The sequence below is a fragment of the Pararge aegeria genome, chromosome 3 (genome assembly GCF_905163445.1).
Source record: "Pararge aegeria chromosome 3, ilParAegt1.1, whole genome shotgun sequence".
NCBI lineage: Eukaryota > Metazoa > Arthropoda > Insecta > Lepidoptera > Nymphalidae > Pararge > Pararge aegeria.
Genome location: NC_053182.1, coordinates 15689317 through 16189250, shown reverse-complemented (window position 1 = coordinate 16189250; position 499934 = coordinate 15689317). Strand labels below are relative to the sequence as shown.

At 35.9% G+C, this 499934-nt stretch overlaps 12 protein-coding genes across 22 annotated transcripts; 7 read left to right on the top strand and 5 right to left on the bottom strand.

Moving 5' to 3' along the window:
- Positions 1-478: 478 nt before the first annotated feature.
- Positions 479-14353, bottom strand: LOC120636923 (integrin beta-PS-like). Its single transcript, XM_039908489.1, has 8 exons — positions 14166-14353; positions 13016-13407; positions 11504-12005; positions 5879-6210; positions 4625-4729; positions 3622-3826; positions 1891-2284; positions 479-803 (listed from the first exon to the last, which is right to left on the bottom strand). Exons 1-8 carry the CDS (start codon positions 14298-14300, stop codon positions 592-594), a joined length of 2277 nt encoding a protein of 758 aa, XP_039764423.1. The 5' UTR covers positions 14301-14353; the 3' UTR covers positions 479-591.
- Positions 6863-10304, bottom strand: LOC120636924. 2 transcript variants are annotated; one of them, XM_039908490.1, is made up of 3 exons: positions 9731-10304; positions 9574-9642; positions 6863-9335 (listed from the first exon to the last, which is right to left on the bottom strand). In XM_039908490.1, the coding sequence occupies exons 1-3, from the start codon at positions 9780-9782 to the stop codon at positions 7357-7359; spliced, it is 2100 nt and encodes a 699-aa protein (XP_039764424.1). In that variant the 5' UTR covers positions 9783-10304; the 3' UTR covers positions 6863-7356. The 2 variants fall into 2 exon arrangements, with proteins under 2 accessions (XP_039764424.1, XP_039764425.1); XM_039908491.1 differs by lacking the exon at positions 9574-9642.
- Positions 14354-23339: 8986 nt separating the features above from the next.
- On the top strand, positions 23340-36229 carry LOC120637471 (integrin beta pat-3-like). The gene is made up of 8 exons (XM_039909334.1): positions 23340-23551; positions 24362-24750; positions 26279-26774; positions 27417-27757; positions 29287-29439; positions 30826-30997; positions 33608-34067; positions 35950-36229. The coding sequence occupies exons 1-8, from the start codon at positions 23405-23407 to the stop codon at positions 36177-36179; spliced, it is 2388 nt and encodes a 795-aa protein (XP_039765268.1). The 5' UTR covers positions 23340-23404; the 3' UTR covers positions 36180-36229.
- A 2937-nt stretch (positions 36230-39166) lies between these two features.
- On the top strand, positions 39167-110937 carry LOC120637105 (integrin beta pat-3-like). Its single transcript, XM_039908754.1, has 7 exons — positions 39167-39476; positions 70111-70296; positions 71361-71665; positions 75489-75567; positions 76522-76906; positions 79026-79238; positions 108510-110937. The coding sequence occupies exons 1-6, from the start codon at positions 39330-39332 to the stop codon at positions 79232-79234; spliced, it is 1311 nt and encodes a 436-aa protein (XP_039764688.1). The 5' UTR covers positions 39167-39329; the 3' UTR covers positions 79235-79238; positions 108510-110937.
- A 6989-nt stretch (positions 110938-117926) lies between these two features.
- LOC120637297 (serine/threonine-protein kinase 26) lies at positions 117927-277019 on the bottom strand. 3 transcript variants are annotated; one of them, XM_039909072.1, is made up of 13 exons: positions 276843-277019; positions 276473-276705; positions 233987-234211; positions 150795-151011; positions 138204-138496; positions 136700-136845; positions 134794-134954; positions 131207-131334; positions 129486-129614; positions 127582-127677; positions 126530-126640; positions 125615-125706; positions 117927-123881 (listed from the first exon to the last, which is right to left on the bottom strand). In XM_039909072.1, the coding sequence occupies exons 2-13, from the start codon at positions 276485-276487 to the stop codon at positions 123872-123874; spliced, it is 1623 nt and encodes a 540-aa protein (XP_039765006.1). In that variant the 5' UTR covers positions 276488-276705; positions 276843-277019; the 3' UTR covers positions 117927-123871. The 3 variants fall into 3 exon arrangements, with proteins under 3 accessions (XP_039765006.1, XP_039765007.1, XP_039765005.1); XM_039909073.1 differs by having other exon boundaries at positions 276916-277019; XM_039909071.1 differs by having other exon boundaries at positions 276473-277019.
- A 687-nt stretch (positions 277020-277706) lies between these two features.
- LOC120637143 (tubulin glycylase 3A-like) lies at positions 277707-282562 on the top strand. Of its 4 annotated transcripts, XM_039908810.1 has the most exons (11): positions 277707-277865; positions 278151-278301; positions 278530-278726; positions 279113-279288; positions 279835-280275; positions 280531-280742; positions 280822-280912; positions 280999-281169; positions 281240-281493; positions 281564-281898; positions 281985-282094. In XM_039908810.1, the coding sequence occupies exons 2-11, from the start codon at positions 278178-278180 to the stop codon at positions 282021-282023; spliced, it is 2040 nt and encodes a 679-aa protein (XP_039764744.1). In that variant the 5' UTR covers positions 277707-277865; positions 278151-278177; the 3' UTR covers positions 282024-282094. The 4 variants fall into 4 exon arrangements, with proteins under 4 accessions (XP_039764744.1, XP_039764741.1, XP_039764743.1 ...); XM_039908807.1 differs by having other exon boundaries at positions 281564-282562; XM_039908809.1 differs by having other exon boundaries at positions 277746-277753; positions 281564-282562.
- A 761-nt stretch (positions 282563-283323) lies between these two features.
- LOC120637160 (tubulin glycylase 3A-like) lies at positions 283324-287588 on the top strand. Its single transcript, XM_039908832.1, has 4 exons — positions 283324-283335; positions 284166-285300; positions 285680-286195; positions 286806-287588. Exons 2-4 carry the CDS (start codon positions 284259-284261, stop codon positions 287564-287566), a joined length of 2319 nt encoding a protein of 772 aa, XP_039764766.1. The 5' UTR covers positions 283324-283335; positions 284166-284258; the 3' UTR covers positions 287567-287588.
- A 1465-nt stretch (positions 287589-289053) lies between these two features.
- Positions 289054-294313, top strand: LOC120636390 (UPF0430 protein CG31712). Its single transcript, XM_039907850.1, has 5 exons — positions 289054-289323; positions 289396-289555; positions 289881-290081; positions 291034-291117; positions 291407-294313. The coding sequence occupies exons 1-5, from the start codon at positions 289169-289171 to the stop codon at positions 291566-291568; spliced, it is 762 nt and encodes a 253-aa protein (XP_039763784.1). The 5' UTR covers positions 289054-289168; the 3' UTR covers positions 291569-294313.
- A 4250-nt stretch (positions 294314-298563) lies between these two features.
- On the top strand, positions 298564-301390 carry LOC120637428 (mannose-P-dolichol utilization defect 1 protein homolog). The gene is made up of 4 exons (XM_039909271.1): positions 298564-299018; positions 299353-299551; positions 300593-300797; positions 301061-301390. Exons 1-4 carry the CDS (start codon positions 298931-298933, stop codon positions 301310-301312), a joined length of 744 nt encoding a protein of 247 aa, XP_039765205.1. The 5' UTR covers positions 298564-298930; the 3' UTR covers positions 301313-301390.
- A 1549-nt stretch (positions 301391-302939) lies between these two features.
- On the bottom strand, positions 302940-318934 carry LOC120636183 (tetratricopeptide repeat protein 14 homolog). 4 transcript variants are annotated; one of them, XM_039907534.1, is made up of 19 exons: positions 318799-318934; positions 318324-318633; positions 316903-316979; positions 315834-315956; positions 315090-315310; positions 313606-313746; positions 312837-313513; positions 311766-311998; positions 311028-311197; positions 310322-310471; positions 310162-310233; positions 309380-309568; positions 308506-308599; positions 307083-307244; positions 306240-306466; positions 305511-305699; positions 304763-304999; positions 304262-304381; positions 302940-303779 (listed from the first exon to the last, which is right to left on the bottom strand). In XM_039907534.1, exons 2-19 carry the CDS (start codon positions 318622-318624, stop codon positions 303617-303619), a joined length of 3546 nt encoding a protein of 1181 aa, XP_039763468.1. In that variant the 5' UTR covers positions 318625-318633; positions 318799-318934; the 3' UTR covers positions 302940-303616. The 4 variants fall into 4 exon arrangements, with proteins under 4 accessions (XP_039763468.1, XP_039763493.1, XP_039763477.1 ...); XM_039907559.1 differs by having other exon boundaries at positions 302940-303752; XM_039907543.1 differs by having other exon boundaries at positions 308506-308596.
- Positions 318935-386669: 67735 nt separating this feature from the next.
- LOC120636709 lies at positions 386670-388824 on the bottom strand. 2 transcript variants are annotated; one of them, XM_039908291.1, is made up of 3 exons: positions 388651-388824; positions 388283-388500; positions 386670-387559 (listed from the first exon to the last, which is right to left on the bottom strand). In XM_039908291.1, exons 2-3 carry the CDS (start codon positions 388496-388498, stop codon positions 387275-387277), a joined length of 501 nt encoding a protein of 166 aa, XP_039764225.1. In that variant the 5' UTR covers positions 388499-388500; positions 388651-388824; the 3' UTR covers positions 386670-387274. The 2 variants fall into 2 exon arrangements, with proteins under 2 accessions (XP_039764225.1, XP_039764224.1); XM_039908290.1 differs by having other exon boundaries at positions 388716-388824.
- Positions 388825-481384: 92560 nt separating this feature from the next.
- Positions 481385-482296, top strand: LOC120637000. Its single transcript, XM_039908580.1, has one exon. The coding sequence runs from the start codon at positions 481385-481387 to the stop codon at positions 482294-482296; it is 912 nt and encodes a 303-aa protein (XP_039764514.1).
- Positions 482297-499934: the final 17638 nt, after the last annotated feature.

Genomic DNA, 499934 nt, shown 5'->3' with positions numbered 1-499934 from the left:
GAAATAAATAGAAGCTTTCTCTCATCATATTATATGTAACTCTTATTAACCTATTTTCTGGCACGGAGTTTGTAAACGGGATCAAGGAAACTAAGAAAAATGCGTTGTACTCTGTCAGCCTTACCGTTAAAAACGATATTGAATACAAGCGGTCATTCAACCCAGTCGACGATCACAGAATTCCTTGGGTCGCTCATTATTTCGTTTACAGATTTCGTTCCCTCAGCAAAGTTTTTTATTTGTATATTTTGGTTACAAAACATGAACAAAAGATTATCCACTTTTTCTACCATCGCTTTTCTTCTGCACTTGATAGAGAAGGAGATAGTTTTTATTTGATATTAAATGAATGACAAAATCGTACCACAACTTATGAGTTACCCGACCGTTTCTGTTTATGAGTAACCGTACTAAAATATTAACCGGATAAAGGGAATCTTTGGAAGAAATACACTTTTTTTTTGCTACAACGCACCTTTATTGATTTATTCTCAGAATGTAGCTCAACTTAACTTATTTAATCAGTTTTTATGCCCTGCTTGATGATCTTCGTAATAATTTTCTACCAACCCCGCTGACAGTTTTCAATAGTTAACCACAGTTATATGCTGGATTGGAAAAGCTCATGGCAGGCGACTGGTACAGAGGGTTCGATGATTCGTCATATTGACCATCTGTGTGTGTGGTACTCTTCTTGAACTTTTCGTATTCTCTTTTATCGTGCAGGTCAACAAGGATTTTCCAAGCGACTAATGTCAAAATTCCTATTAACAACACCGCCCCTATGACACTGCCAACCACAACTGCGAAATAAATAATACTCATCATTAGTTTGGCAATAATATTACGAAAATGCGTTTCAGATGATATTATAAGATTTTTCTTTCGACAGCGTGTCACTTAGTTGTGCCAAACGTACTTTTGTACAAGAAAAATAAAAAACATATATAAAGGCCGATCAAGAAGCATTACCCCGTGATCCATCCCGTGGGGACTCCGTTAAGACTCTCGCATTTTTAATATTAGTACTTAGTACTTATAAGTTTTATGAGTAGGTAATTCATAGAAAATAAAAACATTTGTAACGGACTAGGTAAATGAAAGTCTGTATTGTGACTTGATAACTTTAATTCGGCCGCATTGTATTTCACGCAGTGACCACGGGTAAAATAAATACCCATATTCTTTTCAGGGGACTACGGGAGGTGCAGTTTGCTAGGCTTAATAGAATTAGAAATACATTCAAGAGAAATTTTATATTATTTTAGGTATAACAAATTACCGAGTGAAATCATAGAAATGTATGTCAATTAGTTCAAAGCTTACATAAGACCTTGCTTATAGTAAAATCCTATGATAATTTTAAGTTTGGATTTTCATTGCTAATTATTAATTTAACTGTGAGATGGTAAATAACAAAAGAAAACAAAACCCCACCTAGGTTTGTTGTGGGCTCTTCTTGGACATGTGCGCGTTTGCCCCCCCTAGCTTTATTTAATAATTATCACCATCACAGAACATAGAGAACACTCATACAACCATTATTGCATGCAGTATATTGTGTTCAAAAACCGTGAAAACGCTCTGCACACGTCTCACTTTACACCCGAGAAATGATGCTAGCTCACAAATTATTCCCATTTTCCCCATTTTATGGTAAACGTTTAGAACATTAGATGTAAAAAAATTGCTAAAAACTGCGTAATGGAATGATGACTAAACGCCTGTTCGAGAAGAACTTTTAAAGTGCAGTGGTTTTTAGATGTTTCAATATTAGCGGTGTACACGATTTCTAACTAATTATGTGGTCTAGGATATGAATGAAACATATTTAAATTTGGACTACGGGGCATGGACGTAAGCGTAGAGAATGAATGCTAAGCTGCTTACCCCACACATCATCGGCGGGTGTAACATCCAGCTCATCTTGAATTATCAAACGCAAAGTGCTATTAGTCCCTGATTGTGGATAATGATATCTGAACACAAGTATCTGTCCGTCTTCTAGTATTTTCCTGCACCACATCTTTGCCATGTAATATATATCCGAATATATTGCTGTCTTGTTAACAAGAATGGCGTCAGTGTCTGTGAAGTTATATTTTTCATCGCAGACCGTCTTGTTATTTTTCAAGTTACAATACGCATAGTCCTCTAACTCCAGGCATCGCTCCGGGATGGATTCCACGCACTCGTCACAGTATAAACCGACGCAATATACGCCGGTGTTTGTTGAATTGCATACACACCGGCCGCAAACGCAGTCTCCTTGTCCGGAACATAGCTGTAATTATTATCACCATCAATATATACCAGTCCACTGCAGCATGTCTAGCATGGGCTGGAGACAGTGAAATCGTGTAAGGAGGCACTATAAATATGTTAATACTGGACGTGTATTTATGTATATATATAAAAATATATATTACTAGCTGTTGCCCGCGACTTCGTTTGCGTTTGATTTTGTTTTTCTATTTGGCATTCAATTTTGCTGTAGATCTAAAAAAAATAAAGTATTCAGTATCGCTAAGCCTTAAATGAGGCGTTTGCTGCTGTCCGTGGAGTTCTGTCCTCTATCGCCAACCGCATTCATCAGATCTACACAAAGTTTGAGCAAAATTAAACACATTATAACCTCTATAGTACAAAAATAATTATTTAAATCGGTTATAATTTATCGGAGTTATCATTCATCCCCTCTTCCAAAGAAACCGAGCTTAATGTCGGGATAAAAAGTATGCTACTTCTTACACTACGACTTCTATACACTTCCAAGAATATGTGTACAAAGTTTCATGAGGATCGGTTAAGTAGTTTCTGCGTGAAAGCGTAACAAACAAACTTACATTAACATTTATAATATTAGTAGGGATTAGTGGGGATTAGTAGGGATAGGGATTAGTAGGGATTACTTTTATTGTGTTAGAATGTTAGCTATTCTTTTACAACATTCGCCGTAGCACTTATATTATGTCATTAAGTGGAGAAGTCCAAGGTCCTAGGTTATATTGTACGGTAATCCAACTCTTAAGATTTGTTTGAGTTGTTGAACATCCTCCGCCCGTTGGAAATCAAGCAACATTCATCATCATCATCGACTTCATATCAACCCATTACCGGCCCACTACAGGGCACGGGTCTCTTGTCACAATGAGAAGGGTTTAAGGCCTTAGTCCACCACGCTGGTCCAGTGCGGATCGGTGGACTCCACACACCTTCGAGAACATTATGAAGAGCTCTCAGGCATGGTGGTTTCCTCACGATCTTTTCCTTCAACGTTGAAGCAAGTGATATTTTAATTGCTTAAAACGCACTAAGCAAAGTTAGAGGTACGTGCTGGGATTCGAACTCTACCCCCTCGATAGTGAACTCGAAGTCCTACCCACTGGGCTGCCACCGCTTCTTTATCAACAAATTTTGGACATAATACACTGCATACAATAATGGATGAAGGAGGATTCTGTCTTTTCTTAATTTAATGTATATAGGTAACTCTAGTTTTTGGCCTGGCATTATCATCATATCAACCCATTACCGGCCCACTAAATGGGACGGATCTCTCCACAAAAGGGGGGGGGGGGGAGAATATAGCCATAAGATAAAAATTAACAGAATAGTGACCTCTTTAGAGTGGGGTGCTATGCAGCTGATGTTACTGATAGGGCAGCGGCAGTCATCAGGGCTCCAGCCCTCATTGCATTGGCACATGCCAAATTCACACCTCCCATTCCCTGAACAGAGCATACCGCCAGGCCGTTTACACGAATTGTCGTCAAATTCACAGAAATTGCCAGAAAATCCCACGGGACATTCGCACTTGTCACACCTAAAATCACAGAATTCTCTATATTATTACACTATATTAACACTAATTATATAATGGCAACATTTTATTTATTTCTTATGTAATTGACAGTACACGTTTCTGATTTTTTATTATTTTATGTTTCACTTTATTTATTTATTTCATTATTTTTATTTATCTTTTTAGTTTGCCGTATCGTCACTCGCGTCTCAGCTGAAAATCAGCGGCATACATTTAACTAAAATGCATGGCAAATTCTGAGCTGTACACCCTTTCTGTCTGGTGTTACAAACAGACATTGTTACTATGTTGTTATTATAAGAAGTATAACTGTTTGTAACACTTAACATAAATAAATGTATTTTCTTTCTTTAAGGTGATGACTGCTTGTAAATGGGGGTAAAATATCTTTAATTTTCTATGAATAATACGGTAGAAAAAATATATGTTATTCTAGACCGTATTTCTGAATAAATGATTGCGCTTTTTATCAGCTTTGTACGATAAAGTAAAACATTTTATCCATCAAAAAACAATGTCAAAGTTACCTTTTACGAAAATTGATTTTACTTTCTTAGTTATAAAGTAAAATCTTTTGATAATTTTAAAAGAATTATAAATTATGTATAAATTAAATTTTTACCTGTATTTTATGTATATATTTTACTGAGTATGCCAAGGGTATCTCTTAGCCCCCTGAGCTTATTACCATTTTGGGAATCCAAGTGTCATATAAAACGGTTTTAAGCGATGCGAAGTAAGTGACTGGTATCAAACTGCACTAAAAACACAGCAGACATAAAAAATACAGATTGTTACCTGCAGATGCCGCGATTACTGCAAGGCTTTGGATCATTAGAATTTGCTTTACATTTTTCTGGATCATTTACACAAGTTCCGGTAAAATTACAAATATCTCCGTATCTGAAAAGTTATTAAATACTGAACCAACTCATTGCATTGCCATCAGCTTATGTTATTTATGCTAAATTTCAACTAGATATATACTTGGCTATGCCTATTTGAAGGGGGTGAAAATCATGTCCAAAGATTCCGTTACATACATACACAGATAACGTAAAAAAAAATCAGGTTTCGTTTATGAAATACGTGAGATTTTTTTAAGGGGGGGAGGGGTCGAGTCAAATTTCATCTAATTCTTACGTTGGTGAGAGGGGGGGTCTCGGCAATTTCTTTTTTCTCAAAATTTTACTATTTCGGTCCATTTAATCTAGATTGTACATGCTTATGATTTAATTTTAAATGCAATCGTAATACGTTTAAGATCATTCACTAATTCGTTCGGTAGGAAATAATTTCATTCATACTTCGACTAAAAAAATTAGCGTAGGCGATGCTTTTGCGCATATATGAAGTGCACGCCACTGGTCCTCCGTAGCTCTCTTGCTACCACTCACGCGGTATAAGATCCAATTGATTTTGCGCGGGGCGACGGCAAGAGACCTGACCGCTCGTTCCTTGTAGGTAGGGAAAGTAGCTCGTTTGGTTAGCTGCATCAAACATTTAGGTGATTTCATCAATGATGTCTACGTCTGCTGCTTAGCGGTTCCATTTTTTTACTTTTGGAGTAGAGACGTGGGGGCCGTGGGCTCGAGCTCTTTTTAAAGGACTGTCAAAAAGAGTGAATAAATGAGCTTACCGGTGATCCCAGGGCTGGCAGTTACCTTGGCTGAGCAATTAGTTCGGCCATTCGAAGAGGCAATGCTGCCAGCCAGTGGCGTGCATAGAGGGTATGCAGACGATATAAAATGAAGAAAATTCCCTGTACGAGTTATAAATACTTAAGGGTAGGCTTTTTATAACTCTTACAATGCCTATCCTTAAGTTTATTATAACTCTTACTCTGGATTTTCTTCATATTATATCATCTGCATAGCCTGTGCATACCCTCTATATACGCAACTGCTGCCAGTATCTTGGGCACTATGCCTCGCTGCGGTTCTTCCGAAGACGTTTTAGATATTATTTCGTTTTATTTTAGTACATAGGTTAGTATTGTTAAGTTATAAATGTTGTTGTTACATTACCATTATATTTTAGCAAACCAGTTACCTATTTTTGTTGCAGAGACAAATGCCACATTGGTATGTCCCAGCGTTACTGCATAAATCGGAATCCTTCTCACCCTGATCTGGCTTCTCACAATCACATTGGGCTATTGCTTCTACGTGTAACGTTAATTTTTCAGCTATCGAGACCGGTCCAATTTTAACCTTATATTCACTTTTGCCACTCTCAGGAAGTGATTTGAGAATTAGTGTGCCAATAACTTGCAATGGCTTGTGGTTATACAAACATTTGTCTTTAAGAGTACAGTCCGGTTCAAATGTTAAGCTAATAGAGGGTTCCGTCGTCGCATATATTTGTACACTGCTGACAAGTTTCTATATAAACAAAAAAAAATATTTAAAAAAATAAACCCGTGTAAATAGACTTCCACAGTGTCTTACGAGTAACATCCATATTATAAAATTATAAACGATCCCCAGTGACTTCGTTCGCGTATTAAATGATGGACATAATATTAAATAAATATAAAAAGAGGAACAATTCCGTCATTCACATTGCTCTTTAAAGGAATACTTTTTCTATAATTGCAACATTTTTATTGATGCTCCGCTCATATTGGTCATAAAGTGATTTTAGTGCCTACTAGCTGTTGCGCGACTTCGCCTGCGTTTGATTTTGTTTTTTGATGTGGCATTCAATTTAGTTTTAGTTCTAAAAAAATTTAAAGTACTTATTCAGTATCGCTAAGCCTTAAATAAGGGGTTCGCTGTTGTCCGCTGAGGAGTTCTGTCCTCTATCTCCAATCACACTCATCAGATCCACACAAAGTTTGGGCAAAATTAACACATTATAACCTCTATAGTACAAAAATAATTATTTAAATAGGTTATAATTTGTCGGAGTTATGGTGTAAAATCGTCAAACACTTTCATCCCCTCTCCCAAAGGAACTGAGTTGAATTTCGGTTTTAAAGTATCCTATGTCCAACCTCGTAGTATGACCTCAAATCGCGTATGAATTGAGGCCACCAGAACCAGAGTGACCCAAACACAAGCTACTATTATGTGGATATGTGCCAAAATAGTTAAGGTGAAATTTTAAGTAGATGTAATTAAAAAAAAAATCATAGACACTGTATTCAAAATTTGTAAAATATGATATTAGTTATTGATAAAATTTAGATGAACTGTAAAAATAATCAGTATTTTTGTTATTTGTAATTTTTTTTGCAGATAGGCCACTATGGCACTTAGCATTGACAATATATTTATAAACAGTGTATAAATAATAGGCCAATATGTATGAACCTTATCACCTTTTTTATTAATTTAAATGCAAATTGTCATTTTTCAACTTAAATACTACAAATTAAACTCAGAACTAGCTCCTTTATTACTGTGTAATTTTTATTAAACTTTAGATTTATCTTAAACTCATATATTATTAATTTATTATAGTTTTTATTTCAACTTAAGACTATCTTAGGCATAACATGACAAAGTATTAAATTAGCCAGTCAGTTAATCAGTCGAAGAATCACTAATTGCACCATCTAGTTCATTCCCCGCATTGGAGGAGACTTTGAGTTGTTCATAGAAAGGGTGATAGATAGGTGGAACATATTCCAAAAGGCATAGAAGGTCTTTTTTTTTCTCATGGCTGATTTTTCTTCCCTCTGGAAATAAAATCTCGAGTTCAAAGTTTGACGTATCTTTGGATGACCTCTTGCTGAAATTAACCTCTGCGAAAAGAACTTCTGGCTCGTTGGAATATTTGAAGAACATCGAGAATGGATGGCTTTTATTGTACAAAAGCCACTGTATTTTAAGCCATTCAACTTTACTTCGATCAACGCCGATCTTCCTGTTTGTGATATTAGTTTCCAAGGCTTTGGTGGATATAAAGTCATCTCCTTTCATTTCCACAATTTTGAAAGGTTTCTTTTTTCTTGCTGCTAATATCACATTGTTCCAATGTTCGGGAACGTATATGTCTGGGAAATACTTCTTTTGTTTTTCCACCAAGCCAAAAGCCCGGTCGCAAGATGAAAAAGAATGTCCGCTGACCGTAAATTTGTGGTCTATATTTTCCACTGTAAATTGAGGACTAGAAACAATATGCATACATAACGCTGCAACTTTTATGTTGCGGTTTTGCCCGCCACACTGGTCAGAGTACATGATTAGCCTCTTTGTGTGTACATGTTCTCTGATAAATTTTAGGAGGCATGAACCTATTTCTTGTGGTCCCCTGGATGCTGTCGATTCATCCCAGACATACATAAACATTTCGTCTGTACCAGCATTATGAATGCCTAAACAGTAGGTCCACAACTGACGCTTGTAGTAGCAAATACCAGTTGAAATTACTGGTGTTGGGAGAGTCTTCATTAAGTCAAAGATTATAACGGTAGTATCGTTATCCTGCTTCGCATTTTGCATGTCAAGTTTTAAATTTTTCATCGCAGATTCTGCTTTTCGCAAATGAAGTTCTTTGGCGATAGTAAGCTCATTTTTTTTAGAAAGCTCGTTGTTATCGCAAGCGTCAATTTTTACTTTGAAATTGTCACATCGCTTACATGAGTCAGTTACTGGAGCATGAAATGTGAGGTTGAAATTTTCATTAAATATTTTTTCGAATATGTATTTTGAAACTGGTCCTGCAACCTTACTTTTGTATTCAGAGTACATTATTGACAAATTTAAGTGAGGAGGCAAGTACTGTCTCGATTCACTTTTGTGTCTTGTGTAGTGAGAATCATATTTCGGAAAAGTATTGATGAAATCCTTTACTTCGTTTACTTTTGTTTCTGGAGTTTTATTCGACGGAATGTGCCGGCCTCTTTTATCAATGGGAGCGGGATCGCCAAGAGGCTTATTTTTCAGAACCCTTGTAAGGCGTCCGTCCGATACTTTAAAAACTTGCTTAAAAAATGACTTACACACACGAATATGTTTTCCATTCGCCTCTGGTAAGTGATACAATCGAGAAAATTCCTTGGGCTTCGATGTGACGTTTCCAGCTACCCGATCCGATGTGGTATCTCTAACTCTCACATAAGACCTTGCTTTTATCACGACATGTATGAGTGAATATAGGTATGCACTTTGCAAATCAAAATTTGCTAGGGCATAAAACTTTGAAAAAAGTTGTTTTTGTCTGTCATGTACAATTTTGTCATGGCATTTTTGATTACAGGTGCATTGAAGACCTGTATCTATTTGTTTAGCAGGAATGAGAACGCCTTTTGTATTTACGTATGCCTCACCTCTAGCTCGTTTATTTTTTCTCACATTCTTTTTCCATAAACTTTCTTTGCGCATACGCTTCCTTGTATCTTTGTTTGTTGAAAAAGATGGCTGACCCTCTTCATTGTTTTCAGTAGACGAGTCCCCAAGAATGTCTTGTAAACTCCTCGATGAGCTCCTGCTACGTTGTTCTGGGACATACTCAGAACCCGAATCCTCATAGGGCTCCACCGGACTCAATCCAAATATATCTGCAAAAATAAAATTATTAACTAATTATTATAGCGTAAATTAATAGCTAAAATATATAAAAATCAGAAAAGTAAGTAACAACCTACATACATGACGAAAACTTAACATTAAAACTTCTCATAAGCACCCTCAATTTTTTTCAAAAGATCTATCCAAGAACGCCTCCTTCAATAGTCTAATACGCGAAAAAAAAATCCCACATTGTTTTATTACGGAACTCTAAAAACGTAAGCTTACCACGTAAGTCACCTTCAATGTTGTCAGTAGCTTCATTCTCAGTTGCACTCATTGTAGCTTCTGCTGGGTCTGGCCCAAACAAAAATAGTCAATGAAAATACAGTAACAAATTAAATAATAACCTAACGAAAACTCAACATTTAAAACTAAGAATTACCTAGTATGTCATCCTCAATGTTTTCAGCAGCTTCATTCTCAGTTTCAATCATTGTAGCTCCTGCTAGATCTGTTCGAAACAAAAATAGTAAAAATTAAGTTAATTTGTAGGTTACAATTTATTGACATCGAAAAAACAAGAAAATATCTGACTAATAACAGGTATTCTTACCTCTTAAGCTTATTGCTGTACCGCCAACACCTTTCCGCACGTTCACGTAGATTAATAACTAATCTATACACACTTATTGCGTAAAAACACCAGTTTTGTACCCACAACACCAAAAATGTTTACACGTAAGTACCAAAGACCAGAGTGGCCCATGTCACATGAGCCGTAATGGCGGCAGATACTATAGTGACTCAAGTGATCTGGGCCACTATGCTCTATTAATATTCATTTAAGAATCAAAATGCCAGAACAATTTTTTTAACGCCATCTATGATTGTTTACTGAAATTACCTTTGAGCCACTCTGGCTATGAACTTAAGGGTTTGAAAAGGAGCATTGCCGTGGTCAACTAATATATCACAAATTGTGGTTTGGGCCGCTCTGGTTCTGGTGGCCTCAATTCATTCAGTAGTTTCAGCGTGACGCGCGGCCCAGATAGAGACAGTCAGAAAGATACGAATGAAAAAAATACAGTTTTGGGCTCAGTATGGGTTAAAGAGTGCCCTCCAATAATATTTTTTCTAATCTGTGGAGAATTCTACCCGTTACATAGTTATAAGTATAGATATATAGCTAGCTGTTGCCAACTACTTTGTCTGCGCTTCTTGCGTTATTTTTAATCCCCCAGCACGGCTAGCATGGGCTGGAGACAATTATATCCCCGGGGAAAGAATATAAATTTATCTTCTCCCAGTGCTTTATAAACTCTCAGAGCACTGGCGCACAAGTGGAAATAATATCCAAATAATATATGTGTATTAATAAACGGGGTTAAACTTCTCCTATTCCATGTTCCAGTGATTTAGCTAGGGATATAATTTTGTATCTCCCACCCGTGCTAGCCCTGCAGGAAAAACATAACCTATGCCCGTCTTCAGAATGCAAAATATCTGAGCAAAATTTCACCAAGATCGGTGCATCGGTAACATTAATAGATTGTTAAACGAGATAGAAAGTACGCCATTCGAAACCCTCAATTTAATTTCATAATTTAACTAAAGCACTGCACAAGGAGGCCTCCCAGGCTCCATATACATCTGGCAAGTGTCCTTTTATTTTAAATAATGTTCACTAGCATTTGCCGGCTTCTTCGTCTTCTTTTATTACGATCTTTTACAAATCCCGTGGGAACCGTTCGTTTTTCTCGAATAAAAAGTAGCCTATGTTACTCTTCATGCTTTCAACATATTCTATTCCAAAACTCAGGTCGATTGTCTGCCTAGTTGGGGCATAAAGTACGGACAAACAAACAAATAATAAAACACCCTTTCGCATTTATAAGTAGTATAGCGTACCTATGTATGAAACTATGATAACTATATTATAATAATCAGTTACTTATGAAGGCATACTTCTGAAGAAAATTACAACGTTAAAGGTATTATACCTATCATTTTGTATTTTTTGTCAACTGTGTTATTTTTTGTTTATTAACATGACGCTTTGCAAATGTTATGTGCACTTGTAATAGACGTGCATATTAGTGCTTGTAAGTATATTTAAACGTGTTATATGCACACTATTTGTTTGTTTTAGTGCTCTTAATAAATAAATAAATACTTATGTGCAAAGTAACAAATACATATTATTTTGTTTACTCACCTGATTTTCATTTATTACCATATTAACTACTTCGTTTTCCTCTGATAAATGAACATATTTAGCGTTATTAATTTTTTCTGTAAGAGCCACGTAATCTCCTTTCCACGGTAATGGTACGGTGAATATAATCATTATTTTTCCGTCCGATGCTATTTTATTGATCTGACTTACGGATGGATAGTCAAATTTAAGGGAGTCTTTGTCATAAATATTATTATCCAAATGGCACTTCATATCGTGGGGTATTATTGCACCAACAAATTTACCATCGTACGCGGAGTGGTAATTAGCATCAGTACCAACAAGTATAATGCGATGGGATCCATTTCTCCACCCAATGTGATTTTCACAGACCATAGCTTGCATCAAAGCATCTAAAGTTGCTTCGGGAATGTCATTGTTAGAACCGATCTCAACTTCAAGCAAAGCTTTTTTGAATAATTCCGTTTTGTTGGTTAACTTCAAGTAGTTCTTAAAAGCGTGCGATGTCTGTGTTGGGATGCTGGAAATGAAAGTTTATTTATACTCACAAATTGAAATACTTTAACCTTTTATAGATTGATCATCAACATCATCATCATCATATAACTACATTACCGGCCCACTACAGGGCTTGGGTCTCCTCCCAGAATGAGAAGGGGTAGAGGCCGGAGAGGGGGAGAGGCCGTAGTCAACCACGCTGGCCCAGTGGACAATTGGTTACTATTGGTGGATCGATAGATTGATCGTTTTACTGTAATTCTGAAGCGTTGATAGCCTAGTGGCTTCCAAGAACATCAAACACAACCAATCCCCATTCGAAGAGGAGTGAGACAGTGAGACAGTGAGACAGTGAGACGTTACTTCCCCGAAACTTTTTAAGTCTGCCCTCGAGGATATATTCAAGGTACTGGATTGCATAGGTCGAGGTGTTAACATAAATGGCGAATACATCTCACACTTGCGATTTGCAGACGACATTGGGTTATTGGCATAGTCGCTGCAGGATCTTGAACAAATGCTGTGTAGCCTTAGCTATTCTTCTAGATGAGTAGGCCTCAAGATGAACGTGGACAAAACAAAACTGATGTTTAATAATGAAAAATTCGATGCAGGCTACGGCAGTCCGGGTATGATATGCAGTCATGATACGTGATCCCGACACGGACGCTCTGACACGATACAGGTCCCTAATACGAGTATGAAGATAGGGTATTTCGATTGATTATACGGTGATCAGATTCGTCAAATTATACTGGACCCGGATTTTTTTTTTACTCTTTTTTTTATACTTTCGTTGCCGCTATATAGCGGCCGTAATGAAGCGTCGAATGATGATTCTGTCCACTATTCATTAGAAAGTTACAGTTTACCTTACTGTTTCTTTTCCTGTGTTTTATACGCGCAGTAAAGTGTTTCTTCTTCTTTAACCCGTTTATGAGTCGTTCCATATAACTTAGAGGGTGAATAAAAGCTGAATTATTTATAAATATAACAGTTCTCTTAAAACTATATAACAAATTATATACATACGAAACAAAAGGTAAACTGGGCTTCTCGATAAAACTGCCAACACCTAATTGGACGTTGTTGGTAATATTTGTCAGTCCCTCATAGATCTCTGTGCCTTGTTTTTGAAGAATATCTATATAAGCTTTCATTGTGACCGATGAATCAAATAAAAAGTAGACATCCAGAGGATAATCTTTCGCTGGCTTGTAATACATATCAAATTTGAAAGGAACATTAATCCGAGCTTTAATTTTCATTTCTTGTGGCATCAGCTGTACTACTCGTGCGTCTTCCTTTCCATCGTTAAAGGGCTCACTTAATACAGATATAACGTATCCCTTAGGATCATATACAGGCTCCTTACACCAGTCTACTACACTTTCTGAATGACATCTATGACCGATATGATCTTTCTGAAAATTTGAATAAGTTGGAAATCAATTTTATTATCGACCACCTTTTTTTTTCTAATCATGCAGCAGCTGATGCTTATCTTAGATTTAGTTTTTGATTAGGATCTAGTGGTAAAAACGTTCAATGCATAACTACTTTATAATAAATATATAATAAATTTTATTTAATTATCACTTTGTTCGGTGCCTGAATGGTTCCAAAGTTTCGAAGTCAAAGTCAAATATTTCTTTATTCAAGTACGCACGTAACTGGCACCTTTAATACGTTTGTTACATACAAATGTAAATAGTAGCAGTAAAGCTACGAGGGTTCCAAACACGCCCTGGTCTAAGAAGAAGCCCACAACAATCTTGGCCGGGTGGCCTTTTTGTTATCACCATTTAACATTGTCATTTGAAAATATTTAGGAATTCTTGATTAATACCGTGTGTGACTTTATCTCATTAACCGTAACGTAAGTACAAAGAATAAATTTTACGTCGTTTACTCGACTACTGTCGAGCCGGCTAAGTAATAGCGCAAGCAGGCGACGCGAACGCGGTTAAGGTTACTTCCGCTATTCTACAAAAACAGCCATTTTTGTAGAAGAGCGGAAGAAAGATTGTTTGTTAAAATTATCAGACGTATAAAACCGTCTTACCTAGCACTAAGTACTATTACTGTTTGCCTTGTATTTTTCCTATTGTGTTGTGTTGCAATAAAGTTTTTCTATTCTATTCTATTCTTAATACTATTTAAAATTAAATATTTTGCTTACCGCTGAACACCAAACACATATCTCATCCGTGCTGGTAATACATTCACTGCAGCTTTTAAATTTTATACACTGAGATTGGCATGATATCAAACAAACTTTTACGTATAGTATTAAAACCAATGATAAAGTATTCATTGCAAGTTAATTATATACATTTATGTGGAATTTCCTGCAGCCGGTCTGCTACTTTGACATGTCACGTCCGTTTAATTCCTATTACGCATAACCGAAACCACATATTTAAAGGTATAAGACACACCAAGCGCACATTTGCCTCGGCACAATACTTAATAACACGACGGACTGCCACGTTAATGATCACGAACTTAGGACGAGTTCGAATTTTGGGTCGGGCCAAAAATTATATAAGGTATTGTGTTTTTTAGCCAAAATTTTTTTTTAGTTAGAAAATTGGCGGTGTCTGCCCCCGTGCCACGGAGAGCACGTTAAGCTATTAGTCCCGGTTATTATCATTAACTTGTAGTAATAGTCGTTAAAACTTGTAGTGGATCAAAAGTATGCATCAACCGCTAGAAGCACCTACTCGCTTCAAAAGGCCTTTCTCTAGCAGTGGACGTCTATCGGTTGAGTTAATTATAACGATGATGAGGATGAGGTTCAGAATCTATATTTTCTACTTTAAGGACTTAATATTATTGAAATTTAATGTTTAGTAGCTATTTTCGGGATTTTCCAGGATAAAATGCGTAGCGATCTGAAGATTTTCCTCTCATGGAATATCAGAAATTTTGCAAAAATGGAAGACATCGCGGACATGCTGCTTGTATCTTAATCATCACCATAATCATATAAACCGATTGACGTCCATTAATGTCTTAACTTATGTCTTAAGTTAAGGTCTTGTGTCCACCTTGTTAGGGGTCGAATGCGCTTAACAGTGCGGGGCTCCCATTCTAGTACCTTAGGACCCAGACGTCCATCCGTTCTTAAAGCTATGTTATGCCCCGCCTATTGTTAATTAAGCTTTGTGTCTCGTTGCGCTTTGTATGTACTATTACATAGGTAGCAACAGTCAGGGTAGCGCTGCAAAAATCCACTGAGCAAAAAGTATGATACGCTCCAGTCGTGCGTTGCAATTGGGGCGAATGTCCAAAAATAACGATACAGGTACGCACGCTGACAAATGTTATTGCTGTATTGCTGCAAAAAGTCGCCATGGGTCACCTACCTCACTAGGCTTAACTTAAATCCGAACTAAGGTCCGAATTTTTAGGTAATTAAATCGTGCCTTCGCTTAGAGTGGCAGCGCCCGTGCGCTTGGTGTGTTCACACAATTTTTCCCAAATTATAAAGTCCCAGCTTATCTGAGAAGCGTTAATAAGAGGAAATACCTACTATATTTTAACAATATAATACTAAATAATCGTCATAATCATCATGTCAACAAGCTCTAGATCTCCAAATAACTAGGTTTCGTTCCGCTTGGGTACACCGACTAACTGCGATTCGCTTGATGTCATTCATCCACTTCGTCCAGTGCGAGGTCGCTATTCCAGCATCTTGAAACCACAACGTCTAAATTTTTCATATTAGCCGTAGGTCCGTCTCGCCCTGCGATTATATATATATAATGAGGGGTGGTTTGATTGGACGCTCAACACTCCGAAGCCGGAGTTCTAGTATTGTAAAGGCATTCTGGACCCAAAAGTTTGGGAGATAAATTAAATACTCCTAGTAATTTGAACTTAAAACTTTAAAGAACTTTAAAGAAGTGGAATATGGAAATTACTATTAAAGAATAAATACTTTTCCTCTTTACGTAGTGTTGTGAACGGATGTTATTTAAAATAATGTAACGGAGCGATAGTATACCTTTATGATTATTCGGAGAGATACTCTAATAGTTAAGTTAGAGTGTTGCATCGCACTTTGATGCTATGATGTGGTAAACCTATTATTATTCTATAACATGGTAAATCTAATATGATTCGTTAACGTCGTAAACCTGATACGATTTCAATCTGCTGTTTTATGTTAGGCTGGGTTTTAGGCCTGTAGCATACTAGTCACTCTAGAGTCTAGACTAGTTAAATATTATATATATATATATATTATTATATATGCCAAACTGGGTCTGTCTATTTGTTTTGGCGAGGTACCTATGTTTGGCTCTAACACTACACCTATCTTGACAGATTGCTTGCGTCCTTCAGACGGACGTAGGATTAATTCAAAAATGTTTTATTCATGTAGATCTTATCACAGGTACTTATGAAGCTTTCATACATTTAACATGTTACACTTACGTTAGTGATGGTGATAACTGCATTCGTTAACTTAAAATTAAAGCTAGGAGGAATAAACTAAAGCTCGGAGGAATCCAAACGTGCCCTGGCCTAAGAAGAGCCCGCAACAAAGTTAACCAGGTTTTTTTGGTATCACCATCTCACAGTCGAGTTAAAAATTTCATACGCAAGCTTTTTTAACATACACTTAATCATTAATATTATAATAGGATTTTTCTATTAGCTTACGTTTTGTATAAGGTTTGAACTTAGTGAGAGACATCTCAAGGATTTCATCTGGTAATCTTAATATATATAAATCTCCTGTCACGATGTTTGTCCGCGATGGACTCCTAAACTACTTAACCGATTTTAAATTAAATTGGCACACCGTCAGCATTCTGGTCCAACTTAAGAGATAGGATAGCTTAGATCTTTAATTATAGTCGCAATTTTATTTTATTGCAAATTATTTGTCTATAATTAATTGACAGTCACATGTTATATATATATATATATATATACTACTATACTCATTTAAGGCTTAGTGATACTGAATACTTTAAAAACAAAATCAAACGCAGACGAAGTTGCGGGCAATAGCTAGTTCATTATAAAATTATATAGGTACAACTACCCTTAAATTAATTACTAATTTCTTGCAGCCTAGTAAACTGCACTACAAATTTATTTGTACTTCTAACATTAATATTGTTACAGTCCACTTTCTTTTTGAATTTTGTTATATTTTTATGTACATAAATTAAATTTTCAAATATTTATTGATGATACATTTTATTCCAAGGAAACTAACGGTTCTAGTTATCCGAAGTCGCTGGGAATAGTTTTAATATAGAAAACTGAATGTTATTACACTACACAGCGTACTCCTATTTTCCTGTTATATAATTGGATCAGATGTGTGTACAAGTGTTAAGGGGAAGGGTTTTTTAAGATTCAATGTATTAATGAAAATTTTAATAAATATAGTGTTTACACCATTATTACCTTCGTTAAGGTTGTAAGAAGGGCGTTATCATGTCGTAAGACCATTCTATGTGTTTCTTTTATAAATCATAATATTGCTGTGTTGACTTTTGAGGACGGTTTTTTAAGATTTAAAGCCTACGTTTTTTACATATAGAAACAGAAGTCATCCCCCTGCTCCCGATACTTGACTTTTTTTATGTACAATAAAAAGTTATTGAAGTACTAGATGTGCCCAGCGACTTCGTCCGCGTGAATTACGGGACACAGCATACAGCTACAAAGTCTACAACTACCTCAATAAATCAAATAGCAAATGTAAAGCTTCAATCGGACTGGAAGTGCCAAATATTCAAACAAATGATATTAAGTGCAGATATTATTTCAACATTTTCAATATTCAATCTATCCGTAATCTATAGATTTTTTACTAAGCAACATTGTTATTGTCAAAAAATATCTATACAATTTTTTACAATTAATTAAATAACCTTTAAATCAATGATTCAATCGGTCATCTGCAGATATATTACCTCGCAACTGTATTATTTAGGTTAGGTTTTAATATCTTAAAAAAATCTAGAAACTAATTGCAGCGCCATCTACCAGGTCTAGTTTTATTTCCAAACTATCCATCCATACATCCGTCCTCACAAACTTTCGCAATTATAATATTGGTAGGATGATACGCATGTGTTAGGAAATAGGGAATTACAGCACTTTATCTATGATAAACCCGATGATTATATTAAATATATCAACAAATCATAGTTTGTATACTCATTGATAATGTATTGAAAATAGAATAATGGACTTTATTAGACTGTCAAATAAAAGTATAGGATCTATGGCGGGAGACGCGAGTTTGACAAGTGAGATTGGCGGCAAAGAAAAGTGAGGACAGATTAAAATTAATGAAATGAGAATAGAAGATTAAGTAAAGTATTGTGGATAGAACGTTACAAATTGGGAATAGATGATTTATAATGGAAACGACATACTTAACGAAATATTGTTGTGACAAAACAAGAGTCGTATATACTGGTGATGGTGTTGAGATAAGTTGTTAAAAGTTGTCGGTACTATGGTTGTACCTGATGTAGCATCAGATAAGTATATCTCTTATATCCTTTGGGTTATTCAGGTATCATATATGGAGCCCTAGCATTATTTCATACAGATAGCTTATGTAGCATACGTTGCTCTATACAAACAATTTGTTTCAAAAGTCCTGATGTTATAAGTGATAATAGTAGTTATGTTTGACCTGTCTTATATGTCTTGTATCAAAGGGCCTAGCGTTATAACATATGATAATGTTGTAATTGTGTTTATAAGTCTTGTTTTAATTGATTGAATAAAAGAGCAACGGTAGAGTTTCTTGCCAGTGGTCTTCTCTGCCGAAGATAGCATTCCGAACTGGTAGTAGAGTCATTTGAAGGTAATAAGTAATATGAATTATAGAGAAGCCTAATATACAGTATTAGAGTCAGTCTAGTTGTTTTATTTCACTCCTTGGGAAGTCAGGTTTATAGAGTACAGACCCACAACACTGCTCTAAAGCAGGTTGGTGGGCTTTAATGATGTCTTTTATAAAATTAATACTTTAATATGAGAAACTAGGTATTTAGCTTCAATAATACTGTTAATTAATGAAAGATCTAAGTGCCATCCTGAACATTGTGGGTATTGAAGTGAATATCTGAATACCTGGGCCTTCCATTTTCTATATTTTTTTAGCATCAGAAGTTGGATCCTATTCATGTCCAATTTATGCCTTTCTCTAATGCAGATTTACTTTTTTTAGAACCATCCCGTCAAATGTGGACATAGTAAAGAGTTTTATGTTTTTGATGATGCCTCAAGTATTTGCTGCTATGTGCTAAAACAGAAACACTCTGGAGACAAAGCACCATGCTTGTTGAAATTCTATTGAAGGATATGTGGTCCGGGGAACCAATTAATAACCATCCCGGCAAATGTGGATACAGTACATGGTTTGATGTTTTTGATGATGTCTTAACTAATAGCTGGTATGTGCTAAAACAGAAACACTCTGGAGACAGAGCACCAGAATTGGTAAAATTCCATTGAAGGATATGTGGTCCGGGGAACCAATTGATGTGATATTTTTATTTATCTTTTCTTTTTGTGGTTTCTACTTTTGAAAGATAGTACTTATTACCTGAAACTGATATGGCCTAGTGGCTCTTTGTTTATTTTGCTGAAATGATTAAGTCCAAAATAGAATTGATTTAAGTTTGTTTGTGAAAACCAACTAGTCAAGTTGGCCAAACAGAATGTGTAATGAGTTTGATAAATTTGAATTATCAAGTTTTATTTAATTAGTCAGGTTAGCCAAATGGAATTTGTGCTAAGTTTTATTTTATAAGTCTGTCCAGGCTAAAATAAATTAACTGGTCAGGTTAGCCGAACGGAATGTGTAATAGATTTTTCTTTTAATTCTTATTTATTACATACAAGATTTCAAGTTTATATTGAGCAACTAGTCAGGTTAGCTGAGCTGTTAACATTTATTTAGGAACTTTTCTATGTACTTCGAGATCGAAGTACTTGTCAGGAAAGCCGAGATAGGAGAGATTGTGTAAATTATTCAGAACATATAAAAGAATACACAAAAAACAAAACAAAACAAAAAAAAAAAATCAAAATTTCTTGGTAGAATAGAATAGAATATGATTATGTGTCAGAACAATACATATAGGGAAAATTACTACTGAATAGCTAAATGAAATAGTTTAGTTTCTATGTTGGGTTGTGTGAAGAAAAGAATTAGGAGTCAGCTTAAATGTTGTGGGTTAGGTTAGGTCAGTGATCTTTCAGTATGATGTTGAGAGAAGTTTTTAAAAATGATATAAATAAAATACAATATTAAACTAAATTAATGTTGCTGCTGCAAAGGAAAATATATTAGTTGCATTATAAATAATTAGATTATACTTAGGTTTACAGTTGTTTAAATTATCAAATTTTATGTGAAATTTTAAGAGTCCTTACATGATAAATGATTCTGTTAAACAGGTGGTTTAATTGATGTTTAGATTGAAATAAAACATTGAATAATAGAAATAACAATTGAACAAACATTGAATATACCTTGGCTTTTATGATGAGATGATAAAAAAAAAGATGTAAACTAATAGAAATAATTCCATCTTAGCGTTTTCATATTAATTTATTTATATTTATCTTATATATTACTTGACTTGGACAGTGTGGAAAAAATATGAATATCACCAGTGGGTGATGATGTTATTGATATCACTTGAGAGTGATGATGTTGTTGATATCACCAGTGGGTGATGATGTTATTGATATCACTTGAGAGTGATGATGTTGTTGATATCACCAGTGGGTGTTGGTGTTTTGGTATATATTGGTTTGACTATTAGACTGTACCGATTGCATCTGTGACTAAATGAGACTAACAATGTTAATGACAGAATTGATGGGAAATACAATTACCTGTGTGGATATTTTGATAAAGTTGGACTAGAGGCAAAAGGATAAATTTTTTGAGATTTATATTGAGATGGAAATATTTGGATTGTGATTGTACATGTTAAAATGTACAAAATAAATGAAAATGAGTATTTATGATTTACATTGTTGAAAATTAATCATTTTACTTTATTAGAAGTATTATATTGTTGTAATATGTTAAATGGTGTGGAATTTTAATGAAAATTTTTTTGGTCTCTTTCACTTTAATTATAAAATGTTATGATTATGCCTATCTTTTGATAAAATATTGTTTACAGTTTATTGATAAAAGTGTATACAGAATGTAACTGATTTGATGATTTTTTATGCTTATATACCATTTGAACTAATGTTATAGAGGTGTACATAAGATGATGTACTTATAAGGATGTTCTTTGAACCTAAAGACTTATGATACAATACATATACCTAAAAAGAATAACCCTATGTACTTCGAGAACGAAGTACTTGTCAGAATGGCCGTGTTAGGAAATAGGGAATTACAGCACTTTATCTATGATAAACCCGATGATTATATTAAATATATCAACAAATCATAGTTTGTATACTCATTGATAATGTATTGAAAATAGAATAATGGACTTTATTAGACTGTCAAATAAAAGTATAGGATCTATGGCGGGAGACGCGAGTTTGACAAGTGAGATTGGCGGCAAAGAAAAGTGAGGACAGATTAAAATTAATGAAATGAGAATAGAAGATTAAGTAAAGTATTGTGGATAGAACGTTACAAATTGGGAATAGATGATTTATAATGGAAACGACATACTTAACGAAATATTGTTGTGACAAAACAAGAGTCGTATATACTGGTGATGGTGTTGAGATAAGTTGTTAAAAGTTGTCGGTACTATGGTTGTACCTGATGTAGCATCAGATAAGTATATCTCTTATATCCTTTGGGTTATTCAGGTATCATATATGGAGCCCTAGCATTATTTCATACAGATAGCTTATGTAGCATACGTTGCTCTATACAAACAATTTGTTTCAAAAGTCCTGATGTTATAAGTGATAATAGTAGTTATGTTTGACCTGTCTTATATGTCTTGTATCAAAGGGCCTAGCGTTATAACATATGATAATGTTGTAATTGTGTTTATAAGTCTTGTTTTAATTGATTGAATAAAAGAGCAACGGTAGAGTTTCTTGCCAGTGGTCTTCTCTGCCGAAGATAGCATTCCGAACTGGTAGTAGAGTCATTTGAAGGTAATAAGTAATATGAATTATAGAGAAGCCTAATATACAGTATTAGAGTCAGTCTAGTTGTTTTATTTCACTCCTTGGGAAGTCAGGTTTATAGAGTACAGACCCACAACACTGCTCTAAAGCAGGTTGGTGGGCTTTAATGATGTCTTTTATAAAATTAATACTTTAATATGAGAAACTAGGTATTTAGCTTCAATAATACTGTTAATTAATGAAAGATCTAAGTGCCATCCTGAACATTGTGGGTATTGAAGTGAATATCTGAATACCTGGGCCTTCCATTTTCTATATTTTTTTAGCACATGCATTCGATCGCCCCATATGCCTTGCTGTTATCTGTGAATAGTTATATCCTTTATCTCCGACGATATTAATCAGATCTTTATTAAAATTAGACAATACATGCTTGTTAGTATACACTTTCAAATAAAAAAATAATTATTTAAATCGTTTCAAATTTATCGGAGCTATGAAGTAAAATTGATAAAAACTTTTATCCCATTTTCCGGAGGAAACTTATAGTTTATCGGGATTAAAAGCATCCTATATGTTGACCCGGAATATCAGCTATCACTATACCAAATTTTATATAAATCCGTTCAGTAGTTTTCACGTGATGACCGGACAGACAGACAGACAGCCAGACAAAAATTAAATAAAAATCTGTTTTGGACTCAATATCGATTATAAAGCAACCCCCGGTCAAAATATTTAATTTATATTACAGATATTTTACAGATATAGATTGTATTACAGAAGTCTTCCAGTTACAGTTTTATTTTAAGTTTAGATTCTTATTATTCTATGTGTATAATCTGGCTAAGTATTACTGTGTAATTATTCGTAAGTACGAGTATGTATGTAATAGTAATATACCGCACCAATTGGTTTCTCTTGGTTTTCCTTATCCTAAGGTTGCCTGGAAGAGCTAGCTGCTAAGCGACAAGGCCGCGCTTTGTATCTTACTTTTTATGTTTCCTCTTGTTTGTCATTTTTTTTTCTTCTTGTGGTGTACAAATAATGTAAATATAATTAAAATTAAACGACCACTGTCACACTATTGAAATAGCAGTTTTGGGGTCCTGCTAGCTAAATGTGTCATTTTTCATTTTATTTGCCGCTCAAGAGAATGCCACGGGACGTTTATCCTTAACACATAATTAATTTATCCTTCCCTAACCACAATTAGTTTAGGAAATAACAAGTATGCACGCTTTGAATTTATAATGAGTTCAACTTTGTTAATGTGTGTGATTCCTAAAGCAAATTATAATGAAATATATAATATTATCGATCACGATTTATTCTACAATTTTTATATGTAAGAGTGTGTTTGCATCAAATTCATATGAGTGTAATTATTATAACTCATGTGAAGAGTGCATCAAAGGTTCTAGCAAATGCGTTTGGTGTGCTGAGGTATTGTATCGCATTAACATTATAATCTACTTCCAAAAATGTTTATGTGTAAAAGTTGAATCATTGCATATTTCTTACCCTATATATTCTATAGCCACTGCTTGTCTAAATGCCTCTCCCGACAGGAGGGTATCCCATAATCTCCAACCTAGGCAGACGGGTTGGCAGAAGAATGAGATCGAAGTAGTGGTTGCTGCCCGTGCTCCGTTATAATACCTTTAGTCGCGCCGTACTACCGTGAGCAGAAGATGGGTGGGATGGGTGAACCAAAACAATAGATTGGGGATCCTAAAATCAAGGTGTTAGGAAATTGGCTCAAGCCACGGAGAGTGGCTATGACGTATATCATGAATGTTTATCAAAATAAGTGTGATAATTATGTATCGTCAAAGCACGCCAACCTTTATTGGAGCAGCTCGGTTGGTTTGAGCCATTCCGTCATCCCTATAAAAGAGAAGAGCTCTGAGGAACAAAGATTGAGGATGATAGGTAGCGGGTATACTGCCTATTGCATCATTAATTAATATTGTGGTGGTGAAGAAATCATTATTGATAGAACAAGCAGATGGTTCACCGTTTTTTTTTGGCGTAGTGGAAAAGCTTTATGGCTACTTCCAACTCTTGGGCAGGACGGAGGTCATATGATCACCATCAAGGAAAACTATCACTCATAAACAGAGCAACACTTTAGCGTAGGGCATGCAAGACACACCGCCCATAAAGGTCAGACCTGTGTCAATCAACCTGAGGTGAACCTGATAATAATGGTACCTAAATTGATATTGATAACACAATTTTGAATTCCTTCAGATTCATTTCAACGGCACAAGATGTAGATCTGAAAAAGAAAATCTTAAAGAATGGTGTGTTGATAATAAAATAAATCCAAAAAGTAACAAGAGACCAAGCGAAAACCCGCTGCCCTTCAATTCTAAAACGGATGAAGTTGTACAAATTAAACCGCAAAAAATTACAATTGACTTGAGACCAGGAGATTCCATCGATTTCGACTTTTCTATTAAACTCGCAAAAGATTATCGAGTAGATTTGTATTTTCTTGTCCATGCTACGAATTTTATGAGAGAAGAGAAGCAAAGAATCATCGATGACTGCTTAACAATTATTGAAGAAGTTAAACAAAAAAAACAATACGTATACTTTGGAACTGGAGTATTTATAGATAAAGATCCTTTTAATAGGTAAGTTGTGTCCCTAGATAGTAACACCGTAGATCTTAGTTAAATTTACTGATGTTATGTGGTACACCATGGGTAATATGCAGCTTTCAGTTATGGCTTCAGTAGCACTTTTAACACCATTGAATATGAAATCTTACTTATTCTCCTGCGCTCTATTTTCATATTTCCATCAGTGATAGATTGATTTTGGATTTAAGTACCAAAATGGTCGTAGACAACGCATTCGGACTGGCGGATGGCTCAGGGTGGCTTCTTATCTCCCTAGCTCCTCTGCTATTTCAATGACCTTAATACCTCAAAATATACCTTTTCTCTATCACACGTAGGTATGCATATGATGTTAAATTATACTTTGTAGCTTGTCCTTCAGTGTGTCAATCCAGAAATATTAAAATGTGCGTAGTTTCTAACGATAAACAATAATATTGAGAGATATTTGGAGAGAAACTATTTATTCTTTCATTTTTATTTTACCTTTTTCTTTGTGGGTATAACGCTCTTGGATGAAATCATTCACGGTGCGGTCTAAGATAATAGTTGGCTTAACCGTTAGAGGTATGAGAGTTATATACACATACTCCTATGGTTTCGACACGGCATCGTGCGGTATCGCTTCGTCGCCTATCGGCACATCTGCGTCGTTAGGGTGGTAACTAGTCATGGCAGAAGTCTCCCACAATTTAAAAAAAAAAACAAAATTTATTTATATCATATAGTTTATATAAGCACTTTTAAAACGCCAAGTGTGTCTGTTTGTAGTGACTCTACCACTCTCTCTCAAATAGATACAAAAAACTTTTTATTTGTATATTTTTTCATATGTTAGGTACATAAGCAAATAAGTTGAAATTTGGAGTTCAGGAAGCTGAGTTACCTTTTGTAGTTATTTTGTACATTTTCTACTACCGACAAATACAATATAAATTTCGACAGTACAAATATGCCTATTATAACTCTTTTTTAACACCCGACTCAAAAACAACGTTAAAAGCGTGTTGTATTTATGTGCGCACGTTTGTGGCAAGGTATTTCCCGATGATTTTGTATTGGTTTTTTTTCTTTGTTTTTGAAAGATGATTTGTGAGTATTGGATAGAAGCTGACTTTGCGGAAATCCATGATATATCATGAAAAATAAGCCTTATTTGCTACACTCTTAAGTTAAGCACTTAACAATTATTCATTGTAAAGTCAACATCTCCTGAGGATGCTCCGGTTTTGGAGCGAAACGTGCGTGAGGGTACATTGCAGAAGATCTGTTTGAGTATAAGTATTGAAGAAATTATAAATTACACCATACAGATTCTCCTGCTTTTCGTGGAGTATAGCAAATTAGGCTTAATTTTTTTGATTTGGGAGTGTTTTTATGCTATGTTTGATGAAAAGTGCAATAGGGCCGCCACATAAAATGGCGGATTACATTTTTTTTTTTTTTCATTGAGAGGGTATAACTCTCCTTCTACGCTTCTTGTACTGTAAAATAATTTATTTGCAACTTTAATATTGTGATTACAATTTTTTTTTTTCAGTCCGGTAAACAGCACGTATTCCTTTCGCAATAGATTAAAATTAACTAGAAACTATCAGGAATTTCAGGACGCAGTAAATGATTCGTGGTTCGGATCTAGCGCAAACAGACCAGAAGGCACTTTAGACGCACTCTCGCAAGTAATAAGTTGTGACCCAGAAATTCTTTGGGGCAATTATTCTACAAAAATTATAATTGTCTTAACATACGGTCCATTTCGTAGTGCTGGTAAAGCAAACTGGGCTGGCATATATCGCCCATACGACGGGAATTGCTACACAGAACATGGCATCTACAAAAATGAATTAAAAATGGATTACCCATCAGTTAGTATTATCAACAAATTGGCATCAGAGAAAGAAGCAATAATTATTTTTATGGGGTCCAATAAAAAGCGGAGTTATAATGCATTACTGAAAAAAGGTGTAAAAGATTCAGAAGTTTCTGTTATTAAGAAAACGGGATTTTCATTGGATGTTTTGAGAGAACAGTTTCAGGTAATAACATTTATAACACCCGTATTCAAATATTATTAATTATTATTGTGAATTCTGTGTCGTTTCAACTTCAATTCTAACTTCTTATAAATAAGTACCAAATTCATAAACTCAAAATTTCACGCCACCAAACCATCTCTTAGGTATATTTTTTTAGATTTCAGGAACAAACTTAGTTACGAGTGTCGATTTTTTCGAATTAGTTATTTAATCACATAATAACCTATTTATACATACCATTCCAAAGTTCGGAACCCTCAATGTATTTGCTAGTCACAGAGATAAGATGACCAACTTCGTCTGCACCAAATCGGTTATATAGAGGTTTTGATATCTTTAAAAAATCTAGAAACGAAGTGCAGCGCTTTCAGTTACCCTAGATATCGCGTAAATAGAATGCCTAATGATTCAGGCGATGTCTATATAAAAAAAACATTTCACCAACTCTTTGATTATAACTATTGGTCGATGGTTGATGTATGCCTAGGAATCTCCTTAAATTTGGGGTTTATTTAGGCAATGCCTAGTTACTCGTTAGTGAAAAAAGCTATTATAGTTAGTACAAAATACTTATTTGTACGCACTGTTGATTTTCATGAATAAATAAACAAAAATTTAATAGCGCCTACATCTTTTTTACAGAAAATAAAACAGTATTTAAAATTAGAAGTTAATATGGACCCTACCTTGCGTGAATATATAAAACTTTCGTTTAGTCCCGCTTGCAATCTTGAAAAGACATTGAAGGAATGTCAGATACACATTGACGAAGAAACGAAATTTACAACAAAAGTAACACTTTTAAAAAACATAGAAGCTGATAATGTTGATGTAGGTATATTATTTGCTAAAGGAATTAAAGAAAAGTTAAATTTAAATATTAATATTATAAAAACATGTAACTGCTCAGTTACAAAAAAAGCGACGCAATGTAGTTCTAAAGGCACTCTGAGATGCGGCAAATGTGAATGTAACGAAGATAGGTGAGTACCTAAGTTCTTTTATATATTATAATGAATATTATGCAAAATAAGTTTGAATCGTCAAATCCTAATAAGCTAACAAAAACCAAAATATTTATATCGTTGATTTTTAACAGGGCTTTCTTTTTACATATTAAAAGCCGACATTTTCGACACTACCGTAAATTTTTAAGAATTTTTTTTCGTTTCTATTTTCAAATTATAAAAACGCTCGTAGCGTACACGTTTTTTTATGCGCATATTAATTTGAAATTGAAAGAATATGAATAATAAACGAAAAAAAAAATTGGTTGCCTGTAAAGTCGGTATACGGGCGAAAGTTTTACGTGACAACGACTTTGAGTGGTAAAATAATTTTAATGTGAATATTCATTCGTATAGTAGGAAGAAGGATGAAATAATAGTAACAATTTAAAACATTTATTTATACAAAGAATTATATTTAAAACATTAATTTATACAAAGAATCTCGCACTGAATTTCATATTAACAAAATTTTATTTTTACTTTTACACATACATACGTATTTATATACAAATATACATACAATAACTTGCAATACATTTGCGTACAATGAAACAGCGTTTACTACAAAGGGACGCGTGCCTTTCACTTTTTATGTCTGTCTCTCTCGCTCTTAGGCGGGCTAACCATGCCCGAGTGGAAGGGACGCGTGCCTCTCACTCGCTCTCATTGTGAGCGCATAACGTGAGCGGAGCGTAACGCAGTTTCTTGAAGTGTCACCCGGCAAACCAATTTATAAGACGTTGTCACGTCAATAAAAAACAATAAATTACTTTTTATTGATTTTGTGATTCCGGTTAGATGTTCATATAATCCTTATCCCATTTGCTGTTATAAATTGTTTGCTTTTTTAAAATATAAAGTGATTAATAAGCGCTACCATTGTTAGTGGGCCTAAAACACTGTCTCTTTTGTTTTTCTGAAGTTATTTAAGTTAAATTAAGTTGCCGTTCTTTATATTACCTACTGGCCATTAGAAATATTAAATATATCTTTTGCTAACTAGTGAAACAATTAAAAACGTATTAATAAAATTTCTAAAAATACGATCGACAACTTATTCTATTCGGAACGACGCAGCACTTCGAAAAGTATGTAACTATTAGCACATATAAAATTCAATGATTATTAACAAATTGGGATGAAAAAAGTGTTAATTCTTGATAAAACTCCTAAAAATACGAACGATGGCTCGGCTCATTCGATTCGGAATGGCGTCTCCACAAATGTTGCAATGAAAAAGTTCTTAATAGAATAATTTTAATTCATAGCCAAAAATCAGCTGTAACAACATATTTCCGCAGCGTACTACCTGCTTTATTTTCCACATTACCCTTATCAAAATTAAATTGATATTTAAATCTAAATTGACTGGTTTAAAAATAGTGCTATCTCTTTCCACTGGAAATTATATGAAAAGGACAACACGAATTTTACACCCACCCATTTAGTTTAGTTTATAGATTTGTGTACAACAGCATTGCCACGAATACTTTAATTTGCAGGACCGGTAAAAAGTGTGAGTGCGACAAAAAGTCGCCAGGCATGAATCCAAACGACAACTCGCCTTGTATTTCCCCTGCATCAAGTGACGGCGGAATAATTTGCAGCGGGCATGGGGCCTGTGTATGTGGAGAGTGCATTTGCATTAACAAAGAGTACGTTAAAATTTTCAATCTACTAACGTAAATGATCTCTTCATTTATATGAGCCGATCACCCTATCATGTTGAGAAGGATTTAGGCCTTAGTCCACCACGCTGGCCAAGTGCGGTTTGGTGGGCTTCACAAACTTTTGAGAATATTATGGATAACTCTCAGGAATGCAGGTTTTCTTACGATGTTTTCCTTCACAGTTATGTAATTTTTTACTAGCTTAAAAAGCACGTAACTTAGAAAAGCTAAGAGTTGCATGCTGGGATCGACATTAAACTCGGTCCCCCGTAAGTGAAGCCGAAGTCCTAACGTTTCACCACTTATTTATTTATTATTTTATATTATTTATTTATTTGGTATTTATGACCCATCACTACGCACTACACTATAACATAAATAGAATAATTAAAAACATAACTAAATAAAAAAAACCTTCATTAAATATTAATATGCAATATAAAAAAAAAAGTTACAAGTTAAAATTTCTGCGTCCAGACAGCACTACGTGGAGTTTAATACACAACTTGTAAATTGGAGAGTCGTATCGATTAATTAGGTAGTGCTTTCAGATTATGAGATTATCACAGAGTGTATTTAGTTTCTCGATCTGCGAGGCGTCTATTTACAATATAGGCAATATATTCGGATTCGAAATTCATTTCATTCAAGTAGGCCTACTTTATAAAAACTTTTGAAACGTCAAATCCGTCTGGCCGCATTAACTCCACCACCGGTTTAAGCAGATATTAAGCCGAGAAAAACTGTTAAGAAATTTAGAAGTTGTTGTTTTCTAACGCAATGTAGTGAGAATGAAATGTATTCACTCGTCTAAACCACTTACAAACCAACTCGAGTTAATGTTTGATGCTCAGACTACGTTTAGCTTCTAAGTTACCCGCTACTGGTCTAAACTGTTAACATAATGTAAATCAATATTTATATAACAATGTCGTGTTAGTTACACCATTTATAACTTGAGAACGGATTCACCGATTTTCATTATTTTCGATTTTTTTGATTCCTGTTTGTCCGGATAAATAAAATAAGTATTAAAATTCAATATTTTAAAAAAAATTTAAAATCAAAACAAATATCTAGCCGTTCATTAGTAACAAACACAACTGACAGTGCACGTCATGTTGTCTATACCTAATCGTAAAACTGTTGATTTACGAATTGACCTTTAGAAAGGTAGATTAATCCGGAGAAAGATGAGTTTTACGTATTGTACTTTATAAAGACATTGATATAGAATATATTAAGGCGAAATGAAATTCGCGGGGACAGCTAGTTAGGCATAAATACCACTATTAGTGTGATGAATTTATAATTAGGTAAGTAGGTATATGCAACCCATGGCCGTATCTTGAAAATTTGATTGCTATTCAGTTATACAGGAAGCTACTGCCAATGTCACAAGAATATGTGCCCGCAATATAATGACATGGCGTGTTCAGACCACGGTAAATGTATATGCGGTGAGTGCATTTGCGATCCGGACTTCACTGGCAAAGACTGCCGGTTCTCCATGGCCAAGAACAATTGCATGGATGGCGAAACCGTAAGTTTTTTTTTTCATACTTATAGTTAAAGGGTCAAGCAGATGGCCCACTTAATGTTAAGTGGAAAACCATAACCTATAAACAGCAATACTTCTCTTTGCATGTGTCCATGAACCTGAGACATAGGTATTGGATAGAATCAGGCGTTACTTTGCGGAAATCCATAATATATTATGAAAATTAAGCTTAATTTGCTATACTCCGCGAACAGCAGGACAATATGTATAGTGTAATTTATAATTTCTTCAATCCGTATAGTCCACACCAATGGGGCAAAGTACCCTCTACGCAAGTTTCGCTCCGAAACCCGAGCATGCTCAGGAGATGTTGACTTTACAATGAATAATTGTTAAGATCTTAACAATTATTAAATTTTAGTATGTACTTAAGTGTGTAAATTTATGTATTGTTTATTGTAATTGCGATTTCCCGTCTCTCATGTATTATTCGTACTATCGTTAAGGTTACCTGGCAGAGATCACTTTCAGTGATAAGGTCGCCTTTTGCTTTTAATTCTTTTTTAAGTATATTTGTAATTTCTCCTTTACTACGCAATAAAGATGTTAAAATAAATTAAATAAAAAAAATATTTTCGAAGCGGTTTCGGAGCGAAACGTGCGTGGAGGGTACATTGCCGAGGATCTGTTTGGTGTGGAGCAGTGGCGTGCATAGAGGGTATGCACAGGGTATGTAGATGATATAAAATAAATAAAATCTCTAGTACGAGTTATAAATACTTAAGGGTAGGCTTTTGATAACCCTTACAATGCTATTTCTTAAGTTTGCATACCCACTATAACACTTGTGTGGAGTATACGGATTGAAGTAATTATAAATTACACCATACAGATTCACCAGCTGTTCGTGGAGTATAGCAAATTAAGCTTGATTTTCATAATACGAGACATCTTAACACGTACCTGTAACACTTAGAACAACGTCCTTCAGACTCGAATACAGCATTGCAACAAATCTGCTTGGCGGCAGAACTGAACACAGTGATAGTACTTCCCCGGACGAGTTCTGTCACAAAAAGCTTTATCAATATATATAAAAATGAATCCCTATATCACTTGGTCAAGCCATCACGCGTGACCGGCTGGACCGATTTCACTATCAAGCATGCATTGTCTTATTTTAATGAAGATCTGATAAATATTGGCGGAGGTAAAGGACATAACTCTTCAAAAATAACAGCAAGTCGCAAGGCATTTGGGATAACGATCGAATTCATGCTAACCTTAAAAATGCGAAAGTTTGTGAGGATGGATGTATATATGTATATATCAACTATAATAATGACAACTTACTAACTCAGTATACATCGTAAAATAATAGTAGAAACATAGCTAGGATGCGATGATTATTATGTTAACATCAGATCTATTCTAGCTTCTCGATTGACTCATACGCGGACGAAGTCGCCAGGGTCCGTTAGTTACTACTATAATACAATACTTGATTGGCTACATTTGTACTAGTGATCGACATTAGAACTATAATTTTTTTTATTATTTATCCTATATACACAAAGTTGACAGATCTGTTAGTCTTTGGGAGTCGGGGATGGGTAGCTTCTGCCGTGAATAGTAGGTACCAGTTAGTTACGCGTTTGGAACCCTCGTAGCTTTAGTTTTATGTTTACGAATACGGTGATCGCCATCATCTCTCTATCGTGTAATTCTCATGTTATGTACGCACCAAAAGTGCCACCTATAAGCCTACTTAAATAATGATACTTTTGACTTTGACTACATGGTAAAATGATATAAGTCGGCTACAATTCATATGAAAACGAAACCTTGGATTTCGCAACATACTACAGTACTAAGTTTACTAGTGTTTGTTAGTTACTTTTAGTGTTTGTTTGTTTGTTTTAACTTCCTTTACGCCCTAAAGAATACAACGGTACTAAGTGTCCTAGTCAGCTTCGAATATGCTTACCTTAATATTCCCTTATAATATTACAAATGCGAAAGTGTGTTTGGTTATTTGTTTGTTTGCCTTCCCTTGACGCCTTAAATAAGAAACCAATAAACTAGATTTTTTGATATAAAGTTATTAAGGTTTATAGGTAGAAAGGACGGACAGTAACATAAGCTACTTTTTTTTTTAACCCAGGAAAACAAGCTGTTCCTCAAAAATTATGAAATCATTTTTAAAATTGGATAGAAGCAGGCGTTCCTTTGCGGAATTCCATGATATATTATGAAAATTAAGCTCACTTAACAATTATCCATTGCAAAGCCAACATCTTCTGAGGATGTTCCGGTTTCAGAGCGAAACGTTTGTAGAGTGTACATGCCGAAGATCTGTTTGGTGTGGAGTATAAGGATTGAAGAAATTATAAATTACACCATACAGTTTCTCCTGCTTTTCGCAGAGTATAGCAAGTTAAGCTTAATTTTCATAATAAATCATTTTGAATCCCATTCTGTGTACCTAACTATAGTTTTAACATATTTTATTAATATGTTATCATCATATCAACCCATTACCGGTTCACTACAGGGCACGGATCTCCTTCCATAATGAGAAGGGGTTAAGCCCGAAGTCCACCACGTTGTCCCAGTGGTGGTATAATATGTTATATTATACTCAATTTCTAGGAATGCAACGGTCGAGGCGAATGCATATATAACAATTGCGAATGCAAGGATCCTTCTGCGTGGGACGCGCGACGCAATGGAGATTTGTGCCAACTGAAATACTCCGAAAAATCCGGGCACAGCCACCAATGCCAATTACTCGAGCCAATCGTCCAATGTTATTTGAACCAAGGGGGCTGCGAGCCTAATACGGAGATCAATATTACTGGTGTCATAAATTTACCTGGCAATAATTCGGCCAATGACATGGCAAATAATACGGCCAATTATTCGGAAAATTCCACTGTTATTTATATATCAAATGCTACGGCAAATAATTCAGCCGATGCTTGGTTCGATTGCCCAAATATTAAAACTGGTCTCGGATGCTACACCGCGTTCCTTTACCGGTATAATGAAGACAGTTATGGTATGAAGATTATAGTACAAACAAATGCCAATTGTGCTGAAACTTATTACAGTAAGTATCGTTTATCAATGTTTTTTCATATTATTACCACACCAAACAACATTTGAACAGTAGCGAGTGAACATCCTTACAAGATACCTATGTCCAGCAGTGGACGTACCGTGGTTGAGATGATTATGATGATCAACATTTTATTTTTTATTTATCTATCATCCCCTCTCACTCAACAGAAGGAAAATCAGTTATATTCTCGCCGAAAAAATTTAGAGACATTTTAAAACCGACTAAAAAAACTGGACAAGTGCATTGTAGAGTTCTGTAATTATCTATATTCCCACTCCAACTTTATTGGCGCAGACGGCCAATTGACGGCCGATTTGCGCAGTTTGCAGCGAAACTGCTTTCTGAACCCAAGGCCGTGGGTTCGATTCCCACAACTGGAAAATGTTTGTGTGATGAGCATGACTGTTTTCAGTGTCTGGGTGTTTATATGTATATTCTAAGTATTTATGTATATTATTCGTAAAAATATTCATCAGTCATCTTAGTACCCATAACACAAGCTACGCTTACTTTGGGACTAGATGGCGATGTGTGTATTGTCGTAGTATATTTATTTATTTATATAATCCTATAGATTTTAAAATAGTATTAATTAACCATGAAGATGGTCCTATGGCCCATCGCCTATGAACACAGCGACACTTCGTAGGGCATGAAAGGAACACGTCCTGCAACTTGCCACCCTGTGTGATGTGTCCATCAACCTAAGCTAACCTTTTATGTAAATTTATAGTGTACGGACTTATGTATGAATTACTTGGAAATTGTTACCTATATATTATTTAATATCTTTAACCTTACAACATAAGGCGTAGGTGTAAAACTACATGTGCCTGTAATTACACTTTCGTGTAAACGCCCTTTAACCTGGAACACTGTATAACTACAATGCTGCTTAGCGGCAGAAATTGTACTTCCCCGAGCTCTGTACTCTTACAGATAGTTCTACTACTACTACTGTGCCTATAATGATTTAAGACTCGTACTGTGCTCTCCCCTGTATATTTTATGTTGCAAGAGCAGTCTTAAAAGCATTACTTTAACAGTTCCACGGAGTTTTACGGGCTAAAGATGATAACAGGTTGCTCGTTCCTGCCAGTCGTTCGATGGCTTATGGTAACTCATTTACTGTGAAAGTGGTAAATCTGTGGAATGAATTGCCTAAGGATATAAGACAGTTAAAAATCGACTAAAATAATTTGATTTATTTGAGATATAGAGTATATATGTTCTTTTGTATGTTTAAATTTATATTTTGACGGCCGATTGGCGCAGTGGGCAGCGACCCTGCTTTCTGAGTCCAAGGCCGTGGGTTCGATTCCCACAAATGGAAAATGTTTTTGTGATGAACATGATTGTTTTTCAGTGTCTGGGTATTTATCTGTATATTATAAGTATTTATATGTATTATATTCATAAAAATATCCAACAGCTATCAGCAACAGTACCCATAACACAAGCTACGCTTACTTTGGGGCTAGATGGTGATGTGTGTATTGTCGTAGTATATTTATTTATTTATTTTATTATATGTATGTATATTGTATATATTATACTTATATGTATTTAATTTAATTGTATCACCGGTTGCACTATCCCGTTTTCCCTAACCTAATTCTCTACCATAAAGGGTTGTCTGGAGGAGATCGCTCAAAGCGATAAAACCACCTTTGCGCATCTTATATATATATTTTTATTGTTGTGTTATTTCTTGTTTTCGCTTTTAAATTGTGCAATAAAGACTTTATCTATCTATCTACTTTTCATGATATTTAATATATAATTATACAAGAAATAAGGGATTTAAGCTTTACATGCAACATGCGAAAACTATTAAATAAATAAATAAGACAAGCCATTTCTTTTACAGAGTTCGGAGGAATATGTGCAGTCTTGCTGATAGCTTCCGGCGTTATAGGACTGGTCGCTTGGAAGTATATCACTACGATTCGTGACAAAAGAGAGTACGAACGCTTCGTGAATGAGGCGGGAATAATAGGTTCAACCTGCGAGAATCCGCTTTACGCACCGACTACCACGACCTACAGCAACCCAAATTTCAGAAAAAGATCGAACCGAAGAAAATTCAGTCTTAATTAGTTTATCATAACAATTAAACTTTAAAAAACTCCTGACTTTAGTGTACATTATTCTAAATACTAATCAAGCTCCTTCATTTGATATGCACAATGAGGGGTATTTTAAAAAATGTAATACGCCTGAGAAATCGCTATGTAGCGATAAGGCCACCAAATTGTACACTCTTGATATGTATTTATATCTCTGTAACTACTTTTTTCTTTGGTGTACATTAAAAGTGTATTCATTCATTCATACGCCATTTTGTGGTAGCGGCCATATTGGAAGTTTCGACGACCTTCCTGTTGTTTTAAGTGGGAGGTCCTGAGTTCGATCCCCAGCAGGGACAATTCGGAAATTGATAATTTCCGAATTTTCTCTCGTCAGGTGGGAGGCTTCGGCCGTGGCTAATTACCCTAAGGAAAAACACGTGTCACTAAATGATTTCGCGTTCCGGTACGATGTCGCGTGTATTTTGAGGGGTTTGGACTAAATGTAACTGCCATACCCCTAAAGGTTAGCCCTTTACCATCGCAGACGGCATCATCACTTACCAGCAAAGGCTAATATGAAGAATAAAAAAAATTACATAATATATAAATACTTATCTATGTACAAAAGTTCAAACAGTGAAAGGAAGCCTCGACGAAAAGGTGTACGTAGCACATGAAAAAACATTGCTATCGTAAAATTGTAGGCGTTTAGAAATATTTTACTAAGTACATTGTACAGCCAAATTGTACGTTCTACCTTATTGTGCTATTGTATTTGTATCTCTGTAAATTTTCTCTGTGGTGTTCAATAAAAGTGTATTCATTCATTCATTCATTCATACATATCTAAAACCAAAACGCTTCTACAACAGAGCAATAATGTACAAGATTCCTTTAAATATTAGTAATAATAAAAATAACTAATATAAACACAAGTTATTATTATTATTATTTTATCTATCATTTATTATTTTTCTTTTTTTTATTATTATTATTATTATTATTAGTAGTAGTAGAATTGTTTAAAAAAAATTGGTAGAGTTTTTTTATATATTTTAACATAGTGGAGAATTAAAAAAAAAAGTATAAGTATTAATAACCGATAGATTATACTAGCAGTCAGCCGCAACTTTGTCCGCGTACAACTATTATCAGTTTCCCGTACCATTTTTTTTCCGCGATATACCCCGACCCACCGTGTAAACTAACCTTCAGGAAAGGGTTGTTCAGTGCAAAAAAGATTTCTTGAATCGGACTTATAACTCCTGAGTTTAGCGCGTTCCGATAAATTGAAAATGTATACAGTCATTCAAATTGGAATATGAAACGAAAAAACAAGGTTACATAAGTGCGTTGAAACAAAGTAAACCTACTAACATTGAATTAATAGTACAATAGATATTTATATACAATAGGTATATATTGTTTGTATTCTCTTTTGCCAAAAAAAAAACAAGTTGCTGCAAGACCTACAATCGATGATTGCAAAAATCATACATTATCAGAAAATAACAATGAAATTTTCGTGTATGTTTTCGCACAGAGGGCGTCAAAAGCTTCCTATATCAGCGAACAGATGGCACCTCTTAACTGAAATCCTACGAACATTTATTACAATAACTATCAAAATTTTAATAATAATAACGGTTTAGTCCTAAACATTGATATTTAAACAAACAAATAACTTTCAAAACATTCTCAAAAAAGTAAAGTAAACCAAAATTTTCCAGTTTTAATTAAAAACATGCACTTACATCATTGTCAGTATTACATAAGAAACAATTTTTTTTTTTCAAATATGTGTTATGAAACAATAAAAGGATTAAAAGTTAAAAAATAAGAAACTTTACTTTGATTAGTCATGTTTCTTGCGATAGATGGCGCTGTATGGTTTTTACGCAAAAGATGTATTATCTCCTTAATTTGAAAGGCTTTACATGTTTATATATTCCATATAAACATAACATTTACGTAGTTATATTTTTAATAACTTGTTTTCAACCACAATTTATAAAAAAACGAGTGTTTTTTACTTATAATATGATTTAAACAAGAAAATCCTGAGTCACGCTATCAACATTTTTTAATATCGTTAGGTTATATAGGCAAAAATTTGCTATAGAATATGAGAGTCCGTTTCTACACAGGAAGGCAGGACGTTGTACTGCTCTAACACAACACCCCACCCATAACCCAATGTGCTTTGAAAGAGCCATAGTGGTTTAAAGGACGCTTAGCGTCAAATGAGTGTGTTGCCCGAAGTGGCCAACTCTCGGAAGATGTTCTGGTGCACGGCCTAGACTTCTGAAGAAAACTTGTACGTTAGAGTTTGAAGTTTCGCATAAACCTTTCGTATCACGAGTAGAGTAAGGGACTGTTGATATAGCCCCCCCTCTTTAAACAGGCACGAGGAGCCTTAACCTCAACTCCACTGCTGTAGAAAATTTGACTCTCTTTTGATTGGCTTCATAGAAGCCTACCCAGGATCGGAAAAGGATCTACCCAGTTCAACCTTTAAGGTTGGGTAGAACTTGAAAACTCAATGTTTAGAAGTCGTAATTTTGAATAGTGAACTCTTTAAATGTATGTAGAGATTATAGTAATAAATTCACTTAGATACCTATACAATTGTAATAAAAAACTTAAAATGTAATTTATCATTATTTGCTAACCAAAAATATTTTTTGAAATCCTTTCGAACACGCAATGTACTACTGTACTGTATAATACTATACATGTACACGTAGATTTTGCCCCTTTATACCTACTTGGGTCAGCAGGATCTGAGATACAGTCCTTTATCTAAATCTTAGATGTAGGATGTCCACTTCAAATCGTCTAATCGAACTCTGTATACTTTTGAAATACATTGATAATTTATTACTTTCTAATGAGTATATTGATAATTTAAAAAAATAATGTCAATTTCCACGAATTTCCTTGAAAGCGGTGATTCATCTCATCTGATCAAGTGAGCGAGAGAGGTCATTCCTTCGCCGTAGTCTGTGCCCGAACGCGACACCGTGTGAGCGCGTTCGACATTTGAATTTTTGAGCGCGTATTTCGATATTTTAATAAAGTGCGTTCGATTTTTGTACATTCGATTTCAGTGTTTTCTTGTGTGGTTTTTTAACAAATTTGGTGCCTGTTGAGCTATTAAAAAAAAGAATAAATTAAAATGGCGTCTGTGTGGTTTACGGTTGTTATTTTAGTTCTAATTCAGCAAGTTATCGCGACGTACCGCGAATGCGCGGAATTTCAAAATTTGAAAAACTGCAACGACTGCATTCGTTGCGGTGGACACTGGTGCAACGATCCGAATGAAGTAAGTGATTTTTTTTTTAAGTGATAAATCATAAAGATGTTTGGGAAATATACCAGGACCTCTTCTGGTTCTGACTTCACGCAGTTCAGATAGGTACCATTGCCCGTACAAACCATAGGAAGAAAACTATAATTTTTTATTAAGAATTTTAAAACCAAATTATTTATCTTTTTCCTTCCTTTATAGACTGATAAATGTCAAATCACTTGTTAAAGTTAAACTAAACTGAACAACTGAAAAAGTCGAATATATGATTTGCTTTGTTATGTTTATGTTATCAAAAAGACTTATCATATCTTTTACTTTATGGTTAATTTTTTGCCAAGTAATTATCTAACTTGGGGCAATAAGTTGTTTCTGCTACTACACTTTTTAAAAGAAGAGCGAAAAAGTCAAATAAAAAAGTAATTCATAGATGTTTAAGACTATGTCAGCGTACCTCACTGGTTACTGCAATTTAAATTAATTTTTCGAAGACTTGGTTGTAAAATAGCCTTTCTTTTCTATTTAAATGAACTTTATTAGGCTTTATTAGCCAGGGTGGTGGACTACGGCCTAAACCCTTCTCGTTGTGGTATTTTTTTTTTCTTTTTATTTGCGAACAATAATTTAATGGGTTAATACGATGATGAATATGATTTATAGTAAACCATCAGTGAAAAAATATCTAAGCGATGGAGAGAACGGCATCAAAATCCGTTTTGTGGTTAAGGAGTTATCGGATGAACAGATGGACCCGAAGAGTGACGTGAATACATGTAGAGAAAACTGTCTTTTCCCTACACGTATTAATCTATGATCTTTTCACAGGGAACGTTGTAAATTGGACGGCACTAGATTTTGACCTGTCAATTTAGTTCAGTTTTACGATTTTGTACTGCAGAATTTACACCTTAGAAAAGCCACAACTAAAATTACTTATAATATTCAAAAACAAACCTTCTACCAAGGCATAGAATGAGTCATATGGATGACGCTTATTTTTACGAATTTCTTATACTCTACACCTACCACAAGAACCATACATTCCTCCGTTTTCCTCATCTTATAAGTGACGTAAAAGTCGGAATGGTGTTGTGGTAATAACGCGAGTACTTATAACAATGGATCACACGTACGATTCTCAGAAAGATTGATTTTATTTGACAGATTTATAAGTAGCCATCCCATTATCTGACGGCCGACTGGCGCAGTGGGCAGCGACCCTGCTTTCCGAGTCCAAGGCCGTAGGTTTCACGATTCCCACTACTGGAAAATGTTTGTGTAATGAGCATGAATGTTTTTCAGTGTCTGGGTGTTTAAAACCCTTCTCTTTCGGAATGAGACTCGTGCCATGGTTTGGACGGGAATGGGTTGATAATGTAGTAATTATCATCACAATATAAATAAATAAATATACTACGACAATACACACATCGCCATCTTGTCCCAAAGTAAGCGTAGCTTGTGTTATTGGTACTAAGATAATTGATGAATTATTTTTATGAATAATATACATAAACTTATAATATATAATAGATAAGCACCCAGACATTAAAAAACATTAATGTTCATCACACAAATATTGTCCAGTTGTGGGAATCGAACCCACGGCCTTGGACTCAGAAAGCAGGGTCGCTGCCCACTGCGTCAAACGGCCGTCGAATATAATTGCAGCAACATTCTGGCATAAAATAATCTGATGATAATGATAAAACCTATATTATCTTATATTTGCCATTTGAATGGATAGCGTTGACGTTGATAGCACTTTGAATTTTGATAGCACTTTTTTGTATCTATCTTATCAGTATGGCTGCATTTCTCATGGCAGTTTACATTTGTGAAACCTGATTGGGTTTCCAGTTCATGACAATCTGTTTCTCAGTTGCTGCGTGAAAATAAATTGGAACCAACAAACGGACAATCGCTTTATAATAACGAGTATGGGGTTCGAAATTCAAATTCAAAAACCAGCTCACTTAAATAAATTACGTTACGGAGACTATCAGCAGTTTCTTACCTGACACAACTTAGACCTATGACACTGTTGTAACTTTTTTAGACGGTAAATTACTTTGAGCGGTTTGGTGACTGCAGATCAGAGTGCCAAGTGTGATATTTCTATATTCTAGTTCTCGCCATCTAGATGGTCCTCCGTCATACCATATAAATAGCAGTACACTTTCAAGCATCCGAATAAGTTAGTTAAGTATACAGCACTAACGCAATGTTGCCAGTTTATCGGTTTTTTACCGCATATACTTCGGTGAGTGTGCTAGGAACTTCACAATCTTGTTCCTCCTTCCCCGTTCTACCACAGAACAGCGAGATGCCGTGAGCGTTGGCATCCTTATGTGGTTGATATCCCATCAACACGCACGAAACATTTTTGATTTACGTTTCTGATGTTGAACGACACTTACTCATCATTGATTTCTAACAGGCATGATTGCCGTCAAGCGCTGGCCTATCGTTAATAAAAAAAAAAAGTAAACGTACTTAGAAGATCTCGCACTTTGCATCTCTCTGTATATAATTGTCCACACCCCTCCTCTTCCCACAGGTGTCGTACATTCGGGGTCCTCTGTGTTACTACCATGTACTTATTTATTATCAAGAATACCAACCCGTCTGCCCAACGTGGTGATTATGGGCAAAACCTCCCGGAGGTCTGTAGTCCAGCAGTGGTCTGCTATAGGCTATGGATGGAAATAACTTTACCGTCAAAGAGTTTGTAAAAAGAAAAAAGGAATAGACGCAGCCGGAAGGAAACAATTGAGTCAATAACGTGGACTGATGCCGAACGCAATCTATTTTGGATTCTGTCACACGAGCTCCATGAACTTTGTTATCCCTTAGACTAAAGGAAATTCTAGATTCAAAATTCTAATTCTAAAATTCTTTATTCATTAAGGCCTGTCGCAAGCACTTATGAAGCTTTCGTACATAGAATCTTATTACTGTTACCCGCCTTCTTCCTTACTTTTCCTGGGATAAAAGTAGCCGATAAGTAAAATAGTCACCGTCCTGTAAACTAACTCTATCCCAAGAATCAAGTAAACTGGTTGATTAGTTAGGGCGTAAAGAAAGGACAAACAAACTTTAGTATTTAAAACTTTAGCAAGGATTATTGCAACATACGCTAACTTAAAACTAAATCTAGGAAAATAGACAGATGGTATACCTTTATCACGGGGTGTCAGAATGTATTGCGAATCCGTCACATCAGGAACATGATTTGAAGTCGATCGCGTCAGTGAATATATAAACTAAAATATGTACTGTGCTCGCGAAACCATGGATGTGATTTCATCACATTAGTCAGCATTGATTCGCACTTTCTCTATTGAAAACAGTGGACCAAAACAATTCATAGCCTCATGAACAGCGCATATTGCCAGCGATGACATATGGGCTCTGAGGCGTGGTATCTGACTTTAAACTCGTAAGAGAGCTCAGAGTCACTCAACGGGTGATAGAGAGAGCTATGCTCGGAGTATCTCTATGTAGTCAAATCAGAAATGAGATCCGTAGAAGTTACGACCAGAGCTAAGCGACATAGCGCAATGAGTCCCGAAGCTGAAATGGATGTTGGAGTTTAATATTTTTTTTTTGTATATAATGTACCTACTGTACCTACATTTTATACAAAAAAAGGTAAAGTAGGTAAGCACGGATTAGATATCTTTATCTCGAGAAATTAAAATTGTAGTTTTTGTATATAAATTGTTTTATTGAGTCGTATTTATTGTAAGGATGCTTATATGCGAATCGTCTTAGCTAAGCTAATTGCAACTATCCAGCTGCTAGTTCAATAACGAGAGGTGAGGAGTTGAAGGCATGTGATATCCAACTACTGTAGCCCGTATAAGTGTGATCACGGCGCGTATAAGTGTGACATAAACCATTCACGTTTTGACGACCTTCGTGGCGAAGCGGTAAGCGTTATGGTTTTAAGTTGAAGGTTCCAGGTTCGATTCCTGCAGAGGAAGTTTCGGAATACGTAGTTTATAAATTTTCTCTGCTCAGGTCTGGCTTGCTTCGGCCGTTGCTAGTAACAATCGCAGGAAACCTATTTAGTGGCATGGGTTTATTATAAATGCAAACTATCTTAGACTGCATCATCACTTAACACCAGGTGCGATTGCTAACTTTGATGCCGATTTTTATGATTTTAGTTTAGTCTCAGATTATAATATGATTCGGTCAAATCCCAACCATTAAAAATAAAATAATGACCGTATATTTATCATTAACTGTCCAACGTGAGACATTTTATATTATACGTAAATACGACGGCCTGCAGCGGTGTTAGTCTAGTGGTTTGGACGTCGGCATTACTTTTAGGGGGCCGAGTTCGCATCCCATGACGCACCTCGAACTTTTCAGTTTTATATAGATACTAATAATGTTATATAGACGGCCGACTGGCGCAGAGGGCAGCGACCCTGCTTTCTGAGTCCAAGGCCGTGGGTTCGATTCCCACAACTGGAAAATGTTTGTGTGATGAGCATTAAGTGTTTTTCAGTGTCTGGGTGTTTATATGTATTTTCTAAGTATTTATGTATATATAATTCATAAAAATATTCATCAGTCATCTTAGTACCCATAACACAAGCTACGCTTACTTTGGGGCTAGGTGGCGATATGTGTATTGTCGTAGTATATTTATTTATTTATTTATTTATATATTAATAATGTTATATAAATATGTTTTTAAGCCATTTCATATACAACTTTCAGCTACGGTGAAGAAAAACATCCTGAGTGAGAGTGAGTAAACCTGCAAGCCCCAGAGTTCTCCGTAATGTTCTCAAAGGTGTGTGAGCCCGCCAAACCGAACTGAGCCAGCGTGTTGGACTACGGCTTTAAGCCTTTCTCATTGTGGAAGGAGACCGTTACTTACCTTTAGTTAGTCGTGAATGATGATGATGATGATTGTTTGATTGAACCCAAGGCCTCGTAATCCATTGTTGATAGTGCTAACCACTAGACCCTCAAGTCAGAACGCGCCCAGCCGTAAAACTCTTTGAAAAGTCATGTTTATATTAATTGACCTGAATTGGTAATTTTTCACGTGCATAAACAACTCTTTCAATCGGTTTGCTATCCATGCAGCCTCACCTCGTGGTGCAATTGGCAATGAATAATAGATCTTCACCCATAGGAAATAGATGATATTTTACTGTGTGCAGTTTCGCTGCGACCAAATGAACCTGACCGGCTAATTACCCTACGCTAATTACAACTCTAATTTTGACGCAACTGCGTAAAATTAGGATGTTCACTTTTGTATTGCAATGACTCTTATCGAGTCATACGGCATAAAGTCATAAGCCACGCAGGCATTAACATTGACAATATTGTTTACTAAAACTGTAAATTTAATTGGTTGTGTGTTCTATCGAATCTATGATTGAGAGTGTTATGAAGAGTTGTTTGCATTGATACCTACTTCCATGTTCTCTGACCGAACCTCACGCCGTAGAAATAAATTCCATCCTCATCATCTGGATGCCTGGTACTCTTCTACTATTCGCAATACCAGATCATCTACCGTGCACTTTCCATTGTGGATCACTCTCCCATCTGATGTGTTTCAATATAATCTAGGGTTAAATCCTCCAAAATACAATCTAGGGTTATTCAAGGGGCGGATAAACAAACTCCTTAAAATCCTGCAACGCATCGGTGGCTCCTCTGGTGCTGCAGATGTTAACATCAGCTGACACACTCGTTTGCCCACTATTAATATAAAAAAAAACTACGCACACATATTATTATCAACACGTAGCATATTGTCAATAATATGGAGCCTTTGGATTGAAAGGTTGGCTTATAGAAAATGCTTTAGCATTAAGTCCGCCCTGTTCAATCTGATTTATGGTTGTGCGTTAAAAAATAACTATTTATGCAACTCTTACAAACTTTATGAGTTAATGACACAGTTACCTGTATCGAAATGGCCCGAATTTCGCGCTACAAACTCTTTATTGGAACATTTTGATACCGAAGTAGTTAAGGAATATATTTTTTATTACTTCATTTATTTTTAACAACGCCATCCATTTCCTAGCTCAGGACTCATACAGAGATGTTTTAATAAAAAAACATAATATCTCAAAATTAGTTATATTGACCCAATTGGGTACCGAAACAAGAACATCGTTATCGATTGTAAACTCGCTAACCGCCAGTTATAATAATTTTAACGAATTAAAACTTATATTGGAACTCAACGATCAATTTATAGCATAAAAAAGCAGTTACTTTAATAGTGAACGTATGAATATTATTTGTGTAGGTAGTTCGTTAAGCTAGGCACCGGATATTGGAAATTGGGGTTGCACAGGAAATTTGTCGATCGATCGTCTTCCCCGCGAACACTTCACCTGATTGTGCGGAATCATCAAAAAACTAATAGCTGTTCATTTATAATACTTTAACATAATCTGATATAGCGAAGTATCGAAGGACAAATTAAATTTATGATAATAGTACTATAAATAATAAAGTCCCAAAATATACCTATTATAAATGTAAAAGTGTGTTTGTGTGTCTGTACTTGCTTTACGCCCCAACTTAGCAACTAACTGGCATGATTTTTGGCATAGAGTTAGTTGAAAATACGGAGAGTAATATACATAGGCTAATTATTATTCCAGGAAAGACAACGGTTCGATTTGTAAAAATCATAATAAAAGCGGACGTAGGGCACCAACTAGTAAATTTATAATTGTATAATGTTATAATTAAAATATATATATATAATAATAGCGGACGCCAGCGCCATCTGTCGGGCTAAATTGTGAATCTCAACCATCCAGGGTGCCACGCAAACGTATACCAAAAAATTCATTCAAATCGGTCCAGCCGTCCAGGGGGAGTTCACAGACATACACACAAGAAATATATATATAAAAATAGAAATAAGAAGAACGAAAATACATTTATTCATGTTAAGTTACAAACAGTACATCTTATATTAATATAGTAGTAATAGTAACAGAATGTATGTGTGTTACACCAAACAGAAAGGGCGTACAGCTCAGCATTTGCATGCATTTTAGGTATATGCATGCCGCTGATTTTCAGCTGAGACCCGAGTGACGTTACAGCAAATTAAATAGAGAAATAAAAAAAATTAATAAAGTGGAGCACAAAATACATCTGACATATAAATACTTATAATTGTACTTAACCAAATATTAATAATTGACTAAGTTTAACTGTTATTTAAATTTAAATTGTGTAATTTATAATTTATTTAATTTTGATAAGCGTAGAGAGTACCATGGAATTCCACAAAGTAACGCCTGCTTCTATCCAAGCTTTTAGTTCGCGAATCTTTGGTTGAGCATGTTAAGGTACCTCCAGAAGATCAACACGATGACAGAATGCTGTTTACAAAGCACTAAGACTATAGTTATAAATTGCCCGTCCATTTTAAATGGAGGCCTTTGCCCTGTGACGAGACATAAACAAGCTGCATTTTTTTTCTTTTTACAGTCCAACAAATAAGTACTACATTTAACAGCTCCGGTGTTTTACTTTTATTAGGGTTCCGTATTAAAAAAGGTTTTAAAAGGAAAAGGCTTCATGAATAGCTTCTGCATGAAATGGCTTTTAACAATTTTTGAGAGGAGACCAAGAGGATACTAACACTCAGAACGTAGAAGCGTAAATCTAAATCAATAAATTCCTACGGTAAAAACTATTTATAGACGATACTAATAGGTACTACTAGGTATATATACGTATAGGGTATAGGTCTCTACTAAAGTTTTGAAATAGCTACACTTTTCACGAACTCTTATGTGATGTCTAGCGAAGTTACGCGCCATCTAAAGCTACGACATCGGATTGTAATGTTGAGAGAACTCGTAAACTGACACTTGACGGATGAAAAAAAAATCATTTTTTTGATAACCTTAATTCCATACGAAAAATCAAAAAATGATGATACCAACCCAACGTAGGTACCACACCTTGTGGCAAGAACCATAGAAAGGTTAGTTTATGTGATTGCTTAATGGAAATAGATTAGTGAAAGGAATAGGTTCTTAGGCATATAGGTATGTATGCCTAGGAATCTTCTTTGTTTAGGCGTTATTTACTTAGGCATTGCCTGCTACGTCGTTAGTGAAAACGGGCATAAGAAATTTTCTTCCTAAAAACCATTCTAAACGGAGTGTATAAAAGCTTCTCTTTTATAGATCTACGGATTAGTAACTACGGAACCTCATCATGCCAAAAGCTTGCTTACTCTTGGCGGGTTTTATTTAAATGTCGCCAAGCTTCTAGTTGTGATTTAATCTCCGCAAAGATGCAGTGAATCATGTAGGATGAAGTTCTGGCCCAGCGCCATATCAATTCTATTATACTCGTTTGCTTATTGTTGGATGTTTGCATAAAATAATTGTTTATACACCGAGAGTCGTCGAAAACAGCTGGCCTTGGAAGAACTTTAAATATCGAAACATCTTGCCATAACGTTACGTTATTTATTTATTTACTAGCCGTTTCCAGCCCGCTTCGCTGGGCGAATTGAAAAGGGAAATAAATTACATTTTATGTTTCATTTTTATTTATTTTTTTCATATTTTTATTATTCTCCTTTTTTTTATTTTTGTATGAACATAAATAGGCCCCGCGGATAGAACTGTAAGCATCGATATTGTTTAGACTTACTCAAATTCCAAATTCCATCGATTTAGCCTGTATCTTTCATCCAGGTGATTTTTCTCACTAATATTTATTGTAACTTTCAATGTGCAATCATTATAACATTTCCGTGCCTTTCTTCCAAAAATTAATAATAATTGACATGAAGAAAAAAATTTGAAATGAGCATTGAAAGTTTAAGTTAAAGTCATTGCAAGTCTCATATGTGAAGTTGAAATCTGTCTAGGTTCAAGTGCGACGAATTTTCTGTTAACTAAAATTTTCTCCGTGACATCAATTTTTTATAGAAAATTAATTTTGCATGTTTTTTATGAATTCTATTGGAATAAGTAACTAAATTTCTTTTCCACATCTCATGTGCTTGGAAAATGCATTCATTTTAATCTGTTACATTTCCGCGATCCCGCAATAAAAGAATTCGTCGGTTATGTAGTCTGCAAAAGTAAAATGAATGTAAAATTCTTAGTCCGTTGATTGGATAGCTACATGTAAAGTTAAGTTTTTGAAACCTCTCAATGACTTTTTCTCCGCTGCCAAAAAGACGATTGTTGTAAGGAAATACACGAATATCCCTACATACACGAAGATCCCCACCAAATTTGGAGTCTGTAGAAGTTACAGGTTAGAAATAAAAATTTTAGATTTTAACACCCACCCCCGCAATTCCTGTCGGAAGTAGACTTTATTGAAATCCATTTTGAGATGTTCTTTATGTGAATAATAAAAGATTCCTACCATATTTAGAATTTTTAAAAGCTATATTTCGAAATTGAAATTTTTTATTGTTAACACCCACCCCCGCGAACACTCTCACTAAATTTGGAGTCTATAGGAGCTATCGCTTGGAAATTGAAAATTTTCATTGTTAACGCCCCCGCAATCTTCTTTGGGGTGGGATATCGTAAAATTTGTTCATAAATCATTTTTACATCACTTATAGAAAATTCCTACAAAATTTGGAGCTTGTAGGAGCTTTAGCTGGAAAATTAAAAATATTAATTGTTAACGCCCCCGCAATCCCCTTTGGGGAATGAATTTCTTAAAATCTATTCATAGCTGACCTCTACATAGCAAAAGTAATATTCCTACCAAGTTTCACGTTTCTAAGTCTTATGTTTCCCGAGATTTCGTGGTGAGTGACTATATAGATGGGAATTCTTCGATTATCATCGAAATTTTTAACTTTTTATCGGGCTTTTTTAAAATTTTCTTACATACAAAACTTTCTCCTGACAATTCTGAAGATAAAAAAAAGCCCAATTGGTCCAGCCGTTCTTCACTACCGTGAGTAGATTCTTAGCTGAATGTAAAAAACCATAATCCGTTTAATACACTCTGTTGAAATCCATGAAAACAAAAGAATCAAGAGAAAATGCTTATCTTTTGTTTTTATTAGCGGGATAAATGTTCATAAAAGTAAAACAGCAATAAAAAAATGAAGGAATGTTGGAATTCAAAAAATAGATAGCCATAAACCATCTAGGAAAAATTTCGCATCGAATGGTGGTAGTTTCATGTCGATACGATCAGTGGTTTAGGCGTGATTGAGCCTCAAACGAAGACCATTTTCATTATATATATATAGATAGATTAATAAGGTTATATAAAAACAAATGAAATTAATTAAATAAAAAAAAATAAAACAATTGACTTTAACCTTTTCTATTTAAACAATTAAAAAATAATCATTTGGAGTCTGTAGAAGTTACAGTTTGGAAACATAAATTTAATATTCTCACACCCACCCCCCCAATCCCTATTGGAAATAGAATTTCGTAAAATCCTATTTGAGATGATTTCTGCATGACAAATAAAAGATTACTACCAAATTTAAAGTCTATAGAGGTTACAGTTTGGAAATAGAAATTTCACATTTTAACACCCACCACCGCAATCTTTTTTGGCGGTGGGTTGTTGTAAAATCCGCTCTTAAATCATTTCTGCATCACATATAGACGACTCTAGCTAAATTTAGAGCCTGTAGGAGCTACGGCTTAAAAAATAAAAATTTTCATTGTTAAATCACCCCCGCAACCCCCTGTGGGGTGAGCTACCGTAAAATTCGTTCATAGACTATTTCTACATCTCTTACAGAAGATTCCTAACAAATTTGGAATTTATAGGAGCTACAGTTTAAAAACGGGAATTGTTCATTGTTAACGCCCCCGCAATCCCCTTTGGGGAATGAATTTCTTAAAATCCGTTTTTAGTTGACCTCTACATAACGAAAGTAATATTCCTACCAAGTTTCACATTTCTAAGTCCTATAGTTCCCAAGATTTCGTGATGAGTAACTATAGAAATTGGAATACTTCGATTATCATCGAAATTTTTAACGTTTTAGCAGACTTTTTTTAAAATTTTCTTACATATAAACATTCTCATGACAATTCTGAAGACAACAAAAAAAAAAAAATTAACCCAATCGGTCCAGCCGTTCTCAAGTGATACTCGATCATAAATACGGCATTTTATTTTTATCAAAAAATGAAAGTGGGTGTGCAGGGGTGCGTGGGAGTTAGTGGGTGGATGCGTGGAAGTTTGTAAGTAGATTCTTAGCTGAATGTAAAAGAACATTATCCGTTCAGTAAACTCCGTTGAAATCCATGAAAACAAAAGAATCAAGAGAAAACGTTTTTATTAGCGGGATAAATGTTCATAAAAGTAAAACAGCAATAAAAAAATGAAGGAACGTCAGAATTCGAAAAATAAATAGCCATAAACCATCTAGGAAAAATTTCGCATCGAATGGTGGTAGTTTCATGTCGATACGATCAGTGGTTTAAGCGTGATTGAGCCTCAAAGGAACACCATTTTCATTATATATATATAGATATAAACTCTTTATTTGTAGACTCCTACGAATAAGAATAGAAAAACAAAGATAGAAGTTACAAAACGTGGCCTTTTAACGTGGCCTCTTAGCTGTTTTGAACCTTAGAATTAAGACAACATGAGTGACAAGAAAGTGGGGTAAAATTAAAATATAAATAAATACTTATAAAATACAGATAAACATCCAGACACTGAAAAACATTCATGTTCATCATAGAAACATTTTCCAGTTGTGGGAATCGAAGCCACGGCCTTGGACTCAGAAAGCAGGGTCGCTGCACACTGCGCCAATCGGCCGTCAAATAAAAATAAAATGCATTGTTTTAGACGCTCTGAAATTTCAAAAGTGCTCTCGGTAGAAATACAAAATAATGCACAACTATTCCGACGCTATGCCACTTTCGTTTGTTAGGCCCTTAAGATATCTATCCCATTTCTTACGTTTTAAGAATCAAAGTGGTCGAAGTTGAACAATCAGCGGGTATCATGCCAGATCCCACAAATCTACTCAATATACTTTTTAACCATTGCAAGATTGGTGCAATGGTTAAAAATATAATTTAATCAGCTGAAAAATTGTTTCTATTATTGTCAAAAATTGATATCCGCGAAAAAATACTTCTCTTTTAATTCAAAAAAACACGGTTAATATAATTGTAGTATAATTGCAAAAAAAATTGTTTTAACTTTGTCTGGTGGTGCCTACCACCAGACAAAGTTAAAACAATTTTTTTATATCAAGCCGTGGCTAGTAGTAAACCTCACCGACAAAGACGTGCCGGTTTTGCACTGGTGCACGTTCCGGTAAAATGTCGCGTAGAAACCGATTAAAGGTATGGGTTACCTATATCTGCTATAAATCTAAAAGACTAACCCGCTACCATCTCAGATTGCTACATCGCAGTCAAGGACTGACTTGTAGTGGAAAAAAAAAATTGGTTGTCTGTAAAGTCGGCTTACTGACGATAGTTGAACGTGACAACGTCGTAAGAAAATACTGATGGAATGGTTGCATTTTTCAAAAGAAAATTTTAATTTTATTTGTTTGATAGATATTATCGTTGCTATAAACAACAACTTGCCGAGAACATGTAAATGTATTATTGTATAGAAGCTGTCCACGCGAGAGAGATAGATGTCGAACGCGGAGGCCGACTGTGCCTCTTTGTCGCTCGTTCCGCGCTCTCGCTTGCACTTCAAGCCTTGAATGGAACGCCTCAGAGCGAGGTAACGCCGCATACGTCATGTTTTTTCGTGCGTGCAGCCGGCTCCATCGAATTATAAGACGTTGTCACGTAAAAAATTCTTGGATAAATTAAACTAACCAGCTCTTAGACTAACATATTAGCGCTATATAGCTTGATATAACTGGCAGTTTATCTGCATTTTAAAATTGACGCCGTTCATTTGAATGAGTAGCTGAGCTGCATATTTATTTGCTATTAGTAAATTATACAGTATTCACGTGGTCGAAGCTTGCAAATGTAAACATTGTTTCTTTGTTGAACTTAGTAACATAATTTATGTTAATCCATTCCTTGTCAAGTTCAAGATTATATCTGTAAAACGTAATGACGAATTATTTATTAGTCACCCGTATCGATGATAGGTACCTACTTGTTGATGATATGTTACTTCACGTGAAAATGATGCTTGTGAAATTTAACAATTCAAAATTCAATATTAAAAATTCATTTATTTCAAGTAGGCCTAATATAAGCACTTTTGAAACGTCAAGTCTGTCTGTTTGTAGTGATTCTACCACCGGTTCGGAAGGCAGATTCTACCGAGAAGAAGCCGGCAAGAAACTCAGCAGTTGCTCTTTTCCAACATCAACAATTTACATTTTGCATTTTAACATTCATTTTTCTATCTTGTGAGAGCTGAAAGCAGAGCCGGATGCTTCCAAGCAACCTTGAATTAAGTAGGTATAGGAGAATAAGTAGCGGTGATAGCCCAGTGCAGAGCCCATAGGTAGGACTTCAACGCATTTTTTAAGCAATTAAAATATCACTTGCTTCAACGGTGAAGGAAAACATCGTGAGGAAACCTGCATGCCTGAGAGTTCTCCATTATGTTCTCAAAGGTGTGTAAAGTGCACCAATCCGCACTGGGCCAGCCTGGTGAACTACGGCCTTACCCCTTCTCAATGTCGGAGGGGATCCGTGGAGACGGCAGACTAGAAAACAATTGTCACCACTCGTCCTCGTCCCGCGGGTGTAGTACGCGGCGCCTAAGGGAATAAAACAGTGAATTGGCAACAGCGTGCTCTCTGTGCTACTACTACCATCTATTTCAATCACCAAAGTGTTGCTCAATTTAAAAAAAAAAGGAAATTAAAAAAAAAAGGAAACTGCTGACAAAAGCGTGCAAACTGCGTAGTAAGAACATCGTGCACTCGGTTCCGCACATAGCTATTACCCATCGCGCATCCCTACCTCACATATTATATACCAAGCTTTACTATAAAAGCTAAACTATAAAAATAAAATTGTAGCTATTTATTTTTTATTAAGAACACTTGCAACATAGATTTTAAATACCGTTTTAATATAGCACACATACAATAGCATGCACTGGCAACTTCAATAAAAAGTGCACATAGCATTTACAAACATCATTTATACTTAACTAGCTGTTGCCCGCGACTTTGTCGCGGGTGTCGTACGCGGCGACTAAGGGAATAAAACAGTGAATTGGCAACAGCGTGCTCTCTGTGCTACTACTACCATCTATTTCAATCACCAAAGTGTTGCTCATGGGCAATCCCTGCCGTTGGGAGAGCCCTTTAGTCCACCGATGGACTGTTAAGCGCTTTTGGTATGTCAGTTATATTGATCCTATCTCATATAATCGGTTTCTACGCGACATCGCTTTGCGACACGTCTTTGTCGGAAGGTAGGTAACTAGCCACGACCAAATACTAGACCAGAACAGAGAAAATAAAGATAGGATCAAACCAGGGACTTCCGAATTATAAAACCTTAAAACGCTCACCGCTGTGCCACGGAGGTCGTCGTAGACATGGGAAATATAGTAAAAAGGGCCGTGGGCATTATGCTACCATACGTCTTTCATCTTAATTTTCTGTATCAAAAGTAAACACTAGATGTATTGGGAACGTTTTCATTCACAATTAGCGTTAATTTACAAAACAGTTATGTACCTACGCGTATAGACTTCCAGTTAACGTGGAAATAGCATCGTGTGCGGCGAAGTACGACTCCCAAAACATCCGTACAATCACCGCCGTTACTGAGAAATTACATTTATAACCCGCTGGCCTATATAAAATCCTGTTTTGGACATTAAAATGTTGCATAATTTTTATGTCTTGCGGTGTAATCAGGGGGCCGACGATTAATAAAACACACTTGATGAGTAGGGTTTCCAAATGAATATCTTTTAAAGTAAATCGTCTTAAGCTCGACTATGGAGTAACTCAGATTTTTTCAAACGGAAGTAACGCTTACGTCAGACGTCTGTGTAGTTTCCGCTATTTAAAAATAATAATTGCAAAGTTGTTTGATAATCTCTAAATATACTTGTATATTTATTACTTTTGTAATAAATAATTTATTAATAAATTTTCTGACGATTGCGACATTCTATATTCAATGACAAGGTTATTTTGGGATGTGCTGATCTAACCTACAGTTTTCTACTCTCAATTATTCTATTTAACAAATTAAAATATTTATAAAATGTGAAAGAGACATTAACTAATTTTAAATAGAATATAAAATGAAATAGAGAATATTAAATGAAATGGCGGAGTCCCGGGAACATTTTACTCTTTCATCAATAAATAATAATAAAAGTTTTACTTCAATCGCGCGTAAAGGTTACACGCACACACTTTTTTTAATATCCTCTTTTAGTATGGCTCCTTAAAATGGGCATCAAAGTCATTAAACAGGGGATCCAATGAGGATCCATGGAGTTGTTCTTTTTTTAATTGATAGACGAAGGAGATCGTAAGCGGAAAAACAAAGTCTATACACAGAGCAACACTACGTAGGCAATAGGCAATGCACTCTTTCTACAAAATTCCACCCAATGTCCATCAAACTGAGACGTATGTAGAATATAGAATGCACATCTTTCAGATCGGAACACAGCAATTCTTCTTGGCGGTAAATAAGCATGGTGGTAAAACTTCCCTGGACGAGCACTGTCACAAAAACTGCGCTTCTATTAAATTCCATTGAACTTATCGTGTGATCCCAAACTGAACCGATTTACAGGATCAGTTTAACAGTTGGCTTATATCAAGCAATGGACATCAATTGTTGGGTAATTAATGTGGACTATTGGTTGGGTAATAAATATTTATTTACATACTACGACAACGCACACATCGCCATCTAGCCCCAAAGTAAGCGTAGCTTGTGTTGTGGGTACTGAGATGACTGATGAATATTTTTATGAATAATATACATAAATACTTATAATATACATATAAACACCCAGACACTGAAAAACATTCATGCTTATCACACAAACATTTTCCACGGCCTTGGAATCAGAAAGCAGGGTTGCTGCAAACTGCGCCAGTCGGCCGTCAAATATGAACGATACAAAAAATTTGCCTTCCAAAATCTGGGACTTTGAAAAGAAGGCTGTTTTCGGAGGCGTAGGGACTGGTGATTCCTAAAAAATACTCTTAATTCATCAGCAGCCTTAGGACACAATAACAAGAGATGCAGTAATTCGAAACCTTTTTTCTCGTTGTAGATGCCAACATCGTCTAGACAGCGTTGCAAAAGTATATAGATGTTATATCTCTTACTACTGAAACCAGTTAAGGTTCCTTCCTCTTGTTTATTGCTCGGTCTAGACGATTTCGTCAGACCACTGTTTGACTATCCTTCTTTAATATTTCCCAGTCCCATTTTTATGCCACCATTTATATTACGATGACCACGTGCAAACTGCGTAGTATGAACATCGTGCACTCGGTTCCGCACATAGCTATTACCATCGCGCATCCCTACCTCACAATATATACTAAACTTTCATGCTGAGCAAAAAAAAAAATGTTTTAATAAACGCGTTCCCACCACTGGTTAACTAAAGTAAACTATAAAAATAAAATTGTTTCTATTTATTTTTATTTAGAGCACTTTCAACGTAGATTTCAAATACCGTTTTAAAATAACACACAAACAATAGCATGCACTGACAATGTCAATAAAAAGTGCACATAGCATTTACAAACATCATATATACTTAATTTAATAAAAATAATCTTCTCAAATTAGTGTATTGTCATCGGTCCTCGATATGTCTGCAAAGTTTGAACGAAATCTGACCGTTTAAAGTGGGCCAAATTGCGTCCAAAGAAGTCGGTTACAAACATACAAGTGAATATAATGCAATAAAAATAAAAATAAATATAAATATAAATAATAATAAAGAATATAATATAAAGCGTGTAAAAAATATGTTATAGAAAAAAAATTAGAGTGATAAATAAATAACATAATTAAGTGCTTACATTATCAAACGAATACTTACGAAATAAGTTTGAATCTCTATTTTTTAGATATCATGCACAGCTTAACTACCTACTCGTATCTGTGCCATATAATAATAAGACAGTGAAAAAGTAGCTTTATTTCTTGCTTTTCAATTTTCATTTCCACCCATGAATGCTATCATATCCAATCACATCAATCACCCGTACAGTAATTTAAGTAATACTTACACGAGCGTGCAATTACTTTGGCGGCAACATTTTTAAATCAGTGTGTTTTTCAACGAGACATTTACATGAACTTTACAGTATTTCAACACTTAACAGACATAATGCCCACAATATATCTTTGCAAAATTGAGGATAATGGGAAACCGCTTGGTTTGATTGATTGCGTGGGTCTGTGGGTAGTAAGTAACCCACAAATTGACTTAATTGCTTAACGCGATTTCGATATAACGTATCACAGCATCCAACTGTTGGTATTTACCAGTGTAATGGTGTCGACCTTTGACCAACCTTGATTATAGGGTGCGAAGCGAGGTACTAGGGTAACAGCGATAAGCAGAGTTGATGCATTTTAAAAGCATGAAAAGTTCAAATTTGACATAATTAATTGACATATAAATTTTTTTTTTAACTATGGTCATCTATGCATGATCGGCAATTTATAAAAACCGATTATGGATTAAATATTACCTGCTATACCAGGTTTAGAAGTGAGTAGTTATAGTAGAGGTTTTCGTGAGCTCGTCCGGGGAAGTACAGTAATTCTTCCCCGGACGAATGGTAAGCATACCGTCATGCTTATTTCTGCCGGACTTGTTCCTCACATACCATACGAAGTGGTTCTCTGTTTATAGGCGATAGGTTGCCATCTGCTAAGTCCGTCAATTATCTCTTCTATCGACTTCTTTACATATTATAAAACCAAGTCCCCCGTAACGTCTGTCTGGGCAGAAAAACAGAAAAACTACCAAACGGATTTTCATTCGGTTTTCACTAATGAACAGAGTGAGTTTTAATGTATAAATTATTATGGTTTTCTGTAAATTAACTATATATCTAACTGTTATGGTTAAATAAACGCTTTTTTTATAATTTGTCAATCAAAACTCTGATATAATCGAGAAACTGTGACATTCTAGATCTTAATTGTTATACAAATAAATAGTTTTATAATTAAGATTGATTATGTACCTTCAAATAATTTTTTAAATTATTCAAATTGGGTAAACGATAGGTTCGTTTAGAAGTTACGACGGGTATAGAAATGCTAAAAGCAAGAAAAATGCCGCGAGCCGACCGGCCGCATATAATAAATATAGTTTGGAAATAATACTGAACCCGGTAGGGGGTGCTACAATTATGTTCTAGGTCTTTTAAGATGCAGACAAAGTTGCTCGGGTCATCTAGTTACTATATAAAATATTCCGTACTTCCGTGCTGATATACTCTCACGTGGCTATTTATAATATTAAACGATAGTTGAAGGATTTTCAGACTATCTATTTTTCCTTAGTAAAGGGTATAAGAAACCAGTTAAAGCTGCAACGCACTAACCGCCAACTAACCATGGCGGGTAACTAAGCCGTGGCGTAGACTTAATCCAATTTATAATCCACACTTGAATCGAATACGTAGCCTAGAAGCCATTAAAAGCCGGCCATTCAACCGATCGTCGGAGGCATTAGATAATGTACTAAGGTAGTTTGAAACTTGAAACTACCTTAAAATCGTAATATCTTTGATTGTAAGGTTTCAAGTGATCTTCTTTTATGTCAACGAAGTGAAGTTAATACTCTGTAACGATACTAATAACAAAGCTGGCAAGATTTTTTGTTTGCTTGGCCTAACTAGTCTGATTTGAAAAAAGATTTTAGGCAGAAGATATAAAAAAAGATATAGAATGGCCAATTCTTGAAGAAAGTTCTTTTATTTACGGTTACCAAAAGTCATCATCACCACATCAACCGATTGAAGTCCACTTCTGGACATAGGTCTTTTGTGAGTAGTTCACAAAAGACAAATATCACCATATGTACATCTTGTCGGGGGTCGCCTCCGCTGCGTTTAGATACAAACAGGAATTCCATATTATGAAATTAAAGCTTAATTTGCTGCACTCCGCAAAAAGCAGGAGAATCTGTATGGTGTAGTTTATTTATTCAATACTTAAACTTGGCAATGTACCCTCTACGCACGTTTCGCTTCGAAACCGGAGCATCCACAGAAGATGTTGACTTTACAATGAATAACTACTATATACTATACTAAGGGCGTACACTATTAAAACATACATACAAATAACTACTTACTTACTGATACATAAAACAATACTAGTAATAAATAGAAAAATAAATAAACTAAATTATACTTTAGCGTATTATAAATACTTAATTATAAGTGAGAGTACAAACATAATAATAGTCGTCTTTGTTTTGTAATAGCCTTAAGAGCATTTTGAAATATGCCTAGTGACTTAGCCTGTCTTATGTTAATCGGGTTCATCTGATACTTTTATATGCGCTAAAAAAGTAAGCAAAAAGATTATAACTAATAATATAAGTTTTTTTTTCGCTTTGCAGAACGACATTATTCGGCTTATAAGTGACACTGATTGCGAAGCAAACCTGAAAAATTAGTTTACCGTTAGATACAGGCACAAGATATAGAGATAATCTTCAATAAGCTATGTACCTACCTACGTATTTATAGTGACCGTCGATTTGAGTGCTTTGCATATTACGAGACGAGTCGCAAACGCCGAACGCCACACAATTTACCTGTTTTCCGCATGGTAATATTTTGCAAATGTTTAATTAATTAAATCCATAATAAGTCTTTCAAACATATTATACTGCACTCATTAATTGAAAATTTATCATATTTTTGTAATTCCAGCTCGCCCGTGTAAAATACATTTAACTACACGGGTAAACTGGAATTCCCCGTAAACTGGTGGGTGATGCCAGTAGTCGTACATTGATTCATTGATTAATTTATTTAATTTCTTTAAATCTTGTTGTGGCGTTAAAATAAGGAGTAAACTTAAATAAATTGGATAGCAACAGGCTTTAGTTTGAAGTACGTTCTTACTACTATTTTAAATGCGAAAGTGTTTGTTTGTCCTTCTTTCACACCCGGTTTTAGTAACCAATTAACTGGACTTTTATATTGTACTTTTCATCTCAGGAAAATAGTGATCAAATGGTTCTACAGGATTTGCAAATAAAAAAAACAAAATAAACAGCTGTAGCAGTGATATATAAATTAAACAATTAACACCAAACTCAAAAACTCGTTAAAAACATCATAATACCAGCTCACCTGTGTCAAATACACTTACATACACGAGTGGACTGGGATTCCCAGTACATCTACTTGTGGGTGAAGGCGCTACAAATATGTTTTGCGGTGAAACGGCGGCCCGTCTAGTAATGTGCAATCAGCTTTAGGTACTCAGAAACCTATGGGTATAAGAAATCGTAACGCCTAAAATAGCATTGACCGACACTTGAACTGCTCGGCCGTGACTCAAAATCTATTTTGCAATTACTTCGCTATGATTACTTCAACTAGATGTGAAGATTGTGACGGCTTAAAAACCTAAAATTGCCCCTGATTTTTTACCTATACGCTTTTGTGCTACTTGTTACTGTATATTTTTAGCTTAAATAACTGTAATTTTTCAAGAGCGCATATGAAATAACAATACAATATGAAAAGCAGTTATAGCTTAGTGGTTAGAACCACGGCTTAACGTTGGGGGGCCCAGTTCAAATCCCAGCACGCATCTCTAACTTTCCAAAGTTATGTACGTTTTAAGCAACGGTGAAGGAAAACATCTAGGCAACCTGCATGTCTTGAGAGTTCTCCATAATGTTTTCCAAGGCGTGGGAAGTTCAACAATCCGACCTGGGCCGGCGTGGAGGACTACGGCCTAAAAACCCTTCTCGTTGTGAGAGAAGACCCTGGCCAGTAATTGGTTGATATGATGATGACGATGATAGAGGTTTCATCTCATACACTTAACTTTTTTTCACTAAGTTAGCGCTTGTTTGCAATCTTACTTTTAATCACCGTTGAAGCTTGATATTTAAATAACTTAAAACGCTAATATCTTAAAAAATAGAGGTGTGTGCTAAGATTCGGCCCACGAAAGTAAAACCCCGCTGTAAAACCTACTTTGAAGTTCACAATATGTAGTCATTAATTAATTGATACGACTAAAGCTACAATACCATTACCGTTTGGGCTGATAATTACCACACCGTAATAAACGATTTGGTAAATGCGTTTACATTATAAATAAATAAAAATGTCACCAATATCAGTGGGTGCACAAAACCCATAATTACTGTGCTCCAGTAACCCATTAACTTTACGAATGCATGTGCATTCATAATACGTAAAGTGCAGGTGTTTACGTAATTAACCTTTAGGATTGTATTTCATAATGGCCACAATATTTCATCCACTGATTAATGATAACAGATTCTCAAGTGTAAATTGTGTAAAAAAACTCGCTCATTAGTGATCGCGTTAAAGTATTTATATTAATGGGTAACTCTTAGCAAACTATGATTTATTAGCAATAAGTATATATTGGATAGAAGCATGTGCTACTTTGCGGAATTCCATGATATACAACTAAGTAAACTTTATTTGCTATACTCCGCGAAAAGCAGGAGAATCTGTATGGTGTTATTTATAATTTGTTAAATCTAGCGTAGCAATGTATTCTTTACGCACGTTTTGCTCCGACAGCGGAGCATCCTCAAATGTGGACTTTACAATGATGATGATATTTTTTTTTATGAGCCGTTATAGCTCGGAGAGACCGAGTTCGATCCCCGGCAAGCACCTCAAACTTTTCGGAGTTATGTGCGTTTTTAATATAAGCATTTAAAATATCACTTGGCTTAACTGAGAAGGAAAACATCGTGAGAAAACCTGATTGCCTGAGAGCTCTTCACGTTCTCAAAGGCGTGTGAAGTCAGGCCCAGCTATTAGTATCACAAACAAGTCGATCATCATTAGACTTTGCCAATCTACAATTAGCCAGCGTGGCGGGCTATAGTCTTATCCCTTCCCATTCTGGGAGTGGACCAGTTCCTCTTGATAGCTGGCACCGGGTTGATAGTAATCTGTAATGTTGATGATATATTTTTAGGTATTCATCATTATCCTTGAGCCATAAAAAGTAAGACATAAAACATACAGGTGATACCTAAGTACGGAAAAACAAAACAAACCCCTCTTTTAATAAAAAAAACTTAATAACCTAAACAGGTAAAGGAAACTTCTCGCGTAGAAGTTCGGGATTAAAGCTATCACCCGCCAAGCTGCTCCAATGCGGGTTAGCAGGCTCTAATGATGATCGTCACATTTGTGATAATAGCTGGGACCGATAGGTCAAAGTGCAAGCACGGTAAGGAGATCGGCAATGCAAGAAAAACAAGCAATACAATGCAAAACTTATATACCTACTAAAATTAGCTTTTGCGTACAGTTTTCTCTGTTTAACCAGCCTAAAATCGTCTATTTACAAAAAGTCTCTACCCACGGTACATACGATCAAGTTTCCCATCCCAGAAAGCAAAGTATGGAGTAAATGGATTGGAGTTTAGCCAACGTTGAAACGATTTTTCTTGAAACATTTAAGACGTCTGCAACTGTCTTTTAGTGCGATGACCTTTTTGTGTGAATTATTTTTTGTAATGTCTTAGGCCAACGAACTTTATTATTACGGTTTGTTTTTTATTCACCAAGTTTCCGGTTGTTTACAATCTGTATGATCGTTTTGCTCAACGATGGATGTGCAGTAATGACACGATGACCTTGAAGTATAAATGTTAACCAAGTCGCAATGAACATTAAGTTTATATTGCTATAATCCGTGAAAACATGTTGTCGCGTTTATAGCAAAATAAGCTTAGTTTTATTATAAGTCATCCAATTCTGCTAAGTAACGCCTGCTTCTATCTTATATTTAACCAAGTCGCTTTCTAAATAGCGCCTAAAACGAAATTCAATGTTTTATTGGCTTGTGGGAATAAGTAGATATTAGGGCCAAGAACAGAACCTTAGCCAATTTTGAAAAAACTATTCCCTAAATTAACCCAGCCGTAAATTCAAGTCAGGACAGCTTATATGCAGTTTATTGTGGGTTTTTTCTTAGCCAAAACAACATCTCATCGCAATTAATAGAAATGTCACAAGTCAAAGAGCATTCTATAGGTATATTTGAATAAAGAAATTTCTGACTTTACTTTATTTACTGCCTAGCTGTTTTCCGCGTTCTTATTACGCGTTATTAACGGCTTGATAAAAATCCCTTGAGATCCGTTTGTTTTGTTTATTTTTATTTATTATTTTTCATAAAATAGACTATGTTACTCTTCGTCCTTTCCAAACTGGTGTTAGAGTCACTTCAAACACACAGAGTAAGCCTAATTGAAATTTTCAACTAATTTTATGCCAAATCAAGTCGATCCGTTGGTTAGTTAAGGCGTGACTGAAGGACAAACAAAAAAACGGACAAACATACACTTACGCTTTTATAATGTTAGTAAGGATTCACAACACTGCGTCATATATGTAGAGCTTAGACAAAATTACGAAGAGTTCTGAAAAACTAAACCAATGTACGTACTTAATAACACAAAAACTGCATTAAACACGGCTAAACCGAGTAGCTACTCAATAAATTTTACGAGAAAACGAAACCATCTCTCTCAAAAACGATTTAAAGTTTTTGTACGAAAACGGTGCACAGAAATTTTGTAGTGCACAAGTATCTAACCTAAACTTAGTTCTAAAAGAGAGGACATCCTTTTCACAATGCTCCTTGTAGAAGGGGATAATCCCAAATTTATTCAAAGATCGGGCCAAAAATTATTAGGAGTTAGGTGTTTGTTCTCCATATACAACCCCAGACCTCTACATATTAAGTACATCTTAAACATATTGTGTACAAGCAATATAATGTTAAAAATCAAGACCGTTATATTCTTATACTTCCGTGATTATACTTTTAAGATTTCAATAATAAAAATGGGTCAGGTAGAATCTACTCATTCTAAGAATAAACTTGTTCCATACTGTGAAATAGGTAATAATAGTATTAAATACTGGCATAAGTTTTTTTCACGCTCTGACATTTGAAAGGTTTGCTGTCCAAAAGAATAAAATTTCAGTTCCGACACTCCAATCTGGATCGTCAGTTTCTCAATTTAAACTGAGATGTTAGTAAAATACCTGATTAATATATAATTCGTTAAAATAATCGTATTGTCTAGCACCTTGTCGCTAGCTATTTTACACATGTTACATTCTCTGAGTCAACGGTGTTAAATTACCATTAAATGCAACAGATGCTATCATTATGCGGGTGATATCATTATTTTAGGAAAACAATAGTATTTTCTTGCTCTTTTGTTTCATAGTAATGTTAACTTTTGCTCTCGGCTTCGCATGCGTTATTGTAAATTTGAGGCAATAATTTCAGGTTGTCTTTTTCTTTATGTAATTTAGCACCCCACGTTGAAAGTAGGCCAAATTATTATTTGTATGAGACATATCGGTTATGGTTAGATTAATGAAAATAATAATGTATATAAATTATGACGTTAAATATAATAATTAGTAAAAACAACAGCACGAGGATGAAGTTCTGAATAGTAGAGAACTGATAGTATAACAGGTCTGAATTATAGTACCCTCCAAAAAAATTTAGTTTTAAACAATATATGTACTTTAATGTACAGAATTCGATCCGTTACAGTTGTATTATAGATGTAGATAGATTTGAAAATAAATGCATTTCAAAGAAACGTGATATTTATAAACAAAACAGAACTGTACGAACTGAACAATGGGATTTACTTACACTCGTTTACTCATTCCAACGATGATGTGGGCGACACAATGAAAATATTGTTTATGGAAATATAAAAAAAGAGTATCTGTCACACTTGACCTTTTCAGCCGAAAGCGTAAACGAATAATCAAAAATTGCGGTTCAAAAACAAAACGACGGGGTGTTATAAATTTTGACGTGTCTGTTAGTGTTTCTCTGTGGAATCGTATATCCGGAACTGATGAACCGATTTCTATTATTGTGTGTTAAAGTAGAATTAGTCGGGAGTGTTCCTAGTCACCACAAAATAGCGATTTACATTCCTTACACAACTCCCTGAATATGGGTTTCAAATAAAAGGGCTTGACTAGTAGAATAATGTACACTATATTAAAATTCGGGGATTTTTAAATATTTCTTTACATAATTTTAAATTATTATGTTATTAGAAATTATAGAGGTAGTTTTGTGCCCTTTCCAAATAAATTACCATGTGTATTAACATTTATATCATTTGGTCATTCATGTATCATTTCAATGTGATCTGCAGAATTACTGACTTTTTTAAATCAATTTTAATTTTTGTAGTAACACTCACAGATTTATCTTAAATGGTTTTTCTTACAAAGCTTATTAACTTCAATTAATTGTACAAGAGTACACGAGTGCTTAAATTAATTAAGTTTTATAAGTAAGGTCGATAATGAGGGAATGCCACTCACTATATATGACTGACTAGACGAGACTGTCGTAATTTAACAGGCCGTCGTTTTGAGCTTAATCCGAATTGTTGACCTCTATTTTGCTCTACATGAGCGTTATTTACATTTATACAATATGCACAGAATTCAATTTTCTAAATTCTGTGACGATATCATAGATCTTATATCTTATTTAACTTCCACGTTTGTGTGGACTTACCGCATAAACTATAAGAAAGCTTCGGTATGAGTAAAAATTTCCTCTAAATTGGTATATTTGCTTCCATCAAGGGTTGTCTGATGGAGATCGCGTAAAGCGATAAAGCCGCCTTTGCGCATTTTATAATATATATATTTTTTATTTTGTTTTCTCTGTATAATGTGCAACAAAGACTTCATCTGTCTATGGACTTACCGCATAAACTATAAGAAAGCTTCGGTATGAGTAAAAATTTCCTCTAAATTGGTATATTTGCTTCCATCAAGGGTTGTCTGATGGAGATCGCGTAAAGCAATAAAGCCGCCTTTGCGCATTTTATAATATATATATATTTTTTATTTTGTTTTCTCTGTATAATGTGCAACAAAGACTTCATCTATCTATGTTTTTATTACACAATCAATACAAGTTAGCACTGGACTGCAGTCTCACCTGGAGGTAAGAGATGTTCAGTCTAAGATGGTAGCGGGCTTAGCTGTTAGGGGTATAGCGTTTATATTAAACCCCCTAATCGGTTTCTATGCAGCATCTGACGCGGCACGTCAGTGTCGGTATTTTAGAGTAAAGTTAGTAAAGTTTTTATTTACATAAGATACCAGCGTACCAGGAGTACTGAACTGAATAGGAGGTGTTGCAATAGTGTACCCTACACAATAATGAGTGTAATGTGCACCACCCACGTCAAACAGGCTTACTCTGAAGGCTTAACTAAGCTTGGGTGTAATTTTACCGCCCACGTAACTATGGCCGGGTTTATGGACTCTGTTTATGAACCTGCTAGAAAATGTTTTACAAGAAGTTTTGATGTACCAACTATCACTAGTCTTTAAATTCCTGTCTCGGAATTAATGAAGTTTGATTTGAATACCGCATTTGGTTTCTGTTTTCGGTCAAGTGTTGAAAATAACTTTTCTAATATTTTAATATTATACGTCGTATAATTAGCGTTTTTTTAAAATGCTCTAACAAAATAGCAGAAGGATCTAGTATAAATTTAAATATAATTATATTGTTTCAAAGAATTATAGACTGTTAAGAGTCACAGGAGCGTCATAATCACACGCTAAAGGCATTGAATAATTATGCTCGCGTAGCTAACAAACTTTAACGTATTCTGAATCGTATAAAAACTTTCACTAAATACATTTTTTAACAACTTGTGTTTGTTTTATTAAATAGTAAACTTATATAACTTTTAGTAATTATTAACTAAGGACAGGGTTGTAAGTGAACAAGTTGTTTTTTTTATTAGCATTGAAGAACCAAAACAACAACTTATATCTTGATATAATTTATTTTTTATGTAATTCATTAAAAGTGCACAAATTTTTAGAGAAAGCGAAAGCTCTAAGCTTGTTTCATCCAAGCTGATTTGGAAGAAAGTAACGTAAATAGAAGTTGTGTTTACATCTTTTGATGATATACAAATCATTCAAACCACACCATAATGTGGTTTGTAAATTGTATGGAATGTATGCATCCCAACTTACATTGAATTCTAATTCATTCTAATATTAAACCTTCAAGTGCATATCAGAGGCGCCGTAAATTAGTTTCTTCCGTCCTTATCTAGTCCATACAGATTAAACGAGACCGCGTTATGAGTGTAACGATTAAATCAGAATAAGGCGTGTATAGTGGAGGCTGAGGGAATAATCATCGACATCTCGGCTATTATTGCTACTCCCACTCCCACCCCAGCGAGGGTTTATTGCCCTTTCAACTTGCTTTTTAATGAACGCGACGCTTTACAAGTTATCATATAACTTTCTTTTTTATTGTTTGTATAGTAGAAAGCATGTCTAAACAAAACTAAAAATTGAGTTAATCGGAGTTTCCTCATGAAATTTGATATCACTTTATTGACATAAATAAGTATTATCAAAATTCATTTTGGTTTAATCTCCCGATCTTAAGTGTCTGTATGTGTTTGTGTTGTCTTTGGTTACCAAAAACAAGTCACATTCAGGAGCCGTGTGATGATTCTTAAACGAGTTTTTTTTTTACTTTACGCGATATCAATGTTTTTCTACTTATTTGTTAGTTATGGGATCCCTCCGCAATGGTTCCTTATTGGCTGACATGATTCTACCTTTATCAAAAGCTCGCTATGAACTAGTCAATAACAACAATTGATATAAACGCAAATTTCACAATCAAGTTATCAACCCACTGATTTTATATGCTATTGAAAGCTTTACTGCGCACCAAGTAAACTTTTTGACGAAAATTTTGCCAACTCTTTATATGGAATGCCAATTTTCACGTCGCAAATTGTAATTATCTATGACCTTGGAATCTTGACTGCGACCAAACGCTATATTGTAACTTGTAACAAAAATATTGATACAGTACAGGAACCTATATTTACGTCACAAATTGTGATTAGTGACCCTTATTCTTTAGGCTGCGTTGAAATCAAAATTTTTAGTACCTTGTTTTACAAGAACTACCCGCATTTACGTTACATATTACCTTAGTAATTAGGGTCCCTGATTTTCTATATATACGTTAATATCTTAACTGTGAATAAAGAACATTTTACGCTGAGTTGTTTTATTAATTTTGACAACTACCATACGAGGATTGCTAATTCTTATGTACATCATAAACTGTGATTCAAAGATTATCCGCATCGCAAAGGCCTGGAATGTCTTCCCATCTTCCGTCTTCCTCTATACCTATAATCTGGGTACCTTCAAATCAAGAGTGAATAGGCATCTTCTAGGCAAGCGCGCTTCATCTTAGGCTGCATCATCACTTACCATCAGGTGTGATTCCAGTCAAGCACAATGAGAGACATTATGAGAGTATTATAGAGAAGCTAGAATGAATTAGGAATTTACCTCTACAAGTGGACATTTTACAGATCTAACCATTGAGCAATAATGAAGAGTTGTGCAACTAAATCCCATAACATCACGTTGCAGTTGTTCCTAACGATTCGCTTACTCAACTGAGCCGTCTGCAACAGTTCACTATACTTATTCAACTTATTGAAATCCTAACTATTAAATAAATAAATAAATATGTTGCAATATATTATTTTAAATAAAATAAGTTATTTTTTATTACAAATTATTTTTAGTTAATGGTTAAATGTAGTGCTTTTTATGTTTACTTTTGTTATTTCTTTTCCTTTTTTATTACTGTAACTTTTTTCTTGTTCTGTGATATGAAGAAAATGTAGAATAAATTATAAAATAAATTATAATTAATATATATTTTTTTTAATTTCTGCATGTCAATAATATGCATACATTTGTTTTATACCACTGTTAACTGTTAAACTGTCGCTAAGTGATGATAAGGTATTTAAGGGCTAACCAGTTATATTGAACCCTTATCGGTTTCTATGCAACATTGTTCCGGAACGCTAGCCCTAAAGTTAGCGTAGTCTGTGTTATGGGCACCAAGATGTCTGATGAATATTTTCATGAACAATAATACATAAATACCTATAATATGCATATAAACACCCAGACACCGAAAAACATTCGTGTTCCTCACACAAACATTCTCCAGGGAACTGGACCCAGAAAGCAGGGCCGCTGCCTTCTGCGCCAATCGGTTGTCAAGTAACAAAGGGAAAACTTGTACAACTTAATAACAATTGAGCTAGCATATTTCCTATTAAATGTTGAAAGTTCTATCTATATATCCATCCAATATAGGGCAGTCAAATTAAAATAAAATTCATCGCTGACACAATTCTAATAGAAGACACATTAATTTCAAACGCGTTTCTTATACATCTATTAAAGACCGGGTTCATTATTTTATCTCGCTTGAAATTCATTAGGGCGCTCATTAAGCCGCCGTAACGTATAAACAGTGACACGCTGACGGATTTATTATTTTATCTACTACGAGTAGGAAAGAAAACGGTTAGTTTTATATAGTTCGAAGGAGTATCAGAGCTTTTGGTGAGAGAGCTCGTCCGGGGAAGTACCTACCACCGCCATGCTTATTACCACCGCCAAACAGCATAGGTTCGAGTTGAAAACCGTGATTTCCTTTATAATACAAGCACATGAAGTTTACCGCGTGCGCAAATAGTATCTATACGTGCCAAGTTGTAGTAGGTAATTATACGCGGGCGAAGCCTCTAGTAGACCTGTGATATGATATTATTAAATTTACTTACCTAACATCAGTGTCAGCCATTGATCTACCAGTACCAATTAAGGTTTTTCTTGGTATAAATCTAGATTCCAGGCGCCATCCATATAAAGCTTACGAACAGTTCTGCCTTGCCTTATACGCTTAGCTTGAATGCCCTGCTAATTGGGTGGTTATAGTTTTATGACACTTAATTATAGAAATACAGAAGCTTCCATAGCTGACTTGATAAGCAGACTAATCATGAGAACCGACTTAGCCCTTAAACATTATTACGTCAGGGAAATGTTAAACATGATTATCGGCCCTGCATACAGAGTTACAGATTGTAAAACTGTAATTGCATTTCCTTTGTGGATACATTTAAGACTATCTCTCTCTCTCTGTTTTGGTGCGCAATTGTGAAATAGATAGAACCAATACATAATTTCGCACCAAAACCGGTGTATAACATTATTAGTGTTGAAGACGTCTGATTAGCAAAAAGAAATATTATGTGGATAAACCTAACTCTTCGATCAACTTAAAAATTCTCAGTTAAACTTCTCCATTCTTTATGGACGACTTGGTGTAGCCAAAAAGGGGTAGATTTTATTTACATTCAATCTAAATCGGATCCAACGAGGGGATCCTAAAAATTTAATAGCCATGTGTGTTTGTTCGACTCTCTGAAGTCATATGAAAACTCTTTTAATTCAAGTGTTATTATTTAATTTGTTTTTTTTTAATATTTTTTGTTCTTACAGGTACAACGATGTTCGAGAGATACACCCGACACTTGGTGTCAAGGCAACAGGGAAAAACTTCTTACGTCGACTAAGGTCGAAGAGCAAGGGATACTCTTGAGCCCCAAGTACATCCTTCAGACCCTTGAAGTAGGCAATCGTGCCAGTTTGAACTTCACCTTCCCGTCGAAAACTTCTGAGCAAAAGGTACGTATTTAAATAATTAAAACAACAAATAATAAATATGATATGGCTATATGATTTTATTTGAATTGAACAGACGTACACTTCAATTTATCATAGCGATTGACCCGACCAAGATTCAAGGTTTGCTTCCCAGAATTTCAACTTAAACTTGCGAAAATGTTTCCACCGCTGTAATTGGTATAGAAATAATGTAAAATCTAAATACACACAATACCGTAATTTAGTAATTTGTGACGCTCTGCTAAGTCACATATAATTACTAAATACATAATGTAGTCTTGATGACCCATTAAAAGTAATTCAACATAACAATAACATTATAATACACATTATTATAATTATGTTAAACTATTAAGATTTTAACTTACTATGCTTGCCCTGTCATTTTAACAATCCCATTAAAAAATGATAGACTTTCGGCAGTTCCACGCGACTGTCTGCGTACAATTTCTGATAAGTGAACGAAATATTTATCTGTCCGTTAGATGGCCTGATCTAATAGACAGATAAAAAATACTCGTATTTCGTCTGCTCGGCCGGTCAATTAATGCTAAAAAAAATGTTAATTATGTAACGTTTGGTAAGTACCTCATCTCTCTAAGGCTCAGAGTCACTCAGCATGCGATGTGGAGAGCGATGTCCAGAGTACCTATATCCGTGATCTAATCAGAAATGAGGAGATACATAGAACTACAGTTACCGACATAGCTCAAAGCTAAACTGAAATGACAATGGCCAATGCACATAGCCGAAGATCCGATAGACTTTGGGGTGTGAATGGAAATGGAATGGACGACCCTCAACTAGGTGTACAGAGGACTTCAAGCGAGTCGCTTGCTTAAGGTTTTGCTGCAAAAATGCGGCACAGGACCAAGGATTTTGGAACTCCCTACAAAAGACCAGCAGTGGACGACAATCGGTTCGTATCATGATGATAATCGTTAGAGCCCTCTAACCTGTTTAAACGTATGGGTCTATAAACTGCATACTATAATGTACTGTGTAACTGTATTAATACTTAAATGCTGATAATAATGTATCCTATATACGTGTTTTGGTCACAGGTGGAGTATGTCGTTAATTCGACCCAAAACTCCGACTTCCAAGTCACGAAGCAAACATATTGTCAAGGGGAGACCTGTACGACCACCATCGAAGCAGCGCCCGAGACGACCTTCTGCGGCGCTGATGGAAAAACTTACGAGTTCTTCAACGTAAAAGTGTCTGTGGGAGGAATTGAAGACAGTTCCGTGATAAAGTTCCATGTACCTTGCGCGTGTGGCTGCAGTGACGCTGTCGAAGCGCAGTCTCCAAGGTGCAATCGAAGAGGAAGCTTTTCGTGTGGCGTTTGCACGTGTCATGCTGGATGGTAAGAAAAACTTCTTGTGTTACAGAATCATTATCAATCAATCCATTTCATTTTGCCAAAATATGTTACATGCGACATGTTTCATAATAATTATATTTTATTAGCTGTTGCCCGCGACTTCGTCCGCGTTTGAGTAACAGTAACAGTAGGTAGTTCTAAAAAAAATTAAAGTATTCAGTATCGCTAAGCCTTAAATGATGGGTTTGCTGTTGTCCGCTGAGGAGTTCTGTGCTCTATCTCCAACCACACTCATCAGATCTACACAAAGTTTGGGCATAATTAAATATATATTATAACCTCTATAGCACAAAATAATTATTTAAATTGGTTATAATTTGTCGGAGTTATGGTGTAAAATCGTCAAACACTTTCATCCCCTCTCCCAAAGCAACCGAGCTTAATGTCGGGATAAAAAGTATCCTATATTTCTTCTAACACTTCCAAGAATATGTGTACAAAGTTTCATGAGGATCGGTTAAGTAGTTTTTGCGTGAAAGCGTAACAAACTTACATTGACATTTATAATATTAGTAGGGATAGGGATAGTGTCACTTATCCTGCCAAGATTGGCGTGCAAACATTTGTCATTAATATTTTTTACAATATTTAACATTATTTAACGAAATGAAAAAAAAGTTATATACAAAAATGATAAGAGGCCGCACATACCTACTTCCGAAACGAATCCAAACAAGTATCATACTATCGAGACATTCTTATGTAGATAAGCCTAGCTATTTACATCATGTTATTTAGATAATTGGTAAAGGAGATACTTAATGTGAATCAAACTTAGAGATAAAACTGGCAATAAATGTGTTTGTGCATTAAATAATATGCTGTAATAATGGGAAACTGGCTTTTTGCAATTCTTTACACTTAATATTTAATACGTATTTTATAAAATGCGTCAATTATACACATTTACAGTGGCAGGCACATTAAATTTTATTACTTCATGCACATAATTATAGTAATAATGATTAAACTTAATCCATATTTATCACTAATTCTCTGCTGTCAGTTTCTTGTAAATTAGCATTATACGTTTAATTTTCATATTTACATGTACAATATAGGTAATAATTATGCTAAAAAGGTAATATTTTCAAGATAAATCAATGGATTACGCACAACGTAATCTATTGATCCAATCCAATAGAAAGTGACAACTACTTCGTGATATTTATAAAGCGGTAGATCTAGGAACAACATCTCAGATAATAATAATAAATATACTACGACAATACACACATCACCATCTAGCCCCAAAGTATGCGTAGCTTGTGTTATGGGTTAGATAGCTGTTGAATATTTTTATGAATATAATACATATAAATACTTATAATATACAGATAAATACCCAGACACTGAAAAACAATCATGTTCATCACACAAACATTTTCCAGTAGTGGGAATCGAAACCCACGGCCTAGGACTCAAAAAGCAGGGTCGCTGCCCACTACGCCAGTCGGCCGTCTAGATGTCACATCTGTACTGTTATTTTTAAATATACTTTACTATTCGGCAAGCTGGATTTTTTTCAGAGGGCAATTTTTCGGGGTATAAGTCTGAAACTGAGTTTTTACAAAATGTCAATAAATCGCCTTTTCAATAGCACCCCAGATTTATATGCAAAATAAAATATGGATACATATAATGACATATAATGTTAACTAAAATATCAAAAACTGGCATTTACTTACTAAAAAATTCCATTACTGAGAAAGAAATGGTGGTAGTTGAATAATCTATATGATTGATAGAACCTACGCTGTGAGACATCATAGTTATGAGTTCTGTAACGTTACGGGTTTTTTTTACAAATCCCGTGGGGACCGTTTGTTTTCCTGGAATAAAAAAGCCAATTTTACTTCACATCCTTTCAATTATCAAGTAGATTGATTGATCCAAGGCCGTGGTTTCGATTACCACAACTGGAAAATGTTTGTGTGACGAACATTAATGGTTTTCAGTGTCTATATGTACGAGCATGTTATAAGTATTTCTGTGTATTTTATTAATAGATATATTCATCAGCTATCTTAGAATCCGTAACACAAGCTACCCTTACTTTGGGGCTAGATGGAGATGTGTTTATTGTCGAAGTATATTTATTTATTTTTTTAGTTAGGGCGTAAGGTAAAGACAATCAAACATAAAACGAACTGGCGCATTTATAATAATTTTAAGGACTTAAGGATGGTTAATGTCGTACCGCTAATTCTAGTGAACGTCGCGAATACCGTAGCATTAACTTATGCCAGTTTTAATCAGAGCTGCAAATGCTCTGAACAAAATGCATCTTTGTTAAAGTTCATCTGGTCGCTGCAAAGCTAATTATAGACTTGCGAGCCCCACTTTCTTTAGGCGTGGCGGCATTAAAAGTGCTTTACATTATACTTGACATCATTATTGCGCCGCTTCTAATTATAATTATGGGATGGGTACCAGGGGTAAATCTCTGCTGCGTCTTAAGACTGAGTATGAAAAACCTGCTAATTTTAACAGGGAATAATTCCCTACCACCGTGCTAAAGGTGGGACGGAGTCTTCTGATACAGAGTAGTTGAGAAGTCTGCAGCGATATATTGATACCAGTTTGATACTTACCGAAATCCTAACTAATATTAGAAATGCGAAAATCTTATCTGAATTCTATTAAAAATCATAATCATCATCAGCTCACTATGTACTAGCTATGTAGTGACATAGCGAGTAAAAGCTCGCGAATGTAAACCCGTAGTTTGCCACCTGGCCTAGTTCGAATTGGTTAAACTTCGCATGCCTTTGGGAAAAACTATCAGGCATGCTAGTTTCCTTTCGTTGTTTTCACCGTTAAAGTAAGCAGTATCTCAATTGCTTAAATTAAAAACGCACATAACTCCAAAAAGTTTAGGGTGCATGCTGGAATCGAACTCAATCCAACTCTTCGGGAAGCCGAAGCTCTTACCACTGAGCTTTCACCACTTACGGAGACCTATTAACTATGTTAAAATATAAGCTATTAAAATTACAAAGTAATCGAACCTATTCACATAACACTTAAAGAGTTTGGGTAAAGTGAAGCACCACCTTGCTTTAATTTTTATGACTCCATAGGTAATTAAGAAACATTTAAAGAGAGCACTTATAAAACCCATAAAGTTTCTCTCAATGCTCACAAATATTATGCAACGAAAACTAATGATGACAGCCCAACAAGTTAAAGTGGACGGTTTAATAAAATTATGCATTCCTAACCCGACATTTTATCAGATTTACGCGTCAATACCCCATTAATATTCGATTAACTGCTTACGTGAAACGAATATAAATCAGTGTTAAGTGTGCTAATCGTTTAACTGCTTTTTAGATACCTCTCTCTCTCCCTCTGTCTCAATATTGTACCTTAACAATCTAAATATAATAAAATTGAAGTGTGTGTTGCGATTTCGAAATAAATACCTTATTAAGCTCTTAACGACAAGAGTCAAACACGTGTTTTTAACTTTTTGTCTGTCTGTATATTTATCTAGGATAACTTTTGAACGAACCCATTTTATACTTATTTTGAAGTCATTAAAGTTTTTTCTAAAATATTATTATTAGTTTTAAATTACAAAAAAAACCATTCGACATTCAGATTTAACACATTAGTTACGAAAGCCTTACTTTGAATTTTACTGATTAATGTGTTACACTATTTCTGTCAAAGTTCTTATAACGTTCCTTTAGTTAACTATATCTTTTAACGTTATCTCTACCAATACATTTATTATTGTAAGTTTTTATTAATATAATACTTGTAGTATTTTCATATTAACAAGGATGTTATTTTTTAGGATAGGCACATTCTGCGAGCAACCGATCTGCGAGAAGAAAAGAGGTGACGTACCTTGCACAGACTCGGCCAGAAGTAATGTAAGTAGAACAAGTAGAAACATATATAGTCAGTCAATCAAGTCAAAAACGTGTAATACCTAGGTGGTAAAGTGATTAAGGAAGTTGTCTATAATATAAAATTATGCTGTATATTATTTATCTAAATGTAAGCTACAGTAACAAGATACGTGATTATGCGAAAAGTGCAAAGTTCCTTTGAAATAAATTGGCGCAGTTTGCAGCGATCCTGCTTTCTGAGTCCAAGGCTGTGGGTTCGATTCCCACAACTGGAAAATGTTTGTGTGATGAGCATGAATGTTTTTCAGTGTCTGGGTGTTTGTATTTATATTCTAAGTATTTATGTATATTATTCAAATAAATATTCATCAGTCATCTTAGTACTCATAACACAAGCTACGCTTACTTTGGGGCTAGATGCTGATGTGTGTATTGTAGTATATTTATAAAAAAAACATAATATTTTGTTTTATATATGCTCTGTAACATTAAAATCTCAACATGAGATATGGCTAAATTCTATGTCTATCACTGGATTGGTTGGATTTTAATGTTGTGAAAAATTTGATTTAGCTTTTATCATCATATTGATCATCATCAACCAACGATTGCCCACTACAATAATCATTAAGGGGCAAAGGTCGCCCTCATAATGAGAAGGGGGATTTAAATCTAATTTGAAATCCCCCTTCCCCCGTAAAGTTTTATATCATTACATAAGTAGGTATTATATGTAATGTAATGGCCCTAATTTTTTACCTGTCCTTTTTAAATTTGCTAAGATTCTGGTGACGATCTACATGGATAGAGAACAGAAAGTGAGGATTGAGAAGAATGATTGCAGAATTTATGGTGAAGTACTTGCGATAAAATATAAAACCACTAAAAGAGCAGAACATTTTGAACTCAGTTTATTTAACTTTAATAGGTATCTAATAACAAAACATCTTAATCATAAACATTCCCTTTATTCAGACGGAGTGCTCAGGGAATGGAGTATGCGGTCCTTGTGACCAGTGCGAATGCTTCACCGACAAAGAAGGCTCCAGATACTTCGACCAAGACAACTACTGTGCAGACATTTGTATGACAACCAACTACTGCGATCAGTGCCTTGCCAGCCCTCTGCCAGGCCAATGCCAGGATTGCCACTTCCCTCTATACAGGCTGCCATACAACCAAACCCTCATGACGTATAAAGATGATTTCAATAGAAAACTGTGGATCAAATGTAACAGCACGATTAACGATTGTAATATCGAATACGCAGCGATGAGGGATAATAATGGTGAAACCTACTACATGATTATGAGCTCCTGTGATCCGGTGGCTGGAGAACAAGTGGTTGGCGGTGTTAGTGGTGAGTATCTAAATATCTTTTCCTTTCTTTTTCGTTATAATTTACGCTTGGCTATGTGCTTCCAATCTATGTGCTTCTTGACTTCTTAGGCCTTATCTTAGCTATCTTTAACACCGATTTGAGCAATTATTAGAATAAAATCCTGTGCGTGCCTATTTATTTTGACCTAAATTATTTTGTCCCTCTACCTGATGGACAAAATTAAATTGGCCAAATATGTTACGGCACGCACCGGACTTTATTCTAATAATTGCTTAAATCGGCGTAAAAGATTCCTAAGATAAGGCCTAAGAAGTCGGGAAGCATACAGATTGGAAATCATATTGAATCTTTCGACATCCAATATCCATTATTACAATAAATAATAAAGGCTTTGGAATTGAACTTACTAGCAATCCATTTATAAGTGAAAGGCAGACTATAAAATATTAATCAAAAATGTTTACGGCTTTCATCGAAAAGTTCGCTATCGTAAAGTTGGTATTTCATTCAGTTCCTTCTCGGAAACTGCGCCAAAAATAGATGTCAACATTTGCGGAGACACTCGTGGTGAAATTTAAACTGTTAAAATAATACCTTTTTAAATAAATGAATACTGGATACTTTATGGTATCTTACTTACATCTTTTTATTATATATGGTTTTAGTCCTAAAAATTTTGCATGTTTATAGCCCCAAAAACAAATTTAAAAAGAACTTCATTTAATTGATTGAAGTATATTATCTGATGTGTTTAGGTGATTTTGCTTCTTTATCTAGTTCTTTTTTTGAATTTGGTTATAATCTGATGAAAATTCTTGAATGTGAAGGACGGAATTCCTTCACGGATGTCAGCAGATAATGCGCAGTCAATGTCAAACGGTCCTCAGTCAAAATGTCCACTCCTTGAATACATAATTCAACTTACCTATATTACTATTTAAATTCCTGGGTAAAAGGTAAATAACACCAAATAAAAATCATCATCACCATGTTCCATTTTTGTAAATATTTTCCCTACTTCCTTTATTACTTTTACTTAATTTAACTAGAGGTGTAGAAACTCTTGTACATATCTATCTACTGTATGAATAAATTATGCTTATGTCATAATCATTTGTAACATAACATAATATAAACATAACGAAAACAGTGAACATACAAAGAGCTACTTAGAAAAAAATTACTTTAACAGAACAAAAAATAGATAACATTTTGTCAATGATTATTTTTATAGGGGTGAAAGAGTAAAACTCATAACAATCGGTTAATTTGTTCAAGAGAAAGCGAGATAGATGCAACATAATGATGGAACACACATGGTGTATTTACGGAGTGCCAGGCAGTGAATAAAAGCAACTGTGTAAACTAGACTGTTTGATATTTTGGCATTACCACTGCATTGTGGTCGTTAAAACGCTTGCTTTGTGTGTCTTGATAATTTATGTTTGTAACATTAAGAACAATAAATATTAACTTCTTTTAACTTGGGTATCTATGTCTGGTAACTGCTTGTTTTTTATTTAAACTATTTATACATTTATCTTATTATTGTGATAATGTTAATGGGGTATTTGATTATGTCAAATAAGGTTTAACGAGTTTAATAATTATTTTTATTAAGGCATTGTGAGATGGTGACAACAAAAATAACACCCGGCTTAGTTTGTTGTGCGCTTCTTCTTAGACCGGGGCGCGTTTGGAACCCTTATTACGAATGTGGTTATCGCCATCATCTCACTACCGTGTAATTCTTATGTACGCATCAAAAGTGCCACCTATTGACTTTGACTTTGACATTTATATGTAGCGGTTTGGAACCCTAGCATAGTGGATTTGGCCATTAATAATTTTCGAATTTTCTTTGGTCTGGTCTGGTACAAGACTTCCACCTTGGCTATTTACCATCCTACCGACAATAAAGTGCTGTCAAACGATTTAACAGTCAGGAACGGAGTCGCATAAGAACCGATTAGGGGTTGGGTTTATTACAACTGCTGTTTCTCTAACAGCTTATCTAATTTACGTCTTAGACTACTTCATTGACTGCAATTGTAGTCAAGGGCCAACTCGTTGTGGAATAAACTAAAAAGAAAGATTAAAATGACAACCCTGTACATGTGGATATCTTTATCAACAGTGACGCTCCCAGTGGTTCTGGGCGTGATAGCAATGCTAGCAGTGGCAGCCGCAACCGCTGGTTACGTCATCTGGAAGAACCGGACGCCGCCAATGCCTCTAACAGACCCTATGTACCAGAACATCGACGCTGAAGACTGCACGGGAGAGAATCCGCTGTACAAACCACCTACGTCTTCCTTCAAGAACCCAACGTACGGGAAATGGTAGCTCGGTAAGTTGCTTTCCTTTAAGTTATCAGCCTGCCTACTACGGGGCTCGGATCTGCTCCAAGTATTCGAAGTGTAAATCTGCAGCTCACTACGCTGACCAAGTGCGTATTGGTAGACTTTAAACTTTGCAAGAGCTATGGAGAAATTACAGGTTTCATGACGATATTTTCCTTCACCGTTAAAGAATGTGATGTTTGTGGTTAAAGACGATTATTTTTCTCGAAAGAAATTACAATTTCACTCAATGAGAATATTTACAACTTATTTTATGTAGGTAATATTTAAAACTGCAAACAACGTACAAATCAATCAGAAATTATATAAAAAACTTGAGGGTAAAATTATAAATAAATACTTCATACTGTTATACATAGAAGACCGCACTCAGATTTTGTCTATTACAAAGGTTCTGATGTTTAATTTTATGTAACACACATAATTCCGAAAATTTAGACGTGCGAGGTGTGTAAAAATAAATGATGCATGCCGAACTTAGTCACCCTAAAAGTGAGGGTTAAGTCTTGCCCACACGGCTTTCACTTGTTCGTTCGTATCCTAATATTACTTTTAATAAATATCTTAGCACCGTTCCTTCATCTGTGAGGAAAAACTTTTTGACATGCTTAGCAAGCCAATCTTTCTTACCTGTTCACTTTGCACATGGTTCCGATAGTACAGAAATACATAAATTCATATGCAACGATGTGAACAAATGTTATATTTTTACAATTTGTCACAATTTATAGAGGATAATAAAAGTTAATAGAATCTAACTATAAAAACTTCCAGTTACTTGTTAAAATCATTTTTTCATACTAAAAGTACTACTCACCTGCAGCAGTTAAAACAAAGGGCTAGTAGATAGATAGATAGCTAGTATCGCTGAATGCTAAATAAAATTTGATAACAAATTTCATTAGGTCAATAAATAGTCGCTTCTAAATTTAGAATTCATGATGCAAATAGTTGATCTCATACTAATACTATTTTATACGTACGTACTTATAGAAGTAGGTCAAATACAAATAAGCAAATTGAAGACTAAAGAAGATGACTAACGAACAGAATATAGTAAGGAAAAGGTTATCTACCTTAAGGTTTTATTGGTTTTTCCCGTTTTGCCATTTCACACCTCAATAACTCTAACAAATCAAATGACTCAAGACAATACTTCGACTAAGAATTATTTGTCACATGTACCGCGTGTTATATATTTGATATTGAAAAGTAGCTTAGTTAAAGCAATGCATTTTATAATTATTTAACAGTAACTAATGTTCCATTTTTAAAACACGTAATCTGTGTGTTATAAAAGTAGTAAATTTCAAGAGATAATAAGTTTAACTTACATTTTATTGTATAATAGTAGACGTTTAGATGTGACTCTTAACACGTTTAGATAACAATACAAATTTAAGTTTTATTAGGAACAAGGACATTACTTTATTTTTAATGATGGCAAATGTTTGTCATACTTATAATATTTATATTTTTATAAATAAAGATAAAGTCATATTATCTAGTCCATAGGACTTCGATTTCTTGAATAAAACCATTTTAGAAACAGTTTGTGATAGCCATAGTGTTTGTTTCCTCATTGCTGTGATCCAGTCAGATCCAGAAAATACAAACACCAAAGTCTAGTCTAAGAATGCAATATCCTTCTCCGTCTGTCGAGATTAACAAAATTGTACATCACAGCACCACGAATGTTGTCAATTACGTACCCATTGCACAATTGTTAAGTATACAAATCCTATGAAATAAAAAATTATGCATTAAAACACTGATTAAAAGAAATAGGTGAAGGCAATCCACCTTGTCTTACACCCGCACTTTTTCAGATGACTGCATCATTATTTAATTGCTATCAGGTGATATGGTGAAACTGACAGATATAAAAGCCTCCAAATTAATAAATAATATAAGTATGATACAACCACATATATCAAAATAATGACAGCCGCTGTTTCGATTTATTAATGTTTATTCTCGATAATAGATTTAAAGGGAAGTAAAAAAGAATAAATTTATGTAAGAATTAAGAACGATTTATTAAAAAAATTGCGTAAAAAGTAGTATTTCGCGGAGGATATTTTATTTTCACGCAAATCGGTAAATTGTATTTCTAAAAGCCATACCTACTGGTACATTGCGTTACCAAAATAACTGTCATCTTTCAACTAATAAGCAATATTAAAACCTATAACTTCGATCATTATCGTCCGAATTTAATTTAATTTTCACTGTTCATCAAATTGTTTAGGATATTTATTTCCAGACGACAGCAAACAAAAATTTTCGCTGGCATGATCTTTTTAAATTATTTATTCTCTACTACAAAAGATTAGCTTATTTATCCTCTCTACTACAAAAGTGGTTTTATTGTTAAAAGAAAAGAAAACTAGAAACATTTAAAACTGTGCATGTTGCCTACGAAATCTTGATTCCGAAACATGGTGGTTAACAGACCTATGAGGATCATGCGGAATAATATGGTCAACCGAACTAAAGAAAAAAAGACATAATTTATTAAAAAAACTGAATTTTTACATCAAAATGCAATGGACGAACAAGGCAATGCCTAAGTAATTAACGCCTTATCAAAGAAGATTCCTAGGTTTTTTTTACCTTTCACCAAACGATTTTTCTAGACAACTCATATAAATCGTATTATTGTCGTACGGAATTCAGGTTATTAAAAAAACCGAAGTTTTTTTTTTTTTTTTCATCTGTCAAGTGTCAGTTTACGAGAACTATAGGATGCGCCCAATCGGTGTCTTTACTCTCTAACGTCGTTAGGCTTCACATAAGACTTGGTGAAACGTTTTATTCGCTAGGAATTGCCTTACTAGGCATCCGATTTATGCGTTCCATATGGTGGCGGCATTCATCGGTTGAAATGATAGTCCTGATGATAACATAAATTGAATCAATAACAGTAATCGCGATGGTTGCCATAACGACGCATTTTGTAATTCAGGGGCAGTTATCATAAAACTTCATCGAAGAGAAATCTTACGCTGGTATAAAATATCGTAAAGTAATAACATAAATATAAAATTATATAAAAAATGCGTTCCAAAGTGCAGTTGCAGTAAACAACCTTGCAAAATGTCGGTCATTTATAAGCGTGAAATCAAACTAAGGACTTTTTGCTCCAATACTTTTTGTCTTTATTCATACATTCGCATCATACTTCTAACCGTAATTTGTAACAACACGGTTTAAGATATTCAAATTATGACATATTCATTCAATCACTCAAACGGGATGATTTAAAGCTACGGGGACAAAAATTAAGTATAACCGTAAGATAAGAATACCTAACCATTACGTAAATAAAAATAAATAAAACTAAGAATTTTTAATATTTTTAAAATACATACTTCCTTTTTCATCGATCAAACTTCTATAACATAAAAAGAATTATATTTCATCGTGGTTAAAAATGGCACAGGTTTTTGTTTTAACATTTTGTCGTGTGACATGTCGTTGCATTATAATTTACGACGAAGTCGATAACTTTAACCACAGCCCCATTTAATGACGTAGTGTAACTTTTCATCGAGCAGTTCATCTCTACATTGTAACGTGATTATACCATGTTGCTGACAATTCTCTATTCTGACCATATCTGTTTCTTCGTGATTAAAAATGGCGTAGGTGATGATTTAACTTCTTGTCGAACATTGCCGCCTAAAGCCGCCTTTTGTATCCTGCTTCATTCTTCATGTGTTTGTTCTTTTTTTTGTCTCGTTTTTCTGAGTGGTGTACTATTAAAGAGTATAAATAAATAAATAAACATTGTAAATTGAAATTCGGTCTAACACAGAGATCGACAACTGTTATAACAACCCTTTGAAAGTAAATATACAGAATTTTCTCATCGTGGTTAATAAAGGCACCAGTATCGGATAAAAGCTTACTACTTACTTTGCGGTATTCCATGATATATTGTGGAAATTAAGCTGAACTTGCTATACTCGGCCAAAAGCAAGAGAATCTATATGCTGCAAGTTATAAACTTCTTCAATCCCTATATTCCACACCAAACAGATCCTCGGCAATGCACCCTCTACGCACGTTTCCCTCGAAACCGGAGCATCGTCAGGAGTATAATTGTTAACTTAACAACTGCTTTTCGCGGAGTATAGCAAATTAAGCTTAATTTTCATAATAATGGCACACATACTAATCTATATTTTTTCCGCTAAGAGTCCTTGACTTCAATTTCACCTGATTCAGTCTAAGACGGTAGCGGGCTAGCCTGTTAGGTGTATAAACTTATTGTCGGACGGCATGTCGCTGCATTGTAAAGCGATCTAACGAAGAGATCGATTACTTGAACCGTTCGTATTCGCAGTTACTCGTAGCGAGGAGTCAGACTGGATTACGTGACCCGGTGCAGGAGGCTCGTGTGCTTGTACCACATCTAGCAGATAAATAGTTACGCGTAAATGATACGGTTTGCGGTCACAATCACTACCTAGTGGTTTGAACACGTGGGCTGATATTGATAGGAAGATATTATCTATCATTTATTCTTTTTAAACTCTTACAATGCTTAAAAATAAAATAAAAAAACACTATTAAAAATTTATAAAAAAAAAACATCCACCCGCCGCTCGCGGGGCTTTTGAATGCCCAAGCAACCGGCGGTCAGGGCTCCAGAGTGAGAAACCTCCTCCACAATACGCGCCGTTTCAAGGACTACTGCCTACTGTGTCCGACCCTTGATCCAACAACCAAGCGAAAGCTTCTTAAGATGTTGGTCGAAGCTTTTCGGAAGATATTATTTTTATGAGCAGTATTTTGTGACATTGAATAAATTAAAGAACACACTTTTATTGCATACCGAAAAAAAATATAACATAAAACAAGAAAACATGAAGCAAGTTAGGGTATTTTGACATTATAAGATTATATAGAGAAAAGTTTTGCTTATTTGGTTTTTAAAAGATCAACTCTGAAACTACTAAACTAATATTTAGAAGTAATATAGTCATTATTTAATTACAGCAATTATAAGATATAGAATAGGCAATTTTGACAGTTTGAAAAGTTTTATTTCCGGCCGATTGGCGCAGTGGGCAGCGACCCTGCTTTCTGAGTCCAATGCCGTGGGTTCGATTCCCACAACTGAAAAATGTTTGTGTGATGAACATGAATGTTTTTCAGCGTCTGGGTGTTTATATGTATATTATAAGTATTATTTATATTATTTATAAAAAATATTCATCAGTTATCTTAGTACCCATAACACAAGCTACGCTTACTTTGGGACGAGATGGCGATGTATGTATTGTCATAGTATATTTATTTATTTTATTTTTATGTCACTACCAAATAGCACTTGACTTACCTGGTAACCTATTAGGCATATGGCAGGTACGTCCTCTACCTCTAATCAATTTCTACGCCTTCGCCTTCTAATCGATCGTACCGGAACGTTAAATTGCTTGGCTGCCCATCTTTGTCGGTGTGGTCGTAACTAGTTCCGGCCTAAGCCTAGCCAAAGCCAGAGCCAGATAGACCAAACCGGAAAATCGAACCGGGAACTCAACTTATGAGGTCGCAATTTTAGCAACAAAAAAGCTTGCTTTTGCTTTGGCAACCCTACTAATGCGGCCACACCCTATACCGACAATCATTCGCAGTCATCTGCATTACTCGCCGGGATTTTTTCACACGATGCGAGTCGCACTTGCGACGTCGACGACCCTTTATAGACATATATGGCTCATTATATATGTCATAGGACATACATGGAACGGAATTATTTTTATTATAATAATAAATATAAATAAATAAATATACTACGACTATACACACATCGCCATCTAGCCCAAAGGTACAGGTACATAGATAGACAGAAGAAAAACATACACAAGCATCAGAAAACCACTACACTTTAGTAGTGTTTTTCGAAGAGGCGGTTAGTCACTTGATCTATTTAGCAGTTGATAGTAATTATTTTACCTCTAATGTTCCAAACGTTTTAACAAAAAATGGGGAAAATGGGAAAAGTGCTAGTGCAACATTATGGGAGTGTGAAGTGAGACGTGCACGGGGTGTTTCACTGTTTTTGTCCTTAATTATATGTAATATACAGATAAACATCCAGGCACTGAAAAACATTCCTGTTCACACAAAATTTGCCAGTCGTGGGAAGTTATGTTAACTGGATAACACTCATGTGTTTCCCACAACTGGAAAATATTTGTGTGATGAATGTTTTTCAATGTCTGGATATTTTTCTGTGTTAATCTTCATATCATGTTTTATTGATCGGTAGGAGAAATTATTAACCCAACCGTGCTGCTCCAATCCGGGTTGCGAAGAAAAAGACGTAGGAAATTTAAATAAAATGAAATTAATTTAGAAATAAAAATGTTGATAAATAAGAATCGACTTCGTAATACAACTAAAAAGCAAAAAATAAACATTTTCGACAACATTTTTAAGTCGGTGCCAAGTAAAATGTAAAAGTTACTATTTATGGATCATATACTTCGTATTTCTTTTTATATAGTAGCAAGGAACGTACCAGAATTTTTTTACATTTTACTTGGCACCGACTTAAAGATGTTGTGAAAAATTATTTACCTAGGTCTTGCTTTTTAGTTGTATAAAAAAGCCGTTCTTTTTGTAAGCAATTTTATTAACGCTTTTCTCAAATTTAACAAAAGCTAACAAAAAAATTACGACAGAATTGGGAACCTCCTCCTTTTTTGAAATTTTTCAAAACTACTTGGCCTCCAGCATTAACTAATAACCGATAATTTGAGTAATTTAAATAAATTTTTTAAGGCGTCCAGCACTTCAATCTGTCCATTAAAATCTTATATTTATAAGAATCCATAAATGAATATTGTTACATTATATTATATATCAACATAAAGATAACTTAAATCACTTTTATTGTGCATTTGAGTGTGAAATGTAAACAAGGAATGAAATACAAAAAGCGGCATTTCCAATTATGACTAAGTTACCTACCTATTACTTATTTCCTACTTATAACCAAGTACATTAAGCCACGATATGAGCTACGTTAATTTATTACGCATTATAAATCAATTTAATGCAGAATGTGGAATGCACAGCATCATACTGCCAGATAAGGCATGTCTTACTTACTTATATTATATTTAATAAATTTATTTTGAGGGAACTTGCAACGTAATTCTTCATCTTTATTATTTCTAGCAGTTTTCCGTGATTATGGAATTCACAGAATTTCTGTTATACCACCTCCCGTGGTATAAAGTGGGTTGCCTAGAAAATTCATCTTTCTACCTATTGTTGCACTAGCAGCAATACAATGTTTCATCAAGTCGTCTTTCCAGCTGTAAAATGTAGGTATGTCTTTGTAGAGTCAGTATCAGCTTAGCCGTACCAAGTAGGCATTATAAGTATTAGCGCAGATAGAAACAACCAGTTTTAAAAACTTAGAAACTATTTGATTAAAATAATCGTCTAGTAAATCGAACTAGTTATGTAGTAACCTGTAACCGAAATCTGCATTTTTTGTCATAAACCTTATGTCAAAAAATGCAGATTATTTTTAAGTATTCTATGATTCAAAACACGATATTAATAATCACTCAAATAAACTCAAAACATACTTTAGACTAAAAAGTTATGAAAAGAATGTATCAGTCAGCTAAAGAGAAGAAATAGAAGAGAGAATTGAAGAGAGAGTCTCTTCAATTCTAGTTAAATCTACAATTTGTTAGTATAATCATAGGTATAAGGCAATTTACTTATCCAATTTATATATTGTATGTTAACTTAAAGTGTCTCACTTATACTCGTAAATACATAAATCAAGACCTAGAATGACAAATTTCGTTTATCACAAATCTTTCGAATAAATCATTAGGACACAACAGATAAACAACCTCCAATAAGTAGCGTTTTTATATTCCACTCTAATATACGAGTCGACCCGACGTGATGTAGTTTATGATAAAATACAAAAACCTCAATTCAAAACTCATATTTCATTGAATTCATTCTCCTATATATTATATTCGGGACATAAATCATTTAGGTATTTCCTTTACTAACGACCGGTAGGTACCTACATTATCTTTTAGATACATGTAAACCATTGAAATAGCTTGAATGCAATATCAATTTTATAAATTTAAAATGCATATAAAAAATTGAATTGAATGCAATATATTGCGTTCGTACGTTTGTCTACTTCAGTTGTTGACGGACACTAAATTTTATTATTTTCATAATAATAAAATTTGTTGGGGGCAATGTTAGCGTTACAACATTATTAATGCCTATTATTTATACTAATATTATTTAATTATTACATATTTTAACCATTGGACGTATGACGTATGCCATAGAAATCTGTGATTTTGAATTTTGACTGCCCCATTGGTCTGGTGGTTATCATATTTGACTACAGATCTGAGGACCTTGATTCGACTACCGGGTCGGGCTAATGATAAGTTATTGGGTTTTCTATCAAGAAATTCTTAGTACCTGCTCGGAGTTTGGAAATTGGCTGTTATTCATTCCCGTGCCTCGGAGAGCACGTTAAGCTCTCGATCCTGCGCCTGATGTCTTCACAGTCCTGTCGGATCTGCCGTCCCATCGGACTAAGAGAGTACCTCAGAGAGTGCACTGATGTTTAAGCGCACACTTGTGTACTATGTCATGCGCGTAGTTAGAAAATCTCTCTTGAGATTGACCACCGTGGCTGAAATCGACCAGGGAAACTGTTTTTTTTTTAATATTATGTACTAGTGAATGTCAGAGTGAGTGAGTGATAAGGGGCCAGATCTGCCCCTTATAACTCACTCACACTATTTCAGTCGTTTTCAGTTTCATTGATTTCCCGAGATGAAAGAGTTATTTTCAAAGTCAACAATTGGAGATCGTTTTTAACTGCTACATCTCTAATTTCGTTGAAAGGTCTTTAAATACCCTATGACTAAGGACTCCGGAGTCCCGGACGCTGTCGAAACTAGTCCGAGCTAACCCGATAATAATTCGCGACGTATTATGTTCAAGAATATCCGGTTATTACACATAATAACTGTCTAGCAATCGAAAAAATTCCTTCGTTGGTCTAGTGGATAACATGTTCTACTACGGATCTCTAGGTCTTTGATTTGAATCCCAGGTCCGGTGAAGAACTGTTAGCTCACCGTTGCGCCAGGGAGTTCGTCAAAATATGCGGCATTTAAAATCTTAGGAAGTATTTTGTACTGGTACCTAATAAATTTTATAAAATAAAACTCAACATTAACAAACCTATAATAAAGGATCAATAATTTCAAATTCCTTACGCCTGGGCTGCATTGTAGGTAAATGTCAAGAATTTGACCACCATCCGGAGTGCGATATTTATACTTTTTTATTTCCTTAAAGCCGCTATAATTTAGTTTTATACGTTGCTTAACCTTAACTGTTTACAATTAAGGACGATAATCTTAAAAAGCAAAAGTACATGTTCATAAAGTGTCTACTAGGTCGCGTCGGCGTCGCGTCGGACGTAAAAATATTTAACTTTTTTATTTTATTTTTATTCCACTATAAATTAGCCCTTGACTGCAATCTCAATTACCAAATGATGCTAAGATGGTAGCTGGCTAACCTGTTATGGGTGTAGCAGTTATATACCTTTACCCTACGCGACACTGATACCGTACCGGACGAACGGACCGGACGTTTGTACAGAAAAGACGAGAAAATTCCGAAATTGAGACCAAATTGCCTCGGCCGGGGTCGAACCCGGGACCTCCCATTAAAAACCACAGCGCCCACCGCTGTGTCAGGGAGGTCGTCAAAAAATAAATACCAAAAGGCAACTATTTCAATTAGTAATTCAATTATTTTTTGGTAAAGCGTTTTTAAAATGAATATCTTATATTGCCCCTATCAGGGTCGAACCAGTGACTTCCGATTTATTAAACCACAGCGCTAAACACTGCACCATGGAGGTCGTCACAATACCCGATGCCCAGCACCTATTAAGATAAGGGCGCATTTAAACACTATTAGCGTGTTATCACTTATCAGCTGCACTTTGACAGCTCAGCGTGGCTTAATAGCAATCATCATATCAACCCATTACCGGCCCACTACAGGGTACGGGTCTCCCCCCAAAACGAGGAGGGGTTAAGGCCGTAATCCACCACGCTGGCTCAGTGCGGGTTGCTGGACTCCACACACCTTTGAGAACAGTATGGAGAACTCTCAGGCATGCAGGTTTCCTTACGATTATTTCCTTCACCGTTGAAGCAAGTGATATTCTAATTGCTTAGAACGCACATTACTTAGAAAAGTTAGAGGTGCGTGCTGGGATTTGAACTCGACATCCCGAAAGTGAAATCGAAGTCCTACCCACTGGGCTATCACCGCTTTTTAATTGCATTGCTCGGTAACAATTTGACCAATGGTAGTTGACTGTTCAACAGGTGACGGCCCCAAATCGAGCTCCATAAACTTTTAGTAGGTATGCCACTCTCTACATTTACAAGTTAAAAGCTTAGCGGTGATTCGTCTGTGTCAATGGAATTTTCCCACTCATTTCGATTTAAATAGCTATAGGTAGCAGACAAATGGTACCTAGAACGACCTAGAACGTCGTAATGTAGACAATACTCCATATTAATATTATAAATGTTTGTTTGTTTGTAGCCTTTGTTAATCTTATCTAGAGCAGTTAACTTGTTGGGTTTTTTAAATAGTTTTTTTTCTTCAAAATAACGCTTAATTTAATGACCGGGGGCATTTTCTAACAGTCTAACCTTTGGTTAAGCGGACATGGCGTCCAATTATTGTGCGTAGATAAAGATGACGTAAGAAGAAAAATAACAAAGATCTGAGAAGATATGAGTTCAAAAGTTATAATATCTTCAAGATGTTTTGTACAAATATAGCTTGAATTCTCCAGATGGACATAGAATACTCTTTATCCGGAAAAACTAAAGGGTAATGTTCCCGAGGAATTAATAAATTGCATAGCATTTGTTATCTATACTTCTCAGTTCAGCCGTTCCTGACTATATTTATCATTGGGAGAGCTTGCATCCTGGACTACGAAATAAAATAGGATGATTTTTTTAAAACTAACGATTCTCGCGGAGTTATTAAAACACGAAAAAGGCGCACTAAATAAGAAACAGATTCTATATCCGTTATTATTCTGTTACAAAAATCGGTTTAACCTATATAGCCGAACTAGGTGTCAAACAAACAAACAGAGAAACTTGTGCATATGATTTAGCATAGATAGCTATGCTAAATCATTTACACTTAGTATACGCGTATTTTATCAAGCTATATACCGTAATGTATTACGTCATTAGCAATCTAATCGATCAGATCAGGAAAAATCATTAATGTTAGATATTCTTCGTAGATATTAAAGAGAAAGCGATGTTCGATAGAAGTAATTAAGTTCTCTTGTCGAAGTCATGACACAAGTAAACTGCGTGTATGCCAGTTCATATCGTAGAGTGAAAGTATTAGTACCAACTTGGCCTTACACGTCCAGATAACGAAATATCAAGGCTACAATCGCCGATGATACACAGTTCCATTACAAAAAGCACTCTTAAGAGAACGCTGGTCGTGTGTAAACGCGGTTAAAAAACGCCCTATTTATTTTATGTCATATATTTGCTGACGGAACATGTGATCGTTACTGAGACGCTGGATTTGTCTAGTGGAAGCCGTTGCCCGCCCACGGACAAAGATGTACCGCAAAGGATTTAGCGCGTTTATTCCGTTTGATAAGGGTTTAATACAACGTTGTACCTCTAACAGGTTAGCCCGCATATGAGACTGTAACATCGCTGAACATCAGGTGATATTGCAATCAAGGGATAACTTGTAATGGAAAAAAATGGCCTTCCTGTTTCCAGGGTCTTCCTGTTGCTCCTAGCAATTCAACTTATGTCGAATTTTCCCTGAGAATCGACTAATGCAACGCATGCATCTATTACTATATATAATATTACTATAAATTCTAGTTAAGGCTGTAAATAATGTAGAGTGATTTTGTCATCATCCTCAAACAATAAGTCTCACTCCTGGGAAAGATCTCAGTTCACAAAGGAGCGAGTTATTTAAGGCTTAGACCTAACTCCCAACACGCTACTCCAATGCTAGTTGGCAGAATGGAGACAAGCGAAACGTTATTTTTTTATATATTATTGACTTAAGAAAAAAATAATTTATTTTTTCTATTTGTCCCGCAGTTCCAGTAGCATTACAAAAGATGCACTTGATCTAGTCCAGGAACATTTTGTCTGTCTGTAACACCACTAGAGCTCAGCATATTTCGTGCATCATAGAATCAATCATACGCTGATTCGTCGCTGTTTTTCAGTTCGAATCCGAATGTTGGTCAGATAACAATAGCCAAAAGCTTTTTTTAATATAATTTAATGCGAAAGAAGTCTAAGGGCTTGTACTTTACTGTAGGTTTACCTATTAATAAGTATAATTATTTTTATATTAGCTTGGTCCATCTGTCAATACTTTAATCAATTAAAATGTGCTTAAGAGTTGTCAGAGTAAGTGGACTTACTATACAAATAGACAGAATTCGCGATTTAAATAAACCGGTACTGAGTTACAGGTTTGACTTGAAATAACATATATATTTGTATTTGTACCTGAGTTCTTATTGACTTTTATTTAATGTAGGTAAGTATAAAAACTGGAATTTTGCCTCGCAGCATTTCAGCGTTGAACAGCCAGGCTGATCCTTTTCGCAAAAAAATAAGCCAGCTCTTCCGTCACCAGATGGGGCAATTAAACCTGTATTGTACTCGTTTATTATGAAGGTTAGCAAACAGATAGCGCGACTCTCACAATGAACCTAGTGTTAGTTCACTGTTATTTTTGCTACACCCACGCACGGACCGATAGTTTACTTCCTCTTTAAAACACATTGGACTCCCGTCCTTCCTGTCCTTCAAACGTATATTTCACCTCTAGGCTCTAGGTTAGACAAACTCTACAAAACTGAAGTATTATTCCTACGCGAATAGGCGCCTTTAAGAAGTTGGTCATAGATCGTTTAAAATAGTCTTAAAATTAAATTTATATACTAGTATTCCGGGTGATAATCAATTACTGTTACAGACAAAGTTTTGCGATCACAAGATATTGATAAATAATTACAGATTCCCTTCTTATTTTTTTTTTGTTTGTATATTATCTTTTGAATAAGCCCCATTAACAAATATTTCTTGTAATATGTGGTTTACACAGTTGACGCCGCAGTGAGTAATTATTTGTACTATGTATACCATTGTGTAATGTGTTACTGTGTTGTTGTTTGTGAACCCAAATAAATAAATAAATCACCATCATAACACCATCTTCGGCGCATTCTTGTATGCGGGGAAGATGGTGGTGAATGCCCGTGGAAGCGGTGATAGTGTATAAGGTAGAAGCTCGACTTCACTTTCGGGTAGCTGAGTTCGTATCCCAGCACGCACGCATTTTCTAAGTTATGTGCGTTTTAAGTTATTAATATATCACTAGCTTTAACGTTAAAAGAAAACATCGTGAGGAAACCGAGAGTACGACATAATGTTCTCAAAGGTGTTTGGAGTCCACCAATACGCTCTGAGCCAGCATGGTGGACGGCCTTAAGCACTTCTCATTGTGGGAGGAAACCCGTGCCCTGTAGTGGGCCGGTAATGGATTGATATTATGAATGCCCGTTTCAGTAACGACCAACACAGCAATCCCTAAATAAGTAACGCCTTATCTTAGGAGATTCCTAGGCATACATCAACCGTTCATTAAAAGTTGTTACCTAAGAGTTGATGAAACGTTTCTTCTCTATAGACATTACGAAACGCAAACGCATAGAAGCATTTGAGATGTGGACATTCAGACGTATGTTAGCCATTAGTTGGACTCTCAAAGTATCCAATGAGGAAGTTCTGCGACGCGTCAACCGACGGCGTGAACTTTTGCACACCATCAAGATCAGAAAAGTTGCATATCTGGAGCACGTGCTAAGGCATGAGAGATATGAGCTCCTTCAACTTATTATGTTTGGAAAGGTTGCAGGAAGAAGAGGCGTTGGTCGCAGAAAAAAGTCCTGGCTTCGTAATATCAGAGAGTGGACTGGAATCGCGAGTGCAGCAGAATTATTTCGCCTGGCGAAAGATAGACAAGAATTTACGAAGCTGACTGCCAACCTTCGCTAGTCGGAGAGGCACCGCAAGATTACCCAAATCATTAGGCATTCGATTAAATCGGCGGTTAGATTAAGTAAAACGGGCATAAGTATACAAAAATATGTTCGAAATAACATATCCTATTTATTAAATTATGTTATTTATTTTTATAACTCAAAATAACATCAACATTACAAAATTATCCTTGGCCAGCTTTCTGACGAAATGTTTAAACGCTGTTCGTAGGTACGTACTCCACAGAAATAAATTTTTAGTTAGTAAAATTTATTTTAGGATTTCTTAGTTTCAGGAATAAAATAAAAAACAAACACTATTAAACATAATGTTAACAAAATAATGAAAAGTGCATGCAGCGACCACATGCGGAAACCTGCGTCATGTGAACATATTTATTAATTTAAGAGAAGTTAGGCTATAGATACTATTATGTTGTTAAATATTATACAGCCAAAAATTAATTAAATAATGACAAGGCCGCCACGATACAAATAGGTACAACGCGCAACTAGAGTTTGCCCTCAATAGTAAATTGAAACCGAACAGAGGCTATAATTTTAAAATCCTGTCTCTACCGGCGAAGTAAATCAAAACAAGATCAAAACCTGAGAGACAAATCGTTTTAACGAGTAGTCATTAACGAGTAGATAGGTATCTACATTGAGTACGCAAACCATACCATATAATTTGCTATCATTAAAATTACACTTAGATTATTACAATGAGAATATAAACGGATCGACGACACTATATACAGGGTATGATTAACATTAAGGCATATTATTTCCTACTGCAATTTAATACTAACTTGATTTTAAATGCACATACGTGTGCTGACCAAATAAAGAAATTACCGTGTAAGGTAATTAATGATATAAATATAGTTTATAAAGTCTAATCAAGGTCTGATTTTACTACCTGTACATTGAATAGTCTTTATCAATTTTGTTTTACCAACTTGCTATACCTAGAATTAAAAAAAAATCCTTCCTTTCTACACCTCTATATTATTGTTGGCTCACCGTTTAGGCTTTAGGTTTTCTGCCATTCAATCAGGACAAAGGTTTGATTTGATTACAAGGACTTGCCTCACCAAACCTTGGATTTCATAGACTCGTTTTCTGTTGTTTACAATCTCTATGCAGAAAATACGTCGAGCTCTTCCAAAGTCGTAACCTGTTCCAGCGTAAAAAAATATAATAAAAATGTTTAAAACCTTTGCTAAATAAGTTACAACGCAAACAGTGGCGTGCACAAGGTCTGTTCCCAGGGTATGCATACAGCAGGAAAATTGCATAAAACGACAAAAATCCTCCTTCTATACGAGTTGCATAATATGAATTTTAGGATAGGCAGTGCTTTTATGAAGTGCACGCAACTGAACGCAAGTAATAATAATGTATCTTCAAAAAAATTCTTGTTGCCCTACCATTTTTTTTAAATATTTATTTTATGATACGTATATACTCGTATATAAAATGGCAACACCCTGGTCTAATTAATACAAGTTACTCAATAAATTCAGATTATTTAGATTTTAAAAGGCAGCGTAGCCTAGACTGCGTAAGGAGGTTTCCAGTTTTCGTTTTCTTTTGTAAAAATTCCTTTGAAACGCACAGTGCGACAAAACACCGACCGCAGTATATGAAGTCATTTGCTAATAAAACATAGTGGCCTCTGTACGAAGTTCCTTTAACCGCAACCTATTTCCTATGTAGCCTATCACATAATAGTACCTACCACTTGGTTACGTTGATGCTTCTTAAAAGTCTAAACAATACCGAGAAACGTAATTGGATGACTGAGACTTCAACGCTAATTAATTCGCAATTATCAATTTGTGATTTGGTTCACAACAGGTTTTCATATCATACAAGCGAGTAAAATCGTGACGTTTATGGAAGTAACCTATAGTCGTTTTAATTGATTGACGATCAACTATTGTATTTTAAAATAATTATAAAACGAAATAGGCGCTTAGTCACCTTGTAGGTACCTAGCTTGGGAAGCTGACTGGTTATAACCTCTTTAACCTAAACACTCTACAAAAGACCAACAGTGACGTCAATCAGTGGATATTGAAATTCAACATTTTTTTATTCATGTAGGCTTGTCTATGACAGGCACTTACGAAGCGTTAATATACACCTCAACGAAAATAACATAACGTTCCGTCCACGCATGTTGTATTTTAATACAGAATAGCTCAACTTTCGAAAAACTATAATTTTGCAATTTTTATGACACTAAATGGCGCGGGTATCTTCTCAGAATGAGAAAGACATAGGTCCACCACGCTAATACAATGCGGATTTGTAGACTTACTTCACTTGCCTTCGAGAACCTTTAAGAGAATTCTCAGGCATGCAGGTTTCCTCAAGATTTTCCTCCATAATACCTGTAAAATCTTGTGTTGGGAAGTACCTAGTGATAATAGAGTTACAAGATGCCTCATGTAACTTCTGTGTAGGTAACAATTACACCGTATTGTGGTTTGGTTAACCGGCTATATATAGCCACTGCATTAGATAGCCCAGCAACAACAATCATAGCTTTGCATAGAATCCGCAGCTGTACTCAGAGATATAACACTTATGCAACGTGGCTGGAGTAAACTGGCTATGAAATAAACAATTGCATCTAGCTTACTATTTTTCGCAGATTTACTCTCAATCATTTACCCTATTTAATTGTTCTCGATGCCTGAATGCCTGAAACTGACTTACAATATTCACGTGGCTCGTATGTATTGATTTGATGTTGCCCTACTTAGGTTTACTAAATGCAATTTATGTCACAACTTGATGTCCGCAATCTTTATCCACGTGTTTTCGGTTTTATAAAAATCACGTGGGATTTGCTTATAATTGTAGTTGTTGTGTATGTATGACAACCAAAATACGAGCGACCACTGTATCTTGCAAAATAATAGCTAACAAAGCATTTTTAAGTCCCATAGGAACGGTCCCCAGATGCATATCCGAAATACAAAGTAGGTAAACCATACCCTTTTAGAGGGTGCAAGCTATCTCTCTACCAAATATCTTCTAGATCGGCGCAGAGCAATGAGCCCAAGAGACAAACAAACACAGTAACAATTGGTTTTATAATATAGATAGATTGACGGCAGTTTATTCCGCTACGAGTATTAAGATTTAAATGGGAAAAAAATTATGCCCATCTTCATGTCTATACAATTGCACAAATTCTAGCCAGTCACGAACATTTTATTGCAATGATACCTCATTCCTCTGTTATTATATTAGTCCGATACTAATGACGTGCTTAGTCGGATGCATCGCAGATAACCCGCGAAGGCCAATGTATGTAACCTTTGCTGACCTCCGCCATATCTCCGTCCTCCCCTTCGTCGCGTTTAGCTTTGACACTCGAGAAGCCGGCCTTGCGGTGTTTTTGCAAATAACAGAGGCTACAAATAATAACAGTCAACTTTCAAGGAGGTTTATGTACAGTTGGTTTCACTAGCGGACTCTGTAAGTCAAAGACCTCTTTAGCGGATTTTTTTCTTGAAATATCAATTAAATCTTCCAATGTGTTGTGAGGCTTTTTTACAATATTAATTGACGGACAAGAAAGCCAGATGAAAAGTGGAAATACATCGCCTATAAACTAAGCTGTATTTATTATAACTTTGTTATGTACGCATTGAACTTTTAATGCATGCAATTAAATATATTATGCTCAGGAAGTATCGTGAGGAAAACTGCACGCCTAAGAGTTCTCTATAATGTTCTCAAAGGAGTGTGAAGTCTACTTGGCCAGCGTGGTGGACTACAACCTAATTCTTTCTCATTCTGAGAGGAGCACGTGTAATGGACCGTAAATGGGTTGCTCATACTGAAAGGACCAACTGACAGTCTCTCAACAGACATTACTTTAGAACCAGTCATTAATAATAGTAGCTTTTGGAGCATTATAATTCGCAAGGTGCTATACGTAATACCTACATACCTCATACCTGCTTTTGTTTATACCTGCAAAAGTACAAATGATATTGGTACCTACTCAGGCAGCACATAATATATTAGTTTAGAAAACAACAATTTAACTGATTTATAGAAATGTGATTAATAAAGGTCAATTAACGTAGGACACGTCAGCGCTACGTGACATCATGGCTGACAAGTCGCTCATAATTAATATTGGAAGCCGAATCCGATGATTTTCTCGGAAATCGAACGGTACCTCGAAAATAACTGCAACGATTCATTCGGACTAATAAAAATAAAATTGAAAATGGAAAGAGGATCATGCCTTTTGATTCTTTGGATACGTATGCATATTTTTACTACTTACTTGAACATATGTCATGTATCTAGCTATTGCCCGCAACTTTGACCGCGTTAATTTCGGTTTTCTGAGCTTGAGCTTATAAGTAGATACAGGAATACTAAATATGTTGAATATTTTTGCGAATGTACTAACTTGAGATTCCTTATTTAAAAATAGAGCTGGGAGAAAAGTTTTTGATTTATCTATTCTGTGAATACGTTATGTAGGTAACCTCTTACTAGGTAAATCAGTGTTCTCCATTACAACTACGCCGGCCATACGTCCAGTTTTCATCCGGACTGTCCAGTATTATAAACGGTTGCGTACGAAAATTTGTTGCTTTTATTGCACACCACAAAAAGTACTTCTTGTTCAACATTCTTTAGGTTGGGTAGAGAGTAAGAACTGGCCAATTAAATAGTTAGGTTAGATAAACAGGACAAGAAATAGCCAATCGGTGGAACAATTAGGTACTATACAATAGCTGTGTTGGTATACCCATTCAATCAATCAGTCAAAAATACTTTATTGCACACAAGAAAAAGAAAAAAAAGATAACAAAGGTACAAGTCAATGAAATTTGTATAACAAAGGCGGCCTTATCACTTATAGTGATTTCTTCCAGGCAACCATTATGAGGAATTGGCTCACACATGAATCCTTATAGCGGTGCGCAAAACTCTAAGAATATACATTCATATTAATAATTACAAAAACAGTAGGTACATATATAAAATAAAAAAATACTATATGGTAAAATAAATAATAACAAAACTATATATAATAATGTTAACGGTACAGAAAGTAAATGTGGAATATAATAATCATACTTACAGTGTTAAATAATAATTCTTTAGACGAGTCTTAAAAATATTGTGTGAATCAGCGTAACGAATCACGCGGAAGATCATTCCACAATATAACTGCCTTGATAGTAAATGACACATTCCTTACACCATTTCCATAATCTTTAGCAGTTATTAAATGATAGTGGTATAAACCCGTGGCGTCCTATCTCGTGTCATAATATAAAAACCCGATGGTAGACCCAGTTATAACTGTTTCCCGCTGCAACTAGATAAAACGCGTAGGTGGACAATCCAGTCCCGAACGCCCAACCACTTTTACTGCGTTGATTTGCCTCCAAACCGCGTTGCTTCATGAATACCTATTACCTATTATGGAATAAATGAAGCTCAGGAATTGAGTGGGTGGTTAACGAGTAAACTGCAAATACTTCTTGCGAGCGAAATGATTTTCGCTACATTCATGTTTTTTATTTTGGTCTGAGTGCCACAGTACCAGTATAAAGACGAACAATTTATTATTAAGCACAGTTTATATTTAGGTACACTTTTATTTAACTTCGTGCTAGTTAGTGTTATTACCTATGCGTTTGAGTTAGTTTCCTTTTTAACCGACTTCAAAGTCCTCTTTGGAGGGTATAAATTCGGATGTTGTATTTATGTATGTTCGAGCATAATTCTGTTATACCTATATAGATTTTACCTTAATATAAATCAAAGGGTCAAAGTCCCACCATATGATTTATATACATTTAAACTAAAATTTTATTATTTAATAGCTGCGCGCGCGTTGTTCCCACGTGGAAAAATATTCGTAGTAGAATTATAGTAGCCTCTTTTACTCTCCGTCCTATCAACCAACTCCGTGCCAAAAATCAAGTCACACTTTCGCATTTATGATAGGTTTAGTATGGAGGTATTTACTTAAAGAGATGTTACTATGGTTGTTTTTTTGCTGTTCAGCTTTGTGTAGTAATTTATTACGTATTACTAAGATAATATATCGTAATAAGTCATGCATAGATATTCAAAATCAATCAAACAAAGACTCAATATAACACGTTATTAATAACAAGACATGTGGAAACAAAAGATAGTCATACTACACATGTACAGTAAAACGGCCTTTAGGCTTCTAGTTTTACGGTCGATTTTGAGATGCATCGATATAATACTGTGGCTCCTAAAGAAGATATTATTCGGTATGTTAACGCACGGACTGCAGACAAACATTTACATATTTGATCAACCGACTTGAGTCATCCGTCAATGTGTTTGTTCTTGTTCATCAAAACCGATGCTTTGAGATGTTGTTCACAGAGTGTTAATACAACTCGCTACTGGGAATTGGGCAGCGGTATCTTATTGAAGAGAATTCTTTTAACCCCCGACGCAAAAACGACGAGGTGTTATAAGTTCGACGTTTGTGTGTGTGTGTGTGTCTCTGTCTGTGGCATCGTAGCGACCGAACGAATGAACCGATATTGATTTCGTTTTTTTTTTTTTGATAGGTGTATTAGTCGGTAGTGTTCTTAGCTATATTTGATAAAAAACGGTCAAAATGGCGGATTACATACTTTTTTATAAAGCCCTCAATCATCATCATCATATCAACCCATTACTGGCCCACTTTTACCGGGCACGGGTCTCCACCTACAGTGAGAAGGGGTTAAGGCCGTAGTCCACCACCCTGGCTAAGTGGGGATTGGTGGACTTCACACACCTTACTGAATTCCTAAATATGGGTATCTATAGAAAACCACACACTATGACTAGTTCAAGTCCAAGATGGCCGCTACAACAATATGGCGATTATATTTTTTTTTAACAACTCCCTCAGTATGGATATGATTTAACTGTAACTGGGGATTTTTAATTTTATAATATAACTAGCTGTTACCCGCGACTTCGTCTGCGTCTGATTTTGTTTTTATCGTATTCAGTATCGCTAAGCCTTAAATGAGTACATGTGACTGTCAATTAATTATAGACAAATAATTTGCAATAAAATAAAATTGCGACTATAATTAAATATCTAAGCTATCCTATCTCTTAAGTTGGACCAGACTGCTCACGGTATGCAAATTTAATTTAAAATCGGTTAAGTAGTTTAGGAGTCCATCGCGGACAAACATCGTGACAGGAGATTTATATATATTAAGATTACTTGTAATTATAACTTCGATAGAGTTTGCTGTAACCCCGCCTACTCTACGACCTCCCGGGCGCAGTTCCGTGATCTTATAAGTGGAAAGTCGTGGTCACAGGGAAATTTGGAAATAACTTCTTAATTTTCTATAGTCTGGTCTGGCGGTACGCTTTGGCTAGTTAAGCACCCTACCGGCAAAAAGTGCCACCAAATGACTAAGTGTTCCGGTACGGTACTGCGTAGAAACTGATAAGTAATATGAATTATGAGTATAATTAAACTGCCCTACCCACTTACCAATACGGCTAGCATGGGTAGGAGATAATTTTCTGCCCGTGGAAAGGATAAAAATTCATCTTCTCCCACAGCTTTATCAACTATCCGAGCATTTGCGCACAAGTGAAAATAATACCCAAATAATATATGTTAACTTACTTTATTTATAAACTTAAATTAGTTTATTTACCTAAACAAATTAAGATTATTATAAATTATAAGCTTATTCTTTATCAAATAAACACTAATTCTTCGACACTCATATTATTTATCCTTTTACATATTTAAGTGTTCAATCAATCCCCTTACAAATTAAAAAACTTCTTCTTAGCCTTTTTGCTTCTTTGCGTTGCTTCTTTTTTCTTAGACTTTTGGACATTATGTCCGATATATAGGTGTAAAAAAATCGGATTTTTGATATTTACCTAGTAAAAATTTGTATTTTTTCAAACCCTGGTTTTTATGGGAATAATTATACAAATAGGAAACATTATATCATACAGCCATCAAATTTTAATTACCAAATACACTGGCTCGGTTAAATATGAAAGGGTCATTTGTGCGTGATACGAGTCCGGAGCCCGCGCCCCGCGATAAAAGGTCAAGACTCCGAGGATATCTCGCACAACGCTTATAAGGACGTGTTTGTCCTGTTCATACTACGCCCAGTACAGTAGTGTTGTCAGCTGTATGCAACAACTTTTACGGGACGTCCCGATTTTGCTACAGTTGTGACTTACACAAATAATATATATATCGAGCCTTTACAGCCGAAGAGTTTTGTTTGGTTGAATGTACTAATCTTAGAAACTTCTGGTTCGATTTAAAAAAATATTTTCTATTGGATAGCCCATATATCGAACAAGGCTATATATAGGCTATAAAATTTTAGGCTTCGATGAATAACAGCGGAGTATCAATAAAAAATGTTGCTAAATACGAAACGGGAATAAATATTCCTCTTGACAGCTTCCGGCGCGTGCGAATGGAATTACTCCTCTTCAAAAGTTCGAAAACATATCATATATGTCATAAATAGTCCGCGACAGCAAAGGTCTAGCTTTTATGGTTGACACATGCGGACTAAGTCGTGGGGGACCGCTGGTACAAAATATAATAAATTTTACTTCACCGGCACTGGACGGCAGATTTCAGGGGTGGCATTTCGGGAAAATCTTATAGAATTCTGTCCATCTCATGTAAAACGGGAGCTCATCATCATATCAACCCCATACCGGCCCACTACAGGGCATGGGTCTCCCACAATGAGAATGGCTCAAGGCCATAGTCCACCACGCTGGCCCAGTACGGATTGGTGGACTCCTCATACCTTTGAGAACATTATTTAGAACTTTTAGGCATGCAGGTTCCCTCACGATGTTTTCCTTCACCGTAGAAGCAAGTGATAGTATATAATTACTTCAAACGCTCATAACTTAGATAAGTTAGGATTCGAACTCGGCACCCTGTAAGTGAAGTCGAGTTCCTACCCACTGCGCTATCACCGTTTCGGTCTCCATACCTGTCTGTTAATAAGACACAGCCTATGAAAAAGGGTCTATTCCTCTCGGTTAGGCTGTGCTTTTTCAACCAACATACAAACTCTATGAGTGGTTTGTTTTTTAGTCAAGGTACTCTAATCAGATATGTGTTTAATGTTTTTTATATTTGAAAGCGTTTTCAAGTAGTTTATTATTTAGTATATTTTTTACGCGAGCCGGCGGAAATAGAGTACGTATCTTCTCAGCGAACTAAAGTTACAATCTACACAATGGATTATTAACAGTATACTATTAATCTGCACTTATAAGTACTTATCATATATAATTTATAGCATAGTTTTTAGCTGGAAGGTAAAACATGATTTTAGTTGCGCTCCAAACCGAGATAACCATACCTTTGTTTCACCGATTACTGATTTACCTAAGTGCCGATTTCAATTGCTGGATACAAGAGCTATAAATTATTATGTAATTAAAATTTTGATACGGTTGGTTGGTAGGTAATAATAAACATCACCAGATTCTAAAGTGAATGAAATAATAATCTATAAGCCATAAAACCATAGTCCTAAAAGCACGGTATTATTTGGAAATTGGGTCAGTATAATTAAAGATAGGAAGTTTTATGATGTTTATCAGAAATCAGCATCATCAATTATAAATAAATGCAATAAAAATAAAAAATAAATTATGTGTTAGAATTACAAATTCAGTGCAGTGCCATTACAATAATCAATTATAGGTGTATACAGCATTATCATTGTTATCTCCGGTCACAATTTAAAAACTTAAATAAGTGTTTAACTAAAGATTATTAAAAATAATAATATAAATGTGAATTAGGCTATTACAACAGATTGATTAGTAATATTAAATTAAAATTTAAATTTATAATTAAGATTATTCATATTAAATTTCTTCCTAAAACTTTGTAGGGTATCGTGAAGGATATCAATGTCAGGGTCGCCCAGGTTGTTGTAATTATCTTTCGTCAATTACGGTCACTTAGGTCAATCAAGATTGAAAAATAGTAGAGGTCTCTGTAAATTGATAGATCAGCATATTTAACTTTAATTATCCGATCGTGTTGGTATGCTCTTTGACCACTAAGAACATAATCTAAGACGTCCCGTTTTCTGTCCCTCAAAACACTGCCCACACTAAATTTTGAACGAGTACCGTTCTCTTCCGAACAGTATAATAAGGATGTCAAACTTACCTCCCGTCCAACCGAGTCTATCAATATTGCTTTTTATTACGCATAACTTTGTATTGCTATGCTCTACGTGTCCCTTTTATAGAACTGAATGGAACTACTCATATAAATAATGGGAGATTACGTGTTACGGTCACGATGTTCTGTGTGCTGATAACGCGTTATATGAGAACCAAATTGTAGCTATTAAACGATGGTGTATTTTATAATAAAATTTTTGGGCTTACTGTCATCGCATAAAGGAGTATTTTTTATATTTTGTAAACGCTCGTTTCTCAGCATGATAATTAATTCTTATTTTACGGGGGTAAAGGTATGCTTTATTAAACCGTCATTTTAAATTAATACTGATTAAAGATACGGAAGTAAAGCTTTTGAACTTCTTTTCGCTAGTCTTTAATTAAGACAAGCCAATCTGTCAGAAGCCAGGTCTTTGCTCAGTCTTTAACTCGGCAATCACACTTTTAAAATATATATAAGTTGTATACCGACTATTTTATAACCAGTAATATAAAAAGGGAAACTTTCTAAACTAATGTAGATTCTCTTACAAACTGCAACATAGGAAAAATTACATCTCGCCATTTTCGTAAACAAAAATAATTGAATTTAGGACCCACACTGGTTTATATCCAAAATCAGATGTTGTTTTTTGAAAGAAAATGTCTCAAGTAGGTATAAATTGGACAGGTATCTACACGCTAAATATATTTAATCAATTAGCATTGGCAATCTTACTATTAATATTCTTATTTATAAACGTTTATTATTAAGTTCAAAGTTTGTTTTTGCAATAAACTAGTTCCGTGATAAAAGTTTCAGTTTTGTCTAGACACGTAATCATACTTCAAGTCTAGCTAGTCTCGAGGGTTGCAAAGAGAGTTGCTAACTCGATCAATAAAATCTCTTAATTGATATAGTCTTATGGAAAGATTCTTTTAGTTTCTAAGCTCTAGTAGGAAAGCACATATATCATGCTGTAACAAAAACAAAATGTTTTGTGAATGACTTCAACAGGATCTGTTTAAATACCATTTTAAATGCTTTTTTTTGCTCATTTGCTTTTTGGTTTTTAACACCTCTGCATACAAGATGTAATTATTTACGATACAACTTGTAGTTAAAAACTTCTTAATTGAAAGATTGCGTTGAAACAGCCAACTCCGCTCTTATTTCCCGCAAGATTGAAATTTGTTTGTAAAATGTTAGTGATTGAAAAAACAACTCCTTAGTTTCTTGCTGGCTAGACCGATAATAGAGCCGTTGCAAACAGACATACTCACTTAAAATAATTTCGTAATTCGGCTACACGATGTATATAATTACAATTAGAATAAAAAAGATAATCTGTAAACTAACTAACTAGTTTCTATGTAACTAGCAGTTTTATTTTGATATTGTTTGATCAATATTGCCCTTGTTATGTTAACAGGTATTCAGTTTATGGACGTCCAGTCCAATTACAAATTAAACAGTGGTCTTAAAATCACTGCTGCTGGTAGAACCCTGATCCATTGTGACGTCAAAGACATTTACGCAATTCCCATTAGCATACGTCATTGCAGATACGATGCAAGTGTCTACAAGGCTGCACTTTGGCTATAAGTTGCAACTGACAGCTATTAGATTACAACGGTCTAATTCGATACTATATGAAAGTGTTATTTATTCATTGAGAGTTAATTTCGATATAAAACAGGAGGTAATAACCAATTAAGATTTACTGCCTTACAGTCGTAGAATTGTTTTTGTGAAAAGTAGTAATTGATACTTTTTGTTCATGCTCACGATTATTCCAATTTTCATAAGATTTATAATTTTTATTAGAACATACCTACTAAATATTAAAAACACAAAGAGTTATTATCAGTTTATGGTCTTTATTAACACTTTCCCTACGTAGTAATGTCTGTAATCCGTCAGGTAATTATGTGTCATTATTTCCGTAAAAATCATTAGGTATATAGACTCTAGCGGACCCCGCAAGCGTCAGCGTCGCGTCGTCCGTTCGTTAAAACGGCGCCATCTCACGGTTCCAAAGGTGTTTTCAAACCTTTCTGAAAACCTTTGTAATATACACACAAAATTTCATCCAAATCGGTATAGGTATACATAGATGACTGTAACATCCACTGAAGAATTATATGAGATATGTTATAGATATATAACGTAGATAGTAGATACATTATTACAAAATTATAATATTGGAAGGTAATTATTATAATCAATAAAACCTAACTATTATTAGCTTTTTCAAAAGTACCTCTGGAGGATTTACAACATTGCTTTGTGAAAACCGGATTAGCATAGCGTTTTGGTTTCGATTTCATGGTCGGAACTAGAATTGCTCTGCTTTGGGAAATTGGCTGTGTCCACCCCATGTTCACTTGGGACGCTAATAGGCTGAAGATGATGATGATGATGATTCGGTCACCATGATTATGCTTTGATTTTTTTGAAAGAAAGGACTCACAAAGTCTCACTCTCACTCACTCTTCTGAGGCTACGCCGTATTGCACATTACGTAGATAATCAATGGCAATTACATTTTAATTATAACATCCGTTATCGATTCAATTAGTTCCAATTAGACTCTTTTGTACTTGAACCTCACAACGGGATGTACAGTTACACTAAGCTATTTTCATATACTACCTAAAGATTGTCCAGTACTACCCAATTAAGTTCTTACCCTAATTAGGAAATAATTTAATTACGAACCGACAAATTTGTTAATTAGGTTGTTTTTTGTGATAACTTCGGTTGCTAATTAATTATTAAAATATATAAAATGTAATTTACGAACCATACTTAATTCAATTTAATTAAACTTTTCCTATTATTTGCTTTTGCTCTAAAGCTCAGGCCTCAGAGTAAGAACCAGAGTAACCGATATTGCTCGACAACTTGCGAAGCTAACATGGTCATGAGCAGGGCACACAACATTGAGGACCACTGGATTTTAGGGTCATCATTTGCACGAATTTATAGGCCCTTCGCCTATAGTTGCTGTACTCACCCGAGACCGCAAAGAAAGATAAATAAATAAATATACTACGACAATACTCACATCGCCATCTAGCCCCAACGTAAGCGTAGCTTGTGTTATGGGTACTAAGATAGCTGATGAATATTTAATTTTATGAATATAATACCCATAAATACTTATAATATACAGAGATACAGAACACCCAGACACTGAAAAACATTCATGTTCAGCACTCATACATTTTCCAGTTGTGGGAATCGAACCCACGTCCTTGGACTCAGAAAGCAGGGTCCAGGGCCCACTGCGCCGCTCGGCCGTCAAAATCGTCATTGGTTGAGGGAGAAAAATTGGGGGGCTAAAATCTCCCCGAAATAGCTTAACCGACAAACTTTTTTATCCGTAGCTACTTACTAAAATATTTTTGATTCTGTAAAAGTAGGATGAAGTGGTGGTATCTCAGTGGTTAGGGCTTCGGCCTCCCTTTCGGGGGACCAAGTTCGACCCTTAAACGCACCTATAACTTTTTGGAGTTTATTTGTGTGTTTAACTAAGCATTAAATGGTGACTGAAAACATCGTAAGGAAACCTGCATGTCTGAGTGTTCTTTATAATGTTTTTAAAGGTGTGTGAAGTCTACCATTAATTATCCAGCCTAGGGGTTTGGTGGACCACGGCCTAAAGGGAAGTCGAAATATGTGTTTTAACTTAATAAATTAATCATTAAATTAATTCGTTGTACTGCATTCCACTCGTTACTAATCTCCCCCTACTTAGCCATGGCGTGCGGTTTAAATTAAAGAAAAACAAAATACAACACTTTTCAAACGTCGGTCTGTTTGTAGTGACTCTACCACCGGTTAGGAAGGCGGATTCTACGGAGACGAAGCCGGCAAGAAACTCGTCAAAAGAGCGACTCTTTTCCAACATCAACAATTTACTTTTAACATTTTAACATTCATTTTTCTATCTCGTGAGTCGTGAAGGGTGAAAGCGGAGCTGGATGCTTCCAAGCAACCTTAATGACAATTAAGGAATTCATCAATTGTTTAGCAACCTCGCTGTTACAAATGTAGTATTCACCTATAAATCACAAAGCTAACTTGTAAAATTTCCTCACTATATTACACTAATATTTTCCTGTAGTTGCTCTGTTTCCGTTTAACGCGATAGTTAAATTAGACCAATACTCTTGTTCCATCGTCTTGGTAAATATTTACCTAAACACTACCTAAGCTAACACAAACAGCATTTAATCGGTATTCGGTCCCGGTGTAACCGCTAACGCATCTGACTCACATACCTACTGCGTCACAAAAATCCTATATGACTCATTATGGCACGCGTTTCATGTGATTTTTTTCGATGACAGGTTTGCGCTTGGCCGCGATCTTATGTTAAATGCCTGATGATTCAGACCCTGTAGATTCTCTAAAACAGCAACCAGTCTAACATAATTTACTAATAACTTGAAAACTTTGGTTCTCAGCTGTGGAGGATCATTTCTAAATTGGTTCTGGCCTGTTATTTAAGAGGCATCGGCCACGACTTTTCCATACCTCTACGTGATTCAAATCGTTTTTAAAATGGACAAAAATACTAAACTGTCAAAGTTTAACGCAATTCCAGCCTCCACTAAGATTATCGATTATTACAATCATATTACAAGAGATACAAAAATACAGTGCAAAAATAGTTAGGTATTAGTTTGACAGAACGTTCGAAAATAGCTTGGAGTCTGCGCATAGAAAATACGCCATGTGTATACGACCTCACTTGCTGATGACTAAGCATGTGTTTTGCATTTGTGTGTCAAGTTTAATAATTTTTTTTTTTGTCCGTAGGTACATAATACCTGAGTCATTATGGACCTTGGGGCCAAGGGGTCAACGGGATACGAGTTGGGGATATTGCAATATGGCCCCAGTATCCCGTATCGTAACCCATTCCAACACTGCCTGTGATCAACACGATATGATGAAGAAATTGCATTCGTCCGGTGTCGTCGTCGCAAATTGTAACTATGTATACCGTTAGTAATAGTAGTAGGTACATTCTGTTCGTTTAGAAATGCCCAACTCTTAATTACTTGTAACATTCCAGCATAGTCTGTCATAATTCCACATAATAATAAAATTTATTCTGTGTTGCACTCATACAAGATTATGAAAATATAAATTGCTGTTATTCTTTTCTTGAAAAAATAGCACTGGCGTACACAGTAATTACTGAGCAGTCTCACAGTGTAATTAAATTATTGTCGTATTTCAAAAATAATTTCCTAGTGTTCGCCATTTTTTATAGTCATGTCATGGCTGCGAGAAATATCTTTCTTTGTAAGTCAGACAGTAAAAGGTTTATTAAGTACCTAGATGGCGATTTAACATTTCAATAGTCTGATTTACTGAAGCTGCAACACTGCACTTTTGGATGCATCGTGAGATTTCAGTTTTGGAACACTGCCAACACTTCAACTTGTAACTTTATTACCTACGTATTTTATTGTTTATGTTCAGATAGTTGGCAATTTCTATACGAACAGTTTGTAGTAGTAATCGCGCGTTTTATGTAACATGCCTCTGTGATATTTAAGATGATTAAGTAATAAGTGTTTTATTTTATAAAGTGACTCACAAGAGTCATGGGTACGTTATCGTGTATTTATATTAGCAATCTCGAATATAAAAAATCGCGGTTGACGCACGGTAAAATTACCTTGTGTGGTGATTATGTGCGATTTACACCTGTCGATTAAGGTGAACGCAAGCACCGGACAGTGCCATGTACCTAAATAACTCGGTCAATGATCTATTAGTTAAAGTTTTGTACAAAGTTATCTTTACTACACTGGCAGCCAGCACAAAACTTTAGGGTCCACGGCCTGTGCTTGTTTCGTATGCTTTTAAGGACGAAAAACTAACTGCGTTGCAGGTGATTTCAGTAGCGTACGATTTCAACAGCGTATCATGTTACGTATTCCAGCGTTGTTTGGAATACGTAACATGATTTGCCTTTACGCCAGCATATTTTTTGTTCGGCACAAAATTATAATTACGAAAGACTGAAAAGTATTACTATTGATTTAGAATATTATAAATTATGTAGTTTTCTCGTTCCCGCGAATCGAACAAAACTGAACCGTATTTTTTTCAAATTGAAATTAAGTTATAAACTAAAACTCAAAATATCTATTTCTTAAATTTTTAAACAGTGCACCGTAATTTAGAATATTTTTCAGGATCATAAAAGTACAGTTCAAGTAAGGTGTAAATCGAACATTAGTAACTACCGTGTTTAGTAAGTAAATAAAATGTATAAATAGGTACTTACCTAACTTACTTTTAAGGTGATTTATGAATTCGTTGTAAAAGTTAAAATGGGGAGCCATTAACGAATGAGTCCATCCGTTTGTTAGTCATATAACTATGAATGTTTTACTCACATTTCTCAATTAACAGGGTGCCTACCTATAAACCTTGACTTTGTAATAGATTCCGCTCATCGAAACAGGCGGCTCCGTATGTACAATTGTAGCTTATTAACAGAATAATATCTCGTTGAATGAATGCCTCGATGGTCTAGACAGCATGTTTAACTACAAAAACACAAGACCCTGGTTGGAATCCGGGGCGGGCCAAAATAAGTTATTTATTGTGTTTTTTTTCTTCAAGAAATTTCAGTGGCTAACCGCATCAGCCTGGAGCTAGGAAGTTGACGGTGATCACCCTCGTACCTCTAATTGCGCGTTAAGCCGTCAGTCCCAGCTGTTATCACTTGTGATAATAGCCCACCAACCTGCTCTAAAACGATCTCTCTTATGAGAGACGAGACCTTTGCCCATCATTAAAATGTTTATAGGCTGCGGATGATGTTTATGATGATTCTCAAAGTTACTACAGTTTGAAAGCAATACCTTAAGGGAAGATACATTTTATAAATTCAATCGAAATCATAAGTGGGTAAATGGTGCCCGGAAAAAATGATCTCATTCAATTTCTAGATTCAAGTTGACAATAACTGACACAGAGATGTGTAGAACGTGTAGAAATTTATTGGGAGATGGTTAATTAAAAGGAAACATGCAAAAAACATTTTCATTTATTGCTTGCCCCTTTAAAGGCGTGCTATGGAGCGGGAGACTCAAACACTCGAGACATTCTCGTATGAGTTTGCACCTAAATGACGCAATTTTCACGATCCATAACCCCGTTTGTTTCAATGTAATGAGCGTATAATTACGAATCTTGTGTGAGACAAAATAATAACGTGCTTGTATGATATATGAGTATATATATATGAGTATATATATATATATATGAGTATATATATATGAGTATATATATATAGTATATATGAGTCTTAATTATTTTCACTGCATTTTAATAATTACTTGTTAGTGATTTAGTTTAGTTAACTGCCATTTCTGTAGCTCTTTGAAATATTAATATAAGTAGCAGTGGCGTGCACTGGTTTTACTTACCAGGGTATGCATACGGCAGGAAGATAGCATAAAATGGCTAAATCCTCCTAGGGTAGGCAGTGCTTTTGCGCATGTATGAAGTGCTACTGCTTAGTAGTAAAATTTCTTCGGAAGTAAAAATTAATCGACTTCCATAACTTTTAGTGTGAAAACGGTTTCTCTATTACGCGATCTGACGTCCGTATTATTAATCAAGTTTCATCATAACATATTGGTAATATTAATGAATTGTGATTGCTTTGATGTGACTAAATTACAATAGTTGGAAAATACAAAAGTGCACGCCTCATAATCTCATTCATTACAATAAAATTTAGATTATTTGTTAATATTAATTAAACTACATCTAATTATACCGTAAAAATTATAGGCTTCTATTCCTCAAAATATTGAAGCCTATAAAAAAAACCAACTCGACAAGTGAAGTATTTCGCTCGTTATCGTGACCACAAGATACAGGATCCGCACATACAGACACACGGACGTCCAAGACAGAACTTTTTTAAACAATTTTTTAATTGGAGATTTAAAAATAAATAATGTTTTTGAAGAGTGTTAAAAATAGTGTTTTTTCTCAACATTTGTATATTTATATTCACTTATAAAAGCAATAAAGAATAAAAAAAGTGACAATTTAAGTTGGAGAATCATCAGTGTGCGTAAACTGACAGTAATACCCACCTCAACGCTTCACTTATGAGGCGTGCAATAACAATAATCGTACAACTCTTGATGATTTTAATTGATGCCAAATTCGTCATTGAATATAAAAATAGATAAATAATTAAATGTTCATGAATGAAATAAAAAATGAATATAATATAATAAACATACTAGTTTTTCTGGTAGACTATAAAACCTGATTTAATCGATTCAAGCTGTGGCTATTCAGAGAAATCTTCCGGTTGGTATTTTAGCTAGCGGAAATAAAACTAAGCAAAATATTATTGCGTAAGAAAAATTTCAATTCGTCTAAACAAACTATGAATCATAATTTGTTCAGACATTACAATAAGTAGAGGAAGGGGTCTCAATGAAGGCACTTAAATTTTAAGTGAGGGAAAAAGTGTTTTAACCCGGAGATGCTATAACAATTTTGAATGCAAAATTTATGGAAGTCTGATAGTCTATAATTAATTTTTTAGTTTATGTCAAAAATATAAAAAGGGAATACAAGCCCGAAGCCTTTCGGAAGCTCGCTTAACCTCGGGTGATGGCCTACAGCGGGCATCATACAAATATGATTAAATCAGTGTAACATAGACACAACACACTAGGCAGTTAATAAAAACAGAGTGGAAAATAATTTTTACCCCGCACGAAATTCGCGGTCTATCAAAAGTAAAAATCACAAATTCCGAGGACTGGGGGGAATGGAGAGTAAAGCCCATCATGCTAAATCAAGTCAAACTTATAAGCGTTAGTTTTGAAAGCGATGCTCGCTTTAAACATGGTGCCCGTTTTAGGTCCGCTTCCCCTACTTTTCTACCTTACAAAGATTCTGTATAGTACTAACGAGTAGGTTTAATTCTTATGACCACGTTATGAATTTCTCTCTATATAAAATCTGTGTCTGTGTAATAGTTCATTCACAGGTAATAGAAAATATGTCAGGAGCGTGCTTACTGATTTAATTTCCTTTTATGAAAGTGAATAACGTTTTTACTCTTAAGTGTCATGATAGCAATATGTAGCCTGTCAATTTTTAAGACGCCGTGAGTGTGGTACTGTGGCTTTCTTTTCTCCATTTACAAAGATTTGCCCGATAATGACCACGCTGGGCAGGCGGGTTGGTCATCGCAGGGCTAGACTGATCGCACCGGCGTCGCTGCTGCCCGGCACCGGTCTGTGCCATTTATTCAGTCTAGCCAATTTGAAGTAGTTATACCGCCACTTGTCGGTCGCCAGAGCCTCGTCGGTTAGACGGCAGGGTGCACCACGTGCAGGTGAGGTTGGCTTATTGGGAGGCTGACTGGTACTAGCCTCCCCCTTACACCCCTAGCCTCCCCCTTACACCCCTAGCCTCCCCCTTACACCCCAGCCGAGCCGGGAGGGAGCCGTTGGAGGCAAGCGGCCCAGGACCGTGCATTGTGGAACTCCCTACAAAAGACCTATGTCCAGCAGTGGACGTCAATTGGTTGAGATGATGATGATGATGATGAGTGTGGTACTGCTAAATTTTCTCCTAGTTTTCCCTCAAATAGAGTGCTGTATAATTCACGTTTTACATAGTGTTTAAATGTACTAAGCCGCGGCGATACCGTTTACAGATTTATTTCCTGTTGTGAAAGTACCTGACATACCAGGAAAGTAGGATAGCGTAGCAGTTTTTAAGACGCAGTGGGCGTAATATCGCTCTGAGTTGTGGTCCCGTGTTCCGTGGGCAGAATCTCTGCTGCGGCCCGCGAGTATCAAACTGATCTGTTGACTAACGGGTTTTTGTTCAACCTCTGACACATATCTACCTACCAGCTGCAAACGAGTTAACACAATACATTTTTGATAAGTATACGAAATAGCACCTATAAATAGTTATTTGTACTGCTAAGATCTGCTACTGGTTTATTTTTTTGATCCGGATATTGCAGTATTCATACCTACATTCACGGAATACATAGTTCACTTGTACTAACTGAAACGTATTATACAAAAAGACTGGCAATATTTCCATAAGTATAGGTACCCACATATAATAATATACCTACCTATCTCACCTGATAAATATAAATATTTTATGTTTATTTTATATTTATATATTACATATATTTATTTAAATTATCTATGTATTTGTATCCATAAACTTTGGTATTTATGTATATATTACAGCACTCTTGGCACTATCCCGTTCTCTTTCTGTCCTTTTTACAAAGGTTGCCTGTAAGAGATTGCTTGCAGCAATAAGGCCGCCTTTGCATGTCTACATTGTTTACTGTATACTCCTTACTGCTTCTTTTCCTGTACACACTTTATTGAAGAAGAAACACTTTATTGCACGTGTTATACGTGCAATAAAGTGTTTCTTCTTCTTCTTCTGAAAGTAAATCTCTTTCGGATCGTTATTATGCAATTAAATTCTAATCAAACATAATAGGTTGATACATAACTAGGACCAGTATTTCAATTTTCGTAAACACGTTAAAAAGTCCCGTTTACATGTATGAATTTAAAAAGTAGGTATTATATGTATTCCTAAACGCATACTGCTAAACTTCTTTTAGGTTAGCCTTCTTTATTGTTAGGTACTATTATTGTTATCCTACATAAAATATCATTCCAGATATAAAATTATCCCGACACAAAAATGAAGCTGAGATAAAGTTGAGTAAATCACTTGTGTAATTAATATTATTAAACATGTTTATTGTTTATTGTTTATGTCTCATCACCTATCTAAATAGCCCAAATGTGTATGGGCTTTAATAGATAAGTATGCTATTAAATAAAGGTGGCGCCAGACAAGCGTATTTTCGCTTACCCACAAAATTACGCTCGTCTGACCTAACACTAAGTATGCTAAGAGATATGTGTATAAATTAGGCTATGACAACTGCATTGTACTTGATAAATGTTATTTGTAAATATACTATTAACCCGTTTCTTTTATACTTAATTTAATCTAATGTGTAGCTCTAGTTAAGTAAGTTATCATTAACTCATCCATTTTGTGATTTTCAACAGTAATTTACATCACATTATTGTTAAACTACTTATAATTTAGTAACTCTATGCATTTTTCATGTTTTCTTACACACGATTTATATTCAAACAATACTGCGAAACAGTTTGCAATGGGAGGTCCCGGGTTTGTTTCTTGGAATCAAAATATACCTATATTTCGATATGAATTGCCTCATCAAGAGCCTGTAACAGTCCACTGTTGAACCTTTTTTTTTTTTCAAAGGCCTTTGACGTTTGAATTGAACTGCTTGGTGATACAAAATTTCTTTCGAAAAGGGTCTATTTAATTTTGCCATTAAATAGACCTTTGTTTTGCTTGTTTAAGCAAAGATTTGACTTAATTCAATATCCATCGTGATATAAAACATGCTTAGTTGTTCGTAGAGTAGATAGTAACCAACGTTAAAAGCCGTCCCGTCATGCAATTATGCGTTACGATGCGTAAACACCTTATTAAAGAGTAGGCATGGGATTAAAAAACAGCCTTAAGGAGGGTATATTTATACCTTTAAGGTAATTAAAAAAAGATTGATGCAGTACCTACCTAGCTACTCTCCAGCATATTTAATTGTCTTTCCTATATAGGTACATCGAGCATCTTGTATAAAAAATGTGCATGAAACTCTTAACAAAAAATACGCCTGTGGGCCCGTACAAAAAAAAAATATTCGAATCTCCAATTATACCTAATGTATTTTGATATAATGTGTTATTGTATAATCTAGCTTTTTATACATTTGTAAATTTGTACCAATTGCCTAGGTGATCTGAATGAACCGTACGATCGTTACCTAATAAAATCAACTAATAAGTATATTGTATTCTTTTATTTCGAAATCCTTTATTCGCAGTCAAACTTTAATAGTAAAATATTCCAGAGGCATTGTAATTATTGATGTACACAGATTTTGATCTGGATAAGGCATTAAGCAGGAAGTTATCATAAGATGGAATATCGTTCTTCGTAACGTTTGAAGACCTTCATGGCGCAACGGTGAGCGCTGTTAATATGTGAGTAGTAGTGAGAGTGAGTAGGAGGTCCAGGGTTCGATTCCCGGCAGGAATCGGGAATTTATAATTTCTGAATTTTCTCTGGTTGGGGTCTGGTGGAAGGCGTTGGCCGTGGCTAGTGTTCCGGTACGATATCGCATAGAAACCGATTAGGGGTATGACTACCATACTCCCTAACAGGTTAGCCCAGTACCATCTTAGAATGCATCATCACACACCACCAGGTGAGATTGCAGTCAAGGGCTAACCTGCAGTGGAATATAAAAGAGTCGTTTATAGTTTTGAGGATAGGCAGTTCTTTTGCGCATTTATGAAGTGCACTCCACTGCCTAGTGCCTAGTGCCTAGTGCTTGGCCTAGGTTTTCTGTGTAGAAAAAAAAAGTATATCTAAAAAACTTAGGCCAATCCTGCTCCAATGCGTTAAGCGTGTTGGCGGTCTTATGTAGATTATCTTAAGTGTGATTGATTATAGCCAGAACCGATGGCATAACGTGCTCTTCGAACCTCCCTTCGACTTTAATAGTTGCATCAACGGTTGAGCTGCACATTGCGTACCATCGACGCAACTTTTGGCTTCTAACTTGTTTGTCTTGTCCGCCAGCAACTAATGCGTTTTAGGTAATTATTTGATTTATCGCAATTGCGTTGAAAATTGAATTACAAATTTCTTATGAACGCATCATATACTAAAAAAAGTTTTCTAATAATTTTAAATGGCAATGTGAGATGGTGATAACAAAAAAAAACGGGGTTAGTTTGTTGTGGACTTCTTCTTTGACCAGGACACGTTTGGAACCCTCGTAAATGAAAACTATAGTTTTAAATTTACGAATAAGTGTGGTTATCGCCATCATCGCACTACTGTGTACTTCTTATGTAATGTACGCATCAAAAGTGCCACCTATGGGCCTACTTAAATAAAGATATTTTTGACTTTGACTTTAAATAAATAAATGATTAGGTACCTAATCTTCGATATGCGCTTGATAAGGCCATCACAACAAAACCACATTCTGCTGTAATAAACATGCTCTTCTCATCTCCAAACTGATAGGAAAATCTGACGATGCATATCACCCGCAGCTTACTAATGTCACACTGATGTGGACGGGCCTCGTCTCTCATAGGAGGGACGGTATTAGAGCATAGACCCACGACGATACACTATAAAAGAAAATGTACCTTTTTGGCGTGGTGGAAAAGTTTTATTGCTAGCTCCGAACCTAGGGCAGGAACGGAGGCTATGTGGGAAGACAAAGTACCTGGTTTTATACGTATCGCTATTATTTTAGTTATTTTTCAATGTTTACTGTGGACTTCAAATAATAGCAGTATTACTTCAAAAAACCTTCTAACTATAGACATAGGTATTTTGCAGGAACTTCCATATTCTATTCAGTCTCTCAGTATGAAATAAAGTTGGTAACTCTGAAAAGTTGCTACTAAATTATAAATTTAACCCTTGCTATTGTACAATCCGTAATCTTTATCATCTTATCATGATCCCAATAGAGATGTTATCATCTGGGTTGGTAACTGAAGTTACAAAACTTCAAATGATGATTTGTTGGACACATTTTAAAGTTTCTAACGTTATTATCTGTCCACCGAAATTTTTAATTAAGTATCTATTCTTGAATACACGGATAGAGTTGAAACCGATTCACAATGTTCCGTTTAAACTTATGTTAAAGAATTCGAATTAAAATATATAAATATACTTACCTAAAATAGACACAGAATGAGGTACTCTGACTTCTGAACTGTATTATGACGAAAACTCAGAAACTAGGTACTTATTCTTAAACCGTAAAATTTGTAAATTAATGTATATTCTATGGGGTAGAAATGAAGGAATAATAGTATAATAAAATCAAACTTCAATATCTTTGCATGTTTGCACACGAGGTAGAGTTTGCATCATAAAGTTTGCCGCTCTTAAGTCAAGCTTTCCGGGCAGTTGCACAAATAGTTATATAAGTGCACTACTCGCTCCTTTAGTTGCAACTTTAACTACTGCGCAGTCATTTGAGCTACTTTACAGCGGAAAACTCACATGATACGAACTTAAACGAGAAATAAAACCAACAGATCCAAAATTAAATAACTTCTTTTATTTCAGAGTCAAATTTGTTTCCTACATAAACGTGTTAGAATGACGCCGCAACATTAATTGACCATTACACTAATGGTACGCGCCGTGAGCTGTTACTTCGACTTGGTGCATGAGTGGGTTATACCGAGTTACAGTTACGCGCACACCCGCGCCGCCCCGACACCGCGACAAACGCAACCGTGCGCGACAGTCGCGTGCCTACTCGCTAACATTCATGACAATTCACCGTATATTTATATCACAGTTACTCAGTAAAGCGTTGTATCATCACCGACATACTTTTAAATCGTCACGGGGTCGGGCCGACGCGCGATGTTTTACACTACGCAGTACTACGACCGGCGTCGATACCGATAGACTTATATATTATCATAATAATATATATTTTAATTTATTATCTATGCAATTATGATCACAAAACCCATGAACCAAACGACGCGATCTCGACCAATCTGCGAATTCTGTAGGTAACCACTACAAACCACTACCGAGCGGAGGTCGCGATACACAAGGCGCGGCGTACGCAGCGACAAATGTGTCGCGGCCGCCGCTGACGCGTCTCGACTACGATCCAATGCCACAAACACCTAATTTTAATCAATAATCAACAATTATCGCCCAACTCTAACACTACACGCATTATTACCATATAATACCATCAAGTGGAAAAATAATTTTTGTTCCTCCATCAAAATCAACATAACATCTCCCATGCTCGATTCACATAAAAACAAAAGTACAAGGCAGAGCTCGACGCACGGGCGCTCCCGCTGCTCGCGACGCGCGTCCCGACTCACAGGCGACTTAAGGTGGATCCACATTAGAGTTGTGGTGTGCCGTAATGCATGAAAAAACCGATCGAAGCCATAGACTTGAATTGAACTTCATTTGCAAATCCTAATATATGTTTTATGGGGCCAGATAAAAATGTTTAAATACAATTAATATAATCCGAATATCCGATGCTCTATCAATAATTAAAAATACCGTAATAACTTTTATGACTTTATTACCTGCCCATGAAATCATAGTTTTTAGCAAATACAAGAGACAGCTGTAAAATTTTACACAAAAATTGCACGATAAACTTGCCTATAATGTTAAAAATAAATATTTTTATTTGCAATATAGATGAGTTTATTGCATTTTTGAGTTTTGCATAAAATTTACAGAGATTTTTGTTGTCCCGAAAACAGATCATTACACTTGCGCAGATTTTTTAGTTAAGAAATGACGTGCAACACGTAGAGACTCCGATCGCTTACAGATTTATCATGACCCAACACAACACTAATGTGGATCCAGCTGAAAGCGACGCGACTTCAGACAGTCGCGACAGTCCCTTGTCAGTCCGCACGCGCCCTTACCAATGAGTTAGAGGCAATGCTTAGTGCTTCCTAATATTAGCATAAGAATGGAAAAGTTACTTACAAACTAGGGGTTCGAGCGAGCGCAAGCGCCGGCGGTCTGTCCGTACGCTTATAAGAACACTTCATTAAACAGCTTTCTGTATATTACACTACACAATTTACACATTTTTATAATAGGTTTACATTTTTACACAGCGATAATAATTGTTTTGTAGTCTTCATTATAATATACTCTATATAGTTTCCGATTGCTAAATATTGTCGCATATCAAGCATGTCGTTCACACGGACACCGCGTGGTCGTTGGTGTCGGGAATACTTTTAAATTCACAAAACACTAAAGCTAACTCCGTATCGCCCCCATTTTACATTATCTAAACGAAATAAAATTAAAATAAAAATTTGCAACAAATATTAGATTAATGTTTTAGAACATATTCTTATTAGTCACAGTTTTATTACAAAATCGGTAAATAACCGAAAACTAAAGCCGGGAGCACAAATGCGACACGCCACCTAACCTCACGCGACGAAACTCGTGGCGAGACAAAAAAAATAGTATTTTCTCCAGAAATACATTACGAACACCGTACACGTTGCCAACATAATGTAATTAGTTAGTATGATTTGCTACAAGCGGGTGCTCCATGGTTTGTAAGGTTGCATATCGCATTTATGCCTACGCTATAAAACTAATTTCAATAAAATTAAACTAATGAATTTTATTAACACTTCACGAACGGTCACAGTGTACGCGGGGCTTCAGCTCCGGTGGATAAAATAAGAACGAGAACGCAATCAAGTCCAACAAAAAAAAAAATAAACAAATAAATCTATAAATGCTGACAATGTTGTCTTTTGTCTGGAATGACACTAAAGAAACACTACCAAATTTCAATATATCTCTAAGTATATAAATACGTTAGAATTTCGACGGCTGTACTGAACGAGCCTCTATACAAAACGTGTTAGTATAAAAAAAAACTTTAGAACAAAATTATGGCAAAATATTGGCGAAGTGTAGCTAACTCGCTCTCCACGAATATTTATAAATTAACAAGTTCAGATATTAAAACAAACAACCCGCATACAAACAGGCGCTGCGCTGGGGAATTATATACACGAGGACTCGCTTCATTTATAATGGCGTCGCGAACGGACGTGTAACCTAAGCCTTATCGCAATGGTACATAAAATCACGACAATACGGGGTATAAAATGTATATAATTTACACATACAAATCACATAGTACGATATACCTATCATAAGATGCAGTACCTCAATGGAATTAACGTAATATTTTAAAATATGGCATTGCAACTTTGCGACTTGGTTGCGCCTAAAGCGTACCCCAAACAGAAACGTTGACGGTTGCGGTCGCATTCATTGTCATATTAGACAGGAGGAAGTGTGTGAATTTCAAACGCAAACTACAGATAATTACACGATATATTATATTAACTACGTCTTAGTACATTTATTAAAAAAAAATATATATGTCCATATTTTTTTTCTATTCTTATTAGGTGAACTATCTTTAATTACATTTTAGCGTTACTGTTTGAATACATAAAAAAATCGATACAATATTCTTATTGATTTATTTTAATGTAATTGTTAGTTTTTCTATCACCGCGCTAATGTGATAAATGTCGCATACGCGACAGCATCCGCGACCGCCTCTGTTTGGGAAACGCCTATCGCCCGAAATTGAGAAAGGATCCGTAATCCAAGATTGAAATAAATCTCAGATTTATGCATATCGACTCATTTATTTTGAAAAACATCATTTCTAATAATATAATAATATAAGGTCACTAAAAGACGGATTTTGGATAATTTGTTCAAGTAGCTATGACATGGAGTGTGTATGACTAATACTGTTTAGAATAATTCTGAGACGGTTACTGTATATATTGCGCGACAAAAATACTTTAATCTGTATAAATACAAACAAATAAATACAATTGAAGTGTATGTCTGCATGCCACTCCGAAATAGCCTGCCTTTGATCAAGCTCATAACTATAAGGCCGATAGGCTCCAGTTGCGGGGACTTCATACAAGCATTAATGCACTGCCTACACTAGTTTTTTATAAAACTTGTATAGGAAGAGGATTTTTTAAACTTTATGCCAGCTTTCCGACTTATGCCTACCCTGGTCAAAAATCTTGTGCACGCAACCGTGGATAGTAAAACCGAAACATGTTTAAATTGTTTAGTTTGTTTGCCTAATTGTCGTGCTAATCTTCGGAATTGTATATGTAAATGGGACTTTCACAAGCTTGTTTAAAGATAGTGCAAACAGTAATAATCTAAGCAACTAAATTCCAGGGGTGAATTAGAAAACGGACTGAAACATTTTCGACGGATTTTTTTTAGTAGTTTGGCAGGAAGAGGACTTTTTAAGGATTTTCTAAGAATTCTACGCTAAGAAGTCGCAGATATTTACGAGTAAATAATAAAGAGTTGGCTTATTTATATATCCCCGTCATACGTTTAAGACTCGGCCAAAGTATCGAAGCATTTAATACAATAAAACACCATAGATATGCATGCATCCAATCTTATCCCATCCAAAATTATCACAATCTGTATGTATGTATATATTGTAAAATGTATGTAATTTTATATAATATTCCGCAAGAAAAGCTCATACAAAATACGTGTCGGTAGTGTATATAATATTATTTAAACACATCCGATCGATGTATAGTGATAATGCACAAATGAATACAATTAGGAATACATCGCACCGAGTTTAGTTCACCTATCTTTGCCGTAACGCAACTGACGTGGTTTATATACCTACGATTTGTCAAATGTAACATGGTTAGTTTGACAGCTGGCGCCCTTCAAAAAAAAAACGTTTTTTCTCCTGGTAATATTTAGTACATCTTAGACTCGACTTGCAGATTGCAGTTTAGGGCTAACTTGTAATGAAAAAAAAAACATATGATGACTCTTACATCATTGATAGGTACCGCCCACTTAGTGATGTGCAACGCATAACGCACAGAGTATCGAAAATATTATTACACATTTACAGTATTCAAGTAAAATCAGTTAACGAAAGAATATATAAAAGCATATAACTACTGCTCAAACATAGCCAAACGAAAACATAGCGTCGGTGGGAGTGGCTTATGAAGCGTGCCCGTATGCGTTTAGTTCGCTAGTCACAGCCGGCCAATTACGGCTGGTCCCGTGCTGCATGACAAACAGTAGAACCAATCATGTGTTTTGCGATTCAATTCATGGTGCGTGCACATATAGACGGATTGGTACCGATTCTGAATGTGAGAAAAGAAGAAATCTCTCTTCGTTCGCTGAGTAAAATAGATCGAAAATATAAAATGGGCATTAAGGTATCTATATTATTGAGGGTTGCCCTCAGACAGGCTGTCGGTCGTAAAAAGTATGACAAAACCGAAGCAACAAGTCAAGATGGGAGCATACATATGCCAACCTCACGTAACGTGGGTTAATGGACAAAAGAAAGGAAAGAAACTACAGTTTTAACCCGTAAATAGTAAACTTGTTGTTTGCATCTATAACGCAATAATAATAATTTTATAACTTAATTTATCAGCACATTTTTCTATAAAATCATAAATGAGAACGATTTCATCAAATTAAATGATAAAAAAACAAAAAATTATAAAATAAATATTTCACCCGTTGAATATTTGTATGAGGCGAGAATTGTTTTTGAGTTGCGTTGCGTTGTACAGACCTACATGTAATTGCGTTGCGTTACGGCAATAATCGCTCAATACTTATACAAGATGTCCCTTTTATAAGTTACATACGCAATATTCATAAGGGCAAAACTGAGTAATCTTACGCAGATTACATGGATTCTAGACAATGCAATACAGACCTTGTGTCTTTCCATAAAGATTCAAAATACAACACAAACATCATCATGTTACCTCGTTTAAAACTTTTTCCCTGTATGGTGAAAGTCACAATGTCATTTAAAATGGCATCTACGCAGGATTTCGTTGTATGTTGTAAGTATAAGAGAGCCTTATAAGACATTTTAAAGACGATCACAAAGTAGATTTTTATTGATAGAAATACCTCAGAACCTGTAGAAGTGCAAGAAGTTGGGTTTAGTCAGACTAAAACTTTATGACTTTCGGAATTCCGTGCGTTAGTTTTAATCGGACCATACTCAACATTTTGGGCATTCTTGTTGGTATTTATACCAACAAAAATCTCCTTTACAGCACTCAGGTATACGTCATGGCGCTCAGCGAAGTTACACTCGTCGCTAACTTCTGTTGTCGATAGATTGTTTATAAGAGATTTCCGCTTTGTAACTTATATAAGAGGCAATAATGTAATGCGATAAAAATAGGATGAGTTGCGACGCCGCGTCCGGTGCGTTACGTTGCGGTGCCGTATGCGAGTTGCGGTGCTGTAGGGTGTCGTAACTGTTGCGTTGCGTCGCCGTGTGTTAAGGCAGGTGGCGGTGCGTTCAATCGCGCAGTGCGTCGGTCGCCGCACGGCTGCTTGCGGTGGGCGGACGGGCGCCACTGATATTATAGGTCCCTGTACAGATAATGTAATTCATTTATATACAAATTCTAGCGCATATCATTACATAATAAAAAAAACAGAATGAGCTTATAAAAAATTTAAACATGCTTATACTTATTATTGTTGTATCCTATTCTATTCATCATTAACCTATAAGAGTCCACTGCGGGACAAAAGCCCTCTCACGACGAGAGGGTCTCAGAAAAAAAGAAATTCATGTGCCGGCAAGAAACTCAGTAATCGCTCTTTTACAACATCAAAATTTACAATCATTTTTCTACCTTTCGGGAAATGAGTGCGAAGCTGGCTGCTTCCAATCTACCTTGTCTTTATAAAATTTCACTAATGTAAACTACGCTGGATCAGATGTGCTTTTACACATTGTTTGAAATGGGTAAAATAGGATCGGTAGGTCCAGTATTACCTCAGGAATCATGTTGTGAACAAAGGAGTTCTGCACCTTTCGCAGACGATATGCGGATATCACTAATTTAGTTTGCCGATAATCACCACGCTGGGCAGACGAGTTGGTGATTGCAATAAATGGTAGTAGTAGCACAGAGGACGCTGCTGCCCGTTCTCCCTTATATTCCCTTAGTCGCCTCGTACGACACCCGCGGGAAGAAAGTGGTGAAAACTGTATACCGCCGTCATCACATGGTGCTAATATCCTCTCCTTATACCTATTTCCTATTCCCGTGACCATTAACCAATAACGCTCATTATGAATCGTTAATCAATGTATTAGGATATTTAGGATTCCGTAACCGGAAGGCTAAGCCTGCGTTGTCCGTCCGTCTGTCTGTCTGTCGCACGTACGCACGTGTGGTTTATCATATGATAAACCACACGTTTCTTAGTGAGTACAATCTATAAGCGTTTCAATAATTAATTTGGCTATGTTTTTAACTCAATACTAAAATAAAGTCAAATCTAGATTGCAAATCTTAACTGTGACGATTAAAAAGTTTAATAGTTGCAAATGCGAAATAGACAGAGCAATCAGTTGGGAATTGTAATATTTACAGCAACGTATATGTAAAATTAAAAGCTTAAAGGTAAAAGTTACACACAAACTTTTAAAAAGTAGCACTACATGGCTTCAAAGCTCAACTCAGGATATATCAGTCCAATTAAAAAGCGTTATTGCATTTCATTACGCAATTCTTGAGGAGGAACTGAACAAAAATAATAATTGCTCAGACGGGTGAGTACACGCGGTGGGTCGGGTTGTATTGGATAGCGGAGTAAAGTATGTATGTAAACATAATTTGCTTAGTTTAAAATATGTGTGTGGAAAATGTATGTGTCATCCACACATACATTTTCCACTTACAAACACCCGGACACTGAAAAACGTGAATGTTTTTCAGTGTCCGGATGTTCATATGTATGTTATAAGTACTTATGTATATTAAAGATTTTAAACTAAGATTTTCATGGTTAATCAACATTTCTTAGTCCCGTCCCCGTAGTCCCGTCGTGACCACGATCCATGCAATTGGGTAGTATATTTTTTATTTTTTATTTTTATTTAAGTGAGATGGTGATAACAAAAGAACAGCCTTCTTAGTTTGTTGTGGGCTTCTAAGATCATGTCCCTCGTAGCTTTTTGTTTCAAGGAAAGGAATTAGCGCCATCATCTCACTGCCATGTACCTAACCATTTTTGAACGTAATACACGCAGACGAAGTAAGCTAGTAAAAATATAAGAGCTCCAAAGTATTGTACGATTCCTTACCTACCTCATCCACTGGTGCTTGGGCTGCAGGGGGTTGTGCGCGGGCGGGGAGGGCGGCGCACTCGTGTGCGATTGCGTCGCTACCCTCTGCACAACCTGCACAACGACACAAGTACGTCAATTTTTTTTTTTTAATTGCCTTTGGTTTTTTCTACCCACGTACGTCGTTACTTCTCTGCCAGTCATAAACCTCTTAACAAAAACGTCGAGTGTACAATCATCCGCTTTCAAATAGGTTACGTGCTGCGAATTTAGACGACCGGTTGTGAAAAAAAAAAACGCGTGTGTATTTTTGTACACGCGTTAGAAGTTGTACTTCTTTGGCGTAACAGGATAATCAAAATCTTTTCAAAAATTCTTAACAATAGAAAAATGGGATGTTTATTTAAATATCACAAAAAATATTTATTTGCAGTATGATTTATAAACACTTAAAAGTAGGCTTTTTATAACTCTTACAATGCCTATCCTAAGTTTTTTATAACTTGTACTGGAGATTTTCTTCATTTTATATCATCTGCATACCCTGTATGCACGCCACTGGTAACCAATAACACTCATTATGAATCGTGAATCATTGTGTTATAATGTTTCTCGGAAAAGCTAGAAACTAGGATTTAGGAAGCCTTTTTTTTTTCTTTTTTTGGGGTCTTAAGGTGCTGGAATAGCGACCCTGCACCGGTAAGCGCAGCGTAGGTCGGCCCCCAACGAGGTGGACAGGTGATATCAGGCGAGTCGCTGGGAGCCGCTAGAGGCAAGCGGCCCAGGACCGGGTATTGTGAAACTCCCTACAAAAGACCTATGGTCCAGCAGTGGACGTCGATTGGTTGACATGATGATGATGAAACCTGCGTTGTCCGTCCGTCTGTCTGTTGGCTTACCAGTGCGCTGCATATATGTACGCGCGAGTGTGTCTCACCTGCTGCACGAAGGCTCTAGTGAGGTGCGGCGCGGATCTCTCGGCCGCGTCGAAGGCACGTCGGAGTTCCTCTATCGCACTCGCACTGCCCGCGCCGTGCTTGCGCGATAGCTGCGACACCAAACACAAAATACAATTAACTGTCGTTCGTTTAACGCAAAACTACCAAAGAACGGGCCGTTGCGTTGAAAAAGTTCAAACTGAAAAATATATATATATATAACAATTAATATGATAACACTAAATATTGGAAAGAAGCAGGCGTTTAACAATTATTCATTGTAAAGTCAACATCTCCTGAGGATGCTCCGGTTTTGGAGCTAAATGTGTGTAGAATGTACATTGCCGAGGATCTGTTTGGTGTGGAGTATACGGATTGAAGTAATTATAAATTACACCTATATACAATAATAAAGGATATATTAAGGATATATTAATATTTTCCTTCTCCGTTAAAAAAAATCGACCGTCATTATCTACCCGTTACAGGTCGACTACAGAGCACGGGTCATAATCCAGTATGAGACCGTATTCCATCGCTCTAGACAAGTGTAGATCGGTAGACTTCAAACACCTATGTTAAAGATTTTATCCTTCACCATTAAAATATATACAATACGAACGATGTCGTGCCATCCCTTTCGCACACTCGTATATCGTGCATTAGAGAAATTACAACCTTTTCTTTCAAATCTATTCTTCTTCTTTTTGGTTTATTGGTTCTGCGCGGTGAGCGATTGAACCATTGTCAATTGCTTATTCTGTGGTCAAGTGTTATTCTTATTTATACTTTTTTTTTTAAACGAGGAAACTTTTTACATTGTAAAAAAAACGGAATTTCGAAAAGAATTATTACGATCAGGAAATGATTAAATAGTATAATAATATGGAATACTTAAACTAGCTACTTATTTACAACTTAATATCATACAATAGGATAAATGAGGAAAAAAGTTTATATATACAAGGTTCATTAATGGACAAGAGGATGTTATAAATCTATTCTTTATAATAATACGTCTTTAACTATTGTCATGTGACATAGTACATACCTCATTTAATAGTGGGTAAATAAGTTGCTGTAGATACGCATGCCGCCTTACTTTGTTCTCTTCATTGTTCACTCCTCTATGGTCCAACGGCGATGACTGAAAGCACATATTTATTCATTACCACCATTCCATTACCGGCCCACTTCAGGACACGGGTCTTTTCTCAGAATGAGAAGGGTCCGAAGACCGTAGTCCGTGAGTGACTACGGTCTTGTTGTCGGTACGGTATGTTTTCCTTCACCGTTAAAGCAAGTGTTATTTAAATTTTTAGAATCAAGGAACACGACAAATTAAATATCTGCAAGTAGGGCATTAGAAAATAAGTTAGTAACAATATCGGCTAAGAATAAATATGGTAAACGCACAAGCGCGTACATAGTTCCTCGCTTAATAAAAATGTTTTATGATGGCCTTAGAAATAATCTTGATGATGGGCTTATCGAAATGTGTTATTATAGGATAAAGGACAACGTAATCGATAAAAAGGCTTGAGTGTGAAACAAGAACTTATAATAATTAAAAATGACAATGTGAGATGGTGATAACAAAAAAAGAACACCCGGCTAAGTTTGTTGTGGGCTTCTTCTTAGACCAGGACGCGTTTATAACACTCGTAGCTTTAGTTTTAAGTTTACGAATATGATTATCGCCATCATATTACTACCGTGTACACATTTCTCGTGTAATGAATGCATCAGAAGTGCCATATAAGTATACTTGGATAAAGATATTTTTGACTTTGACTTTGACTTTGAGAGGAATCAACCATTGATAATATTATTAAGATTTAACTGAAACCATATTTCCATTCTATGTCTTAATATGAGTAGACGGTTTGGGCATCTGGTTAAACCAGGCATGTAGGTTTCATCACGATGTTTGCCTGCACCGTTCAAGGAATTGATATTCTAATTACTTAAAACGCATATTACTTAGAAAAGTTAGAGGTGCGAGCTAGGATTCAAACTCGGCCCCCCGAAAGTGAAGTCCAGCTCTACCCACTACGCTATCACTGCTTTTTTATATTTATGTAAGTAATGCCGGAGCACGGTTTCGTTTGGTGCCTTAATTAAATAGGTATCAAAATTTGAGTTTTAATTTTTTTTTAAAAACCTCTCAAACTCCAAGCCTTAACTTCGACGGTTAAAAAATCTTTTATTGACATAGATTAGTGGTTCTAATATATTGTAAACAGTACCATTAATACACGAACTTCATTTGCATGTAATTCTGAAATCCGGCGAACTAGAGTTTTAATGTTTTTGGTTAATGTATTGTAATTATTAAACCCTTCAAAATGAGATAAATTCCAAGCAGGCACGTTATAAGTACTATGTCAAACCAAATCCCACACTACATCCGGCATTGTCCTTTTAAAAAATGCACATAACTCTAAAAGGTTTTGATCGAGTGAGGTTGGGGATCAAACCATATATATAATATGTTTTATGTTGTATATAAATACCATTATGTATATCCTTTGTGGGGTTGAGTATACGCTTTTACAACATGATTCCTAAGGAAATTCTTGACCTACCAATGCATACATTTAAAAAATGTGTAAAAACGCATCTAGTACAGCGAGGTTACTATACATTTGATGAATTCCTCAATGACAAGGTAGAATGGAAGCAGCCAGCCTCGCTCTCATCTCCCGCAAGATAGCAAAATGATTGTAAATGTTGATGTTGGAAAAGAGCAACTACTGAATTTCTTGCCGGCTCTTCTCGGTAGAATCTGCTTTCCGAACCGGTGGTAGAGTCACACAAACATGCATACTTGACGTTTCAAAAGTGCTTATATTAGGCCTACTTGAAATAAATGAATTTTGAATTTTTTTTGAATTTTATAATATGTTTTTAGAAAAAATCCTAGCAAAAATGCCGATTAACAGGGATTCTTACAGCTTTATTATTATAGACTACGCTGTCCCGGTTGGAGCTTCTTTCTTCGCGCTCTTTGCGCTCTTCGCGGTCCCTCTCCTTTGTGTTGCGTTGCTCAACGGGCGTTGACGTGATCGGCGTTTTTCGAGACTGGAAATAGTTATTATTATTTAGTTTTTGACGACCTCCCTGGCGAAACGGTGAGCGCTGTGAATTTAAGTAGGAGGCCCCGGGTTCGACTCCCGGCAGGTGAAATATGGGAATTAATTTTTTCAGAATTTTCTCTGGTATGCTGGTGGGAAGTTTTGGCCGTGGCTAGATACCAACCCACCGAAAAAGACGTAAGCCGTTTATTGTAAGACGTAAGACGTTAACGCTAAGCGATTTAGTGTTCCGGTGCGATGTCGCGCGGACACCGATTAAATAAATAAATAAATAAATATACTACGACAATACACACATCGCCATCTAGCCCCAATTTAAGCGTAGCTTGTGTTATGGGTACTAAGATGACTGATGAATATTTTTTATTAATAATATACATAAATACTTATAATATACATATAAACACCCAGACACTGAAAAACATTCATGCTCATCACACAAACATTTTCCAGTTGTGGGAATCGAACCCACGGTCTTGGACTCAGAGAGCAGGGTCGCTGCAAACTGCGCCAATCGGCCGTCAATTAGGGTTATGACTACCGTACTCCCTAACAGGTTAGCCCGCTACCATCTTATCACTTGCTACCACGTGAGGTTGCAGTCAAGGACTAATTTGTAGTGGAATGAAAAAATAATAAATGTATTTTATGCTTGCGGATGCCCGCTACTTCGTCTGCGTAGATTTTCTTATTGTGAAGCGTTTTAACTACCCTCCTGGCGCGGCGGTGAGCACTGTGGTTTTGGGCTGGAGGTCCCGGATTCGAAGCCCGGCATGGGCGACTTGGGAATTTATAATTTCTGAATTTTCTCTGCTAGTAATGATGCAGTAGAAAATGATAGCGGGTTAACCTGTTTAATTAGGGAGTATACCAGTTATGTTTAAACCATATCCTTAATCAGTTTCTACGCGACATCGAACCGAAACGCTAAATCTCTCAGCGGCACTTCTTTGTCGGTAACGAGCCACGGCCGAAGCCTTTCAACAACACACAGCAGCCACGTTACTATGTGACGCTGTAGTTTTAAGTAGTGTGGTACAATTTGGCAGGAGCCTTTTGGGGATTCTGAATTGAAAGCTTTTTAGGCTTAAAACTCATGTTTTTTAACAATTCTCTTGTGTTCTCTATTTTTCTGTGGTTCCTAAGTAAACTTCATTCTTTCTTTCTGTTCCAATTAAACTTAAACTTTAGCTTTGCTTTTTTTATAGTTCTAATTGACGGACCAAGCAGATGGCCAACTTTATGTTGAGTGGAAAACCATCAAGTGTATCCAGAGCAACTCTTCGCAGGGTGCTTTTAGAAAGTTGTCTATTAAAAATTAAAACTAATGTCAATGGGTTAATGGCGTTCACAGTGTTACGTGATTACGTTTGTAATACTTAAAAATAAAACTTATTAAAACATCTAAGTCTTTCAATTCGAATCGCAACATATATTAATAGCGGGCAAACGAGCAAGTGGGTCACCTGATGTTAAGTGATCACCGCCGCCCATAAACATCTGCAGCACCAGAGCAGCCACAGATGCGTTGCGGGCTTTTAAGGAATTTTTTTTATCTATGGTGACAGTGCGACTTACGGGTTGCTTGTCCGGGGTGTTGTTGTTGAGAGGCGCAGGTTTGTGGTTGTCGGGCGGCGCGTCGTCGCCGCGCGCACTCAACGACCCATTCTGCTTTGGCGCCACGGGCGACGTGGGGGAAGGTATTACTGGAATCAGAAATAACACCGTCAGCCTATTATCGAATAATAACGCCACTTATCTAACGATTAAATTCATTTGTTTGTATAATTTTCATAATTTTCTATTAGTGCTTTTGCCTACACTTGGAATTCGATATTGGAGGAATACAATTTATTTGTTTGTACTTTTTATATGCACAATACAAGTTAAGAAGAAACAGAAGAAGAATTTTAAAAAAACACAGACAGAAGCAGTATGCAAAAGGCGGCCTTATCGCTCAGTAGCAACCTCTGCCAGGTAACCTTAGGATAAAGAGAACAGACTGCAGGTTGTGAATAATTAAAAAAAAAAAAAAAAACATTCGAATGTCTACATAATCATACTTCAATCAATGGTTCGCATATATAATTACCAAAGTTATCAGCACATAATAAAATAATAACGTTAGCTTACAATATCACGCGTAAAATCAAATAGGTAATAAACCCATCGATATTGCTATTTTTAACATCATAGACAGGTTTATCATGTGATTCAGGTATAAAATATTAACTAGCGGAACTGCGCGACTTCGTCCGCGAATGAGTCGACTTAAAAAAATAGTCTTATGTCCAATATAAATCCTAGCTACATCGATTTATCGCCCCCGAAACCCCCTGCATACTAAATTTCATGAAAATCGTTGGAGCCGATTCCGAGATTCCATTTATATATATATAGAAGAATTGCTCATTTAAAGATAAATAAATAAATAAATAAATATACTACGACAATACACACATTGCCATCTAGCCCCAAAGTAAGCGTAGCTTGTGTTATGGGTACTAAGATGATTAATATTTTTTTGTATAACATACATATAAACACACAGACACTGAAAAACATTCATGCTCATCACCGAACATTTTCCAGTAGTGGGAATCGAACCCACGGCCTTGGACTCAGAAAGCAGGGTCGCTGCCCGCTGCGCCAATCGGCCGTCAAATTTGATATATTATTATATTTATTAATTAATCTGTTTTTAATATTAACTAAAAGACATGCTATTTAAATTACGCGGTATTGTTAGAAAATAGCAAGTGTCGAGTTTCTTCCCGGCTTCTCGTTCGAGTCTGTCTAAACCAATGGTAGAGACACTATATACAACGTGTAAATAAAAACCGAAATATCTCAGGCTTCACAGAGGTAGGTACATTAATGATTGTCTCTGAGGCTTATCTGTGTAAAGCACTGCAATAGTTTTTACTCAAAGAAATCAGATACAGACCTAACATCAAATGCAAAATTAAAATCACGTAACTGTCAATTTATTAGGTAGGTCTTTCGCGTTGCGTAGGTACTATGCACGTGTCGGTCTTTTATCTTCAATAGGGTTGTTATAGTTTAACAGTTGTTAAAATTAAATGTTTTTAATAAGTTATTTATTTTGTTAGGTATTTTGCGACGACCTTCCTGGCGCAACGGTGAGCGCTATGACTTTATTTAGTCCCGGGTTCGATTCCCAGCAAGAGCAATTTAGGAACTTTTAAATTCTGAATTATCTCTGGTCTGGTCTGGTGGGAGGCTTTGGCCGTGGCTAGTTACCACCCACCCTACCGGAAAATATTTGTCGTTTAGTGTTGCGGTGCAACGTCGCATAGAAATCTATTAGGGGTGTCATACCATACCCCATAGTCAGTACAGATTTGAAAATTCAATTTATGTCCATAAAAATATAACAAAATTTAAAAAGAAAATGGACTATAACAATTTTTTTTTAATTTTTTTTTTATTAATATTAGAAGCATAAATAAACTCGTGCGGTATACTAGGCTATACAAAATTGCTAATTCATTAAAGGGCAATTGTATATTATTTTATAACAAATTACCAAATGAAATCTTTGAGATGTCTCTCAATAAGTTCAAAGTTTACATAAAACAAAAGCTTACAGAAAAATCCTATTATATTATTAAGGATTACTTGAACGATAAAAGAGCTTCGGTAGTGAATTGCTCTAGCTTTATAGCTTAATATAAATAAACTGTGAGATGTTGATAAAAAAAAAAAAAAAATTACCCGGCTAAGTTTGTTGTGGGCTCTTCTTAGACCAGGGCGCGTTTGGAACCCTCGTAGCTTTAGGTTTAAGTTGGCGTACGAAGTTATCACCATCGCGCTACCATCTTGGACTGAATCATCATCTGCTGTCTAACCACCAGGTGAGATTGCAGTCAAGGACTGTAGTAGTGGTTCTTTTTTTATTTTTTTTAAAGTACGAAAAAATAAATATGTTCTTCTGTTGTTTTAGTATTTTTACAGGGCGATTCAACAGTATTTCGTTATTCGGTAACACGTTGTATAGACATATTTAACTGGCAACGTCGTTGTCGTCGTGCAAGACGTCAAAAGTGCTTTAACCCTAAGATTACTAGAAACAACCTTAATCGGTTTCTGCTCGGCATCCCACTTTAACGTTTAATTGCTTGGCGGCACGTCTTCGCCGGTAGGGTAATAACTAGCTTGCCTGTAATTACACCGGCGCCCAAGTCCGGAACACAGCTTTGCCGCTTGGCGTCAGAAACAAGCATGGCGCATCACTACCGAATATGATTACTATGATCATCATCATCAACCTATGTCAAGCCCACTACAGGGCACAAGTCTCCCTCAAAAAAAAAAAAATATACCACCACAATACACACATCGCCATCTACCCCCAAAGTAAGCGTAGCTTGTGTTATGGGTACTAAGATGACTGATGAATATTCTTATGAATAATATACACAAATACTTATAATATATAAACACCCAGACACTGAAAAGCATTCATGTTCATCACACTAACATTTTCCAGTTGTGGGAATCGAACCTGCGTTGGACTCAGAAAGCAGGGTAGCTGCCCACTGCGCCACTCGGCCGTCCAAATTATTAGCGTTTCGGTATTACAGGTAAGTCTCAGAGATAATAAATAATGTACCTCTAAAGCCTCTAAAGTATAATTTCGGTTTTAATTTACACGTTTTAACTTGTATATATGGATATTATGATGATGATAAGATGATAATTATTATAGTATTTTCATTATGGCGCCTAAAATATACAACAAATAGCCAGCGTCACTAGCCAACAGAAACATAAATCTTGTAGATTTTAAAGATAATATAAAAAAATTACTTATTAGGAAATGTTATTATACCATCCAAGAATATTTAACAGACACAATATTATAGATTTGACATTTACAGTGATTACAATTTGACATGAATTGATTAGATATTTGTAATTTTGTATCAATATCAGTCTGTAGTTTATTCTTATTTTAATAATGTGGATTGACTTAGGATAGTTTTATTATGGTAAGTAGGAATTAGTGTACGATCATATATATTTTTTGCATGCCATCTAAGGCGGATTTTTTGTCCCTATATTTTGTGTACCTACCAACAATGTAATACCAATCTGCAAATAAACGATTTGATTTGATACTGATGACGATGCAAACATACCCGCGTCCTCGTGTAAGGAGCGCCTCTTGTCGTCGGTGAGGTGCGCGAGCGTTATGGGAGGTAGGGGGGCTAGAGGCTGCGCAGACCGCGCGGCTGAACCCCCCCTCACCGTCATGATCCACGGCTCGTCCGCCTCCCCGTCACCGCGGCTGCACTCCTCTCTGCAATAGGAATAATTCATCGTCATCGTCAACCCATTACCGACCGACAGGGCTCTGATCCTATCTGAGTGAGGAGATTTTAGGTCATTGTCCACCGCCTGTATTAACAGAATATGTTGGAACTTTAAAAAAAATCAAAATTCAAAATTCATTTATTTCAAGTAGGTAGGTAAGTCAGTCTGTTTGTAGTGACTCTACCACCGGTTCGGAAGGCAGATTCCACTGAGAAGAGCCGGCAAGAAACTCAGCAGATTGCTCTTTTCCAACATCATCCTAAACACCAATAATTAACACATACATATTTAGCTAAATAAATATTTCATTTCATTTCACCACGCTGGCCAAGTGCTGATTGGTGGACTAATATTATTCATGCTATTATTATACCTATTACCTATTTATACTAATGTGTATGTTTGTTTGTTTAATTGTTACGGTCTACCGTTGATTATAATGAAATTTTGGACCTTTATAAATTTAAAATGCATATAACAAAAATTCGGAACCGGCAGGATTTGAACCATCGACTCTCTGGCAATCGCGGCCTGAGCGTAGTATTTATAAAATTGGACGTATGTAACTTTGTTTATCCCCGGAAAGCGGCTGGTAATAGATAACCGCGGAATATTTTTTTTTTCAATTTAATGTAATTGTGTATAGTTATACACAATTACATTAATTAACATATTGAAGGCTTATGAAGTAGATACTCAAGTAACTAATATAATATAACACAAAATCAATTCGGATAGTATACACATACAGTTGTATCGACGTATGACCTACAAACGTTTTTGTGGTAGTGATTCATCCGTAACATTTGTACAAATAGATCGCTGCAGTAGTTCCGCGAAGGACTAACTTGATCCTTTTATAATTCGACCGCTCACGCGATTCTATAATCAGACGGGAACTGATTGCGCTCTTTGAATACTGTTTAAGAACCGTATTAATAAACCGACATCAAGTTAAGAACAGGCTCTTATGTATGGTATTAAGCATAGATTGAACTATACTAGAGGACCTGTTCTGAACTCTATTTCGTTGTATTAATACAAGCCTAAAATGATATTTGCTCCAGTTTTATTATTAATTTATGTATGGTAATAATTGATGGACTCATGGTAACTGGAAAACCATCGCCTATAAACACTTCGCAGGGCATGCAAGGAACAAACGTCCTACAAAGTGCCGCCCTGTGTTCATCGACCTGAGGCGTAGGTGTTTAGCCTGATGCGCCTGTAATTACACCGGCAACCACGCCCTTCAGACCGGAACACAGCATTGCAACAATGCTGCTTAGCGGCAGAAATAAGCATGGTGCTAAATGTGTAGTGGGTTCAGGACCTCTTCCAAGGTATCCATTCGATTTCCGAATGTTGCAAACTAAACTTTTCCTCTTTTTATTTCTAAAATAAAATCAAACATAACCAAAATATTCAGTAATGCCATAAAAATCATAAAATTAGTTAAAAGTTACTGAATCGTAATATAGTTAGAAAAATAAACAGTAGTATTTATTTTTTTTTCACTATAAAGAACTTGACTTTTTTTAAAAGTGCTCTTAAAAGGGACACCTACATGTAACATTTTATTTCTTCAAAATAATTATTGAAAAAACAAGCCGATGGCCAACAAAACCTAATAAATGGTAAACCATCGACTTAAGACAGAGCAACACTTCGCAGGGAATGCAACGAACACGCCCTACAAAGTAATTATATCAATTTGTTGAAAATACTTACGAATCTGAATTTTCCGACTCTGTTTCGCTCTCTTCACTCCTCTGCGCTTTCCACTTCTTATACCTATCGATAAGATCCATTAGGTACGAGTTTTTCTTCGCCTTCCGGATAAATTGGAACTTTAGTAACTCTTTCGCCGTTGGTCTCTGAAATTAATGTACAGTTAAATTAAATATTGTTTATCCAACATCAATCAGACATACCCTTCTTGAGGATTCTTATGAAACTTCTTAATTTAATAACAATGCAGCGATTTCTCGCGACTTGACCCAAGTAAAGTTTGTAATGAGTAAACTTTGCTAATTTCCTTTGCTAGGATTAAATTACTCTGGCTTGAAAAGACTTTCTAAACGAAACCTGTAAAAGTCCTACCAAAATCGGTCCCGCCACTCAGAAGATTAGCACGGACAAACATATTATGTATTACTATCATTAAAATAATCATTTGAGCTATACGATAGACAGTTACTTCAAATATAAAAATTGTAGCCATGGAATCTAAGACGTCTGATTTGTAACAACTCAACACACAACAATAATACAAATACGGACGCTAATCGCTTGACACGAAGACTAGAAAGGTTAACATGGAATACGCAACCATGGATTTTAAAAGTTTCATTCCTCGGCAAACAGAGATAAATTATTATTTTACTGGCAACCATAACTTATTTATGTGTAGGTACATAAATCCTTATCAAAGGCTTATATGTATTAACAGGGAAATACGTTTCATTCGCCATCAAACGGATCCCGTTGAAAAGGGTCCATTCGAAATACATTCGCGTCATTCAAACGCGCGAACATCAATCACGATCGATCACAAGATAACAAAAAGCACTCAAATTTCGGGCTCCTTATCCCGACGCGCCTCGACAAACTCTTTGGAGTATTCAAAATGGCAGTCGGTTGTAGGAAAATATTTTTGGATATATTACGTACAAGAAATACTGATACCGATTGGAAAACATAATGTAAATCTTTATAAATATATTGATCCTGCCATTTTTACTCCACCCGTGCGAAGCTACCGCTAGTTGTAAATAATTCAATGAATTAATCTCTTTAAATTAATAAAATAGAAGTGTATATCTGTAAATTCGAAATAACTCTTACTGAAGCTCATAATATGATTATTTGAGGAGCAGTCCAATCTGAAATTGCATCCCACAATATTCTCCTCCCAGAGGCATTGGATTTTTCATAAAATTTATGAGATCACCCGAGACCAGATAAATTCTCCGACCGACTCATTAAACAGTATTAATTATAAGCAGTTCACAATAATGCGAAACATTAAAGCATGAAAAAAAACACTCGATTAAATAACCTCTTCCTGTCGGTTAAAAATAGACCCCAATTTATGAGTAGCTGGGAAAACATACCTTATCTCAACTCATAACTTTTTGGTCATAGAAACCTTGTAAAATATTCTTTCATCCCTCATAATTTCAAACGAAAAAGAACTCATAATTGCAGCAAAAAAAAAGGTATAGACACTTACATTTTCAGGGTCCTTATTCAAGCATGCCTCGACGAACTCTTTGAAAGGTTTCGAATAGCTGCCGGTCAGTTGAGGGGGGTTGTTCTTGGGTATGAGGAACAGCACTCTCATGGGGTGGAGCTCCGAGTTGGGTGGCTCCCCCTTCGCCAGCTCGATGGCAGTGATACCTAACGACCAGATATCCGCTTTGCTGTCGTAGCACGACTGTTTGATGACCTCGGGCGCCATCCAAAACGGCGTACCGACGAATGTGTTTCTTTTACTAGTTGTATTTGTTAATTGGCCCGCGACACCTGAAATATACAAATAAATAAAGAGGTAAGTTTTGGAAAATCTTTCGTGATATAGATGCCTCTATGAAACATGTTTCCACTTCGTAAGCGATACGAACGTATATTTTTCTAACTGTCTTATTACATATTCATATGATAATTCATTTATTTCATACCTTTTGTTACACTAAATTATATAATTCATAGGTTCAAAATTTTATACATATTGGAATAAAACCAAAAATCATTTCAGTGTAGTCAGAGAATTGTTTATTCCATGTTACATCACCGAAACTTTAAAACTGTAGCGCTATGAAAAGTTCATCCGAAATGGAATTTAAAAAGTCATACGGACAAATTGCTATTCTATTTTAGACAATACTCGTCGTTCTGTTATAGGGACGACTAAACTCAAAAACGGCGAGCAAACAAAACAGTGGAGTCGGAACAAAAAAATCCCCGTTTCATAACAGACGATATAGCAGTTACAGTTTGAAATATTCTTAAAGGAACAAGACCACTTTGGCACTCGTCCTTCTCTGTCTGTTCAGACTCGACGGCACTCTAGATGTCGACTCGGCCTCCCTTCCTCTCGACATAATAAAATAAGTTCGTGGAAATACACAGGCGGAGTTTTACATCGGCATCGTAAGTAAACTCGAGTGCATTTAGTGTTGACTCCTCCAACTACACATAAAGGCGCGCGCCACTGTTTCAAATCTTTACTATTGGCTTTAAGCCAGCCTCTATAGAGATGTAAGGGTAAATTAGGACACCGTCTCCACGAAGTATAGTAAAGAGAATAAGAGCAGAATGATTGAAAGTAAAAAGTTTTACACCGCAATTAAAACAAACCCCGCCGTAACCTATATCCTTAAAACCTTTTTAAACTATATTTATGTAACTATGCAAAATAGTTATATTATAACCGTAATAGTTATGTCACTCCGTGCCTCGGAGAGCACGTTAAGCAATCGGCCCCAGTTATATACACAAACATGTGAAAATAGTCGTTGAAGCCCACCAACCCGCATTCTAGCAGCGTGGTGGGTCTTTGCTCTAATCTTGGGTCTATGCTCTAACCCATGCAGTGTTTAAAAGACTGCGGATGGTGTAGGTATCTCTTTTACAAACATGTGAAAATAGTCGTTGAAGCTAACCAAACCGCATTCTAGCAGCGTGGTGGGTCTATGCTCTAGCCTATGCAGTGTTTAAAATACTGCGGAAGGTTTAGGTATCTCTTTTACGCCTTTAGTTACCTATGTGCAGTCACAAGGCTGCCAAGTTGTTCTCATAAGCTTGTTTTAAGATATCGGAGAGCGGGAAGCAGCGTCCCCTGTGCTACTACTATAGATGGCAAGGTATAGACGGACAAACAGACAGAAAAAACTATCAAAATTATTTAAACCCGGGTGGCGCTGCAGACGGTAATAATAAGAATAGAAAGATACGATTTAAACAATAGAATCAAAGTGTTGTTAAGTACGGATTGACTTTACTCAGTAATAGATAAATACTTATAATAAAACAAATACTGAATTAATGTATCAAAAGCTTTGTTTTTAATCGAGGTCAAATCGGAGTGTAATTTATAACACAATCAATGACGCATGGCTATCTATTGACAAACACCTAGAATCGAAACTAAAATAAGTATTGTATACGAAATACATTTTATTTTTATTTTATAACCAGTTAGCCTTTTTCTGCACTCTCACCAGATGATAAGTGATGACGCAGTCTAAGATTGTAGCGTGCTAACAGTAAGGTAGTGGCGTGCACTTCATACATGCACAAAAGCACTGCCTACCCTAATATATATATAACTCGTATAGGAGGAGGATTTTTGCCGTTTTATGCAATTTTCCTGGTGTATGCATATCCTGGCAAGAAACCCAGTGCACGCCACTGGGGTAAGACAACCCACCCGGTTTCTACGTAGAATCGTTCCGGATCGTCAAATTACTTTGCGGCAAGTCTTTGGTCTGTAGGATGGTAACTAGCGATGCCTAAAGCTTCCCACCAGACCAGAGAGAAAATTTGGAAATTATAAATTCCCAAATAGCCCTGCTGGGGATCGAACCCGAGACCTCGACTTAAAAACCACAGCGCTCACACCACTGGGAGGATTGCGTCAAACAATATAAAACATTTTTGTTACATATAAAGGGCATGCACCTTCATTAGTTTTTAGTAGGTAGACTGATATTTATTTATCCAAAGAATCCATTAAGTACAGATAATCCCCATATCCTTATCGTAATGAAGATAAATGAACACAGATTATTAAAACAACATAAATCACTAACACGGTTTTACTTCCTCGACTAAAAATAACTATTATACTAATAAGATAACAGCGATGCTAGAACCATGACGTTATCGTTACTTATATCGTAAATGAGAAGGTGCGTTTGTCAGTTCGCTCCTGGCGGCGATGGCAATGGATTGACATGACTTTTTGCAACAGAGTCAGCGAGCGTAAAAACATATAACATACTAGCTTTTGCCCGCGGCTTCGCTAACGTTAAGTTCAATATTTGATTTGGTAAATTTTAACTACAAAGGTTTAAAAAAAAGTCTTGCTTCTTATAGAAAAATATGAACGTAAATTACTTAAAAAATCAGAAACTTTCATATATATTTTTATCCCCTATTTGATGCCTTTGGAGTTGGAATTTTTAAAATATGTGAAACACGTATTTCTTTATTTCTGATCGAAAACCTAATATCAAAGTTTCATGGAATTGAAAAATAAATTGATAAATGAAGGATTTTATACCGACTTTCATCCCCCATTTAACCCTCTTAGGGTTAGAATTTTTTAAAAATCCTGTCTTAGCGGATGCTTTCCTTGTAATAACTATCTGTGTGCAAAATTTCAGCCGAAGACAAATTTCAGACAAAGTCAAAACGGTGGTAGAGTTCGAATCCCAGCACGCACCTCTAACTTTTACGTTATGTGCGTTATAAGCAATTAAAATATCAATTGCTTCATGATGAAGGAAAATTTCCCCATTATTTTCTCAACGGCGTGTGGAGTCCACCAATCCGCACTGGGCCAGCGTGGTGGACAACAGCCTTCTGTTTGTGGGAGGAGATCCGTGCCTATGCTATTATAATGATGTATGGTCGTCTTTCCATTGTTATACGGTAAGTAAGTACTTAATTCTGTAGAAATGCGAACTACGATCGTAAAGCTAGCGGAACCGCGATTAAATGCTAGCAAAATAGGAGCTGTTGTAAAACAATCTCGGACAAAAAATGTCGCCAGAGCTATACGCTCCGCTGGTCTAACAAGCATCAAAAGGTGCGTCCATTAACCTAACAGCTAATGGCGTAGGTACGTGTAAACGCCCGTAATACCTGTGCAAATATTAGCACAGTGTCCAAGGTCAACGTTAGCTTTTAGATGTGCCAGAATTTCAGATAACAGCGTGTAATTTTTATTCATACATTACATCAGTTAGGTAAACAAACGATGGACGTTGGATTTTCGTTTTGTAAAAGGTGAAATGTTTCTAAGCAAATCCTTACAAACAAAAAAAATAAAGGCTGGCAGATGCTAAGCATGATAGTATGTGTTCAAGAAAAAAAATCTTTTTTTAAAAATCCTTTTCAATGTAAGCTCGATTAAACGCCTACTGTGCGCCGCTGCGCCTATAGCCGATCTGACCCACATCACAAAAAAAAATTCGGTGTCAGTTCAGAATTCACAGAGCCATGGAATAACATCGCCGTAAAAACTTTTACTTAAAAAAAAAAACATCATAGGCACACTTTTTTTACAACTACCACTTAACAATCTGCTTCCTTATTTATTTATTTTTATTTGTGTAGATACTAATGTATGTAAATCAAAATACTAATCGTTACGAATTTATATTGAGTTTAGGAACAGCAGGACTAACACAGGCAGACAAAAATTATATCCCCTCACAAGGGATAAAATTAACCTGCTATATATAATAACACGGGAATAGGGAATAGAAGTTTACCCCCATTTATTATTACACATATATTATTTGGGTTTTTTCCCACTTGTGCGCTAGTGCTCCGTGAGTTGATAAATCTGTTGAAGGAGATCCATTTTTTCCTTTCCCCGGGGAGAAAATTGTCTCCTGTCCATGCTAGCCGGGCTGGTTTTTTTTAGTAAATAAGATGGTAATACATTTACAAACTAAAATTTAACGATAAGTGAAAACGCATTGTACATTATGATCTAGCGTGGCACCTTACGTAATACAATAACACCGATCACGTCCAATATGGAATCCCAGAACAATCTCAAATATCGATATTACTTCCGCAATGTGAACTTTAAGAGAGAGCTGGAGTCAGCAGTAGTAATATATTGAATTCGGTATTGTATCACGCTGAATTCACATAAAGCGTTCTCCACACAGAGGGCGAGGCGGTCACGTTATTCCCACACGGGGACAATGGTTCACAAACGGTCCACTGGCTTTGAACCGACAGGCCAGATGCTGGAGACATTTTTCTTCTGACTATTATCATGTTTACACGTCCTTTTGAACAAGGTCTGCACGCTCGCAGCAGTATAGTCGTTTTCGAGTATCGAAACACTGTACCGTTAAAGCAAAATAAACCTAATATTACGTAAAGAGTCGCAAATTCTTTCAACATGCTTTATTTTATTTTGCAGCGCGTGCTGTAAGCAGAGTGAACTAGAGCTTGCTTGATTTTAAAGCAAACAACTTAAATTAAAATTGACTCTGACAATACGGAGTATCGAAAGTCAATACCGACCTTCCATTAAAAACGTACAAATGTTACATAACGTAAGGTTGTGGTGATAATACAGGTGGAAGTTCGATTTAGTTAATCGTACAGCTGAAAAATCAAATTAGACACATGTGGTACGGGAGAACCACTTCTAGGCTTGCGTTCGCGGATGCCTGCCTCCTTTAGATCGCGTTCTGTCCGCGCGTGTTTGAAGTTCTCTGTTTTCTCAACTGACCGCAACCGCCACCACTTCAGTGTGGGATATGCTTAAGGCTTTAGAGTGTGTGCTGTGATACATTACAAGGCAAGGACAACTGGAGCATATACGTTTCATAATATAAATGCACACTCACAATGTGATACAGACAGTGGTGACGAGTGTACACGCCTTCATATTATAAAATGTATGTCTAATGAATGCCGGCTTCAGACAATCGGCGTAAGACGCCGTTAGGGCAGGCGTCTGTTACTAGCTGGCCTCAAATGAGTAGCCACGATGCAACTACGTAAATTCTACAATTTATGCGACTGGATTGCACAGTCGAATATTAGAGTTCACACGTAGCGTTATTCTCGTCTTATGCAACACGACGTTTGCATATTTTCGTTGAAGAACGGTTAGACATTAATTACTATTTTTTTTTTTATAAAAAGTAAATACAATAGTATGTTTTAATACGACGGATGACTTTATGTAATATCTTGACGATTTAACAATTATAGGTTTAGTAGAGACCCACACCGCTCGTAATCAGTTTCTAAGCTGAATCGCTATAGTGTTGCCATATCTTCTAGACAGACAGTTAGATTTAAATCGTATCGGAAGGTTGTATTCCTAGAACATCCGGTCTTATATGATTTTTTCCTACAGTTGAAGGATTTAAGTCATAAGCAGTAGCAAAGTTTTATGGTGGTAATTATTAACATAGCTTGGCATTCTATCTGGTTAGACCTGACACAATAATATTCTCAGAAGGTAACTTTTACACGAGATTTTATGATTACGGTCGAATATTTACTTACACACAAGTAAACGACAGCGAAAAAACTAAAATTTGGAAATTTCATACTTTCCTTTTAGAAATTTCAGCTGCCTCCTTGGTCTAAAAATCAGCATTTTCGTTACTTAGCTGCCACTTATCACAATATCCTTTTTTTAATGTATAAAATATCCAATATCCAAATTCCTTCGATTTACAGCATAGGCAAAAATCTTTTCTATCCAAAAAAAAATCCGTTACCGTTGTCTACAATTAAACGTTATACGGTAGTTCGAGGCCTTTGATCTCGTGGCAAATGCCGAAATCGTCTAGACAGCGTCGCGACAGTCTGAGATACTATGAATATTCCTTAATACAAGGCCACTAAGGGTCAGTTCCTCGCCCCGCACCTAACTCATAACTTACCACACGATTAATTTGTCTAGACGGCTTCGTCGATCTGTATGGCAGCTACCCTTACTCTGCGCGACCACTTTACCTCAAAGAGCACGTGAAGTGCATTCCTTATCCCTGTCTATGACTATGACAGAGGAGGAATCTGCCAAACAGGGACATTATAAGGGTGACTGTGAGTAGAATAAATCCCGCTTCGTAAGCAAAACGACTGGAGCCACCAGAGTGCCCATAGACTATAGTGTAAGTTTTTTTTACGTCTACTGAAAGTTAATTACGATTTGTATGGAATCGAAATAGCGTCATCTTTTGTCATTACGGTTTTCCAAAATTTCCAAATTTCACGCGATTTACGAGATAAGTGCGCTAGCAATCGTTGACTCGTTTCTGAGTATAAAAACGCTGGATCGTCAGTGTGAAATTAAACTTTTAAACCTCGTTTTTAAGCTCAGATATTATGTCTACTTTTCTATCGGTGATGGTTTTCCACTTACCATCGAGTAGACACTACCTGCTGCGTCCGTCAATTATTTAAAAAAAAAAAAAATGCAAAACATATCGAGCCTTTACCGCCGAATTAGCCTAACCGACGAATCAAAAATTTTAGAAAAGAGTAGAGTAGAACGTGTATTTGTATATTTTGTAAAAAAAAAACTTCTTTTGGAGTATTTTTCAATCATTGAGCTATCATAATAGATCGCACAATTAATTCGTAGTTAATGGCCATATATATAATGCCTAAGCGATCCAGTGCACAGTGAGCTGTGGTTTCAATCCTCATTGCAACATATGTACCTACATGTTGCATGCAAAGCGAACTCACGTCGCGGTTAGGCCACATTATCAACAATCTGGTGACAGCCATAAACGGAAATGAACGTGGAAAGCGGTATTAAGCGGTGACCTATAGCTGTTTTGTCTCTTTTCTCGTCATTGTACTACCTTATTGTGCTAAGTTGTACGCGACCGCCTTAAGCAGGAGTGTTTTCTTTTCAGGTTTCATTTATTTAGTTATTAAATTTAAATCCACTTTCACTTTATGAACTATTACACTACTTAACAAGCTTCATTTATAAGAAATATACGTAGAATTTATATATAGGAAGAAAACAAAAGACATTTATTCTCAAAAGAAACAGTTTCACTTTATGAGAAATATAAATATTAAAAATTAAAATTAACACAAAGAAGTGTTTATATATTATCTAGTTTAGTGTGATACAAAAACAAAACAAACACAAAATTACAAAAGGTGGCACCGCTTAAATTATAAAAAAAATATAAAAAAAGGCTTTTTAGCTTGTATTTAAAAGATTTCTCGCAAAAAATCCCTTTGGGTAGACTATTGTATAGTAGTGCTCCCTCAACCTGTATAGTTTTACTGCCATACTTAGTTCTTGTCTTGGGTAATCTTAATTTATGCCTATTTCGTGTATTTAGATGTGATTTAGTTTTAAAAGTAATTTGTGTATGTTTTTATTTATTTATACTCTTTAAACGAGGCAAATAAAAAAGAACAAACACATGAAGAATGAAGCAGGATACAAAAGGCGGCCCTATAAGTAGCGATCTCTGCCAGGCAACCTTAGGATTACGAAAACTAAAAAGAAAACGAATAGGCGGGGTACACTATTTAGTACATACACACGAATATATATGTATGACTTCGGTAAGTAATTTTCTACCTAGTATGCATGTTTTGTATTTATATATATTTTTTAAATAGCAATAATTAATTGACGGACCAAAAAGATGGCCTGCCTGATGATAAATGGAGAACCATGGCCTACAAACAGACCAGCACTTCGCAGGGCAAGCAAGAAACACGTCCCATATAGGTACCGCCCTAAGTCCAACAACCTGAGACGTAGATGTTTAGACCCAGTAATTAATAACACCGTCAACCACGCCCTTCAGACCGGAAGACAGCGACGCTGCTTGGCGGCAGAAAAAGGCATGACTTACTCTGTGATCTGTCACAAAAAGCTCTACTTCCACTTCATGTCGTCATCATCAACCCATTACACGGATCTCATCCAACTATGAGAAGAGTTTAGGCCGTAGCCCGCCACGTTGGCCCAGTGCGAATTGTCGGACTCCGCTCGCCTTTGAGAGCATTATAGAGAATTCTCAGGCATGCAGGTTTCCTCACCATGTTTTCCTACACCGTTTAAAGCAAGTTACGAGTAAATTGCTTTAAACGCACATAAATTAGAAAAGTTAGAGGTGCGTGCCAAAGTACTAAATCACTAAACTATAACCGCTTGTCTTACTTCATATAAAACATAGAAATATCATTCCACAACAATTGAAAAATATTAATTGTCTACCTATTCAAATGTGCATATTAAAATTAAATACTACGTCACTTATTATTGCAGTATTATGAATGGTAATTGCGTCTTTTAGTCTGTTTCTCAATGTTTGGCTCAACAAATGCACCGATCTTGGCGTTTAACATAGAGATAGCATGCGTCCTAGAGGGGGTGCCATAGCATTTTAATCCTGGAAAAATACCAGGAAACCGTTTCCATGGATTTAAAAAACTAGCCTCTATTATGTGTGAGGAAACTTGCATAAAGGTAGATTTTATCCGCATCGACATAGATTAATTTTTATCCCGGATTATGATATGACGAATTCGTGGGCAACAGCTAGAAATTTATAAAGATATTCCGCACTCTTATTTTCTTCTTCTTGCTAATAAAATATTAAGTAAATAATTAGGTACGTACGTAGAGTACAATCGTGGAGAGCTGATAATTACAGTAGATACCATTACCACGAATCGCTTTGTGAGTGACTGTTTTATGTTAACCTTAGTGGCGATAGCAAACTAATAATAATATTTCTGTGAGATTAACATAACATGCCGGGTGGTAAAAGCGGATCAGAATGCAGATGTCACCAAGCCTTCTCTTCCCGCGGGTGTCGTACGAAGCGACTATGGGAATATAACGGAGAACGGGAAGTAGCGGCCTCTACGCTACTAATATTATCTACTGCGATCATGTAAAACGGAGAAAATCTGCTGCACGATTTATAAACTAAGGGGTAAGTATTGTACGAGATATAAGTAGCCTACCCTTAAGTTTCAATAACTCGTACTGTGGATTTTCTCTACTTTATATAATCTGCATACCGTGTGCATACCCTGTATGCACGCCACTGACTGCGATCACCAAACCGTCTGCATAGCGTGGTAATTTTGGGCAAACCCTATTTTGGAGAGGCATTTTAGTCCAGCAGTGGACTGTCACAGGCTATTCATCATCATCATCATCATTAGAATCCCCACCGGACCACTACAGGACACGGGTCTCGTTTAAAAATGAAAATAGTTTAGGCTTTCGTATACCAACTGGCCGGACAACTGCGTAGACTACACACGCCCCTGAGAACGTTATGGAGAACTATATTGGAAAGAAGCAGGCGTTACTTTGCGGAAATCCGTAATATATAATGAAAATTAAGCTTAATATTCATACTGTTCGCGGAGTATAGCAAATTAAGCTTAATTTTCATAATGGAGAACTATCTTAATTGCTCAAATTGAAAACGCACATAACTCCTCAAATGCTAGAGGTGCACCTAAACACTAAGCAATCAGCGCTTTCTACAGGCTATTGATATTAACGTAATACGGTAAGACACAATGCCTATCTGCTCTCATAGAATGAACTAACGGTGTCTTCAGTTGATGATAACAAAAAGAAATGTTTACTTAGCAGCTAAACAAATAAAGAACCGGGTTCTAAAAGCATTCTTTTAAAAAGGTGTATGACCTTATGGTAGATTCACACACAAAAAGGAAAAATATTGTTGTCAATTCATCTATAAAACTTCTAAGTATCTATAGAATTGTACGAAACAATTCCATGTTTAGTACAATTTCCACGGCTAATGATTCCATGTAAGCAGAAAATAAAAAGTAGATATATCATGATCTTGATTATGTTCACCATGGTAACTTTTAAACAGGTTCAATGTTATGTTTTTGTGTTACCTTTTATTTAAAAGAAATCATCATCATCAGCTTATTAACGTCCCACTACTGAGCACAGCTCCTGTCTAACAGAAAATAAGTTTTTAGAGCATAAATCCACCACACTGCTCCAATGTGGGTTGGTGGGCTTTAACGATTATATCACATTAGAGAAAATTCAACTCTTTGCTGATACTCAGAATTTTTAAAAAGAAATCCAGAATTAGTACCTCTCACTTTCAGATCCGGAAAGAGAACGTAGGACCTCGCGATACGCAGTTGAATATGCAAATCGCAACACCAACGAGGCAATATACTTAAATAATGTATTTCATTGTATCGTACTATTAAACAAACGGTTTATGTCAGTTTGTTTAATTTAACTAACCTATTAGTTTATATTATTCAAAGTTTTAACAATACTTTCCTTATTTTGTTGCCTATTCATTGGAACTGTATTGAAAATATTGTAATTAGGATAAATATACAGTACAAAAAGGGCGCGACCGCACGCGCAACGTTATCTGGGCAAGTCTCCCATATGTCGCAACATTATGACCGGAAGGCTTCTCAGGAGCCAGGAGACCGTAACTATCACAAAAGATCATTAAGTACGCCTGAAATATAATATAACTAGACTAAGATTTATTTATATTACGGACTAACCGAACAATTCTAAAAAACATAGGTGTATACACCACTGATCAACTTAGTCATGTCAAATGACCGAGTCCGAATTCAGTATGTAAATGTATTGCAGAAACTGCTCCTAGGCAATTAGGCTGCCTATTTTATCGCACTACTTTAAGTTTCTTCTTATTGTTTATTGTTTATAAATTGCTACATACACATACATATGAGACATGACGCCCCGCCGGGGCATTGCAATAAAATTTGTCGAAATTATTTTTATTTTTTACTTAATTTAAATTTTTTATCCAAATTAAAATTAATTATTAATTATTACAATTGATTTAAATATTAAAATATGTCAACTTAATATTAAAGGAAAAAATAAAATCTAAATATTAGATTTTGTCAACTTAAACATAAGAATAATTTCGATTAACTATAATTATAGAATTAGAATTTTTATTAATGATTGATAATTAATAATTAAGATATCATGTGATTGAGGTCTTAGCATCATATTTAAAAAGGTCGTTTACGCCATAACAGCAATTTTGAATAAGCCAATGTTTAAGATTTCGCTTAAATACCGTTTCATTCCTTTCTTCTGTAATATACTTTGGGATTTTGTTGTAAATCATGATGGACCTAAAATAAGGACTTCGGCCAGACATTTTCAATTTATATTGTGGTAGTATTAGCCTGTGTCGGTGACGAAATAGAACAGTGACTGCATTATTAGTTTGTTCTGGGGTTTTGTATTAATAGTAATGCTTCCTTACAAATAGGGCGGTTTCCATAATATAAATTGAGGGAAAAGTTAACATTTTATTCTTGAGAAAATGCGGTTTACAGCTGTCGCGCGGTTAGACGTTCCCTAATATACGAAGGCATTTTTTTTGCAGGATGAATATCTCCCCGGCGTTGGTACTTTCTCCCCAGAGGATTATTCTTTTTAATGTTCTTAACTTATTATGATAAATTAAAAATATATATCTTATGAAAATATGATAATTTTGAAATTACGAAAGAGAGGAATTTGCCCAACAATGGGACACGTCAGGATGCAATTTAAAAAAGAAAAAAATTAAGACAATAAACACATCGCTATCTAGCGTCGAGGAAAGCGTAGCCTTTGTTATGGGTATTGAGATAACTGATGAATATTTAATTATTATATACATAAATCCTTATAATATACAGGCAAGCACCCAGACACTGAAAAACATTTATGTTCAGCATTTATATCGAAGCAGACTTTAAGTTACTTTGCTTAACTCCGCTTGCTTTTCGCAGAGTATAGCAAATCAAAACCTTTATAACAACCCAAATATTTTCCAGTTATTAATTTATTATTTATTAACTGTTAAAGGCAAACAAACATTACTGACACATAGGAGTAATGCCGTATTAAACACATAAACCAATGAAGCTTCTACAAGTTATGGGAATCGAACCCACAGCCTCGATCTCAGAAAGCAGTGGCAATGGCAACTACGCCAATCGGACGTCGGTGGTGGTGTACATCTAAAGGGTCTAAATAAACAAATAAGATTTAACTCACCGAAATCTGCTAATTTAACGTCTCCCATTTCGCTCAGCAACACGTTGGCAGCCTTAATGTCCCTGTGCAGTTTCCTCTCCGAGTGTAGGTAGTCGAGACCTCGCAACACTTCACGTAGGATGACTGCTATGTGCATCTCCTCGAAACTGCCTGCCTTCATCAGGTCCAACGCCGACCCCCCGCCGAGGTATTCCATTATAATCCATAGTTTTGTTCCCTGGAAAGAAGGAAAATTTACTTTAATTATGATCTATTTACTTTAATTTTGAACTCGAATGTGTGATTTCGTTTCACATGCGAGAAAAACGATGACTAATGCTAGTGTTCAACTGCGAATCGCGAGGTCCTGGGTTCGCACCCCGGGTCAGGTTAAAAACTGTTAGCTATTGGGTTTTTCTGTTATAGAGTCCACAGCCCGGAGTTCGAAAAATAACGGTGACAGGTTTTAAATCCCGTGCCTCGTAGAGCACGGTTAAGCCGTGGTTCCCGGTTATTATCACTAGCTTATGAGAGTAGTTTCTTAAATCCACCAAACCGCAATGAAGCAGCGTTGTGGGTTTTTCCTCTAGAACATGATAATGTAGTCAAGAACACACAATGAAGTGAAACGATAATTATTGGAAGTAGCATTTAATGTCGTATATAGTGTAACAGCGTGAAAAAAAATTTTGATTAATAGCAAAAAAGTATAACTTCTTAAGAGTGTTTTATTTTTTACTTATACCGTGAAATAGGTGATAAAAAAGCGACAAGGCTGTGGTGTTGGAAGGTTTGTTATTACGAACAAAAACAGTACAAAAATATCGACGTATTTCCATTTATTAGAGATCCAAGACTCCGCACAGACTTTATATTTCGAAAAAATAAAACCACGCCGACAAAGTCGCTTGCAAAAGCTAGTTAGATATATCTATTATGGACAATCGCAAACCTGTTATCGATAAAAAAGTGTACTTGTTTAACACAGTTCTTATCAGCGGTCAAGTTTGTTGTTAATTAATGACAAACAAGCAATCACGCAATGCACTTTCCATCGTATGATCTTTTTAAGATTAAACCGTATCTGAAGCACGTCACCCAGTGCTGATAACCCAATAAGTTCATGTCACTTATAATATAACAAAAACAGCAACAGAAGTTATCATCCGTAGTACCACAGTACAAAGCGATACAGTAGTTCTACTCCTTTGATATCTTGAATAATACCTCTTTACCCATGGACTCGATGGTCTCCGTAGTAAGGGCCCCTTTCATTGCCCCGCGCCGCACTTACCGCACGATTGCTCTATTTCTATTTAGACGGCTTTGTCGGCTTGGAAACCGGTAAAAATTTTGAACCACTTTCGGTCATATATCCTGAATATTAATAGAAATTAACGGTTGAACAAGTGTCGTATCACGTTTTTTTTTAAATCTCGGCTTAAGCCGGTTTACTAAGATTGATCGAACGAACATTTCGGTTTCTTAATTATTGTTGCGGTAAAACATCGACAATATTTTAACAACAATTAACCGATAAATTAAACTGGTTCCGGACCCGGGATCTCCATGACTGTCCTTACTCTGTGTTATTACACATTAGCCTTGACATTTTGGTAAGAGTTATTTGCGTAAATGTCACACCAACGCAACACCCTATTCTATTCTGTTAGATTGAAATACCTAGATACAACTTTGTACAACCTTGTGCACGTCTTGTCCTTCTTCATGTTCATTTTAATCTTTGGTAATAAATAAATACAAATTCCAAAAAACAATTGAAGAGTCTCTCTGTGGTTTTGAAATAATTGCCTCTTATTTAATTGCAAAAAATAAAATTTTAATTTATTTTTATTAATTTCTTTTATTATTTGGAAACTAGTATGGATCTAACCAAACGCACATTTTTAAAATATTTAGGTATTTTATAATATTTGGAACAATAATGAACCGATGACTTTTAGGGGTCTATAAAAGCAAGCTACAGGATTATATAAAGGTCAGATTTGCTATTTTAATAGTTATAGACATTTTAATCCACAGACTGATTTAAAAAATAGAATCTAGTATAACGGTGTTTCCAAACAACCATACTTCTTCAATTAGGTAATGAATGTTTTTATAGAAAACTTGATAACAAATTTAAAAACAACCTTTAATAATATAACGGCTGCACTTATTTCACATATCATTTTATAATGAGAAAAATCTGTGTTGTTATTATTTACCCATCTAGAAAATAAATTTGTAGCCTCAATAGAAGGAAATTAAATCCTAGGTACTACCTACTACTTACGTATCATTTTTATTCACGACATACATTTTTATATGATAGTGTTATCAACTCAGTGATAAATTAAAAAATCGGAAAAACCTTCAGCGTATTTTATATACGTCTTTGATAGGCGTGGTTATTTATCAACTCGATTAAACAGCTTCTGCAGGATACGAGCCGTAAATCTTTCCGGATCGGAGCCAAAAGCCGCGGGAGACAATAAAAGAGCAACGGCCGGAATTGGTACGTGAGCGCCAGGGGGCGTGGGTTCTGCCATCGAAAATTATGAATATGAACCCATATTGCTCCATTCTACTCTTATATCATACTACCTTCTACGTCAGCGCTGTTCGGTTTTTGAACTATACCGGAGCTTTCGGTTTCTTGGTCTAAATGTACGTCCATATCAATTGTGCGTCTCTAGGATGCAAGCTACCTTAATTATATAAGCAAGCTGCCATCGCGCGAGCTCAATCTATCAAAAAAGAACCTGGCAGATCCAGATATCGCGGATGAAATTATTAATATACTACATTCGAATTGGGAACCTTTTGGTAAAAATGCAGACAAACTCATCTAAGAGCTAACCGCCTTAGACCTTAAGATATACGCCTAATCAATGGAATTATACTTACGCTATCAAACTAAATCATCTTCGATATAAATACGTTTGTTATAAATGTAAACGTATACGTTACGTATACGTAATACGTATGTGACACGGCGCGCGACGCGGAAGACTACAATGGGGGCAACGTGGCGAGGATCCGGCGCGGGCCGTTCACGCTCCATCAGATCTGATGGTGTGCACACTAGGCTCATATATCATGCCATGAATATGTACATAGGTTGCATAACTTATGAATACAATCCCGTTATCTATATCTTACTATAAAAATCTGTGTCCAGCCTGCCTAAAAGACAAACTATGCAGAAGTTACAGTTTTGCGGAAATATTCTTAGAGCATCCTAAAGGTTGTTAGACCACACTTGGGGTGCAGGCATGACACAAGCGAGTCGCAGAGAGCCGCTGGCTAAGACCGTGGTACTTGGAACTTCTTTCAGTAGACCTGTGTCCAGCAGTGGACGTCAATTAGATGGCATGATGATGATGGTGATGATTCTTAAGGTGTTCAAACCTTTTAAGCCTAAGGGCTAGGCAGAAGAAGCCATTTTTTTTTAATATAATCCATCATCCACATCCATATTTGAGCTTTTGGTTAAAAAACAGAAAAACGTGTTCGGTTTTAGAAATATTAATTTATGTCCATTTCCTGTTTCACACGTATTCATTTCACTAGTTATATACGGAACTACGAATATTTGTATATTGGCTTTCGGTTTAAATTTAAGAAGTGTTTTACAGTTTTTATAAATTGTACACCCAAGGGGGATTTAATAGAGGATAAAAGTTCGCAGAAAATTATTTATTTTACTTAGTTATAACTATATATTATAAGGTATTAAATGAAGTAAATTTCATTTGCTTTTAGCTCATTCAGTAGCTTGCTCCTCGAGACGGGTATACCGAGGAAAATAATTCAATAATTTAGAAATGATAAATTCTCGAATTGGCCATACCGGCGATCGTACCCGGCACCTCTGCTTAGACCACAGCGCTGACCACTGCGCCACGGAGTTTGTCATATTATACCCTACATTGTTTTTGTTAGCTAAAACAACTCATGTGCGCATAATTTGAAGCCAAGGCAAAAGATAAATAAACTTCATAAAGATATTATAATCATCAAACAAAGCTTTGATGTGTTAACATTGTGTGTTGTGAAGGTTCATTTAGTAGTGTCATAATTAGATAACAGAGGCGTAAGGCGAGATACGTCACGTCACTAGACAGTGCGGTTTAATTAACGCAACAACAGGCCTATAATTCCTGCCTACGCTTTAGGCCGTCAAATTTAAAGTACTTTCGCTTATTTTAAACCGAATTTATGAAGAAGTATGAACTCAACTCGACTCGCAGGTAGGAGGTGAATTTCGTCAATATTTACGTTTTATTTGCTGAACAGATTTGGACAATATATTTTCAAATATTTATAACACATAGTTATAGATCAGATAAAGATCTTTCGAAATAGTTCTGTATCTATCTAGATAAAAGAGGAGAATTCTCCGACGGACAACAGGTAATCAAACAATGTTTTGAACATAGGATTTGGCTTTGTCCTTCCTATGGCGGCAGTCTGCCTTTTTGTCCGATGAGTCATTTTCATCATGTCAAGAGTTAGTTACATTTTCAGCTATTTGAAAGCAATTTTAAAGCCACATCTGACGAATCTATAATGTGACTGGTTTATCGAGCTGAAATTTAAACAGGTACTTTAGCTCTGGCGCTTGTGAAAATAATAGTATGCCTATTGCAATAATTTATTCCGCCGACGACGCGACGCGCGACGTTCTAATTCCAAGTTTATAAAAGCGTAATACTGTTTTACGATTAATTAATATACCAAGCAGTCAGTTACAATATTTGTATAGGATAAAGCCGAGGGAAAGTTTATCTAACTTTTGAGAAAAAGGTTCCCATTTAAAGTTTGAGGTGGAAAAGTTTTGTTTCGGTGGCCCTAACATAATAAACCAGATCGGAAGCTGTGAGAACATGTACCCTGTATTACACCGGGTGCCGTCATTATAATGGAAGATGAGCATTGGGAATGGAAAACGAGATAAATAATTCCATTTCGAGTTATTTGTACCGTAAGATTGCCGCCCCTTTTCAATTTTGCTGGACATTTCCTGTTTTTTTCGATACAACGGGCTGTTGAAACATTTTTTAGAAGAGTTCCTGGAGACGACCTATAGGTACTAATAATTAGTTAGTAGAAGATTATTTCACTCTTTTTAAATCACGGTGGAACCGTTTCTCCTTTCCATGTCCGTCTCTGGGATGGAAGCTATATCTATACAAAATTGCATCAAGATTGGAACCGTTATAGTTTCGCCAGGTCCGTCCGTGTCTTAGCTAAGTAACTCATAGCAGCTACTTAGAAGCTTTAACTTGGCGAAGCTACACACCGATAAAGTGATTAAATAAAATCTTTGAATAACTATGGAGTATTGTTGGATAGGTCTTTGTAAAATATTCCGGGTGTGTGCAAACCATTCTTCGATACTTATAGGGATTATATATTAATCTTTTGTTGGAGTCAAATGCATGTGCAGTGCATAAACCGAAAATAATTATTATTTTAAAATAATAAAGATCATATCGCTAAGATAAGATCATATCGATAGGTAGGCATGACTTGCAATTAACAAAAGGCCAAGATTTCCAATGACGTGCTGCACATTGATAATACCTTCAAGCTGAGCCGTTTTAGCTGGCATATGGCATTATGGCCCGTGAAGCCAATCACAACTATTCGTGGTTAGCTCCTAGACGAGTATGGAGTAGAACAGTCATATCAGATTGATCGAATCACTCATAAACCAAACAGCCTGCACGCAGTCTATTAGTTTGCGATTTAACAACTTGTGAATTAAACTGAGCACAGCTAATGTTCAACAAGCATGTTATTTACTATGAGCAGTGGCGTGCACAGGGATTTCGACCAGGGTATGCATAAAGCAGGTTGATGGCATAAAATGGAAAGAATTCCCCCCAATACGAGTTATATAAAATATTTTGGATATGCAGTGCTTTTGTGCATGTATGAAGTGCACCCACTGACTATAAGAGTTAGTTTTCAGGCTTTGTTTAGTTTTAACTTGGGAGAGTTTAGTGACGATATTGTAATTAGTTTTTATTTTTTATTATTTAGACAAAATAATTGTAAATATAACTATCACGCATGGTGAAAGTTGAAACTTTTAGTATCTTTTATTAACTGACTTCGAAAAAACGAGGAGGAGTAGTAGAGTAGGGACGAGCTCACTCAACAAGCGTTCCTAGGAGATTTCGGAGCCTCTCAATTCATACTGAGGCTGGCTACAGAGGAGGTTTTAGTAGGTAAAAATCTCACATAACCCAATCTCACCCTCAGAGAATCGGGTATCATATAAAAAGATTTTCCCCCCGTCAAGAAGGGATTACCGAGTACCAGCCAAAATGTCTCGAAGATCTTAAAAACGTCCTTTTTATGGACAGCCATGTGATTGCCAACAAAATATCAAAAATTTGTTATTTTCCTAATCCGCTTCCCTAATGGATCGGATATACGAGGCGGTTGCTAAACCAAAATATTCTGATGATATTTTCCGACGCGAGAATCAAGATTCAAGATAATCTGAGTCTTATTTTCAACACTCATTTCATTTGTTTAGTAAATCCTTTTTAGAAACATACCAAGTTTTTTATCATAGGAATCTTTTATGACTCTTTGATGTCTGCTATAGGAAAGTTTAGTTTTCCTTTAATGTATGTATGTTATACGGTCTGTAACGATGATCACGAAATTTGCAGGTATATATATAGTAGTAGGTACATAAAGTATGGACATTGATTGATAAAGGTTCCATTATCGCATATAAGTATTATGAACCCCAAGTCCCTAGGGTGTATCTGCAATATTAAAAGGCTAGAGATTTATCCGAAGGACCATTAATAATCTTTCAAATAAATAAAATGGAAGAGTCTGTAATACCAGAGTAAATGTATTTTATCAAGTTAAACAATACAAATATATAATTTTATTTATTCTGTTTGTAATAGCATACCTTGGGAACTACTACGGTTTAGTAGTTCCGAAGACTCTTAATAGGATTTTCGCAGGATTTGCACAAAATTAGCAGTTATCTTTATAATTTAAACCACAATAAAACACTTTGTGTAAGTTTTAATGTTAACTTACGTCACGTGCACGTTAGCTTTAATACGTCACGTACAAAGCCAGACTCAAATATTTTAATTAAATTTTACTTTATTTTTTAATCGGCATTTAAAAATAACATGCATTTGTTGAAATTTTGCACAGAAATAATTTTCATCCCGGTGACGGGCATATGATAAATTTTACACGGAAAAATAAAAACCATTTTAAAAATTACAAAATAAACGCGTACGAAGTCACTGGCAAAATGTATAGTTATTTATATAATACTATAGGTTTTGATTTCGTACGCGTGTAATTATTATATAATTACCCACAACTTAAGTCTTCAAACGATGTCCTAAGGGTGAAATACATATATGCGGTAATTAGGTACCATGAAAATTTACTTTGTGCACTTTTCACAGTACAAGGCGTCTCACAGATATCCCTGTATCCATGACAACGGCAAGGCGTCGTCGGTCAAAGACCTCCCCGTCGCGACATCAAAGTAAAACAAGAATGTTGAACTATTAATCCGAGAGAGAAGTTTAAATAAGGGTGTATCAAGTCTGGGTCTTGTGAACTGGCAGACGTGCGCGGCAGACTGAACAGGGTCTGTGAAATTTTATTAATTAAATAACTTCGAGCCGTTAAGCGCACGTTATTGTCGGTACTTCGGTAACGCGCTGGCGAGTCACGTGCTTCATTGTAACCTGATGCCAATTACTGACCAATTAACACAGGTGTTTTATGCTACATATTCAATAGTATAAAAAAATCACACAGGTCAGAAGTGAAGCGTTAAACCCGGACGGGTTGAATGTTCAACCATATTTTAATATTATTTTAACAATACTTTTGAAAGCCTAGTTTATCTTTAACGGTAAAGGAAAACAATGTAAGTCAACCTGCCTGACTGCCTCTATAATATCCTCAAAGTCCACCGATCTGCACCGGGCCAGCAAGGTAAAAAAACCCTTCTCATTTAACCTCACCTACACCTCCCTCCTCATTTACACCTACAACTAAATGAATAAAAAAATTACAATATCGATCTCCATAATTAATACATTTGTTGACTATGTAATTAACTATGTTAATTTTTTTTCCAACCTGCACCGTTTTAAAATTATAATTAAAAAAAATGTGGAAATGAGTCTACACTAAGACAAGTAAGAAAATTTAATATAGGTGTATGTTTACTAACGATCGTATTATTGTGCGATTGCTCAAGTTTTTAAATAATGTTCACGTCAAGGAGAACATAATTTTCATTTTATAAATGGTATGTGACGACTAAGCGTTGATTTGTATATCAATAACAAGTGTACACAACCATATATAGTCATGTATACAAAAAAAAAGGGTATGTTCAAATCAAAAATACATTAAACTAAGCAAGGTGAATTATTATGTTAATCTTCAGAAGAATTATTCCCTGCACCTTTTGGAGATTGATATTAATATTTCAGACATTTTCATTTTGAGAAAGCTCAAAAATATCAACCTAATAAAATAAGCTTATAAAAACCGTGATAAAAAAGGTATGAGGTGATTTTTCAATAGCATAACACTCGTGTTCATAAAAGGTAACATCGAACTGTACCTACATCTGTACATCTGTATACAGAAACATAAAATAACGAGAGCCTCAAATTAAGAGACGCGAATTATCATAGTAGCAAAGGGTATATTCATTGGTTTAACTAATTCTGGACCCGGGTCGCTATAGCAACGCATGAAGGGCGGCCCGCCCTGCCTATTTCCGCCTTAATAATTTTCCTCTCTATTGGATTCCATAACTTTTTCCTCGATTTTTGGTTAATAAATTAAGCAGCACAATCATAGAAATGATTTAAGGAATGGAATAGTGTACCAGTATTTCGAAAATTTATTTTTAAAAAGCCACAACAAAGCAAAGAATAAAATGTTGTTATCACATGTATTTCCTCCGCGAGTCGGCTGATTGTAAGATAAAAAATTAATATGATAATATAAAGAGCTGTGATATGAAAAACATACGAAAATAATTGTTTTATCAAATCGAAGCATTCAAACCAAATTGCCTGTTAATATGTACAAGAGAAATGTAATCGGAAGCGATGTTTATCCGCCGTTGGGACTCGCTCAAGTATGAATAAGTTTAATTTCTGTAATAACGTCCCCACTACTAAATTTCCAATATTCGCCACCGCCACTGAAAGTTTGATAACTTTTCAATCTGGGACAAAATTAATTCAATTTCACTTCAATCGTGTTCTGAAATCAATTTCGTTGGACGAAGCGCAGGAATGAGTAAGAGCGCGGATCACTGTAAGTGCTAAGATAACAATGCCGTATCCTCTCTCTCATTCCGTGGAGTTATCTCCGGATTTGGTTTAAACAGCCTCCCCGAACAAATCCATGGGGGAGTGCGCAAACCACACTGGGGCAGAATTATACGAGCTTAAGATAAAGATATCGAACGCTTTGTATACAACGAACTTTATCCTTATATATTTAAGAAACTTCTAACACATAGATAAAAATATTATAAACAAGCTATTGTCCGCTACTTAATAACAATTGTTTCGGATTAAAAAAAATCCCAACGATACCATTTTAGTCTAGGGATAAAAGTCTCCTACATCTATCTCAAGGATGTAAGGCTAATGCTAAAGGTTATGTAAAAAAGGCTATTTCTGAATCCCGAGGCATAGGATGCATTTAGCCCGGGAAGTTTACTAATAAAGGCTATTTATGTCCCACTACTAGACTCTCTCTTATGGGCCTCATAAGAAGGCTTAGAGTCACTCAGCGGGCGATGGAGAGAGCTATGCTCGGAGTATCTCTACGCGATCGAATCAGAAATGTGGAGATTCGTAGAAGAACCAAAGTTACCGACATAGCTCAACGAGTCGCGAAGCTTAAGTGGCAATGGGCCGGGCACATAGTTCGGAGAAAGGATGGACGTTGGGGTCCCAAGGTGCTGGAATGGCAGCCCCGTACTGGTAAGCGCAGCGTTGGTCGACCCCCAACGAGGTGGACAGACGACATTAAGCGCGTCGCAGGTAGCCGTTGGATCCAAGCGGCTCAGAATCGTGGAACTTGGAACTCCCTACAAAAGACCTATGTCCAGCAGTGGACGTCTATCGGTTGATGTGATGATGATGATGATGACTAGACTCTGGCCTCTTCTCACGTAGAGAGAAAGATTAACGTTTTACAATACTGCATTGCGACGAACGATTATAACGTACGTGAGGTAAGTAAGAGTTCTTATTAGGAACCGACGACATTACATGCTCCCTGAGACACGGAAGTAACAACGCCAATTTCCTCATATCCGGGATTGTACCTACTGCAATTTTTGTAAGAGTAAAAAACAACTAATCATTGTTGTTGCCTTAATCCGGGAATCAAAAACAGAACATCATAATTTATAAAACATATCAATCACTAGACCAACAAGACACTCAAACAAAACACCAACTGGAATTTAAAAAAATATAGAAATCTTCTGCATACGGAACGATGCTCATGATAACCTAAAATGCACCAGAGCGCAAACCCATCTAAGTTATGAGAAAACTAACTATTCCTGACACATCCGTCAAGTTTACGACATAAGTTTGTTTCGACACACTCATTCATCATCAGGGACTCCGCATGACCACCAACCGAACTAATCTTAACATTACAGGGTATTATCCCTTAGAGTCGAGTGTTTTGGGCGGCAAAATATCCACAGACGCGTAAATATACTCGAAAGTTAACGTCCCCAAGGATATAAAGAACTTGTTCATGAGTTCAGTCTCGGGCAGAATATAAAATGATGAACGCTTTTCGAATAGCCAAAGTGAATGCGATAAATACTTATATGAATAAGGTATTCTTTTGTTGAATAAATAATGCTCAACACGAGGAAATATGGATAATTCGACAGTTGTATGTTAAATTTTCTTAGTAATTTGTAAAGAAAACTCTACCTTTATTTATTGCTTAGAGAACGATTTTAAAATTACCTTATGTAAATGTTCGTTTAGCGCATATCTATGAGCAAGTGAGCTTTATTTACCCGTAGACGTGTAACTAACCTGTTTACCATCCTTTGTTACTGAGAGATTTGTTACATTTAATGCATTATTATCATGATGAAATACGCAAGGTAGTGGAATCTAAAAGATTATGTTCAAACATTTGGAGAGCACTTCCTAAAGTGTAACCATAAAGCGATCGGTACCATCATCCCATAAAATCCCCGCAAGGACTCTTACCGCTGTCGTACTCGTAGGTATAGTGATGTGGAAAAATACAAATGTTTCTGGACAATTCCGGAACAACTTATGTTACCACTCTTGGATTTGTGAAGAGAATTTCGTTTCGCATTGCGTTTTGTGGATTTACATTTTGCGTATCCGTTTTCTATTTTTGGCAATAAGCCACCAGAACAGACAATACTAGAATTACTTACTAAGATATGAGACGGATCTTATTGGTTTCCTATTGGAGGGTATTTCTGTATCACCATTTACAATTCCGATTATTATGAGTCGTTTGCTTTTGTCGTTGGTTGGTTATCGTTTGGTTTTGCTTATCATACTACAGGTAATTCCTATTTCAAATACATCAAAAAGTATTTATTCACAGTGATCATAAAAACAACAATTTCTTTTTAAGATTTAATAAATACAGAGTTCAGATTGTCGCCACTCTATTGTTATACAAGATTAATGCGTCTGGCCACTTTTATGGAAGGTAAAATATAACCAATCCATGTTTACACATCGAATTGGTTTCAGATCGAACTTTTATACGAATCACTTTGATTATAAAAGTAATAAAGTAGCAAGTTCCAACTCTAAATTAACTTTCGTGGAATAGATGAGCAAGATACAGTTGAAAGAAACGAATATTTTTTGCTACATTACCTTCAAGTTTCTGAATAGAGAAATTTTCTTTAAAGATAAAATTTCATACCAGTGCATACTCACTTTACTTTGTTTAAGATGCAATCCTCGAGGGTTCTTTAATAAGAGATATTTTATGACAAAAAAAGCTATTTGAAAGCAGAAATAAAGCCAGCGAGGATTTTAATAAAGATATACAACTTTCATTTTACAAGCTTATTACTTACTTTACTGGTTTGATATTCAGTATGCTCAGTTACTTAGAATAATTTAGTGTAGACGCGATGTTTTCATTCAATTCAACGGAAATTTTTCATTTTATTGGAAAAAAGGCCTGTCACAATTACTGCATTATTTGGTATATTGGATGGAGGCAGGCGTTTGCCAAACTAGTCTCAGTTTAATTTGCCATTTTAATTTTTTAAATTAAAGGGACGCAGGTGAAATGCAGCCTCAGGTTAATGGTTTTCTCCAATGTTAATTATTTTTATTATGACTATTTTATTCATTTACAATGTTAATTTATGTATTTAAAACTAGCTGTTGCCCGCGACTTCGTCTGCGTTTGATTTTGTTTTTTGATGTGGCATAAAATTTAGTTGTAGTTCTAAAAAATATTAAAGTACTCAGTATCGCTTAGCCTTGAATGACGGGTTTGCTGCTGTCCGCTGAGGAGTTCTGTCCTCTATCTCCAATCACAGTTTGGACAAAATTGAACACATATTATAACCTCTATAGTACAAAAATAATTATTTTAAATTGGTTATAATTTGTCGGAGTTATGGTATAAATCGTCAAACACTTCAAAGGAACCGAGCTTATTGTCGGGATAAAAAGTATCCTATATTACTTCTAACACTTCCAAGAATATGTGTACAAAGTTTCATGAGGATCGGTTATGGTATATATTAGTTTTTGCGTGAAAGCGTAATATACAAACTTACATTCATTTCATTCATTACATTATTCATTTCATTACATTATTTTTCTTTTATAATATAAGTAGGGATAGGGAAGTAGGGATAGGGATGTTTATTCGTAGTGGTTGATGTTGTAAATTGTTTAAGGCAGTTCCAATGTATTTGCTTTGTTAAAAACATCGTCTGTGATGAACGAGAAGTGAATATTACGTACATAAGTACTTGTTATTTTATTTATGTTACATTTCTTTTTTTAGATTATCATCATCATCATATCAACCCATTACCGGTTCTCTACAGGGCACGGGTCTCCCCCCACAATGAGGAGGGTTTAGGCCCCAGTCCACCACGCTGGCCCAGTGTGGATTGGGACTTTTTTTAGATTATACAGCACGGATCATACCGTTTAATGTCACGCCAAATAACACATCAAGTCACAGCGAAAATAACGATGTGTGCGACGCGTTTTTATGGACGTCGCATCAGTTCACCCTAGAGTTTTATAACTGCATAAATAAACAACGAAAATATTTATGGGCCTATAATATTGAACCATTAAAACTGAGATCGATTTGCATTACCTATCCAAAGATTTTTAGCGAAGATCAGCTTAAAAAAAAGGTTGTAGATACGTGACTTTTTAACGACGTAAACTTTTTGTTCCCTGAATGGTAAGCATTCAAGAAACAAAACGTTGACTGCGCTAAAGCAAGCAAAGTTTCATTGGTGCAAACTCCTTTATACTTCTTCAAACTTGTACTATTTAGATATAAGTAGGTGTACCATTTTACAAGAATACCATACGATATTAAATAAAAAAGAAAAATTTTATGCACTTCCCACCAGATCTTCGGGAAATCGACCCAATTCAATATGTAACCGGACTTTTAAACAGATCTTCACCTAACAGATTTCGAGGCGGTCTCCGAACACTATCACGTATAGTACGTTCGTAGTCCGCTTTTATTACGGTTTTTTTTTTTTAATCTGGGTACCGTTTACTTTCCTGGCATAATAAATAAGTACCCTATGTTACTCTCCGTCTTTTCAACTAACTCTATCGTGAAGGAAGGACAAACAAACATAAGGGTGTTCAACCTAAGGGTGCACATGTTTTAAGTTACTGGCGCCAAGATCTAGAGCGCAGCGAGGTATCTTCGAGTAACTCACGAGGATAGACAGGGAATTTTTATCTAGAATCCTGAGTGAAGCGTGAGGTTAAGGGACACCCAATATTAAGAATTCCCCTGTGTACTAAAACTATACATTTCCCACCCCGAAATTAGTAACACCAAAAGATAACGTTTCGGAAATAAGTTTAAAGAGGACTCAATTCAATAATAAAATAATTATACTACAATATGGTTCGCGATTCACGGGCTCTGGTGTGTGTAAGACAGGGACGGACATAGAAGCGAGATAGCAAAATATAGGTACATTGCGGAAGATACCAGCATTAGAATGAAACGAAATTTTCTTCGAATTATATTACAAACCCATAGGTCTAACGTAGTTAATCTTTAAAAACAGATCTTGTAACAAAGCATTGTCAAGCTAGCTGTGTGAAAAATTATTATTTACGACATTTGAGCCTACAACTCTTAAAAACCACCTATGAACAACCTTATTCTTGGCCTATTTCGTAAAAAATATATATATATATATTTTTCACGCGATCCTATTATCTTCGAGATTGCATTGCCCTTTAATGTCACGCAAAACAACCCATCAAGTCACAGCGAAAATAATGATGCGAGCGGCATTTTTTATCGACGTAGGTAGGTTGCCCATCAACTCGCCCTAGAGCTACTTTCGTTTTATTGCCACATTAACAACACAGCATTTATGGACTAATCATACTGAATCAGTAAACGTGATATTAAACTACCGCCTCGTTGTATGTTGTGGATCACGAGAATTTTATTTATTTTATTTAAACTCTTTATTTGTAAACCACTACACAGTTAGGAAAATAAAGGACGAATAGAGAGAAACACAAAAACTGGAGTCGAATACAAAAGGCGGCCTTATCGTTTGAAAGCAATCTCTGCCAGGCAACCTTAGGATTAGGGCAAGAAGAGCGAGAAAAAACAGGTGGTGTAAAATGATTATAAACCTACATTCAAATCTATACTAATACATAAGCAAAATATACACAAATAAAAAAAAAAATATAAAAATGATAAACTAATATATATTATGAATGAATGAGAATCTGGGTTCTATTCCCGAATCAGTTCCAAAATGGTTCTGTTTTTTTCGGCCCAAAAATTTCAGTTTATTTTAGTAGTAGTAGTAGTTGGACGCTGATAGCAAGTTTTGTCTCCACTCCTCGGTCGAAACGCATCCTTAGGGCCTTATCGATAAACATGGCAAATATATATATACCTACCTATACATTGTTCACTACCGTCGTTACTCTCACCTACTAAGACCAAAACTAGTAGTGTGTAATATAGTATACATAGATATGGAGGGAAGTTTTACAACAAGTTTTATAACGTCTTCGATATGATATCCCCGATAGCTGTTTATGAGAGGTGCGCTACGATATACGGTTTAAATATGATATCGGTTGTAAATCCCGCTCATAAAATATTGCATATGAATATTTCGATACGCCTTATACACCGAGGTTTAACGATAAAACGCTTCTTCGATTTTATAGCATACTCATCTCGTGTTTAAAGAACGAGAATCTGTTTGAATAAAGTTTACCCTCCGACCTTTTTCATGATTGATAACTGATCATGGTTTCTTAAAAGAGAAGAAAAAAATAAGAACCCAGGCCTTAAATCATATCAATCAATCAATCAATAAATATTTTTATTTTGCTTTAATATGGTACTAGCAACATGTTTACATAGGTGTTAATCAATTTTTATAAATGTCACATATCCTACGAAGATTGGCGTGCAAAAATATGTCGTTAATCATTAATTTAAATATATTTAAATAAATTAAAAGTAAAAGCCCAAAAAAAAAGAAAAAAATGAAATGAAAATAACAACATAAAAAATTAAATCATATGAAAACGCCTTTAATTCTTGAAATAATTGTCAACTGCTAAACCCGCATTAGAGCAACATCTAGTCGACGCTCAACACCCTTTTCTCCTATGTGATAGTAATGGAAATATATCAAATTGAAAATGGAACTCTATCCTGATCCTTTCACTGCTTTCTCTACAGGCCTCAGTTATTATTTGCGTGCATGCCGCGAGCGTTTTTCGCTATAATTCAAAAATGACTTCTATTGTTTTTTTTGTTTTGTTGTATCAATACCGGGTGAATGGTGATTAACGAAAAAGAAAGTTACAAAAAAATCCAAAGGAACAGCAGGAAAATCCAGAAAAATATAATTATATGGATTAGTTTCAATATGAAACGTTCGGATTGATATCGGCTTATGAATTGAAACAATTAAATCAATTTCAGGTGATCTAGGAGGTTCACCTAGTCCGGTCCAGAGTTCCATCTATACTAAGCATACTTACATAAGCAATAAAAATTGAATGCTAAATAATTACTGTGAATTAATTAATTAAGAAAGATTAAGTACCCAATCTTTTATTATCTAAGAATCATATTTTACTCAGAAGATAAAGAGAAAGGAAAAATCTTAATAACAATGGACGAGTAAAGGTTCAACCTTAATATTGTTGCCGTTGTTGGGTACCAAGGACGAGGGATTTATCAGTCAGATTCTCACAAAGTCCCCTGCTATACAATTTACGAACGTAAGACGTAAGAACGGATGAAACAGCCCCTTCGCAGATTTCTATTTCTAAGTTGTCTTTAAGCCACGATGAAATCTGGGAAATTACAAACAAACGAAAAAAAATGTCACTCGCGGTGTAACCATCCATTCCGTAAGCAGTTTTCGAATCCCTATTATGATTATAAATACGAAATTTTTTTATCTGTTTGTTTGTTTATCCTTTTTTTATTACGTCCTAACTAAGCAACAAATGAACTTGATTTTTGGTATACAGTTAGTTGAAAGGGCGGAGAGTCAGATAGGCTTATTATTCCAAGAGAAAAAAAGGTTCCCAAGGAATTTCTAAAAAAAACCTTAATAACAGCTAGTATTGCTATAATAGAGCAAATACAATGGTTATCCATCACATTGGATAAATAGGTATCTGCTGTCTATCAGATTTTCAAGTTTATCAATAAAAATACAATATATGACATACAAAAATTAGAAGAAAGCATTTGTTCAAATTGTCCCATTGTAAATATGGATCTTTGAAAGTAGATCGAAACTGCAATGTTTCGTACTAGATGCTCCTCCATATAGGACTGATGGAAACATACATTAATTTAGGCATTGCTGGTATGGGAGCCGTAGCTTTGTTTGCAATGTACTCAGGCCACGATTGCCAGGATGACAGCGTCTTTCCGGCAATCAATTCAAATCCCAATGGTTCTGAAATTGGTAAATGTGTAGGTAACAAACACACTTTGAACAAAACAAAGTATTACAAGCTTTTATAGTAAGAAATAAAATAGTTAAATATTATATAGTAGGTATTAAATAGCGGTGATAGGCCAGTGGATAGGACTTCGACTTCACTTTCGTGGGGGGCGAGTTCGAATCCCAGCACGCACCTCTAACTTTTCCAAGTTATGTGCGTTTTAAGAAATTTAAAATATTACTTGCTTCAACGGTGAAGAAAACATCGTAAGGAAACCTGCATACCTGAGAGTTCTCTAAAATGATCTCTAAGGAGTGTGAAGTCCACCAATCCGCACTGGGTCAGCGTGGTGGACTACAGCCTTAACCCCGTCTCATTGTGGGAGGAGACCTGTGCCCTGTAGTTGGCCGTTAATGATGATGATGTAGTAATCAGTAAGTCAAAGGCTTTTATTTCGATTAAGTATTATAATCAATTTGTTTGAAAGCGTGTAATCATATGAATAAGACGAAGTTCTGATAAATATCTTCGACGATGGTTGCCTTAACTCCTTAACGGTAACGTCCGCATCACATGCATTCTGTGCCATAGTTTAGTAATCAGTTGAGGTTTCCATCGTTAGTAAGTATAATATTATCTAGAATCGAAAGAGATTTTGCAAGTCTAACGAATCCCTTAAGAGCCTTTGCAAGCAGCATATTTGCTGCTCGGAAACGACGTTTATTACGTTAAATTAACGTGTTTTAAACGAGATTATGTCTCATGTAGTAAACCTTTGCAGTCGTCCACAAATTTTTAATACGCAGTTGTAACGATGAAAACGCCGCAATGTGCTATTTGAACCTACACGCGCGGCGGCGCTGTGCACGCAAGTTCGAGTAACGCTCGTCTTCAGCGCTCGATTCATAGGTCTTTAGAAAGGTTATAACATCCTAAGTACCGTGCAGTACCATAAGTTAAGCAAGCTTATGATAGGTAAATTCAATTTTTCAGTACAAATTGATAACTGGAAATGCACTGTTAACATATTTAATTGTTACTTTCCACAGAAAACAATAACACAGCCCAAACAAATCCCATTTTACATTAAGCGTTGTCTTTATTTAAATTATGCAAAGTATTTGCTTCCTTCCATCGTTTATCACCAACAATGCTATAAACTTTCGTGAAACAGAGATCATTAATCACAAGGCGGATCGTCCTCGGGATGAATATTCTGATTTTATTACTATTCTTTGTTTTTTAACATGCCCCGCGACACTTGAATGGGGAAAAGAGATCTCCCGTCGAGAAAAAGGCTTATGTCAGCCGCTGTTCTCCGTGGGGCGACAGACGTAGCTTTATTTAAACGAGATGATTTTTAGTTAAACCGAACACTTACTTTGGGCAATTAAGCGGTCTTCTTTCTACCCTCTTTTGCCCACTTTGTGTATCAGCATAAGCACAGTATTAAAAGTATGTAATAAAAAAGTATTAAAGTTATGAAACATCCAAAACCATCGGGGTTAAAAGCTTTTTCAAATTAATTAAATTGTATCCTAATCGTTGGATCCGGTATACCTACCATAATAATATAACACACCTTTTCATATATGGGAATGAAAATAGCAAAAGCACTAACATTGATTGTTTTAATTTTTCGTCGGTAGAATGCAAATATGGACTGCTTTTGTTTAAAGTAGTAGTGATCCCATACGTAAGAAGCCCGAGCAGGTCGTCTTGACATTCACCGTCATCATCCTCTTATTTTTTTCCTAATGGAGATAATATATTTGTGAATTAGCATAATACAGATTCACTTACGATTTATACAGGATCGGGTTTTAACGTAATAATATTAAAGTAATTACATATTATTCCATGTTAAATGATTCCGTATAAATTAATTGAAACAGAACATTAACTTACTAACGTACTTAATAACATTTAAAACGCTGAACCGTGCCATTTATTTGTACTAAGCCATTATTAACCCAGTGGCGACCGATACCGCTGTCAATTGTGATCATGTTGTAGGCAGACAGGACAACAAAGCGCTTGGTCCTTGACCCATCGCCGACCAGTCTGTACACTTTTACTATTCCAAACATTGAATCACCAAAGGCTTGGTGCACACCGCTTATTTCGATAGTCTTCTTGTTCGCTATCACCTAGGCCACATGCACCCATATTCGGTTACGTATCCGACAGTTGCTAGCTCGCGGCGTCCTGTCATGACCGTACAAAATTTTCTGTAAATATACAAAGTTCGACAGCGAGGGGGACCGAGTTCGAGCCCCTCTAATTTTTCTATGTTATGTGCGCTTCAAGTATCACTTGCTTCAACGGTGAAGGAGAACATTATGAGGATACCTGCATGCCTGAGAGTTCTCCATAATGTTCTCAAAGGCGTGTGGAGTCTACCAATCCGCATTGGGCCAGCGTGGTGGACTTTAGCCTAAACCCTCCTCATTTGGTAAGAGACCCTGTAGTGGGCCGGTAATGGGTTAATATGATACTAAGTTCTAAAGTCCGTTCTCCTGTGTTCCTTCTATCTCCTATGAGAGGAGTTCAGTACCTAGCAATAGGTTATTAAATAGGCTGATGATGATGGTTCAACATGCTATAAAATATTTTATATCGGAATAAAGGAGTCCAAGGACATTCAACCCCGATGTTTCTCGAACAGTCGGTAGGTTTGTGAATCGCATAACTCGCATGCCGCATGATAAAATTCCTCATGCCCAGGTGGTAAAAATGATTATTTATATTTTTGGGTGTATTTTACCCCGTACAGCCTATGTTCATACAAAGTGTACAAATGCGTTGCGGTTGCGGTATTTTAACTTTAATTATTTAAGTATATTTACTTTTATTTTTAGTAGCTATACATACGCCTTGTTTTTCATTAGTTCTGTATACTTTTTAATACTTTTAATTTTGTACTGATTTCTACAACTTGAATCAATGAAAACTTTTGTCTCTACATTAGTAGTCTAACACTAAAGAGGTATACGATAATGTATCTTTATTCTTCATTTATATTGGTCACAAGTTGTTACCGGCGTTCTACGTCCGGGTTTATTACGGTTCACACAAATCCCGTGGGAGCCGTTTGGTTTCCTAGAATAAAAAGTAGCCTATGTTACTCTCCGTCTTGTGATCTACCAAAAATCAAGATTGATTAGTTGCTTAGCAAGTAAGCAAAGCACTGTCGAATTTATAATATTAGTAACTATATTCATAGTTTGTTTGCAAGTTATAAAGTCTGCGGTGTATTCTATGCTTTATAACATGTTGTACACCCACAAATGACGTGGCAAGCTTAGTCAAATACGACAACTAATCGTGAAGTACTAAACTTATCTCGACATTAAAACGTTTTAGTCCATTACATAAGGCTACTTGTTTTTACTTAAAGCTTTCATCCGTGATCTACCATGGCAGGTAATGAGGGTATGGAAACCAACATGAAACTTATTTCCGCAGCAACCCATTTGACATTTGACACACGTTCGTCCGGAAATAGCAGTTTAAATAACTATTCTGGCGGTCATAAATATGCAATTGTCTTATGACGTAGTTACACAGTATTGTATATAATCAAGAATCACTTATGCGTACTGAAGGTACCTTCGTTGGCAAAATGGGACAACTCCCACGCAAACAACGGAGCGTATTATGCGTATCCACCCGTTGTTATTGCCTCGTGAGTATATGTGATGTCGTTCTAGTGCCCATTATTACGTTTGAATAGGTCGTATGACGAAACGGTACTTTCTAATGTTGGTAAAATTGACGAGGCTTTTTTTTCGTGGCTAGTTTGCACACGTCCATAATTGCACCTGACAATTTGATGATAGATTATTGTTGTACTTTCATCGTCTATGATGGGGATTTTAAGACGACTGTTGCCAAAATTGTTTTATCTCTATCTGCAGCCTCTATCTTTATATATATATTCATGAATTCATCTTTATCGACGAACGTCAATCTGATGCTGATTATAAAGAATATTTTGGATTACATTTGGATGTTGCTATTCCAGCACCTTGGGATATCAGAATCCGTCGGGTCTGCGAGCAATGTGATAACTTTATTTCGGATAGACACACTTAGCTCTGTATATTACTTACTAAGCTACGTAAATCTCTATCACCTGGTCCATGGATAGCAACCAGGTTTCGAAGTCATAAGGGTATGCAGAACTGATAAGGTTTGCGGTGATAGCTTATTCTTAGTGTGTAAGACTTTGGGGGAAACGAGTTCGATCTTCTACATGCGCACCTTTAGAACTGTTCGGAGTTGCGAGCAATTAAATATCACTTTTTTTCAAAGGTGAAGAAAAACATCGTGAAATAACCCGACTTCCGAGTGCCGCATAATGCTCTCAAACGAAGTTTTATAAGCCGAACTTGGCCAGCGTGGTATACTACGTTCGAAACCCAGCTTATTCAGGAAGAAAGCTTTGTGACGAGATTTCTAGGCTACTGAACACCGCGACAAACGGGAAAAGCAAAAAAATTGCGCAGACTAAGTTGCGTGTAATCGTTAGTAGTATAACATCGTTGTGTTTTAGCTCTGTTTCCGGTAGTTATAGAAGACGTCATTATACAATACAAACGTACAATAAAAAAAACATACCCGCTGCATAATACAACCTTTGAATAACGGCACCTTCGCAGTGAAGCTAAATTATACAGTGCAGCGAAGGCTAAATAAAATAATATCTTACTTCACGTTATGCAAGGGCAATTAAGAAATGGTGGAAAGCGTTTATGCCATACCTGTTCTCAGTGCATTGCGAAGCTTCTTCGGTTAATTTTTACCTACTTTGTAAATTGTACTTAGAACTAATATTAAATATATAAACTATAGTACCTATGAGTAAACTGGTCTAGTTGTCAGTATGTTACCCGTCAGTTCCAGCTATTGTACCCTGTTTGTCCAGCAGTAGGACGTTAAAAATGATGATCCTAAAGTCAAGATCCATCAATGAAAAAAGTATTACAAACATGTTTGATGCCCTGATATTTAAACATCATAAGTGGGTACCTACAGAAGGTATAAGCATAGCAATTGACTTCACGTGCTTTAACGATGCACAAAACATCATAAGAAAACCTACAGGCTGCAAGGCATGTGTAGTACCTACAGAAGAATACGCACTTGGCCAGCGTGTTGGACTACAGCTTAAAACCTTGTCATTCTGAGAGGCGACCAATGCTCTGTAGTGGTTCGGTAATCGGCTGATAATGATAATGATGAAATACGATAGAGTTCGCGTTATATAAACTTATAGATTATCGCTTCGTTGCGCTTAAGCCGATTCCTTCATTCAACCGGCAGCTTCAATGTCAATCGACCGTTACATAACCTGAACTCACATGTAAAAACAGTTACTTTATCACGTTTAGATTATCCGTTACATCTACCTGCAGTTTCATACGTATCCTACGTATCCAGACAAAGGAAACAACTTTCTACTTTACTCTTTCCGACCTAAAACTTGTGAATCGAGCTAAAGTGCTTTGTTGCTAATGGCCGTATCCCGCAAGGGAGGCTAGCGTGAAGAGAAATCCGACACTAGTATTATGTTCCCGACGTTCGCGCAAGTATCGCGTGCGACCGCAACATAACGGAATGGGTATCGCTCAGTTAACTTAACACTGACATTAGACATGACATTTTATTCAATTGGCACTTAGGAATATAAAAAGCCATTGTATGTAGTTCAACGACTGTATTGTTTTGTAGCCCGCCAATACGCATTATTCATTTTCGCAGCATCATTGTCAACCCATTTCCGGCCCATTAGAGGGCAGGATATCCCTCCCAGAATGGGAATGGTTTAGGCCGCAGTCCACAACGCTGGTCACATGAGGATCGGACGACTTCACAAGCGGTTGTGAATTTTATGGAAACCTCTCAGGCATTGAGGTTTCCTCAATCGTCAAAGCAAGGGATATTTGATTGCTAAAAAAGCACATAGCTACAACAAGTTGGTGAACTTAGCAGAGCATTTGCCAGCAGATCACATAAAAGGGAGTTAGTTCTCTTTGCATGCAGCTGAGATCTACAGTTTCCTGATGCTTTTTACGCTATCGAAAGTTAGCGATCATTTTCTACTATCTCAAAAAGCATCAAGAACACAGCTGCATGCGAAGAGAACTCCCTTTTATTGGTGATCTGCTGGCAAATGCTCTGCTGACGTCACCAGCATAAGGAACTCAGTCCCCCCGAAAGTAGGGCCAAAATTTCGTTACCGCTCAGCTATCACCGCCTTTTAATGGCAGCAGGTGAGTCAATGCTTTACTTCCCTCTGAGCAACGATTGTGCTCTTGAAGTATGATAATAATAGGCTCAAGGATAAGGATAATTGTTTTATGCAAGAAGCAAGTTATATTTTAATTACTTAAAACGCACATAACTCAGAAAAAGTTAGAGGTGCGTGCTGGGATTCCAACTCGGACCCCCGAAATTGAAGCTTTCAATGCTTCATTATTTACTTCATTGTTAATTAAGTACTTAAATAAGAGTTCAAAACACATAAGGTTTTGATCGAAAGTTTACTGTTGTGGAAACGTTACAAGTCGTAATGCCGATAAAACACTAGGGGGGCGAAATGCGAGAAACCGATTTTGTCGACCAATTAGTATTAATAAATAATTGGAATGGAAAAATAGAAGCTTTTCAATGTGTTCGAGGCTTGCGCAAGTATCACGTCTGCCGTAACATAACGGGTCAAATTTTATTACAAACATTACGCAATAACTATGGTGTCGTAGCAGTCTTTATGCTGATATTCTCAATTAACACCTAAATAAATAATACATCAATCCCACAGATTCTTGTTATACATTTATATTATTGAAATATGAAACCACGCAATAAAGCAAGAATCTTAAAAATGTTAAACGGTTTTGATTGATAAATAAATAAATAAGAACACAGATTAAATATCAAATTGCGACATTTAAAAAACCATTTACGATCTTATAAATTGTTCAAACGCTTCCAATAGAAATATTATTATGGATGTTTCTAAAAAAAAACAATTATGATGTAATTTTTAATATGTAATGTGTACGAAATTGAGCAATACATCATAACTAATGGTTGGCATCAGATCCCACGTTAAATGGCATCGATACTAAAATTATAATAGCAAAAGTGTGTCTGCTTGTTTATTCGTTTCCCATTTAAGGATCAACCACTGCATCTGCATGAAATTTGATATAGACTTATAAAATATTCAGTAAAAGCACCAGGGTTCAGAAGGAATCAAATAAATAAAGCCTTTGTCCCTTATGCACGGCTTCAAATCAATTAAGCTTGCTTCCTGAACCCAGAACTTTTGTCATGGGAAGCTAATCTTCCCGGGGGATTTTTATAAGGTCAAAACCACGAAACCGAAGTCGTAGGTATCAGCCGATTATCAATATTGTATAAGAACTGAGAGCACTATCTTCTATAAACCCAACTTAGAATGCTATTATGGATCTAGAGCGAAGTCAAATATAAAGAACAACGACGACGGTTAAGAGACAAACAAGCTATCTTAAACATATTATACTACACTACATTTTACAGCCAAATTAAATACGAAATGCAAATTAAATTTAGTAGTGATATCCTTTTCCTATTCAATCTGATATCTGAAGATTTAGAATGAGATTGATTATTAACTTCGTCCGTTAATTTTGCCCCATGAGCATCTATTATTGGTCATAGGCATATTTTCGACAGGGATTTCCATTAGCCATGATCGGTCATGTCGTTTGAGTGTTGTATGATGCAGTCTAAGGTGGTAACGAACGGTGGCGAACCTGTTAGAGGTATGTATGCAGACCTAGGAAATTAGAATACACTTGGATACATGTTTTCAGTGTGAGGGAAATTCAATAGGAATCTAGCAAACAAACTGCTTCACCTCGGTACAAAGTTGACCATACAACGAAAATCGCAGAACATTTTTCTAAAGTAGAAATCTCCGTCGTGTTAGTATACGAATACTTGTGAGTATTTTTGTCTGGTCCATCTTTTACGAGACCATAGTCTCAAACATTTTAAACAACATAAAAATAAGAAATTAAAATGTTATAAAAATTCACGCATATTAAGTAAGGAGCGTGATTCCTTTAACGCTGCTGTTGAATCACGAGCAAGATTGAATGAAAAACTTTCAAAGCGAACTCTGTTTACGGAGCACAAGTTGTAACGTTTAAATAAGCCCAAGTTTACAAACCATTATATTTCAATTTTGCGACGCTTGTCTCGAACAAACAAGCTCCATGGCTACTCCAGTATTATGATAGGAAGTAGGAGTAAAATTGCCCGAAGCCGACAGTTTCGCTTAAAAGAATTTAAAAGAGCTTTAAAGTAGAACTTAGCTAATGGCCTTTGAGTTACTTCAGGGGATACCCCGCAAGGATCTTATCTTTTTAAACTACCGTTACTTTTTTTTGGATCTGAATATTAAAAAAAAGGCCTGAAGTTCCTACACTTGAAATCAGGAGACCATGCATTATTTTTATTAGCAACATCGGCAGATGTGCCCATAACTTCGGACTAGAAGCGATATATTTTAGAAAATCAAACATTTAATACAAACGTCCGCGTCGGACGCTTGAAAACTAATTAATTTCCGAAACGATGCACTTAAAGGAAAGCGCCTAGAGCGGAGCTGCAAAAGCGCGTCTATTAACTGAGCATTTATCGAATTAATTACACGAACTCTGATGGCCCAGGCTTTTAGTCATAGCTGGTATCCCTGGCATCAAGATTGCAGCATAAAGGATATTAATAATTACAAGTTTAACAATTTGATTCGTAAACATATTAAATGTATAATGAGTGTAGTGTATATAAATAATTTGATAGGAAAAACGCACTCCTGTTTCACTAGTGAAGCGTTAATAGCCCTTGTGTGCCTTTCTTTCGAGGAACCGAGTTGACCACGCACCTCTTTTTTTCGGAATTATGTGCGTTGTTTAGTTTCAGAAATTAAAGTATCAACTTGCTTTAACGGTGAAGGAAAACATCGTGAGGAAAGGTGTATTCCTGAGAGTTCTCCATAATTTTCTCAAAGGTGTGAAGTATGAAGTTTACCAATCTGTACTTAGCCAGCGTGGTGGACTACAGGCTTAACCCTCCTACTTAATACTGAAAAGAGATCCCTGCTTGTAATTGGCCGGTAACGGCTTGATAATCATAAGACAGTTGAGCAACAAAAGGCACTCAGAAGAGGTGCCGAACACGGTGCAGAGAGTCGCAAACCTGTTAAGAGTCGCAAAAGACCAATGAAAGCTGCGAAACGAATAAACACGTCTATTAAATGAGTTTAAGTTACAAAATTAATGATACAAAATTTAGGTACTTACGAAACTCGAGTTTCTCATTTCCTAAGTAGACTTAATGATTATGTCACCCAAAATGTCTGAAACTAGTGCAAACGATCGAAGTCAAACTATTTCAAAGTCTTGAACGTTTTCAACAATATAAATACACCAATTTACATACAGTTAGGCTAAAGGATGTCTCAACTAGAATTGGGACGTGCCAAACTACTAACATGACAAACTACTTAAGCAAATGTTTAATCACTTCAAGGCGGTAAAAGGTAGATCGTTTCACTTTCCTTCAAAAACTTCAAATGTGTAGGGTACATAAGTAAGTAGCATCGCTTCTCTGTTCATATCTCTTGTAATATAAACATAGAAGCGGTGATAGTGCATTGTGTAGGAGCTCGACTTCACTTTCGGGGGACCGAGTTCGAATCCTAGCACGCTACCACGCACCTCTAACTTTTTTTAAGTTATGTGCGATTTAAGTAATTAATATATCACTTGCTTCAATGGTGAAGGAAAACATCGTGAGGAAACCTGCATGCCTGAGAGTACCACTTAATGTTCTCAAAGGAGGGTGGAGTCCACCCATCGGCACTGGGCCAGCGTGGCGGGCTACGTCCTTAACCCCTTCTCATTGTGGAAGGAGACCAGTGCTCTGTAGTGAACTAACCAAACTAACATCAGCGATAGATTAGATATTAAAAAGATACGTTGTACCTAAGAGTCATCAGTAACCCAATGGATCTGGCTAACGGCTCGTGTAAAAGATGTTTTACCTGAAACAAATAAAAATAGATTTATTATAAAGTTATAATTCTCATTTGCGTAATCTAAACTTTGCTACGAATAACGTAGTTAGTAGTAACCAAGCCAGTTAGCGGAACCAAGCGTAAAACTGTTGCAAAAAGAAACATGCCATAAGTTCATGTAACATGAATCTAAACAACATTTATCCATTCCACAAAGAATCAAGCTGAGTCGGCAAAACGCTTACAGGACGAACAACTTTCCCCATTAGCAGGGTTGAAGTAAGTGAAACGGAGAACATCAACTACAAAGTTCTGCTCGTAACTATCGGATGGTTTACTTATCTCGAACTTACAATTGCACTTAAAAGATCTTAACAATTCTAAGCTAAGAACACTTCCTCACAATGGACGTGAGGATTGTCTTACTACGCCAATTTTAGTAATTGCTTCTGGAAGATGTTTCTGATAGAGCCGACAATAGATTTTTCAAAAACCATTTGAATCTCCAGGTATTTCATAGTAGATAGCCACTGCCCACTAAGTCATATATATGTAGAAAGCCAATTGCCATACATATTCCGCCATTATTATTTTTTTATTAGGCTGCTTGTTTAAACGAATAATTACTTTATTTAGTTTATATGAAATAGGTACCCTGCAAAATATATTTCCGAACATTAGGTGCTTCAGCAGAGAACTGGGCCGATTATTTTATATGCTGCAAAATCATTATTCAAAGCATCTATACTAAATATTCTTTGTTCGGAATAGTGATCCCAACTACATTAAAACAATAGAAGTTTATTTTAGGTAAGCTATAAACAGGAGCCTTTATATTGTAGGTGCTCCAATAACCGCCGAGCTTCACAGTCAAATAACTTACATATTATTTCAAAACACTTTTTTATGAACTTGCTGTTATTTAACTTGATGAAACTGTATAGTATAACTATGCATACGTAGTATACATCTTTTTTATCTCCAATATTACTTACGCAGATTAGATTTTCCAGCGAGATACGAAGTGCGAGAAACAGACGGCGACAACTTTTGTCATTACACAAGTAGCGCCAAAGTTATGTCATCCACAGATAAAATGTTGCCCCAACTCGCGACGACAATTAGTCATTAATGATATCATACCGCGATTTCAACTTATTAGGAAGAACATATTGTTTTTTTATGACAAGCTTTTAGAAATGGACGAGTAAAAACATGATTCTAAAACCCAGTCAGATAAGAATATTTACTCCAATAGAAGTTTATTTTGTTTTCAGATGTTTCACTTAGAGTGAAAAATGCGCAATGAACAAGCGAGTCTTATCCAACCTTAAAGAAGTTAAGGTTTAATGAGATAGTTCACTTTCAGTGATTTTTCTATTTCGAATGTAGAAAAATGTTACATGTAAGCATTTAGGCAACATGTAACTTTGCTTTTAAAGATTGGTGTGCTTGACTTTTCGTAATTATTGTAGATATCAATTTTACAGTTAACTTTTGCATCGTTTCAATGTCAATGACGCCAAGTGACTACGCACCGTCCTAGTATTCCTATTAATGCCACTTTAGCTAATACCCAATATTATAAAAGCTGGTCGAAACGACTACCTCAACGCGGAAATTATTTCATAGTCATAAATCACGTCTTCTTTATGGAGCAAACGCAAATTGCATTATTGCATGATAGTGCTATGTGTATTACCAAATTTTCAAATAAATTTCTTATACTTTGAAACAAGAAGAAAAAATTACGTGGTATTATTTTTTACTTTCCACAATACCTTCTCAATAAACTTATTTTCAAGACTCATTTATGGCTCTAGAGAACTATGTATAGAGGCCGGGCAAAACTTAAATGTATATAAAGTGATCGTTAGTTATATAATTTCAATATAAAACATATAACTAACTAAACCAATTACAGTGGGTACAAGTAATGGCCACGTGGAATGGTGCCAAGAATGCTGGCAGCAGGCTGATCTTTTTCGTCAAAATTGAACCAGCTCTTCAGTCACCTGAGTTCCGCCTAGTGTGAAATTTTCTACCTACGTTAACTTATTCGATTGCGTGAAAGTTAACTATGAATGGTATGGAATCGACAGAGCGACATCTATTTACAATACCAGGAAACAGTACCTATTGACAATTTAAGCCGTTGTTTCGATTCTGTGATGAGATGAGGCAATCAACCGCGGTGTAATGTATAATCCTTTATTTCCATACTCTATTGTTAATACAAGTTCTTGAACTAAGTATTTACCACTTTAATATTTAACAATATGGTAAATGACCGCAAACTCAGCCTTATTATGCTGTGCATCGGCAGCAATGCTCAGCGCTGATTTTCAATCAATTTTCAGTATTCTCTTCCCGCGAGTGTCGTACGAGGCGACTCAGGGACTACAACTGCAGAGAATGGGAAGCGACGTCCCCTGTGCCACTTGGTTGGTGATCTTAGTAGATGGTAGTATCTACCACCAACCAGTCCGCCCAGCTTGGTGATTATGAGTAAACACAACAATGGACAACAATGGACAGTGGACTGTCATAGTCTATTTATGATGAAGACTCCATAGCCCCAGAGTCTCGACGTTTAATGGACGGGCAAATATGTAACTCTCTATCAGAGCGGAATACTTGGGACTTAGGTTAAATTAGGTTTGTAAAAGCATTTTTCTGATTACAGGATGGCGTAACGCAGGAGTGGCCCCGATCGACAATAGCGGGATGCCCTTGAATTAGCACCGGAACTATTGTCATCGGAGCACAATGGCTAGGATTTGCCTGCATTGCAGCTCTGCGGCACGTGTCAATTGAATAAACTGAACAACTATAGCGCTAAATTGTTTCTTTGTATAAACTATATTTAGGAGCGCAGATAAGGCATTTATCTTATTCACCTCCCCAAATAACCATGATTTTTGATTTTCCGATTTTTCATCACCAAGCAGTCAGCCTTAAATTCGAAACATCTTGCCAAAGTCAATTTGAACGTAGCGCATTCTTTTGAGGAAATAATCAGTGTGGTGTAGTAAGTAGGAAAAGGATAGTGTATGGAAACTTAGTAAAGGAATATTTTAATTATTGTGTGAGTAAAAAAATTTTTTTAGTATTACATATTTTGGTTATCACTAATGCCACCACATGTCCGTATTACGTCACGCGGTAGTATATGTCGCGCGGGAAAATTATCTGTCCTTTTTTACTAAGATATTATATGTAACTTCACGTAAAGACTAAACGTTATGAAGTCATCATCATCATCCGCAGCATATTAACATCCAATGTTGAGCACAGACTTCCTCTCTCATAGGAGTCGGTTTTAGAGCATAGACCTACCAAGCTGCTCTCTTGCGGGTTGGCGGGTTCTACCCTTTAATTAATACCAAGGACCGACGACTTAAGATTCTCTCCGAGGGGTTGACACCACCAATTTCTTAACTCTGGCCTGGTACTGAAAATTCTTTAACAGAAAATACACAAAACCTTACCCTTTTTGACCCGACCCTTTTCGAACCTACTAGAACAAAGTGGCAGTCCAGACTAACAGTTAGGTACCAGTGTTATATTACAGTTCATTGAGTAAATTCGTCAAAACAGAAAAAAATATTTAAGCTTACAATGAAAATGGTTCTAACCCTTTCTCTTGCTATAATAATACGGATTCCATATCACGCACACCGTATTTGTAACTTAATATGAGCTCGTACATCAGTTCATGTTATTGTAGATTTCAATTAATCCCTGTATTTGGGCAATTCATCAACGTCCGCATGGTAGTCATTACACACAATAAAGACATTATGCAGATTAGTTACTGCTATCCAGTGGCATGCACTTCATACATGCACAAAGCACTGCCTACCCTTAAATTGATATATAACTCGTATAGTAGGAGAATTTTTGCCGTTTTATGCAATTTTCCTGGTGTATTCGTACCCTGGTAAGAAACCCAGTCCACGCCACTGCTGAGACAATTTTAGTGGTGTAAGTAACTGACGATATAATTAATTATGATAGTCCATTGTTGAAAAATGATCTCAATAATTTTCTTGACAAATGACGACTTAATCTATGGATATAATGGATTGACCTCAAAAATATTTGGTTTGTGAGACCGGTAGGTATAATTCTTGGAGGTTGTATAACATATTACAGTAATTTAATTTAAAATAAAAAATGTTGTCGTATTAAAATCACCAACTTAGTTAACCTACCATTTCTTTTTACAAATTATCTGACGTTTTGTAGGTCAATATCTTACTTACTTATTTTCTCTACATCTAAAGATCAAAATTGAGGAGTATAAGAATCAGAGTTACCGACATAGCTCAACATACTGCGAAGCGGTAGCTCAAAATAGGAGGATATAGATCGTGGAACCGATGGTCCCAAGAAACTGGGTACCCCGACACGGAAAACGCACCGTCGTTGATAGGTACCCCACTTGTTGGACATCAAACTAGTCGCAGGGAGTCGCTGGTCACGGGCGGAACAAAACTATGGAATTATATCCAGCAGTAGGTCTCCGTATACATCATTGTTAATTCATCAATAGAAAGCCTAGTGTTTTTAAACCTGACATATCGGATAGTAAGTATTCCTATAAAAATACGTACGCAAAGGAGTCTTTACGATATGTCAACATTGTAATTGAGATTCGCGAAATTTGAATTATGAACCGGGATGACTTTTTAGCGGAAATAATATTCCGTAAACTCTGAATTATTACCTCATTGCGGCTGGTTAAGTTTAAAATAAATAAAAGTTGTTGATTGTTTTGTTATTAACTACAAATATGTTTCGGCCTTATTTTACCTTAAGTTATAACTACATAAAATAAATAAAGAATTATACTACGACAATTCACACACATCGCCATCTAACGACCAAGTAAGCGAATTTTTTTATTACTTAAGTTAGTTCTAGAACCCTACAACTTCTTCTTCAGTGAGTTTTTTAAGATAAAACTTCTTCTACAGACAAAATTTCTTAAATCATATATCTAACTATATATATATATATAATATATAAAAGCACGTCTCGTCTGTCTTGAGCCATCAATGCCATTCAAGTCATAAAGTCAACGTGCTTTAGGGCTATCAAGGAGTTGTAAGTTTTTATCGATAAAACGAAGCTTCTTGAAAAATAATAAATAATTTAAAGTAATCAAGTGTATGATAAGCTTAACGACTTAAATTGAGTTCATCCTTCTCTTGAGGGTTATGCATCGAGCTGTCCAACTTATTTTAAGTTGGCTGAAGTGGGCGCTGCCAGTTCAGCCAACTTAAAATAAGTTAGACATAAGTAAAAGGGTGCCTGGTCTCCGGCCTTATTTCTAAACTAATGTCGACAATATGTCGTATATATCTTTGTTTTGGGCGAATAAATGTTTTTTTAATTATTTATTTATTTTCAAATAAACTCATTCTGATGATATGGCTATAAATAAACAAATCTAACGTAAAGCTATCAAAGTGTATCTGAACAGTTGGATTAATGGCATGTTATTTATGTCTATGCACGGTGTATTTTTCTCAAGCGGCGCATATAAATAATGTAGGTCGCGAGGCCGTGCCAGGAGACGCCATCGCATCCCTACGTAAATAAATTCGTCCGCACGCGCCTCTAATTATAGAGCAGGCGCGCCTTTGCGGAAAGTTCGTAAGACAAATTTAGCAACCTTGTTTACTGTTTAATTAGACGCTAGTAATTACATCATTTTATATTTACCTACTGACCAACTGGCATCAGAATTTTACTTGGTCGTGCCTTGAAAACACCATGAGTTAAAAAAATAACAATAAGGTTGTACCAACAAAAAAATAAACTGATTTATATAACAAATCTTTGGTCGCCACAATATAATTGAATTACTTTAATTGAGACAATTATTTTATAAAGTAATTTAATTTTTAAAACAATAATTAATATGATTATGCTACACGTACAATCTACTGCCAATTGTACAACTATTTGTTTTGTGTCGTTTTTTGCTTTGATTCAAAATGTTGCCACTGGTCCTTCTTTTTTTTTTAAATCTGTAGCAATAAACCACACAATCTAATCATCGAATTGAATGTAACGTCACACACACATTCTTAAACAGCAACGTTAGTATACCGCCGAGAGGTCAGAGTCATAATGCGTTCAACATACCTTGACCCGCAATGGTCTCCCATCGATAAGGAGCATGCATTGAAGCAAAAAATCTAATCGTGTTTACATCCTCATTCAAGATATATACTTTGGTAATAAAATTAATCGATCTGATCTGTTGAAAGAAGAGTCTCAATAACTAAGTTTATCGAATAACTAAATCCGCTTTTAAATAACTGCGCCTATATAGAAGAAAATTAAAGAGTAAATCAATAGCGTGCTCACTTTGGAGTATCTGGAGTGGTATCGATAAGCCCCGTGTATTTAGCTTCTGATACGATGATATGCGGGTATGCGTCATCTCCATCGATCTGCGGGGATTAGGTACGCGGAATAAACATTTTGTATGTCGCACACTAGTCAGCTATTGTTTGTGCGTACGTGAGATCTGGGCTTGCTCTCAAGGGTGGCATAAACAAAGGTCATCTTTTTATAAGGGAACGTTAACCCTTTGAATAATAAACGTAACTTGAGAATACTTTGTGGAGATTTGCGTTAAGCGGTGATAGCCTAGTGGGTAAGGCTCCAGCTTCCCTTCCGGGGGACCGCGTTCGATCCTCAGCGTGCACCTGTTAATTTTGGAGTTATGTGAGTTTTTAATTTAAGCACTAAAATATCACTTGCTGTAAGAAGGAAAACATCGTGCCTAAAAGTTCTCCATAACGATCTCAAGGGCGTGTGCAAATGGTCAGCGTGGTAGGCTACCATTATTCTAAAAGGAGACCCCCAGTAGGGTGAATGGGTTAATGATGGCGATGATTTCCCTAGCCAGCCGTAACCTATAATGGTGGTAGAGTCACTACAAACAGACAGTTTGATTGCTTATAAATTAGGGTTACTTGAAATAAATGAAGTTTGAATTTGTATTTAATAGAGCCTATAATACGAGTTATTATACTAATCGTTATAAAATCTGGTTGATTTTAGTTAGAATGCTGTAATGCTCATATCACGTGACATAAAGAAATGCCAAATCCCGTCTCCATAAAGCTAGCTATAGGCAAAACAACTACCTATAAGTCATAATACAAAATTTTCATATTTTAACTTGAAAATTAAATACTTTTACGATAAAGTTGTCGTCCTCTTGAACCCTTCATAATTTTTAACCGAAATCAAAATACCAAATTCTAGTGAATAAAAACATAGAAATAACTTAAAAAAATTACACTAAGTTTATAATCTGGGAGTGATAATATCAGTATTTAAAGCTTCGCCATTACGGTCAACAGTCATACGCAGTATCTCTCAAACGGTATTTTTACCTCCGACATCATAATTCAGTTAGATGTTGGTATTGACATTACAATAATGCATAACTGCTGCAATCGGCTACGCTCGCGTGCTCCATTATGACTGATGTACCCTATCTGAGAGATCGAGCGCAGTGAGGACAAGTTAATATACCATCAACATAATTATACATTATGTTGGAGTGGGGGACTACTGAGTGCGGCGGATTTGGCCAGTTAGCAAGGTGTATCAGTATTAATATGACTAACAGGGGAATATATCACTGAAGCAATTTTTTTAATACTCTCTGAAGCTGCTACACTTAAACAGCATATAACAGAAAGTTGTTAGCACTTTTGTATAAATATGTTTAAATTAGTTATTTAGAAGCTATGATAGCCCAGTGGGAAGAAGCTTGACTTCACTTTCGAGGGGGCCCGAGTTCGAATCCCAGAATGCACCTCCAACTTTTCTAAATTATGTGCGTTTTAAGTAATTCAAATATCACTTGCTTCAACGGTGAAAGAAAACATCCTTAAGAAACCGGCATGTCTGAGAGTTCTACATAGTGTTCTCAAAGCTGTGTGAAGGTCACCAATCCGCACTGGACAAGCGTGGTGGACTACGGCGTTAACCCCGGCTCATTGTGGGAGGACACCCGTGTAGTGGGCCGATAATGGGTTGATATGATGACGATAGTTATTTATGACTGATCGCAGACAAACTAAGAAAGAAAAATTAACACATTTGTGTTAAGTTACGTAATATCTAATGTTTGTGACCGTCTTTGAATTTATCTATTTGCGAATCAAAGTAGGTAGAGCACCACGTAGTTTATTTATGTCCCTTCTAACCACTTTATTGCAGTAGAAGCAAAGGTAATCAAATCACCGTTATTACCACTAGGTAGTTTGGATTTGTTGTAACATGGTCGACTAACGGTTATAAATGTGAGGTCAGTCTTTGCATGTAATTTACGTCTTTCTATCCTGATCAAAAGAATCATGGTGGAGTTCCATTTTCGAATCGAGTCGTCGCCACTCTGGAATCTATCTGCTATACTTTGTGTCTGTATCGATTGTCAAGTTGCACTGCAACACAATACTTAACCTGAATGCGACGGCGGGCGGCCGCCGTCTCGATGACTAACCGATAAAGGGTTGCCCCGTAATACGAACTGCGATGAGAGAACGAACCCACACCGTACGGTGCCGCGTGTTCTCAAAACATCCTTAATTCCACGACAAGTGAGCCAAGCGGTGACGGCAGATCTCTTATACTTATCTTATTCTTACGTCGTACGGGAGAATAACGGAGAGCGGGCAGCACCGTCCTCTGTGCCACTACCATCCACTGCGATCCCAAATCTGCCCAGCGTGGTGATTATGAGAAACGGGCGTTAAGAGAGGCGGAGAGGGAGATGGACTTAACATCAGTGGACTGGCTATTGATGATGAATGATGATGATGGAGATAGCCATTGACTGCAATCTCAATTGGTTGTAAGTAATAATGATGGTATGTATGGTCTAATCTGTTAGGATAGTCATATTAAACCCATTCAACTAATCCATCACCACGCGGCATCGTACCGGAACGTATAATCGCTTGGTGGTAACTAGTGACGGCTAAAGCCACCCGCAACAACAATTTAGATTTTTTAATAATAAAATAAAAATAGTTTATTTGGGTAAACAAGTAACTGTAAACGCTAATAGCTGGAGCCTTCTTTTAATAGTAGTATTACTACCCCTGTGTCAGAAGTCACCGCTCTTCCATAACAAGAAATAAATATAAAAACGAGGGGAGGTATACAAACAAAAAATAATTTGTGATGTTATTCGAAATAATAGACATGTTACGTAGAAGAAGATAAGTTAATAAAAAAATAAAGATTAAAAATTAATTGCTCCAATATTCCGAAATTTCACCGAGGATTTCTCATAATTAATTTCTTTATCTTAACCATTCTTGTCACAACTCACAGTACACATTTCCAAATTCTCGTATCAGTTGCATGTAGGAACTCTCCTTTCACAAAACGTAACGTCTAGCTAAGAAACAACAAAAACAACTAGCGTCATAGGAAACAATACAGCTTTTCAATAATGTACAATAGACAATGTTCATTAGTCTTGTGAATTCGTAATTTGCATTTAAATAGCGTTCCAACGTTATCTGCATTTCAAATTATATCGAAGACTTAACAGCGTATATCGCAATATTCAGTATGAAAATACCTTAAGTATGAGTAATTCATTCCTGATTAGCAGTATTAATAACAGCGTTATCATAAAGGAACTCATTATGTTATATTATTATGGTATAATGAACTTCATTTGAGTAAGTTCATTGTTATAAATAGTAGGTATTAATTATTGGGTAAATAATTAGGGCTTTATTAATAAACGTGGCATAACGTCGAAACTGTTATGAAGTGTTTTGTTACACTTCTACCTATCGATCAAGCAATGCCTACGACCGAACCTAAGAACCTTATCTTAGCTCGATATCGGTTTATTACTAAATACAGATATACCCATAACCATTTATTTATTTATTATTAAACTCTTTATTTGTATACCACAACATTAACATATTTAAAATATAACAAAAACAGAAACATATCGAAAGAAGTAGTAATACAAAAGGCGGCCTTATCGCTTAATAGCGATCTCTGCCAGGCAACCATAGAATTAGAAAAAAAAAAAGAAGAGGAGAATAGACTGCTGGTGGTACAAATATTAAAATACATACATGCGAATAACTACATGCTAATACATAAACTAGTGTACACAATAAGATAAAAATTAAATAATATAATTAATAAATAAAAATAAACTAATATATATAATAACAATACTTACATATTTAAATACTAAAACCATCTTTTATCACCGCGGGTAAAATATCGCGGCTTGACAAACGGCCCCTATTAACATGCCGTCGATAGCAATACATAACTGTATGACACATCACTAATTGAATTTCACATTTTCGCTCCCCGTTTCATTATATGCATCTCCAAATATGTCGCCTTGTATTGTGAATCTAAACAATAAGTACACTGACTCATAGTTTAAGCACATAACAACGCAATTGCTTTGTGTACAATACCACCATTTAGGGTCACTAATTTTTACATAGTGTAAGTAACAACGCATTTAATGTACTGTTAATATAGCGGTATTAAATCTTGCTGACTGCCTCTCTTCAAATAAAATACGGAATAAATATACAAAAAAAATATAAAAAAAAAGTCATCGACTCCTTAAACACATAAAAAAATATTATAAAAATATAAAATTGAGAGGATCCGTACAACCCCACAGAAACCAAGCAAATAAAAAGTACTTAAAACCATTTCGTAATCTCATCGACTCGACTAGAAGCATCTATTGACAAGAAATATATAAATGTATATATATATATCTATCGAGATCCAATCGAACCGAAGATCACTGGTGTGCAATCATAAACTGCTGACTGCCTGACCGAAAATTTTCAAAACCATTTTCCATTTGACATCTAAGTCGTATCATTTCAGTTTTCTAGTGGATCGAAAACCCTGTGCAGACCCCACAAAAATGTTGCCTCATAATAATACTGAATACTTAACTCGACGACTATTGTTTAATACCTACTTTATACAATAAAACCTTCATACAATCAATGCAAAGGTCATAATCAAGCAAGCAAAAAGTGGGGTAGAGAATGAAATAAGGGTCTCGAAGTGGGACGCGGCACAGATTCGATTAAATACAGCCTCCGCACGCCTAATGAGAAGGCCGATAACGGTCAAATTGGAAGTAATTGTGACTGTGGATGGTTTTTGTCGACATAATGAATTTTGGGACGAATCTACATTGATTATTAAGTGAAATAACTGCCTCACTCGTCTAGTAGTTAGCATTTTCGACTTCTTAGAGTCTAGTGTAACAAACTTAAATTTGGAGTGACGCAAATCTATCAAGTTTATATAAAGGTTTCAATGTTGATGTGTTGGTTTTTATTAAATGTTACACTAAGGCTACATACAGGTTATAAAGTTTATTTCCAGCGTCAGGGTGAAAAATAATAGCAATGGGTTTCTGGTGTCACCTCAGGTGGAGCTCAGTAACTGACCGCTCAGTACTTGACCTGCAATGGCATAAAACTATCTACCAAGGTGAGCGTCTACATGGCAGTGGTGCACCCAAATCTCTTGTATGGCTCTGAGACCTGGTGTCTTTACCGTAAACACATCCGCACTCTGGACAGATTTCACATCAGATATCTTCGAGATATAATGAACATTCACTGGGGCAAATGTCTGGGGTCAGTCGCTGTGACCGAATACGGTTAGGATTGATTGATTTCTGCCTGCTTCTGATGAGGTATATTAACAGACACATGAGCCTTAACAAGCCACAGGTTGATGGACACAGGTCGGTACCTAGCAGGACGTATTTCTTGCATGCCCTGCGAAGAAATGCTTTGTTTATAGGCGATGGTTTTCCACTTAGCATCAGGTTGGTGGGCCGCCGTTTATATATATATACACATAAAAAAAACAAGCTGAAAAACTTTTATGATGTATCAGCGTATAAAATTAACTACGAAGATAACATAAATTCATCCGTATTATTTCCATTCGGAACAAAACCAATATTCGAACCGAATATTAAATTAAACAGATCGCCGAACATAAATCATCTCTTAAATCCTGATCTCTTAAATGCATATGCCCGGCGCCTTCGTACGGTGTATTAAATTAGATAACATTTTATTACCCATTCTGGATCGAATATATCTCACTTATTTCAGAATGCCCATTACAATAAAGCAAGCCGCAATTACGGTCATCTTCGGGGATTAATAAACTTAATAATATTCATCCTTGACCGTAAATAATCTACTCGATAAAAATAAAATAAAATAAAATAGAATTCCTTCTTTAGTTTCTGCGTAAACTTCGGCACGGCTAAACAGATTTTGAAATGTCTTTCTAGTAAGAAAATTCGTGCGTACTATTTAACGTGTGATAGACTTCACCAATTTCATTTCGGTAGGATGATAGGATAGGATAGGACCTATTACTTTTTTTAATTGAACATGAGACGTTAACTCAGATGTAGAACTACGTTAGAGATGCAGCCTGGTTTTACTGGTTAAATGATGACGTTCCGTTATAATTTCATCACTTACACTTTTGATACAGCAAAAAACCAAGCAAACAAAAAGTGTATAAAAATCTCGCGTTATCAAACCCGTCCGATAACCTTTTCCACATACCGGGAACCGAGCTCATATTACATCACGTGTAGGCAGGGAGGATATATCTACTACGTGAGAATGAAATACTGATTTATTGGGGAAACGTATACCGGTTGGGTTTAACATATTTCAATTTAACGTGATGTCGTTAGTGTACGGCCGCTTGCCTCACTTTAGTGACAAAAACATCCTGATATTGATGCGTATCAGAAAAATAGTGTCACCTCTTATCCCGCGGGTGTCGTACGGGGTGACTAAGGGAATAAAACTCCGAACGGGCAGCAGAGTCCTCTGTGCTGCAACTGCCATGTGCTGTCCAGCACCCGGCACCAACCCGTCTGTCCAGCGTGGTGATTACGGGCAACTGCTCCCGTTCGGAAATGTATTTAGTCCAGCTAGTAGTAGACTAGTACAGGCTATTGATGATAATTGATGCATCGCTCAGCTGACAATGTCGCGCGAGTTAAATTTACAAAGTTTTCAAAAGACACAAATTCTCTGTCTCCCTTATCGCTATGCCACAAGGGGTCACATAATTTAAAATGGGCATTATTGATCTACCGATAGGGCCTGCAATAAGGACGTGGTGTCTATGGAGCATTAGCCATGTGAATTAACGGGTTGGCTGGAAAGCGAATGGATCTTTTGGGAGTGCTGACTAGAGGATTATTGTGCCTTCAATTTAGAAGGGGTATGAGTATGGAGGCAGGTATCTAAACGATCGAAGTGCAGAAATGGATCTTTTATCAGTATGATTGCATAAATATGTATCATTCCTACAAAATTGCATTAATGACTAAATTGAATGGTTTATTTTAGTGCTTCTTATTTTGTGATAAGAGACAGCTTTTGTATTTTTATAAATAAGTAACAAATAATAAATATACTATGACAATACACACATCGCCATCTAGTCCCAAAGTAAGCGTAGCACATATGGGTACTAAGATGACTGCTGTAATATTCGTGTTCAGCACACAAACATTTTCCAGTAGTGGAATCGCACCCAAGGCCTTGGACTCCAACAGCAGGGTCGCTGTCCAACGCGCCAATCGGCCGTCGACAAATACGCTAATTTGACAATGCGCTTCTGGTTACTAAGCGACGATGTGCGTAAATTGTAAATAGAGTTTTTAAGAATTAGGAAGGTATACTACCAATAAACTTAAAAGACAGAATATGAATTATAGAAAAAATTCAAATTTGCTTTCATACAACGAAGTATGAATATTGCCTAACTAACGACACTGAACTTAATATTATATGCCGGTTTTATCGGTGTTACAAATTCTTGACATAGTATATTACAACATTAAGCCTAATAACATTGATCTGTAGATACCTTCCTGTTATGTAACAACATTAATTACAAACTAAACCGGATTTATACTGAGACCTAATTGCCTACATAATATAGAAATAACACCAATATTGTCAAAGTGAATGTTTATCAATATGTTCGGATCTTTGAATATACTTAAAAAACAAACACCTGTGAGGCCAATCTATACTATTATTAAAAGTGCGTAAGTGTGCATGCTTGGTTGTTTGTTCTTTTGTTTGTTTATCTCAACGTGTCGTTAAAATTTGGCACCCTTGCATCTTGCATCCTAGAGATAATATAATTTTTTATCCCGTAAAAATTGCTGCAAAAGTTACCTGCCGGATTTACAAAAATAGCTTTTGGTATCTACGTGTGGTTTGACCGCTTAACTTAGGTATCGTGCTGGAAATTTTACAACAAAAAATAAAAGCGGACGAAGTCGTGGGCAACAGCTAGTCATCTTAAAACGATAGAAAATATTCAAATTCACCTTGGACCGAAGTATATTCCATCGGTATTTCTATCTATAATATGGGTTTCTTCAAATTATGAGTGTGTAGGCATCTTCCATATCCAAGCGCGGTCGCACTAAGCAACTCAAAATCAGTTTTGATGTCAGTATAGATTTTTTTTATAAATAAATAAATACACTACGACAATGCAAACGTCGCCATCTAACCCCAAAGTAAGCGTACTCGTAGCTTGTGTTATGAGATGACTGTTGAATATTTCTATACTATATGTTGAATATAATATACATTAATACTTATCTGTGTATTATAATATACTATTATGTATTATAATACACAGATAAACACCCAGACACTGAAAAACATTTATGTTTATGACACAAATATTTTCCAGTTGTGGGAATCGAACCCACGGCCATGGACTCGGAACGCTGCCCACTGCGCCACTCAGGCGTCAATCATTATCATTGATGGACAACACTTCGCAGGGGCATGCAAATAACAAGTCTTGCAGTGCCGCCTTATATCTCATTCCTGAGGGATAGGTGTTAAGTCTCATGTGCCTGTAACTACATGGGCATCCATGACTATTTGACGGGACAACAGCAATGCTGCAGAAATAAGCATAGCGGTAGGTACCCCGGACGAGCTCTGTCACAAAGAGCACAGAATGGAATGCTTTTAGCACCGAAACCGGAACCATAAATTCCACGTGAACGCAGTCGCTGGCAGATAAACAAATGAATTTTTAAATTTAAAAAAGCTATATTGTATAATACATACATCGGTGTACATATTGTGTTATGTTAGGTCCTTCCGGACACTACGAAACGTGAGTTCACTTTTCAAAAATTTTCAATGACTCGATATAGTATAGAATCGGACTATGTAATGTATAAATCCGGGGAGGGTATAGCTTTTTGTCTAGTTATTATTTACAATGCCAAGCGTGAGCACGTTGTACTGAGCGTCACGAGGTCCTAGGTCCGAGCTCCGTGTCGGGCCAATTGAAAAGTATTTGGATTTTCGATCAAAAAAATCTTAGGTTGGATAGATTGGATAGATTGATATCTGATAGAACGTAAAGCTAATGGTCAGGTGGCAGATCGTGAGACAGCCGGATGGCGCAGTGGGCAGCACCCTGCTTTCTGCATCCAAGGCCGTGGGTTCGATTCGCACATCTGGAAAAATGATTGTATGATGAACATGAATGTTTTTCAGTGTCTGGGTGTTATAAGTATTGATGTGTATTATATTGATAGAAATATTCATCAGCTATCTCAGTAGGTATCCATAACAACACAAGCTACGCTTACTTTGGGGCAAGATGGCGATATTCGTATTGACGTAGTATATATTTTATTATTTTTATGTTTACAACTATAATATCCCCCGCCTATTTAGAAAATCTCTCTTTTTGACCACTGTAGCCGAAATCAATCAGGGAATTTTTTTTTGAACAATGCTCTTAAATAGTATCGACAAACAAGGTTCCGGCAGAGTGATAAACACTAATTTCGAAACATGAATGCAGTTAATTCAGTTTAAAACGCTTCTGCGAAATTCAATTACAGTGTAATAACGAATGCATTGCCCGAACAACAAATAGTACCTAATTAGATAAAGCATGGGCGCATGGCGGCGGACGTGGTGGCAACACTCTGCTAAACAAATGGCAAGCGCCAACGCATGCAAATCGCTTATTGGCGCAACAATCAGATCGCGACCGCTTCGGTCAACCGTGCACCGATCGGGCGTTGACTTCTCGTGGCATGGCTAAAATGTCAATGGCTAACAAAAAAAAAAAAATAACAGCCAAGTCCGAACACGGCTCGCGCTTCGACTGAGTTTCGTATCGTAGCTAATGTTTTACATTTTCTTAGATAAAAGGTTCTGAAATGGTGATAGCGCTTGCGACTATTATGCCGTGTGGCAATACCACAGATCAGAATACAGTACCAACCCTGCTCGTCCTGCGGTCGTCGTACGAGGCGATCAAGGGAATTTAACGTAGAACAGGGAGCAACGTCCTTTGTGCTACTAATACCATCTACTTCGCTCAACAAACCCATCTGACTAGCGTGGTAGCGTGTTCATGGGCAAACCATCCCGTTGGAAGAGTCCTTTATTTCGACAGTGGACTATTATAGGCTATTTATTGAAAATACTCCATGCTGTTTAAAATTACATACTTTATTTATAGAGGATTTATAGAGGCCTGTGCCCAGCAGTGAGACTACAGACTGAGGATGACCATGATAACAGTACTTGATTAATCATTTTCGGATTTATATCACCGTAATAAATATAATTTTCCAACCCAACTTCCTTTCTAAAATTTTCTATTTATAAAAGGTTTTTTTTTATATTGGTATAAGATTATATTAGGTACGAAATAAGCAGTTATTATATGAACATTAGATAATTTCTGAAAGGAGACCCTATACGACGCACATTACACACATAGCAAAAAGTAAATTTGTTTCTTTTTCCATTTGGATATAGGAATGCGGAACCCTAAAGTATCTAATTATGTATATACCTATTGCCAGTTAATTGCTCCATTAAGAGTCTAAGCGAATCGACTTTTTTTAATTAAGAATAAAATTATGTTTTAACATTTTCATCGAAAAGGGGAAACTCAAATTTCCCTAAAGAAATTCGTTAACTTTTTCTAGCTATCATTGTAACTTGATTTGAAATTAAGAACTGCGTAACAAACTTGAAATTTTAATCTAAATATTTGCATCATGCAGAATTTAAAATTGATCGCAGACTGCGACCAGGGGGTACCTACAGAATTATCAACAGACTTTTAAAGGGATTGACAAGCCGCCTTATACGTATAATCATCATCATCATCATTTACTTCAATAATGTCCCACTGCCACTGCCACTACAAGCTGAGGGTACAATCATAAAATCTTTGCTCAACTATATTACTAACTATACTTTGAGTAGATGTTTTTCATTTTAACAGTTCACTCCAAAACCTAGTCAAATTAGGTTTTTAAACTTCGTATACCTTTTGCGCAATGCGTTTCAATCACTCGTGCCGCCGTTATTACCAGTAGGTAAAATGCGCCACTTGCAACGGTGTGCGATCAATTTTATTAGTTCAGCCTTCAGTTCAACATTTTCACCTGCAATTATGCTTCGAAATTGGCCAGTTTCAGTTAATACGCTCTAAGCAAAATATTAAACTGATAGGCATGGGTACTTACGCATATCATGCATGCTAAATGAAACTTGATAAATGTCGGTACTAGAAACGATATAATATGGGAATAATTTTTCTTATTATTTACTTTACTTAGTTTTGTTCAGTATTTTAGTGCATTTAGTTGCTTATGCCATAGGTGAAATGATTCCGGTTAAAAAGGTAGCAAATCTAAAAGCCTAAATAAAGGTGTACATTAGAAATGTATTCAATGTCTATTACTGCGTATGTATGGAAAGGCACTAGCCCCTAAAATACCAGCTTTCCTAGTTTATGAGTGAGAATTCCATTGAAAGTAAAACTTAATTTTACTATTTGCATTTACAAGAATCTCAAAGAATTATCCGGCAATGTAAGTAGATACTTACATAAAAGAAAGGTGGTAAAATATCACGAGCAACGAACTTCGAGTAGGGCCCTTCGTTATTATTGATTTGCTATTAGTTATGTTTATCAAATAATAATTTACCTTCTACTATTTTGTAAAATTGCGAATTTGGAAAAATAATTATTTAGCGAAATAATAATTTTTAAAATGTTATATTATTAAACATTTGCGAATAGAATTTTTATAAAATGATTAGTTTGTGGAATACGACGTCAGTGATTTGATTAGTTTTTAAAACGTTATTGGTGAAATGATCATTTGTATAACGTTTTTTTTGAAACATTAGTGAACCTTCTAATTAACTTCATTTATTGGGCATTTTACGCTAATATCAAGGCACTACGAATGGCAAAGAGGTAATTTCGACGAAAAAGCGTCATAAACGAGAAATAGATCGAATGAAACACAAAGAGACATTCTCGCAACATCATATTTACTACGAGTAATTGGATCGACTTATCTCGAGTAGACACAAATAGACGCAGACCCTATGTATATGACGTCGAGAGTGAGACCAAGGGTAAGACGACAATGGATTATTTCCGCAGCTTGACGTCTCATAAACGTCAATGAGGAAGGACCTTTTAGTCTAATACGACACTTAGGAAATTAGGGCATCGATCGCTCCTACGCTTTTCGTTTAATAAAGTGTTATTCCAAATAATTATGTAGTTATAGAGAGCTATGTATGTTGCTATAATTATATAAAAAAACTAGCTTTTGCCCGCGGCTTCACTCAGGTTAAGTTCAATTTTTGATTTGGTTAATTTTAACTACAAAGGTTTAAAAAAAGTCATGCTTCTAATAGAAAAATATGAACGTTAATTACTTAAAAATCAGAAATTTTCATCAACTCTTTGAAGCCTTTGGAGTTGGAATTTAAAAAAAATTGTGAAACACTTATTTCTTTATTTATAATTGAAAACCTAAAATCAAAGTTTCATGGATGTAACTAGAAAAATAAAATGTTACTGAAGGATTTTATACAAACTTTCATCCCCCATTTAACCCTTTTAGAATAGGAAATTTTAAAAATCCTTACTTAGCGGATGTCTGCGTCAAGTGGTTAGAGCTGTGCGTTGATAGATCAGTCAGTTAGTTATATATAAAGAGAAAAAGTAATATATATGAAATTCTCTGTTTTTATTATGCAATTTTGTGTGTAGGTATATTCAGTAGGCCTGAGATCAGGACATTAGTGACATAAAAGATCCACAAATACCATTTTTTTTTTATGGTATCTCAAAATGTTATAAGCGCGGACGAAGTCGCGGGTAACAGTTAGTATTTTAATATATCATTTGCATTTACGTAGAAAATCTGCGTTTTATTTTACGGATTTATTATTAACGATATCCTCGTAAAATTAAAAGGTTAATTAAAGATCAAAAGAATTCTATTTATGAAGTAATGTCCTACATCATGTTTCCAGTAGAAGATCGTCATCAGTTCACCATATTTAAATGGAGGTAAGCGGTTATTATGAAATCCTTTCTTATAAAAGAAATTACTTTAGTCCCATTGGTATCATCTAATTCTGATATGGACCGCCAAAGATATTAAAACGAGTGCAGAAACTTTAGGTACGTTATTTTTTCTAGCTATAGATAATTTGTGTAACAACCCTTTGAAACACATAGGTCCCAGGTATTTAATAGCTGCAACACATAAAGCCCCCTAACATTTCTTTGCACGACGAAGGAAAGCCGTTGGTCTCGTTTTTCACTGTAGCTTCCTTAAGTCAAACAAAGATGCGGAACAAAGCGGTGAGAGTGGCCTTTGTGTAGATACTGCGAGCACTAGCACTTAACTCTGACATCGGCCATGGCGACAACGGGCGTCCGGCCCACTCCGACCATGTCATCTTCAGTTTAACAAGCGACGATGACGATCTGCTTATTCATTGATGTCAATAACTCATGTTAGTCTGTGATGTTAGTCTCTGTACGAATCAAATTGTGGTGCCGAATCTATTGGATCAAGCGGCCAGCGAACAGTTACTTTGGGGTCAAGAGTTTTGGGAGACGTGAGCTTAAAGTATTTTACAATATTAGGAAAAAAAACTAAACGGACCTCCGTACGCGTTCGTATTATTGTACATATAATAATTGAAGTGTTACCGTACTATTAAACGGTTAAACGTGATTTTTATTTACACAAGACGACAGCGTCTTCATTCGAACGTCAAATAATTGATGGCAGAAAAAGAATGAACGGTACTTACTCCGTGAGGTTTACTGTTGCAACTATACCTACTAATGCGAGAGTTCATCTTCTGAAATTCTGTACCTTATCTCCGAATATCTTTAAGCGATGAAAAATAATCGCCCATTATTCGTTATGGAAATAAAAAAACTCGCCTTGCAAGTATAACCTCTTTTATAGTTTTGTATATAGAGTATTTAAGACAAATCTTCGGTCTATGAATAGATAATATTTAAAAAAAACACGGATGATTAAAAAATTATATAGATAACTAGCTGACCATATTTAGGGGGATGAAATATATGTTTGATTCTCAGACAGAAATATAGCAAAATATGCACCCAAAATTTCATGAGAATCGGTCAAGCTTTTTCGAAGGAGTCTAACTACAACCACCGCGACACGAGAATTTTATATATAAGATTATAAAGGACCACTTGTTCATTGATGTCAATACAATTTTGGGTTTTTGTGCGTAATAAATAATGCGCTATCGAACCTTTACCGAAGAGCAAGCGTTGCGACGGGGTCACGAAACTCTGCGGGCACGATCTTTAAGTACCTACAATACTCTATAGAAATACTGTTCATTTCTTTTCAATGAAGTTCTTGGTTGGAGGAAAACATTAGTTACAAACATGTGATTCTTTTAATATGCTTACGTCCTACTACCTCAAAAAACCGATTTAATACTGATGTACCATTCCGTATAGGTACCTACCTACTATATCTTTTTCCTTCTTTGTTCCCAATATACAAAGTATACCTACTAGCAAAGGATGCATTTACTATACATCTTTATGGGTGTCAGGTCTGACAATGATATTTTATTGGCTTGGCCTAATTGCCTCTTGTTCCATATTGACGACGTTTCGTGCTGACCTGGTTAAGTTCAATACCTTATCTCATTCCTGAACTTTTCCTTTGTTCACATAATTAGAATCGGTAAACGATGAATTGTGTAGGAAACAAATTTACAAATTGACATACCGTTATTATTCTCAATTTTCATCTCTACATTTGTTAAAATAATATCTTCTTGCTAAGTTAAATAATACGGCTATGTTAAATAATAATATATAAAATGACTCTAATCCCAAGAGTTTAGTACCACGAAATTGCTACACAGTGGGTCCTTGAAATTTAATCGAATAACCGAAACACTTAAGGGGCGAGGACACAAATTCCAATTTTCCCAGACTCAGCTGGTTCCGAAATGTATTTCACTTTCGGAACGAACCAACAAACGCTCGACGCCTTTCAATCACCTGGTGCAATGGTCAAAGGGGAGAAAAATGAAATAGAATTCTCTTTAAGTCCTTTAGCCTTTTTGTAAGCACGTTCTACGTTTAATTGAATAGTTTTCATGAGTCTTTTACGAACAAAAACCTATATTTGTATTTGTTTCTTTTAGGCGCATAGTCGAGTTCAAATCCCAGCACACACCTATAACTTTTTTTAGTTGTGTGCGTTTTAAGTTAGTATAATATTACTTGCTTCAACGTTGAAGGAAAACATATATAGCACATAATGTTCTCAAAGGTGTGTGGAGAGTCCACCACTCCACATTGGGCCACTACGGCCTTAACCCCTCCTCATTGTGGGCCGTTAATTTATGGTGATGATGATCTTCTTTTAAAAGGTTATATTTAAACAAAAAATGATAAACGACTAATAATACCAGGTTCACGCGGTTCGATTTTAGTTGTCCATCATTTGTTGCTGAGCAAAATATTGAAAACGCTTTTGACTGAGCACGTTCTGACGGTTCAATTGAATTTGATTCAACATTGGTATAAAAGATTGGCATTTTAGTAGCATCCAAAATAATAAATCACATGTGCTCAGCGCATACAATACCTACGCATATGAAGGCGAAGTAAACGTCGCTAGGTTCAGACGAGTCGAATTTCTTTTAACAAGATGCTTGAATCAACAAAAGTTGAAAGGTGTTGAACTTTAATTGAATCTATTATTGTTGCCTCAATCTCATTGAACATCTCTGTTCAGAACATTCGAACCTGATTGACAAACCTCCAGTTGATCAACTAATATCGAACCATGGAACCCGGTTTAATAAAACTTAACATTTGTAATGATGAGAAATTAAAAGCTATAAATAATAGACCTACCTTGAGACCGGTTGCGATGGTCGTGAGGTAATGCTTACATGTCTAAGTTACAGTTGTAGCTGTAAAAACAAGTACCCGTACAGGTGGGATAACATCGAGTTACAATAACGAGGACAGGCCAAGACGACCGGTTATGTCGCATTTACTAAGAAGAATGGCAGAAAACAATCATTCAAATAAGTTTGTCGCAAATTGATCACTAAGATGAATTTTCGACTAATTCGTAGATGTTATAGCATTGCAGATATTGCAAGATGAATTTGCGACTAATACGTTGTTATACGATATTATAACAATGCAGATATTTTAAACTAGCTGTTGCCATACACTTCGTTCGCGTTAGTTTAGATTTTAAAAGAATAACGTAGGACTTTATTTGCCTAGGCTAAAAATGTTTTACTAGTCCAGTTACAGTTTTATTATATATTTTTTTGATACTTTTACACAAACTTCGTCTTGGCAATAACAAAAAAATATTATCCAATGTGGTCCAGTCGGTAGGAAGGTATGCGTATAGTGTATACATATCGGAGATTCATTTTTATTTATATAGAACTTATATATTAAATATATAAAAATGTTATGTTGGTTTGTGTACGCTTTAAAAACTCAAAAAGATGTTACAAAACACCGATCGAGCTGAAATTTTAGCACGATATATAGTACGCATCAAGGATTGTTTTTATCTATTTTTTGCATCAGTCACATATCCGCGAGTCTTTTATATCTACGCAGACAGTGGAAAAACAAAAAAAAATTGTATATCCACAAATATTGCAAAATTAAACTTATATGTAATGTATTTATTATTCTTTGTTTTTTTTCTCATTTCTCAACCATTCCATAAAAATGTGACCCAGAGAAGTATTATATATCTATATCTCAATAAACAGAACCTAAACGTGCTTATGAATATCAAAGGAGAATTATAAAAGCGAAAGACATTAAGAAATAGTTTTTTTTGGCATTAAATGGCATGCTTAGTTTAATAGGTACCGTAGCTCTAAATCGCTTTGCGGCGTCTTTTTTTTATTCTACTAAAAGTTAGCCCTTGAGTGCACCCCACGTCACTTCGATCGTTAGGGTGGCCCAAGCTTTTCACTAGACCGGACTGAAGATAGTTCAGAAAGCATAAATAACGGAATCGCCCCTGACGAGGATCGATACCGGGACAATCCAGTTATAAGACCACATCGCACACCACTGCGTCAGGGAGGTCAGCAAAACGTAAAGACTGATTAGAATAAATTTAAAAATACTACAGAAACACACTACTAAGTAGAGATCATCGGCCTCCATGACGCATGCGCTTGCTCCTGCGCAGCGGCCAATTTACTGAATTTATAGCAGCTGCAAGGTCGCCTAAGGATAACGACCCGATTCACGTTACGAAACAAACCATAACTTTGATCAAACCGTTAATCGAAACCAGACCATGATGGTATCCAATAACTCTTAATTTAATTACACAATTTATTAACTTTTGATGCATTTGAAACCTCCGTAGTTCAATTAAGTAACAGAAATGAACGTTGAACAAGTTGACCTCTTAAGAGGAATCTAATTGTAAAAGCACATCAGAAGCATCTTTGTATAGACTGGATAGAAATGACAGACAATCTGAATCCAAGCGTCAGAATAATTGAATTACTCTGAGCAATTTCGAATTGTATATCAATCATATTTGCTTAGGAGGAAAGAAACGTAGAAATTCTATGATATTCCCTCTGTTCTTTGAAACGATATTATATTCAGAATATTTTGTTCAGATTACCAGTTAACAGGGGTAATCTGTTAATAGCTTTAATGAAAGGGTAAACTGTACAGAGACGGGCAATTATTTAGAAATATTCTAACAGTAGACTATTAATTGGATAATAAAGTTTTAGCTTTGTATAACTGGATTTTATTGAGAGGATACCTAAAATAACATTATATTTCATATTTTTACTGCTTAGAAGAAACAGTATCTGATCAAATATCATAAACGTTATCATATTTGGTAAAAAAATAAGGTCTATTTTTGTTATTTTATGGAAGACGTCGCTCGTAGACAAGATTTCAACATAAGAGTTGTTCTTAAAATGGGAAATATGTTCATATAACATTGTTAAAAAGATGCAAACGTAAAACGTAAATTAAAATTCGCTGCGCAACGTTATTGAAAAAAACCACAAAGCCATATATCAAAATACTTAGCAGAAATAATAAAACATTTTCCAACAAAATTGTACTACTGTTACAAACATAAAAGTGACGATATGCTAGATCTCGAACTTTAGAGGTTACCGTAATGATACGTTTACGTTTTAACATTCTATATGTTAATGTCATTCACCTTTCCATTATTTAATTCCTGTTAATATTTAACACAAAACAGATTTCTTTATTAATCTAATCATCAAGTCCAGTTTTGCCGGCACATAACCTCTCTTTACAGGTTAAACCGGACCGGTCGAAGGCTCGTTGTTATCGAGTTAACGTTAATTTTCGCTTATAGCATTACTTCCAATTTAGTATGCAGCTCCGTCGTGTAATTCAATTCGACAGAGTCAATAGTTATGTACTCATAATAAAACTTTGGAATTTTGATTATCAATGTGTAATTTACAGTTACTAATTATTTCTTGAAATAATTATGTATTTTATTTATTTATTAAGAGCACTAACAACATGCATATTACACGTTTTTAAACATAGCACACACACAAAAACATGGACTGATATGCACGTCAATAACGAGTGCACATAGCATTGACAAAGAGTTGTGTAAACTTAATTTAAAAAAAAAATTAATTCACCAATAAGTGTTCGGGAGTTTTTTTCTAAATGTTGTTCTATGTACAGCCAGTTGTTATCCGCGACTAAGTTTCTGAAGAAATTTTGGTGTTGTTCTTGTATTCCTATGTTATTTTCCACTATGTAATGAAACATCGATCTCGGTCATACTAATACTATAGGTACAGGTTAGTATTTAACAAGGCTGGACATAAATGATACGATAAATCATTTTAAGAAAACAAGCATTAAAATACTTTATTAAAACCTGTTTCGGTAAAAAAATATGTAAATCCTTTTAGTTCATTAATCATTCAATCATTGATTAACAAAGTCTTGGGGTTGTGGTTCAATGCAATTTAATTTGTTGGCCATTATGTTAAAATATTCAATTAAGTGGTACTCCGGCTCGTCAAAGTGCGGAATTAGAGGCCGCAAGCGTTTAAGTTATTAAGGAAGCCTCGCTACGCCCCCTAATGAGATTAAACCTCGACCCACGTAACAAGTTAAACCTACTCTGGACCTGTAGTATGGTTCTTTCACACTGTTCACTTTAGCGGCTTACCGTAATCCTAGTTCATTACCGCTGGTGGCACGAGGCGCAGTGTCCATGGATTCCCACTTCAAACAAAGAAAGTTTTGGTGTTCCCAACGAGCTGCGTAATCGAATATTGTCCTGTGGTTTTTTCACGTTGTTAACTTTTTCCGGATTACCGTAATACCGGTTCGTAAGCGCAGTTGGCTCTAGGTTTACAAAGGTTTTCGGGAACTTAACTTTTAATATGCTTTCAGTATTCGGAGGTAAGATTTTTATATTCGACTGGAATAATTATATATTTATATCTTATTTTATTTATCTCTTTTAATAATTTATTATATTAGTTATTAGTAGTATGTACTTAAGTGTGTAAATGTATGTATTGTTTATTTTAATTGCGATTTCCCGTCTCTCATGTATTATTGTGTACTATCGTTTAGGTTACCTGGCAGAGATCACTTTTAGTGATAAGGTCGCCTTGCTTTAAATTTTTTTTTAAGTATATTTGTAATTTCTCCTTTATTACGCAATAAAGATGTTAAAATAAATAATTTTACCTTTTTCTTACTACGCAACTATTTTATATTCGAAAGATAACAAAAGTAATTCCTTGGTAAATATGACCGTCATTTTGCTCAAATCCAACGTATATAGGCTCAAGGATTTGTACAATTGTTTGGAATAACTTTACTTTTCTTTATTACCTACTACAAAACAACTTTGCATTATAAAGTTCAAATAAATATTTTTTGCAAATTATCACCCTCCGTTTTCTCATAAACAACGTACTCGTATATGGCTCTAGGTTGATAAGGTTTTAGAGAACGAAACTTTTTATATTATTTCCAATATTGGGGTGTTAATTTTTTTTTGGCGACTGGGAAAACTTTCCTTATTTTCTCACTACAAAACAAAGTATGCTAAAGATATGCATTATATTTTCAAAATGTAAGCGTCATTTTACGCATAGCCAATGTAGATAGTAGGCTTAAAGTTTACAAAGATTTATAAGAGTTTATAATTTAATAGTCCTTTTAGTATTCGGAAATAAGCTTATTTCATAAGTAATACGAATAACTCCACTTTATTCTGACTACAAGACAACTTTGTATTATAAAGATAATAATAGCAAACTATTACCATCGTTTTGTTCATACCCAACGTATAATCAGTTTAGTATGCCCAGAGGTATGACAAGCGAAATATCAGCTCGTGCGATCGGCTTGCGGCACATGACCGTTCCTCAAACCTTTTTGATTACATCTCATTTTCCGACGGATCCGGACTACTAAACATAGTGCAGACGCATGCTGAAATGTGACACTTTGTGCATTCAATTTACGGCCTGGATGCGTAAATATGCGGATTATGATCTAGGCCACTGGTTACGATGTTATCATCGCCATGAATTGCATCTAATTTGTGGTTTTGTAGTAAAACTATCAACAGTTTCCTATTGTTCCGGGTGAAAGTTTAGCCTTTCTATAAATACAAGCCCGACAGCCAGCATTCGAACAGCATCGAGGGTCTAAGCTTTTTTTTTCTTAGAGGAGGCTTAAAACTCATGTGTACGTTTCCATGTCCCACTATTAAGAGGGAAAAAGTTAGTAGGCATGGAATACCCACCCGACAAATGAGTAACATTCAAGTTAAGATTAGAATTTTTAATCCTCACTAATATTATAAATGCGGCGGTGTGTTTGTTTGTCTGTCCTTTACGACCCATACAAGCAACCGATCAAATTTATTTGTGACATAGAATTAGTTGAAAGGACGGACAGCACCATAGGCTACTTTTTATATTAAGATAACAAACTGTTTTAGTGGAATTTGTTAAAAACCGTAATAAAGGCGGATGAAAAACGCTGGCAACAGCTAGTAAGTAACATAAACCATTAAAGAAAACACGCAGTAAAATATTTAATATACCGCGGTATACTCGCGAAGTCACACAAATCGAGAGCGGTGGCATGACGGCATAAGAAAGCGTACTAACGTTTGCCGTGACTGCAAAGGCGCACAAAAAGACTTTTCCCATCAAAAATATTTAGGGCTCTGTCAGCTGAATTGATAATATGTACGCGAAGTTTGCCTAAGCTGAAAGACAGCACCTACTGTGGTCGGCAAAGTCTACGTGCTTAGCATAATTTGGCAGCGATTCAACGCTACAAATTAGACTATAATTTGTATCGCCGTGCCACACTCGCTAGGAAATGTCATCGTTATGTTTCACGTATTTCGCTGCGCTGATATCGTTTTAAGCAGCCTTTTTAAGAATGTTACAGGCGCCGTTTTTACTTGTACCCTTAGCAAGAGATTTGTACGATCTACGAATGGTTAAGTGGTTCTTAAGAATCGAAACACTAACGTGACATTAAAATGGAACTAACCTGCCTTGCTTTTTAACGAAATGTGAATGGTCACATATCGTTACAAATCAAGGTTATGATAAAAGCCCGCTAACCAATAGATTACCATAATCGATTTCAACGCGACATCGTTATACGGAACCGCTAACTGCTTGGCGGTAAGGCATCTGCATTTGCTTTGCCAATTGCTTACGACTTCCACCGGACCAGATTTGAATCTATTTAAAAGTATTTCTCAAATTGTCTCAGTCTAGAGGTGGAAAAGAATTTTTTGGTAACGTCCGGCTATATCTTCATATAAACGAGACAGAAACGACGTTTAGTAGCCCATTACGCCTTCATACCGTGGAAACCCTTCGTGATAGTTTTGCCAGATGGCCACCGACTACGCCTATTTGTAAAATTCCTTTGTTATTAAATCATACACAGCTTTAAACTTTTACAGGTGCTTATTTTCAGTTTTTTGCATCCCCGATTAAGTGTGCAACTGAAATATATGTTACTTAAGTAATAAACTCAAGTGCCCTGCCAGTGAACCTTCTAGCAATTTCACGTCTCGTTTGTGTTCCTCAACGTAGCGTAAACGTTTAGTGGCGTGTCAAAGGTGGTACCGCGGCCGTCGTAAATTATCCGACGTCTGCGTTGATGTCGCTTGGCTTCGTAACGTTGTAATCTTGTTTATCGCCCAGATGTTCTACATTCAAGTCGCGCTATTACTCCGCGACTTTATCACCTAGTAATTGTGTATGTAATATAAAGCTAAACATAAACCTTGCAAGCCTTTATAGAAAATCGATACATCCTCGTGTTTGCCGACTTTAAATTTAAAAATAACTCAAACAGGCATGTTTAACTTTGCACTTTATTAACGAAATCATACTTTGGGCGGCCGAACCGGACGTAGACTCTGATTTAGATTGCATCCATCACAATAACCAACAACTGTTGAAATTTCGTATTCGGTTTTATTTGATTCTCAGTAGTTTATTTTCGGTTTGACCGCATAATATTTAATATTTTTTTCTTTAACAGTTACCGCGGTTTATTCCCTGTTTTCGGTCTTGATTATTATCACTAAAAAGATCATTCAAGCATACCGACTAGCATTAGAGCAGCAAAGGTTTATGTTCTGAAACCCCTCTTTCCTATGTTAGAGCACACATGTGCCCAGCAGTGGCAACATTTAGTTTTCTTACTGTAAACACTACACGATTCATAGCAATCAGAAGCAGGAGATATTTCGTTTATAATTAACTGTATCACCTCTTTAGAAAATTTTCAAACAATATATAAAAACTATTATTCAGATAATTATTAATTGGCTACTCTTAAAGTCACAGCTTCAAATATCAGTTGTTGTGTATTTAAAAATGCATAATTCAAATGATCTTAACATAAAATGTATTTGACTAAAGCCAAATGTTACTCGCGCAATTGAACTGTAAACTAATAGTCATTACAACATCACAAACTGAGTTTAATATCGGAGCGAAATGCTATTCGCTACTAATATTCAAGACGGCGGGCATCGTCACAACAACTAGCATTAATTAACCTTATTAATTTCAAGATAGATGAGGCTATTATTTATTTCATTGGGCGTGATGGCAATCACGCCCAATGAAACTCTCACTCATCTAATCTACAACCTACACTCATCTAAATACAAGAGTTTATTCATTAACTGGTTGCCGAGTCTCTCAGGAAGAGACTAAAGTTTGTATCTTGTCTTTTTCGGATGGACACTTTCCGATAGCGCGAGAGCTCGCCATGAAAAGAGCCCCAGGGCTCGACATCGGGGGGAAAAACCTTGTATAAAATCGCACCGATATTTATACGAAAATACCCACAGACACACGTGATTTAAACACTAGCTGTAAGTCAAATAATGTTATGATAATTTCTTTAAACTATTCTATAAAATAACTACGAATTATAATCAAATTCATAAAATGGCAATTCAATTTTATTAAGAAGCTGACAGTAGGCTAAAGATTATGATTTTGTTAAGTATTTTAACTAATTACCAAGTCAAATACCAAGGCCTCTAGACCTTATTCTTAACATGCTCGTTATTATTTATGACATCAAAATTATATACTTATTTGTTTCTTCTGAAAAAAAATCTTTTCACCACAAAAATCGTAAATTTATTTTTCCAACTATACTTATATTTACGGTCACGTTTTTCATTCACCGTGCAGATTTTTTTTTAATCGAACCAAGTTTCGAATGCGAACTTCGAAATAAATCCTGCCACGCTATAACTTATAAGAGTTAAAACAAAGCAAATACACAAAGCACGTAGTAACGATTATTTACCTTAGGCCCTATTCACACTCGCCAAACGGCGCCATACCTTTTTTATTGTTAATATACAAGTTTTCACATTATAGGTCCAACCGTGCCGTGACCGTGATGTAGCCGCGCAAACCGACAGACGTGACAGGATTGCAGTGCCGAATACGTGATTGACTGTCGCGTTTAAAAAAAACGTATAGTCCATACGGAACTAACGGGCGCCGATAGGTGAGTGAAGGTACCGGCACTGATTATTACTGAAAAAGACAGAAATTTCACTTCCTTAACACTATTTATGCTATAACTACCCTATACTTCAAATGTGTAAAAAGCATTTAACCGAGACAACCTCAGGTTAATGGACGCTAGGACGTGTTCTTTACATGCCCTGCACAGTCTTGCTCTGTTTATAGGCGATGGTTTACCACTTAAAACTATCATTCTGCTTAACAGCATGTATCTTGCTGTTGTTAACGCTAAACTAAGTTAGAACTTATTTCACACCTAAAATTTGGCACCTTCACCATCGGACGAATACTTACGGGTGAAACGTTTACATCCCACCGTTACAGCAAACGGTCGCCACATAAACGCAAACGTGTGTGGAAAGGGTCTAAGAGTTCTTGATTTCGACCTCTCAGCAAGCTGTGAGAGCTCAGTAATTTTAGGGCCTTGACCTTAAGTACTTGCTTAGAGCAAAACGAGCTCTTAACAGTTGACGTACATTGAGTATACTTGAACTTAATTTGCACACAAGTTTTAGTTTAAGGGTTCGAGGACCAAAATATAAAATACTAATTTTGTCCACATCTTCGCCTGCATAAATTTTATCCCAGCTTCCGTACTAATTAATGTATAGATATGATAAGGATGAACTACAAGCATACAAACAAAGTAATTTTCGCATTTATTATGTACGTACACAATTTTTTCCTACCAACCTAAAAATTCAAAATTTAAAAATAAAATAAAATGTATCACATTATGAAAATATCTTTTTATTTTAACGCACAGTACCTAACGAAAAGATTGTATAGTGTATACATTCTAACACAAGCACGAAAAAAGAGACTAGTTACTCTAGGGTTAAAAGTTAAAAGTAGCCTAATAATATTACGACCATTGTAAAAAATCGAGTCGATCTTTACGCTACTCTGCCGCTGCATGAAAAAAGGGGACGAACAGACAAACGCCTTGGCATTTATATTATTAGTAGGGACTTAACATTATTTTAGCTCAGCTGTTCGGATGTAGCTACCCTCTATAACGGAAAGTATAAGTGTTTCCCTTTCCGCCCTTGATTCCGGATGTCCTACAATGAAGTAAAAACCGCTTGCACCGGCTTCAAACAAAAAAAAGCTTCACTATCGATTCCCATTATCACAAACCATTTTACGTTTAACCCAATTGCAAAAAGCGACAAAGGTTCTCAATTCAGCGTTGTTTTTATTTTTTGAGTGGGTACCTTGGGATGCTCTGATGTAGGTTGTTAATAATCGGTATAATTATTGTTTTAGTTATTGCTTTAAACGATTTTCAAAAAATACAAAGATTCGATATTATTTTTTTATATTCTCATTGGGATACGCCCCATTAAAATTTCGTTATGATTAGTAATTTTTAATATTAATAGGTAATAAATTTTTAATATTTAATATAGATAGGCGTACTGTACATACAGAGGTTTTATGCCCCTCTCCATTAAAGATAAGAAAAGGCATTCCTAGTCCTATACGAATTCGATTGCTGGGGCATTAATAGCTTATCACTATGCTTTATTGCACTCACAAAAACAAAATGCAAAAATAAACACAATAGATAAAAAAAAAAAAAAAACAAAAAACTAATTTAGGTGTGCAAAGGCGGTCTTATCGCTAAAACGATCTGTTCCCAGACAACCTTTGGCGAATGCATTTACTATTTTGATGCATAAAATAGTAGCTCTTGTGTATCAAAATCTGCGATTGCAATAATTTTAAACAAATCGTCTTTAATTGAAACGGTTAAATTAGTTTTGATGAAATTAGTTTAATTTCGTCAAAACTATTTTAATAATAAAAAGAAGCTTAGATACGGAAACAAGTTTTCATAATAATTACCTATTTCGCTGATTTCCATTTAACTCTGTCAGCTGTAAGAAACTAATTATTTCTCCGTATTGTGTATGAAGGTTTAATATTAAAATCAGGTTTCGACGACCCTTCTTTTTTCTGAGAGTCCCTCGTAACAAGTACTTTTAAATTAAATTCTTGTACGCTTTTCTGAACAAAGGAGAAAGTTGGGGTATGTTCAGGATTGTACGATATGAATATATTTCTTATACAATTACCAAAGTTTCACCGTAAAATTTGCTTTGTCCAAAATTCAATACAGTTTTAAAAGTTTTACCGCTAAGGCGATGAACGAGAAAAGATTAATGAATATGCCAACAAAGATGTAAGTGAAAGAGAGAGTCTGCAAAACGGAAAAAATCAATAAATGTTATCGTTGCAAACTTTAACAAAGTTTTTTACTGTGCCACGTTATTAGTTAAAACAAATTAAGAGCATTTGCTACATATCCAGTTGAAATATTGTTTATGCTGTTTTAAACATATATTCACTATAAAAGATAATGCCAGCGACAGAACAAATTAATCAATTAGGTAGTAGTAAAGAATAATCCTAGGTGTTTTTCGGTTAAAAATTAGCGTTCACATTTCCTTTGTACCTTTGGTATGAACTAGATTTGGAGTACAAAGGCAGCAAAAGCACGCTTAAAGTACGATCTGAATTAAGTACGTTAATTACCTAACGCGTTGGCCAAGGGAAATTCGCAACGACAGTAGTTATTGAGAGAATAAATGCAAGTGGTAGCGGGCAGCAACTTCGCGCCAATCGCTTTTACCCGTGGCATGCTAAGCATATTTCCATAGATTCTGTTTCAGTAGCTAAATTCTTTGCCGATCGTACGTGCGGTGGTAATGACTTAGGCCCGCAAACCCACATTGAAGCACGAGCGTAACTTAGATTTAACTCTAATAATTTATTTCCTTTGAGATAACTTGTGCCCAGTTTTCTTTAGGCTATAATGCAGGACTAATTTTTTTTTTTCATTATGATAAAGGATAAAAAGATGAATACCTAATGCACAGGATTTTCTCGTACAAACTCACAACTAATATACCTTTTGATAGCGTTGAAAGTCATTCATACTTATTAGGTACAAAGCCTGTCTAAAATGGATATAGTAGGCATAGCCCGATCCGATTCATTATATCAAATAACCGCACTATTCTTTTGTTTGCTCTGCTTCTGAGAACTGTAGCGTTATTGAAATTATACTTCTTTTGGCGCGTTAGGGAAAAATGATGAAAGAAAATTTTTACTATGCGCGCACCATATGCGATACCATCACGAAAAACCGATCCCCTGAAGTCAGCTAAAGGTTTGAGTTAGCTAAAGTGTACACTTTCAATTGTCAAAGTCTGCGGGCTCATTAAGGTGACTTAATTGAAGTATAACTTCTAAGGCGTGTACTTGAGTAACCACACGTTTTTTTTAGTAGCCTATAAACTTCGTCAAGAATTTGGTAGTTTTACAAAAGAGGTTTCTTAAATCCCCAGTCGGATTTTACTCTCTGTTGTGCATTGATACAAAAAGACAAAGCTTAGCTTGATTATTTATTAACTTCCACAGAATAATAGATATTACTTTTGCATGTGATGGTAGTGAAGTATTATTTCGGTTTTCATTTACATTTTGTAGATTGGAGCAACTGGCACTTACGTAAATAGTTTCTGCAGATTTCAATCATCCTTTAAATGCCTACGTAAAATACTAACTATACTTTTTATTTATATTATTTTACGTCGTTTATATTCAAACAAGGACCTTAGGTCTCGGGATAATGCCAGGATTAGTGCGACTTGAAAGCTTATTGTAGGATGGGTATCTCAGGCTTAGTCTGCTATTAATATTTCATGGTCCAATTCGCCGTGATGGCTTTGTAAATTCTATGTTGAAAGGTACCCTGGAAACAACATGCACTACATATTAATGAGAAACACAGAAAGCACCTAGGCGAAATGTGATGGGCACATTTTAGATAATGTGCTTCACAAAATTAAGTATAATTAGAGTGGTAAGCTTTGTTGAGATCAAGTTTTTGGTTTGTACGGTATCTACAGCTTATCCTACCGTTTTTAAGTTTCTCTATTTGTTTCTGGGTTGGTCATTTAATGAGAAGGAAAAAAGAAAATTGGGCTAAAGTTATAACAGAGTGGTATCCTCGAGACGGTAAGAGAAGAAGGGGAAGACCATTCCGAAGGTGGGAAGAAGAGCGACAACAGGACCTCTGTGGACAAGGAATACCCATGATCGCGAAGCATGGAAGAACCTGGGGGAGGCCTATGCTAAAGCAAGACAATCAAGCGTAACCGGTGTCTCGATAAGTAAATAATCAGTAAGATAAGATTGTTGAAAAGGCTATAAATAAAATAAAATAAATTGTTTTCTCATTTTCTTTTTTGTAATTTGTTTTTGAGTGTGCAATAAAGAATTCAAACAATCAAGGGTTAACTTGCAGTGGACTAAAAAAAAATATATATAAATTTATTGTATAAACTTATATAGTAAAACTATAGTTGATAAATAATTTGGCTTTATTCGAGCGTGTCAAAGTCGTATACCACGCTGCCCGTTGTCAGTCACGCGAACGAGCTCATGACTAAAGACGCGTGAGTAGGCCGAATTGTTTCCTAATAATTACGAGTATCACTCACGATAGTTTAATTACTGAATTTGCCATAGGTATATCTTGTTAAAGCATTTAGTCTTTATTATTTAGGTAACTCTAACATACATCAGTCACAACAACACAAAATATTCTTATGTAGGAATCTCTGCGCGTATGTATATTGCTTAACGGTTAACAGTTACGAGGTGCGATTTATTATAGCAGCTCTTGCCTCTCACTGCTTTTTATAATTTAATAACAAAAGCTGAAAAAAAAATGTGAATAAGTTATTGATACGCTGTATTATTAAATTATCTCTCTTGCAATACTGCTTCTAGTTATTCACGAAATCGAATAAAGCTATAATCATCATATTTTGCTCGAAATTAGCCCCTAAATATAATTTAATTAATTTGTTTATTCGAGTACAAGTCACCCTTGACTGCAATCTCACCTCGTGGTAAGTGATGATGCAGTGTAAGATTGTACCGGACTAACCTGTTCGGGAGTATAGTAGACATACCCCTAATAAGTTTCTACGCGACATCGCACCGGAACACTAAATCGCTAAGCGGTACATCTTTGTCCGTAGGGTAGTAACTAGCCACGGCCAAAGCCTCCCACCAGACAAGAACAAAGAAAATTCAGATTCCAAATTACCCCTGCCGGGAATCGAACCCGGGACCTCCTACTTAAATTCACAGCGTTCACCGTTGCGCCCGGGAGGTCGTCAAAGTTTTAAATCATTTAATATTTTTAACTATTTTATTTTTTAATTTTTTATTATTATTTGCAAGAACTGTCGAAACAGGCAATGCTAGAAAGAATTTCATAGTTAACAACAATTCATTCCTTTCCAGTAAGTACGGGTTCTTCTAAAGTATCAAATCTGTCTGCTTGTAGTGACTGTACCTACCTAGGTACCATCGGTTCGCATAGTAGATTTTATTGAGCGATAAAAAGCTGGCAAGGAACTCAGATATTGACTGACTCTTTTACAACATCAACATTTTTCAATTTAACAATCGATCTTGTGCTTTAATAAAAGTGGAGCCGTAAGCTTTTAAATTGTATCACAAAGAAATACATCGATAGTACCGATTATAAAGTCGATGTGTTTTTAAAACATTGTTACAAGCTATTTAAAATACCTAAACCTACATGGCACTAGTTTTAATGAGTTCGTAATACCGCACATTTAGTCAATCATTCAAACACACTTGAGGATAAATGGAACACTTCAGGAATCTTATCGATGAGGTGAGTAGGTACCTACGTACCTATCAATATGTTTTAATATGTACACCTATTTATGAAGCGGAAGATAGATATAGTTTATTAATTATTAAAATAATATTAACTAAGGGGAAAATTAGTTATTAGGTTTTTAATCGACTTCAAAATTTGTTCGTTATTTGTTCGGCTTTAGGTAGGTAGGTATGTAATTTTTAAGAATGTTTTCCTTGTCTAATAATTATTTGAAAATGGCATATAGGCATCTATATAATATAATTGAAGTAGTTGTAAATAAAATCGAGGCAAATCCGCAAAAAGCCATGTGTAGTTTCTTTGTTGATCTTTTTAAATTAAATCAACTCTATTGTAGTGATTAATGTTTTTAATTCTAAGAGTCAATTATGTTGGTTTATTCTAGATTGTTTAGAGTAAATTGTGAAGTCTTTTTCAGGGAGGGCAATTGTACCTTCTTACATTGAATATTTAATATTAAGAAAATCCCATTTGTTACCAGCAGAAATACGTTTGCCGTAAACCGGAATCAGCCTTGACAGGCGTTGTATCATTTCAAATTAGGGACACGATCAATCATGGGGAACCAGAGAGTTCAAATTCAGGTGAAAAGCGATAGAATAACGAGTCACCATTATTCGTTGTTATAAAACGGAATTATAAGAGCTTAAACGTGACTATCAAATAGCCAACTGATACCGAACTTTTAATTATGAATCCTGTATTGTAAATTGGCACTCTACTATTCTAAACTGGGAACTATTTGCATATATTGCATCCCTATTTCAACACTTATGTTATAAATGCAAAAGCGTAATAAGTTGCTAAGCATGAAGACGTTTTGACCTAATTATGCTATAGCTCTATCCCTTAGGAACCAGTGGCGTGAATTTAATTCATGCATAAAAGCACTCATCATCATTACTGTCCCACTACAGGGCACAGATAACTTAACAGAATGAAAAGAGTTTAAGCCGTAGTCCTACACGCTGACCAAGTGTGGATTGGTAGATTTCATACGCCCTTGAGAACAGTATAGAGACCGTTTACCGTCAAAGCATGTGATATCTGAATTACTGAAATAAATTCAAAATCATCATATCAAACCATTACCGGTCGACTGCAGAGCACGGATCACCCACATTATATGTAAAGGGTGTAGACCGTAGGCCTCTGAGCTGGCCTAGTGAGTATTGGTGGACTCTACACGGCTTTAAGATCATTCAGGCATGCAGGTTTCCTCGCGATGTTTTCCTTCACCGTTAAAGAAAGTGATATTTTAATTGCATATAACGCACATAACTCAGAAAAGTTAGTGTTGCGCGCTGGAACGCGAACTCGGCCCACTGAAAGTGAGGCCGGAGTCCTAACCACTAGGTTATCACCGCTTCTATAACTCTTATAAGAGAAGGATTTGCCAATTTTGGCACCTTCTTGATTCATGCCAAGCCCGGTCAAAAACCCTGTGTACGCCACTACCTCAACTGTATCTAACTCTCCTGCCCATAAACCCATCCGTCAAATTGTTTAGGTGTTTAATAAAACACACACGTAAAGAAAAAAATATTATACGTATAAAAGTAATTACAGTGGGTACGATAAGTATAAATAAAACATGACAAAATATAACCACCTCATCTTGCACACAAAGACGCTAATCTCCCTTTCAAGTTATCTCTAACAATAGAGATCATAATCCTTTTACAAAACATTCGGAATCTTTAAAGCGCTTTCTACCTCACGTTTTAAATAAAACGTTTGTTTACATTTTCCAGAGAGCTGGAATTAAAGTGTTCGTTTTGTTCAGCTTTATAAAACATTAATAATATAGGTATCTTATATTTTATAATTACTAGAGGTTCCCCGCGACTACGTCCGCGTACGAATTCTGCTAAATATGTTTGTTTCATACAACCTTTCACTTTACGACCCACCGCCTTGCATCGCCCGTCCGTTATCTAACGGGCATAGCGTGATGTTATAGCTCAAAGTTCAAGAGATTAGCCCACTCAATCAAAAAATCAACAAAAAAAACCCTTAATTTCTTGTAAAAATATATAATGATATTTGTCGCAGCAAAATACGTAAAAATAAATGGAGAGTAGATATTACTAAAGCAAGTGTCAATTCCATAAAAATTGGTTTGGTAACTCTCAGTACCATCTTTGAGGTAGGAAATGGTTTATATATACGAAATCTCTCTGTCCCATGAAAGATGAGGCCGCGGCAGTAGGACATTAATAAGTTGATGATGAAATACGTTTTTAACACACTGTCACCTAATGGGCTGTGAACTATCAAAAAAAAGTGGTAAGACGGGTGGTAAGAAACGATGGGGTTTAGGTTGGAGTTCACTTGTCTGTAACTCTGTATATAATGTTTATTAAAATGACGCTGTGCCTTGAAGGTACTAAAGTTATGCTTGGCAGTAAACAGATGACGGAACTGTACTCCACACCTTGGTGGTTCATATCAGAAACGTAGATAAAAAACAAGTCATTATGATATATTCTTGCTTAAGGCGCAGCGTATTGCTTCTCTGTGGTAGAATGGTAACATAGGAATAAAAGACTGTGAAGTTCCGGAACACACTTTGGAGCCTCAATATATAGGGCATTTATGTAAAAAAACTGATAAACCAGCAACATAACGTATTCAATCTAGTGGAAATATGATGCAAAAACCTACTCTCGGTTCCATCTTCCGTTGTGCAAACGAGCAAAGGCTTACACAATTCAAACACACGATACAGTATTAAGGAAGTTGTATGTCATACAAAGCAAAACTGGCTTCCTTGAACAACAAGTTTTCGATTCAATTTATCAGTCTTGTTTTCAACTTGTGTAAGGGAATATTATATTGCACGAAGTTAAAATTAAGTATTGCTTTACTATTTACTGTGACCCAGATTCTGAAGTGTCCCGATTTTCCATGAACTTTTTTATCGTCTGGCCTCATCAACCTATTAAGGTAGGTAAAAGTTAATTCAAATTCAAATTCAAATTCAAAATTCATTTATTTCAAGTAGGCCTAATATAAGCACTTTTGAAACGTCAAGTCTGTCTGTTTGTAGTGATTCTACCACCGGTTCGGAAGGCAGATTCTACCGAGAAGAAGCCGGCAAGAAACTCAGCAGTTGCTCTTTTCCAACATCAACAATTTACATTTTGTATTTTAACATTCATTTTTCTATCTTGTGAGAGCTGAAAGCGGAGCCGGATGCTTCCAAGCAACCTTGTCATTAAAAAATTCATCAATTGTATAGTAACCTCGCTCTAATAAATGTGTTTTAACAAATTCTTTAAACTTGTGCATTGGCAGGTCCAAAATCACCTTAGGAATCATATTATAAAAGCGTATACTCAATCCCACAAATGATCCCTGTACCTTACGCAGACGATATGCAGATGACACTAATTTATGACCATTTCTTGTAAGTCGACTGTTTATGTCCACTTTTTGTGTATAAAGACTAATATGTTGTCTTACAAATACTATATTGTTATAAATATATTGTGAAGCTACAGTAAGTATGCCTATTTCTTTAAACTTCTCACGGAGGGATTCGCGTGATTTAAGTTTATATATTGACCGTACAGCTCTTTTCTGCAATATAAATATAGTTTCGATATCAGCTGCTTTACCCCATAACAAGATTCCATAGGACATAACACTATGAAAGTACGCAAAATAAACTAGCCTAGCTATTTCAACGTCAGTAATCTGTCTAATTTTTCTGACTGCGTAGGCAGCCGAGCTTAGTTTACCCGCTAGTGAATCTATATGGGCACCCCACTGTAGCTTATTATCCAAGGTCACGCCCAGAAAAACTGTGGAAGTCTCTATTTTTAGTGATTCACCATTTATCATTATATTTATGAGATCAATATATTTATGAGTAACAACATTAATGAACGATTAAGTATTGTTGGAAATAAGTAAAGAGCTAAACTGTTCTTGGAGTCATGAAGGGAAAGTGAGGGCTTAATTTAGTGACTTACTAGTAATCTCACCGATCCGTTTAACTTAACTAAGCCGCAAAACCTTCTTAAGATCTTAATCTGATCTACTCCATGTTTTTTTTATTTTATGTAGGAGTAACTTGGCAAATCTGGGAGCGTCATAGTTATTGTATTAATTAATAAATTAAAAACTCACCTGATTGTAAAAAATGACACCAAAACGGTCGGTAGGAACCAATAAACAAATACCTTTATAAGAATAGACAATGTTTTAAAATTATTACACACTAGACAGCCTTATTCCCGATTTACTAGCCCATTATTTATGTTTATTACATTGAGTGCTAAGATAAATTCTACGCTATCTCAAAAAATATCAGTTATCTTTCACTGAGACTGCATATTTGGAAGCGATGATGACCCCGTTTCCAGTTGGGAGATAAAAAGATATTTCAGATACAGGTTATCAAGTAATCAAGTGTTTGTTCAAAACAAAACTATACCTAAGGCGTAACAATAAAGTAAATACTTAGTTATCTATATTGCAAGATACATTGAAGGCTTTACTTTAGACCCTCGGGATACGAAGTACTAATTCAATCAGAATGGCTTACCAAATGGTTCATGTTACCAATTGTTTAAATGCCGTAAGAATTTTCTATGTTTTCGTGATAAGGAGTACCCTATACCTTTCTCCAATGTCTGTATAACGTCTAACTGTTAAGCCTTGTGTTAGTAACAAAACAACAAACAAACAGGAAACCCTTTCACATTGCAATATTAATGGTGAGGATGGTTAACAATTTTTATAGTATCAACACAAATCCTCAAATTTGAATTGCTCGAAAGTTTTAAACGACCTTAATTTAATAACTGTAAAGTAACAATTAAATGGATTGCCAAAATTAAAAGTTTGTCATAATTGTTCACGGTTCGTCGCCTCGAAGGTTGCCAATAAAGTGAATTGCAAACTTTCTTGACCTTCCAACATGCCAGCGGTGGGTCCCCCCTCCTTCCAACCTTCGCGCGAGTCCGCATTGCAGTCAAACTAAAAGGACGTTTAAAATAACACCAAACTAGGAGATTTACGTCATGATTAGAAATCCCATTTGATCTTACTCATAACCATGACTCCATCCATGTATTTATAGTAAAGTCGTCGACCTTTGGAGAAGCGATTTAAATATATTGGCCATATCGGCATTCAATCATGGAAAACTGCACAGGTCATGCGATAAATTCTACCATAGTTTTCGAAACTTAATATAATAAATGACTTATGTACCTCTCTACCAACTAGTACTCGTGTTGGGAACAGATTATATGATAACTTAAGTTTTTTAAATTGGTTTTCTACATCCCTTTCATATGAAATAAATGTTGAATTGGAAACTGAAGATATGATATCTTGTCGAAGAGCAGGCAAGAATATCCAGGCCGTGTAAATGGCCCATATAAATAGCTTGTTACCAGAGGCTATTGTCTATTTTATGTCAAGTGTGAAAAGTTCAGGGGTGAAATTACCATTGTTAGGGTCCGACAATCATCAATAACAGTGGAAGCCTTGGCACTAGGTGATATTGAAGCCAACAAGGGTCAAGGTAGCTTCGATACGGTTACTGCCTATAATAATCTGAACTTTATTGTATTTCTACGACTGAAACCACTACTCCCCCTTTATTGCTAATACAAAGGAGGTGTAAAACGCGTTTACTCCGCTTCGGCATAAAATGTTACATTACGTTTTAAGTATGGTTAGGATTTACGAGCAAAGCTTCTTCCTACTTCGAGTGTCTCCAGGCTAACATTTTTCTCTGATTGTCGATGGAGAATAACCAATTGGCACTAAAGTGGAAGTACTATATTGACCCGGCAGTGAAAGAAAACTTATGGGCCCAACGGTGGAAATAAATCCCCCAGGAAATTTACGGAAATGGAGCGTATAATTAATATGCTTGTTTACAGAAAAGTTATCGTGAACTTTGGCTTCGAAGGTATCTACTAAGAGACCTATTTCTCAAAATCTAATAACACAATTGTTATTGCTAAACTTGTTTAAAGAAGTTCGACGACTTCCCTGGCGCAACGGTGAGCTTTGTCCTAATAGAGAATAGGCACTGCAGGCTGATTCTCTATTAGGGGAGAAGAATAAAGCTTAACCGGCTCAGTTTGGGTTGGTGAGATTAATTACCGGACTTACCGACCGTTTGCGGTTACCGGATCAGCAGCCTATTAAAGTCCCACGGCTGAGCGCGGGCCTCCTTTCTCATAGAAATGTTTAGAGCATAGACCCACAACGCTGCTGAGATACGGTTTGGTGGGTTTTAACGATTATTATCATATGCGCGTGACAATGACCGACACCTGTACGATTTAAACTGTAATTCTGGAATAATTTAACTGAAAAAACCTAATAAGTACATAACAAATTTTTGACACCTGAAAATCGAACCGTAGGGCCTCGCTATCCATCGTTAAACATACTAAACAATTTACCAACTGGGCAGTAGGTACGTTAGACAGTTCTGTGAATATTGCCACTAGTTATCATCTACATATATAAGTAAATACATCATGTGTTACGTTAAAGCTGTACATACTCATACGAGATTTTTGGGTTCAATTCATTAAGCGTCATAAACTTATAACCGTCCTAGACTTAATTCACCTCCTGATACTTTAATTGCTTTTCTTTTAATGCATACGAAGAACGTTTGCTGAAAGAAGTTCCCGTAAATAATGTATTTGGTTTAGGTAAAGATAATTAAAAACCACAAATGCATTGGGAAAACGCATTCACATTAGTCACGCACGCCCACAAAATTCCTTTTAATATTATGAATGGATGAAACTGGACCTGTTTGTTTAGTATCTTTGGCTTTTTTACTTGAGGCTAAAAGCCCGATGACTCACGGCGTCCTTCACCTCAGCCGTTTCGGCATCCGGCTTCATAATTTTACTTTGCCACATATATATGTAAGTTTGTAGATGAATTTTTGTAGATTGAGAATGAACAAAATATTCTATAACTTTGCAATCTGGCATATGAAATTACCTTGTAAATATATTTAATATATGAACAAGTTTTCTTATATATATATATATATATATATATTTATGTAATCATATAATATTTTTGCGACTTTAACGACGACACAGTTAATTTGTTAATTTACCTATTCATTTCAATTAATATTATTAACAATTCAGTGTATTATTCACCCTACAGAGAGTGCGAGCGATGAGGAACGGTGGCGGTATCCATTATCGCTTTAGCCAGCTTGTAGCATTAAATGTTACATGTTGTGCACATAATGAAATAAGGTGCCTACCTAACTTCTTATCATAATGTGCTGTAAACTGTATTGTGTTGTTTTTGAGAAAGACATTTTGAACATTGCCTGGTGACAATTTAGATTGTAATGGTTAAAGTTGATAACATTGCAACACGATAAAAAAGGAGCTGTTTATAATATTGTCATATATATCACCCCATTACAGGTCCAGGGTCTCCTCTCACAATGAGGAAGGGTTAAGGCCGTTATCCACCACGCTGGCCCAGTGCGGATTGGTTGACTCCACACACCTTTGAGAACAGTATGGAGAACTCTCAGGCATGCAGGTTTCCTCACGATGTTTTCCTTCGCCGCTACGGCAAGTGATATTTTAATGGCTTAAAACGCACATTACTTAGAAAAGTTAGTGGTGCGTGCTGGGATTTGAACTCGGCCCCCCGAAAGCTATCTCATATATGTTATGTTCCACTTAATATGAACGTGATTTTACGTTGAAACATAAAACTGACCATGCCTAATGACAAGCGCGCCTTCAAACTCAAGGTTAATTATTATAGTGGTAGGTATCTGCATAGTCATGCCGGGGTTATAATAGGAACACTGTATTCATTCAAAAGTAAATGAAAGGTCAGCTCGGCGACCTGGAAAGCCTTTACCAACCGGTCGCTGGTTCACGTCATAGACAAACGTAGGTATATTCTTTCTATTCATAGGTAAATAAAGTATATAAAATTGCAGAAAAAAAGCTCTAAGTGAGAAAATATAAAGATCTTTAGAGCGAATGACGTTGCTAATACCAAAAGTAAAAAGTCGGGAGGATTACGCCACGTTTCAAACATTCTAAATGCAACAACAAAGTCGCCAATGAGAAGGTTTAACACGTGGTTCTGTATAAAAGAGTAATATGTCCTTTTTTAACACCTCTGCATGTCGGCGACTTGAGATACCTAATCCCGGTAGCTTATCAACGTCGAGTGGAATAAATTTTCGTCGATAGGTAAAACGTGAACAACGGAAAGCGATAGGTAATGTAATACAGACAAAACGGATATAAAATCCATTCGCTAGAATCCTTTTATGAATTCAGCGTGGAGATCTTATCCCAATTTATACGTGTACAGTGTATTTAAATGCATTCACTATGTCGACGTTAATACATAGCGTTTACCGTTGAAAACAAAAGACAATATTAAAGTAAGCGAGTAAAATATATACAAGAAATATAAATAGGTAGGTACGAGTATTTTATTATTCCTGGAATTTTACTCTACTTTTGAGAGTGTAACAGTGCGAATTCAAATTTAACTTAATCTGGATTTGAATAAATCTGGTGTATATCAGTAACGGAGTGTGAAATAAACACGAAAGGCCTGCCCTTGCTAAGCCACGTCATGGCGTGGCATTTAATTCATTGAAAGCGATGACGTAAACGCAGAGATTCTACGTTGTAGGTAGGTGCGTCTTTTAATCACAGCTTGCATCATTTTATCAATAAACAGGTATATTTTTCGTCAACTACCTCATTGGTTTTGTGGTTAGCATGTTCACGAGGTCTTTTCTATGATTCCCGAGTAGGGACACGAAAGTATTAGGTTTTTAAGTCAAAATTCGCTGTAACGCGGCGTTGAGCACCACCGTTATCTTGAAGAGCACGTTAAGACGTCAATCCCAAATGATATTATCGTTAAGCCAGCCAACCCACATTGGAGAAAGTCTTTGCCCAGCTGTGTCACACAGCTGGGCAAAGCAAAAAAAAAAAAAAAAACGCCTCTTTATAGGTTTATAAAAAGCCCTAATTTACCTACTTAATTTATGGGTAAAAAAAGTATGCTCACTGATATAAAAGTTGCAATCCCAGAAAAGGTTCTCACAGTATAACAAAATCCATCGGGATTTGAATTTCGGGGTCGGAAAAAATCACGTATCTGAGCGGAGTCGATCCGGGTGCTATATAAAATGAGCAACGTTTTTGGAAAATTCATTTTCCTTCTTTATTGTTTACTTAAGAAAGAAAATATAAGTGCCAATAAGAAACAGAAATATGAGTGTTTAATCTTAAAAAAACTTATAGAATTGAGATTCTCATTTAAGAGATTTTTGGGATTAAACTGCTATTTTAAGTAGCTCAATATGAAAGCAATTTTGGACATTTCGATTCGATGTGTTCAATTTCATTTTTTCTCTAAAAAAAAAAACAAATTCTGCTGCTACATCTAGTCACGACAAACTAATCATACGTAAATGAGAATATATAGACTGGAAGTTTTGGGAAATGAACTACTCTAATAAGATTCGATCTACATAAGAAATAATAGGTCCCACAAATACTATACCTATACTAATACCTAATAGCAATCTTATAACTAATTTGTGGCTGTGTGGAACAATACAGCTAAATCTTTCTAAAGACATAGCAATATTATCATAAATAGCAACTTATATGTGTTTAAAAACGAACCGCAGTATTTCCATAGAAGGACATAGGTATATAAAATGAGGAAAGACAAAATGCGTGGAAGAGAAAATAAACCGTACCAACATACACTTACTACATACAACAATATTTCGTTTATTTAGTCACAGTACAGAATCTCATCAAGCCACAACAATACACGGACAATTTCCACCGGCACGAAAGCAACATTACTTACCTACTGCACACCACTTTCACCGAGTAGAACAAATCGCGATTAGCAGGCAATTTAATATAGCGTAATGAACGTGCCAATAATAGCAAATATTAACTTAAAACGCAAGATAAACAGACGCTTTTAAGCCAATATTTGAATTACGCCAACACCTTTAAAGGATTATGTTAACATTTTAGGGTTCTATGGTGCTAATTTGTAAAAGATTTAAACGCAGCTCGCCTTGATATTTTATTTTTAAATTCAGAAATTTATTCCCGTTCCGCTTTCCTCATCATAATGCGTTCCACTGCTGGGCTCAGTATTCCCCTTCTATCTTGCAAGATAAAAGAATTTTAAAAAATTTACACAAAGCAACAGACTTCGTAAACAACTAAAAAGCAAGAAATAACGTTTTTGAGTCAGTGCCAAGTAAAACGTAGTAAGGAAAGTAGCTAGTAGTTTTCTATAAGAAATCCACTTTAAAATGTAGGATAATAATAAAAATAAAAATAAGTCTTCCTTTAAAAACAAGTATATAAGTATACGGAACCTTCCACACACAAACCTAACTCACTTGATCGGTTTCTTTTTAATTAAATATGTGGCAAACGTACGCAGTAAAAGATTTGCGTGGAAACGGAAACATTCTCAAGGACATTTCACGCTATAGAAGCGTAGAACATTGTCATGGCCATCGCGTTAGCATGACTGTCGTGTTGCTACGTATTAGGCCTAATTAACTAATTAACTTAGGCTGTAATTAATACGCTTTACCAACGTGAAAGTGAAGGAAATCTTGTCGTATTAATTATTATTGTTAAAACAACTTAATTGATAACATGTAGGCGGTTTAGAATTAATTTAAATCATACATAAAGCAGAAATTGTCAATCAGGGAAGTCAAGAATATAGTATGTACTTACAAGTTGTAGGAGGTCGTCGCCACACGATCTAAAAACTATTTACATAAAATCTACCACGTTCCTGCCTTACATTTACTTCACTGATAACTGATATGTCAGAATAAATTATTTAGAGTAGGTAAAGTATTTTAAACGTAAATGACAGGGTAGTGACTGGGACCATACAAAAAAGTGACTTTGGCGGGATATGAAAAGTTCATATGACTCAATGGGGGAGGATTTTAGACAAGAGCTACCCCATACACAGGCGAGGCCCTTAAGACTAATGGCGTGGCAGACAAAATAAAAAGGAAAGAAAATTTCTAATTAGCAACGATAAAGGCGTTTCCACTGAAGCGGATAAGAGCGGAGCACAGGCGTGCGAGAATATATACCAAAAATAGTATGAAGTGCCTCGTTTGAGGATTGCTTTTTGACAAAATTCTTAGTGCTCACCTTCGATAGATAAAAAAAAAACTTGTGCAAACTTGACTTGCTTGTTTTTTCAAATCTCACGAGAACAAGATAACCATTATCTAGGAAAGAATTTGTGTCATTTGGGTTGTAAATGTAATAAACTCCCTCACAGCCTGTGCCTTCATTATATTGTGTTGTGAATGTGAGTCGAAGCCATACGTCATCTTTAGATATCCTGATTGATCCATCTCTTCATGTATCCGCTCTGCTAAATAGAAAACCCTGATAGGAGGTTCGACAGGGGGTTTACGTATCCTACGACGTTAATTTTTTTATTTTCGCGTATGCAAGTGACGTTTCACAGCAAACATCGAGAGAGATTTAAGCCTGTCGCAAGCCTGTTGTAAGTCACCCTACCACTAGAATAAAATGTCAGAATAAAATGTGAAGACTAGAATAAAATGTCAGATGCTAGAAAATTCTAAGCGCATTGTAAAATGATAATGTTCTTTGTAACAATCTATATTTTTCAATTAGCATACAATACAATGGAGATTTATCATACAAATGTAATAACATAAGTTGCGTAAGGGCTTATCTTCATAGAGGTATAAATGAAGATGAATTGATAGTTATGATATGTCATCAGTTATAAATAACTATTACAGTGTTCCTTAATGGTGTCAAAAAGCATACATTTCTAGAACAATATTGAATTTACTTACTACTCTTTACTCTTACTTCGTTTTCTTTCCACAAAACTCGACAAACTTTATGCTGCAACATGCGGCATGTATCACCCCTAGACATCGGTTATTCACGAAAGAATAAACGAAAATAATCGTATTCACTCGACATTGAAAAAAGAGTACCTTTTTCATTTAGCTCTCTTATCGGTTCGCTAAAATACAAAATATACCTTCAAGAGTACTGTTCGTGTGCCTAATGTCTGTGGTCAGATCAAATAGGAAGTCATTTGAAAATAAAGAATCTGTGGTGAAATGTCAATCTTAGTGAATCTAGGGTTTGTGATCGGCTGTAAAACGTCAATGTCAGGTCAAAATATCAAAGAATTGCTTTGTAATAACGGACGTTGAACTTTGTAAAATTTATTAAAGTCTCAAGAACTAAATACGCTTCTGATTTAAAAGGTACTTTTGAAATATTATTAAGTTTAGAAATGGTTGACAGTCTTAATCCAGAGTGAAGAAGCTAGTGCCCCTCTTTAGTCTTAAATTGTAACATTAGTTCCTATTTGCTGAACAAAATGTATTATTATTGGGGTTTTTATGGACTAATTCGTTGAGAGACCATCCGCTCCACTCAAATGCAGTAGGTAAGTAGGTACAGGCAACGTATACGCAACGCCATCCAACACGCAATATAGAAGTGTTTAGAGCTACTTAACTCAATTGAAAAACCTACACGAAACAAAGATCCAAGCGTAAATTTTATATTTTAAAATACAAACGAACTCAAACAGCTAAGCACTTTAACATAAAATAACACTTATTGCAAATTCGAGTGGCGAACAGTTTGCATTGCATCGTATTTTGCAAGCACGCATAACAACAGCATTCGAAAGTGTGTCAAGATTGCAATAGCAAATGTATTCGAGGCGATTCGCCCGCTAAAATGCAATAAATCAAAATGTATTATGCTCTTCCTCATAATATAAATCGTTATATTACTTCGTTTAGACGGCACACCATTCCGCAATGGGCCAGCGTGGTGGACAACGCCTTAAGCCCTTGCCATTGTGGGAGGAGACCTGTGCCCTTTAGAGGGCCGATAATTGTTTGTGATGGTGATGGTGATGGTGATGGTGATGATGATGATGATGAGACGACACGCCGCGACACCTAATTTAATATCGAAAGTTTTTAGAAGACACAAAGAAATTCTCTCTCTATTTATTTATTATTTGGATAAACAGTCTTTATAAATATAAAGATGTCTTCTTGTAGTTGTAGTTGTGTGCAAATAAAGAGTATAAAATTAAACTAAAAGTAGAAGTCGTATTGTTTTTAATTGTTATGTAGTTGGTACAGGTGGCAAATCCTAAAGGGAAGCCGATAAGAATAGTTTTAAACACTTAGCATGGGCAGGAAACACTTTCCTTGCCGGAAAAGGACAAATTGACATAATTAAGAACAAACAGAAACCTTGTACACGACTAATATTGAAGCATAAAAAACCATTCCACTATAGAAGTGTACGCCTAACGTTTTCACTGTTTTTGGACACAATCCACTGCATGCAATAGTGGCTGAATGAAGGTTCTGTATGTTTTTAATTCTATTGACCAATTGTTATCTTCTCCCACAGCTCAATAATATCTAAAGAATAAAAGTAAAATAATAAACTGTAGTAAACTTGTCCTATTCCCTTTGGCCGTGCTTTTACAGACGGACATGCAAATTATATACCTTGTCAAGGAATATAATCTGGCCCCGCCTTTTATTCAAAACACTGATAATTAAAAACTACTAACTAGAGTTTTATAAAAAAAACACCGGTTATTTACTATTAGTCAGAAGAACGGATGCGACAACTCTTAATGATTGTAATAATTTTCGTACGTAAATAAAAAAAAATCCTATAACATAAACAGGCAATAACTCATATCACAAGTAAACATAGGATGTATTAAATACCCGAATTTCAAACATAACCCGCTCGATAAACAGTCGGGTATAATAAAAATGCAAATAGTCGATCATAACATTCATACCGGACTAGACTTTATTGTCTACGTTGGCGGAATGCCACCCTTTCTGTGCTTTCAAAGGGATAATGAAACAGATCCGGCCATATATCGCTTGTATTGTAACCTGGTTTCGACAATACATAAATCCAACAATAAACAAACTATAATGTAACTTTAGAGTTAACAACAAAAGAGGAAATTGTTGTTAAAATAATCGTTGTCTAATTTACATATTTGGTAACGGTAATACCTAACTTACCAATGCGTTGTAAAGATTTCGAGTTGAAATGTTATCTCAATGGACAACAGTGAAACTTTACGTTGTAAATAATGTACCAAAAATGTATTCAAATATATAAACATATTTTGAAATCTAAATTGATACAATTAAAGTTTTTACTATATTTTTTTTGTTTTTCTTATTAATTGTATTTAAATATTGAGTTGAATAAAATTTAAGATACTTAAACCAATGTAAAATGACTTTGATTTATTGATTACCAGATGTGACCTGCGGCTTCGCCCGCGTAAATTTCGGGCCGCAGCGTACTGCTACATAGTCTACACCTATAGTCATACATGAGATTTTTGACAAAAAAAAAATATTTTTCGTAAACAATACATAAATCCAACAATATATATTGTATATATATATATATATATATATATATTAATAAAAAGTATCCTATGTTACTTCTGATACCTCAAAGAATACGTGTACAAAGTTTCATGATGATCGGTTGAGTAGTTTTCGCGCGAAAGCGTAACAAACAAACTTACATTCACATTTATAATATTAGGGGGATTATTAAATAAAATGTATTTTTCTTAATACTTGTGAACAAAAATCGTTTAAAATTATTTTATTGTAGTAATAACATCATTATAAAATATACTTAAGATATGTTCAGAAGTGATCCGAAAAAAAAATATTGTCCTAAGAAAGTCTCCACTGTTTTTCCGTACTTCGAAGTTTAGGTCAAGACACTACCTGTTCCGATCATTGGTTATGGTTTAAAACTATATAATACGGCCGACTGGCGCAGTGGGCAGCGACCCTGCTTTCTGAGTCCAAGGCCGTGGGTTCGATTCCCACAACTGGAAATGTTTGTGTGATGAACATGAATGTTTTTTAGTGTCTGGATGTTTATCAGTATATTATAAGTATTTACGTGTATTATATTCATAAATATATCCATCAGCTTTCTTAATGCCCATAACACAAGATATGCTTACTTTGGGGCTAGATGGCGATGTGTGTATTGTCGTAGTATATTTTTTTAATATTTTATTTATTTATAATAAGAACGAGTAAGTACATACCATCATTCAATATTTTAACAATAAAAATGCTACCTGTTCCGATCATTGGTTATGGTTTAAAACTATATAATATGGCCGACTGGCGCAGTGGGCAGCGACCCTGCTTTCTGAGTCCAAGGCCGTGGGTTCGATTCCCACAACTGGAAATGTTTGTGTGATGAACATGAATGTTTTTTAGTGTCTGGATGTTTATCAGTATATTATAAGTATTTACGTGTATTATATTCATAAATATATCCATCAGCTTTCTTAATGCCCATAACACAAGATATGCTTACTTTGGGGCTAGATGGCGATGTGTGTATTGTCGTAGTATATTTTTTTAATATTTTATTTATTTATAATATGAACGAGTAAGTACATACCATCATTCAATATTTTAACAATAAAAATGCTCCTATACGATGGGGAATGGATGCACCATTATAATGGCTGTAAAACAAAAGCATCTTTATAGTGATGTATCAAAAACTTTCTCGTGAGGTAGAGGCATTTACGCAACAATCGGCGACCTATTGTTTCCGAAGCCATTCACGAAATCGCCTACATAGTCACATAGTCACGCCTTTCAGCACGCCAGGTAAGAATGGCAATGAGCGGGTGATTAATGCTTATACCTCATGTCAATCGCCTATAAGTTTGCAGGTATACTATTAATCGTGACCAATTTTAAAGTAGGACTGACGAGTGTATGCTATGGACAAATCCGCAGTGTGTGCAGAGCAAAAATGGTGTCCTAGTCGAGCTAAAAAAAAGTATATGTTTTTCCATCAAAAATCCTACCTGTCCTGGTTAATAGTTAAACCAAGTATTGCAGCAACGTTCTCCACGTTTCTTTACGGACAAATAAAAAAAGGTATTTTAATTGGCTTGGTATGATAACGATGGATCTTATCGAACAAACAAACAAATCCTGTTTTGTGAAATTTTAGTACAAGGATTAGCGAAATGAAGACCAATGAACCTAACTAAAGTACCAGGAGACCAGAAATTGGCGGGCATCGAATAGTTAAGGGCTAATCGATTCAAATACAAATATGCTTCATTTTAAAAGTAGGCCTGTAAGGCTCTTTGGGAAAGTCATGTCGGTTTTCGGTTTTAAATATAAAGTTTGAATGAATTAATATTAAAGTTTGAATAAATACCTGTAAATCTTTAGATCTATAAAGTTTAAATTAACTGAAGGTATACCTACTCAGAGCGCCCGATGTTGCTGTAGAATAAAATCGTGACAGGGCTATTACTTTGTAATAATGTTCTCGGCAGTAGGAGAAATATTCCGTAACGGAATTGGCCACAGATTGTCTTGAAACACAAAATTACGTCATCATCATCATCATTTATTGGTGTTAACGATTCGAGGAAACAAAGAAAGATAAAGGGCACCCAACATGCTACAGACTAGAATTAACTTTGCATAACCAACATAATCTAAAAAAAACGCTTAAAAGTAAACATCATGTTTTATTATGAAAATTAAGCTTAATTTGCTATACTCCGCGAAAAGCAGGAGAATCGGTATGGTGTAATTTATAATTTCTTCAATCTTTATACTCCACACCAAACAGATCAGTTACGCACGTCTACACACGTTTCGCTCAGCATCCTCAGGAGATAGATGTTGACTTTATACTGAATAATTGTTGTTGTGGTATGGAATTAACAATTATTTATTGTAAAGTCAACCTGTCCTGAGGATGCTCCGTACAGATTCTCCTGCTTTTCGCGGATTATAGCAAATTAAGCTTAAATTTCATAATATATCATGAAATTCCTCAAAGTAACGCCTGCTTCTATCCAATATTTAAACATCATGTTCTTATTTCAAAACGTAAATGTCATACTCATTGATCTCTACCTATATAGAGGCCGCTTGTGTATCACAATCAATCTTGTTTCACCGAGTCACGACTCAATGTCCCATTATTAGTTACCTATTACCTAGACCTGGAAATAGCGCTTGCAATTACAAAAGAGACAACAGTAATTCCGCTGAATTGACTGTAATAACTATCCCCGTATTTCAATTTCACTATGTTTACGTTTTCTTGTAGTCCCAGCTTAGTAAGTAACAAAGACGCAGAGAGCAACGCAATTTTATACGCTACATTGTAACATCAATATCTACTAATATTATAAATGTGAAACTGTTTTGTTTGTTACTTATGTTCCGCTCAACCACTGCATTGATCCTAATGAAATATTTCACATATATAGCTTCAATATTGGAGATGGGTCAGAGAAATGGATTAAGGGTCAGTTTCGGTCGGATTGTCATTGATGACCACCATTAGGGTTTGTCGTGTTTTAGACAAGGAGCTATTTATTTATTAGGTAACAGCGTCCTCAGGGGGATGCCTACGAGCGCGAAGTTCGCCAGGATTTGAGCCACAAGTTTCGAAGAGAACAGGAAGTCTAGGAAACAAATATGATTACTGCTAGCTGCAAAATTTGCCGTGTGGTGACAGCTGATCATAATACACCCTTTTCCCCCACGGGTATGTACGACGCGACTAAGTAAATATAACTGAGGACGGGCAGCAGCGTCCTTTATGCTACTACTAACATGTTCTGCGATCACCAACCCTTTGCCCAGCATTGTGATTGTGGGCAGACCCTCTTGTTGGGAGAGACCACGTTCACCAGGGGACTGTTAAAGGCTACTGAATGAAGGGCAAAATAATTTTTATTCTAATGTCAACGACCATGTCGTACCTACTTATCGAGCGTGACTATCCCAAATTTCTGTTTGGCTAGTGAACTCACTCGACCTAAGAAAGCGCGTTATTAACTTGGGTGAAATTGCACTTCGTCCCGTCTGTCTGTAAAACCTACCCTAAATGAATACCATTTCATTTTCCATTCAACTAAACTGAGCCTTGTTATGTAAAGAGTGCTAAACAAAGAATTGTATACTCACTTATAGAATGTTTGTGTCACTCGAGTTAGGGTACACTACCTATTGGATTTTTATGTATTGATCCGGGTAAAAAAATAGCCCGACTGGCAAGCAGTGTGGACAGTGATTGATGCACTTCTTATGTATTTCCATTTTACGTGACGCATACGGCGGTACATCCATCGTCGGATCTTATTTATCATACAAAATGTTAATACCATGCTTCGATAATGTAGCTGGCGTAGTTTTTACTGCTAGACTGAGGTCTCCCCTCTCTCATTGGGCTTCAGAGCTTAGACCACCATGTTGTTTCAAAGCGGTTTGACGAGCTGTATGATCTAATGTTAAGCTAAAGCCAAATAAGGCAAATAATTCTAGCAAGTCTTATGATAGGATGATAGCAAACCAAGGTCGAAGTCTCCAACTAGACCAGTTCAGAGAAAATTCTTAAACCAAGGCTGAAGTCTCCACCTAGACCAGACCAGAGAAAATCCTTAAATTATAAATTCCGAAATTGTCCCCTCCGAAGATCCAACCGGGGAACTTCCACTTATAATCCACAGCGCTCACCACTAAGCCAGGTCGTCAAACCACATGGTCTTGCACTCGCAAGTGGCTTAACTTAGGCATGATAGACTGTGCATGTAGATAACTGTGCATGTTATCTACATGCACAGTTTATAAACTGTAAATGTATGAGAAACTGCTTGATAAATCTTTGAATCATTCATAAGCATTTCATATTCTACAAGTTCATACCGCCAATAAGTCAAGTAATATTTCATATACCGAGTTATTTATGATAAACTTATGTATTTAGTTACGTAATGCGATACGCACATTTTCCGTAATCTCAGATGCTGCAATCTCGTGTAACCTTAATTACTTCTGCGATTGTATTATCTACGTTGGTGAAAGTATCATCTATAGAGTCAGCAGTTGTCACTTTGCAGTGCTAAAACGACAATACTATAACCAAATCCTGCTTTCTTAGCTTCTCTTAAACAATGGACGAAGAATTTCATGCATCGTTATATAGTATTTATATTTTACGAAGAAGGTTTGTCAGTTTCTTTTGTGCATGCACATCGATTATTTATATATATTGCAAATGATGAAATCGGTTTGGCTGTTTTTTAGCAAGAATATTGTTTGTTTTTTTAGTCCTGCTCATTGGCTAAGGTTCTTATAGCATTCTCGTTGCTCTAGTGGCATATGCTCGGAATCTATGTTGATACTGATAAAGTACCACTGACAAACACATACGCCTGAGTTTAGCCAGCAGCGACACTGCACTCCGACAACGTTATTCTTGAGATAGACCAACTATGCAGCTTAGTTACTTATTATAGTACAAATTCGTTAGTATTATTATCGGTAATCTTACCTTCAAGTATGATCCATAATACTTAGTGACGTACGGGCTATCGCACTGTGACAGCACCATGATCTCCTGCTGTATATCCTCGATTTCATCTTCGGCTTCTTCGAGGTCAATAATTTTAATGGCGACTACTTGTTGCGTTCTGTTATCTACGCCTTTGAACACCTCCCCGAAAGACCCCTTGCCGATCTTCTCCTGTTTTGTGAAGATCAGCTCAGGATCGACCTTCTGTGGAAGAAGAAAGATTTTCAGGTTTTTAATCGTGCTGCTTGAAGTTTATAATGTAATGGGAGAGCGTGGGGGATCCTAAAAAACTACTTTTCACTTTTTTTTTAATGAAAGTTTCTTGAAAGTTCAAAGGGTATAATCGTTTTTTATGTGAATAGAAATATATATTTGTGGCGACTATGACCAGAGAATTTTTTAACAAAAAGAAAAGTAAAGATACACCTGTCAAAATCAATTAGTGTAGGGTAGTGGTGTGTAAGCTCAAAATCCCTGTATCCTATGAAAAAGGAGGCTAGAGCGCAAACGTTAATTAAGATTATGATACAGATATGCATGGAAACATATCAACATATACGTCATCAAGAAAACATACGAATTTGTCAAAGTGCTAACTTTAAGTCTTTATGGCAAATATGACAAAAAATTAAAGGAACCGTAGAAGCGTGTCATTGTCCCGTTTGTAGAGAGCTAAGCACGATATTAAAACACGCCGACGTGGAAAATAAAATACCGCAATATTTGGGATGTTAAGCCGTATAGTGCCGAGACCTCTTGGCATTTGGCTGACATTGCGGTGGAGTCAAGGCTCGGCTGAGCTACGTGACACCTTTACAAAACGGCGGCCACTGCGTGAAAAATCGATTGTTATTCAAAATTTGCCTTTACAATGTCCTAAATTGTTTTCAACTTATTCATTTATGCGCTAGTTTACAGTTTACACGACGCATACTATTCTTTGTGTAAACATAAGGAAATTCTTTGTTACTATGCCGAAAAGTGTAGAGTAAAATGCTTTGTTGTGCGTAATCCTTCTTATACAGGTAGGTGGTATACTGTATGCATGGCACTGTATTGTTTAAGGGTTACATTTTCGGGATTGAAACATGTAGTGCATCGTTTCACATAATATAGGCACGAGATTAAAAATTCATATTTTTACGAAGAACCTTAATACTATGAACCGTCATCAGGTGCTATATTCCAAATAAACGAACCCTATATAACAATTCAATATTCGTAACAATGTACATAACAATTCAATATTCGTTTTGCAAAATTGTAAAATATTTCATAGTGGTTTACAACCAATATAAAATAAACAAATACAATATAAATAAATAATAAACAACAGTAAATATTATTGGATACTATATAATACTATATAATAGATTATATTATAAGACTAACTAATCTCTATCATTTATTCTTTTTTTTTTGTTTTATTCTTAATGCTTAAAAATAAAATAAAAAACACTCACACACTCACACACATAAAAAAAAACCTCCATCCTCCGCTTGCGGGGCTTTTGAATGCCCAAGCAACCGGTGTTCAGGGCTCCAGAGTAAGGAACCTCCTCACAATACGCGCCGTTTCAAGGACTACTGCCTTCTGTATCCGACCCTTGATCCAACAACCAAGCGAAAGCTTCATAAGATGTTCGTCGAAGCTTTTCGCGAGAAGACCATTGACTATATTACTATATAATTAATAAAACTGGCACTCTACTCGTGATGTATTAGCGATTTCACTCAGTGAATACATACTCTTGAGTGACCATTTTGGGGAACTGATGCTTTTACTGATTCAAGCAAATAAAATGAAACTGGTTTCGTCAAAGCATAAAACATTTTAATGTTTTGTATTAACGCCGTTAGTCTGTACGAGCGTTCGTACTTCGTACCCCCGAGGCGCAACCGAAACGGGTACGAACGTAATGTCATTATACCCTCTTTAAATTCCGCCGGTAAAAGGCCCTGAAGGGTGATAAAATGAGACTCATCGTGAACAAAAGCGTTTATTGAGTCTGATCCGATCTCGCGGAATTTATAAAAAGGCGAGTGTATTACCGACTATTGAAAAGTTAATAAAGCCAGTGGACGTAGGGTTACCAGAGTATCAGATATTTTAAGATTGGTTATCTTAATTAAGAATACTACTTCAAGGAGGTTTCCTTTAAAGTTGTATATTTATTTATAGCTATAGGGCTTTTTAGTACCAATTATAGTATAGTAAGCTAATATAACGTGTTCTTAATATTTTACTATTTTTCCGCAATGTATCTTACAAAAAAGAACACAATGTCAATAATTTTGTGCAATTATTCATATCAACCTACATGTTAGTTGACCTTGAAAAGGCTGTTCATTTAAATACTGACTTAGAGGAGGAAAGTTTATAAAATTTATATTAAATGTTATGTCTATGACGAATTCTCCAAAACCCTTTAGATAACTTGATATTGAACCATATTATAAACGGAGTAAGTAGAAAAATTATCCGCCAATCGTAGCCTGCACTCACCCTGCAACCCTATCTCTGTTATGGAGGTACGCTATTCCGATTTTAATTAAAAAATGGTTGAAGCGTATAGGGGAATCGTATAGTGGCAGAGCAAGATTAAATCTCCTCTGTACACGTTAACGAAATTGTTAAAGTGCAAAGAGAATGTCAAGCAATTTTTCTTACATTAGGTGCAGTCTGGAAATGCAATGTGAAGTTTTTCTACGAAATTACGAAAACTTGTACATAAACATAACGAGATACTAATAACAGATACTGTTTTAAAGAATACCCTCATTGTGGATAAACTCACTTAAAGCAGCCTATAGGTACATTAAACAAAAACCTTCCAAAAGAATAAATTTATGCTATAACTTGGGAGAAGATAATTAAAAGTTTGTCATGTAAATTTCTGGGAGATAAATCTCCCCTTATTGGTAACGTCGGGAGGAGAGAGTGATATTTCAGTCCCTAGATTACATAACTTTTGTACAATTGGTCTTTCTAAAATTGGTTAGGGCGAAATATACCTAAATGTAATACACCACGCGAACGCAATTTCAGACAATTAGTAGGTAATGCAGTAGAGATTATTTTGCATAAGAACAAAAAATATGGTTAATTGCACAGAAATTTGTATTGTTATTTGTTTAAAGCGATTGATACTATCAATATTAAAATAAATGTTATCAACGAATGACCCAGACCCAGCCAGTGTAACGGTTCTAGCCAGGTCTATTAAAAGATGGAACACGTCATCACAGATTTTATTTAGGGTAAAAAGGTCAGCGGTCGTGGGTGAAAGGGGCCCGTCAATTAATTCGCTTCCAAATTCTGCAGTGGGCGACGCAGCTGTCACATGATGACACGAGTTCATAGTTCACCATATGTGCATAAAGTACATAACAGTTGAATACTGCACAAAATACATGTACCTTATTAACGTATGTACATTGAGAACCATGGTCATGATCAGAGAACTATCAGCGGTCAGTATCAGTAAAGGCATAGGTCGATCGGCTCGAACTCTGAAATAGGATATATTATCCTCGTCCTCAGTTCACTGGTCTCTCCCATAGAAAAGAATGATTAAGAGATAATACCCTCATGTTGGGTTAGCTTTTAACTATTATTATCATACGAAAGATGTAATAAGCCGGTACAGATGGCTTAAGGTGCTCTCCGAGGTACAACGCCTGGCAGTGGATCAGAATTACCTTGGGAAACTAAACATCGGATACCTAAAAATTTTTTGATATGATTGCAGGCGAACATGTTAAATGTTACCTTTAATATCAAAACGTTACCAGCCTACAACTACAGGGCAAGCTTCTCTTCAGAATGAGAAGGGTTTAGCCTGTAGTCCAGCACGCAGACCAAGTGCAATTGGTAGATTTCACACGCCTTTGAGAACACTAGAGAACTCAGGCATGCAGGTTGCCTTACGATGTTTTCTTTCTTAAATATAGTGATATTTGATTGTTTAAATTAAAAACGCACATAGCTCCAAAAAGAGGTGCGTTCACTTTACCATATATGAATTTTAAATGTCCCACCTCTTTTAAAGACGAGTACTTGTATTTTCATAGATTGCAACGTGTCCACGCCTTCACCTAATACGTAATATGTCTAGAAACTTGGCTCTAGTCAACGCTTGTCCTCACAGACACGTTTGCCATTCATTAGATTCTACCCTATATAGCAACCGCTCGATAAACTGGCTTGAGGAATGCGAATATCTTTTTTTCGCAGTTATCGTAAGAGTTACGTAAATGGGTTATCATGTGCAACATTTCCATTTTTAAAATCTGTATGGATCTAAAAAAAATGTCTGTGGCCGGAAACATATTAAATATACCGTTGTGAGATTTATAAGGTACTATAATTCTAACTAATAAAATATTATAAGTGTAACATTTATGTTACACTTATAATATTATGCTTGAAGCAAGCCTCCTCTCTCATAAGAGAGAGGGTATTAGAGCATATACCCTTTACTTCATAACATTTTTTAGTGCGTATCTTTTACTCTGTAGCTAATCGGCCTGTCTATAACACCTGAGGAATAAAGTTCTTATACTTCATATGCAATAACTGTAAAAGAGTAAAATTTACTCCTAAGTTAGAGTTTAGTGATCGAAACAGTAGCCTTCAATCAGATAACGTCATACGTCAAGTTTAAACAACCAGACTTCATTTAGGCTGACTGTTGCATAAAAATATGAGACGTTATAGGCATTATATGGTTATAATCACTGTAAAAATAACCATGAAATCGTAACTTAATGAACTGGATTGGCCGGGATTTAATAAATTATCATTGCAGATGAAATCATAAGTTATTATACCAATTACAGTAGGTACCTGCTTAATTGTCACTGTCCGCCGCGCAATCTCTAAACAGCTTCGCGTTGTGAAACGTGTTTTCAATGAAAGTGACGTAGACAGTTTATAATCTATATTGTTATGGCGGAACCACGCTGCGTATTGCGCTATTCTTTATTCTACGCATTGACGAATACACGTATCCGTCCCGCCGTTGGTTTCTTGACAAACATTTTTTTTTTTCTTTATTATTTGAGACTTTTATCGAACACTGATATGCCAGCCCCATCATTCCTTAAGTAACTAGGTAAATAACAAAAACGTAATAATGACAATAATACCTACTATAAGAGAAATGTAACAGATGCAATCTGTTATTTCTGGGCATACATCATAGGAGATAAATACGTCGAAAATTGCATAATATACCCACACTTCAATTGAATAAATCTAGTTTAAACGTATCTGTACAAAAATGGAGCGGACTGCCAAGATTTTCATAAAATTTAATGTCATAAAATACACAGTTCCAAATTCAAAATTATTTTATTTCAAAAAGTCCGACTTAATAATTACTTTTGAAACGTCAAGTCTGTTCATTGAACATAGTACCAAAGACTAGTAACATAAATTACTTTCATGATTCGCGAACATTACCCTAAATCAGCATAAAGCACACAAACCATATTTTTGCGAATACGGCGCAGTCGAATACCGAAAAGCATTTGAAGCAGTGCGGTTTCGTCATTGGGCTCATGCAATTTCGTGATTTGTTAACCACCACGTTATAATAATTCGCGGATAACATAACAAGAGCTACCTAGTAGCCTAAATAACACCAAATAATACCTATTTCTAAATAACTATTGCAGCCTCAATGTTAAAATAGCATTCTCAATGACAATGTTTTGAAATGCAACCAATCAAATAATTTGATAAAAAAAAGCCAACGTTTTGTATACAGTACCTATCACATTTTGACGCCCGATTGACGCAGTGGACCGCAGCCCTGCTTTCTGAGTCCAAGGTCGTGGCTTCGATTCCCACATGGAAAATGTTTGTGTGAACATGAATGTTTTCCATTGTCTAGGTGTTTATATGTACTTTTAACTATTATGAAAATATTAATCAGTCATATTAGTACCCATAACTCAGCCACGCTTACTACGGCCTTCATGACGATGTGTGTATTGTCGCAGTATAGTTTAGTTTATATTTACATTAGTTATAAAACTTTGGCTAAACTAATCGAAATAGTTTTCCCAAGATTATAATAAACAACAAGGCCATGATCTCTATCTCGTTTATTGTCATTTCGATTCATAGCTAATAGTTGTTGCTACATTGCATAGATAGTATGACAAAGCCGCATACCTTGGGCGAATATTAGAAACGCATTCGTGTCGGGTGACGCGTGCGCAGTCGACATCCGACACGCATTGCGAGACAAGGAAATAAAACTGTTATTCCTATTGTACTGTTACGTATTCCTGTTACCCAAGGAGTTAAAAACCTGCCATCTTTAAACTACCTCTGTTTTAATGCGTAAGAAATTATTAGAAGTTATTGTGACGTAGATGCAATATCGGAATAAATCGTATGCATTGGTTAGGCAACGTTCATCCTGGTAACTGGATGGGTTATTTGTCCCGTTGATTATCACTAACACCTGACTATTACGTACCTTAAGGCCGCTGATCAGCACGGCAGCGGTTTTGAGCTACATTGGTCTCTTTCCTATGATTTTTTTTTCATTATAACGCTGATGATAATGAAGATGGAAAAAATAAAACGGTATTACGAATGATTTTAAAAGTTACGAAAAATATAAGTAACCCAATCGTTTAAGTATAAATTATTTAACGAATCCTAAAAACAATAACGGATAAATATGCTAATTGAGCGAAACTTGCATAATAGCAAGGAAGTTGCAATTTCATATCCTTAGCGCATGCTATGCCAATGTCACATTCTTTATACACGTTATTTCCGTCCTAAAATTGCAATTAAGTTAGGCCACAATAACGAAATTCAATACATTCATCAAATTACCAGTAATTAAACAAATGTCTTGCGAACAAAAGTATTTAATACTTCTCAGACTTACATAATTAGCATTTCGCTTTTCTGAAGGTCGAACTGGTGCTGGTCTGGCAGGCTGTGGTGGTACTTTTAACTGCCTTCGGTCAAATGAGGATGCGTTACTCCCAGACCATCCCCAGCGGCCTGGGCCGTTACTTCCATGGGGCAGCGAGTACGATGATTGGGGCCGCAAATGTCTCGGGCTTGGTCCAGACAATATGGGTCCGGCGGGTCCTCGCGGGGGCCCAGGACCACCTGGCCCCGGCCCCTGAATGTAATGATAGTGAGGTGGATTCGACACTGCAGCACCCCACATTTTTCCGTAAATCACTAGCACTTATTATTAACACAATACGTAAAACATCACCTTACAACTCCAACATAGATCGCGCACTGACGACGCATTACACGATTTTTAATGGCTTTATCGCCCTAAAAAGAGATAATTAGCCGATTACTACCGTTTATTTGTTTGATAAGGTACCATTACGCGATCAGACCACGGGCAAGTGGTCTAGGCAACGGTTCGTCAAGAAAGACTGTTCGAAATCATGAACACTTGGAAAGCATGAACCACCGGACGCGAGTGTTACGCGTCAAGAATTAATTCGTCTTTGATGGACGATTGTTTCGACGAAAAAGGTCGCTAATGAATTCAACGCCTTTATAAAATACAAAAAAAAAATCGGTCACTGTAGCCATAAAAAAAAAATGTACGGTCTGTTTCACCGAACCATGCATGAGCAATAACAGTCAAATGATACTGATCACGTAAAAGAAACGTGAGTATTTAGTAACATGAATAAATTAACCACAACTAGCGAAAAGTTCACATCACTGAATATCCAATCCAATGGTAACTTAGACGGTCACTAGTTTCCACACCGCCGCACACTTCAGGAGAAATCTGTCCCGAGCCCGACACAACTAATCCATAGTGATGGATGGCGTGTGAGTTACAACGCATTTGAGTGTAGACTGGTAGCGTGATGGTCGTGGTCGTTGAGCGTTCCACATCGGCCGTCCTGGCAATTGCATTATGATTTTTCGCAAGGGAGAGCGGGGGAGAGGCGGGCGCGCGGGCGACGGGCGGCGAACGGCGCCAGCGAACCGTGCAGCACCAGCTGCTTCGCTGCGCCCGCGCCGCAGCACCGCACCGTCGCGGAACTTGCCAACAGTACAACGACTATCATTGGCAGATAAGGTATGCTATTAGCACTCGCTACTTATTATGACTTTTGTACGGTAGTAGGCATGTTTTTTTTACTACAAGTTAGCTATTGACCTGGTGGTAAGATGATACAGTTCAAAATGGTATCTATCAGACAAGCTAAATGCATTAGGGGCAGTTATATTAAATCCATACCCCAATTCGGTTTTACCTTTTTACATACCCGAACGCTAAATCACTTGGTGGAACGTTTTTGTCGGTATAAGTAGGTACACAAGGTACCTACAAGGTAAGGTAGGTTTTTTTTAATACAATAATAAACAAAATAAATATTGAAACATTAAAATAAATAGTTTGGTATATACAAGCATCCTATTTATAGTGCCACCAGCGCGGTGCGGCGACGGTGTCGAATCAATGAACTGTGGTAGTTTCATGTTGCGGAAAAAAAGATCAGCAGCTTCCAAATTTCCAAATGTTTTAATTTTTTATCACTGGTGTAGTAAACTCTAATGATTTAGAATGTTTCTTAGAGTTACTGTTGCCGGATATATTTAAAGGTCTGTCGATATATGATGATACATTAATTTATTACTATATAAAGGCAAATAAAGGTATTATAAAGGCAGGTAAAAATGTATCATTATTTGAAAGGCGTTCTATCACTCGAACGCGTTAGTCAACTAGACAAAGAAATTGCAATCGCTGATTCCCGACAGTGCGCACGCCTCGGTTCAATATGCTCGAAATATTTTAAATGCAATGTGCAGTCCATGAATGCAATGGAAACTGGGTGCTGCCATTGCCAACCTTCCCAAGAAGTCAGCGCCCGCTAATCCGTGATCAGAATACGGACCCTTTTGTTCTGTAAACACTCACTTGGAAGGAAACAACACGTGGTTGTGTTGTCCATAATGGGCAACGCGGCCTAAATACCTTATGGATTATGACCCCTTAATACTTAGATTCTAAATTATCATTAATTAAAAAAAAAAAAAAAAAAGAAAATCTTTGCCTCATTTATTATATAAAGATATATAATACGATCGGTAAACGATCAGCAATGTACTCGTAATTATACTTTCTAAGTAACGAGAGTGTATCTAAATCGAAGTAGGCAACAGGTGTGCGTGTTGGTTTGGTCCAAGTATTTAGAGACACATTCTAGTATCTATTTCGCATTCTTTTTAATATACCTGCACCAACTAGAGCATTATTTGATTTGATTGAAACAGACGTATTTAAGTAACGAAATACCAGTCACTATCACCAAAAAACTTTTCGTGAACAATTGAAATACAAGGTCACTAAAAACCGATACAACCGACGATGAACGATACCTACGCGTGACTAAAATAAAAAATTACTGACAACAATGCCGTGTTGAAAGAAGTAGCAGGATAGGTATATAATTTTTTTACAGGTATGTTTAGTTAAAAAGAAACGTAAATGGCGTAGATGGCGCAAGCAGTTATAAAAATCATAGTAACATAAAGACTCTACTTTGGAAAAATCTTTGTTCAAAGAACGCGATAATGTTTTTATCAAGACATTCCATATCCTATCTGCTAGAATCCGCTGATTATTATAGATTAAAAATGGAATATTTTCGCATGATAAAGTGTGAACAGAAGGCGTTGACATCAAAATATTTTATATTTTACACAAGTCTGATACAAACGATCAACGTTTGCCGGTACAACCGGCAATATGTATGCATGATTCAGTTAGTTAAACTAAATCTCGCTGAGGTAGGTAACATAAATCGTCTGAGCGCATTGGACCCAAAATTTATCGCCACGATTTGGTTTTCGCTGTTCACGATGGAGCCACTGTTCATGCACCATTTTCATTGTTATTGAGAGGCGTTAAATGGCGCAAGGGTGCCAGCAACCTGAACAATTATATCTAAATTATTGGTTTCAATCCATATAAATAGGAAATGATAGTCAACTTACGATAACGGTCTTACGAATTCGATAAATACTCAAGAGTTTTTTAATGAGGTCTCTCGATTTTTGGTTCGACTCTGTACCGTTAGGATTCATAAATTCAACTCACGATGTTTTTTTTCGTCTATGTTTATTCTGCGTCCATATATCACTGCGGTCTTCGTTCCAATAAATACAATTGAATATTTAAAAGAGTTCGAAACGCAAATAAATGTGAGCGGGCTCGTATAATTTGCATACGTAAATAGTACCGATTGTAAATAAATATCCAATGTTCTAGTTGGCCGACAGTTCGCACCTGGTTCACATCACAGAGTTGGATTGTAGATGTTCAAAACATCCCATTTGCGTCACATCGGAAGTGAATTTAGCGAACCCGACGACGCCATAAAGAGAGCAATATCCGACCGACAACACACCGTACTGCAGTTAATGTAAATTTCAATCCCGTTTACTGGCTATATGGTATTTATCGTCCTTTGCTAAACACGTCCACTAACGTGTTTAGCAAAGGCTTAATTAAATACTAAATTTGTTGTGTCTGCAGATACTGAAAAATCGGAACGTTTTGAGAGTAATTCATCATTATATCAACCCATTACCGGCCCAGTACAGGACACTATCGGGCTTCCCGGTTTCCTTCCCCGTTTAATTTCTTAAAGCGCACATAACTTAGAATAGTTAGAGGTCGGGCGGGCTAGGTTTTGAACTCGGCCTCCCGAAAGTAAAGCCAAAGTCTTTACCAAAACTATAAAGTTTTAATTACAAAAACTGGACTAAGTTAATTTCTCAAGGTGAAATATTGAAAGCTATAGCAAACGAATTACAATTTGGAACTAAGTACTAACAATTGAGCATTTTAGGAGAGACCTAATGATTAATTCTCATATTGCCTTAGAGATTGGGTAGATCACTGATAATACAACATTTATGGGCGAGACCAAAACTATTTTACCCTTTCCACACTCGCAGTACATTCCCAGGTAATTTGAATCTGTTTTATCACAAACTGGCGTTGTAAAAAGACGAGAGAAAAATGTTTACAGTCCAGCGGCGTCTTATTTAAGAAAATTCGATTTATTTGATCTGAACAGACTCTGTAAACTCGACAGCGCTCGGTGCAGCGGCAATGGTCCGAAAAGAGCTATTTCCACCTGAAGCGCGAATGAGAAAATCGATGGCCCGTCCCGTCGCTTCTGCAACCGTATTTTAGATCTGTTCACCTAAAAGAAGAAAGGAAACTCGCGTGTGGGAACACACAATGCGGGAAAAGCTTTTAGAAGACATTTTGCAGCAAATGCACTTATTGGTTTATTTTATTTGCTAGAGGAAGCTACGTGCAGTATTTCAATTTCGAAATTCTCTTTTTACACAACGATGTTGTTTTTATTGTTTTTTTAACTTTATTGTGTATATATACAGTATTAATATTATAGAAAAAAAGGAAGATTTGTTTGTTCACTTGTAATCGATAACCTTTGAAACCACTGAAGCGACTTTTATAATTCTTTAACCATTAGAAAGCTTAGTTATCCAGAAGTAACATGTGCTTAATACATGGAATGTTACTGCATTTCAGTAATAAGATTTCAGGTTGAAGAAAAAATGCCCGTGAATCATATATACCTACTTAACTTATATTAATAAGAAAAATAACGCATTTGATGTCGTAAACAATATTAAACATTTAAGTGATTTTCAATCTTCATTTTGAGGCCACAAATATCAATGGTTACAAATAAAGTCAGTTTATTATCAAGATAATTTTAGGTAACCTTGCCCTTTACAGCATGTTATTTGATCGCATAGTTAAGGTGATAATGAATATTACGAGACGTACGGGTTCTATGAGTAGGTAAAGTATCCGTGTGGACAAAATACCTTTATATTAACTATTACGTTAAATTTGTATCATTATGTGCGGGTGAAACCGCCGGAAGCTGTTAGTTCTAAACGACAATGTAAGATGATGATAACAGAAAGAACACCCGGCTAAGTTGATTGTGGGCTTTTAGACCAGGGCGCGTTTTTAACTCTGGTAGCTTTACTTTTAAGTTTACGAATATGGTTATTGCCATCATCTCACTACGATGTGTGTACGTTTTGTCATCAAGAGTCCCATCTATGGCATAACAAAGATATTTTTGACTTTGACTTTCGACTATATATTTGGTATTTGTTGAGAGATAATAGTGTACCTACTTATCAGGTCGAAAACAAAATTCGAACTACAGGGTGCATTCTATTATTTAAAATGCATGACAAACTGTTAAACAGGAATGGTATAGAAAATTCGAGAGGGTTCTTTTTCCTCTATGTAAATACAAATCTATACAAAGCGAGAGCGCTATGCCGCGTGATGAGTGTGCTAGAGCAAAGTATTCATTGAAGCATAACATGAAAATCTAGCGAGTTCGCTTAACAAATCAGTCTGGTATGCAAGACAAAACATGAATTTATATAACACAGACGCATTAAATCCGATGATAACTTTGAACTTACTATTTAATGTGTGCTTTAGGAGTTAATGTAAGAATTTAGTTTTTTTTTTCATACAATTATTGTGACAGATTTAATTGTATCAAAATTCAAAATTAATTTATTGGAGTGGCTTACCTGGTTTATATGCAATCATTTGAAACGTCAAGTATTAATTTTTGTAGACTGTGTAGTGACTATAGCGAGGGTTTATAAGGCAGACTCTACCGACAAGAAGCTGATAAGTCAACTTTAACTCAGTAGTTCAAAAGATTAACTCAGTAGTTGCCCTTTTTTCAACATTAACAATTTGCAGTTCAACATTCATTTTCCTACATTGGTCTGTACATTCATTATGTACAGACCAATTCTCCTTTTTTATTAACTTTCATCAATAGTCTATAACAGTCCACTGTTGGAATAAATTCCTCTCCCGGCGGGAGGGTTTACCCACAATCACCACGCTGGGTAGACCACGCTCGGTATAATCTGATTGGTCTATTCCTTTCCTGCACATTTTTACTCCGCTCCGCACTTATCGGCTTTGCTCATCCGCTTCAATGGAAACATACCCTTACTGGCGCGCCTGTCTGTCTCCGCCGATTGACAAGCGTTTATCTTACTTTGTTAGTGAAAATATTTAGTCAATGTTGGATCGAATTCGATGTTTTCCATGAGGAGATAACGTCAAACTGACAATTTGACATATATACACTAATATGAAATGCGATAACGTAACTTTTATTGAATTCACTGCACCAGGTTAGTTAGTTTACTGAACTTTTGATATACTTTTAGTTTAGTTTACTCTTATTTTAAAAGCCCAGAGGTAAAAATAAAAGTTTACTCAATGCCCCTCGACAGAATGATTATTTTTTCCCCATTTTATACTCTCCCAGAGCCACCCATCGATATAGTATCCATATACCGGGTACCGGGGTACACTTCCTCTTTTCCCAGCTGCCTTGCATTGGATCTAATGGGAGAATACATTTTGGTCTCTTGCGTTTGTAAGCCGTGCTGGTGTACACTACCATCATTGTATATCAGTCCACGGCTGGGCTAAATGCCTCTGCTAACAGGTGGAATTCCCGATAATCCCCACGCTGGGCAGTCGGTTTGATGATCGGAGTAGATGGTAGTAGAAGCCTGTTCTCCTTAATATTGGTTCCTTAATATAAAAAAGGGGTGGTGGCAATTTTATTGTGATCTTCCGTCACCACACGGCACACTGGTGCCCTATAACGTGCACTTCATACAAGCACAAAAGCACTGCCTACCCTAAGATTTTTGTATGTCTCATAAAGGAGAAGAGTTTTTCCATTTAATTCCATCTTCCTTCTTTAATCATACCCTGGTAAAAAACCCTGTGCACGCCACTGACTAATATAGAATCCTATTGTATTGCAAAAAAAACTTCGTCCAAATTCACCTGGCAGTTCTCAGGAGAATGGTAACATAAAAACTACCTTTAATAATTAGAATCTCATGATCCGTCAGTTACGTAAGCTGGTATTAGGAAAAGTAGGTAACGCACATAGGAGTAGCTTCTAAAATAAACGAGAATGTGACCCGAATGCATATTTTACTTCTGGGTGGCATTCCGATGAAATAGACAACATTTTTGTAAACCGCTGTAACATCAGGTTGCGTCGAGACAGTTTAAGCGTTACGTTGGCTATTTCTCTGTGACTGGGTGAGGAATACGGAGGGGGTTTTTAGGTAGTAAAGCATTGGGCTAGGCTAAAAGTTGACTCTCGCGTACTTATAATAGCGTATCGACTAGCATTCATTGATATAATAATTATAATTACGTAGTATGTTCTTACTTAATGTAAACCATTTATTATTTTCACTACGAGAGCCATTGACTGCTATGTCATGATTTCACGTGGTGGTGAGCGATGCTGCAGTCTAAGATGCTAGCGGGCTAACCTGTTAGGGGTTAAAGAAGTTTATGTTAAACCCATACACCCCCAATCGGTTTTAACGCAACATCGTACCAGAACGCAAATCGCTAATTAGCCACGGCCGGACCCTCCCACCAGACAAAAACCTAGATAAATAAATTTAAGACAATTCGTACATTTTTATTATTATTGAATTATTTACATTACATAACATGATTTATATCTAAATGGTAAATTTTGATACGTTATTTAATTTGGTGAATAATTTTCATCATAACAATGGAAAATATTATCAACCAATGTTAATTAATGTTATCTTATGAGTTCAGCTGGTTAACAAAGGTAAGGTTTGCCTACAATGAAACTGGTAAATATTTGTTCGTAAAGTTTTTTTTGGCCTCGATATTTCCGCTGTACATATTGGAATTCGTGAAAAGCAGAAGTTGCAGAAGTTTTGGTACAGAATGTCTAATATTTCTCAGAATGTAGAATATTACACATCTGTAATATAAAATATTCCGTACAAGCTCACAAACTCACAGACTTTACTTCTTTATTATATTAGTATAAATTTATGAGCCTTATAATAAGCTTAATGTCCATTTAGGCTTTTATTCGGATGTCTAGTTTCTAGGTATTTGTTCCTACTATAAGTATATTTTCTGTTTAATAAACCCGCAATATTTTATTGACTGTGACACACGGCAAAAGTAATCGGTAACCAGAGAGCATTGCGAAGTACAAACACAGATACGAGACGACGTTATCCGTTACAATGATTCAATAGAAACACTCACACCCATTCAAACTAAAATATACAATTCCAATGGTATACATTTAAAAGAACACGTCAAGTCCGAATCGGACTCGCGCACGAAGGGTTCCGTAACATCCCCACTAATATTATAAATGTCAATGTTAGTTTGTTTGTTACGCTTTCACGCAAAAACTACTTAACCGATCCTCATGAAACTTTGTACACATATTCTTGGAAGTGTTAGAAGTAATATAGGATCTTTATCCCGAGTAAGAATTTTTATCCCGACATTAAGCTCGGTTCCTTTGGGAAAGGGGATAAAAGTGCTTTGATATTTTTCACCATAACTCCGACAAATTATAACCGATTTAAATAATTATTTTTGTATTATAGAGGTTAGAATATGTGTTTAATTTTGCCCGAACTTAAACACTATGGTTGGAGATAGAGAATATAACTCCTCAGCGGACAGCAGCAAAGCCCTCATTGAAGGTTTCGCGATACTGAATACTTTAATTTTTTTTAGAAACTAAATTTAATGCCACATGAAAAAACAAAATCAAACGCAGACGAAGTCGCGGGCAACAGCTAGTTATCTATAAAAAAAAGGCAAAAAAAGGTTGTCTTTTGTATAGGAATCACCCTTAAATGTATATTTTATTGCGATTTGGTATTTTTGTTATAGCAGCATCATAGATAGTTGCATCTGTGAAAATTTAAATTGCATAAATAGCGCCGTGAAGCGGTGATAGCGCATTGGGTAGGATGGATGAGAGCTCGACTTCACTTTCAAGGGACCGAGTTCAAATCCCAGCACGCACCTCTAATTTGTCTAAGTTATGAGCGTTTTAAGTAATTAAAATACCACATGCTTCAACGGTGAACTAAAACATCGTGAGGAAACCTGCATGCCTGAAAGTTCTACATAATGTTCTCAAAAGTGTGGAGTCTCCACCAATAAGCACTGGGCCAGCGTGAGGTAACCTATCTGCAAAGAAAAACGTGGTGAGGTTGTAGAGCCTTCTACAATGTTCTCAAGTGTGTGTGATAACTACCAATACGGCCTTACCCCTTCTCATTGTGAGAGGAAACCAGTGCTCTGTAGTTGGCCGGTAATGGGTTGATGTGATGAACTATCACGGTCCAAGAAATACAGCCTGCTGACAGACGGACGAACAGCGGAATCTTAGAAATCGGGTCCCGTTTTACCCTTTGGGTACGGAACCCTTAAAACCACTTCAATACCTACACGTTTTTAATAGTAGATTTTTAAGTAATAGTCTAGCTCGGGGAATTATTTCTGCCGCCATGTAGCATTGATGTATTCTGGTCTGAAAGGCGTGAAGGCCGGTGTAATTACAGGATTAACACCTACGCTTTAGGTTGATAAGACACTGGGCGTTACTTTGAAGGACTATGTTTACAGCCGATAGGTTTTACTTATCATCAGTGGGTCAACTGTTCGAAATGAAGGATCTGTTATTACTGAAAAAAAGAGTGCTGTTGGTATTCGGCATTAGGTACCATCAGATTTAATTTCATTGGTTCCTTTTTTGTAATCTTTTTTAATGTAGTAAAACTAACGAAAATACTAGTAAAACATGATCACAATTATATAATAGGTTACACATTATATGCAAATAGTAAAAATAAAAAATCAATTCTATACGCGCTATCATAATATATATATAGTTCATAGATTATTTACTATAGTAACAGCGATATGAACTAAAGTGTGTCAACACACTGGCACGTCCTGTATTAGGGTAACCACACACAGACCGCTAACCACGGACACTAACTGTGGGCGGCTACCTGAAACTAGCATAGCACTTGTGGTTTAGGTTTGCAGCGAAAAATGGCCGAAACAACGGGATGCTTGCTCTGTTCGATCGGACAGTGTGGTGAATTACATTAATATACAAGTACGTACATACATACATGTATAGAATAACTAAAAGTCCTTTTAAGTGAGTCCTGATAGTGACGCAATGGCGTATCTTTAATTATTATGTTTTTTTTATCGGTCAACTTAAGAGTAAAACAATTAACGACAACTAGGTAACTCACCTCAACTCAAACCACACAGAGTTTAAGTGACAAGGTATGTGTGGCGCCTTTACTCTTCTTAGACTTGACAAAAAACAGCCGAACACCAAACTCTTCCTACTGCTCACACGGCTTTAGTTACTTTAGCATAATTTCAATAAAGGTTTTGACGTGACAACGTCTTATAAATTGGTTTGCCGGGTGACACTTCAAGAAACTGCGTTACGCTCCGCTCACGTTATGCGCTCACAATGAGAGCGAGTGAGAGGCACGCGTCCCTTCCACTCGGGCATGGTTAGCCCGCCTAAGAGCGAGAGAGACAGACATAAAAAGTGAAAGGCACGCGTCCCTTTGTAGTAAACGCTGTTTCATTGTACGCAAATGTATTGCAAGTTATTGTATGTATATTTGTATATAAATACGTATGTATGTGTAAAGGTAAAAATAAAATTTTGTTAATATGAAATTCAGTGCGAGATTCTTTGTATAAATTAATGTTTTAAATATAATTCTTTGTATAAATAAATGTTTTAAATTGTTACTATTATTTCATCCTTCTTCCTACTATACGAATGAATATTCACATTAAAATTATTTTACCACTCAAAGTCGTTGTAACGTAAAACTTTCGCCCGTATACCGACTTTACAGGCAACCAATTTTTTTATTAGATTTTAATTAATTTGGTCATAATCATCATCACATCGACCCATTACCGATCAATTAAAGCGCACGGGTCACCTCACAGAATGAGAACGGGTTAACTACGCTTCGGCTATCTACCACTACCACTAGGCTATCTACGCTTCAAATTTAGTGTGTGTGTGTGTGTGTGTGTAATTATATGCGTGTGAATGCACATAGATATTTTAGGTTCTCCATATATTGTAGTCGAGCAAAATATTTGATACATGAAGACATTTTGGTTCATGGTAACATGGTACATACGATATAGTTTCTAAATTTTGCTTGTGCGTTTGATCTTAAGGAAATTGGAATCTGCCGATAGTTTATTTCTGGAGAAGGGCATAGGGAAATCTTCTCAAGCGCACAGGATATCAGGAATCATACACAGACGAAAACGAAATCACACTACTGATTTCCCTTTTATTAGATGCAGTTTTTTTGTTTAAACATCGCTTTTATAAAGATGTAATAGTAAGTATAGAGACTATGTATTTCTGTTTGACTGTAAATGTCTGATAACGAATAAATCATGGAATAGATTTCGAGGTGCTGGAAATAGGCGTGGCGGTCCCGAGGATTTCTTTTCATTTCGGAGCAAGACAAAATTTCATCGCAGACGAAGCTTTATCAACTCTCAGAGCACTGCCGCACAAGTGGAAATAATATCCAAAATATATGTGTTATAATAAAAGGGGGTAAACATATCCTATTTCATGTTCCCGTGATTTAGCAGGTGGACATGGAATGCCTCCTGCCTGTGCTAGCCCTACAGCAGGCAGGGCACGACAGGTTAGACCTACCACGCTCCTACACTGCAGGTTCGCTGGCATGCGTTCAACTGGTAATTAATTAGTTTAGAATTGCTTAGTGTTAAGTGTTAACAAAGACTTTTGTGGAGCTATAGGAATATTAGCTTTCGTAAAGAACTAATATAATAATTCTAGAAAATCAAGATTCCTGAATACGATAAACAGTAATTTCTAATGGCCTTAATACAAATAGAGTTGAAGAAAATCGAAGCAGCGATTGCTATTAGAAAATAAATGCAAATCTTATGTGGAAGACTGCAGTTAGCATGCATGCATACACGGCATGCAAATTACACGCTAGCTTTTTTCCACTTTATAACTCGCCTTGCTATATCGAAATCTCTGATTGAACAGGGTTTTATACCGCACTCCACGAGTCTGGCCAAGTACGGATTGGTGGACTTTACACGCTCGCAAAATATTATGCAGAACTCTCAGCCGTGCAAGTTTTTTCAAGTTGTGTACCTTCACCGTTTTAGCAAGTAATATTTAATTGGCAAAAACGCACGCGGTGCGTACCTGCGATTGAATTCGGTTCCCAGAAATGGAAGCCGAATGCTCAACGATTAGGCTTTCAAGAGAGATTAAGATGATACTTGGATTCGCCTCATTTTCCAACATGTCTTAAAAGTCAATTAAAAATTAATAGGAATCAAACGAAAACTTTTTTTTTACTAACTAAAATCAAAAGGATTCCTATAGGAAGAAATGGTAGAATTTGGACCTTTCATACGAGTATTTCGGTAACAACCTGCTAGTAAGCAGGCTTTCGTACTTTTGTTAAATTCAGTAATACCTACGCCGCATTTTACACATGTACATTACTTTTAAATCAGTGTGTACAGTCCTCCTGTCACAGGGCGTCCCACCAGACTAATGAAAAATGACGTGTGACGTCATATTTCAATGACCTGATTGGTTTAACCTACACAGTTCGAACGGAAGCACCACGAGAATGTAATGTTTGTAAACGCGGAGGTGAGGAGATGGAGGAGATGATTTATCATATAGGTAACTTCTATAACTTGCCATCTTATATTCAAATCTTATACTATATACTCACTTGGAGTGTTGATGTGGAGGTAAGCCGTGCATAAAATATACCTAAACCAAAACCAGTCTATCTTGTAGATTGATGAAGACTATAGGTACAGTTTATTAATTAATGAAAATAGGCTTAGTTGTCAACATCGTGGCCATCTAAAACAGTTATAGTGAGAAGACTTAAACAGACATAGTCTTTTGAGGTAATGTTGTGCAGTGCTGGTGCTGTCTTAAGATTACAAGCACTAATGCCCGTTGTAAAAAAACTTAGGCATCGCCTAAATCGAATGCCTATTGATTTATGAGATGTCTATAGAACAAAAAATATCACCAACTCTTCGATGATAACTTTTGGTGAACGGTTGATGTACGCCAAGGAATTTACTGAAATTAGGCGTTATTTATTTAGGCATTTACCTGTTCCTTGTAAGTGAAAACGGGCATAAGTACCTTCCATATTACGTACGGCGATGTCTATAGAAAAAAAAACATTTCACCAACTCTTCGGTGATAACTTTTGGTGAACGGTTGATGTACGCCAAGGAATCTACTGAGATTAGGCGTTATTTATTTAGGCACTGACCTGTTCCTTGTAAGTGAAAACGGGCATAAGTACCTTCCATATTACGTACACCTAAGATAAATCTAGCATCTAATTCTTAGAAATATTGTTACGTATTAAATCAATGGACATATGTTAAGGTTATATAGTATTAGGTCTCGATAGTAGTTTAAATAAACTGACACGGGGTACGTGATACTTAATGAAAAAAAAATGTATAACTATGCTCGTAAAACATTATTGGTTTTAATAACGTTATTATATAATACTAAACGGCTGTGGCTGAACGTAAAGTGGTCACTAAAACATTTATACGATTTAGGGATAGTTGGATAGGCATAACTACACATTTATCCTCATAACGTTGCCGTGTGGACAGCACTGTGGCAGAATGAGTGTAATTTTGGAAAGTGCCGCGACTACGTGGTACGGTCACGCAACATCAGGTACCCAATTAAAGGAACGCAATCTGAATTAATAATAACTTTAGTGTTAACACGATTAACCTAAGCGGTCATTATAGAAAGATACAAGCTTTGTAATGATTGGGCTTTAATGTGGGCAATACATCAAGCAATGTCTACTAAGTAATTGAATTTAGAGTTTGCGAAACTTAGTTTATATAAAAACGCGGCAACGCAATGCGAATTTCATGAAAGACTATTTATTCTAGACCGCTTTTTACGGTGTTCTCGCCTAAAACCGGCCATAATATTTTGTAACGCGTATACAGCAATTGTAGGAGTAATAAAATAGTTAAAATGCTAACAGAGTTGCAGAGCTGTATCTCACTTAACTTTATTCTTATAAACTACTAGATGCTAGTTGCTGCCCACGTATTTATGGGAATATTACAAAATCGAAATTTCACGTGTATGTACTTCAGAGATCCGACTCCTCGCAGAAGGCATTCTCGATTCGACAACGCATCTTTCCTACAATGTCGTCAAGGTTCTTCCCCCCACTGGCGCCCTTAAGGTGTATCAGCTACAATCCATCCAAAAAATATAAAATAAATGATACTCAGACAGTGCATCAATACACCCGTTGTCTTTATCAAATGAAAGTAAAAACCAGTTGGCGACCGAACAAACACCCACTTGCCGCTACGTCAGTTAAGCCATCAACACGTAAAGCTGACACAGATATTCATAAGGTCGCACAAAGAAGACTTAAACATGCGTGAACACTCTTGAGCATTAGTACCTTCCTAATAGAAATTGGACACGTTTTATATAATGCTTAGGTGTAGGTAAATACGTACTCGTGTAACCGAGCAGAAGCAACACGAGGAACCTAAAGAATGGCTGGCAAGGTCATTGCGACATCAATTAGCATGAATTACAGCAGCTGTTCAGTGTTTAAGTAGGTGATGTAGGTTACGACACCGGTATATCTTGTGTTTTCATAATTCTCAGCCTGTTATTTACCACTGTTAGGCACAGGGCTCCTCACTATCTCTGTCTCAAAAAAACATTTAGGGTTTTAGAGCATAGACCCACTTCGGTGCTCCAATGCGGAAATAACAGACGAAAGCTAAATCCGGGTAGTTACTGGTTTTTTTTACCAGATAACCTAATACAAATTTTCGCATCACAAAAATGTGATTTCAAGTAATTACAATGATTTTTCATAGATCCTACCGTTAATACGAAATATGCAATATACATTTTAAAAATGATTATTATTTATTTTAATGAAGTTTCAGTGATACTTTTATGTGTGGTGTCCTAGTGGGTACTAGGACGTTGCTAACTAGTTTTGCATATAGATAGATTTTATAGTAAAGTGATATATGTGTAATTATCGAGCGGGCCTCTTACACGCATAAGGCGATGCAATGTACACGCCCACAAATGATGAAATACTTAGCACCGATTCACCTCTCGTAACCTACTTACAAGATGGCCTTAACGACCTACAAACTATTTTTAATTAAAAAGTGTTTAAGTGGACTGAAAATTAAACGAAAATAATATCGGAGAACAAACAAATTTATTTCTTTAGTTAAATAAATATACTACGACATTCTACGGCTTGATTTATGGGTACTAAGATGAATGATAATTGTTTTGATGAATATTATAATATTAATGTTCATCACACAAACATTTTCCAGTTGTGGGAATCGAACCCACGGCCTTGGTCTCAGAAGGTAGGGACTGGCCAAACAGTCGTTAAAAGATTTACTTTACATTAAGATTTTAAAAATCCTTACCCTTTCAACATATCTTATGGAATTGAATTTTATTTATTTCTTCAAATAACGTTACATAAAAAAGGTGTTGATTTATAATAATAAAACATAATAATCACAAGATCTTACATGAACTCTAAGTAGTTAATAGTCTTATCTACTTGTAAAACAAAGAAGCGCATAATCTCCTAAAGCAAGACTAGAAAGTAAGGTCAAGGGCATGCAAATTCAATTATGTACTTAATACATTGACGCACTGATCGTCTTTAATTACTAAGTACAATTACAGTATGCTCTTAGCCTAATCCATTTTAACCTGTAGGTACCTGTAGTGGTTTTCGAGTATGGAAATACTTTTTGACAGAACGTTCGTAAACCCCGAGATCAGGAGCATAGGATTTGCGACTCTAAACCGAGTTTACTTCGATGATACTAGACTCTATAGTATACTCTTGAACTACGGCAACTGATTATATATTATTAGATCTATTTTATAATCAGACGTATGCATCCAATGACTTGTTATTGTTAACCAGTGTCATTTGCTTATCCGGAAAGGATAAGTTTTCTAATCTTCGGTCAGTTAAAGTTTATACTTTCCGAAATTTTTATCGGTAGGTACTTCTATCGACTAATGTACCACTTGTTATTTTTTTTCAGATATGACGGAACTAATGTTTGGTTTGGAAAGTGTAATGAAACCACGTTTTGCGATACTTTGGTTATAATGTTGAAACTGCAGGCATAAACCTAGTTTAACGCGTTCGCTGAGTTCAGCTTGCTTTATCGCGTTAGTTAGTTTCAACAGTGAAATCGGGCCTTAGGGAGAATTCACACGTACCGCAACCAAACTAAATCGCAGTGCCAAATAGTGGTTAAGCAGTCGTTACGATTGTATTGTGTTGCTGCAGTGTCTTGTAGTTGCTTTGTGTTAACAACAAAATGTGGGTTGCATTATCGGTTATACAGATGCGATGTGGTTACGTTGTGGCTAGTGGCAAACAGAGAGATTAACTGGTTATCGCAACGTTGGTTGCGATGTGGCTGGCTGCAAGTACGCTGTGTCGATGGTGGTTGTACTATGGTTGCGATGTGGTCGATATCACCCACATGGTTAAATCTGGTAACAAAATGTGGTCCGCGTGAATTCAACTCCTTACCTATTATAACTGTAAAAGTGTGTTTGTTTGTATGTTTTTCCTTCCGTTAAGCCTTAACTAAGCAACTAATCAATCGATTTTTTTACATAGAGTTAGTTGAATGGACGAAGAGAATCATATTTTATCCCAGGAAGCGGACGAAGAAAGCGGGCAACAGCTAGTTAAACATAACTTTTTACAAATAACAGCAGCCCGTCCAGGTATTGGGTCTGTGGTGAGGTTTTGGTACGTGTATATTCAGACTAAGATAATAGTCTTATAATACACACGGTCTACATAAGAACGGCACATCGGCTTTTTTTATATTTTTTCTAGGCACTTACACATTAACAAAAAGGGGAATAAATCATGTTACAGACATTTGAGTATGTAATAGGAGTTAAGAAGCAGTTCATAATGGCGGGCGGTATGGAAAAATGGCCTACGACTATTCCTTGTATTCTAGTGGTTATACAGCCGTTGCACTTTTTCTATTTCCTTAAATATTTAACATACGTTCGTGCAAGTACTAGGTTTGCTGCGTATATCACCTGCCTGATCCGATCAGCGTATACGTATCGCTGACGGTTATCATGACAGCGTATGTGAGGTTGTGTATGATACGCAATTCGGTTCATATCGTATCGCACGGCATTTTGACCATTCATGAAAAAGTTCTTGATATAATTCGGTTCGGATCCGATCACTGTATCCGTATCGTATACTTTCATTTGACTACTTAAATTGATTTAAATCAAATTGCCAAGTTCTGTGTCAGCTCGCCTTTGATGATCGGATCAAAACAGACTCGATATGGAACAGGACGTATCTCGTAATCATATAAAAGTAGGAGAATAGAAAGATTTCCTACTCGATTATTGTAGCATACGGAGTAAGCTTGAAAGGCGTCTATCGTAAGTTAAGACGAACGATATAGAGATAGTGTGCTCGTAATAGGCAAATGATACACATCTGGACCCAACTTTACACTATCTTGCATTACTTTTGTAAAGCAAAAACTAAGCACCTATTCCATAAGAACGAGTTCCGCACGCGATTGAAGTAAGCAGTTACCACAAACCGCTATAAAAACGGAATCGCAACATGATAGATGAATTAAAAGTGTGCGTCATATCATTAGGAACGGGTCGACTAACAGGTTACTTACTTGACATATTACTGGTAATACCAGTATCTTCATGCTATATCTTGATACTTAAAGTGTCACTTACATTAGCAGGTAGGTACATAGTTTCGCATAGTTTCAACCTGCTACATGGCGATATATTATTCACAGCTTAGTGTCTACACATTCGTGTGGAGACATAAATAAATGGCACGTCTTTCGGCAAAGATATACCGCCAAGCTTTTTAGCGTTCCGGTACGATGCCACTTAATTTAACTGCAATACCTGTCACAGTTTAGACTTCAACATCACTTGTCAAGTGCTAAGTGAAATAAGAAAAGGGAAATAAAATGTAGGAGTATGTATAATTAAACAGACTACATGGCATAATAACTATATATATATATATATATATATATATATTTATATTTTTCTTACGCCATATACCTCTCACCAAAAGGTCTGTGTGTATGTGGTGGGAGGCTTTGTCCGTGGCTAGTTACCACCCTTCTGGCAAAGACGTGCCGCTAAGCGATTTAGTGTTCCGGTGCGATGTTGGGTAGAAACCGATTAGGGGTATGACTGCCATACTCCCTAACAGGTTAGCCCGCTATTATCTTAGACTGCATCATCACTTACCACCAGATGAGATTGCAGTCAATGGCTAACTTGTAGTTTAATATATGTATTTCCAAAAAAAAAATTTAAAAAAAAACGACGTCCATTCCAACAGTTATGTTTCCTCAATGAGAATTCAGGTTGCATTTTCTTGTACTGGCTCAGGTGACTTGTAAGCTTTCATGCAATTCAATTCGTTTGTAATAAATAGTGTGGAATAAACTATTCACGGGGCAGGTATAATATTTATTATTCATATCGACCCGTTGACGGCCAACTACAGGGCACGGGTCTCCTCCCACAATTAGAAGGGGTTAAGGGCTTACGCAGGCCCAGTGCTGATTGGTGCACTAATATATAATGTTATATATTTATTAGTCCAATTAAACGTAGAAAGTAATATTAAAGAAGATGAACAACAAAGTCACTACGCTATTAGAGTAACATAAAATTTGAACCAATTATTCTATTATTATTGCGGTTAAATCTACGGTATTGTGGCGTCTCCTTCCATCGTAACTTTCAACTAATAACAGCTATCGGTTGGTATTGCGGAATTATTGTCTCTTGCCCAACCGCTTGCATCACGATTCATCAGCGTACCAGGTCGACGGCTTCAATTTCTATATCATTGTTCTGCGTATAACGTCAAGGTTAGTGATGTTGAATTATCATCATCATCCTATTCTCACTTACGAGATAATTTTACATTTACACACTACCCAACACGCTGCTCCAATGTGGTTTGGTGGGCTTTAAAGATTATTATCACAAGCTAGTGATGATTAATTCTAATAAATGTTATGGACCGCTTAACGTGCACTCCGACGGACGTCGATGGACCTTTTTTATCTTCAAAAATGTTGTGTCATTTATTGCTTAATTCAATTGCCTTCCTAACAGGCTTTCTCAAATATTGACCGATTAATTTATATTTTTGCGTACATGAGGCCTTAGTCCATAAATATAAAATATCAAAATGTAAGTACATGATTTTATATCAAATATTGGTAACTGTAAAGCTAAAGAGGCTATTGATTAAAACAAAACAGAAATTCCAACAGAGGGTAGCTAGCAGTGGACTGCATTTGTTTTATAAACCTCTTGTTATGATAACATAATATAGTCAAAGAAGGCTAGGCAGATATGATTTTTACAAGGGTGGAATCTCTCTTCGTAGGTACATATTAATAAACTCGGGCCAATGGGTAATGGTAATCTAAATATATTTACTCATTCGATAGCCTGATACTTAACTACGTTTATATATATATATATATATATATATATATATGGTAGTGAAAGAGCGCCATCTAGTGACAAGCCTTCTTCCCATTATTGTAAGGCGTACATATAAACTGTTCGACACATACAGAGGATACAGACTATGAACGGAAATTTAAAAAAAAACTTTCGTTTAATTTAATTCTGTTTTAGTCCAGATTGTTAACTTAACAACATATCTAATACTACTATACCCAATCTCATTTTTCGACTTTCCTTTTGTTCCACGCAACATCTATATGTATAAAAGATAGTTGTGTTAGTTACATCATTTATAACTCAAGAACGGCTGGACCAATTTTTATGATATTTGATTTTTTGGATTTCTCTCAGACCGGAATAGGTTAATAAGTATTAAAATATAACATTCATAAAAAAAAAAAAGATCCACGGTACGAAGTTCGCCGGGACAGCTATAGTATATAGGTAGTAGGTAAGAGTACCTATGATAGTCATACATGAAGAATAAATAGCAATCACCGGACCCTCTACGTCGTAACGATCCCCTACAATGCCGCAATTTATTATTTTTATCCTGCTTATGCCTGCAATACTTCATAATAAACTGGCGACTAGTTAAATGATCGGTAAGTAGGGCAACCGGTGGGAACGTTGGGGTAATAAACGATATTATGCAGTGCTGCCATTATTACAATGATTGTAATAACTTCTTTTAGATAAAATTTGCGATTAAATTAGAAATGTAATAAACATCATATGTCACATCATATATTTTCATTTTAAGGTCCCATTGGTGTGCAAATACATTCTCTCTCATGGGAGATACGGTTTCAGAGCGGCCACGATGCTCCCATTAGGGTTGGTTGGCTTATTAAGTTAAACCTACTATGGCAATGGAAAGCAAAAAGGCTATCTTTTTTTATTTTGAATAAATAAATAGCACGTATAACTTTACACAGCACATCAAAACCTAGGAAATACCAATTAAAAAAAAAATGTGTAAAAATCTAGATCATCTCCATCATATCAACCCATTACCAGCCCACGACAGGGCACAGGTCTCGTCCCACAATAAGAAGGGGTTTAGTCCTTAGTCCACCACGCTCCGTCCGTAGGCCCAGTGCGGATTGGTAGAACTCTCAGGAATGCAGGATTCCTCACGCTGGTTTCGTTCACCGTTGAAGCAAGTGATAATTTACGAAGTCCATTATTGGTATCGTCAATGTTAACGTGTCAACGTAATTTCTGTTATCGACAAGCTGGTATACATTATATTATATATGTTGTTATTTTTCCAAAGGAAGCCGTAGCCGCGCTGATACATAGACGAAATACCGACACTAGACTTTGTAATTTAAGTTGGTAACCTGGTTTTGGAAATGCCTCCATGCCTTTGATGTTTACATCATAATCGAAGCTTAATCACTATTCCACCATCAAACCAAAATCTATTTTTGTTGGTCCTATTGATACCACTCATTTGAGTGGATTTAGTTAATTCACTATTTGTATACTTTTATTTATTTTGACAAATGTTCTTGTAGGTACCAACGGACCTACAAGAACATTTGTCTACGGAGGAAAATTTGAATTAATTGACAACAATATTTTTTTCCTTCTCGCATAACATATTTCCGTTAAGGGCTTATTAAAAAACTTTTTCACGCGTTAATTGGACTAACTATTTAGCATTATACCGACTTAGTTATTGAAATAAAAATAACGTTATTATTTACATGATTTAACCGATTCATTTCCGCGTTCTGCAATACTTATTTTAACTTACCGTTGGACCTTATAGTGCTTATGTGTATTGTTTAACCATTTCATATACCTAATGTATTTAATTTTACATATATACTTATATTATTGATTGTTCTATATGTTCATTTACGTTTTGTTTTATTTAATTAATTAATGTAACATTGATTTTTATATTATTATTATATTAGTTAGTTTAGTGTTAATATTCATTTTCAATTATATCTATACATTATTATCACGCCGTTAACTTGATGAATTTAGAATGTTTGAATTTGAATTTAAACATGCGTTGTGTTACGTATTTGCTGACCTGGATGGCGAAGTGGTAAGCGCTGTCGAATAATAGGAGGATCCACAGTCAGTCCGCTGCAGAGGCAATTCGGTAATCTATGTTTTAAAATTTTCTCTAGTTTGGTACAAAAAACGACGTGCTTAAATCCCGGGAAGACTCAGATCTTGGGGAAATGAGTTTGGGGGACCTTTTTCCCCTAGCTGATCCTTGTTAGCATTGTATTACAAAGGCACCGGTGTGGTCTTATGAGATACTGGAACTTCGCAATATGTGCAAAGGTTGGCCACCAAGGAGGTTTTAGTGGTTAATAATCCACCCTAACTATCGGTTATCTCATAATGAGATTGGCCCCACAAACAAAAAAAAGGGAATTGGGGTTACCATAGCAACAGTACAAATAAGGCTTGCTGTCGTGTAACAGGCCCTTTACAAATACAATGGCAGCTAAACAGTACCATAGCTCCCCACCTTTCACCCACGGGCCCAATAGTTCACATGAATCACGAAGTGCTGAGGTCAAAGGTCAGTTTTATTAAACTCTTCCATAAATAGAGCCTCCAAGAGTTAAGAAATATGTTTGCATGTAGACCGTTAAGTAAACAAGTTTATTATTTATAGACAATTTCTTATCCTAACTAACATTATAAACGCTAAAGTGTTTTTGTTGGTTTATCCTACCTAATGCCCTTGCCTTTGCCCAATGCCCTAACAAACCAATGAACTTGATTTTTGGCAAAGGTTAGTTGAAAAGACGGAGAGTAAAATAGTGTATTTATCCTAGGAAAACCAACGGCTCCCACCGAATTTGTTAAAACCCGAAATAAACACTGACGAAGTGCGCGGGCAACAACTTATTTAAATTCATATTTTCACTTTGGATCGTCTAAATACTAAATTTTTTCAAACGAATGACGTTTTCTTTTTTTTTGTGTCTTGTATTAAAAAAAATAAGCTAGCAAACGACAAAGGAGTTAAACGCATTGGGATATTAACGAATAAAATACACGTGTCACATATTCCAAACGCATTTGGCGGGAAGCCGAATTATAAATTCCTACCCGAGATATTCTCCCCCTAGACTGTATAGAAGTTTCACTTACAAGCGCACGTAAATAATGTCATAGCTTATATCGTATTGTAATAGAAGCGATGATAGCGCAGTGGTTAAGAAATCGATAAATCAAATTTATAGGTTACTATTATGTATGGGTAGGAAAGAGAGAATAAACAAAAACTTTTTACTGAGACACATTCGCAATGAATTTAACACTGGATCGCTAAAACGTTCGTAGGTACCGAAAGGAACCAGAATGATACTCTGCGGGTAGTAATATTCATTACAAGTAATTAAGTGTAGCAGAGTTTTTCTTTTAAAAACTTGTATAATAAACGTAATATGATGAAAATCTCTTATTTATTTTTATTTTGATATGTATTAAAACGCGTGATTTTGAAAGACAAATTTACACTAAAAATTAATGACAAGATTGTTAGATTATATGACAAGTTAGAGACATATCGACATTGTTCTATCGTTAGTTCAAAACTAGGCAAAGGTCTTGATCACAGTGAATTCTACATTCCATGGCACAGGTTTATATGTCTTGTGTGTAAATTTATGTAAATTTTCTCCTATCATTAACGGCTCTATAACTGCCAAACTTGATCCATATATGACAATTTATTAAACCCCACTACGTTAAATCACTTTCTACGGTTCAATTCAATACAATACTTTCGATTCAATACAAATCGTAGGTAACTTTCACGCTATCGAATACGTAAACGTAGCTAGGTGGAAAATCTCACACAGGGCACTCAGAGTAGAACCGTCTATCTATTGCAGGAACTCGGTATTTCGAATTCCAGAATAATCAAACAAAAGTAGGTAACACTCTCTGGCTGGGCAGGTGTTTACACTGTTGGACAAACATTACAGAGTTATAGATACTTCAACTCAGTTGTGCGCGCGGCCCTATGTGTGCGTGCGCTTGTAAATATACAACTTTCATTCGTGTGGCAGTGACGCGGCAGTCGTCGTTCGAGCAAGACGTGTTCCTATCGCTTTTTCTTACGGGTACAGTCGTTTACGAAAATGTCTAGTTCTTCACGGAAAAAATGTTTAAGGAGTCAGGTAAATATTTTTTATTTTTAAATTTAGATGTAATGAATAGGTATTTATTATGATTCTATATACGAAAAAATATATCCTTGTTGACGTTTACGTATTATTGTTTTAGACTCGAGAAACCATTGCTAAGGTATACGAATTTCTGAAAATAGATGCGAGAGATATATTGGAACTAGTAAGTGATCCAGTTTGCAGTGCAAGTCCAATTTTAATATCGAAACTAAGTGAACATTTAAATAGCGTACGGAAAAGAACAGCAATGGCAGTGGGGGTATCAGAGAGAACAGTTACTAATATATTGGCTGAAGGAAAAGAATCTGACTCTAAGTTTAAATCTCCGCATAAAGACCGTAAAAAACGTTTAAAGAAGTTAGAATTAGACAACTTTAACGTTGATGTTATACGTTCCACTATTCAAAATTACCATTTAGAACATCGTGAGTTACCTACCTTGCTAAAGTTGAAAGGAATATTTCAAGATAAACTTAACTATGATGGAAGTATTTCGACTCTGCGTACAGCTTTGTTAAAGTTGGGATACAAATGGCGAAAAACTGTGGATAACAGACGTGTTATTATAGAGCGGCATGACATCCAAAAACTACGATTTTCCTACCTAAAAAATTTACTCAGATACCGTCAAGAAAATCGGTGTATCGTATATACAGATGAGAGCTATATCTTAACTAATCATGTTCAAAACAAAGGATGGGGTAATAAAGATGGACCACCTTTAAAGAGAAACCTGTCGAAAGGACAAAGAATTATCATTGTGCATGCTGGTTCAGAACAAGGTTTCGTACCTAACGCACTATTGACATACAAAGCAAATAGTGTTTCTGGTGATTACCATTCTAACATGAACGCGGAAAACTATGAAAAGTGGCTAAAAGAACGTCTAGTACCGAATCTTCCACCTAACTCTGTGGTTGTGCTTGATAATGCCTCATACCATAACGTTCAAAATGACAGAGCCCCAAATTCGAATTCCAAAAAAATAGAAATGCAGAGATGGCTGACAGAAAAAAATATAGCTTTTAATCAAGATATGAAAAAAATTGAACTGTATGATTTGATTAAAAAAAATAAAGAAAACTATATCTGTTACAAGATTGATGACATACTTCAGCGATATGGCATAAAAGTTCTTCGATTGCCACCATATCATCCTGAACTAAACCCCATAGAATATGTGTGGGGAATTTTAAAAAATTATATTGCTTCGCGTAATGTCGACCAAAATGTGACGGAAATAATGAAACTCATAAATGAATGTTTAAGTCAAATTGATGAAGGGATGTGGGGTAATACTTGTCGACATGTACAAAAGAAAGAAGAAGAATACTATAGACATTTTGACATGGAGTCAGAATTCATAATTAACCTTGATGAGAGCAGCGAATCCGAAAATTCATCATTTGATTTTTCAAGTAGCGATTCAGAATAATGTTCAATAAATAAACATTAAATTACCAAATAACTGTTTTTTTAAAAAAAAACCCGTATATAACCCGTAAATAACTGTATTTGTATTTGTACCCGACTGTACCTCTTGTCACGCACACAAAGTCACTGTATATGTACAAGGTTTACCCACACATAGGGCCGCGCGCACAACTGAGTTGATGTATCTATACCAAACTACTAACGAGTCGCTTTGGAAATTATCCAACACTTCAACTTATTAGACGTCACCTACATTGCCTAAGCCTCACGTACTGTTTAAACTTTAAAACCCAAAAATATTCACTATTTGCCTATACTGGTATTTTCACTCAGCTTGAAGTACTTGCTTCAGAACTGGCATCAATAGTTCCGAGGATTATAAGTTTTATGAGTAGTTAAGACGGCCGAATGAATTTTTTAACTGCGTTTTATGGAAGCTTTTTATTTCATATAAATTAACATTAAGAAACCACCAAGACAACAGTAAGAAACTTTAAAAAAAAAAGTAGATGTAATTATTATCAAAGTTACAAATATTCTTCCATTATATCAATTAATATTTTTTCCAGTTGAATTTTGTACAAAACCATTAATTAAAACAAACTTTTAATATATGGACTCGTCGTCTTTCTATCGTCAATCGTCATGTGCATTGAAATGAGCTTCTGAGTCATGAAATAAAGAGATCAAAACAAAGTAGTATAAACTCTAGTCTAGGTTGTCATACCATTTAATATTTAAATAAATATAATAATCGTAAGACTACGACAGTTTTATTTATTTGTCAATTTTTTTGATATGTGCGGCGGCGATCACCTAACATCAGGCCCACCAGTGAGGCATTCAATACGCTAAATCGTAAAAAGTTTAAGATTTCAATAAGTAATAACTCCTCGATTTCCACGATATATTACACGCTCAAAACGTTTAATCGAATGTAGAGCAACTTAAGCGCAGTAAACCCGCATCGATCGTTTAGTACGTGACTCAAATTCGGCGTCACCTTTAAGTAAAAGGAGTAGCTTGTACATTTAAAATTTAGCTATGAAATTGCGTTATTATCAAACTTGTTTTCTTTAAGGATTGCCAGTGTGTTTTACAGGAATCACATTACAAACATTTTTAACATCCTAATAAAATATATGAACGTGTAAAGTAATGTGTATAGGCACGAGACTAATCTATTTTAATAAATAACACGGCATTCAAGTAAATATTACAAATGAATGTAACTCAATTCTATTATAACATCATCGGTGATGAATATATAAAAACTACATGAATTCATCATGGAGGATGTTATAATAGAATTGAGTTAAGTGCGTGACTCAAATCAGTTGATATTGAATGGGCCTCAGATTATTAAAAAATAGAATGTCACGTAATTCTTCAAAAAATAATTATTAATCTTATAGGTGGATATATAAATCTAAATATACTCATCATGGAGGATGTTATAATAGAACTGAGTTAAGTTGCGTGACTCAAATGAGTTGATATTTAATGGGCCCCAGATTATTAAAAAATCACGTAATTCTTCAATAAATTAAAATTTATCTGGCGTTGCAGCGAGAATGTTAACAAGTTATGAGAATTTAGCTAAATTTGCTATACCTACTCCGCAAAAAGCAGGAGAATCTGTATGGTGTAATTTACAATTTCTTCAATCCTTTTACTCCATACCAAACAGATTATTGGCAATGTACCCTCTACGCTAACTTTGCGCAATTTAAAAATGATAAATTATGAAAATTTGAGCTTAATTTGCTATATTAAAACATATATGCCGAAACCGGAGCATCCTCAGGAGTTGCCATCTTACAGAGATTATAGTAATATTAGTAAAGCTGTTGATAATTATATAACAGGCGACAGTCTTCCAAAGTTTAAAGATAAATTGTCGAATTATTTTTTGAGCGCGTCGACAGTAAAACTTGTAGGTAGTATTTTCGTTTTTATTTTCTTTCTTCTACTTAATAATAATTTAAACCCGTAAGTGGGTTTACATTATTAATTATTGTTTAGCTTGTATGCTCTATGTAATAGTTTTGATTGTTTTTTTTTGTAACCTGTTGGTGCCCTTATTAAATAAATCTGTGCGTTCGGATGCTCTGAAAATCATATTATAGTAATGTTTGTGAGTACGGGTGTTAGTCGGTTGAATTCTAACCTAACCTAATTACTATGAGTTTGTTTTCACAAAACCGGAGGACTGTACAAATTTGATTGCTGATAAGTCCGGGTCGACGACCCGGCGCGCACGACCGTTGCGGTTTATTCATATCGACAAGATGACTGACGGGGATATTCAATTCTGTTAACAACCTTTTTACAACAATTTTCATGGTTAGACGTCGAAACTTATCAGTTTCTTTATGGACCTACCACTTAAGAAATAAAAACATACGTGTTAAAATATATCATGCAGCTTATGTCAATTTTAGCAGGTTACAGACACTGTGTAGTTGGATAGGTCATTATTTCATGGAAGATGTAACCGCCGATAAAACTCTGATTGGTAACGTTTAAGAAAACTTTGTCGCCACTTTCAAACAAAATTCCCTGTGGTGATGATCAGCTGGCTATCAAGCTAGCGATCTTCATCACAAATATGGGCCTCATGCAAAGCTTTGTAAATGCAGTTAAAAAACCAGAGATGCGGACATAGCCAATCGAGTAGGGATGCTTAATTGACATTGGATCGATAGACCTTATTGAGATTGTTGTGAGTGTCAATCCCGTGCTGGGAAACACAGCATCGATAGATAACTGATAGAAGACTTACACCGTGAGTAACTGACTAGTTCCTAGCCAACCGACGAACACGTACCGCCAACCTATTTAGTGATCCGGTAGAAATCTGCGTAGAAACCGATTTAAAGAGGTATAAGTTTTATATCACTGCTACACACCCCCAATGGTTAGCCTTCTTAACCTTAACCATATTAGACTGCATCATTACTTACCACCAGGTGAGATTGCAGTTAAATATCAACTTCGAGTGGGATAAATAATAACCCCCAGGTGGATGGGCGACATTATGTGAGACACAGTGTTACAAAGCGGCTCACCCGTGACTGTTAGGATAGATAATTTAAAGTTTTTATTTAGATAGTTCCTAATCTCACACCAAATAAATTGTGAAACGTAATAACGTATTATATGTTATAAAGCAAACGCTATAAAAAGAGTATAACTATTATTTTTACACTTGTTAATTCGTGCACAAACGCTCAGCAATAAAGCGGGAAATAAGGTTTCCACCTAGGTACCTAATAGGGTTCTCACCTTCGATCAATAGAATGTAATACGTACGTACTTGAGGTACTTTTGGGTTCCTGTTACATATTTAAAGATATTTATTACTTTGAATATGTTGGTTTAAAAAAAGATATTCCAGAGTTTAATATTGATTTGAAACGCACATTTTATACTATTTATCTAATTGCAGTGAGTCTACTAACGGTTCGCAAGACACATTTTACAGAGAAGAATGAATCCGGCAAGAAACTAGGCAGTTGCTTTTTTCCAACAACCAACACTAATAATTACAAGTTAATATTCGATTCCTTCACTTTTATTGCTTGATCGGAGGTAACGCACACACATTGGTTTTCTCACTAGCAAACAAACCGAAATACGTTACGAAATCTCATTTATCATGGCCACTTTTTGAGGACTGACAGCATATTCATCATCATCATCATCATCATCATATCAACCAATCGACGTCCACTGCTGGACATAGGTCTTTTGTAGGGAGATTTAGAAAAGACAGCATATTACTGCACAAATATTTTAAAATATCTTAGATAGTGTTGCCCAAATGCAAGAACAAGACGAGACTTAGCCAGTCTTGGTCTTGGTCTTGCGCCAATACACCTGGTCTTGGTCTTGGTCTTGGTCTTGCGCTCCTAGTCTTGGTCTTGGTCTTGGTCTTGCAGCAAGAGTCTTGCAAGTCTTGCAATTACCTATTAGTCTATTACTATTTATTAAAGTTTACTTTAAATCTTAGAAAAACGTATTAGAATTGGAACATTGTGAGCTTGAATTAACATAGCCATAGTAAAGATCAAGCAGATTAATAAATAACTGAAGATTTGATAAGAAATTCGAAAAATCAACTGACCTATATGTCGTTTTCCATGGAAGTAACTGTTTCTTAATAAACATTTATGATTTATAAGCTTACATTTGCTAAAACAACTTGTAAAAACTTAAGAAATATAATGACTAAATGTACAATAATAGTACCTAAGTAATTAGTTTAAAACCATATAAGTAATCAATATTATAATTACTTACTAGAATGAATTATTATGACATCTACTACCTATCCTCACCATTTTATCCTAATCATAATACTACTTGCGTGATCAGTATAATGTATTCATTTTCATTCTAAGCACTCTGAAACTTATTTATTCTTTCGAACACCTGTAGGTACTCTTAAAATTCGAAATTATTTTGCATGAATAGTGTCAAATGTTATGATTTCGGCGCGGCGGCAACGATTGTTTTAGATTTCAAAAGAAGCCGCCGGCGCGTGTATCATAACCATGTACTTCCGAAAAGCGGCAAATTTCTTTGAGAAGTAAGTACAAAACCTTTGATGCCGCATTATCAAAGTGCCGATGGTTAAAACATAACTATGCATGCACTCAGTTTGATTTTAATAGATATTTTTTTATTCGCTATGTTTATGGTATTAGTCGTAATGCGCATAGGTCCAGTTTTTCATATTCTTTGATATAGTTTTTTGCGTCTCATAGAATTCCTAAGCGTACCTACCTACCTATACACCGAACTGTTACACCTAACTACTCCGTGAAATAGCGCTAAGTCCTAGCTGCAAGACGCAAGAGTCTTGCAGGCTATGTCTTGTTCTTGCTCAAGTCTTGCACGGTCAGTCTTGGTCTTGGTCTTGCTAAAAATACGCGGTCTTGTTCTTGGTCTTGGTCTTGCAAAAACGCAAGAACAAGACCAAGACTGCAAGACCAAGACTGAATTTGGGCAACACTAATCTTAGACCCTCAACAGGGACGTTATCTAACACGTCTTCAATGTGATATTATTGTTACATTTTTTATTTATTTATTTTAATGCATCCATAAAGTTAAGTCCACCACTCCGCACTGGGCCTGCGTCATCGTGGGAGACCCGTTCCCTATAATGTGTTGATATACTGATAGTTAAGTACTGATGGTCCCTGCTGATTTTATGATGCTGACTGCCTTTCACAATCTTACCCTTTTGTAGTCAGATGGAATATTAAGAAAAAATATTCTAAAAGCAACTAGTTATACTGGTGTCAGAATTCTTGTTTGAAACAACAATTCCAGAATTAAACCAGTTTCATTATAATTTAAGCCATGTCTGCTGGATTTTAGAAAATAGTACGGGTATATAGATATTTTTTTAACAACTTAGTACCTAATATATTAAAACCAGTGGCCATTTCTAAAGTAACATTTTTATGAGTCGTCCTGTTGCAGGTTTGGTTTAAAGGAAATTAATCGTATTTATATGATATTTTGAAGCGTCTCTTCAAAATGTTCAAAATTTGTACTAAACGTAAGCTTATAGAAAAATCCTCTTTTATGGTTTATAGATTACGTAAATGATAAAAAACTTGGGTATGAATTCACACCTAGTTTTTTTTTAAATTTTAAATGACAATGTGCAATTGTGATAGCTAAAGGAACACCCGCCTAATTTTCTTGTCCAATGTCGTGCTATGTCTTGCTAACATAATATATTACGTATGAGATTGCACATATGCTGCCTTTTACAAATCTTTTATTTAATGGCACGGGTTATACATACATCGGTTCACGTGAGGCTGGTTATGCACGGCTGCATTTGTGACACACGGGTGCGATTGGGGGCCCTATGAGGAAACCACGGCCCGTATAGATAACGCGCTAGTCATAATGCAAACAAAACTTTGTTTACACTGACGCTATTAGTGGGCCATATTTTTGTAACACAATTTTAAGTAGGCTTCTTCGTGTAGTTAGAATTCATCATTTACATTGGTATGTAAGGGGTATGTACATAACACTTCAAAGAGTAGATCCGAGAATGGGAACTACGTTTATATATGGTATAATATATATATATGTATAAAATGTGACAGTTTTAACAAAATAATTAATATTTTTAATTATCAAATTAATAGATATCTTTATATATATTATTTTTTTAAGTGTTTATTTCCTGTTTCAACTTAAACTTTATTTTAAATTTTCTTTCATTTAATTCAATGTTGTGTACACATACTTTGGGTTGTAGCTTAGAACAAAACTTGTTATTACTTATATTTAGATCTACCTTTAGTTATAACCTGTTTTTTGTATTTAAAAACAATAAACTTTTTAAATGTTTATTGAAAATGTTAAAAATTATAGAATTTGTTTTCGTTGCTATTTCGTTTTATAATACATATAATAACATTTATTTCATTTTATTTTTATTTATAGGTAAGAGTTAGTCCACCAATCCGCACTGGGCCAGCGTGATGGACTACCGTCTTAACCCCTTTCTGATTGTGGGAGGAGACCCGTGCCCGGTAGTGGGCCGGTTATGGGTTGATTACATGAAGGGAGTTATAGTGCCGGGTGGTGACGGCAGATCAGAATACAGTTGTCACTTGTCACCAAGCGTCCTATTCCCGCGGGTGTCTTACGAGGCGACTAAGGATATATAACTAATACGGCCAGCGCGGTGATTATGGCCAAACCCTCCCGTTTGGGGAGGCCCGTGTGGACTATTTATAGGCTATAAGGGAGTTATTAGCTTCTAATACGGTATCAAAGTTTCAGCCTTGTCTAGTTGCTATCTTACCAGATACATTTCGGAGTGTGCTCAGGAGCTATTCGATTCGACTTGGTCAAACCATCTCCTTTCTACCATCGAACTGCGAGGTACCGAAAGAATCTGCACCGTTACGTTGTTGAAATACACGTACGAAGCGTTTTGCTTATTCCTTTCTTATCCGCAACGCAAAAGGCTGGAATGCCCTCCCATCTTCCGTCTTCCCCGATACCATAATCTGGGTACCTTCAAATCAAGAGTGAATAGGCATCTTCTAGGCAAGCGCGCTTCATCTTAGGCTGCATCATCATTTACCATCAGGTGTGATTGCAGTCAAGCACTTGGATATTTATAAAAAAAAAGATACAAAAAAATTATGTCAAACACGGGACTTCGGCCTATCAGACCACTGCGCCAAAATAATGTACAGAAATTTAGGTCCCACTCGTGTATTTTATCCTGGCGGTCCCCCGCGACTTCGTCTGCGTGTCAAACTTAAATGATAGTCATATTATGCTGTGCCGGAGTTTTTTTATAACTTTTAAAGAATTCTCTTTATTGCGTCATATGGTGTTTCGGCGTTATAACCGTAACTATAACCATTTACGCATCGCGCGCATCGGAAACTTTCAAAAATATTTTTTCCCATTTTTGCAAAAAAAATATGCTTTCGTCTAATCGTAGCTTAATAAACATTAAGCTACGATTACATATATATTATATAGCATATAGCTTTCTTCGATAAATGGACTATCCAACACAAATGGATTTTTCCAATTCGATTCAGTAGTTCCCGGGATTGGTGCGTTCAACCAAACAAACTATCCACCTTTATAATACATAATATTAGTTAGATTGTTTTTGCGTCAATCAATTTGGAAGCGCTACCTAACTTGAACTAGAATTCTATAGGAAGGAAGGTAGATAACATGGCCAACCAGCATTTAATAAACTCGTTACGGTATAGTTTGACCTCCGAAAACGTAACAGGGTCTCACGAGCGATATCGTTTCGGCCACGCACGCACTCTCTTCGAACGTGGAATAACAATCGCAGCGTGGGAATAAACTATGCATAACTATAGCTATCCATATAATGAGGCCAACCAGAGTTGTGTAAGAGAACAGGCCATTTTACTTGGAACATAAAATTCAGTTGTAATAATTGTTCTTCTTTGTCATTCATTCATTCAAGAATATTCTTACTTGCTCTAAACTTTTCCTTCCAATCATAAATTTTTAGTTGAATTTGTATCAAGTTTCTCTGGACCCAATTTATGCACCAAAGCTTCTTCGCCTGAAGTTCATTCACTACATAACTGAGCCACATTACAATTTTGGCATAATACTTCAAAATCATCATATTATAATTATTATTAAATAATACGATTTATTAATGAAATGTAGACTTTTAAGTAGTCAAACCGTAAAATATCTATCTCCAGGCATTTTAAATGAGATTGGAAATTGTTCAAACTGATAATGAATACTTATACACAGTTTCCTTACAACAGAGTTATTTAAATTTCATAACTTAGTTATATATACAAATATGTGAAATGTTCTTGCGTGAACCAACTATACAATTCACAGATTAAAATTATTTTCTATGAATGCAACATGATTGTTATTCTAAACCACAATTACATTATAATATTAGAAAGATGATAACTTCCTTGATTTTATAAGTTTCATGTTCCAAGAGTGCTAATCAAGTGGAAAAAAATATATACAGTGTTAGCTGCACAATAAGAAATTTAGGGAAAAAGATTTTACTTTTAGATACTAAAAGCGGCTGTACAGCATTTTGATTTATGAGTGTTCTGTGGAAAGATCTGTTTGTGAATTATAATTGCTACCATACAGATTTTATTTATGCAGATTGTAGCAAATTAGGGCTTATGTTTATGTAGTCAACAGCTACTGTTTACCTTCCTGGTGTAATGATAACTCTGAATATATAAGTGGGAAGTCCCAGGTTAGACCCCTGAAAGGGTTACTAGGTTAGTTATGCTGCTAATAGCAAATATGTGCGGGGTGGGGTGCCGAATGGGTTTCAAACGGCTGTACTGCCAACACGTTAGCCCAGCAACATCTCTTGCAACTAGATGAGATTGCATTCAAGGGCCAATTTGTATAGAAATTAAAATACTTAACTTGTCAGTGAATTATAAACAAATTAAATATTTTAACATGATAATATGTTCATATTTGCAAATACTGAGTGATTTAAAGACTCACCTGCAATTGTTACTTAACTAACTGCAAACTATCCATTAGAATTCAGTAAGTCATTTCTTATTACTTTGATAATAACATTTTCTTCTCAGATTGCAAAAGCCAATTATTTAATAAAATTATATAATAAGAATGTGTAAAAATTTTCAAATACATCGAATAAGTAGGCTATGCTTAATAATTATTATAACTATGTAGTTTATTATACAGATCTTGTAATAATTGAAATTAACAAGTCCATAAAATAGTGAACAATTAAACAATGTATTTTTGTCTCAACACAGCAATTGAAAAGGATCATGGGTGTTTTAGCACATAACAATTGTTAATAACTAGATAATGTGTTTAAGATATTTAGGTCCTTAATAACATGGAGTGAAGTGGGAAAATGTTTTTTACATTTAACATTCTTTGTTGCATTCAAAGTTATAATTTCACACATATAACTCAGTTATTTAAAACTTATAAAAAATACAATTTATAGGTTTTTGATAGATACCTACTATCTCAAACAATTACTGTGGCCACCGTTTTCGTCTTGAGTAGAAGAGAGTTTTTATAGTATGGAGCAGTCTTGTCTCCTCAGCATATTAATTAATTTAAATGAAAAGATAGTCATAACCCTCGTTTACAGTAAAAGAGAGTTATATATTGTTTAGAGCTACTGCTTTATTTCAATACAGGTTGCCTTATCATATCATTATCATTGTAATTGTGGTCACAACTTGCCTTATACAGTGGGAGGAGTATAGAACTTATACAAATAAATGTTGAAAGGATAAATGTGTAGATTATGTTATAGCTTAAGTAATTCTGGAGTTGCATAAACTTATGATACACAGCCTCACATTTCAAAACATCTTGTGTGTCATCATTCTTTAATAATGAATGTTGAAATGCTTGGCATGAACCTCCACATTAATTTAGAATTATATTAGCTTAGCACTGCCCCTTTGCAGATTGGCAAGATATTTAAATGATAACTTGAATTATTCAAAATTAAAACTTATATAGTAACGTCAATAGGAAGTATTTAGAGAATAGTAGACTTTATTTAGAAGGTAGGTACAAAATTTATATTGTTTTTACTTAAGTGTAAATTTAAGATTTTAAAAGTAAAAATGAAATGTTGTCACACTCACCTCACTGAAGGCCATCACTCAGGCCGGAGCAGTTTCCTTCCGACCTTCTCAATACTTTTTATCGGTCTATCAAAACAAATAGTTCACGCTTTTGTTTCCCAACATTGAAAACAGTCCCGACATCTAACATCCCCACGACACAAATACATCTGAACTAGGCAACTTTCAGCACTCACTGCGCAAGAACAAAATTTTGTTTCTAAAATGAAAACACCTGACCGAATCACAAATCACTGAAAAAAAAACCAACATTCCTCAGGTGGGATAGATGCACATCCGATTAAAAATAATTTTAACAATCTCTGAATGTTTCTATCACTAAATCACTACTCATAAGATTTTTTTGGGCAATATCTTTAAAAGTACTGACGTTTTACGAAATACAAAACAGGTAAAAAATGTCATTAGTTTGGTGTTGAAGTAACACGGAACGAACGATCAACCGGAGATGAACTCGCCATCTTGCTTTCATGTCACCAAACAGGATAGCCAATATTGAAAACCAAATTCGCTGTCAAATTTCCGCAGGTTGGCATCATAACAAACGCAACGGTCTGAAGTTAGCTATTTCCACAGACTATATCACTTATTTGGATTTATTTATCTGTGGGCAACTAAAAATAATAGGAAATTGAATCAAAAATGTAACGGAGTTAACGGAGTGGGCCGAGGCCCTTGCACCCACTTGAATGTTTGTGTCGCCTTTGAACCATTAGGCGAGAGTACTGGATTCACTTGCGTACTCTCCACAATCCCGCCAATGTATAGCAGGTCCCATCGTTGTCCGTAGCCTGGTCACTATCGAATTCAGCTTAGGCTAAGTGCAAATATAATATGATATACCGAAATGGCCCTGCCCTTATATGGCGTAATTTATGTGACATCGAATTCATAAGTCGCAGAATCGCTGAGCGGAACGACAATGATAGCAACCAGGCCACGCCAAAATATCATACAACCTATCAACCAGATCTGTGCTAAAGATAATGGTATTCATTTTAATAGCATTGTAAGTTGGAGTTGAAACTTTTATATGTAAGACGAATAATCTAACCGAACGGTGCGGCGTCGGCTTTCTTGCGACACTAAGTATTTTAAAAGCTTTTTTGTCAAAATATTCACAATCCATAAAAACACCCTATATTATATGAATAAAAGACATCAAGTTGTTGTTAATATTGGCACCTATGTCATCTTATTAGATGACATAGGTGCCAATATTAACAAACCAATCTGATTTTTGTGGAGATTATATAATAAATTTAAAGTTCTTATTCACTAGTAAGTACCTACACCCGCAATTTAGATAAAATACTTGATTAATGAAAATCTATAGTGCACATAACATTGACCTCATTTACAAACTACTGTTCTAGTTACGACCTCAGAACGGGTAAGACTAATTTCAGTTTATAATTTCCGCATCCATTCTGTAGGCTTTTTGAAGGACGGCTTACACCGTGTCGTCACTAATACAGTGCCAGGAGGAGATGCGCGCCGCCTCGACGATATTCAGGAACTCAAAGTAGGTTAAATTAAAGTAGGCTATTGCACTACCCCGATGTACTCTCATGTATTTAGTCACCAGTTCGTGGTTGAACCGTGACAGGAATACACGCTTCCGTATAATTACGTATGTTTAAAAAATGTTGGCTACATCTGACACGTTTGTTTACAGCCACTTGAAACACTGTCGAAATTGTCGATGGCTGTAACGATGGAACTAGAAGAGAGCGCTTCAGACTCCAAGCTCCATAAGGAAAGCTTGGCAAAGAAAGAGTTCAGGCCCTCTAGCGCTGTGTCCGTGTCCAAGTCGGAACATGGAACAGGTTCGTCATTAATAACGTTGGTTAGCTTTATTATTGGAGAATTCTGCCACAGGTTGGCCTATGCCGGTAAAGGACTATGCGATTTAACTTCGAAATACTTTCGTGCGAAGAATATAATGCAATTAAATTGACTATATAACTAAAATTTTGAATAGTCAATTTAATTAGACACAGTATAATCTTATAAAGTTAAGATTTGCCAATGAATATATTTTTCTATGATTTAAGCCGATACAACATCTTCAGTAGAACAGTTAAGACAGTACAGGAGTTGGGTGAGTAACGAAAGATGGAATGAACTCAAAAAGATCGCAGATACGGCAATGAGGGAACGGAAAGTGTTCATGATAAAAGGGGGAGGTTTTCCTGCGGTTCGCCGGGCGCTGTTGGAAAGAGGTTGGATCGAAAAATATGAGTCACACAAGGTATGAGTTTCCAGACATATTGGATTTAAAGGATTTGTAATTATCTTCATTCGTCATTTGGAGCGCAATTATCTTCAATAAAAAACTGAGATGATCCAATGTCATAATAAAGCTCTAAAGGTGTACCCACTTACTAGCTGAGCTAAATTCAAATTCAACACAAAATTATCTCCTGGTACTTTTATGAAACTGTAACTTTGTACTGAAGATTAAACAGAAAATTCCACGTGACTTCTATTCAGCATTTCAATATTTATGGGAGGTAGATTCCCTTATTTTTTATTACAGTACAGCTAGAAAAAAAACATAACCGGATATTAATTAACAATTCACTAAGCTGCTGTTACGCTACGCTACGATAAATTAAAAGAAAACATTCATTTAAGGTCAGACACCCCCCTGCAATTGTAGATCCAAAAAGAGTTTCAGGAAAAGAGCTTTCGAAAGTTGAAAGGATGATCCTTTACAAGTTCATGGAACATCACTCTGTCGATTTTCTTTGGACGACTAAAAGAGATAAATATGATTGGCTGCTTAGCAATAAAGAAGTTGTTATAAGCAGGTATGAACGCCTATATCGTAGTTAAAACAAACAGTTTTTTTAACTTGATAATCTAAATTTCTAAATGCATCTAAAAAGCGATTTAAAAATTAACCTTTAATAATATAAGAAGTGTTGTAAGCCCAATGACGGCCCAATTAATATGAGAATAGCTCTAGCTCTGCGCGCGTGTAGTGACCCTACTTTTGTACTAATGTTATAAAACCTTTTTCGTGTGAATGGATAATTTTTGAAGCTCACTTTTGGCAAAATACTTTACAATTCTCGTTTAGGCATTTTTGCGTGCAGAGATATTAACAGAATTGCCCTCTAGATGTATCCTATTTCCTATAATTTATTTTTTATCTGCATTTTTGGGATTAATATTAGCCTAGGTCACTTCCGGCCCATGAACTATCATTAGCAAAGAATTAAATTATGCGTTGCTTAGTTGCTATCGGATTTGAGGAAAAAATAACAAACACATTTTCGCATTTATAACATTAGTAGGAAAGTAGGAATCCGAGCGCTGATTTGTAAGAATAATAATATAATATTTTCTGATAGATTTTGCAGATCCGTTTTTACCACAAAAGAAGGCTTGACTACCTCCCTTATTCAAATGCATTGGCACACCGAACCAGGAGTAGCGATAACGAAATTTCCTAGATGCTATAATATTTATAATTCCGATAGCCTGGAAGAATTCATCGACGATTTCAGACTAACTGCATGTATAAGTGTTCTTAAATGGTTATCAAATTCGTTAAAAGGAACAGAGGAACAAGAACTCGTGAATATACATGGAAAAGTTCCGTTTACAGCTATTGAATTCGCCATAAGTAGATTAAACGAATATATTTCGTTCTATACGCATAAGGACATTGACGATAGCGAAGATCAAACAGTACATATATGGGAGCACGAATGGGACCAATTTTTAACTCACCATTATCTCTTGGTACATGAAAACGCAAAGTTTTTGGAAGACCAATGCACTAACATAAGGTGAATAATTAAATATGCTATTAACATATTAAATAATGAGTCTAATTTGTTACCGTTCAAAACGTGTCAATTAATTGTGTACGGTTGTGATTACCTAAGTGATTAGATCATGCTTTTTACGGTTGCATCATTTAGAAATCGCTAAATGAATTAACTTCGTTTTGCTTTATTAGATTGTCTGCTATGATGTCCCAAATTGTAAATGTCAACAAAACTCATTAGTACCAATAACTAAATTAGTTTGTTTATTCTCAGAAATTTAGAAAGAAAAGCGTCTAAAGCATTGGCTTCAATGACCAAGTTCTGGCCACAGATTGACATCGATGGTGTTTTCAATATTTGGATCGTTAAGCCCGGAAATAAGTGCCGCGGTAAAGGCATACAACTTATGAATAATATAAAAGACATTATAGGGCTTATAAATATTCCGGCACAAAAAACAAGATACGTTGTACAAAAGTATATTGGTAAAATATTTTTTTTGGTTTCGGATTAAAGTTAATACTGCTGCTTAGCTGCATTCCTTACCGTATTTTCTTTTTCCAGAAAATCCACTAGTAATTTACGACACCAAGTTCGATATACGTCAGTGGTTTCTAATTACGAATTCCCAACCGCTAACGATATGGGTGTACAAGTAAGTACAAATTAAAATTATTGAGAAACAGATATACCTAATATTATTCAATATGTTGGTAGTTCAATACGACTCTTTCTTTTTAGAGACAGCTATTTGCGGTTTAGCTCTCAAATATTCAGCTTGTCTAACTACCATGAATCTGTGCACCTTACAAACAATGCTGTTCAAACTAAATACAAGAATAACGGCGACCGCGACAAAGCACTGCCTGATGAAAATATGTGGGACTGCCATACTTTCAAAGCGTACCTTAGGTAAATATGAACTAAAAAATAATATTATCAAATAACTAAATTTAATTAATTATTCGCTTTTTGAATCAAGACAGATAGGAAAGTATGAATTATGGGACTCAAAAATATATCCTGGGATAAAGCAATGCTTGGTCGGAGCTATGCTAGCGTGTCAGGAGACAATGGATAAAAGACAAAACAGCTTCGAATTGTACGGAGCTGACTTCATGTTAACAGATGATTTTACACCATGGCTGATCGAGATCAATTCCAGTCCAGACTTGGCACCAACCACATCTGTTACAGCTAGATTATGTCCACAATGTTTAGAAGACGTAATAAAAGGTAATGATGAGCAAAGTAGTACCTACAAATAATAAATACATGGCACGAATTAACGTCTATTATTTTGCAGTTGTTTTGGACAGACGATTTAATCCTGAAGCCGACACGGGAACTTTTGAATTGGCATACAGACAGTTTATTCCAAAAGCCCCTGCATATCTTGGTTTATCATTATGCATTAATGGCAAACGGCTTGTAAAAAAGTCGAAGGAACGAAAACACGAGCCAAGAAGCGTTACTCCAATAGGACCTCCAGTTCAATCCGGGGATTCAGTTCCTGACCAGCCAGTCCCACCGGAATACACTGGACCTATTATCACAGATTTTCTTACTTGGTTAAATCCATACGATTCACTGCCGATGAACAAAGATAACCTAGTTGTTGGTCCTAAGGAATCACTTACGGTACGCCAAGCGGTTGCAGTGGTAAAATCGGGTCAGTCGCTAAAAAATAGTAACAAAAAGCGTAAAACATCTGCGCTCTCTTTTAGGACACTTCGAGGCAGGCGCGAAAGAAACGCAGAATTTAAGCGTCGAATCGTGCCACACTCCTGTTGTCGTCCAGAAGACACCCAGTCCCTCAATCATGTTGGCAAGTACCGAACAGAGTCGGCTAGTAAAGCGGAGAAATTTAGACCGAAGATCGATAGGTCGGTAGGCAATAAACGATGCTACATTGATCCAGTTGAGTGGGAGCGAGAAACTGCCAGTATCCTCCGGTCTACAATATCCGTTCAGAATAAAATGTCGGCTAGAAACGAGCCAGCAGTTACAAACGTACGGCAAACAAAATCTGGTATTGTCCACTCCAATAATTATAAGCCATTGTTAGAACCGCTAAGCTCTCGCAGTTATGTTGATAGTGGAAATACAATTAAAAAACTAAGCGCTATCGGCAAAAGTATATTATATTGTAAGTTAAACGACGAAAATAGAGCAAAAAAGTCAATTAGTTTTTCTAACAGTTGTACTTCAATAACGCCGTACCGTATTGCGATAACTCCTTTAAATGATGATTCGCAAAATTTGTATTCAAAGAACAAAACTAAAAACTAATTATTATTGGTCTAGTGAATCACTATGGTTCTAATTTAAAATGTTCAGAATATTTTTATTAAGAAAATTAAGACTTCTATTAAAATCTAATGAATTTATGAATTGTTAATAAATATATATAAATAATATATACTTACCTAATCTTAATGTTGGCGCCTTCAAATTCTAATAATAAATGTTTTATTTTATACTTAAAATTATTATTTTCCAGGTGCTTTAAAAATCCTCTTCCCTAACGTTCCTTAATTTCCAAAAAGTTTATTTGAAAATACCTACTTATTATTTCAAGTTCACGGACCTGAATAACAAATTACGTCAGTGTTCAAGTCTGTTATAATTTAACCAACTGACATAACGTCATTAAACTTCAACTCAATGAAACTGTCGTAAGATGGTCATTCAAAAATAATTTTGTAAATAAAAATTTAACGAGGTAGGTAGTACCTATTATTCCCTGTGTACCGACTTCATGTGCATGATAAAACGGTGTAGAATTCCTATCTAACTGAGATTTGCGGATCGATAAATTATCATTCTTAGTACTCATAATCAATTCAATATACATTCCATATTCATCAGGTATTCCAGCTAAAAAATATGTATTTTCAGGGCAACAACCAAAGCTATGTAGGATATAAAAATCGAAAACCTTTCTACTTTACAATTAAATTTTCTTTGATCGTAAACCTACATAAGTAACCTAATTTAACGATGATTTAAAATGAGCATACAATTTAACAAAAAAAAATGCCAAGTAAAAGGAAAAATCTTTTGAATCGAAAAAAGGTGAGCTGAATGTACAGTACCTACCTACAATACTTATCAATTTCCAAGCTGAAACCTAATAGGCAATAATAACAATAAATACTTAATAACATAGTGCTAGTCGATCGATCAGTGCGCCGTGCAATAATTGTTGAAATTACTATTCCACATGACGATAATCTGGTGAAGGAAGGAAAAGGAAAAAGTATCTAAATACTTTGACCTTGCTCACGAGATTACCGCCATGTGGAATGTTGAGTCGACCGTTGTTGTTCCGATCGTCGTTTCAGTCAATGGTCTTCTCGCGAAAAGCTTCGACCAACATCTTAAGAAGCTTTCGCTTGGTTGTTGGATCAAGGGTCGGATGCAGAAGGCAGTAGTCCTTGAAACGACGCGTATTGTGAGGAGGTTCCTCACTCTGGAGCCCTGACCACCGGTTTCTTGGGCATTCAAAAGCCCCGCAAGCGAAGGGTGGAAGTTGTTTTTTTTTATAAATTTTTAATAGTGTTTTTTAATTTATTTTTAATCATTGTTAATAATTTAAAAAAACAAAAAAGAAGAACAATAAATGTTAGAGGATTAGGTAATAAGTTAATATCAAATTTTTTTTTTTCCTTACGTATATCTAAAAAAAATTTTCTTTTTAGACAATCAATGTATCGAGTTCTTTTCGAAAAAGACACTCAAGCCTAGTTAATAAAAACAAAATACGGTCAAGTTTTGGTGAAGCAGTTTTTTATAAGTCATATCAAGTTATTGTTTGCTAATTAACAATTAACATAATTAACAATTAATATGTACTCTTACCAAATACTTAACTAATTATAATACTTAATCATGATAATTTACAGAGGCAAAAATATGATAAAGGTGGAGTGAAGAGTATCTTCTCTCCTTTTCACAGATTATATTATTCGGCAAGACAAGCAAGCAATAACACAAAAATGGCTCACAAAAGCGTCAGCTTATCCCATGGTTTGACTAGCAAGGAAAAATCTTATGTTATATGCAGCTGCCAAAACAAATCTAACAGATTCGTGAACTTAAAAATACTAGCTTCAAAAGCAGTACGAAACAAAAAGATATTTTCGGTATACGGCAGCTGTAGTGCAGTAAGAAAGGCATTAATAGAGCGTGGTTGGGTTGAAAAAATGCCGGCCAATCAAATGAACCTATTGAAAATACGCACTAACTCTTTCTCAAGTAAAACTAAAATGCAAAATGAACTTGAGAGACTCTGCTTGTCCAATCTTGTTGAAAAATATAATCCAAACTTTGTATGGCGCACAAAGGATCAGCGTCGTGACACTACCATTGATATGAATAAAGATTGTAACATAATCATTAACAAATTGGAAACTGATGCAACGTGGACTTCAAAACAAGGGCTTTGCTCCTCGATAAAAAGAAACTATTGGTTTCATATAGAAGATGTAGCTGAAGTTAACAGTCCTCGGTCATATAACACTTCTGACTCCGGTGACATAGATGGTTTTGTAAAAGATTATAAAATTACTGCCTGTACGAGCTTATTGAAATGGATATTATCAATGGTAGCTAACGATAGACCTGTGTTCGTCGATACGGGAAAAACTTCTATGAACGTCATGGTATTTGCAATAAACCGATGCAAGGAATATCTATTGAGTAAGCAGAATAAGGATATTGATCGACCTATACAGGCTATCAGCACCCGTCAATGGGATTCCTTTTTGAAAAAATATTATTGTATCATAGCAAAAGAAGATTTTTTTCAACCTGACAAAGCAACTAAGCTTTCCTTATATCTGAGCTATTCTAAATTCTTACTGAAGGAAATACACAAGTATCGACCGCAGTTAAGCTGTGAAGGATGTCACAACATTTGGATAATTAAGCCTTCTTGTTGTTCGAGAGGCCGTGGTATTCGTATGGCTTCAAAATTAGGAGTGATAATGCAATTATTGAATAAAGCTACTGCAAAATATGTAATACAAAAGTATATAGGTAAGTAACTATCCTTATCCAACTGCCCCAAAAAAGTTGTTGTTTTTCGGGTATATTATGTTGGTGACTGCACAAGAAAAGCAACTATTGCAGCTCAAGCACATCAATAGGTTGAAACACATGAGATATTATTTAATTTATCTTAGCCCTGCTAGTGACACTGGATAAGTAAAGTAATCTAAAACTAGAAGATTTATATAGTCACCGAAAATAAAAGTAAACAAAATGTTTTGGAGGCTAAGCAGCTTTTTTTAATTTTATAATATATCTTATTTTAATAATATATCTAATTTAATAATATACATTTAATTTAATAATAATCTAATTAATCAACAGAAAAGAATAGTCTGTTTAATTTAACAATTTTATTTTGATGCAGAGGAACCAGAACTAATCTATGAAACTAAATTTGACATAAGACAATACTACCTTGTAACAAGCACGTATCCCTTGACCATTTGGATGTACAAAGATTGCTATTTAAAGTTCAGCTCACAAAAATACAGCTTAAAAGATTATCACGAATCAATTCATCTTACAAATAATGCCGTTCAAATTAAATACGTTAACTGTCCAGGAAGACACGCTGAATTGCCAATCAATAATATGTGGGATTTGGACAAGTACAAATCTTACTTGAATAAAATTGGAAAAGATGATGCTTGGGATAGAATTATTTATCCGGGAATGAAAAAGTCAATTGTTAGTATTATGCTGAGTTGCCAGGACTCCTTATCTGTAAGCAAGAATCGTTTTGAATTGTACGGATGTGATTTTATACTCGATAAAGAATACAAACCATGGCTTATTGAAATCAATTCTTGCCCGGATTTGAATCATACCACACAAGTTACTGCTAAAGTTTGTCCAGCGGTAGTATCGGATATCATAAAAGGTAAATCATATAGTAATTTCATCATCATTTCAACAGATTGACGTTCTTTGCTGGACATGATTTTAGGGTTTTCTAGGTTTTTTAGCTTTCATCATCAAAGCTTTACAGATAAAAACACAACAATGTATTTTAAATGTTATTTAAAAAAAATACATAAGGTGTAATACCTGCGCGGTATTGAGATTATTAATTGAGACCTTCGGCGAATGCCGTCTGATCAAAACAAGACATGTTGTCCATAATAAACATCATCCTCAGCCTATTAATCTAGGGCACCGGCTTTGAATTAGTCCAAGCGCTCGAGTTATATCCTGTAACCTATAATAGAGGACCTGTTGGATCCACAACGCGGCCCCTATGCGAGTCGGCGGGCTTATCTAAACGATAGATACCAAATGTAGTCCTAATAAACGGGACCGAAGAAACGGCTCAACATTTCTGCGAGGAACGGAAGTGGAACAACACCAATTTCCTAACTCCGGCCTGCGATACCTTATTAATACAAGTAATTCATCGGCCAATCTTTATGTCCCTACACATCATAAGCCATCCATTATCTCCAAAATCCCAATCTCTGTAAACAAATTATATTTATTTATTTTTATTGCAGTTGTTATAGACTATGCCAAAAATCCAAAGGCTTCAACTGGGAGATTCGAACGTATCTACCGACAGCCATTAACATTGCCGCATTATAGCAACGTTGCCGATCTGTCTCTGCGAGGATATTCGTTGCCCATAGACTATTTTTATAAAGGAAATGTTGAGGTACAAGAAATGTATGAGGATTCTAAAATTGGCAAACAAAATTTACTGAAACAAGCATATAACACAGATGTGATCATGAAACCACCGGAAGAAGAGTTTAACTTTCCCGATAAAAATGAAAAAAACACGTGTACTCATAAAACCTTTTCCGAATACAAAATGGGTGTCGTAGCTAATGTTTTTAACGAAACACTGGAAGAGTTGATGGACAGAATTACATCAAATAGTAATTTCAGTGCCCGTGCGAAATTTGATCAGTGTCCATCCTCGCCTTCAAATCTGATACAGAATGTATGCAGTGTAACCAACCTTCAAAATCTTGTAAGGAAATCTGTTAATATTACTGCTGCATTGGATAATCACGTCCAGACTTTTAATTTTAGTAAACTGGATGACGCTCCTCGCGGTAAAGGTAGTGTTATTGATTGCAGCCCCATCAACAAAACACTTTTAAATCATTGCAATGCTGCTAAGATTAAACATGTAAAACAACTTTCCAACGAAGTAGAATTACGTAACTCAACACAAGACGTTATAAATGCAACTATAAAAATAGTCTCATTTATAAATAAAAAAGAAAAAGAGTATGAGGATATAATATGAGTAAACTATAAATAATAAATAATGCGCATTCACGAACGAAGCGGTAACGTTTTCCTATATCTAATTATGGTAAATTTAATAAATTGCAAAGTGTGACAAAATATTATTTTTACCTGCATATTGTATATCGTGAAAAACGAATTACAGAAGGGTCAGTTCTAAGTTGGTTCTTTGAAATCTTATAAAATGACAAATAAAGATTGACTAATATAATGTGCTGTGAATTAGAGTATCTAGCAGGTAGGTACAAACCTAGACCTTACAAAAATAAAATTACAAATTGAAATAAATGTTTTGTCTTTTTTTTTCAAAGTGAATAACCCGGTTCGTAGATACCTATGTTAATTTTTTAAATTAAATTTAAAATCTAGGCCGAGAATCTGAATTTTTTGTTGCCGCGGTTTAACTAATGTGTACCTACTTGTACTGTAGGGACTACTTTTCAGTTTGTGTTTTAAATTAATATTAGAGCTTAAATGGAACCAAAAAATATAATTTTTAATACTTTTGCAGCTTTTTACAGCTTTTAATGTAGTAAAATATTTTTCATTGGTCTCATCTATATCAAACCGCGTGATGTCATCTGTGTGTAAATAAAGCGATCGAGTGATCAGATTGCTTTTTAAAATCTCCTAAATAATGGAAATAGATCAAAAATCATATCAGTGGTGATTAGCACCGCTTTATATTAATACTTCTGTTATTACTCCAAATAAAATATTAATTATTGTTCCACAAAATAAGAAAACATGGTGGAACTTAGCTAGACGAATCGTTGGGAGTTAACCACAGATTATTAATAATATTATTTTTAAGTTTTATTTGTTGATTCAAAATTAGAAATAAATATTATTTCATTAAAATATTAATTAGACAATCGTTTTGTGTTACGAACATTCTATTTATATACATTTTTGATTTATTTGAAGTAATTGTCCGTTTGCCTATTGAGATAATATTATGTGATTTTTAATTGAGGTTTTAAAATGTTATCCTACAGTTTAATCTATAAACTCAAAAATCAAAACAACGACTTAGTAGGTATATAGTAGGTATATACAAATGGAGTGACGAATGCATATCGTCTGTATTGTCTGAGAGAGGTACAGATGCTACTAACCAATTACTAGATTTCTTGACAACAAGGTTGCTTTAAGCACTTCGCTCTGCTTACATCTCTCGTAAGACAATAAATATTGTAGACGATGAAAATATTGAAAAGGAGCAACTGCTGAGTTTCTTGTCGGCGTTTCTGTAGAATCTGCCTTCCGTACCGGTGGTAGAGTCACTAGAAATAGACAGACTTGATGTTTATGGTACATCAAGTACCTAGGCATAAAATAAACACCATGTATAAATTAATTTGATATTTTTTTCAATACCAATCCAACTTAATTAATCCAGTATTGCTGTGGCTGCAGTTTGATAATAGTTATTGTCACTTTTATATTATACTCTTTGATCTATAACGTAGTATCTAATCTGTGTTTTACATGTAAAAAAAAAAATGGAATGCGTTCATTTGTGAAGTTTTACAATCGTGTTTATTAATTTGCAATTAATAATCAATGCATAAATCTTAGCAATTAAGTAGTGTTCAATATGGGTCGATCGAGATCTCGAAGTAAAACGCCTAGGCGTCACCACAAAAGTAGCAAACATTCAAGGAAGAAGAGCCGTTCTAAAGATCGGTCGTCGTCTCGGAGCAGAACTTCTAAACATGCCGAGAAGATCAGAGAACGGAGTTCCAAATCACGGTATTTCTTGCTGCCAAAGTTTATTCTGTCCATCAAACTATTCTCTGTATAAACTAATAATGGATATTTCAGGAAAAGATCTCACTCGGCATCTTCATCTTCTAGTACAGATGGCTCGTATGAAGGCAGTAGGCATGGTACGAAAAAGACTAAAGGACGCAGCAAAATGGATGAAGTTGATCGCCTGGCAGAAATGGAAAGACAAAGGCGGGTTAGAGAAGCCGAACAAAAGGTATACACATATCTGTAATAATTTCTATGATTTTATACTTTTGATATTATGATATATTTTCAGCGTTTAGATAAAACTAACTAGCAAATTGTATTTGTGTTCTTATTAAAATTAAAGGCTAGCTTCCAAAGACTGTGAACAGACTTGTTTATACAGACAGATTTGAAGTGCAAGAATGGGCCCTCACCACTATAATAGATTGATTGCTCATAGTACAAGCTATACAATAGAAAAACATTATTGCCACAACCTAATTTTTACATAATTGAATTAGTTGGACTTTTGATAATTCTTTGCTATTAATTAATTTTAATTTTTTTTATAGGTTGTTGAAGAAGAAGCTGCGAAGAGAATTGAACTTCTTGTCAAGAAGAAAGTGGAGGAAGAACTTGAGAAACGCAAAGATGAAATAGAGCAAGAAGTAGCTAAAAGAGTTGAAGAAGCAAAACGGAAGATGGAAAAAGAGATGATGGAGGAACTTGAAAGGCAAAGGGAACAGCAGCGACAGGAGGAGCTAGCAAGACAGGTAACTATGTTTTTCATTTACCAGTCATGTGTAAAAGCAATGCGTGTTATGTTGCTCTTACATGTGACGCACACTCCTCTACCCCAGGGAACAATTTGATTTGTTCCCGCATACACATACTCCATATAATGTTCTATGATTATTATATCGACAATGTATGAACCCCAGCAAACTAATAAAAGAATTCTTTCGATCATATCTGTTAAAGGTCCAGTCAGGTGTAGTTCGAGTGCTTACAAGAAATTTTTCTTGAATTGTTAAACTGTTCACTCATTGAAAAAGCTTTTCAAATGTAATTTCATATTGCAATCAGTTACAACATGCATGTATTTATGCACCTACAAGGCAGACTTCATGTACAATTTGTTGTATCGTTAACGCCATAGAGGTGACTGGCTAGAATTTTAAAATTGTTCACTTGACTGTCCCTGGCAGTCACGTAGTCTATAAGTCAGGTCAGAAGACTGATCAAGAGCCCGAAGACCTCTAAGAGTTTTAAGGAGATGCCGCTTGAGGATCCAGCCGTGGCAGCTGAAGGTATTTTTGAACCTATTTTTTGTATAAAAAAACATCTGTTATATCAGAGAAATCATACAATTATATTATGTACACAGCTCACATGTTGTATGATTTGTAGAAAATAAAACTATTCTATTTGTTGTTTTCCTAGCAAAATGTAGGAAATAATACACACATTATTATTATTATTATTATTATTATAAAGAATTGTAAAATAAATGTGAATAAAATTTATATTCAATGACTAGGAAATTAAGATGAAACAAATCATTTATTATTTCAATTAAATAAATACATTTATTTTAATCTTAGCACTTGTCATTTACATGTATCATTGTTAATGTATTTATAAATTACTTTGTTTGAAATAATATTTGTTGTGTAAGCTTTTATTTATGTTACATTATGTTAATATACTGTTTCTATCAAACAGGAGGAAGAAGCTCGTAAAAGGAAAGAGTTGGAGGATATCATGGCTGAAAACAATAAAAAGATTGAAGAAGCGCAGCGTAAGCTGGTAAGATAACTCAACCAATATTATAGTGAAGTAAGTTTAATTTTGCTCCAGCCCAGCCCCGGAAAACTAACATAAAATGTAATGTCAGTAAACAACATTATTAAGTCACTTCACTGCCAAAATATGTCATCATATTGCTTAAATGGTTGTATTTTTAAGTAATTTACAGCTAGCTCAATATTAGTATTATATAATTAAATATCTTCACCTGCTATTCACCTAGGGCACCTTTAATAAATTTCTAGACTTGGATTGGAAACTTGTCTTTAATTAAATAAAATCTTTACAGGCTGAAGAGAGATTAGCAATGATCGAAGAACAGCGTAAAATGGATGAAGAGAGGCAAAAACTGAAAAGAGAACAAGAAAAGCGAATAAAAGAGGAACAAAAGAAAATCCTAGGGAAAAACAATTCGAGACCCAAATTGTCATTTTCACTGAAGCCACTCTGATGTGTTATAATTGTAGGGAATCATATAGCTAGTAATATATCTAAATTAGATATAATTTGGATAGTGGTATAACTGGAATTTTATGCGAAAGTTTTAAAGAAATCTTATAAAAAAATACAACACTATGTGTTATTTGAACGGATTATGAATATTTGAACGGATTATGAATATCTCAAATGTTTATTGTAATTGTTGTGCTGTAAGAGTTACTATAAAATCATCAGATTTCATTCATATTCAGCTTTTTCAATATTTCTGTATGTGTATTCATGATACAAAAATACATATGTTCATAAAATAAAAATTAAGCTACAAATATAGTATACTTTAATTAAATGGGCCAAGGTTTTGGTTGTGCCCCTAAAGAATAGATACTATAATTTGAATGGTTTGTGCACTGCACATTCATTTTAGGTTCCAGATGTACAAATACTTGTAATGTGTTTAATTACGCACATTCTGGTTATGACACTATCCATGCAATTATTTGTAAGAACATTATTGTAATGATTGTCTACAGTTGACATAGCTTAGAAGCAATGGCGTAGCTTGGCATGAGTGACATCCGTTACAAAAGTGTCACCAAGGCTGAAAAAAGGAATGACAAACAAAGATTTCAGGAAATCAAGAGCCAGTATTTTAGCATTGGCTTTGTGATTGTGAACATTATTTACAGCACATTCATAGATAAACAATATAATCTAAAAAGTAAACTGGCTATTAGCAAGTATTCAATAGCTCACCTACTTTTTATCTTTTTTTTGACACAGTTTTGTGTAGCCTGCACGCAAATAGCACCGAGCTCACTTCAGTTACGCCTCTGATAATAATATTTATATTGAACACAGATTAGTATAAATGCTATAGTTACATTTGTCCGCTAATTGTTTCAATTGTTTTTTTTTGTTGTTTTCAATATTTGAATTGTATAAAATGAATATAATATTTTAGTTCAAGTACTCATTTGGTCTATAAATTAAATTGTCACGATGATGAATCGTGTTGGTTTCATTCATCTAAAAAGACACCATGAATTGTTTCAGTGGTGTCATCATAAATGATCACGTTTACAACACTTCGAAAATATTAATTATTATCATTGAAATTGCCAATGTTCCAATGTTAATTAGGGAATATGTCTTCTCTTTAATATTGCCTTAATATTTTAATAGAACCGTAAATATTGTAATCATGTTATGATAAAAACAAATTGGTTGACCAATTATTTTTGCCAACCACACTCTGTGGTATCAATAGGTGGTGTTGTGAAAATAAATAGTCAACTTTAATTATTTAACACAATATATCAACAAGGTCAAAAATATCTTCATTCAAGTAGGCCATAGATGGCACTTATGATCCCACCACGTGTGTACGTCTGCTCAAGATTTATAAGTTAATTCAAGAAGATTTGAATGTGTAGAACAATAAGCACTTTGCTCTTAACAAACTATGATTCTCGTGTATTTTCATATACAAGGGGAACCAGATTAGCGTTTGACTGAATTTGAACTATCTAGAACTAATAATAATATAATACCACGAAAGCTTTTTATGAAACAAGAGCAATAGAATGAATAGTTGTAAAAGTTGCAAGGAAATAATGACGAAGTCAATAAAATATCAAGAATGTAAAATATTCTATTTTAAAATATTGCCTTTTCGTCGTGAACAAAACATTATGACGAAAACCGTCACACCGAAAATACAAGTATTCGAATCGAGTAACAGCAATATTAGACTTTGTAAATATACTCTATTTCCCTGCTAGTATTTCCGTTATTTTGTAAAACCTCGTACTTCAAGGTGGAAGTATATTTCATAAATCATATCTCACGCTATTCGATTACCCTCAACAAAGATAAACTTTAAGCCTTGAAATACTGTTTAGCAGAACAAAGTAATTGTATTAAATTGACGTCGAAGATGCATCAGTCTGATCTGGTTTCATTCATATCCATTTGTATAGTTTTAAATGTGACTAGATAATTGTTATGTAGGAATAGTTGATTAATTAGAATATTTTTTTTTTATATTAATCAATTATTATAAGTTCTCAATGATCATTGCATCTAAGCATAAGCATTTTGGCTAATTGTCTAAATAATATGTGCTGCAGTAAAAACTGTCAAAACATTAACAAAAAAATTACTTCATATTGTCACTGTTTGCATTATCTATAATTCGTATATAAATTGATTATTCTTGCTGTAGCATTAGAGATAGGAAGTTCTAATCTTAGAAATCCGTTTGAGACATTGAGAGTATTTCAAACTATTTGAAAGTTTTCAGATTTCAGAAGTGTTTCAATAACGTTTTTCGCGGTAATAGAACCTGCTACTTGTTAGACGTTTAATATTTTCTTTATCAATTTGTAGAAACTTTATAAAATTATCTTTAAAATACAATATGTTGTCCCTTTGCAGTATCTTAGCAGGTTCGATTTGCGCAATAATCTTTTATAGGTATCGACTTTTTTTTCGCATAATCTTGAACTGAGTTTTCATAAGTTTATAAAAGTCTAGATAGATTGCTCAAAGGCCGCCATCTCTTGGTCTGAAGATATGGTAGCGCTAAGACGTTCATTTCAAAATTGCTTCCTAAATAATAAATTATTTAAGCACACTTTATAATTCTGTAGTAATTATACGATCTTGTAAACTAATTTTTTTCTAACATGTCTCATACTGATACTTTTTAGAGTAAAGATCGTTTTGAAAATATATAAAAAAATATAAAATCATACATTCCCTCTCTTAATTTCCCCCAGTCTGTTTTCTTTTAAATGTTTTTATGCATTTCTTTAAACCCATTGGTTTTTCATCTATTTTTAAAACATACTTTACAATAAAAAGTAATGAAAAGTTTGTTTACAAAATAAGACATGTAAGAAAAAATGGATTATATCTCTACATAGTCAGAATAAGAATTTCAGTCTTGGAACAGTTTTTGGGCCGTTGGCATAACTGCGGCATGAGATTTTCTACTAAGTATTCTATTGCGTGGAATTTAACTGGTTTGTGGGGAATCAAAAAAGCGACATTTAGTGACAATACTGTTTCCCAGTATTTTTTACTAGATGGCGTTCTTTCAAGTCCATATAAAACTTAGTTAACATTAATGCGATCGAATAGGCAGGTATGGTACAAATCTCACACTGCGCTCTCAGTTCTAATGCAGTTACTTAGAGGTCACACATAAATTACGTCACGAATTTAATTTTTAATGACCTTATGACAGTGGGTTACACCTTTCTACTACCTTAACTCGTGGCGTAATTTATGAATAGGGCCCAACGTTGGCTGGACTGAAGTAAGTAGTAAAGAGGTGTGAAGCGGCTGCGCAGATAGTTATAAGAAAAACAATGATGACATTGTACAATGTGACTGGTCAAGCAAGATCGGTGCGGTCAGTAGCGCTAGTTCTAAGTTTTCATGTTAACTAACGTCTCATCCACGTTATTTGTGAAAACCCATAAGTAAAGTTTTTCATACAAATTTAACAGATTTACGTTACTCAAAAGTTAAGTTGATTTGATTCGATAAGCCACACTAGTGGCTGACCTCTTAGTACAATTTACGTCAGCGCATATTCGAAGTAAGTTTACATGTAAACTTGCTCTTATAACACTACTGTACTTTAACTTTTATATTACCACCGACCTACTATTACCAGTGGACTAGATGTCCTCAAACTAATGACAGCTGAAATTTGACACCATTACAAGCGTTGGCATGTCTCTGGAACTATCAAAGAGTTTTGAATAATTCAAATTTTAGTTCCGTCGATACTCGTATTACAGTTTCACAGCTTACAGAGCCAAAAGAATTCAATAAATTGGAGAAAATACAAAGTGACATAAGCCCAGTGGTAATAGAGATAAATGGTCAATATTTATCACCGATTTTCTACCCGACTAAGTGCAAACGTCCAAAACAACAGACCTATCATAGAAACCGACAATCTCCGAACGTTCCATTATTTATTTAATGGCAGATGATAGACGCAACATACATATATTTTTTTAAACAACAAGACTTATGCATAATATGGTGATGACCACAGAGTGGTGTAAAACAGCTGCGCCATACTAATGATGTTAACCGACAGCTTTGATTGTATACCTTTTGCCGAATTGTTCATAGACATTCTAAGTTTTTTTTATATATTTTATGCACATTTCATACTCTTGTCGGAAAGCCACCACTTTGTGTGTTTATGCATTCACACCAACATCTTAATTTTTAGACTGATTTGTTTTTTTATTCTATTAAAAATTCATTAACTTACCAGCAATTGTAAATAGAAATAACTTCTTAAGTCAAATTACAGTAATTTCAGCTATGTTAACTTAGAGTATGCATTTGTATGCAAAGGTCAGAGAAAAAATTCTTTTAAAATTATTTATAATTATTTGATGCATTCGAATGTTGTCAATTTGTAAACTGATTACGCATGACTAGACTTGATTTATTGTATCAAATAAGTGTGTTGTCAGTGCAGTTAGACAGGTATGCCGAATTTCAGCAGATTTATACTGATGCCAAAAATTGCTTAGCATAAGCATTAATTACAAAGGGGTTTGAATTACCTATTATAACGGGGTATTAAGACTAGCTTACCTAATTTCCGCTATTTTGTCCTGCCCAAAATAGCTGCCTGGCATAAAATTCTACGTTTGTACCATTAAAGCAACTATTTGCAGTTTAGGTTCTATTAACCACTGATTTCGCTATAATACGACATGGAGTTGACGATTTTGAGCATAAATTATACTTATTTGTATTGATGCCAGCTATCGATGAACATAGTTTCATGGGTGGCCGCTATTTTGGCAAAAGTAACCAAAATATTCAAACCTCTTTTAAATCGACAGGCAGAATAAATTTAAACAAAGCTTCAAATAAGAACGTTGATTGTTTACTTAAAACTACGAACCATCCTCAGCATATTATTATATTCCTCCTTTGCACTCAGATTTTAAAAGAATTTTGCATTAGATTGTGAAAGTAGAAGGTTTTGTATAGATAATATTATTCTATTATTATATGTCAATAAAATTAAATTATATATAAGTAAATAGGCTAGATTTTGTAAAAGTTCATCATTGCATGTTAATAGAGCAGCAGCACTAATATTTTATTCCTAGGCTACAGTTTCCTTGAGTCAAATGCTTTATCCCATTATTCATATACCATTTATTTTGCAACAAGTGTGTAATCCCGTTCAGATAATTATCGAATCCTATTATATCAAATACCTGATCCCTTAAAATAAAACGCTCAATAAACACGCACTTAATGTTCAAATGTTACATTGGCGGCTTTTCTAATTAAGCAACACGCCGTCCTATCTCAACGCAGTGCCTCGCATGTTAAGTCAACTCTTTATACGTTTGCCAAGAACTCATTACTTAAGATACTATGATATTTCTGGGCATACAAAATACAGAGAATTGATTTAACTAAACAAGCGTGGCGTCGCGTCGCTGGATTGCCAAAATGTGTAGCTTATATTATTTTGTCCTTCACAGCCGAAAACATTGGGATTTGCATTATTCTCCTTGCGCTTTATTAGTATTAGAATTCTGCAAATTACTACAAGCACAAGATCTTTGACAAACCGCATCTTATCAAATTTAATAAAGACGCAGTTTACCTTCGTTTTCTTTTTATTTCCCCTTTACCATAACGACTCCTGACGCAAGTGACGCTCTAACTAATTAACCGATTTTAATACCGAGTAGGCCTATTTTTTATCTTTGTGGACATTAAGCTACGTTAGAAAATATTGAAAGTTGGTGACAGAATATTTGCTGAGATACAGTGCCCTAAGACGTTTTGTCGGTTGGCAATTCTTTAAGTTAAATAAATATGCCGATCACCACTAAGGGTGCGTGTCCTCTGAGGTGGAGTGTAAAAGAGCTGACGCTGAATTGGCCAGTACTAGAAATCTTAGACTCCGTATCGTTCTTTCAAATAAAATATATAAACACGCGGACAGTCCAGCAAACAGTCTGATATGGGCCGCTGTAACGGAGCGGAACGGTGCGACTTGTCGACTCGTGCTGTTCATGTCAGTACTCGTGGTCCGTTTTTTAATCTCAAATAGTCATTTGGGATTTCAAATGTTGCATGTTGTTTTTGCAGTCTTAGTAGACAGTTTAATTATTGAAAAACTTTTCTTGATACTCTATAATAATTTTCGAATAGTTCAATATTATTATATTATGTTTGAAAGAAATTAAAAATCATCCGTTCTCAAAAGGATTTTTTTCAATAATATGGTCCCGAATCACGAAACTATGTTTTAATTTTGAGTCCAAATAATATGGGCTTTCCGGTCTACTTCTGCTTCTGAATCTTCATCATCTAGCATTGAAATAAGAATATAATATGAAAAAGTGCTTTACCGACAACATGACGTATTATGACCAGTGAGTTGGTGAAACTTAACTATTACTCTAGTTATCCTATTAACTAAGTTCTTTAATTAAAAATTTATTAAATTCTCTTAGATTGGATCAATAAGCTTCGTCTTATTCGGGATGATAATTTGACTGCTTATATAGGGATCGTATGTGTTTTTTGTATTAGCGTTATAATAGTGAACCTATTCGATTATCTTAGAGAATCTTCTATGTTAGAGTTGATAGTTAGCGGCAATGCTGTACGGTCATTTATTATAATTTATGATATAAAACATTAGATATTTTATTTCTATTTCATTAAATTATTACCATCTACACGACTGGCATTTTACATTCTACACGACTGGCAATATTCATGTGTAAGTTATGCGTGGCATGTGTAGTTGCGGTGTACCCATCAATGATATACCTACATTATCTGTATTAAATTGTACCCATAAAATACGAAACTTGACGGGCGTGCCAAAATTATTATGCTAAATTATTAGAGAAAGCATAATCAAATCGTACAGAACTTCATCGATAGCAACGTCAGATTACTGTCATTTGTCAAAATTGAGAATTGGAATTGATGCAACCGTCACGTCACCTTTTCTGATGTTTCCGATGTTGAAAGCTGAAACGCCAAATAGATCGAACGCCAAAGGCATAAATTGATTATTATCAGAACTATCAGTGTCGAGTGTGTACTGATAGTTCTCAGTTGTATGGATAAAATTATCATTGTTATCACATAATCGTAGATCTACATTTTATGTGGCACTTAACATTCAGTTGTTCAGCGAAGTTATTCGGTCGATATCACTTCGCTTTTTCTAATTTTTAGAAGACTGCAGTGTCTGCACGATTAACTGTTTTCGAATTATAGAATCATGTATTAAATAATAAGTTAAATTAAGTGAGTTAAGTCCAAATACTCTCAAAAAGCCAAAATGGCTGAATTTCTAAAAGGATTGATACTGTCCGTCCTATCGGAAAAATGCTACAATGAATATTTTATCAAGAACAATTTTCTGGATGGTATGTAACACATTTACTCTTGATGTATGCTGAATATTCTGGTTGTGATTGTATTCTTCTAACCCTAGGCCCAGATTTTATCCAAAGAACTCCTCTAATTAATTTTATAGATTCTAGACTGAGTTCAAGTGGATGTATCCCCCTTTTTCACATATGTAACATTAGTAGTAGCAAATATTTCACTTCTGTGATGCAGCAGGCAGTGCTAGTCTATACTAATATTTAAAAAAAACCTCTGTTGAATTCTAAACAATACTAAAACAAATATGGATGAAGTTTCAGGTTATATATTACATTGTAAATTAAAGTAAATTCAATGCTTGCTTGTTTTCAGAACCATGTTTCAAAGCAACATTAAGCAAAGGACTGGGTTTTGGTTTAATCGCTGGCTCAATGCTTGTGAAGGTTCCACAGATTTTGAAAATAGTTGGTAACAAGAGTGCAGAGGGTATAAATATTTATGGAGTTTATTTGGAGTTATTTGCGATAACTGCAAACTTTGCCTACAGTTACATTATGAAATTTCCATTCAGGTAAAAAACTAACACCTCATCTAAATAGTGGTTACTACTTAAATAAACATTGAACCTTAGTCTCAGGAAACTCAATGGAAGAGATATATTTGGAAGAATGGTCAACTGCATACAATGTAAATAACTATTTATAGTAATCCAGTGGCATTCCTATATAAAGTAAAGTACTTAATAAGAAATTAATTTTGATTAAATTTATTAGTAAACCCGTGCTTGACTGCATTCACACATGATGGTACCTAAGTTATGATGCAGCCTAAGGTGAGGGATTCATAAACAGAAGATCACTATCTTAATTTGAAGGAACCCATATTATAAAATAATAATAAGGGAATGTATAGGTTACAAACTACTATTGTTAGCTTCTCTATAAAATTGATTTGCATTTTTAGAAATTTGGTAATAATTTATAGGTATTTTACTGAAAAGCTTAAAGAAATATTCTAAATAATATTTGACTTACTGCAAGTGTTCATGGCACATGATGTATGTGAACATTTCATATACATATCTGTGTGATTCAATACAAACTTCAGTCTCTTCTTGTGAAACCTGATGAATGGTACAATAGCAATCACACCCCATGCAATAAATAACATTCACATCTGTTATGGTTAATTAATGGTAATTTTTTTGGCTGATTCCCACCATCTTGAATGTTGTTATCGAATAGCAATTTGACCACATATTAAGTATACAACTTTTAATTCCATAATTAATTTAAATTATTTTTGCATGTTACATTTAGTTTAGTTAAATTAAATGTTAATAATATATTTAGAATTATGCATTATTAAATACAATTCATATTTAAGATGACTAGGATTAGGTGATTAGTTGAAATTATAATTATCTGAAGACCTTCAGTTTTAAGATATTGTTTGACAATTATCAGAAAGAGGTGATACAGTTAATAATGAACCAAATACCTTCAGATTTATGTTGGCCATCTAGTATTTACTATACCCTAGCCTAGTTCTTAGCACAGTCATGCAATGCTTGCCTACAATCATGGAATTTTGTAATAGATTTTCTTTTCAGTGCATGGGGTGATGGTACATTTTTAGCAATACAAACTTCAATCATCGCTTCACTGGTGTTACATTATGGTGGATCATCAGGCAAGGCTGCTGCATTCCTTGCTACCTATGTAGGAATTGTTGCAGCTGTAGTCAGTGGCCATGTACCCAAAGATGTGCTGTGGAACATGCAAGCTCTTAATGTTCCAATAATAGTCATTGCTAAGGTAAATTAAATTCTTTCTAAGTATAAACATGGACTTGGTAACTAGACACAGACAACACCTCCAATCAGATAAAACAGATCCGACTAAACTTCAGAAAATTATAAAATCCTAATTGTACCTGGAACTTTCCACTAACAAGATCTTAGCACTCAGCTCTGTGGGAACAAAATATAAACTGTTGTTATTAAGACATTTGTTACCTGCACAAACATAATATTAATAGTTAAAGGATTGTTATTGATGTACCCTATTTTGTTTTACAGTCCATTCAAGTGATAACAAACTACAAGAATGGTAGTACAGGTCAACTATCTGCTGTCACTTGCCTTCTTTTGTTTGGAGGCAGCATTGCAAGAATATTCACATCCATCCAAGAAACCGGCGATTTCATAATAATACTTACATATTGTGTATCAACAATCGCCAATGGAGCCCTAGTCTTGCAACTATTCTGGTATTGGAATGTACCTAAGGCTAACAAGAATATAAATAAGAAAAAGAAGAAGCGCATATAGTTGCTCTATAAGAAGTAACAAATTCACTGAAATAACTGTTTCTTTAGTGTATTTAAATACATTTTTTCATAGACTTTTTGTTTTTGTTTCATTATCTCGTTTTAGTAGTTCAATGCGCCTAGTCATCTAGCGTAAGTTCTTATAAACAAACACACTAAAATCATCAATTTAAACCCATTACTTGACAACAGGGGCAATCCTGGAATATAATAGCAGCACTACCATCCGGGTCCATCATTTGGGGGGACACGTTCAAACTATTCTATCAAAATCGGTCTAGCCACTTCTGTTTTACGTCGTATGTAAACAACATAGTTCTCTTAGCTGAACTAAATTATTGACGAGACTTACACAGTACTGCAGGTGATACAATGTAAAAAAGTTATGACAGGTATAATATCCCTACTACCTATAATATTATAAATGTAAGTTTGTTTGTTACGCTTTCACGCAAAAACTATTTAACCGATCCTTATGAAACTTTGTACACATATTCTTGGAAGTGTTACAAGTATTACTTCTTATCCCGACATTAAGTTTGGTTCCTTTGGGAGAAGGGATGAAAGTGCTTAACGATTTTACACCATAACTCCGACAAATTATTTTATTTATTATTTATTTAAACATCTTTATTGCGTAATAAAGGAGAAATTACAAATATAGTTAAACAAAAAATTAAAAGCAAAAGGCGACCTTATCACTAAAAGTGATCTCTGCCATCTCTGATTATAACCGATTTCAATAATTATTTTTGTACTACAGAGGTTATAATATGTGTTTAATTTTGCCCAAACTGTGGTTGGAGATAGAGAACAGAACTCCTCAGCGGACAGCAGCAAACCCTTCATTTAAGGCTTTAGCGATACTGAATACTTTAAATTATTTTAGAACTGCAGCTAAATTTAATGCCACATGAAAAAACAAAATCAAACGCAGACAAAGTCGCGGGCAAAAGCTAGTAATAAATAGTATTAAATTTTTGGCGGGTATAATTGATACTGAAATCAAAACAAATATTATTCATTCTTGTATGTCTGTAATGTAACGGATTATATGGCACTGCACTGGAAAAAATTGTATACTACAAACTTAAAGTACCAACTTTAGTTTTGCTTAGATATTGTTAAGATCTGATAATTGATAATTATGATTGGAAAGATAGAAGAGCGGGCAGAACTCCTGAATGAATATTGTTGGTAATACCAATACAAACTCTGTAAAATGAATTAATGTTTTCAAATTGCGATTTAGGTTACGGAGCGCAAAATGAGCGTCAGACCTAATTTTAGACGTGTTTATGTTCATACACAGGCCCACCTGTCGATAAAAAGCTAAGGTAATTGAGCAAGGTATCCTGGAGTTTCTGCCATACCATTTACATTAAGAAGCTTCAAAGACGTCCTCCAACGCCACAGCGGTAAACAGCTTCGTGGACATAACATCTCGCTGCAATCTGATCGGCGTCGTAATCTGGTCCTGTATACGGACTGAAATGTGGCATTTTCGTACTTCGATACATCGGTAGTCAATTCAGCATCTCTGTAGTGACCTTAACACCTCCCCCCCATAATCACCACCAATTTTACTTTACTGGATTGGAAGGGCAAATGGACCAGAAAAAAACGAGTTTCCTTTTGGAAGATTTATTTGAATAGTCACACGAAAATCCACAAGTGTAAAACTTGAAATTAATAACTAAAACGCGGAATGGTTTTTGGATTAATCACTATCATCTAAATGAATTTAATTTAAGAACAATTAATAAGGTGACATTGCACAATAAGAAGGTACAAAAAGAAATGTGAACAAAAAATTGCATTATTATTTATTGGATAAAGAAATAAATGAAAATATGTTACATATTTTCGTATCTAATATTTACAAAACTAATCAATAATAGTGGTTAGAAAGCACCCTAATCATAAAACTGCAGCCCTAGTACCAAACCATGATGCAACCAGTGTAATAACAGCAAACCCTTTGGATTGGCTGAAATTCTTATTGGCATCTTAACTGATAGTCCTGAATTGAACCGTTTGAAAAAACAAAAGCATTAATGGAAGCCTTTTTCACAAAAAAGACCAAAGGTTCATTCGTTATGTCAGATGGCGTTGCTTTATAGATTGAATAGGAACTACCCGTACATAATCGCTTCTTCAAGATGGGACCTTCAACTACAAAGTAACAATTGTTAGAATCGGTATACAGTAATCACAGGTTTGGTACTAAGGAGGTCGATATTACTAAACTTAAGCTACGGGAACTAGTGATGGCGGTGGTGTGCGATGTCCTCGGGCGTGTAATCTATTCCTTTGGGGGTGGTTCCTCTGGTTTCTCTTCGGGGTGGTTTCTCTCTGGCTCGTTGCCGTCAGCCCACTTGCCGTCGTACTCCTTTCTGTCCACGTACCGCTCTTCCTCGTACTCCCCTTCACTGCGGTGGCTGTTGCGTTCGGAACAACGAGAGTAGCTGTAATAATCGCGAGTACAACAGTGCAAAAGGAAAGTTAAGTTAAAGCCCTGGACTTATCATGCAACTGGGATCCATTTCAATCCAAAGTGTTATTTCCATATCCTTATCCTTCAGCTACCGTTTGTTTGTGTTAGCAGAACTCGAAAAAAATGGCATTTGAATGACTTGAAATCACATTTTCAAGGGTGTGTCTGATATATAGTTTTTATATTATCTAGGACTATAACTTATAGGTTATAGTGCTCCCCAATAATAATTGATACAACACTTAATCACAACCAAAGCTTGGCCCAGGTTCAGCTATAAAAACCCATCTATATTTTTACTTCGAAAATATTTGTTTTTCTAATGCTCATTATGAACAAATTCAATTGATATCGATATTTAATATCGGGCAGTAAATTAAGACTGTCGAAAAGTCCTTGTTGAATGAAATTTATACTCAAACGAAAATCAAACTATCTGGATTGTGCACCAACCTGTCCCTTTCCTTCTCCCTTCTCTCCGGGCTGTACGATCTGGACCTGCGAGTTCTGTCAGGGCTTCGTGAACGCGAGTAGCGACCGAAGCGGCGATCGCGGAAGTCACGGAATCCACCTCTGTAACATCATTTACTCGTTAGCAAATAATTTTAATTAATCGGCGTATATCTAGCTTCTAGGCCTTTTAACAATATCTCGCCGATCGGCCTTTTTGGTTTCGTGTAGATTACTTAAAACTATTTTTTTTTTATCACAATAGTTAAAGCAATTTCCGTAGAATAGACATTCAAATCTATTTATTTCATGCGTTTGTGTGATAGCGCGCTTGTAGTTAAACGCGTCCAGTATGAGTTCCGTGCGGGGGTAGATATCTGCATGACTAGAGAGAAGAGTAAATGCCCTTACTCTATAATCCCGCGTAAGCGTCATGTCTGTATGTTTACAGTGTCTCTACCATCGGTTTGAAAGGCACAGACTTGGGTTCATGGACACACATACCTGAAGGGACGTCCTCTACCCCCCCCGCCCCGCCTGGGCCGGAAGGGTCGCCCGCCTCGGGAGCGATTGTCGCGCCACTCGTGCTGAAAGCGGCGGCCGTCGTCGCGCCGGAAGTCGCCACGGCCTCGTCCACGGTTGCCGCCGCCATTGTAGGTATGGAAGCGCGGCCTGTAGTAGGTGCCTCGTTCGAAGCCGCCACGACCGCGCCAGTTGCCACGGCGGTTACTGCGTCGCATTCTAGACGACAAGATTAGGTGTAAAAGAAGCATAAATGGGCAAATCCTTCCATCGGGATAGGCCTTTAGTCCAACAGTGGACTTTTGTAGGCTATGATAAAAGCAACTTTTTAATTAAAATTTTGTTAGGACTGACGCGGACCCATTTCTTGACCACTGCATGGCGCCTTGGTGCATTTTTCAGACGTTTCGTCACTGGTTCCTACAATTCCTTTTTCACATGACATATTCGGATTGATGTATCTTTGTTTGAGGGAAAGTCAAACAAAGAAGTGCAATCCGTATATTCTTACAAACTAGGTATCTTTAATAAAAAGAAATAGGCATTTTCTAGGCAAGCCTGTCCATTCTTAGACCATATCTACACTATGAGTTGGTAAAGCGCAAACCTAAAAAAAAAAAATTATAATTTACGATTATTTTATTAAAAAAATATAATTACTAATTAACCATTGTTTGAGACACAAAAGAGGCTGAAGATGACGATGGATATGTATATATATCGTACACACCTTTCTCTGGACATAGAACGGGAACGTGATCGACTGCGCGAGTAGTACGACCGGCTGGCGTCAGAACGTGACCGCGAGCGGGGCGATGCGGAGCGACGTCTGCGTGACGCCACGGAGCCGCTCGCGCTGGACACAGAACGTGAAGCCGAACGAGATCCCGAGCGGAAACGATATTTGCGTGGGCGAGACCTAATAAATTGAAATGATAGTATATTACTGCACATAATTATCCCGTGGTATGCTTGTTAGCCCCTACAGGCTAAATTGACAGTCATATAATATTAGAAGGACAAAGTGGAGAAGTGATTATTAAAATAAAAACAAAAATTAAATTCAAAATAACAAACAAAGATTTTACTTGAATTTAAATTATCAGAATTAGTGTTCACAAGAAAACAGCGCTACTATTATCATATTTTTCTACTATTCTCGTGTTGAGAATAAATGACGTTATTTCATTGCATAATCGAGCAAAGAGCAGATTTTTATTAAAAAACTAGCCGTTGCACGCGTCCTTCGACTGCGTTAATTACGGTTTTTTTACAAATCCCGTGGAAGCCCTTTATTTCCTGGGATAAAAACTAGACTATGTTACTCTCCGTCCTTTAAACTAACACTAAGAAAAGCTTAAATTAATGGAGAAGTATATACATATAAAGTACATACTTATAATTTACGTTTAGATACTGAGCCTTTTTTGCTATCAGTTACATATATTACAATTATTACCTGCTTCTTGATCGCTTCGGTGATCGTCGTGCATCATCCGAGGAGTTGGAGGAATGTCTGCGCGGTGAGGGCGGGGACCGCGGCCTGCGTCCGGAGGGCGTGGGCGGCTTGATTCGAGTCACGAACTGCTCCGGTCGACCATCTCCCACTGACACGGGCGTTTCACCCTCTTGCGCCAGGCGGAACGAGCCGAACTTGTCTAGCACTATGTTGCCTTTGCGGACCGGCTGTAGACAAATATAGATGAAACTATTAGATAAAGCTAGTAGTTTGGCATCTGCCTCTTAGTACTCCAAAGTAAATTGGACCTAAGTTGGTTAATCCCCGATTTAGAGGCGCAAATATTGATCGATTATTTTACAAGCGTCTGTGAAGGGCGCCGGTAGTGTATACGTGTGGACGAACTTGAACTCCAAAAGTAGGTTCATTAAATATATTTTACTCTGATGTTAGTTTTCTATATAAAAAAATGACTGCGCTCTTAACAAAAACAATTGTTTTGGCTCCTATCTTAAATTTTAATCGAATTTAAAGCGTATCTGACTCCTACACTACGTTACTGACTAACTACTAGCGTTTTTACGTCGTTCTAGGAAATCAGAACAGCAATTTTATCTAATTTTTTTACCCTTTACATGTTATATCAACTATTATATATTGTACCTTCGCAATTAGATGTTAACAAGGTAAGGACCTAGAACCATGAGTACTCACTATTGAGGCTCGATTTGACGTTTGATTTCAAGTTTGAATTAAGAATGTGTAACAAAACAATTAAACATGGTGGAACAAAACCAAAGGTAAAACCAAACCAAGGTAAAAAGAAAAACCACGAATAGTTACCGGTGCATGCGGGTGTTGCTGGTGCGAATGCGCAGCGTGCAGCTCAGTGCCGGGTGGGTCGGGTTCGCGGCTCGTCTTTGGCGGCGGCGCACTGGGCAAAGGCGGCGGCTCTTTCATAGCCATGGCACGACGAACTGACACGTTCTTATCACCAGGCGAAGGCTGTATACATACATACAGGTAATACTTTTATTATCTTTGCTTGTTAGACACATAAGTTGCTCGGTATATCTTCAATGAATGTCCCATTTGTAGGATCTAAGAGAGAGGGTGCTGAGGTAAAGCTACCGATTGAAGTACAGTCTCGATGGTTTATGTGCTGCATAGCTACCAACAACACGTTATTATTACCAGGCTAAGCCTGTATACAGGTAATGCTTTTACTATCTTTGCTTAATAGACACATGAGATATACTCAGGATCTTTATAAAGTACTTGAGGAATCTTAGAGAGGGGTGCTGAGGTAAACACAACACTAAGCTAGCGGTTGAGGTACAGCTACCAATAATACTTAGTTATGACCTGCGGAGTATGCATAGAGGACTAGTTTTACTATATTTGTTTATTAGACCCATAAATACAGACAATCCTTTTATTTTACTTATTTATTAGCTACCTGAACTATGGCCTGAAACTTCATTATTAATGTCCTATTCTTGGGATTTAAGGATTTGAGGGTGAAGTACCGAGACTATTTGGTAATGGTTGTGGGTGTGATTGGTAACACTCTTCATGTAGCTAAGAAGAGTGTTATAAAGTACTTGAGGAATCTTAGAGAGGGGTGCTGAGGTAAACACAACACTAAGCTAGCGGTTGAGGTACAGCTACCAATAATACTTAGTTATGACCTGCGGAGTATGCATAGAGGACTAGTTTTACTATATTTGTTTATTAGACCCATAAATACAGACAATCCTTTTATTTTACTTATTTATTAGCTACCTGAACTATGGCCTGAAACTTCATTATTAATGTCCTATTCTTGGGATTTAAGGATTTGAGGGTGAAGTACCGAGACTATTTGGTAATGGTTGTGGGTGTGATTGGTAACACTCTTCATGTAGCTAAGAAGAGTGTTACCAATCACACCCACAATCACTTGCACATTTTAGATGCACACACATATTGATACATGCATTTTTTAGTTTTGTGTCCTATTTTTAGTTTTAGATTACGATATAGTGTTAATAATAAATTATTAGCATGATGAATACTCCTACTGCTGCAAGGCTCTTCTTCTGTATTTCAGTTGACACCAAATTAACCACTGGGGAACGTTACCAAAAAAAAAGGCCCAAACCATTTTACCCAGCTAAGTTTGTTGTGGGCTCTTCTTAGATTAGGGCGCGTTTGGAACCCTCGTAGGTTTACTAATAACGTTTATAATAAAGGTAAAACTAAAAGTCTAGTTAATAGTAATTACCTTGGGGTGTTCCTGGGAATCATCAGAACTATCTTCAAATGCATAGCGCTCTTTGTATCCCTTCGGTACCGCTGATTCTTTCTTCTTTACCCTACTAACAAGTACGTAAGTGAGTTTATAACAAAATAATAAATTTCCAATTTCCCTTAAAAATTGATCCAAGCCATCACATTTTTAAAGAAAAAAATGTCATGTTGTTATCGTAAATCTGTCACTGATTGAATTATTTGACAGATAAACGTAACTCCGGCGTTACGTTTTTTAAATTGACAACTTAACACTAGGCAGATGCCCTTTGCACACCATATCAACACATATTTGAGTAGAGTTGCTGTGAAAGACTAAAGTATGTGAAGCTTCATTGTTTTAGAGCTCGGCGTAACTATAACCGGAACGATAGGATATCCGTAATGAAAATGTATCCATTATGGTAACCGAATCTGATATAGAAGAAGTCGGAAAGAGGCAGAGTTTAAGCGAGATATGTTTTGACTGGCATAACATGCATTAATTAAATTCGAGGCTAAGCTGCAATTATCACTCATCCATTCTTGTAGGATTTTGTTTTATTAAAATCTGTAACTAAATGTCTGAAATAATTTTGTATACATATCACACACATCACTTGTATTATTTAGAATATAGGCTAAGCAACAAAATAGGTCATTCTTTCTTTTAGGATTACATTTGTAATTCCTTTTATTTAAAAGCAATTACTAATTATTATCCATAACTAAATGCATCCATCAGATAGTCTGAAATAATTTCATATCCATTAGCCATAAACTGTAGTGTTATCCACATATTATCCATAACTTTCCTCTATTGAGATCCGCAAGATACCGGATCTGAAGGCCTTAAAGAAGTCACTCACGGTTCTTTGACAGCGCTCATTGACATTTTCCACTTCGGCTTCTCGAGTGGCAGCGGCGGCGCTTGGTCGATGGGACTAACGGAACCGCGTCCATCGCGTTTTCCTAACACTTCTTTCTCTACCATAACATGGTATGCGCTAAGCTTGGACTCCAGCTCTTCAAGTCCGTGCATTTCGTCTAGTATCCGGCTGTTTGGGAAATTTATTGTTTGTTTTATAAATGTAAGTATTTAATAAATTGTATGCAATGAATGTTGCAGTACATATAAAAAAAAAAAGGTTTCTATACAGTGTGTTTCACTGTTTTTTTCAATGAATACCATGCAATCTGAAATCTTTAGATGGCAGGATGAGTTGAGTAGTGCCAACAGGTAAGAATAGGAAAAGGATAGTACTACTAAATGAAATCTGCCATCTGAAGATTTTGGATAAAATGATAGTTATTAATTATTAATTTGGGGCGAAAAATTTCGAACCAAAAACGAGGTCCTATTTGATGCTGAACATAAATATAAAAGTCCACATCAAAGAATCAAAGTATGTACACTTTTTGAAATTGGTATGCATTAATGCTCAACATTATTTTATAAGTAAACATCAAGCATTCTAAAGTATGAATACTTTTTAAAATAGGTGTGCATCTTATCTTCTTGTAACTAAACACACTGTCTATTGCATACACTTTTTTCATAAAAATGATAACAGCATCTGTTTATAGGAGTATCTCAACTTTCACTTTTAAGTCGAAAAAATAAAAGGACAAAAGGGACATAATGATTTACCTCTTTTCGTGCTTCCGCTCATATTCGCCTTCAGAACTTAGATCCCTCTTGGATTTTCCTTTTAGTTCTTTCCTTTAACAAATATTAAAAAACATCACATAACATGTCTTGAAAATTGCAAATATTTATTTGTTTAACAAATAAAATTAAGGTTTGTTACCTAATAGCATCCCTTAATTTCTTATCGCCTATATTTTCTAAGTCACGGAGCGTGTACTCGGCATTGTTGCTCATGCGAGATAATTTTGACTTTCTCTTCTCTTCTCTTTCTGCCTCTTTGCGCTTACGTTTTGATTCCTTTTTCTTTTTCCTAAATAAAATGACAACAAATTTAGTTTTTTTTTAAGTAAACATCATAATATTGTGGTTTACGAAATATTCAATATATATAATATAATATCTAAAAAGGTAAAATAAATTAATGTTTGCAATATTGTGTTTTTCCGCCAAGAAATTGTAGCAATGCGACGTTTTCAATTTTAGCCTAGTAAAGTAGGACCCAGGTTATTTTCATTCACTTCACACTCACCCAGAACAGGTTCAACTTAAAGTTGAAGGACAGATCTAAGCAGACTCTGCATGGAGGCTGCGGACACGCCGCTGTAGTTAATCTGGTCCTGCCCCGCGTTGATTTATAAATATATATATATACATATAAATTTCTTCCAGCATAGAAACTGCTGCTGTCACTGTCGGCAACCAATACTTGCTGGAAGATCTAGACAGCGGCGTCACTATAGATTGTAACCAGACTACGTGACACCAGAGACCAGGCGAAAATCCTCAGCCACCTTAGAGATATTTTGTGCAATTCGATATCTAGAGCGACATAGTTGTATTATACCTAAATTTACGCTTGTACTAACTTATCCTTCTTTTTCTTTTTCTTCTTATCATGATCAGCACCGGGTTGCGTCTGTTGGCCGAGCTCTTGCATCTTACGGTTGCGCTTATATTGAGCTGTCTCTTCCAAAAAGTGACGAACTTTCTCTTCATAGTCCGAATCTTCTTTGGTCATTTCTAAGAACTTTCGTACCTGATCATAAAACACAATAAGGTTACTTACAAATTATTTCATGTAATTCACAACAAAGCAACAACCTAGAGAGTTCAGCCAGACCATATTAATATTTTTTGGACGAGTGACAGGCCTTTAGTTTCCTGCCCCTTTTCCAATTTGCTTTTTGACGAGTGACAGGAGCTTACAGGCCTGTCACTCGCTAATACCTTGCACGACAATCCGAGGTTGTCTTTAGAGTGTGGACTACCACCTTCCAGCAGGCGACAGTCGGTATTCTACTGTTTCTGAACGAAAATCAAAACGCGTATAATCAATAGAAAATTTTTAATAATTTGAAAGGACAAGCTCTTCTTCTTCTTCTCAGGGACATTTGAAGAGTCCAACTTGTGCAGCCTCTTAGTTGAAATGATCGAAATTAGTCGTAGAACGCTGTCTAGTGACAGGATGGTTTCCTAGTATTGTCACCAGATGGCGCTTCTTGGATATCATATAAATCCTAGTTAACTTTCACGCGATCGGATAAGTAAACGTAGGTCGAAAACACAAACACACACTTTGCACACTGTACTGTAGTTTGTGTTACCTTTAACTCGTAATCGATATCTGCCTGCGAGCGCATTGGCGCACTGTTCGGCTCTTCGATGGGTGGCGGCGGCTGGTAACCGTAAGGGTGGTTGAACTGCGAGTTGTGGGTTCGCGACGCCGAGTCAGCGTCTCCCAGCATAGCCATGCGTTTGCTGAGCGGTGATAGCGAACGTTGCCGCTTGTTGTTGGAATGTGAGCGACGTTTCTTCTTGCGATTAGGTCCTTCCGACTCTGAAAACGTGCATTCTCTGAATCGATGGCATAACAGGTGTTTCTAGATTATCCAACCCGTTTAATATGGGATACTGATCAGTCTTATTGGGCATACCCTAATAGCTCATTGCACAGAGTTTTCAGGGTAAACATGAAGCTAAAAATGTAATGGTATGGTATTGGTACTTTAAATTGTTTTATTTCTAACTTTCCTAAATTGACATAACTCTAAACTCACTACAAACAAAAAGCATCTGGAAATGGATTTAATAGAACTTTCATACCCCTTACATGCTAACTAGCCCACTAAGACTATTGTTCTGCACTTACTACCACCGGGTGAGATTGCAGCCAAGGGCTTACTTTTAGTGAAATAAAATAAAACAAAGAATTATTTGACGCTTCTTTTATATAGAGATAAGTAGTAAATCTCAAATAATTTCAATTTAGAAAAAATGTGTGAGGGAGATATTAAGATGCTCATGATAAATCTCACACTTCAATAAGCCCACATTTGAACTAATATAGCTGCATTAAACAAATTTAATACTGTCTAGACCGAAAAGTAGGCATTTGAATAGATCCTGGTATTAATAAAACGTAGACGAAAATGGATTTTTATACAACATCGTTGTCGCGTTTTATGTTCCAAATTTAAACTAAATGACAATGATGCATTTTCTTAATAATTTATAAGTTTCTTTTGTTAAAAATGTTTCAGCAAATCATATGTTGATGCGGTTTCCATAGATTATTGTAGGTTTTTTAGTATAGCATGCAAATCATTTACAGTATGTGACAGGATAGCTTTTTGCAAATAAACTGTAATTACAATAATATTTAAAACTATTCTCACCACTAGAATCTGATGATGTGGAAGATGATTCAGACGAAGAACTAGAACTAGAAGAATCACTTGATGATGAAGATGAGCTGCTAGATCTCTTCTTCTTTCCCTTCCCTCGCTTTTTCTTCTTCTTTTTGTCCTTCTTCTCTGTCAAATTCAGCAACTGTTTCAGTGTCTCTTTCATCTCAAATGATTTAGCTCCTGTCAATCCAGGCAAAAGTAGCTCATCAGGCTCTATCAAAGGTTTTACTGTAGATGTTTTGCTCTTAAGGAAATCTAACGAATTCTGAGCCTCCTCATGAAACGGTATTATTGCTAAGCAATCTTCATAGGCTTTCTGTGCTTCTGCTATTTTATTCTCATCTTCATAGCTACGTCCGAGTGCTACCAATGTTTCCCCTAAATACTTTCGAGCATTAGCATGGTTTGGGTTAAGTTTCAAGGAGGTTTCAAAGTCTTCAATTGCCTTCTTAAATGTTCCACTGTTGGCATAAAGAGCACCTCTTGCAACAAGACCTTCAACATTTCTAGGATCTATACTTAAAGCTTTATTTAGGCACTGGAATGCTTCTGAATGTCTTCCAGCTTTAAAATGTTCTATCCCTTCAGCTACCGACCGGAATGCCCATTTACTGGCTTGTGCTTGACGTAGTTCATCTGCATAATCAGTCAACGCAAATCCTCCTCTGTTTGAACAAAAAGAAAATAAAAATGAACCCATGTTTACTTGAAGTATTAAAAAAGTAAGAGATATTTGTTAATGGATAATATTATTTACCTCAATGATGCAATATTGGTGCAATGCATGTTAGAGATTCCAAGGAGTTCAGAGAGGTATTGGACGCAGTTTGGGTTATTGAAGCCTGGGCTCTTCTCCAAAATGGCTTCATAGCTTTCTCCCTTCATTTCCATAGTTTTCCTGGCAAAAAATGACTAATGAGAAACAAGGAAGTTTTGCAAAACTAACTTTTATTCCTTTTTATTAAGATGGAGTTATTCCACTATTATTTAACTGTAAATAACTTGAATATAAATTGAATGAATCATCTCAAGAATGGATTCCTAAGTCTGTCAGAAGTCACACATACTCATCCTCACCTGTTCCTTTAGAGCTGTTCAAAAAATGTTATTTTACTTGAATTTTATTGCTTTCACACACAAATATAACATCATAGATAAGTTGATGCTGCTTCGACTATGTGACGTTAATATTACCAATATGTCTCAGCTACAGTCACAGCGTAATGTAGGTATGAATAAGTCTTGTTGGGGTCTGATGCTACACCTAGAAAAAACACCCTAAAATAAGAGAGGAGCTGTTTCCTTTCATAGCCTGCATAACTGTGTCATGTACACAATGACGAACTGCGCCGCTTGTCAAACTATTGTATCATCTTTGGGAGCCTCGCATCAGCTAAATACTTAATGGCCGGGAAGTCCATTTATAATAAATAAATAACGCCAACATCCGACAAATGCTGATTTACATTAAAGTCCAATCAATGTTTTGATACAATGCTGCAATATTAAATATTAGTTTTAATACAGAAATACACATTCTGTTTATAGACATCAGAAAGAGACCCTAAGTTTATTTACTGACCTTTTCCATGTGCGCAAAGTGATATTGATTTTGACAGAAATCATATGAAGGTAAAGGATGCATCCAAAGTCAAACAATGCTTACAAACAACATCCATTGCTATATTCCAATATATATAGAGTTTTGTCAATTTCAAAACAATATTTTTGTGCATTGAGTCACTAAATTGATGTTTTGTTTAAATTTGTACTGAAAAAGTGACCAGAAAACAGTGAAAACATTTATCCACAAAAGCACTTCTCACATAATGTTTCTTATATTTGCATTTTAAAATTCAAACTAAAAGAAAACTGTGAAACAAACCACGGATACAACAGTATTTTTTAATAACAATTGTTTCTTGGCTGCATTATCCATTGTAAAAATTTGTAAATCCATTATTTAAATCTTCCCTTTTTCTATACATAGATTTTTTTCTTATAGCCTTGTAGGACGTCATTCAATTTCATACGGCTGTTACTTCATGTTGTGTACTTTCTCTCAAGTCATTATTTTATAGTCATCGACAGCTTCTCTTCACTATCAAGTTGTTATGTTAGGACATCTTCACAATAATAAATACATATAAAAACATAAAAAATGTGAGATAAAATGTGACCAACCCTGCAAAAGTGTATGAAAACTGTGGTTTAAAATGTGTTTTACGAGGCGTTACATACTTGTAGACGAGCGGAAAGTCGTCAGTGCTGAGGAGTCCGAGGGGCGGCTTAGGCGGAGGGTCGTCGGGCCCCCGAGTGATGCCCTTCATGCCGCAAACCATTTTGTCAGTGTCAGGAATGACTTCAATAACTTCGCAGCAAACTGTGTCATTCATAAGGTAGTTTCTTGACACATTTTTCTTGTCCACTGCTGGTATGATATTTCCCACGGGTAAAAATGCCTGCAAAAGGTAATGCTTTTCTTACTCTAATTCAGAATAAGTATGTACTGGGAAATCGTATACACGATATTTAACTGTCTCTGTATTGTAATAACAATTTCTTCATATTCAAGTAAAGATATGAATAATTTCAAATTAAATAACAGTAATTTATACTTTAAAGAATGGTAGAACCATTTACTTATTACAAGTGGTTTACTAAAGTCAAAATCACACAAGCTTAATACCATTCCAGTATTATAATTTATTTCAGTTATAAATATTTGAAACAAACTGCTAGACTTTCATTTATGTATTCAAGAAAACAATATAAAGGCAAGGCTAATGAATTAATTTGTATAATTTTTTTTTAACAACTCAACTGAACAATTATACAAAGGCCACTAATATTTTAATTTATTAAAAAGTTGTCCTGAACCTTCCATTGTATGTAAGCAGGTTAGTGTACAACAATTTTGTGTACTATTTCAAAAAGTACACATTATTTCTTAACCAAATAATTTAACATGGATGAAATATTTACCTTAACATTGATATCAGCAACATATCTGGATGTGGGCCCAGCTGTACATAGCACCTTCAACATCATTCCTGATGCAGTTCTGTTGATCACCGCTCCAATGATTAACTCTCCAGTCTTCACATTCTAAACCAAACATTTCACAAAAATGTTTTAATGACAATATAATATGTAGGACTACAGATCACAAGGTCCTGGGGCGGAAGGTTGAATTTGGCCAGTAATTAAAGGGTATTGAATATTTCTGTCAACATTTTTTGTATCAGCCCAGTTTAGGACTTTTGTGGTGTTCACCACATATGCGGGGAGCATGTAAAGCTACATGACCCACTTATTATCGGTAAAATGTGATAATATAATTGTTTAAGGCATCAGCAGTGATGAAATGTGAAAAAACTAGACCATAATTATACAATAACTCTAGAACTGTGGTGCTATTAGTATAGATAGTTTATTAAGTTTAAGTTTAATTTTATTTATTACTTTTAAGACATCAATATTAATTATTTTAATCCGATTTAATTCATTTTTGTTTTGTTTTGTCTCCTAATAATTGATTAAGTTAATTTTTTTATTGTAATTTAGCTTTAAATATTTATACTTTTATACTTTTAAAGGTTTATATTAACTGACTAATAATTAATTGTAAATAATTTATAAGAATGACTTTTTACATTTTAATGCATTCACAGCATGCATTAAAATGTAAAAAGTCATTAAATAGTTGAACATTTACTATGTGACTCATTCCAAAAAAAAAAAAAAAGCATGTTTTAATGTATCTACTGTTGGTTGTCCTTTATAAATAAATAAATAAATAAATAGAGGGAATTTTCTTCTGACTAGTGATGGGTTAACTTATAGAGTGAAATAAAAAAAATGACAGATTAGCGGATGCTAATTGACTTGTGACAGTAACGAGCCTTGTTTGTTAGCTTTTAATTGAATGAAACTGCTATATGTTTTGTATGAAAATTCTCACTTAAGATTAATTTCAATAGATTGTTTTCTCTAGGTAGTAGGAAGTTCACTGGGTCATCTAGTTAACAATAAATAGCAGAAAAGTACTTACATCAAAAAAATGTCTCAATCTTGCTGATTTGTCCACATTTAAAAAGGTTTCAAATGGCGGCATCAGTGCATATAAGTCTGTAACAAATAAATAGGTGAAAACAAAAACACAACTAGTAAATATTAATATTTGGTATGGATGATTGCTTAGTAACTTTTGCAACCCTCCCTTAGTTTTGGAGCACTGTAAGTATTAGGTTGGGAGGTTCGGTTTCTGGCAGGGGCAATATGGGAATTTATAATTTTTGAATTTTGTCTGATCTAGTCTGGTTCCTTTGACTTTGGCTGTGGTAAGTTACCACTCTACAGACGAAGACATGCTAAGCAATTTAGTGTTCTGATAAGGGGGTATTACTAGCATACTCCCTAACAGGTCAGTCCACTAGTCTTAGACTGCATCTTCACTTACCAACAGATGTGTTCACACTCAAGGGCTAGCTAGCTTGTAGTTGATTAAAATGAAAACCTCAGTACAGTAAAAATTATTAGATAAGAGAACAGCCAGTTTTATCAGTTTATCTACTTTGGTAGCAAACCAATAATATATATTGTACATAATATTTAATAAATAAATAGACATGTTTAAAACCACTTTACTTCTACAACTAAAAAGGACAGCAAAGCTTTTGAAAACTATAGTTTATAAAAAAAAATGTGTAAACAGACCAATAATTTGTGATATATATATAATAGACACTACAGTTACATCTTGGATTTCAAGTGTTTAAGACAATTTTGAAATCCAAGATATAACTGTAGTGTAGTGTTGAGACTGAGTCATTACTCAACTATTTTTTATAACTTTGTATGGTCAACATATTTGAAAGATAATGTAGGTGTTGTGTGGGTGAGATAGGTGGTCTCATACCACATAAGGAATCAGATAGTAACTTAATAATTCTGTCATAGATTGGTGAAAGTTAAAATTAGCAGCTGCTTAGCTTAATCTCTCTCTAGCATCTCTAATATCGACATAAGTGAAATGTGACTTAAGTAAGTTATCTGTTGAGAAAATTTGCATATTACACAATATTAACTCATATATTTTATAGGAGTCTATTGTACAATACATTGATTGCTAAGATTATCACTAATATAGAAGTTGGTTTAAAACAAAAATTACCCCCCTAATTTTGTTACTATTTGGAAAGGGTAAATATAAGGTACTGTAGAATGCAAAATAGCCAAAGCGAGTGGTTGTATTAAATTATTATATCATAGTAGTAATATATTGGTTCCACTGTGGCATTGTACAGGTTACCTTGTACGAATTTCTAAAATGTTCGAATCTTCGTCTAGTGCAGCGCAAAATTATTTTTGTTCAGTGAACTATATCTGGCAATCAGTAAAGTTACATTGTTCACATAACAAACATGAAACTTGTTGTTCACATGAAACTTGTTAGGAATAAGCAATACTCACTGTCTTCTGGAGTTATCGCTTCAGCTCCCAAGCTTGACGAAGATGGAGTATCTTCCATTACCGTAGCATCAAACAAGACATTAGCTTCCTTAGCAATGAATTGATGGAGCTTTAACCGTTTACTACGGTCTTGGAAGGTAAGATGTTTATGCCTGGATTGGTACACAGCAAAATCTAGCGGTCCAACGCCTATCTTCGCCAAATCCTCTTCACCTCGCTCGGCCTCCCACGTTTTTTGTAATTGCTGTCCATGGTAGTTTATGGATTGCGCCACTAATGCCGCATCCAGCGGCGGATCCATATTGATGTGCTGCAAGAAAATTGGTTATTCAGTACACGATACTTGTCTATAAGAATGTATGTTCATAGTTAATCGATGAATATATACGCCGCCTTCGGCGACTCCGCCATTTTGGAACAATGCGACGCGATGTTAGAATGTACCTAGTTAATAAGCTATTCTTAAAATAAATACCTTAAACACAATTAATCAGCGATCCTTTATTTGTTTATTACCCAAAGTTTAAAACGATTCGTAGTTCAAGTAATATTTAAGTATTGCACACAGGAACTACACATTTTACTTGATTTCACAAATCAAGATGGCGATTGACGACACAGACTAATCAGTATTCAGTGACAATGTTTTTTTTTTAAATATCTGTGTGGCTCCGAGTTCTAGTTTTTTTAAGAGTGGAAAAAATAGTATGGACTCCAGCCCAAAGCAATCTGTGATGACAACAACCGGGTAAGGTTCGGTCTTAAATAAAGATTCTTGATGTAGATCTCAATGTACTCTTTATCTATATCTTCTTCAAACTTGAAGATAGATTAGATGTTGTGGTTTTAGAATATGTTTCATGACCGACAACTTGCCTGACGTTGAACCCTCCTTGGGAATTTAAATCCACGTACCACGTAGTGGGCACAGGCACAGTAAATATATTTAAGTATATAATTACTGTGGCACAGGGCTCAATTCTCTTAGGACTTAAGATAGACTGATTAAGAGCATAAACCCACCAGGATGCTCCAATGCTGGTAAATTAATTATTTTTGAATACAGTATACGTTCCTTAATTTTACTGAAACTGTATTGAATTATGTATTTCTTTTTACGATTAAATAAATCAGCTAAACTTATCATGAATTAATGCATAACAAAGAACTTGAAATAGTATCCTGAATTTGTTGATCAGTAGGTATCTAATGAACTGTTTTGCCGTTTATTTCATTAATTGTTTATAGCCTTGTAGCTATAATATATCTCTCTACATTACTTACTCGATCGCATACAGTTACACATACGAGTATGATAAATAAGTATATTTTTTTTCCCCATCATTACCGGGTCTAATCTCGCTTAATGCAAGATCAAGAATTATGTTATGTGGGCACTCAACGAGAACCAAGTAAAAAAACTAAAATTAACACAAAGAAACATAGAGAGAAACTTATTAATAATAAGGCTAATTGATAAAATCTAATTTAATAAAAAATAACTGAGAATGAGAAGTAAACTAAAAGATGTGATAAAGATACCTAGCTAAAACGGGAAAGTGGAATTGCACAGGTTATGTTGCAAGGGCAGCGAATGAAAAATGTAACACTATTTCAACAAACTGGCTCTCTAAGCATATGAAAAGGACAAAAAGGAAGACCAATAAACCGATGGAAAGACGAAATTGAGTTGTACGGAGGAAAACTATGGCCACGAACAGTTCATAACAAAAAAACATGAAAAAATAAAGGCGAGTTTTTTGCCCATTAGTGGGAAGTGATATATAATGAGTACTAAATGTTTGTTAACGAAAAAAAAGAATAAATAACAATAATAGTCTTTAATAAATAAAAATAAAAAATCTCGCCTAATGATCACTGAATAGTTAGGCGACGTTCTGTTTTTCTATGGGGCAAAAGAAATATAACTGATGTCGCATAGCATTCAATAAAGTCATTTTAGAATTATCCAAAGATTACGATACAATACCGCTACTTCGTCCGCGATTTTTTTTGTTTTTAAAGCATCCCGTAGGAACTGTTTATTAGAGAGATGTATATCAGTAGCAGCATAAAAAACATAGTTACATTACTCAAATAAAGATACTAAAATTCAAATTCATATATTCGATAGTAAAATGCATTAAATTTAGGTGTACTTAGTTTACAAATCGGGTGTAGTTTTTAAACTTTTTCAATTAGGTAAGTGTAGCTCGAAAAATAACTATTTTGTGATGTTTTGTAGGTAATAATGAGTACTTTAATCCCGTAGTACATCATTTTTGTGTATCACCAATATTTTTTACAAGTGATGAATATTATTGACAAAATTTTGCTACTTAGTACATTACAAAGTAGCAAAATATTTCTCGAATTGTTTTTGAACATAAATAGTAATATGTTAATTCCTGGCAACATCGCTTTGTATTAGTGTAGGTAGATAAGATAAAAATCGGTCCAGTACTTTTGGAGCCTCTTCGGAACGAACAAACAAATAAAAATACCTTACCTCTTTATAATATTAGTATAATAGGTTCGGGAAAAAGTCTTTTCGCATTATAGTATGTGTGAAACTGTACTGTATCTGGCTGGTTTTGGTATCATTAAAAGTTTAAATTTTAAAGAAGATAATTCCAAATTCAAATTAGGAAAATGTGTGATTTTTATTTGTTTTTAATAATGTGAAGGTGAGTGAATCTAATGAAGAAGTTCGATACATTTTAAAATATTACTACAAAAAAGGTAAAAAAGCAACGCAAGCCGGGAAAAAAAATTGCGATGTTTATAGACCTAGTTCAGCGTCTGTGAGAGTAGCACAAATTTGGTTTAAGCGTCTTCAATTCGGAAATTTTGATGTCCAAGTTGCACCTCGCTCTGGCCGCCCTATTGCGGATAAAATATCAGTATTAACAACCTAGCTGAAGAACCGGGAATTGACCATAAAACAGTTTTGGCGCATTTGCAAAAAACTGAGTAAACAAAAAAGCTGAATATTTCGTACCTCACGAGCTCACCGAACGAAACCTAATGAACCGTGTACTCATTTGTTATTCTTTATTACGACGTAAAGAAACCGAACCATTTTTGAAAAAGGTGAAAACTGGGAGTTGATCATGTACGACAAGACAAAACGTGCGAAAAAGGTCGTGGTCAAAAGCCGGTCAGGCTTCACAGACTGACAGTGGCGAAACCCGGGTTAACTCGCAATAAGGTGATGCTGTGTGTGTGGTGGGATTAGAAGGGCATTATTCATTATGAGCTGTTACGACCAGGCAGGACCATCGATTCTGAACTCTACTGCGAACAACTAATGAGATTAAAGCAAGAAGTTGAGAGAAAGCGGCCGGAATTAATCAACAGAAGGTGTGATTTTCTATCATGATAACGTAAGACCTCACACATCTTTAGCCACTCAGCAAAAATTAAGAGAGTTTGGCTGGGAGGTGTTAATGCATCCGCCTGACCTTGCACCTTCAGATTTTCACCTGTTTCGGTCTGTTCAGAATTCTTTAGGCAGTGTCAGGTTAACATCACGAGAGGACTGCCAAAACTACTTGTCGCAGTTTTTTGATCAGAAGCCCCAAAATTTCTATAGCAATAGGTTTATGTCCTACAAGATGGCAAAAAGCGATTGAACAAAATGGTACTATACTCTAGTTAAATGTAAATAAACTATATAAAATTTGTTTTGAATTTTCTTAAAAAATGCGAAGAAACTTTTTCCCCAACCTAATAGTTATTTATATGTATATAAAGTGATATCTTTTTCTAAGAAAAATCCTATTATAATTACTTAAACGATAAAAAAGCTTGGGTGTAAATTGCTCTAGCTTCATAGCTTAATATAAATTTACTGGAAGATGGTGATAACAAAAAAAAATTACCCGGCTAAGTTTGCTGTGGGCTCTTCTTAGACCAAGGCGCGTTTGGAACCCTCGTAGCTTTAGATTTAAGTTGGCGAACGAAGTTAACACCATCCCCTTACAATTATGTAAACAAATATGTATGAACGGTTCATAAGTGCCCGTGATAGGCCTACATGAATAAAGAAATTTTGAATTTGAATTTGAATTACTGAAACAACACGCGCAACAAAACAGAATTAAAATTAAAAATAGAATATATTTTAAGAAGCATGTGTTTTCAATTTGTTTTTTAAGGCGAGATTATAAAGAAGAGATATTCAAAAGTTAAAACCATCCTGCATAAAGGTACGAATAAAATAATAATTAGGTAAATAACTATGAACCCTATAGGTAAATAATCTTAAAATGATAAGAACCTAATACCTTCATACATTTATATTGATGTAAGGACCTAAGTATATGTAATCGAGACCAGTCACGTAGGTTAAACTAGCGCTATACAACACTGCTAAATAATACTGTTTTAAGTTCTGTGAAATCGATGCCCGACGTCCGTTGTACAGATTAGATGGATTTGTAAAAATTATTTAAATATGGTTTTTGCATTGCTTACGTAGTACGTAGGTACCACGCAAATCTTGGCAGATAATTAAATATTTTTACGGCTACAATAGGGCGCTTTCCGCAAAGCGGAAAGTTAGAAATGTGGTTTATTTTTACTGGGTTTTACATCTTCAACTTCTAGTGCCATCTCCTATCCGTAGGAGGTTGGCAACCGTTAGGGCTAACTGAACTTTATTTACATTTGCTCTAAACAATGTCTTTGTATTCATATTAAACCACTGCCGTAGATTTTTCAGCTCGGATATTCGCCTCCGACAAGGCCTTCGCTTGCCCTTTATCTTGCCTTGTATAATGAGTTGAAGCAGGGCGTACTTTGGATTGCGCATTAGGTATACCTACTCGTATGTCTCAAGGTTTGTATATTTTTTTTTTAGTATGGACATACAAGATAACAACATATGGATAAAGTTTTATTTAGAATATATTTAAATGAGTTCGTAGCTAGACCTCGTCACAATCCTGCGTTTTTTACAATTGCATGCCAAAGAGTGCGTACCTACCTATATAATATTAGTTTGAATGTTTATGTCGGATAAATATTTAAGTTGCGTATTAGAAGACTTAAATCAATCGGTGAAAACTTTTACTCTTACGTTATTTGTATCTATAAATTGCACCTTGCCGACTACCAGAGTTTTTCATACGAGACACGCTGTGCACAGCTACTAAATTCAGTAACGTTTCTGACAGGTTGACAACCATCCTCTTCAGATATAATGCATAATTTGACAGCACTGGTTGAAAACTCATCGCTAATTTAGTTGCTCAGTGTTCACAAGCTCACATAAAATAGTGAAGTAGTGGTAGTAACTAAGAAAAGTAATATTTGAAGAATTATGTCGAAACACGTAAGTATATATTATCTTGCATACTTCAAAGCGGCCATAAAGCGTCATTGGGAAGGTCTCACTTCAATAGAAGAGGCGAATACAAAAGGCGAAAAGAGGGCTAGGTAATGGCAGACACAATGGAAATACTGTTTGGACTGGAAGGCGGTCCCTCACACAATGGTGGACCGCGAAACTTATTTTATTCCTCAACACTTATTTATTTTCACTGCCTAGGTAGCTATAGCGATTTCTTTTCAGCTTTTTCTCCTTGAATGTTTTAAGTGGAATATTCAGGATAGATAAAGTTTTATTTAAGATTCATTGAACAAGAGCCGTTCTTACATTATTTTTTATAAATGCATTGTGTTTTAACTAAAAATGAATAAAGAAAATAATTTCTCTTTTCTCTCTATAAGGGCAACTTACTGAGTTTCAGAAGCATTCTTAAACCTATTTAAAAGATGAAATGTAGAATGAAGGACAAATTATTGAAACTTTCATGAATTTTCAGGACGCATAATTCAGTTTTCAAGACAAGTAATCATTTTTTCAATTACAATATCAGTTTTCGCCTATCTAGGCACATCCAATTGTACTGAAATTTTTGACGATCTTGTACTAGGTACATAACGCGTGCGTGATTTGATGGTGCAAATAATAACAACTCGTGTATTTTTACATCGATAATCTTTCTCTGTTGTGGGAATTTGATAATTAAACATATTAGTCATAAGACTGATAGTTGTGTGACATTTTTTACTGTATACGAAAGTAAATTGGTTATGTTTGTGTATGCAAGGTGTATTGTATGGTTTGACAATACGCTGCGGCTTTGTGCCGCATTCGCACCATTGTCATCGGATATATTACCCAACGTTTTACATTATTATTATATCAGCTTGGTCTCTTCCTTTGACAAGACACTTACTATAAGTATGTGTAACATTTTTAATGACGCTTTTGGGTATTGTTATTGTTGCAGTTCCTATTCTTATAAGATTCCTTTTACATTTCCGCTGAAAGCGTGTTGTTATCTTATATGATTTGTCTGTGACGTAACTTATTTATAGTTAGAAGTATACCTAACTAGCCAGGTGCTATCTGTATCTTTCTTCCCGTTATACTTACCTATTTCCATTCTCAGGCCTGCAATACAAATTATATTAACATATAAAAAGTAGCTATTTCAAATTTAAAACCAGGATTAGTTTAATTGAATTTTGATGTTTTACACCGCTGTCCGCTATTCTGTAATATAAAATACCATCCAGAAATGATGGGTGGATTAGATGAACCCACTTTGACTGTTTACAAAGGCATTATAAAATTTGATTTCTATGTTAAGTACAAAATCAACGCAACCACTATTTTATGGTTTCGGCTTACTTGTGACCAGTAATTGGATAGTTGTTAATGTATATATCTACTAGGTTTTAGTAAAATATTTAACTTTATGCACCACTGCACAAAAATGCACACAGGGTGGATATGGAAGTGTAAGCGAGGGATGGCAATGGCAAAAGATCGCGTGGTGCGCAAGGATTCGGCGCGGGAAAGCTTGCACGTCACAGTCGCCGGCCGGCTCGCAGTCTCACGCTGTCTTCGACACTATCCGTTCGTTTGGCTATACAACGCACGGCCTTTGCCTGAACTTTTCCGCCGGCACTTTCCCGCCAAAGGTTTTTTTTTTAAATTATCGCGCCTGTGATTATTGTGCCTTTCTAAGGATATTTTCTGTGGTGTGCTGTATGTGATCTGTGATTGTGCCATTTATCTATTGGGAATTTATTTTGAACTCCGCGCGGAAAATCCTTTGGCTGTAAGTAATTTTAATTTAATAAGTATTAATAATTATAGAGTAGAAGTCCTGTATAATTCGTTAGAGATTTATCTAAGTTCGAATGTATTCGAATGTACGAGTACATGTATTTCGTATTTTATTACTTTGTATTTTTTTTACATAGGTTATAGACATATGTACCCATATACTTAAAGACTATTTATGAAGGTTTAGTTTAATTCACTTTTTAATGTCCCCTGTCGAAATTATAGGCTTTCGTAGATCAAACGGAATGACTACTTCAATTTATTTTTTAAATATTAATTGTAATTTTTTTATTTTTATTACTATGTTACCATTTAATAAGTAACTGAAATGTTATCCATAATTCCAGGTTTTGTTTTAATGACACTAGGGCGCGCTAGGATACCCGATAAACCGGACGCAAATGGTTTCACTGCAAATCATTAATTTCATAATGAGAAGATTGCTTTGAAGCCAATAGCTCTGTTTTTACCTTACACCATATATGTTAATAATTATTTTTAAATTGTAAAATGTTGATAAAGAGCAACTGTCAGTTTTTGCCGGCCTTCAAAGTAGAATCTGGGATCAAACCAATGGTAGAGTCGCTACGAATGAGCAGGCCTTAGTGTTTCCTAACTACAACCAATAATTAAGTCTTTAATACAATGAAGCGCTTATTACTAACTAACTAGTTTACTTATGTGTTTATTTTAAAAATAATAATGTTCCTTTTCCTCAACAAATACATAAATAAATCACGAAATTGAAGTGGAACAAGCATTATCTCTTAAGCTTTCCAAATACCAAGTCGCTAGGATGTGGTGTGTAGCTAATGTGTAGGTTTCAAGTACTGAAGTAAAATTACATCGTCCAGGTCAGCGTATAGCTCCATACTAAGATAGAATCCCAGTTAGGATCAGATAGCTATAATATAAATTCGCGACAGTGTGACTAACGCCCGAAATAAATTATCAACCTAATCCTAAACCAGAAGATTGAATTTAGTAGTGTTATCCGTTCTTATTCTCCCCTTTTTTTTTTTTTTTTTTTTTTTTTTTTTTCGGATTGTGTGTAGCTGATTAACCCTAATGATTTTAACAGCGTAACGCGGGCTTGTTGGCGAGCCTCGGAATGGGGCTCTGCCAGGAAGAGTTTGAACCCTAGGGCTCGAAGAAGCGAAGGGATCGTCGGCCTGAGGGCGCCTCATGTGAGGCCGAACCTCGGCTCAGGCGACGATTGGAGTGAAAGGGTTACGGACGGTGATTAATCCGCACGCTTCCGAGAACGTGGTGCGAGCCCACGTCCGGTTGACGTTAGAAGTCGGGGACCTCGTCTTCGCCGGCGAAGACGCTGTGCATAGGTTGATTGTGTGTTCTGATAGGGAGCATTGTCAGTAGTAATCTGATCGTCAGGGTCGTGAAGGATATGTTTAGGCCTCCTCTTGTTGAGAGTGGCGCTAAGGTTGGGTGAGTAAAAAGAAGCCGCAACTATGAGAGGGTTGGGATGTCGGATAGACTTCTCAAAGTAGATTTTCGAGAGTTTTTTAAAGTATTGAGCAATAGTGGGGAGTTTGAGATCTCTATGGAGATCGACGTTGCGTACGAACCAGGGGCACCCAGTAGCGTTGCGCATGAAGCGGTTTTGGAGAGTCTGGAATCTCTTATATGCGGAGGGAGGGCGAAACGCGAAGGCGACGCTCGCATATGACATGATGGGGCGGACACAGGTTTTATAGAGTGTCACTTTATGACGAAGTGACAACTTGCTACGTCTGTTTAACATGGGGTAGAGTCTACCGAGAACGAAGGCAGCTTTGTTACGGGCTGCGCTAATGTGATCTGCGAAGTTAAAGCGACTGTCAAAAGTTACACCCAAGTACTTGGCTGTCTTTTGCCACGGTATAGGACGGTTGAATAAGTTAAGGTCCCTTTTGTCCCTGAGGTCAGGGCGGGCTCGTCCAGTGAAAAGCACTGCTGTGCTTTTATCCGGATTCACCTCTATCCTCCATTGGCGAAACCAAGCGCCTAAGCGCTCGATGGCCTTTTGGAGGCGGGATATGATGCGAGGTATGGTTCGGTATGTTGTATAGAGGGCGGTGTCATCCGCAAATTGGGCTAGCTCTACGTAGGGGCTCTTTGGTATGTCGCTAGTGTAAAGCGCGTATAGGAGGGGTGATAGAACAGAGCCCTGAGGGACTCCGGCTCGTATGGGTCTGGTAGATGACAGAGTGCCATCTATCCGGTAACGGAAGGTGCGATCGCTCAGGTAGTCTCTTAGCAGTTGCAAGATTCTATCTGGGATGCCCTGGTCGTGAAGCTTATATATTAAGCCCGCATGCCAAACCTTGTCGAAAGCTTTGGCTACGTCGAAGAATACTGCTCCTGTGAGCAGCGGGTATCTTTTTTCAAAGAGACCTCTGGATATGTGCTCCGTCAGGCGGTGCACTTGGTGGATGCTAGAGTGTTTGGCTCGAAAGCCGAATTGCTCGTCGTTGAGAAGCTTTTTTGCTTCTACGATGGCTTTGAGTCGGGCCAGTATAATTCTCTCATAAACCTTTGCTAAGGAGTTGAGTAGACTAATCGGGCGGTAGCTGGTAGGGAGATTGGCGGGTTTGCCAGGTTTGCGTATACCTATAACTATTGCCTCTTTCCACTCCTTGGGGAAAGAGCATCCTGCCAGAAGGGCGTTGAATATTAGTACCAGTAGGTAAAATAGTTGTGGGGGGAGGCATTTTAATGCTTTATTGGTGATGTTGTCGGGACCGGGTGCTTTCTTTGAGTGCAGCTTGTTGACAATCGCTTGGACCTCGTCGACGGAGGTGGGAGCTATGGGGTCGCTGTCGGGAGACGGGATACCAAGGCTACCAAGTTTACTATTGACTAGCCTAACATGGTCGGGATCTATAGACACATTGCTCGGAGTGCATTGGGATTCTATTGTGTCTGCGAGGCATTCGGCCTTATCCGAATCTTCGAAGGCGGGTGGGAGATTTGGGCGTAAGAGCGGAGGGGTGGCTGAGATTTGGTCGGCTTTGAGAGCTCTCGCTAGGCCATAGTACGCAGTATGGGATGGCGTGAGCTCCCCTAGCTTTCTGTCCCATGAGTCGCTCCTCAGAATATCAAGGCGAGCCCTGAGTTTTCTTTGGAGTTTCCAGAGTTTCCTCCGGTTGTCGTCAGTCGGGTAACGGGCATGGGCTCTAGCTTGGGCATTTTTACGTGTCAGCAGCTGTCGGACATCCGCCGGCAATTCTCTACGACCGAAGTCGTTGGGAATTGTACGGGAACAGTCCTTCAGTGACTCACTAATGTGCTTCACAAAATGAGATACCGCACATTTGGCATCTTCTACTGAGTCTATAAATTCAGGGATTTCGGACAGGTGCACAGATTCGAGCGTCTTGAGTCTGTCTGTCAGACTTTTCCAGTCTACGATGGTTTTGGTCGAAACGGGAGTATCGGCTGGGGGTCCTAGCTGGAATATTCTCCCCTGTAGATAAGGATGGCACTACTAAGTTCAATCTGTCATTTGAAGATTTTGGTTTAAATGATTAGGTATTAACTTCGGGCCGTAAGGTTCGTTTCAGCATTATGGTAACGGAATGTAAAAAAAGATATGCTTGAAACAAATTAATTGAGAAAAAACTCAGTAAAAAACACACACAAAGCAACAAAATTAATGAAGCCGGCCCGTGCACCGATGAATGGCGCCAACAGTAGCAAAACAAAAGCCGATCGCGATCAATTCGATTGATGCGATAAACTTGCAAACAACAAAATAATGGTAGACTCGGGGAATTAACGCTCCTATTGTGTTAGTACAATAATCCGCTATCTAGGCCAGCCTCAGTGCTGCAGACGAACCTTTTGTCTTTCATGTTCGCCGTTAATAATGGCGGGCACCGAAACAGCCGCGCACAATACCGCGAAATGTGCGCGTTTTCATTTGCAAGACAAAACGTGCTTTGTTGTGTGTCCGCTCAATACGAAATTTATAGCGGGTGGACCCAGCCGCATTGACGGTTCGCTAACGAACGACCGAACGCGATAAATGCATTTTGATCGGACCCCGAGCCGCGTTCATAATCGATGACGTTGACCCATTCACTCATTCCTCGAGTGCCGTGCATAACTGCATTGCTCGACACCTGTGAAGTTCTCTTTGGCCTGACCACCATTATAACTATCAAAGCGTTATGCTTTTTGGATAAGTTACTTGTAATCTTTATATATATATAGTCATCATTATCAACACATTACTAGCCCATTTCAGGGTACGGTCTTCTACCAAAATGAGAGGAGTTAAGGAGTCCACTAAGCTGGCCAAGAGTGGTAGTAGACGTGACTCGCCTACTACCACTTGGAAACATTATGTGGAACGCTCCATGCAAGTTTTCTCACTATGTTTTTCATTACCGTTAAAGCAAGTAAAGTTTAATTGCTTAAACGCAAATAACTTTGAAAAGTTAGAGGTGTATCGAACACGGACTCCTTAAAAGGGATGCCGAAGCCACTAGGCTGTCAACACCTATAGCATATAACATATGCTTTTATATAAGCAGATTACTCCAAACTAGCGTCGCAAGGAAGAGTAAGTAACCGTATTCTAAACACCAGTAAATGCGAGCCCCGAGCATTGCTTACCGAGGCCCGAGGGTTTCATATCTTGGAAAGAAACCCTCAGCTTTCGAGCTTTTTTTGACAGAGCCCGTCAGGAGCAGTACTTTCTCCATGCTTTTATAGCCGCCAAACCCCATTGCTGCTGAAAAATAATATTATCGCTAATTAATAACTAAATATTTTTTTAAGTCATTAACTAGTGTAATGTTTGCTTCAATAAAGCTAACTTGATCACTGACGTTTACAAATAGAACTCATAGTAAAATAAATTAAGTTACTATTTGTGTAGATCAGTTGATGATGTGAATGATGAAACGTTATACCTACCACGTGTATTGTATCTCATGTTATTGATCAATTTAATTGTATGACGTGCTTTGCTTATGTCACTGCTTTATATATATCAACTGTTTTATTATGTAGACCAATTGGTGTAAATAATATTTTAATTTTAAAGGATGTAAATTTTTCAAAAATAGAAAAAAAAGTGTGGTCAAGTAATAAAAACCAAAATTGTATACCGTCTTTATATATTGTTAATTGTACATACTTTACGCTTAATTAACGAAAATACGTTTTACATCATAAGACAATAAAAAATAGACGTTAAGTCCATACTTACGTCATCAAAGGACGTCATACATGAGTGACTATTTTACGTCATGGAAATTAAATCTCAACGACAGTAAGACTGAAGCTTACTTTTTACCCGAAGGCAGAAGTTGCCTAACAGTAAAAAATTGTTTCTGGTCATTAGATTACCTTGGTTAAAATCGATTAAATGTCTAAGTGTTACTCTTGAAGTTAAATTCAATTGGAGCCAGTATCTCTCCATTTAAAACTTCAAGCACTAAGCGCTGTGTACCAACTTATAAACCGGAAATCATACCTAAGTACCATACTTAAAATAAACACTGTATTAATAAATAATTAGACCTTATATTATTACTTAAATATGTCTAGTTTGGAGATTACTCCTACTAATGAAATTTCAATTATGCACTACAAGCCGTGCAAAATTAAGCATTAAAATCTGCTTGAAATCATCATTCCTAGGAATGAATCAAAATTCAATATTTCATCTTTATCATATCATATCAGATTACCTACTATTCAAATCTTATTTGGGTAACCCAAAAAGTTGTATGTTAGTTACAATATTAAAGTCAAAGAACGTAGGCAACAGCTAAATCGTGAGAAAATCTGCACGCTCGTAGGCGCGGGTATCCTCGAGTTTATTTCTAATCGTGGTGGGAACCGATTGTTCCTGTTATAAAAAGCAGCACGAAGGACGGACAAAGAAACAAACAAACGAACTTTCGCATTTAGAATATTGGTAATTTTGAATTTTAAAAGTCCAGTGGTCAGAGGTCAATTGGAGAGAGGAGTGGAGGGAGGAGAAGACGAATGATATAATTTTCCAGATAAAATAATTCCGAAAGAAGTACGTAAGTAAATGTACATTTTTTTATTGAATAACATTAAGTTAAATTTCAGAAGTAGTCAAGTCTTCGAAACTACGATGCCATAGGAAAACATCCAATACTCCCATTCGAGCAAAAGTAAGTTTCTTTATAGTATTACCGTATATTCAACAGAAATCTTAAGAAATAACTACTAAATACTTGCCTATTTTTAATGCTGAATCTCTATATTTTCTGTCAAAAGATTTCGATTCAAAGAAGGCGAAGAAACGGAAAGGTAGCCGCAAAGATTTCGCTTCAGTCGGTTGGTCAGCCAATGGATTGCGAGCTACTTACTCTACGTCTTTTAAGACACTATTTACCTTAAATTTTAATGAAAACTTGCAATCATTTAAGTATTTTTTTTCAAACTGAGCTAAGTTAATATTCGCAAAACATCAACTTCATCCACTTTCAACAGTTCAACAGTGCGGATTAGTGGACAATTTCGTCCACCAATCTGCACTGGGCCAGCGTGGTCTTAACCCCTTATCAATGTGGGAGGAGACCCGTGCTCTGTTGTGGGCCGGTCATGGGCCGATGTGATGATGATGATGATCAATTTCATAATGAAACCGATTTTCTCATCCTATGTTTTAGGGTTGAAGAAAATAAAGTTTTAATATTGCTACTAAGTATAGCATTAATTGTGAGATTTGCTGTTGAAGTTTAAGAACGTTCTCCAAATTTATTTCCTTTTAGGTTAGGAAACAGGTTACAAACTAAGCATACAATGTAAATATACTTAAAAGTTTATAACAATACATTGAAAAATAGGCATCACACAATGCTGCAAATATTCATGAGGAACAAGTGTCGCACGCAAACCAAAATAAGTTAATCACAAATGTCGCAAGCTCGGTTGCGTCAAACATTCAAGATTTGAGTTGAGCAAATTTTCGGTACCTACTGAAAATGCTTTTTGTGCAAAAAAAAATATATAATAAATCTATGGTATAAAACAAGTATATTATACCGCACCAAAGAAAATATAGAAATCTGAAAACTGTACCGTCTACAGTACTCGTAAACTCGATATAAATCAAGCAAAGTCTATTTTTCTTACCTGTCTTATAATGTAAACGTTCTTTTCTTCCCTTTTTAGTGTAGTGTAACAGTAAATTTATAAAGTGGGTAAATAATTAAACTTTTGATATTCATGACATTGAGTTGGTTGTTTGGCTGCAATATCGATGCACCTCAGTCCTACATGGACTCGAACGATGCAAAGATACCTCCCGGTGTCTTAGTCGTTTATCAGGTAGTCTGTTTTGAATTGTCAAGAAAATAATTAAGTGTAAGTGACATTCACATCACATCAAAAAATATTTGGTTTATTTGGCTAATTTTATCACACCTGTTTTTTTTTTTTACCTAAAAAGTAATTAAAAGATTATTTACAAGACAAGTAAGAAAATAATTAGTTTAGTATATCTTATCGTGTACATTAAACGTGACTGATGCCGCAAGGCACAGCTGGGTTTCAAAACCCCGCGGCAAGTAAAATCAGTAGCGAAATAAAACCCCAGTGCGTTCGCATGTATTTATTTTCGACTACTGAAAAACTTACTACTCACTTGTCGTTTTTTAGGTTCAATTAATGTTATTCTAAAAATAAAAAAAAATGTTTTGCTTTGATATATGGCGTGTTCAAATTTCGAATAATATGAAAGGAGTCTTGGATCCCCACAAAATAAAGTTACACTCGAGTCTTCGAGAGGTCGCGTCGCCACAAAAGCGTCGTAATTGGCCCGTTCTTTTTCTACTTCCCTGAAGCATTCAGAGCCAATGAAACGTGTGCATTTAAATGACGTTCCAGAGCTTTGTGGGGTCACACTCAAAGTTGTTCGTGAAACCGCCAGTATACGACTTTTGTGTAGCCCCGCGTCGGAGGGACTACTAAAAAGAACCTGCTATTTACTTGTTAAGAACTCATTAGTCATGCTTATTTGAAAATGTAATAGTGTTGTGTTAAGTTACGGCTTGAGTTGTTAGGTGCAACCTATTCGTTAAATACAGATAATTGTTGAAAGACGAAGCGTATCTTGGATTTAGAAAGTAGATTACACTTCGGTACATTTTGGAAAAATGCTTAAAAACTAATTTCATTACTATTGGATTAAAGTCAAGACTTGAAATTCAAATACCTATCACAACAAATCGAGTCCCACTTTAATTTTGGAATATAATAAAAATTATGCTTAATTTTCTATATTATTTATTTATTAATCTGTATGGTGTAATTTATAATTTCTTCAATCCTTATACTCCGCACCAAACAGATCTTCGGCAATGTACCATATATGTACGTTTCGCTCAGAAACCGGAGCATCCTGAGGAGATGTTGACTTTACAATTAATAATTGTTAAGTAAAAAATTCGCGTGAAAAATATGTCTCCTTTTATACCTTTCTTACCCCCACCTTATCTTAGAAAGATTGTATATTCTTATTATTTACCCCCACCTTCGGGGTTATAAATTATATCAAACAAAAAGGGGAAAGTATTTTAGTATTAAGTTTTGGATTTAGCGAACAAACTTAATAGTGAAGCGAAAAGAACAAAGTCTAACATGGCTTTATATATTCGTCTGTCAACCTCGTTGGGGGCTGACCCAAGCTGCTTTTACCGATGCAGGGTCGCCATTCCAGCACCTAGAGACCCCAACGTCCATCGGTTCTCCATGCTATAATGCCCGCCCTTTGTCCATAGCTTCGCGTCTCCTGGAGTTATGTCGGTAACTTTATATCTTCTACGGATCTCCTTATTTGATCACGTAGTGATACACATTGGTAGACGAAATTGGCACATTGAGTAGACGAAAATCGTCAGAACGAATGATATTTCCACATTTCACAATCGGAATAAAGAAGCTTCAGCTCGTTTCCTAGCACGCACCACAAAACATACTTACGTAACTACACATCCCCCTTTTCTTCTATTGAATCGACATCCCCCTTCCACCCACTCCCATTCATTCTTTGCAGCTTTTGTAGGAACGCTCAGGCTTTTTGTAACGGGCCGCCGCCGTCGTGAATAGTAACTGACGAAATATTGTTAAGCACGATATCATCTCGACGAACGAGGCTTTGTTCAGAACTGTGCAAGTGTAAGGAGCTGGTATTCTGCTGCAGCGAAGATAAAATTTGTCTTAGTTCATTGGATCACTTTGTTGTCTGTCTGTCAGTCAATCTGTCAGTTCCTATGCACTTCAAGGGTTCGAGGGCCTTCAATAAATCCTTCGGCACTGAAAGTCTATGTACGGGGCCTCCTTCACAACCTTTGATGTGAAACATCTATAGGCGGAGGGAAAACCTGATTGTTGGCGTGGCGACACAGGCCGTGGCGACGCTTCGCCACGCTATATGATAGAATTTTTGATGTGAAACATCTACAGGCGGAGAGTAAACCTTATTTTTGGCGTGGCGACACAGGCCGTGGCGACGCGACGCTTCGCCACGCTATATGATTGAATTTTTGTATTTCGTATGTAACAATAAAAATGAATATTAATTTTGTAATAAAACAGTCATTATTAACCGACTTATTAAAAGGAGTCGTTATCCCTTTGGTTGTATTTTTTTTCTATTTGTGGAACAAATTTGTAATGCTTTATCTTTTCATTATGAAATATCTGCAATAACTTCCAGAAAACAATTTCTATGTTTCACATCTGCCAGGCGTCCCGTGACGGCTCACATATTTTTTTTAATTAATTGCGAATTTTGTTTACGGATGTCCTATACAGTTGAATTTGAACTACGTTTAGTCGTTAGTCCAACAGTGAATGCACCTTTTTCTTGACATGAGCCGGCTATTCTGTGGTCAAAACAACTAGATATTATATTATTGAACATATCCAGCACGCAGAGTTAAGGCTTTAAGTACTTAGTATATGTTTAAATGAATTAAGCTGCAACTTAAAGTAAATAAATTTTCTTTTAAGGCGGTTCAATAATTTAACCAAATAGATTATAATAAATTTTTGGTATTTTTAGATAAATTGATTTACCTACCTTAAAACTAGAATTGAAGCAGTAACTAATAAACCTACCAAAGTGTTTAAAAACCAAACTGCCCGTGTTCAGATAAGTAAGGACCTTTCGGATGAAATCATTTAAATAAATAAATATTTTGAAACATAAGGATCTTTAAAGACCCCCTTAACGATTTCGTTCTGTGACATCGCCTTAATGTTAGTAAAATGAAATGATAGAGCTTTTTATGCCAGAGCTCGTCCGGGGAAGTACTATTTTACTGCTTATTTCTGCCGCTAAGAAGAATTGTCGCAATGCTGTGTCTGAAGGGTTGTGGTTGCCGGTGTAACTACTGGGACATGAGGCTTCACGCTACTTCACATCTACGCCTTAGGTTAATGAACAAAGGGCAACACTTTGCAGGATGTGTACCTTGCATGCCCTCGGAAGTGTTGCTTCGTATATAGGCGATGGTTTTCCACTTACCATCAGATAAGCTATATGCTTGGTCCATCAATTATTAATTATAAAAAAAACGCGTTATCATTTAGATCCTAGAGGCTATCAAGGTATATTTCTAGTAAGTCCAATTATAGATTGCACTACCAATCTGTATAGCTGGGAATCATCCCGAAGGTAGGATCTCGTTTATAAAATAATACCAATCTATTTGAACAATTACAAGGATTCAGTTATTATCTGTTGCGGTTTCAAATTCTATTAACTATGGAAACATTGGAAGGAAAATATTGTTTTTGGATAAACTCAGACAAAGTCTAGTCGTTGGCAGCTGCTAATTAATAAAAATATATTCCTATTTCAATCCTTACTTTATATTATTTTCAGTTCGCTTATTCAATTTCGCGATTACATTGATGGTTCTATCGATGTTATACATAAAAGAAGAGTATTAAAGTAAACAATGGTTAGGCACCTACTCGGGAAGGGGGGTAGGGGGCTGGACGATCGGTATTTGGTGCTCGCATTGTCGTTGAATAACTTTTGTCCCTATTGTGTTCTGAAAGAGCCACAAAGACTCCACGGTGTTGAACATAAACCGAAATTCATCAGAGTGCCGATAGCTCTTAATAATGTTTGAAGCCTGATTTTGTTCTTTTATAAAGACCTTTTATTCAAAGTTTATCGAAGTTTTTCTTCAAGGACATGGAATATAATGGTTTGCTGATAAGCTTATTAAACAGCATAAAACTGATGAAATCACAGTATATATTTATTAGTTTCATGGCCTCAAGAACCAAACCCACTTAAGTACTACTAGATGTCACCCGTGACTTTGTCTGCATTTGTTACAGTTATTTAAAAATCCTGCGGGAATTTTCTGTTCTCCTAGAATAAAAAATGATCCCTGTTCATGATCATGTCACAAGCTATAAGTATTTATGCACAATGTCACAAAGGTAAGTTATATAAAGACCGCGAGAAAGACAACGCCTTTGCACACCTAAACTAATTTTTATTATTTTTTATCTATTGTGTTTCTTTCTGTATTTTGTTTTTGTGTGTATAATAAAAAATTTAATAATAATAATAATAATAATAAAGATTTCCAGGTGATTTTCCTGCGTTAAAAATCATTTATGGCTGCCTTCAGAATTCTTGCTTGGTTGAGCGGACCACAGGCAACAAATAAACAAAAATACTTTCGCAGTTTCTATATTCCAGTGATGGACTCGGTTCGATTACAAGATGGTTGTAGACGCACAGAGGCCCGGCTGCCCAGTGTCCATTATATTTCATCCATCCATAGACATCTTTGGGAAGGAGAGGGGTGGTGACAACTGTACTCTGCTTTTGATGATCCGTTGACGTCAAAAAAATAATAAATCTTTACAATCCTATAAGAGAGCAGCCGGTTCCTCACTGTGCAGTGCACCATTAATTAGTCTGATAATTACGATGAAAGTATTTATAATATGAATAGATATAATAGATAACTCCTATAATAGATAATGATCCCATTGGTTCTAAACTAGGTTAATAAAGAAGTGTTTAAAACCGCTTCTAAAGTGCTCGCTCGATCGCGGCTGTGATTTATCTCCGCTTTATTGAATGGATCTCTTTGTGGCCGATACTGTATTTCAGCATTATTGTCCGACGGGTATAATGTTGGAGTATTAGAGTTTACGTTGTTTCTTTGCAACTAATAGCCTCTGAATCGATATTTTTAGATGAGGGACCTATAATTTTATTTTACGTAAACAAACATTATCTCCATTTTTCGCATGAATCTAGTGACACGTATGTATTAAATATAAATAAATAAATAAATTTACTTTGTCAATACACACGTGGCCAGTGTTATGGGTACAAAGATGACTGATGAATATTTTTATGAATAATATACATAAATACTTATAATATACAGGTAACTAAAAAAATACCCAGACACTGAAAAACATTCATGTTCATCACACAAACATTTTCCAGTTGTGGGAATCGAATCCACGGCCTTGGACTCAGAAAGCAGGGTCGCTGCCCACCGCGCCAATCATTTTCTCGAGATAAAAAGACTAACTCCGGCTCTATACCTCTCTGTATGCTAAAGTCATTCTTGACCCGTTGCTAAGTTGTTGTGTGATAACGGACAACGTACCTACTTTGACATGTATACTATACCTGCCGTAAGTACGAACTGTTTCACTGGTTGTTTTTAACTTTAAAAATATAGGCGATTGAAATTTAAAATGCGGTTAAGAAGAGTATATCTCTTCTTTACCTTATTTCACCCTATAGAAGTGGATTACCGACTGCAAAAGAAATGTGTTTAGAAAACTAAGTATATTTTTTGTTTGAAAGTTAGTGAGCAAGAACTGAAAACTATGGTAATGTACCTATATACTATTGTAATGTATATTTCAATTTTTCGCCAACCTTTTACCAATGTAACCCATTTTCCATTCCTTTGTAAGTTGGCCCCATTCTTTAGCTTTTGTGTGGTCCGTGATGCGACTGGAGACCCGTTCAGTGTCGTGTATACAACTGTTTGTGATTTACCGCTTACAAATAATAAACTATGAGTGCGGAGTTAAAGTTAAAGAGAATGGGGTGGCGATTGGGGCATTGCAAATTAGTCGATAGTGCTGGGTAAGCCACGTTGACTTAAGCAATATTGGCACCTATGTCTAGTAGATCGACTTTGCAGGTCCAATGTCGGGTTCTATTGTGCTCTCTCTTTCGCCATGGGTAAGAAAAGGATAATAATGACCCACACTTGGGCAGAGAGATATTCTTTTTAGTGAACCAGATAATGAACCTTTTCAGCTTGACCCGAAAAGCAAACCTAAATAATTTATTATCTGTTATCGTACAAACAAACGAACGAACTGGACCAAAAAGGCAGTCGGGACAAGAAATACAATAAGGCGAGTATAATTAAGCAACATATTAACGCAAGAGCAATATTATATTGGACTATTCATGCAATAATTTCGGAGGGGTGTCCCGCTTCGGTTTGGGGTTGAGGCACGCGACTCACGCGACAACTCTGCATGTCAATACATTGGACCACAATGGTGTGATTTATAAAATAACTGCTTATGACTGCCTATACGTATTTCATATAGTACATATTTTCCATGCAAATTGTATTTATTTATTTTTATTTATTATTTATGTACCACAAATTGTAATTGTGATTGTGAACATAAGATACATGAAGTGTACAAAGGAAAGCTTATCTCTATAAGAGATCTCTTCCAGCTACCCCAGGATGTGAGTAAGATGATTAAATTGTGGTATAGGTCAAATAAAGTTGCAATATACTTCATAACTACTAAGTATATTTAATATATCTAAATAATAACAAAATTCTACATACTAATACAATAACATTTGAATATACTATATATACAAAATACATAAAAATAATATAATAAATATTTATATAATATAAATATAAATATATATGTATAATAAGTAAACAGTGATAAATATACTATGACAACGATAGATAATGCTCCTTTACATTGTGTTTAAAAGAGTGCACCGATCGGCAGTGTCTAATATGTTCTGGTAGTAAGTTCCAAAGGTGTGTAGCGTGGACGGAGAAAGATTTCTGGAAGAAAATAGTATTATATGAAGGGACATCAATTTTCATAGCCCTTTAAGCTTTTCAAGAAATTTTACAGATCTGTAGCTATACTACAGATGTGTAAACTTATTAATTTTACATTGTTCTTTAAATGTATACTTTTATCTTTCACTTTAAAAATTTAGGCCATTGAAATGCGGTTTAGAAGAGTATATCTCTTCTTTACCTTATTTCCCGCCAAAGAAGTGGATTACCGAAATAAAAAGTAGCCTATCGGGTGCTATGGGACACGTGGATCACGCGGATGCGAATGCCCCATGGCCGTGGAAATAGAAATATACATGGATATGGTATGTTATAGTATATGTTTAAAGTCGGCAACGCATCGGTGGCTCCTCTGGTGCTGTAGATGTTTATGGGCGGTGGTGATCACTTACCATCAGGTGACCCACTTGCTCGTTTGGCCGTTATTAATAAAAAAAAAATATATGTGTGACGGCTACCAACGTGGCAGTATTAACAGTAACCATACACTTTATATACGAATTTTCGCGCAGTGCGACTGTCACGTAATTCACCCTGTGGACCACGAACACGTCGTAAGCCAGTTGTTTTAAAATACCAAGTCTGTCTGTTTGTTATAGCTCTACCACCAGTTCGGAAGGCAAGTAGCGTAGCGACTATTCTAGACATAGGCCAAGTCAAACCAGCAAGCCCTTTTTCTTTCAGTAGGTACCTTCTCCCAAGATCAATGGTAGATCCTAGCATATTCTTACGTTTACAAAAGTAGCCCAAGGACAAAGTCATAATAGTGAAATATGAGTTCGTGGAGTTTAAGGAAATGCATATTTTAAAAACTAAGTTAAGTTCAAGGGGGCTTCATGGGATCTCCCTATAATTAAAGAATAATGATTACAGGAGTATTTTTTTTGGAGTCACAATTTGTATGTACGACTTTGATAAGCTAACTACTTTTTATGTTCCATTGTAAATTCGTTATCAATAAATCAGTCGGGATATCTTCTCATAGCAAAAATACAAAAGCTATTTACCGTGTCCGTTTCAATTTAAATATTTAAATTATCCTGTATACCTGAAAATGAAATGAAAATGAAAGAAATGAAATACCTAAGTGATAATAATACCCGTATATTTAAACACCTATAGAATTTGGTTCATTGAAATTTGGAGAGTCTATTTGGTTTGTATAAAGCCTGATACAATAACAATTTTTATTCAAGGAATCGATTTTTATATAATCGGTACATGGGTAATGAATTCTTAGGAATTCATGACTCGGAAAAAAATTTTTGACGTATATAATTTACCTCTGAAAAACTTTTAAGTTACTGTTAATTTTTTTCTAGGTACTTACATTCAACTACTTCATTAAAATAATAGGTAGGAATACAATGAACACTAAGCTTTTTTTGGCTTTCATCAGCAAAAATCTTGCTTGCTTCTTTATAGCAGGTCTATCATGGAATTCCGAAAAGTAACGCCTGTTTCCATCAAATATTTAAAATAGAAGAAGAAGATATTATTTATTTTTATTGCCCACAAAAATAAAGGAAAAGCAGTACACAGTTTACAGTTAAGGATATTGTAGGCATGCAAAGGCGGGCTTATTGCTGCTAGCTATCTCTTGCAGGCAACCTTTGTAGATATGTATAAAAATTGAATTAAAAGCGGTGATAGCCTAATGGTTTTGACTTCAGTTTCGCTTTTGGGGGGCCGAGTTCGAATCCCAGCACGCACGCCTTACTTTATGCGTTTTAAGCAATTAAAATATCACTTGCTTCATCGGTGAAGGAAAACATCGTGAGGAAACTTGCATGCATGAGAGTTCTCCATAATGTTCTGCAAAGTACTTATGGGGAGTCCACAAATCCGCACTGGGCCAGCGTGGTGGACTACGTCCTATACCCTTCCTGTGGGAGGAGACCCGTGCCCTGTATTGGGCCGCTAATGGTTTTATATGATGATGATATATATATATATATATATATATATATAGGGAGTAGTCCTTCTGATGACTCTTAAATATAGGAAGGAATAAAATAAGTCATTTTCTTTGTTAATTATTCTTTTAAAACGATTATATTATCACACTGTGATTACAGGCAACTTTACATTAGTGCCTCACTCGTTCATTGCTGGCTCACTGCCGTTTAACGTAGTGGACGTTAAACGGCAGTGAGGCAGCAATGAACGAAAGTAGCGACGCGCAGGTGTAGCGTAGCCGCCTGGCTACAAACGTAGCTTTTTTATGGTTTCGCAGTTAACATGCAACCTGTATACCGCCTATCCGTCCGTCGGTTTGCAGCTTAGCCCAGAGACTCTTAGTACCAGAAAGATAAGTCATTTAAATTATTTCTCTGCTGCAAAAAAACCCAGCGTAGTAAATTGGTTTATTTTAAATTGACAACGGTCATCACGAAATTTGTTAAATTGAAATTTTTAACGTCTAACTTATGGTGTGAGGTGTTTGTAGGTAGGTCTTTTTTTAGTCTTTTAATATTTTGAGCGTGTGAAGACCATTTTTCAATTCAGAGATCGTGCTTCATAGAATTAGTTACCAAATCTAATTTTCGTTAGATTCGAGTCAAACGATAAAAAATCTTGTGTGTGAACAATTCTATACAGTTTGCTTCTTAACTATTTTCAAATGACAACGTTAGATGGTGATAACAAAAAGAACACCCGGCAAAGTTTGTTGTGGGTCTCTTTTCAGACCAGGGCGCGTTTGGAACCCTCGTAGCTTTAGTTTTAAGTTTACGAATTTAGTTATCGCCATCACTACTCACTGCTATGTACACATTTTGTATATAATCAACGCATCAATAGTGCCATCTATGTGCCTATTTGAATAAAGAAATATTTGATTTTGACTTTGACTATATACTTACAAGATTAATCTTTTATATTATTTGTTTGGTGCAAAAAACTTATCACACCAATACCTTAACAAATTAGTTTTTTTAAATCGTCATTCACGTCACCAAGGCGTGAATAACGAAATGAACAACTTTTATCAACATCCATCAATTTCCCGCTTGGAAAAGGCCTGCTATCTCATACGATCAAGTCTTTTACAGCAGTTGCCATCTTGAAATCCTATTATTAAAAGAGTAATTTTATTGCATTGTCATACAATCACTCAGTGCGTTCTTCGATTTACCCTTGCCATTACCCTTACAAAGGGACACACTTCCCCACTTGGAAATCAGCCAAAGAGTATTTTTATCGAATGCCCTAAACAATGGCTTAGCGATGAGGCACAATAGTTTTGAATGACAAGCGATGGTAGATTAGGCATGGTGACATTGTGTATTATTTGTGTTAAGATGTGAGGATCTGTTGGGTAGCTATCAAACTATGGACGCTGCTTATATAGTATGGACATATTTGTAAATTTTATATCGGAATGTTTGCTTTTACTATGAGGAAGGTTACCTACTACTTGTGCTTGGAAATATAATCATGAGTCTGAGTTTATTGCCGGCTCTTCTCGGTAGAATCTGCTTTCCGAACCGGTGGTAGAGTCACAACAAACATACGTACTTGACGTTCCAAAAGTGCTTATAAAGGCCTACTTGAAATAAATGAATTTAGAATTTAGATTTTTTTTTTAATTTCATGTAAATGAAAAAAATTATAAAATGGTTTGAGTGTCGTAAATGAAAAACAAACACATTTTTTTGAACAGATACAAAGTGTTTTCCGAATTAGCTCGGACTTTGTCTCTGAAAACAGGGCTCACGCATTCGATGACATATCTTAATAATAAATTAAAGATCAATCTTATGCCCAAGAACTCGTTTTTGTAAGTTTTACGTGTGCACATTGTGTGTGTGTTGTGTGTGTGGGTGTGATAAATAGCATAACTACGCCGGTGCTGTATGCTTTCGATTCCATCATTCCACGCAAGTCTTTAGCCACCGCGCCGACTTCATGAAAAGCCGCTAGCCTACATTGAATTTACCAGTGACCCATTCGGTCTATTGTGTGTACTCAGTTTAATAATTTGTATACCAATGGAAACTTTTTATTCAAAGGAAATTTCGGCTCTGGCCTACGTTTTTGATTTCGGAAAAATCTTTTGTTGTCGGCCCAGATTCTTAAGACTATTTGTCGGGTCGACACTCACACCAGTTACAGTAGATTTAGTATAAGGTTTTCATGTTCTCAAATCGTTGTTACCTAACAGCTGAGGGTTGTGATCATCTATACCAGATTTTCTTAGAAGGACTCGCCTGGCAGTTGAGATGGTTCGGGTGTAATTGCAAATTCTATTAATAATGGTACGGAAATCCTCCTCTGCTTCTCTTACCCTACAGGCGAATCACAATAAAAAGCCGTTCGATGCTATATTAATATGAGATATGACATGAGATATGGTTTTTAGCATCTATAGAAGAGAGACAGGTCTTTAGCTCCTCTAGGATCGATACGTGAGTTACACCTAATTTTGCGTCTGCACATCAAAACATCATAGCGTCACGGTAGAATATACATATTGTTTCGTTATTAATTTTAATGTCGTACACGTAGTATGTAGCCACTATGCTGTAAAAAATGTGTAAAAAACATTCCAGTGATTAAATTAGTATTTGCCGATGCAGTTGGTGATTAAAAATCAAATAATATTAAAGAATTATATACCTACTAGAAACTACTGCTAGCAAATTATTCCCAAAAAATATATACTACACAAATGGTCACCCATAGGTGAAGCTGCCCAAGACGCTGGCGCTATTGCCTCTTTTTATATCAGAGCTTGTCCGTCAGGTCTCTTTGGTCAACAGATGGCATGAAACAATTTTGTTACAAATGGAATACTACACTCCCGGTATTCGGGTTTCCTGCTACGGATAACTTAGTTTAACTATCAAAGCAAGAATAAATAGGCATATTCTAGGCAAGCGCACTCTATCCTAGGCTAGACTACTGCTATTGCTTAACATCAAAAACGTGTCTAATAAAAAAAAAGTGTGTGCGTGTAATCTTTACGCGCGATTGAAGTAAAACTTTTATTATTATTTATTGATGAAAGAGTAAATGTTCCTGGGACTCCTCCATTTTATTTAATATTCACTATTTCATTTTATATTCTATTTAAAATTCATTAATATCACTTTAAATATTTTCATTTGTTAAATAGAAAAATTGAGAGTAGAACATTGAAGGTTAGATCAGCTCATGTCAATAGAATATTATATAATCACGCAATTGTCAGAAAATTTATTAATAATTTATTTATTACAAAAGTAATAAATAAACATAATAATATTTAGAGATTTTCAAAAAACTTTGCAATTTAATTTTCTTTTTAAACTGTTGAGTTTTTATTCACTTTGCTATTTAAAATCGATCCGTACGAAAATATTGGAAATAAATAATCCTAATTCATTATGATATTTGCGACAAGCTAGCCTATAAGTCATGAAGAGGGAAGTATATAACATATACTTACTACCAATCCAAATTATTATTTTTAAATAGCGAAAACTACACAGACATCTGACGTAACGTGAAACAACCGTCAGAAAACATTCTGAGTTACTCCTACTCGCACCTAAAGAAGTTTTACTGCAAAAAAAAATCTTAGACGTACCTACTTCACATAATGTAATATTGGGAAAAACAGAAAAAACAGAAGCCACATCGCAAAATTGTAAAATGATACAATAAAAACATCACTTTAGTCCATTCAAATATGAAAGCACGTCGCAAGCAAATAGGGTAAACAAAGCGGGAGAAACCTCAAATCGCGGTCGGTGTAAGTAAGTTCAAATAGGAAAAAAGGGAAAGCCGGGAGACTATTGTCATCCGGAATCACATCGGCACATGTTGGAAGGGGCGATTTTTACTTTTGTCTCTATGTTATCAATGCATGTATCGATTTCTGGTGCATCTCCTTTTGGTTACTTGTATGAGGAGGCGTTATGGTGTACAATTTTTTTTAGTAGGTACTCGCGATTTAAGTTGCTTGTATATAAATAAGCTACAAATGGCCGCGTGGATATAGTTTTTGAATGCAAGCGTATTTTGTTAGTAATTGAAATAATCAATTAAGCAAACGGAAAAAAGTGTTAAAAGTAAGGAAATAGAAATACAAAAACAAAAAGTATTTGAACTAGGACGGCTCTTTTCAAAAGTCAAATCCGACTGTTTTGGTGACTACTACCAGATCAGAAAATAGAGTTTACTGTAAAGAAGCCAGCAAGATGATCTTCAGATTCAATTTAAAATGTGGTTTCAATAGAACAACTTGGCCTTAACTGCCAACTGGTTTGACAGGCGACTGGCGCAGTGGGAAACGACTGCTTTCTCAGTCCTAGGCTGTGAGTTCGATTCCCACAATTGGAAAATGTTTGTGTGATGAATGTTTTTCAGTGGCTGGGTGTTGATATGTATATTTATATTATAAGAATATATAAAATATTCATCTGTCATCTTATTACCTATAACACAAGCTACGCTTACTTTGGGGCTACATGGCGATGTGTGTATTATCGTAGTATATTTATGTATTTAACTAACAAGCAAAAGAAGTTTTTGACATGCAATCTTAATCTCGCTGAGCATTAGATTGCAAATGACTGACTGCAATAGGCTGACGATCATGATGATTCGGGACTGATTAAAAATAGGCACCTATTTCACTAAGGAAACCATTGAAACCAATGTTATTTTTACCAGCAGAATTACTACGTCTATTTAAATAATATCCTAGGACAATATTAACGAAACTTTCCCGTACCAAGTTTCGTTCTAATTAGAGCATCCACATTGTATTACTATATCATATTTGTCGACAATGGCATCCTTTATGTAGCAAACAATCGTGTTGCTGATGAATTTCGGTCTATGTCTGAGCCGTGTCTTTGTATTCGGCCTCCCTCTAGTGGACAACACAATGGAACAAAAGTTGTTCAATGGCGGCACAGCACCTAATACCCGGCCCTCCCCTCCTTTGTTTCGGGTAATGTTCGACTTTTATGGATATTTTCAATGGTTCGGTATAATCAGAATGAAGTTGCGAACTCCATACCATTAATCGCTTATGACTGTCATGATGGAACTTTTAATGCATAATTTCAACTGTAATGGATGCTGCGATAGCCTATTGGGTATGTGTAATTGTTCGATCCGGCAAACATATCTTATTTTTTCAGAGCAATGTGCGTTTTCAACAATTGAAGATCACTTCTAACTAGAGAGAAACATCTTCACGAAACCTGCATGCTTTAGAGTTCTCCAGCATGTTTGCAAAGGCGTGGGATGTTCCATTATGAAAATTAGCTTAATTTGCTATACTCCACGATATGCAGGAGAATCTGTATGGTGTAAATTATAATTTCTTCAATCCGCTTTTCTATCCGCTTGGGGTGGCAGATCTTCGGCCAACACACACAGTACAGATCCTGTTGCTTTTCGCGGAGTATAGCAAATTAAGCTTAATTTTCATAGTATATCAAGTTATTCCGCAAAGTAACGCCTTCTTCTATCCAATATGTGGGATGTTCACATCAAGTTGGCAAGCGTGGTGGACTACGGCGCGATTCTGAAAGGTGACCTGTGTCGTGTAGTGGGCCGGTAGTGTTTTGATAATGCAGCGAATGATTTATTAACAGTTCGAAATGTGCTAAATATTGATGCTAATTCGTTTGTAAATGTTTAACACAGCTCTAAATGTAATTGACCTGTCTTAAAATAGTAGCATTAAATGATCATACTGAAAGATCATACAATTTTGCTTAAGTATATTAAAAGCTATAATATATCCTAAGTAGGCAAAGGATGAGCGGCAAACAATCTTCACAATATCAAGCGAAGTTCTCGAGAACAAGCTGAACACAAAAGCTGCGTATATAATATAGTTAAGCCCAGTGTCACTCATAATGCAGTTTGGTATTGAAAGCACTCGCCACATTGCCGATCGAATTTCCCATTACAATACAAAGATCAACTCAAAATTCAGTGGTTAGTAGAACTTTAAAACTTTAACTTCTACTTAAATTGAGTTCGTTTGAAACTCGGCTAATCTTAACATTAAGTCTATATGTTTCATTCATTTATTTCAAGTAGGTCTAAATATAATTCCAAGTAGAAAAAGTATAAGCCCTCTAACTGTTCACTTATGGGCATGGTACCTAAAATGCAGGCGCTATTGCCAGTTTGAATTGCTAGACTTAGCCGTTGGGCTAAATAAGCGCCAGATCTTTGGTCAGCAGACGTCAAGACGAATTTTTGGAACACTATGTTAATAAAATTTTCGTGTCCGAAGACCATGGGCCTAGAGTCAAAAACGCAAGCGCCGCAAAATCGTAGTCATTACAAATAACGGAGTATTTTTTAATTTATTTATTGTATGTATTTTTTTTTCTTATAGGTACTGTGGTACTTGAGGCTATCGGACGATAGAAATCCCTATAACTGGGTGTGAATTGCAATGGCAGCTCTATCGTTGACACATTAAGGAGGTTCATATACCATATAATGAAATTTCCATCTCGCGAGAAAGCACGGCGTCCCTAGCGCAGCGATGAGCTCTGTGGCGCTATAAATGGAGCTTCCCGGGTTGATCCCCGTAGGATTTTATATTAATTGATCTGTATATGTTCTGGTCCGGTTGGAGGTTTCGGTCGGCAAGCACCCTCGCGCGACTACCGAGTACAATGCCGAGAGGAAACTTAAAAACAGATTTAATATAAAAACCATATCTCTAAAGGGTTAGCCAGCTACCGACTTAAACTTCACGTATCATGATTTCATTTCACCACTCAGGTCGTATCAGCCTAAAACTTACTTGTAGAGAAATGAAAAAAAAGGGAAACTGAACTGTAAAACGTTAACGAAAGCTTTTTACTGACATCTTTAGCCTATATAATGTCCCATTGCTGACATTTATATAGAATATTAGCATTAGGTACTAAATCACAAAAGTCTCAGTTTAAAAAAAGAGGACATGGAAAATGCGTAATGCCGTAACTATTAAAATAAGCTGTCAATATACGACTACCGACTTGTCCAGCAGAAGTTGGATACAAAACCCCTCGTACCTATAATATTATAATATAGAGCCGGCTCAGATAAGTCATAATGCAGTTTGCCGTTGAAAGCGCCGCCACACTTCCCCGATCGGATTTTCCACGATAATCGCGACAAAAGAACTTTGTGCTGCTGCCGTAGTCGTACATTCTGCCGAGTTGGGACGCACACGGTTTCTATTCACATTGTCGCGAACGGATAAGCAGTTATTTCATTCACTAGATTTAAACAATGGCTTAGAAATAAGATATATTCGAACGCTGATGTATTAATACACCACCAGAAATAGTCTGGATGAAGCTGTGTTGATACTGGATCTATATCGTGTTTGTCACTTGTTCTCGTGTTTTTATGTGAGGGTGAATGATAATTTCTTTCTTAAGAACGTTTTTCATAAAATAAGGAAAATGGGAATAGTTTGTGAGCTAGCAACTTTGCATGGGAGTGAAATGTGACGTGCGCAGGGCGTTTTCACTGTTTTGGACAAAATGCACTGCATGCAATAATGTCTGAATGTTCTTATTTCAATGGTTCGCGAATTATAACGATTATCGTCCACGGATGTTGATCAACGTGAAGCCAAGAAATAACAACGTGTGGTGCGCAGCGTATATTGTCGAAGATCTGTTTGGTGTGGAGTATAAAGATTGAAGGAATTATAAATTACACGATATAGATTCTCCTGCTTTTCGACGAGTATAACAAATGAAACTTAATTTTCATATCATGGATTTCCGCAAAGTAGCGCCTGCTTCTATCCATATAACATAATACAAAACACAGTGTATACAATTTGGCGGCCTTGGCTTGATAATAACATCACAGAAAAACCCAATATCTTCAACAATAATTATTACCGACTCGGTAATCCGATCCGTGATCCGCAGTCAAACATGCCAATCCAACCCGAATACCTCATGGTGGACACCAACTGAATTAGTATCAATTTTACAAACAAAGATAGTTGACAACATAATAAAAGCACATGCGAAAGCCTATTAGGGGAACATTCATATTCACACAAAGGCGGCGTACAAAGTTGCTGTCTTGGAATATATAAAGGACCCGCACATTATGGTGGTTAAAGTGACCGCAAGTGAATGAGATCGCCGGAGCGGCAGAATTGCAGGCTACTATTGTCAGCTACGTAGGTATAAATTAGTTATTAAGGAAATTTTGAAGTTGGTGCAGATAATTTGATGCCTTTTATTAAATTAAAGATATATAACCAAAATGAAGCAAGTAAGATTGCTAAAATGGAAATGGGCGGTTCAGGTTCACAAAGAAAATACCAATTCATGGACAAGAATATTGACAGAGTGGCTGCCATAGAACAAGAAAAGGAAAAGAGGAAGATCGATGAAACCCTGGACGGATGTATTTACTCGAATAGGTGGACCTTTGTGGATTAGAAACGCTGAGGAAAGAAGAAAATGGAGAAAGCTGGGGGAGGCAAACACCAGAGAGGGGATTTCTACCGCAAGTAACATAGAAAAAGACATAACACAATAATGAAATTAACGTAATTTATTATTTTAATTATGCTTCATAAAGAAGCAGAAACGTGTGTATTGTTTAATCGAATAATGAACTTTGATATTAATGACTCTAGAAACAAACTATTTGCTAAGATAAATCTTACGTTTCCGAACTAGTAGGAAATATGTCTATATGTATGTATGTGTGCATGCAAGTAAAGTGTATGTATCAGGTCCAGACAAATCCAACACGCATTGCGTTGCAATTTTATGTAAGGTTCCCTATATCATCAGACCATGTAAAACACCTTGTTCTTCATACATCAACGAGGCAGCACAAGACTTTACAAGATGGGGACAGTTAAGTATGCCTTCGTTCTGCTTAATCAGATGCCAGTAAGAATTTAAAAAATTGACTTACATCTCAAAAAATTCTAACCGTTCTATTGACCTCCATGGCGCAATGGTGAGCATTGTGGTCTTATAAGATGGAGATTCCGCGAAGATTCGATCACCAGAAGGAGTAATTTGGGAATGTTGGTGAGAATTTATTAAAAGGGTAACTTGTAGAGGCATAAAAAAAACGAAAAGTCTTACCCACGGACCTGTGCAAAAATAATAGCATGTACAATTATTGTAATACGATCTACATGAATACAATTCAAACATTATACACAGTCAGTAACATGTGCATCACAAGAAAAGTCAGAAAAGCACTACGGTGGCCGGAAGTTTCCAAATGAAGTGCAGTGCAAATATTCAATTTGCGTTAGACACATTTTTGAAGGGGAGAATGTGTGAATATAGTGTTACGTTCCAAGAAATAACAACACGTGGTGTATGGCTTACATTTTATTTCTGCGACTCTATAAAAGTTTTACCTTTTATTTCGTACAAGATGTTGTCCACGACTTTGTCCACGTTGATTACAGTTTTTACAAATCCCGCGGGAACAGTTTTCCCGGGTATTTCTTTTAGGGAATAATATGAAGGTACTTACATCATCTAGTACATACTTTGATGTATCATCAAGTTTTCTTAGCGCACGCAAATTGATGAATGTTATAGCCAAAATTTTGCTTATTAACTTAGGAATTTTTACTTTATTGCAATATTCCAAGGATTTTTGTTTTTTTTAATTATAGCATATACGTCGTTACCTGGTGATAATTGAGCTTTCTATTGGTAAGAAATGGCTTAAATCGGCTCGATAAATTAGTTTAAAAAACCTATTGGCTACAAACGACAAACGAAAAATATTTCCTCTTTCATGAACTAGCGGTTACCTCAACTTCGTATAATTTTTAAAGCCTAGTTTTCCTATGCGAACTTTTATACTATTTTCCTTTACTTGGAGTTATTAAACAAAAACACGTTTAAAAATATTGTGAATTATTATTTAAACAATGCAGAGTTTAGTATGACATTACTTTTAAAAGTAGGACATCCAATCTTCCGAACCACCTTAAAATACATTACGGATACATTTTTATTAAAAAAAACCACATATATTTAGTAAAGAGATGTTATGTTGTCATTCGACTCCGACAATTTAATTTTATTAGTTCAGAAAATGTTTGTTACTTAACCGAACTAAATATACTTACATATAAATAGGTAGGTACTTTTGTGTACTTTAAACTAAAGCTTATGCGTTACAACCGACGTTGGTAAAACGATACTTCATATCATTAAAGGCTGTATCCTAAATCTACTCTATCTTCATCTTGTTCACAAAACGCGATCTTAACATGTAGATTGTAGATATGTGAAATAGTAACGTTATCTAATTAGATTCTGCGACGTCGACTCCGCGGGCTATTGTGCCAAGGACAATGACTGCTAATTCCTGATCTATGTAACTTCCTGCATTGTTCCCGGATAGGGTTGGCACTGCATTACTTTTTTATTCTATGGGGTTTTTCCGACCTCTCTGGTTCAGTAAAGCTCTGCGGTCTTTTAAGAGGGAGGTCCGGGGTTCGATCCCTAGGGGTTAGGGGTAATTTGTAAATTTCCAAATTCCGAATGATGTCTGGTCTGCTGTGGTAGGGTAGGAGGTTTGTTTAATGGAGACCGTGACTAGACACCACCCGACTCACAAACACTGCCTAGCTATTTTTTTTTTTTTTTTGTTGACGGGGGGAAATCTCCTGATTACGAGATACCCGAATTGTAAATAATTGGGTTATGTGGGATTTCTACCCACTAAAACCCCCTCGATTGCCGACCTCAGCACATGAAGGGAGGCTCCGGGATCTCCTAAGAACGCACCGGTGGTTGAGAGGACCGTCTCTACAAAGGAAGCTGGTTGGTGGCCGAGCTGGGCTAAGTCAGCCACAAATAATGTTGGCCATACCTACCCCTAACAGGTTAACCCGCTACCATCTTTGAATGCATTACATAGAGCAACAAAATAAAAAATACTTAAAATGCCTTGTACTCTCTTGATTTGTATTTATATCTTTGTAACTACTTTTTGTTTCTTTGGTGTACAATAAAAGTGTATTCATTCATTCATTCATTCATTCATGCCATATATTGAAAAATTAAAAGATCGTTGTATCTACTAATTAGAAAGTTCATTAGGTCTTTATTCCTGGTCAGTTTTTACGCAGCTTAATCGCTTGTTTATTCTTGGTAAACCGATGAAAGTCACAAATTCACAAAATTTAACACCGCGGGGTATCGAACCTGGAATCTCATGAAGGCTATAAAGCTTGCCTAGTAGCAGGCCTACGATACCAGTTAGATGCTGACGGAATTCAGTAACGTTAAACCACTAGTTTGTAGGTATGTAGTTTGATGTAATCTAAAGAAACTGGAGGATCATATTTCTCAAACGATACAGCATAACCCTCCCCCAAGTCCCTCACTGCCTGAAGACCAAAGTGAGATCAGTGCGTGTTGCCAGTGATCACTTACAGATCTGAAACGTGGCCTCAAAAGAAGTCTTGGAGTCCGAGAAGTTCAGAAGCTGAATGTGGCAGTGGGCGGGCGCGTAGCTCAGAGAACCGATGGACGTTGGGGTCCTAAGTTGCTGGAATGTCAACCATGGATTTCGGAACTCCCTACAAAAGAAATGTGTCCAATATAACCATTTAGATTTAAGAACTAGGTATTCACCGGTACTCACATTTATTATTGATGTTAAATAATGTTGTGTTATAAAATATTTTTTTATTACTGTACTGGATTATGTACGTACGCAATGTTCTAAGCTTTGCAATACGTATTTATTTTAATAAAACCGAAACTGCTGATTTGAACTTTTTTGTTTCTATGCCAATTATATTTATGAAATATATTCATTGAGGATGTATATTTTTTATCAATTATAATTGAAGTCGTTGTATATTGTGGATGATGTTGTTAGTTACAATTCGATTTTTGAAAGGTGTTTTTGACGTGACAACGTCTTATAAATTGGTTTGCCGGGTGACACTTCAAGAAACTGCGTTACGCTCCGCTCACGTTATGCGCTCACAATGAGAGCGAGTGAGAGGCACGCGCCCGCCTAAGAGCGAGAGAGACAGACATAAAAAGTGAAAGGCACGCGTCCCTTTGTAGTAAACGCTGTTTCATTGTAGGCAAATGTATTGCAAGTTATTGTATGTATATTTGTATATAAATACGTATGTATGTGTAAAGGTAAAAATAAAATTTTGTTAATATGAAATTCAGTGCGAGATTCTTTGTATAAATTAATGTTTTAAATATAACTCTTTGTATAAATAAATGTTTTAAATTGTTACTATTATTTCATCCTTCTTCCTACTATACGAATGAATATTCACATTAAAATTATTTTACCACTCAAAGTCGTTGTCACGTAAAACTTTCGCCCGTATACCGACTTTACAGGCAACCAATTTTTATCATAGTATTGATTTTTGAAACAACCGAATGAGGTTGGTAGGTACCCGGTTACCCGCTTTATTTTGATGTGGGCTCTTCTTAGACCAGGGCGCGCTTGGAACCCCTTGTAGCTTTAGGCTTAAGATGGCGAAAGTGGTTACATTATCCCCTAACAATTATATAAACATATATATGTATGAACGCTTCATAAGTGATAGGTCTTCATATTTTTTTTAGAAAATAACATATCCTTATTCGGTTTTGATCAGACAATCCTTTATTGCGACCCTTTCAACTAACATCTTGACTACCACAAGACATTCGGAAGCTGACGAGAACCTAGGCCCTCTAGGGCTTTCTATAGAATTTAATTGCAAGAGCCGGCAACCCTGCCTTTGTGTTGACAGATTTTCCTATTATCAACCCGAACAATGCTCCCACTTGTAATACATCAATAAAATTTAATATGTGCCGAAATAATTGAATTTTTAATAGCCAATACACAATGTCTGCCGTTGTCAAGGTTTATTCGTATAAGAGAGGTTTTTAATACCTACATTTGCGTTAATGGCTCAATGTATATTATCGGAGACCCGGAACCAGGTTCTCATGATCCGAACTCGAACAACAACGCCGGGTGGTGCCGGCAGATCAGAACAGTTATCACCACCCCTCTTTCCGCGGGTGTCGCAAGAACAGGGAACGCAAAGAAAGGAAACGACTAAGAGGATTAGGGGAAAGGCATCCTCATCGCTACTACTACCATCGGTCATCCATCGTCTGCCTAGCGTAGTGATTACGAGCAAACCCTCCCCCCTCCCCCCTATCTTAACCTTTACTCTCTCCTATTCCGAATATAGTTTTTAATAACATAAAAGCCACAGCGGTGAGCTAGGTCTAACAGGTTAGCCCGATGACATCTGCATCACCAGCAGATTAGATTGCAGAAAAGGGCTAAATTGTAGTAAAAATAATATAAAACAAAAATAGTTTGAACGACCGAAGCCGCGGGTACAGCTAGTTAATAATAATTTGACAGCCTATACGTAGATAATACCGAAATCGTGAGAGCAAATCGGCATTGAACCTCCATCATGTATAAATTGAAGATTCGATGACAGAATTGACAATTAATTACAGGAAACAAACACAAGCCACGCGGAACAGGGGTTGGTGACGAGATGACCTAGGGGATGACCGATAAGGGCAGAAACACACTTATTACACGCTTCCAACTCGTGGTTTCTTTGGGTTGGAGTGTGTGAGTTTTTCGGTGACTTAAAATATTTACCAACAAATTAAACTTTTAACATTCTATTGTCAATCCTGCCCCTTAGAATTGTTGTTGTTTTCGAAATTTAAATGAAAATAAAAGGAATTGGCAGCTTAGAATTTTCATTCAAAGTTAGCAACATTCTAAATGAATAAAGTATATAGGTTTCTCTTGATGCTCTCATAACAGCATAATAGTCAAATAGACAGTCAAAAATAAAATAAGTTTAATTTTTTGATCTGTATGAATAATAATTAAAGCTTCCTCTGATGAAATTTAGAAAATGAATTTATCTCATCAATAAATAAATAAATATACTATGACAATACACACATCGGCATCTAGCCCCAAAATAAGCGTAGCTTGTGTTGTGTTACTAAGATGACTAATGAATATTTTAATGATTAGTTTATATATATATATTTATACTTATAATAAACATATAATTAATATCCTACAATAGTCCACTGCTGGATTAGAGGCCTCTCCGAACGGTAGGTTTTGGTCATAAATAATCGCTTGGTGAACCAAGTAGCGTTTTCCAACGGAGACAATTGGTCTGCCGTCACCATACATCATCTAGTGGGTAACCAGTAGCAGTTTTATTATAAGCAGTTACCTATATATTGCAATATTTCGTACAGTACAAGACATGTTGCCTTTTATGCATAATTTAATAGGTCCTTATCAAATAAACTGTTCTCGTTTATTAATCACTAGGTTTTCTTATTAAACAACAACTCATATCTACTACGTAGCTGTATTTATTATATGCTAGGTACTAGTGAAGACAAACAAAGCCTGTCATATACCACTCTTGTATTCAGCCAGCGCTATTTGTTTCCACACAATGTTCTCCAAAATCCATCACCGGATTTGAATAACATAACACTGAATAGTTGGCTTATGGCGTACGACCAGCGATTAAAGACCTTTAGAAATGTAAAAGCATGCCATATAAGGATAACTTCGGTAGATCCAATTGAGGATCATGCTTATCTGGTGTAGCAACAAGCGAACAATTGAAGCTCCGATTTTAATTGTATAAAAGTAGATAAATGTAAAAGGATTATTGCTAGGAAAATAACTTGGTATTATAAATACAAATATGTATCTCTGTAAGTTTATTTATTAAAAATTTGACGCTCGCACTTTGTATGCGTAGAATTTCTGGTTTCTTAATTTAAAATTTCTGGGTTTATTTGCAACGAACCCGGCCCTGACACCTTGCGCGTCTCTGTACTCTATGTTACCGCCTCGTTTTAGCTAAAGATCATTGTCTATAACTTATAAACTGTTCGTCTTTATTATTTACTTTACTTTGGCAAATAGGTATATATATATATGTATGCTGATGCGATTTTTTTCTTACGATACGGTACATTATCTTAGTTGAACAAACTGGAACGGTTTATGCAGAGCGTGCCTCGATAGCTCACAGATGGCAGAATAGATTCGAGCTACTTGACACTAAAAATTAACTCAATTTATAGTCTATAATTTATGGCCTATGTGTTATTATAATGTGTAAGCTACACTATTATTCTAATGTAAATTTTAAAAAATCTGTGCATTTCTTTTTGCGTGACAGAGTAACAAAGATCCATACATCATCAGTGATGCAAAGAGGGTATGCACAAATCTGCAAAACAAACAAATTCGGTCACCAACTGAAGTCTAGTGATCAACAAAGGGTATGATGGTTCTTAAACGTAAATAAAATAATTAAGACGGTAGATAAATAATTAATGATTTTTATTAGACATATTTTGACGTCTAACGTGTCCGTATCTGTAAATCTTTTTTCTCTTAAATTAGCAGGTGTATAAACCTCATTCTCTCATTCTCTTCCATGCAACACATTTTTCTAACCTAGTCTGCATTCAAAACCCACCCAAGGCGAACCCTGCGTTTGTTCCTTCTAAGTGAAAGATGTTTTGCATCTTGAACGCGCGCATTCGACATTTCGAAGTGTAATCCGAACTAATCATTCGTAAATGAACTCTTAAATAGCAAAAGGACATTAAATAGATTTCGACCGAGTTCCAATTGAAGTTTAAAAGTGATATTTTGTGTCTCCGCGTTGGGACTGCGTCATAGAAGAACTTTTGTGAGCTGTTGCAGGTAGTTGCTTTCTCTATTTTCCCATTCATCATATCCTGCACAGAATGCTAATATCCTATTTGGGACGTTAAAAATCAACCTTCGAGAAGATACGGATTGTATTATACTAGTAATAATATCAAAGAAATATGGTGTATTTCTGAAGTCCCAACAGTTTTACCTACCATTCTAGTTTTTGGAATTCTATGTGAAATAACAAATAAAGTAGTTTATCGATTTTTCAAATGGTATATATTTACTAATAATAGTATATAGGAATTTAATTTAATAATAACTAATAATAAAAAAACAGTACTAAACATAAAAACTTTTTTATATAACAACATCTTGAAGTGAAAATTTAAAAACAAAACGTGATCATTATCTTAGATGGCATAAAATATATATTTAATTCATTGCTTATTTTGCACTGCAATATTCTCCGATTGTACAATCTCGCAATTATTTTCACCCGATTGTACAACAGCGTTATTACAGTCGCTATTGTGGCACCAACGTTAATCTCTATTCATAGGATACAAGTTACGTTATTCAATAAATCTGTCTAGTGTAGTGTCCATTTCTACCAACTGTAACAGTTTCCTTTAAAAAGGACAATATTAGTTACCAATGAAACAAAACTCGCAAATCCTAATGGAGTAGCGTGGTTGGTCTTAGCTCTTTTCTTCTAATTTTCTTCACAAATAGGTATTCGTTTGATCTGTTCATACAACCGGAAAGATAACCATCGTAGCAAATCTCGATTGAATCCATTGTTGTGACAAACTACAATCGCATATCGACCTCGAATTGTGAAAAGTGGTAATCAGATCGTTATCTCCCGTATTCTTTCAAGCGCTTTTTATCGTTGAATTTAAATTATTCACGTCAAAATAATTTTAATTTTGTCGCTACAACAGCAACTTACGTGATACTAACAGTCTGTTAGTATCACTAACAGTAGCCTTGGTACGAGGTTAGTACGCTCCCGATTAAAGAGTGGTTCTACTACTACATCAGGAGACTACTACTACATCAGAGTAAATAAAAATAATCAGTATTGTTTTAAAGATGAAATTTGTAATAGTTCAGGTAAAGTTTTGGCCGAACTTTTGTAATATATAAAAATCTGTAGTACAGGATTTGCAACTCTAAAATTATGGAATTAGGTCTATTTTTCTATGACTGTATAGTGTTTTGATACGCTTAAGCGGCATCACGTTTGCGAGCGTGCGAACCTTTTAATAAGGGAGATGTACTTTGGAAGAGTTAAAATAAATCGATCGCCATAATTATAATGACAGATTGGACCTACGGGTGAAAATATTTATTACTTATTTATTGGGGTATTATTTTTGTTCGATTGTCGCGTATGACCGAGCACAACAGTACAACAATACAACAGTAGCAGATATCGAACGAGTCCATTGTCGGAGGTGACATCTAAAAGCATTGTGCCGAAGTACAATCGCGCCATTACCGCCTCCATTGTGACAATGTTAACATGTCGTTATCTAGATCAAGCGCCATCTATTGTCCGGCGGAGACTTTTGTGTAGGATTTCGCTTTCTTTACTCTATCTAGCTTTGGATAGAATCTTTGAATTTATGTCATCAAAACATAGAATTATCTCCATGAAATGGAATGGTTTATTTTATTGGTGTACCACATTGTTCACATAATTTTCTCTATTATATTTATGCACTCGTATTTCCTGTATTTTTATCTGTGGTCTACATAATATGTGTATAAACTAATGTAATGGCTCAATTTGTTTCATGTAAAAAAAATTAACAATGCAATATTAAAAGTTTAACTTTTCACCTCATAATAAGTTATCATTGCTACACAAGCTGCAGCATTAGTTCTAGTTCCCCACTGCAGTGGTTAACATCTTGCATGATATGCATTACAGCGTGGTATAATCAATGATGCCATTACGTAGTAATACAGCGTTACTAGTAACGTTTTTTATTACTATAGTAGTCAGTGGCGTGCATAGAAGGTATGCACAGGGTATGCAGATGAGTTATATTAATATAAAATGAGTTATATTAATCCAGTACGAATTGTAAAAACTTTAGGGTTGGCTTTTATAACTCTTACAATGCCTACCCGTAAGTTTTATATAACTCGTACTGGAGATTTTTATCATTTTATGTAATCTGCACACCCTCTATGCACGCCACTGATAGTAATAGAGCTGTTTGTGACAGAGCTCGTCCGGGAAAGCTCTACCACCATGCCGCTAAACAATTGTTGCAATTCTGTGATCCGGTCTGAAGGGCGTGGGTGCCGGTGTACGTCCAGACATGAGGCTCAACAGCTACGCTTTAGGTTGATGGACAAAGGGCGGCACGTTGCAGGAAGTGCTCCTTCGTACCCTGCGAAGTGTTGATCCGTTTCCAGGCGATGATTTTCCATTTACTAGCAGGTCATCTGCTTGGTACGTCAATTAAAGCTTTAAAAAACAATCACTGCAGTAAGTATATAAAAAAATCAAAATTCATTTATTTGCGCCTAGGAATCTTTCGTAGGTATGTGTCGAAAAGATGTAAATAATCTTTATTTTGAAGGATTATAATGGGTTCGAGTTTAAATAATCCACTTAAATGTACAAAGACATTTTGCAAAGTTTAACAATTCGCGTAGCAGTAGTGGTACTACGAAATGCTACGAGATTTGTTGCATGTATTTATATTTTTAATCATTTTTTGTTTTACATTTTAATTCACTACATCATCCGCGAATAACTTCTGGTAGAATTTTTGCCATACAAACGTTTATCCAGTAATCTTACACAATATCTAACCATGGAAATCTCAATAGCATATTAAGATTTCTATTGTACTAGCCAACCATGTCGCGCTTTTTGTTTGCTCAGCTCTCAAGGAAAGGTCTTAGTGTAATTTTGTGGCGTGCAAAAAAAATCCAGTACAAGCTATAAAAAACTTAAGGATAGGCATTGTAAGAGTTATAAAAATCCTACCGTCATGTATTTATAACTCATACTGGAGATTCTATTTAATTTTATATCATCCGCATACCCTGTGCATAACCTCTATGCACGCTACTGGTGTTATGATAAATAGACTTTAACCTTCTTGAAGTTTGGGCCAAAAAATGCAAGCAAAATTTCGAAAGATTAGCGCGTATAAACCAAAAAAAACTCTTTAGCTTTATTGTAACTAATTGCATAGTGAATTTACTAATTAAGATAGAGAAGACCTGATATTCTAAAAAAAATATAATGTAGACTAGCTTCTAGACACAGCTATAGTATAGTTTTAAAGAAGTGTAAGATTTTATTTATTTGACCTAGAAGTTAGCCCTTAACTGAAATCTGCTGATGGTAAGGTCTAGAGTCGTAACGGGCTAACCTGTTAGGGAAACGGCAGTTAGATTAAAACCCATATCCCTAACGGTTACTACGCGACGTTATTATATTTTTCACATCGCAACCTTTTTTTCACTTTTGAACCCTTGTGTAATCACTTTTGAAGTGATAAAGAAGATGATGATAAAGGGTATCTTCTTCATCGGGCCATTACAGAAGGGTTCAAGCCGTAGTCCACCTCGCTGGCCAAGTGCGGATTGGTAGACTTTACATAACCCCAACAGTCTGAAGTGCGAGATCGTGATCGCTTTTCCCACCAGTGGGTGCAAGGGGAATTCACATTTTACCGTACGCCTTATATACATATGCCTTGCGACGTGTTGTCCTTTATCTCCGACAATATTTATCAGATCTTCATTAAAATTAGACAATACATGTTTGATGGTATACACTTTCAAATGAAAAAAGAATTATTACAATCGATTCAAATTAAACGGAGGTATGAAGTAATATGGATAAAAATTGCATCCCACTTTCCAGAGGAAACTTACTTACTTTATCGGGATAAAAAGTATCCCATATTTTGACCCGGAATATCAGCTACAACTATACCAAATTTTATTTATCCGTTCAGTAGTTTACACGTGATGCCCGGACAGACAGACAGACAGACAGACAAACAGACGGACAAAAATTAAATAAAAATCTGTTTTGGACTCAGTATCGATTATCAAGCATCCCCGGTCAAAATTTTCAAAATATATTAATGAGATACATATATCTTCCAGTTACAGATTTAATATAAGTATAGATTTACGTACCTAATATGTCATTTAAGTGGAATGTGCAGTACCCTGACAAGTCGACTAGGCTACGACTAACGATAAAATATGTTATTTTTGTTTGAATAAATAAATGAATAGTAAAATAATCTGTTACATTGTACATCGACTGAGTGAAATTTCTCATAGAAATCGAAACATAAATAGATTGAGAACCTTTACGTAATTCCACTTTCCCAATCTGTGAATTGTAACCAAAGGTAAAAGGGGTTATAGGAGAATGACGAGACACAGCCTCCGCTGACCACCACATTGTTCCTCTCACAATGACTGGTTAATGAGATCTGATCCATCCTGGCCGGACAAAAGCTTCCTACCCCCTTTATTTTATTAATTAATATATTACAATAGAGGCGAACCTGCGCTTTGGGAACTATTCCATTGTTTGCGGTGACTTGGCACAATTGATATAGGTTTATTGATGCAAAGCGATAATTATATGAAGCATCGAAACCGTCATGATAACGTTAATTGCGTGAATTCATCTCTGATTAAATTATCTATCCAAATGAAGTACTTAAATGTCAGGGTAGAGGTACATAATTAATGAATAAAAACAATTTTACTGGACACAAAACTTCAGAAAACGAACATTACGGCGCTAAATAAATAATATAACTTTTAATTGCGTACCTATTTAAAATGTATGAAAAAAATGAAATAAAACGACGTAAATGTAATACCAAGCACAGAGTTTTTTTTTCTTATTTTTTTAGTAGTTGTAACTTAGCAATCTGTCTTGAGACATTGGCACGTTCGTTTGTCGGTTAAGGTAATTTTTTATTATAAGGGTTTCATCCTTAATGAATTTACCCTTGTAGCTCTAATATAAACTTATTAAACTTGGAAAGCTGTTTCATAACCAACCAAAGAGTAAGAAATAGTAGTAGCTCCGCTTTCAGCTCTCACAAGATAGAAAAATGAATGTTAAAATGCAAAATGTAAATTGTTGATGTTGGAATAGAGCAACTGCTGAGTTTCTTGCCGGCTTCTTCTCGGTAGAATCTGCCTTCCGAACCGGTGGTAGAATCACTACAAACAGACAGACTTGACGTTTCAAAAGTGCTTATATTAGGCCTATTTGAAATAAATGAATTTTGAATTTTGAATTTTGAATTTTGAAAAATAAATATTTTATACAACATTTTGAACTAGTCGCTAAGTAAAACGTTAAAATGACTTTGGAGGTACCTCGTAAGAGCTATAACTATAACAGCTACGTTATACAAAGTATATAGTCGGTGTGCTTATAATATTTGATGAGTTTCCTTGATTTCTCTAGGATCCCACCAATAGATAGTTAAGCAAAGCAGCAAAACATCTGTCCATCCGTCACCACGTGACGCAGACTCGCAGATAAACAAATCGGTAAGGTTTTTTAACATACTCAAGTTGCGTCGGGGGTAAAAACGAAAACATCGATGTCTTTTGAACAAAATTGAAATGTAAACACTTTTCAATACATCAATTCTATATGTAATTTCATCCAAAATTTCTAGATCCCCAGTGCGGGCAGTACGCTCGGACGACGCTGAATGGCCGCGACTGGGGGGCGTATCAAAATTCAATCTTTCACTGTTACCACTGCAATATGAAAATTGAATTTTATAACCCTGCCTACCCTGTGGTCAGTAATATTCTTAAAATTGGAAGGATTGCTTCGGCCTCCTATAAATGGAGATTAGTGGTTTTGTTGAGTTCCTTTAATATTTTTAAGTACGATTCTAATTTTATAATGCTCTGTGCCGTTTCTTCATAAATGTTCTCTGTATTAGTACATTCCGTTACGTGGAAGTGAATAATATTAATGAATGTAAGGGAGAAGGGACACATAGATAACAATTGATTTTATACAACCTAACAAAGTGTAATAACAATTATTTTATCGTATTTCAGGAGCCCTTGGTTTCATAGAAACGCCATTTCCTTCACGCCAAGATTATTCGCAATAAAGATCTTGATATCCTCTTTTAATTAACTTAATACTATGGACAATATGTTAATTGTTATCCTAGAAAACAGTTCACACGTAGAACCTAAAAAAACCAGCTAAGTACGAGTCGGACGCGAGCACAAAGGGTTCTGTACGATTGTCTATAAAAACGGCAAAAAAAAACATGTCTATGATATGTGAGCCGTCTTAAATATCCATTTTATAGTATTTTTGTTGTATGGGCAGCAAAAATACATCATATTATGTGAAAATTTCAACCGTCTAACTATCACGGTTCATGAGATACACCCTGGTGACAGACGGATGAACAGCGGAGTCTTAGCAATAGGGTTTTACCTTTTGGGTACGGAACCCTAAACATAAATGTTCTTGCATAAACCAATCTAGACTTAAAACAGAGTCGCAGATGTAACTGTAACTAAAATAAGATAAAAGCTTGTTGAAATTCTCACCTTGAAGATGAAGACATTTTTTAATTTCCCCTCCGTACTTACTTCTTTATTTACAAAGCTATTTCTTGATTTTTCTGCCTTTCTTGTTGACTTATAGTGGTGTAGGTACAAATGAAAAGTATAAATTAATAAAAATAGTTTAAGTTTTTACATTAAGTAAAGTTATTAAATACCTCCCTAATCTCCAAGGACAATTTTGGAATTTATCATCATCGTGGCATCAGAAACGGGTCTCCTCTGAGAATGAGAAGAGTTTAGGCCGTAGTATACCACGCTGGCTAAGTGCAGATAGGTAGACTTCGTCGTTGAGAAGATTATGGAGATCTTAATGGCATGAAGTTTTCCCCACGATGTTTTCTTTCACCGTTTAAAGCAAGAATTGTTGAGATAGTGTATTTTCTGATTTTTTTGGTTTGGTCCGGTGGGAGGCTGTTTTGCCGTGGCTACCCTAGCGTTACCGCCCTAGCAACAAAGAACCGCCAAGCGATTTGACGTTTGCTACGATATATTATCAAAATTAAGCTTAATTTGCTATACTCCGCGAAAAGCAGGAGAATCTGTGTGGTGTAATTTATAATTTCTTCAATCCTTATACTCCACACCACACAGATCCTCGGCAATACATCCTCTACGCACGTTTCGCTCCGAAACCGGAGCATCATCAGGAGATGTTGACTTTACAATGAATAAATTGTTAACAATTATTCAATAAATTGTTAACAATTATTCATTGTAAAGTCAACATCCTGCTTATAGCAAATTAAGCTTAATTTTGATAATATATCATGGATTACCGCAAAGTAACGCCTGCTTCTATACAATGTTTGCTACGATGTCGCGAAGAAATCGATGAGGGGTATGGCTTAAAGATGCCATACCCCTAACGAGTTAGCCCACCTCAATCGTATATTTAATCATCAGTTACCATGAGTAAAGATTGCAGTCAAGGGCTGGTACATGAAAAGAACATCAATGGAAACATTTTTAATGACGTTTCTTCTATATCATTATTCTAGTTATGAAAAGTATTTTGGTAATAAACATGTTTATTCTTATTCGATTAAAATTGAATTCGCCACCAACACGACTCGTATACATTATCGTGCACTCTTTTGTCCATTTTATTCATGTGACCACTTATGTTTTAGCAGAATTACTTCATTGTAGTTAAAACAATGGCGAATTGCGATGCGAATATCAACTACGTAATAATATCATAGCGGTGTTTATACCTCGATATAGGTATTAGGGTGTGAGTTACTCTCAGTTACAATGTGGTTTTTTTCTCGCCTAACGCTCTTATATCTAAAACGTTTAATAAAATGTTTAATGAACGAAGCAGAGTGTAAGCATACAATTTTGTATTTAACCGCCGACGCAAATAGAAAGGAGTTTTAAAGTTTTGTTTGTTTGTTGTGTCTATGGTATCGTAGCTCCCGAACGAATAAACTTATTTTGATTTTGTTTTTTTTTAATTAGTCGCGAGTGTTCTTAGCTATATTTGATAAAAATCGGAGCAAGATGTCGGCCGCCACAATGGAGGGTTACATATTTTTCAATAACTCTCTCAATATATCAAATAAAATGGCTTGACTAGTAGAATGTTATACACTATTATTATGAATACTTTTTAACTTTGAATTTAATTTGAATTGATATTTCTCGGAAGTATTTAATTCTTAGAAAGTATTCTGTCCGTACAAAATTACTTTAAGATTAGTTAAGCAAATATTGGTACTCGTAACATTGGTAACAAATACACCATTAAACGCGGGCCTGACCTTTACAGTAATTAGTTTGGCAATCTTCGGCCACAGAATTAAGAACATACAGAATCCTTATTCAGCAATTATTACATGCAGTGAGTGCATTGTGTCCAAAGACAGAGAAGACGCCCCGAGCACGTCTCACTTTACGCCCGCGGATTTATTCGCGCTCACAATCTTTATAAATCCTTCCTTGTTACAATATTCGTGAAGAAGTTGAAGGCAATGCATAAATTGTTGATAACCCAATTGTTTAAGTTGCCAACCAGTCTTCAAACAAAACAAATTGTGGATTAACATACATCACGTCACCAAAATGGCGTCATCAATTGGAGACAAAAACAAAGTAATAGCAGCCTGAACTGTGGGTAATATAGGGGTCAGTGGTATATACTACAATATTGCATCTACCCTCATTTATAAAATAAAATTCTTTGTTTGTCAATAAAGTCTGCAATTGCCCTCCCTGCAACTCTACATTGTTCACAAAGCGGGAAATCAAACGCGGCTCTTTTTGACCGCGATAACGAAATGATACTTCAATCTCCAGAGGGCAACAATATAATAATGATCTACGGTGGAGTAGAGATCGTGTTTTTACAATGATTAAAAAAATGTCCCATTATGTTTATCGTAGGTTAATATTTGCCACAGTAGTTGATAGACAAAATAACTGGGCTACCGTTAAAATATCTATACATTTGTTATGTATGTCAGTACCTTAAACTTGTACCTACCATTTCATAAATAGTTATTCCTCACTCACATTAATAATAATAATAATTTATTTATTTCATATATAAAAGTGTATACAGCAGGAATCTCCTAATGGACACAGTGATACTCTATTTATTTATGCACAAAAGAGTGCTTAAACACTCGCACTAAGGTAACTTGTGTTACGAGTGTGACATTCTAAGAAAGATAGGGTATAGTTATTTGATTTAACTCAAATACTCTGGATATCTGATGCATATTGTTTATAAATGCTTCTCTTTTTTACCATAACCACCACACCACCACAAACTAAATGGGTCAGTTGATTTGATTGTAATTATTCCTAAGCGATTATTTATCAATACGAATGCCATCTTTTCAAAGTAATCCCAAGCGGAATGATATAAGATTTTTCTGTTTCTTTCAGTTTTTTCTTTCTTTTAAACTACCTTTTTATGGAGGCAAGAAAACCATTTTTTTTTTAAATCTGTCCAGCCCTTTAAAATGCTTTGTGCACTTCAATTAATTTATTTTACAAAAATAATACCTTTTCAATACCTCTCAACATTTTCTTTTTTTTCAGGATCATCTGTCATCTTACAGAGAAGGTAAGTTTTTTGCATGTATATATTACTATTTTTGTGTACTGAATATCAAATTGATTTAAAATGTTTATTCGCGTTAGTGTTAATACGGAAATTCATATTATGAACTTTTCTAGACGTCAAAATTAAATGTCATTGGGAACTCTATACCTACTTATTTGAAAGATTTACGTAACTACAAGCTTAAGTTTCTTAACTTGAAAAGTTACAAGGTAATAAAAACAAGGTGGGTTTTATATCGTGCGTCCTGAATTTAATTATTTCGATAGAGGACGGTCACTTTTCGTAGCAAACTGCTTTTATTTTTTTGTGAAAACATAGATTTGAGAAATAAGATAATGAAAATTGCAATGTTTGTTAGTAAAGCTCAATAATGTAGTAAAAACACTAAGTATGTACTTTTTGTAAAAATCGTAGATATTATTAAAAATCATCAATGCCAATCTAGTAATCTAAGAATAGAATCTCAAGTAATCTTTTAAATTTTAATTTTAAGTCAAATTTTCATTTTTGTGAAACTAATTAAATTACTAAAAGACGCGCCATCTTCAACTTGATATGTCATATGTTCCGTTTCTTTTGTGCTTGTGTAAAAGTCCTTGGATTCGAGAGAAAAAATACTAAGTATTTTGATAGTTCAGGATTTTTTTTTTTTTCTAAAAAACTACAAATTTCCTCACAAAAAATCATTATGCAAGGACAAGGGGGAGAATATCACTCAATCAAAAAATATTTTTCTTTATTTAAATATTATATGGAAGGGAAACACGGTCTTGCACCCACTTTGCATCGCCACGCCAACAGCCCGTTTAACTCTTCTATTATGAACACTTGACTGAATGTCCTTAAACAAATTGAAATTGAGTCCTCATTTGAAACGCCACCTCTAAGATACGCTTTTCTCTAGAACTAATAATAAAGTTTATTCTTTTGAATTCTTTACTGTACATATAGAATAATATATAGAAGAATAGACAAGATACGAAAAAGACAAGACACAATACAAAAACTTAAAAACTAGATATTTATCCCTGAAGCTACCCCAGACAACCTTTGGTGAGAGTATGTTGTTTTTAGTCATTTAAAATTTTAGTTCCTCGATCAATCGCATTACAGCTCCGCAACTTACAGCGCCAAAATGGCGTCAATCAAAAGACAATTTTTCGTAGACAAAAACCAAGTGACAGCAGCCTACTTTGTGATAAAAACAGAGGTAAGTTGACGCGCCGCATCAAATGTTTCACCTAAAATAAAATAATAGTGCCGTATTAAAGAATGCAAAAGCAATACTTCTCTTTACGCCTTTGTTATAATATTCGCGCGATTGACATGAGCTAGTGCGTCCGCGTCACAAAGTCAACTCACTGCAAGGCCGCCTCAGCATGTCAAGTTCGCCGGAGCCACCGCGTACATATTTCGCTAAAGCGCCGCTACAGTAACAATAATGGCTCAGCCCCCATTGTTTGGGCCCGTGGCACATTACGCTTTTGTCTCTGCCCTCTCCCGTTCCTCACAATGCGGCCAGGAAACAAGTGAGCCTTTATTTCGCCTCTTTTTGTCTCGGAGTATCGCTGCTTATTGTCTTCATTCGATTGTTCGGAGCTCTTCAGAGGGCACATTGTTGCGGACTCTGTTGTTAGTGCTGAGCTTGCGGATGTGCAATGTGAAAAGTGTCGTTTGAATATTAATACGAAGCTAGATATCGGTGCTTCTGACATATTTTTTCTCTTTTTATAATATCATCCACCTCTGCCTGGTAGCACAGTATGAACAGTAGATACAGTAGTTCAACGCCTCTTATCTCATGGTATATGTTGGCATCGACTAAAAAGCTTCGCGATATTGCATCAAAGTGAAGGAAATAATCCTAAATTCTGGCGCCCGTAGTATAGGTTATTTCTTTTCTTCGCAACACCTCTGTTCCATTACTCTGTGTTATCAGTGTCAGATTACAGAGCACTCGTCTTCCTTCCCATAGATGAGAGGAATTGAGAGCTAACAAGCTTCACGTTGACATATTATCACATGTCCCGTGCTGGCCATGGGATTGATTACATCGCGCGAATTTTCACGCGATTTTATTAAATATATTCCCATAACCTTGATTATGTCACTAGACGCTTTACCGGCCGCGCGATAGTTTCCGTGCAAACTATATAAATGTCCCGTGGCCAGCACGGTAGAGATAGTAATCAGAATCAATAGCTCAACGAGCCCTCTGAGATAAAAAGATAGAACAACGACAGTATTCTAAAGTCCGGACTGGAACTGAAACTGAGAAATCACGATTCTGTAGAATTACTATGTTATGGAAATCGATTTCTAGGGAAAACTAGGATTTTGTAAACCTAAGTTCTAATAACTACTAACCAGTCATCATCATTTTAACCCACTACTGGGCCACTATACTATAGGGTACAGGTCTCCTACCACAGTGAAAATAGGTTAAGGCCGAACCATTTATACGCTCAAATTATTAAAACTCAAAGAAAATGTGGCAAGAGCAATCTCAGCTAGTTTGCGTTCTCTATTCGAATACATACCTCATGTGAGATCAAAAAGTCATAAGCTTGAAATGTGTCACTGTTATAAACGTTCTTAGCGCCAAATGAAAATCAAGGAAATTAAAAATAATTTGATGATAATTCGAAACTCCTTCAATTATTTTCAAACTGCATTTTTAAATTCTATGATAACTCTGTCTCCACAGTTCCTTTGCGTGACGCTCAGTCCGACCTGTGATATCTATGCGAAGGCGTTGAACAAAGAAGTCAAACTTCTGATACGTTTGGTATATATTAATACTGTGGCAAAGAAGCGTCTCCGTATTTTAAAATGTTAATCTCAAAGATCTAATGTCAATACGTATAGTTTCGAACGCGTTCCAAGTAAAAGCAGCGTTTCTAAAAATAATCTTAATCGGGAATGGTATCACTATCCGCGGGAGAAGCATATTGTTGAAGTTCTTTTTTTGAAAAAAGAACGTCAGTAAAAGTGAGGATGTATTAATGATGTACCTTTCACGCAAAAACTACAAAACTGATCACCGCGAGATTTGTGTTTTTTTTTTATTCCACTCTAAGCTAGTCATTGACTGCAATATCACCTGGTGGTAAGCGATGCAGCAATCCAAGATGGCAGCGGGCAGTTATACCCATACACCTGTCGGTTTTCACGCGACATCACACCGGAACGCTCAATCGCTTAGCGGCACGTCTTTGTCGGTAACTAGCCACGGCCGAAGCCTCCCACCTCTTATACCGATGAACTATAACTATAGCTATACTTTACCATAGCAAACTTTCTCGAAATAAGATATATACTAGCTGTGCCCTAGTGTCGTTCCACGCGATGAACAAGTCTGTACACGTACCTAATTGCAAGAAAGTATAATAATATTGCTTTAAGCTATAGTAGTACTTTATTAGCTGGGGCTTGGCCACCAGTTCTGACTTAAAGGCATCCTGAGACAGCATCCGGGTGCCAAACAGCCACGACTGCCCTCCATATTCTCTATCTGCGAATGATACAAGCTACAACAGCATCTCTTCTAGTTAGCATTGTTCGCACGGCCCCATTGTATAGGTGGCTTTGTTCAGGCACGCCCCGTTTTTTCCTTTCGGTTTTCGAAGCGATGCGATGTAGCTGAAAAACAGGGGCTACAAGGGTTGCTGTAATTACGTACTTGTACAGCAAATTATACACAATACCAGCGAGTACCCTGTGACTTTGCTTACGGAACTCAAGTAAGAAGTTACGCTTAGACGAGGCCTCTACCTGTAGTACGAGATTGCAATTGCAAATTTCAAGCGTCAATAGTTATTGAGTAGCTTTCTAGAAACTATGCATTTGGAGTGAAATAGGCAGAAACCTCCGTGTTTTAACATTCAAGTACGTACACAAATTTCCAGCTCAAAAGCCTAAAGGAAATCTTTAGAACGGTATCGAAACCTATCGACTTAGCGACATAATGTTCGGTATTCAAATCCTTTAGTGTTCATTACAAAAAATGGAATTTTCGCTTTAAAAAATGTACTATGCACATATCGACACATATAGACTCAATAGGTACGTAACACAAACACGACTATTCTAAAAAAAAAACATATTTTGGAGGGAAAAAAAAAATTATAATGTAATTTTGAATGTACTGATTGATCGAAAGAGGAGGCAAATAATATTGTAAATATGCAACATTGTGGATATGGCCCTAATTATCATTTTTAAACGTTATGATATTCAGATTATTGAATTAAGTTGGTATATTGTATAGTTTTATTCTTATATATATTAGTCTTGTGTTATGCATTGAAACAGGGGTGCAAGATACAAGAAAATGAGAACACTTTTATAGCGTCGTGTTATAAATTGAATGTCACACGTTACGTATCCATTGTAAAGCATTTCCCCGCGAGCTATCTATTCAAAAACGCCCCATTGCGTGTTCCTTTCCTCGGAACCTCCCCATTCATGGTTCCCGCGTTTTCCATACACAATATTGCGACTTTGCGAGACTGTACGCTCCTCAAGGCTCCAAATAGTCCATTGACGTGCGCCGAGCAAATTCGCTATAGCGAATTAACACTATTCATGAGAAGTTTTGAAAGAGGACTACTCTCATACAATTTGGTGGCATTCATAAAGATTCACTTCTTAGCTAGCTCGATGAATAGCTTTGTGGAAAATGTTCTATATTTTAGTTGGAGCGCACTTGAAGATCCAATTTCAAAGTTCATTCAAATTAATTTCTTTTTCATTGCGCACAATTCGCTTTATATTTTAGCTTATTATGAGCATAAAAGTGGCCCCAAACTTTTTATTTTGCGGGCTTTGATTCATTATTTATTTATTTAAGGAAATAATCACCGGATTACGATTACGTTAAATTAAGTACTTAGGTACTGACTGCACTCAAACTGAAAACTTCCGTATTTAAATCCTACTATATAATATTTAATTATATTATTATCCCTACTAATATTATAAATGTGATTGTAAGTTTGTTTGTTACGCTTTCACGCAAAAACTACTGAATTAACAACTACATAACAAAGTAAACATTTCATTGAAAAAAAAAAAAATACGTAAGATAAAAAAAATATTGTGAAAAAATCTCTAAATCTCATATATGACTATAGGTTTAGACAATGTAGCAGTATGCTGCCTCCCAAAATTAGGCGGGCGAAGCCGCAGGGCACGTCTAGTATAATATATAATAATATTAAAAATGAGAAAGTGTTGATGTTTGTTACTCAACCACGCAAAACGGCGTAACGGATTTGGATTAAATTTGCATGTAGCCTTTGACATATAAAAGAACATAGGCTACCTTTTATCCCGATTTCTTAAATAGTTCCCGAGGGAAAATTGAAAGTTGTTTTCGAGCTAAGCTGGGGGCAGACAGCTTTGAAATTTCGTATGCTTGTCAGCTATGCTATGGAAAAGAACTTGTATTTCTATATCGATCTCTCAAATAGTTTCTGTGGTAGGATTAACAAATTATTAACGAGAGAAGCTTTTCAATTCTGAAGTCCACGCTGACCAAGTCGCCAGCAGAAGCTAGTAGACTTATAAAAAGCCGTCATGAATCGTTCATACATACCAATTAATTGCATTATAGTAAGGTAATGTTAATAACTACGTTTATCTCATTTATCTTTTACATGTCTTACTGCTGGGTAGATGCTTCAACTTTCATAGGAGAGAGGAAATTTTAGCATTGACCCGCCATGTCGCTTCAAAGCGGATTGTCAGGCTTTGACGATAGATATCCCGGGTTAAATAATTATACCGTTTCGGGAATCCAACCCAGAACCTTGTCATTTATAGTCTAGATGACTATAATTACTACCAAGGTCTACCAAGACACCAGATCAGTTAACTGATATAGGTATAGGTAGTCTTTTATAGTTTATTTTGAATATATAAACTAAATCTCTGAAAGTTCTAAACGCACTCTGGTATAAAAGACGAACAAAGTCACTATTTTCTCAATTACTTCACCGATTTTAATGTATAATAGTAGCTTGCATTCCTGTAATGGGCGTAACATCCTGGAAAAGTCACGGTAACAGAAAATTCTCACGGAATTCGGAAAAAAAACTTCGCTACTTTATATACTGCTCTTCAGATTAATTTACTGTCTGGAATGGTGCATAAAGATACTTTGGAACCTCGAGACAGACATAGGATAATTTTTAATCTCACACACAAACGATTACTGTGGAATTCCAAAAAAAAACCAAAACAAACGCGTGTTAAGTCGAGGGTAAAAAGGTAGTGGAGTTATTATAATTCATACCTTTAATATAGAACCTAAAACGGAATTATACTAAGAATTTGGAGGATTTTAAATACGTACCCAAATAAATAATAATGATATGGAAGCGTCGCTTTCACGCGTTCTACGAAACTAGCGAGAACGTGATATCAAAATAAATAATATCAAAAATAAGTCCTACTTTTTGCTGTCGAATGAAAAGAGATCCGAAGGGAAATCCTTCAGGTTTTTTCATTTGTAAATTTCTATTGTACCATTTCTCTATTTGGTGGACAAAAGGTGGCTGGTTGGTAACACAATTGGGCCATCTTTTGTTCCACGGCCGCTCCGGCGTATTCTTTCAGTGGCGCCTACGAAAACTGTTCCTACGTTGATAGCGATGCGAGTGGCTTTGTCGCTGCAAATTGTTGCATGCCTCATCTAGTCAAATGGCGGATAATAGCTTTGAATGCAAAAAATGTAAAACATTTTAAAGTCATACTAGTGGCTACAATTTTTCACTATGACTGACAAGGTACTGGATGTTTTTCCCACGTCGATAAATTAATTATCAGTGCTAGGAGTTATGAAGTTGATTACGACGTACGAAAGTATTTCTTTAAGCCCGGCAAGCATAATAATCATCATCATATCAATCCAATACCGGTCCACTACGGCACGGGTCTCCTCCCACAATGCAACATTCGCAGGGCATCTAAGCAAAACGGGTGAGTGCCGCTCTATTAGTAGTTCAACCAGATGCATAGGTGTTAAGCATCATAGACGGACCAAGCAGATGGCCCAACTGATGGTAAGTGTAAACCAACGCACATAAACGGATAATAAATAAATAAATAAATAATAAATAAATATACTACGAAAATACACACACCGCCATCTAGCCCCAAAGTAAGTGTAGCTTGTGTTATGGGTACTAAGACGACTGATGAATATTTTTATGAATAATATACATAAAACTTAGAATATATATGTATATATATATATATATAAACACCCAGACACTGAAAAAGATTCATGCTCATTACATAAACATTTGTCAGTAGTGGGAATCGAACCCACGGCCTTGGACTCAGAAAGCAGGGTCGCTGCCCACTGCGCCAGTCGGCCGTCACCAATACCAATATTGGTATCAAAATTAGAAAGAGCGAAAAAAAGATTTGATATTTAAAGAACCAGAATGCAAAATTTCAGGGATTCCAACTACAGACAGAAACTACCAATTTACAAATATAAAAGGTTTGCACCATCTTGCGAGTAAAGTAAATCAGAAGAGAAACTATTTAAAATTTCCATTGAATCATTTTCCTTTTTAGTGAACAAAAAGTGGCTGGTTGGTAACACAATTGGGCCAACTATTGTTCCGTGTCCGCTTGGGGCCTAGAATAACTGTTTCTAGAATAATAGCCCTGCAACGCGAGCGGTATTGTCATCGTGTTAATTGTTCCTTTCTTCTAGTCGCGGATTAATCTACAGGTTCGTAATATGGTGTTGAAACTGTAATGGCGCTATCATTCTGATTGCAGCTGCTACGGGATTCACTGGAATATATCGGAATGAAAGATGGCGCGATTACGGTATCAATAGGCACACAATTTGTTTCATCATCATCACCAGCCTATTACAGGTCACTGCTGGATTAGAGGCCTCTCCCAACTGGAGGATTTGCCCATAATCATCACGCTGGGCATGCGGGTCGGTGATCGCAGTAGATGGTAGTAGTAGCACAGAGGACGCCGCTGCCCGCTCTCCGTTATATTCCCTTAATCGCCTCGTACGAAGAGGGATGGTGACAACTGTATTCTCATCTGCCGTCACCACACGGCAAAACAACAAAATTTGTTTACATCTATTGATTTGTAATATCGATACTTCCATATTCATACTAATGTAATTTCAAAAGTAACTCTGTCGGTCTGTTACACAGCCAGTGAATTTTTTTTGGATGAAATTTTTGAAGGCTTTAAATTGCATCCTATAATTTACGTAGGAGACCTTTAAGCCCGGAATAAGAATCCCGAAGTTTTAAAAAAAATTAAAAAAACGCAATTGAATTCGCGGGAAACAGTTGATTTAGTTTAAAGTTATATATATATAATTACCCAGTAAATTATACTCTTAAAACAACGGTCTCAAAGTGATGTTAAAAGTCTATGAAAGACGGAATAAAGTAGTAACATTATGAAAAAGAAATACGAACTCTAGAAATAAACGTACGTTGAAAATATATTTCGTATTAGAGGATGACCATGAAAACAAATCATAGTCGAAAGCGGACCTTCCAAGCGCCTTTCGTCTTTGAATGGTGTTAATTTACTCCTGAATCGACGCAACTCCCGAGTGTGATTCTTCAATGGGACACTCCGCATAGCAGCTCGAAATTGTATATGGAAAATGTTGAAATAATAAATAGAGGCTGCCAACTCGAAACGAGGGTGATTTTCTAAAGGTTTCAGCTATTTTCAATGGCCCAGTGTTCAACGCTCCCCGGCAGACTGTTTTACTTTACAGGGCTCAGTATGTTGAGAAATTGGTAAGCACTTGTAAGGGCGGAGAAATTTCAAGCGTCTTAACTTGAAGCAATTGTTTTCCCTTTATGTTCGCTTAATAATAGAGTTGGCTATAGAAAAGTTTTAAATGCGAACAAAAAGGTACGGCGGAGAGCCGAAAATAAAAGCCGGTTGTGTGTGGAAATTTCTTTAAGGCTTACTGAGTGTACCTGTGGCCAACCAATCTAAATCTATACTTCTGCTAATGTTATAGATAGAAAAGATTTTAATCGATGAACTCAAAAGGTATTTGAACGATTTTAAAAATTCTTTCACTTATAGAAAACTGACGACTCATATGAGTTACTCTTTTAAAATTCCATAATTTTCTGCAAAGTTATCTTCTATTTCTAAGTATTGACTCTATCGCCTATCTGTTGGTTTCTAAGGTTTATGTCATAAATTTTAATCTGTGACTGTGCTGTTTTCTATGTTTATTTTGTTATTTTTGTTTACCGGATAAATGTTTCAAATAAATGACAATTAATATCGAGATTATGATTTATATAAATAATCAGTAGTAATAGATTAAATTATTGTAAATAACGATGAACTTCATTTCTGTTGAGTTATAGTTTGGTTGTTTAAAAGAAAGCATGCCGTTTCGTTTCACGAAGTCTGAGATTAAGGAGTTCGAAGAACCACCTATGTACGTGCAGTTACCTTTATACACGGCATTGGATTATAAATGCTTTGGCAAAGTAGCAGTCTTCGTCACAGTGATTCTTTTGCAACTATGGGTTCTTTCATCTTTATTTGGAAGCGCGACGCCACTTGTAAATATTTTAGGTCAACGACATAATTTGCAGTCGTTGTTTAAGGTACTCTAGTGTTCTGTAAGTGACATTGTTTGTTTGATAAACTTTTTTTTTAATCATATAAATTGCGTATGTTAAACTATTCGTACTCCAGCACGTATGTAACATTTAAAAAGACTCATTTGAAGATACGGTATGTAGGTATACGAGGAACAACTGGGTATGTACGCGTGAGTAAATTATTTATAAATGCATCATCAAAACAGCCACTTTTTGTCTCACTCCTTATTTGCAATTCTATGGGTTATTTACTATTTGCAAAATTGTTTTTTTAGCAAGTAAGCAATGATTACTGATGTAACTGACAATGAATTCGTAACACACTTTATAGCTTTTTTGAGAAAGTGTCCTTGGACGCCTTTGGCGAGTCACGAGTCAAGGTTACTCAGTGAAGACTTAAAATATCCCTAACTTTCATTAAAAAAGTTCCCACTCACGCCAATCTTTCTGACGACGAGACGAGCTTTTGCGTTAAAAACAGAAGGTAGGTAACGGATTCTATTTTCGGCGGCGGATTTTCATAACAAAAAAGGGCCTGGTGGCTAGGTGCTTTACAGCGGACACGAGGAAAAGGATATACGTATAACGGATACAGACAGAACCTTGAAATATTTATTAATATATAAGGGAGCCTCTCATATAACAAACGCGATTTTTTTGCCGTTTTTATAGATAACAAGGGCTCCCTCGCGACTTCGTCAACCGCGACTTTTACTCATAAGTCAACCTTATAAATTAGTTATAGGTATCTTGTCGCGGACTGCTTTTTAAAGACCGTCGAAAAATGCCGTCATATTTATTACATACTTCCGCCGTTTTGGCGTAACGTTTACCGTTCACGCGTCGCACGCTTCAGAATCTCGCGATTCGGATTTTCGCAACATTTCTTTTTGATGATCGCAGCGTGGTCGTGGTAGCTATTAGTCGTAACGTGATGTTATAAGCTGGTAGGTACTACTAACACAAAAAAATCCAATAAGCGCGTTTAACCAAACAAACTCAATACTTTCCAATACCTGTGCCCACTTCATTGGGCGTTAAACATTTTTACTCGAGATGAAACTGTCAATGTGATTCGTTTAATAATTTAAATTTTTATTTTTCAAAATGTTTCTGTAATATAGTACATATTATGTAAAATTATTTTTTAAAATTAAGTTTCATTTGTTGTAGTCGTCGAAAAGCTGGAGAATCTGTATGGTGTTATTTATCATTTCTTTAATCTTTATTCTCCACACCAAACAGATCTTCGGAAATGTTACGCACGTATCGCTCCGACACTGGAACACAGTCAGCAGATGTTGACTTTACAATAATTCATTATTTTTACCAATGTTTGGTATGGAGTTTTCTAAATTGAAGATCTGTAAATTACTCCATACTGACCTCCTGCTTTTCGGCGAGTATTAAGGATTACTAGCTGACCCGACGACACCAAATCGGTTATTACCGGAAAACACAAATAAAATGACATTTTCTAAAAATGAATCCTAGCTAGATCGATTAATGCCCCCGAATCCCCTGTATACTAAATTTCATGAAAATCGTTGGAGCCGATTCCGAGATTCCAATTATATATACCTATATATACATTATACAAGATTTGCTCGTTTAAAGATATAATAAAACCTTTTTCTTACTAGTTCTTTATGAAAAATAAATTATTCCACAATAAGGTACTTCTTGATTGCAATTTCACCTCTTAAATAATGGTGCAATCTAAGATGGTAGCGGGCTGTTAAAGTTAGTTATCATAAATTATTACCTTCCCTTAGCCGACTGCTTTGCAGCATCTTACCGGAACGCTTATTTGCGTGGAGGTACGTCTTTGTCAGTTTGTGGACCAAAGCCAAAACATGAAAAATATAAACACGTACAATAGAAAGCTTCGAGGTGATTATTTTCATCAAATAGTAAAGAAAAACGAACTGTTTAAATGAAGGTAGGTGCGCCATCTAGTGTCAAATTTACTTTACTTTAGAGTATATCTTTGCCGATAGATGGCTCTTAATTGTGTTCAACTCGCATGTACGGTAGTTTAGAAGACTTTCCAGAGATGGCGCTTTACAAAGCTGCAAGCTTCTTAATGTATAGGCCTGGCATCTAGAGGGCGCTCTGCGTTATATGCAAGTTGCTCACCAAAAGGTGCTGAAGCAGTACTAGTATCAAATTAAATCAATGTTCTGAAGGCGGAAATAAACTATCTGACGCGGCTGACGGGACTGACGGCAGCCGGCAGGGATGTCACGCGTTACATATATGTTATACAGAATTCTGAGTTCGTTACGTACTTACATACCTACGTTTATAAATTATAAGGTCCCATACATTGTACCGAGACTAACTACTCTTTCTTTCAATAATTCAATAAATTGTCATCGAGCCCTGGGGCTCTTCTCGAGCTCTCCCGCTCGCCCCACTCCCAGACAGCTCAGCTAGACAGCTCAGCCTCAGCTGGTTATCGGCAAGTGTCCATCCGATAAAGAAAAAGAAAATTAGCCGTTACCGAGTCCGGACTCCCGGTAAAAATTACTTTAACTTTGGATAGGTACATATCTAATTACGCACTTTCTTTCCGTTCTTTACTCAAATCATCGATCAATTGAAGTCTTTGGCTCAAGTGGACGAATGGTTGTGGATAAAATCCTCGTTATTTATAAATTATATTATTATACTTCCCACTACTTTTGTGCGTTCGATGACTGCCCCGCTTTATTATATCAGTAGAAACTTATTATCTTTCACTATACCGATTACCATCCCAGTCACTTTAGGGCCATCCTTGAAACACAAGTACGATACCTATTTTCGTGTAGATACGAACTGCATCGTTCATATAGTGACATGGACTGATCCGAAAATTGGCGGTGATTAACCCCGTGCCTCGGAGAGCACGTTTAGCTGTCGATCTTGGGCGGCCCCTGGTCTCCCGGTTGGGTCAGAGCTGACGTCCCATCAGACTCAGAGAGTGAGAGAACAGAGAGTAGGTACCTGTGTTTATATTATATATATTTATACATATGTGCACTATAATACTCTCGCATAATTGGGAAATCTCTATGGAGATTGACCACCGTGGCTGAAATCGGTTAGGGAAACTGTGTGTGTATGTGTACACACATATTTATGTAAGGTATGTATTATAACTACTTGAGCACTTACCTACACAGCCACTTAGGATAAAACGGACTAAACATGTAGGTAGCTTAGGTATTTATGTAGATTTGCTGTCATCAGTCTGTCTATTGACGTTGATCGTAGGTATTCGCGCATCGTTATTCAACATGTTTGTGTTTATTTGTTTCTTGTGTATACATACCTAGGTATTATATCATTGTTATTTACCAAGTGTATTGCCCTTTTTACGCAATCTTTACGCCAGGGAATTGCATGCCAAGTATTTAATAGCGTCATATTGCTAACAAATAACAATAGATATGTATAATTAAGGTGACCACGTTACACACGTTACACTTCGGATAGGATGGGAGTTTTTATTTTTTATTCCACTACAAATTAGCCCTTGATTGCTTTCTCACCTGATGGTAAGTGATGGTCGCTATGCTTGCTAGATTCGATCCCCTATCTCTCCGGTCTTGTCTGGAAGGACGTTTCGGCTGTGGCTGTTTACCACCCAAGCACAAAGACTTGCCGCGAAGCGATATTTTTACATACTGATTGCCGGTATGGGTTGAATATAACTGCCATAACAGCCTAATAAGTTAGCCCGCTACCATCTTAGACTGCAGCATCATTTTCAACCACGTGAGATTGTAGTCAAGGCATGACTTGTAATTTAATAAATAAAACTTATAAAACATAAGTTAACTGTCGCAGCATTGAAAGCCGTTTTGATCAGCAAAACTTTAGTACAGGATCCTGTACTTTGACACCGATGAATAATATCAGTTATAAGATCTATCATCTAGCCTACAAATACAATAAAACATTAGTAACAGTAAATATATGTTTACTGTCACTAACTAATATCACAGTAAGTATCATGTACTCATAAATATATATTATGTACTCAGCTGAGATGTAACTAATCTGCTATAACATGCATGGCAGATTTTTGGGCAAAAGAGTGACTTTTAGACATTTTGCTAAAACTGAGTTTTACACTTTTCCTGCATCACCGACAAAGATGTGCCGTTAAGCGATTTAGTGTTCCGGTGCGGTGTCGCGTAGAAACCGATTAGGGGTATGACTACCATACTCCCTAACAGGTAACCCCGTGAGATTGCAGTCACGGGCAAACTTGTAGTGCAATAAAAAAAAACGTTTGTTGACTTATATACACGCGTTAGAAGTTATACTTCTTTGGCGTAACAATATCTTAATCTTATCTTTCGCCTTATTCTATGTTTGTAGAATTCTCCTAGTCTTTCCGTTTTCGAGGAACGGATGTTTGTTTATATAATTCAAAAAATTATGTCCCAGGACGGAGAAATTTATTGCTCACGTTAGGCGTATAGGTAGTTACATAGAACCTACCTATGTCACGTTAAACGGAATCACGTTGTTCCTACTTAATCCATTTTAGCTTCTTCTACTAACTTTGCCTACGGCTTCAATCGCGTCATTTCAGCACTTCTATGCCCATTTAGCAGATGTGTAGTAAGGCAACTGACAAATCTACAAACGCGTATTTAAAATTTAAATAAGTTATAAGACTTCCTGATCAAGGGTCTGCAAAGAAAATAATGATGTAAGGGAATCTTTTTGGAGAAACACATAGATTTCAGAACATACGGCCGATAGGCGTAGTGGGCAGCAACCCTGTTTTCTGAGTCCAAAGCCGTGGATTCGATTCCCACAACTGGACAATGTTTGTGGGGTGAACATGAATGTTTTTCAGTTTCTGAGTGTTTATCTGTATATTATAAGTATTTATAATTTATAAAAATATTCAACGGCTAGTTTAGTACCCGTAGCACAAGCTACGCTTCTGGTCATAATATATTTAATATTCAATTTAAAAAAAAACATTTGGTAGAGTTAATATTATGTTAATATAAAGGGCATTAATATGCCCTATATATCACTATCGCTAGTCATATCGCTTGGCGGCACTTATTTGTGGTAGAGTGGTGACTGGCCACGGCCAAAACCTCCAGCCAGACCAGATCAGATAAAATCTGACACTATAAATTCTGCCATGGATAGAATCTTGGACTTACCATAATTAAGACAGAGCGCTTACCCTTGAGTCAGAAGACGTCGTCGAAAGCTACAATTACCAGGACTAGCATGCGAAAGTATGTCTACCCATTATCTCGCCTATCTCTATAGAAAATACCTATAAGAGTAACGGGTAGAGATAATTATCTCGTGGCGCGTATGCCTGCTCTACAGATGATAGCTTTAATCGGGATCAACGGCTTAGGTTCTCTGTGGACAACAACGCGAACTCTAGGCAACTCTGCGAATTTCTTGCCATAATACACCAGTTTGCGATCGGTTCATCAAACTCTCGACCTCGTTTTTTATTCTGCCGAACATGCAAACTATTAGGTACTAATGTTAGGCAGGCTGTTATAATAGTGGCGCGAAAACAACGTAGGATTATCTCATAAATCGTACTCTACTGTAGAGTAGGGATTGCATACATTTTTATAGAACGAAATCGGCTTTTTAATTCTAAAATACTCGTAACATGTTTCTTAAATGGTTAACTCATTTATAATCCGCGTCATTAAATAGCCGAGGCGTCCGATGTCGCGCTACCTATTACTACCACGCCCGTATATTGTGCGAGAAATATAGCACGACCACTTTTTTTTTTTTTTTTTTTTTTTATACAGAGAAAATGCCTGACGCATACCACTCCGTTGGGGAAACGGAGTAGTTATGTGGGACTTGCACCCACTAAAAACTCTGTGTGTCCCTCGATAGCCCTATAGTGAGAGCACGGGGTTCACTTGCGTATTCACCGCACTCTCGCCAAGGTTTTGACCCCCCAGTGTGTGGCGGGTCCTATCCTCCAGAGAGGCGTACACTACACGGCACGCCACCTTCTTAGGCCTGATAGCACGACCACCTCCTCCTTTTATAAATCTATTCTTTATTTGCGCGGGTTATATTTAGGTACTCAAATGAAATTTTTCTGTCTTGTAATGTTTAATAATTAATATTTTCATAACTTGTAGTGTAAATTAAGTTTAAAAATATATCAAATGCATAGGTACATATTAATTGAAAATAGATTCTGTTTGGATTAGAATTTTCTTATTTAGGAGAAAAAATTAATGAAAATATTCTTTATGTTACACTAAAGACTAGTTAGACAAAAGTGGAGTATATATTATTTTTAATGTATGCCGATCAATAAAACAATTCAAAATACATATAAAAATATTTTATTAAAAACATTTTGGTAACATTTAATAAGAACACTTAGGTAAAAATAAATCGACCTCAAAATCATTTAAAAAGAACAGCCTGGACTGGAAGTTCACAGAGGAACGGCGAAAAAACTAAAATAAATAATAAAAAACAATGATAACACTCTAGGCAGACGTGTCTAACTGACAACCAGAATCAAGGCAATAATTAATTTAAGTACGATAAAATACCTACGGCTATTATTATCTTAACAACAAATAAACGCCTCATGCGCAGCGTTCCCCGTGTCGCGACCCTGTACTCTCTTGGCAGAGGACTACTCGAGTATTATTGCCACAGCATATCCGTACCCTTAGCACAAAATTCGCTCGCACGCAATAGAAGAGTCGTTTTAGAGTATTGAATACTTGAACATCAGAGTGAAATGGATCTTATGTGTGTTGTATAAAAGCTCAAATTTGCCTTCAATCTTTCAGCTAAGGCTTTTTGGCAGAACATTTGTAAAATGAAATTCAGATGTATGGGATTTGCAACTCCAAATCAGGTGAAATAAGGCCTATTTTACTATCACGGTATAGAATTTGATATGTGAAAACGACTACTCGATTGCGAACGAGTGAATCTTGAATTAAAAGACTACCGAGACCTTCGCTTGCCACTACGCCGTTATACACTACATTTACACTAAAACATCCCAATTATACGAAAAGCTATTTTAAAATTTCACCTAACTAATAATAATATTATCTTCGGTTAATTTTGATACTAGAATGATATAACACCATTGAATATTGTACTCTTAACATTACGCTGGATTAAATTATAGAACAAGGAATTATTAAATGTTATATATAATATTGCAAGCATTACTGAGATTGTGCACTTTACGTGAATTCATTAAAATTAACAATTTCATCTTAGCGTTAGGAAAGACTCGCCTCAGCGTTACTGGAGGCTAGCAGTCGAACAGCCACTGAGGGTGGTTAAGCTATCAGCTAAATTAAAGGAACAGTTATAAAGATTAAATTACGAGCATTGGCACTTTCAATATTAAATCTTAATTACACTCTCGAAATAGCACTGCACATCAATAACCAACTTAAAAACTAAATTCAGATCAGTCATTTATGATATCACATCAAAATAAACAGGGAAGTACATAATATTATGTGATAATCGATTGGATATACTATATGTAATATATATATTAATTATATTATTTTCAAAAGATGTACTAATTTTCTTAAGGGTTACTAAAATATTGAGCTCGGCGCCGCGCGCGACGCACTTTATCACGATCATAGGAGAATAACATTAAACCAATAAGATTTGGTACTTGGAGGGAGTATGCCTCCGAGTTAATTCTATTTCGCTAAACCTACATAATGCTTATCAGATACACGTAATACACACTGGACGCGCGACCAAGGCCCGGGAGGCGTGCCGTGGACGCCTCGCCTAGGCAATAAACCCTTCATTCCTTATACATTTTTTCATTACAAAAATACTGTCATTTGACTACAGTTCAATGAGTGAAAATATTGATCATAAAGATGCATAAACAATAAATATAGTACAACAAATTATGTATAATATCATGTATAGATTATTATGATTTGACTAAACAAATTAAAAAATGCATTAAAATTGAAATGATTAAAACATTGTAAAATCACTTGCAAGACCCGGGTACTTAGCTAGGAAGGTACTAATAAAAAAAAATGTAATTTCAGAAACAAACAGAAAAAAAAACCATTAATTTAAATAAATAGCACAACAACCAAAATATTTGGCAATCTGGATTAAAATAAACATTAACAACTATGACCCCTCGGCTGCTAACTTAAAACACAAATTGGAATGCAAGTATTGCATCGCACCTCGGCCTTTGTATGGACGTGGCACTCGGCCGACGGGCTCCTAAACTAGTTTAAGGAGTTCACAACAAGAGCTAATAAATTAAACTGTGCGTATCGCTCCGAATACTTACTTTGAACTACATTCGATTGAAGCTTTGTCATACAACTAAATAATAATCTGAATGCAACATTTGATTTTTAGATAACCTTAACAAATGTTTAGTTTAGTGTAATAAAACTGCACCTCTTATTTTTTTTTTTAGATTTTGGTATTTTTTTAGAGATGCTTTGTTATAAGCGAAACTGATTATCATTAGGCAAAAGTATCACTGTAAAAGCTGCATTCTGAGATCCATGCTATATTATGTTCAGTCATGACCCACTGAATCATAAATCTAGATAAATAAAATTTTGTAAATTATTCACTTATTTGATAACAACATGTTCATAGCCCATTGTTATTGATTACAGAAAAATAAAAATTGGCAATGACTCAAAAGATAAAACAGGTGATAAAATGCAATGTGAATTTAAATATGATAAGAATTCAATGTTCTGCTACTGAATTTATCGTTATAAAATTTAAACAAATCAATGCATCAATTGTTGGTCCCTTCCAGAATATTTGCCAAACTTTGAAGCGAATTCCGTATATCAATATAAAGAAAATTTGGAAAACTACAAACTGTATTGTCACACATATCAACACTTTTTGTATAAAAATAACTTTATGGGAAATACGTCAACATTATCATGTAAAATACTCCAGTTCCAATTTAAAGCTGATCACAACATAGCAAAACTAAAGTTGCACAGAAGGACAGTATTATCGATTAGCCATATAGTTAGTACATTAAACGTTTACTTACAAATAGATCAAGAGACTCACTAATAAATATCTTGACTAATTTAAAGAGACCATGGATATTATAATTTAAATATGCATTCATAGAGATATTGCCAGTCTGTTAATGACTCACTATAATTTCACTAGAACCCAGCTTCTGGGCACATCAATGACTTGAACGTTTTAAAACGGTCTGTAACAACTACTAATACCTTAGAATATCTAATCACTGCTTAAATTGTGATGATATGCACTGATAACCCATTTTGACTATGTTTCCCAGGGGCAATGGGAGTGTCATAATTATATGAGCAGGTCGAGCTTTCTCACAGTCTGTATGGGCAATACTGTATCGTCTAGATTACATGTCATCACTATTAGTATTATGTAATGCTTGGACGGTAAATCCAATAATCATCATAATTAGACCTTAAAATTAACATATATTAGCTTGGCTATAAATTTATGCCATCTCTCTAAAATCCTTATGAGAATGATACGAGAAGCAATCTTTTGGTGTTAACAATGACAAACCTAATTTCAATGACTGTGGAATATATCTAATGAATTAGGTACCTCTACAGACTAACAATAATCGTAAAACAATATTTAAATAATAACTATAAGATGCTATGGTGGGAATAACTCTTTATAATATAGGTAAACATCCATAATTTAAATATTGCTTTAATGTAATAAGATATAAAATCTAAAGGAGAGCAACTTAGCCAGTTGATTTTATGACTATTAATATTAATAATTGATATAAATTGTTGAAGAACAACAATTTATATCAATTATTAAATAAATAATTGATATAAATTGTTATTATCAATAAATAATATAATATGCAATTAATAAACAAAAGATTCTTTGGATAAAAAATAATTAATAATACATCTAAGAGGAACTAAAACATTAATTAATAATTATTATTAATTTTGTCTTTAAATTATTTATGTTATTGAGTTGAAATATGAGTCATTAAGATCCTAGTTTTTGGGATTTCAAATGCCAATTTTGTATGTCTGTAAAACTAATGGCATTAATTCAATTAACCTAACATTTAATTTATCACAAAAAATTAAATAAGTTAAACAAAACAAAAACGAAATAAAATTGCATCATCACACACTTTACAGAATTTGTCAAAATTGCCTTTTTTAAATTAAGATCACAGTATTAAGTCACGATTAAAATGTTCCCATAAGTGTGCGACGATAGCCACATGCATATTCCACAGTCATCCGTAGGACTAGGCTACAGCAGGCAAATACTTCAATTAAAACATTGGGAAGTTGTCACAAGTCCAGCTACTACAGTTCAGCAGAAATAATTTGTTTATATTACTGAGTACCTTAAATAAATATTACTTTGTAGAAAAATAGGAATAGCCCTGTCGATTTTAGGCTTAAACGACAGGTTGTCATAAGATTATTTTGTGAAGATGAACTGAAGTTGTTGGCTAAGAATTCATTTTTGTACAACCATTGTGACAATAAAAAAACATTTGCAGCCTGTTGCACCCCAGTCAAACCCAGCTCCCATTTGTTCAGTGTTTAGGTTGACACACTGACAAGTCACTCTGTGGCAGCTACAACCCAATTGAAGCCACACATACGGCAAGAATCTTTTACATACTGTGTGCGTGTCCCGTAGGGCCCAAGCCGGTGGTACTGTGACCGGTTAGCAAAGAACAGCGCAGGGTTGTTTGGCGGCAGCATTGTGGCACGGTAGTTCCATCGGGAATCAGTGAGATTAGCGCTCAAGTTGAGAATATCATGTCCTCCATATATGATTTTAACATCTTCAACTTTTTTCTCTTTCTGACATGGCTGTGGTTGCACAAAGGGTTCAAATAATTTCTGAAAATAATATTTGTCATATTCAAAATCATGATAGTTGTTATTTTAAGATCATTTAAGATTAGAATTTATGAACACAAAATTATATTAATAAAAAGAAATTGTCATTTGTTGCAGAAAACAATATTAATTAATTAATAAGGTCCTACAAATATTTCAGTCCTGTGAATAAAAGTAACTGTAAAAATGCCATTCATGTTTTGTGGAAATTATTAATACTGAACGGTTAATTCTTGTTAGTTAAGTTTATTACTGTTTCATATGACTAACTGACTACAGGAACACATTCTTTCAGTGACTTGATCATTAGTTATATGGCACAACCTTGTTAAAACTACTATAGGAAGATACTAATCGACAAAGGAAGGATCATATTGTCAAGTTGTTAATATGAGGTTGCCTAAGTCTTGCATAGTGCTCTTCTAATATTTCCACACCAATGAGTTGGTGCTGTTTTGCTGCATGTCTATTAATTTATTTCCATGCTATTACTATTTTTACAGACTTGCTACTCACACATTGTGAATCTGAGGCCAGCAATCAAATGTTTATTTCAAAATACTCTCAATATGTCATAATCATCCAAATTTTTCCATTATCACACGTCAATTGTACACATTGATAGCGTAAGACGTTCGCCATTACGGAATATTATGAAAATAGAGAGGTCAAGGCCAGGACGGACGCAAACAAACAGTGCAAATATTTTTTTAATTAACTTACCTTCTCTGTTGTTTGAGGACTAGACGGCAGGGAATCGTTATTGATCGATTCGGATTTTAACGATCCCAGCGAGCCGATACCGCTAGATTCACTGGAGACAGATGGACTTGGGCTCGTCTGCGACTGGGATAGGCCCGCTATATCTATGATATGCCTGAACGAGTTAAAATTTTCTGTCTCCAACCCACCCAGAGGTAGTGCAACTGATAAAGCCATGTCTGCAAACGGATAAAAACAAATTGTAGTCCACTTTACACGTGCATATACGCCACTGCGCGTGAACTCTTAACGATAAAAGCTATGTTGACAGAAACGAACGCGGCACGCGCCAAACTTTTCATATCACTATTAATTTACGCGGAACTCACCTTCGACTAGATAAGAATCACAATGAATCAAAAAACACTATTATAATGACTAAAACAATAATTACCGAAAGCGCAATCCCAAACAGTACAAGCCTCGACGTAGTTGAAACAGATCGAACATTTGCCGAGTGAAGTTGGTTACATTACCTCGCGTTTGCCTTTGCGTGTGCGTGATGAGCGGCAAGCGGAAGTTATTTACAATGTCGGTAAAACAGTCTATTACGCAGCAAACAAAGAAGTCCTTACTAAAAGATAAACTTTTATTTACATTAAAAAATACAAATATCAAATATTTATGATGCAAAAAATATTTATTTTAAACTTGTGATTAAATTAACTACAACTTTTATAAATTAATTAACAGCGCCATCTAGCTTGTAACATATGTACAACCGAACAAAAAAACGTAACTCAATGCTAGATGGCAGCACAGTGTCGAAACTGACAGTGTCGATGCAGAAGTTTACTGGGTTTAGAATAGATGGCGCTGAATTTTCTTGGTACTATTCAAACCATTATTGCATTATGAACTAGTCGAAGATTGAACTCAAGGGCATCTATGTTGTAGAAGGACCCGGGCGCTGCGTTAGGTGGGCCTTTTTATTACCAATAAATTAAAGATAAAATAAATATAGTTATTACTATTGGTAGACGTAGATCATGTACCTGTTGTACCTATTATAAAAATAAATTATAACGGACAGGATAAGTACTTCCTATACATTTATTTTAATGTATACTTTACAAGTCGATATTTGAGAATAATTTGTAGGAGTTATCAGGAGATCCCGCTAACGTGGCTATAATATAAGCATGAGTCGCAATATAATCGAAATACATAATTTGGTGTCAGTTGGGTTTGGGATACCAGCCTATAAAATATTGTTTAGGAGCGTTAAAAAATAACAATGTTTTTAGGTGACTAGTTGTATAAGTGACGGCGTCTCATGTTACATGTTATTTTAATATTCGTTATTGGTTTTGATGTTACAAAATTCCCCCGTGATAGCATAGCCTCTCTACAATGTTATCGCATAGAAATTTCTCACAGGGATTCAGAAATTGTATCCGGATGAAGTTGATGGCACCTCTATATGTCTCCATGCAAGACTATTTGGACGGAGAAGGTACTAAGCAGTAAGGGTATTTTTTTGTCCCGCAACTTTTAACCTACACAGATTTGGGCGACCTCCCTGGCACCGCGGTTAGCGCTATGGTGTTAAGTGGGAGGTCCTGAGTTAGTAATTTATAGTTTCTGAATATGCTTTGGTCTGGTTTGGTGGGAGGTTTCATCCATGGCTAGTTACGATAAAGACCCTACGAATAAGATGTGCGACTAAGCGATAAAGCGTTCCGGTACGATGTCGCATAGCAACTGATTAGGGGTTTAATATAACTGCTATACCCCTAACAGGTAAGACTGATACTATCTTAGACTGCATCAGCTCTACCAAGTAGGTTACATTGCATCATATGAAATGAAATGAAATATTTATTTTGCTAAATATGGGTTAATTATTGGTGTTTAGGATAAAAAGTTCCAACATATTCTGTTAATACTTAAACATTAAGTCATATTAATAATAATCTTATTTGTTATCAATTACATAAAATAATGTTCTGAGATTTATAGTGTCATATTAGATCATTGTATTAGTTATTTAATCACAAATCTAAGTTTTAATGTCAAATAAATACTATATAATTGCCAGAGTGGCTGCCACGGAATAATAAAAGGAAAAGAGGAAGACCAAGGAAACGCTGGCCGGACGGTTTTACTCGAGTAAGTGGACCTTAGTAGATGAGAAACGCTAAGGAAAAAGGGAATGGAGAGAGCTGGGGGAGGCCTACGCCACAGAGGCGACTTCTACCACAAGTAACAACAAATAAGGGCGCGTTTGGAACCCTCGTAGCTTTAGATTTAAGTTGGCGAACGAAGTTATCACCATCCCATTACAATTATGTAAACAAATATGTATGAACGCTTCATAAGTGCCTGTGATAGGCCTACATGAATAAAGAAATTTTCAATTTGAATTTGAATTCAGGAATTTAAACGACTAGCTTTTAATAAATGTAATGAAATAAAATATGTTAATTGTTAAAATATTTATAAATTTAATTATGTGAATGAATGTAATATGTATTTCTTTATTTATTGGTAGTAGAATAAATGGCTTTTTTTTTTTAATAATTGCCAGACCAATCATATGGCCCATATTATGGTAAAAAGAGCAAGACTTCGCAGGTAATGCAAGGGACATGTCCTGCGACGTGCCACCCTGTGCCCATCAAGATGAGGCGTATGTATTAAACCTCATGTGCCGGTAACTAGTTGTATGTGGGAGGCTTCGGCCGTGGCTGGTAACCACCCAACTGACAAGCGATTCAGTGTTCTGGTACGGGTCATATTATGACTATAGTAGGTACTTCTAACAGGTTAGCCCGTTACCATCTTAGACGGCATCATAGTTTCGTAGGATTGCAGTCGAATGTTAAAATATATACTAGCTGTTGCCCGCGACTTCGTCTGCGTTTGATTTTGTTTTTTTATGTGGCATTAAATTTTGTTGTAGTTCTAAAACTAAATTAAAGTATTCAGTATCGCTAAGCCTTTAATGAGCGGTTTGCCGCTGTCCACTGAGGAGTTCTGTCCTCTTACCCCCAACCACAGTTTGGACAAAATTAAACACATATTATAACCTCTGTAGTACAAAAATAATATCATTTATAATTTGTCAGAGTTAAGGTGTAAAATCGTCAAACACTTTCATCCCCTCTCCCAAAGGAACCGAGCCTAATGTCGGGATAAAAAGTATCCTATATTACTTCTAACACTTCCAAGAATATGTGTACAAAGTTTCATGAGGATCGGTTAAGTAGTTTTTGCGTCAAAGCGTAACAAACAAACTTACTTTCACATTTATAATATTAAGTAAGTATAGGGATAGGGATAGGGATATATATTTAAATTTATTACTCATTGATTGCACATTACAAGTTGAAGAAACAAAAGAAGAATAGAAAAACAAAGACAGCAGCAGAATACAAAAGGCGGCCTTATCGCTAAGTAGCGATCTCTTCCGGCAATCTTAGGATTAGGAAAACATTAGGAAAAAGACTGCAGGCGGTGCATAATTAAGAAAAAAAATTCATACGTATAATTACATACTAAAGTGAAAACATCGTGAGGAAACCTGCGTGCCTGAGACTTCTACATAATGTTCTCAAAGGAGTGTGGAGTCCACCAATACGCACTGGGCCAGCGTGTGGACTACGGCCTTAACCTTCCTTCCTTCTCAGTGTCGGAAACCCGTGCTCTGTAGTGGGCCGGTAATGGGTTAGTGTGACGACTTGAACTAGAATACACAAATAAAATAATAGATGATAAAATAAACTAAAAAAAAAACCTGTGCTATTTATTCACACACGGCAGAAGTAACCTCTGAAAAGTAGCCTACGAAAGATTGAGATGGATGCAGAGTATCAGAACTATTAGGATAAATATACGGTTTATTATTTATTTTCCATGGCAACTAGAATAGGTAAAAAAATGTATGATGTCTTCTATCTCACTCTGTCCTATACATTTATGTGTCTCTATGGACTTATTTTTTCGTTTCATCGAGGTTGAAATCACAACGATTCTAAAGACGTTTCACTTCAAAAATTATAGACTAATATATAATATCACTTGTTCACTAAGGCTTTATTTCACCGTTGAAACTAAACGCGATTAAGTGAAGTTACACGTGAAACTGGGTTCTGCAGTTTCAAAATTCGAACATTTACACAAAACGTGCAAGTTTTATTAAATTTGGTTTCCAAATCGCACGTTGATATTAGCCCTTAGTATAGGCCGGGAAAATCCACTTATGTCAGCTCTTTGTTGCAGCTCATAGGCAATACTGCAGCGCTGATTTTCTGTAGGGTGACTCTACAGAAAGGCAGCGTGTATTATGTATGAAGGGTGACGGTATATTTATACGCAACTTCACGCAGATTATCCAAGACTCTACGCACGTTTTATTCCGATTTCCAAGCATACACTGGACATATTGATTATACTACGTTGGTACACTATATAGATAGTTAATTTCCTATTACTAACGATAAAAATGTGTGGATGTATGGATGTTTGTTACTCATTCACGCTATAATGGGTACACCGTTTTGGCTGAAGCTTGGAATCCCGGATCCCCGGAAAATTTAAATGATTAAGTAAAACCATTTTACCACCAACCAACCAAGTAGATAAACTATAGCGTTATTTATAGGTAAAATAGTTAAACTTTTTATAACTTTTTATACTCTCTCCTTTACTTATCTCTGCACCCTCACTGCGGTTCATGCAGACGAACTCGCGGGCAGAAGCTAGTAGCAAATAAAGGTTGATGTTTAATTTGGTATTCCATGGACTTTGGCAAAGTAAGGCCTGCATCTATCCAACGTTTACGGTAGGTATATGAGGTAATCCATGCATATATTTGAAAGTGGGTCTGTTTGTTTATTTGTTACTCTATTACTGCGCAACCACTGCACCGATTTTGATAAAATTTGGCTCATATATAGCTTGCACTATGGAGATGGACATATAATTACTTTAATACCAGAAAAGCACAAAGATAATGTTTTCAGTGGATTTAAAATAAAACATTTGTTGCCTTGGCTAAACTGATTTTGTTTAAATTTTTTATGAAGATGGCTTTTTAATGGGATGTCAACAAAACTAAATAAAAATGCGAATGAAAATGCGAACAACAGCTGGTAGGTGATAACCGCAAAGGTAGCGCAATCACGCAACGTAATCGAGGCGATCGACGTCGCCGCGTCGCTCGTCCGACATAAGGTGTAACAGGTTCGTCGCGCGATAATTGCTCGCCCCCGCGACCTGTAAATATTCTTATTTCGCCACTTATCGCGCCCGTTCAATAAAATAATAATAGTAAACATCCGTGCAAATGGCCGGCGGACGGAGAGCCGCGTGGCGAGGCAGTAGGGGGGAGGGGAAGGGGGCTCAGGCGGCCGAGGGGCAGAGGGGAGCCCGGCTTATCGATTCGCGCCCGCGCGACACACTGTATCTATCCTCTCATCGAAGCCCGTTCGCTGGCCCCACAAAGAAAGAGATAGGTTTCGCCGACTTTGATCCTTTTGTTTTTGGGCAGCGTCCGGCGTTGCGGGCGGGGGCTGAAAAATGTGAAGGGGCGCTGATTGGCTGCGCCGGCCCCGCCCCCCGCACAGCCTGCGCCCCCCGCACACAGCCTCCGCGAAAGCCTCCGCGACTCAGTTCAAGGGCGGTTGCGTCGCGCGTTGTTTGGGTTCACTATTTATAAACGCAGAACAATTACCGGCTATCGATGAGCGCATCACATGCACAGTTGCAGCTCATAGTGGCCAATTCATAACTACAATAAACACTCACATTACGAGGTCAGCTAAACGAGATTTTTGGTTGTCGATGAATAAAAAGCGTTTGCGGCTTAAATAGGTATCTTAAACTAAATGTTACATCTCATTCTATCTTGTTACAGCCTTGCTATTCAGCAATGCGTGCTGTTTATAATAAACTGGTCAAAAGGTTAACGCTAACAAGATACCTATCAATGGAAGCATTATAAGCAAAAAAAATGCCAATTGATTGTAACTAACAAAGATACGCGTTGATAGCTTAGTGGGTAATTTGGCTTCCGTTTCGGCGGGGCCGAGTTCAATTCCCCGCACGCAACTCTAACTTTTTGGAGCGTTTAAAGTAATTATAATCATTTGTTTCTACGGTAAAGGGAAATCTGAAAAATCTTGGCAAAACCTGCATGATTGAGAGTTTTTCATAATATTCTCAAGGGCGTGTCACCAATCCGCATTTGGCTAGCCTGATAGACAGTGGCGTGCACTTCATACATGCACAAAAGCACTGCCTTGTTTGTATAACTCAAAAATGCGAAGGATAGACCTCCTGCTGTAGATCTCCTGAAGGCTTCTCATTTTGAGAGGTGACTTGTGCCATGAATAAAAATATTAGCTAATGATTATTTATATACCTACTTACTTACTACAGTAGTATAAGTTAGTTGTAAACTAGTAAGAAGGCTTATGGTATCTGATAAGAAAACTTAAAAAAAAAAAATTGTGTCAGCCTTTTGTATAAGCACTTTTGAAGTATTTTTGTTTTTAGTGACTTAACCACCAGCCCGGAAGGAAAACTCTAGAAGCAGCCATGCCAGCAACTCAGTAGTTGCTTTTTTCATATAAAAAACGGGCGCGAAATAAATTTCGGATTACCTCTCTGGCGCAGTGGTTATCACTGTGGTCTTCTAAGTGGGAGGTTCTGGGTTTGGTTTTCGGCGTAGGCAATTTTTTAGATTATAATTTAGATTAGGTTTAGATTGTTTTCGTATTATTCAAAGATATTTAGCATTCCAATACTATTGACGGCGATAGGTGCTGTGGGCAGCGACCCCGCTTTCTGAGTCCAAGGCTGTGGGTTCGAATCCCACAACAAAATGTTTGTGTGATTAAAATGAATGCATATTTATAATCTTAGTAGGTACCCATAACACAAGCTACGCTTACTTTGGGGCTAGGTGGCGATGTTTGTATTTTATTTATTTATTCCGCTAACTTGAAATGTCGGTTGTAGGGATAAGGTCAGTTGTTAAATACATACCGGTTTTAACTACTGACAAAACTGACAATTCTAACTAAGATTAAATGCACACTTTCTATTACTGATATCGCAGTTAACTTTGTAATGATTTTTTTTTTTTTTACATATTAGATGTTGTAGGGTAAATAGGACATCCATTTGTTCATTGTCACTATCCTGAGCGTATTTATGTCCCACAGCTGGGAACCGGGTCGTTTTTCCTAAAATAGACAGGAATGTAGAGCTGGTTTGTTGGGCTTTTACCAGTTTTTATTTTTTATCCTTTAAAGGAGAAAAAAATTAAAGAAACCACGGTGGCAGGTAGTTGCTATATCCCTTGACTACCCATTAACCTGGGCATTTACTTAGATTCCTCAGCTACTAAGGGTCGCAGAACATTGTCACTTATAATCTTACCCAAGAATTAGGCTGTCTTATATTATATTTTAATTATTTGAATATGACTTGTAATTTTAGAGATTAGCGCATTCAAACAAACAAATTTGAGTTAAGTGGGAGGTATCGAGTTCGAATCCCAACGGGGATAATCTGTGTGTTAATGATGTCGGAAATCGTCCAGTATGGCGGAGCCGCTAAAAAATTGGTAGCGCATAAAATTTAGTAAAAAACAAACAGTCAGCCTTCATTACAGTGGCGGTCTGCACATTACCAAACTAGATGGCGCCACAAAGATCCTGCATTGCGCGAATATACAATATATACAACTAATAATACTCGGTCCCCAAGCACGATCACCCGCTCGGAGTAAGATCTTCCTATTGTTACGGTCGAATGTATCACCATAACTCCCGTATCACTAAGATCTTACTAATTAATATTAAACACTTTATTGGCTTGTCTAAGATCTAAAACTTATCCATTGCAACAATTTATTGATAGATGTTGGTTAACCAAATTAAAAAAAAAAAACATCTACTCCTCAATTTGTAGGACGTGTTCTTTGCATGCCCTGCGAAGGGTTTTAATTTGTTTATTGGCGATGACGATTATCCACATACCATCAGGTGGGTTACATGTTTTTTCATCAATTATATCGAAAAAAAAGCAGACTGTTGCATTAAACTTGTTGGTATCGCGACTGGTTGCGCCGCCATTAGTGACCCATTGTAATAGTGCTCTTCTTAAGGAATAAATAAATTAGTATTGAGTTTAGTACAATGTGGTGGGGCTATTATTTTTTGTGACATTATCCTTCCAGTAATACCCCCTACTTGACAAAGCACATTAAGAGGTTGACATGTCAGCAACTCTAGGTGACACTCGTTTAAATCGTTACCATATCGAATGTCAGGTTACAAATGACGAATCCCGTTCGTCGATCACTACGAAGTGAAATGGCGTCTTCTCTTCAAAATTTGTAAACATACAGATATTTATTGCTGTTTTAAACGCTTTGTTTCTTACTACGTAAACTATGTTGGTATATTTATATTTAAAGGCTGTTGCTGAGAGGCTGTGTTTTATTAAAGTTGTGGGAGAATATTTGTGAAAAACAATAAGATTAAATTAATTTTTCCCAACTTATCGCATTATAGGTTCGGTGGAAATAGATACCCATCTATTTACCCAAGCTGTAAAATTAAACAACCCTCATCAAAACAATGCGTGTGTAAACTTCACATGTCGTTGGTGGACCGTGGAATAGCAGTCTAACAATTTGCATATTTTCATGTATGAAGAAAATTAACGTGAAACGTGTTTTGTTGTATGAAGATCATCTTAGTCACAATTGGAGGAATTCTGTTTTAATTCTGTATAAGCTATTTCCATACCTCGGCCAAATCAACTGAGTCATTGTTGTGTGAAGGACTAACAAACATCCAATCACACAAGATTTAAGGTATCTATGTATTGATTTGTTGTTAAGGACGTTAAAGCTCAGTATATTAGCCTGTATGTCCCCAAACGTAGTCGTGACAGAGTGACAGGTAAATGAACGAGACCAATTGAGACTGCTACGACGACGTCACGTCCGGGACATGTTTGGAACGAAGCCGATATTGCGAGGAATTAAGGATAAGTTACTTAGGCATATTTGTCGTGAGATTTTAATAATATTTTGTCGCGCGCTATGAATCTTTGATCTTTCATAATTTTTCAGATCTTTTGTTAATTTTTTTTATTTGCGGGTCTATTTAAAAGGTCAAGTCTGACCGTTTTCAAAGTGATAACTTGTTTGGGGAGGGTGAACCGTTTTGTTAGGTAATGCGTTTTTTTTTCATTTGTTGATCATATGAATTTTCCTTCACCGTTGAAGCAAGTGATATTTTAATTGCTTATTTATCCTTTACGTAGTTCTTTATACTATAATATCACTTTTCTATAAGCTTTACCTTAATACCAACTTTGAACTTTTTTAGAGACATCCCCAAGTCATCAAATTTATTATAAATTGTATAATATTTACATTTCTATTGTCAAGCGAGCCACAAAACCCAGATGAAGACCACGACCAGTCTGTCAAGACTGAAACGACTAAGAAGAAGAATAATATTTACAATTTCCTTTAAATGAATGAATTTCTTATTTTGTGTAGTATTGCACTGCATGTTTATTTTTGCTTCTAACAAATATACAAAAACATAATGATAATATGAAAATACAATGTTCATTTGATAAAATGCTACAGTACCAAAATCAATATTAACATCGTTTAGTCAGTGAAAATAAACACAATAGTATCATTTTAGTGTCAAACACTTGCGACCTTTAATGTAAAGATTATGCGGTACCATTAGCTAATGGCTGTGTACCTTCGCCGGCCTCCGCTAAACGACGAAATATTTAAATAGGTATCCACGATCCATCCACGGCTATCTCCAGATAAAACGCCCCAATTCACATGCGTGAGCCGCGTGATGGATGAGTCCGACGATCAGCCCTTCCCCCCTCCCGAATTTGCCTTCCCACCCCCCGCCGACAACGGCCCGGCCTAAGTCCTGTAGGTGATCCATTACACTGGCATTTTTGTGTAATCCCCGTTTATAAATATGAAATTCAAGGAAGACCTAGTGATGGTTAATCGACTGGAGGTCGGGGTCACCGCGTCGGACCGCTCCAATAATTTATGACTGAAAAAAAGCTTGCGCAAAACATGCGGCATTCCGCCCGCCCCGTGTAAATCAAATAACGGGTAAGTTCAATAAAAACGGGCTTCGGAGCACAAGGGTGAAGTCAATGTGAAGTACGCAAATCATAGTACCTACTTGTAAACAATTGCAGTGTTCTCAAAAATTACCCGGTATATGAAGGTTATCATGTATACGTACCTGGTGACTTTGATTTGACTGGAAGGAATTTAATTGACGCGGCTTACGGTAAGAAGTAACTGGTATCCATATGAGGTCAGGTTCCGTCCGGCCTGGTTCTGGTATAATCGTGATTAAAATAATGTATTTTATACGTGCTATTATTTCTGCTTTGTCAAGCAATCTGGACTGCACTTTTGGATCATATTTCTTTTTATTTTTTATGTTTTCTCAATGTAATATTACTTTTGTTAAACCTCTTTTGGTTCTTTTATTATAGTTTGTAAAGTCAAAATCGGTCATTTAGTTGTAAATGCTAGTCACACTGATAAGAAACAAAATATTTGTAATTTTTCTTCATTATGTATTGCGAACAAGATGTTGGTGTTAATTTAAGAAAAAAAAAATTAAATTCGTCATGCGCTGTCGATATCATGTGTTAGTAAAATGAAACTTTTATCGATGGTCACAGTAGATTACAGAACTTTGTTTCTGACGGGAGTCCCCCGACCCGAACTATATTAATATAAAAAGAAAGGTATCACCTAATAGTACCAACAGTGGCAGTGCGGAAACTAGACCGTATAACGAGTGAAATCATAGACAATATAAAATACAATACGCCAAGATCTAAGAACTATTAAAACTTTATGTAAAACGTATCGATTTTATTTTTATATAAAACCGTTTTTACGCTGCTTCGCACCGGAACGCTGAATCAGTAGCGGAGAAAAATTCTGAAATTGCTCAAGCCTTGGATAGAAACCTGGACCGCACAATTAAAAGGTCACACCAAAAAAAATATTTTTTGTCATGCGTTGTTATTCAAATATTGTTTTTTAATACAGATTATAAATTACAAATTATTAAAAAAAAAAAACAATTTTTTTTTTTAAGTAGAGTCAGTATTATTATGTTTTTTAATAAGAAAACATTTAAAATACAAACCAAATGATCTATCAAACAATCTTTTAATCCACTAATAAAAGCAGTATTCGGACCGCAAGGGTGAAGTCAATATGTAGTACGCAAATCATAGTAATTGTAATCAATACATCGCAGTACTCGCAAAGATTACACACGGGGCGCGGTATGATTATAGATAATTATAGTTGGGGGGACTCGGGTTCTCTGATGAGCGATTTGGGTATTATTTGCGCTTTATTTAGGTATTTATTGCGCTTGAGTGACGACGCAGATATTATGCTCGGTTATAATATGGCGCGTCCCTCGAGGGTGCCCTCCCTTCCTTTGTACTTACGCGGACGTTGATTTGGTAATGTTTAGAATGAGAGAATTTAAATATTTGGGTTTGCTACTTATTACGGATAATTTGGGTCAAAGAGAGAGGTACTTAGACAAATATATTTGGTCGCATATAAAAGGTCTGAGATTGACTTGTACCTTGTTTTCCAGACCAAACGATTCTACCTGATAATAATCTTCAGCTATTTGTCAACTGAAGCTGAAGCCCAGTGGGTAGGACTTCGACTTCACTTTCGGGAGGCCGAGTTCGAATCCGAGCCAAACTTTTCTAAGTTATGTGCGTTTTAAGCAATTCAAATATCACTTGTTTCAATGGTGAAGGAAAACATCGTGAGAAAACCTGCATGCCTGAGAGTTCTATATAATGTTCTCAAATGTGTGTGGTGTCTGGGCCAGCGCGGTGGACTACGTTCTTAACTCACGTTACGTAGTTGGCCGGTAATGGGCTGATATGATGATTTGTCAACTTCCTTAAGAAAGCAATTAAAAATAACTTGCTTTTAGAAGAAAAATATCGTTAGGAAATCTGTATGTCAGAGTTTTTCAAAATTTTCCCAAAGGCTTGTGACGCTGTCAATTTGCGCTTGACAAGTAAGTCGACTACGGTAAAAAAATACAAAGAAAAAACCGAATTCGTAAATAAATGTTTTACCAAATGGTAAATATTTTTTTGTATAAATCAAACTTGAATACAACTAACGTGAAAAAAACAAATAATATACTACGACAATATCGCCATCTAGCCCCAAAGTAAGCGTAGCTTGTGTTATGGGTACTAAGATGACAGATGAATATTTTTTAACGAATAATATACATAAATACTTATAATATACATATACCCAGACACTGAAAAACAGTCATTTTCATCACACAAAATTTTTCCAGTTTTCCAGTTCCACTTGAAATTCCAGTGGGAATCGAACTCACGGCCTTGGACTCAGAAAGCAGGGTCGCTGCCCACTGAGCCAATCGACCGTCTAAATACGCCGTTATTAAGTTATGCCCGAACTTACATAAGAGATTTAAAAAAAACATCCCATAGGGCGAAAAACATTGCTAGCTACCGCATATACCTGGGGGCGAATTCATTAGGTGCAATCCTGGATGCGGGGCGATGTACCGACGTCGGTTTAGTCCACTGATGTGTTGATAAGCGTTTATTTGGGGGTACCTCAATTCTTTCCTCTAATGCCAATTAGAATTCACAATGTTGCCACAGTTGAAAGGATTGAGACCTTTATTAGTGTCGGATATTGTTACGTGCTCGCCCGCGCGGAAATGCGTTGGTCATAGAATACTCTCGTTGAGGGTAGTTCGGCGGTTCTACAGTAATGGTTACGTACTGTTAATTAATTAAATTATCGCTTGCGGCGAATATGTTTGTTATTGTTGTACATAATTAAGTGGGTAATTACCTAGTTTACTAATTAACTGAAAAATTAGTTTCGTGCGTGTTCAAAATATAATACTTCGCAAACGCTTTTGTACTTGTTTGAAACTTTTTTTGTATTGGAACAGTGAATACAAGCCGAGCGAATTTAATATGACAGCTAGTTTGGGACTCGATATTCCCCCCGTTACCCAGTACCGATACAAACAGTTGCCCGCGTTTTTCGTCGATGCCAATTACGTTTGTTTACAAATCAAAAGTAGCTAAAAATCAAGTTGATTAATTGCTTAGTTAGGGCGTACAAAAAAAAAAGAACAAACGCACTTTAGCATTGATAATATTAGTAAGTGTTGCCCGTTTTCGAATCCTTTGTTTTCCTGGGATAAAAATTAGCCTATGTTACTCTCCGTCCATTCAACTAAATCTATGCCAAAAATCAAATTGATTGCTTTCTTCTTTCTTTTGATTTTTGATTTTTTTGAAAATAAAATTAGCAATTCATTTAAGGGTAATTGTATATCATTTTATAACAAATTACCAGATGACATCCTTGCGATTTCTCTTAATAAGTTCAAAGTTTATTTAAAACGTAAGCTTATAGAAAAATTCTGTTATAACATTAAGGATTACGTGTATGATAAAAAGCTTGGGTAGGAATTGCTCTAACTTCATAGCGCAAAACTAAATCGACTATGAGATGGTGACAACAAAAAAAAACCTGGCTAAGTTTGTCTTCTCAGACCAGGGCGCTTTTGGAACCCTCCTAGCTTAAGTTTTAAGTTAACAAATGCAGTTATCACCATCACTAACATTAGTGTAACATGTTAAATGTATGAACGCTTCATAAGTGCATGTGATAAGGTCTACATGAATAAAACATTTTAGAATATGAATTTTAAAAATGTTGTCGAGTAGATTACTAAGTTGTTTTGTCGAGTAAATCCATTTTAATATTTTTTTTTCGGGCAAGTAGCACCCCCCACCACTCGCCCGTGCCTACTGGTTCACCGGCTAAACGCATCAAAACTTGACAATTTAGTCGAAATTATTATTTGCTGCAAGATGACTTTATTGCATTATATGCTGTTCATCTTGCCAAACACCACTCACGTGTAAACTAGACCCGACTACTGTGCGAAAGAGTTTTTGAGCGAGTATTTTAGTAACTAAATTTAAACTACTAGCATAATGCGAACTAGGCTTTAGTGTGTAAAGGAAGCACAAACAGCAAACGAACAAATACATTTTCGCATTTATTAGTATGGATTTGCACAAACATGGGTACGTATTGACACAGCGCCGGGGCTCAATCATTCTTCTCCACCGTAATGTAGCACATACATCATAACATTAATCTGACGGCCAAGATGGATCGCGTAGATGCTCACCAACGCCGAATCTCCTTGTTTTTTACACAACAAGTGCGTATTTCTCACGATACATTCTAAAACAGTTTGCGCTATTAATTGCATTATTTCGTGTTAGATAAGTATTAATGGTTGCGTAATATCAAGGGGAACCTACGCACCCCCTTCTAATTATAGAATCTCGTTTATCATAGCGTAATGGCGACGTGAATTATTGGACTAATTATTCTTATCAAGTGTGTGGTGACCATTAACCGATATCCAGTGTTGGAATGTGGGGGTTTTATGGAAAATTAGATAAATTTTACCTGTAAGTTTCTTATTGAAATAACTGTAAATAACCGATATTCTTATTAGAGAGAAGAAATAAGAGATTACTTTCGAGAGCATCGCAGTTTTATCAGCATCTATATTATACTTATTATCCAAAATAAAATAAATCAATAGTAAATATATTACGAAAACACACACATCGCCACCTAGCCCCAAAGTAAGCTTAGTTTGTGTTATAGGTACTAAGATAATTGATGAATATTTTTATGAATAATATACGTCATAATCATCATCATATCAATCCATTACCGGCTTACTACAGGGCCCAGGCCACCTCCTACAATGAGAAGGAATCAAGGCCGTAGTCCACCACGCTGGCCCAGTGCTGATTGGTGGAATCCACGCACCTTTCAGTACTTTATGTAGAGTAGAGTACAGTACTCTCAGGCGCGCAGGTTTCCTCAGGATGATTTCATAATAATATACAGAATACTTAAAATATACACATGTAACCTTACCGTACTTAAAAAAAATCCTGCCTGTAAAAGTCTTCTCAAAATCGATACAGCCAGTCCGCTGTTTAAACCAAACAGACAGATAGAGAAAAATCTTTTAAACATGCGTTAGGTTTATGTACTCGTATTCTATCATTCAAAAATTCATTAAATAATTTTTGGTCGACCGCCCTAGAGCGGTGGTGAGCGCTTGGGTTTATAAGTGGGAGGTCCTGGATTTGATCCCCGGGAAGAAAAACTTGAAAATATATAATTTCTGCGTTTTCACAAGACTCTTCTGGTGGCTAGTTAATATCCTACGTACTGCCAAGTCATTTAGGGATCGGGTACGATGCTTCGCAAAAACCGGTTAGGAAGTTAAATAAAAATTCACAATATATTGGCATTCACATAATATTATGTTGAGAACGTCTCTTTTGCAGTTTGATATAAAAAATAAATATACTACGACAATACACATATCGCCATCTAGCCCCAAAGTAAGCGTAGTTTGTGTTATGGGTACTAAGATGACTGATGAATGTTTTTATGAATAATATACATAAATACTTTGAATATACATATAAACACCCAGACATTGAAAAATATTTGGCTATTTTTTGCATGCATTTAAAAATGCATTTAGTATGAAAAAATAAGTGGAAAAAAAGACAGACTGGCTTTTTAAGAATCTCTTAGGCATGCAGGTTTTCTCACGCTGGTTACCTTCACCATTAAAGCATTTTATATTTAATGTTTGAAATTAAAAACACATAGAACTCCGAAAAGTTACAGGTGCGTGCCGGGTATCGAACTGAGTCCCCAGAAACGGAAACCGACGCATTACCCACTAGGCTATCTCGGGTTGTTTATAATATTAGTAAGTACTAATACTGTTTCCGCGTAGTCGTAGCTAGTGACAAGTGGAGTGAAGTGGTCTATCCCCAGCGGAACAGTCGCCGGTGTCCGGAGGGCGAGGCATTTCACGAGCGGCTGCCCGCCTGACCTTTCTGGCTCCGGGGACCGAAATGCCATCATGTTTTCATTTTTTCTGCCGCGCGCTCACTCGACGACACTCGATTAATTTTTCACGGTACGCTTGTCAAAATGCGATTTAATATCGCACGCAAGGGTTGACCGGGGTTGCGCTTTGACGTTGATGCGGTGCGTGCAGTTTGGCCGCTTGTCTGTTGCGAAACGAAATGTTTTGGCCATTGCCACCTCACATCAAACGATCTATGTGATGTATTTTAATATCTATGTTTATTAGGGCCTGTTTTACAAACTCTTTATAAATAAACTGATTAATAAATGTCACGTTTGAATAGATTTCAAACTGGAAATCTGTCAAGATGTTAAATTAATAAACACAAGTTAAAGTTTATTGGGTATGGACCATGTTTCAAATTAAAAATGGTTTGATTATACTTAGTGAAGTATAATCAAACAATTTTTAACCAACGGCAAAAACGACGGGGTTTTATAAGAAATACGCGCGCGCTTGTGTGTATGTGTGTGTGTATGTGTGTGTGTATGTGTGTGTATGTGTGTGTATGTGTTTGTGGTGTATTAGTGTGTGTTGTGTTAGCGTGTCGTTGTCTCTTTGTTGCATCGTGTTTGATTTTTTTTGTAGAAAGGTGACTTGGGAGTGTACTTAGATATGTTTAATTATAATCGGCCAAGATGGCCGCAACCACAAAATGGATTTTTTATACAACTCCCTCAAGTCTCTCTCCCTCAGTTGATAGTCGGTTTTCATTTGATAGGCATATTGCTTTTATAAGCCCTTGACTAATAGAATATTGACTTTAACTTTACTTAATCAGAACTTGATAGGTCAATTTTACTTAACAGAAATTGCAATTGTATGAAATCCGCACAACAGCTAGAACCGACAAAATAATTGCACGTAATCTGTGTCTGGTAAAAATTTCTATTTGAAATAATGAACGCCGATATCGAACATCGACGATCGACCAAAGTAATTTGGACCAGGGTAAGCATAAAACATTAAAGTATGTTAGGGTAGGCAGTGCCGTTGTGCATGTATGAAGAGCACGCCTGTAAGGTCAACTAGAGGTACTATCAGAAACTAACTGTTTTTTTCCAGGGATAAAAGACTATGTTACTTTACGTCCTTTCAACTTATTTTATACCAAAAATCAAGTTGATTACTTAGGGCGCCAAGCGAGAACAAATAAACTTTCGAATTTTTAATATTTGTACGGATGGTTAGGTTTATACGCGTACGAAATCCGGGCAACGGTAGGACATAATAATTTCACGATAATATGTGGCTGATAAAAAATTGTCTGTTTGAAATAATGAGCGGCGTTTCAACATTGAAATATCCGATTATTGCACGAAATTCACCATCCGCCAATGTTACAAGTGGTATTATCAATAACGCCAAAAATAGGCACCGCAATTTTCAATTTGCCGCGTCACTCCGGATTCCAATAGGAAGCGGGGATAAATGGAGTCACATTCCAATATGTCACAGAGCGGGGTCCGACCATTTCGCTTTTCGGCATTCGGGATTCGCGGTTTGGATATCCCGTACGTAGATAGGTACGCAGAGCTACATACCAGCGCGCATTCCTATATCCGCTAATTAGATTCTAACGCAGTGCGGATAGCGTAGAGATATCATTTTATTAATTATAATACTTTATATGACCTTATATTTACGCCTCTGGCCAAGAGGCGTAAATATGAAAACCTGGATAGCAGCTTCATTTTTGTGCCTTTTGGAGTAGAGACTTTGGGACCGTGGGGTCCGGAGGCAAGAGCCCTTTTCAAAGAATTATCGAAAAGGGTTATCGAGTCTACCGGTGATCCTAGAGCGGGCAGTTACCTTGGCCAACGAATTAGTTTGGCCATCCAGAGGGGCAATGCTGCCAGCATCTTAGGAACTGTGCCTCGCTGCGGTGGTTTCGAGGACGTTTTAGATTTTATTTAGTTTTTAAATAGTTTATTTTAGGTTATAGTTATGTATTAATAAAAATTATATTTTAGAGATAATCAAATAAATATTTAAATATTCGTTTAAAGGAAATTGTATAATATTTTACTTTATATGACTGCCCCTTTGGTCTAGTGGTTCGCCTGTTAAACTACGGATCTTGAGTAAAAATAATATTAGCTATTGGGTATTCTGTATAAAATCTCAGTACCAGAAATTGGCAATGATTTCTCACATGCCGTTATCGCGGCTGTTATCTCGAACTGGTGGCAATAATCTATAAAGCTCGCCAACCTGCATTTGAGCAGCGTGGTGGCTCTGTCCGTATCTATAATAGCGGAGATAGCCTAGTGAGTAAGGCATCAGTTTCCCTTTTTGGGGACCGAGTTCGATTTCCGGCCAGCATCTTTTACTTTTCGGAGTAATGTGCATTATTCATTTAAGCACTCTCAATTTCTCCGCTTCCATAGGAGAGAGGGTTTTATATGATAGAGTCACAAGAGTAAGAAGTGCGTGCCTCTAACTTTTCGGAGTTATGTGCGTTTTCAACTTAAGCACTCTCAATATCTCCTCTCTCATAGGAGAAAGGGCTTTAGATGATAAAACCATATCATCTAAAACCCTCTCTCCTATGAGAGAGGAGACATTGAGGCCCGGGTCTCCTCTCAGAGAGAGAAAGGTATAGGCCGTAGTACACCACGGTGACCAAGTGCGTATTGGTAGTTTTTACAATCTAGGGTTATTCAAGGGGCGGATAAACAAAACCCTTAAAGCCGGCAAGGCATTGGTGGCCCTTCTGGTGCTGCAGATGTTTATAGGCAGCATTGATCACTTAACATCAGGTGACCCACTTGCTCGTTTGCTCGCTATTAATAAAAAAAAAAGACTGCATACGTCTTTGAGAATATTAAGGAGAACTATATGGCATAAAGGTTTTCTCATGATGTTTTCCCTTCACGTTTAAAACAACAAAAATTTGAAGGTTTAAATTTAAAAAAAAATATTGTTCACCCTTGTATAACCGAAATGTTCACTTGAATGTAATTTTATTCCGAACATCTTACCTTTTAGTACGCAGTTCAGGTTTTTCATGCCTTTCGGAAACAAGACTTAATAAGGGTGAAAGGCTGAATAGGCCCCTTTCAGATGTACATTAGGCAGTCTACACATGGGCGGCATGCGTGTCACGTCACCCGTTATTGCCTGTGTGCCATTGCCCGTACTGATTTGAAATATTTCCACGGATCCACTTATACGCACCTCGTGGGTAAGTACGCTTGATAGGTTGACGATATGTTTTAACTTTGAAGTGAAATTAGATTTCAATTGACTGTTATAATCGAGATGATACAATGGACATCACTAGCTATATGGATGTCAAATTTAATCAATAGACTTCCAAAAAAAACTATTGCGATATCTCTGCCATAATTTAAGTTACTTATAACAGCCAAATTGCTCGTCACACAAAATGCAACGACGTCAAATGTTGAGGAGTTCACCAAAAAAAAAAAGAAGTTTGCCATACATTTTTGAGTTTCTGTACCCGAAATGTGTGGACTCCGTTACATTCCCCTAAGATCCCCCCGTCTGTCTGTCTGCCATCTGTCTGTCTGTGTCTCAAGAACCATTTTTAGAAAGCTAGAATTACTATTATTATTGTAACAAATAATAATAAATTTACAAATTAAAGGAATTCCGATACAAGAAACGTGTTTTTGGTCTATGTTTATATTTTAACAAGCTGTTGCCCGAGACGCATGTTAATCAGTTTTATTTAATAACGCGGGGGCCGTTTGCTTTCCTGCAATGGGTGTCCTATGTTAATCCCCTGGGGATTCCCTGCTCGCTATATAGGAGCCAAATTTCATCAAAATTGGTGCAGTAGTTGAATCGAATGTCGTTAACAAATAAACAAACAAACAGACACACTTTTACATTGATAATATTAATATGAATGTTAATATTGTTTCTTAATGCACGTTGAAACGGAATCCTTTGTGTGCAAGCAACTCGCACTTAGCAAGTTTTTTTTATAATATAAATTGAGTACCTACTACAAAATATTATAGACAGAGTCACATACCTACCTCAGACAAACAATGAGAATATTGACCTATCGCGTTCAAAAAGATTTAGCGAATAGTCCTTTACTGCCTACGTAATTTACACCCACGTAGGCTTATACAATTATGTAGCTTGTACTTTATTAAACGCTACGAACAATTATTGAAATATATAATAAAAACAAGCGAAGGGTCTGTTTCTCACCCTCAGCCTATTATTTTCCCATTAATAGGTACAGATGCTTTTCTCTTGTAGGAGAGTTACAAGCCTAGAATTATCATGCTCAGTCTATTACTATCCCATTAATACGTACAGACCTCCTCTGTTATGGGACAGTTAAGAACCTCGAATTATCACCATAAGGCAAATAGTATCCCATTCATAGATACAGGCCTGCTTTCTCATAGGTAAAGAGCTATAGAGCATAGACCCACTAGCCTGCTCCAATGGGGCAAAATGGGCATAATATTGAAGATTTATTGCTCTCCTAGAGGCTCTATTATTTACAAGGGGTTATTACACCGCTAATTTCCTGACTCCGGCACCATGACTTTTATTATAGAAAACATTTAGCCTTACGCGGAATGGAACCCGAATCTCCGACTTGAGATGCGTAATTGAATATGGAAAGCACTACAAAAATAATGTTTAAGATATAATGTTTAATATAGCGAGGTTAATATACAATTGATGTAGCAGTCAGCTCTGCTCTGCTCTCCCAGAATATAGAAGAAATATTATTAAATTGTTAAATGCTGATGTTGGAATAGAGCAACTGCTGAGTTTCTTGCCTCCAACACGGTGGTAGTCTCCACAAACAGACTTACTTGACATTTTAAAAGTGTTATTTTATTTCAGAAAGGCCTTCCTGATAACAATTAAAATAGAATGTTGGTGTTAGTTACTTTGGCTGGAGGGTTTCCAATACCAATTTCCACCTCATCAATATCCAACACCTAACAATTGAGCCTAGGATTTCGTAATCGATTATAAAAATGAATAATCCATACATCGTGAAATCGTGAAAGTAAGGTACTGACGGTACGACAATTGTTCATTTTTAAACTTGTTATGAGAAATCATATTCAAAATAAAAATAAAATTAATAACATAGGAAAAAGGCGACATTATCAAAAATTTGCGACTAATAAATTTAAAAAAATATTTACACATCATTTTCCATGCTTTCTGGGGAGCTATCTTTATAATCAGGTAAACAAAAGACTCAATATTGATAAGTTAAACATACATAATTGTAAAACTCGACTATATGACTGGTTAAGTGGGCTAAACTACGATGAGACTGAAAGCATTATTCAGATACTGAAATGATTCACATATGCCTAACACACACACACATACCCACACACAGCCACACACACACACACACACACACACACACACAAACTCCACACACACACGTACACGCATGAAAAACTATAAACTACAATTTATAAGACATTACAATTTAAAATAAATTATTACTTCATTCTAATAAATCTAAAATCTTTGCATAAGTTAAATCTTCTGTTAAAATAAAGAAATTCATTATTTAAGATATAGAACACAAAGTTACTCTTACTTAATTTAAATATTACCGAATAACTGTGATTATAACATTACTTAAACTATATTATATTCATCCTTGTATACTTTATCCTGGGGAAAGGGCCTGGTGGCTTGAGATACAGGTTCTACCTAGTTCAAGCATCAGTCCCCACATTATAAATGTGTAACAAAATAGCCCGTAAGCAACATTATATTGTACTCGTACTTATAAGTAATGTGGAGAAATAAATAAATCATTCATTCATTCATTCATTCATTCATTCAGCCATTGTCCACTTTTCCCTGTAGTTAAAGATAGCTTTACTTAATTCAAAATACGACCTAAAGATTTGTGATTACGTTGGTTATTAATTTCGTAATATAAAACAAAAAGGTATCCAGACTTAGTGGATGTTATACACATCCTTAGCGTACAGTTCGGCATATCTCTGTTCAGAAAGCAGCATGAGAGACATGCTATGAGACTGATATACGTGGACACTCATAGAACTCGTATCATAAGAAATTACAGGTGCTGCCCTTCACGGTACGTCTTACTGAACAATAGGGTCCTAACGCTTGATCAATACATGCAAAGAATAACAAAGGGATTCTTGGGCTTTTGTGATTGTCTTGCCACGGATTTTTCGGGTGTCCTCGGTACCTTTGCCACGTGGGACAGGTGGTCCGCACGCGCACATCTGCCCACAAAGCTTTCGGCTTGTGCAAGATTTTAATCTGTTTTTTTTTCATCTATAAAAATGATGACAGATTCGGTATTTCGCGCCAAGTTAACGGCTTCACGTGCTTGCGGCAGCTGTCTTCGATTCTAAATCATATTTCTTTTATAAATCAATTGCTGAGTTAACCGCAGGTTTTGGTTTTTTACTAAATAATAATGCAAAAATCGATTAAAAGTTATGATAATTAAATATATGAGCATAATAACAAAGACGGTTTCGAAAGCCTTGGCTCACTCATCAATGTCCAGCTCCAAGTTAAGTAACCTAGATTACTTGGAGCATATTACAACGATTAAAGACTGCAAATTGAAGATCATTATATCAACTAATTACAGGCCCACTACAGGGCACGGGTCTCTTCCCACAATGAGAAGGGGTTAAGGCCGTAGTTCACGACGCCGGCCCAGTGCGGATTGGTGGGCTCCACATACTTTTGAGAACATTATGTAAAACTCTAGGCATGCAGGTTTCCTCACGTTGTTTTCCTTCATCGTTGAAGCAAGTGATATTTGTTTACTTAAAACGTTAGAAAAGTCAGAGGTGCGTGCTGGGATTCGAACTCGGCCCCCCGACAGTGAAGTCGAGCTTCTACCCACTGGGCTATCACGGCTTACAAAGATAAGATATAAGATTGGAAGATTATAGTCACTACGAAGTATTTTTAGGATTTTTTCGTGACTATCCTAGGTAAGGATTGAAAACTGGACTATAGTTACCCGTGAAAAATGTATAGTAATAATTAATAACGTCTTTGCACTCGGACTTGTTCTTAATGTTCAAAATTGTAACCGACTCGAAAAAACACTGACTCATTTCCAGCAACTGAATTATAACGAACACTGTCAAATGTCATCTGTCAGATGTCATATGTCAAATGTCACTTATTATGATCCAATGATCACAAAACAATTCTTGTCACTATTGTCCGTATGACGCCATCTAGCGTCGAGTGTGATGAACGGCGTGAACTAGGATATAAAGTGCTGCATTCTGAAAATTGCCATATGTGTTCATATGTTACCTTGAGTACGTTTATGTAACAGGTAAACGATCATATCAATTTATTTTAAATTTACTGACCAAGCAAAAATAAAACCATTGCCTATAATTACCGCCCCGTATCCTGAAACGTGGGTGTTAAGTCAAGTGGGTGTGACGAATAAAGGTAACAAATAAAGAAGCACACTGGCGCAGCGTTGAGTACTGTGTTTTTAAGTGGGAGGTCCCAGGTTCAATCGGGCAGGGGCGATTTGGAAATTTATTTATCTAATGGACAATCAACAGGTTACAATAACAAATAATATAATAATAAATAATAAAATAAATAAATATACTACGACAACACACACATCGCCATCTAGCCCCAAAGTAAGCGTAGCTTGTGTTATGGGTACTAACATGACTAATGAATATTTTTATGAATAATATAAATAAATACTTAAAATATACATATAAACACCCAGACACTGGAAAACATTCATGTTCATCACATTAACATTTTCCAGTTGTGGGAATCGAACCCACGGCCTTGGACTCAGAAAGCAGGGTCGCTGCCCACTGCGCCAATCGGCCGGAAAAATTAATATACCCGTATAACTCTTATAAAACTAAACAAAAAATTAAAAAACATATTAATGTTATATTGTAGACCCACTTAGGGACTGCCACAACTTGCGAATTAAAACTAGAATATTAGTTAGAAAGAGTAAAAACCATTAAGACATGAGAGTATGAGCTGAAATTGGAATTTAAAGGACATTGCCATTTTCTTAGGAGCTTTGGGCCACTAATGACATTATGTTATGTCACGATTCTGCAAACTATTTTGATTTATTCACCCAGGTTTAGGAGAAATCTTTGTTTAAGTTGCTGAAATTGAGGTTATATCTTATTATTATCTGTGTGTGTGTAAACAAAAACAACTTGCCGCAACCGGCCGAATGTTTATATATGGTGTTGCTAGATATAACTATTTTGACACACGATTTTTGAAGCCTAATAGGCGTTTAAGTTTAAATATAACTGATATATCCCTAACATGTTAGCCTTTTACTATCTCGGACTGCATCATCACTTAACAGCAGGTGAGATTGCAGTCAAGGGCTGACTTGAAAGAAAGAAAACAATTTTAATATGGATTTTAAAGAAAATGTAATTTACCTCTTCGTACATTTACCAAAATAAATAGCACAATGAAAACCTTGAGATACCTATTTCAGTTGCGAGTTCTTTAATACTTTTTAAGGCAGGAAGTTATTCAAAACACGATATCAATATGTCCCCGCATAGCGCTCGCATTTGTAATAACGCGTATATTCCTTTAAGTAGGATAAAGGCGCGAGTCGTGTACCCCATTAGAATGTACGCGACAGGAATGCCGCGGTCGCGATAGCTTGGTGCGATCACAATGAGGCACAAACGCGACACTACACGACGATTACCCTCTCTCGTCCCGTGAGAGGCTCGTATATCTGAATGTCGCGTGATATTTGAATTAGATTGCTTCATAACCTTTTAGACACTTGCATAGACATAGGAAGCTCCACCGGTATTCTGAATACGCTATCAGAAAAACAAGAAAAACCATTTATGCATCAACAAGCACTGAGAAGATATAGCTTAAGTATTTTTTTTAACGAATTCAAGATAAATAAAGATTATTATTATTGTTATTATTATTTACTTATTATATGATTGCGTATGATTTGCGCTGTGGTGACGGTAGATCAAAACAGTTGTCATTGCTCGCCTAGTGCACCCTTTGGCTGCCCGCCTAGCGCACCCTTCGCTGCTCGCCTAGCGCACCCTTTGGCTGCTCGCCTAGCGCACCCCTTGGCTGCCCCCCTAGCAAACCCTTTGGCTGCTTGCCTAGCGAACCCCTTGGATGCTCGCGTAGCGCACCACAGGCTGCTAGGGACCCCTTGGCTGCTTGCCTAGTGAACCCCTTGGCTGCTTGCCTAGCGAACCCCTTGGCTGTTCGCGTAGCGCACCCCTTGGCTGCTCGACTTGTGGACCCCTTGGCTGCTTGCCTAGCGAACCCCTTGGCTGCTTGCCTAGCGCACCCCTAGGCTGCGCTAATCGGCTGTCACCATATTCCTCTTCCCGTGTGTGTATATAACGGACAACGGGCAGAAGCGTTCTTTGTGCTACTACTAACATCTACTGCGATCACTAGACCATTAGTCAGTAAAGGAGAGTACTTCATCTAGTTACCAAACCAACCTTTTTTATTTTTCTTTAAATAAAAAAAATGATTTCTGTTTTGTATAATAACTCTGAAATGGCTTAAGCGATTTGAATATGTATTTTTGCAATTGAATATGGTTTGAAAAAGAGAAAAGAAAATTAAGAAATTCGTGTCGATTTCGAAAGAGGTTCGATTTCGAAAGAGGTTCGATTTCCACAATTCAAAAATGTTTGTGAGATTTTCAAGTGACTGACTTTTTATCTGTATGCATTATTATAAGCATTTATGTATATTATACATACAAGTATTCATCATTTATCTTAGTACCTATAACTCAAGCTACGCTTACTTTGGTGCTAGATGGCAATGTGTGTATTCTCGTAGTATTCATTTTTATTTATTTATTCAATGGCCTTTATATATATAAGTATATGTCACATTTCAGATATTCCAGAATATTATTTGTGTATGTGTGCAGATCCGTTCAGGCGTTGTAGCGTGATTGAGTAAAAAACGTCTGTCCAAACTTTTGCATTTATATACCTATAATATTAGATGTTAAAAGTTAAAACATTGGTGCTTTTCGAGTAATTGACAAAGTGCAAATTGCTGGTTCGGCATAGCTAAAAGCCAAAAAGCAAAAAAAAGAAGACGACATAAAAGAAACTTTTTCCAACTAGTCAAAGAACTTTCGCTGATAAACAAAAAACATATTGTATTGTATTACAAAATGACGGTCGTTCAACAAAATTCATTGATGGTCACGAACAAAGATCTGCAAAATTCACATTTACCTGCCTATAAGTGTCCCAGTTTTAATGATTTATACATTTGGAATGCGAACAGTTGAAAATGCTATTTATTTTAAAGGCATATGGTGTATTTTTGAGGAGAGACGGGATTTAAAAAATGGGTAAATTTAATGTCCTGTAGAGCTATCGACAATTGCTTTACAATTGTCAACGATGCCTCGTATTTCATTGATTTTTACGACAGCCGTATTTTTAGATTTGAGCTTTTCAGAGTAGGTCGAATGTTAATTTTATAGGCGAAGCTGGAAATCGGAACATCGTTATTTTAAGACCTTATAGTTGATTTTAGTAACGCCAGCAGGTATATTACACGGCACGTACATACTTTATTGGTGTATCTGAGTGTAATATGTCCGAGTATTTTTGATTCGATAGTTGCTTTATTTATTTAATTCTAAGATTGATTTTTATGATGTAAGGCAAGACTTCGACCTGGCCTCCTATTCGAATTTTCGGAAAGCATCTCTGAATTTTAGGAGTACATTTAAATCTTGAAATTCGTCGACGATGTATTTAACACTTTCTCATATAAATAGGAGACCTGACTGAGTGAGTGAGAGAGTGTTGATGATGATACAGCAGACGGGGCACGCCACGGGCAGAGCTAGTTATTTTGAATGTTACGTCATACATTGGACGCATGGTGGAGCAATTCGGTCTCTACCTGCCACGTACTTGCAAGCGCGAACACTACGCAGAATCGCACAATGGTCGATTTTTTTTCTCCGCTCCAAGTTAAAGCGCTGTTTTTCGTACATTCCAAAAAGACACCTGGTCGGAAACGAGCCCCAGGGGTCCAGTACTGATTGATATAGGCCCATAGCGAACGTGATTTTGGCAACACAATACCGACAAAATCTATCGTTCATTCGAAACGGCCCGAGGTCGGCGTCGCGAAGTCTGTTTAAAACAATCAATGATTTTTGTGAATGGCCCGTGAAACAAAGATCCTTTTTCGTCTGTTAGTGGGTGGGCAGGACGTCTGGTGAATTATTGAAGGTATGCCTCGACAATTGGAGCAATGGAGGCAACTTTTGAGGCTCTGAGTTGATACTGACGCGTAAAGTATACGCTGTATTTATGTATGCTAAACAAATTGTTCGGTAGATCTGTGTTTACTCGTAGTTTGTGCAATAAAGATCAAAGTTAAGTTATTTAATTCCAGTTGCCTTAAATAATTTACAAGTGGCTCAGCAGCTGCTTGTATGTAAACTCGAACATTATCAAGGGGCAACTTCTGGTTTGCCAAACAAGTCTATGCAATCTGTAATTGCATACGGCCGATGCCTCATGAAGCCTACATTAGGTATCGCTAGGCATCTCCGTATAAAATAGCTATTGGCGAACGGTTGATGTATGTCTAACGAGCATAAGAGTTACATCTCTACTTTAAAACAGAGCTCGTCCGCGGAAGTGCTACCGCTATGCTTATTTCTGCCGCGAAGCAGCATTGTTCTGGTTTGAAGGACGTGCTTACCGCTGTAAATGCTGTGACATGAGGCTTAAAACCTACACACGGAATTGATAACGCATAGAGCCCATATAGTTTATAGGTGATGGGCGTGCGTTTTATGGTAATTTTGTAACATTAGAGGTAAAATAATTACTGTCAACTGCTAAGTGGAATGAACTGACTCACCGCCTGTTGTGACAAGGTAGATTGGAAGCAGCCAGCCTCGCTGTCATCTCCCGTAAGATAGAAAAATGATTGTAAATGTTGATGTTGGAAAAGAGCAACTACTGAGTTTCTTGCCGGAACCGGTGGTAGAGGCACTACAAACATACATACTTGACGTTTCAAAAGTGCTTATAAAGAAGGCTTACTTGAAAAAATGAATTTAGAATTTTTAGAATTTTGTTCGAGAAACACTACTAAAGTGGAGTGGTTTTTGATGCTTCGATATGAGTCGTGTAGACGGTTTCTGTGTGTTTTTAATTCTGTAAACTTACACTTCAGGTCGATGGACATAGGGCGTCATCATGTAGGATGTATTCTCTGCTTACAGGTGAAGGGTTTCCACTCAGGTGGGCCTTGGTCCATCAATCATCATCATTATCATATCAACCGATAGGCATGCTGCTGGACATAGGTCTTTTGTAGGGAGTTCCAAATTCCACGGTTTTGTGCCGCTTGAATCCAGCGGCTACCTGCGACGTGCCTAATGTCGTCCGGTCACCTCGTCGGGAATCGACCATCGCTGCGCTTACCAGTGCAGCGGGTCTGCCATTCGAGCACCTTGGGTCCCCAACGTCATTTCTTCTCCGAACTATGGGCCCCGCCCATTGCCACTTCAGCTTCGCGACCCGTCCATCAATCGTAACTATAAAAAAGAAAGGTTTATATATGACTTTTGCTTTAAATGAAATTCCGGGTGTATACGTAGATGAAGTAGAGATGGATGTATTTTATTAAAATTGGCCACGCTTGTAATTTGACACACATATACCAATATTCGCTATCGTTTAATCCTGATTAATGTACGCAAGGAAACGGAATACCGCGTACGTTGGAAGACAATAATTTGATCGATCACGTAATGAATATGCAGATGTGTAGAGCGGAGATAAGATCCCGCAAAATAAAGCAAACTCCCCGAGGAGTGATTGCCGGCGCCTACTGCCTACCTCTGTAACAGGCAGATTTTAATCTCAGATAAGGGAACGAGCTTCGAACAGTTTACATAAATTCTAGAGTTAGCACCTTGTTAACAAACTGCACTGTTTGATTATCAGATTTGTTGATAAGTGTGTTCTATGCACAGCATAGGTTAGGAGATTATCCAATCTGGTTATGGAGAAGGTCTAAGTCAGTAGTTGAATATTTAACTATCGATATTAACGATCTTATTTAATCCCTCACTTTGGAACTGTATATAATATTTCATAGCGTAATATTTCGAAGCTTAGTCGAGTTTACCAAGAAAAATTACACAGCAATGATTTTCTATCTCTGTCTAGCGATCTTTTACATGATAAACAATCTTACCGAATATTATTACATAAGTTTTCGTTTATTGTTCAATAGCCCTTGGCTACTTTACTTTCTCTACTTACTTTTCTTTCTGTAACTTAACTGTGTGTCTATTGTGCGTGTTGTTTGTGACGTTCCATTTGCGTATGTCGTAGGCAAATGCAAGTTTGTCCAAAGAATTATAGGTACAAATATACAGACATGGTTATACCTAGCTTAGGGACGGTTTATTTCTGTATATCCGCGTAAATTATAAGAATAATATAAGTTATACCTATTATGCAGAATATTGCATTTATTAATTATGCCTACTAATAATTTTTTTTTAACAATAATTATTATTTCAACTGTACTCTCACGTCCGTGTACAAGATAAATATATAGTGAGCGAAAACAACATTAATAAACTTAATTAGATACATAGAGATTAATACATTACATAAACATAAACACATGTTTGTACCGGACGGAGGATTACACCCCGGCAGGGGAGACCAGGGGAGGGGTCAGGGCGACTGGTTAAGAAAGCGGGGGAGTATACTAGCCAAGTCTAGCAACACCATTTTCTGCACCTGGGCTGCGAGCGAACTACCACGTAACCCCAGTTGCCTCAGATGGTGTGCTTGGCTAACTGGGATTAAACCATTCGCAGATACTACAATACGGATTGTTTCAGTAAACTCCGTTTATACTACTAATATATAATACTTACGTTTTTTCGGTTTCAGCTCTCACGAAGTTCTCGTCATATGGAATCGTGATGTCCACTAAAATACACTAGACTGTGCCCGGTCCATTATTATTATAAATTTAAACATGATTTTGAATATATCTAGTTATGTGTTCGTACAAATTCTGGGTCGCGAATTTTTTTGACGTAAGCTTTCTTGATATTTCTGTGAAAAGTGTGTGCGTCATTTTCACTTATTTTCTTTTCTTTTATTATTATTCTTCTCATATCTTAAACGTCTATAGATGCCGTAAAACAAAAAGGTAAAAAATACCTTGGTTTTATATCGAAGAAGACACAACACCTTACATACACACTCGCACACGAACACAAAAAAAAAAAACGCATACTGACACACCAACATAAAATACTTACACACGCACACGTCACTTATTTTTTTAGCGTGAGCTTTTCTTCATATTGCTGTCAAATGTGTTATCTTTGTTTTCACTTACTTTATATTCTTCTCAGCTTTCAATTTTGTGACCAACATATTAAAAATAATTAGACAATAATGTAAAAACTTGGCTTAAAATCACCATTTGTCGGTTCCGGATGTAGATTTAATCCTTTTTTAGTCTGACGTTGAAAAATAATTAAACCTCCTGGGTCTGATCGGAGTGTGTTTTAATTTAAAAAAAAGGTATTATTTTGTTAACAATGCAGACAAAGATGCACTGCGAAGACGCAAAAGAACCATCTAATTTGCGAACGCACCGAAAGCAAAAAAAGCAAGGTAGAGTGAGAAATAATGAAATATCTTCATTTACCCTTCTAATTAATAGCCATCAGTGTCTGCGCCACTCTCGAGGGCCGACAGCGCTTTCAAGTTTTTTAATATGCTTCCTCACCTCCGTAAAACAGGAAGTATAATTGCTTTTTTTCCTCTGCGAAGTTTTAACTCCCTTCGTAAATCTCGCTACAATTAGGAAAGTTGGCTGTGTTTTAGGGACGGGTTGACTTTAAATGTTAATGTTTTTATAAAGGGTTTTGTCTTATTTTTGATAAGTATGAAAAAAGAAGTAGGTTAGTAGAGTAAACCTTGTGAGCATAATACCTAGCTAGTTAGTTATATATCGGTTTATTAATAAAAATTTTTTTTTTATACGCGTCAAAAGTTAAGGGCATCAAAATAGCAGAAACTTTGTAAGCAAAAAGCTTTTTTATCGCTCAGTAGATGCAACCTGAGGATTAGAAATAAATTAGTTTGTTTGTTTTATGCCAACTTGATATTAACTATTCCTGCCGTATTATTATGTATATTGGTTGAAAATTGATGGCAGGGCGGAGGTTACTTTTTCTACTTGAGAAGCAAGTATTTTACCAAACTATTGACTGAAGCTGGTGTTCCCACCTATTGTGTGATGTGGTATGGGAATTCTAATGATTTTTCGTAGCTTCATATTTTGTTTTCTTATACTTACGATTATGTATACAAAAGTTTTATTTCAAATTGCCTAGAGACTCCAAGTAAAATTATTTTGATATGCATATACGGACAGACGGGGAAAATGTTTATCACAATTTTACTATATAAGTCTTTATTTTGTGTAACAGGTCGATATCTACGTCGATCGTATCGACAGAGCAAAGTATCTTGAGAGAACACTAGTTGGAAGCGACCTTAAACGGGCTAACTGTTAGCCCAGCGTGCTTACATTAGAGTCTGATTGATAGATGCGCCTTGCATTTACACTTAATTAAAGTTATTGATTCATACTTTTTCCGTGACGACTTTATTAAAGCAGTTTTGTTATTAAATATAATAGTTAGTACGCTGTTTCACGCATTCAAAATGGTCTCCGTCAAGCAATGACTAAGTACAAAAAAAATCTACATGATCGAAATTCAAGTTCTGAATTACTTAGGCTTTTATAGATGAAGTCCCATAGAAAAACTCCCTAAGTGATACAGAGGTCTAAAATTTTCTTATTCGATTTTCTCATATCAGTGTGTAGTGGATCGGGTGAGAGATTATTTGCAGGTATATTATATTTGTATGAAAAAAAATCCATAAGACATGGACAATCCTTTGGGCTGAAAATTGAATAGTTGGATTACGAGACCGGAGGGGAAGTTTATAGGGCTGTGCCAGTATTTAATATAAATATATCTTTTTAAATTGTTTCTTTTTACGACGTACGATATAAAATCTACTATACGAGTATTCTAAATCAATCTGTTACTCTTAAGTAAAATCGAAATGGCATCAGAAAATGTTATAAATATCACGAAAATATTGAAATGAAGAATGGTATAAAAGTCAGGTACTCATTCGTGCTGAGCAAGTTGAATGGGTTTTTATGAAATTTGATACGAAAAAATAGGACTTTTTGATATCAATGGATATGTTCGAAAAAACAACATCCAGATGACAAAAATATTTTAGTCATCTGGATAAATCTAAAGACGATGCAAGGTTTAAAATAGATGTACATATCTTAAATTTTTATATAAAGAACTCTCTCTATCCTTCTTTTTGTCCCTATCCCACGCTGTGTGGGGTCAGCACATGTCTCTTTCCACTCACTTCTATCAGCGTTCATCTCAATATCAACTCCTTTTAGTCGCATAACCTGTTTCACACAATCCATCCATCTCTTCTTTGATCTCACTCCAGTCCTTTGCCCTTCAACAACGAACTGAGACTATTATTTAAAAAAAAACTATTATAGGAATTTTTTTTTTTGGTCTCAACCCTACAGGTAGGTACTATGGGCAGGAGAAGCCTGATTACGTGAACTATTGTGTACAAGACGGGTGACGCAATTAAATATTGGAACGAGTTTATGGCTAAGACATTGGTTGCGTTTAATCCGGAAATAGTTTTAATTGATTATAATTGCATTGAATACGCTTTATAACTTAAAGGTTCAATTTTATTGTAGAGATGAGGGAGACAGAAAATGAGTGTGACAAGATGTTTTACTTATTTCATTGCTCTATCAATAGAATTTCAATTGTTTAGTTATCTTAGAACCAAATGAATGAGCAATGAATTTGTTTATAATCCGACTATGTTTCGATTGTTATGTGTTTTAACTAATTTTACTAACTTATTTATGAGGCACATAGCCTCATAAATAAGTTAGTAAAATTATTATATTCAAATGAGTTTTGACATTATTTAACAAACCTCTTTATGGATCTCTTAATATACGTGACGTTGGCGATACAATACAATGTGCTTATTGTTATTATAGTAACATATTGAAATCATAGTCGCGTAGGCACCTAAAATTCAAAACTAGAGTTTTGACATATCATGTTCATTATCCATGTACCAAGAAAAATTACATCAAGCATTCGTTATAGGAATATATTGTGTTTTATCAAAGGTATGGTAAGATAAGCATACTTGTGAAGTCCTCCGAAGTCATGATCATCACCATTATCAACCCGATACAAGGCACGGGTCTCGTCTCAGAATTATAACGATTTGTTAAGGTCGTAGTCCACCACACGGATCAAGTGGAGTTTGGTAGACTGCACACTCCTTTGAGAAAGTCATAGAGAACTTTCAGGCATGCAGTTGTCCTCGTGATGTTTTCCTCAACTTCCTTTACAAGTGCGTTTAAAAGCAAATGATTTATTTGCCTAAAACGGAGGGTTTCGAAAAGTTAGAGGTGCGTGCCGGGATTTGGACACGGTCCGCCTAAAAGAATGCCAAAGAAAGCAAAAGTCTAATGGCTCGTCCACTAGGCTATTACCGCCTCCGAAGTATTAAACATCAATGCAATATATCACAGTAAGACTACAAATTACACAGATACAATCCAACCCGCTGATAAGTAACAGTCTAGTTAACAAGTGCAGTACCATTGCACGCCACTTAAGTGGTAAATTTGAGGAAGCTGTCATCTGAACACAGCTCGTCGCGATTGCTGAAGTGGTCTGCTAACGAACACGCGTGTCAAAGCGAAACACTTCATTAGGTGAGCGACGCTCTTCGGCCGTGGAATCCCCCTTTCCCCTCCCCCCTTGTCGCCCTCCCTCCCCCCTCGCACCCCCTCGCTGCAGCTCCTAGCTCCAGCCTCTATTTAGTGGGCGTCTTACCAACTCCGCTTCCCTAATTAGACGACGCCGACTCTCTTCTCATTAGTGGCGAAATTATGCAGTTTGCTGGAATTCGGGTTAAATGTGAGGTCGAGATGTCGAGTGCTGAGAAAAATGTGGAGTATTTTCCAATGTCAATAAGATCTTTTTTTTCCGCTGAGTATTTTAGTCGACGATTTTAGTTTTAATTACTGTCAATATAAGTGTCGGTTAGTCTGGCCTTTTATTCTTCGATGGTACCAGATCATTAAGAGAGCATGTAAACTGTGGAATCAGATTCCAACAGCGTTTTCAACAAAATTTTAATAAATTCCATTTTGAAATTTTTTTGTTTAAAGAAATTTAAATACATTTATTCATGTTAAGTGCTACAAACAGTATACTAATATAGAAACAGACTGTCTTTTTACAACACCAGGCAGAAAGAATACTGAGCATTTGCCATCCAATGACATATATATTTATTAAAAAAAAGCGGCTCTATGAGTTACATTCGATTTTTAAACTGTGATATGTGTGGTTTTGTTATGCCTGAAATGGGTTTTAGTAGTGTCCACATCCCACTAGGTAACAGGAAACAGCTGGCGGGTTTCGTATGCCATTCATCGTACAGGTTGAGGAAGAAGAAGAATCTTTATCTCTTTATTGATAAAAGTGGCGTGACGTCAGAACCGTTACGCAGTAATTTGTCATACTTCAAATATCTTTTCTTAATAAAGTGGTCACAGTGGCGTGCATAGAACCCTCTATGCACAGGGTATGCAGATGATACAAAATGAAGAAAATCTCCAATAGGTACTAGTCAATGCCTATCCTTAAGTTCTTTATAACTCGTACTGGAGATTTTCTCAATTTTATATCATCTGCATACCCTGTGCATACCCTCTATGCACGCCACTGAGCCCGTGGTCAGTGTTAGTCAAATACCCCATCAGAATACTTTATGGGGGATATGGCCTTATTAGTAGAAGTGGCAAAACTTGCGTTTTGTGGCACTTCTACTAACACCACTTTTAAATTTAACAGAGCGTGACAAAACACTGAATATTCAGAGGTTCATCATCACCATCATCATCATCATCATCATCATCATCATCACCACCACCACCATCATCATCATCATCATCATCATCATCATAATAATATCAACCAATTAGCGGCCCACTACATACTACAGGGCACGGGTCTCCCACAATGAAAAGGGTTTAGGCCGTAGTCCACCACGCTAGCCCAGTGCGAATTGATGGACTCCACACTCACACTTTTGAAAACATTATAGAGAACACTCAGGTATGCAGGTTTCCTCACGATGTTTTCCTTCACTGTTGTAGCGAGTGATATTTTAAGTGCGGAACGCGCATAGCTTAGAAAAGTTAGTGGTGCGTGCTGGAATTTCAACTCAGGCCCCCGAAAGTAAAGCCAAAGTCCCAACCACTGTGCTATCACCGCCTCTTTTTCAGTTGAAGCTTGTGCCACGTTAAAAATACAATAAGGTACAATAATCTCTATAATATGATTCGCTGTTTACGATTTTAATAAATAACCATCTGTAGATGGTTATTTATTAAAATCTGTAGATGGTTATTTATTAAAATCGTCACAACACAATCTCATACATTACCGAATAAGGTGCAAATATTGACGAAGTACATTTCATTAAAAGCACACAAAAGAGCGTTGGCTAATTAGAATGCGGAGTCAAAAATGTGTCCGAAAAACGGTGGCTGAATGTTTCTCATTTACGTAAACGGGCCGCAACCGGAATATTTGTTAGGGAAAGTCCTCTCAGGCAACGTTTATCTACAGCACATTGGGTTAATGAATAGGGGAGAAAGAATGAGAAGTAGGCATTATTTTAATTAGGAAAAAATGTTGAGCACTCCTCGGCGGCCACGGCTGGGGTCGAACGCATGAGGGCTACGGAGTGCGGAGTGCTGAGTGCGGACGCAACAGCGTTGTCGGCTAACTGAGCAAGCTAATAAATTGCACTTGATTCAGAATGCATTTTAATAATATGAATGTGGAAGTAATGGGAGTAAAAATAGCTACGCGAATGCACCGTGAACTCTGTTGAATAATTAGACTTTCGTAGGAGGGTTGGATATATTTGATGACCTTTCTGATGAAGCTGTGTGAGAACTTTTTAATGTGAGCTCTGGTATGATAACTGATTGTAATGATTTGAAAAATGTTATTTTCATCTTAAGCTCAGAATCTCAGTTCGTTGTTTTCAAGCCTAGTAGAAGAACTTTTTGTGACAGAACTCGTGCGGGGAAATCATGCTTATTTTGCAATGTTGTCCCAGTCTGAATGGTGCGATTGCCGGTGTAATTACAGGCATATGCGGCTTAACACCAATGCCTCTAATTAATGGACATAGGGCGGCATGTTGCATTGTTGTCTGTTAATTTTTACTACCAAAAAAACAAGTCTTACCGTATTTAGTATTCGGTTTAAACCCCTTCACCTTGCATCGTCATCATCCTCCGTCTATTAATGTAGCAAAACTGTATATGCAAAATTCCTAAACGAATTATACTTGTACCAGGATAGCATAGTTTAAAAGTACTAAAAACTACAATTGGTGTACCCTAATTCAAATATACGACTGACTGCAGAGGTTTAAGGTTGCCCTCAGATTTTTCCTTTTAACACCTGATAAAATCGTTATTTCATCAGGGCCATTAGGTATGTTAGATCACTAACCCGCCTTTAATTTTGTAGGTACATCAACAACATTATAATATAAAACAATAGAAGTCCACTGCTGGATATAGGTCTTTTGTAGAGAGTTCCGAATTACAAGGTCTCTGGTTGGCTGGTCATTACTGGTTGCGTTCAGCGGCTCAAACTTAAAAAACTTAAATGAACACGATACTGCCCAATTATATATTAAAGCCCGATATTGGTAAATAATTAATGTAATCCAAAATCTTCCGATAACTGATTGAATTTAATAGTTTTATTGTTTTCCTATACTTCTCTGTATATAAAGATAGCACTAGTAAATACAATAAGACATCTGAGGATTTCAATCATTTATTTAATGTTACTATCTTTACTAATATTATAAATGTAAAAGTGTGTTAATTTGTCCTCGCTTAGCGTCCTAACTGAGCAACCAATCACCTTTATTTCTGACATAGAGTTAGTTGGAAGAACGGAGAGTAACGTAAGGTAATTTTTATTCCTGGATTCGTAGAAAAACCATTATGAACGCGGATAAAGAACGCGGGCAACAGCTAGTCGTTTATAATTGTTAATTAATTTCAAACGTAAGTTGTTGTAGAGATAGGTAAGTGAAGATTGTTTATTATCCAAAATTCAATGAATTTCTCTGCCACTGTTACCTGTCCATTAGGCACCTAAATAAACATAACAAAGTGAGAAATTTAGCTGCGTTAACGTCGCCCCACCCACTTCCCAACAAAAGGAAGCGAGCAAGGTAGCGAGCAAAAAACGCCGCATCATAGTTAAATCATTTACGAAATATTGACAACAATAAACGATTGCTTTCGGTGAGGACTTTAAAAAATGTCGGTTATTAATGCTACCCCCCCTTTGTCCACACCACGTGTCCCACACCTGAACTGCCAATGACACAGTCTAAAAAAAATTGCAAAAAATAACGCGGCGAAAAAGAGCAGGCACGCAGACAACCGGTTGAATGATTGCTTCCCTGGAAGAGAGGCAAGTCCATTTTTCACAAGTGCCATTCACCGCTTTCATGTTTCGTCGGTACTATGTATTTTATGTTTTTTTTTTTTATTTATCAGCCTACCTCCCTGCGCGACCCTCCCCAAATTGATATTCGCCGAATGCGAATTTACGTCCGATTCCTCACTGTTTTATTCATTTAGTGATTTCGTGATGGTAAACTCGCAGGTAGATGTGTTTAATTTCGAAATGAATGTTTATTGCCGCGTTTCCGTTTTTGTTTTCCCATGTTGCTATGTAGGTATTCAATGTTTACACTATTCGTCTACATTTATGTAGTTACCAACTGGATGATTCGCATTGATTCGATATCTGTGAAATGTATTGTTGATACGTTTTTTTTTTTGGAATCGTTTTAATGTTTACGTTGAAGTACTTTATTTTAATAGTTTTTTTTATCGTATAACGTTTGGATCATGCTGACGATGCTGACGATGTATTTTCTGACTCAAAAATTAAAAAATCCACAAGATCGTTGCACCGATTGACTGCATAAGCAAAGTATGGCGTAATGATACCAAACCTGACGAGAGTGTAATTAAAGTAGTTGACAAACGTTTGAATGTTGAATGTTAACAAATAATTAAAAACTTTAAAGCGGAACCTGATAGCATAAAACACTTGTCCCATAACTAGTCTATTAAAAGACGTGTCAGTCAGTCAGTCATCAGTCTTGAACTTTCGAATTTATCTTTTTTCAGTGGTCAAACCGCCGTAGGCAAAATGGTGTTTACTCTCTTCTTATTTTAAACTAAAATCGGTTTAGGTCAGGTTGCATAGGCATCCGTCCGAGGTCTGGACACTTTAATGTGTTCGCCATAATTGACCTTGATTCAGATATTTAAAATATTCTTACAATGATTTTACAGGTTTTTTTAACTACTCCCCACTTTAAAAACGGAAAAATAGATGAATGTTTAATTATTCTTTTTGTCAATTGAAATAATAATGCAACGTAATGACATCTCCAAAGCCCCAATAATCCAAGTGGGGCTTGTAAGTCATCCCGCACCCCCTTAGTTTATAATCGATTAAACCGCCATAACTCGCGTTGATCCAGCCCGATCTAATGACGTAAAAAGTATGTCCCCGATGTAATGCTGGCCGCGGCTCAGGCATAGATTAAGCTCTTAATAAAGGTAGACACGACATTTAATTCTTTCCTCCAGCTTCATGACGTCATGAAATCGCGCTTTACAATTTATATTTAATTTATATTATATTTAAAAACTATGTTAGATATAGTAAGTATATTTCATTTAACCAGATCACAGTACCAAAATCTTTATGGCGTTTAAATCTTAATAGAATGCGAGATGCTTTTGTTGGCGGAAAGATCGAGCTCTATAAAAGTACAAAAATTTACAAATGTACGTGACAATATGATGTCATAGAAAATCTGGGGCTTTTTATGTAATACCTTATATAAATTTAAAAATTTACTGTTTTACTTCGTACTCTTAATTAAAAGTAGACATATTTACTTGTTGAACTTTGAGGTGATTGAATAAGTAAACGTAGGTTGAAAGTCTCACATGGCACCATGAAATAGGTACGTGACTGTTAACATTAATGCTAGATAACTTTAGTTACTCTTTGTAATCTTCATTTCATTTTCCAAGTAGGAACTATAGGAGGTATAAATACCTAAATGTTAATAAAGAATCTACCAAAGTCGGCAAGCCACACCTGCGTTAAAAAACAATTAAAAAATACCTCATTAAAATTCAATTCTGACATTTTGAATACAGTGACCTTCGAACGTTAGGCATAAACTGAATACACCTACGCTTTTACTCTATGATTCGTTGTCCATAGCCAAGGCAGGGGTCGCGAAAGCACGACGTCATCGGTTGGCAATTTGAATGCGACCGCTTAGCTGTGTGACGGCGCTATGACTGATGAGGGAAGGGTGAACGTCGTCTGATCACCGCCTGTCATCGGCTATGTATATAATTTTGCATATCGCCCCTTTGGGTCACGGTATTATTTTGCGGTCAGGTGATTTTCCCTAGGGCACATGTTATCTCAAAGTCTGTTCAAAGATTTCATTCTCAAAAAGCGTCTGTTGTCTTTTTTTTTTAAATTGAGGCATACTGTTTCAATTGACGTTCTAGAATATTAATTATGTTTAGTTTAGCTTAGCTTGCTCAATTAATCTTATCTATCTTTTATAGATATGCTGTTCCTTAGTCTCACTAAAACTCTCGAATGGCTGGACCGATTTGGCTGATTTGTGGAAGTTTGTAGATGTGAGAAAAATACTAAAATGACAGCTAAATAGACAATTCTTCCGTACGCGTGTTTGTCACCCAATTCCTCTTTTACAGTTCGACCGATTTTAATGAAATTTCGCTTCACTGGGTAAGTCGACGTCTGCCAGGTCCACTAGTATATTATATAAACCCTAAAAAACCACGAAGTGCACCAGACCATCTTTCAAACATTCCTTTCTTGGTGTAAATTAAACTGAAACATGAATTAACTATGCATTAAAACGTGTCCTCTGCTAACTTAATATATGATTTTCAAATTTCATGTTACTGTACTGTACTCAGCACGTTGTCTGCCAATTAGTAAGGAGGTCGGGGAACAGTAATATACATAGTTAGGAGAAAAAAGTAAGAGAAATGGTGTTTGATAAGATACATATATAAGAAACCGCAATAGAGATCGTTATACGTTCTTGCATATAAGTTAAAACAATTGCCAAACTATCCATAAACAAAGGGCCTTTATATTGAATTGTAACTAAATCCAATAGGTAAATCGAAATAGTTCAGCAGAGCGCATCAAGCGCGGGCAATGATTGGCTCATACAAATATCTGCGGCTTTCAGATGCTCAGCGCGTCCGTCTATGCAAATGCACTTCCGACCTGACTTCTTGGACCGACGCGATGGAGTATTCATGATAGAGATTCAACATTGACAAATTATTATTAGTAGCAAGGACATACAAAGTGAAACAAAAGGGTTTATTGGTGACAGAAAGGTGAATGCGTGAATGCGTCTTTTTAATATTAACTATTAATCATATTTATTTTATTGTGAGGAGATGAAATTACTATTTATAATTATATAAATATGAACGTATGCAAAAAAGGCGTATACACTATACTCGTAACATTATTTTTTTCGAGACATTGAAAACTGTATCAGACATTTACCGGGCGTGCACTGTCATTATTGTAATTCGCTACAACAAACTACGGGCGGTGAGACGAATACAAGGTGAGAGATAAGTCTAACCACGTCCAAGGCGCAATCATTGAGAGATTGGCATAGAATACACAGGAGCAAATTTTCCATTCACCGTTGAATCTGCAATGAGTGTGGCGACGACAATCGGACTGCGACCGATTGTGGTGACTGCAGTTCGCATTCATTCTTGGCCCATGGCTTTGGAACTGCTTTGAAGCTTTCCACCGTTTAAACGTGTCGTACGGAATACCAATTCAGGAATTGGACGTGTTGTATTCAGTTGTTTTTCACTTACATTTATGCAGTATCTAACATAACCGTATTAGCAACAGACATTGGAAATATTTATAAAAAGATTCGAGCATTTATTGTACCCATGGAATCTTTTTTCTTGATACACCGAATAGCAATAGTTGATGGACTAAATAGATCCACTTCATGACGTAGATATACCTTGCGATAATGGTATTTTGTAACAATGGTACCATACTAACATCATATTTTTGTAAACTTTTGACTGCATATGATTATTTTGGCATATTTAATTTTTTCTTTTTTTTTTTTGTTAAGTACGTTCTGACTTGCAATGTTAGCAAACCTCTTACGAGTATCATTAATAGACTTTAAGTATTCATGTAAGTGAATATTGAAAACTATAAAATTTCATAAACCGCAAGAAGATAGCCCGCCTGATTGTAACTGAGAGCAATCGCATATAAACAGAACCTGTCCTGAAAAGTGCCGCCAAGTTTCTATTACCCTGGGGCGTAGTGTTAAAACTCCTACACCTGTAATTACAACGGCACCCACGCCCTTCAGAACGTAAAACAGCAATGCTGCTTGGCGGCAGTGATATAACTATGGCGGTAGTACCTACCTACCCGGACAAGCCCTAATCTCTCTCTGTTTCTCTCTTTGTTACCTACTCTCTCTTCTCACTCTCTCTCTCTCTCTCTCTCTCTCTCTCTCTCTCTCACCCTGTCCAGTGCGGCGTGGTGGACTCCGCACACCTGTAAGAACAATATGTTCCATGTTTTACTTCACTGTTGAAGCCAGTGATACCTTTAATTACTTAAAACGCACATAATTTAGAAAAGTTAGAGGTGTGTGGATTCAAACCCGGCCTCCCGAAAGTGAAGTCGAGCTTCTACCCACTGGGCTATCACCGCTTTCCTGTTCTTCCTTATCTGTTGTATAGATAACGTTTACTCTAACTTTTTGGATATATTTTCGTAGTACTTGGACTTCTTCAATTAGTCAAAATATCCGGTAAATTTGGGTCAAGCAGATACAGAAACAGGGTTCAATGAGAGAGGATTTAGCAGTGCTACACAGATAAGCTTGAAAATGATGATGTTGTTGATGACATACACATATGAGTAAAGCTACTTATTTATGTACAGCCAATAAATAACAAAGCAAATGAAAAAGCCCGCCTTGTCGAGAACAATTTCCCGCAACGTTATTACTTAACTAAATATTATTACAACGTGCAAAATTCGCCGAGGAAATAAATTAAAAACGCAACAACAAGCTTGTAACGAGCTCTGAACAAAGCCGCTCAATAAATCAAGGTAGGCAGGTGAGGCGGGCGAGTGCTGTTTGTGCATTAAGAAAGCCCCGTTTTCCGACGGCCTTTCTAGGCCCTTTCTTCAAGTTTTAAAAAGGAGTCGACGCCCGATATTTTCGCGTAGTCATCGACATCACATAAATATTGAAAATGGGGCAGCCCCTTTCTTGTCTCGGTCGAATAATTAATGCGTATCGCTTCTAAGTCGCGGCCTGTTTTGTTGCCAAAAATGATATTGCTTTAGTTATGGCCTATGTTCTAAGAATTTGAACTTAAGCCGGATCCACAAGGACTGCCACATGGTCTTGGAGAAGGCAGATGCTGCAAGAAACAAATCCACAGTTAAAATTTTATCATCCTTCGACTTTTTCGCACTCGTGTTGCCTTCTGGAGAGTGTACATCGGTAAGAAATTTCTGTGCTTCACATTAAATCATCATAATCATCCTCATCATCCTTGCTAGAGTCACACCGCGGGGCGCTGTACTGCAACCACACATGGAGGTACTCCAATGCGTAGTTAGCAGGCTTTGTTCGACTCTGGGCCCCCTATTTAACGACAGCGCGCCAAGTACAACTTTTAGGTATCGGTCAAACTTACAGCTCGATGTCAGCATGTCTGGTGAGGGACTTTGGCCGTGGCTGGTTACCAGCCTACCGACGAAGACGTGCTGCTAAGCGATTGAGCTTTCCGGTGTCGTGTAGAAACCGAATAGGGGTATGGGTTTAATATAATTGCCACACCTCTAACAGTTTAGCTCGTTGTCATCTTAGACTGCATCGCCACTCACCAGCAGATGAGATTACAGTCAAGGGCTATCTTGTAGTAGGATAAAAAAATGGAGGTAACTTTTGGTAACGATTTATAAGCAACCGTCGAGACACATCGTGATTTTCGAGGCACAGCTCAGACCGACAACCGTATGGGCAATGCTTAATAATATGGTCAAGTTTTTATCCTTCTGGTACGCCACCTACGGACACCAAAACAGGTAAGTCATGTAAAAATGAACCCAACATCATCGAATGCATCGTTTTAATTTTAGCTCTAGGTAGGCAAATTTAACTGAAAGCGCTACTGTATGTGCAATATCGAGATTAAACTATTTGTTAATTGAATCGCCCCGTGAAAATTGAAAATAAAGAATCGCAAATGTGTCTGTATGGGATACATGGCTTTCTACATTTTATTTACAATTTATTTTTACTTGCGTTTTGAGGTATGACGTAGTATCGTTATCAACATCATGTCAACATCATTACCAGCCCACTACACAGTTAGAGGCGGATGACCCGGCACGGGTCTCCTTCAATGAGAATCTTTCTCCACATTGAGAAGGGTTTAAGGCCGCAGTCCACTACGCTGGCCCAGCACGGATTGTTACACACACATATAAATATATAAGAGTAGCATGTATATGTCTGTGATTTCATACAAAGCCATGATTACTTTAACGTGGGTATGTGCAGATAATTACAGATAATATTAAATCGTTATGTTATTAAATTAATTGTCTCCCAATCATTGAAAAAACTTAACTGATTTTGAGGAAACTTTTAAAGAATTTCTTGCAAGGTTAGGATAAAAAGATTAGATTAGGCTTCTTTTTATCTGCGTAGCGTAGGCAAAGTAATTTTGTTAATTTTGTCTAGTATTCAAAAAGTATGGAAAATAACAGCTAAACGACCTTCGCGTATCTTAAAAATAAATATCCTTTGATATAGAGAATAACAAGGACGAAATACGATCACCTTTGTTTTAAAGTATTGATATACCGATTTTCATAAAAAACACTGATATTTTTTTCAAGATAATATATATATCTTTGTTAAAATCTATTACAAGTTATTCTTTACCTAGTGGAATTGCAGAAATCTAGCAGTTATCGTTCATCGGTTGTCCTCAGTCGAAAATTGAGATACACAATTAGAATGTTTTCCTCAAAGTAGGTCTAGCTGTTTTAACATTAATTCAATGAACATTGAATACGAAAAATGTTTTCATGACAAACTTTGCACGGAGTGTAAAAAATATAACGGCGATCAAATGTGAATTGAAATAACAGAAAAGCACAATATGAAAACAAAAAGAAAGCCAAAAGGAGATCGACAAAAATTGCTTATCTCATACACGCAATTTGCGTCGGCAATTTTCGCCGCTTCCTCTCATTACCCTGCCGTGATATATTTGCGTGTTTATTACTGCAATTACTTAGAGTAAATCTCACGTCCTTCCTCCCCCCTCCCCCTGGGAGGGTCGCGCCCTCCGCCATTTTACCCTCCTTCCGGCCGGTCCTGCCCTTAAGTCTTATGTACGTCGTAAGTTTCTTCGTGGACTTGGTAACCGGATTCAAATTGGGGCGAATTTAGTAGCAATTAATTATGGAGTTGAGAAAGTGTCGCCAGTATTGCTTGGCCCGCGATTCCTTCTATTATTGTGGGATTGTTATTAATTTTCAGATTAAGTACAGCTCACGAGTTACAATGCTTTATTTATTTACTTATATGTTATTAAATGTGTGCAACGGAGAGAGCTATGCTTGGAACATCACTACGTGATCAAGGTAGGAAAAAGAAGGTCCGTAGAAGAACCATCGTTACCGACATAGCTCAAAGAGTCGCGAAGCTAAAGTAGCGAGGCACATAGCTTGGAGAACCGATGGACGTTGGCGTCCTTAGGTACTGGAATGGCGAACTAACGGGGCGGGAAACAGTTTTTTTATACATTATGATCTCTACCGACAGATTAGGTTAGGTTATTCTTTTATTTATTTAATTAACAGTAACAAAATGCTTAGGAGTTCTTATGTGAACTTCCGCGTCCAGGCTGAATCGTCATCATGTTTTTTATAAATAATTCTATAACATAGGTCAATACCTCCTATTTCCATAGATACCTACCTATTTTGTATATTATCACTCATTAGGTTTATATTATGAATATCAGTTAGGAAATGATATGGTATTCCATATAATGTTTCGACACAACGATTTTAGGACACCTAAACAATCTACTAGTAGATCCTAAGACTATAGACGCGGCATTTTTTTACGTGAACGCGATATATTATATCGCGTTAACGTAAAAAAATGCCTGTGATTTTACTGAGACTTAAAGATTTTTTTAAGATAACGTGCGAAGTAGTAAAATCATAGCACAATGTTTGAGTTTGAAAATTATCACAACTAATTTGTATCCATTAGTCTATGTCCGTAGCAAAATTGGACATATGATTGTATATATTATATATAGCGATACACAATACCTAACTTACATAGTATATATTTACTGCACACGATAAATTATCTTTATGTATGCCACAGACAACAATTGAATTCTTGAATTCAAACACTGAAATAAAAAAAAAACATATTTTGAATAATAGGTGTAGTAATTTGAATAATAAGGCCTATTTAAGCGGGTTAGCAACAGTAACCCTGTTTATCGTCTCACTGATGTTACAGCTACCGGGTGCTTTAAAATTTACATTTCCATAACCTTAAGGCGCCTGCAATAAAACCCCTTTAACACCAAAACAAAACACAACAATCAAATGGCGACAACACATCCACGATTAAAATTGCGAAGTTATGTCGGCATTATTCACAAAATTCATCGCAGCGAGTTAAACCGAGATATTAATCTCGCGGCATCCGAGCGCTGGATTCGCCATTTTGCGCCTAAATATGATAAACTTTCCCCCGAATTTCTTCGCGGCTCCCCGCCTCGCTCGGGGGGATCCCACCCAAGCCAAGTCTTACGGCCCTGCTTTTAAACTAAGCTCGTTAATTAATTACAGCCAAGTCGACTGAGGGTACAGCCTTACATAGCTATGTGCCAGCTAGATACTGCACCAGTTATGTAAACTCGGAAAAATTATGGCGATCGCTGTTAGTTTGAGAAAAAGTTTTGTGGGCAATTAGCGTAACTAAATTTTAAAATTATTTTGAGTTACTAGTTCTTTTATTACTGCAGATAGCGGTGATAGCCCAGTGGGTAGGACTTCAACTCCACTTTCGGGGGAGCGAGTTCGAATCCCGGCACGCGCCTCTAACTTTTCTATGTTATGAGCGTTTTAAGCAATATAAATATCACCTGAGTGTTCATTTCATAATGTTCTCAAAGGTGTGTGGAATCCACCAATGCGAACTAGGCCAGCGTGGTGGACTACGGCCTTAAACTTTTCTTATTGTGGGAGCAGACTCGTGCCCTGCAGTGGGGCGGGAAATGGGTTGGTATGATGACGATGATGATGACTAGTACTTTTATAATCATGCTAGTGGCTGGCTGCGACTTAGTTCGCGAAAAAATATTGTTGTGAATGCCTATGAATAGTTATTCTCGGGCTCCTGAAAATCCCCTATACAAAAAACATGTCGATCTCTTGCTCTGTGAACAATAAAAACAAATTTATCCACATATTCCCGGGATAAATCGTAGCCTATCTGCTATTCGTAACAATATTATATCTCTGTGCTAAATTTCATCTAAATCATCCGTTCTGGCAATATTGATAAACAAACATCCATTCGTAGAAAATATCGAATTTATAATATTAAGTATATCTTAGTACCTCAGTGTAAATACAACGAAAAAATAGGTTCGTGTAAATATAAAGGCAAATATGTCTATATTCACAGGCACTCTTTATGCGTACATTATGAGTACAAAAATTATTATATACATGGAAGTGAGATGATGGAGATATCTACAATTGTTAACTCAAAACTTCAGCTACGAGGGTTCCAAAAGCCCTGATTTGAGAGGATGCTCACAACACACTTAGGTTACAAATTCGTATAAGTATACTGTATCGGACACTTACGTAGTCACACATAACATGGCCACGACGAAAACGCGGGATAGTTGGAGGTCAAGTTATAAGCTGACACAAGAAGAATAGAACAGAGATTTTATTGATTTACAGACAGCAAAAACATGATAACATCAGTGGCGTGCATAGAGGGAAAAATCTCCAGTAAGAGTTATAAAAAACTTAAGGATAGATATTGTAAGAGTTATAAAAAGCCTAGCCTTAAGTATTTATTACTGGTACTCGAGATTCCTTCTTCATTTTGTATCATCTGCATACTTATGCACGCCACTGGATAACATAATGAATGCGAATCTTATAATTTAACTTATTTAATAAAGTTCCTATGATATTCATTTTTGACATACGATATTAATAGAATATATCGCATCCGATGGTAACTTACTAGAATAAATAACATAACTATGTACTTTATCCGTAGGCGAATAATAATAGAATACCGAAGATTATTTAATAAAAGAAAAAGTAAAGAATATTAGTTGTAGGTATATTTTTAATAACGCTATTGTCACGTGAAGGGTAAGAATAGGAAAGAATCGTGGTCCGTTGACTGTCTATCATGAAATGTGTACACACAAAAGTACGTACGTTCAAAGATCAACCTCTTACTTCCACGTCAATCCTATCCCTACCAACAAAACACAGACAGATAGTGTTTTTTAAACATATTAGGTAATGAGTATACAAACATTTTCTTTAGTGATCCACATCATGTTAATCTTTCTAATTAGTTTATAATTAATCATGACATCTCACAATATAAAAAATGAAGGGAAAATATTTAGTCAGTATCTCAGCAAGTATTTGAGTCTGTTGAGTGGGCGCGGTGCGGTGTGTTGAGAGAGTGGCTACATAGCGTTACATATGCTCCATTACGCACGCCCTTCGGCGTTCGCGGTATTCAGGTTTACACTTTACATGCTTGTAGAACAGGCTATGACAAGTTAACTCGTTACATTTTGTCCTGCCGCGTTCCATGTAACTCTTGGTGCTCCGACTATAACTTTGCATCTAAAAATACCTATTGTATAACTATGAAAACCAAATCGCGTAAGTGCAGATTGGCATTGAAGTCAAAACTCAGTCATTTGTAATGCATACATTTATTATTATCACTCGAATTTACCAAATTTAACAACCACCGGAAACGGGTCTCTTCTCAGAATGAAAAGGGTTTACGCCGTAGTCCACCAAGTTGATCGAGTGCGGATTGGTAGAATTTACAAACTTTCGAGACATTTTGTGGACAACTCTCAGGCATGGTTTTCCTAATCCTAAGGTTGCCTGGAAGAGATCGCTACTATAGCGATAAGGCCGCTCTTTGTATCCTACTTTTTAAGTTTATTTTTGTTGTGTGCATTGTTTTTTTTTCTATTTGTGGTGTACAAATAAAGTGTATAAATAAAATAAAAAATAATGCAGGTTTCCTCATGATGTTTTATTGTATTTTGGGGTTGTTAGTCAATTAATGTATTCGTACATTGATCTTTTTGAAGTGAAACTATCGGGGTTGGAAAAAAATTTAGTGTAACATTTTTCAGTTACTCGTCACATTTTTTCGTTACGCGCCGTCTTTTTCTTGTCCCAACCACGGTTGATTGGAGTTTATTCGAACTTCAAATGCATTGCAAAATTTAAACGGCTGAAGACGTAAGCATATATCATAATACTATTGATGTTGTTAACATTGTAACTTCATCGATAGATTTTTCTGTTCTTTCTCCTGACTTATGTATGGCTCAATGCCAAATGGAAAATAGGATGAATATTTTGATTGTTGCACTTTATATATCTCCAAATCAGAAGTTGGACGATATTATTAATTTTTTTCTTCCTCCTCCCTCTTCGTGGCTCTTTACTCGGTTGCAATAATGATAAAAAACCGATCTGCATCAGAAAAATCTTTGAAGCTAGTTGAATTTTTGAAAGATTATTTATTAAAAAAAAGTCCTCAATCATTAACAACAAGATCCGGCACTAAAATTGCTGGAGTTTTTATGGAATGCAAACAATATTTGACGGCCGACTGGTGCAGTGGGCAGCGACCCTGCTTTCCGAGTCCCACAACGGGAAAATGTTTGTGTGATAAACATAAGTGTTTTTCAGTGTTCTGGGTGTTTATATATATATTATAAGTATTTTATTTATATTACCTATTCATAAAATTATTCATCAGTCATCTTAGTATGCATAACACAAGCTTACTTTAGGGCTAGATGGCGATGTGTGTATTGTCGTAGTATATTTATTTATTTATATTTCATATTTCAGTTACCATAAGCCATAATAATAATTTTACAATTAAATTAAAGCTGTAATAATCTTAGTAGTAATAAAGTAAAATGACATAATTGTATTATTTGTATTCATGTCCATGATAATAAAAGCCTTTTGTTAAACTTTATCTAATTTAACTTTATTTAACCAGTTTCTGTAAAGTTGCAGTAGATCATTTTTCGAAAAATAAGGTCTTTAAGAAGTTTCACGCACACATTTTTTTTAATTTTGTAAAGACCTTTTTATCACAAAACATTAATACCAATAAATAAATATCATTTCATTAAACTTCACCTTATAACCCTTTATAAGAAATATTGTAAAGTTAGTGGTGCGTGCCGGGTATCGAACTCAGTCCCCCGAAAGAGAGGCCTAAGCTCTTACTACAACGCTATCACTGCTTATGGTGTATATTATGTACATAACAATTGCTTTTTGATATGAAAATCTCGCATTTATTTAGAAAAAGTCTTTGAAAAAAAAAAAACAATAAATATATCAATAATACGAAAATAAACACATCACATCACCATCAAGCCTCAAAGTAAGCGTAGCTTGTGTTATGGGTGCTAAGATAGCAGATGAATATTTTTTGAATATATATACATAAATACTTATAATATGCAGATGAACACCTAGAGATACTGAAAATTCATTGATGAAATCATGTATATATATTGAATGTCGATCTATGTATTTATTTGTTTCCCCATTACTTCTACTGTTCTGAACAGAATTGAACGTATGGGTATCTTACATCGATAAATATTTGAATCGACTTATGGTTTCAAATTCTGATTATAGGTACTTCTATTTAGGTCTTTAATATTCACCCTGTACATACGACACCCCCACAATTTCCCCAAGACTACGAAGTGCTACGAGACTACGTCGTCGTAGCAACGCCAGCGGGCGTCTACGGCAAAATATGAAATATCTAGAAAAATTACAAGCCCCGTAGCCTGGGGCGAGAAACCCGCGCCTACGCCGTGTTATTTTATTTTGCGCTCTCTTGAACGCAAATCGCGTTAGTATTTTGTTTTTATGTCGGTTCACGAGTTGTTGGTTTTTGTTTTCCGAAGTTAATACTGAGTGAACGCATGGATTAGACTTCGGAGGGTGCGGTGTGCAGATACAAACACTGTTGGTTGTTAGTTTGTTGAAAAGTTAATGTGGTATACGTGAAATGTCTGAAAATATGGTGGAATTGTTGATTAATTATTATGTGTATAGAATTTGAAGACGAAATTAGAAATTTCAAAAGACTAATATAATAAAAGGATGATTATAAAACGTTTACTGCACTAATTGCGATTAATTTGCTTTTTGAAATACCTTAAGTTATAATAAAATTTCTAATTTTGTCTAGACTTTGTATGTATGTCATTCCTTTATATCACTATGTGTGTGTAATAAACAATTTAAAGAAATAAACTTATAATATAATATAAAAATGTTTTAGCTAGACAGAATAACCTTTAATAGAAAATGAATAAAATATTTATGCAATTTCTTCAACTGATTATTTTGATTGGCTTAAATATTTTACAAGGCTAACAAGTAAAAATATAGTAGTAAGTGTAGGAAGTAGGAGTAAGTGTAGGAAGAGTTTGGAATCTCGACGCATCGCCTTGTGTGCTCATCAAAGATTAAGACTCGTTCATACCGAAAAGTTTGTAATTTATTCATAAGTGAACACGTCTTTGCTTTTTCACTCAGCTAACTCGAAATTATGATTTGAATATTAATAATTAAAGCGAGGGACTTAATGACACGTCACACAAGTTTTAATGAAACCTCTCGTCTGCGAACTTCGGAGGAAATTAAGAGTTATTTGTGAAGAATGGATTTTCTGTCAAATGCCGATTACAGGACGCAGAGATTCGGGCTTTTGATGGGATTTCTAATGAATGTAAAATATGTTATGCGTGAGGGTGTAGGAAATTTAATGTTATCGTTAAATCAGATATACGTTTTAAAATGGAGCTCAAAAAGATGCTATCAAAAAATGCATCTACAATTTGCAGAAGTTTATAAGTTTCAATCTCACTTTATAATAATTAAATAAATAAATATACTACGAAAATACACACATCCACATCTAGCCCCAAAGTAAGCGTAGCTTGTGTTATGGTCACTAAGGTACCTGATGAATATTTTTATGAATAACTAGTGTACCCAGCCCGCTTCCCCGGGCTAGAGTTTGCTTTATTTAATTTAAACAATAAACTTACATTATAAAATTTTTAATTTAGGTCTCATAATATATTCAATCATTTATTTCTCTCCGTATTCATTCTCTTCTATTCTCTTCTCTTGTAGATAATGATCTTCACCCACCCGACAATAGAATTTCATCATAGTAAATAAAAGCTGTATTTGACAGTTTAACGGTTCAAAAATAGGAGTACTCTGATCGTCACCAAACTTTACAGGATTACTCCCCAGGTCAATCCGGAGATTCCCTGAAAGTTTCATTGAAATCGGTCTAGCCGTTTCGGAGCCTTGCCAACATACCCACACACTTTCTCTTTTATATATATAAATAGATATACTTAAAAACTGTTAATATACAGATAAAACACCAGACACTGAAAAACATTCATGTTTATCACACAAAAATTTTACAGTTGCGGGAATCTAACCCACACCCTTGGACTCAGAAAGCAGGGTTGTTGACCACTGCGTTAACCGGCCGGTAATTAATTTTCCTTCACCAATTTAAAGCATACAAAAATGTTAAATCTATACGGGTATTAAAAATGCGTAAGTATGTCTGTTGATTCGTTATATATAACACTGATTAACAACTTTAGCGATCTTGATTAAATTTTGCTTTACTTTGTTGTACAGTGTACAGAACGACTGATACATCGGAGGCAAATAAGGGTCATTTTCCCGAGTGCACTTACAGCACGATTTCTATGTCGAGATGACTTCGTCGGACTATACTTACTCTATGGTATAAGGTGAATGATAGTAATAGGCGTCCGTCAATTATAAAAATCAACAGCAATTTATAAGCCGTCGTACGTCGCTTCCGTTGCGTGCCGGACGCGTTCGCGACCCGTCCGGGTCCGGACGGCTCAGGAAACCTATTACGCCCAAATGAATTCCCCGACGTTTCCGGGCTACGACGAATCCGCACCCACCCGCAGCTAGCTCTTCGTTTCCAGGGCTTGGGTAATGGGACAATTTAACGGTCAAACAATAATTTAATTAAGGCAGAATTGATTACAGTGAACTAAATAATTATTTTTATGTAATAAAATATTCAACATAATATATTAGGCAATAGTAATCGTGGAAGTTTTCGGTGATAGTTTCATTAATTATCACCGTAGCACTTACAAAAATTAGGAAAAATATTCCTGGAGATTCTAGACGAATTAAGCCACAGTTCACTCACCAGTCAGTACCTACCAAATATTTGACGTGTGACTCGTGTTGTTTAATCTCTGCACTTCACTTGCACTGAAAATTTCATAGCGGAAAATGTTGTTAGAAAACTCAGTCTATATCCCTTTAAATATAACTGAAATGATTTTTAAAAGATATTATTTAAAGCATGTGAAGATATTATTGGTTTGCATTCTAGAAAGTAATCAAATTTGTGAAAAATATTATCAACATACTTACACATTTCTGGCTATTGAAAGAATCAAGAAATATTTAGTACCAATTCGCCGTTAGCTAGTTTAGTTAGTGCAAACTTGTTTCTCAGTTAGCACATTTTGGCCTTCGCAAACCATATTGATCGAACAAGAAACCGGAATAAATAAAAACTAGAAATTCGAGCATTTTTTTATTTTCAGGCATAAAATAGACATACTACTTGCACAAAATTGCCAGTAGTATAGACGCCGTTACAGAATTTAAGCAAAACATTATCGAAATGATATTATAAAGCTTACTCTTATAGCTATAATTTAAATGAATATTATATCGTCTCAACGGTGTTGAGGTGGTCCAGTGACGTGCACAAAATCACGGTCTACCCTAAAAAATGTATAAAACGCATAGAAGTAGGATTAATCAATTTTGTGCCATGTTCTGGCTTTAAAGCCTAGATTTGTCCCAGACCCTGGGCGTGGCACTGATTGAGGCGATATGGTCTACTTGTGCGTAGCAGTCCGTCCAGTATTATACATTTATTTATCAATTACGTTTGATAAATTAACGCACATTAAAGTATCAAGGAGGGTCTAAGCTCTTAATCTCTTTTCTTAATTTGAGATTGTGGCTGGAAATATGAAGTTATTGCCCGAGAATTATAATGATAATTCAATATATTAAAAACAAAACTGTAGTTATTAAAAAAATATAACTTCATTATGCATGTGACAACCCTAGCCGGGAATGTTCTCGGACTTGACGAAGCGGAATTTTAATGAAATTTCTGTAATAATAATTTCTTTTATTACATATTTTATCATTTACACACACTTGGAGTGTATTGCGTATTAATGAAATTACACTAATTCTCTTTTCTTACTACAAAGTTTCATCTAGGTTTAATATATTATAGTAAGCAAGTTCATTCGTTAGGTGTATTCAGGCACATCTTAATATATATAAATCTCCTGTCACGATGTTTGTCCGCAATGGACTCCTAAACTACTTAACCGATTTTAAATTAAATTGGCACACCGTGAGCAGTCTGGTCCAACTTAAGAGATAGGATAGCTTAGATCTTTAATTATAGTCGCAATTTTAATTTATTGCAAATTATTTGTCTATAATTAATTGACAGTCACATGTTATATATATATAGATATATATACTACTATACTCATTTAAGGCTTAGCGATACTGAATACTTTAAAAACAAAATCAAACGCAGACGAAGTCGCGGGCAACAGCTAGTAATATATATATAGGGTCAGGACATATGCAGTAAAAAATTCTAGTGTATACAGTTTACAGTTTGTATGAACTAATTCACAGTTGTTCGTGGCGGGTACCTCCGGGCTTTCAGTTATCTGGAGTATGGCCTGACATATTATGTTTAAAGAATTCCATCCGTCCGATTTTGATAAAAATCGGACAACGCTATGTACTATCTTTTAAACAGATATTGGAGGTAGGTACGTCTCTTGCTTGGATTTAGAGTCAGACGAGCAATGACCCTAATATGTCCTGACTCCTGATCCTTAAGACCATATATATAATCTGGCTTGGCTATTGTCTGTAGTGCGTTCCGCTGTGATGTTGCGTAGCAAATAATTAGACTACCATACTCCCTAAAAGGTTAGCCAGCTATCATCTTAGACTGCATCATCACTTACCACCAGGTGAGATTGCAGTCAAGGGATAGCTTGTAGTGGAATAAAATAATTAAAAAAAATCTTTCGCACGTCAGGCAATGGCCGTAAAGTATATCATATAAGCAGATCTCGTTTAAAGTGATAAGAGCGCCTTTGCAAATTTTTAATTTTATATTTTTTATATGTCATTTTATGTTGTGCAGTAAAAACTTTAATAATCTATCTCGATCCACACATCGATCCCGGTCTCAATCCGGCCATTTCGCGGTTCTACATTAAACATACCTTTAAAAATATAAAACACGTGTTAAACAACTACGTTCATCTCACAATAGAGTAACAAATAACAATGAATGGCGTACCTACGAGTATATACGCGCTATAGTCCTATACCTACTCTGGGCGCCGAGAGCGACGTGGTGACGTCATCCATTGTCAGTCTGCTCACAAATCAGGGACATTTCCCTTTCGACCGGCATATCAATCTTTGTTGGTATGATTTATCGAACGCTGCTGAAATACCACCTTTTCATTAACACGCCTCAATGGATACATTTAAAAATCATACAAACTTACAAATTAAGTCCTTGTTTAGTTTTGTAGTAAAACTTAACTTTACTTTGCGGTCGAGTATCGTTTAAATAGAAGCAGGTTTTTTATTTGCGATAGTCATGATAGCATAGCAATGAGCATTCGACCCTAAATAGATTAACGCGTTGTGTATATATAACCACACGTATATATATATAATGCTTGAAACAATATGATTTCATTTTTATTAATAGCGTGGAAACAGTGGCCCTCACATTAAATGGTCAGATGTCTATCATTTGAAATTTTTAAAGTTAAAGGACATAAGTACATCGCTGTAGGTGGATAGAGGAGAGATATTCCTAAATTCCTGGCATTCATGAACTGTGTATGATATAAACAGTGAGCTTAGTAAGACGAACAGGTACGTACAATTTCTTCGTTGGTAAATAAGCTTTCCCTTAAAAATACAGAATTTCATGTTACTCAATTTTTATTAATATCACTCTCGTATATATATCGTGAATAAAAGTTTGAAGGACAGTTTTTAATTTTTCAAGCTACGAGTATGTCCGTTTTGGTATTTAGACTTGCTTTATGCTTTGCCTGCTACTTCCTTTCCGGGGGCGGGCATATGCACCGCGGGATTTTTTATCTAACGGGATATATATATATATATTTCTGTTTTATTTCCATAACCTACATAGTATACCTCGACCCACTGCCTGGTATCGCACTATTTCTTCGGTAGATCGGCTCGTGCGTGATGAACGTCGTGATGTTGAGTAACCTATAACCGTTCTTAAGAATTGCCAACAAGATTTTTCAAACCCATCTGGTGGGTCCAAGATGACTAAACGCTGAAAACGCAGCCTCTAGTATCTGGACACGCAACCTGACTTTAGTGAGGCCAAAGCTGAAAAAAAATATTATTAATAAAATAGAAAACTCTCGATAGGTAAGTATTAAAATGTGTCCCAGTCAGCTTAAGTCACAAAGAGTCGGTAAGTGAAAATTTAAGCATTAAAAGATATTTTGATGATATTCAGGGACAATTTCTCTTTCAGCATATCAATCTCGACTCTATGATTGATTGGCCGCCAGTAAAATACGACCCTCTCATTAACTCGGCAGGTAAAAACGTTGCGAATAATAGGCCATTATTGATGGTGGAAATTTCAGCGTGAACTGCCTTTAATTGATTCGCGGAGTGATATAGAAATATTTGATGTCGTTGTCATGGTATTACAGGGGAGGCAGGGTATTTATAGGTATCGTAAATATCTTTGGGTGGATACAGGGAAATTACAATAGTAATCATAAAACATACAGCCATCGGAGCGGAAGCTTTTCAGACCGAAAGAGGTTCTCGGATTTTTGAATAATTAGTTGGCTGAACGTTGGATAAACGTACACACAATTGTAGACACGTTTTCTAGAGTATCGACATACTTCAATGTTACAGAAAAATGGGCCTAATAAGACTTAAATACAAATCTGAAGGCAGCGCTTGTAGCAGAAGGTTTAAAAATAAAGATCAAGTACGTACACATTTAACTACTTTAAAACTACTTAGTATGTTTGGTGCTTCACCTGTTTTAATTCAAGATCTATGGCGCTAGTAACACGCTAGATTTATTTCCGCACTATATTTCAGTCTCATCAGCATAGGTCTCTTCTCTCATGAGGAACTTTTAGAGCTATAGCTTGGACGGCTACGTTAAACCTCACGCTTTTTAAAACTTGTTGCATGGCGAGAGTTTAGGTACAAAAAAAAGTAAATAAATCAATACTTATAAAGTTACTTAGTAGTAGCTGGTACCAAAACAATACGATGAAATAAATTGTCCTAAAACGGAAGTTTTATTTTTTTGTTACAAGGCTATATATACAAGGTATTTGTAAATTAAAATATTTATGTACATTCACTATTTCTTCAGATTGATAATTTAAAATTTATTAATAGGAATGTTTTTAATAGGAAAATCGTTACATAAAAATAAATAAATAAATAAATGTACTTCGACAATACACATATCGCCACCTAGCCCCAAAGTAAGCGTAGCTTGTGTTATGGGTACTAAGACGACTGATGAATATTTTTATGAATAATATACATAAATACTTTAGAATATATATATAAACACCCGGACACTGAAAAACATTCATGCTCATCACACAAACATTATCCAGTTGTGGGAATCGAACCCACGGCCTTGGACTCAGAAAGCAAATGGACAAAGAAATATTAATCCGTAAGTTTCACTCTCGTTGAAATCGTGCGGAAAAATCAATATAAGGAAATATAAAGCCGCTTATTGACAATCTCCAATTTTAATACAATACTTACAAAGAGTTCAATGAGGGCCGTTAATAGGAAAACTTGGAATGAGGTGCTAAGCGATTTCCATAAGCCGTTCAGCGATCGACAGGTGACAGAAAAATAAATAGCTCTAATAATTCCGAGTGGATCGACAGTTTGTAATTTGTTCGGAAAATATCAAATGAGTGGATACGTCGGCGCGATTGGATCGAACCTTTTCATGCGGGCAAATTGGTTTTCTTTTTTGGGCCGTCGCAGCCTCGGCTGACGAGGTGGCGACTATTTTTTCCCCAGTTGTATTTCTCTTCACGTAGCGCGCTCGTTTTATGGGTCATGCGACTATGCGCGACTATTTTTAATGGACGCGTAGGTACGCTGTTTTCATTTTTCTCCCAGTGATAAATTGACTCCACGTTCACGATGGATGATCATCTTTTTGAGCTGCAGTGGGTTTGCGAGCGCTTTTAATTTCTTTCTATACACGCGTCGTAATTAGTTTTCCGTTTCACTGGGGTTTTGATTTTTCGGTTTTCGCTTGTCTACCTATAAAAACTGCGTGAATCAAACCAAGTTTTTAAAAAAAAAATTAGTCTACAAATCCACACTCGACGTTTCGTCGACGGTGCAGTTACGAATAGGACGGCAAATTGGCGCAGTTTGCAGCGACCCTGCATTTTGAGTGCAAGGCCGTGAGTTCGATTCCCACAACTGGAAAATGTTTATGTGATGAGCATGAATGTGTTTCAGTGGCTGGGTGTTTATATGTATATTATAAGTTTTTATGTATATTATTTATAAAAATATTCATCAGTCATCTACCCATAACACAAGCTACGCTTACTTTGGGGCTAGATGGCGATGTGCGTTGTCGTAGTATATAAATTATTTATTGATTAAAAAAAAAAAAAAGAATATTCAAGTTCTTTGGCCACATCTCAAATGAGATACTCTCCAACGAATGAGGACTCCTCCACAGATATCTAACAATCTTGATTTCATGTGTTTCAAGGATCAAGTATAACTTTTGTGGTTATCCACGCCTCGCACATATGTCATAATGAACTTAATTTTTTTTTAGTACACGTATATCGCCCTAGTAGTATAATTTTGTATCTAAGTAGTTCTTAGTAATAGATAGTGACTGGTTGAGTGAGATTTCTGGGACCTAGTATAACTATAACCGAAAACATAACGAAAGAAGAGTTATTTCAAAATATATTTTTCAGGATTAACATAAATGATTTTAATACCAACTAACTTCACCCGTCTAGACGTTAGAGGATGGCAAATTAGATTTATGCTTTCAATTTAGTTTCTCCACATACTTTCAATTTCCTTCCATATACTTCACCTTATTTATATGCAGGTCGTAGGTGCAATCCGTATGCGCCAGCGCTTCCTTCCGAATGATTAGTTTAGCGAAGTGATTGGACGTTGGAACCACTCGCCCGCGCGCGTGATCTGACTGCGAATAGAGGTGCTAACGGAACACGGTGCAATCGGGAAATTTCGTTCAGTAGCACCGCTGGATATGGGATTTTAAAAGTAGGGTTAAAATTTCGTTACGCAAGGCCACGAGTGGACTGATCAGCTTATCCATACTAACATGTATGTGCCGAAAGTAAAAACGGAAGGGCGAAACAAGCATTTTGATTTATTTGTTTTTGAGACTTCATAGACTCTTGTTCAACTGTTCTGGGCAATATTTGGCATAAGCTAGGTGTAAGGTACTTTTTGAAGCTGTGATAGCCCAGTGGGTAGGACCTTAGCTTCAGTTTCGGAAAGCCGAGTTCGAATCCTAGCATACCTGGAACTACAGTTGTTGGAAGTCCACTAATGTGCACTGGGCCAGCGTAGTGGGCTTTAAACCCTTTTCATTGTGAGAGGAGACCCGTGCCCTGTAATGGGTTTATATGATGACGATGAAGGTACTTTTTATTGAGTTATATGTTTTCTTTCCATTATTTTGTTTCAGTGAGATACGGCTATACATAGGGCATAGGGTAATACATTTCATAAACATAACAAACTGGGTAAAACTTTTATGACATTGACTTAACAATTTTTGCATGTACCTGATAATTCTGCTGGGATAACTTTTTTAATGTGTCCGCTCTGTGTTTACTTAAGTTAACATTACATATTTCTAATTTTCACTTTGTAGGTACCATCAACAGAAAGAGTCATAAAAAAATAAGCAAAGTATTTTTTGTCATACGTTTCTAAGAATTTAATAACTAGAGAGGAGACTAGAGCCGTTATTGACGATTGATAGGATTGGCGAATGGTAGTTTTATCGTATTTTTTGAATTCAGTTAAAAGTAAGTGTGTTGATTAGTTATTTATTGAATGTATGGTGGTAAGGGATTAACCTGTTATGGTGACTCGCAGTTTTATCGCACCTACTCTATCAAAATCGTCACCACCACGATGCTATCGTCCGGCCAAATTATTCCGACACTTTTTTGTACCTAATATCAGCCCATATGAGACTCCGAAGAGAAGACACGCTTTAATAAACAAAAAATAAGAAATAAACCCGAATCCACAGATGGCGATGCCCTTCTAGATAGGAATTGTTAAAGACGTTAGCTATCTCTAACATCGTGTGCTGCAAATTGATAAGATCAAGTACCCGGCGGGGAGGGTCGCATCACGGACCCCGCTTTATGTCGTCATTAGGTCGCATCCGGCTTGCGATTTGTACCTTGGCCTATTTACCTTGTTCCATGGTTGTGAAACTGGGAAGGTTTTAAATCTCGAACCATGTTAGTGTTGTACTTTATAAATAAAAAATAAATGGATCGTAGATTTAAAATAAGTGCTATTCATGTAAGTTATTCATTTTTAATTGATTTCTAATAACTTGTAGAGCCAAATCTATATCGGAACAATAGGTAAGCAAGCCATGTTTAAACACCGTTACAATTTTGTGTAGACTAAGTAAACTATTTCTACCTCGTACTTCGTTCGCAATGTCTTGAGTTGGCCCATAGCAAACTTGGCGGTATTATGGCAAATTTATGTCAGGTATTAATAATTTACGTTAGTTGTAGCTCTGTAAGTTTGTTCTCAGTTCCGCCTCCGAGTTCGGAGTTCGGAGCGTGGAGCTGACGGCTTTTCACTTGGATTAAATATTTATACGAGTTTCAACAGTAACTTGATCGTAACTTGTCAATGTTACTTCTAGTTGGTGAATGGTTTCAGTTGTTTTAAAATTTTTGAGTGACGTACAATTCGAAGACCGACTGGCGTAGTGGCGACCCTGCTTTCTGAGTCCATGGCCGTGGGTTCCCACAACTTAAAATGTTTGTGTGATGAACACAAATGTTTCTTTTTTCTTTTTTGTGGTACCCCGGACGAGCTCTATGCCGGGATCGATTCCCGGCAGCGATAATTTAGAAATTTCTGAATTGTCTCTGGTCTGGTCTGCTGGTCGGCTATGGCTGGTTACCAACCTACCGACAAATACGTTCCGCTTAACGATTTTGCGTTCCGGCACGATTTCGCTAGAAAACGATTGGGGTGTTATATTGTTGTATATATTGTTTAAATTATATAGGGGGTAGCAGTGATAGATAGCCTTCTACCATCTCCGACTGCTAGCAGGTGAGATTGCAGTCAAGGGCTAACTTGTAGTGGAATATAAAAAAGAGTCAACAAATATTACGCAGGCTCAATAGGCGGCCTTATCGCTCAAAAGTGATCTCTACCAGGCCACCTAGCAAACAAGTTAATAGTTGCATTAGGTATAGGCTAATACATGATTTTAATGGTGCTAATCATACTATTTCAAAACAATTAAAGTTCTTAGGGCCCATTATTTTCCCATCTCCATCTCACGTAACAGACAAGGGATAAATCTCGCTCGAGCGGAACGGGGTTATTAGCTAAATAAATTTGCTCTCCCAATATGCTCGGTAACTCGATTTAATGGCGATAGAATTGATTCATTCAATTACGAGGAATTTTTAGTGCCCCGTGCCCCTGCGAGTGGGATAACTTTGTTTTAGGGGCGCTACTGGGGAGCAGTTTTCTCACGATTCGCAACGCTTATTGATTTATTATTTTTTTGCTGTTTGTTTTCAGTTCTGCTTACAAACATACTGTATTCAACTACCTACGTGTTTCTCCATTTAATATGTTACGATATGGCGGCGTTTCGAACGCAACATTATGTGTCATTCGTCAGTTGTATTCATAATAACAAAAGAAACATTATGTGGCTTAGGTTTGTTTATGTAATTTTTTTGTGTATTAATAGGTTTATATGTATTTTAAAACGCCTATTTATTCTAGAAGCTTTAATTAATAGTCTAGTCCAGGGCTCCCCAACATTTGCGCTGCGGCGTCCTGGGCCGCCGTATAACGTACCTACCTATTGAGTTACATAGGGAGGTGATCCTTTTGTACCTTAATTTTTGATATTTTTTGTACAGCGCTGCCACAAGTTCTTACTTTGTAAAATTGCGTGAACAACATAGCTCAGGCCATTTTGCCCATCTCTGTAAAGTACCTATCTATTTTAACTAGCAAGGTTAGGGCGCGGGCCATGTGTTAAATTTCTGAGCTGGTAAGTAAGCTGGCTAAATAAGTTTAGGAGCCCCTTGTCTACCCAATAGTCGCATAGACTGACGTCGTTATCTTTCAAGATACTCAAAAATGTTAAACGTAGAAAATTTTCTGAGATGAAGAAGAAGATGAAGATTCGAAAACAATTAGCTCTTAACCAATAATAGAAGACTTTAATTTAATTTTTAGTTATTAACCCGAGACAAAAGTTATACAATGCTCTTTGCCTCTTAGTTGATGGTTGTAATGTACCTACTAGACAGAACATTAAATTCCTATTCTATTTATTGACGTGACAACGTCTTATAATTCGATAGAGCCGGCTTCACGCAGGAAAAAACATGACGCATGCGGCGTTACCTCGCTCTGAGGCGTTCCATTTAAGGCTTGAAGTGCAAGCAAGAGCGCAGAACGAGCGACAAAGAGGCACAGTCGGCCTCCGCGTTCGACATCTGTCTCTCTCCTACTTGAGTAAGCGATGCGTCCGCGTGGACAGCTTCTATACAATAATACATTTACATGTTTTCGGCAAAGATGAAGTGCAGTGAAAAGTGAATGTGGTGTCAATTGTTTATAGCAACGATGATATCTATCAAACAAATAAAATTAAAATTTTCTTTTGAAAAATGCAACCATTCCATCAGTATTTTCTTACGACATTGTCACGTTCAACTATCGTCAGTAAGCCGATTTTACAGACAACCAATTTTTTCCTATTAATGTTGTTAGAACGTATTGATGATGTAGGTATTCTATGAATAAAACAGTAAAAAAATAATATAATGTCCGAACGTATTCTAATCAGCTTAGCAATAGTGAATAGCATATGGTATGTATAGACAAACCGTCCTAAATTTGACACGAATTTATGTGTAAACGTCACCGACCAGGGCCATTAGTGCCTAATGCTTCCATTAGGGTGGGGGGAGGGGGCCGGCATCTGCCGCTTGTTTTAGCTAATTTATGGCCTGCCTCGACAAGGCGCAGCCACCCGGGAAGGTGAGCGATATATAGGTTCGTGAAACACCACATAAGGTAAAGGTAAAGTTAACGTAATTCCGTAGATTTGTGTGACTTATTTATAATATATACTACAATTAAACTGTAACTGGCAGATTTCTGTACATTTAATATATTTTGAAAAATTTTGACCAGGGGATGCTTTATAATCGATACTGAGGCCAAAACAGATTTTTATTTAGTTTTTGACGGACTGTCTGTCTGTCTGTCCGGGCAACACGTGAAAACTACTGAACGGATTTAAATAAAATTTGGCATAGTGGTAGCTGGCATTCCGGGTCAACATACTTTGAGGTATTGTCTAATTTTAATGGAGATCTGATAAATATTTTGGGAGATAAAGGACATAACTCTTCACAAATAACAGCAAGTCGCAAGGCATTTGGGACAACGATCGAATGCATGCGTACCATCCTACTAATATTATAAATGCTAAAGAAATAAAATAATATAAATATAAAGTTTGATGAATTTGCTGGTATATAACGTGCAAATTCATTTTTAAATTATTCAAATTGAACATATCGCTTAGAAGTTGCGACGGTTAAAGAATAACATGAACGGTGACGACGGGCCGGGAATTACATAGTTTGGAAATAAAACTGGACCTGGTAGGTGGCAGTTAGTTTCTAGGTTTTTTTAAGATATTAAAACGATTTGGTGCACACGAAGTTGCGCGGGTCAACTAGTAATAAATAATAAGAAAGGCTTTATCACACAATTAAAAACATACAGAACCGTGTACACGAATAATATTACCTCTACCTCTTACTTTCAAAAACCTAGGTGGTTTCTTTAACAAAGGGATGGTCACTTTAGCAGTTGACAGTAATTATTTTAACTCTAATGTCACCATAAAATGGGAAAATAGAAAAAAGGTGTGTGAGCTAGCAACATTCTGCGGGTGTAAAGTGAGACGTTTACACTGTTTTTGGACACAATGCTCTGCGTACAAAAATGGCTCAATGAGGACTCTGTATGTTCTCATTCAATGGGCTTTATTAACCACAACAACTATTGCCACAACATACAAACGCTTATAAAAAGAGGAGAAAAAAAAACACTTAAGAAATTTAAATGTACCTACGTTGCGTTAAAGGGTCACCTCCTCATCTCTTTGTTGCACCATGGCAGTAGGTACCTACCAAGTTATACTTCAACGCTGGCTTTCAGAAGACCTAGTTGTATAATATATGTGAGATTTTGTCCAACTCAACCGTTCCGGTATGATACCTTATAGAAACCATAGTACCATAGTAGTTTAACCCATAGGTTAAATAAAACTGTCATACCTCTAACAGGCTACAATCTTTTACTGCATTATCATATACCGCCAGGTGAAATCGCAGTCAATGGCTATTTATTATCAGGCATATTATATATCTAGTGGTGGAATAAAAAAAACTGATAATTTATTTTTCTCAATACCTTTATTTATATCATTCCATTTTTTTAAATGTATTGTTTATAAACTGTAGGTATATGTCCATTAACGGGAATCTATCTTCTTGCCGGATTTTATCGAGGTGTGGAAATGTACTTTATAAAACTCAAATCCATTCAAATATAACAAATGCAGAGTATGTCTGTTTGTTTGTTACCAATGTTCGGTTTAAACTTTAAACTGATCTTGATGAAATTTGGCACACATGTAACCTGTATCCTGGAGATAGATATATTTGATTCCGGTAAAATAAAGACTTGCGTGTGGTTTTATAACTTTAAATAAATGCGGACGTAGTCTCAGGCTAGTTTATAATATTAGTGTGAAATTTGACAAATCTTGACGGATGTAAGTGAATCTCTCTGACAGTGTCATATCATCATATAAACCCATTAACCCACGGGTTTCCTCCCACAATTCGAAGGGGTTAAGGCCGTAGTCCACTAAGCTGCCTCGTGCGGATTGGTGGACTCCACAAACCTTTGAGAACATAATACATAACATAATGTCATATAGAACTAATTTTTTTTTGTCAATATTATAATCCCTAATATTATTTCAAGCTTTTAAATTAAAAATGTAGCGCTTGCTACGCGTTGCCCTAAAAGGCTATGCAGGTCCGCGCTAAGTAGATATTTATTTTTCAATTACGATTGTTAACGGCGTAATCGTGGTATCGCACAATCGCGCGGGGCGGCTAATCCAGATTTATTCCGCCGACCGGATTAAGGTGGCGTGAATTACACCTTTATAGGCCATAAAGAGTGATCCGGTGGCACCTATCCCGGGATATAGTTATGATTTGGATTTGCAGTGTCCAACTTTATACAGGCTGTTCGATGTTTATTGTTGTTAAACTTTTAACAACTTCCATTTAATTTATGTAGCTATCAATTAAAAAAAGTTAATTCTTGTTAAACTTTTAATAACTTAGATTTAATTTATTTACCAATTATTTTTTTACATGCATGCTGAGCGATATCCATAAATCAAAGTACCAAGTTTGGTCATAATACAGTTAGCCACGGTCTTGCTACTTAGTTAAACTAATTTATAACCTAAAATCTATGTGTCGATCACTGAAATTGAACGTTATTCATAAGTCAATATGTATTGACCTATATGTAAGCAAGTGATTAAATGTTTAATTTATGTGACTTTATTGTTATTTTGTTTTTAAATCCGGATTTACGGATTAGCGGATTATACTAAAAAATACCGGAAATTTGTTGAGTACAAATTGCTGGCTATTTTAATATAGTTATCATTTTAATTCGATTTAAGTCCCCGTGACTCAACGTAACATATAGAGGTAGGAATTTTACACAAAATATGTCTTTTGGAATGAAAGAAAATAATATCATCTTTATTGTCAGACATTTTCTGGTTTTCAGCTTATCATCGCCGAATCATCATCAAACCAATAAAAAAGAGACTAATTCAGTATGTATATAATTTCATATAAAATAGTTTAAAGTGATTATGATTAAGTCACACAGTGGCTGTAGATGCCATTATGAAATATAATTTATTTATAACGACATGTTTTGTTTTCGTATTTTATTTTACGAGCCTCCTGTATATAATGTTGGTAGTTAGCAGTGGCGCGCGCATCTTGTTGCGAGAAAGTTATGGTGCGCCTACGCAAGTCCTTACTCCTTCCGCGACTGTTTGGTGCATTTAATCATTTTAACTGTTCTTAAATATTCACCCTTTAAATCTACATTTCTACGCTTTCAACTTTATCTTACTTAGAACTGTCAACCAAATGAAACACATAAATGTAGGTTTTGTATGTACATGGGTGTTACCATCCTACGAACAAAGTCGGCGCTTAAGAGATTCCGGGTTCCTATACGATGCCGTCTGGAAACCGAATAGGGGCTTAATATAACTGCCATACCTTTTAGAATGCATCATTATTTATCAGGTGAGGTTGCAGCTAAGGGCTAACTAGCACTTAAATAAAAAAAGGCAAAGCAGGGCTTGGGCAAATACTAGCATCTCTTATAGCAGTACTATTTTAGGTTGCATGACATACCATGACGTATTATAAATAAAGTTAATAATTCTGAAACAAGAGCGTCAACAAATCGATGATTGTAAGTCCCCAGGTAAATTACCACTATTGTTTGATTTGTTTTAAAGTGCGCCAGTTCTTTGTTTGTTTCGGTAAAAGATTTGCGATAAAACGCGGCAACGGAGGCTACGAAAACAATGTATCGCGTTTAGCAGCGCTGTCGACAGGTTTATCGCTCGTAAACAGCGCGAAATGTCCTCAGGGCTGCCCAATTTATATGCCTACTATTGACAGAGGAATCGCATTTAAACAAATAAGCAATATTTAACTGTATGGGACTTTGAACTATCTTTACACAAAATAATTCAAAATAATAAATATAAATTACTAGCTGGCCCCGCAAATTTCATTTCGCCTTAATATATTACGATTAGGTATAGACAACATGACGTACGCTGTCAGTTGTGTTTTGTTACTAATGAACGGCTACATAATTGTTTTGATTTTAAATTAAAAAAAAAATGAATTTTAATACTTATTATCCTATTCCTGACTAACAGGAATCAAACAAATCAAAAATAATGAAAATCGGTCCTTCCGCTCTCAAGTTTTAGATTGTGTAACTAACACGACTTTGTTTTATAAATATAAATAAGATATAAGAAGATATAAGTATCCAATAAGCACAATTGTGCAGATATGCTATATGATATGACGGCCGATTGGCGCAGTGGGCAGCTTTCTGAGTCCAAGGGTTCGATTTCTACAACTGGAAAATGTTTCTGTGATGAACATGATTTTTGTCAGTGAGTGGGTTTATCTGTATTTAATATGTATTTATCTATACTACTCATAAAATTATTCATCTGTCATTTTAGTACCCATAACACGAGCTAGTCACGAGCTACTTTGGGGTTATATTAATAAAAAAAAATCATTGTCACATTGTGAAGGTGGTGTGGTCTGGTTTGGTCACAGGTTGTATTACATCGTTGGCCTAAATAAGTAACTGGATGCGCTTTTGCAGGTTAAATTTAGATAGTTTTCTGTGACTCTGGGGCAGCAGAACAACTCTATATATTTTACCTCTCCTAACCTAGGTTACAAAGGGCCGTGTGACTGAGCTCAAAGGCTCTCCTATGGAAAACCTGGGATATCTGGGAGGATACTTCAGAGGTAGGATCATAACGTAAAGTTAAATTGCAAGGTAAATAAACAGTTGAATAAGTGAATCCCACAAAATCGTAAGCATAAAAAGCTAGCCGAATTTCCGTCCAGAATAAATAAGTTTTGTTTACGTAGGAAGCAACCGACCCCTAGTCATCTGACAAGCTGATAAGCGATCTATGCCACGGTGTACTAAAATATAAAAGACTTTCACGGTTCTTATTTATATTATTTTCAGTAAATACCTTCAAAAGTATCTCTTTTAGATTTCGTAGAAAGAAAGTGTCGTATGATATGTGGTTCTACAATATTTAAGTAGATAATTAAAATCGCCGCCTGTTTTATAATCTAAGGCCAAGAGTAAACCGGGAGCAAAATTTGCTGTCCAAAAAATTAGTCTGTATTCTTACTAAAAATGAGAACTCTGTATGTGTTATCAGCTTAGATAAGGTCGCATGGTATTATTTATATGCCTAAGGCATTTGGAGTATCTATCAACGATAGATTTATATCCCCGTAAACCTCCCAAAGAGCCCTTAGGGCGACCGAACTTTTACGTTCAACCTCTAGCGTTGATAACATGAGTAGCATCGCAAACAGTGGATTCGGATATTGTTTACTAAACTAAAAACAGTGTAATGGCGTTTAAGGGAAAGTATGGTTGATTGGAGCACACGTTAAATTGGACTAGCCTCATATCTCTAAAAGTACTATTTTTATTGTTTTTAAAGCGACATCGAAACTGCGCACTTAACTTCATTGCATATCGGTCATATTGTTTTACCTGAGAAATTAAGCGTCCGTGTTTTTTTATCGCAAATGTAACAAAAAAGAAACTTTTCATGTAAGTAAGTAATTCCTTCTTATGATTAGTTAATAACTCCTATAAGTGCACCATCTAAAACAGAAAGTGCATAAAACAGAAATGTAATACAGTTATAATTTTTTTTAAGCAAACCTCAATTTTTATATCAGCTCGAGATATCGGTGGGATGGAAGCAAGTAGCACGAATCTCGGAGAAACGAGGAGAAATAAAAAAGTAAAAATGACAAGACGTTATTTGCATCCCGCTAATGGCCGCCACCGTCGTAATGCGGGGGCAGATGAACAAATATTGCTTTATCCAGTCACAATTTATTCTCACCCAGTTTTATACGCCATTCCAACGCCAGAAGTCGGAAGGCGAAAAGGCGTTTGGATTTCGTAATGATTCGAAAATCATTACGCCTAATCGGGTAATTTTGTTTTTGTTGTTGTTTTTTCTACTCTGTTATATTTTTTGCTTTAATAATTCTGAAATAGTCTAAAGTACTAATTAACTACACAGTGTGTTGTTTATATTGCAGCTGTATCTACTACGCTTTGAGATTTATGGAGAGTGAAGTTTTCATATCTCGCTCGTGAGCTTTTGATAAGCAGACACATCGCTTCGTATAACATAAAAAGAATTCATTACTCTTTTTTGCGAATTATACGAAAAATGCAAATTAAAATAACTCTCAAATCTCAACTCAACCGTGTCGGGGCTTAATCCGCGAAGTGACAACGGCATTCTGACGAGGCGCCGGAGCTGGGAATTATTAAAACGAACGCCAACTTTTTCACTAAGCCCCGTCGCAAAGCCGTTTCAATTGCGCTGCGCTGAAGATAATTCCAACTGACGTCATCTTTTTTTCAAATTCTCGACTCGGCTGCGTTTCTCTGTGCAGCAATTATAACATTTCCACCGACTAGGAAAACAGAAACACGTGAGAGCGCGTCGGATCGTGCCGTTCGTAATTTAAATTTAGATGGAAATTTAATGATGCATTCACAAAGGGCGCTCGTAAAGTCGGTTGCGAGATATTTTTTACGAGGATCTCGCGAACTATTGCGCGCTTAACGACTCCGAAGCAAGATCGCCCTCTGCTTTAATGAGCGCCCGATAAACGTGTTAACTGCCGCGACCTTATTTTTATGTTGATGTAAAATTGCTGAAAAACGGATTCATTACGGTAAGAGAAACATTATGTTGCCAGATTTCTGAATAAGTGCGCGCTGGAAATTCATGTTTGTTAAGGTCGTTCCTGTCTCGAGGCCTTGATAGTATTACTTATAGGTGAAGCGAGATAAAGGAATATTTATACTGAGGCTACTTTAAAGTTAATATGCATTGCTGGTGTAGTAGATATAGAACATAGACTTAAACGAAAGTTTAGAATCTGAAACCCTGCACCATAGAGTAACAAAGTTTCAGATAATATAACAAGCAGGATGCATTGGTACTGTACTTATTTTCCTGGATAGCTATTATTTGTCAAGCGTCCACTTTATGATTTACTAGCAGTGGCGTGCACTTCATACATGCACAAAAGCACTGCATACCCTAAAATTTAAATATAGCCCGTATTAGAGGAGGATTTTTTCTATTTTATGGAATTTTCCTGCTGTATGCATACCCTGGTAAGAAACCCAGTGCACGCCACTGTTTACTAGATATGTCTTCCACACAAATGCAAATTGTACTATAATCACCAGTTTTTCAACTTCGTTTTGATATGGGATTATTCAAGGTTTTAAAGGCGAAACACTTTGGCAGTTCTTAAGGAGGTGTGGCTACTCGAAGATGTTCATAGTTGGGGTCGTGCCTTAACAGCCTTCTTGTATAATATTTATATAAAAAATATCAACTGACTGTCTGTTAGTATTAATTTTGCAAATTATTTAACATCCCCACCAAAACCACACTTGATCAGGCTACACATATCCCTGTATCGGATTATGCTAAAATTTTACATTTTTATGTAAATCAGAAGATAATGCAACATTGTAGCTGATCTGATGGTGGAGCCAGAAGGCGGTAATATGACAACACCCCATTAAGCTTGGGCTCGTTTGATTAGTATAGTATCATATCAGATTTCCTTTAGCGTAAGCTAAAGCAAATCTGACTTTAGCGTAAGCTAAAGTCAAAATGCGGTAAGTTAATTTTGAAGTTTGTAAATCAACAAACAGTCTGTTATCCTCCAAAGTTTCCGCATAATTTTCCTTTTCTTAAGGTTGCTAGGCTACTAAGCGATAAGGCCGTCTTTAGTATTCTGCTTCTGTCTGTGTTTTTTTATTCTTCTTCGTTTTTTGTAATTCGTAGTATGCAACAAAAGAGTATGAATAAATAAATAAAGTTTTATTTGAATATCAACTAATAATGTTAAAAAGAAAGAGTTTTGTCAATCAGTATCTATTTATATAGTGGAGTATACGTGTATTGTTCGTTCATCATAACTAAACGCGCGAACAATACATTTCACGCGTCAAGTTATGATGAACTGACTATAATGGCTGTTTTAAAAATGGCCGAAATCGTAGGCGAGGTAGATTTAGCCATGTTTAATATATGAGGGCAGGGACGCTGCGCAGGCAAACACCGCTCAACCTTCGTCCCGCAGTTCGCAGTTGTTTGCTCATCGCTCAGTCTCAAGAGAAAATATGTTTGTTCTGCATACCTAACTGCAGCCTGTAGAACAACTATGCGAAGTATCTGTTAGTGACTCGCAAACTAGCTGATCACGAGATCCTGGGTTCAATCCCCGGGTCGGCCCAATGTAATGGGTTTTTCTGTCCATAAATTCTCAGTAACAGCCCGGAGTTAAACTTTCGGCGATTCAACCCCGTGCCTCGCAGAGCACGTTAAGTTGTCGGTTCTGCGTCTGATCACTTTGAGAGCACCAGACTAGGCGAGTGAGGGAATAGAGAGTGCACTATAATATTCATTTGTTTTATATACTTGGATCTATAGTTGGATCTCTCTGGAGATTAAGCGTCGTGGCCAAAATTGGCGGGTAACTGTTTGTTTGTGTAAGTTAAGGAAGAAGTCAAAAAGAAACAATAGACTTGCACGAAGCGATTTACATCTTCTTTTCTCATACGCATTGCTGAAGTTTGGAACACCCTTCCGAGTTCTGTGTTTGCTAATTCTTACAACCTGGGTATCTTTAAAACAAAATTGAATAGGCAAGCAATCCCATCTTAGGCCAAATCTACAGTTTCCATCAGGTGCGATTGTGGTCAAGCGCTAGTCTATAACAGTTTAAAAAAAAAAAAAAAAAGATTATAGATTCATTTTGATATATAGTTCCTCATTATCCGAAAACGACTACAATTGCAAGCATGGAAAACACATACTACCTTTAGTACAAAGTTATAGTATAAAGTTTTAAAAAAAGGGCACGTTACTACAATATCGTAGACAAACTAGACCTACCTACGAGTATGTTGAACATAGCGAGGGCAGGAGACGTGGCAAATATGGCCCAACCTTCGTTCCCGTGGCCGTTGTTTGCTTACCGCTCAGTCTCGAGAGAAAATATGTTTGCTTTGCATACTTGACTGCAGCCTTGTACCAGGCACTGTGCCTGTGTGGACTTTGACATGTTTTATCAAAGATAAATTTGTAGTCGTGTATACTGGCTGTAGCGAATAAATGTGTACAGGCTGTATAACTTAGAGATAATCTGCAACAAGTAACTTCCTTGTTCTTGATGCGTGTGACTAAAGTGTTATGGGTATCTTTCTATATATATAAAAGAGAAAGTGTGTGGGTATGTTCCGTATAGGCTCCGAAACGACTGGACCGATTTCAATGAAACTTTCAAGGAATCTCCGGATTGACCTGGCGAGTAATCCTGTAAAGTTTGGCGAAGATCGGAGCACTCCTATTTTTGAACTGTCAAACAATCAAATACAGCTTTTATTTACTATGATGATATTCTATTGTTGGGTATACATGGGTGTAGATAATGATCTTCACCCGCTCGAGAAGAGAATAGAAGAGAATGAATACGGAGAGATATAAATGATTTAATATATTATGAGACTTAAATTAAAAATTTAATGATGTCAGTTTATTGTTTAAATAAAATAAAGCAAAATCTAGCCCGGCGAAGCCGGCTGGGTACGCTAGTGTATTATATTCTTCATACATTCATACACTAAGTAGGAACTACTATCATAATTTTATTTAGGAACTTAAATTATAGTGTAAGAGCCTGTGACTAGACTAGGGAAACAGACCGCCACTAGAAACTTGCCCCAGACTAAACCTCGTGTTGGATTTTTTTACAAAGAAGCTATTTGACTAGGCATAATAATTTTGGCATCTTTTTGCTTGTATTAGAAACATTTTTTTCTACAGTCTCATTATTTAATTCTTAGATTTGACATTCGAACTATTCTTATTACCTTTGTAATAGTTTAGTTAGTTTGTTTGTTAGCTGGAATAGACTTACTATCACTACGCAACTTAACTTCATAAAACTTTTCATGCACCTTGTTAAGGGTATAGAAATGTACATAAAGTAATTGTCAGTCCTGTTCCCGAGGAATGGAAAACAAATCTTTTCCATTAACAAATCTATATTAACGTGAGCGAAGCCGCGGGCATGCTAATATTACCATTAACCAGTAGCATGGCACAGAGAAGGCTTGGAACAGATAAATGGACAACAGACGGATAAAGTACAATTTGACCCATTTCGCTTGTTCAATAAATAACAAAGTTTGTGTTGCTTGTATTGTAAACGACTGGAAAGATGGAGTGAAAATCGGTGCGTAGATAAATTAGTAAGCGTATGGGACAGAAATATTCTCTTACATTAAAATATTTTGGTTCATTAAGATAAAAACAGAGACAAACTCGAGCGACTATATCCCTGATAAGCTTTTTGACTGGCGAACTACAACACTAATTTGCAATTAGTCCAGCCTTGTTCCTAACACGTGTGTGATACGACACGATTAAAATCTAAAATTAATGTTACATACGAATAAATTTTTGGGCTCTCTGACTATAATTTAGGTCTTTTATCAATACAACAATAATATCCGAAGTTCCGTGTGGAACCTATTAATATCCTAAATTAACAAAATGGTTCTTGAAAGTGATTAAAGGTACATACTCGTATACGTGTTGGGAATTCTAGTACCACGAGAGCTCTCTCAGGAGAGGCGGGAATAAGATCATGGTCGGTTGCTACAATCTTGGATGGACTTGGATGGTCCAAGGTCTTTGTGTTTGGTGGGTTTTAATGATTTTTAACACATATTAGTAACATTAACCGGGACTAACTGTTCTTCTCCTCATACCATACTTTTCTTACGACCGGATTGGAACTGATTTTTTTCGACAGAATATCCCATTATCAAAAACAGTTTAGCCCAACGAAAGTCTCAAATGCAACCGTCCTCTCATGATTCGTTGTTTAACACAGGACAAATACCTTTACCTTACATTTCAGCTACTAATGTATAGTTAACAAAATACAAACAAAGGGGTTCAAAACCTTTTACAAATGATGTAAAAAGCCACATTTGTGCGCAGTGATTTTTATTTATTCATAGAACGATGTTGTATCATGAAATCTAATTAATATACTATAAAATAAAAAACAACAGCATAAATTTTAATGGGCACTTTTGCTCTCTAGGGTTCACTCTTTGAACGTAAAGCGATATTTTCAATTTAGCCGATAAGAGGGACTCATCACGAAGCATGAGAGTCGTTAAAATTCCGCGATCGATATTAGAAATCATAACCGATGTTTGTTGAAGTGCTGAGCTCCAGGCAGCTCTAGGCCATAATCCTCTCGGCGTACACTTAACAAACGTATAAATAATATTCAAGGCGAGGGAACATATTCGAGGGTACGCTTTCGAGGGTAGTTTGACGGCGTAACGAATCGAAAAACCAAATCATCGAGTGGCACCCCTACTGTACACCGCTACATGATAGTTTATAACCGAGGCTATGGAGTTGTCTTTAGTATTTAAGGTATCCTATTCTTACACCTTGCTCATATGAAAATTGACTGAATTACTTATTATAATAGTTTTTCTGCTAACATATAAGCGATCAACCAAGAAGTTACAAGACACATATTGGATAGAAGCAGGCGTTACTTTGCGGAAATCTATAATATATTATAAAAATTACAGCAGGAGAATCTGTGTGGTGTAATTTATAATTTCTTCAATCCGTATACTCCACACCAAACAGATCACTTAACAATGTACCCTCTACGCACGTTTCGCTCCAATACCGGAGCATCCTCAGGATCTCCTGAACAATGTAATATATAATTCATAAGAGTCTATAACTTTACTAAATAATAAGTTTAAACACAAGTTGACACTTTTTTACGCTGTCTCCCGGTTTTTAGTGGCTCTACCACTGTTTCAGAGAGCATATATTGGCAAAAAGTAAATAAACGTATTCAAACATCTTTTAAATGAAATACTTTTCTTTCTGTGGTAGTTTCGAAAATTCATCAGGCTTATGGTATAAACGTTAGATGATTAAGAATTGTTTATTTATAAATAAAAATTTTGCCTGATACGATGTTAAAGTCTATAAGTTCATTTAAATACCAGAAATAAAATCTTATGCTTACAATATGAACAAGTGTAAAAGAAAAATATTAAGTTATAAACTTGTCGACTCTACGGATTTCTGTAGAGTTAAATCTTTAGGGCTGCCCCTTAGCGGTCGGTCGAGAGTGCTCGTCGCAGTTTTTTATATATTTTAATTTTAATTTCATATCGGGCGCTAATGGGGATCCAGCCCTGCGTGCCGAATCGAGTCGAGGAAAATGTATTCATTGCATAGTAAAACTTAATGTAGCGAGTGAACTAATATTGTTTTATTCAATATTTAATTTTGAAATATTTTGCGATCCATACATTTTATTAGCTGTTATGATTAGGGAAGTTTTGAAATTGTTTTGGTATTAGATATTGAATGTTTGATTAATTGGTTATTTGCACCTTACAACTATATCATTTCTTTCTTACTTCTTACTTAAGTGCAATTTTGGGATCTTTCAATACAAGGACGGTAAATTTTTAGGTCAAGAATCTGTTTTTTTTACACTTTATTTAAATTGGTTATTCACAAAATGTGACTATATCGCTCTGTTAGTTATGTCCAGATATTTATTCTCTTAATCTAAAATATGTTCAAACTAATTTATATATCAGTTTTGATACTGACCTAAGAGGAAATGCTAAAAAGCTAATTAAATCCACTACACTTAAATAACTATCTAGTAATTTTATCCTAAGTTGATAATTCCAAACACATTCCAACACAACGTTATAAATATCCTCAATTACCCCACATGTGGGGCAATTAGGGACAAATAAATTTGCCTACCTCATTGGAAAATATAAAGGTCAAGAATCTTGTTTACAGTGAAAATATAATAGAAAGTACGTAACTATAGTTACGCTTACCATATACCGTTACGTATGAAATCGCCAGATTAAGAATGACTCAATGGAATTAAGAGGCAATCGTTTGACGGATCAATGAATATTTAGGTCTCAAGGTGCAGCATAGCATAATAGGTTAAAGTTACGGGCACGCGCTGGAAAATACTGCAATAAATCTAAAGTGTACACCCGACAACAAAGCCCTATAAACTACATGACTATTTATCAACAGGCAGAATTTTAGTTGGGTGTGAGACTAGAAATGATAGCAGTTTCTTATATTAACGAAATATGAAGCTTAGTAGGTTATAAGTGATATGAAAACGTATGGTCTGATTCTGATGTGTTTTATCTCGTTAGCACATGTTACATCACTAGTGTTTTTATTATTATTTTACAGTATTAATTGACGGACCGAGCAGATGATGATGAAATGAATTTTTGGTGCTTTAAGATTACGATACGAGGCTGCGGCGGCATCTATCAATGTTCCAGTTGTTTAATGCAGCAGAAATAGATAATTTGAAGAGTTGTTTAAATTTTATTTCAGAATTACAATTGGCCAAGCCGATAGTCCACCTGATGGTAAGTGGGAAACCGTCGCCTATAGACAGGGCAACACTAGCAGGGCATGTCACGAACACGTCCTGCAACGAGCCGCCTTGTGTCTACCAACCTGAGACTGGTTAACACCAGCCTCATGATTGTTTTCATGTAGAAATAGTGAGCTCAAGTCGTAGCATAAAAAATAAGCTCTGAGGAAGTAGTACCTACCTATCTACGTAATATTACACAAATAATATCTTTCTAGTATATAAATACACCATGCTCGTTGCTCTTCTGTATTACTTTCATTACTAGTATTACTTTAATGACGGCCGATTGGCGCAGTGGGCAGCGACCCTGCTTTCTGAGTCCAAGGCCGTGGGTTGGATTCCCACAACTGGACAATATTTGTGTGGTGAACATGAATGTTTTTCAGTGTATGGGTGTTTATCTATATTTTATAAGTATTTATGTATATTATTCATAAAAAATATTCATCAGTTATCTTAGTACCCATAACACAAGCTACGCTTACTTTGGGACTAGATGGCGATGTGTGTATTGTCGTAGTATATTTATATTTATTATTTATTATTACATTCTCGTAACTTTGTTTTGATTTAGCTTGGCGTGGTTATATTATTGGCTTTGAATTCATTAGTTTTAAGCAACATATATCTTGGAGCACGTAAAATAACTTAATAATATTTTTTAACTGTAGGTATAACATCAGCATTATTGCTTGCTTGCTTCGCGATTTCTACTCAATGACGTCTAATCCTTTACGAAATAGTAATGGATTGCTAATAAAATAATAACAAGAGATTAAAATATAAATTAATTATTAACTATGATGAAGATACTTCAACGGAGTTTTTCTTGTTTTATTGCAATTTCATTTCATGATTTATTTATTTTTAGATTGTCATGCATAACACATTGGATAGAAGCAGGCGTTACTTTGCGGAAATCTAAGATATATATTATTAAAATTAAGCTTTATTTGCTGATGTTGACTTAACAATGAATAATTGTTAAGTTATCTAACAATTATTCATTGTAAAGTCAAGATCTCCTGAGAATGCTCCGGTTTCGGAACGAAACCTGCGGAGGATATACCCTATATTGCCGATGATCTGTTTGGTGTGGAGTATAAGGATTGAAGAAATTATAAATTACACCATACAGATTCTCCTGCTTTTCGCGGAGTATAGCAAATTAAGCTTAATTTTCATAATACACCTTGTATGTTATATTATGAGTAATCTATAATAATCCATGCTTATATTATTAATGCGAAAGTGTGTTATGTTGTGTCTAGCACCGAATAACTGATAGTAATAATTTGTAGTGAGCCAGCAAGTATCGTTTTACGGCACTTCGTTTTAACTACGAGTTGGTACTACTTGTATTAAAATGTGCCTGGGATCTATTCCCGGGTTTAGCCAGACAAAAGACAGGTATTGAATTTTATCAAGGATAATCTGTGTAGGAATATCAAAGTAACAGCTGAAAATGGGCTTACAGACATCTTAGAGGCCGTAGGTGTCTGTTAAGAAAAAAAATCATTCCATAAGCATTGGAACAGCGTGGTGGGTCCAAGCTCTATCACCCTCTCACCTATAAGAGTCCCTTAGTCAAGCACTGGAGCATTACGACTTCAAATACGATGTCTCAGATATCTCATAAGCCGTCGTCCCTTAAGTTGAGCAAATACTGGTGTCAAATAACCACGAAGTTTAAATATAAAAGATATTTAAAGCCCGTCAATCCACATTGTAGCAGTTTGGAGGGTTGAAGCTCGAAATCTGATAGAGGAAGTCTGTGCCCAGCTCTGGAGGATGTTGATTTAACATCAAATATGTAAGGGCAAAAGAAGCGGTGATAGGCGATAGCCTAGTTTGGAAAAGTTTCGGCTTTCGGCCCCGGCATGCACAACCGACTTTTTAGAGTTATGTGCGTTTTTTTAAGCAATATAAATATCACTTGCTTTAAACGGTGGAGGAAAACACCGCGAAACACCTGAATACCTGAGAATTCTCATAATGTTTTCAACGGCGTGTTCAAACTGCACTCGTCCAGCGTGGTATACTACGGCTTACACCCTTCTCATTCTGGGAGGAGAGCCCGTGCCCTGTATTGGGCCTGTAATGGGTCGATGATGTTGAAGTTGATGTAAAGGCAACCTTAAATAATTTTAGTCTAAAATAACTTTATCAGTGAGAATGGTAAGAATGTTACGTGGGGTAAGGATCTGGTATGTCATCTATGTACAAGTTGTAATCATAAAGTTGTGTACTGTGATTAAAACTTAAATAAAAAATTTAAAAAAATCAATATCATTATGCCTTTCACATAAACCCTGAGACGAGGTGCGTTACCGAGTTGTCGTCAATTGTTTGACTCTAAGTTGATCAATAAAAAAAAAAAACAAACAAGACAGTTATATCTAAACGACATGTACGACCCGATAGAGTCTCAGATATCCTATAAGCCGTCGCCCCTCATGTTGAGCAAACACCGGAGTCAAATCAACGCCAAGTTAATCCGTTTAGGTGTGCGAACTCACTTGATTAAGTTTAATTTATTTTAAAAATCAGGCCGGCCGCGCGTCGCCTCCGGCGCGGGGTCCCTGCGAAATACATTATTCAGTGTTTTAGAATAATTTTCAAATTCGATTACATAGGAGCGACCCTTGGTAAGTGGGTGGGCCGGGCGGAGCGGCGGCGGGTGTATTTAGCCAACACCGGGGGTCTCGTCGCGTGCGATGCTGATTTGAATATGCGCCGCACGTGGCCCCAGCGCTCCGGTCCCCGGGGACTCCGCCGATCATATTTCAAACGTCACCAGCGATGTCTCACTCAGATACTATCGATAAACGCCCAGATACCGGCAAGGGTGGAAATAGTGAGGTCTGGGAGCAATTTTTTACCCCGCGATTATCGCCTGCAGTTGACACCTAGATATTACTTTTCGTTCAGCGCACTCGTATGTGTTCGCTATGCAGGCATTTTGTGGTTACGCGGCTTGCGAGTGCTCTTGAAGTTTATTGGCGTGACAAGTTTCACGTGATTTTTTTTCACGAAGTATTTATCACCTTTTATGAAAATAAACTTGCCGGCAGCGTTTTCCAATATACGGGTACTCTATGTAAATAAGCACTCACAGATACTCAACAAGTCCAAATAAGTTACGACGCTATACATGGTTGGGTAAGGCTTCCATTTTGGGGGGCTTCCATTTTGGGGGGCTTCCATTTTGGGGGGCCGAGATTGTTTAAATAGTAACATATTTAATCAATGGGTATTACATTATACAGGACACCGATAACTTTATTCCTCAGGTTAAAATTATCGGTGTTTCAATACTTTTGACATATATCAGTATAGAGCTGTCATAATTACGCAGTGGTATGTAGAAAACCATCGACTATAAACAGAGGAAAACTTTGCAGGGCATGCAAGGAATACGTCATACAAAGTGCCGCTGTTTTCATCGACCTGATGCTTAGATGTTAAGGCTCATACGCCGCAACGCATCTTCGACCGAAGCATGATACTCCGGTATCAAGACATCTTCGACCGAACCATGATACTCCGGTATCAAGATATCTCCGACCGAACCATGATACTCCGGCATCAAGACATCTCCGACCGAAACATGATACTCCGGCATCAAGACATCTCCGACCGAAACATGATACTCCGGCATCAAGACATCTTCGACCGAAACATGCTGCTTGGCGGCACGTAAAGCTCTACTAGCTACTTCTAAAATTACTAAATTAAATCTGTTATCAGAAGATAATAGATTAGATTGATTATTATTTTCGAGCACAAATAAGTTCATGTCTTTTCTATGATATGCGTATTATATCAATTTATGAGTCTTTGTCTGTGTCAGAGCTTATCTATGTTTATACCTAATAGCTGTAAACGGATGGACCGATTGAAATAGTATGACGTTCACAGGCTCACAGGCAGGCAGGAATGATACTTCACAGGCTTTAGAGCCAAATTTTTTAATGTCTCTGAAACTTATCTGTGAAACCGAAACGCTAATAGTTTTTGAGTAAACCACTGCACACATAATTTTGACTGCTAAAATCAGATACAATCCGAACATCACATGCAAAATTATAATCATGCGAGTCCTGTTACTTATTTAATCTATTATAAAGGTATCTTTTATCATCAATAGGGTTGTCTTAAGTAAACACTTTAAATGTTTTGAATTAGTATGTAAGGAAAAATAAATATGCTTTTTTTTATTTAAAATTTTTACAGCGTGTTTCGAATTATACTTGTACACCCTTTAACAGTATTTTGTAATTTGGTTACACGTTGTATAGATATATTTTGAAGATTTAAAAAAACCATACGGCTTAAAAAGCTGGATGACCTCGATTGCCCGTGTCAAGGTCATATAGTAGTGGTATAGGAGTTTATAATATCAGATTCTTCTCAGACCTGGTATGGATGCCGCATAGAGGCCTATTAAGAGTATGGGTTAAATACAAGTGCCATCACAGGTTAGTCCGCTACTAACTTAGACTGCATCATCACATACCACCAGGTGAGATTACTGTCAAGGCGTATCTAGTCATGGAATAATAAAAAAAACCCTGCTCTGGATGCGGAAGGTATTCACACAGATCCCTTGCTACGCACCCCCGCTTAGCTCTGGTGGCAGGGCATCGCAACTCTCACATGGCAGCATATAATCGGTGGGAGTGGTGGCACGTGCGCGGGCGCCGTCGATGCCACGCGCCGCCACCGGCACTCCATTACCACGAGACCGCTGCCGATCAAAATGTGCAAAAGCTATGTCATAGAACAAATTTACAGAACCGACAAATCGAAAAAAATGGTAAGATACATAAATAATAAATCAACAATCCTTACTAATATAAATGCGAAAGTGCTCTTGTATGTTTGTTCATTCGTTTGTTTTTTTGTTTGCTTGTCCTTCCTATACGTCCAAGCAACCCATCAACTTGATTTTTGGCATAGAGTTAGTTGAAAGGACGAAGAGTAACAAAGGCTACTTTTTCTCCTAGGAAAACAAACGGGATTTGTAAACAACCGTAATAAACGCGAATGAAGAACGCTGGCAACTGCTATCAGGCTATAAACGACAACCGCTGGACTAAAAGCCACTCAAAAAGAGGGGTTTGCCCATAATCACCACGCTTGGCAGAGGGTTGGTGATCGCAGTATATGGTAGTAGTAGCACAGAGAACGCTGCTGTCTGTCCTCCGTTATATTTCCTTAGTCGCCTCGTACAACACCTGCGGGAAGAGGAGGGGTAGTGGCAAATGTATACGTATCTGCTGTCACTATACGGCACAATAAGTAAATAAATATTGTACACAAATTCGGCACCATCTCTTAGTAGTTGTAAAGTACCATGTACTACGTAGATAGATATATATAGATAAAAGTTATTATTGAGCATGACAATAAAAAAAAAGGTGCAAAATGGCTTTATCACCTAAAGATATCTCCTGCAGACAACTTCTAACAGAAGAAGCACGTAAGGAAAACCAGATAGTTCAAGCGGACCCATTACATACAATATATAGATATAAGGTATATGTATTGGCTGAACGATTCTTATGTAGTATAAGATCCCTAATTATCTAAGTGGATTAAATTATAACAACGTAATACATCTGTTTATTTACGATACCTACTCAAATCATATTTCTATGAATGAAACATCTAGAAGATTTGATACTCTTTGCCAAACATCGGGTGACATTGATGCGATTTCAGTGGCTTTAACAAATCGCCTCGTAATCCGCTACTTGTATCGGAGAATCTAGATATGGACGAATTAATTTCGGCTGTTTGCCGTTGTAATTGAAATGAAGACTGCGTGACGTGTAGCAGTGCTAGATATGTCGGATTTCGTCGGATTAAGATAGCAAAATAATTAAAACTTCCATGAGAAAATGTTCGAACTTCTAACTAGTTAATTTAAATAATAAACGGTCCTGAATTCAATTTAAATTTATTTACGAGCACTTATTAATTCTGAGCGCCGTAAAGGTTAATAATTAACAGGCTTTTTCATTCTCTATCTATACTATATTCCGCATGAGTGCAGCCATTTAATACATTTTATAAATAGATTTACTTAAACTGCAGTATAGGTCTAGACGAAATCGTTCGAGCTACTAAAAATCTGTGTAGTTTTGTTCCATGTAATAAGATCACGCGAAGAAAGTAGTTTTAGACTAAGTTAAGTTACTGGACTACTTCTCAAAAACAAAGTCAAAATAATAGAATTACCAGCAAGCCATTTATATCTAAGATCTTATTGGGCAATGAAGCATGAAATCTTTTCGATGATTAGGATATTTAAAAAATATTTCCGGTCCATATGTTAATTGATTGATGATGCCAAAAACGCTGTAGTTTTTTCCAATATTTTAAGGCCTGAATTAAAAAAAATAGTCTTTGTATAAGACAATTGACAACACTTTGAAATATATTCCGTATTACATTATTCGGCGATTTAAAAATAAGACCTCAGACAAGTAAAATGAAGGATACTATAAAGTAGTTACAGTAATGTTTTAGTTTACACGCATGAAGCATATTTTAAATAATTAAGGTAGCTAAGTAGCATACTTAATCAAACAGCAGCACAAAGGAAACACTCTGACTATGACGTCATCATATTATGTATATTTTATAGGTGTTTATCTTAAAAATTTGAGGATTGACGTCATAAAAAGTATAAAGGTTGAATTGAAACACCTCAAAAACAGGTACTTATATAAAAAAATAGCTTCTGAAGGACATCGGATGACCATAAAATATTCTTTTTCAATTGTAGCCCCTACGCGAAAATGAGGGAGGGGGGGGGGGGGTTTATAAGTTAGACGTGTCTGTGTATGTCGATGTGTATGTCTGCGGCATCGTAGCTCCCGAATGGATGAACCGATTCTGATTTTGTTTCAAAGGTGAATAACTCGGGAGTGTTCTTTGCGATGTTTTCTTTGACCGTTTATGCAAGTGATATTAAAATTGCTTGCATAAAAAACGTACATACCTAACTTCGAAAAGTTTGAATTGGGTGCAAGATTGAACTCGGTTCCCTCGTGAGCGAATCAGAAGCCCTAACCATTAGGCTATCACCGCACCAAAGAAAGATACATGCAAAGATAAAAAGCTACCTATATCTACAGCCAGCAGACGATTTGTTTTCGCGTTCGCGTTTGTTTCGCGATTTTCTGTAAAATACCTACTGGACTACTACCTAGTTAGTCTTTCTCCTTCCAGTGCACAGGGTCCAGCAGTGAGTCCACATTCATTGAATGAGGGAATCTTATAACTGCTTTATTAATTACGATTATGTTTGTTTATTTGTTTACTGAACGCAATGATCTCAGGAACTACTGAGCCGATTAGAAAAATGTTAGTAGATAGCCCATTTATCGAGGAAGGCTATAATATCATCACGCTTAGACCAATAAATTTCATTGCATTTCATTTCTTAGACCAATAGGAGCATAGCACCAACGAAGAATGTCTAAAAATCAGGTTGCCGCGTAACCGGTTAAAGTTTCGATATAATCATGTAAGGCAAAAGAAAAAAAATCATATGGTTCCCCTTTAAAAGTTCTAAAAAAAAATATGTCTATCTTTTAAGGCTTACGTATACGCGGACGAAGTAGCGAGAGACCGCTAGTTAGATAAAATGACGTGATGATGAATTATTAATATGTGCGATGTACGTTTTGGACTATGATCATCGGCATCATTCTATTACTGTCTCACAGCTGGACACTTGATTGGTCTTTGATAGAAAACCGGGATTTAGACGACCGGGACGCGCTTAACGTGCTTTCCGAGGCAAGCGGAAGGGTAACAACTTCCTAACTCTGAACTTAGTACTGAGAATTTAATAGGTAAGGTATAAGTGCCTCTCTGAATACAATGTTACATTTTACTGCATGGCATATTTCTGATTATAATATATGAGTTATTCATTTAATGTTAGTAAAACTTCACGTTTGCGCACCATTTCACCCTACTTTCCCCTCGAGGATGTCCAATCGGGTAGCTTCCCATTCGATTTGCCTACGATGTCCTCGTGAAACAATTTATTCGAAAAGATTTACTGTCAAAACAAACTTTTAATAGATTTAGAAGTCTTCCCTGAATACTGAAAAGCATGGATACCTCTCGTTTTACTTGTTTTTGGTTTTTATTTCACAGAAACATCAAATAGACTAATATTCTATCTAAATATTTAAGATCCGTTCCCAGTCATTAATCTGTGTTAACGAATATGGAAAAGTTTTATTGTTTTTACCGGGTTCTATTGATAATACTTAGCTTTAATGGTTAAGTATTATCAATATGTTCTCAACATTTCACTATCACTTAAAACAGCATTATAAGCAGTGAATAGCCTAGTGGGTAGGACTTCGACTTCACTATCGGGGGGCCGAGCTCGAATCCCAGCTCGTACTTCTAACTTTTTTAAGTCTAAGCGTTTTAAGAAATGAAAATCTCACTTGCTTGAACGGTGAAGGAAAACATCTTAAGGAAACATGCATGTCTGAGAGTTATCCATAATGTTCTCAAAGGTATGTGGAGTCCATCAATTCGAACTGGGCCAGCGTAGTGGACTACGGCCTTAACCTCCTTCTTAGTATGGGAGGAGACCTGTGACCTGTAGGTAGTGGGCCGGTTATTGGTTGATATGAATATGCTAAGTTTAAAGCGTATTTACTTTAAAAAAAAAATAATAACGTTTATTTAATTCCCCACTGAATATATTACGCAAAAGAGTAAATCTTGCATAATAACTTACAAACACATAATCAAATATCAGTAATGTCATCGGAGTACAAACCAAATGAAAGAAATCAAAAATGCTAAGAAATTCAATAACCGTCCACAATTCTTTGGATTGTCACCCCAACACAGGGAATAGCTTGACAAAGACAAATGTGCCGTACGATATTTTTATAGATGGTCTTATTTTTTAAAGAATAAAGACTAGATTTCAACGGCAACTTGGTGTGGAAAGGCAAATTGTGCTCCTCTGTACAAATCCCCGAGATTGAGAGCGGGACACCGCGGCGAGGGTTCGATTATTACTCGAGTCGATCTCGATACACCACTCGATGCATCGCGGGGGAGCTGCATTACACCGCGTATACCGTTTCGATACGATTTGTTGACGAATCGCTCGACTTGTGTAAAATCGGCGTGCTTATCCATAGCGTTATTTGTATTCTAGACAAATTTATCCCCATAAGTATCTCTAGACATCAAAACTATGAACTACTGAAAATCATTCAGTAGTAACTTAATTCGTCTGCGTTAATGAGGCGAATTTTATATGTAAGTTCGCTTCCAAATTGTGTAAAAAAGGCCTTTAAATACTAGGATCGCATCATATCACACAACTAAACCTTACTGTTTTATCTTAATTCAGTAAATTTAGTTTATGAGCGTGATATATTCGAAAATTAATTTAATAGTAGGTAAAACACTAAACACTGTAGTAGTCTAAACTCAGTCCACTGTTTAAGTACGAGTATGTATGAGTTTGAATATCTCAAACAATACTTAACGGATTTAGAAGTACTTCAAGTTGTTATATATTACATATATGTGTAGTTATGGATAATAAACCACGTACAAATTTATCAGTACAATCTGTTTATCTAAGTGAATTTCTTATTTTCTCGCCTACTCAGCGTAGTGGTTATGGACAAACACTCTGGACTGTTATAGGCTATCGATGATTGTTACTATCTATTTGAGTAGGCTTGCCATAAGTTAAATTTTAGGTTACTCTTGGTAAGGTGGTTCAAAGCTCCGAAGCCGGGCCAATAATATAGGATAATACACATGCGAAACTCGATCATGTAAATACGAATAAAATTGCCCTACCAGTTGCCCGATTAATCTACCCTCTAACCTCCGCAATGGTCCGCAAATCCGAATTTCTGTCACAGGCCATATGTTGCCTTGAATTTATTATTTTATTATGTTTTTATTTACTATCCGCAGAGACGAGTGTTTAAGCCGACGTTTATGATATTCTCCTGTGGTTAGACGGAGGGGTGTCTTTGATGCGCTATTGTTTCACTATGCACCCTCCTTGCATCTGATTGGTTCGATGCGCAAATTTAGTGAACATTAATTTTGTAATAACGCAGCTTAGAAATAAAATTATTGAAGTGTAAAGTTAAATATTATAAGTGCACGTTGATTAATATAAATACATGTGAACGACATAAACATGTATAAAATAATGTTAAAATATAAATATTTAGTTTGTTTTCGGGTTTTTAAAAATTATGCTATTACTGTTAGTTTTTCCGGGATAATATCCGTGTAATATATCCGCTTTCAGGACGCTAGGCCCATCCAGATCGGTGCAGTGGTTGTGTCGAACTTGGGGTGGCAAACAAGTAAACAAACACACTCACTTTCGCATTTTCAATATTAGTGTGGTTAAGTAGATTTGTTTGTTTGAATTCTTTTTGCAGTCACAAATATGACACAAACAAAAAAAAATACTTAGACAAAAGACGACGGCCAGATTTGCACGGGGGGCAGTGACCCTGCTTTCTATGTCCAAAATCGCTATCATTATCTTAATATATTTATTTACTAACAGAAGTAACTTAGTCTAGAGTGAAACATGCAATTAAAAGCATGGTCTTATCGCTATCGCAATCTCTTCCGAAAAACTTTTGGCGAAAAGAAGACGAAAGGAAACTGAAGAAGTTAGTGGTTTTTGCAGCACTTCAATTCTGTTCTGTTCAACCTAAATAAATATTTCAATATAGGTATGTAAGAGTTCAAAAATTATTCCGTTGTAAAAAATCAGCGACATTAAAACAAGCGCTGCATCGCTTTCAAGTAAATCTATGCAATATTTTAAATCGCCACCATTGTACGGATAACAGATGAAAATGCTCGAAAGTACATCTCCGATGATCCACGCGCGATATTACTGCGGACAAATACGAAATAATAAAGAGGCAAAATGAAAACTATATATTTTTTCTCGGACTAATCGTAATTTTTTTCAACTAATCGTAATCTCACATTTAAGACTTACGCTTCGCTTTCGAGGTGGGCTTGCTTGATCTCTAAATTGTCCGTACGTCTAACTTTACAGAGTAATGCGATCACTGGCTTTTACGATGAAGGAATACATCGTTGAGCCCTCCATAATGTTCTCAATGCCGTTAAAGGCTACCAATCCGCACTCGGCCATTATTTCTGCCTCAAAGCAGCATTGTTACAATGCTGTGATAAGTATGGCCTTCTCTTTGCAGGAAGTAGCGGTGCATCGGATCATAGTGAAATTTCGTTGCGCCTATAAACAGAACAACACTTCACGGGGCATGCAAGGAACATGTCCTGCATCGTACTGCCCTATGTCCATCAACCTGATCTTTATACCCTATGTTCATCGACCTGGCTTAGGTTTTAAGTGTCGTGTTTCTGTAATTACATCGGCGAACACGCCCTTCAGACCGGAACGCATCATTTCAACTACTGACTTTCTTGCCGGCTCTTCTCGGTAGAAGGTACTTTCCAAACCGGTGGTAGAGTCACTACATCAGACATACTTGATGTTTCAAAAGTGCTTTTAAAGTAGGTCTATTGAAATAAATGATTTTTGAATTTTCGAATGCTTTTAGCGGCAGAAATAAAGATGGTGATGGACCTGATCTGCCACAGAAAACTCTACTACTACTATAACATAATTTTAATATAACTATTTAATATAATTTTGCTATAACAGAGTAATGTATCGAAAAGGATATTTCACACAGGCTATATTTATGCGAAGACTTTGCTTTTTGTTAGGCAGAAGCAATATTTCATAATTAACAAACATAAACACGAGAAAACAACTTCAAGATTCGTAGGATATTAAAACAACGGTTGTATCGTTTCGAACTAACTGCATGCAATACTTTAAATCACCGCCATTGTCACGGTTAACAGATGAAAATGCTCGAAAGTGCAGCACCGATGATCCGAGCGCGAAATTAATCCTCTACAAAGACCTCCATCAAATCACGAAGAACTGGGACTGAAGAGGAAAAATTAAAACTTTGTATCAAAATCATATATTCAACGTACTCTTGAAAATTCACGTTTTACTAGTTTTATTAAGTTACTAACTTCCATTGTTATTTAAAAATACACTGTAATAATACAAAAGTTTAATATAGGTATGCTGTTCTAATAAGCAACCTAACTTTTTATAGTAAACACAAGAATAGCTATTTATGGAAATGTAATGACGTAACAAAGCTCATGTTAAACTCGAGTGCTATTTTTTGATGTTGTGATTTGATAGTGCTATATTTTTTCTGAGTATGAATATTTTGCTTGGAACGATGTTTTCCAATTTGTAAAAAAAAAAGATTTTATACCAAATTGTCAACGTAGACATTTTGGTATAAAATCTTTTTTTATTTTTTATAAACTAGTGTTTGGATTTATTCATTGTTCTTAGGTTGGCTGCAATCACTTGACTGGAATACATGCCTACATAAAACCCAACCAAACTGCTTGCGTAAAAAATTATTAAATTTAGTACGAATAGTATTTTGATTTTGAAGTATTTAGTAACTTAAATAGTAATAGTTGTATTGAAATCCATACAAAAGACCTACGAACCAGGTGTGGATATTCGCGAGTGAAATTGTTATGATGATACTGAACTTACGAATCAAAATTCAAAAAATTCAAAATTCAAAATTCATTTATTTCAAGTAGGCCTAATATAAGCACTTTTGAAACGTCAAGTCTGTCTGTGTGTAGTGACTCTACCACCGGTTCGGAAGGCAGATTCTACCGAGAAGAAGCCGGCAAAAAACTCAGCAGTTGCTCTTTTCCAACATTAACAATTTACATTTTACATTTCAAAATTCATTTTTCTATCTTGTGAGAGATGAAAGCGGAGCCGGATGCTTCCAAGCAACCTTGTCATTAAGAAATTCATCAATTGTATAATAACCTCGCTGTAATAAATGTGTTTTAACACATTCTTTAAACTTATGCATTGGTAGGTCCAAAATTACCTTAGGAATCATATTATAAAAGCGTATACTCAGTCCCACAAATGACTTCTGCAACTTTCGAAGACGATATGCAGATGTCACTAATTTATGACCATTTCTTGTAAGTCGACTGTTACAAATACTATATTGTTATAAATATATTGTGAGGCTACCGTAATCTAACCTCGGATATCGTGATCTTAACATCTTGTACAACTGTCGTTTCATTATTATCCGCTTTAATCTCAAACAAGATAGAACGATGATAGTTAAATTGTAAAATGTTGGAAAAGAGCAACTGGTGAGTTTCTTACCGGCTTCTTCTTGGTAGAATCTGCCTTACGAACCGATGGTAGAGTGACTACAAACAGAGACTTGACGATTTCATAATATATAATAATTATTTATTATTAATCCCTGTGAAGTGTTACTCTGTTTAAAGGCGATGTTATTCTATTTACCATCACGTAGGCCATCTGCTTGATCCGTCAATTCAAAAAATTCAAAATTCAAAATTCATTTATTTCAAGTAGGCCTAATATAAGCACTTTCGAAACGTCAGGTCTGTCTGTGTGTAGTGACTCTACCATCAATTCGGAAGGCAGATTCTACGGAGAAGAAGCCGGCAAGAAACTCAGCAGTTGCTCTTATAATTTAGGCCAACTTGAAAATAATGAACTTTGATTTTGAATTATTACCAGCCCATTACTGACCAACTATAAATCTTCACACACTTTTGAGAACGTTATGCAGAACTCTCAGGCATGCTTGTTTCCTCTCGACGTTTTCCTTAACCGTGAAAGCAAGTGATATTTAAATCCTTCACATTAAAAACCCACCTATCTCCGAAAAGTTATAGGTGCGTGCCGGGGATCGAAGTCGGTCCTCTTGAAAGAGAAGTGGAAGCTATAACCACTAGGCTATCACCGCTTCAAATAACTATTACATAAAGCAGGTTATAAAAATTACACCTATACGCTAATCAGGTCATCACCTGATTTGGAAGTAGGTGTAATTTTTAAGCTTCACCTTGCAATGCGTATAAAAGAACTCATAGAGCTGTCACACACCAAATAGAAACGAATACATTAGCATTGATTGACACGGTCATGTGCCTGAGCAGCGCAGCGGGGCTCCTCAAGGGTTATTGAAAACACTGCCCCGCCCCGCTCGTCAGATTGGGGTAAGATTTCAATCATTGCTGTGCTGCCAAATGACAACACTAATTCCTAGTAGATTTTTTATGCTAGCAGATGCCTTTTTATTGAAGTACCCGTATACTCTAATTAAATTTTTCCTTTTACGTAAACAATCTTTTAGTACTTAAAAAAATAGATGATATGCAGATGGCACATGTGTTTAAATAAATAAAAACAAATAAAATAAAAAGGGGTGCTCTTTATGAATGTAATGTTGTCTATTACAAAGATGTTTTTTTTGTTTGTTTGTACCTAATAGGCTCCGAAAATATTGGACTGATTTTAACCATTTATTCGCAAAAAGAAAACTTAATTATTACGAAGTAACATGGGCTATAAATAATTTTCAAACAAATTTGAGATGGAACTTATGTTCCATCTCAGATTTGTTTTAAAATAGTAACAAAATGTTGCCTATAAAATTTATTGCTTGGCGTGCGCTGTTAAAACTATTGATGATACATAAAAATTACGTATGACATGATTGAAGTAGTTCTTATAATTGTTAGCTTTTATTAAAATAAGATGTTAATTTTATTGAAACTTTTGAAACATTACGTAAGTTGTATAAAATAAAAGTACTGATTGTTAAAAATTTAGTTTAAAATTATAAATATTGTTCAAACTTCCGTAAAAATATGTTTAATTTAACTTGTAGATTTTCAAAGAGATGTTTAACGATTTTCATATTTTTAAATCCTTAGTAGCTCAATTTTGACTTCCGGTAATTATGATAAAATAATGTGATTAATCAAAATGAATACTCTTTTAAAATTTCATTTTGGTTTCTAAAAAGAGAGGGAAGCAGTCTTCATTGAGCTGCTAAGCTAGTTGGTAGTGTTGTGGTGTAAGAAGAAATTAATAAATATATCTGCAGCCGAATAAGTGTTTTTAATAAATCAGAAGTGGGATAGCACTTGGGAATTTGGTGTATTGTTACCAACCCTGGTGTGATCGTACGTCCACAATAAGGTATGATAATAGTTAATTTGATTATTATGAAAAATTATACCCCTAATAACATATTTATGCTCTTCAATAGTACATCGGGTGAGGGTAAAATTGTAATTGATTAATTCCTCTCTAATTGCATATAAGTATTAGTTACTACCTACGAAAATTGCAGTAATAAGTACCGATTTAGAAAAATAGTGAGCAATGTGTATGAATAACATCTTATGATTTAACACTATGATATTCATTATTCCTGATTATTATTATACCCTGCTTACTGCTCAAACTATTTGAATAATTATTATGATGCGCTTGTTGATCTGGAGCTGTTTGAATGGTTTTAAAGTCGTTATTGTAAAGTGAATAATTATGCGAGCTAAAATATTGATTAATTGAATAATTAAAAGCTCATAGATTGTCTCGTTTTTTTTAAATAGTTGAATTGTATAAAACAAATACAAACAATAGCGTGATTTATTTGAATTTATTTTGGAAATGTGAACTTAACTTTGTTGACACATTCGAACATCAATTTATATTTTATCGTTACATATTAACAACTTTAGTTGATATCATGCTTAGTACATAGCACGTGTTTATATGAAATAGATACTCGTTGTTCTGATTATTTCAGATCATCCAACAGTGTATTGATTTTACAATCGATGAAAGATGCCTAGTGACCGGTCGAAGAGTAGACAGAGGACCAATGAGAGGACTCCCAGCGTTATACCGGGAGTATGCCCAAGACGTAGTCGATCCCGAACACGTGGTCGAAGTTCGAAAGGATCTCGTAGCCCGTCAGCAGCACCTCGGACCAGTAGCAGTGGCGTCACGCGACGCCGATCCAGAAGATCACCTCCGAGGAATGATTTGCAGGCAAGAAGTCGAAGCAGGTCAGTGGTTATATCGTCATTTGAACGACATTCCACCCGTGTGCCACCAGCACTTTCGCAGAGACATGCCTCAAAAAGTAGATGTATAGATCATAATTTAAGAATGCAGAGGCGTCACCGATTGCAGACTTCTCATAGAGAAAGTGTCAGTAGATCACGTAGTCCAATACGCCCTTGTTCTAATGAAAGACCTGCATCTGTGACGCCGCGGCCTTCGACTCACGATGTTTTTAATAGTGAATTACTCAAATGTGTAAAAGAGTCTTTGCAATCTATTGCAGCTATAAATCTACAGAATAAAGAAAAATTTACTAATAACAACGTAGTTCCGGAGTTCGATCCTAAATCAAAAAATCAAACAATTGATACTTGGTTGAATAAAGTAAAAGAATGTTCTGAGATTTATGGCTGGGATAGTAAACAGACTACACATTATGCCCTCCCAAAACTAGTTGGCACTGCGAAGAAGTGGTATGAAGGGCAACCTTCAGTGTTGCATACGTGGGATGAATGGGCCCAAAAACTTAAATCTGCTTTTCCATCATATGAAAATTATGGTCATTTGCTCACGGAAATGCTAGCAAAAAGGGCAAAGTTTGGGGAGGATTTAGAAGAATACTTTTATGAAAAGTTAATAGCCTTAAACCGATGTGGTATAGTAGGTAGGAACGCTATTGACTGCATTGTTTACGGAATTGATGATAGGTCGGTTCGGTATGGAGCAGAGGCAGTAGGTTTTGAGGATGTTGATAAACTATTGGGCTATCTGAGGGGTGTCAAACATGAGCGGTCAGATAAGAAATCGTCACGACCCGTGGCTGAAACCTTGCGTAAATCTGTAAAAAATGATTTAGGTAGAGTTATAAAATGTTTTAACTGCCACGAAACGGGGCACGTGATCTCGGGGTGTAAAAAAACTATCGTAAAGTGCCAAAAATGCAAACGTATTGGGCACGACGATCCTGAATGCAAAAGAAGTGTCTGGGTAGATAGAGCTGAAGTCAAAACGTTGTGACTAGACAGCAGTACTGACTTAGGAGTAGACGATAAATTTATCAAGGGTGTATACGTAAATAATGTAAAATTGACCGGCTATGTAGATTTTGGTAGTCAGTGTACCTTAATAAGAGAATCAGTTATGACAGAAATTGAACCACGAGAAAAATGGGAAGTAATTAATTTGCCATCTCTCAAAGGTTTTGGTAATACATATGTGAGGACCTTGGGTAAAACTAAGATTTCATTAATGATTGATAATGCTAAACTTTATGTTGAGGCAGTGGTCGTTCCTGATAGCTTTTTAAACTATGACCTACTCATTGGACAGACTGCTACAGAGCAACCTCACATATTAGTATTTAAATCTGATAAAAAATTGTTGATTATTGATAAACAAATAACAAACGACACAAGACTGGTTTTAAAGTCTCATAAAACTGTGATGATCGACGGTTGCGTTTCTGTAAAGGTGGTTACAGATACTAATTTTAGTGGAAGTGTTTTTGTTGAGAACGGTCATCGGTTAAATTATAGTGTAGAAACCGGTGTTTACAATTTCACAAAGGGTATTGGTCATTTAACTATTCTAAATTATGATAACAAAATAATTCGATTTAACGAGGGTCAAATCTTGGCCCGTGCTTATTTTACGCGAATTGATAATAATATTAAAGATGTTAATAGGATACAAGAGGCTCAAAACCATCGCGGTACACCTCCACTTACATTGGAAGACCTTTATGTTAGTAAAAGTTTAGACAGTAGTCAGGTACTTCAATTAATTAATACTTTAAATCGGTATCGCGATTGTTTTGCCATAGACTTGTCTGAATTAGGCCAAACAACGATTACAGAAATGAATATTCAGCTAGGAGATTCAGAACCAGTCGTGTATCGTCCATATAAGATGAGTCACTCAGAACGAGAAGAGGTTAGGAATATAGTTGAAGAACTTTTAAAGTTTAATATTTTAAGGGAATCACAATCTCCATATGCGAGTCCTGTGCTGTTAGTAAAAAAGAAAACTGGGGATAAACGGCTTTGTGTAGACTATAGGGCCTTAAATAGGAAAACCATTAAGCAACATTACCCACTGCCTCGTATTGAGGACCAGATTGATCGTTTGGCTGGAAATAAGTATTTTTGTGCTTTAGATTTGGCGTCTGGTTATTACCAGATACCATTAGCTGAAGAAAGTAAGAGTAAAAGTTCGTTTGTAACACCCGATGGGCAATTTGAGTTCAATAGAATGCCCTTCGGGTTGGCTAACGCGCCGGCTGTTTTCCAACGAACCATCAATTTGGTCTTAGGCAATTTACGCTATAATGTTGCATTAGCTTATATGGATGACGTATTGATACCAAGTAGGTCATTCGAAGAAGGTCTCGAAAGATTAGAACTCGTTCTTAAAAAATTTAGAGAGGCGGGATTAACTCTGAAACCACAAAAATGTTATTTCTTTGAAAATAATGTTGATTACCTAGGTTTTGAAATCTCTAGTGAGGGTGTAAGACCAGGTATAAAGAAAATTGAATCCGTCAAAAATTTTCCAAAGCCTAAAGACGTACATAATGTACGTCAGTTTGTCGGTCTCGCTAGTTTTTTTCGACGCTTTATTAGAAATTTTGGTGAAATAGCTCGTCCCCTTACTAAATTATTAAAGAAAAACTCTGTTTGGGAGTGGTCGCAAGCTCAAGAAGAAGCATTTAAAAAATTGAAGCACGCACTTATTTCGAGACCCTTACTAGCAATGTATAATCCTACACTTGAAACACAAATACATACAGATGCCAGTAAGCATGGCATAGGTAGCGTGCTATTACAAAAACAAAGTGACGGAGTATTTAAACCCGTAGCTTATTACAGTAGACAGACGTCACCCGAAGAATCTCATTTTTCATCATACGAGTTAGAGACTCTTGCAGTCATTGCCGCATTAGTGAAGTTTAGGACATACGTTCTTGGGTTAAGCTTCACCATTGTAACAGACTGTAACTCGCTTAGAGCAACGTTTCTAAAAAGAGATATGATACCACGAGTTGCGCGATGGTGGAGCTTGATTCAGGAGTATGATTGTAACGTAGTATATAAATCAGGCAAAGGTATGATTCACGTTGACGCATTGAGTAGAAATCCTACGATGGAAAAGGCGGGGATAATTCAGGCAATTGATACTTTCGATATTATGACAATAACAGATGATTGGTTAACGACAGTACAGTTAGAGGACTCTGAGATACAACGCATCAAAAAAATTCTTACGGATAAGGAATATAACAACTTGTTAGAGATACATAAAAATTTTGTCCTTAAGCGTGAAAGGGTGTATAGAATAACTGAGGATGGATTAAGATGGGTGGTGCCGAAGGGCTGTAGGTGGCAGATACTCCAGAAAAACCACGATGAAATAGGTCATTTTGCATTTGATAAGACTTTAGATAAAATAAAACAACATTATTGGTTTCCTCGAATGCGAAGATTTGTAAAAAAGTACGTAAATTCCTGTCTAGAGTGTGCACTTAATAAATTACCAGCGGGTAAAAAGCAAGGCTTCTTGCATCCCATACCTAAAGAAACTAAGCCCTTCCACACCATCCATGTTGATCACCTTGGCCCATTTGTAATATCAAAAAGGAAGAATTGTTATATTTTAGTGATTGTAGAGTCATTCACAAAGTTTATTGTCTTGAAGGCGGTTAAAAACACGAAATCTACTTCCACCATCACAGTGCTTAGGGACTATTTTGGAACATTTGGTTTACCAAAACGATTAATTAGCGATAGAGGGACTTCATTTACGAGTTCAAAATTCAAAAGTTTTCTTAGTGAAGTAGGAGTTCATCATATAAAGAATGCAGTCGCTTCACCTAGAGCCAATGGCCAGGTGGAGCGGTACAATAGAACAATTTTGGATTCTTTAGCTGCACAAAACCATGGTAAAGACGAAAGACTTTGGGATGACCGACTATTACAAGTACAGTGGGGACTAAACAATACTATTAACAAAGGCACGGGAAAAGCTCCCTCAGAAGTTTTATTTGGGTTAAGACTTTCTGGGGTTAATGAAGGTAAACTAGTTTCGGAAATAGATGATGATGTAGTTGAAAATACTCCTGATGAAAATGAAGCAAGTATTAATTGTGATAGATTACGTAAGATTAGGGATGAAGTAGATGAGCATACTAAAAAGTCGCAAGAAAAACAGAAAGAGAGATATAATAAAAAAAGGAAAAAACCATTACAGTTTAAGATTGGGGATTTGGTAAGAGTTGAAAGAGCAACACATACAGTAGGCAAAAGTAGGAAATTATTACCAAAATGTTCAGGACCATACAGGATAACAAAAATTTTGGATCATGATAGGTATGAGATAGTAGATACTCCTATTACAAAGAAAGGGACGTCAAAGTATAGGGGTATCTTTGCTGTTGACAAAATACATCCTTGGCTTTGTTATAATAACAAAGGCAGTGGATCTTCCAGTAGTGAGAGTTCTGATGAATAATAAGAGTATTATGTGGTAGATATATATATGATTGATAAGTGTAATATATATGTTGTCGTTTTGGTTACATTATCAGTTATCATGAGTAATGAATAAGAACCTAATCATTAATTATCTACATTTGTTGATCATAAATTATTAAATTAATAACAATTATTAATTATTCCTTGAAATTGTATTGTGAGCTACGGTATGAGCGTAATTGTACTGTAAATCTATACTGCCATGGGCGTAAGTGTTCTGAAAACATACACTGCTATGAGCGTGAGTGTACTGTAAACCTACACTGCTATGAGCGTGAGTGTATTGTAAACCCACACTGCTATGAGCGTTAGTGTGCTGTAAACCTACACTGCTATGAGCATAAGTGTACTGTAAGCTTACACTGCTATGAGCGTAAGTGTACTTACTTGAAGTGCGACGTGCACATATTACTATTATTATTTTAAAGTGCAAAGTGCACAATAAATGAAATATAATTTGTAACATTTACATAATTTCTAGTATAAATTGTGTTTTATAGTTATAATATTTTTTTTGTGGTTAAGTTTATATTATGTAATATCGATAATTTTGTTGCACTTAGATTCTGTGTCATTCGCGGGGACGCGAAATTTATCAGGATGGACGAATTGTTAGCTTTTATTAAAATAAGATGTTAATTTTATTGAAACTTTTGAAACATTACGTAAGTTGTATAAAATAAAAGTACTGATTGTTAAAAATTTAGTTTAAAATTATAAATATTGTTCAAACTTCCGTAAAAATATGTTTAATTTAACTTGTAGATTTTCAAAGAGATGTTTAACGATTTTCATATTTTTAAATCCTTAGTAGCTCAATTTTGACTTCCGGTAATTATGATAAAATAATGTGATTAATCAAAATGAATACTCTTTTAAAATTTCATTTTGGTTTCTAAAAAGAGAGGGAAGCAGTCTTCATTGAGCTGCTAAGCTAGTTGGTAGTGTTGTGGTGTAAGAAGAAATTAATAAATATATCTGCAGCCGAATAAGTGTTTTTAATATTACCTACAAAAGAATTGGCGATAGAATATATCTAACTATCATAGATAAAACGTTAGGTTTAATTCTTGGAGTTAGTAAAGGTAATTAATCAATCAAAATTGCGCCTAATAAATTATTATAATTTTATTTCCCAGTCCCATGGTAAATAAAACAGAGAGAAGGCAAATTTATTTCGAGCTTTTTAAAAGTACCAGTATAGTAGTGATAGTCTAATGGTTAGGACTTCATCAGGTCGCGAATTCACTTTCAAGGGGCCGAGTTCAAATCCCAGCACGCGGTGCTTTTTTTTCCAAATTATGTGCGTTTTAAATAATAAAAATTTTACTTGTTTCAACAGTGAAGGAAAACATCGTTAGGGAATCTGCATGCCTGAGAGGTCACCGTAATGTTCCCAAAGGTGTGCGGAGTCCACCAATCCGCACCGGGCCTAAAACCTTCTCATTGTGAAGGACCCGTGCCCTGTACAAGTATAAAAAAGTATTGAATTTGACCATCCGACAAAGTCTTCGTTTACATCATTTTTATAAATTCAAATATAATTTGAGGCTAGATGCCGATGTGTGTCGCAATATATATTTTTTATTTATTTCATAATCATTAAACTACCCACAATAATAAATACCATAATTTTAATTTATTCCAATCAAGATACGGTTTTCGTTGATTTGATTACTGTCCCCAAAAATCTTAGAATGTAAAACGCCATAGGACACAAGGGGTAACCTTCCGGAGGGTATGATGGTAGCGAAAGATAATACATGTGCTATGGGGTACGTTAATAGATGAAGACTTATTTGAATATTCTCCTCGATCAGCAGGGGACTGTAAATTAAATTGTCGGGCCTTCTGTTCAGGTAATATTGTTTGAATATTTGTAAACAATAGGTTTTAGTTAGGAATTGATATTTAAATATCGTGAAGAATTTCGGTAGGTGATTGCACAAGCAGTTAATGAAGCCTTACTTGTTTCTTAAATATTCATTTATGAAGGTCGCATTGTTTATTGGTAGCAGAACTAGCAATGTGCTTTCACGTTTTTAAGAGGAAACCTGTGGCATGTCAAACTTCGTATTTATGCAGCTATGAAAAATTATGTTATTGTTTAATCCATATTTATATTATAAATACGAAAAAGTGCTTGTTTTTTATCTCTATCCGGCTCAACCACAAAACGATGCTGGTAAAAGTTACTTGCGGGGTTAAAAAATTGCATTAGTTACCTATGCACGGATTGCAAAATAAATAGTTGGCACCCTGGAATCGGCCATAGGATGTAGGTAATTTATTCCGGGAAAATAAAGAGTTCGCAACAGACATATAGGAAACATATCTAAAAAATTGCTCTATGTCGGTTGCTTTAAAATACTTTTAAGAAGCAATATGAGATCGTGATAGCAAAAAAAATATCCGGCGAAGTTAGTATAGGAGTTGTTCATACACCAGGGCGCGTTTGGTACCCTCGTTAGTTAAAAGATGAAGAATTGAGTTATCACTATGATCTCACTACAATCTTAATATATATAAATCTCCTGTCACGATGTTTGTCCGCGATGGACTCCTAAACTACTTAACCGATTTTAAATTAAATTGGCACACCGTGAGCAGTCTGGTCCAACTTAAGAGATAGGATAGCTTAGATCTTTAATTATAGTCGCAATTTTTTTTTATTGCAAATTATTTGTCTTTAATTAATTGACAGTCACATGTTATATATATATATATATATATATATATATATACTACTATACTCATTTTAGCTTAGCGATACTGAATACTTTAAAAACAAAATCAAACGCAGACGAAGTCGCGGGCAACAGCTAGTGTAAAAATATATGTTTAACAGTAAATAATTATTTTAAGAGGTTCAAAATTAAAGAATGTTCATTGTACTGAAACTTTTAATAATAATAATTGCCGAAAAGTAACGCCTGCTATTATCAATATATTCTATGGGGATGGAGGGTGCTATTTTTCTAGTTACTTGCTTAAAATATCTCGACAAAACTCCAATACTTTATCATTTGTAGCTTGCTTTGGAAACATTCTCAAGACCGTACAAGTCACAGGGACTTGTACTGAACTAACGAGGCAGAATTATTGCAATAATCTCGTCTTTATTTCAAATTCTACTACTCTACTGAGCAAAGTACCATTTTTCCTGATGAAGCAGGTATCCATTAAGCTTTTCACCGATATAATACTCACCAGTATAGGTCAATCGACCAAAATTCCATGTACAGTGAAAAATGAGTTACCCACGGCGATATCGCCGAGCGCGGTCGAACGCCTAATGAAGCAGAACGCGATAGTGTGTGCACGCGCCTTTGTGATGCTTCAAGGCTGATGCGGAGCAAAGATTCCTAATCACATCATGTATGGAAAGCATACACGATGCTTTTTGGTGTAAAATAATTTGGAGTAATATAAAGAATCCGTTTGATACGCAATAAATATGGTGCTACATATTTATTATGTATCAAACGGATTCTTTATATTGCACCATTTCCCTGGCGTAGTGGTTAGCTATGTTGTTTAATAAGCGGAAGGTCTAGGTTCCCAGCGGGGGAAATTTAGTATTTATAATTTCAGTATTTTCTCTGGGAGGCTTCGGCCTTTGCTAGTTGTGCACTACGGGCAAATACCCGCAGCCGAGCGATTAAGTGTTTCGGGACGATGTACGGATTTAATATAAATGTCATACAATTTAGAAACAGCCCTAAATAAAAATAGCCATCTACCGTCTTAGACAGCATCTTCACTTACCACCAGGTGAGATTGTAGTCAAGGGCTAACTTGTAATAAAACCTTAACACCACTTATGTACTTTAAATGGATTTTCTTCGAGTATAGGCGCTTATGTAGAGGGTATGTATTAGGGCGGCAGACAGTAGACAATACAAGAACTCTTCTCCAATACGCGCGTCATATAAACTTATGAAAAGGCAGTGCTTTTGCGCATATATAAAGTCTGCGCTACCTTTCTTCAACAATTGATTTCAGTTTATTTTCTGTTATAGATATCTATAAACGGAACTTATATCTTTAAACGGAATTAATTGGAATCTCAGAATCATTTATATTGGACATAGGACTATTTTTTTAAGTCGACTCATTCGCGGACGAAGTCGCGCAGTTCCGCTAGTTGTTATTAATACATTATATTTGAAACAGTATCTTTCTTACACTGAATTATTTATATAAGTTATAATTATTCTTATTTGTGAAAGAATGTGAATCCTTATTATAATTTAAATTATAAATAAATTATAAATAAATAAATATACTACGACAATACACACATCGCCACCTAGCCCCAAAGTAAGCGTAGCTTGTGTTATGGGTACTAAGATGACTGATGAATATTTTTATGAATACATAAATACTTAGAAAATACATATAAACACCCAGACACTGAAAAACACTTGCTCATCACACAAACATTTTCCAGTTGTGGGAATCGAACCCACGGCCTTGGACTCAGAAAGCAGGGTTGCTGCTCACTGCAGCGACCCTGCTTTCTGAGTTTATAGTTATCACTTATTATACACACAAGGTAAAGAATTAACAAGATAATTCTTTACCTTGCATAAGATATCTAGTCGTGTACTACGTCAACAGATAAATTATTCATAGAGCAGTTTGTTGATTTGCGAAGCGATTCATGCAAAATCGTACTTAAATCGATTTATAGAAAGGCAGCAAGTACGAGTATAAAGTTTGCCTTTCAAAGTTTTCGAATCATCTTCAAAAGGCGTGTTTAGGTTCACTTAGCCGATGAATGCCGCAGTGAAACTGCGATGTCCTTGTGAGCTATTGAGACGCCGACCCTATATTTTTAATGTAGGGTACTCCTATTCAAATTGGAAAGAAATTGACTTAAGTTGGTACGGAATTTGTACAAGATACGTTTTCAGATTTAAGGAGTCTAATTACAGTTAAGTAATTTTAAATTCAAAATTCAAAATTCATTTATTTCAAGTAGACCTACTTTATAATAACTTTTGAAACGTCAGGTATGTAATATCATATTATCATCATTTATATAATGTCAACCAATCTTCATTTGGCCAGACTTGTGAACTACTGTAGTGGGCTGGTAACGGGGTTATATGATGACGATGATGATGAGTTTTATATTATTATTTCGTAGTAAATAAATAATAAATAAATAAAAAGCATTTTATTTCAGATCTGCAACCCATATACAATATCGAGAGATGGAAATAAACTGCATATAAAAGACACTCCGATTAAAAAAAAAAAAAAAGCAATAATTAATTAACCTATTTGATTTTATTCGTAATATATAGGTTCGGAATCTGGTGTATTTTTTGCCAATGTTTAAAATTACTTTGTCAAACCATTGCTATAGTTACAGTTCATCGACATAAAATTCAGTCTTACACAAATAGCGCAGGTGCCATGGATTTTCCCGGGATTAGGCTATGGGTTAATCAATTCACATAAACATAGGTCTTTTGTAAGGCATTCGAAACTCCACGATTCTGGGCCGCTAGTTTCCAGTGGCTCCCCGCGACTATCTTGATGTCGTCCGTCCACCAGGTTTGGGGTCGACCTGCGTCCTCGACCTCGTCGAATGCTGCGTTTACCGGTGGTGTGTTGTAGTACACAAATCTTACGAAGGAAAAAAAATTGATTACATGTATGAATGAATGAATTAATGAATACACTTTAATTGTACACCACATAGAAAATTAACAGAGATACAAATACAACAGCACAATAAGGTAGAACGTACAATTTGGCGGCCTTATCGCTAAATAGCGATCTCTTCCAGGCAACCAAAGGCATACAATGTTCTTTTTTTTGTCTCGTTTTTCTGAGTGGTGTACAAATAATGAGTATAAATAAAAATAATAAAAATACAAGATAATGCTATACGAAATTAGTACGTGGTACAACAAACATTAGTGAAACATTAGGATTTAATGTATTTTTTTTTACTAAATTATTGACGGACTAATCGGATGGCCAATCTGACACGATGTGGAAAACCATCTTAAACGTACTACGAAGTGTATCCCTGTGTCCATCAACCTTCAGAGTAGGTCGCCTGTAGCACACCGGCAGTTATATACTTTCCACCGCAACACAGAAATTGCTTGGTGGCAAAAATAACTCCACTAACGGACGAACTCAGTCACAAAAAGCTCTGCAACTATAAAAATAGTGCCATCTATCGTATTCCGGGAAATACATTGTGAAATGGATAGCATTAGTAGTGATGTACAACATAATCAGATCCAAAATAACATTTTTAACTCAAGGCTGGTACTGCTGGTAATTCTTGAAAGAAATTCCAAATATTATTTGTCCAGAGCCGGTAATCGAACACCTTACCCACAGTGGCGTGCACTGGGTTTCTTACCAGGGTATGCATGCAGCAGGAAAATTGCATGAATTCTCCTCCTATACGAGTTATATATACATTGTGCACAAGTGCACGCCAATACTTACCCATGACTTCGTAATCCATAGTTATCACTAGATTATTGAATCAGTTTGTTGTAAATAATTATCTCAAGCAGGCCTACTTTACAGGCACTTTAGAAACTACAGTTCTGATTGTATTGAGTCTCTATTTCCAATTTGTAAAGCAGATTAAATAGTAGAGAAGCCGACAAGAAATTCCGCAGTTGTTTTTTTCTTCAATAAAGATCTATTACAAAACTTTTATGTACAACTTTTACAAACACCCCTAGTCACAGGTTTCTTATATTGAACCCGACAACTCGTTAATATCATCAAAATTAACGAAAGTAAATATATTGCTTTTAAAAAAAATTAACGATTACATTTATGATAAAAAAAGCTTGGGTATGAATTGCTCTAACTTCATAGCTAAATATTTACTCGAATGTGAGATGGTGATAACAAAAAAAACTTCGCTAAGTTTGTTGTGGGGTCTACTTAGACCAGAGTTCGTTTGGAACCCTCCTAGTTTTAGTTTTAAGTTAAAGAATGCCGTTATCACCATCACCTAACATTATTGGTAGCATGTTAAATGTATGAACGCTTCATAAGTGCCTGTGATGATATCTACATGAAAAAACATTTTTGAATTTTGAATTTTAAATAACGAAATATCAGATTGCTGTGTGATACACCACTTTGCCATACTCGCGGCTTTCCTTCACCTCAAATCGGTGGGAACGGACACCAATAATCATTTTTCCTTTTAAACCTACACAACTAATTCTCTATAACTACTTCCTATAACCAAACTTTATAATGTAAACCTAACTATATATAAAAATATATAGACAAATATATAAAAGGAGTTTAACACTACGCTTCGTGACAAACACTAAATTTAACTCGATCATAAACATCCTAATAAATAACACCTCGTTAACAATAAATGCCGTTGGATTAGTGGTTAGCATGTTGAACTACGCATGATGTGGTCCTGGTTTCGAATCCCGGTTCGGACCTAAAGTTGTAAGGTATTGTGTTTTGCCTGTTAAAGAATGTTCAGTACCTGTTGGTTTATGTTACAAATAAATACAAAAACTAATCTTCATTTATAATTATATTTGAGAAGGTACTTTGAATGTTACATGTTATAAAAGTAATGTACCAGCGCCATCTCTTTCAGTCTTGTTCATAGTTTGCTAGGTGACAGACGTATTACTTACCTTGCTAATATAATAAAATAACAATAATATTTTTGGATAATATTAAATTCAGTTCTATCCATCGAGTTGTTTTTGATCATGCATAACCCAATTTCTAACAGTACCAACCCAGAGTTGGGAAATTTGTGTTGTCAACCCCGTGCCTGGGAGAGCACGTTAAGCCGTCGGTCCCGGTTATTATCAATTCACTTGTGACAATAGTGTTTAAAGCCCACCAACCCGTATTTGAGCCGCTTGGTGTTTCTATGCTCTAAAAATGTCTCTAGTCATAAATAACTGATAAATAAATAAATATATTACGACAATACACACATCCTAATCTAGCCCCAAAGTAAGCGTTAGCTTGTGTTATGGGGACTAAGATGATTGATGAATAATATACAGAAATACTTATAATATATATTTAAACACCTAGACACTGTTAATCATTCCTGTTCATCACACAATCGAACCCACGGCCTTGGACTCGGAAAGCAGGGTCGCTCCCCACTACGCCAATCGGCCGTCAAAAAAAGCTACTATGTGAGACGAGCCCTGTGCCCAGAAGTGGGACCGTTAAAAGGTTGCGGATGATAAATAAATAACAACGTAAGAATAGCCAATACAAATGCATTAAATATTTTTATATTAATATTTTAAGGTAGAATTAATACGTGGTAACCCTAATCGTCCTGGGAAAGCTCCGTCAACCAATTACTCTGAAAGACTTGTGCACGGAGGAGGTATTTCAATTTAGCTTATTGGCTCATGTGCACGGGATTTTGACAATTTCTTCCCTGTCCGCTCTCGTCCTTTCCATTTCATCTATCAGTTCCATTTTAGGAGGAAAATATTAAGGTTACCTCTAGCTATCTTTTAGAGTACCTTTGCATATACATATATGCAATTACTTATTTCTTTTTCGGTATGTTACGCGTTTTGTGAATTTTACGTATTTATACTTATATGTGTGAATTTTACGTATTTATACTTATATGTGTGTTTATTCATGGACTTCCTAGGGACTCCTAGCTTAGAAGTCAGGACTAAAATACTTTAATAAAAATGTATTATTATTATAATCTTACTAATATTATGAGCTTGAGCGTCTTCAAAATCTTGCTATTCGGTTCATATTTGGCCTTCGCAAATATGACCAGGTTCCGAATTTCGACAAAAACTCAAGTGGCTTCCTATTCGTCGTCGCCGGGATATGCATGTACTTTCTCTTCTGTACTGTGTGTTATTTCATCTAAATACTCCCTCGTATTTAAAAGAGAAGTTCACTTTTCTTGGTGAGCAATCTGGTTTAAGATCGTGCCGTGCGCTGACGCTGTGTATGCCTTATCATAGGACAAAATTTTATAAGCGTTCGTTTAGCGTACGAGCTGTGGAATTGTGGAATGCGCTTCCATTGAGCATACGACGATCCAAATCACTGGCGATATTTAAAAGAGCAGTTAAGGCCCATTATATTGTTAACGACTTTTAATAGTATGTATATACTTACTCATTTATTGTATGTTAAAGTATTTAATTATGTAAGTGTTGTTATTATATATATTAGTTTATTTTTATATTTATTTATTTATTATATTATTTACTTTTTATCTATTTGTGCACACTAGTTTATGTATTAGCATGTAGTTATTTGCATGTATGTATTTTAATATTTGTACCACCAGCAGTCTATTCTCCTCTTCTTTTTTTTCCTAATTCTAAGGTTGCCTGGCAGAGATCGCTATTAAGCGATAAGGCCGCCTTTTGTATTACTACTTCTTTCGATGTTTCTGTTTTTGTTATATTTTAATAATGTTAATGTTGTGGTATACAAATAAAGAGTTTAATAATAATAATAATAATAATAATTGTGAAAGTGTGGATGTTTGGATATCTGTTACTCGTTCCCGCTAAAACGGCTGAACGGATTTGGTTAAAAGTTGGCAAGCATGTAGCCTTTGACATGGAAAAGTACATCTTCTATCCCGATTCCTTAAGTAGTTCCCGAGGTAAAAATGAAAATTGTTTACGCGAGAAAACAGGGTATGTACGAAAGGGCATACGATCTATGAAAAGGAAATGTGTGAAAAAAGCTTTAGACCTAATTCTGAAATCCACGCAAACAAAGTCGTGAGCAGAAGGTAGTTATTTTGTTTGACAGCCGATTGGCACAGTGGGCAATGACCCTGCTTTCTGCGTCCATGGCCGTGGGTTCGATTCCCACAACTGGAAAAATGTTTGTGTGATGAACATGCTTTTCAGTGTCTGAGTGTTTATCTGTATATTATAAGTATTTATGTATATTCATAAAAATATTCATCGGCTATCTTAGTACCTACCCATAAACTACGCTTCGTGTTTTAGTATATTTATTTATTTATTATTATTTAATAAAATGTGTCCTATATAAAATAAGGGTGTTATGTAGAATGCGTCTTATCACCAAATCGCCAAATCAACGCCAAAATCGTCACCTTTCATATCCTCTGCGGTTTGGTTGCTTGGCAAATATTGATTTTTAGCTATTAGACTGTCACTGTTTTATGTTTGTTAGTTCAGAACTCTGTCATTTATAAACCAATTTGTTTTTTTTTTTAGTTTGGTACGGTATATTACGCTCGCCCAAATAAACGAGCTGATGGTGAAGTGCCGGAACTCCTAAAGAATTAACGCCACGGCTTCGGGAAAACCAATATTTTGTAGAAGATTATGAGCAGTTGACATTCAGCTATTATTACTTATATATGATTGCAAACCTACCCACTAAAAATGTTGTAGAAAATATTTATCTGTGGCTTTTTAGTTGTAAAACAAAGTCGATTCTATTTGGTCAAACAAGGGGTAACCCGAGCCTTCACTGGCGTTCAACTCCTGATTAACAATTTTTTCGTACACACACTTCCATCTGCTATTGTACAATAAAGCCCACCGCGTCGCATCTCCCGCCCATGCTATTAATATGATTGGTCTGCTTCTAAATATTACTAAGTAGCGACATGTTTAATGCCCTTTATCCTACCTCGAGAATTGGGCTGTCAAATTCAAATAATATTTTTCGAACCATCAGAATAGTAATCTGGAATTAACAGTAAGTTCCGGGAGTAGTATCTATACTGTTAAAAAAGCTGAAGAAAGATAGATATTTTTTTATTACCAGTAGCTAGATAAGGAATATATAAATCAATATTGGTGTGTAAGATGGAAAAAATCGTCAAATAAAAGGGTGTGCATCGATGCATTGGCGCGGTCATGGCGCAGTGATCTGTGAAGTGACGCTTCATCACGTCTCGATGAACATTGGCCTTTCGATTTACTTCATTCTATGGGTTCAATCAATTAATTATATACCTATCCTATAGCCGAGTCTTTCGTTCTTTATACAATTTTAAAAAGTTGTTAATTGCTCCTCACTAATAATGGAATGGTATTAGAAGAGAGAAACATAATACCTCTTACTATTTTTAGATATAAGAAGTCTGTCCGATACTTTGCTCACAAGTTTTGGTAGCATTGATAAACAATATAAAATGCTATTAGTATTGTAGCTTTATATTACGAGCTATATATTTCTTTATACATTTACAAATTTGTGATGAAAATAAAATTTAATATTTAACCTTAACTTAAAGTATATAAAGTAATAAATAATAATAACTAAATAAAAACTTACTAATGAAGAACCCTTATTCAAGGTCAAGGCCTCTTCCAGATTATATATTTAAAACAAGCAAAGACTTTTTTTATTCACTCTTGATTCTAGTTGTGTTTGTTTCCTACACAAAACGTATGTAAGCTGCCTATATAATTTTATCAAACTTTGGGAATAAGTAAATACTTGTAAAATGAGCAACAAATCATTTTTAACTTTAATATTAAAAAACCATATTCTCAACTACTTTGATGACATTGCCTGACGATAGTTGTCCAGAAAACTGGATCAACTTAAGGAAGGATGAAGACCATGCGGCGTATCCGGAGTAGCTTACAGCCCTCGGTCTATCATCGACAAAGGAATCTCAGAAAGGCGATCGTTGTCAAAAATGCTACAATATCACAATAATCTTAAAATTAAAAATTTTCTTCATAACCCATTAACGTCCCGCTGCTGGTCACCAGCCTCCTCTACTTAACAATTTTCACTCTTCGCAGGCATCGAAACCAAGACTTGTGATCGTAAGTCAGACATACCAAACACTGGACAGACCAACGAGACAGAATGCGACGAAGAAAAATAAATTACAGTTTTCTTAGTGAATTAAGTAGCCCAAAAATTTATGATGAAGTGGTCATAGCCGACGCAAAACAAACCATAATAATTTCGGTTTCATCTAGTTCCTATAAATTACAAAAAAATCATCATTATTGTAAGGATATCCTCAACAATTCCTTTCGTATTAGGGGATTTTCCTCAATTCGCATCACTTGATTAGCTCGCTCGATCGTAATTATTTCCCCGCCATCGCCGCGAGGGATTTGTATAATCCAGATTGGGTGCGTATTGCGAGTCGATGGAGTGTGGCCGCACGTGTCGTCAACGTTATGCCGTTTAAATATCTCCCGAAGGCTTAGTTGAGACTATTTTATTAGCCTTGGAAAACAGTTTTGACATATAGTATTACTTGAACGAACTTACGACTCATAACTTATATTAGTTTGTGGTCTAAAATAACGTAGGTCTTACGAAGGTTGAGCTTTCAAAATTTATTAATATTTCCGGTTGCCATAAGTAATCCGCGTTCATTTATTTTTGTCAGAAAAAAGTGTGAAACAATGTTTTTTAATATACTGTAATGCCCCATCGGCTTAGTACCCGCATTTCTAATAGAAAAGTGACTCTACACCACAAACAGACTAACTTGAAGATACTGTGTTTATTGTAACACCTACCTACAAGGCCTACTAGAAAAAAATGTAATTTTGATTTGAATTATATTAAATTAAGTTTACTAAAATAACATTATGCTTTTAAATTACTGTTCCATAATTTATTTACAACACATATACTTATCTATACGGTAGCAAAAATCGTCAGAATTAAAAGTTTACCAAGCAAAAGGGAATTAAAGTTAGCAGCCGGCTGGGAACTGCCGATAACGCGACAATGGAAATGCTTCGAGTTGACTGCCCGCTCTTTAACCTAATTACCACTTAATCATTTACCACGTACTATCTTATTCGATGGAGTTTGTTGCAGAGTAATTAATAAACCTTACCGAATTAATTATCACTTGGTGTTGCCCGCAACCACGAAGATCTGTTAAAATATCCGGGATAAAAAATGGAGAAAGGAGAAGGTGTGGGGGTTGTGGGGTGAAGGAGGAGGGGCGTAAGGGGATGGGGGTGTAAGGGAGAGTCTAGTACCAGTCAGCGTCCCAAATTGCCAACCTCACCTGCCCGTGGTGCACCCTGCCGTCTAACCGACGTGGCTCTGGTGAATGATTAACCTCTCCAAATTGGCTAGACCGATCAAAATGGCAAAGGCCGCAGCAGCGATACCAGCGCGAACAGTCTAGCTCTGCGATGACCAACCCGCCTGCCCATCAGGGTCATTATTGGGCAAAACTTCAATAGGAAGGATAAATAAACCACAGTCAATTGTAACTGCCAGCCTCGCTATTCCTGGCTCTGGCAGCGATTATGGTAACGACGTGGCAAGAGGCGTTAAGAATCTAAACGCAGCATCGGTATGCCTCAGATGAAGTGGACGAATGATAATAATGGAATTGCTGGGAGCCGACCCAAGCGGCATGAGACCTCCCTACAAAAGACCTATATCCAACAGTGGAAGTCTATTTGGTTGACATGAAGATGATGATGAACATGGTCATAATATTTCATAATAATTAAATATTTATGACCATGTTTGGCAGTGAAAAACAAATTTATAGAAGAAAAGAGAAAATAATGTGTGCCTACCTTTTAATAAATATCAATTAACACAAATACGAGTATAATAACAAACCAAGTCGAAGTTGAAGTCGTAAACTTTTTAGGTAAATAAACTTATAGTAATACGTAATACTTTTCCCACTGTGGAGATTATGGTGTCAAATTCCATAACACAAAACAAAGTCGGCCCTTTACTTACTACTTACTTGACTTATATTCGAATATCGAATCAGGTCAATCGAGGCTGACCTATACTAAAAGTATCTGGAATTCGATGTTGATAACTTTGATAAGATCGAAATTGTCTGTAACGTTTTTGAACTAGCATGTGTACTAAGGGTACATAAACGATTAGGTCTTACGTAGAACCACGCTGAGGTAGCTAAAAAGTGAGCTTACTAGTAATGTATTAACAAAGTAGCTAAAAGCAGAAGGGCAAAGGAACACTATTGTATCTTTATAACTATTACCATATTATATTCTACATAAAAATAAAAGCCCCATACCTACACATGGTTTATCTGATTGAGCTTTTATTTTTTTAAAACAATATTAAATGGCTCTCGATTCGATATTAAAATTGACGTCGTTCTA

What these genes read in the sequence shown, in the direction of transcription:
- LOC120637143 (XM_039908807.1), top strand. Translation starts at nt 278,178, where the DNA reads ATGGCTGTAACGATGGAACTAGAAGAGAGCGCTTCAGACTCCAAGCTC. An exon ending in CGTTGTACAAAAGTATATTG is followed by an intron (nt 280,743 to 280,821) that starts GTAAAATATTTT and finishes TTCTTTTTCCAG; the next exon opens with AAAATCCACTAGTAATTTAC. An exon ending in ACTTTCAAAGCGTACCTTAG is followed by an intron (nt 281,170 to 281,239) that starts GTAAATATGAAC and finishes TTTTGAATCAAG; the next exon opens with ACAGATAGGAAAGTATGAAT.
- LOC120637428 (XM_039909271.1), top strand. Translation starts at nt 298,931, where the DNA reads ATGGCTGAATTTCTAAAAGGATTGATACTGTCCGTCCTATCGGAAAAA. An exon ending in CAAGAACAATTTTCTGGATG is followed by an intron (nt 299,019 to 299,352) that starts GTATGTAACACA and finishes GCTTGTTTTCAG; the next exon opens with AACCATGTTTCAAAGCAACA. An exon ending in CAATAATAGTCATTGCTAAG is followed by an intron (nt 300,798 to 301,060) that starts GTAAATTAAATT and finishes TTTGTTTTACAG; the next exon opens with TCCATTCAAGTGATAACAAA.
- LOC120637000 (XM_039908580.1), top strand. Translation starts at nt 481,385, where the DNA reads ATGCAGAGGCGTCACCGATTGCAGACTTCTCATAGAGAAAGTGTCAGT.
- LOC120637160 (XM_039908832.1), top strand. Translation starts at nt 284,259, where the DNA reads ATGGCTCACAAAAGCGTCAGCTTATCCCATGGTTTGACTAGCAAGGAA. An exon ending in TGTAATACAAAAGTATATAG is followed by an intron (nt 285,301 to 285,679) that starts GTAAGTAACTAT and finishes ATTTTGATGCAG; the next exon opens with AGGAACCAGAACTAATCTAT. An exon ending in AGTATCGGATATCATAAAAG is followed by an intron (nt 286,196 to 286,805) that starts GTAAATCATATA and finishes TTTTTATTGCAG; the next exon opens with TTGTTATAGACTATGCCAAA.
- LOC120637471 (XM_039909334.1), top strand. Translation starts at nt 23,405, where the DNA reads ATGAAATATATAATATTATCGATCACGATTTATTCTACAATTTTTATA. An exon ending in TGTGAATGTAACGAAGATAG is followed by an intron (nt 27,758 to 29,286) that starts GTGAGTACCTAA and finishes TTTAATTTGCAG; the next exon opens with GACCGGTAAAAAGTGTGAGT. An exon ending in ATTGCATGGATGGCGAAACC is followed by an intron (nt 30,998 to 33,607) that starts GTAAGTTTTTTT and finishes CTCAATTTCTAG; the next exon opens with GAATGCAACGGTCGAGGCGA.
- LOC120636923 (XM_039908489.1), bottom strand. Translation starts at nt 14,300, where the DNA reads ATGAATACTTTATCATTGGTTTTAATACTATACGTAAAAGTTTGTTTG. An exon ending in TGGTAATAAATGAAAATCAG is followed by an intron (nt 6,211 to 11,503) that starts GTGAGTAAACAA and finishes TTGTTTATATAG; the next exon opens with AAACTTGTCAGCAGTGTACA. An exon ending in AGTAATCGCGGCATCTGCAG is followed by an intron (nt 3,827 to 4,624) that starts GTAACAATCTGT and finishes CTGTGATTTTAG; the next exon opens with GTGTGACAAGTGCGAATGTC.
- LOC120636390 (XM_039907850.1), top strand. Translation starts at nt 289,169, where the DNA reads ATGGGTCGATCGAGATCTCGAAGTAAAACGCCTAGGCGTCACCACAAA. An exon ending in GAACGGAGTTCCAAATCACG is followed by an intron (nt 289,324 to 289,395) that starts GTATTTCTTGCT and finishes TGGATATTTCAG; the next exon opens with GAAAAGATCTCACTCGGCAT. An exon ending in TTAGAGAAGCCGAACAAAAG is followed by an intron (nt 289,556 to 289,880) that starts GTATACACATAT and finishes TTTTTTTTATAG; the next exon opens with GTTGTTGAAGAAGAAGCTGC.
- LOC120637297 (XM_039909071.1), bottom strand. An exon ending in ACACCCCGGACAAGCAACCC is followed by an intron (nt 129,615 to 131,206) that starts GTAAGTCGCACT and finishes AACTATTTCCAG; the next exon opens with TCTCGAAAAACGCCGATCAC. An exon ending in CTAGAGCCTTCGTGCAGCAG is followed by an intron (nt 125,707 to 126,529) that starts GTGAGACACACT and finishes GTCGTTGTGCAG; the next exon opens with GTTGTGCAGAGGGTAGCGAC.
- LOC120637105 (XM_039908754.1), top strand. Translation starts at nt 39,330, where the DNA reads ATGGCGTCTGTGTGGTTTACGGTTGTTATTTTAGTTCTAATTCAGCAA. An exon ending in GGTGCAACGATCCGAATGAA is followed by an intron (nt 39,477 to 70,110) that starts GTAAGTGATTTT and finishes TTGTTCTTACAG; the next exon opens with GTACAACGATGTTCGAGAGA. An exon ending in CAGACTCGGCCAGAAGTAAT is followed by an intron (nt 75,568 to 76,521) that starts GTAAGTAGAACA and finishes CCCTTTATTCAG; the next exon opens with ACGGAGTGCTCAGGGAATGG.
- LOC120636924 (XM_039908490.1), bottom strand. Translation starts at nt 9,782, where the DNA reads ATGATTGAAACTGAGAATGAAGCTGCTGAAAACATTGAGGATGACATA. An exon ending in CATTGAGGATGACATACTAG is followed by an intron (nt 9,643 to 9,730) that starts GTAATTCTTAGT and finishes TGTTTGGGCCAG; the next exon opens with ACCCAGCAGAAGCTACAATG. An exon ending in CATTGAAGGTGACTTACGTG is followed by an intron (nt 9,336 to 9,573) that starts GTAAGCTTACGT and finishes TTATTTTTGCAG; the next exon opens with ATATATTTGGATTGAGTCCG.
- LOC120636183 (XM_039907534.1), bottom strand. Translation starts at nt 318,624, where the DNA reads ATGGATCCGCCGCTGGATGCGGCATTAGTGGCGCAATCCATAAACTAC. An exon ending in AGCGATAACTCCAGAAGACA is followed by an intron (nt 316,980 to 318,323) that starts GTGAGTATTGCT and finishes TATTTGTTACAG; the next exon opens with ACTTATATGCACTGATGCCG. An exon ending in ATGAGCGCTGTCAAAGAACC is followed by an intron (nt 308,600 to 309,379) that starts GTGAGTGACTTC and finishes CGTACTTGTTAG; the next exon opens with TAGGGTAAAGAAGAAAGAAT.
- LOC120636709 (XM_039908291.1), bottom strand. Translation starts at nt 388,498, where the DNA reads ATGGCTTTATCAGTTGCACTACCTCTGGGTGGGTTGGAGACAGAAAAT. An exon ending in GTCCTCAAACAACAGAGAAG is followed by an intron (nt 387,560 to 388,282) that starts GTAAGTTAATTA and finishes TATTATTTTCAG; the next exon opens with AAATTATTTGAACCCTTTGT.